Below are 560,229 nucleotides of genomic sequence, written 5' to 3' on the forward strand. Positions count from 1 at the left end.
AAAGCAACTTCACAGAAATATAATTTCCATGTTGTAGATCTGAGACCACCAGCTATCTTACCTAAACATGGGAAAGTCTATTTGCTGCTAAAAAATAATTTCTGTCCTTTTCTAGACAACATCAGATGAGTGAGAAAAGAACCAATTAGGCCTTGCCCTACATTGTGGAGATAAATCCATCTCCAACATTGAATTCCAGTTTTTTTAGGCTCTGCCAATAGTATTGCCACAGAACTGTGTTTGGTATTATAACTGAACTGAATGGGTTTTTTTGAAAGGACAGAAGACCTGAGTCAGTCTGTTTTCCCAAAAAAGTATATGAATTTTACAGCCAAGTATCTCAGCAAAACAGTGGGCAAAAAGAAAAACATCCACCATCCCTTGTATGATCAACTCCCTGAGAGGAAAAGATAAGAAATATCAGCATATACTAAAAATAATTTTAAAAAAGAAGAGTAAACAAACCCCTCAAATCCACAAAGCATTTCAAACATCAAGGTTTAAAGTTAGTCACAGTTTAAATAAATGTTAGACTCCCAGAGATGCTGACCACCCACAGCTCCTAAAAGATTTTAATCAGCAGTTTGACTCAGAAATGAAGTCATTTCCACTTGATTTTAAAGTTTAAGCAATACTGTTTTAAATGTGGTATGAGGAACTTTAATCAAGCTCCCAGATTTTTATGTTTTCATAATATGATGAGAATATTTAGATGTTGATTATATGCAGTAACCTGTTTAAAAGTCACATGTAAAATGCCTTACACAAGAATGGCACACCATTAAAGTAATGTTTTAAGTTTCATAAACTTAATGAATCAAGGCTGAACATCATGAACATGCATGACTTTGCCAGCAGTAAACAAAGTCCTTTGCTTTGGAACTATACCACAGATATGTAAGTAATTATAAACTTAATGTGTGAAGAAAATTTTCTTCTCTTTTTCTCAACATGTATGCCAACCTGCCAAGATTTAACTATGGAGAATTTTATTCTCACAGCTGCCTATATAAGTATAAAATTAGGGCCTCTTATGTGTCATTTAAACTTGTGTATTAAGAGCAGAACTAAGCCCATGTTTATGTTAGGTAACAGAATTGAAAGGAATTTGGGATTTTTGGTGTCCAAACCAAACTGCCACAAGAAATAAGATGGCAAATTTGTTATAAATGGACCTGCATTGACTTTAGTTATATTAGAATGGAACCCATTGCATTCTTTGCTTGCTTCTCATTATAGAAGTTGTCTTCCATCTCATGCGGCTGTTTTGACAGTACTTTTAGCAAACTTTTGATTGTGACTTTGCACTGAAACAGACAGTACTTAAATTCAGCTTCCCCTTTTGAAAGGGCATACTCAGCAGATGAGCTTGTTTTCCTATTGCATCTATATTCATGCAGCAATGGTTAGTTTGTCCTGGATGCACAGTCCAAGCACAAACTGTGATGACTTGTGCATGGCAGCAGGGTCTCTAAGTTCCATTGATATGTCCATATTAGGTTTACCTCTAAGCTTTCATTATGCTCCTGATTTTTTTTTCTGAAGTAACGTTTTGTCAGCAGTTAATTGCCTCTGATTTGGACACCTTTGAATTACAATTTTTTGGCATTGTTCTGTCATATTCTCCATAACTCCTTACAATGAACATAAAGAGTAATCTGCAGATGCTGTCTTTGGATAAACTTCTACAGTGTTTTCTAGCAGAAATATCTCAGTAAACAAGTAATGACCATGCTGGGAAGGGGAAATATTTAAATTAGATTCTCAAAGATCCAGTGTAAGAAAATAATCTAAACCCTTGCAGATTTTGAAGGATGACACATGATTTCTGTCGCGTTTTCTTTCCTGCTGCAATTGCACTCCACATACTTTTGTATGAGTCTTTTTTCAAATCAGAGACAATCTCTTGATGTTTAGAAATGTTCCTCCATAACCCCATCACTTCAATTTTTTAGTAGCAAGGGAGAATTCTTCTTTTCATTTTAACTTAGTGATTCTTTTATTTTCAAAGAATTTCCTTTGTTATTTTGAAGTTCTATAAAAATTTTTCTCTAAAACAAATTTGATCTACTATAACTTTAAAATCATCTACTTTCTGCACTTGACTCTGAAATTCAGAGTAAAACCAATATTTTGAGCTCTGTTTATATGTGGCATGACATACCAACACTGGCTCTGAGAAAATTTTAAAGGTAAACTATGTAACTACTGAGAGATGGCTCTGAGCCCTCTTAAACGTTGACTTCCATTCGCAGCAATCTTGTGCACTTTTGGAGCTTGTCAATCTCCAGAGAAATAAATAGATCCCACAAATTACTGTGAATTGCTTTTCCAACTCTGTTTCTGCTTGAACTTGCTCACTTTTTTGAATGTAAACTTGCTCTCCTTGTCAATTCAATTTCTTTAGTAGTCTTCTGTTGGCTCATCCTTCTCTGGTTACATTTGAAGTACCTTGTGTGGGTGACATTTCCTCGGAGTCTTTTCCAGACTGTGGGACTTGCATTTCAGATTTAGCAACTGCATGTCTAGTTTATCCCCTCCTTTTATTTTCTTTCCTCTTCTCTTTTAGGGACCAGAGAATAGTTAATGTGCTGCAAAAGATTCTGCCTTGGCTATTTCACTCTTAAAACAGTTTGTCTGTTTCACTCTTAAGGACTTGTCTGTACATCTTTAGGTCTGTGGATAATTGCATAGAATTCATCCTACTTTGCAAAGAGAGGAAGTAAAAAAAATTAATTAGATTATTTTTTTATTGCAAATATATAAAATATGCATACTTATTTATTTCATTTGAATTAACATATTGCTAAAAAACCTAAATTGTATCATGGTACAAATGCATGAATTGAACTCATAGGATTGTAAAAGGACATTGTTCAAGTTGCATGTTGGTACTTGTTTCATCCAATAAGTCTAAAAATTAATCAAACCCCAGAAACTGAAAAAGCCTGTTCTGTGAATTTAAAGAATATAAACGAGACTGTTCACAAGATCATTGCAGCTGATGATAATGTTATCATAGATGTATAATGTAGTACAATTTGAAAGGGACCTCCTGAGGTCAGTTAGTCCAACTACCTGCTCAAAGCAGGGTTAAATCCTATTTTTTTCTTTAGATTTCAACATAAGTTCTAGACAATAACAGAATCTTTCTATGAAAATAATTTCTAACAGATTCTAAAAGGTAGCTGACAATGTTCTGTCACAGTTCAAGGTTAGAATGAAAAGTTTCAAATATGACTCATCTCTTTTGTAATGAAGGGATTCAAAACAATTTCATAGGTTTGGGGCTTCTGAACACAATCCATTATCAGAGTGGAAGCTGCCATTCTCCTCCTGGTAATGGGTGCCACTAAGGTCCACTCTTTCAGATGCAGTTTTATTTTAATGTGCTTAATATGCTGTCAGTGGGGGAAGGATATTGTAGAAACAGGAAATGTGGAACAACCAGTGTTGGAGTTGAGTTCTTTACACTGAGTAATGCTTTTCTCTTCTCTAAGCTCAGACTGACTCAAGAAGAACTATGGTAAGGCTTTTACACCAATATCTGGGCATGCCTGGGCATGTTGTGACATGTCTGTACAGATTGCTCCAAACATTAAGGATAAAAGCATTTGGAGAACGCCTGGAACAGGTTGCCCAGAGAGGTCATCAATGTCCCATCCCAAGAAAAATTCAAGGCGAGGTTGGGGAGGCACTGAACACCTGGATTAGTTGAAGATGCCCCTGCTCATTGCAGGTTGGACTAAATGACCTTTAAGGTTTCCTTCCAACCCAAACCATTGTACAATTCTTTGGTTTGATTTGAATCCAACACAGAACTTGGGTTTTCTTAAGTGCTCTAGTTGTCCCAGGAAAAAATACAGTTTCTAACTGCTTAGGACAAACTGCTCAGAACCACTCCCCCATGTGACATTCCTGTAGGGTTTGGAGCTGGTTTCATGAGACCTGGAAGAGGAGAATCATATCTGTACCCAGCAGTCCTCATAAAAAATGATTGGTCTATTTCTGACTGTACATGGAGTAACTTTTGCCATTTTGCATTTATTAATAGGTATAGGGTGTCTCATCTCCTCCTTTGCTATAGTTATCAAAATTACACAAGTGTGTCTGAATAAAACCTTTTCCACTGGTAATTACTTGAGCTTGTTCTCTCACATCCTTGATTTCGGTAGAATCAACCAAAAACTTATTTATCTTACTTTAGGTATTCACCCACTGGTTCAATTCAAAACAAAGATAAGCTTGAAATATAGCTATTGAAGCTTTAACTCTTCAGGTTTCACTTAGTTCTTTTTACGATTATTTTTTAATTTTATTTATTTATTTATTTATTTATTTATTTATTTATTTATTTACAAAGGCTGTGCAGATGTCAAGGACAAATGGAAAAGCAATGAGATTTTTAAGATACTGTCTAGATAGAATTTAGAGCAACATACATATTTATTTATACCCAGTGCAGTTCAAGGCTAGCAGTTCTAATTCAGTTAAGCCCATTATGTCTTCTGGATTTGATCCCTGAACTTTTGCCTGAACTTTTGAATTTTTCAGGTAAAGCCAGTAGACAGAAGATAAAAAAATCACATTCATCAAATTCATCCAGCAGTACCAGTAGTTTTGAGATTCTGAAATATCTTTTCAGTACATGGCTTATTTTTAATTAAATTGGCAAGACTTCAATTATCTTAAGTAACTAAATACATTATGTATTCACTTAGAGACCCTATATTAAGTCTTAGTGCAAGTTGCACTTATTTTGACAAATTTTAGGCAGAAAATTTCTCAGGGGAGTCCTGCTTTCTGTCATTCAAAAAGCTTTTATAATCATTTAGTCCAAATGGTGATGTAGGCCGAAGTTTGAATCCCTGGCATATTGCTATAATGCTGCATTAGCTTAATCCTTCATTTTCTTGTCAATTAAGGACTTATCTTTATTCACAGATTCACTTATCTGTTATTCTTAGAGTATTTTAATGCTAGTAGTTAAAATCCCTTTGTTTATGGCAATAAGGCACCATTCAGTTTGTGAACTTTATAAAACCAACCTCTGCCAATTTTGCTGTTTGAGAATTGCTGTAAAGAAGTGTTCCCACAGTAATTACTTATTCCAGAGATGTTCACTAGAGAATGAAGTAAGGGGAAAGTGTATAAAACAATTGTGCACCGAGGCAAGTTTTACCCAGCACCTTCCCAGCAACCACAAGGCATTAAAACAAAACAAAAACAAAAACAAAAAACCCCCCAAAAACAAACAAAAAATTCCTTGCAAAACAGTACACAGAAATCTGTTGTCTTTAATGCAGTTGCATATAGTGACTTTACAAATATTGGCAATTACTTAAGGTATTCACATTTAAATTAGATCTGGCCAAAAGGTTGGGAAAAAGTGAGGGAGGAGGAGCAGGGGGATTGGCAACAGCTTTTCAACGTGGGGCTCAGCTGCCCATCATTACTCATTTTCAATGGTTTGGGTCATGGCTAGTGTCACTCATTTTATTATGCACTTAGTGATATTGAAGTAGGAATGGCCAGGCTGAGATAAAGAAATATGCAATAAAAAAATTGTCACTAAAAGTTTCCAGTTGAATATTTTTTATGGTACATGGGCTGCTCCCTTTTTTATAAACTTTGTTGCATTTGAAAATATATTTTAATTTTAAGTATGGGGTAGGAAGGAAGAGAGTGTACTCTTAATATTCAATGGGCACTTGTGGAAAAGTGCCATGAGTTTGTTCTTGGAACATTTCATTTCAGCAGTACTGGTAGAATGCATTTAGACCAGCAAACTATTGTTGAAAGCTTTGTGAGAACTTTAAAAAGGCCAGGAGTTTACCCATGGCAACTGCCCCAGTCACTTCAAGCATCAACAACTAGAAAAGCAATTAGCAAATCTGGAAGCTTCTATTTTTGCACTACCTGAGCAGATCTGATCAACAAAAAGCATAAAAACTATTTTACTTTAAAATTGAGTAAATTCTGCCTTGGAGAATTTCAGTGTAAATACATCATCTCTAGTGTAACATAGGAAAGAAAAAAAAAAAGAAAACAAGTCTGTTAAGTCCTATTCACATCTGAATTTTAATATTAATAAAGAAGTAGATGTCTTCTACTTCTCAGACTTCAGGAGCTATATTTCTTCACAGGTAATAAGGAGTTTGTCTTATGAACTCTGAGGTTATTATTCAATCCTCTTGCTTTTTATCTAAGTGAAAAATAAAATGAAAAAAGGAAAAGTGTGCTGGTTCTAGGGAGTTAGTTCGTCTGAAGAAGTTGATGAAGATTTCTCCTGAAGCTGCAACACTCTTAAGGTGCTTATCTTTTCATTCATTATTGTTGTTTTAGGAATAGAGCTAGAATAATTGACTAAGCAAAAAAAAAAAACAAAACACAAACTGCTTTGCTATTAGTCAAATCCTGAAGTCTTGCAAGAAAGTATTCAAAGATCACCTTTCAACTGTAATTTTCCTCAGGGAAAAATTTTGCATACTGGTTTTAAAGACCACACTAATAGATATCTTCTACTTTTCAAAATATTTCATAACTGGGTAGTAACTGTAGTTTAACCTGAAAACTGGGTTCTCTCATTATTGGTTTTTGCCAAGGATGAACCATTATTCTGTCATTCACTTTTTGGCCTTCAGCTTAATGGCAGAGGATGACCTGGTGCTACATTTTCTGCAAGATGGGAATTTCAGCAGAAAGATCACAGTTTAAAACTGATTCCTTCTGTCTGACTTTCAGGTATGCTGCTTGAGACTAAATTAGTGTCTTTTTTGAGAGTGTCTGGTTTTGAGAGCTGTTCTATACTTGTCATACCAGACAGACAGACAGACAGACATTCTGTCTTTGTTGTGAACCACAGTGATCTCTAACCAACAGAGATTACTAAGAAAATGCATGGCTGCTGGTTCCAAGTGACCTGTATACTAAACCCTGAGCCCTGTGCTCATCTTCCTGGTGAACTCTGACTCCAGCTCTGCATTCCTCCCATGTTATTTAAAAATGACATTTGCCTGCCAGAAGCTCAGCATGAGCAATAGCTGTAAAATGTTGCCTTAAGGATGGAAATGCTACTGAGAGAGTTTCACAATTAGGTTAACTTTTCTCTTGCAAGGAAAATATTTTGCATGGCATGTGCTTGAAAACAGGCACTGTCTGTTACCATTGCCCTTGCCTTTTAATAATTGTTTTTAACTTGGGTTTTGTTTTTTTTTTTTAACTTGGGTTCATGTGAGCTGTCCTTCTATTTCATTAATGCCTGTCTCAATATGTATATTGCTTCACAGGTTTAAATTCCTGGCTCATTTTGGAAGGCATTAACATACACTTGTTTTACATTACATAACACTAGTACAGCATAAAAGCAGATGATCTTGTGCATATGCAGCTACCCCATTTTACAGTATTCTCCATACCATTGCTTCTTCATGTTAAATGCTATTCTGGTAATGAAAGTGTAGATTGTAAACTATAATCTCCTCAGCCATGTCATGCTTCAGATTCCATTAAATGATCCCTGTCTTATCTTTTAAATGATCAGCACAGCAAATACTTAACTCTAAACTTCTGGATAATTCAGTTGTCATAAGCAATCATTTATAAACTGATTCCTCTCCAGTCTGTGGAGCAGTGAATCCAGCTGGCTGCTGCTATTAAGCTCTATGCAGTAATCCAAATGATAGGACAGGAGACACCCTGAGCAGAGCTTGATAAGTTAATGCACTTGCTGAGTGCATCTTTTCTTGCGGTATCGAAGGCGGTTTTTATTCCTTCATTGAATGATGAGTGGTCAGCAGAAACAAGTTGCCAGTTAATGAAATTTGCTTTTGACAAGGTAAAGGCTGCATGTCCTAAGAATTCATATTGATTGCCACTTAGATCACCCAAGAATTTGCATCAACTAAATGAGCAGTAGTGGGACCCAGGTGTTGATGCCAGGGAGTGGGAAGGAGCTCACTAAGGGCTTTCTGCAGTGCAGCCACAGGGCAGCTGTGCACAAGGGCAGCCAGCAGGCCTCAGAACCCAGCTAAGGAGATCTGCAGCTCAGAATTCTTTCCTAACAGAATACTTTTCAGCAAGGTCCAGAATCTAGCCTGAATGAAACCCAGCTGCCTGAAACTGTAAGGTGCACGTTGTCTTAGAATTTTACTATCTGTTCCCATTAATAGTGTGGGCAAACCCTGGAACTGGAAATAGATAATATTTTTCTTTGTCTGCTGTGTGTCTCAAAATCCAAAATCTGTTGGGTGGCTGAACCAGTTTTGAGAGTCTAATCAAGAGCATTGATTTGTTTCTAATAACTCCTAACTGATAAGTGGCTTCCAAAAGATCTAATAGACTGAAGTGAAGCACTAAAAAGCACCTATTGATGTTAAAACTCATAATAAAAAATAATTTTTGGAGAGATGGTCTCAGTGACTTTCAGTGGAAATATTTGAGAGGGTGTTATCGGTGCTTCAGAAAGACCTTTAAACACATAACTTTCAAGCTCATAAATATGCTATTCTAAGCCTTAAATATGCTGCTTCTGGCACCTCTGCATCCTATGAATTGTAGGCAGTTACAAGAATTATATCTCTGATGAGAGTAGATAAAATGTTATTTCATATATTTTATATAAGCAAAATACAGACATACACTGGAGACACAGATGTCCATGCCTAGATCATTTTACTACGTGCAAATATGAGAAATGCAATAGATTTTTCTGTCTGGCTGCCTTTGTCAGACCTCAGTATACTTTACAAATAGAGCTGTATTAGTCCAGATACAGGTAATGTCTTTGCCCAATGCTTTACAATGCATAACTTTAAATTAACATAATGAAATGTAGCACATTTATAATGAATGCAAGAGGTTTGACACTGAGATGAAACAACTGCATGAAGGGCTTTTTAAATATTAATTTTAGATTTTTAATTTATTACTGTTTGTATTCCTTCCACTTTTATGACAAAAATGTGTTTCCCAATGCCATAATGCAGTTCCCTTTTTTGTCAGCAGTTTCTTGAAAAAGTTACTCTTGCTTCACTTTCTGTCCTCTTGCAATACTTATGAACTTCAGAGTATCTGGGTTTATTTTAAGAAGTTTTGGAGGCATATGGCTCTCCTGTCATGATGGATATGAGATTTCCCAGACGTTATTTGCATAGCTCAGCCTGAACAACTCTAGAGCTTGAACTTTTCCATGCTCAGACTTTTCATTCAGGTGTACTCTTGATGTGGATTTTGTTACACCTACTTAAACATATTAGATATATGCAGGACAATATCTAACCAATTAGTAAGATTATTCTTCTGAATAGAAAATGAAATGGTAGCAAGATTGTGTAGATTTCCCAAAGTAGCAAAATTCCTTTGTGAAAAGTATTGATGTTTTAACACATTATATTCTGAAAATGTGCTATATTTTTGAAGCTTTTGAATAATGTTTCCAATTCCCAAATATTTTAGCATATCTTAAAAAAATATTTTGCTACCTTTTTTTTTTTAATAATAATTTAATTACATTTTTTGTTTGAGTCTAAGTTGAATTTGGTATGTTTTATGTAAGAAAAGAGCCCAGACCAAAAAAACCAAACAAAAGACCTGTAATTCCTGTCCTATTGCTGATCTGGGTAAATATACAAAAAGGTAGTATGTAACATATTCTAGTACAAAAGGCTTGTGATTGAACATCCACAGGAGAACCTATAAATGTGGTCCCTCTAAATGGGTGATTTGAGGTAACATTAGCCTTGTGTAGTCAGGGTCATGGAATATCAGCTAAAGCTGAGGTAATTTGGGGATGGGGAAGTGATCATTAATAAAGGCCAAGCTGTACAGCTTTCATTACATTCAGTGAAGACACAGAAAACTCTTTTCCTGTTTAACAAACTTCCCTATCCCAGTCCTGAGATGGCACACCTCCACACTCCTGAAAAATCTTAAATCTCTTTACTAAGTCAATGGAATGCTCACACATTTGGGAAGGTTTTTCTGGTGTGAAGAACAGAAGAAGATTGGATATGAGATGGCAACCATATAAACTTCAGCAAAATGTCTGTTCACAAGGAGACTGAATTTGTTTGCTTTTAGTATTAATGAGACTCACTGTTTTCTGAATTATTTACTATACAGCTATTATTTGTTGTTGTTACAGAATATGTATTTGTTAAAGCAGGTAAAATATGTCTAGTATTTGCTAGGCAGCAATAAAGTGTATCAGCCTGTCAGCTCTAGAGTCAGTAGGAACTCAAGTGCCTGTTCTCCACCATGAACCTTTCGTTTTACACTGTAACAATCTGTACTTAGAGTTTTCCCAACTTCACAACACCAGCATCAAATCTGTTTGTTAACAGACTGGTTAAAAAAAACATTTTTTCATTAAAAGGATGAGTTTGTCTAGTCTTTGTCAGCTTTGAGAAAGTGAAATTGTATCTTTACTAATGAAGGGGAAAACAAAAACAGGGAGAAAAGACACAAAAGAAAAACTCAATCCAGGAGATAGTTTAAATTATCTGTATTTTTACACTTGGATGATAATATTTTGAAGGTACTGGATCCCTGCCTGTGGAAAGGTATCAGCCTGCTTCCAGCAGACTATTGTGTTCACAACATATTTATGTGAACAAAAAAACAATAACAACAATATTTCAGTGATTTTTGACTGTTTTGCCCTAAGATGTATGTAATGGAATGATGAGTCTTTCTGAGGGCAGGCATGAGTTATTGCTTTATGGTTTTGGTACATTTTTTTCTTCAGCTGCTGGTTTTGGTAATGATCCTCCTGCTGTTCTGTAACATTCTGGTTGCAGTTACAAACCTCAGCCATGGAGGTTTAAACTCCACTGTAGTAAAGGCTGTAAAAATTTAATCTAGAAACCCTTTTTAAGCTCATATGATTCCTTAATCTCTGTGGAGTTTGTAAGAACTCTAATGAATGGTGCTTAGCTGTGCTCTGGCTAAGTTGCAGCAATATGGACTCAAATATGGAGCAGTTTGAGCTTTTGGAAGGGAATCCAACCCACCTATGGCCATCTGTGAACTTTTCATGGAGGTATTTCTACTGGGGGAATAGCAGCTCATGCTACCTGTAGCATTAATAAAGCTTTAATAATTCATTAAGAATCAATCTGTAAATGCATTTTTCAGCAAATCAGTGAGATAAAGCAGTGGTTATAAAGAGCTTTTCAGTTCTTCATTTCATTGTTATGTGTATAGGATTATCATAGTACTATTTGTAAATTGTGCTTTTTTCACTTCTCCTCTTCTAAAAGTCCTGAAAGTTCAGTATTGTAAGGTGAAGTATAAAGATAATAAAAAATGTTAAATCTACCAGGTAAAAATTACTGACTCATTTAGAAAGGAATAAAAACATTTTTCTTGTATTACTCTGGGATGCTGAAAGAGCATTACTGAATTATATAGGAATAGGCAGGTTTGGAAGGTGCTGTGAATGTTTAGTGATTACAGAAGTAGCAACAAGGTAGGAAACATTTGTGATGGGTAAAGTAATTCATAGCCTACAGACATAAGCTTACATGGACAAGACAAGTAAAATAAAACCTTACAGAGGTAAAGAATGGAAAACAGGAAGAGTTGGACAGATAAATAGTGATGTTTCTTCATCCTTTCTGTACTTACTCATTTTTTATGGGTCAGGCAATTGACTGTCCTAACCCAGAGGTCATATCTGTATTTTTGTGTTAATAAGCTGATTTACCTTATTGCATATATTTGCAACCTTTTCTTGGTAACATTTACACTTGGTGATATTTTCTGTTGAGAATGAGTTCCAGGCTCTAGTTATGAGATGTGTGGAAATATATTTCTCTTGTAGGCTTTAAAGCTGCTACCTGATAATTGTATTTGAGGCTCCCTAATGGGAAAGAGGGAATAATCATTACCACATTCTCTATCCTGCTAGTAATTTTGTAGCTTTCTAATTTATTTTCTATTCTTACATCATAGGTCATCCTCTTTGCTTTTCTCTTGTTGCCTTCTGGTACATCTTTTATTGGCAAACTTACAAGAATTGTTCCTGGACTTTGTCATGTCTTTTGTTCCTTATTCTTTTTCTTTTAAGTTTCTAATACTCTTTTTTGCCTCCCCCTCAGCATATGTATGTATTCTTATAATAATGTAGACAATAACTGTCTTAATAACCAATCAAGATTGCATTATTTTGTGTGTGTGTGTAGTTAATTAGGTACAGAAGGTATGTATACACTTATATACATACATACATGCATATATATATGCATAAAAATGAATATGTGCTATGTCATGACCTGATTTGAAGTCTGAAATTTGAGAGTAAATGTTTGCTTTACCAGAAGTGTCTCTAGGTTTCCATTACAGTGAAATATAAAAGAAGGTTTGTAACACTACATCAGCAGTGCCTGTGATCTGTGCCACGTGTTGAAAAATTAGGCTTCAGGGTTCCTTGATAGGAGTTAGGTTAAGTGCTTGAAGGATAGTTGGAGAAGTAATTTGATTTGTTTTCCTGTGAATTTTTTGTTTTCTCCATCTAGAGCAATGTGACAGAGAGCTCTCTCGCAGGTCTAGTGGACATCAGGAGCACTTAAACTTCTTTATCTACTCCCCTTCAGTGATGGGTACATCAGGGCCAGCACCCTCAGGCAGCAGAGCAGAGATTGCTGAAGTGACACTCATGGTGCCAGGTCATGGCTGATCCACAGGCTCATGGTGCCTTAGTCACTGCTGCTGGCACGGTGCTGTGACTGCATCCAGGCAGAAATGGGAGAAAACTGAGTCACACTTTTATAAGAAGACATGTAAATACAGTCTGCTTTAAAGCATGGCAAAGATTCCCTAAAATTATCCTCTGCAGAAACCCATGGTAAATTAGAAAATTTAAATTCAAAATATTATCCATCAGGACATGACTAATTTTAAGCTTTGCCATGGAGTCAAACATAGTCACTTTTGTAAATATACAGGCTACACTTGACCATATTGCTGTCACACCTGTCAAAATGTGCTACCTTTTTTCTTAATCCAGGCATGGTTGGAATGTGTTAGAATATTTAGAGTAGTCCAGGTGAATGTGTTCTGTTTTGATGTGTTTGGAGGGCAAATGCTGCCTGAGAGAAAGCAGCCAGTCAAAGAAAAAGAGAAAAGGGTGCAGTCATAAGGCTGGAAGTTTCCCAAAAGCCATCCACCAACCCCACTGTGTCTTGGTCATGTTCCTCATCCTGCAGCTCCTAAAGTGGCAATTTCTGATCCCAGGTGCAATCCTCATGGGCTGTAAAACATTAGGCACTTGTGCTAAGCCTTCTAATGCCTGGACTTTGCTGTGTGATTTATGCCCTAACAAACTAATTTATGTTTTCTGCCAGTGTGTACCCACCATAGGCTTTCTACTTGCCTCAATCCCAGCTCATAATAATAGCATAGAAAGCCAAAATTTAGCACGCGTCTGTACCAAATTCTCTAAAGTTCCCAAGCAGTTAAACTGGGGAAGTCTTACTGGACAATTTTTATATATATTTTTATATATTTATTTATTTATTGGTTTGATTTTTTTTTTTTTTCATTGGTTGGTTATTTATTTGCTTGTTTTAATGAGATGGTTTTATGGTCTGGGGAAATGGCAAGTTCTGTGACTGCTCTTTTTTGTTTTGCATTTCCCCCCCCTTTTTTTTTTTCACTGTGGGCTGATTAGAATGTAATGCGGCTGTTGAGTAAGTGAAGTGGCTACAAGTTTAATGCAAATGTAACACACTTCATAGTTGTGTACACAGTCCTTTCAAACTGGTTGGATTTGTGGGATGTTTTGGTTTGTTTTCATTCTGAGCTTTTTGTGGGTGTTTGGGGATATTGTCGTGTTCGGGGCTTTTTTTGATTGTATGTCTGGGGGAGGGTGGTGTGTGTTTCTGTTCCTTTTGTTGTTGTTTTCTTACACACCAAAGCACAGCTGCTGATGAGGGTGTTCAGAGCAGAAAGGGAAAGGATTCTCTGTGCTGCTCAGGACCTGGGAGAGAGCTGTCTCCCGTTTAGTCTGACATGGAGGTATAAATGAGACCGGCAAACCTTCACCTTCTGAGTACCCTTCTGGTTGCTGGTTTCCCTCCACCTTCCAGAAGATTCTTGTTCCTGGGGGACGCAGGGGCTTTCCCGAGGCGCTGGCCGCTAGAGGATGCTCCTGGTCCGGCGTTGGAGAGCAGAGTGCCCGGGCTGGGCATCCTGCATCCTGCATCCTTCATCCTGCATCCTTCATCCTCCTCCTTCCCAGCCCGGCTGCACTCCACTCTGTGCTACCCACACCCAGCAGAGCTCTGCTCTCCCAGGGGAGAGGAAAAGCCATCCAATTCGTAGGCAAATCTGCAAAATATAATGACATACTCAATTCCTACAGTGTGGCTCTCTGTTGAGAGCCACACTGTAGGAATTGAGTATGTTTCTTATAGTGAAGTTTTGGGCTTATTTAGGTGACACTCTTAATGACATGTTTGCAGTGTGCCCCACAGTATCAGAGTCCTGCTGTGGATGGTCCCACTCTGGATGTGATTTAGATTTTCAACTGGCTTTCTTATTTTTGTCCAATCTTTTAAAGTGATCCAAATCTCAGTGCTTAAATGAGCTTTGAAGTTTATATCATGGAAAAGACATTCTTAAATGGGGGGGGAAAGATTATTTTAGAAAGTGTAGTTTTTCAAGAAAAGCACATGCATGAAATTAATTCCATGCTTTAAATAAAACACAAAAAATATCTCCCTCCCAAAAACCCTTAACCAATCAAACAAAAAACTAACAATGTCAAAATTGCCTTTAAGTAAAAAGCAAAGCATGAAGTAAAAAAAGTTATATATGGAAATGTCCCTCTAGTCCTCTACTGCCCTTCCAGAATTCTGTTGTAGCATAAATAAGTTCTCTGGCACATAAAGCACAGGATTTTGTATGGCATTAGCATTAAAAAAAAAAAAAAAAAAAGAAAGTATTTTTAAGGAACCAAAGGAAGGTACGCAAAGGTTAAAAAAATGACAGATTTGAGGTAATTTATGATGGCTCATTTGTTCTCATGCACTAGAGCACAGACCTTAACTCTGTAATTATCTACTGCCTCTTTCTCTCTCCCCATGTCCTCACCTCCTGTGGGATTTCTGCCTTATCCAGACCCCAAGTTAGATCTGCCTAGGGAGCTTGTGTGGTGGAAGAGATTGTTCATTTCTTGCAGTTGGATGGTGTGTAGTAGATAAATCAAAGACTACAGGAAAGGATATATATAGCTGAAAAGCTAGATAAGACTCTGAAAAATAGGGCTGTAGTCTTGTCCCTGCCATTGATGTTTAGCAAAGTCAGTAAATTTTTCATATCAATGTGTATTCCCCAGCTTCTGCGTGCTGACTGCGAGATCTTACACTCTGATTAATCAGAAGCTTGAACACCCACGTCTACTCCTGAAGTCACTAGAGAGTTGTTCTGAGTCTACAGAATAATGAGTAGTGCTATCTTCTCTTGCAGCTCATGTGCCAGATGTCTCAGATTTGGTATACCTGTGTCTCTCTCCCTGCACATCTTTTGTCATCTCTACAAGACAGATGCTGACTTTTTCCAGGCTGCAGTAAAAATAATACAGCTGAATCACTTGTATCCTCTGATGATGAGCACCAAATAACTGCCTGGGAAGAGTAAATAAATTTGTCTTCAGAACAGGTTTTGAGCCACAGATAGGAAATAAAGGGCACTACAAAGGATTGCAATATGAGTAATGGAACAATACAAAGTAGTGAACTGCTCTTAAAATGAGCATTGTCTATCTTGTGTGTTGTGCACAATATCTTGAGCATATTAGTGCTGTGTGTTAAAGACTATCACAAGCTATTTAATAATCAAGCCTAGATAAGCATTTAGGCTGAGTTTAAATTTCACATTATTTCTGCAGTTTCCGAGTACGTACTTACTGAATTCTGTACCTGGGCTGACATTGCTTAATGGTGTGTTTAGAGTGAAAAAAAATAAAACAACCCAAGTACCCTCACTAATAAGAAGCTAGTGTTTTCTAGTAAGAAACTTCTTGCAGCTCCAAGTACACGTTTAAAATATTGTTAATTTGCAATTTTTTTCTTCTATTTGGTTCCTTGACTAAATTGTATAAAAGTGAAATCTATTTCCTGCTACAGGAATGAAAGAACTTGGCTGTTTTTAGAGAAAAAATTCATGTAGGAATGGGACTGTTTTCTCAGGCTGAGGAACCTGTCACTATTCGTGACACAATGTTTCTAATGAAGAAGAATAGAGTTGCTGTGTTCCTGTCCCTTTTTTCTGTGTTTCACTGCCTGTAAACAAAACAAATGATAATTGTAAAGGAGGTCCCTGAGCTTCCATTACAACTGTTTGCCTTCTGCTATAAAAATAAACTGCAATATACCTGCAATCTAAATAGAGATAAATAAAAATGTTAGGAGACCAAATAACCAAGAAGCTGAATTTATCTTCTCAAGTGATTTAGGAACCATACTGTAATTCCCTGCTCAAATTGTGTTTACAAAGATGTTTAGCTCCAAATTCATTCCCACTTGCCAGGAAATCCTTCCAAGAAGTGCAAAAGAATGGTGGTGGCTGTGGAATGTATTAAAATATTGTTATTATTTAAAGTAATTTTTCAACAAGTTGTAAATTCATTCCTTGAACTTCAACTTAGAATTAGGAAAAAATGCTGGAGGCTTTTGAAATTTCACATCACAGAGGAAAAAAATAAGGAGGCTGCAGAGCAGAATAGATTTCTTAAATCAGGTTGGGAAATTTCCATCAGTATCTAACATTTTGAAAGCTACTAAGGTCTAAGTTACTTTTATTACTTTTCTGTTTTTCTGCAGTGATAGCATTTTGTTACACTATTGAGTGAGTTACAGTGTGTTTCTCTGGTCTTTTATGTTTGGTTTGATTTCAGTGTCTTGGCTTGAGGTTGAATATATCTTTAATAATGTCTTTTTTTAACATGTCCATTTTTATGAGTAAAAGTATTTGAACAACCTTTACTCTAATCAAATGAAACTTTTATGAGAGGATATATATTGGCCCCTCTTCATGGTCTTGGAACTGTGAAAGGTGGTGAGGCAGGAGGGGAGCATGGGATCAAACACAGTTAGAACTGCTTTGTACTTCCCAGGGTAAGGTGTTAGTGCTGGTGTTTTACAAATGTGTGGTCTCAGGTGCTCGTTCAAAGTGGTTTCAAGAAGATTTCACCTGTGGCAAAGGTGAGTGACTGCTTGGGGCTGGAGACCTGGCTGGGGCACCAGAGCATCAGCTCATCCTGGTGGTTCTGCTGATAGGCAGTTGTGACAGTGGGAGCCCTGTTTCCCCATTTTTTTTCTTGTTTGATTCCAGGGAAAACTCGTTCAGAATGGTCCTGATGGTAATTTATGGTGTCATGTGCAACCAAATATGCACTTTGACCATTTTTTATGCGTTTTGCTAACCATGGGTCACACAGTTTCACTGGAAGGTTTTAAAGATGAAAGTCATCAGAGAAGACAGCCCTGGTGACTGATATTCTCTGACCCCATGACCTACCAAAGGCCACAGAGCCACACTAAATAAAGCTGTCTCAAGCTTATCACTTCTGTTGCGCTCTAACACAGAGTTTTAAACGACGATCAGATTTGACTTAAAGAGTTTCAGGATTTATCTGGCATGTCCTTGAACAGGCAGCTTTAATTAAAATATATTCTTTGTCTTAAAAATGTCATTTCTCTAATAGGAATTTGTCCAGCTTTCTCTTGCAACAAATTATTTTCTATAAGTAGAGTTTTCACACCTACATGCCAGAAGGTTCTCGTTGACTGAATTAGATTTATTTTTTAATTATATACAGCTCTCTATTGTATACAGAATGTTATCTGGTAGGAAGATATTCCTCTTTTTTATGATGAATTCCTCCTTGTGAAGTACAAATATCCAAGACAATTGGTGGGCTTCTCCCATATGTGCAAGTAAAGACCAGTCCCAAATGCTGCAATTCAACATGACAGCGTCTGTGTATAAAAGGCATTGGAAAACAGCTTTCCTCAGCTCAGTCCTCAAGAAACAACAATAGAATCCTTTTGATTTTCATTCTTTGTTGCCTGATATCTTAGCAAAGATAGATGTAAAATGCTGGGATAGCATTGTGAGTCACCAGCAAAGTGAGTACACCAGGTGCCACAAAGAACAGACTCAGCCACACTTGTAAAGCCCAGGAATTCTGGCAATCATGTCAAGTTGCAAAGGACAGGACTACGACAAATGGAATGTTCCAATTTTCATGTCTCCCTTTGAGTTGCCTTAAACCTGGCCGCAATACAAGCAGGGAGCACCTTTTTGCTTGGCTGGGGGTGCTTTGAGTGCCAGGAGCAAAGGGAACACAAAAGTCCCCAGCTGCTTTCTCATGCCCTCTGCATGTGGCCAACACTCAGAAAGCTTTATTTTTTATTACATTTTTATTTAATAACTTAGCCAATTTAAGTCTTAGATATCTGTCTTTACTGTACTGCTGTTCTCCAGTAGAAGCCCATTATATTGTGACTTCATACAACATACAATATATATTTAGTCCTGAAGATTGCACTTCTTGTCACCTTAGATTTTTAATTTACTGCGTTTCTTGCTTCTGGCACCTTTGAAACTCAGTGGAGCCCTGCAGGGATGTTTCAATCTCCTGTTTCCTATCTCCTTTGAGCTATTGCATTACAATCATCTGTCAAAGATGAGTGGGAGTCAAGGAAATGGAACACCTCAAGTGGCTGACACTGCTGAGCAGATATCCTTCTGTTTTTGCTGAGTGTTTACATACCTCCAGAGTAAGGATGAGGCTGAGCCGGATTAGATGCACAGAAAGTTTGTAGCATCCTTTTCATCTTAGAAAAAAAGCAGTTCTGATTCTATATGAAAAATATACAATTTTAACAACTTCTATGACAAGGTATACATACAATTCCTTTATAATTCCTTCCATGGGTGCAGTCATGATGTTGTCTTATGCCAGGCATTACTGCCTGTGCACTGTGGTTGTACCCATTTAATGTGATTAAAAAAACTATTGCACCTCTTGAGGATTAGCTCAGGAATAATTCTGAGCAGGAGGAGTCCATACAGACCGTTTGTATCCCAATTTCCATTCCATAGCAGCATCAGAAATGAGAATGTAGGCGAGAGGAACCATCACAGGTGCTGCTCCCAGTGGTAGTGACTGACACTGCAGTCAATTCTGTAGGATCTATGATAAGTATTGGGCAGAAGTTCAGCTAGAAAAAGTGGTTGCAGCTCAAGGGAAATATACATTGGAATACCACAGAATACATTTTTAAGTACCAACAGCAGTGAAAGTTTAGCTATTGCAGGTAACCTATGGCCTACAATGCTACAAACTTTTCAAGTAAGACTCTCCTTTTTCTCTCATTTTGTTGAGGTTGGTTTATTAAATTAGATTGAAGACTTTATAACTGTATATTTTTGCTTATTCTAAAACAAACCACAAATTTCTTGCTCATGTCTTAAAATTTTTGATGTGGCCAAATATTTGTTGAGTCCCTGGTTCTAAACCAGTTAAGTCAATTTCTTCCATGATTCAATTCACTTGGCAACAGAAATGTAAGCTCTGGCCTCTGGCCCTAATGAAATCCTTCAAATGCAGTCTACATAGCAAGAGGTGAAGGGCGCAAGGCACAGTTTAATTTCCAAATAACACTTTATGGCAGGCTTTGTAAATGTACTCACTTCTGGAGTTTTCCAACACCCCTCTCTCTGCAACTAGTCAATTTGCAGCCGAGAAGTTGCTGTATTCAAATTGCTTACATGAGAGAGGTTGGAGGGCAGTGTGACACAGGACCTTCCTGCTAAATTGCTAATCCAAATTGGGCCTTAGTCAGTCTTGGACAGAGTTGTCAGTGACCTGTAGGAAATGAGTCGGGAGCTTCAGTCCCGGAGAGGTGTGCACATCACAGGAGCCATCAGCTGGCACTAATTGGCACCCTGTGAAGCAGCCTCAGCACACAGCCAAAGGTCTGCAGGGGAGCTGAGACTGAAGTGCTCTCTCAGCCTCAGAGATGGTCCCTCTGGGGTGGAGTTCAGGGCACGTTGGCAGTGTTGTAGGTGGAATTTTGCTGTTCCTCTTGCAGTGCTAGCCCGGAGCTGTGGCTTGGGAACTGAGCTTCCCAGAGGGCTCACAGGGCATTGTGGATGCCACAAGGCTTTTTAAACCCTGGAATCACTTCAGCTGTCCTTCAGGTATAAACATGAAGGGAACATTCACTAAGCATTAACCTGATAGTCTGAGGTGTCAGGTTCAGGATTTCACAGGAAAAGGGAAGGGGCGGGAGTGTGTATTCTTTCAAGACAAAACTTTCTCATGTCTGTGCCCAACATCCATAAGTAATTTTACTCTGCCAAATTTTTCACCTGTTGACCTCAGAAAGGTTATAAATTAGTGCTGCTTAAATATTAAAAGTATATTTTTTTTCATGAGTGGGATTGTGAAGTTCTATTCATTATAAAAGTATAGTAACACATGGTCTTCCTACATTTGGAATTGTTCCCAGACCATAATAATTACGGAAAGTTTATGATGGGTATTATCTTCCCAATAGCCTTGCATTTAAGAAGTCTATTTCTTGTTTTGTTGTTCTGCTTGTATAGTTTCAGTCATTCAGGCAAGGTGGAAATAGTGTCATGAATGTCATCAGTCCATTTAACATGAAGCACTAAATTAAGAAATGAGTGATGTACCTACCTAGTATTTTAAGCCAGTTAGTCAGAGTATTGATAAAATATATTGTCTGAATTGGAAGTTGAGCAAATTTTTGCTCAAACATACAAATGAATAAGGACCAGCAATGGCAATTTTTTGACTGTGGATGTCTGCTAATGAGAAAAAATATGTTTGTGCCATGGAGATTATTTTGTTTCAGAAAACATTTGGTATCTTCAGAGAGCAATATTTGTCCATCCAGTTATTGTCTGTACCCATAGAGATGGCAGGAAGGTCTGCACAGAGCATGTATGCTTTCTGAAATCAGAGTATACTCTTTTTCCTTTATAGCTTTGCATGATTGGAGTTGCCAATGACATGCTGCAATTTTTCTCCTGCTCTATCAGATAACTAAAGAAATCAGGATTACAGCCATAACTGAAATGATGGAGTTCTGAAAGTAACATCCTTTTCTTGTCATGCAGCACCCCCTCCATGCTCTCTCACTGCATTATGCGCTGCACATTCATCTGACAGATGCAAATTGGAACAGCAAATGAACTAAGGCAGCACTGGCATCCCTGAGTTTGGGAACATCAGCTGTAACAAAAGGTCAGGGATAGACTCAATATTTCTACAACACAATGCAAAAAATCACCCTGAAAATTGTTGTATTCTTGTGTTTTAACGGTCTGCACTGAAACACAGTGGTGCTCTAAGCGTGTAAAGCATTGCCATTTGCAAATTCCCACCTGTTGTGTCTGTTTCCGGAAACAGTATCCTGGCTGCAGTCTGGATGTTGCCCCGGGTGGTGTCTGACTCTTAACCCAAATCAAATAGTAATCGTTCAGACACCGTCTGGCTCTCATGCAGTGGACGGGGAAGGCACAGCAGCTCTCTGGTTACCACTTAGGCAGCCCAGGCAAGGATTTCCCTCAGGGAACCTTCAGCCTGTTGTGCTCACAGACCTTTGGTGTAAGGTTTCGGGTTGCAATCCCCCTTGCCCTCCCTGCTGCAGTAGGGTCCAGCACAGTGACGAGCAGACTGCAGGATCTGAAAGACTGGGACATGGGAATGAAACTGTGCAAAAGGACAAGATTAAGTTTTCCTTAGCTGCCAGTACCTTGTTAATGCAAACCTAACAGCGCCCAGACTACAACACTGGGGCCGTAAATGATTTTCCAGCAACTGAGATGGTGTTGCTACTTTAGCTCTTAATGCCACTGAGGGGATGCAGTTATTGCAGGGTAGCTCAGATCCCTGGCTGCGGAGACAGAAACCCCCAGGTTCTTCTGAGACTGCTGCAGGTCCCAGCTGTACCCTCCCCTCGACTCTTCCAGCAACATTCCTGCAAGTTCTGGTTGTCCCTTGCTCACGAGCTACCCCTGGACTCCCCCATCCCCTCAGTCCCTCAAGGCATGGGGCTGGATTCAGCCCAGCTTGCAGAATCAATCAGGAACTCTCCTCCCAAGGTGTTAAACCACAACTGTGAAACACTGGTGACTCCTTGAGAACTGCTGCCTCAATCCCACTAATCCTGTCCACCTTGTGATATGTGACACTCTCCACGCCTACAAAATCTGACAGGTTCTAGTTAAGGCCCAAAGAAGAGACTGAAAGTGTGGCAGAGTGCTTGAAGGTGTATGCACACAGCACCAAGCACTGCAGGCAGTGTGGACTGCCCTGTTTGACTCAACCAAAGTTTATCACTGCCTTCCAAGGGCAAGATAGGACATGGGGTTTACCCCCATTTATTTGATGCTGACTTGAACATTTTAATTTGGCCTTTTAGCTTGAAATTGCACTGTTGCTGTCTTTGAACTCAATGGAAATGGTGACTGTTATACTGTGGATCTGAGCAGCAACCATTGTCTTCCATGGGACAGAGAAGTAATTTCTCTTAAAAAACTTAATTTTTCTTTGGTTCTCATAACACAGAACTATTTAAGGTTTTTTTTCATTCAGTTGAGAATTTTAGAATATTATGGAGTTAGATTTATAATTAGTAATCCAGTTAAGAAATTATATGTACATTTTTGAAAAATATTTTCTGATATTAAGAACAGTTTCAGGGAGAACTCAGGTGATGATGTACTGTCTGGAAGAGGCAACCAGCTAATGAGAAGGATCTCCAATGCCACTGATTATAAATTTTTACTCTCTTATGGAACAGTTTGCAGTCATATTTTTGAATTCTAGATAATTTGATTGTTCTAGCTCACTTTCCTGAGTGACTAAAGTAAGCAATACAGCTTTGAACTTTCAGGTTTTTGTATGGACCCCATACCATCTCTCAAAATGCATGTTAATCATAGGGAGGACCAAAAGAATCTATTAACATATGCACACTGCCAAAATAAATGATGTCCAGATTCCTGAGCTAATCTTTGTCTTTGATCAAGTGTATCATAAAATTTATTCGCCAAAGTAGATGAAAAGATTTCTGATCATTCTGAAGTATCAGCTGCAAATAACCTAGACTTTTTGATTCTCAAGATAAATCAGGAAATGTGGAGTATTTTCCTCCCTTTTCAATCCTTAGGAGTCTCCACAGAAAGCTTTATGGTAAAGCTGTATAGTAAAGTAAACTCAGAGAACAGCAGTATCCATTCCTTTTCTGGCATTATTGCCTTGTATGTGAAATTGTGTGACACATTCTGCAAGTGTATGGATATCTGACTCTGTTGTTACCTCTGAAAGTAATAGCAGAAGGAGATGGCAAGGTTTTTTCTTGTGGTTTTTCCTCATTGACTATGTTTTTGCTTTTTTCTTGTTCTGCCTAGAAGTTCACAACTCCCAGTATTTCTGTGCTCACAGAAATTAGCATGAAAGCATGGTAATGATGCATGGTCATGTCTGTCTTGAGGTGCATCTCCAGCATGGAACTTGGTCTATTTTGTCTACATTTTACGCAAAAGACTTTTTTTTAAAACATTTTACACATAAAATAGCACTGTTTTGTGCTTTTGCTGATTCTGCTGTGATGATTTCCCTACTTGCTTTTTTGCGTTATGAAACCTTCCTGGTTTTTGCACTGCCCATTCACTTTATATTATCATATGTATCTATTGTTGTGTTTTAACTGATTTATGGTGGATTTTTTAATAGTGTAGAACATGCCTTTCCATTTTTAACACACATGGACGTTTTGCTATAATTTTGCAGATATCACTGAAACTTGATCTTTGAGTCTGTGTTAGACTCTTACTGAGGAGATTTTTTTTTTTGTTTTTTTTGTTTTTTTTTTTTTTAGGTTTATTTTTTGATCATTGCAAATTTGGCTTTTTAGGTAAAACACAGCCTATTTTTTTGCAAAAAGGAATGTTGTAATCTTTACCTAAACGCCTTACCTCGTTGCTGTGGGGGTTGGAGGCAGTTCCCTGGAGGTCAGGGCACTGCCAGGGTCACCTCAGGAAGGTGGGAGGTTCCACAGGTGCCACAAGGTACAAGAAGAGAAAGGCAAGGGCTTCCAGCTGGGGGTTGTAACCTTGTTCTGGTCTTGAGGGAAGGAGGACAAAGGCACAGGAGGACAAGGGAACCCCTGCTGCACATCTGAAACCCAGCAATGGCTTCAGTCATTTCTCAGTTGTTACAATTTGAGATGACATCTCCAAGATGGAAAACTGATTTCCTTGTCACTGAGTGTGGATCACCTTTGGATTGCAAATCTGAGTTGATGTTGTCCCAAGCTGTGTGCTTTTGCCTGCACTGGAACACCATGGTAATGAAAACCTTTAAAAAATCAGTAGCAATTAAAATAATTTTAAACTTAATCAGCACTCTATTAGTAAAGACTTCTTTCTTATTATTCTGTACAAGTATACTTGATAGAGATCAGGTGGATAAAATATATCTGCTCGTGGTGTCTTTGTCCCCTTTTTAGTTTTTTCGTTTAGCTCATGATTTTATTTAATGGAAGAGACACTTCTCACATATTGGCTTGACAATTTACAAGCATTTGTTTGTGCTGAATTAAGCACATTTTTAAACTTTGTGTGTTGCTGCTGACAGTTTGGGGATTGATTTTTATCCCTAGAGAGATGCCTTTTTGTCTTTAAGGCAAATTGAACTTGACTGCTGGAGCATTCCCTAGTAAGAGAGAGAATCTACTTTAGGGATATTTTTCTACTGAGAATTCATTTTGAACTCAGAAGCTTCAGCAAGGTCATGTTTTTCATGACACTTAAAAAAAAAAAAAAAAAGTAAAAAGTTCACAGACAAAGAAGTAGCATTAACTTCAGAGAAAATAAATTGGAGCAACTATTACCAAGCTTTTTCCCATTGTATTTCTCTGTCTGGGAGGTGTGCCTAGATATGCAGTAAGTAAAAATTCCAGACTTTCCTTCTGAAAGCGTGTGTTAAATGCTGGTGAGGGCAATGGCAGAAAAAGGTTTACCCAAAACACATGTGTTTTTATGTATGTTGTGAGATTAAATTTTAAAACTTCTGTAACATTTCTAGGACATTCAGATTTTTTCGAGAACAGATTCATTGCTTGTCCACATTGGCAGCATGGGATGGGGTTTGCAGACATGAAAGGATTGATGTAATGAGATATGTGTGGTGAGGATCTCCACCAGACAGGTGCTTTAGGAATCTTCATTCATGTCAGGTAGAGATAACTACCTGCTTCCTTTTAAGCAGTAGGGTCTGTGGCTGGATATGCTGGGCTAGATTTATACCCAAAATTTGCCCAACCTATATTCACCCACCCCCCATCAGCTGGGCACAGCTTTTGTACACAGACATAATGTTGTTGATACACTGACAGGGAAGCTTGGAATTCATTAATGTATCTTTCCCTTCAAGGTCTATTTGGCACTAGATTTGTTTTATTTTTTTGACAAATATAACTACAGCTGAAATAAGTAGTGCCTGTGTATATATCTGGTCTGGTTCTGTGCTAAATAAATAGCACATCTCACCTGAACAACAAAGCTGAATCAAACCATCCTGGCTGGCAGGCAGGTCTAGTAAGGGCTTTTGTGGTGTTACCTGGCAGGTTACTGGTGAGGTGATGGACAGAGCCCATTAAAATCTCATTTAATGCTTGTCTCTGGAATGACTGCACTCTCTTTAATCTCTGTCTTTGTATTCACTCATACTTCTAAGACCCCCAAGTGACTTAAAAAATAAATAAATAACCATAGTCCTTCAATAAAGTACCAAATGACAAATTCACACTCACTTGTTTTCATTTCTAGGAAATCAAATCAGTTGGAGGAAGTTTTTTACCACAGTGCATCTAAACAAGTTGTAAGAACCAGTTACTACAGGCAGATTTTATTCTGCTGGTTATAAAATCTTAAAGAAGCTTCAGACCTATGTAGTCTTCTTTTAAACCTTCTTTGGGATGTCCCCATTGGATTTTTCATACATTTGAGTCCTAAAGGTTTTAGTTGGCTCAGTATTTTTTTTGAAAGCCTGGATATCAATTACCAGAATGTTCATTTCCTTCTTTGATATTTTTTTTTTTTTTTTTTTCACTTCTAAGATTCCTCCTGCAATATTTGTGACGTTCACTTTTAGTAATTACTGGACTAAGACATTTTTCAAAATCCAAGAAACAAAACTTATAATATTCTTTGCACTATAAAGGAAAAATGAAAACCTGTATCTTCACACTTGAAAAAGTGCTTTGCATATACAGCAGAAAGAATTTAGCTGGTGTTCAGGATGGGGTAGGTGAGGGGTGAGAGGAAGCAGGGACTGACATTTTTGGTTGCAACTGGTGAGAAACATCCCAGAGCTACCCCCTTACAGCAAGGAACACACATTTTCTGCAATGTTCTCACTTCCAGCATTTTATTAGTTAACTGCTAAAGGTTTTGCTTTGATTCACCTTGGAGTTTGGATCCTTTTTGAAATTAAGTTAACTTTGAATTAGGACATAGCATTTATTAATAGCAGGAAATTCCAAGTAATTATTTTGTCCTTCTTTCTCCTCCTATGTTTTATTGGAGCTAGATGTTGATTTTTGTGAACTGTACCTTTTCTACCCTAATCAATCTTGTTTCTCTTTTCTCCTTTAGCCTGAAGACTTTTGGTGTTTAGAATTAACTTTGCTCTCAGTCCTTTTCCATTTTGTGCACGATTATGCACCTAATTAGAGGTAATTGTTTCCTTGTTCCTACAGCATCAGCCAAGCAAGGAGATCTCAGCTACCTCTGAGGGTTACATGGAACCCCCATCCTAGAAAAAGTGCAGCAAAGACTTTGGTAATTTTGTTTTTCTCTCTGGCATGTTCATTGTTTTATACCTGTAACAAACATGCCTTAGATGGATTTCACCTGCTACAATAAGCTATGGGAAATAATGGAAACCTGGGTATTCTGGGCCAGGGAATGGTAGCATGAATGTTATAATGCTGTCACAAAGGTTGTTGATCAAGATTCTTTTTTTAATCAAAGCATTAATATTTATTAGCTTTGTGTCAGGTTCCTTGTTGTATTTCATTTGTAATTGAGAACAAATGCGTAATTTTACTGATTTTACTGCAACTTTTTCAAACTTCTGAATTCCGGGAATGAATACTTATCTGGGGCTCAGAAAAGGTATTTAACTGGGTATAATCATGGCAAAGTGCAAATTGTCATTAATTAAGTTTGTAATTGTGTAGCAGGAGTGAGAGCAATTTACAGGAGCCGGGGTAGGAGAGGACCTGTCGGAAGCAGTGCATGGCGAATGAGAGGCACAGCTTCCATTTTCACCAGGAGCTGCCTGGCTAATCCAGCAGCCTCAGCACTGGGGAAAATGTACCCTGGGATGTCAGGTGTTAAGGGGAAGAATGGGCCTCTCACGTTCTTTGCACTTACAAACCGGCTGTAACCTTTTGACTCTCTCTCTCTTTCTCTTCTTGAGTTTTGTTTCCTGAAAGGAAAAGGGGGTGGGGGAATGCAGGGGAAGAAGGCTTAAAGAGTGAAGGATCTGTTTCAAAGTACTGTAGTGTATTTGCAAGCTTTTTTTTTTTTTTTTTTTTTTTTTTTATGGAATGATTTTTATTTTATTTCTTAAAGAAGCAGTTGCTTTTAATGTAGAGTGTTTAAAGCATGACTTAAGATATGAATGTGTGCTGAGTACCACTATCAACACCATGAACTTTACACATGTGATTCTGCTACTAGTGTTTTGAACATAGTTTGTTTATTTTTCTAACTAAAATGAATTTAATCTCATTTAAGGGCACAACAGAGGAAGAGAACTAGTTCTGTGAATTAATGTTGCTTTACCTATTGACCAGTGCAGAAAAAACTACTCCCAAACAACAAGAAATCCCTTTTAGTCTCAAAGGATCCCTTAATGTAGCATGATCATATATTGATCACATTGAATTGGGTGTAATCCAGATCTGAAGATCTGCACATGCAAAGAAAAACTTGTAAGATTCTTGCACATTTAATCTGAGTTAGTAAGAGTGAAAATACCTTGATGCAAGGAGCTGAGCATTTACTTAGTCTAAAAGAACATGTGACAAATAAGGGAGAAAAAAGGTGGCTAGTTAAGGTAGATCTCTCCAAATTCAATTACTTTTGAGGAACAGAGTAGAATGTGTAAAAATACATGAAGACATCAATTATTCTTTTCTGAAGTAGTCTGTTCTGGGCTGATCCTTATTAGAATGTAAATGTGAAACACTAAAGGTGATGGTTACTTCCATTAATTAAAAGGAATCTTGCTCATAGCACAGCACTCTGAGAATGCTAAAGGAGTTTTGTATATTCTTGGTTGCCATCTTTGGTATAAGCATCTTGTTCCACTTCAAACTTTGTGTCTTTCTTTGATAGAGATAATTTTGAAATTACTCACATTGCCTTTGCATGGCTGAAATGTGGCAGCAATGGAGTGGAGCCAATGGAGGGGTAATTTGCAGCCAGCAATCAGGAAAAGGAAGAGTCCTTAGCCAGGGGACTCAGCAGTGCCAGGAGCAGCCATTATTCTATTATTATTTCTAGTGTAGAAGCATTGTTTTAAGCTACATCAAAAACATCCTTTATATTTCTTTGTTATTTGTGTTGTAAATTTTCCATATCGACTTTTCCAAAGGAAAGGTGTGAACCTATATCAACGTGGACTGCTTGGGAAGCATCTTGCTTTGGAAATTGTGGGTTAAAGAGAAACCTCGAATCAATGATAATTCCTGTGCTTCAGCGTGGAACTTCACAGAGACTGGCCAAAGATGGAATGAGTTCTCCTTTTCTTAACACTTGTTGAGAGCAGCACTCTAGTCAGCCTGTCTCTTCACAGGCACTGTCCTCTCATTTTTTTCTACCATAGGGAGTCCAACCGTTTGAGTTTTAAGCACCCAACAGCTTTCCAGGAGCCTTACCCTTAGAGGGCTAAAGGGGAAAGAATAAAGCCCATATTGATATTCATGTATATGGACTTGTTTTAATCTCCTGGAGATTGCACAAATTTCAGAAGATTTGATGTAGTTTTCTTGTTCTCAGTTACTGAGGAGTCCAGGGTCAGTAAATATTTTTTATTCTATCCTGCTTTAATTCTACTATGCAGAGCATGTGTTGAGAACCAGCAGTGAAGGGATTTGCATACTGAAGGTTATTATCATGATCCATTTTTTTATTGATCGACTTTGAGGAGGTGAAGGCTTTATAACTGCAGGACAAGGGCAATTTGACATAAATGAAGAAATTGAAGCAATGTCTTCCAAATCATTTGGGCCATCTGAAACATGGATGGGAAGAGAACCCAAATATCTTAAATTCCAGTCCAGTGTCTTAATCCTGAACCCAGTTTTTTTTCTTTTAGAATTAGTTTCCATGATTATTATTTCTACTGCCAGGGATTTCCAAGGATATAAATGTGACCTAATTTATTAAATGCTGTCTTATGTGCAAGGCAGAAGCAAAATCCTTACCCCAGGGTACTTACTCAGTGGCCCTGATCCTGCAATCTGATCTCTTGAATGAATGTCTGAACTAACACGATCCCTGCTGCCTGTTCTGAGAGTTTGGCTGGGATTTTAACAGGCAAGGGGACATGAAGATTGCAGGTTGTCTGTAACACCCTTAATCAACTTCACCACATGACCGCTGCTTTCCTACACTGTTATGTGTTTCCCTGAGACCTCTATGAGCTTTTGTGTAGCTGTTGCTCTGTTACCTTCAGTAGATGGTGAAGTTTGGGCTGAAATGTTTCTCCTTCTGTGTATAAGCCTTGATCTGTGGCACTACTTAAAGATGCTTTGCAAAGCACCTTGAGATTAAAGTGCGTGGCCCCTGCAGTGCGCTGATCTCGCCTGGCTCAGAAAGGGCTTGTCATAGATCTGCTTTTCAAATCAGGACTCCCTCATGGGCTCTTCCAAGGCATCATCTCCATGTCATTGGGTTGGCAGCATTGGAAGCTGAGGGTCTTTTTGAAGTTTTCCTGCACGCCAAGGGGTGTATACTTGTTGTGTGGGAATTGTGGCAAGTTACACCCTCTCTTCCCTGCGTGGTCAGGGCAGGATTACTTAATACAGTGTTCAAATATTCTGGACCTTTCCTAAAAGTAAATTGTTCAGTTTGTTATGTTGGAGTATTAAAAGGAAGAATGGAAAAATTTGAATGCTGAAAACTAGTTTCTTGCAAAGGACTGAAATACAGGGGATGAACTTCATTAACTAATTAAATATCCTATAAACATCTATGCCTTTGCAGCTACACACAATAGTCTTATTTTAAGAAACATAATCATGTGCTTTGTCAAATATACTCTGGCCAGTATTATTTAGTTTTTGCATAATCATAAAACAAATACCACTTTAAAGTCTGCTTATGCATCTCACATTTCACTCTTTTTTCTTTTTGTTTTAAGGGTATGAAAAAAATCAGTTTCCTGAATCAAATGATTTGTTATTGGAAAAGCAAAGCAACATTTCTTTATACAAAACTCTTCTTCCTTCAAGACTGTGGTACATGGAAAGTATTTTCCAGCTTTTGGAGTTTGTTTTATTTTGAACACTTTTGGTTATGTAAGTTTTAATAAGCAGCTTTGGTGTACCCCTAAAGGCACACCCCACACACTTACGTTGTGTGACCTAGGGTCACAAGTAATGGCTGCAAGCTAATTGATTGAGAAAGGCTTGTCTGACTGGGCCCCTTTGAGTCCTCCCTTTACATTCCTAAATTTCTGTAAAGGAGGCACTGGCAGCTTTGCCTGGTGAGAGGAGGGGTTGGGGGAAAGGGAGGAAGTTTCTCAGTTTCTGATTATGCGCAGAGTTTCCTTGTACTGAGCTTATGTTCTCCACCCACTACTTAGTAAGAACTCCTTAACAACTTAAAGCTTTATCCCTGTGAGTACCAGAAAAGTGATCTGAGTATTTATTGAGCAGGGAGAACAAACTGCTTGCTCCAGGCAGGGAGAAAGCTTATGGAAATTATATTAGACCTTCAGCAAAGTGCACAGCTGCATCATACAGAAGCTGAGACTCAAACTGACAGGCAAATAAGCCAGATCACGGAAGGGGCCTCTGTGTGGCAGCTCTGAGCTACCAAGTGTTGGACAACTAGGCAAAAAGTGCAATGGAACAGGGCAGAAAATAACACACTAACTTCAGGCAACTGTTGCTTATTCATGGTGAGTCCAGATTTGAAATGTTGTTTGAAATGTAGCTTTTTGTGCTGTCTCTAAAAACCCTTCCGTTTTACCACAGCGATCCGTCTGCAGAGCTCATTGTGTTCCAGGTTATTTGTCCGGATGTGCACTTCAGCTCTGAATGATACAGAACTGCTCAGGGATATCCCTTTCCTCGCTGCTTGCTCTCTCTCGTGCTTTTCTTGCTTCAGGAGGCAGGTCCTGTTTCCAAAAGCACACTGCATGGCTTCTGCTGTGGGAAGAAATAAGTTTTGCAGCCAGCACTTGGTGTGCAGCTGCATGGAGGTGAAGAATTGCACACAATTTCTGTGCAGTTTGCTGCAGTTTGAGCTTTGTGGCACCTTTCCATTGCTCCTTATTTCGCTGTCTTATCTTGAGAATGTATGGCACGGTCACTATGAAAAGAGCTTTGTGTTTGAATTCCTGGTGAGTCGAAGGGTCAGGGCCTATGAGTTATCTGCCTGCCAGCAAGACTCATTGCCGTGTCCCTTTATTTTTCAAGCTGAAATAGAAAAAACATGTGTCCTCATCCCTTTTTTTATAAATGTATTTTGAATTCAGGTTTTACATGCTGTTTGTGTGTGCTTTGTTCTTTTGACAAACTCGGGGTTTGGGAGGAGGCCAGTTTTATTCTATCCATGTTTATTTTATTTATTCAAGCTTTCCTGCAGCTTTTCTGAATTCCTTTGTTGTGATGCACACAATTCTTTCTTAAAACAATATTCTGAGATTCTGATTTCTGCTGAGAGAAAAAGAATTTATACTCTGATACATATTTCCAAAATTACCAGATAACAATCTAAATTTTAGGTAAGTTGCATAATAATACAGAAGATAAAGATTTCATAACATTTTACTTGCTTAAGAAGGGAAATACAATACTTGTGGATAAGTTCTTGAACAGATTGTTATATACAATAGTCATCTAGTGTAATGATAATTAATATATTCTGAGCTATAATGTTATTTCAGGTATGAGTTTGAAAAAGCTGCTTCATTAGCACAGCAACAGAATTAAGCATTGCATGTTGACAGTAATGTTAGAAATATGTTTGTGAAAACTGCTGAGTGGATGATATTTAGAGTAATAAATCATCAAGGCATGTCAAAGTTACTCTCTAGATGAGGTTTTAAGATATCTGTAATTTAGAGGAAGGTCTGGTTTTCCTTCAGCAGAAGAGTGATTCTGTATAAAATTATTTTCATCATTTAATTCAGGCACATGAAAAATCTTAAAATTAGGTAGCAGTTATTTGGGGCTAAATGGAAAATGCCCATTTGATAGGATAATTCTAATATGCAGTGTAAGAAGTTGGTCAGATGAATTCTGCACAGAGGGTATGTTACTACTTGTTTCTTGATCTTTCTGTTTTTATGCTTACCTAATAATTAGCAGAATGCTTGCTTAAAAAATAAGATGGTTCAGATCTGAGCTGAGCTGATATTGCAGTCCCTTTCAGGTGCAGAAGTTCATATTGTGTCCTTTCTTATTTGTCAGTTTGAGATCTTGAGTTCACACATCAATATTGAAAATGGTTTTAATATAAAGTGGGGGTTGTGCCAGAGACATGCTAAGAAATACAGATTTGAATGCAATGCTGCAATGTAAGGTGATCTAAGTGGACCTCAAACTTTGTGTTTTCTTATTTTGAATAGAATTTCTGTATATTTTGACTTTGGCTAAACATTACTTTCCACAAGAATATCTTTGTGTTCCTAGTTCTGTTAAGGGTATTCTTTTCTTTTAGGAGTTTCAGGCTCGCTCTGAGAGAAAGAAATTTTTTCTCTACAGTAACATAAATATACAATTTCCTTCTTGGCTATGCTGGGAAGAAGAAATACCTGCTGAAGTGCTCTGTACACCTTTAAAAACTGAAATTAAAAGAAACTTTGGGGAGGGGGTCTCTTCCCAGCCTTGGAGGCTTGGGCAGCTGGGGTGTCCCCCACACCCTGCCCTTGGGGAGCAGGGAAAGGTGGGAGCTCACACAGGGCACAGGAGCAGAGGATCCCTCCTTTCTGTGCTCTGGGGCTTCCACTGGCTAAACAATGCACCAGTGGTGTTGTGACACCAGACTGGAGGATTATGAAACATTTCTTCATGCTCTGATGATCAGCCTGATGAAGGGGAAAAGATTTAATGAGGAAGAGAAGAATTTGCTGAGGACTTTATGCCTATATATGTTATTAAAAGCAGAATATCTGCTAGCAGTAGTTGTGTTCTGTGATTCAAGGAAAGCTGACAATAATGAGATTAAATGTGCTGTTCTCAATGACTGTCTGAGGACTGGCACAATTTAATGTGACTGGCAGAAGCTAAAACATCAACAGAATATCTCCAAATACTATTATTCTTTCTTAGAGAAAGTCAAAGATCCATGAGCTCAGACTAAAATAATTATACAATCTTTTTTAGTTCTCTCTGACACCACTTAGTGAAAAAAAAACCAAACAAAACAACTATTTTTGGAAAGGTCAAAATGTTTGAAAGGTTTATGTTTTACATTATTAATGTTTTTGAAGAAGTAAATAGATTTCTTTTGTGAATTGCTTAGAAAGTGATTTTGAAGTTCACTTTTAGGTTCGTTCTGTTCTGTATGGAAGAAGGAAACCCTTTATTTACAAGATCTGTTCCTTTTTATTGGCATCAGTATATTAACAGAAACAGGTCTACATGACACCTGTGGATATCTTTAGAGTCACAATAGAAATCAGGGAAATTCAAGACTAATGATTTTTCTTTCAACGAGACTAACTGCTTTGTGCTGTCATGACAAGGTGATGTTTATAACAATAGATGAAGGAAAATTGGCAGATAGAAGAGAATTTTAGTATTAGTGGAGTCAGTGAATCACAGTGTTGTTAAGATGAATTTAAAAAAAAATACTCTAAGTTAATTCCTAGCAATTTTGAAAGAATTTTTTAAAAGAATTTTTAAAATTAATTTTTAAAAAAAACAATGACAAAAATTTCTTTCATCTTCTCAGCTGCCACTCATGATCACACTGGAATGTGAACTTTGGAGTTCCCAAATTAACTTTCAGTTTGCATTTACTTTCCAACAACTTATTCAAACCAGCAGCAGAAGACTGTCCCAGAAGGTGATAATTAAGGTGAAAGAAGAACAGATAAAAGGAGAAACATTTGGCCTGTGAAGTGATTTAAGTAAATGTAATATATGAGTAAAAGGAAATGATCACAGAAAAGCAGCAGAAGTGAGGATAGGAACAGTAATAAGAGAGGCAGAACTTAAAAAGCAAACCAGAGAAGACCTAAAAGTAGAAAGAACGTGGAATAAGAGAGGAAACACACCCTGTCTAAAATGATTTGTCAGCCACTGAGAAGAGCCTTGGGAATTTTGCTGTCTCTCTCTGGGTTTGTTCAGAAGCATTTCCACTGCCGGCAGCCAGTTTTATACCTGAAGTTATAAATTCACACGAGAAAGTAGGCTGTTCCTTCCAAAATTATGATCAAGCCTTTCAGAGAGGGGGATGTGAGAACCTCTTTTTTCCACCTAACATCTTTTCATCTTTCTTTATCCTCTTATATACCTCTCTCTGTCTAGCAGTGAAGTAGAGATGAGGATGGGTGGTTACATCTGTTATGACTGGTTTTTTTTTGAGCACAGGTTAAGTAGGTTTTTTTCAACTCCAACATCCCTGTAACTTTTTAAAAATTCTTGTACTTTGGAAAGACTTTTGGCAATTCTGATTCTTGGGTCTGGGGGAGATGGGTGAGAAATATCAATGGACTTTCCTCTGTCTCTCCTCTGACCAAGCCATCCACTTTAAATTCTTTTTATCACCCATGGCTTTATTTGGCACTCTGTCAATACTGATTTTTGTAGGGATTGGGTGAGGCCAGAGGAGGAGTTCAAAACTCTTTTCATGATGATTTTCAGTCTATGAATGTGGCACCATAATGGTTTAAGGTTCCTCAGTATTCTACTGGAAACGATGCCAAACTCCACAGCCACTTAACTATGTACAGTGCTGTCTCCAGTTTCTGAAATGCCTGCCTCTCTGTTACAGAAATGTTTGGTGATTCAGGCAATAAGTAGATGAACTTTCCAATTCTGATATTACTTTTAAAACCACAAGACTGTGATAGTATAAATTATGTAACCTCAGTTTATTCAACAACATGATAGAGGTAAGAAATACAGCTTCAAGTACTGCCAAAAGCACACTCTTCTCCCTCTTTTAGTAACAGTGATTCTGAGTGACAATATTCCATTTGTATCATCAACTGTCCACATCTCCCCTTTAACCCAAAAGATGTTCCATGGACCATAAATTTCCTGTGGAAGATCTGCAATTGGTCCAGTTTTGAACAGTGCGCATTTAATGGTGTTAAATGATAAATTAGAGAGAAGACCCTACCCTAAATTACCTGTTCCATTATTGCTGGGAATTTTTATTATTTCCAAAAAAGCAAGAGCAGCTGAAGACATCCTTCTCAGAATAGTCCTTTGTGGCAGAACTGGTTGAAGGTATTCCTAGTGCTCTCTCACTGCTTCTTCTCCCACTTCTATGCTACTCAAAACTGTGTATGTTGTTATGGCTAGGCTGGTGGAAATAACTTCAAAGTGCCTTTCCTAAGGTGACATTACTTTGAAGTACCTCTGGATCGAGGATCACTATCCTCTGAAAATACTGCCTGTAGTTTTGGTCTGTATTTTATAAGTTGTTCATGACTGTGGCATGGTTGTCACTGAGCATCTATTTTATTCTGTGTATAATAAATTCCTGACATAAAAATCTGTGCCCGTAGTAGGGCAGAGTAAATTATAGAACATAAAGTGAAAATGGAGGAGAAAGTGATTGGCACAGAACTTTAGTCAAAAAATAGGCAGTGTGACACAGCAGTATGACAGAATCTGTTTGTGTTGGAAATACCTTTGTGTGGTATTATAGAAATTATGGGGCTTTCTATGAACCCCATAAAGCTCATTTCAAGCTCTGGCTGAAAATTCACTAGGAAGATTTTTTTTCTAGAAGTACCCAGTGTAGTTCCAACTATTCTTCCACTGACATCAAGAAGAATTACATCAGTATTAGGCAAAAACTGTAAAAATTGATAGTTCATGCTATAGAGAAAGTAGTATTCCTCAAATTCTTTCCTTTGTGGTTTGTTTTTCCTCTTCATTTATAATCTGCTGTCAGTGTCTTAAAGAAAACCAAGAAATTTGTCAGGATCTGGTAACTTAATCACGTTTTAAGACATATCAGGCCATTTGGTTTCTATCACTTTTCCTTTAACTGTATTTTTTGGTCAGAAATTTTCCATTGTGTAGTCCCAAACCACAGGTGATTCTTATGTTTGTTTGTTTTCTTTTTTTTTTTTTTCCTTGTTAAAGGAAGTATGTTGAGATTATTTTAAGCAGCAGAAGTAGGAATGCATTATATTTTTCCTTCTAAAAATGAAGTAAACAAAACCAACTCAACAAAAGTCTTTGAAAAACAGCCTTTGGAACAATGTGATCAACAGGTGGTTTGTGGACTATTTTTAGAGGGCTTGACATAAAAAGAGATCAAAATTGTTATATATTGAAGATGGTAACTTACAGCTACTTATTGCATGTGTTTTGGCAATAGATGTCAAGGTAGGCACTGATTTTTTTATTTGCTATGAGGAGCTTAAGACAAGCTGAGCATTGCATATGGATGACACTGCCTTCTGTCCTTAGACACCAGGATGCTGCAGGAACTTGGCACGAGCTTGTATCCAAAGTTGACTTAGCTGGATGCTGGAATTAAAACACAGGAAGCAAGATTGCCATGTTGGAACATCTCACATGGGCAAGGAAGGAATGCTCTCTCCATCTTCTTTTTCATTAAGCCTTCCTAGACTGTAGTTTCAACAGCACCAGCTGGTAATTTTAAATGTATCAATGTGTTGGGTTTTTTTCCCCACTCCTTATCTCCTGCACTATATATATGTAATTGCAATAATTTAACTTCTGCATCTCTGCTGACATTACCACCAGGTGATTCACAACAGTGCTGTGTACTGATGGGTACAATTTAAAAGAGGAGAAATTTAGGCTAGATTAAAATTTAAAAAAAAGAATTCTTTACTGTGGGAGTGGTGAGATAGGCAACAGGCTGCAGCAGGAGATTTCCAGCCCTGGTAATGTCCCAACCCTGGAAGTGTTAAAGGCCAGGCTGGATAAAGCCTTGAGCAGCCTGGTCTGGTGGGATGTGACCCTGTCCATGGCAGAGGGGTGGGGTTAGAGGATCCTTCAGGTCCCTTCATGATTCCATGATTCCATGATTCCTTGGCAGAGATAGCTCAGATAATTGGCCCTGTCTACTCTCTGGCAGGACAGGCAGTAGCCACCTCCCAACTCTTAACTCAGACCTAGCACTGGTTTAAGATTCTTTCTTTTTTTTCTTCCTCTTATATTCAAAAACCTATTGGTTTTCTTTTGGTTTTTTGGTTTTTTTGTTTTTGTTTTTGTTTTTTTTTTCAAAATCAAGCCATATACTGCTACATTATAGGGTGTATACACATATTATTTTTGCATACAGGCAGATCATAGCAAATGTATCTTTTTAATTGTTTTTTAATGGAAATATAGAAAATTCTATAGAAAATATATTCAGCAATACTTATTTATGATTAATATTTATGTATTAAGGGAGGGCATGTTTGTGACACACAAAATCCTCATTCCATCTATTCCATCTTTTATTTTATATCATTCAATCTTGCCAGATTTTTATTGGTGGCATACTTTATTTCCTGAACTGAATTCACCACTCTTTTTTGTAAAATTTGGGCTATACTGCTCCTTTTCAAAGCATGCCTATTAGAAAAAAATGATGAGCAAAAGCAAAGCATGACAGTGTTTAGTCACTGGGGATGGACTCTGAAATGGGAAGCATTACAGCAACTTTTTTGACCTGGCCAAACTGAAACATCAGAAACTTTGGATGAAAATTCAACTCTTTTATCTGCATTGTGCTACATATGTACAGTTGCACATGCAACTGATTTTCAGGTGGAGGAATTTGTTCTCAAGGCAGTCCAATTATGAACTGATGGAAAGAACTTCTAACTTCAGACACTGCCATGGCTGAACACCTTAATTTCAGTTTAAATATTTGAAAAAGTAACCATTTAATGGGAATTTAGTTACAGAAACATAATGCACAGTGGCATTGCATCCATCTCTGTCATTCTGGGTTTATTCAGAGTTTACCACAGCATTAAGAAGTCCTAAAAGTTTCAATTTACCTCTGGATATAGAAATCTCAAGGTGTCATCTAACTTCTTTGTACCTTTGGGCAAATAACTTAAAACATGTACTTTCTTACTGCTAAAATATTTATAGTATTTCTATTTATTTTATAAATGAATGTGTTCCTTTTTAGCTAAAAGTACATTAATATGACAGTATCCATCTAGAATGGTTTTTTGTTTGTTTTTTAACTTTGCAGGTCTATTTACCTGTGCTGTGTGAGTAGATTTTACATCTGGTTGGATGCATTTGTAGGTTATCATTGGCATATCTAAAGTCAGGAAGTGAGAGTCCTGTAGTTTAAAGTGCTAATTAAGGTTCACATCACACTTTAAAGTAAAATGCTGCATTCCTGCTGTATTGGAAGCAGGGTCCCTCATCTAAGATCTTAAAACAAATTTAAGAGCCTAATCTTAGAATCTTTATAAAAATCCCAAACTACTGAACCTGGATTTCACAGAGCTGTCTTATGATCAACAATATTGTTCTTAAATATTTGTTGTTACTCTCAGTTTCAAAGTCAGACTTCTACTGAGGTTTGTATGTTCTCCTTTGTTCTTTCCCTCCTTCATGTGTTTTGAGCCCTTTTGTTTCTCTCAGTTAAATCTGAAAGGCAAAATTCTCAATGAATATCATGTTTTGTGAAAATCTGTGAGTGTATGGAGGAAAAAACCAACAACTGGTGCCAATTTAGAGGAAGAGGCAGGCAGAACATAGCTGTTATACATTCTGTTTGGCAGTGGCTCTGTGGCCAAACAATGTGTGCAGTCCCAGACTCATCACAGTACAGTTTCTCCTGCCAGGTGATAGTGTAATAAGCAATGTGGAGAGATATGGCCATTTGCAGTGAGAAGAAAGAATGTGGAGTTACAGAGCAAAGAGCAGAAATCTGCAGGAAAACAGGTTTCATCCAATCTGGTGCTTACAGGACACCTTGGGTCTGCTATTGCAGAAGAATAAAGGACCAATGCCAGAAGATCTTAAAAGGATGTAAATTGCTAACTGTAGGCAAACAAGAACATCTTGTTTGCTTTTCTTTTTTTTTTTCTTTTTCTTTTTTTTTTTTCTTTTTTTTTTTTTTTTTTTTTCTTTTTTTCCCCCCTGTTTACTGAGCACTTTATAGTTCGTGGAAAAATCACATACTCTTTCAGTCTTCACAAACTGCACTGAACACATGAGATTCCTACTAATCTTTCATATGAGATGGCCAACTGCAGTTAAATTCAGTATAAACAGTAAAATAGAGATGCCAAGGTATGAAATATGGTAACAAACTTTAAATTGGAGGGAACCTACTTTTTCCAAGAGTGAATTTAGACAGAACTTAGTTCTTTATTTGGCTCTGTTGAAGTCAGCATAGATATGTTTAGATGAGGATAAAAACTTGATTATAGAAGAGTTTAATATTTTCTATTTGCTTACATTTAAGATGCCTACATATTCCATCTTGCCTTGGGCAAATTACAAATTGGCTTTTTGTAAACTTGAGATTAGTCTTTTCTAAAGATGAGAATGTTAATACTGAAAATATTAATGCTTGCCTATTACTGTTACTTAAATGATATTTTAAAAGAGCATTTAATTTCTCAGCTGAGTAAGGTTCATCAATGGAAATTAATCTCTACTGCCTTTTATGATGCTATTGATTACATAGATTTGGTTTTCTAAAATGCTGTAGCTTGTCTAAGTTAATTTTCCTCCTCCTAATGTCATTCAAAGGAAAAACACCAACTCATTTCCATTTCTATGCTTTTTGTTTCACAAGCTGAATGAGCATCAATGACAAACGGTGATCATCAGCAATCACTACTTCATTTAGTAGAGGAAAATAGAAACATTTCACATTTGAGGAACAGTTGTCTTTTATGGATTGTTTTGGAAAGGTTCTGCTTCTAAGTATTCATTTTTCAAGAAATGGAGATGTTACCAGTAGCAACAGGATATATTAATGATTTGGGTCGCTGCAAACACAAGTCCATTCAGCAGCAGCTTTTGGATGGAATTTGCAGCTGAATTTAAAAGTTTGCTAGCAATTAGGATGTACTCTGTACTTTGAAGTGCTGGGTAGTGGATTTAGCCACAGTGACCATTCTCCAATATCTGCCATGCATACATGTTCAGAGCTTAGCACACCAGTCTTTTTCCCTCTTCAGAACTTTCACAGTTTGAGGGACTTCCTTGAAGCATCTTCCATTCTTGCACCTGGCAAAGCAGAGCATAAAGTCTTCTGTGGCATGTGAAGGTCTTTCTCTTGCTCCTTTTCTGGGTATTTCTGAACATCCCTTTTGGTGGATAAGCCCTGGCAATTCTCTGAAGGACAAGATTCTGTGTACATGCAATAGCCAACTATTGCTGGAGTTCTTTTCCCTTTCAGGGCTCTCCAATTCAGTAACCAGGGGCCAGACCAGTAGTGTGCTTTTTCTTTTAGCAACATGTTGTGATGTTAGAACTTCCTGCAAAATCATGTGTTTCATATGTTTTTTATATTTTAATCACGTTTTTTAAAGTGCTTCCAGATGTAATCACATATTTGGTTACAGTTTACTGCACGTGGTTCTGCACCAATAAACTGGAAATGCCTGCATCCAACAGCCTTGGAACCCGTGTGAGTCTTTGTGTGTGACTTCCAAAAGCTCTGGTTCAGGATGCTGGAAATCAGGGGGATCAGGCTGCAGGTTTTCTCAGAGGTGTTCAGCCACAGTTAGTACAATACTTAGCTTAGTAATGTGAAATGTCCCTGTGCAAGAGAAAATGCTTTTCTTTCTCCTTTTCCTCCCTCCTCCATGAATCAGACACCCAGTCATGCTTCAGCTGGCTCTTGCCAAATCCAGAGAGGCTGGTTATGTGCTTAGGATTCCCATATACCTGTGCAAGATTCACTGATGCACACAGAGTGAGACTAGTGCACTCTGGGCTTATGAAATCCTCATCCAAGTGCACTGTTTGTGTCCATACAGCAGGTAAAATTACTTTATTAAATTTCCTTTTTCCCTCTTCATGTCTGTTCATGGCATCCCTTATCCAGAGACCCTTGCTGTTTTCCCACCAGTTTTCTGCTGGGCACGAGGAATGCCCCAAGGGAAGCAGGCCACAGGAAAAGGATGAGGTGACTTTCCCACATAATGCAGGGAGTGACAGAAAGGGCTTGTGAGGTAGGTGAAGCTCGTGTGGGCATTGGAGAAGGCTCTGTCCTGCTTGTGCTTCACACAGTTTTCCTTTCCAAGCAGGAAATCATTACCACAATAAAACACCAGAAGATCCCTTTTTGCTAATTTCAGTTTTGTGGTAGCTCAAGAAGACCTGTATGGAAAGGTGAAAAACATAAAGCAGCTCTATGTAACACTCCTTGAGTGTGGGTGGTGAGAGAGAGATGAAACTGCTTATTTTGTCATGTAGAACCCCTCTTGAAAATCTCCTGGGGTATGGGAAAAGAAGCCTTTGAGTGCCCTGAAAAAGAGGGAAGCCATGAGATTGGTACCTAATAGGTTTTCTGGAAAAAGTGGAGGCTTTGAGACAGATAAAAGTTCTCAGAACTTCATATGATGAAAAAGTCAAGGACTTGGAAGATTTTCAAAGATAAAATTGGAATATTTTGTAAGGACTTAGTAAGCGAAGGCTGAGAAAAGGAATCTTAACTTGATATATATATATTCATAATCAAAAATAAATTTGGATAATCAGAAACAGATTCATACCAAACTGCACAGGTCATGCCATGCAGGGGCATTTGTTGGTAGCTTGATGGAAATCTTAAAAAACCCCCAAGGTTTGTGTGAGAGATGCACAGAAATGCCCATAATTTATCTGAATAACTTAAATGTGGTAGGTGAACTCAGTCTTGGCTTCATGCTGCTTGAGTTTTGAAAAAAAGAAGAATTTTTTTGGTTCACTTGGGACATCTCAAATGTTGATAAACTGGAAAGAACTGTGCCAGTCCTTCTGTCATATGGTGACAGAGAAAAACATGCACAACAGAAACGTACTGTGCAATGAATCAAGTAACACAGTTTCTATTCAGATCACAGCCCTGCGGGTGGATTATATAGAGAGTAATTTTAGCCCTCTTAGAAGTGTGTTGCTAGAATTTCTCTATAAAGAACAGAAATAACAGAACCCTGGTAATTAAACATGCTGAATTTAAAAAAAAAAAAAAAAATGGAGTGAAAATATTTATTGCAATAAGAATGAAACAATTAAAATCTTTTCAGCTAGAGTCTTCCATTACCCTTTGTGCACCAGTGGCATTTAAATTAAAACCAGTGTGTTTCCCTAAATAGAAAAGTTGGTTTTGATGAAGGCAGAAATTGTGATTAAAACAGCCTCCATTTGAAATCCCTGATTGCATCTATAAAGCAACTCCTTTGAACAGTACCCTGCCGTCATACTGTTGATGACAATGAAGCTAAATATAAGTACAGAGAATATCTGCAAATGTGTGCTTCCAGTTATATATTTATACATGTAGCTGAAGCACTTAGGAAACTTGACGTTTTTAGTGCAAATGCAGATGTAATTTTAGGATCCCTTTCCCCCAAACCTGTTCTTGTAATAAGGAAGGAACCATTGCTTATTTGAAACTTCATCCTTTTTAAAGGTGAATTGTGGTAATATAACAAAGGTAAATATAAACTGGAAGTCTGAATCCATCCCTGATGTTGTCTGCTTGTCTATACAATTCACTAAGTATTAAGAGAAACCTAAGTCCCTCTGTATGTACTTTCATTCAGTTGTACCTGATGACAAGATCTATAAAAGATGATGATTTTGGATTTTTTTCATCATTCTTCTTTTTTCTGTGTTGTACCTTCAGCCATATCTTATTGTGTATCGATATAGAGCAGGAATTTTAGCCCAATGTAGATGTCTTTGATAGAAATACATAGACTATATATATACATAGATTTATATAAATAAAAGCAAGAGATAATCTCAAAATGATCCTCTCAAAATGTCATCTGGTTTCTTTGGTCCTTGCTAGCTGAACACATGCTAAATGGAGTAGAAATGAGAGAGCAGAAAATGGCACTTGTCAATGTAATCAATACCTAGGCCCAGTGTAAATATCTGTTGACGTTTGTAGTGTCTGGGATAATGGAGAAAGGTTTAGTCCTGCTTCTGTTTTGCAATGTTTTAGCAATGTTTGTAGCCATAAACCTGCCCTAAAACACCAATTAAAGAGGGTTTATGAGTGCTTTGTGTCACTGGAGTGATGCAACAGATCAGCACACGTCAATGAAAGCAGCCTGTTGTTTTGCCATTTTTGAAATAACAAACCTGAATAACACAAAGTAATCTGAGTGCTCTGTCTAAAAGCAACATGTTGGATGGTCCTCTCTCTCCCTGTAAATTAAGAACTTATTCAAGTTGACTAATTGATTATGGACTGTTTGGCCCAGAGCATCCATTTGAATAATCTGGCAGCTGGAGCATGTAGATGCTGGAAACTCAGGATGAGAAGTGGAGAACAGCTGGGAAAGGCCTTGGGTGGCAAGGAAAGGAGGCAGCAGCTGGAGAATATAAACAGTGACCTGACAGGGAAGTTTTAGATGAGGAGAAAATCTGCAGCTGGGTTTGTGAAGCTTTACCTTGGTGGTAGCTGCACCTACACACAGTTTTTCCTCAAGAACTTTTATTTGCTTACCCTTTAATCTTCTCATGCACCCTTTTTCCACATCTTTATATATGAGTCTCAACTGTGCAGTTAATGCCATGTTTGATATGCTGTAATGTATGCTATTCTTTACCATAACATTAATTTAAAGCATAAGGAGGAAAAAGTTGTATTTAATATTCAATTCACCACATCATATTAAGGAGCCAGTATTCCCATGAACAATACTTTTCAACTGGGACTTCTCATTAGGCTTTTAAGACTGATCTACAGAGCCTATTGAATTGCATAAGCCTATGATATCATACATAAATATCATTATGTGTAGTGGCTGCTTGTAGATTAAAAGAAAAAGCAGAAAAGATCGTTCAGGTTAACACTGTGTATGTAACCTAAATGAATTCCTGTTTGAAGTATAATTTTCAGAATGCAAAATCCATTCTTGATGTAAAAGGTTAAAGGACAGAGAACATGTCATGATCCTTGGGAAGGTGTTCCAGTGGTGAAGTACTGCTGTGGTACAACAGGTACCCTGTGTACCTACATTATATATATGTATATACATATGTATATAAATACATATATATGAGATCATATATCTATATCTCTATAATCTGAATTTGCCTGCTGAGACTTGTTTGCAAACTTGTCTTTTACCTGTAAAGCTTCCTGTCAAAACTGATATATACAGTGATCCATTCAGACATAATTTATGAGGATAAATGGAACTCTGCTTAAGAGTTTTTTCTGGTCCTTAGGAGGGTCTTTGGTGAGTTTCTTGACTTGTGCACATCAGACATTGATACAGCCTTCCAATACCAGATGCTTGAGTGCCAAGTCTAGAGTTAATCCAAGTTCTTCAGTCCTCTTCAGGCTTCTTCCAAAGAGGCCTCTGGGGATGCATTTTTCCCCTCAGCCCTGACAGTGCATCAGGAGCTCATGTTTGGTGGAGTCATGTCCACTCTTAGTGCCAAGCCTTTTTAAAAAATGTTGCCTGCAGCATAAACTCTCTCACTCTGCCAAGAGAACCTAGTCTCTTGTTTAATTTGTAAATATATAAATTGGTTATCAGAGTGAAGGGATATACCCAGAGGCTCACAGAATCTGGGAGGAGCAATCAGTTTCCTAAATATCATATTGTATCCTTGCCAATGGTAATTTGCTTGTTTCTTCCCCTGTACTTTGTGTGAGTGAATATTTGCATTTTTCTGTTTCATGTGCCAAGGCTGTACATGCTCTTCTTTTAGATTTTATCTAGTTACATCTGGTGAACAGACTATACTTGAGGGATTGCACTGTGATAATGCTGTTTCTCTAATCATGTTTATTATTTTTACTATAAAATGTTATCTATGGGGCTAATTATTTCCTGTAGTTGTGTGATTAATAAAATATTCTTCTCAAGTGCATTAGGAAATGCCTTCCATCTTGTTTAACTTAAGATTAAATTTCCTTCATTGCTGCTGAGCCCTGTTCAGGGTGGTTCTCCTTCTCTGCTGTCTCTGGAAAGCTGATATCATGCTGGTTTGGAATATTCATTAGCAGCCCAACCCTTTTTCCAGGGATAACTCTGATTATGCCCATTTTAATGCTTCTGCTTTTAAAAAGTGCATCAAGAAATGAATTATCTCAAGAAAAAGGGGCTTGAACCTGGAATCTACTTCCTGGTCTGGCTACAGAGGAGGAAGAGAGGGCCCCTGTCTTCTTGAAATGGATTAATGTTACCAGCATGACATTCCTGCACCAGGGGCAGAAGCTATTTTTTCCCTTTCCAGATGTAAGAAAACTATTCCCTGGTGCTAAGTAGAAGAGACTTTTTTATTTTTAGGATTACTCTGTGTTTAAAGGATTCTATTTGAAAGGAGCAAGTATTTTATTGGAAAAAAAAAACAAAACCAAAACAAAATAACCTAATTTCTCAAGATATCAAATTGTATGTTAGAGAAGAAACAAACCCAAAGAAGAGCTGAACTCACTTGATGTCAGTAGGTATTCTGAGGAATTTTTTGAACTGTTGTTAACCTTTCTTGAAATGAAGGAGGCCTCTTCTATTACTTTTAGTTATAATCTTCTCTTGAAATCCTTCACTAAATCAGTTGTCTGGTGTGAGTTATAGGGGTTATAGCACAGCTGGGTCCTACCGAGTGGCCAGCAGGGAGTTGTGCCAGCATGACAGGCAGCAGTGCTGGCTGCCACCTGGCACCCATGACAAACTTTGGGTCTCTGGCTGCTGGAGGGGCAGAATTGCTGCTGTGGTTATGCACTTGCCAGCAGCAGCAGGGTTGAAACTTTACCAGGACCACTGGCTTGTGCCCTGAAGGAGGTGTGGAGTGGAGAGGGAGGGGGAGCTGCTGTGTTGAGGGGAAGTCAGAAAGTCTGTGAGGCTAATGGACCACCTTAGAATCATAAAATATGCAGAGTTGAAAGGGATCCATCAGGACCACTGGCCCTGCACAGGACATCCCAAGGATCACACCATGTGCCTGAGAGTGTTGTCTAAATTCTTCTTGAGCTCTGTCGTGTTTAGTGCTGTGACCACTGCCCTGGGGAGCCTGTTCCTGTCCCAAATCACCCTCTGGGGAAGAACATTTACCTGATACCCGACCTAAACCTCCCCTGACAAACCTCCATATGCCCTGCCCTGACCTGGACCATTCTCAGGAGGGGAACACAATGATCAGCAGAAGGTATTTTAGAAAGAACAAAATCACCAGCCTCATGTGAAATATCTCAGTGGCTGGGCTGGCAGGTGTGAAGTGATTTCTTGTAGCAGTCCTTGAGCTGAAAAGCAGATGGTCTCTGTGTGCTATGGTGTGAGTGCAGCAGAAACACTTGGAGGATTAAAATGATGACTCATTGGAGCAAAGCAGGTCAGGGAGATGAACAATTGAAAGAGATAGTGTTAGTTAATACTAGTTAGTTAAAAGTTAATAGCTTTTTGAGGAATGCACAAATGTACTTTACACTACTGAGAAGCAGTAAGTTTTCAAGGTTGTAAATCTGCTCTCCAGACCATATGTTAAATCAAATAAAATAAACTCTCAGTTTTAACTTTTTTTTATATATGCTTTATGTTTTGTTTTTAATCTACCAGGTAATGACTCCTTATGAAATTAGAAAAGCAATCCTTGTCTGGCTTGGGTAAATAGAAAGATTGGCTCGTCCTTAAATGATTGATTAAATCAATAATTTTTAAATTACTTTTAAATTACTGTAAAAACTCTTTTTAAATAGGTCAATGTGACAAAGTAAGCAAAGCTACTCCTTTTCACCTCTGTTTTTGAGAGAGCTTTAAAATTTTCGACATACATTCATACTGTGGAATTTAACACACTTCCTAAATGATTGTAGTTATGAATGCAACAGAGTTAATACATGTGGTGAAATTTTATGAGTTTTCCAGTTTTTCCTTGAGATACAGTATTTGAGAGATTGTAACTTCTGTGGACCTCAGAATCTGAAGTGTTTTCTGCATTGGAAAGTGAGGTTTTGTAGCTATTGGGTTATTTGATTTAGTTTTTTTGTTTGTTTTGGTTTGGCATAAGGAGGAAATTGGATGATAATTATAACATCTCTGATTTGGAGACAAGGGAGAAAAATGCAATATTTTAGCTGCTACTTTGTGTCTTGGGTTTTTTTACCTGTTTTTTTGAAAATTTCTGCAGCTAAAACAGGGAAGAGATGAACTAATTTTGACAGGGAATTCTCCAAAAGTTCATGATGAGACTGAGTTCTGTTTTAGTGCATTGTAAACTACTAACCATGGACAGTACAGTTTAATGATAAACATTTAAGCTGCTCAGCTAAAAAGCCTGCTAAGCATACTTAAAAGCTGAGTTAGCTGCATGTGGGAAAGGCAGAACTTGGTATAACCCTAGGAATTAGAAAGGTAACTGGAAGGAGGCATCAGAGGAAAATGTAAAGCACATCAAGGGCTCAGGTAAAGGTTTTGCTTTTTGAAACTCATCATTGCTCCTCTTTACAGTTTATTGTAGTATATTAAGTAGTCCTATTGCAAGGTCCTAACTCTGCAGAATAGCTTAACTAGTGACTTAATTTATGACACCAATGTTTAATAGAAGAGTTGAGCATATCTATTCATACAATCTAAAGTTTCTGCCTCGTTTGACTCTGCACTGTTCACATTTTGTAGCTGGGCTGTGCTGCCATGGGGTAATTTACACCACTTGGCAGTAACTTGTGCAGTAATCTGTCCTCCCATCTAAGGATAACACAAAGTTACTGTTTTAAAACTAAGGAAAAATACTTTGTAGAAGAGATCTCTTTTCTGGGCCTGTGTGTGTTTGACTTGTCATAACACCAACAAAGTAGAGGAGACAGGCACACCCATAGTCATGCTATGGAAGCAAATTTTACTTTGCTGCTGTACCATAAAAGTTTGATAACTTTGGGGAACTGTATGAAAAGTCTAATGCAATAGAAAATAGGCATGAACTGCCAATAATCAGAAATGTGAGGGGAGCTATATCTGAAATACAGATAAAAATCAGCACAGTTGAGTGACCTCACTGTAGAACCAGAAACCTTGTTCCTTTGATATGGATTTCTTTTCTTCTAAATCAATCCTAGTGCAATTTCTTCCGTGGGTCTCCTGACAGGTCTCTCTCCTGTTCCTGAACATGCTGTTTTGTGGGCAGCACAGGTACATTTCTTCATTTCTTTAGTCATTGGTGGCTCTTCTCCAGAGCAACTCCTGCTGATCCCTGAGTCACCTGGTGTCTTTCCAGGAGAGAGGGACACAGGGAACTTGTGCAGCTTCTTACTTCCAATGTGTGGAAATGCTTAACAAAGGGTATGGGTATGGTCAGAGAGGATTTTTTGAGGACATATAAAATCAAGTGGCTGCAGCTCTCTGGGCCTCCCAGAGACAGCTGAGGGCTGACATCTTTGGCCTTGCATCTTGCCAAAGAGCTGTTGGCTGCAGCATGAGGATTAAGGAGAATGGATAAATATTTGGGGAGTGCAGGAGTGGAATGAGTCTCCTTTGCTGTGTAAGTTGTTTAAAGGACACAGTTTGGCAGCCAGGACTCAGTGTGGGTCAGCTGGCTGCCCCGTGGGGAGTCCAGAGCACCTTCATGCAGTGAGCTGTTCCTGCCTGGCTGAAATCCTGTTCTTTCCAGATGTTTGGCACACAGATATCTTTACTAATGACTTATGTATAGCTAAGGCTGTAATACTGGCTATCAGAAAAGAAACACTATCAAAAATGTGTTTGTAAAAAGCTAGGGAACCATTGGATATTAATTTCAAAAACCTCACTTCAGTTTGACTTATACAGCTGATGGCCCCAGGATTTTTGTTCATATTTTTGTGGCTGAGGTTTCAGTGGGCTGTGCCAGAAACATGATGTTGCCCATACCAAGAATTACCACTGGATCCTAGTGATGGTTCAGTCCAAATCACCCTGAAGTAAACTTTAAGAAATGTCCTTTTGTTTAAACTTCTGACGTTAGTTTCATAGGTCTGAAACCAAACGAAAGACTTGGCAGTACACTTGCACTACATCTTTGTGGGAACAGCTGCACTGTGCTGAAAGCTTATCAAGATCCTAAAGTTTTAAATGAAGCTCTTCAGAATCAATCATAGTTCAAATTGGATCTGCCTGTTTGCTTGTTTACATTAGCAAATATTAGAGTGCAAGAGAAGCAAATCTGAAAAGCAGAATGTGCTGAGGACCTGATGTCCACATGTGGGGATACTTTTGAGGTTTTTACTTTAGATTAGGTTCAATCTAGTTCTATGTACTGAATGTTAATTTATCATCAGAGAGTATATTTTTCCTAAACTACCAGCCCCACCCTTTTTTATTTTGCTCTTTTTATTTTTTTAAATATGTGAGTTTTTTCTCTCTCAGCAGGTGCATATGATGTTCTGATATAGGGTTACATACCTCACATGTACTAGGTTAGCACAATGAAATGCAAATTTAAGTTAAGTTGATTCAAGAGGGTTTCAAAATGAGATACTACTTTACAAATATCACACATTTTGGTGAGGTTTCACTACATATTTTACTGAAATTAATGTTTTGTGGCCATGGAGATTGCAATCTGAAACAGGTTGCAGGCCATCTGCTCAATATGTTTTCTGTGATGGCAGCCAGTTCCAGGTGCTTAGGAGCTTAGAACTCCCTATATTAGATGGCTGTGGAATAAAATAGCCCCAGGGCAATGTCTCTGAGATCCATAACAGGTTCTCTGTTTGTCCTATTACCTTAACCAAAATATTTTGAAAACATCTTTGAAAACAAATATGATTTACTTCATGTAAATCAAGACATTGGCAATTCGAGGGACCTCTCTGTGTCCAAGGTTTAGGTACAGATGATTTTCAAATGCCACCACAATTATCTTTAAATGGTTTAGAATACAAGTTATAAATTTCCTAAGTCGATTCGTTTTGTTTTTTTTTTAATTTGTGAAATAAGTTTTTATTAATCAATATTTTTTTATTTTTATTTTGCAAGTAGACATGTCCTTCAGTAAGTTATTCAAGCTATTGGGTCCAAACCAGCTCTGGAACTGCAGAATCCATACTTTACCTCTGAAAATAGTTTCTCATTTGTAAATATTAATAGAATAAAGATTTATGCTCTATTCCTGAATAGAATTTTTGTAGTTTCTTGCAGTCCTTTCTACAGTCCAGTAGATATATTGAATATTTTGGATTATGCTTTTCAAAGTTGCAACTAGGACATTTGAAAATAATATTTGAATAACTTGGGGGAGAAAAACCCCAACTTACATATATCTAGTGAAATGGGTTTTCAAGCAATTGCAGTGTTAAATGCTTTTTAAATATAGATGCTATTTCACAGTGCACTGAGACTCTGTATTTAAATATTATTTGTATATCTTCTTTTGCCACTGGCAACATTTCTTTCTCCTGTTCACTTCAGCATGCATTTATGAACAAGCCCATTTCATTAGACTTCTCTTTGACATTTGTGTTTTTTTTTTTTTTTTCTTTTTTTTTCTTTTTTTTTTTTTAACTGGAAATACAGTAACTTGTCACGAAAACCCCTGCAGAAGACCTGATTTTGCTCCATCTGTTCCACCCAGACTGACAGGGAAGAGCAGGATGGCTGGCAGGGATCATTTACAAAACCCAAGTTGGCACTCACAAAACACAGTGCCCAAGACAGCAGTGAAACTTTCCAATTGGAGCACAGAGGTGGCATTTTTCTTTTCTTCTCCTTGCTCTGCTTCATGCAAGTATTGGACAGCATTCACTGGACAGCTGGCTTAGCTGTCAATGGGGAAGAGTTGTGGAAAACCAAAGCAGCTGGTTGTTAGGAACCCTCTTTCTTATTTTATTTTATTTTGTTTTGTTTTGTTTTTTGTTTTTTGTTAAAATGGAGCTGAGCTCAAAGAGTTTATATTTTAGTGTTTGGTTTACAAACCATTAGTGTGAACCTGGAAGTTGTGTAGTATATGGCAGGCTGCCCACAACTCTGCCCATCTTCCTGTTCCTATTCTCCACCCTCAACATGGGAACGACCCGAGAAAATCCCAGACATTACAATTTTTTTTATTCTGTTCAAGCCTAGTTGACATTTGGACCTTCAGTAAAGCACTCTGCAGCTCTTCTAGCTGGGTCTTTGGTTTCCTTTATCTGTATTTGCCACTCTTCTCCCAGTAAGTACTCTCATACTCTCTCAAAAGTGTTTTAAACTTTTGATTGCTCAGAAAAATTACTCCAGAGATTCTTATTTCAATAATATTAACAAAGTTGTCTTTGAAGGAAGGCAAAGCCTGTTATAAAGAGTGAGCAATGCCAGGAGTTGTGCTAGTTCCAATACTGAAACCAACATGAAAATGAAATTACTTTTCACTTTACTTTGGGAGAGGATGGTAGAATAAGTCTTTACAGTGTGATTACTTAAGTAAAATATGCAGGAGGAATAATAAATAAACCAAAAAGCACCACCTTCTTATCAAATGACTCTTTGGAGGACTGACACTTGGAAATTCAAAACAGTGGATTTTTATTCATATATCTCTTACTAAGCATGTATATTTTGAATTCTCTAAAGCAATAATATAGAGGTGAGAAATTAATAGCTTGCTTTGGAACCTTTGCTGTGGGTGTCTTGCAGTGGATCTCGATTTCTTTTTATATATCCAGGAATAGTAGGGAGGCAGAAGTTGGTGGAGAGAGACGCAGGCAATGACAAGAGGAGCACTCCTGTCCCTTCCACAGAGTTTTAGCCTGCTTCTCCTTGTGAGCAGACAGCAGACTCCTGCCCAGGGCGTGCACTGCCTGGTGCTGAGCTGGTGGCCCTGACTGCCTCTGCTCCCTCCTGAGGACACCACGCTCCTTTAGGGCAGCGCTGAATTGGGAACAACTTTATGGACTTGCTTTTGTTATGTGAATTAACTACTGAATTACTTGCCTTTCTGCTGTGTTTATGGACTTGCCTGTTTCCTACACAAACCAGTCTAATTAGCTGTGTCAGTTCCAGTGCTTGCAGAAAGATTTACACGGTTGATCTTTGCTGATATTTCCTCTCCACAGTCTCTGTTATAAGTAGCGTTAGCACTCCATGAGGACATGGGTTGGGGTCATGCTGTGATAATTTCTTATGGATCCTGGTATTGGGGGGTGTGTGTGTTGGTGTGTCCTTGTAGCTAATCATTATCTATAAGTGTTATAGCTACATAAGAAGAATTAAAGCTATAATAGAAATTATAGTTATTTTTTATTAACTCTCCTCCAGTTTGACTTAAGTTATTGGTTGTACATGCTATTGAGGGGGATAATATCTGCTGAACATCACAAGTAAAATGCTGATTTAAGAAAGAGAGTATTTTGAACTATTAACTGTTACAGTTGTTGCTTTAATTATACTGTATTAAGAGTCTCAATTACTGCTTAAAATCTCTTATAGATTACTTGAAATATATCCCCAGTTTGAAAAGAAAAACAAATAGAAAAACTGGGTTTGTACAAAAATTTCCATCCAAATTAAAAATATTTTTCTTAGTTTTGATTTTTCTCCCTCTTTAGCATTTTGGGTGCCCTAAGTTCCAGCCTTCCTGCTAAGCAGTCCCAAAACAGAGTTTATGCTTTGGAGGTGTATAAGGGAAAACAATCATATTGTAGCTTCTTTTGGAGTCTGATCCCTCTGTATTATGCAAGATTCATTAGCTTAGACTATTTTGTGGATGAAATAAACGTTCTGATATGTTATAAAAAGATTTTAGGCCAATGTGTTTGTCTTGTAACTGAAGAGATTTTATAATCAGAATCTGCACTGGGGACAACCTTAATCATTATTTAAAGTCATAATGGAAGTATTGCTCTGCTCTGTGTAAAGTGGTAAGTTAGAGAATTTTTCAACATTAAACCAGATGACACCTTAAACAACATGGACTTTTAAAACTTTTTTTTTTTTGCACTGGGGAGAAAGGTCAGGAAAAAAGCAGCAGTCAAAACTGCTCTTAACTTTTGTGTAGCACATCTCACCTACTTTAATATATAAGTTTACAAAAAGAAATATGAGGTGTATTAACTGAGTAAGTAGATATGGGACAGTTTATCATGCAAATTAATTGTTCACTAGTAGCCTTAGAAGTATCTGTGCTAGAAGAAGTGGATAAGTGCAAAGGAGTATTATCAGTGCCTTTTCAAAAAGGGGGACATTAAAACAACATGGGAATGCCTCATTCCTAAACATTGCCAGGGTGAGTTCAGCCCAAGCACTTGGAGGTAACTGTGAACACAACATTTGGCATGTGACTCGATGTTTTAATGCTGCCAGGTTACCCTTCATGAGTGCAGTAGTGTTGAAAATTCAGAAGGTGTCAATTCCAGCCTCGTTTAAATAACCTCCCACTGATGTGTTCAGCCAGATCTCAGACCAGAAATCACACAAAATTAACAGATCTGCAGTCAAACTTAGTTAAACAACACATGCTTTTCTGTCTTTTATTGCCTTCCTTTTCTAGGTCTTTGGGGATTTTATACTGTATATCTGGAAAAACAAATCCCCATTTAAACATTAAATCTACAGCTTGAATGGTAAGGGGTAGCTGCATTAATTAGTGTGTGGTTATTACTCAGTTAGTGTGAAGCTGATGACTTGGATGGAGGGAATGCAGTTATAGTTTCTTTGTGTGGAACTCTTGTGCTTTAAGTCAACATATACCCCAAAGAAAAATTTTTGAAAAATTATATAAAATAAAGCACAGTTATAACACTTCCATGCTTGCAAGTAACTATGAGTAACTATTGCTGCCAAAGGAGATGTAGAGACTTACCAGCTCTCATTGAACTCACCACTATTCTTGCACCTTGTATATGGACTTTCTGTTTATGCATTTCTATTTTTTTATATTTAAAATATTTTATATATTCTTCCTTAGGACTTTTGTTTTGTCCTCCCCAGGTTTGCAATGACTTTGCCTTAGGGCTGGCAGTGTTGTCTCTGAATGGCACCTATTCTTTTCCATTCAAAATCTTACTTTCAATCTATTTCTGGAAAAGTGGGAATTTTTAAAGATCCGTCTTTGCTCCTTTGTTTCCCTTTCCACCAGAAAGATTCAGAAATTTAGAGGAAACCCATCTTTCTGCTAATATTCTGGCAGCCTGTTCCAGAAAGTATATTCTGACTTTCTTTTAAAGCAACAGGGCAGAAGGGAAGGTGCCTTAAATAGTCCTACAAAAACTTCTCAGATCTGTCCAGGTATCAAGTGTTCAGAATAACTGAGCATGTAAAAACTGAAGCTGTGAGCTCTAGGCCTCTGCAACTGAAGAGTTTGTATTCTTTCCACATTACAAAAACAACTTAGGAGCGAGCAGAGTAATTGCTGCTTCAAGCAGGACCTGCTTTGGGCAAATGTGAATTTTGGCATAGAAGTCCCAAACAAAAAGCAGGTTGACTGTACCTTTCCTGGGCTCTGTGCTTCTGGGTTTGGCTCTGGTGCAAACTAGACACAGAAGGAGGTTAATTGGGTTGGTATGATTTGAGAGATAATTATACATGGAAAGTGGCCCCAGAACTGGAGTTCTGTTTAAGGAGCTGACAAGTACAAGAGCACATAAAATTAAGGCTGCCCTTAGAAAGAGAAATTTGTATTTATTGAAGTTACTCTCAGAACTAAAAATCAGATTTTTTTTTCTTCAGATTTAATTGCAATTATTTATAGCACACAGTTAATTGTAGTTATTTATAGCAATCACTGAGAGCATGTTTTTAGTTCAGTGTGGTGATAATTACAACATTGGTATAAAATAGCAGACCTTCAATACACTGAAGCTTGAACAACTGGCAGTCATTCCTCATTGTTTCAGATCCATTTCAAATCTACTGAAGGAAAATAGTCCATGGATTTCCAAGGGGGTCTGCTATGGAACTTCATAAAAAAGTGCTCTGGACTTTTAATTTTATATTTCAGTAGGTCTTGGAGTGCCTCAGTTGGGCTCTTTAAAGTTGCAGTGGGTTTCTGAATACTTCAGAGACCCTGGCATTTTTTATATTCCCCTTTCTGGCCTGAGCATACCATGGTGAACTCTGACTCTGGCTCTCTGATCTCCCCAGTGTAACCAGCCCACCAGGCAGGGCAAAACTGAGCAAAGTTCAAAACCTTCAGCTGTTTCTTTAACTCATGTCTCAGTGAAAGGATGAGCAAAAGATAGAAGAGAAAGAATAACAGAGATAAGGAATGGCAAAATCAGTTGCCTAAGTGATTACAACTGGTTTATTCACATCACTCACTGCATAAATTATCAGTACAAGTAAGGGTCCATTTAGAAACATAGGGTGAAAAGGATTAAAAGAGAAAATTTTCTGCAAGTGTCCTAAAAAAATTATTAAACATCCACAGAGAATAGATGCTTTCAGTCAATTTTTAAGAATAAAATATCTGTCCTTTTTATTTGGGAGCTTGTATATGAATTTTCTGGCTACCCAATTTATCTTGAATCTTGTTTCAGGACAAGCTGGCCCTTTCAAAGAGGCTTCTTAGATATTAAAGATAGTCTGAAACATGCAATTTCCTAAAGAAGTAGCCTGGGAATACAAGCCTGGTATTCTCAGGCTTGTAAGCAAACAAGAAAGGATGGAAATTAATCTTTTGGAAAAAAAGCTCAATAGGAAAGAATGAAGATGCCCATCTTAACTCCCTAGTAAAAGATGTGCAGGATGATGCCTGCAAGGGATTGCTAGGCAGAGGAAAGCACATGGATGACATTTGGAATTTATTTCTCTCAAACAAAAAATGTAACCTAAAACTCATGCCCTGAAGAAAATTAACTCCTAGAGCTCATAGGAACTCTCTAAACACTAACCAGTAAATTAAACCACTGCTTTAGAGGTTTGTTGGGTAGCTAAAAAATATATGAAGTCTTCAGGGCAGCAAAATATTTTCTAATAAATTTGTATGTCATCAAGCACAGTGCCAATTTCTGCTGTTTCCACTAATGCCAGTAAAAGTATACTATGAAAGCTCCTTTGGATATCTGTAGTTTAATTTCCTTTTAAGGTAATTTCTACCAAAAATGTTTTATTATACAGCTGTTTTGTTTTTTAATTGTTTTATATGAGTTTGGCCCTTCATTTTTTTTTTGAGAAAACCAAAGTAACATTTCATATAGCATCTAGAAACCAATGCAAAGGGCTGAAACACTTCTGTCCACCTGGCATCTAGAGCATGAAGGATCAGTAAACCAAATGTTAGAAGGATATTGCAACAACCAGCTTCACGTTCTGCCCCTCCCCTGCCAACACAGGTTTGATAAATATTTTCAGGATTCTTCTCTGGCATTAATAACTTTTTGTTTGTTCAGTTTAGTTTGGTTTGGTTTGCTTTGTTTGGTTGGTGTAAGTTCTCTTAATAACGCTGATGTATCTTGTAACACATCCAAGAACCTTCACCAGGAGTTAGAGAACACTTGGTTATGTGTGTCTGTGAGGGAAAAAACCCACTGTGTTGACAGAGTAACAGTGAAAGGTATAAATGGCATGTGACTTCTGAAGTGAAAATCTTGCTGTAGTATTTGTGTAGATTGTTATGTACTTAATATAACAAATGTAAAGTGAGTGTCAGTTATGGAAATCTTCCAAAACAATCCTTGATAACCAAGGCAACTTCTTGCCGATAGTTTTGTAGAGTAAACAATTTGAAAGACAAGAAGTTTGTTGTCTTTTGTGACATTTATTCTTTTAAATTTCATCAAGAGCAAAGCAGCTACAAGCTCCTGTGCTCCATGTACTTATTCTTGGAGAGTTGCCTAAGAAATATATATTTAGTCTTTCTGCAGTCACTGTAAATAAGAGACTGGAAGGGACCCCCAGAAACATATCTAATTAGATCTGGTTGCTTAGAGCTATATCCAGTTGTGTCTTGAATTCCTCCACTGAATTCCTTCATGAGATGATTCCACAGCCTGTCTGGACATCCTTTATCAGTGTTTGACCACTCTCGTGATAAAACAACAAACCAAAAAAATAAGTTTTTATATATGATCAGAATTTCCCATGTTCTGACTTGTGATTGTTGTAGTTCCACTGTGAAGCTGCAGGAAGGGTCTGGCCCTGTCTTGTGTGTATCCTCTGATCAGGGAGTTGTAGACAGCAATATGTTCTCCCCTGAGCCTTCTTTCCTGTGGGCTGAAGAGGCCCAGCTCCCTTAGCCTCTCTTTTCTTGTTTTGTGGGTTTTTTTTTTTTTTTTTTTTTTTTTTAATGGATGATACACATATGTCTTCACTTTATAGCTTTCTCTTGTGGATATATATACACTTATCTAACTTCAAATTGGTTTTGATTTATTTTCTTTTCCCTCCAGCCTGGATAATTTAATAGAAACTGTTCTGGTAGCAATGCTTGTCCTAGTACAGCCCAGGACGTCAGCATGTGACAAGGGCATGTTCCTGGCTCATGATCAGTTTGGTGTCCATCAGGTCACAAGGTTTTTTCCTGCAGAGCTCCCTTCAAACTGGTCAGGCCTCAGGGTGTGGTGCCGTCTGGGTTATTCCACCCCAAGTTCAGGACTTTGTGTTTTCCATTGTTGAACTTCATAGCTCCTGTTGGCCCATTTCTCTGCTTCCCTCTGGAGGGCACAACTCTTCAGCCTATCAACCTCTTCTGCCAGTTTTGTATCATCAGCAAACTGCCTGGGTGTGTGCTGTGTCTCATCACCTATGTCATTGAAGAACATTTAGAATTATTGTCACTGAGATTGACTCCAGGGGTAGACCACTGGGGACTGTGCTCCAGATGGATTTTGTGCTGATCACAATGCTTGGAGCCTGGCAGTTCAGCCAGCTTTCAGTCCCCCTCACTAAATCCAGACTTACCTAGTCCATATTTCATTCCTTTGTCAGTGGGGGTGTTATGAGAGGCCATGGAAAATCAAGATGAACATTCACAGCTCATTTCATCATTGACAGCTCTTGGGTTGGTCCAGCATGATTTTCTGCTTTCCTATGCTTCTATAATTTCCTTGTCTGCATACATCTAGAGTGTTTTTCTGGTGGATTTATCCCAGGGCCTAAGGTGAGGTTGAACAGCAAGTCCCTGGATCCTTCCTCTGACCCCATTGAAAGATGGGGCTGCTATTTGTTTTTTTCCAGTCCTATGGAACCTGTCCAGTCACAACCACCTTTCAGAGATTACTGAGAGTGGCCTTGCAGGGACATCAGCCCCCTCCCTCAGCACTCATGTGTAGCTCCCATCAGGTCTCAGGGATTTGTTTTCATCTACTTTAGTTCTGTTAAATGCTCCCTAACCTTACCACCCTCCATTGAGTCTAAGACTTCCCTGCTCCAGATTCAAAATATAAACTTGGACTGTTGAAAATATATGATGTGAAAGATGATTCATGTTAAAACTAAGCGCTCCAAACCCCTCCATAACATAAATATGCAACACAACAAATATGATGGTAATGACTTTGATGTAGAATTTTTTTTTTTTTTCCAGGAAAACAGATATTTTTCATGTTCTATATGGAACATACTTGAACTGCCAGTGGGTGATAGGCAGCATATTGTTTGCTAGGTATTTGCCTTTGTTTCCTTCCTTTGCCTACTGAGTTAATAAAGACAAGGTTAACTTATGATCCACAGGTCCTTAAGTAAAGTTTCCTGGTTTCTCTGAATATTAACAATTAACGTTTTTAGTCATGTGTTATTTAAACAATGGTCAGATATTAAGTAGGTACTAAGTGCACTTCAGTATATCTTAAATATGTTTGAACCACTTACAAATAGTCCTGCCACATTTTGTTTGATAAATAAAAATGTCTTTCTTTTGGCCCCAGACTTTGTAGGCAGAAAAATAAACCAGATATCCTTTGGAAAAGGGTTTATCTCACTCTTTAGAGTATAAGCATATGCTAAAAAGCATGTTCCTGGCATACCAAAGCAGTCTCAAGCTTACAGCTGTCTTTATCTGTTCTGCCTACATAAACAAAGGCTGATACACAGGTAGGTCTCTTGTTGGTCCTTCTGTAAGTGACAGAAGCTTTTAATCTTTATCTTAATTTCATTTGTGTCCAGTATTCTGCATGGTTGTTTAATATCTTGAGCCCAATGCTGACGTCGAAGTTGGGTAATTCCTGCTTATTCATTATCCTCTTGAATTCTCTTAAAGGGTTGTGGTTTCACTGTATTTATGAATAGGATCAATTAAGATAATCTTGGATTAATCTCATTACACTCTTTGGTTTTGTTTATGGCTTTCTTTTTCATCAAATTCCCACGAATTGAGTAAGTTGTTATTCTGTTTGTGGTACAGTCATATTAATTTATTATAGAATTCCTCCCCTAAAAAATGTAAATGTACCCCTCATTTCATTCCACTGCTCACAGATACACAAAACAGACACACCAAAGATTTTGATTATGTTAGTTTTGAAGTATTGTCTTTTAGACACTGATCTTACACATAGCAATATGTGTATGGTTACCTTGAAACAATCCTATCAAATTTGTGGTTCTGTTAAGAAAATTAACTTCAGTTTCACACTGCAGTTGTAGGATGTTCAAGAGGCTAAAAAAATGGGGCTTTCACCTGAAAGCTCCTAGAGAGCTTATGAAAGTAGTCAATGCAAAGCAGGTGCATTTATCTCAGTTCAAAACTATTAGCACATCGTTTATGGCATCATAAAAAATGCTTCTTGTTGAATGAGTGCTTTGATGAGAAAACCTGCTAAGACCATAGAAGTGGATGGTATGCACTGTAATATCAAGTTGGTCTGTAATCATAATTTTTTGATGTGTCGATATGTAGGCAAGTAATCTGTCTCATTAAAAAATAAAAAAGTGAGTCTGATTCATTTTCACTGGGTCAATTGCTGTTGTTAATCCAGAGTCTTTGTCAGCTTGCAGGCTTTCTTGTGTGTTGTGTTTTTACACTTTTGCTTAAAAGGCAGGTAAGATGATACTGTTAGCACTTTCTGCTCTTGTTTCTTTTACTTGGAACAATAATGTGATAGACTTAAAATAGCTGCTTTTAACAAATTCTATTTTCCGCATGTGTATTCATGGGGAGACAGATGGCCAGAGAAGGATAGAATGACATTGATTTATTGGCATTAACAATTTTTTTTTCTGTTTATGGTGTTGTCTTTGGTGTCATACAAATTCATTCATGAAATAAAAACTTTGATAGTCTTGGAGAAAAAAAAGATAATTGCGCCCTCTGTAACATGGTACAAATATTATAGAAATGTATTTTATTCTGCCAAGTTTTGAAGGAAAAAATGCCATTTTGTGCTCTGAACATTTAACCAAAGGAAGACCTGTCACAACTATGTCCTGTCCACAGTATGAGTTAATCTCCTATGGTTTATATTTGGATTACAGGAATGATTCTTTCTTGTACCTTTCCTAGTGGGATATCTTTGCTGTATTTCTTCTTACTCATATCATGTGGCTTTAAATTTTGAATTCTAATTCTCCCTATTTCAGACCAGGTTTTTTTGTCAATATTTCTCAACAAAATTTCTTACAGACTCAAGTAATAAGTCCCTGATTGTGAGTGGGAGTGTTGTCCTGAGGTATGCAGGGAGGCAATTGCTGAGTGCCTTGGACTTGCAGTGAAACCTCCTCTAATAATATTGTTCCTAGCACCTGGCACACAGGAATATTCCAGGATTGGGCCCTGCAGGCAGTCAACATGATAAAGGGGATTAATTCCATTAAATGAACATACACATAAGGACTAAGATCTTTAGTAGTTGTGTACCGATTGTGTGTGCATAAACAGTTTATAATGATTTTGTCTCCTAGATTTTCTTTTCAGTGTTTCAAACTACTACAGCATTGAGAAAACTATTTGTGTATTCCAATTTTAGCGCTTAAAACAGGTGAAGTACTCAGAGAACTGACACTGCAGAGTCCATAGAGCATGGCATTGCTTTTTCTTTTTTTTGTTTGTTTACTTGTTTGTTTGTTTGACAGAATATTCGAAATAATTGTTAAGCTGCTCTTTTTTTTCCACTTTGGTAAGAAGGTTGTGATGTTTTAGTGAGCCTTGAGTTGTGACAAAGAGGTAAACCTCAAACTGTGCGTTACTCTCTAAAAACAAAAGTCTAGTGGGAAGAGCAGCCCTGTCTAACCCCATGGCGTAAGAAAAAAAAAATAAAAAAAGACAATAAAAACAAACAAATAATAACAAAAAACAAACCCACCCATGAAAAAACCCCACCAACCAAAGCAATGTTTTTCCATGCTCCTTTAGCAAGTGGAAGCATTTGCTGGCCCAGTCTGCGTTTGGTGGGGTGCCGGAGGGATGCAGGACGGATGCAGGAGGGATGCCGGAGAGATGCAGGAGGGGTGCAGGAGGGGTGCAGGAGGGATGCAGGAGGGATTCAGGGTGCAGGAGGGATGCTGGAGGGATGCTGGAGGGATGCAGGAGGGGTGCAGGAGGGATGCAGGATGCAGGAGGAATGCCGGAGAGATGCAGGAGGGATGCAGGAGAGATGCAGGAGAGATGCAGGATGCGCAGCCCCTGCGCTCCCGGGCAGGGCGGTGCTGCCGCCGGCGCTGCCGGGGGCGGTGGGACGGAGCGGAGCACAGCGGGCAGGCCCTGCTCTCGGCCTTTCCCGGCCTTTCCCAACCCTTCCCTGCCTTTCCCGGCCTTTCCCGGCCCTTCCCCGCCCGCGCTCCCCGGCGGGTCCCGGCCGGACTCGGGCAGGGTCCCCGCTCCCCCGCCCAGCCAGCCAAGGCTGAGTTTTCTCCCCTTTCGCCCCGTCCTTTTCCTCAGCGCACGGGCGGCCTGAAAATCGGAAATGATCTTAATTAAATGTTTTCTGTGCAGAAACAAGCGGGCCCTTTTTGTGCGCGAGGCGAAGGCAGCAGACCTTATCACAAAAGACAAAAGCAAATATTTATCAGGGAACAAAAGATGTCCGCGGTTGCTTGCAGCGGGGGAGATTTTTCTCTCTCTCCCGGTGAAGATGTTTAACAGCGTAAGATGTTTATCGGGACGTCTTGTTGAAATTCTTTGTTTCCCTGCAAGATGTACAAATGAAACTGTTTTTCTTTCTGTGGAGCACATAATGAAGCCCATGAGTTAAACTGCAGAGAATGCAAACACCTGCTTGTCCCTCTGTTGACTTTGCGTTTCAAGAAGGTCTTTTCTTTTCCACATGATAATGGTCTGGGTGCTTGGTTTTGTTGGATTTTTTGTTTCTCCTCTGTGGAGACAAATGGTCATCTTGCCGTCTTCACTTTGTGTCACTTGTGGTGCAGCGATTGTTAAAGGAATACCACATTGCTAAAAGTATTCCTTCTTCAGAATCCTATGTGTCATCGAAAGAATAAGCTATTACATTTTTACTGCTTTCCCTGTCTTGGTTTATTTTTGTATGTTTTTTTTTTTTTGTTTATTTTGTTGTTTTGGTTTTTTTTTTCCCCTTTATGCTCTGTTTGATGATCTACATATCTTACAACTATATTTTCAGCCATGAATGTAAGGGAGGAAACATTAGAATCCATGTAACCCCTTCCAGGAATTTTGCCTGTTCCCCTTAACTATTTCATACATGGAAACACAATATTTCAGATGTCTTGAATGCTGATTGTGCAGTGGTTTCATACAAATGTATCTCTAATACAATATGAGTTTTAGGTGGTATTTGAAACGTGCAAACACTTTTATGAGTGTTCATCCCCAACAGCTGGGTTATCAGTTAACTACAAAATCTATATAAGATAATAATAAAAGTTTAAAGTTTTGTAATATAAACCCCCACTTTCTCCAGCTGAAAGTGAAGAGACTACTTGTGATTAAATTTATTCACATGGCAAATGGTCAGTCTCAAAATAAGCATTGTAAGTTGATGTTATTGCACAGATTTCTGGTACTGGACAACATAATTCATAGCAGTGCCTGCAATCAGTATCTGGGTTTTTTTTATATTTCACAGGATTTGAGCAATACTTTAAAACACTTTTCCACAGCAGCTTAGAAAAGATCTTTACAATGACACAGGCTTTTAAGTACAATGCTGTAAAGTAAAAGTACTGTGACATAACAGAAGAGCAATACCCAGACTGGGCTTGTCTGCTGTTTTAATATATTTCATAAATATTGGGGGCAGGGGGCATGCCTCATTCTTCACATGACTATATTTGTTGATAGCCCTATTTGTCTGGGAAAATATATTCAAAGTGAGACTCCTGGGAGCAAGCACCTGTGGAATTTAAACCTTTCTATTTTATATATATCATTACATTTTAAATTAATAATGTAAAATAAAGCTTTGTATTGGGAAACAGGTTGAAGTATTGTTTTTGTTTCTTTTTTAATGACCATAATATTTTTCTCAAACTTCTCTGAAACTTCACAGAACTGTCAGTTTTAGAAGAACAATTCCTGGGTGTGTTTGTAAATTTATTCCTTTGTACCAATCTTAAAGGAATAAGATTTAATGAAATGAAATTATTTTAGTTCTGATTTGGCAGAATAGTTCTTAGATAAACATGCTCTATGATTCATTATTTCATGTGTCTATTTCAATTCTGATTACAGAGCTTGCATTTCTTTTGTTACTGAATTCAGAAAGTTTAATACTCTTTTCTTAAAGTTGTATAGGGAACCAGTAAATTAGGAAGTCTCAGGACTTTCTTAAAACAAGTAAAATATTTTTTTTTCTTTTTCAGTTCAGAGTTTTCTCTTTACCAGAGATTGAGCATGTTCTATGATAATTTTCAAAATTTCTCTCTTATACTAAGGATTTTTGTATTTCTGATAATACTAGGGTGTGTCTGGAAGCTAAAAAATAAATAGACTATATTTTTCTATTTTATCAAATGAAATTAATATCTAGGCTTCCTTGGATTGAACTACTATCATTTTCTCAGGCTCTTTGGTGAGACACAAGTACTTCAGTGGAGGGAGATGTATTCTTCAGAAACACAGAGTATATTCTGTAGACATATTCTGTAAAATATTAAATGCCACATACTTCTGGACTGCTTTTGCCCTCAAGATAAGTTTTCTACTTTAAAAAAGACAAACTAAACAAAAAACCAAGACTGCTCCAACTTTCTTTTCTAACAGCACATGCATTATTCGAGGATTTAATTGTTTTGAGTTTTATAAATATTGTAGTGAATTATTTTTTCTGCACAAGCAGGAAAGTAGAAGGAAGGAGGGGAGAAAAGCATAATTCCCAGGATCACAGAAAAAGCTGTTTTAAGATAACTTACCTTCTTGCTTACTTCTATCTGACACCATACCCATAACATAATTTTTATCTATGTATAAAATGATTTGTAATGGTTAACATGGTCAACAAGTCAGAAATAAGAAAAACCATACTGCTGTGGAAGTAAATTCTCTCCAACATTAGGAAGTCATTTGTACAATGGTAATGCACTGTGGCTGGTGATAGCAATGCTGACCATTCTGTAGGGTGTTTGGTGGAAAAAAAACAAATTTAAGATTTATTTTCCAATGTAAGTGAAGTATTTAGACATGAAAGGGAAGGATATTAAAATACAAGTATTTTTAGTACAGTTTTTGTACAGATGGGCCTGTAATTGGTGACATGGGAATAGTATATGTACTGAAATATTTGAAATGCTAATTCATTTTTTTGCTTCTGTTTTCCAACTGCCAGCTGTAATTATGGATCTCATTTAACAGATGCTAACACAGGGAGTAACTTCACTCCTGGAGTAGTTCCACTGAAACGTGGAAGCAAAGTTAAGGCTCAGGTGCTTCAGCATTGGTGTAGGTACAATTCTAGGAATTTGTTGAATGCTACTATTAAAGACTGTCTGGTGCCTAGGTTATAAACCAATTGCATTTTGAATATATTTAGTTATACATAAACTAAGTTATGCATTGATATTCTTTATCAAGATTAATGGAGGCCTTCAAATTTAAATTTATCACTGTTTACAGTCCTTAAAATTTCATTATGTGTTGACAGAGGTGAATGAATCTGAAGTGTTTTTTAGATCTGCAGTGCTCTCATAAAATTGGAGAGATAGATGTGAAATGGTTTATGAAACTATTTCAATTAGTTTTATATTATACTATTTTCCAATGGGATGTATTATATACAAAGAAGTGTTGTAATAACAATAATAGTGAGTATAAATTTCCTCAAGTCTTCTTTTTAAATTTTCAGGAACATTTAAATAAAGCATCTGTTTAAAAGAAGTTTTTTACAAGCAGGGGTTCAGTTGGCAGAATGAACTAAGGTAAAAACTTAAGGCTTTAGTCAGTGTCTTCCCTCTGTGAAACTGACAGAAACCTGTTTTATTCTATTTCTTGTTAAAATATAAAAGCCAATTAATACACAGAATAAATTTAATTGCTTGCTTGCTTTGTTTTTTCCTCTTATCAATATTTAAATATATGTGTATTTTATAGTTTTTTTATTTACTGGAAGAACTGCATTTCTATTCAGATGGAAACCCTATTCAATCCAATTTGGAAATTTAATTTTGAACTTTCAGGTCAAATTAAATGTCTTTGTAATTGTAAAATTAAAAATCATTAATATCCTGAATGACTTCAGTCCCACAGGACTTTTTAATAGGGGTTTAGTAAGAAGGGATCCAAAAGTGTTCTGTATAATATGAATAGAAATTAATTTAACTTCTTTGTTGTGCAACAGGAAGTAAGTTCCTTTTCTAACACTTTCTGGCTGTTGAATAATTCAAGAATTCAAGAATTTGTAATAGTGATAGGATTTTGTAAATTCTGGGGCAGGGTAATGTGTTTTCCTACACTGTAAGGACAGAAAATCCTTACAGGACAAAGAAGTGAAACCCTGAAGGAATGCACTACACAGTAGAACAAATCCTCCTCGATTCCTGAAAAGGAACTATGCTTATTATCTTGTGGTGTTGTGGTTTTTGTTGTTGTTGTTGTTATTATTATTATTACTATTATTATTATTATTATTATTATTATTATTACTACTACTACTACTACTACTACTACTATTATTACTATTATTACTATTATTACTATTATTTTCCAAATTTATTTTAAGATGATTTAAAGGCTAATGAGAAAACAGAAAGCACGTTTTGAAGCAACTTCTGCATGCTTCAGAATAAAGGAAAGAGCAGCCTGGTTCTGTGCTTTCTTTTGAAACTTAAACTTGGACAAAAGTGTTTCTTCATTTGTTCAGATGCCTTTTTTTCTTCTTGCTTTGAAAGGATTGTAATTGAGTAGGGATTTGTTTTGATAAAATTTAATAGAAGTGTAATTATAAAGATTGTGTCATTTCAGGTTTTCTAAGTTATTCAGTCATTATTTTTTAATGTTTTTGCTCTTCTATTCCAATGCAAAAAAACAGAGGGCATGAGTGATGTACTTAGTACTTAGAAGGTTAAGGTGAATTTTCAGGCTGAGTGCAAAAGCAAAAAAAAGTACAACAGGAAACTTCATCTTGGTTCACATTAATGTTCAGGGCCAGAACATAACTATAGGAAGAATAACAGAATGGCAGAGTGGGAAGCAATTTGCTGTCTGGGCTTTTTTGAAAGTCACAACATATTATCTCTTTAGGCATTAATAAGGGTTAAGTAAAAAAAAAAAAAAAAAAAAATCCTTGTTTTGTCAACCAGTGCAATTTATTTGCTTGATGTTTTGTTTTCAAGCATTTTTCAAGATTTTTTCCTGTGCAAATTCAGGGATGGAGCTTTGGTGGCTATTTCACATATTTTTATGGAAGATATCCTCCCCACCTTGCCCCTTCCATCTCTTATTATTGCAAGTTCTTATTTTGATACTTGTTAGACCCAAGCAAATATAGAGGAGATCTTCATCCTGCCATGGTGCTTTGCTTTATACAGTCATGTTTGTTTTCTTGGTGTGTGATGGAAGGTGGCAGCAGTTTAATCAAGTCAGTGTATGATGAGCTCTGGGAGGTTTTTGCCTTTCACTAGTTCCTTGAAGAGAAGGACCAATTCCATACCTGCAGCATCTGGGTACAAAGGGATGAGAATACTCACTTCTAGGGTAGGATTTTAAACCAGTGGCAATCTGTTCAGGCCAGAATGGAAGAGACTGTCTGTGTGGAGCTTTGTAATGACCTCAAAACTCCAGGAGAGCGAGAAGATGGTTTTGGTAAATAGGCAGGAAGCCAGGGCAGGAGAAATTCCAAGGTGTTTGCCTAGCTGTGACAAGGACTTTGTTTTTAATTATAAGAATGGGACTGAAAAAAGAGGAAGTATCCAGGCATTTGTTTTCTCTGTAGCCTGAGTAGTACCAGAAAGGTATTTCTGTTTTGTATGCAACATCAGGAGCAGAATAAATGTATTTGGCTTAAGGATGTCACTAGTAGCTCTGTTGTAGTGAAAGATGTTTGTTAAAAAACTGCATGTTGTGGATAAAATTAGTTTTGAATTGATTTGTTTTCAAATTGGTTTAGCCATTCAGATTCAATTTTATCTGTGACATTGAGGGGTTTCTAGACAACTCTTTCCTGAATAACACTGTGGAGCTTTCTGGCATTATAACCAAATTAACAGCATGCTGCGTCATTAAAAACTAAAAAAGCTGCAATTTTTTCTTGGCATAGATTTCTGCAAAGCAATAAAAGACTCCCTATGTTGATTACAAATATTGTAAAGTGTTTACTTTGCTCTATAAACTTGGAGCATTTTGTGTTTGGATATATTGTATGTGGCCTCTTAAGACCTTTTCCATTGTTCTGCTTGTATCTTTTTCGATGAGGGTTTCAGGTCTCATGCAAGAGAAATTTTTGAAGGACAAAACCAGTGTGCCCTGCAGGAAAAGCAAAGGCAATTAAGGTATTTGTAGGCAGGATACACATACATTAGGAATCTTGCCTTTAGTTAATACCTACTCTTTTAGTGATGAAAGTTGCACCAGTGCCCTCACTTCTCCATATTTTAAAAAGGAACAGAATTGAGCTGGCATGCAAACCAGTAGTGCTGTTCCTTATTGATACATTGAAACATTAGAATTTATTTGCTATTTGAGATTTGTTCATTATTAGACAAAACACAAGTTTGTATTTTTCCAGTTCTAATGTTTATACAGAGAAATCTCCAAGCTTCATATATCCTAGGTGTTTCCACTTCTCAAAATTATTAATTGAAGAAACCCATGTAACTTCCCAGTGAGGTTTGTGCACACCAAACCTTTTCCTACATAATCCCATATGACCATGAAACTTTCCCAACCAGAAACTTCATGTCCTGTGAATTACAAAATGGTTTACAGCAGGCTAAAAGCTTCTTAGAAGTATTGATAATAATGCCTTTTTCTGTCTCAGTAATAAAGGAAAAAGCAAGGATGAACTATCCCTGCCTTGGGCAGGAGAGGAGCTGGCACTGGACTTGTTCTATGGGTCAGTGCAGGGAGTGCTTTTCCCAAATATGAGACTTTAGCTACTCACTGGAGTTGGATGGAAGCCAAGAATTTATTTTTACAAAATAGTTTTGTGCTGTTTAGTTTTGCTTTTGCATTTCATTGTAACAGAAGCAAGATTTTCATGCCTTTTGGTGTAGCACACGAATAAAGGATTTTCCAGATGGGAATAGGAGAAGCCATCATGGAATAGCTAGTGGACTGGAATCCCATCCTGTTCATGATACCCACTGTGCATGACCAGGGCGGGGATATAGATCTGAATCACCAATTTTGTTTTCTGTTAGGAAAATGAGTAAGTTCTACTTCATAAAATATGTTCTTAAGAAATTCTCATATTTTTTACTTATTCAACTATTGGTTTTTATTGGCTCAGTGTTGGTAGCATTCAGTTGATTGCTTTTGTGTTATATCCTACTCCTATGCAGGATTATTTTCAAGATATTTTTCATGTTGAATAACACAGAATTTCAGACTGAACTGACACTTATGAAAAATAGAAATATGAGGGCTAATGTTCTTAATGTGAAATTCTGTTGGCAGTTAGTAAGAAAGTTTAATCAACCATTAAATAATCAATAGTTAATAGTTCACAGAAGGTTTATCAAAATTTTAATTTCTTTGGTTCAGGAATATTGGAAAATACAATTTTCAATAGCCTTAAGGAGTGAAAAGTCTCACTCCCATTGAATTTAAAACTAATTTGAACATTTTATTACGTCAGGCTTCCTTAATAATCCCAGAATGCACGGATTGCATCTGTTGTTCTTTTACTACTGAAATCAGTGAATTGTGGATTCTAAATTTCTAGTTCTTCAGAAATAAGTGGATCTGGATTACAAGAAATGAAATAGTCTCAGGTAAAATTTGAATTCTTGGAAAACTTTGTAGAGGGACTTTTAAATACCACACAATGAGTAAATTCACTTTAATTTTTCTTTTTGCTGGTCTTTAGGGTCCATCTAATAGTATGAAAAAAACCATGTGTTAAGGATCTCATTTTCTTTTTTGTTAGTTGCATAATTTAGATAAGAGAACTTCTTTTACTGGTAAAGATTTGTGATGTGAAGACTCTTTACCGAAAATTTTTTTTTTTTTATTCCTATTGTCAACAGAAAAAGTACTTGCTGTCTTTGTCTCTCTGTAGATATCTACATTAATCTTTGGACTGCTATCTTGAATAACTCTGGAAAATATTCAGAATAACTTAATAGACAATCACTATCTTTATCTTATCTTATTCTATTGAGTTAATCAGTTTAAATTTTCTGGGAAAAACATTCTCAATGAATAAAATTTTCTGAGTATATTTGTTACTTTCACTTTTACTATCATATGACCAATAATTTAGCCACCTTTCTCAGTTCCTTGACTCTTTTGGCTTCTAGTCTTCCTTCACTTCAGAAGCAGTTCATATGGATCCATGTGAAACAAGCTTGCAGGAAAAAATATATTATTGTGCTTCATGTTTTGGAGCACATGAACAGGTTTAATTTCAGATGAAACAAATGTGGGATATTTGCCCCAGCCAGGCATTCAAACCAGAGACAGACCAGAACTGAATTGTTCATTGCATGGGCATCAGGTCCTCAGTGCCAAGATGTAGCCAGAACCACCCTGCAGGCTGGCAGGTGGAGGATTTCCTTGAAAAGGGGCTTGTGTGTATTGATCTCTTCATGAACAGAAAAGAAATGGCTTAACCATCATACTGTCTGAGCAACTGGTTAAAGACCCTATTTCTGTATTTAGAAAAAGAAAGAAGGATTTGGAGGAATGAGCCAACAGCATTACTCTTCCCCTTCCAGTGAAAATGGTAAGGTGTAAGGAAACTGTTGAAATCTGGCCCCTCTTCATCATCTCCTGGAAAAAGGTGCCTCCTACAGTTCTGAGTGAAATGTATGGGAGGTGAGATTAAGTCATGTCCTCAGTATTCCCTATTGCCCAGCTGGACACAGAGATCTGATAAACATGCCAAGGGCGTTCGTACTGTCTTCTTCCCTCCCTCCCTCCCTTCCAATCTCCCTCTCTTCCTCCCTCTGTCCCATGCAGCCTGTACCTCTGATAGAGTATTGCTGAAGGACAGAAAGGAGGAGTCCTTCCCTTCTGCCTGGGCTCAGACAGGCTCTCCCATCCTGGCCGTGGGAGGTGCAGCAACATCCCAGCTCCAGCTTGCTTGGCCTCCTCTCTGGCAGGTGGGGTGACCCAGCCTGCTGTGCCATCCTGAGATTTCAGGATGTTTGTGCTGGGTTGCTCCTACAGAATGAGTGGGAGGTGAGTTGGGGGTCAAACTCCAGATTTAGAAATGCACAGTCCTAGTCAGAAAACAGCCTTTGTCTCTGTGGAGTATAAAGACTCCCAAGTAATGGTAAAACAAGAACAGCCCAGCATTACCAGGCAGTAGGATGAGATCTGCAGGGAGGGCAGTTTTCTCACATCAGGAGATGGGATGTATTCAACATGGATAGGGAACAACTGTGCTAGGCTGTGCATCTGCTGTGCTAAGCCAGAAGTTCCATCACCAGATTCTATTATGTAGAAACACTTAAAAGATTTCTATGTGTCCTTCCATCTGCTCAGCTCCACTCCACTAAATATGCTCAAAGTAAAACATGCTGCAGAAGACAGTCACTCTTGTCAGAAGCTGGCATTTTTAAAAGCAAAAAGTAGTAATGTAAGAATGATTTGTCTCTTGTGAAATATTTCCTTTTGATGATTAGATGGCAGTAGAATAATAAAGACCTTTCAAAGCATTTATGCAAAGAGGCTTATTATTAAGCCCCAAATATAGTCTAAATTCAAAAGGCAAGATTGGGGTGCTTTAACTTCCTCTGTTTGGGCTGTGGTTTGTGCATCACAAGATGACAGCTGTAGATCAGAGGACAGAGGCAAGTGATGGGTGTTTGTGAGCAGGAACTTCCTGGGAGATATTGACCAGGTCACGGGCAGCTGCTCGGAAATTTGTTAAGTAATCTATCTAATATGTCCAAGGAGTAGCACATCCAAATCAATCCATCCAAATGCCTCAGGAATATCAATAAAGAGATAATAAATCTGATAATTCTCTGTGATTTGCTCTGGTGTGAAGCTACCAGGGAAGCCTTGTACAATATGAAGATTAATTCTAGTATACATTTGTTAGGGTGACAAATGCTCGGTGCCAGAACTGTGGCTGGTGAAAAATTCATTTCAAATTAATCTCAAACTTTGTTTTCTGCAATAATCTGCTGTCATAAAACTGAATGGCAACAAATGGCAATTGCTCAGGATGTTTTCAAAAGGGAACCAGACCCCAGGTTTACAGAATGAATTTTCCAGCCTCTTTTTTTTTCTTTTGTGCATCTCCCACTTAATTTCTGTTCAGCAAAAAAACATTTCTTTCTTTGCTGTTGTTCTGAATTTTAAATCATAGTAATGATAAAAATAAACCATTACCTGTATCATAGTAAATACAAAGCCTAAAGAGATAATAAACATATTTAGATAGTTAATATCCTACCCAGATTAGGTACATTAGTTCTAAGTCCATTGTGAGAGGGAAAAAGATGTTCCATCAGGCACAGTCTTGAAAGTCAATTTTTTTTTTGTTGTTTCCTTTGACTGTGGTAGGTATAAAATCAAGTATATAGTCTAGAAATTATGTGATGTATTATAGACTACATATTAGTTATCTATTATTATATATATTATAGACAAATTATATTAATCTATAATTTATTTATTATTTTTTCCATTTGTCAAACACCTTTAAGAAAGAATCCCAGCACTTCTGTTTCTGACTTAGTGATGTGAGAACAGTGACATTTCTCAGGGCAAACTGGAACTCTAGGATTTTTTTAATGTTTGAAAAATTCAGAATTCTGTTTGTGACCTTCATTCTAAAAACTATCAAAATTATCTGCATCTTTTCAAATTAACTCCAGATTCTTTGAAGATCAAGACTAGCTCTTTAGCCATCTATGCCTTGGTCAAAGGCTAGAAATGTTATGCAAAAAGTAGTTGAAACCCAAGAATTTTACTTGTGCATGGATTTGTGTGTGGAGATATGTGTGTATGCTGATAGAGAAAACCAACTGGAAGCATGTCAGGCTTGTTTTCATGTTTGGATCTCATCTTCAGTGTGTCCCTGTCTGATGGTTTGAGCCATGGGTCTCAGTTTAGTCTTGTATCCCTGTAAGCAGATACCCAGACATGACAAACACGTTGGGACCAGTGTTATTTAATATCTTCATTAATGACAGAGACAAAGGGATTGAGTGCAGCCTCAGCAGGTTCTGCAGATGACACCAACCTGAGGGGTGTGGGTGACACACCTGAAGGACGAGATGCCATTGACAGGGATCTGGAGAAGCTCAAGAGGTGGCCCATGGGAATCTCATGAGGTTTAACATTTAAATAATCAGCTCCTCCCTATCCAGTTTCCCTTTCACAGGTTGTATACAAGTCTGTGTGGATTTAGGAGCAGTTTCCACTTCAGTTGATGCATTATCAGAAAAAATAGTGAAATTCCAGTTATATGGCCATCAGTTTGATCAACATAGATCTCTTTACTTCACTTTTGTCTAATTCTACAGTGTTTATCTTCCCACTTCTACAATTTGGTGGTAGAGTCACCATCCCTTGAGGTATTCAAGATGCAACTGGACATGGCACTCAGTGCTGTGCTCTAGTTGAAAACCTGGTGCTTAATTTTCCATCATAAATAGTTCTGTGGAATATTTTGAAACTGTTATCATGCTAGTCAACATTCTGTTGTATACTGGATACTTGGCAAATACATGAAAGCTTACAAAATTTTACTTGCCTTTACTCCTAAGCTGTTATAAACTCTTTACTTTTAAATGGTGAAAATCTATTTTTCAAAGAAAGGCAATTTATTATGTTTGTAAATAAAATCCATTAAAAACATGGCTTGAACTCCAGAAGTTGAGTTTGCCAGCTTGAGGAAAGGGGAAGGTGTTTTGTTTGTTTCTCCATTTGTTTTTGTTGTTTTTCTAATTCTTTTTTTTCCCTTGTGTGACACTGAACTTAACAAGGGTGAATTGAATTAAAATAATCTTGGCATCATACAGTGCAGTGTTTTTACAGAGTATTTGTTTCTGAAAGAACTGTGATTTGCTTTTGTTTTACAGGACTGGAAAGAAACATTTTCCATAGATGTCGGTTTCTGTCTCTGTGATGCTGCACTCTGAGTGATGCCACGTTCAGCACTGAGTACTACTGGCAAAATGAGAGGCTTCTCAGAATGAGGTAGGTTTCACCCTTTTCTACAAGGCCTGATGAAGTTCTTCATAGTCACTTTTCTGTTTAATATAAGTGAAGTCAGGTGCTCCAGGTGTGACTTCACCTTGACTTGTCATTGGTTTTGGTGGCTTCCTAGTGTTGGTATTTACCCAACAGAGTAATTAATGATTCCAGGTGTTGTAGTGGGCTACAGTGTTCCATGAGCTCTCATTCACAGTGTCACAGTTTTGTTCCAAAGCATTCTTGGGCTGTTGTGACTGTTACCTGTGACTACAGGTACATTCTGTAGTCCCTGTGCATGTGCCATCAGAATATCTCAGTTAACCTTCCACAGCCAAGATTATTTCCTAACAGAATGGTTACAGAAGAGTGATTTGAGGAAGGTTTGCTTATTATTATTATTATTATTATTATTATTATTATTATTATTATTATTATACATAATCTCTGATCAAAGTGCAGTGCAATGAATAGGTACTGCCTAAAGGCCTTGATTCTCTTTTATTATTTTCTCACTGGTGGTAAAAGACATATTGAGGTGAGAGTTTGTTACTTAAACATGGAACTGGTAAATATGACACAAAACATGCAATAGACCCACAGCCATCTGGAATGGCAGCTGAGCCCTTGGCAGGGTACTGTAGGGTATGCAAAATGCATGAGCTGCCTATGCTTAGCAGTCCCATCCTATATGTTAGATTTCTCTTTCAGGAGCTGTAAAGACTGGTTCAGTTTGAGTTGTGATAAATTGCAATTCCAGATTCAAAGGTGATGTTGGAAAAGAGAGGTACCAGGAGACCTGCAAGGAAAGCAGGGTTGAAGCAAAGCAAGTAAAGCAACAACTAGGAAAGTGTTGTACAGTAATGGGGGCTTAATTTATCTTATTTTCCATTGATTCTTTTCCTATTGATACTTTTCATGAGGTAGCAACCTTCAAGTGAGCGACATATTTTCTAAGTTGTTTTGTTGTGCATTATTTCACAAAAAGAAATGTATTAATTGCTCTCTGCTGTACTGCATCCCCTCGTTGTGTATTGAGTGTAAGGGAAAATATTACAGTCAGTGTCTGACATGTGGAACTAATTTGCCTCTGTTGGAGTTCAGGGAGAGGTCTTGGCTATCACAGTGGATGAAAACACTAGGAATTACAGGCACCTCACCTCATGATGCTTCATTTGTAGTTTACATTTGTGATGATATACTATGAATAGAATATGGGGACCATATCCTGGCTCCATTGAAATCAGTAGGAGTTTTTCTCTTAATTTCAACTAGGCCATGACCCTGGGAATCTCTACTGGCTCCTGGTGAAAGATTTGTTTTATTCTTGCCCCTAACTAGACCTCCTCTGAGGACTTAGTTTTTAATATTGTGACCAAATCTGTTTCTTAGGTAATAATTCTCTCTTATTGAAGTTTATTTGTACTTGATTTGGGATATCCTATGCTGAAAGGAAATCATGTTTCTATAACTATATTTTTCTGTCCTTAAATATGTTATGGGTAATTATAGACTGAATCTCAGGAAATAGTTTCTGATGAAAAGATAAAGGACTTCAGAACAACTTACCAAGGGATAGGACAACCACCTATTAACCCAGATAAGATATTATTATGCAAGAACTGCTCGAAACAAGGCTTAACTCTGAGAGGATGATTAGATCACTTAATTGCTCTTTAATATCATCAGTTGCTATGACTTCAAATTCTTTCATGAGCATATTTTGGATTTACCCCTTACTAGCAGTTTGGATTTGATAAGTTATCTCTGTCTGCAGGAAAATATGTACTTTAATATTATCTTTGCTGTAGTAATAGACTTTTTCACACTCCCACAGCTGGAGCATGTGCTGCCCACAGGTCATTCATAACTTAAAAATCCTTTGACTAAAGGGCACCAGAATTCTTATTTTATACATAATATTTTTATTTTTTTTCTATCAGCTGATCAATGGAGCTCTTTGCTCTAATATATTCCACTTATTGTATAGTGCATGCATGGGAGCATATTAAAATTGTTGTGTGACATATGAAGCCAGATTTTGGTTGTCAAAAAAATGAATTCTTCACCAAAGCTATTTCTGACTCAGATATTTTCTTAATGTAAGTATTAATTGCTTCTGAAAAAGGGGCAGATATGAAATGCTGAGTATGCTCTCATCTGATATCTAATTTATCTGTTTCAATATCTCAGGTTCATCAGCTCCTATTGGGAGTTTCATTCTATTGGTGTGCCTTGTTTTAGGAATTCTACAGTGTTTTTCATCAGAAATTTCTCCCAGTTTTAACAATTACACAGTTTATGCAGTGTATGTGTCCGTATGCATCTGTGTATGCTTTGTTGGAGGTTTGAAGCTAGAAGTGAAGTTTGAAGTTTGTTGGGGGTAGAGATATTGAAAATCTTCTCTTCTGTCTGTTCTGGCCCAAGTGATCACATGAATGTTCTGTTATGCTTTGTTACACAAAGTTATGCTGGGAAGGAAGGCCACAAAGGTGTTAAGCCATTTTTGCCTAGTCTTATTGTATTAATTTACCATTTTATGTCCCCGCATTTTGCATCATTCCTTTAAAACTGTGTAAAAAACCTATTTTCCTTGGTGAATTACTTTGCCTTTGCTCTCACAGATAAGTATCCTGCTCTGGCACTGCCTCATGTCTAAGGTGGCTGACATTGCAGAGGGGATGGGGGTATTTTCACCAGGGAAGAATCATTATGTCTGTCTACCATGGGTGCTGCTGCATTTAGTTCCCTGTGCTCTTCCTGGTGTCATTGTTTGTCACTTTCTGTACTGAACTGTGAGAGATGTTTAGGGCAGTCATGGTGAGCACATCTATATTATGAAAGTAATGAACCAAAATATTAAGTCTTGCTTGTTCCTGTTACTTTTGGATCAACTCACTGAACCAGTATTAATATTTTGCTTTGCTAATTAACTTGCCAAAGCAAACCACTTATTCACCTGAAGGAGTACTGAGGAAACAAGACCCTAGTGTTCTTCACCTCACAGTTGTTCCAGATGTTCAAGTATTTGAAGTATGCTGTAGGTATAGTCCTACACTAATTTGTAAAAAAATGTAGTATAAGTAAAACCATTTTTTAATACAGGATTTCATAGTGATAAGAATGTTTGATGGAGGGAAAATTATTCACTGCAATTTGTGACTTGGAGAACACAATCCATTTGACTCTTTTTCTGTATAATACAAAGAGTTCATCTGTTGCACAATGTTCATTTTTAATTAAACATTTTATCATAGTGGAGCCTTTTATTGACATTCCTCATAATAGAGCTGATAAGATCTTGACCTACTCTTCAATACAGCAATGTATAACTCAATACTCTGGCACATGCTGTTCCCTTCAGAATTAAACACATGATCTTCTGATTTAATTTTAAAATCTTATGTACTTTTGGTCCCATTTATTTACTTTAACTTCCTAGATTTATGCCCCTTTTGACTTTTGCATTTTGGATGCAGCTATGTCTTGGGCTATCACTCCTATTTGCTCAAGATTTTAGCTAGCTGGACCACTTAAGTGACTATTTTTCTCCTTTCTTTCATTTCTTTTTTAAAATTTGCAGTAAGAGATGATTTATCACCTAATCTTATTTCCTACTGTACAGTCTTGTTTCCTACCTTTTGTGTACAATTTTGATTAGGTGTGCTAAGTTCACCCACTATTGCCTTAATCACAGGCTTATAGAATTTCTGCTACCACAGAAATTCCTTAAGATACTTCATGAGAAGAGATTCCTGAAGATGTCCCCAAAGATGAACAACAAAGCTGGACCCTGTCAGTAACCATAATGAATCCTGAGATATAAAGCTTCCCAGGATGGTGTGTTTAACTATAATCCTGGCAGGATTTTGCCAACTCCAGAGGATCTGCACTAGGGGAGTGGGAGCCAGTCCCTTCAGCTGGTAGTGGCTGCAGTGCTGCTGCTGACAAGGAGAGATCTGAGACCAGCTGGCCACAGAGCAGCATCCAGAGGGAATAAGCCTAAAGTACATTTACAGGGTTTACTCTTTCCTACCTTGGGTTTTAGTATTTCTCCAGATGGGAAAATCAGAATTCTCTAGTGTTTTGCTGCAGCAAATTAACCCTTCTGAGCTGAGCACCCACCACAATCACCTAAGTTTCTGAGGACCATCAGGTGTTGCAAGACCCAATTTCTCAGTAATGGCCTCACCTCTTGCTATATGACTGTGTCAGAAAATGACTCAACTGCCCCATGCTTCTCTTTCACACTTTGTAAAATCAGCTTTGCTATTCATCCTTATACTCCAGGCTTGCCACTGTTCACTGTAAATGTATATATATTGATTTGAGCTGATAATTTTGAGGTAATTTAATACCCATTTAAAATGATTTCATGTAATAAGTTGCAGAACTGCCTTGTGCTTGACAAGAGCTCCAAAGATGGGAGGAATACTCAACTGCTGAGGATGTTTTCTTACACTGTGGCAAACTTTTTAATCTTGCTTGGTCAGCACAGAAGTAAAAAATCAAACAGGACCTCTGACAGTAGGAAGTTACCATGTGCCAGATGTGTACCTTTCAAAGTTAAACCTTCCAACCTCTTTGGTATTCAACAAGCTCCAGATCTTCATTGAAAAATAGGTATGTAATGAATTCAAGTAAGTAGATAGCTGAACTAAACCTAGTTTTCTGATTTTTAATTTTTTTGGCACATTCTTTCTCCAAATCTACAAGAAAATATACTGCCATGTTATTGGAAACATAGAGGAAAGAGACAGTGCATTGAGCTTTAAACAGTTTATGAAAAAGGAGCAAGTTCACGTCCTGCTACACCTGCTGAGTAGGAGAGCTGGGGCACCCAGGACCTCTCAGCACAGGCGTCTCTCTGTCTAGGTTGCCTCTGCCATCCATGCTGGATATTTGAAGGCAAGTCAGGGAAATGCCAGCAGAGGTCCAGGGCACTGTTGGCAGTGCAAACACAGCTGGCACATTGCAGGTACAGGGCCTCACCATCCCCAGCAGAGGAGGGGCAATGACAGCACAGAGGATGAAAAAACTGTGAAACTGCTTGTAGCATCTATTCCTGGAAGCTCACTTGTTTAAACCAGAACTAAGTTATATCAGCTGAAACTTCCAGTAACATCAGAGATACTGGACATTGCCACTGAAATAAAGATACTGAATTTTGATAATATGGTGGAGTAGAGAGGCTCAATTTATGCATGTCCTGCAAAAGTTCTGCTATCTTTTAGATGTAGTGGTGCTCATGAACTTGTTTGTTCCTCCTTGCTCTCCCACCCTGGGCAGTCCTGCAGCTGACATGAAGAACAGGGAGAAGTAACATTGATGTTTTGCTTTCTCACTTTGTTTTATTGGGTTTTCTTGGTTTTACCTCTGCAACTTCAGGCTGGCTCGCAGTGCTTGAGCTCACAGAAGAAAATGTGCAAGCTAGGATGGTGACTGGCTGTTCCACAGATGCACTGGTATTGGTTTTCCCCAGCTTTTTACCACAAGCAGTCTTCTAAGTATTTTCTAGAATTAATAAAATAATATCCTGGGTTTTAAACATCCTCAAAATATGTTAGGAAAAAAAAAATCTGTTGTATTTTCTGGTGAACACTTGTGTACATATTCTTTTTAGTGGGGACTAATAAGCTCATCATTTTCCACCACCCTTTTACTGAAAGTAAAGTAAAATATTTATAAGAAAACACCCCCCCAACATCTACTTCAAATGGCCTCAGTGTAAATTTTGATAAGTACTTTCAAATGTTCTTTTTCATGAACACCATTTTAAGTGCAAAACTTAGATTGTTTCCAGTGACAGAACTAAAATAAGTGTGGATGTTATTTCTCCAATAATAAATATTTTATATAGTTAAAAAAAAACCCCAAACAACTTGCTTAGCTGTGGCTTTGTTATTCAAAGATACACCCTCACCAGAGGGAAGGTGAAAGTGGGATTTAACTAAGTCAGTAATCTCGTTTCAAAAGATGTGTACAAACTTATGCCAATTAGTATTTTGAATCCCTGTCCTTGGTCACACTGTGAATGTTCCCTGTGCTGAGTCTGGCACAGGTGGCAAAACCATGGAAGGGCAAGTCCACAGTGGCTGAGATTGGGATGACCTGAGCCACACAGGTTTTGCTGCTGCCAAATGATCTGCTTTCTAAAACTCATGAAAATTCACACCCACTTGATGTAAGGTCTAATTTGCTTCTGTATACACTCAAGACAGGAAAAAAGTGTGTTTTAAGAAGAGAGGAGTTAGGTAGCATTGTTGTTTCTGTGTATATTTGTTTAGTGCTTTCGATTTTGTTGAAAGACAGTCTGTTGACTGTGTGCTTTGGTTACATTCTGCTCTTTAAGAAGGCATGTGTTTTGCTTATCAGCTGACAAAATAGCATTCAAAATTAATTTTAGAGAACATTGTTGGAATATTACAAGGACATTATTTAAAATGAGTGGATAAGGCTTATTTTGTTGATGTTTAATTGGGGTTTACCCATTGTAAATCTCACTATTTTATAGAAAACTGTTTAGTGATTAATGAAGTACCAAAGTTAATTGCTTAGATACTGATCTCAAACTCCTGTAAAAATAAATCTATTAACCCCAATAATTTAATTCTAGTACATTATTAATATAAACATTTAGAGTGTTCTCTTATATTAAAAAAAATAAAGGAACTAATCCATCTCAGTATTTGGACCTTTTTAAAGCCACAGACAGTCATGCAGGGAATACATTCTGTACCTAGAGGATGTATATCTAAAGTGATGTAGGAAATGGGAAGATATTGGAGAAAGCTGTCTCTTCAGTTAAGACATTTAGCTAGAACTTGCAAGGTGTGAGTTAATTTGCTGAATTCTACGGTGAAAAATCTAACCTTTTTCCTTGTTCCCCATGCAAGATGGACAATTTAATCTCCTGGAAGAAAATAAGTGAGAACTTTAACAGATTGTTCTGAGGAACATGCATTTTAGACCTGCCTTCTTTTTATAATATAAGGTTAATTTTATGCCTTTTTTTTTTTCTTCACCTTTCCTCTAAGCTTTATTTTATGGCAAAAGCCTATTAGAACAATCAAATTTGTTATTTCAAATTGGATAAAGTCAACAGATTTTAGCTCTGAATTGTGCCTACATGATGCATAACTTTTATGCAACTTCCTACTAGTTCTCCTCCTGCCTGTACCCACATTCACACTGAATTGCAGTTTTAGTGTGGATTTAATGAAAGGACATTCTTCTGCTCTGGAGTTGCTTTCAGTTTTTGTATTTAGTGGTGTGATTTGGCAGCTTTCACTGTATCCAAAAATATGAGCAAGCATCAGTAAACTACCCAAGAGAAAGGAGAATGAGGAGAGGGTGACTGTAAAAAAAAACGCAAAAAAACCAAAACAAAACAACAAAAAACAAAAACAAAACCCCCCCCCCAAAAAAAAAAACAAACCAGAGAGGAAGTTCTCTCAGTTTATACTCAGGTAAAAAAGGATGAGGTCATTTGGGCAAGAAGACCTGTAAACATCCTGTCACATGGGTAGACAATGTGCTGAAATTGTAAATTCCAAATGGCATTTGGTGTGTTCTGTGAGTGGGCATATCTTGGTGTAAGGAAGCTCATCCTCTGTTCCCCCTGCAGCTCTCCAGGGATTCATAGGGTGAAGTCAAAGCCACCAGGTCGTGTGGGGGAAAAAACCAACCTGCAACAAGTATTTGCTAGAAAGAACAAATAATTTTAACTGATTTCTTAGGCAGTTGTAAGCATTTGTGGAGAATTAACAAACAGAAAAGGTCTTCTTTTCTCCCCAGCGAGGAAAAGAGCTCAGTTTTGTGCTTTAAGTGACCAGTCAGGCATTGCAAATAATGAACGGTGATTATTCCTATTGGTCAGTTAAAAACTGTGTCACAGGGTCAAATATGTTTGCATACACTGCTCAAGGACTTGTGGCTAACTAAGTAATTAATAGCACCCAGGACCTATATGCAGACACCTGGTGAAGAGATTTAAGGGCTCTATCTGTTGGCTGTATAAGGAGCAATTCCACAAGCCCTAGCTAAAAAAGTGTAAAATCTAGACTAGAGCAAAACCAGTTTTGTCATGTAATAGCAATATCCATCCTCAACACCTGCTGTGATATATCCTTTATTGGTAGGAATATTATAGGTGGTGGATTTTGGTTTTGTGGGAGCATTCAGTCCAAACCAGGACACCCCCAGGCCTACAGAACCTTGAAATACTTGTATTATTTTTAAATCAGCTTTTGAGTATGAGATACTATCACAATAATGATATCCTTTTATTATTAGTAGGCAGCAATGTTTCAGATAAGCACTGTTCAGAGAAAGGCAAAGGTGTAATCTGCTTTTCCAGGAGTTTGTACTTACTGCAAGGATCAAGATTTTTGTGGTCAGCAGGCAGAAAAAGAAGACTTGATAGATGAAAATATGAGCAGGATTGGTCCCAGACACTCAGCTTCAGCCTTAAAACTTTCCTTATTCCAGTGATTACTGCAAACAAAAATATCTTCCCAAATGAGTGTGAGGAGAAGGGAGTGGAGGCCAATGTTGGGAGAATGCAAAACTCAGAACCACAAGATTTTAAATTCCATTGTATATTTAGTGCAGGTATTTTTTTTCTGGGGCTGAAGTGCTGCTCTAAAGAACAAGTGAAAACTGCATCAATCTCTGTGTCATTGCATTTCACACAGATTTTACTCTAATACTCTATTATATTTTGTACGTTCAAAAGAAAAAAAAAAAACCAGTTTTGAGGAAGAAGTAAAGGGAGTGTTTGGTTAGATAACAGCATGTAAACTTTATGACATCCAGTTTTTAAAATCTTTAGTGTCTCTTTTGCTTTTTGTTCTGTAATTGATTACTAGCACCCCCTTTAACCCACCTTAAAGGGCAAGCAGGAAATTCACGTTTTCGTTCATCAGCCCGTCCCTCTGAAAAGTGTTCAATGTTAAACCAGTGTGCAAGGAGCAAAGGCAGAAGAAACAAGGGGCCCAGTTAGACCATGGCAAGGTTAGGAGATGCATGTCTGGTGCCTGCAGCAAATATCAGCTCTTGTTCCTGTACAATTTTTGCATGGGGAGACCAAGTTAATTGGGGTATGGCTCTGTTCTTTCCTTTATGTGTGACCTTTTATTATCTCTGTGGCCCTGTAGTTCATGCAGTGTCATAAAGCTGTGGGAAAGTCTTGCAGCTGGTGTTATCAGCTGTTGGAAATTAACTTAAAAATTGAAATATTTGTGTTTCCTTTTGCTTGAAGGTGTCTAGGAGTGTTTAAATTGCTACAAAGGTGCAATTATTGTGGTTGTGATTTTGCTGAGCATTGCTCCTGCATCTTTTCCCCTTCTTTCTCTCCCCTTCTTTCCCCCACTGCTTTTTAGTGCAAGCTGTGGGCTGGCAATCAGGTGTTGTGCTGGGGGAGGGGGGTTACATGGCATAATTCCCACGAATGTAGGAGGAGGATGAAAAAGATAAAGAAATTTTGTTTTTCTGAGCTAGAGGATTCTCTGCATGACTTCCCCACTGATGGGATCATGTGCTTTCAGGCTGAGATTTTATTAACAATTCAAATGGAAATTGAGGGCACAGGAGGAGCAGATTCTCACATAAACTTGATCTGTCCATGAATGCAGTTCTCTGTTTGCCCTGACCCTGCATGGCTTAAGACACTGCCTGTGAGGCCTGAGTGCCAGACACAAAGACCGAAATGAAAAGCAAGCACATTCCAGTAGTCTGCACAAAGGCAATGGAGCAGTTTCTAGCCGTCTCCCCAGGGAGAGATCTTATCTCCTTGCAGCTAAAACCCTTTAGAGTGTTTATTTGTACTCTAGCACCCGAGGTTTATGAATTGATATGGATGCTGATTAAACTGTAAGTTTCCTCGGTGGGTCTTTTTGGGAGATTTCTTTCCCAAATTCCTATCCACATTGATCAAAAGGTTGCTTTGCTTTCCTGAAGAGTGGGAAGTGCTGAGGGAAAGGGGAGTCCAGCAAGTGCATTTGTTAATAAAAGTCACCCCCAGCCTTAGGAGAGTTTGCACAGCTTTGCCTTGAGGATGCATCCATCCATCCATCCATCCACCCATCCATCCATCCATCCATCCATCCATCCATCCGTCCATCCATCCCCCGTTTTTGGCGTTGGGAGCGGTGCAGAGGGTGGGCAGCGCTGGGGAGACCGCCCTGAGTGGCTGTACAGATTAAATGTGGTGTGCAGCAGGGTGACCTTGCGCTGGGAAGGCACAGGGAGGACGTGAGGCCAGGCAGCTGTGGCCACATCTGCCGGGCCACCGCTCTCCGCCAATGGCAGCCAGCACGGGATGCTCCTGCCGGGAATTCTGCTGGGGGCTGGGGGACAGGGCTTTGCTGAGGGTCTGTCCTTTCTTTTTGAGAACACATGAGTGCAAGGATGTAATTCACACTCCCTCAATGCTAATATTTTGTCAGTATATTGCTAATAAAGTGGCGATTCCTTATTCAAGCTATTAAACATCAATACTTCTGGCTCTCCCAGACAGGCTTCCCTTTATGAAAACTCCCTAAAACAGTAGGAAAACTGTAAAAAACCAAATGTTTTGACTGTGTTAATTCCAAAGAGTCACAATATTATTTGCTCTAGTTTTCCTTATTTTCAGCCACAAAAGAACAGGAAAAGAGCCCCAAAGAAAAAGCCAGCAATTTTTAGATAGGAAATTATAACCATATGTTTTTCCATTTTTCTTACAGCATTTGAATGTTTTAAACATTTTCATGCTCCTGAAAGTATTTAAATTAGTGGGAAGAGATTAGCAAGAGATATTGATTCAAATAGTTTTCGTCCCTTAATTTTATGGGTTTATATTATCCAAAATTAATGGTCGTACTTAGGCAAATTGTCAGTAATTGGTGACAAAATTGCTTTATTGCTTTTCTTTCATTTGATGCTAATTAATGGCCCTACATTATTAAGTTCAAGCCTCTTCTGTATTTCTTCTTCTCCATAAATATGCTTAGTGGTAATGTGTTGGGCTAAACTTTTTCTTTAGTATATGCAGTAACTGCCTTACAGAAACATGATAACAAACAGCTTTCTGGCATGATTTATAGAAATGTGATAGCAAACACATTTCTGGCATGATTTTTCCTGAAAAAATATAAATGTTATTTGCTTAAGTGCTTGAAGTCATTTTGATATGAAAGAAACATCAGTAACATAATGTGTTAATTGATATGAAAAATTATTGTTTTACCACATGAATCAAAGTACTTCTTGGTTACTTACTCAGCAGTTACTTGACAAAATCTGAATTTTGTTTTGTTTCACCAGTTAAAATCCCCTTACCTCTCTCCTGTGATTTTAGAGTATTTTTGATTAAAAAAGGTTCTTTTTCAGTGGACTAGAATTACACCATAGAATCGTTCATTGTATTTTCCACCTGTTATTGTAACTGGTATTTGGTACAGACCAGTATTTATTCATGTATCTCAAAACGAAATTGTTTTAATGATACATAAATATATTAAAATCTAGAATAGACGAAGTAAATAAAAGCCACTTCTAGTTTTATTCATACAACAACTATGGAAAAAACAGATTGTGTGTGTTATTTTTTTGTTTTCTAAGACTTTTAGAAAAAGAAAAGTAATGAATATATGTCACAACATTTGATATTTTTAACATCATATACTAGAGTAGAATAGTGAAGCTAAATATCAAAATGATTACTTGTGGCCAAACTAGCAGGAGTTCTAGGGGCCTTGTAAGAATAAATTAGAAAAAATTATTAAAAACCAAAAGGTTTTCAAAACATAGGAGGAAATAGTCTCTAAGCTTTTATAGTTTCACAAATTATCCATATTTCTCTGCTGTCTAATCTTGTATTGCTAAACTGAGATAATGGTACCTTTCACTGGTAGAGGATTGCACCAAGGAAAAAATATTGTCTCTGTGATTGCTGACAAAGTTCTATTTATCTTTAATCTCAAGTATACTCAGAAAGTTTTCAAAATTGTGGATTTACTAATCCTTGAAGTGGTTTTTTTTTCATTTTTTGTCATGATTTATGTTTGATTTTTTTTTTATTTATGTATTAATGAATACTTTTTAAATATTTTTAATATTTCAGTCATGGTGGTGTTATTTAAATAAATCTTTAGAATCACTGAATTTTAAAAAAAATTGTTACCTCTTTTTGACATAATTTTTTAAAATATTTTCCCCCTAAAAGAAGCTTCGAGAAAAAGACTAGAGAAAAAATTAGTTATTTAGTTTTGCTTGAATGTGGAGATGGTATTGCTGGACTTCAAACTTCTGTGTTTGTGTTCTCAGAGTTTGACCTCTGGAGGGAAGCAGCTACACCCTTGCAGTGCCTACCCAGACTTTATGTTCTAAACTTAGGTATTTTGAGTTTCATCATAGATAATAAGCTAACCTCAGGTAAACAGTAGGACTTCTCCTCACAAGTAAATGAAAGGAAGAGGAGAAAAATTAGCATAAAATTAGGATCACTAGAATTGGGAAGAACAGTGGTGATTTCTGGTATAAAAATGTGAATTTAATCTTTCCAGAGAATCTGCCCAAGAGGATTTGCTTGTCAATTCCTGAAATAGTGTTGTCTTAGGCTGCCATTTGAGCAGCCATTTATACTGAACTAACAACACTGAAAACCAATGAAAATTAAGGGATAGTTCTTTGGGGAGGGGATAGTCTTCATGACAAAGATGACCTTTGAATGATAGCTGAACACGTTTATCTAGGTTACTAGAAAGAAAAATGACACTTCTGTAAACTGATGTTGATGAGGGATTAAATTTATGGTTTCTATCTGTTGTGGTGAAATACAGACTCAGTTGGTAAAACATTTTATTGTAAACCACTGAAAAATCTACCACTTGGATGGAATTGATTGAGGAGAAGGCTCTGTCTTTATATGGAAATCTGCGAAATTTGCAAGTGTTCTTGGAAATCCCAAATCTTCTAAATGTAACTTAAAAATGAAGTAAATTCGAATTTCCTTAGAATTGCTTTCCATTTCTTTTGACATCCTTGGGAGCTATCTTGAGTAATTCATACTGCACTTGTAGTAAATAGTGTCTAGCTTGTACCTGGTGTCTTTCTTCAACTTTTGTCTATGGTTCTTGCCCACTAATAAGGAAAAAAGAAGGAAGGAAGCCTATTGCCCTCAGCCCCCAGTTTGCACTGCCCCTTTTGGATGTGGAGAATTTTATGTTTTCCCTGCCTTCATAGAGTGGGCACCAGGGTAAAATATGTGCTGCCTGATTTTTTTGCTCTTCACAGCAATGCAAGTGCTCCAGAGGGGCAACAACGCCATACTGCTTCTGTTACCCAAACTGAGCATCTAATCTGGGCTCCTTGCAAGACAGTCTGGGCATCCTTCTTTTGACCTTTCAGAGTAGCCATTTTCTTCTCTCTCACTCTGTAGGCACCCTGAGGTCATGGTGTTGTTATTTCCATTGGGACTTTCCAGCTTACTTCCCTTCAGTGAATGTTGTCAGCTTTTCTGGCAAATTCTATGATTTTGGTGTCTAGTATTTAATATCAGCCATATACTAATAAGGCATTATCTGCTATATGTAGAAGATATTGCCACTCTGATTTTTGTGATTGGAAGTTTTCAATCATACCTTAGTAGTTTTTGGCTTTTCAGCAGTAATTTTTAAAGAAAATGTTAATCATAACAAGTCCTGGTTGGTCTAGGTGACTGTAATCTCAGGGGACAATAATCAAATTTTAAAATTCCTTTTTATTTTAATTTTTCTATTGATAATTCAGGTTTAGATACTCTTCTGAAGGATGAGAAGTATATATAGATTTTTTTTTTTAGTATATTTTTAATAATGCCACCTATTTAGTGATCATTAATGTAATTTTGCTTTGAACTGGCTGTATTTTTAAAAATAAGTTCCTTTTGGGTCTATTGTGTAAATATACTTTCTAAAAAATGACCTGAAACTAAAGTTGTTTCATGCTTAAATTTGTTAAATAGGGATGACTTGAGGAATATTTATATTTTCAGAAGTCATGGCTGTCTCAGTCTCCTACCTCCAGCAAATTCATATTTGATTGTTGGTACATGAAGAAAAGATAAGAAAAAAAAAAGACTGAGCGTGGATGTAATGATGAAGAAACAATGCAGCATAGTCAACCAGGCATGAAGAATTATGTATTGAAGCTAAGAGGCCAAGTGTCTCATCAGCTGGATTTTAATAGTGCCTGGCAGAAGTGCTTGTACTTGTACAAGCAATTCTTTTAATATCTAATTGTGTTTCAAGTTGAAATATGACAGTCTGTCTTGAAACATGAAGAGAATATTTCCTGTGATGCAATGTCTGAGCATTTCTTTACGTACTAAACTGAGATCAGAAAATTGGTGATACTTGTGTTTTCAGATTCCAGGAGTTTCCTAATTATGCATAACTAAAGCTGTATCCTGTGCAGTTTTACTATTGTTAACTCTTTCCTCTTCCTGTCTTTATAAGTCATATTGTTTACTGTACTCACTTGATGTAGTTTGTTCCTTTTTTTTTTTTTGTTATGTTTTGTTTTTTTCTTTTTTTTTTTTTTTTTTTTTTTTTAATACTATAAGCTGCTTCATTTACTACTTAGCAGAATATCTAGTTTTGGTGGAGAGTTTAGCTACAAAAGCTATGTACACTTTAAATACAAATGTGACTCCAAAGCTGACATCTGAATTATGGTCCTGATAATCTAGCATTACCCTAACAGGGTCAGGAGTAAAAGATCATCATAATTGAAGGTTAGGAAAAAAAAGAGTAGTTTTAAAAAAGCTTAATTTTTTACTTGGCATGCATACTGAAATGGATGCAATACTCAAAGTGTAGCCTGGTTTTGAAATGGGCTTTTTTCATTTATTTCTCATGATCGATTGGCATGTGAAGCTGGAGCTTTTCAGGAAAAGTCTGGGATTATGAGTGCATCAGCCTCTGCTTTTAGCACAGCAACGAGGTTATCAATAATGCATTGGAGATCTCAGAATCCTTGAACATAGGGAAATCACAGCTGGTGTGGGCTTATTGTTGAAATTGCAGATTTGCACCAAGAGGTCACGACAACTGCATGTCAGACGGTCACACACACGCACACAGACATGTCTTGAGGGAATGAGGGGAATAATATCTGAAGAATTGCCAGTGCCCATGTTATTTAGAAACCCTTCGTATGTTTCTATAGTTCAGCTTTAAAAGCAGCATATTTAATGCTGCTTGCAGCAGCCTTTTGACATTTTGGCCTTTCCCAGTATTGTAAGTTTTATTGTTTTCCTGACAAGTTTATTCATATACTAACAGCTTGCTTGGCAGCAAGGTTCAGACTCAATACTTAGGCTTTCTGGTCACGGTGATGGCTGGCAGTAATAGAGAGGGAGAATAAGTGAGTGTGGAAATGCAAAGCTGTCTCTTGTTACATTTTATCGATCTCATTCTGGTGTCATTCAATTAAGACAGAAATGTGATGGATAGTGTCTGCATAGATCCCTACTTTGCTTTCCAGCCACTCTATATAAAGCTTTTCGGGGGGAGGGAGGAGAAAAGAGAGTGTGAGGGGAGGAGGGGGTAGCAAATCAAAGATACAGTGTGATTTGAATTACAGATCAAACTTATCTTTTAAAAAAATCATTATTCTAAAGCTATGCTGAAAAGCAATATTAGCAGAGCTAGCATTCTCTGTTGTCTTGCTAATAAGTATGTGCAAATGTCCAGCACATTGTTCCTTGCAGTTGAAGTAATGTTGGCAGTTCTTTTTTTTATCCCAGATCTTGTCTGTGGTTTATGAATAAACACTTGATTCTTCTGAATTTAATACACAGATAGAAATGAAAGGATTTACTTGCCTAAGAGAGTTGCCTGCATGCTGTAGGGCAGTAATTCCAGATAAACATCTGCAGATAAGAGTTGTCATTTCAGCCCATTGTTTACTTTAAATATGGTGGAAAAAAAAAATTGAGAAGCTCTCTCAGTGTAGTACAAAAACGTAGAGATTAGCTCCATGGGCTTAAGCAGACCTACATCAATGCACTACCAAGCCTCTTGCTCATACTTCACATAGTGGTAACTTCAGAACTAATAAATTACTTTCAATCTAACTCACAGTTTTCTGCCTAAAATGTGAATGAGACAATCCTAGAATGCATGGGTGATTTCCAGACATGTTTTTTGTCACCAGACTTGGGGCAGGCTCCTTAAATGTTCTTTAGAATGTACAGGCTCTTTGGCTCTCTATGAGAAAAGCCTTGATAAATCTCATCTCCTGGTTTTCCTCCCCATCTTCTCTGTTTGGGGATTGGAGGGCTGTCTGTGCAGTTCACCTCTGTTCCCATAGAATTTCCGGGGCAAGGGTTTGCAACTCAAAAACCTATGTCCAGGGCAGGTTTGGGATTCTCTGCTGAAATGAGGTAACCTGGGCAATAGCCAATTCACCAGAACCAAAGGAGTTTATAGAATTTTATAGCAGATGTATATCAGCTGTTCTGGCTATCACAAACAAGAAAAGACCAACCAACCAAAAGAGAAGAGCAAACCAAGCTGTGCCCCATGCAGCATGTAGGGTTGGTATTCCTGCCTTTCCAGCCATTGTGCTGTTGAGGATGTTCCACCTTTCACAGCCTGGCTGTCTCCCTAAGTCCCTTTTCCTGTTCTGGGGAGCAAAGGAGCCCTGGGAGCCACATTTTGACTGAGGGCCTTGGGGCTCTGATGTTCAATACAGAGTTACCATTGTGGAAGGCATTAATTACTAACTAAGAAATAAATGTGTTTCAAGGTTTTGAAGTTTTAAGGTATTTAAGATTTAAGCCACATTTTACATGTGACAAGGCTCAGATTTTGGAGATGAAAGCACACTTCTGTTATTCATTCAGATGAGTATTCCAAGTGCTTGTGTGCCTCAGGTTAACAGTAGTTACTTGGTGCTCTGGAGAGCCTACAGCAGAGTTATGGGCCTCAGTTCTGAATTCATGGGCTTGAAGACCAAACATGAACTGGGATTTGAGTTTTCAGAACTACAGAATTTGAAATGGGAGGTTAGGGCTGAGATGAACCAAGGCTTTCTCAGAATCATTTGACCTTGTGCTATTAATGAGATGCTTCTGCTAAATTGATCAGCAACAGTTAAACTGTCATGAGTATAAAGTACCTTCCCTTTGTCCAGAAGTTCTACCAGGGATCTATAACTCATCTTCAGAAGACTCTTGGAAAGGAATAATGTGAACAAAGTGCTGCCTTCCAGACATGAGGATGCAAGAAGGGACTCAGGCCCTTCCAGTCATTGCCCTCTTTTTTTACCTAAAAGGAAAGATAAGTACACTCAGGACTCTGAATAATTGTTGGACCTCCTCTTTGAGGGCTGATCTAGAGTGGGGATGCTGCTTAGGTGTATCATGGATATTTAATTTCCATTGAAATTCTTGGCATTTGGGGGATATTGAGTATATAGAGCTTGAATATTAGCTGCATTGCCAGTATCTTTGGAAGTTACTTTTAATATAAGAGAGAGAGGTAGACTCTTGTTATGATTCTATCCCACCTTCAAAGTGACATTGTTTTTATTGTTGAAATTAAATCATGGTATAGCATGTTGTAGCAAAGACAGCACTCTTTGAGCAACATCCCTTCTTTGTTGAGGACACTTTCAGTGCTGGACCATTTGAAAAATCATGTATTTGTCACTCAGGTATGAAATAAAAAATACTAGTATACATTTAAAGCAAATAATGTTGACCAGATTTTTACAGGCAATCTCACAGCCAATGCTGTTGGTATAACTGCTTAAAATAAAGCAGTTAAAGTGTCTTCCTCATTTAACATCCTGACTCACCACAGGTTTCTGTTTCTTTCTGCACTCCAAACAGAGAGTTTTGCTTTGCTCCTTCTTGGCATTATGGGTTCACATAATGTAACATATTAAATAGTTTTGCATTTTTAATTACTGCTCATTTAACTGCAGCAAGGAAAATATTTATGGCTTTAAAAAATATATATTTTTTAAAACAATGTGGCATTGTGGGAGGAGATTGAGGGGCTTTGCAGTAGCAATCGAAGAAATTTTTAACCAGTGTAAAATCTGACTATGATTTTTAAAATTTGACTATCTGGATTTTTTTCAATGGTTCATTGAAGTATATCAGGTTCTAACAGCCTGATATTATAAAATCACCCTATTTCAAAATATCATTATAAAAGACAACCATTCTCTAAAACAAGTGCTACTAATAAGCTCTACAAGGAAACTTTTGTCCACCACAAGTTTTTTTTCCCCCTAACCTAAATGAAGAAAGTCCATTGAGGTGTATACTTTTGGATGAATTCAACACACTGACAGCTGTCTCTGGAGCTGAAACTGAACAGACCTTAAGTTTATAGAATTTAATTTGGATGGTTTCATGTCAGTGTCATGCTTTTTGTAGATGTCTGCATTTCATAATTCCAAAAGCAGTACCACAAGAATTACTTGTTTTGTCCAGTATTTTAATCTCAGAAGGGAGCAGCTAAAATGACACAAACCAAACTTGTTTTAAGGCATACACTTGAATTTCCAGTTTTGTTTCTAGACTTCAGAAGTTCACAGAAGATTGAGGAGAGGAGGGAGGGAAGCTTCCTAAGCATAAGCACGCAAGTGGTTATGTTCTATTGTACTCTTTTTAGAACTGAAATATTTCAATAGCTTGAAAATGAGCCAGACACACTGTATATTATGAACAGGGGGGGGGGGAAAAAAGGATAAAAATAAATAAAGAACAGCTGCAGTTCTGTTAGGAATGCAACAGAGTTAAAAGAGACCTGAAAAATTATAGCTGACATTCTGTATACAAATCTAGGAGAAAAGAACCCTAAAGTATATCAAGTCTTGTCATATTCTGTTCTGCTCTACTCTGAACTTAGGGTTCAGTGTTTAATGTATGAGCAACAAATTTTTTCTTCTTCAAGTGCTTCTAAAGAATTAGAATTAAATATATAAAACACAAGGCAGAGCTTTAAACAGCTTGCTTGAAAACAGAAAAAAGTAAGTCAATATCTGAGTCAGATATGTTTTTTGACTAAAATCAGCTGTAGCAAGAATTTATAAGTAGTTGTCTACAGCATAAAGGTAGTATCGTTTAAGAAAAATTGCTTTTTGGAATTATTTTTGGGATTCTCAGATTCCTGGATTTTACTCCTGGATATTTAAACGTTGGCAGAGTGGACAATCATGTTTTTTCCAATGTGGAATTCACCTTTAATTTTTACTTCAATGTACAGAGAAGTGTCTAAGTATTGTTGCATTATTTGGTATTTAGAATGCTTAAAGTGAGGAAAAAAGGAGAACTATTCAGAGTCTGCTTGAATTTGAAACCTGTAGCTCCAGAGTATGGCAAACATTCATTCAATTTCTTTGTGAAGGTTGAAAAATAAATAAATACCATTTTGTTTATTGCACTTTATCCTATAAACTAAAGATAGTATAATATCCTTGTTTAGCCTTGCCTTTTGATTTTTCAGTATTAAATAGTCTTGCCCATTAATCAGAAACTGGACAGTCTTTCACAGACAGTGTTCCAACTGAAGAGGAATCAGTGGTGTTTATGCTTCTATTCCACCTGAAGTTCAGTATTTAACACAAATAGTAATTCTGATTGTCAGAAAATGTCAGATGGTAGACATAAAAAGAAGTACATGCTAGAGAAGAGTAAACTTAGTTTAATCTAGGAAAGAATCAATAAATAAAGATGGAATGCATTATTAATTTAGTCCTAATAATGATTAGATATGGTAACGGTGATTACCAAGATTTTGAGTCAATTCTAGAATATAGTCATGTTAACTTGTTATAAGGAAGACAAAAAAATACCTCCTGTTCATCAGTTTTTGGGTTGGAACAATTGGCTAAATTCTTCCTACTGATTTTTATGTGCAATTCTGAAAATCAGTTTTTGTAATTCTGGGTTATTGGAAATAGAGAAAAGTAGTGGGGCAAGTCATGTTAGGAATCATTGAATCATCATAGAATCAGAATGGTTTGTGTAGGAAAGGACCTTAAAGAACATCTCATTTCAATCTCCTGCATGGGCAGGGACACCTTCCCCTAGACCAGGCTGCTCAGAGCCCCATCCCACCTGGCCTTGAGCATTTCCAGGGATGGGGCATCCACAGCTTCTCTGGGAAACTTGTTCCAGTGCCTCAACATCCTCACAGAAAGAATTTCTTCTTAATATCTAATGTAAATCTATCTACTTTAACTTAAATCTACTCTTCCTCTTCTATCACTATACGCCTTTGTAAAGAGTCCCTCTCTCCAGCTTTTTTGTAGGCTCCCTTCAGGCACTGTAAAGGAGCTCTAAGGGATCACCTCGGTGCCTGCTCTGGGCTGGCTCCAGCAGGTCCCTGTCCTTGCTGTGCTGAGCCCAGAGCTGGATGCAGCCCTGCAGGTGGGGTCTCAGCAGAGGGGCAGAGGGGCAGAATCCCCTCCCTGCCCTGCTGCCCACGGGGCTCTGGCTGCAGCCCAGCACACGGGGGGCTCTGGGCTCCCAGCACACGGCCGGGGCATTTGGAGCTCATGTGGACATTAATAGTGATTGTGGATAATACAGCTGTGATCAGTGTACCCATTTTGTACCTTTATATTCTAGTAGGAATATTTTGCCTTTTTATTTCAGTTTTAATAGAACACCTCTAGTTCCTGAAAAATGGTAGTTCCCAACACTGTGGAAAGGGACCTGGGTGTCCAGGCCAACTGGTCCATGGCCAGTTGGACGTGTGGCTGCCTTGCCCTGGCTGCCAGGAGAGCCACCTGTATCCTGGGGGGCATCAGGCACAGCATCACCAGCTGGGCAAGGGAGGGGATTGTCCTGCTCTGCTCTGGGCTGGGATGGCCTCACCTGGAGTGCTGGGGGCACTTTTGGGTGCCACAGTATAAGACAGACTTTAAGAAATTAGAGTGTTCAAAGGAGAATCATGAGGGTGGTGAAGGGCCTTGAGGAGGAGCCTGTGAGGAATGGCTGAGGGCATTTGGTCTGTGCAGCCTGGAGGAGACTGAGGGGAGAGCTCATTGTGGTCTTCAACATGGAGGGAAAATGAGAAACAGACCCTGATCTTCCCTGTGATGACCAGCAATGGGATCCAAGGGAACAGCCTGAAGCTGAGTTAGGCTGGATATCAGGATAAGCTTTTTCACCAAGGAGGTGGTTGGGCACTGGAACAGACTTCTGGGAAAGTGGTCACATACCAAACCTGACAGAGTTTGGACAATGCTCTCAAAGTGTTGGACAACACTCTCAGGCACATGGTGGCAATTTTGGGATGTCCACTGCAGGGCTGAGAGTTGGACTCAATAGTCCTGATGGATCCCTTCCAACTCAGCATTCTGTGCTTTTTCTATATTCTATGATTTTTCCACAAACATGGTATTGTGGTGCTATTTTGATTAAAGGTGGTGTCCACTCTGGAAACTGCATCAAAGATGCTCCTCCTATTAAAAGGCAGGATAGACATTTTTAGGTTGTCTGCTGCTTTTTTTTTTTTTTTTTTTTTTGGCAGCTCTTTTCTAGTACTAGGGATTCCAAAATCTGAATCATATTTTCCAGCAAGTGTCAGATGCTGACACTAAATATGAAAACAAGATAAGTTATTTATAGGTAAATAAAGACTAGTTTCTACTATAATGGGTGAGAATTTTACTGACAGGGTCCATCTTCTTAATTGAAATTAAAAACTTTGAAGGATGCATGCCTGGAATATACATCATTATGTGTATTTCTGCTTATGCATTTATGGAAATTCTTGAAGCTCTTTGCTTTTGGGGTTCCTTCTCCCAGGCAAGGGCAAGAGAACACAGCCTCAAGCTCCACCCAAGGGAGGCTCAGGTTGGACATCAGGAAGAATTTAATCATGGAAAGAATTGTTAAACACAGGAATGGACTGCCCAGGTTGATGCAGTCTTTACAGAACATTACATGATGTTCTTGCATGAGCCCTGCTTAGTTCTTTGCACTTTATCTTCTTGAGCTGCTACATTCTCTTAGGCTGTGTAATGTCAATTCCTGAGGAACACAGGGTGATTTTGTGCATAAAAGAAAACGATTACAAATCTCTGAAGTGGTATCCAAAGTTATCAGGAAGTTTTATCCATGCCTTTTATAATTGCTTAAGTCACAGAAAAGCAAATACTTAAGAATAAAAGTGTGGACAACCTTAATGGCTGTTGCTCAACAGAATTGCATTTCATTTTCCCAACAGCACCACTGTGTCCTAAAATATTTCATAACTTCCTCACCATAAGGCTCACAGGAGCAGAAGGGCACCTGAACCTCACCAAGCCTCGCCGAAAGGAAAGAATATTATCTTTGTGCAGGAATTTCAAGATAAATGCTGGAAAAATAATACAGCTGTTTCCTAGCTGTTATCAAGAATTAGATGTTTAGTCAGAAGCTTCTCTGAGAAGATAAGAGAGAGATTTTTTTTTTTTTCTGTTTAATTTAATTTTCGGCTACTCTGTCTTGGGTTCTGTCGCTGTGCTATGTGCCTGCTTTGTAAACTGGTGTGAAGCTTCTGCAGTTGTAAGGTGTGTGGGCATGCTCTTCACTGGTTTGCTTTCTTGAAATTCAGACTATGTTTTGAAGATTTTATTTCCAGAACAGTGTCATCTTGCCAAAATGAAATAAATTATTCTTGTTAGTTTCATAGCTGTGGAGGGAAAAAAAAAAATCAATGACCTTTTACTTTTTCTTCTTTTCTGTTTGGCTATGCTACAAGCAAAATCCAAAGAATCCAAGATCATCTTCTGAAAATTAAAGTAAAAAAGAGATTCTGTTTTTAATACTCATGTCATAATTGGAACACTTTCCTTGAAATTGCTGAGAGTTGAGATTTAAGCTGCTTTTAAAACTAAGATGCTGTCAAACTGCTAAGATAGGTATGCAGATATATTGTCATATACTTAGATTGGAAAAGACCTTTAAGATCATTGAGTCCAACCATTAACCCAGCACTGCCAAGGCCACCACAGTACCATGTCCTTCAGTGCCACTTCTGCACATCTAATTACGTCCAGAGATGGTGGCTCCAGCACTTCCCTGGGCTGCCTGTTCCAATACATGATAACTCTTTTTGTGAAGAAACTTTTTCTAATATCTAATCTAGACACTCCCTGGTGCAATTAGAGGTCATTTCCTTGTATCTTGTTGCTTGTTATATGGGAGAAGAGGCTGACCCCCCTTTCCGTATTGGCTGGGCCTGATGCCTTGACTGTCCTGCCCCTGCCACATTGTGGCACTCACTACTGAAAACTTCACATTTTAGTCCTGTACTGGAAAAATTATTTATATCTCTAAGTATATTCTAAATACTTCCAAAGAAATGTGGAAAAAAAAAAATCTAAGTACTAAGGACTGTGCCTTTTCAAAGAGATGAGAATATGGAACCAAACCAAACTTCATGTTTTGTTCCTTGTGCTTCCTTGACTTAGATGTTGTTCAGACTATGTACATTAGGTTTCTTTCAAATATCTTGGAGTGGTAGACAGATGGATGGATAAGATTGGTGTGCTTGTGGATACAAATATGTGTTTACAGGATCATAGTCAACATTTCTGGTCATTATTATAATACCATTTCACTTTAGTATGTTATCTATACATGATTCTATTTTATGCAGGGGCAAAAAATTAATATGCACAACTCAGAAAGTAGTCCTAAGTTTATTTCTTTACATATATGAGAATAGATTAATTGCCTCAAATTAAATAAATATTTAAGTCTGTTTAATAGTAAAATTTATAATGGTCAACTACAGGGATAATAGAGCTTTTGTTGAGCATTTCCAGATAAAGGAGAGCTTGGGTCAATTAATTTCTATTATTACAGGTACCAAGATTCAGTCTCCTCAGGCCTTTCTTCCTCTTTCTCTGTATGCTTTAGATGGTTATGTCAAATTGATGGTTGACTTTCTTTCTTGACAAACCAGAAAATCCTGAAATAGTTATATTTAGATGTACAAAAATGGGATGAATAATCTCTTTCTTAAAAAATGGGTGGTCTGTAGCAATCAGTCCTGAAAACTGTTTATTTGACTTCTTGAGAAAAGAAGGGGGTTCAGTTCTGCATTGCAAGGAAATAAAATTTGGGGATATTCCAATAAGTATAATAGTGGCATGTAAATACAGATATCATCAGGTACTCTAAATGGCATGGATATCAGAACTCTGGTCCCCTGCTCTGGTAAAGGCAAATTTACATCTGAGATTTCTGAGGGTTTATCTATTTTGCTTCTCCTGTAGATTATTTCTCTTTTTTTTGATTAATTTTATGTATGAAATCTTGACTCACAATATAAGTCCAAAAATTATGAATAAAAAAGATGTGGGTTGGAATCTTCTAGATTATCATGCTAAAATGTAATTTAATATTTGTGGTCCAGGAATGTAATATCTTATCACTGAGTGTAATCACATGAGTATTAGTAATTCATTTCCTAAAAAAATAATGCCCTCCTTGCATGGAGTTTTGAAATGGGTGTATATAATCAAAGAACAGTAATGCATCTTTAGGAAACCAAATCATCCTGGAAAGTAAATACTAAGTGACAGAATATTGCATTAATAATAACTATATAATACTGACTTTGTGGGTTTCTGCCTGAATTCAGATTTGGCTGAATGAATGCAGAAATATGCACTCAGATGCTTCACTGCATGTTCTCTGTTTAAGGGACTCAAAACCAAATATTTTCTGACTTTAAGTGGTCATTAAATTATTTTCAATAACTCCATCTCCCATTGCTTCCATAAGAAGTGGAGGAGAAATTTGTAGTTGTTTAATCAATTTTTACCTGCTTAGGTAAACCATTGATGACTGACCTGTGCTACATGACTTTTTGTCAAATACAAAAGTAAAGCAAAAAAGTAAAAATTTTTATCCTTGTGGTGGGGGTGGTGAAGGGGATTTCTTCTATTGAGCTATAAATTTTTTTCTGGGAGGTTTCAGTTGCACTTGCTTGCTGGTTTTGTTCTGGAGTATTTTAATAAAGTTATTGATGTTAAGGATATGATAATAGAGTTATTTCTTAGAAGAGACTTTTGGACTGCTTCTATCATGATGGGCTGTCCAATAAAGCAGGAAGTTATAAAATGAAAATTATTTACTTTATTCAAGGATTTATATGTGTCAGTCTTGCTGGTCATGTCTTACCACAACAAGCTTTCCTGAAAAATGAACCATATTCTGCAACAAATGAGTTACTTGATATGCATAAAGAGAAAGGGCTGTAATGATTTCAACATGGTTTTAACCTGGAAGGATAACTAATGGATGTAGAATAGAAAGGATTTTTTTTTTAAATACTTCAGAGTGCATTAGAATAATGAGCTAGTTACTGGTAATGGAATGAGAATAAACAAGGCCGTTTTTATGGTATGGCAAATCAGACATCAATTATGTGGCCAAGCAGCACTGAAGGATGTAGCAGACTGGGAATTAATCTGTAGTGTTAATTGATTATGAAATCATTTGATAGCCTTTGGTTTTATTGAAATGATTCTAAGAGTGCATCATAAACTCAAAATCCATTATAGGAGAGGCACCACATTCTGTACTAATCACATTCTGAGCCTAATCTCAGTAGTGGGCCAACTTCATACAACAGTGAAAATCTTATTTTGATTTTTGCAGCTATTTTGCCAAAAATAACTAGGGAATTATGCATCTTTCTGGCCATAACTATGAGTACAATTTGGATCCAAATGCTTTAGTTTTACAACATGAGTATCTTTGTTTCAGTGTTGGTATATTTAGTTTAATGACACGTGCTCTTCATCTTTCATGTATATTTAATTTGCTTGTTCAAAATAGAGGTAAGTGCGCCGAGTACTTCTACTTGAAGAGGCAAAATGATACAACATTTACTGGTTAATACTGTCTAGCCTCTGTGCAAGGTGGCAGATACCAGATTCTTTTGGATTGCAAGAACATTGCACTTTTGGGGCTATTTTTGCACTCCTTCCCAAGGTTTTTGCCCTTGGGTTGCATGGGAGAGCACCAGATGGCAAGAGGGCATCCTGCTGTGCCTCTGGTGTTTTAATGGCTGCTCTTAGGCCAGATGTGGTGCCTGCTGTGCCAGGCTGCCATTTTTTGAACTGTGTTTTGGAAGGACTTGCTTTGTCTTCTTCTCCAGTTCAGTCTCCTAAGGCAGCTGCACCTTCTTCCTTTCAAAGTTAGAGTGATTGCCATATATCCATAACACTTAAGTTCCAAGTGGTTTATAACCTCCTAGCAGCTTTTTCTCTTGCTGCTCCTAATGCAGAAGTCCCTGCCTTTTCCTCATGGAAGGTCTGGCCTGTTTGACAGCCGTACTCATTTTGACTGCCTCACCTCTGCCTTGCACATTTCTCTTTTGGCTGCTTTCCACTTTCTTCTCCTAAGGGCAGGAGACCTAGGGCTGTGGAGAAGTCAGAATGTAATGATAAAAGGAAGATGAAATGGCAAAAAACAGTAGTCTGCAGTGCCAAAAGCATAAAGAGGCAGACTATAAATCTGCACCACAGGTTGGGGAAGGCAGAGGTGAATTATGTGGCCATTCAGGATAGCTGCATGGCTGTGCTCTGCGCAGTCAGAGTTTTGCTCTCTCAGGTGAGTTTTGACATTCAGTTTTACTTCTTTTTGAGAACAAATGTTGTGCTAGACACCAGGGGTAGTTCCCATTTTGCTGGAACGTATCAAGAGGTTTCAAGTTCTGCTCAGGCAGCCACTGGAGATTGGCAAGAGAGATCTCATTTTATTGAGTAATTTGAAAAAAAGAATGAAGGAACCATAGCAAAAATGACACCACCAGAAACTTTTGTCCCCCATAATTCTGCTGAATGATGTTACCTCTTCATACTCACGTGTACTGAGCAATGAGAATTCTGGGTGTATGGGAGGAGGTGCAAGGTAGTTGAGCCAGTCTGACATTATTTGGTCACTAGTGCATATAAACACTCTTCTAGAGCCACTTTTACATAGGTACCATAGGTATCTTTAATGGTATTTGATTGAGATTAAAAAAGCTGTTGGAGTGGATGCTGTGAATGCATATTAGGAATATTACTTAAAACCATAATCCTTGATATGATAAACCATAACAAGTCTGAAGGACTCATAATGGCTTATCATGTCAATAAAATGCACTTAAAAATCCCCAAGTGATTAGAAGGAGCCATTTCAGTCTATTATATCAATTGTTATATGCTGAGAGCATGAGAGATTTATTTTTCTTTTCCATCCTCTGTTTAAAAAAAAAAAGAAAGAAGGAAATTAAATCATAATAAGCTATGTTCAAATAGAATCAAGGTACAAAAATAAACCCACAGAAGGAGATTTACAAATTATGGAAGGCAGTGAAAAGTTATTTCCAAGGAGAAAATACTCTCATGTTGCATTTTGTCTCTCATTTTTAAGCACCACAGTATGGCTGACGGATGAAGTGCACCCTTGCATCAAAGATATTACTGTTGAACTGGCAAGAAGTATAAATTAAACATATTGTCACAAGGAATCAGAATAATTTTGGCACTTACACCAAGTGTTGACCTCCATCATTTATACGAAGTGATGAACTCCATCACTTGCACACAGGAAAAACTGAATTGACTTTACTACCCCACGTGGTAGTAAATGCTCAGCAGCAGTTGTAGCAGAAGAGGGTGGTGATATTTTTCCTAAACTCGTACTTTTCCTGAGTGATTTTTCCAGGCATCTTTTCCATGGGTGGACAAAGTTAAGGATGTAACCCCCAAGTTCTTGAGGGTGACAGGGGCCCTGGTGTTTGTTCTTACCGCTCTGACAGCTTCACCCAGGGGCAGTGGCTCTGGAGCAGATGTTGGTGGGTAGTTTTCCATCCTGGAGGTCTGTCAGACTGTGTGTTCCCCACGTGTGCCTCTGCCTCTTGCCCATTTGGTCTTGTTACCTGGCCTGTGAGGCTCACCTAGATCCAGTTGGTTTTGGGAGGTGGCAGGAGAATCTGCCTCTGAGAGGGATGAGCTGATTTTGGGAGTGGTTACTGTGCTGGCCCAGTGTTCATCTTAGCCATGGCAAAGCCTTGTTTGCTAACCTCTACAGTTGAGTCAGGAAAGCTTGGAATTGTTTTCTGCTGATAATAAATGAAGATCTCTTATTTTGCTTGTTTGTGTGCTCTGAACTGGATTACACAGCCGTTCTGTAGCGTGTCAAACAGACCTGAGCTGGCTCTCTGGGGCCAGCTTTGCAGATGGGTCTGGGACAGTCTCAAATAGCCCCTGGGGGCAGATTGCTGGTGAAATTGGTGTCACGGCTCCCCAGGCTGGCGCAGGAGTCAGAGGGAGCGGCGAGGGCTGCTCGGTGTCCTGCTCTCAGCAGACAAGCTTAACCTCTGCAGCGCACACGTTTCAGCTGTTTAATGTCTGAATAGCTTAAGAGCATTCTGGGAAAGTGCATTTTTCTCTCCCAGCAGTATCCCTGCTATCTCACTTGCAGATATTACATCTTACATTTAATGCAATCCTTCCAAACTGTTCGTGTTCTCAAAGCCTGAGTCGTGCCTCTTTCTGCTCGTACAGAATTAACCTGTTCAGTCCTGCACCCCACTCGTGTGCTCAGGGTGTCCCTGGGACAAGGATATGTGGGGCTGCTGATTTTGGGGATCCTTCAGCAGTGCAGCTGGCAGATAGGCAGGAGAAAGAAAATAAACAGGTCCAGGAGGTGGGGGAAAATGAGCTGGTGGAAGCCAGGGGAGGGAAGCAGTGGCAAGTAAACACAGCTGAACAAGAGGAAAAAGATGTTTATGTATGCTTGTTTAAGGTTTGCAATGGGGATAGCTGCAAGCCTGTCTGTCAGGACAGTTCCTCCCCTCACAGTGCTGTGAGCCCTTTGCCTTATTTACATGCTGTTATATGTGAGTAAGAAATTTGGCATCCAGTGAGGCTTGGCAGAGATAAATGTAAATGGTTCACGAGAGCTGCAGTTTGGGGCTCAGCTGAAATAACACGGCAGAAGAGGCACATTCCCACCTGTACATGCACACGTATGTTCGTTTGTGTGTGCAGGGCTGGCTTCTGCCCAGGAGAGGAGGCTGCTGATTGAATGGCTGCTAGGCAGGGACAGCAATTTAAGAATGACTTAAAAACGTACATCGGGTTAAAAAGGAGATGGCACCCTAAGAAACATCCAGAGATTGCATATCCCAAATTATCAAAGCTGAGGAAATGTTAGACATGGAAACACAGCCTCTGCATTGTTAGTCTGCATTGGGCTGCACATTCTGGAGAATATTCCAAGATTCATTTTTCATTTTCTGATATCTTGTTGGGGGGAGAGACGTGTAGTTGAACAAAGTGATCAATAAAAGAACAAATAAGGAACAAATGCTCAGAATATTCAAGATAAGATTTTATTGTGCAGAAATCTCTGAACAGGACATTTTTCAATCCGTTCTGTTATTTTTAAAATATTTGTTTGACAGGCTTATGTTTCAGGCACACAGAAAGATAAAATAATGTTTTAAAACCCCAACAAAGATGCTAGAGAAACTAAGTGGAAGAAGTAAGCTGGGAACAAAAGGAAACCAGCAAAATAAATCTGAATAACTAAAATAAATAAAAAATACCATAAATAAATGTACTGTTTGGATTTTTTACCTATTTTAAAATCTGATAGTATCTCTAGATTTTAATACGTTGAACTAGAAATGTTAAAGAAATTATGAACGTTTACAAACATGTGAAAATGTTATGAAATTATAAACTGTTATAAAAATGGCTAAATTACATCTGTCCAAATGATCACAGAAAATTCTTTGGGAATAATATTTTACGGTTTTTAAATACCTTGTCTTTGTGTCCCCTAGGAACTTCAAAAGAGCATTATGAGGGAGAGAAAAATGAGAGGAGCCTGTTTACAAGTATTTGTAAGGTGATAAAAAATAGTTGTTTAAGACAGAGTGCTTAAATACATCATCTGCATTCATCACATGTGTCTGCATGTGTGGATGTTGTATGGTTTATGTGGCATGCAGTCCTGTCTTATTGCAGTTGTAGGAATATTCGTGGCTCACTGTGACTTAGGCACATAAAACTGTCCTTTAAGAGATAATTTGTGTTATTTACTGAAGAGAAATTCTTACACAACAGCATAGTATCAGTAAATTAGTGTTTTCTTTGTTTTGTTTTATGCTTTGGGCTAAAAACAGGTGAAGCTGGGATAAGTTTGTTTGTGAAAGCTTGGTGAATACTAATGAGAAGAAAAATCATCCCAGTCAAACTGAATAAATTCTGTGGATAGTATGAAGGATTTTCAGTGATCCATATTGTCCTTGGACTTGGCTGTTGCATTGTACTTTAAATGGAATTGATTGTGTGGTTGTAATGAAAGTAACGGATTGATTTCTATACAGAGTTACACAGGGTAAATAGAAAAATGTTCTTGTCTTGACCTGCATTCATAAACTAAAAATCAGTGGCTTTTGACCTAATCCTTAATAAAAAATGCAAATGCAATATAGGAAATCAGAAGGTTTCTTTAATTCTTAGAAAATCAACTGTTTATCAGGTTTTGTTTTTGTGCTTTCTTGGATTTGAATTCATTTTGTTCAGGAATTCTAGTAACTGTAATCTATTTTCTCTTCAAGGAAATGGTACTTTTTGCTGTTCACAGATTTTTGAAAAATACATTTGACTGTTTCCTTTCTTTTTATTCCTTTTGCCTTAACTACTTGGCATTTTCCTTTATTTTGGTAGAATATTTATGATTTTTAGTACCTTCTCTGATGAGCAGTTTTGTCAGTGTGTGACCCATACATTTTAGGTTGCTACTACATGCACTATCATAGATGATTTCTAAAAGATAGTTGTTTCTGAACTGAATATGCAGATTAACAGCTTTATGTTGTAATAAAAGGAGGATAGCTGTTAACCGAAATAAGGCGCAGCATTCTTTCTATTTGAATAAACCTAACAAATGTTTATATTATTGCAATGATTATCTCAGTAAAAGGTCATAGAGATATTTATGATCAACATCTATTCCTCTTTTTTTTTTTTTTTCTTTTTTGCATGTGTGAGATTGCGGTTCGGGCCCCAGTAAAACGCACAGCCCAGCTGGTAAATTCTCTCATTGAGCTGTAAGCCAGGACTACAATAAGCAGGATCCAAGTTGCTGCATTCACCGGTTCCTCGGTGAATCTTGTGACTTTATTTTTGGTGCTTAGGGTTTAATTTCTCGCTGAAGTAGAGCAGCGCATTGTGGCGCCGCACAAACAAGAAGAGCAAAACAATAGAAACCCCAACGCACCGACGGCCACCGCTACCCCATTGTAGCTTCCAAAGGCCTCTATTCTTCCCAGCCCACTTGATATCCTGCAGGTTGTGGCAGTACAATTCACAGGAAAAGCTTAGACATTGAGCTTGCACGCTTCTTGACTCCATTTTAAACCCTTTGTTCACACCGGGGTGGCATTTTTTCACACCACATGTGGCAGCTTTGACTCCTATCCAGCTTGTCGTATAGAATCAAAGTCTGTGATTTCTTACATCCCCAGTGTTGTCTCCTGAGTTGGTGTATTCTTTGTTGCTCCCAAAATATTACAAATCTTAATTTCAGACCTAGGCTTTTAAAGCTTTACAGACTGTGGGATAAGACAACTGTACCTGCACACTTAGATTTCCTTAAAATCAAAGCTGTTTGCAAGGGAGGGGAAGAGATATTTTCCCCTCCCTCTTCTCTTTTAAGAAAATCTCAACACTGACAATTAAAAACCATGTGGTGAATTTGATATATATTCATTCTGCCTGATGTATGTTTTGCAGAAAATAATTAAAATAATATGTAATACTATTTATTTTTGTATTTGTAAATTATCTGAGTGCTCGTAGTTTGTTTCAGTATTAAAACATTATTCATCTTAAGAGATTCTTTTGTTGCACACAGACGTCATCTGTTGTGCTCTCTTTTCTCTACTTTCCCAAAGAAAACCTTCATCTGCAATTTTGCTGAAAGTTTCATGAGCCATATCAGTAATAAATTATCCTTCAAACTAATTTTGGAGAGAACAAAATAAGTCAATCAATATGAATGCCCCTAAGAATATACATGTTTTGAAAGTTCATTGATGAAATATATATTGCTTAAATTAATGTCGTTCAGTAGAGCTAAAACGCCACTTGACTCCTAAAACAAATGTTAAAGTATATATTTCTTACTAAGAGACTTTACCCGGGATTGCAAGTGCAAAGTGACAGGGCAACAATAATATTTGGATAAAAATTGTCACAGGGAATTAATGTAACTTGTACTTCACACTTTTTGATATATTTTTTTAATGATCAATGAAAATTAAATGGATGTATGATTTGAAAGAACGTTCTCAGTTCCCCGTATATTTACAAATCTGTACATTCATTGTTGCTGGTTCACTCAGCTGAAGATAATAGAATAATTTCTCCTTGGCACATATGCTAGCCTGTACATTGACATGACACCCTAATAAATATTTTGACTCGAGAGCTGTTGTTTGTTGCTGTTTGTCAGGTGGTTAGAATGGTCTTTTGGCTGCCGCTCCCCTCGCGAACTAAAATATGAAAATGTATGCTTTCAATCTAGCAGCTTTCTTACTGCATTTTATCCATTTTCTGACTGCTTATTCTTTCTTTAAAATACAGTACTGCTGTGTGCTTAATGCATACTGCTTATTCACAAAAATCCACCTAATTGCTTATGGTGTTTATGAAATTCTTACACTGGTTTATGTTTGCTTTTAAGAATGACATGAAATTGTGTTATGTAAGAGAATAACTCAGTAACAGCCTCTAGGAAGACAAAACAGCACTGTTCTTTTCTGGTTTATAAAAATATAATAATATGGCTGTTTGTTTATGGAACATTAGATGTTAAGTTGTTAAATCATCTTAGCTGGTCTGACATGTAGCAGCACCGAATAACAGAAAGCCTGTTCCAATTAATCTTTATTTTGTATTTCAGTCCAAAATCTCAAAGATACAAACTCACCCCTAGTAATAATTAGTTTTCAATTAGAAGCACAGATATATTAGCTGATCTGCTAAAAAGCAGATTTTGTGTAATTAAAAAATTTTAAATTTCAAAATATATGAAAACAAACATTTAACTCATAGTTGTTTGAGGATTTTTTTGTCTGTACTTTTTCAAAAAAAGATGAACACTCAAAGAACACATTAAGAACCCTTATTTAAAAATAGTTTTATTTTGCATACTAAATGATACAAAATTTATAGAGGTGTTCTTTGAGAAGATCAATGAATACTTTAATAAAATTACATTAAAATGGATTTTTAAAAGTTGCCTATTACTTAAAAAAAGTAATTAATCTAAATTAACATTTCTATAGACAAAATGAGACATTGTTTATTTCTTTTTTTGCCAAGCACCTTAGCAGTTTCTCCAGTTTAACTTGCTAAAAAGTCCAGACATTCTGAAAGCAATTTTAGATCATACAGAAAGAGTTGTTTTATGAAAACTGAAGCTATAAAAAGATATAGATATAAAAGATATAACTATAAAAAGCCTTTTAGAATCCAATACAGTAATTTATGCTAAGCATTTTTTTTCCTAAGCATGCTATAAGGAAACAAACATAAAATACTCATGCAAGCTTGCCCATTTACTATTTAAATATTAAAACAGTGACTCAGAAAAGCAATGTACACACACTTAGCAGAAAACTATTTTACTATAATAGTTATCTACGTCTAAACTTGACATCACACAGCATTTTTAGAAGATTCAAGTATGAATTTCTCAGAAGGAAGGCAAGTTCAGTAAGTGTATCAAAATTAGTTTACCTACTTTCACAGCGCATAATTACTGAAGAAAAGCATGATCTTATTTCATTAAAGTGTCATGAAGCAGAAACATAGAATAAGCATTTGTCAATATCCATTCCAGAAAATCCCAACTTTTATTTCTCGGCATTTCTTACTTTTCCCCATGTTTCTTCAGACCCTCTTCAAGTTAATATTTCTTCTATTTCCAGAAAAGAGAAAGAGTGTGCGTGGGGGGAAACCCCAACAACAAAACCCCACAAACAATCAGCAAAAACATAATTGGTTTATATTGCCTTTCAGCTTGTGGCCTGTCCTCATATTATTAAATCAGATCATACGTACTCCCCTAAAATTCAGCTTGGAGTAATCCTCTGCTACTTAAGGCTGGATGAAAAGAGTACTCATTGTGAATTATGTTTCATCTGTCACAATAACCTTCTTTATTCTTTAGTGCACCTCCCCTTTGCCTGCGGCAATTAGAGAAAATAGGTATGCCTTGAAGTATGAGATAGTGGTATCGCAAAAATATATATACTGATGTCATCTGCAGACAACCCTGGGTTAGCAGCACCCTGAAGAATATATAAGCCCTTTTTGATGCAATCCAGATTTTGTTAGCACAGACTAGAGGCTGGCATATTGTACAAGGAGTAGGTGCTGATGGCTTTCACTAGATTATTGTTTTTTTGACAAGCAATGACCAGAGATTTTGCCATTCCATTAAAAGAAGAGTAAAAACTTGCTTACCGACTGACATTTTCCACGTTAGCTACAGTTCTGTTTGTTTTTTTAAATTCGGAGATATAAGAGAATCTTTTTCTTCACTCCTCCCTGAAATTCCTGGAGTTCTGTTGAACTCTTTGACTGAACATTTCAGCTACATTTTCTCAGTGGTTTAGCATGATTTTCATAATTTCTTGCAGCGGTGTAGACATTTAACTGTTTCCTCTTTAAAATAAAATGCATATTAAAAAAAAAAAGTTGATCAGTAAGGATCAAGAATGTTTTTGTACTAGTATCGAAGAGCAAAATCCATACTATCAGATTTTAGTTTTCTGAATTATTTGTCTTTCTATATCAAGGGGAAAAAAGAATATAAAGTCTTTTAGGGTTATAGTCACCACTCTCAGGTTATTCTATCTACTAGAATATCTGTCTTTTCTTTAAGACTATCCACTTTTTTGTATTTAACAAACAAGCAAAAAACAATTTTTTTTACTATATATTTTTACTTTTTGAATTAATTTTGGAGCTTTCCAAGTTCACATTTGTTTTTCTCCTGTATTATTTTTAAAGCCTTTTGGCAGCAAACCTCCAGTCAGTATCTTGGTTTGAAACCCCTCACGATTCTGGACTGTTCATACTGATTCCAAATCAGCCTCCCTTGCACTTTAAGAGGGCTGATGTTAAACTGGGAAAGATTAAAAGAGAAAGCACCTTAAAAAAAAATAAAATTAAGTGCTAAATCAAGCAGGTTAAAACAAAGAGATTCTGCTGTGAGGCTGGTCTAACATTAAAACACTGTTATTAAAGTTCCTAAGAAATTACTATACTACAAAAACCAATAATACTCGTGAATAAAGGAAGAGAGTTTGGCCCAGTGCACAGGTTTGGGCACAAAAGTGCTTGCTAAGCTATCTATTTCACACATGCAACGACAGAAGGTTCGATATTCATTCGATCGATGACTGAAAAGGCACAATGGCAAAATCGGACGGACTTCTTTTCAAATACAGATCTCCGATGTCCCCCTACAGTCTGCAGTCGCACGGCTGGCGGTGTGGCACAGACGGAGCAAGGGTTACATCAAGGCTGTTCTCTGGACCGTGCAAACAGTCTAGACCAATGACCTGCATCATCGTGCCCTTTGAAGAAGAGGCAAGTTCAGTCACGACGAAGAAAAATCAAGGCGTACCCCTTTTAACAATAGGGAGCAGCTCGTGGCTGCAAAGAGGTAAGCAGGGGTAAGCAAAAAAGGCATCTGCTTCCATGGTTACAGGCCAAGCATGGGAACCTTGCTTTTGAAGAGGGACAGTTCTCAGGCTCCCTCACAGGCTATGTCATGCATTATAAGCAAAGGCAGGTTGAGCTGAAATCCGCAGAGTTATTTCAGAGTAAAATGATACGCGAGCACATGGCTGTTAGCAAAAAAAAAGTCACATGACTGTTTAGAAGCAGCCTTGCACTGTTTCTGAATCGAGCCTTTAGTTCGGGGCACTTTCTTCTTCTCTTCTTTTTTTTTTTTTTCTTTTTTTTTTATTTTTTTTTTTTTTTAAATTTTATTTTTTTATTTTTCCCTCTCTGCTTTTGCAGCAAAATAAGAAAACTGGGAGGAGGTTTATACAAAACAAACATTTGTTTGATACACAAGATTCTGACTATTCTCCTTCTCTAAACTGAAAAAAGGTCAAGGGTCAATGTTTTTTCGTGACAGGGCCACAAATCCTTTTGTTAACGTAGCTTTAGCAAGTGCCATTTAAAATAAGATTTTGCTTTTGTTTCCAAATGCATATTATTATTATTAGCTTGACAGAGTATGAAAGTAACGAATTTCTGTTTCTATGCAGTAACTTTTTTGTTGTAATATTTTGCCAGTTCTTTTTTTCTTCATTTCTGGGCTCTGCAATGCTAATTTTCGAGATATGCTCTTCTAGAAAAGACAACTAAAAATGCACACAAAATCAAAATGTAATAATCCTGCCCTTTTCAGAGGGAAAGAAAATAGAATTATCAGCAGGCATAGGTAGTAAAAACGTGATCAGTGACTATACGCCTGTGGTGTAACCACTAACCTTTGAGAATCATTATGTTTGTACTTTGTTTCTTTTTGCTTTGTTATTCCCTTAGCTGCTACGTGTTACATTTCCTCCTGAAAAATTAAAATGTGCGGTGTATTTGCCATGACATAGGTGTGCCTGGTTTTTGAATTGTGTTTATTATATCTCTTCTGTGACATTTTAACTGTTTGTGGTTGTTTGTAAATTTTGATGGCTTACTATTTTATTAGAATTTTATTGTTAAAGACTTTGCTTTAATAGCTTCTGTTACATACTCCATGGTGGTCTGTATTATTACAAGCTACAGCATTTGTCTTCTTATTATCAGTGTGAGGTTAATTTTATTCCAACTATTCCTGTTAAAATTGGGACGGGGAGGATGACAACAACAGTGGGAGGGAAATATCTGGTGAACAGTGGGACAGAGTTTAAAGTTCCAAAGACACTAATAATTACTCACATAATTTCTATCTGTATTTTTTCCTGCTGTTTAATAACTGTAGGGACCAGTGGTACTTGGAAGAATTTGTATTGCTATCCTATAAATGTAATTAATATTTATGAGTGTATAAAGGGCGATATTTTCTCAGGGTGTATTCTGAACTTTTCTTGATCTTTAGGACAGTTTAACTTCAGACTGAAGTCTGTGTATTTGAAATGAAAGGATGTATGTGAACTGACTGTAAGTTGCCCTCAAATAACAACAGGCTTTTTTTAAAAAAGTTTTTGGCCTACCCTGGGCATTTATGGGCCAAAATTGTCCAAGAAGAGAACCCCAAAAATTGCATAGGAAAAAATAAACATGCATAAGAAATACAAATATTCCATATAAACAATTAAATATTAACCATAAAAAAATAGGTAGCTGATTATCTTAAAATGGTCATGATCTGGATTAATTGGATTCATTCTGGATATTTTTTACCATGCATATTAATTCAGTTTTCAGCTGGACTTTGACCTGCTTGCAAGCTGTACCTTTTCTGCAGAATGCCCATTAACTAGTCTCATTAGTCTAAGAGAAAAATCTTTTTGCTGTTCTTTTGTGTAGACTGTTAGTTGTAATAAGACATTTGATATTTGTAATAAGACACTTCCTGCTTAACTACAGATGCATGTTAATGATGGCAAACATCTTCATATACTCACTGCACTTTACAAATTCATACAGTATGTGGAAATGTTGTGTCTTCAGGTTTATTTAGGCTATGTGAAATTCTCTCAATTTTTATACCTTGCAATGATAAATTAAAATATTAAATAATCGTCACGTGTATGGCACAAACTGTGCAAAAGACAGTGCTGTTGCATTTGGTATTCAAACACTGCTTAAAATTATTCTCGTGCTAATGAAACAGTCTGTTTTAACTTTTTTTTTTTAAAGAAAAATATTTGCTACTGGAAGGAAGGGTTTTTTAAGTGGAAGACTTTCTTGTCCATTTTAATATAATTGATAAGAAAATAATTTCTAGATTCACAGCTATCTGCACAGTTTACCAAGGAGAGGATCTGATCTTAATTATATTCATGCTCATTTCTTGAAATAGTAAGTCTTCTCCTGTAAGGAGCTGAGGGTGGAGCACTGCAATGAAAGATGTGTAATACTTGGTGTTGAAGGGAGAAGTTGCATCTCTGTGAGCAATGGAAACATGATTGTGAAACCATTTAGTTTTATTTCCCTTGGTGTTGTAGTAGGGTGGTTTTCACCATGAGCTGATGGCTTGCCCCAAAGAACACATGGTCCTGTCCTTCCTGTTGTTGACACAGGTACTGCAAAACCTTTGGGCAGTTGCTTGAGCCATGTGCCAACTTTTCACCTGGTTCATTCAAATGGAAGTTCAGGCTGCCAGTTTGAGGCCTCTTACTCCATTTCAGCCAGTGGTAACCAAGAGCCAGACATTTCTCTTTTCCCTTTTGGGCCATTCCTTTAAATAGAGTAAATAATCTAAACATCTTATTCCCCTTCTTAAATACCTTTAAGTGCCTCAAGAAGCACCACTGTTTTGTAGCCTCTATTGTGGTATAGAAGCCAATTTAGCTTCTCTGAACCAAGGCAGAAAACAGAGAGAAGTAGAGTTTGTTGGTTGGGGTTTTCTTTAATAAGGAAGATGCCTCCTGAATGGTTTGCACAGAAAGGATTATCAGGCACAATTTTTTCATAAGCAGCACAGTTCATGCCTCTGCTATCCCCAGAATTATTTTTTTTTTCCCCCACAAGAGAGATAAACAAAGATTTTTTCATGGTTTGCTCTAGGCAAGGTTTGCTGTGTCACCAGTTTATTTTATGGGAGTTTTAGACTGAATTGCTCACTTGAATTTAAAAAAAAGAAAGAAGTTTCAGCTGTCATATGCCAAACCAGGACAAAGAGGCCATGATCTTGTTCAGTGGAGATGAGAATTCTGCACTTTGGGACCTTCTTTAAGCAGTTTGCACTCTGGCTTTTGGCAATTTTGACACTGTACTTTTTTATGATATGCAACAATGTTGTAAATCATCATTTCAAGGACAGTAGTTTATGATGTTGCACATCCTAATAATCTACTGGATAAAACAAAAGTAGTGAAAACTAAATGAAACCCCAGGTTTTAGTCTGGTGGTACAAGATGAATTACAATTGACTGAAATTTTAGGAAAAGGTTCCTTTTAATCCATGTTTCTAAAAGCTCTGCCAGGTTAATCCCCACCAAAAATCCTTTGATCTTGTTCTTCAGATAATCCTTTTCTACATTACCTTAATGACACAGAATACTCAAACCTGACTGTGGACTTGCTAAGACCAAGGACTTGAAGAAGCCTATGAAGCAAAGAATCACTAAAGCTTAAAACTGTGGTGTTTGAATTTTGGTAGCCTGTGAAAACCTCTAGACTTTCCTCCTTAAAATCAAGAGCCCTGATAGATCAGTGATGTCAGCAAAAGTTATTTGCTTTTGGTCCTGTACATGGATTTGCTTTGTTATGAACTTGGGAATGACTAACTGCATTCACTTTGATTTAGGATACAAAACAAATTAAATCTCTCTGGCTCCTGAGTATTCTTCTTGGTCTATAATCCCCACTACAAAAAGCCTCAGAAAGTCTGATTAAGTTATTGCCCCTTATTCAAGTCTCCTTCAAAATGAATTTAATAGAAATAACAGATGCAAGATGAACTCTCAAATGATCAGAAAGTCACATTTTCTCTCTCAGTGTCATAGTTCTGTAATGTTTTGAAAGGGAAGTTTGTTGATTCCAGGAGCATTTCAGGTGTATGAGGTTCTTTTCAGGGCCTTCATTTTCTGAGCCTCTGTTATTGATAAGTAGAAGTCCCTTTATATCCTGGTCTCAGAAAGGGAATCTTTAACATTACAGAAATAATGTTAGTCCAAGATAACCTGAGATTTCTGGTAACTTTTTAACAGACATGCAGAACAGCAGCAATAATAGCTTTGTTCTTGTGTAGAACCTGGCTAAGTTAAAATCACTATCACAAGAGGTATCATCTCAGGGCAAAAATATTTATTGCTAAGAGCTGGTCATGCCAAACAGCCATAGATTGCAGAATAGTTTTAGTTGGAGGGGATTGAAAGATCACAAACTTACAGAATATTCTGAGTTGGATGGGACCCACAAGGATCACCAAGTCCACCCCTAAAGTGAATGGTCCATACAGGCATCAAACTCACAGCCTTGGCATTATTAACACCTTGTTCTGACCAACTGAGCCCATCTCAGGGTCAAGATGATCTCGTTCCAAGCCCCTGCCATGAGCAGGGACACTGGGCTGAGTTGCTCAGTGTCCCATCTGCCCTGGCCTTGGACATTGTCAGGGAGGGAGCATCCAGAGCTGCTCTGGGCAACGTGTGGCCGTGTCCCACCACCCCCAGAGTCAAGAATTTCTTCCTAGTGTTTAATTTATATGTATTTTAGCTTAAATTAATCCCCCCCCCCCCCATCTTATTGCTACAAGCCCTTGTAAAAAGTCACTTCCAGTTTTCTAAACCTCCTCAGATATTGAAAGTTTCTCTCAAGCCTTCTCTCCTCCAGCCTGAAAATTGCAATTCTTCCTCTTGTCTTCACAGGAGAGTTGTTCCAGCCCTCTGATCATTTTTGTGGCCTCCTCTGGGCTCTCTCCAACAAATCCATATCTGTGCTTTTCTGAGAGCCACAGAGCTGGACACAAAATTCCAGTTGGGGTCTCATGAGAGTGGACTACAGGGCAAGAGTCATCAGCTTGCCATGCTGCTTTGGATGCAGCCCAAAATATGATTTGCATGAAGATGCATTAATATAGAAAACAATAGAAAATAAATAGAAAACAATGGAAAACAAGTAAAAAATATGGTTGCTTTTGCCTAATATTTTCAGAAGATCATCACAATGATTATCTTTATTTAAAGTGCCTTTTTCTCAGCATTTGCCTCTTCCTTTTAAATTTTTTGTTTCATATTTGATTTTCCCCTTCCCTAACAAAGAGTTAATAATGAAAGAGGAAGTTTTAAGGGAGAAAAATTGTCTATTTTTTATTACATGCCAAAAATATGCCTTTGGTAGAATGACTGCATCCCATTTCAGAATCAGGGGAGGAAATTTGCTTGTATTTGTATATATTGAAGAGCTCTGTAAGTTATACATTACTGACAAGAATTACATTTAGACTTGAAAATAGGGTACTTTGCAAACTAGAGCAATCATCCAAAGTTTGTGTTTAGCAGTATATGAAAGAATACATAGCAGACTGCAAAATGAGACCAGTCATTTCAGAAAAGACAAACTTCAGAAACATCAGCATATATTCTTAATAATGCCACTGTCGAGGATATGTTTATGAGAGTTCTGGCTGAAGAAAATAGAATTTTCATAAAGAATGAAAAATCTGATGATTTTAGGTTTCTGAGGGGCATGATGGTTGTTAGGCTGACATTTAAGAAGTATCAGAAATTACATTCTGAAAAATGTGTTTAATATTTCTGTGAAATGACATCTCTTTGAACCTTCTGTGACTGGGATTTTGGGTCTGAGTGGTAATCCATTTCCCTCATAGTCCCTTGGCATCATCATTTTTGGATGTCTGATGCTAGAAGGGACATCCTACCTGTACCCTTGAGTATCTATTTATGGACATCCTGTCCGTGAATTTGTCCATGAACCTGAACTATCTGGAATTTAATCATTTTAGTATTGTGGTTCAAAGAATGAAGTTGTTCAGTGTTTGCCCTTCTAAGAGTTATTCTGATTTTTGGTTTCTGAGCACCAAGTAGGATAACAAGTGCTCATCATAACATTGCTTTGAATTGTTTGTACTTGTGTTCAGCAATCTTCTAAATATTTTGTAATTTCATGGAGTGATTTTCATTAAAATTTCCTTAGTTATCCCCTCTCATAAAGAATTTTGTCTTAGCAAGTGTGTCAGATCAAAAATTGTTCAGATGCTTGTATGTAAGCAGGATTGGTGAGATGTGAAGAAAACCTTCATGACTTTGTACTGGACAAATGAAACCCCTGAGATATTCAGTCCAGCCTGTTACTTGCTGCAAAACCTCTTTATCTGTGAAACCTATTTATCTGTACTAGCACTTCCTTTACAAAACAAAGAAAAACTGGTATAGTGGTTACACTTTTTTTTCTTTTATAACTTATACTTGGAGGATGTCAGGTAAATTCTTAAGATTCAACAATCAATTTTTAAATAATAATCCACTGTGAGATCCTATAGTACAGTAACTACCTTGATTTGCCTCTAGAGGTGAGGGAAAGTATCAAATTCCTTCTGATTTTAATCTGTTCTTTGTGCAGAAAAATTCTGTATTCATTCCATTGGAGAAGATTGTAGAAATAAATTTTTGTGCTTCGTTTTGTTAATGAGGTTCAGTAGAGATGGCAAAAAGCATTCTGCCAAATTCTCCAAGTCTACATCCTTTCATTTGTGATTGATCAAAATTCAGCATATTTTAAAATACCTGTTCTTCTTTCTCATGTGCTAGTCTAGGATATCAAACTGTAGAATAGTCAAACTGTAATTCTGTTAAATCATTGCATAAGCACTTGATTTCTGAGGGGAAATTTTGCTACCTCTAGTTACTGTGGGTTTTAAAAGTGTACTAGAAAAGCCATTTTCAATATGTAATTTAAAAGTATCAGCAATGAATAATCCACAGAAAACTTCACATCTGAGAGACTGTAGGGAATGGAAACAAGATGAAGTCTGAAAACTTAGTTATGTACATGGTTATGACTGCTTCTGCTGTTATCTGGTATCTCAAGATCTTTTTAAAGGAAATGAGGGAGCTGACTATATTAATAAACCACAAAATAAGCTCTTCAGTTGATTCAGTCTAGCTCTCTCCAACTGAGATATTTGTTTAGGCATGGTCAGAAGAGTATTTCTAGGGCACAACAGATTTCATCCAGTCAGAATCTCTAAAAATAGATCAGATGAATCATGCTGTGAAGTGTCTCTGATTCTAAAGGACCTGAAGCTCAGAGATGCTGCTTAAAACTAGGTAAGAGGAATTTCATCCAAAATAACTGCAACTCCAGTGTTCTGATATGTCCATGAGCAAGGTTTATGCAATTTAAAACAGTAACAAGTTGGACCTTTCAGATAATGAAATAAAATTAGCAATGCTTTCATGTGAGGCACCACAGTAACCTCCCCAGGAATTGTGCCAAGCATTCAGAGTGCCCAGGTGTAGGAAGCATGAACTTAGGTGTAGCAAACAGAGAGAGAAATGGGACTAAAACAAATGGTGGGAAGGGAAAGGGTATTGTAAGGATACTAACAGCTTTATTTCTCTTCAAAAAAATAAAAGCCAAGAGAAAAGGTACACAGTGGGAACAGGACAATTGTGAGTGAAGGAGAGCAATCTAATCTGAAGAGCAATGCTGGGACAGAAATAATTGGCAGAAGTTAGAATATTTCCAGCCAGTCGTGTTCTGGAGGAAACTCTCAATAAAGTGGTCAGGTTTTGTTTTTTCATGCACTTCTAACTGTTTGCAAGGTGGGAAATGATACATCTCTGAAAGGGAATGTGAAGCACAGTCACCTCTGATAGCAGGGGCTTGGGCTGGATGTGCCACCATTTGATCCTAGAAGGGCATGTGCATGCATGACTGCACTTATTGAAGTGACAGTAATTATGCTGTAGATATGCCTATACTATCAATGTGAATATGTTGTGGTTCTTCTTTAAACTTGTAATTAATACTAATTGAGCTCTCAGAAGCTGAAGGGCTCCTCATTTAAAAATCCTGTGCTTTCTCTGAGTGTAACAAGAATTTTCTAACTCATCCCACTTCTTGAAAAACTCCATGTTAATGGAAGGAAGGCATTAAATATGATCTGTTGATTACAAACAGCTCAGAGGATTTCTTACTGTGTAAGCTAAATATCTTTTGCCAGCATAGTGGTTCTGCTACATGTGTTTTCCCTTAGTATTGTATTTATTGTACTAGACACGTGATTGTAGATTAATACTTTCCCCATGTATTCTGCTAAGCACATCTTTGTGTTTGCTATGAAGATGAGAAAAAAAATATAGGTTTTGTGCATGAATTCATTCTACATGTTTTCTAACAATCCACGCAGAGAAAAAAAGAATTTTCAGGTGCTAAAATTCAGTCTAAAAATTGTGTTGGTTATTTTGTAAAAGTAATCAAATTGTGAATTTATTTGCATGCAAAGCTCAGCACACAACTAAATGTGCATCCAGCAAGAATGCAGTGCCCCCACTTTGATGTGCTGAAAGGTTATGGGGCCTGCAAGACAGAAGATGTTGCACCATGTTACTTGGTTGTTTCAGCTACTGGAGCATGACAATTCCCTTAAATTTGTTATTTTGTAAAAGTTCATCAAGTCTCATTAAAAAAAAAAAAAAAAAAAAAGAAAAGAAAAGCTTGCTCTTATTTATCTTTATATTGTGTAGTTCTGGGACATAGCACCATGTCTTTATTTGAAACAGGCTTCCTTTTGAAATACCAGGTGAAACTCAGCTAGCTTGCAGCAGGAGTCCTGCATCCCTGTTCTCATGTGCTGTGTCTCTTCCAGGTGTACAGCTGCCCTTCCACCTCCCAGCAGGGCTGTGTTTGCTGCTCCACAAGCTGCAGGTAAGCCCTGAGACCATTCCCCAGAGTTTGTGTCCCATGACAGACCCTGAGGGCAGTGCAGCTGCTCTCCATCCCATGGTGGTTTTCCCAGGACAGTCAGAGTTTGCTCCCTCTGCATTTCAGATGGCTCCTGAGGACCTCACACATGGTGCTTCTCCTCACAGCACAGGGCTGGGGTTCAAATCAGAATAGGCCATTGGACCATGTAGTTTTAATTCTCAAATCTTCACATTTTGTGCTGTTTCTCCCTTGCATTTCTTCTTTGAAGTCGGAAATTATTTTTATTTAATCCACTATTTATCTTTATAGCAAAAGTGGTTATTTCATGAAACAAAGAATCAAAATTTGTGCATTTTACTGGATTTAAATTTGACCAGCTTCAGCTTTGAGCCATTTTTCCATTGTTTTCTGCTGGCATTTATAGGTGGTATTTGTGTTCATGTAATGACTGCTACATATCTGTTTAAGTCAGCAAAACACATCTGAGATCTCTTAAGACTTTTGCTGCAACACCTGTTTTACAATATTCAGTATTTGTGTCTCTTCCTTCACCTCTATTTCTCCCCTATCCTTTTCAAAATACACAGAATTCTCTAAATGTAACTGTGGGATTATTACTGATCCTGCAGTTGGAGGAAAAAGCACTTGTCTGTCACTTCAACTTCACTGTCCCTTTGAACATCACAGGGTTGTGCTAAACTTTCTATGCTGGCACTTTATGTTAAATGATGAATGCCTGTGTTTACTCTGTGTTTACTCTGTCCCCTTCAACAATGACTCATTCAGTTTCTCCTTTCAAGCCAAGGATGAATTCTGAATTCATGGTTATTCACAAAGGTTTGCATTCTCCACTTCAAATCATTTTGGTTAGGTTCATACTAAACATTACTTGATACCTTCACTTTTCCTTCAGGAAGAGGGAATGATGTAAGAATGACCCATTTTTATGGTGGATTCTGCTCATCCTTCCAGGTGATGTAGATATGTGATCTCAGAAGGATGTCAAGCCATAATGAAAAGTTTATGAACAGGTCTTTTGAACTAAAATATACATTGAGAACATCTTCAGTTCAAACATCACTGATTTAGGATACTGCTTATCCAGTACACATCCATGTAAATGAGATTTGCATTTTGGTATTAAAAGTGGAATATTCTGGAATATTGCCCATGAGTGTGAAAGACAAGTATAATTGGCTGCTTAATATTTAATTAGTAGAATGTGGTCATATCACTTTTTGCATTATTTTTATGGTCTTTTCTTTCTATCACTGTACTTACTTGTTTTGTATGTCTAGAGAAAATTTTGTTCTATTTTCTGATGAAAGAAAGAAAAAAAACATGGGAAGAAAAAACAGGGATCTGAATCCCTGCTTGTGGGATGGTGGAAGCCAGCTGTCCAAACAGACTGCATATTTGGTCATAAATTTATTGGAAAATGAGTGTGTTTTATTAATAAGAATGTGCACTTTTGATATTATCTTTGCAGTCAGAATAAAGCTGAATTTAAACCCAGTTAAACAGTCTGCATACTAATATTAGTAGAATGGGAGGGAAGTTCTCTCTTTGTAATATAGGACTTTTTCTTCTGGAAAATCTTTTGGTTAGAATAAATGGATGAGTTGCTCCTAGATCTGGATATCCTACAGAATAGTCCTCATCCAAAAAAATTACATTATTTTTATGATGCCTGGACTATGTTGACAAAATCTTTCCTGGTTTTGCCAACAGAAGAAATTGTCAGCTCCCATATTAAAGACATCTTAGCTGGTGTGTAAAATAGTATGTACTGGCTGCAATATTCTTGGTGTAGATTTTACTCTGGGCTTTTATAAGTTAAGAAATCTGAACACTGAATACTTTTGTCAGAAAATTATGCAAAAAGTATTTATCATTTCTCCTCCTTCTTTGGAATCCTTTAGTCTTTTTATTCACTAACATATATTGTAAAAGTTTGTTTATTATGCAGTTGAAAGTTACCCAGATATTTCTGTTTGGGAATTATTCTTGTAACAAGATAACAATGGGAAATAATACAAGTACTTCTCCAATTTGACAAAATTACAGAATACTGAAAAAAATATGGAGCTATGTGTGTTTAAAAAAAAGCAAACCTTGTAGGATAAACTGATCAAAGTTGAGTTTAGCTATTAGTAGAACACTTTGTCATTAAATAAGAGGAAACTGGAATAACTCTACTGTGCTTGTTCAAGAAATCCACATTAGTTCTTAAGGGAAATCCCAAATATAAAGTATGTCATTGTTTGCTGTGCATGTGGTGACACATGCTATATTAAGTTGGAGTTACTGCCATCTGGTGGGGAAAAGAGTGTTATATCCCAGAAGTTGGAAGCAACTCTGTCAGGATTACATCCTCTGCACCTGAGTGAATGATGTGTGTGTGTGTGTATAAACAGAGATAAAGATGTATCTATATACAATATTAGCATTTGATTGCTAATTCTGAAAGAAATTTCAAGTATTCTGTGATACAGGATGACCCGCTGAGTTGGAAATTAGTCAAGGGTAGAGAAATGTAGGAAAGAAAATAAGGAAAATTTCATTGGTGGAAAAGATAGATATGCAATGTGTGTGCTGTGGTCCTGCCAGTGCCCACACTCCTGGACTAGCTTAGCACTGATGATCACATACAATACTCTGTTCCCAGAATATTTCTTCACAGCTGGAGGTTTTGCACTTTTTGCAGTGTTTCATGTGGGACTTCCTATCATCATTTCATGGAATCATTGAATGGCCTGGATTGGAAGGGAACATTTAATTCCAACCCCCTGCCATGGGCAGGGGCACCATTCACTATCCCAGGCTGCTCAGAGCCCCGTCCAGCCTGGCCTTGAACACTCCTTATTATGGGCATCAGCTTCTCTGGAAAACCTGTGTCCGAGTCTCACCATCCTCACAGTAAAGAAATTCTTCCTAATCTCTGATCTAAACCTACTCTCTGTTAATTTAAAGCTGTTCCCCCTTGTCCTGTGACTCCAGGTACTTGTAAATAGTCTCTCTCCATCTTTGCTGTTGGTTCCCTTCAAGTACTAAAAGGAGGTAATTAGATCACCCCAAAGCCTTCTCTTTCTAAGGCTGAACACTCCCAATCCTCTCAGCCTTTCCTCACAGGAGAGGTGCTCCATTTGACCAATTAACTTGGTGGCCTCCTTGGGACTCTGTCTTAGAGATGACCACTAATTATTGCTGCTAATAAAAATAAAAGCATCTGTGCTAATTCTGCCTCCATTCTTTGCTTAGACTTTCTCTTTGGCAGTGAGTTTGGTCCTCCTTGAGTCTTGACATATACCTGTGTTAACTATTGCCTGTTTCTTGAATGATCAGCCAAATAGAAATGGAATTGTATCAACAAAACATCAGGAGAGTCTGTGGGGCATGTTATGCATATCAAATTAATGAGGTTTCCACAAGCTAAAACTCTTACATAGGATGTAAGAATCAGTGAAGTGAATGATATGTGAAATGGTAATAGAAGTGAGATTCAGTTGTGGCAGACAGTGTCTATCTGCAATAATAAATTGCTCAGTAACCATATGGAATAATAACTGGTGTCCAGAATTTGTTCTTGTTTCACCATTATGGTGTCTTGAAGACTCCAAAGAAGATTATATCAGCTTTATGTACAAATATTAAATAGGTTTTGTTGTATGCTGTGTTTTCTCCTAGCTGAGAACAATACAAGTGGTCCCTTGCTCTTAATATGCAGAATAAATTGCCCTTTTCTCTATTAGGTTTTCATCAAAAGTGTATTTTTAACCATCATATTCAAAGAGGGAAGGAAAAGTAAGGGGGATCCAGGAGTCCCATGGGGTGCATAGGAGTACAGTCAAAGCCCAGGGTCTGAGTAACCTTAGATTCCTCTTTAAAGGGATAATTGAATGTTGCCACCCTCTGCTCATCTCATAATTCTTGTATATTTTGTTTAAAATTATTTTTCACTTGGTTGATCTTTGCTGCCTGTTGCCAATTTTTTTGTTTATTTTTGTCTTTTTCCTTTTTCTGCACTCTCTAGGAGCCAGAATCCTGCCCAGATAACATCTGTCAAAAGGAAAACCATTGACCTTGTAATCCTGTCATTCTGCTTTTAAGACTACATTGCACGTGCAGGTGTCTGATTTCTTCATAAGTTTAAGAGGAAGTATTTTTTCATGACTTTGCAGTGTAATTGCCTAATTGTTTTTCAAGGAGACAGACACTTTTCAGGTAGCAAGGCTCTTCCTGGGAAGGTTTAACAGTAAGAGTGATGGGTGGTTACATGAACACAGAATAAGTGCTTGGAACTCAAGCCCACATCTTGAACCATCCAGTGCAAGGAACTCTCTCTGGCTCAGTCTAGTTTATGCAAGGCAGAAAACTGAACAGCTTTCAGAAGGAAAATGGTCCCTGGTTCTCTCTTCCAGTCTTCACCTCAACACAAAAGTTACTTTGAGCTGTATGAAAAGAGCACCTAAGTTGATAAGTGCTTCATTACAAAACTAGCTGATTTTTATTTTCACTGCTGCTGGTTAAATGACCAGTGGAGAAGTGTTCTTTGAAATCCTGGTCACATTGAGATGCAAGCTTTCTGGAGTATCTTGTTCTTATCTTCTGGTGTCCTTTTTTTTTTTTTTTTTCTTTTTTTAATTTTCATTTTCCTCTCTCTATCCTCTTTTACCCCCTTCCCTAGGATAGCTTCACATATTTATTTATAATCACCAGGGATTAATAAGAAATTTCATACCTAGATGATAATTGCAAGTGCTTAGGATAGCTAGACTGTAAGAGAAGGTTTTGTAGGAAAAGATGAAGTAATGAGAGACTAATCTAGGAGGATGTATCATCTGAACCAAAAATGAGCATCTTCTAGAGTGTCTGTCAGGGTGGGATAGAGCTTAAGGTTATAAAATATGAATTATAAAGTCAGCATTTGGAATTAATTGAAGTATCTCAAATTTCACTTCTTTAAAACAAAACTGATTATAGATATGTCCTTACTCAATGAGAAGTTGATACATAAATGAGTGAGTCCAACTCTTCAAATTCATTATAGAGGAAATCAACAAAGTGATCACAGCTGCCTTTGAAAATCTATAGGGAAGTGGATGCACCTTTACAGGAAGGCTGACTGATAGGTGTGATATTTGTATTTGCTAATTGCATCTCCATTCATAGGAGTGTTCAGGACATGCCTAGATAAGCTGCTGAGAAACCTGTTCTCACACCTGCTTCAGATGACTCTCAGACCTTCATTAATGACATGGATGAAGGGATTGAGTGCACCCTCAGCAGGTTTAGCAGATGACACAAAACTGAGGGGTGTGGATGCCATTGAGAGGGATCTGGACAAGCTCAAGAGGTGGCCCAGGGGTATCTCAGGAGGTTTTACAGACCAAGTCCAAGGTGCTGCACCTGAGTCAGGGCAGCCCCAGCACCAATCCAGGCTGGGATGAGCAGAGCCAGAGCAGCCCTGGAGAAGGAGTTGGGGTGCTGTGGGTGAGGCTGGACATGCCCCGGCCGTGTGCTGGGAGCCCAGAGCCCCCCGTGTGCTGGGCTGCAGCCAGAGCCCCGTGGGCAGCAGGGCAGGGAGGGGATTCTGCCCCTCTGCCCCTCTGCTGAGACCCCACCTGCAGGGCTGCATCCAGCTCTGGGCTCAGCACAGCAAGGACAGGGACCTGCTGGAGCCAGCCCAGAGCAGGCACCGAGGGGAGCAGAGGGATGGAGCAGCTCTGCTGGGAGGAATGGCTGGAGAGCTGGGATTGCTCAGCCTGGAACAGAGAAGGCTCTGGGGTGACCGAATTGCTGCCTTCCAGTGCCTGAAGGGAGCCAACAGGAAAGGTGGAGAGAGACCTGGGGTGACAGGATAAGTGAGAATGGCTTCAAACTGACAGAGAGTAGATTTAGATTAGATTAGATTAGGAAAAAATTCTTTCCTGCGAATGAAGTGAGACCCTGGAACATGTTTCCTAGAAATGTTGTGGGTGCTCCACCACTGGAAGTGTTCAAGGCCAGGTTGGATGGAGTTTTGTGCAACCTTGTGTAGTGGAAGGTGTCCCTGCCTATGACAGGGGTGCTGGAACAAGGTGATCTTTCAGGTCCCTTCCAACCCAGCCCATTCTATGATATAACTTCAATATGCCTTCCAATCTCATTTATTCTCTGATTCCATGATATGAAAGCCAGCCTTCTAAAGACAAGATTTTCCTGAAGAATAGATTTCATTATGGGATCATACTTTTTATCTTGATGGTGATGAGCAGCTGAAGCTACTTTCAAAAAATTACCTTAATTTTGAGGTAGAAAATCACTGCAATGAACACAGTTTATACACACTGGAACTTTTTAGATTCTTTATAAAGCCTGTCTCCTCAGCTTTTAAGGACCATTTGGGGTGGTGGAAGCCTATGGAAATTCAAGTGCAAGGCACAATTCTTTTACATAACTTTGTCTGTGACACAAGTATAGAAGTATGTATATGTGCTCAGTAAAATAATAAAAGAGAATAAACCTTATACAAAGCTTGATATTTTATACATAGTTTCCCTCTTAGGGAAAGAGGAACCAACTGTGTCAGACACTACTTCTAGCTCATAATAGACTACTGAGGGTACTTTGATGACCTGTGCTAAAGGCAGTGAAAAGACTATATATCTAATAGAACACTAAATATTTTTAATGGTTCTTCTTTGTGTGTTTTTAAAGCAAATGAGTTTAAATATCTTAGAGCTTTCAGACTGCCAGTGCTTTATTTGAAAATTCTGTGTGCTAGTAATCTGAAGATCAGTAAAATGCAAACAATAGTTTCTGAAATTCTTATATCATCATCTCTGGTTTAGAGGGAACACCCTCTCTCTGGGGTAGAAAAGTAATTTAATGTAGGACACTAAGCAATTTTGGCTGCTCGTGAACGAATATCCCAAGTAAAACAAACTTTTCTGTATTTAATGCTGTTCTTATTCCTGTAATATTCAGGGAACATCAAATCTAAAATTGTTCAGATTAGTTGAATTCAAGAAACACTTTAAATTGACATCTTGTTTTCTACAGAGAGGGTTAGGTTAAGTTCTGGGAAAAATAAGTTTTAATAGCATGTCACCATGATGATATTTCTTTCCCTAGTGTGCTGTCCTTTCATTTAGAGAGGGGTGTGCAACACATCTGACTTTAATTTTACCCAATTTTTAGTCTTGCATCTTAATCTAGAATGACCTCTGTCCTTCAAACTAGTATTTTATTTATGTACTACTTTAAAATTACTGATCAGAAGATGTGGGATCAATATATTTTATGTGGTTTAAGTTTTTATTTTGGATGTCTTTCCCTGCACTCAGAATCACAGAATATTCTGAGTTGGGAGAGATCCACAAGGATCCCCAAGTCACTCTTATGTGAGTGGTCCATTCCTTTCCTTGTTTCCAGAGTACCTAAGGGAGGTACTTGTAATGTCCAGTGCACACCTGAGAACTCTCATGACTCAAGCAAAAGAAAATAGAGGGAATGTGTTTTATAAGTAGAGACATAAGTACTCTGAAAAACATCAGCTCACGAGAGGTTTGTTCAAGGTGCCCAAAATAAGGAAATGTTGGTAATTTTCTCCCAGTTGAAATGCAGTGTGTTGGTGCTTTCCCACACAATGGTCATGTGTACAGATGTGATGCATTCTTCTATCTAAAGTGAAGGTTTGTGGAGTGCTTCAGTAGGACAGTATTTGCCAAAAAAAAACTTTCATAAATTAATAATTGCATGTGAAAATTCAAGTAATTTGAAAAGTGTCTTCAGTAAAGGAGTAATAAGACAAAAAAAGATGTGCTGAAAAGGTATTTAGACAATTACAACTGTTGTTCCTGGGCACTGAGCAATGTCTGTTTAGATTGTAAATTATGTATTGTCATGGAAAGACTGTTTTGCAATAAGAATATAAACCAAGAGTTACCATTCAGGATTTCTTCTTTCTTTGTTTGTTTTTAAAATGTATTTTCATAGTAAAATATGTATATGTATTACATATAAATATATATTAATGTATCCATATATCAAATAGCAAAACCTCATATTTTGAAACTACTTTGAGGTTAGAAAGTAGAGCAGCAGAAAATAACCTATAAATAGGCACATCTTAAAATTAACATTTATTATATTTTAAATTTCTTTAACATATTGAATGCTTCAATGCATCATTTTTCCTCTCATAAATATTAAATTGGTGCTCAGACTTGGATATAAAATCTAAATTTTCTGTTTCGGGTTCCTTTGGAATCTTGGGTTTTCAACAACTTTACTATAAGGCTTCATTTTGGCATCTTCTTAGAAATGATATTTGAATATGATACCAAATGAAAATTTGGAAGAAAACAAGTTCGTTTTTTGGGGTGTTATTAGAGCTTTCAAGCCTTCCAGGAAAGTTATGTTTCTACTACAAAGTTTAGTATTTTTATTTTTGAATAGTCTTTAAAATTTTGTTATTTAATTCAGCTCAGCAGTTGTAGTGTAATGGGTGTCAGTAGAATAATTTTTAAGGTATGATTTCCAAGTCAACATGTTGATGTGTATATAGGCTCTAACATCAGCACACTATTAAACCTCTACAAGTTAATGCCTCATCATTTTTATTGTTTGGTTTTTTTTTTTTTTTGTTTGTTTTGTTTTGTTTTGTTTTGTTTTGTTTTGTTCGCTGGTATATATGGAGATATCATTGTCTTATTCCAGAGTGATCTATATAATTATTATTGATATGCCATTCCAACTTTATGAAGCCAAAATGAAGACTGACTCAGGAAGTAGGTCATGGAGAAAAATGAGGAACCATTAAAAGAGTAGGATATTAGGTGAAAAATTGAAACATTTTAGAACCAAAGTTAGGTGCTTTTCCTTCTTCATTTCATTCACAAGAATGTCATAGAGCAGAAAAAATGAGAAAATTTGATTGTTTATCTGATTTTGCTGAGGAGGTTTTTTTGTGGAAGACTGCTGAATATAAAGCTCTGAAAAGACACAGATCTAAATGTAATCTAAACAATAATTAAATGCAGGTGGAAGAGCCCACACAGCTGGCCATGGGCTAGTATTGTAAGCAGTCTGAGCATCCAGTTGGCACAGATGTTCCCTCAATTTTTGTAGTTATGGTAAATAAAAATGTTAAGAAATCATGACATTTTGCTGAGAGAATCTCTGGTGACTGAGAAAGTGATAGCAGGCCAAAACATAGGTAAAGGTGCTTTTACAGCTGTAACTCTCTAGGATGATGGGAAGCATGTGAAGTAATAGAGAAAAAACTCAGTTGGGTTTGAGCATAAAGGTTTGTCAAAGCCAGAAAAGGATGGCATGACATAATTGACATGTAATATTTTGGAACATTTTTCTGAGGATATAGATGGGAAAAGCCATACCTGCAACTGATTACATGAGTATCCTACCTATAAAAACATAGAAGGAAATTCATTAGTCCTGTCAGAGAAGGCCAGCTGCTAAATGTTTTAGAACAACTGAAGAGGATTTTATGGAAGGGACTTCTGTGAGACCAAGTTTTAAATTTTTGTTTTAGTGATGCACAGCTTGAGTTGATGGCCAGATGTTCATAGAGAGATAACTGAAAAGTAGTGTGTTTAATTTGGATAGAGGAATGCTCCTTCTAAAAGATTAAATATAATGGGGATGGCATGAGAGTGTGAGTTGCAAGCTGGCTGTCTCCATGCATACTTTTCAGACTTGAGGTGTTGCATATGTTTGCTTTTTCACTGATGTGAGTGACATCCAGTTCACTTTTTGATTGATCTTCTTGGAAGCCAAGTGGAGTTTGAGTGACATCTAATAAAAATTAATTAATCAATGCTTGTTTTATAAGCTAAGAAATATTTACACAGACTAAAAATATTCCCTTTCCTAATGTTAAGAAGACCAGACAAGAGTTTTCTAGAGGAAAGCCGTTTCCTTGAAGAGCAAAAAATAAGTTCTGAATAATGATTCATGAGAAAACCTGTGAAGTAGTTTGGTTTTAAACCTTGTGGCATTGACTTTGCAATCAACTTAATTCTGAGCTTTTGGAAAATGGCACAGACAGTGAGATGTGGGTCAGGACCTGGCAGCAGTTTGAAGGGAATACAGAGCAGGTAAGCAGCCAGCTGATTTACCAGCAATTCTGTGTTTTCGTGTAGATAACCAGTGATAGCCAGAATGGGGAAAATGTCTGGTGCTGACATTTATTCACCCTTTCAAATGGAGTACAGAAGATTGCTGGGTTTGGGATTTTGTTGATTTTTTTTTTCTTGTGTTCCAGAAGATGTTAGTGTAAATGTTACAGAAGAGTTGCTTGTCTATTTTCAGCAAAGCTAATTTTCCAGATCTGAGCTCTGTTGGCTTCAGTTATTGGATGTGAATACCAGATAACCACAAAAAGCACAAGAATTCAGCGTTTTATAAGAAATCAGTTCGAATTCATTTAACTGCATTTGGTTTCATTTAACTATATTTGAAAACTTTAAAGCTGAGGCTAATAGACCAGTACCAAACTTTGAGTCTTGTTCATTTATATTAAACATACATAAACTATATATAAACAATTGGGTTCACTTGTTGTTTTTTTTCCCCTTTTCCCCTTCCTCTCTCTCCCCTTCATCCAATATGGCAAAATATCCGATCCTGGCAAGAAGAAGAAGATTACTTTGTTTCTCATTATTTCTTGGCTATCCAAATTCACTCTCAGCATCCAAGCAAGTTATTCCACTGTGGCAAAGCAAAAACAGTCTCAGTTGCTTCATTGATGTTTTTGTGTTCCTTACATTTAAGCAGATTTTCAGTAGAGCTCCATAGAAATAACTGGATTTAATTTCTGTATTCTTGTGTGATTGTTCAGAAGGTAATTGAAGTGCTTTTATAGCCTCTGTTTCATTTACAGAGATTTTTTGGAAGCAGTGGGCAGTACAGTACTCCGTAATTTTCGGGAGATTTGCTCTCTTAAGGCAAGTAATATAAAGACCTTACTAAAGAGACAACACAAACTGAAAAATCAGTATAAGGTGTTACTTGTATGTAAAACATTTTCATTGCATTGCTGTGCTGAGCTGTGATGTACATTTGAGTGGGGTCACTTGCATCCAGAAACACTGGCATTAGTTTCTGCAGGACTCAGCCAGCTGCAGTCACCTCCAGTAAGAAAAGAAAGGACTCTTGGTTGTTCTGCTTGCGGGCCTTGAGGACATAAATTCAGAGACTGACTGAGTGGCAGATGTATTCTGGATCACTGCATTTTATGAATATTGTATTGTTCCAATTTTAGTTGTCATCTGTTCCCTATCCTTTGTCTCCTCAGTGTTTTCATAGATGACAAACATTGTCCAGAGGGACTTTGGAAACATATCTCAGCTTTGAACTTTGTGTTGAGTACAAGATGGTCATCTGAAGCTGTGTGTGTTAAAGCTTTGAGGATACAGTGTTTAGAAAGCATAGGTAGGAACAGTGCTGACGTGGCAGAACTAAAATAGAAAATAGGATACTTCACTCAAGCATAGTGAAAACTTGAAGCAGAAATAATGACAATCATAAAGGAAGCTGCTGTTTAAAATGAACAACATCAGCCTGGAGAACTGCACAAGACTAGGAGCAAAGAGTCTTTGAGGAAAAAGGTAGAATGGCAGAAATTCTTCTTCTGAGGGAAACAAGTGTAAGACACCATTGACTACTGATACAAATGTTTTAAAGCCTTCTCAGAGTGCCCTGCAATTTACTCTGTGCTTTCTCTTCCAGACTTTCAGTGGAGGCTGAGGGTTGACTATTTTGCATTAATTAAGCTATTTATGAATTTTTTCCACTTCTATTTGTATTAACTTATAGGACATGATTAATAGACCTATTTTATTGACTTACAGAAGAGTCAGAGAAAGAAAGAAACAACGAAAGACACCAAAACTGAGATTTGAAAGTACACAAACTCCCTCAGGAGAGATTTTGGTACCTTGCTGGTTTGTGTATCCATGGCCCAGGGTCAGTCAGCTGGCAAAGTTGTCTGGGCTGGAATGAGGGATTCAATCTACATTTGTCATCTCAAGGCTGGTGCCATAACCAGTAAGAAGTCTTTTTTGAGTTTTTGTTGTTTTGATAATATATTCTTCCTATAAAATTAGTTTCAAAGTGTTGTTGCTGGTGTGCCATAATAGTTGCCATTTGAATTGGTATTTGTTTTCCAGATGGATTTCACTAGAATATATGTAGTAGAAATTTTTGCCAAAAGAATTAATTCAAGATTATGTCCAAACATAGAGAAAAAATTCCAAATGGAGAGAATCTGTTTTCCAAAACAGATTCAGATTTTTTAATCTTCTTTATAGTTTCTGCCTCAAATTAATTATGTGTTTCTTAAAAGACTGTGTAACATTATTCATGATGAAACAGGTGGACCTACCTGACCTTTTATTAAAAATTGTATAATGGCAGCTTTTTTATGGTTTAGAGGAATTAGAGCTTAGCCACAACTTTATTTTCTGTACAAGGCACAATGTTAAACTTTGAATACCTGAACACCCGAATCCACTTTAAACTCAGATGGACCTCTTTAAAATAACAATGTTGTAATGTTTTAAGTTTCCTAGGGCAATTTTTCCTGAAGTGTGATCATTATGGATAATTATGAAATTTGTTATTTTTTAAACACTAGCTTGTTGTATACAATGGTGATTAAAATATATTCTGTAGTATAGGTGAATTATGAGTGGCATAACATACCTAATGGCTATTTAGTGGCATTTTCTAAGAGGAGATGTAACCACCTGAAAAGGAATGGTAGGATTCTAGTTTCCTTTGTTTGCAAAGTTTCCTTCCTAGAGCAAGATGGCAAAATTACTGCAGTTGTACAAATGCTGTACTAGATTCCAATTAGTCTGTCTTTAATGAGGAGAAAAGGAGGGATTGAGGCAGTGTGATGAGACTTGCTGTTGCAGCAAGCACTGTTAACTTCTGAGACTTTTATCTAACACTTTTATTTTTATTCTCCAGCCTAAAACCTTCATAGCCACCTCTGGTCTGTGGTGTTTCAAGCAGGTATCTGAACTGCAAGCCTTCATGCAGACATTATAGTGCAGAGCCAAAACCAGATGCAATCAATTCAGATGCATGCTTTTAACTCAAATGTACATTTCTGAAACCATTCAGCACAGACATGTGCATCCTTTGCCATGGAGCATCTCTAATAGAATAACACATTGTACAATGTCTGTATGCCTGCCCTGCACAGAAGATGAGTTTTACTTTCAGATGCGTGCATTTGGCTCGTGTAATGTAAGAAAATGTCTTCTCAAGACAAATATGCCACTGCTTGCCTTTTGAACAATGCTCATAGAAGGCCTGAAAGGGTACAGAGAACATTTTCCCAGCACAAACAAAATTCTTGTTATGTAATTTCTTTGGCTTCAAAAAATCAAGCAAGCTGTTTGGTTCTATACTGGGATTTTGAACCTGCCAACTCTGACAGCTCCACATGACCATGAAACTGTTGTTTGGTGGTGTCACAGCAAACCTCTCTGCTTTAACCTTGTCCTCCAGATGAGATTCAATAAATGCTTCAAAGGTGTATCTGTCAGCAATTAATGTGAAAGTCATATCATCTGTGCTCCTATAAAACAAGTTACATATGGTTTTTGTTATAAGTGAAAGGTAGGGAAGATTTTCAGATATGAATACAAAGAACAAAAGAAGCAGAGAATTTCAGACTCTTTTGTGTAGACATTTGTGATGTTTTGGTTTGTCACTATAGCATAAAAGTTATTACTAAGGTATATAAAGTACTATAAAAAATTATAGTTATTTATATGGAATTCAAATATTTTTATGACAATTGCTCTAATTTTTTTTTTTTTTGTTCTGAATCATGCACGTACCATCATTTCATTTAAAAGGCCTTCATTAAAATACTTACATGTGGTGTTGGGTGGTTGAAGGAAGAATTTTTTATGTTTTACAAAATTTCCTTTTTTACCTTTATCTTTAAAAGATGTTGTAAAAATGAGTTATGTTATAAAAAATCATAATATTCTAGGCAGCTCTCTATAGATTTCAAATAAATATCTCCTTATTAAATGTCTTTTCCAGCATCCCAAAGTGATGTACTTTCAGCTCTTTTAAAAGAAATAAGCATGCTAATTCTAAATTAGTATTGTTTTAACTTTTCTCATTTTGTAATTACCATATTATTCTCCATAATTTCATTTCTTGATCAGTATCCTCATGAGCACTGTTTAATATCTCAGGAGACAAAAAACACAGGGAAAAGTCCTTATCATCCAAAAGTTGTTTTTTTGGTTGGTTTGTTGCCTTTTTCTTTTTTCCAGTTTTAAACTGACCAGACTCTTCCCACATGGGTGTGCCTCAAAATCCCTTCCAAATTAAACACAGAGATATAAAACAGTATGCAAACAATAGTAATAGAAGTGGATCTTATTCATTCCTTCTTGCTTTTCTTCATGAGGATCCTTAAGCGTGGCCTTCAAATATTCCAGAAGAGAGAAATGCACTTAGACACATCCTGCTTTCCCATGTGACCTGTATTGAGTAGTTTTAATTGTAATCATTTAACAGTAGAACACTGGTTCCTATCCTTCCTTGAAGTTGTCATCTTTGGAGGGAGTTTGTTTAGAAACATATTTTACCCCATCAATTTCTTTCCTTAATTCTGAGGGGGAAAAATGTAAACTGTGATTCAACCTGCTTTTAGAACTTTTGATGAATAAACATATGTGGTTATGCAGCTTTTCCCATGCTCCAAACTGGTCCTTTAAACCCCTTCCTCACCTATCCAGAGACTACATTGCCTATCTTATAATTATACTATTAAATAAAATTCATTTTCTCTTAATAATGATAGGAATTAAAATAAGACCTATTCCAAACCCTATATAGTAGACCACATCATATAGCTTTTTATGGACACCCATGAAATTGTTAATTAACTTCAGGAGTATTAGTTTAATCTAGCTATGAATTCTCATTGCAGCTAACATCAAAGACATGAAATTAGTTGTAGTATTTCTAAATGTGTGTATTTGTCTTTAGGCATAAATATATGGCAACTGAAGGGTTCCAAGGCTTGAATTACTGTTTTGGGAGCTTTTTCCTCCTCATATATGTTTTGATCAGATCCTGAAATATTGAAGAAAAGCAGTGCAAACCAGAAGTCTTAGAAAATGTTGATAAACAGGTAACAGAACAGGCAAGATTTACTTCCCAACCATGACCACAATGACTTCCCAGGCTGGTATGCAAGTAGAATTTTAGAAGAATCTTGGACAAGTTAGTTAAGAATAAAACCATTCAAGATGTGGAATAATCACAAATATTATGCTAAACTTCTCAAATTATCTAGCCATGGTGTGCTGGAAGGAGAAGGTGACTGTGCATCATAGTATTGCAACTTTTTAACAGAAAGCTCCGGGAGCTGCTGAACCAGATTGGTGGTTTTTAATGAAAGGGAATACAGTTAATCTGTGTATACTTTCATTGACAAGGTTCTGCACTTAGGAGTACAGCACAGATGGTATAAGCAATGAATACTTATGTCTGACTGTAATTGATCCTATCAACAATGACATACCTTTAACTGGGTTGTATCACTTTACGTCACATATGGTTAATTAACTAAGAAGGGCCCAAATACACTAAGGAGATTTTTGTGTTTATACTTAGGAAAACAGTCTAGACAGGTGTTAATGTAAATGAAGTTAGTACTTGTCAAAGGTGAAATTCTCCATATGTAGCCCTGTTTCAGTCTCCAAATAAATATAATTTGGCTATGTCTACATAGCAAGTAGTGAGTAGCAATAGGACCTGGTCTGCAGAGTGGAACAGTTGGTGCTAAAGGATTTTGATTTTTGATTTTGATTGTAGGGATCAGTGGGAGATTGGAGGTTCCTTCTGGCTCTGTTCTGATCCTACTGGCTGGAGGTCATGGCTGGGGATCACTTGGCTTAGGAATTCACTTGTTTGTTCCCTGCATTTAGTACTTCATGTGTATCTTGGGTAGCTTCATTTTCTCATCCATAAAACAAAACTTCCCCTTAATTTCCAACATCCTTCAACTTCAATAAGAAGAGCTTTTCTTCCTGAAATAACCCCTCCTTTCACTCTTCCTGAATCCCCATCACAGGCATGGATTGTCTTTCCTGTGTGTAGATGCCTGCCCTGTGATGATGTAGCACATCATCATGTAATAGTTTGTTATTTTTTGGCATATTTTTTGAATTGGCCCTTAGTTGGGTAGTCTGTCTCTTGTAGAAATACTGTTGGAAAAATTATATGTCCTAAATTCTTTCCTTTTATGGACTGTGTTTTCCACTGCTAAGCACACCTTCCTTTTTGCTTTGTCCAGTATGGAAAATGATTTGACAAAGTAGAGCTTGTGCTCCTGTTTTGGTCCTGGAGGTCTCCATAGGTACAAATTCTTTATAGCAAAATTCTCTAATCTCTGTAGTCACCTTATTTCTGCTCTACATTTGAAATGCTTTGCAACAGTTTTACCTACAAGTCACTGAATGTGTAGTTCAATTTACACATTAGAATCCACTGGCTTAATCTGGATGTCCCAGAAGAAAATCTCAACCATTTTCTAGATGCACCTACAGTGAATGCTCTTGAGGTTTAAATGACTGCTAAACTACAAAAGTATTGACTGTTTGTTCCTCCAAAATAATGATTTCTACAAGGATTCCTTTTTATATTATTAAAAAAAAAAAAAATCAAATCCTTTTAGGCCTTACATGTACTGTTCTAGAAAGAATAATGTTTCATGCCACCCGATTCTTTTTAATATCAAGGTAGGTTTTTTGTTGTACTTTCTTCTGCTGGACTTTTTGCTTTGCTTTTCTCTAGTAGGTTCTCCTTCCTTTCAGAGCAAATTCCTGTTTCTGTCTCAATCCTTAGCCCAATTATATGTTTTGAAGGAGATCTCTACTTCACCTCATGTGGTTTTTACCAACTTTTCCCACTTGAAAACATTGCAGCTGCTTGAAAACCTTAATTTGTCACTCCTGAAACACATACTTTGTGGATGTCATGCCTAAACTTTCCCACCCATCCCAGGTGGCTGTGTAATTACCACATTTTGATAAGCATTATCAGTTTTGGAAACAGAAACATTGATGTCTTTCTTAAGCTGTCATTATCTGTGATAACCATTAGCCTATTGCCAACATTTGACTGGTCTAATATTTCTTTGAACATTGTCAATGTTATAGATTGATAGGAAAAACTTGTGCTAAAAATTATTTTACTAACACCTCAAATTTAGCAGTCTGCTTATTTATAAAGTGAAAACATACATAGTTGCTTTGGTTAGAATTGCATTCAGTTTTTAAATATATAATATTGTATATAATATTATTATTAAATAGGACACATGAGATTATTGTGGAACATGGTCTTTGGTGTATACTAATGAACATTGAAGAGTTACTGAATAAAAGGTCCAAACTCCTTCTACCTTTTAAGGAACTGAGATTAAGTAATTATAATACTTAGTCCTGGCATAGAAAGAGTTTTTTTCCCAAGAGAATATAATTTAACATGTTGAAAAATACTTGGATGTGTATTTCTCTTTTAACTTAAAGACTAGCTTAAACATCACAGAACACTGACACAGAATTTAGAAATAAAAGAAGTAAGCCCTAAAAAGAGAATAGGCTCCTAAAGGCATATTTTCATTCCTGCTTATTGCAGACTGTTTTAGATTTAGGTCTTTTATTTCCATTTGTGTTTTTATGTTTAAAATTAAAGCAAAAGCTCTATTTTTCTTCTTTTCTGTAAAAATAGCAGGCATTTTGCCAAAGCTTGCTGTAGTGCTGCTTGTACCTAGTAAAAGAATAGCAAGCATAGCAACCTAAAAAAAGGGACAGAAATAAATTAATTCCAGATTTAATGGGATGTTTTGATATACAGTCTGGAAAAGGAAATATTTTGGGGTCACCTAATTGTGGACTTCCAGCACCTGAAGGGAGCCCATAAGAAAGATGGAGAGAGACTATTTACAGGCACATGGAGTGACAGGGCAAGGGGAAATGGCTTCAAACTGAAAGAGTTCTATGGCATTGTTATTTTCCAGATATTTTTCAGACAGCTTCTAATAATTTCTTAATTGGTCTATAAATATATAAAATATACACTAAGGTATCTTGGTAAATCAGTTTAAATTGAAAGCTTTGGGAAGCCTCTTGGTAGTGCCTAAGCTCTAAGTATTTCAAAACAACAACAAGAAGTCCTATATTCAATAAAACGCTTCTCTGTGTTGTGCCACTGTAGGGTCAATCCTTCTATGCCTTGTTCCCATTGAAGCAGTGTCTCCACTGTAAGTTTCCAAATGACTTTAGGAATAATATCACCCAGAACCCTCAGCACAGTGTAACACCATTTCTGAAAGAAAGGTTCATCTATGCTCATAAGAGGCTGGCAATGGGGTGGGAGGGGAAAATTATTGTGAAATAATTTTTCTTCCATGGGAAGTACTTTTTTTCTCTACTTAGAGAGGATCTCCTAATTGACAGATTCTTGTGAGTTATGATCTATGATACAAAAAGTAGGTTTGCAGATAATGCAACAGACACGTGGGACACATTTCATGTTTATATTAGAAGATTATTCTATAATCTTCAAAATATGAAATATTTTGTTGTTCATGAGTAGCAAAATCACTCTCCATGTGTATGTGTTATCAGATGGCACAAAGAAATTATGAGAATGCTATCAAATCTGAAACCAAGCATTATCAGCCATGCTGCAAGATTTTCTTTGCAGTGCTCATGAAGATGCAAAAGGGGCAATTCAGTGCAAAAGTACAGTCAGAAATAGGAGCAGCAGCTTCTGAGTTGCATGATAAGTCTGTGGAGGTCATTAACAAGTAGAAGAAAAACACCAAGCATTTAAGCATTTATTGTGATTTATTTGGTGTAATACAATGCTTGTGTTCCTTGGACTCAAATGAGAAAGAATGGAAATCTGGGAATTACATCTATTTTAGAAAAAAAAGTAGGATCAAGTATTCTGGCTAATCTTCAATACTATTCCATATATCTGTTAAAGATATTGTTGATCTGATATTTACAAAATCCTGAATTTTGCTTTGTCATATTTTCTTGGTTTTTTCCCTTCTGTTCCAGTAAAAATATAAATATTTTCCCAGTATTGTGTGTGTTGATAAGTAAATAATTGATAGCAAAATAAGGAAGTCTTTTATATATTCTCAAGAAATTGCATGAGTGGTTTTCTTTTCTATATCTTTGTATGAAAACATCTTCCACCTAATTATTAAGCGATTCACACTGTTTGAAGGGAGAAAAATCTTTAAAGAACCAAAAAAGAAAAGAAATAAGTAAATAGAAACAATGTTAAGAAGGAATACCTAGAGGGCATTTAACATTTGTAGTTATTGCTCGTCAATTCTCTCTAGAAAAGAAAGAAACTGATTGCATGTGGAAATCTAAACAATTTGGTTAAATGTGAAATATTAACTGCTTAGCAGGTCAAGGGAAGGGCAATATAAAGCTTCAAAGATAAGTAACATTTGCAAACATCTTATCTGTATCCCATCAAAAAATATTTGTAAGGTTATTTTATTGTCAGTTTAAATTAAAACCAAAACCAAAATGAAACAAAAAAACCCACAAAAACAAACAAAAAAACCCCAAACCAAAAAACTCAAAACCCAAAATTCTAAAATTTCCCAACACATAAAATGCTGACAAGATTTTCTCCGAAGTTTAACAAGAAATTTCATAATTTTTTAGAAAGAACTTTTTTTAAAGTTGCCATCTTTACTCAGGTTCCACTTCCACAGGCTTCTTCACCATTTCAGCTTCTGTCCACCTTGAGTCACTGCTTACATTTTCTGCTTTTTTGCTGCAAAAATCAGCACCTCTTGTTCTGCCAGTGGCTTCTACCCTCTGCTTGATTCCCTTCCATTAACAAGAATGTTACTCTTGTGCAGCAAGAACCTACAACCTCCTCTCTGAAATGACATGGAATTGCCATTTATTGCAATGTTTGACAATTATTTCTGCTATTAATTCCAAAGTGGTCAGTTTTAAAGCTTTGTGATTCACACAAAAATTAATGAGTAAACTGAAGAGCCAAACAAACGAGACCTTTTTTATTTTCCTCATTTTCGCCACTAAAATTTGAAATTACTTGGTTTTATTTGTCTTGATTATATTCTGTGACTTAGTGGTCACCATCAGCTCTGGAGCTTGCTTGACTATGGTCTACAGAATGGTCTTCCAGGTTCTTAGTTTCTATGACAATTTTCTCTGTGCATCTACCACCCTGCTGAAAGAGTAAATATGATGAGCAATAGGCTATCACACCATGTTTATATGATTTAGTCAGGAATGCATCAATCCTGGCAATGCCCCTTTTATGTATTTTCCAAATGGTGAAATAAAAAAATCTGAAAAAAAAAATAGCAACGAAAAAGGAGCTCTATAAAAATGAATACTGAGGTAGATGGTACTTAATAAACGAGCAAACCCCTCTGCTGCCTCTCTAGTTTGAGGAGTAGCAGGTTTGTGGACTCTTTCATTAAAAAAAATTGTTCATAAATCATATACAGTTGACTAAATCACTAAAGTTGCAGCCTCAGGACTTTCTTTTATGCATGAAGAGAAGTAATTTCAGCTATTATGTTCATATTTCAGTCATATGTGATTCATATTCTTTAGGTTTACCTGAAATAACATTTTGCAGACTACAGTAATCTTTTGTCCTCTTTTTTTTTAATATGAAAATAATGACTAATATATTGCAGGACTCAGTACAGGAAGGAACATAGTAATACTACATTTGGAAATAAAATTTGCAGTTGCTACTTTTTGTCCCTCTTCCTCCCTTCCTCTCTATTCCCCCTTCCAGTCCCAGTTATGGTAAACTGTTTATTGTTAGGTATAAAATAAAATAGTGTTTATAGCTTAAATATAAATTTAAGTGAAATACAACATCAAGAAAAATTTAGGAAGTCACATTTGAATGCATTAAGGCTCCCATAAAACCTAAAAAATATCTTTTCAAGATACTAATGGAAGAATGGTCCCAGAACTGTTTGCTATTGTTTTTTGCTGTCATCTCGTGTTGAATTCTGTTTGATAGAAAAACCAGAGAACTACTTTCTTTCTTTTTTTTATTTTTTTTAATCTTAATTCATTTCATGCAGAATGTTTTTTTTGTGGAGAAAGGGCAAGAAATACTTTTTAATTTCTTTTTCAAAGTTTTCTGGAAATTTCTAGGACATTTATCTAATTTTAAAATGCAAGTACAATTGAACCATTGAGACTGTTCCATATGACTCACAAAAGTAATGAGAAATGTAACATTAGTTTTAGATATAAAACATTGCTTCTGCTTATTATTCTGCACTTGATGGACTTTCCCTTTCAGCTCCTATTGTAAACCATACTTTCCGAGGTTTAAGAACTTCACTGAAAAAATTTGCTTTGGGTGAAAAATATTCCCAGCTCTAGTGCTTGGAATGAAGTTACCCAAATTTTGAAAAATTTTGTGGGTATGAATACTGTATTAGCTCAGGATGAGTAACACTCTGTATATTGAATAATCATTAATGGCAATAGAAATTCCAGTCATAAACCAAGAGAATCACAGTATTTAGTATTAACCAGTTGCCTAACTCTTCAAAGACTGGAATAAGAGAGTTGTCTTTTCTTCACTAGATACATGTTTGGTACTTCAAACAAACGTTTTCTAGCAAACCAAGGGCAGAACATGTTCCTCACAGAGCTGTCTTGGCAGTTGCATTATTGCAATGTTATTGATTAATGCTTTCAATATGCAGAGCTGTCATTACCTGTTGGGAATTATCTGTTTTTCAAACCAGTGTGAAACTCCTGAAGCTGTGATCACGTTTGGAGGTCCTGGGAGGTAAAGACAGATCCTCACTGATTGTTCACTTTCAGCAGGGGGATCTAGTCCTTCCCATTGCCCAGCTGAAACAGTCTGGGGCTCCTCTCCAGGCTGAAGTGCAAACTGATGATAAGTCAGGAGTGGAAGAGAAATCTTTGAACTTGACCTATATCCTTCCATGAGCTGCTTTCCCTCTTCTGTCAAACTTATTTGGCCGTGTCTGTTGACCAAAGAATGTGGATTATCTTGATGGCAGGAAATGTAAAGCACTCTCACAGTTATATGTTGCAAAATTAATACTAATGTCATATATTTTTATTAAATTTTATTTATTAAATTTTAAAAGTGTCCATGAACTCTTTCTTAGTAATTCCTCCTGGAATTATTTGCTTGTTTCTTCCCAAAGAAATTAACCCCGTGTTATACTAGAATGAATTCATGTTAGAATGAATAACAAAGTCATAACAGGTATTAAAATTGTAAACACTAGATATCAAAGAGATATTTTAAAGGAATAATCTTTATAGCAGCATTTCTGAAGTTTAAAATTCATTATTGTTATGGGTTTACTTATTAATTTAGTTTCTGACCTTAAAAATATTATCAAAAAGAGTTCTTTTGGGAAGCTAATATTCTGGAGTAATCAAGGTATCATTTGGGTTGGCTTCTTACTACAATTGAAGGGATTTCTTTAGAGTTTTAACTTCACAGGCAAGTATTTTTATACATGACGCTGCCATCAAGTGGCTGTTGAGTAGAACCTCTGTGTTACCAATCTCTAATTAAAATGTTTTTCTTCTTTTTAGTTAACAGCTTGGTCTGAAAGAAGGGCGTATTCTATACTTGCTAATTGAAAGGAAAAAAATTATAAGTTTGCTGCTCTCTAGACCAACGCTGTAGAGGTAGATGCTCAAAGATGCTTTGAAAGAATGGGATCCCAGTGACATCAGATTTTGTTGACATTGATTTTTCCATCAGCTTCAACAGACATTAGGAATCCCTCTGGTCACCTTGTGAACTATTCTGTGTCTTTTTGAATTTCCAGAAACCTTAATATACAGTTAAATCTTCTCTTTTAGGGTCTCATTTTAATCCATTCCATCAAAATTCCAAAATATAGATGTAGTCTATAGACTTGGTCAAGGACTTTAAGGTGCTGGGTTGAAAAACGCCAGAAACCCTAAATGTCAAGAAATATACCCTTGAATCAAGATGATGATGAGTGAAACCATATCTTTATACAGTCCAACAATGGCATCTCATAAAGTAGAAAAAAGCTTTAGATGTTCAGGTCTCTTGTGGAGGGGCAGCAACCGAGCCCCAAATGACCATTTGCAGTTCATCACAACCCAAATATTGGCATTCACCAAATACCTCAGTTCACTTCCTGTGCTATGGGGCTCTTATCCAATTTAAGGCAAGTAATGATAAACATCCCCATTCTCCTGAAGATCATCTGCCTTCTTTCACCCTCTAGAAATAATAATAGAAAATCATGTGTACATTTGCATTTGTATTTACTGTGTTTGAATTAAACTGTAAACAGCTCTGATTCACTAATAACTGATGAAAGTGTCTCATTATTGAGCTACAAAACCTCCAACAAATTAATGGAAATTGCAAATCACCTTGAAAATTGCAGGCTCTTTAGTCCTATGTTGAGTGTTGAGTGAGAAAACTGCATAAATAGCTTTGTTGCCTAACTCTTTCTTTTGTGAAAATAGTTTTCTTATTACATTTTTTAAAAACTGCATCTTAGTAATTAAGGCACGGCTAAGCAACGTTTTGTTTTCTGCAAATAAACATTTAACATTATATTAGTGTTAAATATTACTATGTATGGTTCCTTCTCTTTCATATAATATTTAGGACCATGGATTCTCTGCCTCTGATTCTAAACAAATATTTTGGTGAATTTTCTCTTATGCCCCAAATTGCAGTAAAGGATTTTTCATGTTCTAATTATTTTTTGTACATAATGAATTTTAAAATCCATACACCCATGATGTTTTCCTACAAAATTAAAGCTTATTTAGAAGAAAGTATTTCATGAAAAGGAAAAGAGTCATGCTGTGTATTTCTTTGTTCACTCTTTGTTTGATTTTTATTCTATCTGCCTAACACCTAATCTAAAACTAGTGCATGTTCCTTGTTAGGAGAAAATAATATATGGGAGGTGATCTCCAGCTGGTGTAAAATTTTCTAGTCTCATGGTAATGGAAATACACTTCAACAGAATATCAGTTGCATTTCTCTAAAAGATAGAATGATTTCTGTAAAGTTCTAGATTCTCTTATATCCCCCCCGCTCTACCCCCTGCCCCCCATTCCACATTGCAGCTCTATCCCTGAAATAAACCTATTTGATTTAAAGGAATATAATTGAACATAGATTCAGGATAAAAAATCAGCAGTTTGTAATTTTGTCCGTTTTGCCAATGTATGAGTCATCATTAAGCTTGTGATGAGTAATTTGTCATAGTTTTTTGCTAACAATAGAGATTTAAAAAGAATTTATAAGGCACAGGAGACAATCTTTTTGTATGTAAAACTTCATATGACATTTGTGCTAGTGTAGTGTAACTATGGAGGTACAGAATTGGCACTTAAAACTTTTATTTTACTATATTTGAAGTCACTTGAATTATTGGAATACGAAAAGCGTTGTGTGCCAAAGCACCCTCTAGTTAGTGCTTAGAGAAATCCCAAAATTTAACAAAATCTTTGAACCTCCAGGAACACAACTGCTGCTATTAGCTGGCAGGTGTTTTTTTGCTAGGAAAGCTTTTATGTGACTTTCCAAATTGGTTCATTCCTAGGGCTGAATGACCCATCAGATGTCCATCATTAGCTCTGTCCAACAATAGAACTTGAAGTAGCAAAGAATTGAAGTTTCTGTTTTTCCTGCCTCATTGTTGAAGGGTTGATGAGTGAGGAAAAAAAAGGTCCCTTTCATTTTCTCTTCCTCTTTTTCTTCCTTCTAAACCACCACCTTCTGTTTTTTCCTTTTGTACTTTCTTGGTATGATTAGTAATGTATCCACAATTCTTGCTCATCATTTTCTTTCTACTCCACCACTCCAATTTTGGTCCCTTTGCCCTTGGCCACTATCTTTATATTTGATAGCAGCTTGCTAGACTTTTGCACCAGATTATGAAAGATGAAGTAATACTGCATTTTAGCTTCTTCATGTCCAATATGGGGACTCAATTACTAACCCCCAAAAGCTGTGAAAATATTAATGCTCTTTTGTTTGAAGCCCATAAAATTTTTTTGCTTTGTTCTGTTTCTACATCCTTCTCTGTTCTCTCCACTCCTTAGTCAGATAAGCAGTGGATTCTTGAAGCTTTTGAAACACCATTTAACTAAAGAAAATTAGTCAGCTTACTGTTCAGGTCTTTGCATGTGCTTGTCACACTTTTGAAGCAGGTTTTGTTAAATATGCTGAGCATATGTAGGAGCCAAATGCACCTGGACGAACCATCATTTCCAGCATTAATTTGGATGCAGGTGAATTCAAACTAAGCAGACTGCTGTCTTTTCTTCTTACTGTGTTTTTTTTTGTTTTGTTTTTTTTTGTTTGGGTTTTTTTGGTTTTTTGTTTGTTTGGTTTTTTTTTTTTTTTGGGGGGGTTTCTTTGTTTGGTTTTTTTTTTTTTTTTTTTTTTTTTGTTTGGTTTGGTTTGGTTTGGTTTGAGAAAGATTTGGCAAGTGTAGAAGCTTGTGAAACCCATTCTCCAAATACTGGCCCCTTAAATATTGTGATGTCAGAGGGATTGTTACCTACTGAGATTCCACATTATGAATGTACACAGAGTTATAAACAAAAACTCTACATTTGATTGTTCATGAGACATGATTACTCAGGAGACTCGAGTAAGAAGCATGTGCTCCCCATCAGGATTTGCACACAGCTTTCTAATACTGATGGAAACTGTATGTGTTGAGCAGATGGGACAGACCATGCTCACGGCTTGAAGAAGGTTTTGCAAGGCCTTCATGATAAGTGAATTCCCATTTTCTGGGTTTCACATTGGAATGGTAATTTAACTTCACATAGAGTAAATGTAAACCAACTTGTGATGATGTGACTAGCTGCAAATTACTTTTCATAGCCGCTACTTTTTCAGCTGGGGTGCAGAAGTTGCCTTTGATTAAACTTGAAACTTCTCCAGTGACAGTAAAGTGCTGTCTAAAATAACTAATAAAATGCAGATGGGAGTGGAATAAAAGCTGTGTTTATACATAAGGAGGCATTGTATCAGGAAGGGTAGTCTGTATGCAGAGGTTAATATTTGTATAAATAACTGTTATTGAATATGAAGCATGAATTTAATTTCTGCAAGTCAGTGTGTTTCATGGAACTTTCACTTGATAGTTAGTGGCAGTCATGAAAATGTAGAACATCAAAACAGTATGACAAAACTTATAAAGTACATTTTCCAGCATAGTATTTTATTGCTATTGTTTTGATGAATGATCAATTACATTGCTTTCCTCTACTTCATGTTCTCGTAAAACCTGTTCTGCTGTATCACACATCTAAGTAAAACAACATAATGTTATGATTTATCTTTTTTTTACCTAGTCAAGAGGCTGGAGCTGCTGGTCTTTTCTCTTGACTGTCATAGATGTACAGTAATAACAGGTAATACCTAAGCTTCATTATCCACTGCTTATTTATTTAGGTAGTTGCTGGCAAAGACTAAAGGATTCTAGAGATGGAGCATTTCTCTTCTGTTGGATTTGGAAGGAGAAGACTCTAGGCAGGCAATTTTGCATGAGGTATACAATAATAGTATTGTATATGTTCTTCCAGTTATATGTTATGTTTCGTCTACAGGCAGTTTATAGGTGGATTTATGTTATGCAAATAAAAGCTTTAATTTCCAAACCCTCTGATGTAATATTTTGGAAACTCAGCTATATTGGTGTAAGATGCACATGAACACCAACTATTTTGATGCTGGATATCTGAAGAATTTCTTTCCCATTGCCAGGTTTATTTTGGTTGTGTCTAAAGGTGCAGAAGAAGAAATTCCTGCTGAGCAGGATTTTGAAATCATAAATATATGCAATACCCAAGTGGCTTTTTTCCTCTCTGGTGATTGGAATAGATCCCAACACAGGTTTTTTCAATCTCCTGGTATAGCTGGTAGGCTCTCTGCTTGATATTAATAGTCAGCACCATCATGATTCCTAAGTTCCTTCTGTAATTCATTAAAAGGGTGATAAACAGGCCCTCCCCCAGACAAGAGCAATGCATCCATCTGTGCAGTGTCAGCTGTACTTAAACAGGTGAGACTGAAACACCAGGAAGTGGTAACTTCTCTCCATATTGGTTGTATAGGGTCCTTGTTCTCTAAGAGAAATTTTTGCCTGAAAAGTTTGTATTAAAAAGTGAAAATATTTAAAGAGTAAACACAGCGTTGACTTAAAGGCATAGGCATTGGCAGAGTGACTGGTTATTTAAGCTTTGCAGTGAAGCAAGTAGCTTAAAACTCCAGACATTAGTGCTTAGGACTATCTTTGTGAAGTATGCAGTGAAAAACTAAATCTCATGCCTTGTCTCTCCAATTTACACAAAAAGGGCACTTCAACCAGCCACAAGTTTATTCTGGATATTCAATTGAACTTTGTTTAATATTTGTTTCTACTCTAGATGAACATTACAGGCAATGAGAAATTGGCAAAAATTACAGGCTCAGAAATTGAGTTCAGTTTACATTAATTTATGATCAAATGCTTTCTTTGATTCTGCAAAGGTGTATCTTAAGTCACTTAGGAAGAATTAATATTTTTCATATTAATGCATTATCAGTTGATTATAAATCAGTAGGAATGTTGTCTGTCACAATTTTAGAGCAACTAAGGTGTAGACAACCAAAGGCTTGACTTTGCAAGTCCTTTCACATGCCTTTTGAGCCTTGTGCCTTTTCATCAGTTGAAATCTGGAGCAGAGGAGGTTAAGTTATATCCTATGGGATATCCATTGAGCCAGGAATGGGGTTAGAAAAAAGCACCAATAATCCAGATCTCTAGTCACCTTGAACTGCTGTATCACATATCACACTCTCCCTAGAACTGCTCCTGTCTCAGTACTGTGCAGTGCTGTAAGTAGTAGTGTTTGGAGGGGTTCATTACCAAAAATCTTCATTACATATTTTCCTTGCTGCCTCTTTTTTTTCCTATTTAATCGTTTCTTAGAGAAAATAATCAAAACTGAGTCCATGCGAGATATTTACCCACAGAAGAAAAACTGGGAAATGTCTCTCTTTTTCAGAACTCATAACTACAGATGAAATTATGGTGGTAGGAGAACAGAGCTAAGCTTGTGTATGAGCTCAGGGATCTTATGTGCCAATGCTGAATTTGACTGACAAAAAGGATGATGTTTGAGACAAGAACAGCCTTTTTGTCTGGCAACACAATAGGATCTTCTTCCTTGATGGATTCTCAGCACTACTCAGTATAATAACATGATAATTGGTCCCAAAGAAGGAATGAGTAAGATTGGATGGTGGTCTCTGGGGACCCAGTTGTGTTATATCTAATCTAATTATGTTTGATACTGACTTTTTAATGCATATGGTAGCTATTTCCTTGGCTTGGAACTGAGGCTTATATGCAAGCTTGATATTTGCTTGGTGTCTGTTCTAAAAGCACACATTTTTTTATTTTTTTTTTAGGAGAAACCCCAGCTATATCTGTCTCATGTCATTTTGTATTCTAATTCAAAACTAAAACTGATTTGTTCCAGAAGATGTCTTGAAGCATAAATATGTTGTGGCTTGTGGAAATGTGGGAGGTGTGATGGAAAGAGCAAATGTCTATAGATTGTACTTCAAAAAACCACTGCAACTTGCTACAGAAAAGACATAGTAAGTTATTGCTGCCTTGGAGCAACAACCCACAGCAGGCATTCACCCTTTTGCATGAGACAATATAAACATTTTAGTGGATTTATGAGCATAAAGGAGCATCTGGAGATGATGAGATTGTGCAAGACTAATTTTAGAGTCTGAATTAAACTAACTCCATAGCTACAAAACTCACTGCCATGTTTTCTGCTCTTGTTTAAAAGATGTGTATGGACCACAGCAAGCCCAGATTTCCTAACCAAATGGAACAGAAAATCTAGTGCACTACTGCTGGTGGTGGTGTGGTGGGCACTGGCTCACTGAGAGGATTACAAAAATCCTTCATGAAAGATAGTTATGCAATCGAATTTCTGAGGCAAGTTTCTTCTCAGCTGTTAGCATCTGGGTTCCATTTTGCCATGAATAGGTGACTGTCTCTTGGATTTATTTATGTTTCTCACTTTTTAATAGAGAGTATAGCATGTATTCCTGTTTGCTAGGAGGCAGCTGTTGCTTTCTTTTCCTTTTCTTTTTCATTTTCATCTTGTATTTCACCATTGTCTTCCAGCTTCAAATAAGCATTTTATAAATTAAACATATTAATAAAATCAGTGTTTTGTGATGTGCTAATTCAGTAGGTAGGGAAATAAATTTGTTTGAAGTCAGTTTCAGTTTTGGAAATTTAACTCGCTCCCCTGAAGTATCTGAAACACTGAAATATATGTCCTGGTTTGTGTTTAATTTCTTCTTTTTTCTCTGTCCTCTGTGACTCTTACTAGTGAGAGGCTTCCAGCCTAGCAGTGATGGTTATTGAAAGTTCAAATAATAGAAGACTCAGTTTCTGAAGAAACTCTGAGCCTTTTAGGAGCTCAGAGACTCCAGTGCCATTGACTTACTGTGTTATGTCATTTTGGCCACCATTTCTTCCAGAAGTGGCTGGTGCACAAGTGGAAGCTGGAAGTTACTGATCAGCTCACAGTGATTAATAAGTAGATCACAACCTGCATAGTTCTCTACATGCACCATTTTCTGGGACTCCCTGACAATTTGCTTAAAGTTTTGGGATGAAAAGGATAAAATCCTGACTCCTTTAAATCAATTAGAATTTTATAATTAACTTGAAGTGGGGAATCATATAGTCATAAAGTACAGGGCCAAAACTGTGCTTCTAAACATAGAAGAAGCAAGGTTGAAAATAAGTCACTGTAAATGAGTAGCTGAAAACAAAACACAAACAGAAAAAACAAAAAACAATAAAAGCCTTTGGATGATATGTTCAATATGCTTTCTACCAGCTTCCCAGTAAAAGAAAGATAGTTAATGACCAGAAAAGCCTGTTTTCCTGTGAATCCATTTTTTGAAGTTAACAGAACTTTGATATTTAAAACAGTATGTGAGTCTGGTGGAAGTTTTCTCCATGAAGTAATGAAGCAGTTAGCAGTTTTTCTTCCACAGATTTTCCATATTTACTCATGAGAATGCCAACAAAATTTCACTCCTCTCTTAGTTTGACCTATATTTTTATGGAATAGAGATCTCAACACTACTGAGTTTCTAAAAAGTACACCTGAAACCTCCAATCATAAACTTGATCAATACTGGCCAACAATTTGAAGAGGTTTAGCTGGCATAGATGCCCATGATGTCATTACAGCTCCCTAACCTCAAAATCAAGGGAAGAAAATGAATGTGTTATTTCTACCAGACAATCCTTTTAAGAGCAACCAGAGATTTTATACAACAGGAACTGCAAATATGCTTAGCTGTACTAATGCTTCATTTATTAGATAATAAGAATTCTAAACAGCTTTCTGGAAGGAAAGAGATTTGTATTTGTCAGCACAGCTCTACTAGTTACTGGTTCCAGTGCTTCCCTGTGTTTCTAATGAGCTGCCCAAAGCTGGAAAAAGTGTGTAAAAGTGAAAGAAATGCCAGATACCACCTTTGTCTATGGCTGCCACCCTGGAGCAATTCTGACAATAGGACCCATCCTTACGAACAGAAACAGGAATAAATTTTCAATGGACTCTCCAAGAACGAGAAGGTTGTGCAAGCTTTCTGCTAGTTATACTGTATTTGAATGGAAAACATTTGTGTTCCACCCTTAAGTGTATAGTCTTGTCTTTTTTTATGACAGTGTTTAACGTGTCTATCCACCATAGTTTATCTGCATCCTGATCTTGTCCTGTCTTGGATACGCTCCTCGCTGGCTTCACTGAGAACATCCTTCCCTTCCCGTCATTTTCAATTTTTGTCTGTTGATTTGGCCATATTACCTTCTCTTCTGCCTCAAGGAGCTGGCAAAGCTTCACTCCAGCCTGTATTTTGCTTTTTATCTTGTACTTCTGTTCATTTCCAGCCATGCTAAGTTCAGTGTTGTTAAAGTCTTTCCAGAGATATTGCTGCGGTTTTACCTTTAGCGCAGGGCAAGGTCAGGTGTGAGTTCACAGGACAAACACACTCCTTGCTGAGGAGTCACATTTTCTTTAGGGGCCCTGCAAGTTCATCTTGTGATAAATATTTGTCTGGAGAGAGAGAGGAGGGGGACTTCAAAAACTGTTTTGTTTGCCTCACCTATCTGCTATTTTAAGATTTCAGACTTCTCAGGAGTAGGTAACTGCATTTCTCATAGTAATTGCACATTCTTTCATGGCATTTCGGACATATTGCAGACTTCTGCTGCACACTTTTATATTAACTATAAAGGGTTGGGTTCATTATCTGTGCCTTTTGCTTTTAGGTGGCTATATTCTTCTAATTTATTTTTTTTTACTTTTTTTATGATTGAGGAAATTATAGCGACATGCAGCTTTTGAGACTAGCCAGCAACCTTCTGTGGCAAGGTGAGAGGAAACAAAGTTTTGGCTTAAGTACTGTGCCTAGGTTTAGGAGTAAATGCTGAAAACCTGTAGGTGCCATGTTGAACTGTGCAACATGCCCAGTGCTTCAGAAGCCTCCATTGATTTTAAATGTGTATATGCTTTGTTTCTGTTGCTGCAACTCTTCTTTGACTTTTTTCGAATTAGAAAAGATGTGCCAACCTCCATTCCTGATACTACTAATGCCCATGGTTTTTATCAGTCTCAAAAGCTTTCATATGTAAATTGGCTATCAAATTTCACCCTCAGTTTTAACCTGTAATAACTTAATTGCTTACAGTGCAATTTGCACTGCTGCAACTTAGATCAGAATCTGGATACATATGTAAATGTGTGCTCTTATGCACACACGTAATACCTGCTTCTTAACATATAGATAAAGATATAGATATATGTGAACTTTCTTTTGACAGTTGAAAATGAGTGGGGGAATCTGTTGATTAATTAAATACTGATCAATTTTAGAGCAGCTAGCAGGAGGAAAAGAAATAATTTGAAATAGTAAGTAGATTTTTTGAGTCACGCACACCCCCCCGCCCCGCTCTTTCCAGTGTATTGTGATCCTTGTCTGTCCCAAGCAAGAGCTTTTCTTCTTCAGCTGACTTGAAATTCTGAATTTTTGCAAGACTCAAATCTCATTTTCATCTGACTTTGGGGAAAATGGAGGCAGATATTGTTTAAATAATAAAAAGAAAAAAGGGAAGAAACAACCCCCCCCCCCCCCACTAAAGAGCTATCCCATCCCCCACCTCTATACCACCAACCCAAACATGAAACACATTTTAGCAGAAGTGCCCCAGCTCTATCATATGTGCTGTGCAGAGTCATCATGGCCATGGTGCATAGCTGAGAGCCGGAAAGCAAACAGCTGCTGTAGCCTGATTTGAGTTAAAATAGTGTCAGTGTTTAGTCTGGCGCAGTGCTTCAGGAGAGATTGGCAGCTGGGTCAAACAAAGTCATTCCATTGGCTCCCTTCCCAGTAAGCTTCTGCTAGTATTTAGGTACTAGTGCAGCCTAGGCCCCTTTTCTCAGGGATAGCCTAACATCTGACCGCACCCTCTTTGCTTTTTAAAAAATGCCTTTTCACTCTTTAAGATAAATCCTCTATTGTACAATCTGCCACTAATTGTGTGTTAAGACTGTTTTTCTCTCGAAAGCTGACGCATCCTGCTCTCAACGTGGTCTAGGAAGCGGGCTGTTACAGTGCTGGATTAATAAAAGGGGCCTTTATGGTTTGTGAAAGAATATCTCTGTGCTTAGGCAGGAAACTTTTTGATCCACAGAAAAGCCAGACGACATCTAGGTAAGGCCGTGTATCAAATCTGCTTTTATGGGAGAGTGGGGCAGCGAGCGCTGTTAATTGCAATTGCTTCAAGTTTGCATGCCCATTTTGATAAGCTTTTTAGAAAGTTTAGGAAATAGCTGCTCCTGCATCTCGAGCCCTTTCTCTCCTCCCTCCTCCTCACTCCTCCTATGCCTTTACTGCTTGCAAAAGCTTGTAATGATCTGCTTAGTTTTTGTTGGGATACGTGCGGACGCTTCGCTTCTTTTTGGAGAGGGGATTCTTGCAGAGGCGCAGAGCAAAAAAGTTCTGCTGTCGGACCCAAATGCTGTTAGAAGTGGAGTGGCTGGGGAGAATTTACAGGGAAAGCTTTCCACTGTTACAGACTGCCTGGGCAATCATTTAAAAGTAGTTGAAAACTGCTTTGAACTAACAAGGGTTTAATTACGGAAAAGTTTAACGTGGCGATGGAAGGAATATTAAGTAAGTTGTCTTTGTCTCATACTTTTTAATTTTAGTTGTTGCTTTAGCCTGTTGGGTCACATTTTTTGTCAGCGCTGAAGGCTGCCATGAATTGGTAATGAGGGCCCCTTTTGCACATGATTTTGGCACTTGGCCAAAATCAACTTCCCAAGGCAAGCTTTCTCTAAAAGAACCTGAAGCATTTTTTTGTGATTAGGAATCATGTCTGAAAGCTGCCACAACCAGTTGTGTAGGCATGTCAAAATGACTTTATACAGTATATCTGAAGCATTTGGGGGGGAGGGTCTGTTTTTTCCTCGTGTACCAAATTGTTGCTATTATCATTCTAAATTTCTGCATCTTATGCACCTCCAAAAACCAGGCTACAGAGAGCTAAGGCATAATGAAGATCGTTGGTATCTTTGTATTTTTCAACATGCCAAAGCAGCACTAATTTTCACATTTAAGCAAGATATAGTATTAGGAGTTGCTTAAAACACTTGTGGATGTAAAGCAGATGAATCTTTAAACTTTTAATCTCAGTAAATTATGCTCAGTAAACAGTAAGTAATGATATTTTCAAGAAGTTTTTTTGTTTGAATTGTATGAGTGGAGCTTTTTGATATGTCTATTTAAAAAATACATGCCTGAGTCCACTGGGGGGAAATTTGCAAGGAAAATCTTGGATGTGCTTTTGGATTTATCCCATTTCCTTGAAATCTGGGTATGGATCTCATCTGTGAGACAAGGAACAGGAGCTGGGTAGTCCTTTGTTGTTAAAAAGGGGGAAAGGGAGTTAGTCTAAACATTAGTAAGGAGCTGCAAAAGTTCACGTTTCAAGTGTGCTCAGAGTTCTGAAATTTGTGGAGATCATCAGTGCAATAAATGGGTTATTGTTCCTTGCTGATATTATATAAACAAGTTTGGCACTGTAAGTGAATACATTATTATTGTACACTTGAACGTTCTGTGAATTTGCTCTGCGAATTGGAAATTAAGGACCTCCTATTACACGCTGTGTATGCTCTACTCCCAGTGTCGTTTCCACATGTGTTCAATGTAAAGACAAAATGCATTAGGCAGCACTTTCGTCAGGTATTTTTTTATTTTACATTTCTGCACTTGTGGCTGTAGGCAAGCAGTTGCTGGTTCCTTCCTAAGTGTGTTGTTTATTTATAAGCAACACCGTCTTTCGGCAGCAATATCGATACGGAACAGCCTTTTCGCACCTTCCCTGCCCCCTGCCCCAAGCCTTGATCCCTTTTGCTGCTGTTAAAATGGGCTTTACAGGTATTGTCTTTCTTCTGCTAAACTGTATTTTCTGTAAGGTGTTGGGGGTGTGGGGGTGCGTGTTTCCTTTATTACATAATGCAAGACGCAGCTGCGTCGGGAGAAAGCTCGAGCTTTGCAGACTCCCCAGAATCGGTACTTTCATCTAACTTGGCTGGGAGAGTTTGCTCATTGTTACACTGCAGCAGGCTGAGTTATAGGATTCAAAAATCTCCCACAAGTTTAACACATTGTACTTGCTATGAAAATAAGCAGACAAGATGAAGACGTTTTAAAAGAATATATGGAGAACTGTAGTAAAATAAAACTCATAGAGCTTAATTGGATTTTTCTGGGGCTTTTGAAAAGTTTTACAACAGGGGAAAAATACGTCACTGTTGAATCCTGTTTTACTGTAAAGCATTGCCATAAAATGAGCATACTTGGTGCAAATGTAAATGTGATAGCAGAGTTTTTGCAAATCATTATGTAATTTATTTGGTGGTGCGTGGAAGTAATTTCTTCTGGGCTACTTGGTACTGTTAATTTAAAATATGCACGTACCCACCTTGTTACTGCAAAACTAACTAAAATGTTTTGCTGTGATATTCCTGGTTTTGCCTAGAAGGTTTTACTGGGAAATAATGAACACATGCTAGTGTACTGCTTCTAGAATTTTTTTTTTTTTCTATTTTGATTGAAGAGTTTTGGTGAAGAGTTGTGTTATAAATCACAGCAAGTTATTATCCAAAAACAAACTTTCTGAACAGTTTTTAAATCCAGAATAATTTTTTTTTTTCTGATAGCATGACTGAAATGTAAAGTCTAATATATGAACTAACAAAGTTTTTCTTAAAAACTTAAAACATAAATTTGGCTTTTGATCGCAGACACCAAATTAACATTTTCCTTCATGAACAAATCTGTTGTCTATAGGAACATACAAAAAGTCATGTTTTCATCAGATAAATCAGCATTCTGTATTCCTAAGTTTAAAGTTTGACATGCATAGACACTACATTATATTTTTAAATCCAAAACCAGTAGATTAATATTTCTTTATAAATAGGTTGGTAAATAACTGATTAGTTGCCTTTCCTGACATTAAAAAAGGTGAAGAATATAAAGTATTCTCCATTGTGCCATTTTTATTTTTAACAGCTCTCAGAAATAATGTGTCTCTAATCTTTCTACTTGAAGGGCTTTATGTTTTCTATTTGTTTGCAAACACATCATGAAAGTGTGCAATTATAAAGCTTAACTTTGTTGTAATTTTGTACCTTAGATTTTGCTCCATAGAAATACTGAACTCTCAGTTACCCATTTCAGTGCAGTAAATCAATATATTTTCCATTCAGAAAACAAATTCTTGCTTTTCAGTTGGTGTTTTTTTTGATCATTAGACATTAATATTTCATATTTTAGTAGTGCAGAGTAAGTGGTACGTATTGTTATGCGTTTGAATAAAAGTTACAAATGTATTCATAAAATACTTTCACTTATATGAAAGAAAAAGAGCTCTAAACACTTTCAATTTATCAAGAAAAACATTAGTCTTGAAAAAATAGCTTTATTTCTCAGTAGATTCTGCTGAGTGTTTTAAAACTTTAGAAGTGAAACAGGGCTCTTTTATTTTGTCTTACGGGTTTGTTCGTTTTTTGTTGGGTTTTTTGGTTGTTTCTTTTTAGCAAAGATTTAATTCATATAAACTAACTACTTTGTTCTATAAGTTCTAAATGAGATAAATAAATTGCTGGATTGGATGGAACATAATTATTGAATTTTGGCAGAACTTCAGTGAACTCTGCCATGAAAGATTAATGTGCACAGTGTGCTCTTAGATTCTAAAGTAACAGAGTAAGATAAGGGGAGAGCATAACAGGCTCCAACCTTTGTGGTTTAGGGAAAATAGAAAACCACGGGCAAATGTTAACTTTTGGTATAAGCTGCTAATGATAATGTTTTGTCATCTGAGTGATAAAAACTACAGGAGTAGACAAGAAAATCCAATTTAACACAAATTCCCTCCACTTCTTTCTTGCTCTGCTTCCCATTTTTCAGTATGAGAATAGCCACAGTTGCTCTGTGTTCGTAGGAAAGAACAGAGCAGGCAGGGTACTTGCAGTAGTGCAATGTCCTGATGGAATCCCTCCGTATCCGTATGTGTCTATGTGGGATTTTGCTACAGTCACGATTTTGGTTTGTGATTATGGTGCATGGATTTTGGAATACAAGTAAAATTGTACTGGCTGGATGGAGGCTACATGGAGTCATAGTAGTGCTTGTTATTTTTCCCTCTCTCTTCTTTCTCTACCAAACCTTGATTGTTTAAAACATTTGCTTCAATTGGCAATTTGTGGTTATAATCACAAAATCTGATTCCTCTTGGCTTTTAAATAATTACTGCACCCAAATCATGTTTTTAATTGAGAACAAAGATATATTATCCTGCCAGTCAGGCTCCCTTGGCAGGACCAATAGGATTGCAAAAACTTTTTAGTATTTTCAGTCAGTTTGCTATAGGGGAGAGCAGGCACATCCACCCTGCTCTGGGGAAAGCGCTGCCGCTCTGCTCCCTGCTCCTGGGAGCAATCCCTCTGCCTGCCCAGCCTCTGCAGCACCCTGAGCCTGAGCCCACACGTTTTCTCTTCCTCAGAAATGTGCAGCAGCAAGCACCAGCCCCTGGAGCTGGTTTCCAGGGGATATTGGCAGCACGATGGGCAGGCTCCAGCATGGCTGCAGACACAGGGGCTGCCTGGCTGGCTGGGCATGGGGATATGGCTCAGTGCACCCAAAATGCCTGGAATCACAGGGAGGGAGGCAGGCAGGATGCATGGCAGGATTTTTCCTCTGTTTGCTCCTTGCTTCCAGGCTGTTAACCTGCTGCTAAGGCTGAGTGTGCTCGGCTCAGTGTTTTAAAATGGCAGGTATCCAGAATCTTGGATATGTTTCATGACTTCAAAGACATTTCTTCTCTCCTTCCCAGTCATCCTTAAGCTCATGATGACAGCGTTATGAGTTAAAGAGTTTTGTATATATATGTATATAGTTAACTATAGTATAACTATATATAAATAGTTAACTGTAGTATAACTATTTATATATAAAGAGAGTATAGCTATTTATATATGTATAGTTAAAGAGGTATATATAGTTGAAGAGGTAGAAGGGCAAGGGACTGATCCAGTGCCCATTGCAGTCAGCAGAGAGGATCCCCCTGACTATGTCTTTGGATCCCACACCCTGTGACCTGGCTGCTCTGCCCCCTTGGTTCCTGATGGCACCAGCATTGCCATCCTGCTCAAGCAGCTTCCTTATCTTCACTGGCACTCCTCAAGGAGGAAGCTTTACTGAGTAAAAGGCTTGAATGTGCCTTCCTTGTGTTGTAAAGAAGCAGAGTCTGAGTGCTTATTTTGGCTACTTACAGTCCTTTCCCTTGCCTTTCTCCCCTTCTGGAAATGACTCTTGTTCCTGACCATGATTTATCTATTCATATCACCATTTCAAGTGGAGTTCAGTATGTGCAGCTACCTGTCTTCTAGTGCACCCCCATTAAAATGCTGCATTTGTGTATGTCCATGATGAAATGAATTTATATTCTAGGCCTATTGTTTTGGTAATCAGCTATAATTTTCTTTCAGTAATGTTGGTTTCAAGATACCTTCATCTTCAAACAAAAAAGGGATACTTTTATCTTTTTTATAGAACTGTAGAATACTTCAGTCTTTGTTTGCCCTATAAATGTGTTTAGTTGGAAAACCTTTAACAAGTTATATTCAGAGTGTGTCTTTGTTTTAAAGTAGACAATGACCCTTTTTCTTTTATGTGGTTCTAATTCACAGATATGAGCATTGTTTTGTAATGTAATTGTAAAAGTGTTACCCCAGATAACTAAAGAATAGTAGTAGGAATATTGTGCCTTCTTTGCATGGCTAATAAATGTATTTGCAGTGTGAAATCAAGTTATGCTTTTAGAGCAGTGGGCTTATGGACTGTTAAAATACTTAATCTCAGAATATTTTAGATATTTTTGCAAAAGTTGTATATAGGGCCCCGTGAGCAGCCCCTACATAACTTTAATGCCTGGTAGTCGGCCAAATGTTGGAATGGCCACCAGGTGTGGTGTGTGAGGCTCTGGGATGACCAGACAAAAAGGTGCATCAAAGCAAAGCCTGCTGGTCCCTGCAGGAGCTCCCAGGGGTGCTGAGCTGGGACACCAAACCCTGCTGCCCTGGAGCAGCTGCACGGAGCAAGGAGGGAGGGAGAGAGGAACAAGGGCAGGAGCCAAGCCAAGGCACTTGTGCCTGCACAGAGCATTTGTTCTGCCTGGTGGAGAGGGAGCACAGCGGCTGGTTTGGGATCTGGGCTCTGCCCTGAGCCTTTCTCAGCCTTTCTCTGTCGTTCAGCTGCCATCCCAGAGCCCTTGGCAGAGTGTGGAGATGTTATGTGGGCAGAGCACTTGGAGAAGGCTCAGGAGCCTGTAAGGGATCCTCTGAGGATCCTTCATGAGTTACAGCAAAATTTAACACTTGAATTACATGCAGAAAATATGAGACAAGTGAATGTGGGTTCTTGGACCTATAACAATGTGGAAACTTTTCTTTTAAACACAGTAATAGATTATTAAGCAGTATAAATTATACTGAAGAGATGTTTGGGTGCTTTTTAAGTTACCTGCACATTGTGCAGATCAGCAGAGCAAATGATCCTAAAACATAATCTGTAAAATGGCCTACCTTATGTTTTACAAGTTTGCACATCCTGGTGTTAATTTCTGAGGAGTCTGTCCCTGGGCATGCCACGTCTCCCAAAGGCTGAGCGTTAAAAAAGTTTGACTTTTTCCTTCCACTGGGACATATAAAATCATGCATGTCAACATTACAGTCTTCCATAATATAGAAAGAGTGTTGTGAAAAATAAGAGTTTTACAGACATCTGAAACTTTTTTTTTTTAATTGTGAGAAATGAGGAACAGTGATGTAAAAACAGCTGTTATACTTGGGTAGGGCAAGACAGAGTAGGGGGGAAAGGTTTGAGTTTAGAAAACCCAACCAGGTCATGTAACTCACAGTGTTTGCAACCTATGCAAATATTGATGACAGGATTGAAATTTCCTTATGCTGGCAGATCACAGCTGAAATTGCTTTTTGTGGTCTCAGAGCACGGCTGAAGCAGCAGAGTATTTGACTAAAATACTCCTGTATTAATAGAAGGAAAGAAACAAGTACCAGAAAGGAATTCCAAATACTCACAAGGTATCTCATTTGGGGACATGCACTGGTTTGGTAAATTCCAATTCCCAGCCTGGCAATAATGATTGTTACTGTGTACCCTTTATGACTTTCAGAACAAGAGAAGCCAACTTGAGGAGCTTGCACATTGTGATACCCTCAGTGGTAAGTACCCTAACTGCAATCAAGTTTATTACATTTTTTGTAGAGTGGAGGCCTTTTCAAGACCACACTTGATGCAGCTTAGTCGCACAACAGCTTCAAATGGCATTCTGGAATAATAGGGCAGTAATGTGATACAGTCCATAATGAAAATCAGTGTAAAGCACAGGTGGCTGCAAGCATTTGTGTGGTCAGATATAAAACCTTCGCCATGGGTACAAGCTACTGCTTTCCCACTTGAGGAAAGTATAATTAAAAGTGGTTTCCAGATGTGCTAGCACACATCTGCTGTTTTTAAAAGGGAATTTTGCAAATACAATCTGAACTGTATTGCATTCATCGTTATAAAGCTGTTGATGGTTTTTCAGGTAATAAAAAGATTGGAGGCATCAACACTCCCACTGTAAAATTGAGGTGTCTTTAGACAACAGCATTTTGTGTTCACATCGTGTTCTTGGAATTTTCTGTGAGGAGTTCATAGCTGAGCTGTGACAAATATACAAAATTTTTTTGGACAAAAATTAGCATTTATTTCATGAAAACATGAGAGTTGATCCCTTGCTAGTGATTTAATTTTTTACTGGGTAGATGTAGCAAACTTTTATGGTTTTGCTTGCTTGTTTGTTTTCAGTGCAGTGAATAAATGATATTGTAAAACATTAGGATTCAGTTTCTTTAAACAAATTTTCAAACTGTAGTAAAAATCAGGAAACAAGAAAAATATGATATATTGAAAATAGATCTTTAATTTTGTTTCACACAGAAAGCAGAAAAAACTCTACTTATAGGCTTCCATGATGCATCCTTAGTTGAAATATCTGGAAGAAAATAAATCAGAAAAAAAATTAGAAAAAATGGTAGGCTTTAAAATATTGAAGACAGAAGATTACAGATCTTTTGTTTTAGCTAAATAAACAATCTGTTTGTCCTAATATCCCACTAATTTTGGTAAAGCTAATATTTCCCTGGAAATGTTGTTATTAAAATAAAATCCTGTTTCAGAAGTAAGTTTTTGCAGTTCCAGAAGTTTTAGTTATTGCTTCTGCTTGGAATAAGCACAAGGGAAGAATGTTGTGCCTGCCACCTTCTTACTGACTCTTCTAGCATTGCAGAGGTACTCATAACTATGATTTTGAGTTGGTCTTGAAAAAAATGAAGGATATGATCTACTAGTCTGAGGGTCTTGGGCTATTGGCCAGACTGCTAAATGATGAGATAAGGTTTTTTAGGATGTCCTGTGTGATATTGCCACATCTTTGCACATATTGTCATTACTTACTTCCACAGATGTGACTTGTAGGCTCCCTTTTCAAGTAAGAGTCTAATCCTTAGCAATTATCTTAGGGAAATACTGACACTGACTAAGTCAAATGGATTTCTGGATACTTCCTCTTAGTTGGACTCTTTCATACAACAGTTGCTTTTTTCATTTAAGTATTTCTTTCTTTCTTGACTAAGCAGAATCTAAAATATCTTTTTAAGTGTGCAAAGTCAGTATAATTTGCAGAAGATTTAGTCAGAAAGATGGCCACTGAGGTCAAATAATTTTTAATTTAAAACTTAACATATTGTCTGTACTTAAGTTTTTGTATTAGCTTTTCTGCCTGACACCTTTTAAGTTCTTACAAAGGCATTGATGGATTCAGTGAGGAATGCAAAAAGCAACCTCAGCAGCAAATTGCCCTGTGTGTTTGATTTTTCTGGAATAACATAATAACTTTCTGTGGTCCTGGTGCTGCTAAACCAGACTGCTCTGGCTTTAACAATTTCATGCCTCTGAGACAAAGGGTCCAGATCAGCTTATTGCATCTGGTCTGTGAATGGGGACTTCTTGAGGATGCAATGAAATGGATGACAATCAATAAGAAGGATATTAATAACATCATAGTTAAAATTCTGATTTCATCAATACTGCTAGTACATTTGACCTTTTTCTTTTAATGCATATACATTGTGATGGGTATGGTATATTATAAATGTTCTATTGTGGCATAAAGACTTCAAATTTGTGCTTCTAGTGATGGCTTTACAAGGATATATTTACTAGTACATACACATGCATTGAATATTAAACCACATTTAAATCACTGTTTGCCCAGGAGGTAGGATTTTAGCACTGAGCTGTTATGTTTTGGGTATTTTTCTGGCAAAATGCCATTTGACATGAAACTTAGAAAGGTCTAAAAGAATACAGACATTCAGATGTGAAAATGTGCAAAATGAACACTACCTGGCACTTAAATTACACTCTGCAACAATTAAGACTTGTTAATAGGCACTCCTCTGAACTGGCTGCTCACATCAGAGACCAGCCCTGGCCAGACACAGTTTTGTACACAACCATTTTGTATAAAGGGTCAGTTTCCATAGAAGGTCAGGTGGGTTAGACAAAAGAAGTAGCTTTTTTCTCAAAAAAATAGATTATTTAAAAATTAGGGAGGTTACATCTCTGGCAACTGCAGGATTTTGAGTGCTTATTGATTATTCCCATTCCTATTATCTGAAAAGTAAAATGCTGCTCTGAGAGGGGGAGATGTGGAGAAGTGTTTTGGGGCTGTGCATCAAGGGGCATGAAAAAGGCACTTTATTGGGTGGCAAAGGTGCTGCCTTGACCCACAGATGCAGGAGACAACCCACCAAAGATGTATCACTCCTCAAGGGCAGCAAACCTGTCCACTGCAGCTCAAACAGATGAGGCACTGCTCCTCTGGGTATAAACCTGTTCCAGACATACAGAACAATTCTGTGAGAGGCCAGAGAGCTGATGGCTGTGAGTGGAGAATCTGTTACATATATATTATACCACTGCTACTATGTACTGCCAATTTGGCAAGGATTTCCTCTTCTGAACATCTATATCCTGGTTTTTTGGGTAATACTCCAGATTCAACAAATGCAGTGCTCTCTACTCCATATTCCGCCCAGAAAAAGAATATAGAATATAGAGTCTGCACTTGCTGCTGCATTTTATCTCTATTTTTTTTTGTCTTTGAATTGTTGATAATAGTATTTTCTTGTAAATAACGAGCATTGCCAGCACTTTTTATGTCTCCCAGATACCCATTCTTCACCTTAAATTAAAGACTTCTGGCTGTGGCTTGACAATCAGTGGCTATAAGAATATGGTTTATAAAGTTAGAAGTCTTGGCTAAGGCCTTGGAAAGACTAAGCCACACGAGAAAAAAAGAATACCCTTTAATATCAAGACTGATATTTTTAAAAGTATGTCCGTAGGATGAAAAAATTCAGGGAAGAGAAAGACACATTCAAATTATTACTAAAAATAATTTTCAAATATTTTGGTGAAATGACTTTACAGAACTTGAAGAGAGATCAAAATTAATTTTCATGTGTGTCAGATTTTTTTTTTTAAGTTTCATAACTTTCTGATCACTGAAATAGAAAACAGATAAACTATCATTTATCTTATAAATAAAGGTCAAGGGGAAGGTGAACCAGAACCAGTTGTTTTTCTACATCTATATTAGTCTTTGGGAGAAAGAAAACCAAAAAGATAATTTTTAACTTTAAATTAGAACATTTTAATATTGAAAGTATTTAAATAGAATATTTAAGCAATTTCAAAACCCTCCCTGCTTTTTAAATGACAAGTAAATTGACAGATTTCCTTGAAAATAATTTTGTTTTTAAGAAAAAGCCCTTTTTTTTGAGGCAAAATTGCCTAAATTATTGCCTGCTTACTCTATCATGTCACCAACATATATTTTGCACTTCTTCAATTGTTGTGCTAGTAATTTTGTACAATGGGAAACATTTACTAATTATCAGTTTAACTGTGAGTTTTCACGTTCATTCTTAGAGAATGAAGTACATGATAGAAGCAATATATGGAAAATTTCAAAGGCTTTGGCTGTGGATAAGCCTCATATGCTCATGGAAATAAGGCCATTGAAACCATCAGAAGTGGTGTGCTTAGTGATTTACTTGAGGTCAGTATGTGTTACACCATTATAAATATATTATATGAGACCTGCACACAGGCAGTTACACTGCAAATAATATTGAATATGATGCCTTAAGTTTTAGCTTTTATCGTTTTCAGAGACTGTACTGCCTTAGTGTGTGACTCTGAACTTCATATAAAGTGTCAGCAAGTTCTCCTCACAGTTTAGTTGGACAAAGCAATTCTTTTCCAGCCTGAGAACCAAGGACACCACTGCAGCTTCAGGCCCAGAAAGTGTAAACAACAGCAAATTAAGGAGAGCAATCTGGGAGGATGGGACTGCAGAACCTGAAACTGTAATTGGACAATTGACCCCAGTATGTAAATAAACCCCAGAATTATAAAAGTGAAAATTTGTGACCCATCATCCATCTTGTGTCCATCCTGGGTGGAGCCAGGCCAGGCTCTTGTGCTGACCAAGGTGCATCCTTTGAAGGTCTTTAAATAAATACCTACTTTATTCCTTTAACACTGTCTCCCCTCTGTTCAGGTAGCCTCTCCAGGCAGCAAATACAGCCATGCAGTATTTGCTGCCCTGAGCTTTCACCTCCTTTGGGTTTTCCCCCAGTGCTTGGGAAACCTGTGCAGTGCATGTCTGTAGCCAGAGCAGCATGAACAGCAGCAAGACTGAACCCTTGGGATACCGAAGGTGTTCTCCAGGGAGGTTCCATATCCTTCTGTCCAGCTGGGTGACTCTGCCTTCTCCCAACATCAGCCCTCCATTAAACTGGCCTGAAGTCCCTTGGCATTTTGCTGCTTCCTGATACCATCCTGTGGAAATGTTTCAGTGCTGTTTAAGGGAGGCTTAACGACACAGCTCTTAGTAGGGCTGCCATTCAAAGTCATACCCTCTTTTTACAGGTCTTGTGAAGGAATATCTGCTTTCAAGCCAGAAATGTGAGCACTGTGCCTTCTATTCTTGTGCAGGGTCATCAGTTGTGGCAGTAGCACTGAAGACAAATATATCCCCTCCTCTCCTGCCTTGCATGACTATTTCTATTGTTTGCTAATCAAGTGCTTCAGAGTTGAGGGTGTTTCTGATCTGTGCTGATTCAACTACTAGATGTACAGAAAAGAAAATATGTTCTGAATATTATTTTCACTTTTCTGTGAGGCAGCTAGGAGAGACTTTTATTTTGAGCTATCCAGTCCCTTATAGAACTGCCTTCCAAGTCCAGATGATTAAAGGGATATTGTATATCTCTGACAAAAGAGCTTTAGCTGTTCAGGGGCAGAACATGAGTTTCTCTCTCTGTCAGTAGCTCAGTAAAAATGCATGTCTGTGCAGTGTGTGCACTTGCTGTTGACAGAGTCTCTGTTAGCTGGGACTATGTTGGTAGTCTGGAGTCTGATAACCCATTTTGGGCACTGGACAGCAAGAAGGGGGCAGAGTACAGTGACTAATCAGAGATCCTGAAGGTCTGATTTACAAGGACTGTTTGAATCAAGGGGAGTTATTAGCAAAATGTCTTAGGAAGGATATGAATAACTGATGATGTCTTGTGGACACACAGAGGTTCCCTTGTGTCTCTTCAGCCTACCTTCCCATTTCCTCCACCATTTCCCACATTCCCTATTACTTCACCCTGCCCAACAAACACAGTTTTCTAACTTTTCAGGGGGAATTTATGCACAATGCTTCTAGTTCTTACCCTTGTAAAGAGCTGATCAGGAAAATTTAACTTCTTTTTGTATGGCAAGAGCTACTTCAGGGGATGACATTGTTAAAATAAGTCTTTTCAGCCTTTATCATTGCTCCTATTTGCATCTGTACTTCCTGGTACAGTGCTGGAATACTTCCATTGCTTTCTGAAATATCAAGGAAAAACCTTCCTGGAGCTCTTGGTCCAGGAGCAAATTCTCTCTGGTTTATTTTTTTCTCCATCCATTGTTCCCATGGGCATCTGAAATGTACCACTGAAAATTCAGTGTGAAAGTCTTGCTTCAGAAAAGCTTAAATAATGGGAAGTTCTTATCTAGCAAATTCTGGATGGATGATAAAATAACAAAAAACCCCAAAACCCCAAAAAACTCAAACAATCCAAACCCCCAAAACCCTAACCAATTATAAATATTTTAGATTCAGCATGGCAGCTTCCTAAGTGGCTCAGAAAGTGCCCATGGGAAGATCCTGTACTTATAGAATAGTTGAAGATAAATTGGGATTTGAACATTGTGGTAATTTTGTTTGGATTTTACTTTAGCCTTTTCTTACCACTAAGTGAAACAGACATGTACAATGCTAAGAATGTGTGTCTAATGCTAAACAAATCCCTTTGTACATAAACCATGAGTACACAGAGTCTGTATTTTGCCAATGGATTCAGCAACATGCTGTAATTAAGATTTGAAAACACACAAATGGCAAACCCTTGATAAAAATAGTGACTTGCAGTCTTACTGTGTGAGCTAGAACTGCACTAGGATACTGTATCTTCCTGTAAAATATGATTGACTTTGGACACTGAGAAATGCATCAAATGCCATCAAGGTTATATAGATAATTTATTGACAAAAGTGATCAAAGTAATGTTCAGATTTTCTCTTTTGATGTGAACAGGGGAGTTACTAGGGCAGAATATGTCCCATAACATGATAATAAACACCTGCTCATCCTGAGCAACCAGGTGTCTTCCTCACTAAGTGCTGATTGTTTGCCTCAGTGCTCTGCAAAGCAAATTTACTGACCCTGTCTGCCAGGAAGTTCTCAAACTGGAAAGCAAATATAGGATGGAGACAAAATACACCAGGGCATCCAAACCAAGTCAGGTAGAGCAAATAGAAAACATCAACAAAAATAAATGGAGTGAGGAGCAGAGGGTGTGTTGGAGATGTTTGCTTTCTTGAAGAAAAATGAAGAAAATTCCAATTTGCAGTGTTTTGAATACAACTGATTAAAAAAAAAAAAAAAAAAAAAAAAAAAAAAAAAAGAAAGAAAAAGAAAATTCTACTCTATGAAACACAAGGAAGAGGGTGCTGAAGTAAAACAATATAATTCATGGCAGATTGAAAATCATATGGTCTTAAAATATAGCAAGAATGTGGGCAAGATAAGGATTCCAGAAATAAAATTTAGGTAGAAGCAGGTTTTATCTTACCTACAGATCACTAGGATATGTGAGGTTACTGAATAGAAGGTGTGCACTAAAATCTCTGTGTGCACTGATTACTGGAGTTTTCAAAGACAACTGGAACTCTTTGCAGTTAAAGACATATCTAGATAACATTAAAACATGATGAACTGATGACCAGATCCTGGTTCATAGTTGCACTTAAATTTAGTAAAATTCATCTGGTCGGAACTGTGCAGTAGTACCACAGAATGTCGACAGGAATCTTGGAAAAGAGGATTTCTAGTCAGTACCTGCTTATTTTTAAGCAGTATTATCCACTTGAGTGGTGTGGACTTTGAAAATTCTTTTTTCTTTTAATCTTCTCAGGCAGAAAATTTTCTTTTTCTTTAGGTTAAAAAAAAAAAAAGAATAAAACAAACTATTTCCTTTCATAAACTGATTTCTTATCAGCTGTAGGCCTCCAAAGTTTTTCCAGCTTTGCACTGTTGAATGGAGCACAGGTGGGTTTTTTTCAGATGCTAGACAACACATTTGATGTTGCCTGCACCCTGATTTTTTTCTGGTGTGTGGTTGGTTTGCCAAGGTGCTGAAAACTTCTATTTAAACACCTTAAAGATGACAAACAAGGTCAAAATTATGATAAAGCCAGTGCAGGCATGAGGCAGTATCTGGCATTGCTGCTGCCCTTCTGTGCTGGGTTTGTATTTAACTCAAAGCATAATTTGTCTTCTGAGCACAAAACCGATCTTCCTTTTTTTTTTTTTTTTTTTTTTTTTATTTTAATTTTTGTTTGCAAATTGTTATTTTCATATTGCTTTTAAACAACAAGGAAGTTTTGAGTACACTTGTTATTGCCAAAAAAATACAAAGAAAAGGGTCAGTATCCAATGAATCACAATTTAGAAATCTGAGCTTACAGTGGGATTTGAAGGATACAAGGGTGTCTACAGTGTCAGTCTTGTGATGAGATTGTAGAAATTGAGGAGCAGAGAAGGAAACAAATAGGGGTCTGTTGTCACCAAAATTATGAAAGAGAGAGGAGGAAGGGACACCACAGGGAGGTGGATAATCCTGGGTAAGATTTCAAAGTTTTCAGAGCACACCCAAATCAAACCTCTGTGGTTCCTGACATTTTGCCTGTTACAAACCAGTGCAGCATTCCATCAGAGAAGTGTATGTTGAAAAATGTGTATTAATCTGGAATTCTTGGTTAGAGTGTGTTCCTGAGTAGTGACCCAGCAAGGGGGGAGGAATTACACAGCCTAGGAGGTGATTGTGGTGGAATGGGAGACTGATCATGTACAGCTCTCAGACCAGAAAATCTGATGGATGAAATTAAAAGTGAAATTGCTGCTTTACTCTGTCTCTGAGGTGACATTTCTCCAAACAACAAAACCAAGATTTTTGGTATTAAGCTGAAATATTCTTCCCTCTGCCCACCAAGTCTCAAGTTAAATGTCAATATTGCTTTCAGAGATACAGTTTTTAAAATGTCCTGGAGTAAATAATGAAAGTCTTCCAGCCAGACCAAAGTAGTTTTCCCCCTTATACACAAAAGGGGTAATGAGACACAACTGAAAAGAGGAAAACAGCTTTCAATGGGAAACATAGGAAATACTTGAAAAAATATTTACAAAACAGAAGAGGAGGCATCAGGCCCATTATCCTAGAATTAAAGTACTAGCTCAGGAGTTTTCTGTTTATTTTCTAGTCATGAACATTGGTTTCTGGTTTTCTTCTTGCTAGCTATATGTACCCCAAGCCTCAGTTAAAACAAGTAAACTGACTCTGATTTCTTTCTTCTGTTGGCTGTGTAACAACAGTTCTCAGCAGTTTAATATGAAATCACATTAGTTATAAAAATTACCTATAGAAGATTGTGTGTACCATACCCTGGTGGAAAACATACCAGCATAAAGTTGAAAGGATTTCTTTCCAATGCACTACTTGAGAAGAAGTTAGGAAGCAATAGTGGTCTTCTTATACAGATAATTTTCATTTATTTGGGTCTACTGATGATCAAACACTTCAAGCTTTACCTCTGAGGAGACAAAAGTGGTATCAAAGTGATTTTCATCCTTTATTAGCAGCAGACAAGCAAAAGACCTTGGTCTTAAATAAAGAATACAGTTTTGAAATAAAATATTTCTGTATATAATTCCCATGGGGATTTTATGAGATTTTTTTCTGTGTTTGTAACTTAAAGGTTTAGCTACTACTACTTTTATTTTTGTTTTTCCTTAGAGCTCAGCCTCCAAAATACCAATGCATTTAAAATTCAGCATTAAATGAATAAAGGCCTGCTATACTAGAAATCTGTAGTGACATCACTCCTGGTTTTTTTCTGTTGGCCACATCTTCATTCTGAAATCCAGTTGGGAAATTGTTTTTCTGGATTTTGAAACTGTCCAATGATCCCTGTAATACCACTTTGGGATATCTCATTTTTGTCCTGCCTCCATCTTGGCCTGTTCTGCTCAATCCCTTCCTGTTGCTCATTCCCAGTGTATTCCTGCCTCATTTTCCATGTTGGAAACCTTTGCATCACACATGCACTGGGCAATTCTCTCTTTGTCTGCTGACCTTTGATTGCTGCTCTTGCAAAGGTTTTGCTAATAGTGGTTATGAGGCATAGCTTTGGGGTTTTTTTAATAAAGAAGTGGCATAAGGCTTTTCTGTTCAATTAAGTCATTCAAAGTTTATGTTTATGCAGGTAATTAAATGAGATCCTTGTATGTTTTTCTTACAGTGCTTTAGTTCAGCTAGATCTGACTTTAGTCATGCCACACAGTATTTTCAAACATTTTGAATTCATTCCTTACTCTTATAGTTCAGTTGTAGCTTTTGAAAAATTTCCTGTGGTTTCTAGGATAATATGTTTACTTACTGTACCCTCAGTGGAGACAAAGAAATGGAAATTAATAATCATTTATTGAAATCTTTATTTTGTTATATTGTTCTCAAGTACCCATCCTTGGTTTGGGAAATATTTCCATAATCTGATTTTAAAAGACAGTTCACTGTCTGGAATTTACCTTTGGAAAAGCCTCTGTTTGTCCATTGATGGGCATGGAAATATGCATTCTTAAATAAGTAAATTAGATACCAGAAGCCAAGCTATAGGAAAATCACTGCCCTTTGTTTTGTGCTCTTGTAATGTGTGCTATTAAGCTTGAGGAAACTTAGAGGAGGATTCTTATAATTGGCCTGAAGTAAATTTCAAAATTCCCGCCTCAGTCTCTTCTCCAAGAGTTGAAGTAGTGCATAGTCTCCTTATGCTTTGAAATCTGCATTGCTTTTATTTAGGGACAGTCCTGCATGACTCCAAACAATGACCTTCTGTATTTTAATCAGGGAAGAGCAAGTTCTGTGTCTCAGAGAACATATTGCCCCATTATATTTGCTGAAAGTTTATACTTAGCAAGGTTCTCTTTTATGTATCTTGGCATATATTCTAGTCAGTTTTATTCCTGGAGAGCAACTCCTATATCATCATAACTTCCATTAGAAGTCTAAGAAAATGTCAATATTCCATCAGAAGGACAAAGTTAAATGTAGGAGTTGAGTTGTGCTTTACACATACAGTGGTCATCCTATGAAGGATGCAAAAGCTGCCATTTTTGTGTGTTTTTACAAAATAATATAAAATAAGAGTTGAAAAGGAGATTTATATTCAAAAGATTGTCCTTTGGTCTTCCCACATAAAGTTAATTCCCACTCTTTTCTGCTCATTTTGAGTACACAAACAGCATCCTGCAAAGCCTTCTGTAATGCATTTTTTCTGCATGCCAGTCAGATAATACATGAAGAGCTCTGCTCAATATCAGGGATGGGACTGGAGGTGAAAATCAAATGTGGTTGGGATTGCCCTTGTGTATCTGCAGAATGGCATTTCAGAGCAAGTTGGCCTCATCAGAACCTGGGATCTGTATCTTTACAGTATCTTCAGGCAGCATCTCTCTCTAGGAACAGTGATTCTCTGTTTGTTTGGAAAGAACCTGTTGTATGGCTTGTAAAGAATTTCTAGTATTTCATTACTGTGGTATAAAAAATGAGTAATTTTTCTTTAGGCCTGCAGGTATAAGATGGAGCTAAAAACTCTAAAAACTCTAACAGGTGCAGTTTTGGGTAAATAATGCATTATAAACTGCAGTTTTCAGTTGCTAAATCATCAAACAAACTACATAAAAATTTGGGGGTGGCAGGAAAATTATTGAGCCACTGAGGTGTATATAGATACATAATTATATATATTGCTTCAGCAGTGTTTTCTTGATTTTTTTTTTCATAAAAATCAGTGATTTTGAGACAGTTTAAAATAATGGATATCCCAAACTTATTGTATGGGTTCTTGGAAGTCAAATCAGCACACATTTTGGGAGCTGAATTTTCAAATGTCTTACTTTGTGTGATGACTTTCAAGCTGTGTGGAGTTTATGTTTACAGGTACAGGTGGGGCAGTAGATAGAGCATGTAGCTGTGCCATATTTTCATAAATCCTATGGCAGTAATTAAAGCTGATCTGCTTTTTCATGCTAAACATGGTTCTGGGATTTCAATATGTTGAGAAACATTGGCTTCATAAGCAGACATGTGTTTCTAATTCAGCTATTTTAATTACAGGAAATTTAACGATAATGAATAGTAACAAAAAATAAAATATAAAGGAAAAAAAGACAAAAGAGAACTTAATTTCCATCCCAAGAAAGAGGCCTTTTGGTAATAAACTGGTGGCTTTACATTGGAAAATTCATTTGTTGTACTTAGAGCATGCATGCTAACTGTTGGCAGCAGTCTCTTATTTTATTTCTGCTTTCCTTTTTATTTTCGCTTTGGTTCCCTTTTTATGGCTACAAATATCTATTTAATAATTGGGAAAACATGATGGCAAGGTGTGATTCTAAACAGGAAGGCAGCTGGTGCCTTAAGACTTTGGTAATAGGATATCAGATTTTGTCACTGCTGTAAAATCAGTAATAAACTTGGGCAAGATTTTGGCCCTGTTGAGCAAGAGTTTTGCCATTGATTTCAGTAGGGTCAAAATTTCATTGCTGGGGTGTGATAAGTAACAGCCTGAGTCAAGTCTGTGGCAAAGCTGCCTCTTTGGCTTGCCTTGGCTGAAATGTTTCTGGTCCCTGTGTCTGTATCCTAACAGGACCCAACCTCTGCCACTTGTGCCTTTCCTAGCAGAGTTTCTGATGATGGAACAGGCACAGAGGTATAGAGTCTTCTGTTGGGTTGGTTTCCTTTTGTTTTCCAAAAGTGGTGGAAAAACTGAAGGAGTTGCTGATGCTATGTCCTCTCTGCTTTAACTTATAGTAAATAAGACTTTGGTACCCCAGTTTCCTAGGACATTAAAGAATGAAATAACTAAGGGAGAAATCTTCAGCAATTGGCACCAAATTTAGCATAAGAATTCTAAAGTGTAGGATCATAGGCCTGGAAAACTGGCCAGTTAAAATACCAAATGATCCAATTAAAAATAGAAGACAAATTCATGCTATTGCTGAGGAACTGTGGAGGTGATTTGTTCATAGTGATTAATCTGGCCAAGAGCAGCTGCAGCCTATATTAGACAGATTTCATTCAAAATTATCTTTGATATAGAGCATAATCAATTAACTGTTGTGATCCTCATGTCAAATGTTATAGCTGATTAATTAGCTTTACCTAAACCGTTGGTAGATTTATTTATGGGCTGCATATCCTGGCAGCACACATAGATTAAGGGCATTAAGAAAAAAGTGAACTGCTAAGCAATGTAGTAGCTTGTCTGGTGGCCACTTTTTTGGAAATAAAATCAATCAAGCTTCAAAAATACAAGCTTTCAAAAGACTGCAAATTCCTAGAGTCTGACAGTCACATTCTTAATATTTTACACGTTTTTAAAAGACATCTATTGAATTAATTTTGAAATTGCAACTTCCTTTTAACCTCACAGTAATTCTACTTCCAGTTTGAGAGATGTTTCTTCATAGCCCTTTTGGACTGTTCAGTAGCAGCAAAGATGTTAGAAACTCTAAATAAGGTAAAATTTTGAAACCTATCTTGTAGTCCAGAGTGTTGTTCAAAGAACAAATGAAACCTAAAGGACTTGGTATTCACACCTGAAATGCCTAAGGTTTTAAAGAAATCTCAGTGCTTTCCTTTGAAACTTACAAAAAAAAAAAAAAATCTGATATTTTTAAACCCAGAGGATCTAAACTGAATCTCACCCAGTAATTTCTGGTTTCTCTGTGCATACTTATGAGCAAAGATCAGGAGACTAAGATAATAAGAATTTCTGCCATCTTTCTTTTTAAGTTAGAACATCAATTTGTTTCCTTATTTTGTTATTCTTGGTGTCATGCCCTCAACTGCATGCTAAAAATTAACTAGAAAGATGGGAAGGCATGTTTGCAAGCTAATGAACTTTAGCCATTTTAGTTTCTGATGTTTAAATACAGCACATTTTGTGCATGATATGTGTACAAAACAAATGTGATACAGTACAGAAGATGGAGCCAGGCTCTTCCCATGGCATTCAGTGAAAAGCTGATAAGCAATTCTATTTAAAGGTGATTTGAAAAAATCACAGCTTTTTACCTGGGGGTGGTCAGCACTGAAGCAGGATGCTCAGAGAGGCTGTGGAGTCTCCATCCTTGGAGATATTTAAAATCTGATGGACACAGCCCTGAGCAACCTGCTCTGACTGGCTGTGAGCTGAGCTGGCCCAGGCAATCTCCAGAGGTGCCTTCCTGCCTCAGTTTTCTGTGTGGATCTGTAATATGGTCCTGGCTAATATAATAACTTTAAAATATGTAAGATATTATCAGCTAATAGTCTTACAGAAACACAAATCAAACAGATTCTGAAATTGTATTAGTGGTACTTACATAATATAAAATATATAGATAATATGTATTTAAGGTAGTATTCAAAGCCAACCTTAGCAGAACTTGCTAGCTCTGTTCCTAAATTAAAAATCAAAGTATTGTTTTATTGTCATCATAAACAAGAGGATTCTGAAGTATAAAACCAAAGAAATTGAAAAAGCAGAGAAGTCATAGTGTTTAATACTGTGTTTAAAACCATGTCCTAGAGGCAGACATTAACCAGCTGAAAAGCACATAAATTAGGATCTTTTTAAAATGCTGAGTTGCACAAATCATTCATAAAATTGATGTATGTTGACTTTCCACTTCTTTTTCTTTCTTTTTTTTTTTTTTTTTTTTTTTTTTAATTTTTTTTCCCCTTCCATTAAAAGTGTGTTTTCCCCTTGAAGCTGTCCCAGTCTTTTAGGAGCTGTGCTCTGTCCCTGATTCTGGAAACGCTGGTGTGCATTTATGTGGAGAGCTGAAGGTCTCAGTGGGCTCCAGGTGCAATATGATGATGTTGTTAGCAGATTTATTTTCGTGCTGGGATGGCTCTCAGAGGCTGAGCCCAGAGCCCCTCACTGTGTTAGGTACACTCAGCACAGAGCTGGAGACTTTCCTGCCCAAGGAACTTCTCCTCAAGCACAGTCAGGGTGAACTCCCAACAGCTTCCATGCCTGGCATTGGAATGCTGCACCTTCCCCCAGCTTTCCAAGGGGCACTTTGGGGTATACCTTCCCTTGGATTAATTACAGCTCTTTAGGGAAACGTGTCTTGAAGGCAAGAACTACACAGAAGAGAGGAAAATAAATTAAGGAAAGGAGTCATGACGCATTTGGAGCAGGTGGAGGAGTGTGCCTGGTATCTAACACTTGGATAGTGCATTTGCATGCCAAAAACTTTGAAAATGATTAATTGTTATGTACTTGCAGAAGTTGATAATGCAAAAATTCAACTCCTTTTTTTTCTTTTTTTTTTTTTTTTCTTGTAGAATTCACAGGCACTATATGCTAGTAACTATGTCAGACATGGCTTCTAAAATGGTGTCCTTTCCCTGCATCATTAGCTAATGTCCTCATCAGGAAACAAAGAAAAAATCCCGAATTCATAAACAGTTCTTTTGCCTTTAAATTAGCATTGCATATTTAGTATGTGTTTGTTTACCTATCTTTTTTTTTTCTTTCCTCTTTTTTTTTTTTTTCAGCTGTAGTTTAAAGCAATAAACCAAAGCTTTGAATAGCATGCATGGACATGTTTTAATATATTCATGAGTGATCAAAATACAGTACAGAAATCACATATGCTGCTCTGTTGCAACTTTCAAGGTTCAATCCATCATTCTGGAACCCAGGGGGCTGAGATTTGACATCCTGCCTAGAAACCATACTTTAGATTGGCTGGAACTGTGCCATCTCATGTTCAGGTTAAAAGAGCAGCTGTAATTTGTCTGGGTAGCACTTTAACTATGCACAGCAAATTGTAAAACCCATTTTCAGTAATAAACTGGAAGATAAAATAGGTCCATTTGCTTCATTTCCTGATCTATACAAGATTTTCATCATTTTGATACAATACCACTTGGAGTTAGATCTTATAATGATGTAGATTTCTGTAACAATCTTTCTCAGATTAGCAGTTTTATTTAGCCTATATACACTATGTAGATTTCTCTTTTGGCATTTAGTGGGAGCCTTCTTCTATTGTTCTTTGGAACTGAAAATATGAGAATAATTTCATAGTAAGAGTTAAGTTTATATGGGATTACCACAATAAACAAACCCCCACTGTACTCTTTTTCAATTGTAAATACTAGATGTGAAAATACTCTATCCTGTCCTCTTCTCTTCCTTTTTATGTCTTAGTATGGCTTGCTTGCAAGGGAGTAGCAACACAGTGAAATGTTATATACATATATATATATAATTTTTCTTTTTGGTTTTGGTTTGCAATTATTTTATATTTCAACATTTAGTGTTTGCAAGTGTGACTGTCTGAGCAGAGGGAAGGGAAGGGAAGGGAAGGGAAGGGAAGGGAAGGGAAGGGAAGGGAAGGGAAGGGAAGGGAAGGGAAGGGAAGGGAAGGGAAGGGAAGGGAAGGGAAGGGAAGGGAAGGGAAGGGAAGGGAAGGGAAGGGAAGGGAAGGGAAGGGAAGGGAAGGGAAGGGAAGGGAAGGGAAGGGAAGGGAAGGGAAGGGAAGGGAAGGGAAGGGAAGGGAAGGGAAGGGAAGGGAAGGGAAGGGAAGGGAAGGGAAAAGGGAAGGGAAGGGAAAAGGGAAGGGAAGGGAAAAGGGAAGGGAAGGGAAAAGGGAAGGGAATTTCTGTGTCATTTAGGAGCCCAAGAGAGCTCATCCCAGGATAGACTTTCCTCAAGGGATTTGCCAATGAGCCCAGCTGTGGGCAGCCTGACCAGAGGCAGCCCCTCTCACCTGTACATGGAGGCTGTGGGTTTTGGTTCAATTCCTTTTGGATGCTGCACAGTTTGAGTTCCAGCTCTTGATTTTGATAGAAGTTTGCAGAAGCTTTGTGACTGTAAGAAACAGCTTTGAATATCATTCTACTTTGGTAAACAGTTAATGGCTTGACCATTAAATAATGAGCCAGTCCCCTCTGTATCCTTGGTATATTTACTTCACCAACCTTCCAATAAGAGTTGGATTGCTAGATTTTCCTTCCCACAGAGCCATTTCTCTTCCTGCATCTCTACTTGGACTTCTCTCTTTCAGCTCCACAGACCTCTTTTTTGGGGGTATCTTTTCAAGACTTAGAGTTTGCTAAACCAAAAGGAAAACCCCCTCTCACTCTTCCTGACCCCTGTGCCCAACCTCTGAGCTGAGGAGTCCCAGTCACAGACACATCTCTGAGTGCTGCCTGTGCATCACTGCTGCACACCAGGGAAGGCTCTGTCCCTTACCCTTCCCTCAGTACCACGGGGTTTTTGGCACCGTTGGAAGGGTGCTGGTCTCTGTTACTCCATTGTTGTAGCTCAGCCTACCTTACTGAAAATACACTCTGCACGAAGCTTGCTTCCTTTAGCCCTTTGAAAATGCCTCTGGATTAAGAATTCTTTTTATACAGCTACAGCATACTTGTATTAGGCATATCATTTTCTGGGGTAGCCAAGCCAGGGAAAATGAAATATGTTTCTGTCTATTCCATCTCCCCCTAGCACAGTGCAGAAAGAGCAGGCTGCAGGGTAGCATTGTGTGTCTTGGTGGCCACACAGGCACTTGGTATTCACTGGAGACTTGGAGGTACGACAGCTGCATATAAATATGCATAGTTGGAGAGATCTGTGCTTGTGCCTCGCTCTAGGGCTGATTGGCTGTGCTGCTGCCCCTGCAAATCAATGAGCATTTCCCTCGTCTATCAGCTGCTCCCTTGCTTGGAAGCAGACAAAATGGTTAAAACACCAAGAGCCCACAGAGGGCTCCTGAGTGAGGGAGACTTGCTTGCTACGGCACTCCAAACATTTCCCTGGATCTACAGTAGCTCTCAGTAGATGAATTTAGCACTCAGCAGATTAATTTAGCTCCCAGTGTGCTGGATTTAGAAAGAAAAACTAATATAGATGAATACATTCTGTTCAGCCAGCATATTTTGTTTTGCAACAATACACATGTCTTATTTGAACTGCAATCTGGTTGGAAAGCATTTTGCGAATGGTGCATTGGTCATAAATATGAGTCATGCTTGCTCATTTTTTAAAAAGCTCTCATCTACTGCAGATTGAGGAAAAAGGTATTGAGCAATTCACTGGAGAAATTATTGGAATTTCAGCCATCTCTGGTGAGCTCTGGGCAGATTTTAAGGTAGACCTTCATATTGTGCAGCAAAAAAAAAAATTGCAGCTTTTCCTTTCTTACCTGCATATCTCAGTGTGTGATGTGCACCACCCTGCTCATTGTGGCTTGGCTCATCTGCTTTTGGGCAGGTTTCCTAGGAAGGATCTACAGGCTGGAAGCTGAGAATGTGTCCAATAGCTGTTGGGAAGAGCCTGAGTGGGATAAAATCAAGATACAAAATCCATTGTTTCATGACTTCATTTTAACCTTTAGCTTTCTTCCTTAATCTGGAACATGTCAAAGAAAGTGAGACTAGATTGCTTATGGATGATAACAGGGCAGCTACTTGCTTGTGATAACAGTAATGTTTACTATTTCAGGAGCTAGGAAATTGAATAAAAAGATAAAGATATAAGCTAGAAATATATAAAGAAAGAAAAAAAAAACACCAGCTGATGAGATCATTTGAACAATTTCATTTGAACCTGAAATGGTCAAGGAAATGAAAAGAAAAATGCTCTGATATGAGCTGGATTTCAAAAATATTATCCTCAGTAAATGAGAATCTTATAGGAAAGACTATCTCCCAACATGGCTTCTAGTTTTTTCTTGACAAAATATTTCCACTACCAGCAGCAGAATGATAGTTATAAAACATCCTTTCAGTCTCTCAACATTTTTAAAAGGAAAAAAAAAAAACCCACATTAAAGAAGGCTGAAGAGCAATAACTCCTTTCAATTGAGCTGCTGCTGTACAGTGCAGATCTAATTTACTTGGGAGGTTCTCTGCTTTGTAGTAGTGATTCCAAATCCTATTTAATCCAAGGACTACTGAACCTTCTGGAGAACACAAACCAAAGACCTTGCTCTTAATGATAGTGCAGTGGTTTTCTTTCACCAGTAGATAAAAATGAAGCAAAACTTTGGAAGCTCTAATGAGGTTTGTTTTCCCCACTTGTTTGTGTACTGCCTCCCATGTGCAGAGATATGCATATGTTTTCTTCCCTGTTTTTAAATCCTACGGTATTTTTGGAGTTTATCTTGTGGTATCTTACAGCTACCAGCAGCTTTTAGTCAGTATGTCAAGGAGTGCTGCAAGGAAGACCACAGAAGGCTGGAGGGCTGGCTCCTATGTTTGCCAGGAGCCTTGCCCACCAAACCACAAAGTGTTCTGTGCACAGTTGCTCTTCCTTCTACATGGTAAATTCTGCTTTCAGCAAGAGACTGCAAAGTGGGAATCTCTCAGGAATCATGTGGGGTTTTACCAGTTCTCCTGGGAGGAGGATGAGGCAAAGTGGTGCATGCAGGACATGCAGGAAGGCAGCAGTGACTCACCATGGCTTCTGGCTCCTCTCTTCCAGGAGGAGAGGGAAAGTGTTAGGAGTAAATCCTGCTGGCAGAGGAGTGAGTAACCACTAACCCACATGGACTTCACTGGGAGCTGCAGGAAGGGGCTGGAGAGGGATTGGCACCACTGCCCTGGCAACCCCTTACCCCTGGATTTGTCCCTGCAGCTCCCAACCCAGTGAACAAGAGATGAAGATGCAGAGGAAAAAAGGATCAAGATACAGAAGGCAAGAATTTTTTTAAGGGGTGAGCAGCAACGTTTGGGTCACACTGGAAGCAAGGAGAGGCTTCTGCTGACTGAGGTCCAGCATTTTCTTGGTGCTAGTTTTAAGTCACACAATCTTTCCTTTTTCTTGCCTCTGATAAGGTGGTTTTGTAGATAAATGGGAATCATGGAAAGTTAATGGTAAGTCAAAAATGCAACTATACTTCTACAAGGACTTTGTGAGTGCTGCAAGGCAGAGTACCCTAGAGCACTAGCCTGTGCAAATGTATTGAGGGGGAATTAGTAATTAGATTTACTTTCAGTAGTCTGACATTTTTGCAAATAGACCAGATTCAGTGTCTTCCCTGCCATGGGACAACACCAGAGCATCCTGCTGCAAATCCTTACCTTCCACAACCCACTTCATTCATCTCCTCCTTTCAAGGCTTTTTGTGTTCTTGGCAACAGCTACAGAGGAAATTAAAGGCTTTACTTCCAGACTGCTCTCAAACATGGAGGCCAGTTTCTGAAATTCCAATTCTAAAAGCTTCAGATTTTATTGTTTTCTGTGCTTCCCTGCCAAGATCTCCTTGCTGTGGGAAAATACTGCCATCTGCAAGATATATCAAACTAGATATATTTTATTGTGTTGGTACTTGAGAGTACCATACACTCACCCATGGTCTTGCTATGGTTTAAGATGGTGCCAGACTTCACAGCATACAGGGCCTTGTTTTAAATGTTTATTTAGTTGGTTGGGTTTTTTCTCTTTTGGTTCAGTGTGGTCCAGTTTAAAAGTTGCAGCTTGGGACACATCCATAAGTTGGGCAATTTTATCTAGATCTATTATTCATAAATGGACATTGTGGCTTTGGTGTGTACATGGAAAAAAGGGATAACATATATTAGTAGAACTGACCTGTCTGTACATTATAAAAGTATAACATATCTCCAGCAGTGCAGCAGTGATGCTCCTATAGATTCTTATACAGAATATTTGCTGCTATAGTATTTATAGAAGTTAATGGTTCTCAAAACTTCCTCTTGATCATTACAGTAATATTTCTACTTTTATACAAAACAGTCTCATGATCATATTAAATGAGTTAGAAACACAGTTATTTCTTCTCTGGAGCAAAACTGGCCATTTCTTCCCATTCCTGTGATATAATTTTAAGCTGCTATTTTCAACATTCTTGATATTGTTTAGTAGGTTATAAATGATAAAATGAACTAGATAAGAGATGTTTCAACTGTGCACAAACCATGCTTTGTTATGGGAACAGGACCAAACAATCAATATAGATGCAGTGTTTAAAAAGACTCCCCATTGTTAGGTTTTATTTTCATCTTACCTTGACAACTCAGAGAATAAACAATCCTCTAAAATTGACTAGCTTAGTACAAGAGATGTGGCAAGTATTTATTATCAGAAAAAAATATCCTATTTAGAAAGAATATTTGTTTTGTTTTGAAGTTCATATAAACTTGCATATAGAAGGCTTACAGTTTTAGTCCTAGGAAACAGAAATTTTGTTTAATGAGGAACAAAAGCATTTTATCTCCTGAAGTCTTACTGGTTCACTGGAAATCATTTTTATTTATGATTTCGTCTGCATTAGACCCATGATTTACAAGCTGTGTTTGCCTTCATCACCTTTTCATTCTCCTGTCTCTTTCCCTCACTTCAGTACTTACCTGTCTGATAGAGATAATAATTTGTAATAACTCTGTTTCTGAGGAGTTGTACTGGCAAAGTCATAGTGGCTACCTCTGGCTGCTATCTCTATGTAGGCAGTATTTCTTCATGATATAGTGGAGCTATCTCATTTAAACAGACTCAGGTGCAGGGAGAAATTCCCAGTCTTCAGTAAATTAAGTGGGTATCACTGTCCTGAATGCAGCAATGTTTAGAATTTTTATTTTTTTTGCTCCATATTTGATGAAAGCTTTGACAAAGGGCATTGAACAGTATGGTGTGATGGGATGTAATTTCCCAAGGAATTAAGAAGAAATAAGATGGTACTGAGAATAGCATGCATTTCAGAGTTGCTTAGGAATTCTGTACACAAACCACACACAGCATGTTTCTTTATTAAAACAACCCTTTGTTCTGGTTTGGGTTTTTTTGTTTTGTTTTGCTTTTCTTTAACTGAATATGTTAATAGCTATAGGAACATCAATTTTTGTATGAAAGACTAAAAAATGCTGCACACAGCAAAATTCTACTGGCTAACCAGTTTCTGTCTAAAGGTGTATTTTTACTTGCAAGCCAGCCAAGATAGCTCATCTATGCACAGAACACTGCAAGGGCAGCAGGAGAAAATCTACATGCATGAGATTTGCTGAACCCTTATCACTCAGGAAGTGGGAGGAAGGGTTTTTAGACTGGCATTCTGGTCTGGGTTATCAGAGACTTAGTCATGGTTCCTCAGATATCCCAATGTTAAGTAGCATAAGTAGTTTTCCTATGCCTCAGTTCCCCATCAGGTAAAAATAGGGATCTCTTACAGGGCTGTTGTGGGCATAAATACCTAAAGCTTGTTAAGTGCCTGGCTTATTCAGTAATGAAGCTTGTCTAAGTACCTCAAAGCACAGTTTAGGCTGGAATGTGTATATGCTGTATCCATGCAGGGGATCCATTAATATCTTGGAAGACAGAGGCCCAATGCACCTTAGAGGATGGAAATATCAGCAATGCACTGAACTGCTCCTGTGTAAGAACCAAGAGACACTTCTTGGTGGAAGGCAGTTCTTGAGCTGTGGCTGGACATGACATGAGTAAAAAGCTATTGAATTGCTTGGTCCAAGGAGAAAGCTTTCGAGAAATTCTCCATTGAGAGAGGAGGACGTGGAAGAGAAACACAGGCAAGTATTTTATAAGAGGGAATATTTCTAGAATGGATGCTTCTTTTTGGAAGTCAGGCATACAGGGACAAAAAATGGAAGAGAATCAGGCAACATGATATACCAACAGAAGGATTTTTCTTCTGGTAGGCTCTATCTCTCAAAACATAACAGGGGAGTTGGAAAAGGAGAGGGAGAATATGTTGGAGAAGATGGAAAGACTAACAGTAACAACTACTGAAATATTGATGTTAATTTATTGTATTTAACTAGTGAAACACTAATATTGTGGATGAAGTTGTGCAGAGGAAGACATTGCAGAAGGATCAGAAATCAGAAGATCTACAGTTTGCAGCAAAGAAAAACATTTTGCATGAGAATATTCCTGTATTAGAACAGTCAGAAGAAGAGTAATTATTGAAGTATTTCTCTCCAGCTGGAAAACCTCTGCAGGGAATCTGTCTGTTTTAGCAGAGGGAAGAAGGGTGCTGCAGAGATAACAGAGCTCTCTCAAGGTTAAAGGCAGAGGTCACAGCAGTGCTGTGAATTCCAGCACTCCAGCTGTCTGCCGGCCCCAGGAGCAGAGGGAGCCAGGCTGTCCATGGGCGACGGAACACGGCTCCTCCTCGCTCAGGATGGCGCAAAGTGCACCCAGAGTAAGTGCTGGGCCATGGAGGCAACAGGCTCCTGGTGTAAAAATAGTCACGGGTGGGGGATGTGGCTTGTGTGGAAAAATACTGGGAGATGAGGCAGGCAACAAAAGGGAAAGCGGCGGGAATACCGGAGCTGTGCCGGGAAAGATGAGCTGGAGTTTTACTAAGAACAGGTATCAACATTTTAAGATGGAGAATAATCTTTAGGATAAAGTGTAAGTGCAGAGAGTACTTAGTGGATTTGGAAGATGAAATTTTCAAGATTTATCTTTGAGAATCTCAGAGATTAGAGTGTTTTTTCCCTTGTTTTGTGTTTTCCTTTGCTCTGCTAAGATCATTCAGTTTCATAGGAAAAAACCAAAAGTATAGAGTGACATGTCATCCCATCTCACCTCCTGTATTCAGATAGATTTGCTAGCTGAGGTTTTTATTTGGTTTGTTTGAGGGGGTGAGCAGCAAATATAAATTTCTCCTGTTTAGTCACACTAGTGAAAAAACGAGCAATTTGGTGTTTAGCTGTCAGCTCCTCATACTGTTCCTCTACAAACCTTGTTTAAGAAGGATTTAAGTAAATACAAATGAAGTATGGAACGCATAAAACATCTGGAACATTTTAAAGATGCACTGAAGCATAATGTGATTATTTTCTATCAAGCTAATTATACCTATTATGAATTTTAAAAAATTCCACTTTGCAGCCATTGTTATGTAACTCGTGGCTTTTCTGCTCTTTGAAATTCAGTTTTCCATTCATGCGGTATATTAAAAATGTTACAAGACAAATTACAAAGCTCAACTGAAATAGTGCCAAAAATCTTAACCAAGTTATTCTACTAGATAAATAACTAATATAGTGCTTACTGTTCTGCATTTTTTTTTTTTTTTAATTTAAAAAGAAATGCTAATGTAATAAGGCAGGGCTGAGCAGGACAGGATGTCCTTTGTTTTTTCTGGTTTAAGGGAGTTGCTCTGCCCCTATAGTGAGGTATGTAAGATCAGTTTGAGAGCTACTATTCCTGTGTAGTATTCTGTATTCACCAGTCTGGAACAGGATGTTTTTGCCTCCTGCTAGCATCTGGATGAGGGGTTTCTTCTCCATGGGGAGACACTTTGGACCCTGGAGAAGCTACAAGGAACAACAGGAAAGCAGAAATCTGCTGTTTTCCTCCTGAAGGGAGATGAGGAGGGTGTTTCCAGGAGGGTTGCCTGGCTGTAGATCTGCTCTGGGTGCCCCACAAAGTAGCTGCTACAGATAGAGAGCTGCAGGGGATGCTGACTCAGTGGGAGGTGTGGATGTGCCTTCCAATCCTCCTCCAAACACAGTGAAGGTTTTGCTTCTCTATTTTCGGCTAGAATGTGTTTACAGTGCAATTCAACCCCTAGCAAATATATTAAAATTAATACTGGTTTAAACATTTTAGGAGTAAAAAAGACTTAAAAGACTTTGTCCTTTCTTTTTGTAGCAGTGAGTGAAACTACTATTAAGAAAATGAAAATAGTTACATAAGCTTTGTGTTGATAAATTGGTCATTGCTTGGGTATTGTTATAGGAATCTGACTGCAATTAGCAAAGCCATTGTTTGAGTCTAGTTCTACCCCTTGTTTATGAACTGAAGTGAGCTTGAAGCCTTACAAAGTAGAACAGATCTCACTGGGGAAACAAGAGTTAAGTTTTTACCCCCTAATCAGTCATAATTTGCACAAAACTTGAAGACCTCTAATTAATTTAATAAAATGTTTGATTCATTTTTCTGTATTATGCATTTGAGACAGCCATTCACAAAATATTTTTTCTAGAAATTTGAAAATTCATATCATGAAAATCCCTCTAAATCGTTTCTGGTTTTTATCACACAAATGCATGAGCAAGAAAGAAAGAGGGTTTGGTTTCTTTCATAGCTTCATATTTACCTGAAATATAGAAAATATCATGAGCACCTTTTTTTTGGCCTACAAAATTATCCAGTCCAGGTTTATTAGTATCTGAGGTATTGGTTGGTGATTTCTTCATGTCTTTTTTTAATTAAATATGACTTCTCAGTCTTTTCAGATTTACCCTGTTCAGCTGGAAACATGCATTAAAAGGGGCATTTTTTAAACATTTAAATTCAATGATTGTCAGCATTTTTTATGAAATTCAGAGTATTTCGTTCCCTATTTTTGCATACACTTATTATCATCTCCAGTATTATTAGCCTTTTCCTCCTGAAATGTGTAAGTTCCTTGAGTAGAGCTACCAGTGTCCTAGGGGCACTGGGGACATCCTGGGAACACTTGTTAGGTTTAACTGGTTGTATTCTGGGGAAGTGCTATGCATAAAAACCTGGAAAATAAATGTCATGATCCCATGGGTGATGTATCATGGGATATCTGAACCCACCTTGAGAACAGGAACCCAGTTCCAAGCTGGAATGCTGAGGGTAGCTGACACAGGGGTGAAGACAGTTGCATGCTGAGAGGCAAGAACTTGCAGTTCTCAAAGTTCACTGGACATATTTGTTATTTGTGTTTGTTATTGTGTTTGTAAGCAGCCAAGTGTGTTGCTGGTGGAAGAAGGTGTATGAAGCCCTTTGCAGTATTATACAAAAAAAAAGGTCATAAAAACACTGTGTACTGAAATCTGTGCTGTCCTGAAATGTCTTGATGCTACCCCAAAGGTATTCAACTGAGATGTGTCCTGTTTCTACAACTTTTTAAAGCAGGCAACTAAACTGATATATTTCTTTTATCCATGGCTAGGTGGAGGATGTACAAAGCCATTTTTTATAAGAAATCTTAAGTCTGTAATAATAAAATAAGTTTGATTTTAATACTTTAAATGATCTTTAATTATCTAGTGTGCATTTCTGGGCGCCCTCTGTTCTTATTTCTTTTCCCTTTTTCACATAAATGGGTGTGGATTGTGATGGAAGAAGTTCAGGCATTATAATGCACATTCCAGGATTGTTTGTGCTGTACTGAGCTGATTTTAATGTCTACAGGAATAGGGTCAGGAAAGCAAGTTTAATTATGTGCAAACATCCAAGAGCTACAGACAAGAACTCCAGCTACTGATAAAAGTAACCCCAGCACTGATGAGTGTTGCAAAATAAAGATCCCCCAGAAACCCAGTTAATGGCATCTTTGTTCCTAACCCGTGACTTTGTAGAAGTCCTGATACTTCAGGTTTAAAAATTAACAATGTAGACCTGAATTGAAAATAATACTTTGAAAGTGGGGATGAAACAAACTCTTCCCTTTTTATCTTTCCCCAATGATTTGCAGGCAAACACCACCCCAGGCAACTTCCGAACTTCCATAATTGCATTGAATTCCTTGTTAATTGGGCTTTTCTCTTGCTTTTGAGTTCATTCTTGAGTAATGCCTGTGTTATAATGATTTGTGTGCCGACAGTAAATGTAGAGATTTAATAGGATGAAGGCTGTGGCTCCATATAAAGATATTTAGAGCTTAACTCCCATTGAAATCAATACCTTTCCAAATCTCGTTGTGACTTAAAATTAATATGCATAAAATAGGATTATTATTATTAAAGGTTTGAGGGATGAAAAGAGAATAAAAACACTCTTCTCCTCTAAAGGGATTGTGAAAATTGTATCTTTAGAATTGCATGATAATTGTTCCTGTAACTTGATGCTTTTTACATCATATGTGCTTAATTTGAAAATAAGAATTTGATGACTTTGTCTTGAACTAGAAGGAAATTTGCTTCATTTCTTGCTTGGACATCACCATAAGTTAAAAAACCCTGTCTTTTATCTTTATGATGCCTGTTCCTCCAGAGCAAGTGGGGATAACAGTTTGTGATTCACTAGAAGGTAAAAGAATCAAAATTATTTTCTCTAAGCAATGCAGAGAAAAGTTGACTAAGGAGGAGTGAGCAGTATCTTTTGCTCTAAAAGAGGCTGTGACACAATTAATGAAGGAAGTGGAGCTGCTGCTCTTTTTTCCCAGAGCAGAAGCACAAGTTTGGGGATTTTGGCTGGTTCAGGAGTGCTGGCAGCAGCATCAGCATCAGCAGGGATGGGTGACCATTAGAGTTCTGAGATCTGGCCAAATCTGCAAATTGCATCCCATCTCTCATGAGTGCATTTGCTCTTGTGAGCTTTCACGCATAACACGTTGTTATTGAAAGGAACAGCAAAAGTACCCAGCAGTCTAACAAGGAAAAATAGTTTGCTCTCTAATGATAAACAGATGTAATGATCAGGAGCATCCATGCTTGGTTCTGGAGTCCCTAACCATGAGTGATTTGGGCTGGTGGGACACAACTGGTGACCTAACAACACTGTCAGGAAAAAAGGGAGATGAAAAGTCATTGGCAAAGGCTGTTGTCTTTTAGTGCACAGTGATAGTCCTTCTCATGCAAACATGGCCTTCTTAAACAGAACAGATTCTGGTTATGTTTTCTGTTGGTTTTAGATTTGAGCTTCTTTGGTTGTTTTTTTTTCATAATAAAACTCATTCTCATGTAGGACCTCAGAATAAAGGATTATATACAGGAAATCTTACAAAAGCACACTTACCAGTTGATTTTATCCTTTATCCCATCATCAGTCATCTTTTCCCTATTTCTGCATTTGCTCAAACTCTCTTGCTGTTAAGCTGTTTCCCTTCTATTAGATCTGAGCAGAGAAACTGTTTTATCTACAGTTACATGCACAGTCCAGTGGTGCAAACCCATAACAGGACTTACACAGTAAGTCTTTCTGAAATGAGATAAATGTTCTCAAAAGTCACAAATGGGCAAATGGCTGAGGAAATGGGGGGGGACATGACCCTTTCACTTCAAAGTTGTTTGATCTAAATCACAGTTTCTGAATTAAGATAAACAAGCCTGTCTACATTAGAAAGATGCTAATGTAACAAGAGAAACCTTTATTTTAAGTAAGATATTCTCTAGGATTTGCTGAATACTGGGCTGATTTGACAGAGTTTGCATGTTGTCTGTACCTTTTCTTCTTGCTGTTTATTGGTCCATTCCAAAATTATCAACATCATGGTCAGTGGTTTCCCTTTTAGTGAAAAATGTAAGATATGTTGGCCAATACACATGCATGGAAGATGTTCCATATGCCAGAAACTGCTGTCTCAGATGACTTGCAAAGAGGTGAAAGAACTGTCTTTCTGTGTCACCATAATCCTTTTCAAGAGTCTTTTGCTGACATTGTTTTTGACACTTTCAATTACAAGACTCAGTTTCCAGAGTCCAGGATTAAACTGTGTTTATTTCTTTGGGGTCAATAAATGTCTGGTGAAACACTCCCAAAAAAACCTTCTGTCCCACCATTAGGAAGAAAGGATGGAATGTGCTGTCAGTAATTCCCTGACCTTGAGGAGCATCATCTGCATCTTCCACCACTGGAACTGGTGATAGTGGTCAGCAGATATCTTTCTTCCTAACAGAATTTCTGAAGATTATGTCCAATCCAAACACATTCTTAGATATTTACTTATCAAGAAAATTATCTGCAATGTGCTCACTGTTGGTTTGCAACTGAAACCTTTGAGCAGGGCCTTGAATATATAAGGTCTGGTATAATGCTGAGTCCTCTGAAAAAAATGAGTCCATGTGATCCAAATTAAGTATTCAGTTTTCAGCCTGATCTCTTGGCAGTGAGGAACTCATCTGGGACAATGTTTTTCCTGCAAAGGAATTTGCTGAACTTGAGTTGTGCAGTGTTTGCAACACAGTCAAAGCATTCATGATTACAATATATGGACCATAGCAAAATTATTAACTTTCTTCTATGAGGATTTGAATACTACTTGTTTAATGTCTCTCCAGACCACAAGTCAGTCAATGAAATTTCACAAAATATCAGTGTTTGAACTTCTTAAATGTCTGTTTGTGCATAGAGGAGCTCCCATGGAAATATTGTGTGACTAAGTAATTAACAATTGTAGCATATTCTATACTCATTGAAGAAATAAAAGTTGCTCAGGAAGGCTAAAAACTTGGCATTTTTTGATGTTAATATTCATCATATAACAGTCTTAATAATGTTCTTTTGACATTATATATATTTATTTGAAATGCTATTGAAATTAAAGTAACTCTGTATATTTCAGTGCCCTGAAGAACATTGTTGAGAAATACATGCCTTTTATATTTCACCATCTGAACATCTGAGTATTCTTTATAATCATAGTCATACATTTGGATTTGAATTAAAGTACACAAAAGTTGATACCACCTATGTAACAGATGCCCTTAAACCTTTCTTTGAATATCATGGTTGGGTACGTCTGTTGGGTTCAGTTCTGTTTATAAATGTAATCCTGGCAAACAGTCAGGAATCTTCTGAACAAACAGGGACCTGCTAGATTTTAAGAGACTTTTCATTTAGAATTATTTTGCTGCTTGCAGTTTCTATATAAAAGTAATCACTCATTACTAAATTTTTCATCAAAAATATGGGACAGAGAGATAAATTATAATGAAGGGTCTTTTCCTCTTTGCAGATTTCTTTACAATATATTCTGCTCCAGCCAGTGAATTTTGTTTAACTGACCAGGTAAGCAAATATACATAGTCATATTTTTGTTTCAGAAAAATGTTTTCCAGACATTTGGAGAGGTTGGTATTCTGAATTGCTGGATAAAATTTGCAAAATCTATTAGAAATATGTTCAAAAAGCTTTCATTAGTTTTTAACTACCAAAACCAAAACAGTTAAAATTTTAAGAGTTCTATCATTTTCAATTAGAAAATTTCTCATATTTTCCAGATGTTTGAACTTTTATTGTTTCTCTCCCTTCCCTTTTCTCCTTGTTTCCTCACATTTTACATTGATATTTATGCCCTTTTTTGTTTTTATCAAAGTCATACAAGTGGAGCTTTGTTTTTGCTATCGATTTCCCTCTACCTACCAGTATTTCAACACAGAAAACAAAACCATCTGCTGAGAATTCCAGGGATGGTATTTTAACACCATGGGAATGGAAAAGCTATGCTCTAGGGGCTGTTGGGAAGTAGAGATGGCTTTGGAAATTTGTAACACCTTTTCTGAAATTAACAAAATGCAATTCAGAAATGAATGAACTTACAGTTAATGATTTAGTTTGATTGGTACCAAAAAAATTAAAGTAAAGCTTCTAATTAAACTCTTTCTGTGCTCAGGTTCACAGACTAGATTCTGTGTTTTACCTGTGGAATTTCAGTTTGGCTGGCTGTTGTTTTAGGTAGTTTGCAGAAAATACCTTTTATGTCCACCTCTTTTTATCATTATGAGGGAGTTGGGCAATATCATTTATATGCAGCACAGCTGTAATGTTGCCTACACAAATTTGATATTTTTTATGCCTTTTTTTTAGTAGAATATTGTGGACAAAATTAATGAAGTTGCTGTTTTGGAAGGAATATTATCTTCACACTATACAGAAGTGGTTTGCCTTAGATTAAAAGTTTTTTGTGCTTTTTGATAGATTTATCACAGCCCTGGCTAGAATAACCAAATAGAGCCAAAATAATAAATAAGACTGTGGTCTTTCTTTGAAATTCTTTTTCTTATTTTAAGCTAAAGTAGTCCATAGCTCTAGTTTTTTATCACTACTGTTAATCTCCCTTTAATTTAGATTAGCTGTTCTTTGATCATCCTCTCATCATTCCGACTTCTTTACATTGGGTTTTTCTGTGGTACAGCCAACACTTAAAAAGCTTTCTCAGTCTCAGTTCACTAAGCAGAAATTTCATCCCTTTGAATCTTCTCCTGAATTTTTTTTAGACAAATTGCTCCCAATATCTTTTAAAGAGATATCTGGATATCTGCTTCACCTAGTGCTTCATTTTGGGTGCTTAATGTGATATTTCTGGGTTTTGTTTGCAAATTAGTCTGCAATCATCCTTGCAAGAAAAGCGAAAATCTTGATTTAAAAATACCTAGTGATTTCAAATGTTAGTCTTAAGAACTTTTCAAAATAATTTAATAATAAAAGTTTGGACAACTTATCAATGAACAAAAAAAATTTCACCCCCAACATCTGTGCTCTCTTTTTCTGGATCTTTGGCATATCCAGATTAGTGATTTATACAAGATTCATTATTCTTGTATTTTTTATGGTATTTTGTTCAAAGCATTGCAAGACATAATTATCAACAGTAAATTAATCCATTAATATAACTTTAACAGCTCTAGTAAAAAGATGGCTGTGATATTGTCTGATCTTCTTCTTATATCAAGGTGTCTCCTGCAGAATTTGTAATGGTGTTTGCCTTACAGATATAAATTGCAATGAAATTGTAATTTTTTGATTAATTTGAAATAATAATTGGTTTGTTCATCAATATGAGATACCCAAGAAAACAAATCATTATGGCTCAAAGAGCTAATTTAATTTTTTTAACAGTCTCTGTTTCTTTAAGTGTCATTAATAATTTTTCCAAAAAATCAGTGTAATTTAGAAAGATTTCTCCTAAAAAGTCTTTGACAGGACAATTCCTAAAAATTATTTAATTAAAAAAGTGAAATCAAATTCATCATCAAAGCTTTATTTTTTGTGAATAAATTATTTTTTCCTACCTCATCCCTGCACCTTCCATACTCTTTTTCTTTGGCCACCATTCTCAAAGATTGCCTGGTCTATATTTCTGGATAAAATACGTCTGGCAGTCAGTGACATTTTTTTTCAAGAAAACAAGTCCAAAGGCAGGGATTAGATCCCCAAAAAAGTTTTATACAAACTGGACAAGCTCAAGAAGTGGCCCAAGATGATCTTTTAGATCCCTTCCAGCCCAGGCCATCCTATGATCCTGTGATTCTCTGAACTGTTTGCTCTCCTTATTGAATTCATTTATGGCCTCTTTTGCCCTTAATGGCCGTTATGTAGGCTTTATGAAGTTTAAAAAATGAGCTACAATTGATACTACTGCTCCATGAGCATAATATATCTTTGTATTAATCAATAAATATGTTATTTATATAGATATATAAATATAATATATAATATATTATACATAATATATATTTATATAAATATAAATATATTAATCATATTCCAGCTAATGAGCAGGTCTGTGATGAGGTAACAGGCTTGGCTGAGCCCAGAGGATGATCAGCAGCTCAACATGGAGAGCAGTGCTGGTCTTTAACACTGGCATTGAAATGCAAGCTGATTTTGGCACTTTTCATTACTTTACAAATTAAAATGGGAATCAAAATATTTTAAAGATTATTCATGTTTTTGATGAGTCCCCTGTTGTGTGATATTTGAGGGGTAGGATGCTCTGAGCCTGCATGACTACCTGGTGACTGAGATGCTGGGTTGCTGTAGCAATACTGTTCAAGAACAGAATTTTCCATAGATATTTGATCAGCAACAATTCTTACAAGAAATAACGCTGACAAAGAGCTGTATTTTAAAGTTTGTCAGGCTACTGGCATTCTCAGAGGTTTTGAAAACCTTCCAAAAGTATGGTTGCATTGTTATTACACAATTTCTAGGCAGCACACAAATTGAGGACCAGAAATTATCTAGAACACATAAAATGCAACAGGAAAAGGCTTATTTTTTTTTTCATTTTGAATCTTTTGAGCAATTGGTGGCATCTTATATTTTCATTTCAAGGAGTAAATTTTGATTCTGTATGAAGTAATAAAAGCTCTAAATTACTACTTTGAGGCAAAAAACACCTTAGAAGTGTATTCCATAAGAGCTCTCTCAATTATTTTGGAAGATTTTTGTATTCCAACAGTGCTTTTTTGAAATTCCCAGGGGTTTTAGCAAGTTAGGACTATTGTAGCACATCAAATTACTGGCAGATACAGAACAAACTATAAGGAACAGCCATTGTGAGAGAAAATTGGATTCACAGTTTTCACAAATGGGATCTGGTTGCCAGTGTTACACTTGAACAAAACCACAGGATTCACCTAATTACTCTCCACTCAGGTCTCAGATTCATAAGGAGATCCATCCTCAAACTATAAACCAAAAGGCATACAAGCTGGAATGAAACAATCCAGTAATTCTCTATTAATTGTGTGTCACTTAAACTTCCTTGCAAATACCTGGTCCTGACTCTTTCAGAAACCCAATTTTGGACTTACTAGCCCCAGGTCTCACCTCATGTGGTCGTTTCTGCATTGCTGTTATTCTGAAGTCTTGTATGGCATAAAATTATGTGTTTTGTTTCTGTGCACATGGATGATTTTCATATAGAATCAGCACAGATGAAATCATTTCAGTTTGCCCCTGAAAAATTAACAACCATAAGAAAAACAGGAGTAGTTTCTTCACTAAGTCTAGGGCTTTGCATGCATTTGTCCTCAAAATTCCACAAATCTCTAGATGAGTACAAAGAGTCCATTAAAAGGCAGCACTTTTAGTTTTTAAAAAGTGCAATTTCATTCATGTGCTAAACATTTTGACTATTGAAAATTACTTAATGCAGAGAATTTTCAATAATGCCCAGCAGTAAATAATTGTTCCTCTGGGCCCTTTGTATTAATCGGTGATAAGAACATGTGCATTTTTGAGAGAGGCTTAAATTTGTTAGAAGGGCTGTTTTTTCCATCCTGGGTGTACAAGAACATGAACTTTAGTTCAAGTGATTATAAAAACATCTAGTGGGTTTTCCTGTTGTGGCATTTTGGTTTGCTAAGAGGGTATTTATCTTCAATTTATGTCAGCAATGGAAGACCCCAGAACTGATATTAACTTTGCATATATATTTTTGTTTGCAGTATTTTTATTTAACTAGTCCTAAATTCTCTAGCATTTTCCCTTCTTGTGTAGCAATATCTGCTGGTCAACTATACTAAATCCTGGGGATGGCAAATCTCTCCAAGTTTTTTCTACTCCTGAGTGACTTTCTTCAGGGTCGTGTAAACTCCTTTTATATAAACTCCCTTTTCCTACCAGGAGGTTATCAGCAGAAATTCCCCCTTTTCTTTGGTCACTCATTTGATGTCTGCTGACTCAGATCTTGCATCCACATAGTTAAAACCCAACTTTAGTTTAGGTGGACCCAGCCCCTCCTGTGCAGATCTCATCCTGGCAGGGAGAGGAGCAGCCCCTGAAGAATAAAAGTAGTGTGTGTTCACTTTTTGGAAGGGAGCTGGTTAGGGAAGGGGAATCCAGCCTTTATTCCTGGAGCAGGACTGTTGTCCTGGCCCACTGTGTACACTTGAGAAGTCAGGATCCAAACCCGTCTCTCTTCATATAGCTCTGCTCTGCTCTGCTCTTTCTTAAAGGAAAATATTTGAAATTAAATACAAGCCTTGGAATGATAGGTTCTGATGGATGTGGAATACATGGTGTCACTTTTTGGGCTATGTCTGTAGACCTGAAAAAGCCTAACCACAGAGCCTTAAGCTAACTAACCAGTTCAAATGTTTTTAATATTCCTTATGCAAAATTCCATACAAAGTGTACTCATATATGGGCTCTGCTCTTGGAGCTACATCCAGACAGAGCAAGCCCTTGTTTTCAGGAAAGGCAGATTTTGACTGATCTTTGTATGAGGACAGGAGGCCACTTGCAGGGTCAGGCTCTCAACAAACTCAGCAACTCTTTTTCTCCTGCCATCAATCTTGCAAAGTTTGATAATTCCATTAATGTTTCATCAGTTGGGTGCAAGTATGAAAGAACTCTTCCTTTCATGCTCTCCTTAACTTTGTAGCTTTAGTAGTTAGAGAGGATATTTTCAAAGACTCATTCTAAATTCAGACTTCAAACAGTGTTTATAAAAAAATGAATAGCCAAGACTCAAAAATAAGTTACTTTTTTTGTTTGTTTTTTTTGTTTGTTTTTTTTTGGTTTTTTTTGTTTTTTTTTTTAATGTCATCATATATGCAATATTGTTCAATCACTACAAGGAGAAGGAAGTCTGAAAAAATAATTTCATACCATTTAAATATTTGTAAAGCAAGTCTTTTAGGTAATTGTTATGCCAATTCTATTTTTTCTTATTTTCATATGGAAGCAGCAAATGAAACAAATTATTGGTTACCTGAAATGTTAAGATTTCAGCAGAAACATCTCATTGATTTCATTCTGTTGAGTTTTCAATCTACTTTTAGAAATTAGTCAGACATGTAAAAATAGGATAGTGTATGTGATTTTTTTTCCCCTCAAATATCTCCAGGCAGTAGAATGTCAGAAGTTACAGGAGCTGAGAGCTACAAGCCTCATCTTGGAACAGTAGAGATATAACTATTGTGGCTTTGGCATTTTCTCAAAATGAATAACTGGATGAGATACTGACTTGCTTCGTTTTTACAGCAAATAAAAATTGTCATATGTCCAAAAGCTTAGTTTTAAGTAGTTTTTCCTGGAACATTTAAGGGAAATTTCATCTAAATATAGTTGTGGTATTATATTGTAGTTTAAACTGGTATCTTCAGGATGCTATTTTTATTATTGCATCTTTTATGTCTGAAGATTTTTTGGCTAATTTTCATTACATATAGCAAAAATGAAAAGCTGTTCTAAAATTTTCTTGTGATTTCTCAACAGTTTAATTTTTCTAACCCTCACTGGGGATAGTTTCTACACAGTATTGACAACTTTGTTTTCTGATCTACTCAAATGAAATTAAGTAAATAAGGAAGAAAATTCTAGAAAGGATGAAGAGGGATGGCTTGATAAAAATGAGTTAAAATATTTTCCAGACTTCTTACAACTGCCCTGTTGGAAAGACCAACAGCTATAATAAATTAAATAGTGAGATTATAGAGTTTTTTCTGCCAATTTTCTTTTAAGATGTTCATATGACCTAAAGATTTTGTATCCTATTAGTTTACAATGGTTTTAAAACAAAACAAAGTGCTTTTTTAGCAGGCGGATCTAGTTCTTGAATAGAAACTGCACTGTGAGGAAATTAAGTTCTGAGGAAGTTGCTTATGTTACAAAGGAAAACATATGAGAGCCAGTGAATGGCAGATTTACAGCACTAAATCTGCTCTCCATGTGTCCCCTGAAGACCTAAGGTGGCAGGAACCTGCTAGAAAATGATGGTGCTCAAATTCATATTTATATGTGTGTCTTTGTCTCCTTGAGTCTCACTGGCTGCAATGTTCTCTTCATGCTGTTAAGAGTAAACAGAGTAGGAACCTTAAATATTTTCAGGGTGGTTTTGCCTTTAATGGTGTGGCATATAGTACAAGAGAAACATCATGGATTTGCCAGCCTGGGCTTGCAGGATCTGTGGTACAATTCCTGCTTCCCACTGTGTCATGCTTAGGAATATTTGCATAATATTATCCTTTAAATTGCATACACCAAACAGGTATCAAACTAAAGCCCAAATTGCCAACATCTAGAAGAAAATACTTTGTTCAGATTGATCAAGAGATCAGACACATGCAACTCTGGGCTTTTTTTTGTCTAATCCTTTGGAGCATTGAACTATCTGGACACAATCCTGTGCCATGTGCTCTGGGATGACCCTGCTTGAGCAGAGAGCTGGGATCAGGTGACCCACAGGTCCCTTCCAGCCTGACTCATTCTGTGAATAAAAAGGATAATGTTTCTAAAACTGAAGATAAAAAATTACAGCCACATTTCACATGCATCTAATGATGTACTTCCTAGGGAAAAGTGGAGAGTGCAGAATGGAAGAGGTAAAAATGGAACTATGTAACACCAAGCACTAAGGGCAGACATGGAACATTGTGCTTTGTTTTATTGTTCTTCATCACTGAGGTTTTTGATGTGTTTTTGTTTTTTTTTTTTTTAATCTTCCCAGTCTTATTTCTAAACTGTTTTGTACTCCTTTCTTTCTCACCTCTTCTGCAGGTTGAAACAGACTTTGGAATTTGAGTACTTAGATAACAGGTGTTATCCAAAGGAAGAAGAGTAATTTAAGAAACAATATATTTGAGGAAGGGGCAGAAGGTAGCTTGGGACAACTCTTCACATGGCAAATCATGGTTTCCTAGAACATGATATGTTAGGGGGCTTTCAATTTTTCCCCAAAATCCTCATCCCTTTCTGGGTTGTCTTGCTTTTGAGTCGCTTGTTAAATTGAGACTCCAAATGTCTGTGATAAAGAGATGCAAGTGTGCTAGACTGGGCCCATTGAATGTAGAGATGCCAGACTTATTGGGAGTGACACTGTGAAATTAATATGTACACACTGCAATTTAAAGGATAATATTATGCAAATATTCCTAAGCATGACATGTTAAAAAGTAGTTACATTTTAGACACATCCATTAATATTTTCTCTTGAATATCAAGTGCTTCCTCCCACCTGCCATCTCTTCCATGTTTTCACATGCTATGATGGTTAAATGTCATAAAGCTGTCATAACGCTGTGACTAGGCTTTTTGGTTAGTAGAATCTAGCACAATCTGCATTTATATTGTGCTCAGCACTTTAACAACTGATTATACATTTCTAGCAGTACCAAAAAGACATATTTTTAATAACTTTTTCTTCCTATGGAGCAGATTCTGAATTGTTTTTGCTGTTTCTAGCACACAGCACTACTATGTTTTGTCCCTAAGCAGCATATGGGGGAAAAAACAAACTTAATGGCTCATTCTGAGTTCTGCATATGATGGTGTCACTCAGTTTGGAAAAGAAGTAGCAATTCTGAGTGTTTAGGCTTAGGCCATGCCTTCTTACTCCCCACCCCAGCCAGTCTCACATAAACATAATTCCTGTTCATCTTTGTGAGCTGCTCTTTACACCTGGAGTTAAATGCCAGAATTCCACACAACTTAGCAAGCAAATGAATTGCCAAAGTTTGCAACAATCACAGCATTTGTAGAATCTTGGTAGGATGTGGCAGTCAGTATTTTATTTTTCTGATCAATGCTGCCCATTAATAGCAGTGTGTACCTGTGCCCTAAAGTGCTCGGATTTCTTTCCTCCCATTTGTTAAGCTATTTTTATTGTGAAGTACTGAGGAATATTGTTCATGTTCTGTCCACATGGACATTCTAGGCTTCAATCCCCTCTTTTATATATAAAAGTTTAAAAACACCACATTGGTTTGCATTAAGGAATCTACTGGCAGTGGAGAAGTCTTTCTTGGAAACTTAAATTAACCAACAGACTATAAGTAATAAGCATGTAGTTGTATTGGCAATATTATTAAAATATCACCAGCAACATCATGGTTAGATATATTAAGATTTTCAGTTTAAGCAGGATAAATATCCTTTTACACACTTAAAGTGATTGAATTTTATCTCTGAACTGAACAAAATATATTATGTGGAGCATTACATTTTCTAATGTCTCTCTATCAAAATTTGTTAAAAAGGTACTCCTCATGAACCTACTTATTCCTCTAGGAAAAAGAAATAGGTACATTGGAGAAAGCACACAGATTCTAAATAATACCAAATAAAAACATTCTGTGCAAACATCTATGAAATATTTATTTAATATTATTGCAGTTATGTGAAAATTTAATAGGTGTCTACATGTAGGATATCAATAAAAGATTATTGCTTAGTTTAAAGTTTATCATCTATTATCTTAATTCAAAGAAATAAAAAGAAATGTTGTACATATACTGAGATTTCTTGTTTTGTACTCCAATAAAAAAGTAGGAGTCTTTAGGGTCTGATATCAGGCAATGCTAAAATCTAATAGAAACCTAGATCATTAAACACATTTGTCATTCTGAAGACAGAAGAGCAAAAAGGAGGAAGAAAATATTTAGATTAAATTATATTCCAACAAGAAAAGGTAAACAGAAGTAAGAAGAGCAAATGGACCTCTCTAATCCAAATAAAGCATTTTAACAACAAGTAACTATGAAATACAGACCACATGGATTATGGAGCAATATTTTTTTTCCCTGCACACAACATTTTTAGCAATAACAAGCAGAAAAATTGCACCTTTAATTAGAATAAAGAGTAGGTATTTGTGTGATTAAATGTTTGAATGACAATTAAATATTCTTAGAAGTTGTTATCAATATAATAGACTTGATTATACAGAGGAAAGTTATTTCTGTTAATGATGCTGTCGTTTAAATACTACATCATAGATGAACTTCCAGGAAATAAGTTCCTTCAAAGCACAAAAATCCAAATTGGGAGCAAAGATCAGAATGAACAATTATTTACTTTATTCCACATAGGTTATTTTATTACTCTTATCATTATAACTGGTGGTGCTTTACACTCTGGGATTGTTGCTTAGCACTCTGCCTTTGCAGGATGAGACCTGCAGGCTTGGGGGAAGGAGGAGTAGGAAAAATGTGAAAACTTGCTTAAATATTAAAATATTCTGCATGTGTAAATACTAAATGAGAGGAGGAAAGAGCAGTAATGAAAATTATATCTAATTGGGTGAAAGAAGACACATTGACATGTGCTGGCAAATACAGCAAAGACTTTTGGAAGTTTAAGCTATCAAGAGGTTGATGTTTGATCCATGGAGGTTGGTATCTGTTACAAGAGTAGTTCAGAAATGTCTGACAGACTGTTTGAAGGTATCACAACCTACAGAAAATGCCAGAATTTTCAACTCTTGGATTTTAATCAACTCAATGTTTCATTTGGAAAGGAACAATATTTTCAGAATGTAGTATTCTTTTAGCTCTTCTGTGGGATTATTCCCAGGGTAGATGGAGTCTTGGAGCCCTTTCCTTTGGTAGATGCTCCTGTGCCCAGAAAGGGTTGTTGTACCTGGGAAACCTGTGACATTGTGTTCTCACTAAGTGGTGCTGCAGAGGTACCCAGAACAACTGCAATCAGAATATACTCAAAGAAAGATTTATAGGGAGACTAAGCAAACACAATTAAGCTAAAAATGAAAAATAAATAATAAAATAGAAAAAAAATTAAAAATCCCAACAAAACAAACAAAAACCTCAATAAACCAAAACCATAACTAAACCAACCAACCAACCAAACAAACAGAAAACTAATTCCCCCTCCAAAAAACCCACAGAATTAAAACTATATTCAGTACCCGGAAAAAGAAAAAGAATATATAAGAAAATATATAAGAAAAAGAAAATATATAAGCAGTTGGGCTGAGAGGCCTCTGTACATAAGCACTAGCTAGAAAAATATGGATTAGAAATATATTAAACAGTTGAAGGGACTCTTTCTATCAAATATAAACAGAGTTTTATGATATTTAAAAAACTCTCTGCAATTCTGATGCGTTTTTTTTGTCAGTTTCTGCAGGATGGTCCAAAAAATTTTGGGTTACACTAATTGTTTCAATGAAGAAAATTTCTGAAGAATTTCTTAATTTATATATTTAAAATACAAATGCGCAGTATGTGTTAAAGAAATTCCCAACTAATTAATTAAATGGATAATTTTTCATCTGTATCAGACTTTAAATTAATTGATCAATTTATTTTAATCCATGTCTAATTGCTTACAAATCTGTTTTTTGCAAGATGAGTCTGATGCATGTTGAGAACAGGATGTCCTTGCATTGTTTTTATTTTGTGTCACAGGTTATTTTGTAAATGTCTTTCTCATGACCATTAGAGAGTTCAGAGTTATGTCAAATATCAAATGGATGTTTCATTTTGCAATTTTTCTTAACTATAAAGGGCACAGCATCTGAAATACCAGTGTTCACCCTGCTATAAGTTTAAATCAGAAAATAATACATGCTGAGACTTAGTCCCAGGTATCTTGTAAAAACTGTGCTGAATTTTTACCTAAATCATGTTTTCACAAATTCTGAATAGGCAAAGTTGCATATTTTCCTAATTGCAATATGAAATATTTGCTGATTTGAGTGATCTGAGATATTTAAGTGGTCAGATAAGAGCAGTTTAACTCAGACTATAGGTGGAAAAGGCATCCACATTCAGGCATGTAGTCAACAGGCAGTTGCATCACAATTTTTAAGCATCAAATGTATCTTGTACCTCTGGAACTCACAGTTTCACCTTACCTGAAGCTGGACTGATTTCTGCACAAATATTTTTGTAGTCTTTATGATTTACATTGCACAATATGATATCAGTAGTAGAATCTGCTTTCTCAACAGCAGCAGCTTCTCAATCACCCTTCCTCTCCAGAAGTGAATTTTTTAGTTACAGTTTCTTACAGTACTACAGGGATGCAATGCCCAATGTCAAAATCAGAAAAAAAAAAATGCATTACTTATCTGTAAAGAGCTTTGATTTTTTACAGCACCCACAAATCCATCCTAGTCTCTGTTGTGCCATTTGCTCCAGAACCTAATTCCAAAGTGAGCCACATGAGAGAGAGACAGGGTGTGAGAGAAGTGAAGTATTTATTCTGCCTTAGACTGTACTCAAGAGAGCAACACATGCATTTCATTGATGAGCAGTATTTTCACAGGGGTTCTTTGCACACATGTCTGAGTGTACACACACACCCACTGCAGCATCCACAGAGGAGCTCAGGCTGGACCAGACACTGTGGAGGAGAAGTCACTGCTGGCAAGTAACTCCCTAATACTCAGAGTAAATGGGGGCTTGGTCACACCACATTCAGTCAAATGGTGCTGACTTTTTGGGAGTATTTGCCAAAATAGAGAGAGGAAATAGTTTATTATATACAAAGATGCAATGTGTAATTTTTCTCCCAGAGGGGAAAAAAAAAAGGTTTTAAGAATAAAAACCACAAAAAAGAGATTACAAAAAAATGGTACTGTGGTAGGAAGCCTTTTTTGGTGAAAATGCTATTTCTTGTGATATGCTTGGTTTGCAAAAACTTCAAGATTAGGATTTACATTGTGACTGAAAACGCATATAAATACTATATTCATTTTCTTTCTCATAATTAGGTATTTGTAGTCAGTTGCCAAATACTTTGAAAGCAAAGCTCTCTTCAGGCTTATTTATTTAGATTGGTAGTGTATCTCAGGCTCTTCATTAGGCATCCAGATATACAGCTATGTCCTGAACAAGAAAGATGTCTGATACTTTTGAAGACAGAAATGGAGGAGGAAATTCAAGTAGTCACTGCTCATGTTAAAAACTAATTTTTTGTCATGTAGATAAGGAGATAATTTATTAGGAGATCCTCCACATATACAGGAGAAGCCACTTGGCTAGTTATTTGAAACTTGTGTGAGTTGTCAGTAGATCCAGCATAAGGTGATGATCTGAGGTAGACAAAGACATATTGATGGATTTTGTGTTGGTTCTTCTTAATGTTATAAGTAGCTGTTTAGATCATCTCCAAAGACCTCAATGAAGTATTTCAAAGGAAATTTACTGCACTGATTCTTTGTTTACATAATTAAACACAATATTTGTTGTAGGTGGCTGTGATTTTAAGGCTCCCATACTCAACAAAGTTCTTCATACTTGCTCCCTTTGGATGGTTCTTATAGTTTCAGTGAGAAGATTAATTGTACAGATTCATACAACTATAAGAGTGTGCACATTAAGGCCTAGAGATATTTTTCAGCCCCACTCCTCTCCCAGAGCATGGAAATAAAAGGTTCATCATGGGACACACTGTGTGAAGACAAGGTTTCTGCATGCTCTGTGCACAGCATTACATTCAATCAGGTATATTCAAATTGATGTAGGATGTTGGCATTCCTTATGAAAGTTTATTTTGCTTGAATTAGGAAAAAAATTCTTTACAGTGAGGGTGGTGAGGCACTGAAACACACTGTCCAGAAAAGTTGTGGCTGCCCTATCCCTGGAAGTGTTCAAAGCCTGAGTAACCCATCTGGAGGAAGGTGAACCTGGCCATGGCAGGGGATTTGGAATGAGATGAGCTTTCTGTGATTCTATGAATTCACCATCCCAGGACTGCTTGCAGAACTTAGCAGCATTTTAACTAAGGGGACTGTTGCCTACATGTTGTATTCTGCTTCTTTCCCACTAGATAAAAGCTATCCAGAAATGCATTCCAGAAACCTGGTTGCTTGGTTTCATGCTCTGTGGGCATTGGTTACCATAGTGTTTTAGAAAAATACTTTTTCAGGAAGCAGAAGCATAATCAAACATAGTCCACTAGAGCTGTGGTGAAGGAACCCTCTATTAACAAATTGAAAGCAATGCATTTATGGATTTAATTATTAGTAAACTTCAATTTCCTGCTAAAATCAGAAAAATATAAAAAAGCTGGCATGCCAGTAAGTCCAGAAGTATTCTTCTAGGTACCCAGCAGCTGCCAACCCTTTGAATACACCTCCTTATGATTGTCCTGTGACTGCTGTAAACTCTCTTCAGCAGCCAAGTCTTTCTGGAAAGCAAACCAGACAGTTCCCTCCACCCAGCTGTAGACTTTTCTGTAGATACTTATTTCTGAGCCACTGGAACAAGCCCTGCCTCCCAGTTTTTAAGGCAGGATATACCTGGTACTGATCAAAAAATGTTATATTCATACTGGATTCCTCTTGTCCAAATTTTACTTTACATGTATTTTTTGTAATGAAAAAATGCAAATTCTTGACTTTGATCCCAAAGAACTAGGTACTGTGCAAGTTTAATATAAAAACCCTTTAATGTTCTCAAATTCATGCAGTCTGTGTAAACTAGTGGTTCAGAATTCCAGACAGAAGTTGAAAGACAACTGAGGAGTCTTGTCCCAATTTGAAATAAGAAATAAAGGTCTTCTACTTATTACTAGGAAATAAAAAAACAGCATTTAGATACAGGATGCTTTGTAGTCCTCTGAAATCTCCTTTTTGCTGGTCATTCATCCAGTTCTGAAAGTTTCAGACCAATGACTAACCTACTGTGCTATTTGGTTTTGGTTGATGGTTCAGCATATTTCAGGTTTTTCAATAATCATTCTGTGCTTATTTATGTGTCACCCTTTGTCCAAGCTGCAGCTTTGCTGTTGAGTGTGAACTAGAACAATCTCTTGAAGTCAGATGTGTTTTCAGCTACACTATAGTAATCTTGGCTGTAATGAGGAGGCTCCTGTCTCTCCACCAAAATGAAAGTTTGGATATTAACCTGAAATTCTCAGTGTGTGAATATATCTGGGCAGAAGAAATACGTAATACAAAATTCGATGAGATGTGGGGTCACAAGCTACATGAATTCATGTATCACTGCTGAATCTCAATTCTTTCAGGATTTTCAGAGTAAATGTTTTAATCTGATTGGCCAAATCAAAACCTGAGGGCAATAATTGCTTTTTTTTTTTAAATTAAAATTTTAATTTTAAATGGTTTTTCCAGTACAGAACTTTGATAGAGAAAGATAATTAGGTAATCAAGGATCTGGTAGCTAAGATACTCAACTGATTGCACAATAACTGATCCCAGTGCTGATTTCAGAATCCTGTATGGGAAGATGTGAAATCTCTTGTGGAAGGAACTCTGCTTGTGCACAGGAATATTACCAAAATGTGTAAGGCAAAAACTAAAGAAATGCCCTGATATGACTGCACAATGTGAATTTCACATGGAGTGTGGAACTGAAATTTGATAAGATAAAAGGGCTCTCCTGTGAGGAAAGGCTGAGGGAGTTGGGCTTGTTCAGCCTGGAAGAGAGAAGGCTCTGGGGTGACCTAATTGCAGCCTTCTAGGACCTAAAGGCAACATTCAAGAAAGATGGAGAGAGACTATTTACAAGGGCCTGGAGTGACAGGACAAGGTGGAATGAAATGATCCTCAAGGTCCCTTCCAACCCAAGCCATTCTGTGATCCTGTGATTTTGAGTTATTTTGCACATTTTCCCTAAAGCTAGTATAATTACTGTGTCTTTACTCAGAATGCAAGTTTTCCATTATTCCTGTGAATTATCTCTTCCAAAAAGCATAATACCTTCTCTGTGATGACACCTGCCAGCCATAATGTGGCTGCAAATAAAAAGTATTTGTTTGACTCTGTCAGAAAGAAACAGTTCATTGAAAAGAAAGCTACTTATATTAACAGCATTTCTTATCAGAAAAGGGGATCTTAAAATATACTGCCTATATATTTTCAACAAAGTTAATTTTTGTATTTCAAATAACTTTTCAGGCCTGTAAACTCTTTAGTGTATAAATAGTTCCCTCTCTACAAGTCAATAACCTGTAAATTATACATGTGTAGTGGAAGTAGGAGTTAAGATCCAGAGTCCTCTCTTCCCTGCCTTTGATCACTCATAGCCTGCTCAATCTTATAAGAAGGCTCTGTGCCTTTGATCTCCTCTGCCTCTATCTCTATGTTGTTCAGGTTATCTGGGGATGTTGATTAATTTGAAGTCTAGGTTTTCCTCATAAAATTAAGCCAATTCAAACTAAAAAATAGCTGCAAATGTAGGCATTTGTATTGAAAACACAGAAGTCAAAATCTAGAATGAATATTTAAAATATTTCAATGTAAGAAGTGCTAATAATATTAAAGTACTTTAAAATCTAGATTTGAGGGATTGTGCTGTTTGGTGTGAGATTATGTTGCAGAATCAAGAATTCACAGTAGGGAAATTGAATAGTGCTATATTTAAAACTGCTCTAACCATTTTTACTTCAAAACTACCTGATGGTTTGGTCTGCTGAATCAAAAACACACCAAGCATTGGACTATAATGCACATGTTCTGTCTTTTCAACCAAGAGCTTTGACCTGACCAAGTTTTTTCAGGCTAATAGAACTCAATCTGCTGGGAATGTAACCCAGCAAAGTGGATGCGCAGGTCCCATATTTTTCTGTAATTAAAATAAGAAAATGTGTGGGATATTTTTGGACATATGTACATATATATCTACCTGAAAAACATTCTGGTGTTTTGGAAAGTACTGTCCAGAACTGTAGGAATATAAGGACCTAGAGATGCATATAATTTCCTTCCTGAGATAATTATGTTACAAAAATTCGTATTTTCTCTTTTTGCCCATGAACTCTGCCATATTGAGGTGTCATTTATAGCAATCAGGGGATAGGTGACACACAGCTTGTTTTTCTATTTTTGGTTCAAGGCAACTAAGCAAAATGCTTCTCTTAAATAACATTTTATAACCTTTTAAGGTATGATCAGCCAGGTTTCATACATATTCATATGGGAAAGGTATGAAGTAAAAAAACCCAACTCTTTATCAGTGACAGATAAATCAATGGTACAAAGAACACCCCTCCAACATCCTTTATATTACCAGTCTGTAGGGAGCAAGAAGTCATCTGGGCTTTCTGCAGAGTTCTGTCTGTTCAGTCTCTGAGGATTTTTCCTCCCAAATCTTGGGAGAGGTTTGTTGTTGTGATGGTGTTCTTTGCACATGTGCATGAACTCAACAAAGCATTTTTGGAGGGGATCATTGGGATGGGAGTTATACTGGGACAGGTTGAGGCACTAGGCATGCTGCTAAATCAGGAATCCATAAAAGTTTCTGGCTTCCATTCTGGCTATACTTGTCCTTGTTTTGAAGAGATGTTAGGAAAAGAAGCAGACATTGCTTAATTTATCACAAGTAGAAGGCATGTAAGGAGTTATTTGCTGTTTACCCTCTTTGCTAGCTGATTCTCTTTGTGCACTGTCTTCCTACTCTAGTGGCCAGGAAATATACTAAGATATCTTCAGATCTCCATTTTCAAAGGTGGTGGTCAAGTTGGTGCAAACTGTGTGGGTTGAATTTAGAAATTATCTAATTAAAGGTGGTACTTATGGTTCAGTGCAGTGTACTTAACACTGAGCAATGTCAGGTATTCTGTGCTCAGTACAGTAATGTTGTTTCTGAAAACAAGTTAATCTTTGGTTCCTTTGCCTCTAGAACTGGCAAAAACATTTAACTGCCATGCTACCCAGGAATTTTGAGGACTGATGTGCTAAAAACTTTTAAATTTAGGGGAAAATAAAAGATGTTTCAGATTTTTTCATCCACTGAATGGTGATGATAATGCTCAGTCCTATTTGCACTTAGACCCAGAAGTAAAGTAAGTGTTTTTCTACATCTAAGACTGGGTGTATTTGAGGGGATTGGATGTTTTATCTCTTTCTGTGAACTTAATGTTTCTGGAGTAACAGTAGTGAAATAAATTGGAGCTGAAACATGTTGAAGGAAATATCTGTGGCAAAGCTCTTCCCAGCACCAGATTTGGTTTGAGAGAGCACCATGGCATTTCTGCCTGTCTGAGTCTGTTGCTTGTGGAGAAAGGGACATATCTCTTTGTGCCTGAATTATCACCTGTGAAAGGCTAAGTTTTTCTAAGGGATAGTGAGCAGTGACAGAGCCTGGTTTTTGCTTGGGCCTCACTATAAATTTGTCTCTAAATTATCTGTCCTGCAGCCATGCTGTTTATTCTACCACAACTGTGCTTCCCTTGAGGAAGAGAAGGGTGTCTCCTGTTTGCTCCTGGTACTTTCTTTATACCATGTAAGAGCTACTGGGAAAGGCTCATATGAATTTTCAGTAGTGGTTTAATTTAATTTTATTTGTACCCTTTGTTATTTATGAATATCTGCACACTTAAGGAAAAAGCTAAAATCTTAAAAAATCCACTAACAAGTCTTTTCTTCCATGAACAAGAGTATTGCATGTGTATTATTCAGTTTTTTAATTCTATGTATCTTAATCCAGTAGCAAAGCAGAAAGAAGGTTGTGAAGATCTGGTACCCAGCTATACAGCCAAAAGTTAAATAAGTTTCAAATAACACAGTGAAAAGTTTAGAGGAGAAGGAGTTTGAAACAAAATGGTGCATGTAAATTTCAGAAAAGGGAAAATTGCACTTAAATTTAAGAGGAATGACATCTCTGGCTCTTACCACAGAGCATCTTGCTTAAGTCTCTTAATTCGGTGCCGTTAACCTTAAGGCAGAAAAAACAGAAGGCATAGTGCCATTTGGGGATAAAATTAGAGTAGCTAGCAGATGATAACTTTTAATTTGCATGCATTTTACAAATAATTTTTGTCACCTCTATACACTAAGGCCTTTAAGAATGTGATCTGCAGAGCAAGACCATTTAGTTCTAAAGTGTTATAGAATGTTAAAGTTATCCAGAATTGTGCAATATACCCAGTATTTGGATGTCCTCTTCACTTTATGCATTTTCAACTTTTAACTTGTAGTTTTAAAGTTTTAGACTTGCTGGTTTTGTTTCCACATTCAAGAACAGCCATGTAAAGAGCAGAGATTCCCTTCGTACCTCTACCTCCATAACACATGGTTGTTGTGTTTCTTTCCCATTCTCTGTCAGACTTTCTGTAATATCTTGTGTGAGTAGCCATGCCCAGGGAAGACTGATTTTTTCATTTCCCATTGTTTAGCCTTTAACCTGAGAATTTTGATTGTTCTGTGGGAAGTGAGTACAGTACAACTATATTAGTTTGTGACCAGAAACTCCCAACACAGCACAGGTTTCCTGTCCTTCTTGCCTTCCTCTTGCTGCCTCCTGAGCACCCTCTTCTCCCATGGAGAGGCTGTTTCTGTGCAGCTTCCCTCCACCTGGTCTCCCTGCCTCCCCCAGCTGTGCATGAACAGGGCCAGGCACTCCCAAGACACAAGTTCTTGGTTCCCTTTGTGTTGCCCAAGAATTTGTTCACAGGCAAAGCACTCTGAGGTTCATCTACATCTCTAATTGTTGTCAGACACATATACATGAGATATTTTAACAGCTTTTTAACATCCTTCTTGAATATTGGTGAAGTCAGTACTCATTACTGAGGGCTAGCCACATGTTGAAATGTTTTTCTGCACGTGGAAAATTAAAAAGACTGTAGGATGCTGTGCCTGACAACCCTCAAAAGCTGCTGCTCAGATTTGCCCACTCCAGACTGTCTATTATTTTTAATTATGGGCAAATATCCTTCTGAGATCTGAAAGTCAGACTGTTCTCTTGTCCTTTTTACGTATCACCACAGAATAAAAGTAGCAAATTTGAACAGGATATTTGTTCATTGTTGTTTAGTTGAAGGTTTCTACTCTATTCTAATGAAACCCTTAATTTGCACCATGGTGTAAAATGCACCTGGTTACATGGGTTGTTCAGTTTGAGATGTATTATGGCCTAAACATTTTTATGGTTAAAGGTAAAATGTAAGATGGGATAAACTGAACTTGAGTCCCAGGTGCTCCATTAAAAAAAAAAAAAAAAAAAAAAAAACAACTTAAAAACTTGGTTTGATTTTTGCTCAAATCAATAAGGAAACTACTAAAGTGATATAAACTGAATCTCAAGTTTCCGTTTCTACATAACTGTTAATTAAAGACATTTGGCTGAGTTTCCTGAGATTGGAAAAATTAATTTAGTTCTAAATAAGCTCAAAGATATGTTATTAAATTTCAAAGTCCTTTATGGAAGAATCCCCTCTTGTATCTTTCTTATGGTTGAGAGGTAATGACACGCAGAGTTTGTTTATGGTCCTTGGAGGTTGGTGAGATCCCTGTGGTCCAAACCATGGGTCTTGTGGCAAGTAGCTGGAGTGATAAGCAACATTTCCACTTACTGGTGGCACCTGTTCAGCCATCTCTAGTTCACAGGGAAAAGAAAAGGATGTCTGGATTCAAACCCATGCACATGACATTGCAGTCTGGAAGACTCTTTGGGAGAGCTTGCACCATGTTTACACTGCATCAGAGGTCTTTCCTGCAGCTGCTGGCCCTTGAAAACCTCCAAAGCTGGCAAAGAGGCGAGCTAAGCCATGAACTGACTTTCTGGGGCCACAGCAAGTTTCTCTCCCCACCAGTTGGCCAGAGCAGGGCTGACCACACGTGCACTGGCTCAGCAGATGGAGCAGGGTCACTTCCATTCCCTGATGTTGTATCCAGCACCTCCTCCCAGCCCCTTGCCACTGCTGGGCTGTAGTGGCTGTATTTTTTCCCCATCCTCTAGGTCCCACCAGCACTGCCAACACCACCTGTAGAGGCTGTCCCAAGTGTTTTCCTCCTCCCAGTCATAGCTGCCTGACCAGGAACCTGAATTCCAGCCTCCAGGATGTGCCAGGAGCAAGGCAGGGTGTGACCTGTGCTGTCAGGCTGCCACATGAACTGTCCCAGTCCCAGCTGGGTGACAGCCCCAGGACTTCACTCTGAGGGCTGCACCATCATAATCATCTTCCTCTACTTCAAAGTCCCCTTTCTCACACTTCCTTCCTTTGGTAATGAACCTTCAATTTTCTCCAGGTAAACAAAGTGAAACTGGAAAGAACTGTAAAACAAAAGATAAAAGTAGCCAAGCTGGGAATGATAACACAGTGTCCCTGGGAATGGGTTCTCCTGTCCTCATGCTGCAGTTTTTAGACTGTTGTCTTCTAGTTTGTTTGCCTTTTCTTCCCAGATTTTAGCTATAAGGTCTCTATCATGCAACCTCCACAGGAGCATTTGGAGACATGCTAATACACAGAGAGACTCCTCCCATAACTCAATTTTAATTAATGGAAAGATTAGAGAAATTACCACATTTTTTAACATCGCTCTTTGCAGTTGCAATTAACGTTCATGGTGTAGAAACAGTAAACTCATTTGTTGACAACACAGAGCTAGCTCTGAGGTCAATTATTCTGTATGAGGTTTTCAGGTGCTGGGAGAGCATGTGCTTGTTCCTCAGTAGGTTACGTGGTATTTTCCTTTGGAAGTGACATTTTACGTGACATTTTACTTTAGAACAATAGCTGGACAAAATCGAAATTTCAGGTCTGTAGCAGAAGAGTAATGTCTATTACTTAGTCTATTTAGTAACTTGCATCATTTATAAATTCTGCCTGATCGCCTCTCTTTTCACAAAATCCCATTTAAACGCGATTTGAAGAAGGGAGGGTGCTGACTGTTTTCAAATGTGCTGGTTTGCAAACTTGCAGACCAGCTGTCCTACTCACTGGTGAAGATAAGAGGGCTCAGATGAAGAGTTTTGTGCTGCTGGAAACAGAAGCAGTTTTCTCAGGAGATTGCTTTGAGGGAGATTGCAGCAATATTGCAGCCCCTCTGTTACTGGTGGGTATTGCTGCATGCACGTATAATTTGTGTTAGATAAAATCAGGAAGTAATAAAGACAGGTAAAAAGAAAGGATGAGAGATCTGCTATGTAGGGTTTTTTTCTTTATTTATTTTTCTTTGGAAGAAAAAAATGTCCAGGGGATGCCACATTAATTTGGGGAGAAACGAGTGCTGCTTTAAATCAGAAAACTTGTGTGCTTTATTTTGGGAACCATTTCAGTATGTTATGAAGGAAAGTTGCAGACTAGGCATGTTTACTAGACCTTTAATTGCTACATTTAGGAGAAAGGCGCTTTTTTTTTTCCCTTCTACCCTCCCCCCTCCCCTTTTTAACGACAAGAAGCCAGAGTTTGCTGTGCAAATGAAGCAGGCTTTGCAAGAATCAGATTCACTTTGGACGACTCTTCACATTCCTCGTCATCATTACATTAGGCAGCACAATTCCATCTCTGGTTGTTGGGCAGAAAAAGTGGGCAGCCTGCCAGGTAGACGTTTCCATGGCTCCCAACCCCCAAAGGTGATGCGTTTTTCAGCTAATTCAATGAAGAGTGGGCTGAACTTTGGGTATAAACTAGACAATAGCTGCCTTCGCAGTATCAGCAGAATGGTTTATGGGAATGCACTCCACATTTGGCAGAGCATCATGTGACCTTACGGCTGAGATTTTGTGATGGTGCCAACGGAGACTTGGAAAGCGGTGCCCGTTCTGACTTTTTTCCTCTTTTCTTACATGGCTCAGAAAATGGTGGATCTTAATGCTTGACTTTAGCCAGACTCAGCAAGCGATTGAGCTTTGAAGCACAACTTTGCCTTTATTCTGGCTTTTTTGGCACACCACCAGGAGGCTGTCCCTTTCACGCCTGATAAATTCTGCTTCTTATCTCCAGATAGAAAAAAGAAAGAAAGAAAATATAAGCAGAATAATTACACTTCATAACTGCATTTTAGAACTACACGTTTGATTTTTTTATTGGTGACGTGTAGTTGAGAGCAGCCCTCCTGAGTGTCTGAAGGATAAAAGTTGTTATTTTTTTTTTATTTTTCTGGGTTGTTTTTTTGGTGTTTTTTTTTTTTTTTTTCTTCCTCCTGTTTAATGAACGGGCGTTTGAACTGGGCAAACGGGGCGACAGCATTGAACATGAGATCATTGCAGCCTAGTGTAGCAAGCTGGCACCCTGCCTTTTCACCCCTTTGCTCCGGCACATTTGTGCAATCCCCATTTATAAATGGGGCGAGGTGAGTTTCCTGGTCTCTCCCCACCGCTGGTCCTGGGCAGGCAGTTGCGGCAAGGATTGGTGCAGCTTTTGCGCAGTGCTTTGTGCCTGGAATTCCGAGAAGAGCGGGAGAGAGAGAAGACAGGCATCCTGGTCTTCTTCCGAGAAAGAACAGGAGCCCTAAGAAGAAGAAACAAATCTGAGTTTGTCCTACATACAAGAGTACAGGGGAAAAAAAAAAAAAAAAAAAAGTGACTCTCCTGCTTCCAAAAAAAAAAAAAAAAAAATCTGGCATGTTTCACTACAGAGGCATCAGGACGTGTTAGAGCTTCTTAAAGCAGTGTAACAAAATGAGCATAGGAGATTGTTTCTTTAAGTAAAAACAAAAAACAAAAAAAAAAAAAAAAAAGAAAGAAAAAAGAAAGATGGAATTTCTTTTTTGTTTGTTTGCTTGTTTTTTTCACAATTGCTCACATAGCAGTATTTGGCACTGGGTGAACACGTACCTTTCATATCAGGTATAGATTCTGTTTCTTTTTTTCCTCTTTTTCTATTTTTTAAGCTGTTTTAAACATGTTTAGCAACTGAGTTCTTGTGTATTAATTTTAATGTAGTCTTCTCTTCACACTTTTTAAAACTAACTTTTTGGTTTTGATCTAATGCTGCTAAAAATAGAAAGTAAACAAAAAAACGAGGGTCTGTAGAAAAAAGTGGTTAGGCACATTTTATCTTAGCTAAGCACTGGAGTGTTAATGTTACATTTACTCAGCCTCAGCTTTGGTTATCTCTAAGAAAGTTGTGGGTATTTAGATCTGGTTGCTAAGGAAATTAAATTCTTTTTTTACAGTGTGACTCATGCTTTCAGTTTCTAAAGGGGAGAAGTGAAAAAAACCGCGTGTTAACCAGCAGGAAAGGATCGCTCTTGTAGCCTGTATATTAAAGTTGTTACTGAGTTAATTCAAATATGAGTTTCTTACAGTTTGTATCTAAATCCGCTACAAAGAAATCAGTGTGATAAGCACTGGAATAAAAGGCACATTATTGGGACATTCATGAAGCACGCCTGGTTTGCAGCCAGTAACAGTAACTATTTTAAGATATTTGGAAAAGCAGCACTTGTCCAGGAATAGCTGAAAACCGTATTTAAGATACCCATTCAGGATGTTTGTGATCAGTGCATGTGCAGTTAAAGTAAGTTTTGAGCATATGACGCTTTAGTAGAGCCTTTTACTTAAGGCATTTGTCTGTCTGTGGTAACATATTTCTAAGCAATTAGAAGAGTGTGTAACTAAATTCATTCTGACTGGCAGATTTTGAAAAGCTTGGCCAAATCGGTGTTTTATGCAGTTGGATTTTTTTTCCTTTTTAATATTTTCCTAGTCTTTTTAATTTATATTAAAAATACAGATGTTCTCAGCTAGAAATGACTTTGAAATTACAGTGTCTCTTTCATTAGAAACTCTTACATTTGGTGTTTCTTTTAAAAATGTTCATAATATGTGTATCTCTAATAAAAAGCTTTATAAATATGACTTTATGAAATAGGACTGTTTTAACATGCTATTCCCTTTTTATACATTACTGAGTAGAGTGCAATTTCTTAGATTATATGCTAATTTTGCTACTTTATATTTTTGTTGTTCTGCAATGAATTCTGGGAAATTGCTGAATGGAGACCTTATATATATGAGACATACACCTCCATATACCCATTTTGGAACATAAAATGTTTCTTAGATTTATGGTGATCCTGCCTTCCCAAATAGTTTGTTGGAATAGTTTTGTTTGTCATTCACACTTAGCCTGTTGGGAAACCAAGGTTTGCATTTGCTTAAAATAGCTTTTCAGATTTCTCTATCTGGTCAGACAAATGACTATTTCCCCCCTCTCATAAGTTTTTTGCAAATGTTTCTTTATTTAAGCCACTTAGTTTATGCCCGTATTTTTCTGAAGTTCCGTACCAAATTACCTCATTGTGTTCACGGCTTGATAAAAAAAAACCTCCCTTTTGTTAAGTTTGCTCCTTCTCTTCTGAAATTCCTAATAAAAATTAAGTATTTGTAGGTTGAAAAAAAAAGGCTAGAAAATAGTAAAAGAAAGAGTCTCTTTTCCAAATCGTGCATGTTCACAGCATGACTTCTCACGAGGAGGGGCGTCAGCAGTGTCGGGTTGATATCTTAAAAGCATAATTACTAATTTTGTGATGTTTCATGTTCAGAAAACACTTCACCTAAAACAGATAATGCAAATTCTTTCTCTCACTGTTTTGTTTTTTTTTTTTTTTTTGCTTTTATTTTAGTGAAAGAAAAATTAAAATGAAAAAGAAAAGTGAAGAAGTTAATTATTCCAGATTTCAGCGAAGGTAATACAGTGATCTTAAATACCTCTTTTCTTTGTTGGTTGGTTTTTTGGGGTTTTTCTGATTATACATTAAAGCTATTGGCAAGAACCTGTAGCAGTTTAACTTTTTAAAAAAAATTTCCTTAAGACAGCCTAGAGATATAATTTCGGAGATGTGTTTTAAACTTTTGCTCTCGGTATTTGCTGTTGGGAATGTTGCAGATGCACAAAAGATGTAGCTTTATACTCTATGTTTACATGAAGCTTAAGGATTAACTGAAAAATCAAAACATAATTTGTTCTTTGGTTATGCCTAGCAAATATATAATATATATAAGACATACATTTACTAATATACTCATATTACTAATATATTTGTAGTACATATATCTACTTTTTACTATGTAAGTATAATGCAGTGACCAATTATGCTTCAAATGTGGAATGTATCTTCTGTTCACAAAAACGAAAGAAAGTTGGATTAGAAATTTTACAGCACTTATTAATCATTCAGTAAGTTGTATATGCAGTCTGCATACTTATTTCTGATACTAGGATACATATTCTAGTTTGAGGGCTTGTCTCTACGTATTGTCTTCAGTGTCAGCAGAAAGCAGTTACCTTCTGAATGCTGAAGTGTTGTATAGAAAGTGAAAGCAGGTTTAAAAGGGACTTTTCTAGAAAATTAATTAAAGTTATATTAAAATGCAAGAGGGTATGAGCATTCAAGTTTTAATCCACTAAATTAGAAAGAGAAGGGAAGGAAATACAATAGCAGAATTAGGACTATGGTGAGAACTAGTGGAAGGAAGGCATTAAAATTTTATTTATCACCAAAATTAAAGGACCTTTATATGGTGCCTGGTTTTAAAATTATACCTGTATCTCATGGCAGTATTTTACAAATTCCTTCACATTTATGTTGTTACAAGTTATTCTGATATGGCGGGTGTTGTGCTTAAAGGTGCAGTGTTTGCCAATGCTTTTGGTTAGAGTATAAAAGTTATAAAACTGTGTTTGTGTGTCACCTTTCTGAATGACTGGGTTTTGACCCAAAGGAGCTGTTTTCAGTGTGTTGTTTAGGGTACCCTACATTCACTGCGGGATAATTTTTATTGGATTGCTTGCTGGTCACAAGAAGGATGGATTTGTTGTAGGCGTTAACCTTGAAGTTTTGCAAGATTGCATTTCCACTTGCATTCTTATTACTAGGGAATTGCATGGATAGGAGGGTTGGTGAATAAAACCCACAAACTAACTTCTTTGCTTTGATTAGTGGCTGTTGTTTAATCAAGTTATTGTCAAGCAGTACTTTAGTTGCTGTGTAATGTGAAGAAATAGCTATGAATTTTTCACAATGTTGTATGAGAGCAGCACTCCACTTGTTACATCTCAGATTTGGTGGGGTGAATTTTATTTTGAGTTGTAGTATGATATGAGCTCAGACACAAAGGAAAACCTGTACTGCTAACTTCTATGTCATGTCCAGCTATTGATTCCAGTCAAGCACACCATAGTCAGATGCAAGTTGGGAATTGAGAGTTCATCAGGAAGGCAAAGAGGGCACAAAAGGACATTAGTTCCTGCTGAAGACAAAACAGTATCTTGTTGTTAATCTGTTAAAAAAAGAAAAATAATTCTTCCATTTTCAATAGAAACTAGTCACAAATCTTAGGCTTGTTTATTGCCTCCACCATTTATGCAGTTAAGCTTGGAGGAGCCTTCTTTGCAATAGCTGGTAACGTTTTCACTCTAGAGTACTCGTTCTCACATCGCATGGTATGTTTGTTTGTTTAAAGTCTTCCCTGAGAGGAAACCCTAACCAGCCATGCCAATTGGCATAAACCCGTAGATCCGATCTTGTGTTGAAACGCACTGCACAAGCTCGCTTCTATGGGTCTGTGTCAGTGTGGTGATCTGGCAAAGCTCCATGCAGCACCCACTGCAGTGGTGCTGGACAACAAGCCCCAACCAGTGTACAAAACCATGTACTGATTTTGGAATTCTTCTCTTGTCCATCGCCTTCCAACTTGATTGAGGGATTTGTTCTTTTATAGGTTGCTTTAAGCATCTTTGGCTTAATATCTTATTAAAATTTAGAAGGAGGTGTGAGGGAATCATAGGGTTTCCAATGAGGGAGTGAAGGACATAAAATTTCCTGGCCTTATTAAATATGCCATTCCACGGCATTACACTCAGAAAGAAAGAAGCTATTTATAGTTATTGTAAAGTAAGACCAAATACTCATTTCTTTCCAGAAATGTTCTGGGCTTGCATCATCCCTATCAAATATGTATGTATATATATATACGCACACAACACACGTATATATCTTTATACATATGTAAACAGGATAGAACAGAAGTTCTACCTCTGCAGTAGAAAAATCAATCTAAGAATATGCCTTATTGTCTGAAAAGTGGGGAATAACTGCAGTTGAAAATCTCCCCCCATGGGAAATATGTAGGCCAGTGGCTGCTGTCACATTTCAAAGAAAGGCTGAAGAAATGAAGAAGACTTTATGGTCACCGTCGGAAGCTGTGTGCATCCGGGTTGAGGTAGTAGGTTGTATGGTTTAGAGTTACACCCTGGGAGTTAACTGTACAACCTTCTAGCTTTCCTTGGAGCACACTTGAGCCATCGAGGAATTCATCACCACTTTAATCTGATCAGGGAAAGTATGCAAAAAGGTATTGTTTCATGGCTGTACATAATGATCACTCTGAGGCTTTATTGATGTTGAAATAGTCCTGATGACTTGATTATTTCATTTAAATCCTGTTATGAACAATGCTGACACACTGCCTTAATGGACTGTGACTATGTACTGCAGACACTTAAGGAAAGAATTATGATTATTATTTTAATTCCATTAACATGAAAGCTTTAAAAGTTATTTTGGTTTATAAACTCAGGAAAATACTAAGTATTTAATGCTTTTTTCTTTCTTCAGGGGATAGCTTGTCCTATATTTTTTTATTTTTGTTGCTGGCACTATATAGATCTACTTTTTATATAAAGGAAAAGAACATTTCCTTTTATCCTTAAAATACTTTCCAAAAAACATTGCATGCCGCTGCTTGGATAGCAGTGGCAATGCCACAAGTTGATCCTGATCTTCCCTGGATTTATGCTATTATTTCTTTGTGCTTGAAGAACTCAGTGTTATGAGCACAGATCTAAGTCACCTGCAGGTCCATCTGTGTTCCCACCTTCCTGTGACTCACTGACCCAGCCCAGCCCCACTCTGGGGTCCCAGCACCTGTGTCCTTACACAGCACATCAGGCCAGGGTCAGACCCGACCCAAAATGCCCTTGTCTGTTTTGGTCCTTGATTCATCTTTCTAGCTCAGCAGGACTTGGAGAAGTCACACTTCCTGTGCAAATGGTTTCCAAAACACTGGAAGCTGCCTCCAGTGTCAGGTCCCAGGACTGGTGCCTCCCCCCACGTGGGATGGATGCCATAGACAAAATTATCCCTCCTCAGTTCCTCAATTCTGGTGTTCTCTGTGTCTGCATGCTTTTTTTTTTTAATTTTTTTTTTTTTTTTTTTTTTTTTTTTTTTTTTTTGCAATACCAGAATAAAAATATATATATATATCTAAAGATCCCAATCTGACAATCTGACTCTGGAGGCAAAATTGGGCTTGTGGAGGTTTCTGCCCCAATTTGTGTGACCCCATTTCATTCTGGTTTGCAGTCTTCCTCATCCTGTCTGGGAGAAAAAGAAAAAATGTCCCTTATTATGTACATCCCATGAGCAGGGATCCTAACAAAGATAGACAAAAAGAGTGAGTGTTTCCACTCCTAGAAAAAGCTATGGACCAAGAGAGAAAAGATCTGTGCCTGTATATTCCCCAAGATTTTTTTAAGTGAGTGGAACTGACCTCAAAGATGAGACCTCCCCAGCGAGATGGATAGAAAACATTGCCAAAGTCAGAGCATCTGGACCAGACAGTGATGCTCATTCCAAAATAGTTGGGAAAAAGTGATACTGTCTTTTTCCACATACTTTTCCATAAAAAGTGAAAAAAGAGTATTATTTTCAAGAATAATATATCATTAAAGACAGCAATAGTGATAATTTTGCTGGAAAGTGATTTAAGTTTTTTTCTGTAAAGCAAAAGAGCAGAGCAACACCCCTGTGGTGTTGCTGTCAGGGGCAGATCAGACTCCTATGGGATGAGGAGAGGGTGAAATGTGACTGTTCCTCATAGGAGTGAGGGCTCTGTTTCTGGAGCTTCCATATTACCAGCAAACAGTCCGTTTTAAAGGGTATTTTGAAGCCCTGAATTTCTGACTTGACTTTTATTGGAGGTGAACATAACAAGCTGTTTGATATTTTCAATGTTTAGTTGTTTGCATCAGCAAAGACAGTTAAGAATGTTTCTCTTAAGTGGATTTGAAAGTTGATTGTATTTTGGTTGTGTTTTGTTTCCATGAATGTCTATTAAAAAAATAATTTTCTCACAGGTCCCTGTGTTTGTCTCCTGTCAGCTTAAGGTTTACCTGAACCCTTCTCTAGATAAGGAATAACAGGAGGAGATGAAAATGGGTTTAGTTTATCTTTTTAACAGCACTTATTTTCAGTGATTAATGTGTGTGATAGGAAATTGGTAAAGAGGATCTGCATGACAGGTGGATCCAGACTGAGTTTTAAGTCTGTCTTAAAGTATATGGGACAGAGAGGAGATGAGGTTGGGTGAATCAGAATTGTTCCAAGCTGATGGAAAATGCTTAAGGGAGCAGTGGTTAAATGGGAGGAGAGAGGGGAGATCTCCATCAACCAGTGAAGCCTAAAAGGGACCACTCACAATCTGAGTAAAAACTGCAATATCTTCTGTGGATTCAAAAAGACTCTGGTCACCAGTACATTTTCTTTTGTTATTTTAATTTTTTTCTTTCATGGTTTTCTTTCATAAGTTCACTGGAAAGAAACATTGTGATTGCTGGTTTCTGCCAACAGAGCAACAGGTGTTCAATCCTTTTATATTAATTCTTCAATTAGTTGCAAAATAAGAGGAATTGTTTATACTAAGCTGAAGTGAATAGAAATGACTGATGCAGAAAATGTGGGAATATTTCATCTGTCCTTCTAAGGCATGATAAATTTGTAATTCTATCAGGCCAAGTTGCAGGTTGCTATGCAAATTTTCGTTGCAGCATCACCAGCTTTAATGAATATACATATTCTCTATTTCTTTCTCTGTTCTTTAATTTAGTTTTTTTTTCACCCTGCAATGTGCAATACATTGTTTTGGCAAGTGTTATCAAGTTACGAGCAAAAATGAACGAGACTGTGAGGTAATTTTGAAGCGGATTAAGGTAGAGAATGAAAAACAAAGGGAAAAGAGGCTCTATTAAGAACAGCTGGATGGAGTTAGGTCTTCTGTGATTTCATTTTAAAGTCATAAAAGATATTGTCTGTTTTAAGTGAAGTCTGGCATATTTTACCTTTGCAGTGTGGTTGGAATATGTGTGTGCATCCTAGGCTCAGCATTGCACTGATGTGATGCTTCTGTAGGAAATAAATGCACTTTGTGATGTGGCTAAACAGGGATGGGTTCCAACCCAGGGCCTATCTGAGAGTGTTTGTTCCTGTAAGTAAAACAGAACATTGTCATTCTTGTGCCTGTACTTTGCTTCTTGCATTTGGAAAAAATCTCTGTTAAGATATTCAGGGAAAATCTGGATATCCAATGGATCTGCAACTCTCTGTTGTTCATTTGGGAGACATGTACTCAGGGTTTCACAAGTTTGGTCCTAAAGACAAGCTGCAGAGGCACTGACCCACCCAGCACCCTTTTGCTTGCCACAATTTCCTTGGAAAAGATTAAATCTGATCCATGGTGAGCCCTGATTCCCCACAAAGGAATTACAACACTGCAAAAACCAACTGCAATGCCAGGTCCTGCCTGTCTTAAGAGCTAAGTCACTTCAGGGAGCTGGGGAGAATTAGTATTTCCTTCTGCAGTCCACAGTGTCTTTGTCCAGAGGCACATCCAAAGAAAACAGAGTTAGATGGACATTTCTGCGTTAACAACCATGATTTGGAAGCACTGACAGAGCTTGGATGTTTTGGGCACAGCCATTTTGAGACCTTTCCCTGTACCTAAGCTGCTGTTTATTATTATTATTAACTGTTATTCCAGTTTATCAGAAGAGGTAAAGCAAGTTATTACTAGTTTTGTGCTGTTGAAATAGCACAGAGTAGTCAAAAATATTTGAGCAAATTTCTGGTTTTGTTATTCAACTCAGCAAAAGAAAATGCTGAGTTTCACTTGGTCTCATCCTTTGTTTAACTTCCTTGTCCTCAAAACAGTTGAAGTTCTTTAGATATTTTTAGGCAAAGAATCTGTTAAAATATTTAAAAGCAATCCCAGAAAAGGTTTTCCTCACAAATCTGTCCCTTAAACATGACAAACAGCCTCTAATAATCTCCAAAACTTGCATATTGAAACTCTTCAGCAAGAGACCTGTGATAGGTTACTTAACTGATAAAGTGGGAATAGAAGTGCACTTGAAATTTTTCAGATCTTTTGGATGTGGTTTCTCATGACATTAAATTATCTATTGAAACCAACTTCTGATATTTTTTAATAAAACAAGCATTCAATACATATGGCAGGCCCTGTTTAAATGTGGGTATTGATTTTATAGCTCAGTTAAATACAAGTTTGAAAAGCTAATGCTTTTGTATTACACAGTACAGAAGAATGAATTTGTTTCAGCTTTAGCCTTCACATAGCAAAAATATTTACATCAGAGTGATCTTTTCGGTAGAGTTTAATTTTCATAAGGCTACTGGATATTTCAGTTGTAATTACTTGTAAAATATATCATGTATAGAAAAATTTCAGGCTAATTTTGTTTTTTTTTTTTCTTCATCTCTTCTTCCATGCCACTTCTAGAAACAGTAGGAGCAAGACTCACATTGATGAAGTCTTTCACAATCTGAGCAAAAACTCAAAGATCAGACCTCTTTTTTTTTTTTTTTTTTTTTGTTGTTTCTAGAATGAACCCTCATGCTTTCTAGAACCCTCATGTTCAGGAATTCCTTTCTTCTTATCCCTTCTTCTACAAATATGACTGGCATGGTATTTGATCTTACAGCAAAATAGGCATGGATCCCTTTGCTCTGTGTGGGCTTTGTTGCACCTCCTTTTGAATGGAAAGATCTCCCCTATAAACACCTGTACTTGGGGGTTTTCTGGATAAGGTAGTTGTCTGGCTTGAATAAGACTGGCACTGATATGCACCAACCATTGCTCCAAAAGCCTCATTGAAAGGTCACAAATACAAAACAGAAATTAATCATTTTTTTCTAAGAGTTAGAACAGCCTTGTGTGCTGCTTCGCTTTCATGGTTGGAAAAAAGGGAGTGGTGCACACTTTTATTTTCTTGCATGTGGTTAACAAATATATATTATGCTTGTGCTGTCTTTATCTGAATGTTTTGAGCCACCTCAATTAAACTTTATGTCCATGGTTGAGAGAGATTTATCCGGGTTAATCTGCGGTTTATCTGCAAAATGCAAATCCCTTCCTTTTCCTTTTGGTCTCCACACATTTTTCCACTGGTCCTTTTTTGATTTTTCATTTACTGACAGCATGATAATCCTGGCAATGGATGTAGAACATTGCAGATATACTGGCAACAGGTATGGATTGGGAGTGCTGATGGCTGGAGAGAAGAATGGGATTGCTGTCATGTTTATAAGGTTAGCAGAAAACAAAGTTTACTCAAAACATATTCTCTTTTCTGTCATGACTCCTCAGTTTGGGAATGAGAATAAAGCTGTTTATTACTATCACCTTTATGGGTCTGCCTTGAGACTGTGGAGTTGAATTTGCTCAAACTTTGTGTGACTCTCATTTTTCCAAAGCCCCTGGACAATAACAGTACTGTAAAGCTCACTTTTCCCTGACAAAACCCAGCCTTGTGGTTAGTGCAATATCAAAGCAGATTTGCATGTCTAAGAAAAGATAACTGTCAGTCACACATATCTTTATGTATATTTGCTGTTGGGGATTTTTACTTGGCACTACACCAAAATGAACAAAAGAGCACAATCCCAAAATTCTCCATCTCAGCCATCACAATTGGTGTGCTGAGACAAATTTCTTCATTTCCCATGTTAGGAAAAAACCATCAGATGGGAACTTGACCATGATAACTTCACTGTTGCTTGAAAGAACTTTGCTTTAGACTATGGATAGCACTTGGAGCATGCTAAATCCATCTAAATGGCTGGTTTCCTGGAAAGTTACACAAAAAGATGTTCTGCCTGGACCAGGAATTAGATTCCATGGTAGCCTGTGACCAGGAGAGATGGAGGCATGGCTTGAAAGTGCCACTGGTATTCAAGTGTCCTTGACTGAGGATCATTGGCTGCTATTCCATATCACAGCTTGTCCAGCAAATCTTGCACTTTCAGAGAATATTTCCATCTCCACCTTTTCAAAAAGCTGAAGTGCATTTAATTAGTACAACTGAAAGGGATTTATTCCATAAGTTCCTTGAACCCACAGATTTGTCTGTGTTGGAAGGATAATTTTTTAGGGGTAGAGTTTTTAATAAAGTAGGACTGATATTATGTTGAGCTAAGTTGTTTGAGAGCTGTTGCTGAGGCTGACATCCCTGTGAGAGGACATCTTTGTGAGCTGGGGGACAGGGAGCAGTGGACCAATGTACTCAGCTCTATGCTAAGTAATGTTCTTTTGTCCAAATGTTAACATTAGGCTAGATTTTTCCAACAGTATGTATTTTATGTATGTATGTATGTATTCACTTCTAATTTCTTCAGCTCTGCTGCCCATATATATTTCCATGTTGAGTATGGTAAGGAGCTAAGCTCAGACCCCCTAAATCATGTGTTGCACTTGTGTCTCATCACTGCCTGGATAGGAAGGCAGTGTCTGAAGATTCCCAGCCTCTGCTGTTTACAGCCCACACACACTTGGAGACGAGGCTGCAGGCTCGAGTCCATCTGAGGTACCACAGCTGGCAGTTTGGCTAGGGAGGTTTTTGCTTGAGAAAGTATTTTTGTCTTTAGGCAGCATTTACTCAGGATGTGACTTGTGAAGTACGTGATTCCTGTGGTGCTAAAACATTTTGCAAGTGATTATTATTAAATATTGAAAAGCCTATTGGTCTTAAATGTTTATTTTCTGATACAGGAAGAATTTAGATGTATTTTTATCATTATTTTGGTTTTGAATTATAGCTGTAAAAGAATGACCAAAATGTAAATTTTAGTGATGAGTCTAAGAACCTAACTCATACTTAGTGCAATATTTTGAAGCTATCCTGCCTTTTTTCCCAAAATATCTTGGGTATTTAGGAGTCAGCATCCTGTTGATTTACAACATCTGGGCAAGTTTTAAAAGAGAAACCTCAGGTGCAAGGCCATTTTTACAGCTCTTTGACCCAATGACAGGATGTTAAACATATAAAGTGGTTGGAGCTGCCTCTAGGTTGTGTTTCTATATGTGAGACACTTTAGCATGGAGTGCCAATACATTCTTAGCAGCTTTTATGAGATAATAGCACCTTAATTTCTCTCCCCTGGCTGTAGTAAAGAAAGGCAATATAAACAATGCAGCCAGAGAACACAGGCACAGCCTGCACACCTGATACTCCTATTGATGTCGCTGCCAGCATCAAAAAGGGGACACAGGACTCCTTTGCTCCCCTTGCCCTGCACTGTGGGAGGAGTTGTCTGCCGTGGGAGACAGTGCTGTCCCCAGCCTCCTGTTTTTAGGGCAGTACTGTCAGGGAATGCTGCCAGGCACCCTGCCTCCATCCTAGCACCAGCAGGCACCGTCCTGCCAGGGGCACCGCTGTTGGGGCAGGGGTGGCTCTCACTGGAAGGAGCTGCAGTCACCACCCTGCCAAGGACAGGGATACACAGAGTCGTGCCCAAAAGGAAGGATTTGAGTGCATCATTGAGTCAGTTTGGGTTTTTTGGCTAAAGAAGTCCGGGTGTTGGTCTGTGGAAGCAAACAGGCGGTGTGCCTGCTGAATGCACTATTTATTAGCTGGGTGAGTGAGCTGCTGGAAACACCAAAGCAGATGAGGGCTGGGACTCAAGGCCACGGAGCTGGGCTCACACAGCTCCCCAGCCAGCAGCCAAGGACGTGGGAATCCTCACCAAGAGAGCCCTCCCCGCCTGGGAGTCCGGAGAGATGTCGGGCTGTGCTCATCTCCAGCAAGAGATGTTGAGTTAAGGATCCTCCTCATACGTGAGGACAGGCTGTTGTTTGCTATTGTGTAATTTGATTTGACTCTAATTTAACGACAATTCTTAGCAGGCAACATGATTTGCAAGGCTGATTTCAATTTTTATTGATTGGGCCTTTAATTTACTTGGACTTGCACTCAGGAGCTTCATCGGAGATTTAATGGAAGTCTGCAAAAACAGCTTGGTAAGGAATTTTTTGATGGAACTTGAACTCAAATGATTCAATAACAAGTCACTCAGGTGCAGTGTGAAAATATTTTAAGAAAGAAAATTCTTAGTTAAACTTAACTTTTTAAATAGCAGATTGGCAATTCCATTATTTAAAACCTTTTTTTTTTTTGGATTCTTGTGGATTTTTTTCCCCTGAATTCTCACACCCAGTATCTATTCAAAGGTAAATTAAATATTTCAATATTTACAATGGGCAAATGCATAAAGGGGACATCTTGGAGATTATAATTGCAAAACTTTCACTGAAAATAAGTAACTTATAACTTCTCAAAATCTATTATTTTATTAATTAGTAAGAAATTTACCAAATGCAGAACAAATTCTGTAAAAGCTGCAACAATCTCCTACTTACTTTCATGCTGCAGGTATTTTTCAATGTAAAGATTCAAAGCATAAAAAACAGATTTTATTATTTTAAAATCTACCATTAATTTTATGAAGACAATATTTATTTTTTAATATTTAAATATTATTATTCATAACTTTTAAAAATTAATACTCCAAACAGTGACAAGCTAGGAAGAGGTTAATTAATGATAATTTTTGTTACCTTTTCCAAAACTAAACCTTTGCACTTGAACTAATGAATGAAAAAAGCAGCAAGAGACACAGTGTATCTGTATGTGAGGAGGAAAGGAATAGGGAGGATGAATTATTATGTGATAAGAAGTGTAAGAGGATGTAGGAGAAGGAAGGAAGGAAATTGAAGATGCACATGGAATAAGAGAGAGGCTACAAGGAATGGAACTGCAGTCACTGTTCATTGGCACTTAGAGGGGCTCTGGGCATGTAGGCACAGGAGTTCAGGAAAGTGTAAGAAAAAAAGGAACTTGAAAAATATGGGGAAAGGACATGAGGATGTTGTAGCTTCACATCATTGTGCTTCATCCACATTGGTCTGTCTTGGTAACTGTGAAATATTAGAAGGGAAGATTTACAGGTAAAGCTTCATATTTGTAAATAAACAGAATATTCCCTCCTGGGAATAAGCTTTTGTATTTCCTGGTCAATTCCTATTTATTTTATAAGCAGAAAAGCCCATTATAATATATAAATTTGGAGGGCAGTAACTATGAAAAGTACTGTCTGAGGATAGTACACATTTCAGACAGATTGAAACCATCTCAAAATTATCCCCCACTACTGAGAATTAGGAACCCAAAAATACAAATCTACAGATAAACTGAAAATCCAGAGCAAAGGCACCCAGATAACTCTGACTAATACTGACACAGGCAAGATAGTAATGATGCTGGTTAGCTCAGTTCAGTCTAAGACAACAAGCACTAAATGTGATTATTTCATGGCCATATTCTAACTGCACAGTGACATCACAGGGGAGAATTAACTCCTGTGTGTGCCCTTCCCTTGGCGCCTGCTCGGTGAATTTGCGTAAATGAGAAATATAAAACTCCCAAAAGCCTGAATCAAAAACCATAAGATAATACCAGCTTTTATATGAACTGCAATTAATTTGCAGCCTGTTACCACAAAAGTTAATTTAGGGAAATTCCTAGTTAGAATCAAGAATGTTAAACACTTGTGTGAATGAGAACAGTATGTGCAGTGGTGCTAGAGGCAGCAATATTTCTGATTCAAACCATGCACTGAAGAGTTGCTGAGAGTCCAGAACTTCTTTCCCTATAAAATTATAAGAGAATGAAGTTTGTTGGCTGCTGATCGCTTCCAGACACAGAATGATGGTCTATTAGTCCTTTTCAGAGTGTAATAGCAGTTCCACATGACACAAATTAATGGAATATCTCATTAATTCCCTAAATGTCACTAAACTGGTCAAGTCATAATAAGTTTCCATCTCCTTGAAGTAAATTTAGCTGCTTCCAGATTTTCAGTTCTGTGAAAACATCTGCAGAATATGGAATCTGTTAAAACAGCAGGGTCTTCATTGGGAGATACCATGATCTTAACCTTTTATTGAGCTGTTTCTGTGAAGGAGATCATCTTATTCAGCATCCAAAAAGAGCTTGAAGATTTGCATTCAAGCTTGTTTTGAGGAGAATTTGTGCCTCTCTGTTCTATACATGAACACTAATTTCACTATGCAATAAAAGGAGGAAATGTGAATATTTATGGTATGAGATGAGAAATAATATTATTAGGTATTTTTAAATTTGAATTTTGCATCACAAGGTTATTTTCTTGTTAGATGAAATGGCCAACCAGTAAAACAGGCTTTTGCTATGGTTTTGCTATGAAATGGTGATTTGTTCTTTGCCTTAATCTTCATGTAAGCTTTCCTCAAAGCTTTTGTTTTAAACAAAAAATAGTGTAACACAAAGTGAAGTGAATCATATTCATAGGCACTTTTGTGAGGGAAAAAAAAAAACAAACAATAATGTCTTCTAAAAGACAATCCCAATTTACTAGATAGTAATTTCTTATTGGAGAGAATTACAGTAATTTTACAATGTTTTTAAGATTGTATTAGAGGATTCTACTGACTTGTCTGATCATCATCAGTTGTTTCTCTTCTCTCCATTTGATTGAACCACAATATACCAGTCAGGTCTCTATTTACTGTTGTTTTCTGTCAGTTCATTTTATATGCTGCAACTCCAATGCAGCTTCCCATATGTGATGTTACATGTTTAAGACCTGATAGCAAATTTCTCTCTGGGTGAAGTCTTGAGTGAAGATTTATTGCAGAACTAGTGATCTTGAAAACAGGATCCCTGCATAATGAATAGTGTTTATTAATATAAGTCTATAGTTCAATTAACGTATATTAAATTAGGAAATAGTGAAAAAGTCAAATTCTCAAAATGTTTTAAGTACACTGCTTTCATTTATGTAACTTTTTGCTCATGGCTTTTCTTTTAGAACGAGATTAGATCCTCAATAATTGAAATACCTTGAAAACCAGGAAACCTCACTATCAGAAGAAATAAATAAAATCCTTGATGATGTTAAAATATTCAAATTAATTCAGTCCCAGTCACTTTTATCAGTAGGGTCCATAGCATGGTATTGGAAATACTGAAAATGTAACTACTTTGTAAAGTGCAGTAGCATTTGAAAATACTTGTTCAAAAAATTACTGTATGGCTTCAGAGCTACAGAGGACTTCAGAAGATTTAAAGCTGCTTTAAACTTTAAATGTGTGGATTGAAACAAATGTGTATAAAAATATTTGACCAATACTTAGGAGTGTTCATTAATGAGAGCAGGCTCATTGAGTTCTAACTCTGTGAAAAGAAAGGGAGCAAGAGCATTTCCTAACACAGAGATGTTAGGGTTAGATGTGAGGGTTTTGTTTATTTGGGTTTTTTTTTATTGTTTGGGGTTTTTTGTTGTTATTTTGTCTTGTTAGGTATTTTGTTTGGTTTGGGGGTTTTGTTTATCTTCTACAACATTAGTCTTGAAGATTTGTTAAAGAACCTAAAAAATTATTTTTTTACATGGTGGTAAAGTGATCTAAACAAGAGATTATAAGGATGTAAATTCATGTAATTTATACTAAAATTTAGAATCTTCATGTTTCTTATGAATTTAAAGCTACTTAATAAAATACACTGTGTTTGTTCTGGGATGAAATTTTCATTATATAGTTTCACCAGTTCATTACTTTGTTTGTATTAAAGTTTCTTCATTTATTCTTAAATAAGAACAGGGTAAATGATAAATGATTGAGGGAACATGGTGAATTCTTGTTCCTTCTTTAGCCTGAGAGCTTTTCTGTAAACCTGGAGGTAGGAGTTCCCCCAGATATCAAGAAATAGTTGCATGCAGACAGACCATAGTTGTGTGCTTTATGGAAATAGTTAAGTGAACACTAAGTAAAGAGCATTATTAAGGAAAAAAGCATAGAAAGTGTACAAATGAAGTCATAACTATGCCAAGTTTTTTCAGGGACATAATAATTGTTCAATTTAACGTTAAATAAAAGTTAAATGGAAAAAACAGAAGTATTTACAAAAAAAAAAAAAAAACCAACAAGTTGCCAAGAGAAATGGGCCTTGTTGCTAGCAGTATGAGTAGTCAAGGGGAAAAGAGATATGAATCATTAATGATCATCTATTAGACAAAGAAAATTATCCCATGATCTTCAACTCAGTAATCCTAAAAGTCTTTGTACTTATGTGTCTTAGCATCTTCAGAATAATATAGTCCAAGAAGTATAAATATTAGTGTTCATTTGAAACTGGACATAACCAGTTCAAAGTAATTCAACAGAAGAACATGAAGGAAAAGGGAATAAATTTGAAATGGAAAGCATAATGTAAATCATCTTTATAATTGTTCACCAGATAATGCTTGCCAACTAGTTGTCTGGACTGTTGCCCTTTTTGCTAATCTATATATTTTGTCAGATAAAATATATTATCTAAAGGTAAGCCAGCTTTATGTACAGTATTTCAATGGCATCCACTTAAAAATATTACTATCAGCATATGGAAAAAAGTAAATCTATTTATTACCAGGGCTACAAGCCACAGCATTTTGAGAAATTCAATGTATTCACAATTTTCAGTAGAATAAATATGATGCACCTTTAAGTGATATGCATCCATGAATAGGACATTGCAATTATATTCATCAAGTGTTAGGGAATAGTTAGAAAAACAGGCCAATTCACAATCTTTCAGAAGTCCCTCCTCTCCCATGATAATCTCACTGAAGTCTTTAAGGGCATTTGTACTTGGGAAAGCATTCAGATTTGCTTTGAAAGAAAAGGTCCTTGTGTCTTTCTCCATTCATATACCTCTATTTAATAGTTTTCCACGGACAGCTTCTGAAAACAGGATGTACCCAGGAGTGTGACATCCTTTTGTGACATGATACCCACGGTGAAAAGCAGGAGCTCAGGGCAATTTAACAGTTTGTCTGAGTTTGTGCTAGATGTCACTGTCAGGGCTGGGATCAAGGGTTGAGCCTTCTGGTTTGCCAAAACGATGACTTGTCCAAAACACATATTTATGAAAGTCCTTTCTGGGCAGTACATTAAAGGCCCAGTGCCTGTGTCCTGAGCTAAAGAGCACCATCTCACAGTTTGAAGGCTATGTATCACGATGGAATGTGTTTTCTCTATCAGTGTGATGTTTTCACATTGTGTTTTATAATGTAGTAATTACACAGCTTGCCCCACAGTTCTTCTTGAAATTAATGCATCTCTTGTATTCAATAATAACACACATTTAATAAGACTATTTCATTGTCATAAATATTAAAAGCTGCATAATATATGCACATATAAAGACTGCAGTAATGAAGGTGTTTAAAATAAACAACACCAATTGAAATTCAAGTGCTGAAGCTCACTGGATGCTGCAAGTAAAAGTAGCTATACAAATAAAACTAAAATTGCCTTTGTTGCTCTTCATTGTCTAAGAGGAGAGGAACATGGCACATGAACAAGGAGGGTGAACAGTGATGGGAAGTCCAAACGTTTTCATTTAAATAATCTGCAGCATTGACTTTCCATTAAGAAACCCGAGGAAATGCCCTTGCCGACAGCATTTGACTTCACCTGTTCTGTGTCCTCTGTGCCCTGGCCCTTTTTCTATGGAAAGGACCACTAGACCTGCCAGACACAGCCCTAAGAGCTCCAGGTCCATCTAGGGAAGAACTCTGCTGTGGAGGGAAGCAAGGAAATGAAAATTAGACTGTTTTCCAGGCAAACCCTGAGGCTACAGAAGCTCTGAGTGTCCCAGGCACCGCTGGACAAAGCCCAGCCATCACTATGGGAGCTCATGGGCAGCTGAGCATCCCCTGCTCACACCTAGGCAGACTCAAAGAGACAACTGAGTTATGTGAGGAGATGCAGAGCAGCCCAGGATAAAAGAGGTTCAAAACTGGATTAAATTCATTTTACTTCCACTTGCCACAAGGTGTGAATGGTATGTTCTGCACCTTAGGAATGAGAAGTTTAAAGTATTTATGTGAACATTGTTTTCTTAACACTTTAAAGGATGTGGTAAAAAAGCCCTAAGTAATCTCAAATTGCAATATTCAGATCAAATTTTAAGAATCCCACAGCTGTGAGGGTAGTGTTTGACACTCGAGTGGGAAAGGGTTTAGGTGCTAAATTCTCAGTTCAAGATTATAAAAGTAGAAGTTCAGAAAGGTTAAGATCAAAAAGTGTCTAGGAGTGTGGATTTATATTTATTTTTTTTTATTTTAGTTTTTTTTTAATTTTATTTTTTATTTTTATTTTCTTTATTATATTTATTTTATTTGAGGGACTTTGCTCGTTATATTTGGATTCTAATGTAATTAAGAGGTCTCAGTCTAGTCTGTGAAAGTGATGCATTAAAGAAATGTACTTTTTAGAAAATGAGATAAACTATATAAACATTTCTTATTTATATGAGGTCACATTTTAGTTTCTCTATTGAAAAATCAAAGAGTAAAGACTCTTCAGTTCTGAAGAATTGAATAATAGTGTGACAAGTTTCCAGAAAACTGTTACAGATTAATCTAGTGATGTATATTTCTGCACAATAGGAAGAAATAGAGACTGGGAATTAGAGGAGGCTCTATTTAGAGTGAAATGCTAATATCATAGTTACAAGGTCTTTTTTTGGAAAATATGTTAATTCCTCACTATTCTTATAGATCTTTTATTTGTGCCTTTTCTTTTTCAAACCAATTATTAGAAAAGAAGGGAAAAATTAATCAGTCAACATAATATTTGGACTTCAAAAATTTTCTCCACAGGAACAGCTGTTAAGGAAGTTAAGTAGTCACTGGGGGAGAGGAAAATCCTCATCATGAGGTGAAAATGGCTGGATGACAAAGTCTAGAGTAAAAATATATATTTGTCCTGCTCTGTGACTGAAGGATTAGAGTGGGCTGCTCCACTGCTTCATATTATGATATTTGTTATTTAATACATGGAAATAGTGGAAAGAAAGTTAGGCAATGAGATGGCAGCACCTGCAAATGTCACAATTAGCTGGGTTACTCAAATCCAAAACACAATATGAGGGGAACTTCAAAAGGGAGCCCTGACACCTACAGCAGTGGATGACATGATGTAAAAAAAAAATTCAAGAGTATGAAAGCTAGCAGGCAGTGAAAGAAGTAATTTGAACTATTTATGACCTCTCTTGGGTTCTAAATTAATTTAGAAATTCCAGAAAAGAGATCAAGTCATTGTGGACAGCTCAATAAAACCTGTGATCTCAATGTTTCATCAGCCTTTTCCCTCCCCTTATAAATTCTCCAAATAAAAGGATCCTTTCACCACAAAACAAGAATCAATGGCAACATGATCCTGTCTGTGCAATAAACTACATCCAGTACAGCTGATAGCATATAATGCAGCATCGTCTCTTATTCTGACTGCTGTGATAGAAAAGAAATAAGCAACAAGAGGAAGAAAAAAAACTATTTCTTAATAAATATGTTGTGCTTTTTTTTAAAGTGGAATGAGTAAAGATTTGGCAAAAGTGAGGAGACACAAATTTTACCTAAGCAGAAATATCACATTTTTTTTCACTAAAAAGTAACTAAATGCTAGTCAATGCAAGAAGGTTCCAAACTTATAGATGCTTACATTTGGAAAGGCAATTTAGACTAGAAAAAAGTGCTTTTAGTACCAACCATTACAGGGTGCTGAGCATCCCATAGAGACTCTTCTTCTTTCTCAGAAATCCAGAGAGGGAAGATGTCAATGAAGGTCTTCATTGAGCCCTTCTGTCTCACTGTTCCCTCTGTGGGGCAAGATTTACCAAGTTTTTGCCACTGTTGAAAGATCTGAGGGATTTCTGTGGACAGACCCTGCTCCTTGCTTACATTTTAGTTATTACTTAGCACATCTAAGGTTTGCAGAGTTATCCCAGTAATTAGCCCAACTGCACCCTCTGCATCTGCTGGGCTACATGTGTCTCTCTCCAGTCCAAAGGTAAGGTTAATAGTAAATCTTGTATGCTATAAAAAAATTAACTAGAGGGTAGTACAAGAACCGTGCCAGTGTTACCATGGACAGTCACACACCCACAGCAGGGATCTTTACACAGTGTACCTCCAAGGAGAACACGTGGGAGGAGAGGAAGGAAAAAGAAAAATGAGCATCCTCTTTTTTTAGTATTATGTACAGAACTGATTAAAATAGATTGCAAGGAGAAAAAGTTCGTTGTGCAGTTGCTCCAACAAGTGCTTTTAAAAATATTTGGAAAAGAGAGGATTTGCAGAAATCCATTTAAAGGTGCTCATTAGGGTGGCCATGATTCATTCCACTGATGGAACTCCTGGTGCCAAAGATTTCACAGGAGCAGAGGCAGGAGGTTGGATGCTGCCCAGGGGAGTGGTTGAGTCACTGTTCCTGGAGGTATTTACAAGATGTGGCACTGAGGGACATGGTTTAGTGGTGGACTTGGCAGTGCTGCATTAACAGTGGGACCTGGTGATCTTAGAGGTATTCCACAACCTAGATGGTTCTCTGATGCTCTGATTCTATTCTCTTTTACTAAATTGGTTTGAACGTCATGGCAGTTGAGGATGCTGACATATACTGACTGTTCAGCACAAAGAAAAGGTCCAGATCTTACCTACGGTTACAATGCTGTCTCATACTTTGCCAGGTTGTTCCATATCACAATTGCAGCAAAGAATCTCAGAAAAAAAACAAACCAAGGAAATTATCTGAAGTCTTTTAACTTACTCTTAACTTACTTAACTCTTAACTCTACGGCAAATCCATACACTCTATTCTTTTCCTCTTTCTGGTAGTTTTTTCTTGTGCTATGTTATTTTATATACTTGAAAATTCCTCTAAATTACTAAATAATTTTTCAATATCAAAAGGTTCCATCATTCTTTTGTCATTGAATAGTCCTCTTAATCTGTAACTGCTTCCTGTTCTCTTCTACAGTTTACAATATTTTCATATTCTCATAAAAACCTCAGTTCTCTGGAAGGGCAAATTGAAAAATTCTCACTGGGATGTTGCTGTTGTGATCTTCTTTCAGTCCCTATCAAGGCAGATGAAACCTTGAACTGCTGCCATGCTTTGAGGTGCCTCCTGTCTATTGATTCTCACCACTGATTGTCACTCTTTGACTTCCTTATTATTATATGACAGCCCATAAGAACTAAAGCTATAAGTTATCCAGGTTGCTTCCAGTGAAGGATTAGTCCCTGCTCATGTTTGGTGTTAGTTTTGTACATGTTAGCCATTATCTTGAAGTAGTGTTTCATTGTGAAAAATAATTCCTTCTTACACAAATGGAAATTCTTATATCTATCTAAGTTCCACATAGGACTCTTTATGGAAAAACTCTGCACTTTTCTGTGGAGATATTGCCCAAAAAATACTTGTAGGCTGTTGTGTAAGTACTTAAAATATTCACCTCTCTTGACTGTTCTGCAGACTATGTTGGCCTCATCAAAAACCTTTTTCTTATTTTTTTTTTCCTGAAATCTTTCCATATTATCAAAGTCTTTCTGATAGCAGGATGGCAAGAATGGGAGGAGCTAATAAAACTCATTTGACTGGTACATCTCATTTTAGGCTCATTTTGGCTGTACCCCAGTAGCAATGGTAAATGAGAAAATATTCTCCTACACTTTGTTTGCATGTAGGTTACATCAGTGGAGAAAATTCATATAGGAAAATGTGCAGTTCAATGCCAATTTGGGTGAATTCTGACTGTAGACTTGAAGCAGAGGGGTCAAGTGATCTTAATAAATTACATGACTGGGTTTATATGGAAAAACCCTTTCCTTGAGAACCCTTTGCTTGAGATGTCTTTACTTGGTTTATTTTTAAGTGAAAAAGTGGTCTGTGAAAGAAATGTCATTGTTCCATCAATTTTATTTTAACCCTTTGGGTAATAAGCTGAAATGTTACATAGATTCTGTGAACTTCACTCCCTTACCTAACAACATCGAATTTGAAACTCCTACAAATCAAAATAAAATTCCTATATTCATATTAGACAATGAGTCAAATACATTTTGTCATTTAAGAGCAGAATACAACCTGGAGCAACTTAAGAGTGAGAGAAGTCCACAATCATGAGAACTAATAATCACACCAAAAGTCCAAATGAATGAATGGGAAGTGTAGTTTGATACTGTTTCATTTGGATCAGATTTTTTTCCTTCAGATGGATGTTGGTTTTAAAGGAATGCAAGATAATTTATTTTTCCTTTTTCCAAAAATAATAGGAAAATATTAATAAATTAGATTCCTAATGAACAGAATATTTTTGGTGTGTCTTTACCCAAAAAATCTGGGAATACAAGAGTATGAGTCCTAAGACAGTTTGAGAAGCAGTTTTTCCTGTGAATAAAGGGAAACTGTGTGGTGATGTAATTTGTTGCACATTTATTGAGGTGTGAGTGCCTCGTATTTAAAATTAAAAGCTGCTGCTGTGAGTTCACTAGCTAAAGTAGTGACAGGAGTGAAGAAGAAAATTTCAAACAACTGAAATCTGTAGGAATTTATAGAGAGGTAGAAGTTATAAACCTGTCCTCATGTATTGTTTGCCTCATGCTTTCTGATGCTCCTCACTGAATAATGAAAATGCCTGTTGATTTATTTGCTGAATTCTGAGAATGAAGCAAGTGTAAAGGCAGGCTGAAAAAATACTGTGCTTCAACTTGCTTTTAAAGAACTCTGATATCATCAAGGCTTAAGAGGGCCACTTTCCTATGAAAAAAGATCACGTGGCACTTCTCTTGCAGGTGGATTTAGGAGAGCAGCCTGCCACTTCTGCATTGCATTGAACCACTTCATAAATCTGGGGACTTAGACTTTTGGCTAGATTACAGGTTTTTGTTTTCAGCCCAGGAAGGCTGCAGTTACCTAACTAAAATCCACAGAAAATTTTGGTAATTAATTTTTCAAGCAACTATGCTTATGGTGTCTGTACCCTGGCCAGAGGAATAATGTTTCTGTCTAATAAAAGAAGCATATAAGAACCTAGACTGTAAGACTCGGAACTGTTGGCTCAAAGCTTTATGAAGAACTCCTATGCTTCAGAAATGTAACATATATTTACTTAAAATACCTGTACATTTTATAAGTGGAGTATCTCTCTTTAAACTTGTCAGTTGTGTATTTGATGACATTAAGGTCACAATAGCTTTCAGCTATGTTTTCAGACTCACCTAAAGACAGTATCTTCAAAGTGGCTTTCTGAACTTTCCAGATGTAGTTGAAATATATGATCTTGTCATGAGAGGAGTTTATTTATAACTTTTTTTCTTTGCAAAGCTCGCATGATGAATTCCAAGAGATCTCTGGATAGAGAGAAAAAAACCTCAAAGTAATTATTAAACATAATTTCTCTCGGTTAGTTGTTGTTTATTTTTGGGTTTTATTGACTTTGCTTCTTTGTCATCTGTGTAGCTGCACTCATCAGACTCCAGGGTTGGACTGTACGAAGCAGCTCCTGTTTTGGTAACAACAGATTCTTTGCACCAGAGAGCTGATGTTCAAAGGCAGTGCAGTTACCACTGCTCATGTTGAACAGAGTGTGGAATTTGACCTTTATGAAAGAATTGCAAAGAGGCTTTGAAATCCCTGTAATAATATCCACGGAAAACAGAGAGGATCTGGGAACAGGGAAGTTTCAGTGAGTTTTGGAGAACAGCATTTTATCCCCCTCCCTGTCCTGTGTACCCTCTGCCACACTTCAGTTCCTGAAGAAATGTGACTACAAAATTCTGTGATATTTCATTCTTCCCACTTGGAGTCTCTCTTAATAATATACAAACCTGCTCCTTTTCCTTACCTCACAGTCTTTTGTTAGAAGGCTCATCTGTGCTTGTCTGATTCAAAGGAAGACCTTTGGCATCTATTTATATGCAGTGTTGAAGACAGGATGCTGAGCAAGAAGGCTCTTGGATTTAACCCATTATGGCCATTTTTATAAGGAATTGAGAGTTACATTCTTCCTATTGCTGGTTATCCTCCAGGCATCTCTCCTGCTAGCATGGAAGCATGTGTTTTCAAAGTGTAGCACAGCTTTCTGCTCTTTGAGTAAAGAGAAAATGGAGAAATCAGGTGTATTAAGAAGGATTTGCTCAATGCCCTTGTGTTGCTTTCCCAAACTGCAGTTTTGGATCCTGGGAAGGCAAGACTTTGTACAGATGGATTTCACAAAGGGAACTGTGCCTGTCAAGGTGCCATTGCAACCTAATAATCAAAAATGAAGAAAAGATAGAAAAATATTTTCTGATGCCTACATCTCCCTAAGATTATACTCAAGAACATATTCTTTTGAGGATGTGCAATTGAAGTGCTCCGAGCCAACATTATGGGTCAAATTTACTTTTTTACAAAAGTAGTTATGTTTTGGGGGCTGTTTTTAGAGGCAAATGAGCATGGACACGGGAAGTTTATTTTCTGTCTGTGCAATAATTCTTTAAGCTGCCTGGTGGCACATGTTGCTGGTCTCTTCCAGCCAGCTGGTGGGTTCCCAGGCAGAGTCTGTCACACGCTCACATCACATGGAATCCCCAGGCACTTGCAAATGCTCTGATCCCTGGAGAGGCATGGGCCTTTGGGGGCAGAAATGCTCACTCATTGTGCCGAGATGCTCTGCTTAGGAATTCAGGGCACAACTTAAACCTAGCTGTGGATCCTGCCATTCCACCTCCTTTTTTTTTTTTTTTTTTTCCCCTGCTTTTCATAAGTCCTGGATGTGATATGTTTCACAATGATATGTTTTGTCTCATGTTGCTGCTCTCAGATTGCACGTGTGAGAACACAGCATCTCGGAAAAGATTTACAAACACGGGTGCGGTGGCTGATGGCACTTTATTTGTGAAGGAAAAGGCATATGTTTGCCTTGTGGTGTGTGGATCAAAATCCACTGAAAAGTGAGCTGACTACATCAGTGATAGGCATGATATTTACCCCTTCCCCTCCCCCAAAATTAAAGGCAGGAAAATGCTGAATGCTATGTGCAGATAACATACAATTTATTGATTCCCTCTTTATGCTTTGTGGCTCTAATGGACTTTATGAAAACCCTAAGCCTGTCCATTTTATCTTTGTAAATAATTGACTGAGAACACTGTTCTAAATAGGATAAGTGGAATGAGCTACATGCAAGGAGAAGACTGTACGAGTAATTATATGTATATGGTACATTTCAGCCTGTTTTGGCAAAGTTCAAATACATTTCTTCATAGTGTCTGAAAATTAGAGATCTAATTTTTGGCTCAAGTCTGTTGTCACAACTACCCTTAGCTCTACTGTAATTTGCATTTCAAGTGTACTGGAATCTCTCAGCACCACCTCTGTGTGTTGCATGATTACTGTTAATACTTAATTTCACAGTTATTTACAGCCTTGATGTATTGCTCGACTGTTGCTAATATCTCATTTACTATTCTGACCACCTTGAACAGCCCTTCTACATGATACTTCCTGGGGTGTCTAGTCTTTTATCTCCTGGCTGTAACTTCTGATTTCTCTCTGGTTGTAAAACAGCCTCATACCTTTGCATCAGCAAGTATTTTTACTTTTGTGTTGCAGGGCTCAACATGGATACCAGGGAGCATAGCAACACTTCATAGTCAGATATGGGGACCTTTAGTGTCCTAAGGAGTTGACTTGGAGAAGCTCAGCTCATACAGCTCCTGGTTCCAGCTAGGTGCAAGCCACATATATTCTGCCTAAGTTCAGACTGCCACTGAAGGAAGAACTCCATCCTCTTGCTAATGGCATCCATTTCTCCCTGGCTTTTTGTGCTGGCACTTAGTTTATATGACTCTCAGACTAGCCAGATGAAGGATTGATCCTGCTGCAAACTAATCTTCTATTTCTTCTGGTTTGCTTTTTGGGACAGCTCCCTAAGCTTCTTTAGGATGCAGCTGTGAGAGGCAAGTGTCAGCACAAACAAAGTGGAGGAACAAATGACCCAGCTCAGGAGGGAGATCAGGAAGGAACACCACTTCTGGCAGATGTCCTGATTTATGGTACAGGTTTTGGTCTGCACACTCACTGGGAATTGGCAAATAGGCAATGCTACCTTGCATGAGTGATGTTGACAGTCACTCTTCTTTAAATGGCAGCAGGCTCTGTCCCCCCATTCAGTCAAGCTCTGTCTTTTATACAGGAGATGTGTGTGAAGTGTGGCTCTCCAGGCTTTGTAAGATGCTCATCCCTGCTACAAGCACCCCGTGGTACAGGTTACATAAAGTACTGTATACAATGTAAACTGGCATATGTAAATGCCTTATAGAAGATAAGCATAATTATCCAAACCCTTCAGTAGGAGCACCCATAACATTAGCCAAACAAAATTGGAATATCTGGCTTAGCACATTCTGAAATTGGCCTTTGGGATCTCAGAACCTCTGATTCAGTCTTCCTAGTTTAGTGAGTTAGATTCCCAGTTGAGAGATTCTTTCAACAGAGCTTAGGTTTTAAACCAGGCATATATTGAAACCTCCAAAGTCTTTGTCTCAGGATCTGCTATAGAAGTTATGTTCCTAGATAAATCAGAATACCACCTTTACTGCCAACTGCAATGTGAGAGAGTTAAGAGAGGTCTTTTAATCAAACAAAGGCAGATAAAAAATATAGGAAACATCTTCCTCCAGGCTACTTTACTTTTCCTAGACTGCCATAGGCCTCCAAAGGGTGTATTTCAGATTTTGACTTAAAGTTACCCAAATCTGACTTACCTGAAACCCTAGGCAGGCAGGAAACAGGCAATGTCACATCAAGGACCATAGATGATACCTGAACTGGATAATAAATCCTTATACAGAGTTATTATCCAGTTGTCTATTGAGTCAAATAGTTTTGACAAGACAGAAACTGAACTACAGAGGACTGCTGGTGGTGAAACGAAAAAATGGGTGGTAAATGAAGCTTATGCTGTTAAATCATGCTGAGGATTTTGGCAAAGTTGATCATGGCAAGCCCTGCAGAGCCTTACTCACTGGGCACTGATGCCTTCTGTTCTGACAAAATTCACTTCCTTTTGTGACCCTTACATTGGCTATCAAGCAAAAACTCAGCCACAGTTACAGGTAAATACACATTAGGAACTGAAGTAAAAACGCTTTCCAGAAACATGGTAATTAACTGAAAACTAGATCCTTTTAATTTTAGAATGTTTATGTGAATCTATACATGTTAGTGGACAGAAATGCATGTCTAAATACTCTGAAGTTTGCCCCGGAGTGATGTGGTAATTACCTGGTTATGAGCTGTGCATGTTAATTTCTGCAGGTGATTTATCTGGTTTATCTGTCTTTTAAATACATATTTTCCTTCTTTATTTTTTTTTAAATGCTCCTATTTTCACAACAGAGAGCAGACAGCATTCCTATAATTATGAGTACAGGCAAGAGTTGACAAGGAGAAGCAAGAGCTGAAGGTGAGGTAGTTTCTCAGTTAATCTGTGAGGAGAGATAACTGGCAGTAACACGGAGCAGTGCAGAGATGTGGCCAGAGAGGCAAGCAGAAAGGATACTTTTATCAGCTTTGTTTCAAAGCAGCTATTGCAGTAAGTACTAAAAGAGGAAAAGAAGCAATTACAGTGGTGAAGTGTAACTGAATTTTGAAATGCCTTTTAATAATGTGCAGGACAGCAACTGCATCTTTACCTGAGCAACTGGGGCATGTTCTGGATGTGTCTTGCTTACCTGCTTTCAAGAGAAACACAAATACAGAGAAAAAAATTAATTGAATTTATCATTGAGAGCACGTGATTACGAATTTGTAAATAAGATCTGTCATTAGAACTTTCAGTGTTGCAAATGTTTTTGATAGTGGGGCCTGGGCTAGGCACAAACCCCTTCCATTGTCAAAGTGTTGGAGTGCTTGTTTTGCCTGCTCAGTAATCAAAGATACAGATGATATGATCCTTTAATATTCATTGTTATTTACTTCTGCAAGATTCAGCTGGTTTGCTCCGTGATTGCTTTTGTAAAAGAAATGCTGCATTGTAATCAATTTGCTGTGTGCAGTTTAAAATGTCAGGGACATTTCTGTTATTTAACCTGCAGACTCATGCAGTATGGATGAGGCAGAGTTTTTGAAGTAAGGCTATTTTAAGGACTAACTTCAAAGAGATTTCAGGTTCAGCATATCCAAGTACAGTATATGCTTTCTTATTTCTTGTTTTCTTTTTAATTTAAAGTTGAGATGCATTTCAGGCAGCTGTTAAGATGCATTAATTAAGGTATATTTTTTTCACTACACTGCTATTTGTCTGGTCATTCCTTTAAATGTGATAAATGCACACACTATTGGCTGTGATCACTTTTGAGTATTGACACTGTTTGAAAATTCATGGGAAATACTAAATATTTGTTATCAAAATACATATTTGAGTGTAGAATTCAATTAAAATGTCATAATCGAAATAGTTAAAGAAGCAAATTGGTCTGTGCACTAATTTGAAGAAAAAACTTTTAAAATGGAACTCCGTGGAGCTTTTGTAGATACATAGGCCTCTCTTCACTGTTGGTTGAGTTTATTTAAAGAGCTTTTCTAGTCACCTTTGAACCTAAATGATTTCTCCAGATGTACAGAAGTGAACAATGTAAAAATCTTGCTGCTTCAGCAGAACAGGATCCAGCTGGCAGGGAACTGGATCTGCAAGTCATTGGTTACAGCTGTGTTTCGATTTATGTGATGGTTGAAAAAATAAATTACTGGATTAAATGGCTAGAAAGAGAACTCTTTGTTTAGCCCTTGTGTGGGGACTGAAAGTGTTTATGGTGCTGTTTTCTTCAGAGCCTTTGCAAAGTAAGCTGGACAAATAGACTTATTCAAAACTTGTCTGAAATGTTGTGCATTCAGCTTTATTTCTTTACAGAAGAAACTGTATGTTTTTGTATAATGCTGTCAGCCAGCAACCATTTTTAAGGTCTCTTGGCCTTTGAGAGTGGCAGTAGCATTTTAGCAATGTCTTGTAGGCATTGCAGTTTATCACTGGAAGGCAGTTTCCTTTCGTTAAAGGTTTTCAAATGCATTTCTTGGCATGAACACAAATACATGTAGGGACTCTGTCAAACTCATAACTTTTTAATGGGTTTAATATTTCAGCTTTGTATACCACTTACCTTTTGCTCTACATAATAGTGCTGATGTAATTGTAAATTGGGTGCACGATAATTTACAGAGCAGGCACAATGAAATCAGAAACTAATGCCAAGTGTTTGGATTATCGCATATCTTATTTTAATGTTCTAACTATGGTGATTATGTCTTATTACCTGATATCCTGATTCTGCAAAGATTTACATGCTTAATTTTACTGAGCAGCTCCACTTTTCTTGATAGGACTAAGTGGTGCATAGAGCCCATCAAAGCTTTGTTAGCTATTTTAATAAGGAATATATTGGGGGTTTTAAATCTTTATATTATTAGGGTCCTTTGAAATCTCACAAAATGCCTTTTCTGCTGCAGGTAGCTTGGGTTCAAGGAGTTGAAATGTAACATCTTCCAGTGAAGTCCCAGTTCCACTGAAGTCACTGGGCATTTTGCCACTGGCTTCTCTTAGGCTACAATTTCAATTTCACATTTAAAAGTGTATTTTAATACATTTACTTATAACCAATATCCTAAGACCCACAAGTGATTTTTTTTAAGTGATGAAACTCCTAGTGATGTGATAGACTACCAAATGTGAACAAAAGGTTTTATATTAGACCAACAGGAGTTTTGGATGCTTCTTGCAGGAGCTATGGAGAGCAAAATAATAGCACAGAACTTTCAGTCATGGCAGACAGTGAGCATATAGTGCATTTTTTAAAGATTTAGCTGGCTTCCAGCATAATGGTTTGCAAAGCCAGGAGCTTTTCAGCACTTATATTTGTTTATTCAGCAATATTTCCCAGTAATTATTTTAGGCTGACCATTAGTTTCCTTTTACAGTCATAAAGCAGCCTGTAGATGTAGCCGAGTATCAGTTACATCCTATTTATTAAAACATTTCAAAAACTGTGCATGAACGTGGAAAATTATGCTTGTGATTAGATCATAATTGTTGTCCTATCAAGATCTAACTTCTTTTTTAAAAACAGTTTGCACGAATTGTTTTCAACAGATTGCCTTTTTAAAATCCTACAAAGCGCTGACCAAGGAGAGCTAAATACCAGAACAGGAGTTCCAAGGCAAAAATGAAATCAAACAAGTTGGCCGAGTTCCATCATAAGCCACCCTCAGAAATACCAGAGAGAGGCTTAAAATATTTTAAATAGAATATTTCCCCTCCCCCCCTTTTCTTTTCTTGTTGTACCCGAGCAGCATTATTACATTAGGAGCCATGCGACAGAAAGTCGTGGTGATGCAGAATAAATAACCATAATGTATCAAAAGCAGACAAAGGTGTGATTGATCTGTCTGGAATTGGCAGACTCTTTCGCTGTGTCAGGCTGTTTCTTTGATCAATGAAGGTATAGCCTCTGACCTTTAAAAAAAATCAATGAGATTGATTGAAAGGAGAGAGAGAACTATGAGAATGCAGGATAGCTTTAACCTTCACTGTCTAGAAAATTTAAAATATTCTGGTTCTGCAGGCATTGAACCTATTTTGTATTTTCTTCTTAAAACACCTTGCTTTTCCTCAGACTGCTTTTGAAACCTCTAAAAACAAGGTTGTAGAAATGTTGTGTCTGAATGTTTCTCACAAATGTTTATCTTCAGATTGCATTGTTAAGAAAACAGGAGTGTTTTGTCCTACAGCAGAATTCTGTGCATTCTCGTAGTGTTTGCAGCATGTACCAAATACCCTTAATTTCCTCTTGCAAACTTGGGTTTTTATGTGGCAAATACACACCCCAGAATCAATGCTCAGAGAAATGGTTCAGGAAATTTCAGAGGCATTATCCCCCCAAATAAAGGGACTTGTATTGCCCTGTGATTGCAACAATAGTGTGTAACCAACATGGAGGGGTGACTTCTGCATTTTTTGGTGATCTGGCTCTATGTAACCTTGTGTTTTTATCAGTGATATATATGTGTGTGTGTATGTGTGTATGCAGGTGTACCTACAGGTCAGGAAACAGTAAAAATATATGCTGAAAAATTTACAAAGTAGAATTTTTAAAATAATGCTTGGCACTTTACGTCTTTCTTACTGAACAGACTACAAATGCAGACCCAGCTGTTTAAGCAAGAACAGGTTTTTTAACAATAGGAATTTCATTTTAGTACCAGGCCCTTCCTTTCTTCACATTGTGGTGATGCTGTATTAAGTACTAACACAAAGCAATTAGTGAAGTAAGTATAAAATTGTTCATAAATAGAAAAGTTAATTCATTCATTCTTCATGCTCTCACAGCTCAAGGAAACATAGGTCAAAAGAGTATGCATATCACAGTGGTTTGTTTTCACAAATAACTACTTTTTTAATTGGAAGTGTCGGTAAAATCAAGGTCTACTGAATAGAATTCACACAAAAAGTAATTCAAACTGCAATAATTTCTGCTGTCATGTGTCTGTGTTTTAATAAAGGGCACGTAAATTGACAAGTCAGCAAGGAGATGGTATAACAGCATTCCTTGAGTAAGATGGAGCTTGCGTAGGAAGAGAAGGATATTGCTGTTTCTCTGTAATTTTATTTCTGTGATTTCCTTTCTGTAATAGACTGTGTAGCCTATATATATTTTCAATACTTCATGATCAGGTGGGAATTTCAGCTAAGTTAAAAAAGGCATTCTTACTAAATTAAAAGATGAATTCTGAATGTAGCAGTTCTAAACAAGAAAATAGAAGGGTAAATTTTTTTTTATGGCAAATCTGGGACCAGATAGCTGTGGGAGTTTTCTGAAGTCTTTATCCTCTTGCTGTTCATCAGTTAGGTGAGAAGGTGTTACAGAGCTGTGGTGTAGGTCATTCCAACTAGGCACAGGTCTAACAGTGTTACTCTTCTAAGTCATTTAAATGCTACATTAAGAGAATTTTTTTATTAATATTCTTTCTACGTGCACTGTGATCAATAAACTTTTGCTTCTAGAAAAAGGATGAGTGTGTTATGTCCTAGTTCAAGCACACTGAGGATATGAAGATGAGAACTATAAAGTCAGAATAACATTTGTTATTAGTGCATTTCTTTCTTCCTGTTAGGTATGTTCTGATTTTGCTTCAATGATATCTAATTATTTTCATCACATTCTCTCCACATTACTATCGGTTATTCCAGAGTCCTTATCTGTCACACAAAGTTTGTGTTAATACTACAAATTGCCTCACCCTTTCTGTTTAAGAAACAAAGGGCTCATCCTGTATTTGAGCAGGTTCTGATATCTGACATGCATGTCCAGCCTCACCTCTTCTCCCTCTCTATCCAGAAGTAATAATCCAGGAAAACATCTTCATTTTTATTTTTTCCCTTTTTTTTTTTTTTTTTTTTTTTTTTTTTTAATTTTGGATGCTTTCAGCAATGGCTGCTCCTCTTTCTGTTCCTTACAGACACAAACTGCATCTTTCCAGTGTGGATGTGGATGCTGTCCCCTTGTGGATGATGCTCATACTCTGAGCTGCTGCCTGCAAAACTGAGCAGTGCCCTTCAGCCAGTTTAAGGTGGTGTCTGATGCAGTGCATTCATTTAGCATTACTAAAGGACAAAATTAAGATTCTTTTTGTTTCTCATCGCCTTGCCAGCTAAACCTTTCCCAGAAAAGAGACAAAGCTGAGGTCATTTTTTTCCATCTGTGAGGGGTCAGTGACTGCAACCAAGCTGTTCCTGGCTGAGGTATAAGCCTGTTAAAAAGCACCTATGCTAGCAGCTGAATCATTTTCAAGACCAATTTTTTTTATATTTCTACTAATGCAAACAGCAGGTTATTAAATCCAGCAGTCGATCTCCAATTATAACCTGTTTTGGACAGCACGGACCCCTGCCCAGACAGACCTGCAACCCCAGCCTTTGCCTCTGCCATGAGACCCCTGTTTGCTGACCCTGTCCCACACCCACTGCCAGCATCTCTAGGAGCACAAATTCCTCCCCAAAATTCCATTGCTATTTGGTATTCTCAAAGCTGCCCAGACTGGGGCTCTGCAGTCGGTCTGTCCAGATGAGAAGCAGATCTATGGTTAAAAAAGGTGTGGTTCTGCTTAGAAACAGAGGCAGTGTCTACAGGCAGTGATGTAAGTGTAAATGTACCAGGGTTTTCTCTCACTATTGTTATTTAAGTCTAACAGAATAAATCAGCCTTAAGAGACCTAAATTCTGGATACCTGCTACCTGGATTCTTTCTTTCCTCCTGAGAAAATGAGAGATGGATATGTGAGAATTGCTGGAGCATTTTTATGAAATGCTCTTAGATCTTTTCCTGCACAGGAATAAAAAAAGTGTAATGGTTGACATTTAATCTTCATACAGCAAATAATAATTACAGGCAAGAATTTAAAGTGGTTCTGCTCATAGTCAAGCTGATGGTTCTTTTCTCCTTGCATTGCATGAGGATTTACTGTACTGTGGATGCAAAATGTAAATGATGGGCAATTCTGTGAAATTCAGACATGCACACAAAAACTGTCTTTCCAACTTTTTCACACTTACCTTCAAACTGAAAATGGATTTTCCTGGTGGCTGATTAACCAGAAATGAGTTGTTTCTAACTAGGTTGAGGGGAGGGGGGTTCTGTAATATTGGATTAGTGAAAGGAGTGAACAGCTTCAGTTTAATTCAACTAGTCTTCTATTTTTAATCTCCAAGGAAACAGCTGAGTTGAATGTTAATTAAACAGCAGTCTTTGATCCACCCAGCCACTCCCGGAGGCATAATAATAATATATAAGTGCACAGCAGCACATATATAATAGGTACACTTCAAGAACTGCATCTAATCTCACCATATTCACATTTAAAACATTTCTTGCTGACCCACTCTTATATTATTTAAACAGGGAAAGGAAAAAAAGAGGAGAAAATGCTAAGCTAAACTTTGATGGTCTGAAGGTAGGGCAGCAGAGCAAGTGTGCGTTCCTATTATGAGGCTGTATAAGGGTTAATGATTAGAAGAGTGGAATCAGGAAAGACCTTAAGCCCAGATCTATGACAGTGGTAATTGAGCTGATTGATTACGACATCTCGTTTCAGACGACTATTGATTTAATCTAGTCTGCAGTCCCATTGGCCCCAGAGGTGCTCCCGAGTGAGGCTCAGCACTTGAACCTGGGTACTTTTCCCTACTCATCGTCTGGTTATAAATTTCCAGAATCTGCAACCATTTATAATTTTCACTTATCTTCATCCTTTTATTCAGAAGCTTCTAATTTCATCAGGCTAATGTTTTTAACCATTGAGGGGAGAGGCACAGGGAAAATGAAGTGGCAGAGACTGAAAAGGGTGGGCTTAAAAAAAAAAAAAAAAAAAAAAGGCAAGGCAGGGAGCCGGGGCTCTGTGGCCAGTATTTGCATCTGTTGTCTCTGATTCGCAGAGCTAGAAAAGGCTGCTTTTGGAGGCAGTCCACAAAGCTGGGCTATCAGTAGGCAGTTTGCTGTACGCGCACGTTCAATTATTAAAATAGTAGACTTTTTTTTTTCTTTCTGATAGCCATAGCGAGGTCATGACATTAATTTATCCAGGGTATTGTGGGTAACTATACAGAAAAAAAAGCATAAAGGGCACAGATGCTGGAGCAGCAAAAAATGGATGGGTCTGAGCAAAAGGAGATTAAGAGGCGATGACCAATCTAATGTACGTATAGCAGTGAGAAGCCGGCATCCGTCACAGACTGTTGATGGCAATAAGTATTTTAAGCCATGCTGTGCATGTGGTAATTTTTTTTTTTTTTTATACCTCAGTAACTGCTAAGCTGAATGCTGTAATCCTGTATTTTTTCAGTTTCCCAAATCTGATTTTGGTCTTGTTTTTGTTGTCTCATGCTTGGCGTTCCTCGCTCGCTCTCTGTCTGTGGGTGTGTGTCTGTCTCCGTCTCTCCCTTTCTCTGAGATTACAAACTTAACTGTTTCCTAATTGTCTACTTTCCTCCATCCTTCTCCTAAGAAATTCATCACCATTACCACAACTGGTCCCAGGCGCGCTCTAACCGGGCTTAGGGCGTGCACCCGGCGTTTTTGGCTCCCTTCCCTTACTTTGGGGCTGTGTGGCATTTTCTTTTGGACCTTTCCTGCGAGTGGATGCCCTTTCTGTTCGCTGCTGCTGCCGTAGGGCTGCCAAAAGGCTACCTGAGCCGGGACTGCAGCGCTGCATCCTGGGACCTGCCCGCCCGGCTACGCCGAGGGCTTCCACGGCACCAGGCAGCTCTGAGAATTGGCTGGTGAATTGCGTATCACCTGTCCCCCCCTCTGGTAAATAATTTCTATACCGCGAATCACAGCGGTGTGGTATTGTCTGGAAAAGTAATTCCCAAATACTGTTGGCGTAAAAAAGGGAAAAGCCGAAAGACTGTCAACACCGTAAGCCATTAAAGTCCCTTGCCTTAAGAACAAAGGAACAAGGTAAAAATGCACACAATGATTATGCTCTGTGGATTTTCATAGCCTGTCAGACAACTTGTGCCTGTGTTTCAGTTACCAGCCTTTGTGCTTTGTTTTGTGTTGTGTATTTTCTATACGTGTCTTGAGTTTCTCTGTGTGTGTTTTCGGTGTACGTGTATGTGTTCAGACTTCTCTACCAAAATGGAGCAAATACCATACAGAAAAATACACAAGTGGGGCTCAAACATGCATTTTCAGTACTCAGTGTGGTGGTGCGGATGTATTGCCATTGTTCTCTTGCAGTGCTCCCTCTGACACAAGCAGCTTCTATTTTTTATTTTATTTTAACTAAGAAGTCTAAAATAAAAGAAAAGGAAAAGAGGAAAAAAATTGCTTAGTCCAGTTAAATGCCAATTGAAGCCCAGAAACTCACGATTTCAGCACAGTGAATGGTGATTCAGACCCTGGCAGGGTTTTGGCTATGAGACAATTCCTACTTATAAAGAGTACAATGAAGGGAGGGGGGAAGATAGCATTAATTTTGAGGAAGATTAATATTAGTCTTTTAATGTTCATTATTTTCTGAAAAAGTGAATCCTTGTAGCTTTTGAGAGCTAGTGTGTCCTTCCCACTGGTATTTATTCGAGCAAAGGAAAAAATGAAGAAGGCGTAGAATAAACTCCTAAGACTGTTCAAGAATTACTGGCATTATTTCTCTCTACATCACGTGTGAGCCTGGGTTGCCTGCTATTCCTGAGGCAGAGGATCGAGGATGAAAGTCTGTGTGTCAGAGCCTGTTTTCACAACTGCATTTGGAGATCTGTCTTATTGATTAGGAAAAAAAGGGGGTGGGAATAGGAGTGTGAGGTGAGGGGAGGACCGACTGACTACTGGCTTATTGCAGCTCAAGACATTTTCTTCCGGAAAGATGTCAAACAACTGAGACACAGCAACAGAGGAAGTAGAAAGGTGGAAAAATAAGAAGAGGGACCCTTTGGAAGAAATGAAGGCATTCCTTATGAGAGCCTTGAGGTTTTTTGTTTTCTTTTTTCTTCTAACATCTGACCCACAAGGGCTAGAGTGACAGCGTCATGCAAATGCTGCAGTCCAGCAGGTCTGAGAGAGGGTGGATGCTAGAGAGTGAGTTAATGTTAATGATGAGTGCAGTGAAAATACCAGCCGATACCACCCCCTCCACACACAACTGCTCTGAGTCAGCATCCGCTGCTTTGCCGTGCCTTTCTGTGCGTGTGTGTGTGTGTGCGTGCGCATGTGTGTGTGTGTGTGTGTGTGCTGTGACCGTGTGTGTGCATGGAAGGTAAAGCCAGTCAGTCAGTGAGAAGCAAAGGTACGTTCGAGAGCAACTAAAATCTGACTGATTTCCATCTTCAGAGCATCAGATGTATTCCCTAAAGAGGATGGGTCTATGCGATGGGGGTGGTATAATTATGTTAATGTCATATTTATAGAGGGGAGAGATTTTTCATTCTAATTATTGATTTGAAAGCTGTGGTCAAAATTGTTTGTTAAATCATGATCAGCTTTAAAAAAAGAAATTGAATGAAATCTAGGGACTGCTATACATATATATCTCTCTCATATATATATATATTTTGTTTCATTTAACTATTTTGTGTCTGGGGCATAACTGATTGAATGGTGCACAGTGACAAAGAAACGGCTCTTATATAATGTTGCATTATATCATCAGCTGAAATAATATTGTAAATAATCCAAAATGTTCTGAAATCTGAAGTATCAGTCTGGAGGGGAGGGTGAAGGGCAGGGGTGGGGGTGGGGGGCACTGGCAAATCTTTTCTTCGGCAGAGCACTCTGTACAGCTTTCTTATAAATGGATGGTTCACCTGTTCGACCAGCAGAGATTCTAATTCTTCCCCCCCTCTTCTCTTTTTTTTTTTTTTTTTTTTCCCTTTTTAAAGCTGAACGGCTTCCTGAAGAGCTCTGAGTTTTCTATGCCAGATTCTGCTCCAGTGGCTAGGACCTTTATGGCTGCTGTTTCTTTTGCTCTGGGATCTGATGGAGGAAAAAAAAAAAAAAAAGCCACGATGGATCCTGTCTCTAAAGTAGAAATTTTCTTTTTCATTCTGCAAACAAGGCTAAAGATCGGAGGAGAATGAATGCAAAAGTAATTCAGGATTGTGGTCGTGCCATTAAAAGTGTTCGGCTTCAGGACAAAATTATTTGGGAATTCCGAGCATTTCTTCTTACTGTATCGACAGTATTTGAAAGTTATGTGTGCTTTGAGTAATCTGGTTCAAGTGACAACAATCTCTGCATGTCAATGTTTTCTGCAGCTTATGGAGTGAAGGCTAGTTGTGCCACTGGGAAGGAAGAAGCTTTTTCTAGCAGTCTGTAGAAGGATTAAATGTTGAACGTGGGGAACAGGAAAAAAGTGAATACATGCCCAAAGGTTATCCGTGCATCGTGAATGGGTTTAAAGTACTCTGTAACCCAGGGCCCACCTGAACAGTAGGACTAAAAGTATAATGGGAAAATATTTCAATTAGAACCCCCTTAACAAGCATTTAATCCTTCTTTCAGGCATTAAGGAAATAGAATAAAATTGTTACTGTACAAATCTGCTGGAAGCAGATTTTAACCCATTTGTAGACGCTTCCCTCTGATGCATTATAGTAACATAGCTGCTTGCAAAACAAGGCAGTGAAGATTTTTATCCTGTGTTCTTTGTTTTTTCTTTTCAAAAGTTAAGGACTATACTCTCAGAAAAGTCTGTTCGGTCAGCTGATACATTGTTTGAATGTATGTATGCATCTTGCCTGCTTATTTGATCTTTTCTGCCCCCTACTTGAAACTGTGATTTGTTTATTTGGGGGGGAAAGGAGGTGGTGTTAATTTGGGGGTGGGGGGGACATTGGTTTTAAAGTTTATTTTGGGTTTGGAGGTTTGTTTTTTTTTTCTATTTAATAATAGCAGTGAAAGTTTTGGTGACAGCGATTATGACTACCAAACAGTTCAGTTTATTGGAAGACGAAATCTACTGGATCATATCGGACTTTTCCTAGTCCCTGAGACCCTAACTTGTGAGGTTTTTTAGCAACAATCACAAGTCAGGCTCTTGGGACCTAGGCGGAGGGGAACCAGCAGCTTTGGACTGTGATTGTTTCTCTGCAGAATTTAGAGAACCAAAGGAGCTTTCTTTGCCTGGAAGGGTGAAAAGGAAAATATACCTATTTCAAGTGTTAAGCATCAGAACTCTTCCTAAAAAAAAAAAAAAATAAAAATCTAAACAACTGTTACCCATTGTGCAACATTAGGATGTTACATATTTATATGTTTAGAAAACTGGACTAGAAGTCATACAATATTTAGAGTTAAAATGTAACCTGAATGTTTGTTTGCACCTGAAACCTGCCCCCAAACAACAAAAACAACAAAACCCCCACTCAAAACAGATAGTAAAATATACAAAAGACTTCCAACCATAAAATTAATGCCACTATTATTATAGACAGTTCTGATAGATAATTACCACAAAGGATATACATTTATCCTTACTGTTACAGCATTAATTGACTTTTAAAACATAAAACACAAACACTGATGTTTGAGGCCTAGAAAACATTCATTCTGTTGTTTGAATAATGATTCCAGTCTACAGGAAAACTGTTGCTTAGCTTTTCCTGTAACATGGAACAAAGAGTATTTTGTAGTTAGTTGCCATCCTTTTTCTTTGTCCAAGTGAGAACACAATGTCATTTAAAATATTCTCTCATTTAATTTACATTTTAATCTGAAAGAGAATATTGGTTTAAAAATCATACTACAACATTAACATCCCTTTGCACTCAGAAACATATTTCTTGTAGCTGCTCAATTTAAAGTGAACCCACAATACTCTAAGCACCCGACTTCTAACTCCACCATCACTTCTTATATTTTTTATCCCTCTGAAAAAACCAGTGTGAGCTGTAGCTTGTCCCTCATGTGTTAAGTTCTTCACTGACTGCATTAGGAAATTCACAAGCACATGAGCTATTCTGCACTGCTTATTTGTCTCAAACATCTGATCTAAAACACATAATCTGATTTGTATTTCTTAATATTTTGTAGGTGAGTTAGTTCTGAGTCATTTTTCTCTGTTTCCTGTGCCTAACCAAGATGCTGCAGGACTTTGTTGATGCATCAGGCTTCCCTGAAACAAAGGCTTCACACAGATCAGGCATCTAAACTATTTGTTCATTTCAAAAATGGTATTTTGGCTGCAGTATATTTTTTCCACTTGTGTGGGAGGAATTGTGTTTTATTGTAAGCATCAACACTATTGTTAAAATAAATTGTTCTTATCTGTTAGTATAATACTTTTTCTTCTTGTCTTGTTTTCTTAAGAGAAAGAAACTATGTTCAGTACATAGTTTTCAAGTTGCTCAAGATATAATTAGTCTTTAAATAGTTATAAAAAATATTGCCTTAGCAATTACAATGATGATACTGTTCCTGTAAATATGTAATTCTTTTCTTCATAAACTGTCAATCCCACATGCTAAGAACATCCAAAAGAGCTACTTGCAAAAATTTAAGATACAAAGGTAACGTTTTTAACACAGACATGATATTTAATGTTGACTTCTGTTTAGGCAATATAGGAAAAGCAGATCTGAATGTGTATAGAAAAAACAAATGCACCCAGATAGATGCTATGCTACACTCGTGAAGCACTTTGTTGGGAATTTATACATATTATGTAGCAGTTTTCAATACTGAAAACAGGTTATTAAAGATACTGATCAGGTGAACACATATTCTGTTCATTCAAGCTGTATAATGAGATAAAACTATATTGTGTGTTGGTAATACATGTCAATATACAATTTAAATTACACATAGTACTTATAAAAATAAAAATCTTTATAGATTTATTCAGCTGTACAATGCACCCATCTATGCATATTAAAGATTGTTGTTGCATTTATTTTTTGATCAGCAAAATTTACTTGAATGAAGATAGTCCACATTTATCACTCTGAATTATTTTTGCATTTAACACTGTGTGTACAATGAAGGCGAAATTGTGGTGTGAAATGTTTTGTCTCTGTCAGTCTGAAGATTTCTACTATGCTCTGCCCTGCACTGAGACTAAGAAGAAAATGAATCATTAGAAACCCCTGCCTGGCGTATTTGGTGCTCCAGCAAAAGTGGTGAATATGCAGTCCTGCCTCTGCATTACTGCTTGAACTGGGATGACTCCAGTGGCTCTGCTCTGCCCATCGTGCTCACTGCTGCCCCTTGCCATAGTGATGGCAAAGTTGGTGCACTGCCTGCCTCTTTTCCTGCTCCCTCTTCTTCCCCAGGGCAGCACAGCCAGCCCAGCCTCAGGTACACAGGTAGGGCAGAGGTGGATGGAGGGGAGGGAGCAGCAGGGTCTTCACTCAGGCAGAATTTCCACCAGGATCAGCAACGTGTTTCCATGTCCTGGGACTGCGTGACAACACCTACAGAGACTGCAGGAAGCAGTCCCAAATACCCAGTGACAGTATATGAAAGCTGTCTCTATTAGCACAAATAAATAGAAAGCATCCTCTTCGGTATGCTATACTTAGATATATATACAGAATTTCAATACTTTTCTATATATAGGAATCATATATTTCTATACCACTTGATGTTGTTTCACTGCAAAATGCATTTAAATGCTCTTTAATAAGTGATTTCAGAGTAATCAGCTTGTGCTACAACAAAAAACAAAAAACAAAAACACGAGCTCTTGCAAAGGGGGAGGAAGAGAGAGAGAGAGAGTGGAAAAGATGTGTGGTGCATACAAAAAAGGACTGATATTAACAATTCGATGGGTTCCTAGTTGGTGGAGCAGACTGAGCCAGACGCATATATTAGCGCTGTCTGCTGCTGATGGGAGCCTGCTCAATGCGGTGGAAATGAAGGATCACCTAGGCTCTGACACCAGCTTATTTGTACCTTTTAATTTTAAAAAGGAAAATCACTGTTTTACATAAACATCTTAACCCCTACATGGTTTTTTTTTTTTTCTTTTCCCCTCCCTCATATTGTTTGCTAATTTACTGTCAACTTAAAGTGTTGTTTAGCTACAGCCCAACAAAACATCAGTCAAAAAGAGTATTAGCTTCTCTTTTGTCTGCCATGTACAATTGAGTTATTATGATAATTGTCTACTTTAATTTTTAGTCTTCATGGGAGATGTAACAATTTTCTGGAGCTTAATTTTGGAGGCATTTTAAGTTCCAGCTATATACATTTCATATTTTACCCAAACAATGCAAAATAAAACCCAAAAAACCCCCCCAAAAAAAGGTCATAGCTCAAGCTGGGGTGATTTGATCAATTATTTTCATTAACCTGAAAATCTTTAGCACCTTTGTATGTTATTACATATATGGACAAGATTTCTTTTCCAACCATATAAACTCTAAGATCCTTTAATACCGCACTGAAGACTGCTACATGAGTCAAGGGAATTCCAATCCAAGTTAATTACTGTTGGAATTAGGGGAAAGAATATTTTACTCAAAGTTGTACAACAAGAATCTACAATTATCACATTTCAGGGCATTGCTCTATCCATTTGATGAAAAAATGTCAATGAGGTTTAACAGAAGATGTTCTGCATTTCCGTGGGTAATGAAAATCGGCACATCCACGATAAGCTAACACAACATTTTCAGTGTGTTAATATTCAGTGCAGCAGAAATTTCTGTAGGCAGTAAATGTAGCCATCATTTCGATTCGTGTGATGATTATGCTCAATTCCTGTCTAGGTGCATAATTTCACACTGAAAAGCAGTCGTCTCTTCTTAGGGACCAACTACAGCAAAAAAAAAAAAAAAAAAAACAAAAACAAACCAACCGAACCAAAACAACAACAAAAAACCCCAAAAACAAACAAGGAAAAGACGGCTGCTGTCTGGGTCTATAACTAGCTAGATAGTCACACAATAGAAAAAAAAAACATATCTGGAAAACTATAAAAATGCCAGCTGAAACTGTATCACTCAATTAAAAGTAGATTTATTTTATTATATTCATTTAAAGTGGTTTTGTCCAAACAATGTATCTGATGCATTCATCACCTTGTTAAGTTTTTTCATTGTTTGATGATTACAATAGGCATCTTCAGAGTTTGTTGGATGCTGTGTTATTGCACTCCTTGGCAGCACTAGAGTGATTCTTATGGGGAGTTATATTCTGACCAGAATCCAGCTCAATTGATTGATGAGCTTCACTTGCAGTGCCTCAGTAGCAACAAGTGGATGGAAGCCTTTAAGAATAAGTGAATGCCAGATTAATAAAATCAACACTGATAAAATTATTTCATCTTTAAAAACATCTTTAACCTATTAAAGAGGATTTAAAATTAATCACAGAATCTTCCAGTTGATTATACACTAGAGTTTATCTGGTAGGCTTTCAGAAGTGAAATCTTTTCGCCTGTTCCTACTTATTTAGGAGTTAAGGATTAGTTGTAATTGTGGGATAAACTAGATATGTAATGATAGTTTGAACAATATGAGTATCCTATAGGGAACAAGGCAGACAATATTCTGTACTTTGCTTTTACTCGTTAGCTGTTGCACTGGGGCTGTGATTCTCTATAAGGAATATGTTCATTTGTTTAAATGGCCAAGCAAATCAACAAGGTTTTGCTGAGTAGTTTAGGGCTGGTAATTTTGGTTTTGGTTTTGGGTGGTTTTCTTCCACCACTACCACCCCCAACTTCTTTTCTTGGATGTGTACGTGTCATGCATGGGAAGGTATGAAGGAAAAACAGCTATTCAGCAGAGACACGTCCCACCCCTTTAATTAAGCTTTTCCTGGACTATGTAAAAACACTGGCAATGTGTAAATCCCATTTGTGTGTTTGTTATTATTATTTTAACAGATTCCTAAGTATTACATTAAGATACCTCAGTGATGAAATACACATGAAAATAGTTGCATTAGTAAGTCACTGGATACCGAAAGGGTTGGATGGCATCGGCACCGAGCCAACTGGAAGATTTTATTTTTCATTTAATTCCTTTCACCTAGTAGGCTCCCTAAGCATTAGGCAGAACCCAGTATGTGGCTAAGTTATTGCTCTAGTGTTCATCACACAAAAAGCACAGTCTTAGCATTTGTAAATTTTCTTCTGGGAGGTTTCTAATCTAGACAGCATTTGCGTTTGGGGATTACACCACAGTCTGTTCCCCACCACCTCCCCCTCTAACATGTAGCCCTTTCAACTTCTTCAAAGAAGTGCGGAAAAGTAGGTTCTTTTATTAATAGCAGAAAACAAACCGACTGCTGGACTTCCGTGGCAGAGCTCACATAATGCGGCAGGGTGGGAACTGTAACAAAGAATGCTTGAATGCACTAAACGTATAGTGAAACCCCATTTACATTCACTGATGGGGCTTAAAGTACAATAAATGAGAAGTCTAAAGTAAAAATAAGCAAGGCTATGAAAAGGCTTCAGTGAAGGTAGATACTTCTTGAAAAGTTTAGCACAGGATTTAATTTCAAACTCAAGCCTTTCCTAGTAGAATGCATTTCTTCACAGTGCATTCCCTTTGCTTAAAGCATTTCCATCAGATGACAACAAATCGGATGAAATGAGTGCCTCCAAAGCATAAAGAAGTAGATTCTGTTTATCCAGTTTATATACTGATTTTCATACAAGTGAGACAGTTAGCAGTGGAAAAGTCTTCATGGTTCACTGTCTGTTCCTCTACACTCTCTTTCCTCTGCAAACTGCCTTTGACGCGCACAGGGAAAATTTTGTGTCTAGAAAAAGTTGGATTGCGGGATCCTCACTTGCTCTCTAGTACTAAAATGTTTCTGTCCACGTTGGCTATAGGTACACCAGAGAATTGGACAACGTGATTGCTTCTCTTTTGCTATTCTGTGGAATAGAATCACAAATAACAATCACAACACTTAGTGAGTAACAATTACCTCTCCTCTTCTTCTCTTCATGTCTTTGTTTCAGCCCCTTTTACAGCCCCACTGTAAGGCCCTACAAGATGCTGGCTTTGTTTCCTAGGAGTTTAAATCAGCCTTGCCCCATTGTTTGCATTTCTCTCCACAGTGGTTCTTCATCCTGAACATGAAGGATGTATAAATTGCCACTACTTGTAAGTTTTTGCAGACTCTGCATCTCCTCCCTTGGCCCCATTCAGAAACAACCAGCAGTCAGACATTATATATTAGGTTGTTGGTTGCAGTTCTCCAGATAAAGCTCTCCTTTCTCATTTTCTTGTGAAGAATGGCATGATAGTCCTAATCTCTGCACAATCACAATGGAGATTCATTTGTGGAACATCAGATTTAATAGCTGTGATTTGGGAAAAGCAGGCTATGGGATAATTTTCTGCTGCTCTGTTCAGCAGAGATAGTTTCTGCTGGTGATGTGCATGAAACTTTTGCTACCAGCATTTAGCCAGATTCATATTTCCAGAAATTTTGCCAGTCGGCCCATGGCCTCTGGGAGCCTAATTCTGCTTTGGGCCTACAGGAGGCAGGTCCATGGATTCTCACACTGCTGCCATCCTGCAGCAGCTGGCATGAGCCTAATCCAGACACATCCCCTCTCCATCCCTAGGGCACGGTGTCCCAACAGCACAGGAATCAGTTCAGCAAGCCCAGCACATGAAATGGCTGGCACAGCCATTTTGTGGGGGGATTTATAGCTTTCCACTGCAAGCACAGGGTTCATCCCTCTGTTGGGAAGATTTGTCACAAGTCTGAGGATACACAGTGCTTATAGCTCTAGCTGGTGTTATTTATATACACATATTGGAGTATTCAGAGAGTTAGATTTAGTGTGAGATTTCGAATAAACATAGGAGACCGTACTTTTCTGCTGTTTATTATGTTGGCATATTATTTTGGATCTTAATTCTCAAACTTATGTCTCCTTCCAAAATAGAGGAGTATGGTCAAAATAATGATTTTTTTAGGAGCCATTGATGCTCCTGTTTTTTAAACAATGGATGGATGTTTAGAAGTGAATCAGGTTACCTGTGCAACATTGGAAACCTCTTCTGGCTGACTCAGAGGGTTAGATTTCTTGTGGGTGTTGCCAGTATCTGAGTGCTGAGGTTTGGTAGGCTTTTATGAGTTAATAAATTCCAAGGGCTGCAGCTTGGCTTTCTGAAATTTGGTAATCATTCCCTAAATGCTAGTGGGAAATCAAAATTACTACATGCAATAACTAACACTTTTAAAACCCTTTGAAATGTTTCCAAACTGCTGCCTACGTGCTCTTTGCTGCATCACTGGCTAAAGATTTAGGGTCATTCCTGGCACCCATCATGAGTGTAGACAAGTTCCCTTGAGGCTTTACTTTCCTTCCCTGCCATTTTCCCAGTGCTGTCCAGGCAGACTGTGGGCTCTTTCCTGTGGGGAGCACCACGCACTAATGGGAGCACAGTGAATGTCACAGGGGAACCTTGATTTTTATTAGAGCTTTGAGACCTCAGAGTAAAGCAAATATTAGCAAAGCAGGAGCTCATGATTTAGCATGGCAGTGTAAGGGAACCTTTTATACATTTCTTTTACCATCTTCCTTCTGCTGTTTGTCCTTCAGTTGTTCACAGTAACTTAGAGCATTGTTTGGAAAGAGAGTTGCATCTGAACAAGCTATGGGATCTCAGATCCCAATATGCACATACTCTCCATTCAAACTCTTCAGATTAGTTTTGGTATGCACATTTACTTTTTTCAGACTGATATTTTTAATGTTCCTAAGGATCTTCTGCAAAAGTAAGTAAGAAGAAAACAGAAAGGAGGAGCTCCACAGAAAGTCCCTGGCTCATCATTTTTGTATGAATCAGTCTAATGCGTGTGTCTCAATTCTGTGTGATTTTACCATTGCGAAAAAAAATCCTTCAGCTTGGATTATGAAATGACAGCAGAATTTATACCTGTAGCAGTCTTCTGAGAGGACTTGCAGGCTCTTCTGCTTGTGGTAAAACCTGTGGCTGAATACCATCCATGAATGCCATGGATGCTTTCCTATATCCTCTCTGCTTCCAGACACCATGTGCCATTCACTAGACCAAGAAACTCAGTACCACACAGGATTTGCACCTTACAAGGACTAGGCAAGAAATACAGCCAGGCATCTTCTTTCTTTCCTTCTTTCTTTCTTTCTTTCTTTCTTTCTTTCTTTCTTTCTTTCTTTCTTTCTTTCTTTCTTTCTTTCTTTCTTTCTTTCTTTCTTTCTTTCTTTCTTTCTTTCTTTCCTTTCCCTCCTTTACCCTCCCCCTTGCTCTCCTCCCTTGTGTCTCCCACACAGAGCAGAAATATCCTGTCCGCTGCCAAGGCAAACTCAATCATCCAGTCTGACTTCCTCCATAAAACATGCCAAAGCATTCACCAAGCAACTCCCACGTCAACACCAACAATTTCTGTTTGGTTAGCATGTATATTTAGGATTTGGGATGGCAGCGAATCCATAATAACCTCCTGGAACAGTCTCCCAGTAGTCTATTACATCAATATTAAAAACACAGTCTTTATTTCTAATTAGAACTTGTTTAGCATTAGGTTCCAGCTACTTTTTAAATTTTCCTGACAATTTAAATGGCCATTTATTTCCTTCCCCTTCTTAGGTTTTTCAGTGGAAAACTAATGAGATTGTCTTCATTGTCTTACTCCAAATTTTTTGGGAAGATCAGTTCATGTTGTTTGTTCTTGTTTGAGTCTTTCCCATTTTGTCAATATCTTCTGCAAATACTAATAGCAGAATGAACAAGCTGATGTCAGGAATGGTATTATTAGCTTGCTAGTAATTCTTCTTTTGCTTGACTTACTTATTCATTTATCTTGTTTATTGTCTTCTTTGTTTCACTATACTGAGACCAAAAGTATAGCTAAAGGAATAAACAGAGAAAATTATTTGGGAAGTCTTTTTTGAGGTATTTAAAAGTGCTCAATTCCAGTTAAAATTAGTAGGAGTTTATTACCTAAACTGTTAAATACTTCTGTTGCCTTTATTTAAGCAAAACCATATGTCAATGGGAGAAATAACAGAATTAGCTTATCAGTTTTGAGTAATTATTAGCCAGGTAGTTTTTGACCTCCATTAGTCTGTTTATTGAATAAATTGTGTTTTATTCCAGAAGGAAATGACAGCAGCTGTATTATGCTTACTATTTGAAAGCTTGCTTGGTTTCAGCATTTTCTGTGTTTCTTGTATGCTTGAGTTACAGAAATAGATTCTACAGATGGATTAAAACATATCCATGCGTTGAAGCCAGGCAATCAGTCTCACATTTTACAGGTATTCATCCAAACAGCTAGGATATAGCTAGCTAAAGGATTATTTTTAATGTGTTTCTCCAAGGTTCTGTAACCTAGTCCCTTCACAGGGCTTATTTGTCTCATCTCAGTAAATCTGCAAGCCTATACGTTTTATCATTTTCCTATCATGTGTTTGGGGAGGAGGGATGGGGGGAAGACTGATCTTAGATAAGCAATGCAAGTTGGTTAAGAAAGGAGGAAACTGTCATCTGTAGCCTTTCCAGACAAAGCAGTACAGTTCCAGACAGTCACCTGAGTATTATCACTCTGCCTCAACTATAAATCACAGTCTGTTAATGGCCAAGCTGACACCCTGACATTTTCAAGAAGAGTAAAAGACCTGATTTGAATGGAAATCAATTTCATTTCACAAATCTTGGGATACTCCAAACATGGTCTTGTTCTTTTTTTTTTTAATGTCTTATTTAGAATTTCCATTATTTTTTTGAAGGATTAGTTGTTTTACACAATGACTCTGGTTTCCTATGTAAAGTTCAAAATTACAGAAATACATGTGTGTGCACTGCATCACAGGACCTGGTACCATGGAGAAAGTAACTGCATTTTCTGACAGCCCATGAACCTACATTACCTTTTCCCACCTCCAAAGGCAGTAGCTGTCCTGCACTGGAAGGATGAGAAGGCAGGCTCAGATCATGCTTTCCTGCATGTGAATTCCCATGGGGTGCTCCAAAATGGTGGCAGTTTTGGCACACCAGGACTTCCCATTGTGCAATAAATTGTCATGCTTGTAAGAGCCTTTCTGTAGCAAAAGTGACCCAGAAGTTCTAAAAATTTCAGCTGCACTTTTTATTATTTGAAGAGACAAAAATAAACCCCAAGCAAATGGAATTAAAGCAGCTTTTTCTATTTTTTTTTTTTTTAATTTTATTTTAATTTTAAATTTTTCTTTTGCCTGAGCTGTAAGAACATAGTGTAAAGACAAGATACTCCCCATCCAAGGAGGGAGGGGAATGAGCTTAGTGACTCTAGTACCCAAGTGTAAGAAAATACAATCCCAAGCATCCTTCACTCTGACTGCTCTGATAAATAACACAACACCCCACTGGAGCAAGGCCACTGCCCAAGGTGAAGGCTTTGAGGTGACATCACATTTCCAGGGACTGCAGGTCCAAAACTGAGCCTGAAATGTTCTTTCCCATAGTTTCACAAGGGGCTACCATGCTCTGCAAAATCTCAGTTTTATTACTTGGCAAAACAAAACCATCTAGAGGTCACTGGTTAAAAAAAGGAAGGTGGCGTAAGGTAATGCATGCAGGAGAATTTAAGCCAGTGAGTAAGCTGTGCCTAAATTTGCCAACAGACACATTCCTGTGTGAAACTGAGAAAGGAAAAGCATCCTTAGCATACAGAGGATTAAAAATATCTGATGGCCGTTCCACATTTAAGCCCCTTAAACGAGATAGTGCGAAACACGTTGTGGTGTCTATAGCAACAGGTGTGGAATCAAAGGTAAGGATTTTTCTCTTTGTGTGCCTCTTGCCTGCTGCACACTACTCCTGGAAAACCTGTAAGAAGCTCATTAAATCCATGCATGTATAACACAGACACAGTGCATCAAATGACTTTCAAAGGCCTTAGCTATGTGCTATGTCTAGACACTGTCCCTGGGCATTATCACAGCACATCTTAAGGAGCAGTAAAGCACCTCTGGTGTGGAAAGAAATGCTAACAATCTAGCAAATTGCTAGCATCTAGCCCAGAATCCTTTTTCTCTTACAATAGCCACTAGGACATGCCCAGGGGAAAGGATAAGATCAGGACAAGTAATGTGATACTTTTTTGTTGTGGGTTTTTTTCTGTCTCCTGTGGCATTCAATGCAGTGACTAATAGCGGCTACCAGCCTACTTAAGCACCCTTGGTAGAATTTTTCTTTTCCTCTAAATATGTTTAATTACTTGTGCTTTAATTTTCTGAACCCTTTTGGAGTGATAACAATGGTATCTTTCCTTGATTACAAATATCTCCATGTTCTGCAGATTCATTTGCATCCAAGGAAGACTGAGAAAATGCTGGAGCTGCGTGTAAGTGGTTTGCATGGATTTCCAAGGTGCAATGCCTCTGTGTAACCTGCATCATTTTACACTCACTTAATTTGTTTTCCCTAAATGTTTTCTTGGCAGGGAGAATTTCTAATGTTCAGTCATGTGACAGGTTTTACCTGGGGCCAGTGTTTTTTTCCTGATATGTGTAGCTTATTGGCAAACTTTTCCAGCCACACACTTTTCTGTACAATGCAGAGACTTAAAGGTGGGTTAGATCAGAACTGTCACATTTGGCACTGTGATGTTATCATGACTGTTTTTATCAGTACAAAGCATGTCCTGCAAGACAGAGGCATCCTGCAGCCTTGTAGTTTCCATAAAGGAATGCTTTGGCCTTATTAAAGTTAAGGGGAGTCTTTGGCTTCAGCTGCTAAGATGTCACCATCAAATTTAAACATTTTGAAGAGTGGCCACCATTCTTAAAATACACTATTTCCACTCTCAAAAAGCTCCATACTATGAGCTGGATCCTTTTGTGCTCAACATAGACCCAAGTTACATGGGGACAATATAATAAACCCTGGAAAGCAATTCCCTTGTCAGAACATCGTGCCTACCTAGTCACAGATTTCAAGAACAAGATGAAAAGTTTACATTGAAGACTGCACCAAAGAAGAATTCTAGCTCTGAAAAAAAGAGTCTAAACTGTCTATATTCCACGACTAAAAGGTTCTGTTTAGACTCAACCAAAGAAATATAATATTTAGCTGGTTTGCTCAGGATCTAAAAACTGCAACAAAAATAGAAACAAATCAAATGGCTTCACTGTGTATCATTTAACATGATGCAAAACTATCCTGGCATATTTTTAATGGAGCATGAGTTTAAATATTAACTGCTTAGTTTAAACAGAGATTTTAGCTTTTAATATAGCAGATTTATTGGGTGATTCATGTTGACTATATGTGATTTTTTAAAGTAATTATAGCATCACAATTTGTAAATTGTGTGATATTACCAAAGACTCTACCTGATGTAATTCACAACCCTCATTTTTCAAAACAGAGTTTGAGTTCTTATTTCTAGAACAAAATTTAGCATCTAATAGTAAGTGCTGATTTTAGGGGGATTAGATCAAGTAAAGCCACTCCACAGTACAATGCCAGTATATTAAGGCATATTACAACCCAGCTGATGAGACAAATCAAAATGTACTCATGTGGCTACTTGGTATTTCTTCCAGATATGTCTCAGATGCTTCAAGTCATCACAAAAGACTACAGACATTCAACACATAGGAAATCAAGTCCTGTGATACCTGCCCTGTTCCATTGTACTCTCAAGAACTTCACAAACGACTGATTTTGTTCAGAAAATTAAAATACTGCCTTAAAATACATGATTGTGACTATTACAAGCAGCTTTGATTTTTTGAGTTTGTATTTTCAGGAAGTTGGATAAAAGCACAGATTAATAAAATATGTCAGTGAATACTTGGTGTAGCCCAGATTTTTGAAAGCCACATTTTCATACTGGGACACAAGACAGCATTTGACCATAGTTGCTGATATAATGGTCAGGTCATGATTTCTCTTTCTTTAATTTCTTCTTTATTTTTTTTTTTTAACGTTGATGTCAAAAGGTGGACTTTTTAACCAATAGCTGTCTGTAATGCTTCTGCCATTACAAAATTATGCTTTCATTTTTCATTAATTGGTCTGGTTTTGGTCTGTTTTCAACAAATGTCAGAACACCAACTGAGGCACACGTTTGGGCTTCAGCTGTGTAAACATATCAGTGCTCTAGCTTACCCCTTTCCTAGCTGCAATGAGCAGCTCAAAGTGTACAGCCCAGGGTTTGTTGTGATAAATGTGCTGCCAGCCTCACAGGTGAGGGTGGGTGCTTCTCTCCCAAAAAGGCTCCAGCTGTGATAGTGTCCCTGCAGAGAGCTCTGCTGCACAGGGGTTCTGCAGAGCCACTCTGGCACAAAGCCTGGCTTCATCCCCAGGATGAGCCTGTCTCTCCTCAGCAGATCCTTGTGAGAGGGAAAAGGCAGCCCACTCCTTTTGGAAGTGCTGTCTCAGAATGCCTGCAGGCTCAGGTGGGAAACAAAACACATTTCACTAGCAAAATCAAACCTTTTTTCCTTTTACCATGTGTGAAGACCAGGGTCTTTTTCAGTTTAATTTTTTTAAATGGAAGCAGAATTTCTGTTCCCCATGCTGAAGTTGTTAACTTTTTCCTAATAACTTTCCTCTTCTTTTGCATTATTTGTATGCCTCTCAATTTCCTGTGAGAGTGATCTTTGTAGAAAAGATTCAGAGGCCTTTTTGGATAATTTCTCTCGAAAATGAGTTACCAATTTACATAGATTCCTTGAAGGCTGAAAACCAGTGTATTGAAGCCAATTTCCAGCAGTTACAGAAGATGTTTTCCTAAAAATCCTTTACACAATTTAAAAAGACTAAGCACAATTCCCAGACTGGTAGAAAAGCAAGTTGCTAACATTTCATAAACACAGAGGGCAATGAAAGAAAAGCATGAGGTCATTCATATTTTCCATGATGAAAATCAGGCCAAATTAATGACCACCGTAATCTGGTTTAGACCCAGAGACATTAGGAGATCTCATGTATGCCAAGTGTCAGGCTGGATCATTAAAAATATTGCTATGGACATCCTTTGATCTGCATTACTGATGAAAAAAAATGTGCAGGTGTATAGGAAGGTCTTTGTAGATACCAGACACCTCTACTACCTCAACAGAACTACTCATTGGAGTACTAATAGTAAATATTACAAGACCAGGATGCCTGTCTCAAACTATACAGAGATATGAAATCTATCTACATGATGTGTTGCCTGTGGAGTTTTGTGCAATTTAGGTTGCTTTCCTGGGTTGTTTTTTTTTTTACACTTTTTTATTTAAAAAGCTGGATGCCAATAACATGCTGCTGAATGAATTTTCCCTTTTTTTTTTTTCATTACACATACACAGCTCTGTGAAGTGGTGATTATTGATACATAACCTTCTCCAGAAGGCACCATACTTAAATGAGTAATTTTTATTCAGACAGCATTATTACTAGATTAAGAGCTTTTTTTTTTTTTTTGGAAAAGAACTGCCAAATCTGGTCTTCAGTTGCCCAGTCAGAAGAAACCAAGCCTGTGCAGGATAAAAATTTGAGGACAATAACATTTCCCGATCACATTCTCAGGTTGGAAATGATTTTGCTATCTTAACCATCTGAAATACTGCAATTTTTTCAGAAGTCTCTTATGCAATTAGTAATGGCAAGAACATTTTGAGTCTGAATAAAATGCCTATGTGAGAGCCTGAAACCATGCAGTTTCCAGCATCTGGGGGTGAAGTCTCACTGTTCAGCAAGCTGCTCTGAAAAGAACAGATAGCTCTTCCAGCAAGCTGGAAGCATCAATGCAGAGGTGCCAAATAAATAGCTTATTTGCTTTAATTGTAGTGTTCTAACCATGATGTTTCACTTACAGTCTCTGTCTTTAATACTCATAAACAGATATATGTTCTTTCACAGGGTCACTGCTGATCTTTCCGACATCAAATCTGCATTTCTGACCAAAATGACCAAATTAGGTTTTGTGGTCCTCACAGCAGTAAAAAATATGTGCACATATGTATATATATGTATGGATGTATGACTTTTTGAATACAAATTTCAAAGCACAATTCGATTTTGTGTTTGGTGTGTGCCTGTGTCTGTTTTGCTGTAAACCAAGGTGCTGGTCTGTGCCCATGTGCCTGGCCAGCTTGGTGAGCAATCCAAGCATTGGATTTCCTTTGTTTTGCTACCTGGGGGGATTCAGCTGGAAAAAGCCCCATACCAAGCACCAAGAGGAGCATGCTGGGGGGACAGGGTCCCTTTCCCCCTGGCTCCCAGCAGCATTTGTCCATCAGGGACTGCTCTGACTCACTGTGTCGTGTGTGGGGCCGTGCTCAGGGTGTTTCTCTGTGAGCTGTACACTCATGTCACCCTTAACTTCACGTAGCCCAGACATTGCAGTCCACTCAGACCTTTAGTGCTTTGCTCTACTGAACTTTTCCCTTGACTGTAATGGATTGTGGATGGAAGAGGGAGGAGGGGAAGGTGATGGGGAAAGGCAAGGGTTTGATTGGCATGCAGTGATTTTGGACTAGCAGCAAGCAGGCGGCTCTGCTCTCCAGCCCCCACATGCTTCTCAGTCCGTGTGTGTTGAGAGGGGAGAGAAACCGATATTGTTCCCTCTAAAATTAATTCCCAGTTAGCCAGTTATTCCTGGTTTTTAGCTCAGAGCACACTGTAATTGCATTTTTCATTTCAGTAATTATAGAGGATATTAAAGTGGATAGACAGTTGTAGCAATCTGGCTCTTTAGACATATCCACTTGTCCAAGATCAAATGGCTACAGCATATTCAGGGTTACAGTCTCCTTCTTTTCCTTCTTGTTCTCTACTGCAGTGGATTTTTTTTTCGGCGTTACCATGACAACACTATATCTGGCTGCCAGCTCTGTCGTAAGTTATTGAACTGAGACTGGCTTTTGGTTTAGCAGATAATTAGGTTCTGTCTCACAGGTTCATTTTCCTGTGACTGGGACATGAATATGACCTACAGCTGGCCTCAATTTCAGTGTCACAGACAAAACTTTAACCCTTCCTAGTCCCGTCACTACTGTACCCACTGTGGCTGCTGGTGGCAATTCCAAACCCTTTCCTGGGGGTGCTGGACACAGCACACCCTCCCAAATCCTCAGGGCTCATTCCCAGGCTGAGATAATCCCCAGGGAGGAGGAGGACAGTCCAGCTTGCACCCCCATGCTGGGGAAAGGGTATGGCTAGCACCAGATGAATATTGATTGTCTGGTATGGAGATTTGTTGGAAAGGTAAGTTCACTGCTTGATTAGTGACCCTTTAAATAATAGAAATGCACAGGGTGGTGACAGGCCTTTTCTGCTTGTCTCATGAATACGAAATATTTACCAGAGGTCTGTTCTAGCACACAGAGCCCCATCTTAGGCTGGTACCTGCAGAGAGGGAGCAAAGCTACGAAGAGCTGGCATATCGTTTCTGTAGGTGCCTCCCTGATTTTCCTTTTCTCCTCAGGAAGAAGGGGGGTCCAGCCTGGAGGCTCTGCCTGGGCATCTGCCACTGGAATACATCAGGGCCCAGCACCATGCCAGATGGACCTTTGAGTTCCCAAAATCAGGCTGGAGAAGGAGGAAGATCCACCATTTTCTTCAGCCCAATTTACAAATATGCTCTTTCCCAACATTTATATGCAGTGTAACGTGGTCTTGCAGTTTTAGTGAGGACACAAACCCCTCTCCTGTCTATGAAAAATTTGCAGTTAAAACTACTGATGGAAGGGATAGTCCATGAGATTTCAATAGCAGATATTTGCTTAATTTGTCCATGGGATAAGGTGGGTTTTTCACACCCTTAAAAGAGCAAGCAGGTTTCTCTCCCAAAGCTGGCAGATCCCAGAGGGAGTTCCAGAGAAGCACAGGACAATTGGGGTAGGAATTGTGTATCTACTTCTCAGGGGCTGCAGATCCTTGGCATCTGGCAGTGCACACCATAGTGCTGCTGGGACTATTCTTTCTGGGGAATCTCACCACTAAAAAAATTAAATAAATTAAAAAAGAGACTGGCTGTAAAAATTGATGGACTTGCAACCACTATCCATCACAGGGCTCTTGCATACAGGGTACTCTCTGTGCATGCTATGGCAGGGTGGGCACTTCTTCTCAGCTTTCCTGCCCTTTCCCCTCCAAATTATTTGTTCTGAGATCTCTGGACCAGAAAGTCAAAGTGTAGAAGGAGCATCCATCTTGCCTCTGTAGAACGTGTCCTTCTGAGCTAATCTCCCAGCCTGTGTTTGTTGATAATGTTTGAAACCTGTCTATTATACAGCACAAAGAAATTGGCATTTCCTGAACCAGAGGTGGTGACTTCTTACTGAAGATAACACTGAAAGCTGCAGATTTAGCATACATGTACAATCAAAACCATCCCAAAAAGGCCCTTGAGGTGTTTCTTGATAAACATATTTAGTGTGGATCAGACACCCTTGTAACCACAGCATGAAAGTTTTGCTGTGGGGTTAAACTCAGAGTGGGAGTGGGTTGGAGGGGAAGACCCCCCTTGAATTACAGAAGAGGAGTGTGAAACTCCATGTGCTGGTTGGCTGATAAATTATCCAGCTGCTGGGTGATAATGAGCATTGCCCCATCTGGGACCCCACAGCTCTGGTTGATACCACATCAGCAGCATGTTGCAATATAGCACTGGTATATTGCTATATGATAAATTTATTTCTTTACATAAGCAACTTTTATGGGGTTTTAGGGTTATTTCCCCCTCCTTTTTTTTTTTTTTTTTTTTTTTTTCCAGATTTCATAATGAAAATATAGACTACCTAGTTTCAGTTTTTGTTTAGAGTTGGTTTTGGTGCCTGGCCCTCATATTCTGGCATAGTCCTGTACTGTTTCATCTGTGATCACAGTTTTAAAGCCAAATGAAACACTGTTTTCATTGTAACCATTCGAGAAATCAAGCCAACATTGCCAATGGGATTAAATTTTATAAAAATAGATAAGAAATCTCATTGTTTGGCCTAAAGCAACCTGACATTGTCCCAAAAATATTTGCAAATGAGGGCATGTAAACCAGATCACAAGGAAAGCAGGGAGGGGCTGGGGGGAGATGATGACTAAGAGAAAATGATTTCAAGATTACCAGTTTGAGTACTTAAACTGAGAAATTTTATTGTAGGTAATTAAGCCCACTACCCACCCTGGTATATACTGTTTACAATTGGCAGCAAATTAGTCTCTTCCTGAGGATGCAAAGCTGTCAAGTCCTTCTGAGTCCCCAAAGTCCTTCCATAGCTGATCCTTTGTAATGTGAAAGACAAACCCTTGCAGGATCTCACCCACTCTCAGGTACTGAGACCAACACACTTGCTTCTCTTTATTCCCAGAACAATTGCTAAAAGTGGAACAGCAGCAGAAGTTCAGGCTAGAAAGAGGAAATTACAGCATTTCATGCATTCTAACAATAAGTAAATGCCCTGTAAATTTTTCATGAACGTAAGACTTTCTTTGCTGTTTGGAACTAAATAATCTTCTTTACTGCCCTCTGAAAGAACCTGGCTTTACACATTATTGCCTCTGTGGTGGATGTTGGCTGCTAAACTTAGCTACATGGAATCATGTCTGAGTTATGCACCTTGAGTAGGCTGTGAGAATACTTCCTCATGTGTGCCTCACCCTTTTGATTTCTTGTCACATTTTACCCTTACGTGGTACTTGACCAGGGGAGCAAAAATAAATCCCTTAATTTAAATATTTTGTTGTGACAGCAACGTCAAAAGTGCTTCAGATACCCTGATCAGTTTCTCAGAGCCACAACAGATTAACAGAAGTAAAAGATATTCTGGTTTAAAATCTTGGATGCCTTATCTTTTCCTCTGGCTCTTTAAATTTTTAACTTTGTTTCCCTTTGTTTCTATTATCAGGCAAATAAAAAAAAAAAAAAAACCAAAAACAAAAAACCAAGTATCATGCAATTAAAGAAACATAAAAAGACATAAATAAGAAAGAAAATGTTTTGCAGTATCTAGTATGGTCAAATTACAACATTTACCAAGAATGAGAGTAGGAGTGTGATCTTTAAAGATGAAACTTTAGATTAATGATATAACTTTAAAAATTAGCTACAGCTCAATTCTTTTCAAAATAAAAATGATACATTTTTTTCCCAAACCAAAGTGTTGTTTCCATTCAATACTTGATAATTTGCCTAGTAGAACCCATGAGATGATGCCTCAGCTTGTTATCTGTGTAATGAAGAATGATTTTTTAAATTTTTCATTTTGCAAGTTTTCTGAAACCTCTTTTTTTATTAAAAATGAAATCTGCACAAAGAAGACATGATTTTTTCAACCATGAAGAATAGAAGATATTTTTCTCTGGAAAAAAAAATTGATAAAAGCTCCAACTAAACTAATAATAAAATTTGAGATATCTGCTCCTAACCCAAACAGATGCTTGACCCAAAGAGTACTGACATCTCTTGCCTATACAGTGGTACAGAACATATATTTACTTCTTGGCATTCCTAAACCCAGGAAGATTGTGGCAGGGGAATCACTCAGAGGAAGGGGAAATGGACACTTCCCAATGGTGATGGTTGCTTTGGGTTTGGACAAACATCATCATGAAAGTCTCTTCATGAAAGTAGAGTGGCCCAAACATTGTTTTCCCAGACCTTGGCCAGGGTGGACATTCACCTGAGCAAGGAGGTTGAGTTCCTTTTTAATTTTTAAAATGTACACTTTATTTTTTAAAGGGTGATGAGAGAACTTATTTATTAAAAAGTGAATTACAAGCTGCATGGTTGCCACCTTAATCACTCAAATCAGATCATTCTTTTTGACCTTTTCTAAAATAAATCCCAAGTAATAATAGCAATATGATACTTCAGGCAGTGCATTTCTGGGAATCATTGCACTTCTCAGGTGACTGAAGTCACTTATTCTTCATCCTCATGCTTCACAACACATCTGAGGCATGAAATTATTCCCTTCCAGTGTGATGCCTTCTCCTACTCTTATTGCTTAAATGATTCTTAAGGATTAGTGTGTTAAAAGCATTGTGAGAAATTCGGGGCAGTGGGGGGAAGGAGAAGATAATATTTTACATTACAGTTATCAACCTGATCCACATTTTGGTGATTTTTATTCTAGTCAGAAGAGTCTGGATCTAATACACATCCATGGTATGGGCTAGCAAAAATATGGAGGACACAGTAACTTCCTTGACAGTGTGAACAAAAACAGTCACATACAGCCAAAACGACCAGAATTAGAAGGTTTTGTATTTGCAAGAATAAAGAGAATTGCATTCTCTGTCCACTGATGGGTATTGCCAGCTGTCTCCTGTATGCAGGTACCATTCTTTGTTCCCAGGATTTTATGCATTCAGCTGTGATTTCTCTCTAAATCCTTTTACCATATCTTGATTGGCTTGCAGACAGAATACAAATTCTCTTGAGACAAATGCACCATTACCATTTTAAATTGTAATCTTTTTCAGAAAATGTTGCTGGGTTTTTTGTCATTACCATTTGAGAACAAAAGACTGGAGTTTCAACATTTGTTGCCACCCATGGGGCTTTTCCTCATATAAGGTTCTAGTTGCAATATGAGGAAACAACATTAGTTTCATGTTCTTTGCAAAACAATGTGTAGACAATCACAGAAACTTACCTTCTGTGCATTTATGTTACTGTGAGCAAGGACTGTAAAACACCAGCACGCCTTTTAGCTGGAGGACAACAGAAGTAATCTCTGGAGCCACTGTTGGGGAAATAGTGTATTTACTAAGTCATTACTTAGTAAACTCCTTATTTACAAAGCCCTGGTGAGCACTAATCTCAAGCTTAAAGTTATAAACATAGCTGCATGCTCTGATGAATCAAAATTTTAGCTCTTTCCATTTCTGCCTCAGTGACAAATTCCACGTATTGCAAGAAAATGCTAGAGCTATTAATAAAAATAAAAGATCTGTTCAATATCCAAGGCTGCATCACTGAGCTGACTGTCCCTCAGTTTGAAATCCTGTATATATGTAATCTAATATTTATCATTAAAACCTTACAGCTTTAAATGCAGCAAAAATTATTTTATGCTCTCATACTATCCATCATTCATATATAAATAGCAAATGCCATGTGCTAGATAATAAACAGTATATAATGCATACAGGATGTGTTTTAAAAACTTTTTGTTTCCTAAAAATATCTTATTCCTATTTATTCTCTTCTCCTTCCTGCTGAAAACATATTCATATACAGGTGAAGTGGCAAAAATCAGTGAGAAAACATGATTGTTTTTCTGTTTCACTATGGAAATAGCTTTGTTAAAATTATTTTTCTCCCCTCTTTATTTGATGAAATGCATAAACCTTTATAACTTGTATTTTATATGTCTTGTATGTGTAGGGCATGATCACTGCTTATGACTTTTTTCCTCACAAGAGAGATGAAAATGTAATTCTCAATGTCAGCAAAAACTGGTCTCTTGCTTTTCACAGGTGGGAGGGAGCATCCCAGGAAAGGCAGGCTAACCCATGTGCTGTAAGTCTCATGCAGATGCCATGTCTTCTGTGGATGATGTGATAAGGATGTCTTATAGAATAAAATCTTTAGTTAAAGACAGAAAAACTGTCAAAGTTCTTTTAAGCTTCTTCTCCAAGTCATTGCATTGCATTCCTTTCTGGAAGCCTCACTGAAAAGTTTGAGATGGTTTGTTTGAGACAGCTACTGTGTCAGTTCTGGTCCCAGTGGGCACATCCATTGCCTTTTAAAAATACTGGAGGGACTGGGAAATAAAAAGGTTCTCAAGAAGCAGGAAAGAGTTCTAGGATAGATCCAGGAAGGGCCACTGTGGTATTTGCAACGTAATTTTCACATTTTCTGATTAATTTTTCAAGTAATACATAAGTTATAGGCATATAAGGCAGTCTGTCAGTGAATAGCAGACTCACTGGATTTCAAGCAAATTTTTCTGTTGTGTCTTTCAGAAATTTTCATCCCTTTTAACCCTATGGTTATGAAAAGTAATTTATACTGCTTATGGTTCAGAAAGGGATAGGAGTTGTTAGCAGAAAATATTCATCTGATGTGCTCAGCCTGCATATTGGAAATAGTAGTGAGAAACTTCATAAGCTCTCCTGTCCCACTTTGCTGATTTTGACAGTTTAGACAGCTTGGAAAGGACTTTCATCTTCTATGTCCAAGCTGAGTGGCAATTCCAAACACAATGAGTCCAAGTTCTTTGCCTCTCAGTGCTCTGAGTGACCATAGCATTTAACATGCTGTGGGGTGCAGTGTTATGAAATGAATGCAATCCCATATAACTCAGTGGCTCGATTCTGTGCACACCTGGGAGAGGTTTAGGAGAGATATTACATGTGTTTCACATCTGTTGGTTTCTGGAATTTTGATGCAGTGGTCCTTGGCTTGTTCTTTGCCCATTCATATTGTACCTATTTCAACTCCAGATGTGAAGAAGAAAAATTAATTTCTTCCTATCCCATCTTTTAATACTGTCAGATGAATATGAATCTCAGCTCTCTGGAATATATTGCAGAGAATTTTCATTTTATTTAGCGATTATTAATACTTCCATAGCTGTGAACCCAGGCATATTTCTTTTTTAGGATTTACACAGCATATTACATCTCCTGGGATGTGAATTTTCTGCATGTCATTTTATAATCAATAGCAGTTGTTATTTACATTTTCTTTCTGACCATTTTTGCATAATATGCTTATCCTTTTTATTATTCCTATCTAGAAAATGCCAGCATAATTTTATTTGCAACAACTGACATTTTGATAGGAAAAAAGTACTTAGTTAAGTATTTTTAAATCATTCTCAGTTTGTTTTTCTTCTCTTCGCAATACCAGATATCACCTTTGATTAATAGCAATCATATACAGGCTTTGTTCCTCTTATCTGGGTGTCAGCAGTAATTGGAATCCATATCCATATCCTACCTTGCAATCATGCTGCAAAAGGCCAATAAATTCCCGCTGAGTGTGTTACTTGTTAAATTTAGTGCATTACATCCAGGGTAATGAATAAAAGCACTGGGCCGTTACTGTCTGCTTGGCAGAGGAGGAGTGAGAGCAGCCAGACTCCCCTGGGGCCCCAAGCAGGCTTAAAACTGTGACAGGCAGAATCAAGGGACTCCCTAAGCATCACAGTTCAGTTTGTCTCCCTTAATTTCCTCTTCTACCAGGATTTTAAGGGAAATGGAGGTGAGATAATCTTGCACTGAAGCACAAAATGCACTGTGCTGGTATACCAGTGCTCCCTCGTGCAGATTCTCTTCCAGGCAAGTAATGCATTAAACATTCAGCTGATGACAGGTTTGACTTTGCTTTAAGAGATGCATGTATCATAAATATATATATTTATATTATTTTATAGGTAGATGGATAGAGAGATAACATATACACATAAATGTAGGATTCTAACCAATCCATGTAAACCCTCTGTTGGGCTGCTGACTGATAAAAATAAACTCTCAGATTTTTGGATGTCTGAGCACTGCTTTGGCTGACACAGGAGCAGCTGTGTGTCTCTAACTGAAGGAAGAAACAATATGTACTTCAGTTCTGAACCTGGGCCTGGGAAATTCATGAATTTCAGTTCCTCCTGGTTGGCACACAAATTTACTGTGCTAAAATGATGAAAATCTGATAAATAAGGTCATGGAAGAACTGAAGTAACAAGACAGAATCTCAGTGAAAGGATACACAAATCTATTTTGGGGAGGCTGGGAAGGAGATTCACACTTTGTCTGCAACCTCTTTTTTGGTTTTTCTGTGCCTTTGAACAGTGGGATCCTCTGAGTGAACTCCCTCTCTTGGAAAAGGGACCCTGGCTCCTCTGGTGCCTCTGCAGGCTCCAAAACAGGAGTGTGAAGAGCATGTCCCCACACATGTCCCTGCAGGAAGGCAGTGACATGTCCACCTACAGCTGGAAATCTGCCCTGGAGCCTTTCCCTCTCATCCCATGCCTGTTCCCTATTCCTCTGGGAGACCATGAAAGGGAGACTAGAATGATCACATTCAGACCCAGTATTTTCTGCAGCTATGGAATGATGAATTTTGTCAAGATTTGGGCGTTTACAGTAGTTGTATTTCCTCCAGGGACACCTGGCATGGCCAAAAATCTCCTGAACTGGAAGTACTGGTACTATGTCAACATATAACATGTAGATCCCAACTACATATTATCTTTTCAAGTTAAAGTCCACTAAGCAGAACAAAGTAACAGTGGAGATCTAATCTCTGCTGGAGTCAGAGCCAAAAGTTTTACTTCTTCAGTATATTATCAGTTTTGAGCTGCTTTATTGAGTCCTTCTGAAGTAGTATGGTTTTTTGTTGTATTTTCCAAAAGTATTCCTGTTATCCTTCAGGAGCAAATTTTCAAAATTACCAAGGAAGTTTTGATTCTTTAGGTTCTTTGGGCTTAAACCCACCACAGGATTTAGTTTATCCATCTCTTCTTCTAACTATTCCAAGTGGCTTTTTTTTTTTTTTTCCCAAATTTTGTGGTTTTGGTGTTAGTGTAGTTTAATATTGGCTGAAATAATTTGCTTGGTGATGAGAAAAATATTTAAGAAGTAATGAAAGGAAGAGGATAAACTATGCAGCCTCCATAACTGCATGTAAGATTTTCAATGGTATTTCTTTCTTTTAGGGTTTTAAAGAGTCTTGTTTTAAAAAAATACATAAAATTGCATAAAATTACAGATATGGGATATCTGTGCTCCAGGATTGGACTGTATATTAAATTCCAGAAGTAACTGTGCCTGGCAGTTCAGAACTAAGAAACACCTCTGTCACCAGAGGGAAAAACAAGATCCTTGCAGTACAAGGTACTGCATCAACTGCACCAAATAATTGCTCCAGGTTGTTAGAGTTTAGCATAAACCTTCCCAACATGAAAAGCAGTATTTTTTTTTTTTAAGAAAAAGGTAGTCTTTTGAAATGGGTGATCTCATACAAAATTAAATATTTGGTGTTGCCCTGTTTTAAATAAGAACGTGGCTCATGATGCTGCTAGGAAAAGCTCTTTCCTGAAATTACCCTGTTCATTATCTTAATCTTACAATACATCATGGTTCTGTCTGGCGATTGCATTGAAACTTAAAATGACAAATCAGCATTTCTAAAACACAAACACACATGCCTATGGAGCATACCCATGTGGAGAGGTTTGAAGATCACTTCATTGGGAAGACAGTTCTGGCTTCTGACATGGTCTTGTGGGAAGCCTTCTAAGTAGTTTTCATTAGGGAATACAAACAGGTCCTTGATTCTCTCTCATTGTTGGATTGGAAAATACTGCAGATGAGGCCAGATCCTCCAAAGAAATCCTTCAGAATCACCACAGAAGGGAGGCTGGGAATATTTGGTACATTCTGAAAAGCTCCACATATCTGAGAACTCCAGTCCCCAACCTCAGGTCAGGCAGTGGTTTTGCTCTGTGTCAACCATTGACATTTGTTGCTGTTGGATTTTTATTTCATCTTCTTTTGTTCAGCATTCCTTTCAGCTGGAACATTTAGTTTAAGGCTATCTGTGTGCCATGGATAGAATCATCTTTAATCTTCTTACCATCAGAAATTGTGCAGGAGCAGATCCAGGTGCAATGGCTGTTGACTGGCTAGATTTTTTTTATATCAACACATTAATTTTTGCAGATGGTTTGTGGGTTTTGTTTTTCATTTAATATGTTCTGGTTCATGCACTTCTCCTCTCTACCTTTTTTTTCCTGTTGCTCTGGGGGCGAAATAAACTATGACAATGATGTTGATAGTAATAGCTCTATGAAAACTTTGATTATTTTAAAAGTCCATTATCTGACATGAGAACTTCATGTTTTTCAAGTATTTACTTACTTTCTGGACAATGTGTGCCACTTAGGTCTGTACAAGTAGAGCCAAACCAATATATCTGGAGAAGTAATCAACCACAGTACTGTATTTGTGTCCTTTCCAAAAAAACTAGTCTGCTGCCTCTACTGCCAAGATCTGGCAGGTAGCTTTGAGGAGATTAATGGCCCTGGTGATTGTTACTATTTGTGCCTTTTTTCCCTTTGCTACACTTAAATTATTACATTCCAAATGCTTATTTACTGGATAGAATGAATGTGCTGGGGAAAAAAATGCAAACAGTCTAGCATACTGCATGTTGTGATCTGACCTTGTATTTGTTTATAAACTTATGTTTTTCAAGGTACTGGACTAACACAGTGCCTCTGAAGTGCTTGAGGGATCAAAATCAGCTGTCCCTTCAGAAACAGTCTTTCAGTCACTTAAAGGTTATTCCAGTCCTGCCAGTGTGGGAATGGATTTGCTGGACATTGATTCACTCGCCACTGATGAAGGTGGAGTTGAAATTACTGGCAAATCTCATGTGTTAATTTTTCATGTCTAACTTGCTTTGATCACCCAGCAGTGCTGCCAGGATGGGGTCAGACTGTACTTATTGTCATCATTGCCCCTTGGTTTGGTGGTGGGTTACCATTTCTAGTTTCAATAGGCTGGAGTGTTTTCTCCTCTGAAAATTTTTGTGTGAGAAGTTCATCATGTGGGAAAGGAATTGGATAAAGTCATATTATTTGGATCAGAGTTGAAAAAATATCCAGTGACCTGTGTCCTGTTTCTTATCAAAATCTACCATGAACAAATATGCACCAAACCAGTAAAGAAGTCTGTGAAAGTACTAGGAGTTTCTTTTTCATTCCAGCACACTTTTTTGCATGGATTTTTGATGTGGTGGAAAAAGATTTTGGTCTTCTGGAAGTCTTTGTGCAAGCGTATTTCCTAGCCCACATGAAGATGCATTTGTGGCTACTGGCTGAATAATTTAAAGAACAACGTACCAAAACAGGTGGAGATATACAGTCTGTGTTGCTGGGAGTTTATTCTATAATAACTGGATTTTTTTGGGGTGCTTTTCTTTTCCTACAAGCACAGCCTTCAGACCTTTACTTAATAGTTCCCAAAGCATGGTACCTTATCAAGGAATCTTCTTCAAGCATTTCTCTTTAAATTAATGCAAAGTGAGTAATATTGGACTTTTTGTTTGTTGTATTGCTATTATTTCTGAATCTGGCTGCATTCTCAATTTTCTATTTCCTCTATAACAGGGTCTTGAGTAAGCCTTAATGGCTCAGACCAGCCCCCTATCTTGTGGACCCACCAGCTCTATTTGAGCTCATGCTCCTACTCTGGAGAACTCTCTTTCAGTCTGGAAAAGTTACTTTTGATGCTGAGTTTTGGCCCATCAAAGGGATGCTAAAGGAAGCATTATATTCCTCAGGGAATGGTGGGCACCATTGCATGTGGGAGTTCTTTATCAAGAAGCACTTGCCAACAGAGTGTTCAGAGGCCTTGTCTGAAGAGCAATTTTGTCTCTAAAAGATTCTCTGCATAAAATAGTTGTTTTCACTGTACATGCTTTTGTTAAGATCTGCAGAAGTGCCATGTGTTCTATTGCATGGTATGCTAATCTTTGAGTCTTCTGCAGGAGGAAAGAGCAGAAGGAAAATATTCTCCTATTTTATTTAGACTTTTTCCTTATTCTTCCTTTAAGTGAAGGTTCAGGATAGCATAGAAAATTGATAGTGGCACACTATCAATTTAAAACCAGGCACACGCTGTTTTAAATAGCTTGATCTTCTGTTCAAGATTTATTTATCCCATTAAATAAAGACTTAGAGGTATTTTAGAAAACTAATAAAAAAAATTTACTTTGTTTATGGGATTGTCTGATGGAAGTACAACAGAAGGAATCAAAAAAGGAACAAATTATGAGAGAAATCTTAATAACTGGGTGAACTGCTTTTATCTCAGGATAAGTTGAATCCTCCTTTGATAAATTTGGATACACTCTAGTGTTGTTATGGGCTTGTTGGCCCTTAGTAAGAAGTCTGAGTTTTGCAGATGAAAATAATAGGGAAAGGGTTAGGGAATGTATCTCAATAATTGACATTCCAGTGGTCTTAGTCTGTGATGTCAGATGACATGGAAACCTTCCTCCTAAAGAAGTAATTGGAAGAACCAAACCATCCTGCAGGAGTACACAGGAGAAGAAAAATGAGAGTCTTGTGAAAACTTGTACCTGAAAGAGCAATGAAATATACCTCTGCACATAGCTGTAGAGGCTGAGCTGGATAGTTCTGCTGGACTGGATTACTTGGGGTGGGGAATAATTTCTGGCCTAGCTGAGAAATCACAAATATGGTCATTGGTTATCTGTAAAAACATTATATAATGATTCCTCTTCAAGCTTGTGAGGAAGAACAAGAACATAGCACAGTAAGAGGCTGTTAGGGTTTTTTTTATGCCTATCTTAAAAGGAAGCAGGATGCTTCAATAAGACAAGGAAAAGAACTGAATCAGCTTTTCTGAAAAATATTACTATAGAATGACTATGGAAATACTTTGTCTGACAGTCTTGTTAAAAGATGGATTCATTTAAACTCAGATCTCATAAGAGGCTTCTTTGCAATACAGAGATGCAAGTCCAAAAGGAGGAGCAAGTTTGACAGAGACTCTTCACTTCCCTTGGGTGTAGCAGGCATCATCCCTCTGTGCAGGGGAGTGGTATTTTAATTTAATTTTAATTAAATAATAATTAGTTGGTAAGTTTCAGCAGCAACATCCCTAACACAAAGCTACAAGCAAACGGACATCAGAACATGCCTAGATCTGATGTGTATTTGCAGCTTATTTATATTATCAATCAGTGCAATGATGGTTTGTTTATATAAAGGAAACTACCCCTAAAAGATAATTGTATAAAGTGAGTTTGGAGGATAAGAACAAGGTTAATTTGAGGAGAGAAAGAACAATATAGGTACCAAGTTCTGATTTGTGACTCCAAGGGTTTGTTTATAATAGGAAATACCATGATAGATTTGGCTTGACCTGGGACAGTTCATTGGCTTCTTTTTTTATATACCTTTGGCTGTAGAGCTTGCTCAAAGAGGGGAACAGTATTGATCTGAAAAACTGTCTTGGAACAGTAAGCTTAGAGTTTTGCAAGAGCTCTACAAACTTGCTTCATAACAGATGAGGAGCTGAGTAGTTTGATTGCTTGGTTGTTAGTGTGGTTGATCTATATTTGCTTCTTGAGCTCTGATTGGCCTTGCTATGGAAATCTTTGAGTGAGGTTTCAAACACATATCAAAAACATCTGGCAGGAATAATTTGCCAAAATGATTTTATTATCCTGACACTTTAAATTATCATAGAATTGTTTAGTTTGGAAAAGTTCTTTAAGGCCATTGATTCCATCCACTAAGCCAGCAGTGCCAAGCCCACCACTAAACCATGTCCCCAAGTGCTACATCTACATGACTTTTAAATCCCTTCAAGGATGGTGGCTCCCTGGGCAGCCTGTTCCAACGCTTGAGAACCATTTCCATTAAGAATTTCTTTAAACATCCAATCTAAACCTCTGCTGGTGCAAACTGAGGCTGGTTTTTTATTATCCTATCAATCACTACCTAGTAATTGATAACTATTTACCATCCTCCACCTGGCTACAACCTCCTTTCAGCCAGTTGTACAGAGTGGTTTAAACTCTCCCCAAGCCTCCTTATCTCCAGGCTAAATACCCTCAGCTGCTCCTCATCAGACTTATTCTCCAGACCCTTCCCCAGCTCTGTTGCCCTTCTCTGGACTCACTCCAGCACCTCAATGTCATCCTTTTAGTGAGGGGCCCAAAACTAAACAGAATTTGAGGTGCACCAAATTCTATGCCAAGTACAGGGGAATGATCACAAAATATACTCAGCTACAGATCTGTATGCATAAAACAGCAAATTCAAGTGTCTTCTAATATTTTTTAGTGATGAAAATATCTAAAGCTGCTGCAGAGAGTGTTGGTGAAGCCTAGATGACATCCCAGACTGCCAATGATTGAGGATCCTGCCTCATTAGAAGTGGTGGACTATTATGAAGACTATGCACATGGAAATGAAAGAGTCTTCTTCAAGTAACATTTGATGAAATGTATGAAGGACATGTCTAAAACTCTTAGAATCCACACTGAAACAAGAAACATTTCTGGGATCTACTCAGCTGGCAATGAATTTATAAGGTAGTTTGGCTGACATAGTCCAGACTGTACAACAATATTGTGAGGAATGTCAAGAGGATGGTCCTGAACCCAAAGCTTACTGCCAATATTTTGTATTGTCAGCAGAAAACAGAGTCGCAAGACAAGTCTTGAGACAAACATTTGAGTTAAACAAGAAATGTAGAAGGGTGTAACCAGCCATCACAGTGTCCTATTTTCAAAATTGGTGGATAAGTTGATGAAAACACCAGATGTGGGTGTGGTGAGTGAAAGGGAGAGCAGAAGTGAGCATGTTTTAAAGGAGATATAATCAGGTCATATTGAAGGGGAGTAATGGAGAGTTTAACAAAATAAAAGAGGAAAGAATAAAAGAACAAAACATAAGGAATGGACTTCCATTTGCTGACTATTACAGCAAAGCTAAAAGGAGATCTGAAATGCGTAACTCACAGTATATGAAATTCACAATAAAGAGAATTAAGAAGGAAAAAGTAAATGCTAAGGCTCTGATGAGGACACAATCCTAGTTTTTTGCATTTCCAGATGGAAACCACCTCTCCTGTACAGAGCTGCTTCCCATCCCACAAGTCAGCTATTCTAAATGCCTTCTACAGGCCATATGTGAGCAGGAGACACTCCTTTTGAAGCACTTTAGAAACCCAAGCATATGGAAATGTGTGTGAAGACCACTTCCATTGCTGGTTTGAACCTGGTGACACTCTAGCAAATGGGATTTACAAATGTTACCACGTAATTATACAGCTTTGACAAGTTCTTCAGAGGAATACCACCCCCCAGCATGTGTTGGGTACTTCTAAAGCTCACTAGGGAAAACCTCCACTTCAGATTTCAAAGTTTACTTTTCTGTTTCACTAACTACTTCACATTTTCAAGAAATGTGACAGAATGTGGTCGGACAAAATGTTGTGGTGGTGGTGAAGTCAAGGGCATGGCACAGGTGTAAACAAAATTTAATCAAATATTTCAAGTTAAACTGAATGACAGGTCTGGTCAAGGTCCCCCAGTAACCATTTTTTGTTTTTTCTCTTTTTCTTTCTCCTCTCTTTTTTTTTTTTTTTAATTTTTGTACATTTTTCTGCAAGTAGTCATAAAGTATATGTAACTGACTTAATATTATACATACTAATATTTATTTATCTATTTATTTTCTTTATGTGATTTCTTGAGAAAAGTTTAATTATTTGGGTTCAAATTGTTGAATCTGTTCTGCTGTCTTCCACAGAATCTCTGTAGCTGTTTGCACTGATAGATGGATTTTAAGATCACAGCTTAGCTTGTGTCATCAAGGTCTAGACAAAATTGACACCTTAGTAGATGGAAAAAAAAATCTTACAAAAAAAGTGGCACTGAACTCCATAAATCCTCTTTTCATATTAATGTTTGTAGAGTGAGTATGGAAGAGCAAAATTTTACAGGATCTTAATAATGCACTTTTTAATGAACTTAGTTCTTCTTAAGGAGTTAAAGGTTTTGTATGCTTATTTCTTCTTTAAGGAGTTAAAGGTTGCATGGGACAGCTGGTGAAATGGAGGAGTTAAAAACATATGTTACATCTTCATTTACTTCTAAGAGCAGAACAATGAAACTTCTAAGGGTTTTTTCATAATATTATCTTTATGATGCTGGATGCCACATGCTTGGGGTTTTTAACCACACCATTTTCTAAATTTCACTTCCCTTTGCAAATGGAAAGTGAATCATAAATAACACCTTAGCACTTATAGAAATGTTTTTTGTCTTTGATGCTGTTAAAGCACATTTTAAAAAGGATGGTGAGCATCATTATGTCCATCACATAGGCAAAAAATCTGCAACAGAAAAAGGTTAAATGACTTGCCAGAAGGTACAGAGAAAAGCAGAAGTAGCAGACAACCACCCACAAGTCCAAGGATAATTCTGTTCCTTAGTATTATAGTTCTGGAAGGTAGGAATAAGAAGTACTACACAGCCTCTTCTCTGCAAGATGTCTTTTCACAACATGGCTAAGTTTGGCTCTCACTGCTCTTTCCTGCTTAGCTGATACAGTTTCAGCTTTTACAGCCATATGTGATAAGAGCTAACCTTAACATCTATAGAAATTGGTACTTGAAGGACCTTGTACTGATGTTATTAATAGAAGAAGAATTTGGAAGATCCCACTGTTGAATGTCATCTTTGCTGGATAAAGTTTCTTCCTGAACTTAACTGCCATGGAAGCAAATAAAAAGAGTTGAAAAACTATTTTACCTAACACTTAACAGTTTAAATTAATTTTTTTACTCTCTAGAAGAGGGCAGCAAAACAAGACAGTAAACAGTTTTTCATTCTAAATAAATTTTACAAATTTCTGTAGCAGAGTAACAGCAGATGTTAAGTGTGCTGACTTTCAAGAAGGTTTTAGCAGCAATATATGTGCTACTAAACTGTAGCACATAACAAATTAAAGAATAGAAAAAAGTAAAAGGCAAACAAACTACCTGGGAAGTCACAGTTGATAACAATATCAAGATGTAAAGATCTTTCAAAGTTTCTGCAGTTGGAGTTTCAGCTCCAGGCAGGGAGGGATTGGCAGAGTGGGAGCTGAGTGGGGATGGGATGAATGCCAGTAGGGACAACTGCAGTATGCAAAGTTTAAGTAGGAATAATCAGCCATACTAAGGCAGATATGGGAGCAACCAGGTAAATTGTATCTGACCTGCAAATTGTTGACACTAAAACCAGAAGTAAATACAATTATACTGAAATGAAAACCAGCAAAATATATACCAGGGGTGTACCAACAGGTTTGGTTTTTAAGATACACTCATCTTCCTGAACAGGAAGAAGCACAACTCAATCATTGTGTTCAGCCTTGGCCACTATTCCAGATTCTCTCATTGAAGAGAATCTGGAGGGAAATAAGGAAATTAGGAAATCCATATACCTTCATTTGCAGGGTAAAATTTTTTTGTTTCAACACTAGAATTCTGATGAGAAACAAAACATTAATCTTGAAGAATGCACAGAGGAATGATCTGTTCCCTGTCTTCATGACAGATATGCCAAGAAGGAAGTAATACACTTCATTTTCAGTAAGGAACCTAGAAGTTAAACATTACATAATCTTTTTATCAGGAAGGAAAGTAAAACACTGCAGCTGGTTTAAGGTTTCTCCATTGCTGAATGTGTCATTGGAAAGGTGAATCATGGACCATGACTCTTTCTGAGGCTGAGGGGGCCTGGATAAATCCTAAGATTCTGCTCTGTCCCTAGCCACTGGTTTTGGCATGAGATATTCCAAACACAAGTTTACAGCCCAAATAGTGCAATCCTCCACAGAGCATAAGACCTGGGCTTTCAAGATTTCTATAATTTCATTAAAGTACAAAATATGTGTAGTCACAAACTTAACAAAAAGCATAAATTTTCCAGATGCTTTCATTAGTATTTTGCTGGGTCTGCAGACATCATGAAACAGAAATACAGAGATGTGGCCAGCACATTTCATCCTGGAAATCTGGATGGAAATCTGTGGTCACTCAGAGTAAAAGTCATGGGAGGATCATCTGAGGCATGCTTAGACCTTGCCTTTGCAAATAACAGAAGAGGGTGAACAGGTTCTTTCTGCACCTGTTTATGGTTAGCTTTGCTACTCTGTTTACTTTGTTCACCTTTTTCTTAATTAAACTTATCAAGTGTATGTTAGAATCAAGAACATGTAAATTAAAGCCCTGCAGGTCAAAGCCTACTGAAGCAAATACATATTTCTTATTCTCTCTGTGTTGTCCTGTGTCTGTATGGGTGCACATGGGTACATGGGTAACTTCTGTGAGCTGGCTTTGGTACACTGGGCTATTCCCTGCTTTCTCTGGACTTCAGTGTAATCAGGCTGATTTATGCCAGCTGAAAAACCAACGCTTTATTTTTAGCATTTAAACACACAGAAGGAATTCATGTTTTTGGTTTAATCCACTGGAACACTGGGATTTAGTGATAAGCTTGTGTGGAGATGACAGGACTACTGGCTACATAAGCAGGGGAAGGTGAGGGGGAGGAAGGTGCAAAGAATGCTTTGGAGAAGTAGATTAACTTTGGAATTTTAACATGCAGTTACTACTGAACAAATAGACAAGGAGCTTCGTTCCCTTCAGAAGGGAAGATTTTATTCATTTTCTCAGATAATCAGTCTGTTTCTGTAAAGTTAATAGGATGCTGTCAGGACTTTCTTGCACAGTTTGTTGATATGCTTTCATTTCTTCAGTGAAACAGGGGAATTATCTGAAGGAGGATGGAAAGGAAGCTGGTTCAGAGTAAAATTTCTCAAATGAGCTTAGTGAGCTAAGCTTCAGAGTAAAATACAATTTCTGTAATATATACCTGACAGAATACTGTTTGTTCCATACTTCTGTTTCAAAGTGTACTAAATTAGGCAGTATGGAGTTAATAAAGAGCAAAATTGGCCTATTCTAGATAGTATTTTTGCATCTGTATGCTCTTACTTCCCACTGGTTTGTCTCCCCACTAGGACAGTCTGTTTTTTCTTTCTTACCTATCTTTGTGTGCAAGTTCAACCAGGACCAGTCTATTTTCAGCTAGTCTTGGATGCAAAGGTAAACAAAATCAGGTTGTTGGAAGCTCTGAATGTCCTTAGGCTGGCCTGTTTGCAGTGGGATAGGTGCTCAGGAACCTCTACAGCAGAAAACATTTGTTACAACAATGTGGGCAGGTGTCTATTCATGTTTGTGGCCCCCTCGCTGGCTGTTGCACTCAGATTGACCATTGGCCCCAGAAGAACAGCAAGAATCTGAGAATTCAGCTTGCAGGGATTGCCAAGGAACAGCCCTCCCATGCATATTTACAGAGAACCCATTTCAGGAAAACAGCATGGTTTGTGCTTGTTTCCAGCAGTAAGAACAGCTTCCTTTGGGAGATATTTGGTCCTGTGACACCAATCCTGGACTGTAGCTCATGGAAGGGCAGTGAGCTGGCTGCAGATGGCCTGGGTTATCTCTCAGAGCAGGAGAAGCAATTCTAGCAACAAAAGCCTGAGCTGAGGCAGTAGGAGTCTGAGAGGGCTGAAAAGAAACAGGTTTCTAAAAGCCCATTTTTGGCTCCACAAATATCATAGCATGTTATGAAGTGCATTTCAGAGCACTGGAGAAGCCACATGCAAGGTATTCCCTGGAGCATTTAGTGACATGTAGATTAGATCATTACAGCTGTACAAAGACATTTCAGTTTTTGCCCTTAAACAAAACCTAGTGCTGCTCTCAGGCAATGAACTCTAAGGAAGGAAAAAATATTTTGTGGAATAATTCCTTGAAAATACATATTGGTATGAAGACATTGTCAGCAATCATTTCAAAACTCCATTTATTTCACAGTGAACTTTGTGCATGACTTCAGGGGGTATGAAATGGAAAGATAGGGAAAGCAATTTACTAAATCCAAACCGTGCCAAGCGCAGATGCCTTGTCACCCATCCCTCAGTGGGGAGTTTGCCCTTCCACTTACTCCAAATGTCACTGTCCTGGTGAATATAATATAGACAGTGCTGAGCCCACTCTAGTCTGCTTGCCTAGAGAAACTTTCTCTGCTCCTGTTCTCATTTCTTCTGCTAAAAGGGATGATTGCACCAGTGCAGATATGACTGCCAAGTGTCCTGATAATTGGTCCTGCTTCTCCCACAGCCCAAAGCAAACACACCCTATTGCTTGTAAGAGTAATTTGATATTTTCTCAGACCTGAAAGTGGCTGACACTCAGGGGCAGTGGAGCCTCAGGAATGCTGGAATGAGATAGCACAGGTGGGATCCATCTTACCTAGTTTAGCTTGGATCATAGTATCCTCATAGTGGGACTTCTGTCCAGTAGTTGCTAATCCTGTATGTTAACTTGTATTTAATTTTCCTTCTTTTCAGTAGAAAAAGCTTTAAAAAAGGAGTAATAAGAAAATTTTCCTACTCAAATAGAATAGAACTTTCCCTAGCATTCAGGGGATAAAAAAGCCTTGAAATATTCATGTTGTGTTGCATAGACTACCCATGAAATATGCATAAAAAATTGTACAAGGTACTAGGAAAAAAAAACCCTGTACCACTGGAAATGGGATTCTTTAATTTAAAAGACAAGTCATTATCTAGCAAGAAGAGCAAGAGCTAGACATGTCCCTTGTAAGTGTCATCTTAGAGAAGGCTGACTGCTGGCTCTGGAAAGCTGCCTGACCCTGTGCCTCCCAGCCACCAGAGAGCTGCTTTCTCATGCTTCCACAGGTTATGTAACACATGAAATCCTCTGAAAATACCATGTGGAGACATTGCTTAGCAAGCACTAACCTAGTTGTGAAAAGCATCAGCTTCATTCCTTCAGCCAAATGTGGTTCTCTGATGGTGGTTAAACAATTCTGTTGCATATCTAGCTGTCCAATAAAAGTCATTATTCAGAATAGCATCAAGATAGCATCCCCCAGAATAATGAGTATAGTATCTGTACTTTTACCATGCTTTCAAAACAAACCTCAATGAAAAAATTACCCTGAAGATTTAGGGCAGGTTACTCCCCCCCAAAACTGTAGGAACAGCAGCAGGTAGAGAGCAAAATTGGAAATTATGTAGCTGCTTTTACCCCAAAATCCCACCCTAGTTATGAGTCATTGGCCTACAAATATGTTGGGTGTAGAAAAGAGAGATGTGTTTTCATTGAGAAAGTCTTATCAGTCAGATGATAAAACCTGCCAGTCTCTAGGACACTATTGGGGTGTCTGCACAGAAAGTGGCTCCCATATTGCACTGAGGCAACAAATTATATCTATGATCATATTCTTAGTACAATTGCCCTCTGTCCTCTGAGCTCACACATTTTCTAACACACTGGTTGATCTGGAAAGGCCCACATTGACAGAGTGGTTTCAACACTTTTGTTCCATTAAGAAAACCCAAATTTTCTCACCTGTGTGAGAAATTCTCACCACTGACAATAGTGATGATCTCATCACAGATGCCCCATGCTGACATGCCCTGATCTTTCCTCACTTCTACTACTCTGGCTGATAGAAGAGTGTCTGTGTGTTTTGTTAAATGTTGCCAAGCAGAGCAGCTTAGCTGACCATCTGCATCTGGCTCTGAATTTTGGGGAGACATTATCCCAAGGAACCTCCTTCCAGCTCTGCCTGTGCTGTGAGCCCTTGTGGCTGCAGATGGGCTCTGTGACCAGGCTCTAGCTTGGCTTTGGCAGGCTGGCATTCTGCAGCTGCCCTGGCCCTGGCTAAGCCCCAAATACAGCCCCAGATGCCCTTTGCTGGTAACCACAAATGCTGCACCAGTTCCACTTGGGTGGCTGCTCTGGGTTGGGGTACTGCCAGAATGGGAGGGGAACAGGGATTATTGCCTGGCAGGATGGGATCAGGGGGCCGGAAAATGGGCTTTGTTTGCTGCTTTTTGTACAGCAGGTGAAATTCTGCAATGCTGATGGGCTGGTAGGGGGGAAGAAACATGGAGCACGGTCATGTAATGCTTAATATCAAGAAAATGCCCCCAGATATGAAAGCAGTTATTTGCACTGTAGATGTGAGCCAGCTGGCTGTGTGGCCATGGCTGCAGTGCAGCATTAAATATGCAGCAGTTACTGAGCTGCAGCTCGCTGGGAATGATACACCTCCCATTATCCCTCCTTGTGTCGACAAGCCCAGAAAGAGGAAAAAAAAGGAAAAAAAAAAGGAAGATTAAAAAAAGCTGAGCTAAGTGTTCAGTCTATTTAAATGCTTTCAAAAGAGTGTATGGCAGTGTGTTTTGGGCTTCAAAAATTTTCAATTTAAAGGTTAGATTTCTTTTTTTCCCCCTTATGTTTCAATCTAGGAAAAATATATTAGGGTGAGTTAGATGCAGACAATTACAGGCTCCCTTCTACATAGAGAATATATACATACATATAAAAGAATGCAGTTTACCAAGTTTAGGTGTAAGTTACTATCCTTTGTACAAAATAAAAGTATTTTCCTTATAATAAAGACAATTGAGTACTGAATATGCATCTGTCATTCTACTTAATTGCTTTCTTTGCAGACCAAGGCATCATTTAAATTAAGAAAGTGATGTATGAAATTTATCTTACAATCTGTTTAGGGGAGAAAATAATTTTTAAAAAGATTTTACAGTGCAATGACATGGTTATATATAATGCTATAATAGTTAAACTCACTCTGAATATTGAGCTGTAGTCACGGGAGAAAAAAGACAAAGGGAGGAGAAGATAATATAGTTTGAAGAAAATTTTGTTCATTTCATGCTTTTTCACTACTTGTAATAAGTTTAAATGTTACAGTGCATCATGGTGATGGTACTTAATGGAATTTCTAAAATTTTAGTAAATATTTAGATCTCGACAGACTTAATATCACATATCTGTTTTAAATGCTTTACTTCTCTGTTGATAAAGGTAATGGTTAAATTTAAGAAGGGGAGGAATTCTATTTTTCTTTTTTCCCTAATATTTTATATATAACCAATTTCAATCTCCTTCTTGTTTTGTGCTGAGGTTTTTGTGCTGCTCCATGATGACCCAGGGCAGTGCCTTTCCTATGGCCAAACTGGGTGACTTCTTTTGAATCATGGGATGAGTCAAGTTTCCAGTCAGAGAATAAACACTGCTTAATTAAGCAGTTTCAAAAATGCAATGTGTGTTCATACAGTGTGTGTTGCTCTTAAAATGTGACAATTAATTTACTCAGTGTTTTGTAGTTTCTTGCTATCCTTGCTATGTAATATCTGAGTTATGGTAGGGCAAGTGCTGACAACAAAATTTTGTTTCCACTTGCACAATTGTGAGAGTCATAAATTGGTGGAAAGACCTTTTTTTTTTTTTTTCTCTCAAGGGAGGTTCTTTCCTAATGTCCCTTCTAAAAAAAATCTATTGCAAGGATCTTAATGATTTCAGAGCAAAGTAGATGGAGTCCTTATGAGCCTCTTGAAAAATTCCTTTAAAATGTTTTTAATGTGGTTCTGTTTCAGTAATGCCTCCTCTGTTAGCTTTTGTCTTGACTGGAAAGAAATATTTTAAATTACTCTGCATGAGTTTAAGGTTAGACAAATAGAAATTGGATCATCTTTCTTTTGTCAGTAGGTATGTCCTTTTCATAGGTGCGTAATTCTTTTTAAAAAAGGATCTATCCCTCTATCCCTCCAGCTCCCTCCTTTTCTTTTTCTTCTGTTGCATTCAACACTTACTGGCTCACAATTTTTTGTGTGTGTGCCCTATGAAAACTCACCACTTTACAAAACTGCAAGTAAGAAAAACAACTGAATCTATGACTTTTGTGTCAGGTTAATAAACAGGGATGTATAACCTGGAGGCTGGAATTGTGCCTCCATTCTGCAGTTTAACATTGGGGCAACAATTTGGTCAGGATCTTGATCTGGGTTATTGTGAGGCATGGCTGGATATTCCATGTACCTGAAGCTTTTAAAGGCTTAATGGAGCCCCTAATTCCTCTCCCATCTCTCACTGCACACTAAAGGCAGTAGTTCTAAAAGACTACAGCTATGACTATAAGAAAGTCTGGAAATAAACAACAATGCAGGTAAGTAAGGAGAAGAGACTAAATCCAGACAGTTTAACATGGGTCTTGTGGTCTGCTGAAAAAAATGGGTCTGGTTCTCTTATCTTTCCTTGTATGATATAGTTAAAATAAGAGCTGAAAATGTAATTTCTTCCTGCTGGGAATTTACAAAGCCATAGATATAGATATAGATGATACAGATATAGATGATAGATATAGATATATACTGATATAGATTAGATATAGATATAGATATATACTGATATAGATTAGATATAGATATAGATATAGATATAGATATAGATATAGATATAGATATAGATATATTAGATATAGATATATTAGATATAGATATATAGATAGATATATATATACTGATATAGATTAGATATAGATATATATATAGATGGTATAGAGATAGATAGATAGATAGATAGATAGATAGATAGATAGATAGATAGATAGATAGACAGACAGAGTTTTCTGGGCTTTGAGTATGAGTATAAAACTTTTTTCTTAACCTGAGACAGGTAAACCCACTAACTATGCAGAAAGGAGAAAATCATAGGCAGTGAAAGATGAAATGCAAAAAACTGACTTGTAGGTTGGACTAAAAGACAGTTGGATTCTCTTTGAAACATGTCTATATGGTGCTATGTTTAAGGCATTAAACTGATGCTGTAACTGGATGAACTGATCACTTTCTGCATGTTAAAATCAGTCAGAGGAGGCATTTGCTCTGTTGCAACCTTGGGTCACTTGCCAGGTGAGCATCTTGTGCTGATTGTGTGTGACCATGGGAGCCTTTAGTCAGTTCAAGGCAGCAAGTGCTTCATCTGATGGTGCCTGTGCTGTGAGCAAAGGACACATGTAGAATGCTGGATTGTTGAATTTTGGGATCTAATTCTGGTTTGAAGGAACATAGCCAGGCTTGGTGTTCCATAACTAGGAGGCTGAGGGTCAAGCCCTGTTTTTGATTACAATAAAACAAATTCAGTCCAAAACAACTGCTATATAAACATTAATTGTACTTTTGCTCTCTGATACATCCTGTAAATTATTGAAATTATTGAGGTCATTTTTTTTTTTTTTTTTTTTTTTTTTTTTTTTTTTCTTTACTGAGTCTGCATGGTTGTAATTCTTTCTTATTTGTTTGGTTGATTTTTCAGTACTGAAGTGTCCAGACATGAATTCAGAGTTCTGCACACAAAGTGATGAACTTCAAACACATTTCCACAGCTCTAGTCAAAAGAATGTTACATTGTGTGACTATTAAAACAAATTATTAGTGTGATATTTAATGGCTATGGATCTGCTGATGTCAAAGTCTTTATTGTATGCCTCCGCAGGAAATCTCTATTAGAGTTTGGTAAGCATCACTTCTAATTTTTTTTAATACATTGAAAATAAAAATTGGAGCAGCTAGTATCTCAATTCATGGTTTCCCACTGTATTCCATAGTGCTATGGATAAAGGACCACCTTAGAGGAAAAGTGAAGTTTGTTGATGGTGGGAATAAAAAAACTGGTTATTAAAAAAAAAAAAAAAAAAAAAAAAAGAATACAAAAGAGAGTTCCCAATTCTGCACTGAGGTGATTAAGCAGACGGGCTTGTGTTGTTTGGAGGGCTTGAGGGAGGGAGATTGACCCCTGCAGCCCAACAGGACTTCATGCAAGTACAACTGTGCCCCCACGTGGAGATAACGGAGCTCAGGGCTCACACTGCCCCTCCCAGAGATGCCCACACCCCAAAAGTCACTCTGGTTTCAGTGAAGGTGGAAATAAGTCTGGAAATTTTTGCTTTGAGGAAACCTTTAGGCATGGGCTTTGCTGTGCACTTTGGTAGCAGCTAAAAGGCAGAAGACTGTTATACACGAGAAATAGGAATTTACTGTTTTGTTTTTGTTTTGGTTTGGTTTTTTGGGTTTTTGTTTTTGTTTGGTTTTTTTTTTGTTGTTGTTTTTGTTTTTGTTTTTGTTTTTTAGGCTGTTCTTGCTTTCCAGTATAGATGCAGATGCTGGTACTCTTTTTATATAAACAAATTGCTTTTTTCCTCCAGCTTGCACCCTACATTTTCAACTACTTCTGCTTCATTTCTTAATAATAGCCCAGCTGCCTCTTGTTTTTCTGTGTCTTTGTTGATGCATTACCTAGTTATGCCTCCTGAGAATTTGCTTGCTGAGCCTTTATAATACCCAATGGAAACAGTTTTAGGGAATATATCATTTTACACAGCAACACCTATTTAGTTTCCATTCCATATCACTGAAAGTGCCTTTTGAACAACCTCAGCCTAAGAATAAATTTAGAAGCAGAGGGTGTGACATTAAGTTAAAGAGTGAAACAAGATCATGGCCTGGAATTTAAAAATATGCATAAAGAGAAATTCAGTGGGTGCTGTGATAGTTTCTGTTAACCACAAAGTGAGGATGAGATGACCCCTCCTACATCCTTGATGATGTGCATGACTCCAGTATTGAGTACCAAAGTGTGCTCTGCTTATCTTGACATCTATGGCTGGATGAAAATAGCAGCTCAGGTTCTGACAAAGAACCTCTCCAAACTGGAGCAGTGTAAGAGTGTCAGAAAAATCTCAAATCTATGACAAACATCCTACACTGTTGTCTTTTGAAGGCCTTTTATGTAAGTAAAGAGCAAAATTGTGGGCATTTGGAAAAAATCTGCCTGGAGAGCAATTCTTATTCATACTGCAAAGAAGGGGAGGGAGCCTTTTGAGCCTAAAGGGAGCTTATTTAAAGTAAATCAAAAGGAGAAATATGAAAAAATGGTAAGGGAAATTAAATATTTCTCTGCTCCTAAGAGAACAAGCAACTTCATTTCTGGTATGCAAGCTTTCCCCCTGAATAGACTTGTGTTCATATAAAACTATTGAATTTCCAAATATAAATAGATAACTATTGGCAGGGTGCTGGTATGATCTTTTTTTTCTAACCTGGGACAAACAAGTGAGTGGCACTGAATACATGAGCTTCTCTCAGTCAGCCCAGACTCAAGGTTCCAGTCCCAAGGTTTCAAACTTGCAGCTTTGTTGAAATTCCTCCATAAAGGGCCATCTAAAGTACAAAAGGACCCACAGAGTCACCTTAGGACAGAACTGATAATATCTTACATTTCCACTTTCCAGAGTATTTCTGAGGTACTGAACACTAAACCCAGTAACTATTTAAAATTCAAAGACAGAAGCCTCTTTGCACTGTGAAGACTAGGAACAGCATGCCAGGTGATATGATGTAAAATAACACTTGTGCTCTGGCTTGAAGGGAGATAGACTTTTTTTTTTTCCAGCCCAAAAAGTCATTACAAGTGGAATTATGATCATGTCAGCCAGATGACTACGTTTCAGTGTGAAGGCTTATTTCTACTTAGATCTCCTTTGGTTGTCAAGCAGTTACACAGCTATTTTTTCTGGTCTAGAGCAGCACAGAGAACTCTACCAGTCCTTCTCAAAACAGCAGGGAAACTGTGATGAAAATGGTTAGAAATCCCATCTATTTTTCCCATTTCCTTCAGTTGTTGCCAACTGCCCAGAAGACAATTTGACAATTGGATGATCTGGAGTAGCATGTGGAATGCAGCAAGAGTTTCTTTGCTGCTAAACTTTTGGTAACATTTGTGTAAAGACTGGTTGAAATTATTTTCACTGTAAAGTTAAATGGCTTCTGCAGCAGGGGCAGCTTAATGGAAGAAAGCCTGAGATAAGGAGTAAGCCCTGAAGAGCCATGATGATGACACAGTTCTCTTAAAATTCTTATATTTAAATTTCTTATGTCATAGACTTTGAAATATAAGGATTTTAGCTTGAGTTTTGAGTTTATTAAAAAAAAAAAAAAAAAGGAAATATCCACTTCTGGTTGTCCCATGATCCCATCATGAAAATTATCAACTTCTTCTCGGTACTTTCTATTATAATGGGGAATTGAAACTTCAAGTTTCATCCTCAAAGGTCATACTGGAGTCTGGCTGTTGCTCAGCAGATATGTAAACTGCACCAGAGTTTTGAGCCTTTGGTAGCTTCAATCTGGGTATCCTCAGTTCTGGGGTTCACCTGTTTCATTGCCATACTTGGATATTCTCCAAGAGACACATAACTTGCCACCTCTTCCCTTCTTTCTGTAAAGATATCACCAATTTATTCACAGAGAACTTCTGGTTGTTCAAGGAAAGTTTCCCATTGTGACAGAAAGTCTTCTTTTGTGGTATCTCTGTAATATTTTGTTTCTTGTTGCAGATGTAAGCTTAATTTAGAAGCAATAAAGTAAATTTGAAGACATTGAATCATTCAAAATCTTCTTGTTTTCTGCAAAAAGGGAAAGTCAGCAAAATCTTCAATGGTGCCACTCTGGAATTCAAGAGTATAGCAAAATATGCAGCTCTTTAAAATCTATATGTTTTATTAATTTAAAAACATTTTCTGATTGTCTTATGGGTTAAAGATGAGGAGGTTTAGCTGTGACATGTCTGATCTTTATGTTACTGTTAAGTGCCCAGTAAAGTGCTCATCAAATGAGAGTCACTGTGAAATGCATTTTCATGAGATGCATTCAGTGAAAGAAGGCTCTAAGTGCAGCAACTTCCATTAAGGCTACCTTGGAAAATGTAGAACACTAATCTAGGATAGTCATAGCTATATTTTCCCAACCATTTTCCATTGTAATCCAACTGCAATCCATACTTTGTGTCAGGGCAGCCTTTCCTTCACTATTTTCACAGGAAGTTCTTTCTCATTTGGTTCATACTTAAACAAATACACCAATTTCACAGTAGCACTGTTCCCTTTTCTCACCTCTTCTCTTTGATTTTCTTCAATTCCTCTGTGGCTTCTGCTCTTCTTTTACATAAAGGAGCAAAATTACCCAGTCTTCATGTGGCTACAAAAAATGCTTTTAACAATGAAAGCTTCTCTTTTAGGTTCCTAAGAAAAGCAAGAAACATGCTGATCCAACCACCTTATTTGAATAACCATGTTCACTTCCTGGAAGTGATTTGGCAGAAACTGTGATAATCTATCTTTGACTGGGCATGCCCTTCCTCTGCCTCTCACATATTTTATTTCACTTTTTTTTTTTTTTTTTTTTTTTTTTTTTTTTTTTTTTTTTTCTGTTCCATGCCACCAGAAGCTGGAGCTGCTTGTGCATCCTATGTAATACAGAGCAAGTGTTATTTGGAGAAAATGCCATATCCCAGTTCAGGGGATGCTAAGATAGCAAACCTGTGAGTTTTGAGGGTCTTCTGGGCTTTTAGTGAAGCCAACCACTCCAAACTATTTTTAACTTATAGATGTCAAAACATCATCTCTCTTACATATTCCTTTACTACTTGCAAATATGCACATCTCTTTGCTTAAATATATAATATTTCTTATGTGTTACATTTTTGTATTGTGTAAATTTGCATCAAGAGTGTGTCAGCATCACATAAATCCTGAGATGGCCGAGTTTCTACAGCCTTCCTATTGTCTTGTGACTTTCTGTTTTTCAAGGATGACATCTCTAAACTCCTTAGTTCTAGTCTGGTACTACTTTTTGAATGCAATCTTGGTGCAGTTGAGAATATTGTTATTGATTAGTAATTATTAACTAAATGGTTTATCAGTGTAATTGATGAATTGTTCTCTTCAGATAAAATTATCTTTCTGTCTGATTATCTGTGCACTGAATTTCAGGCTTAAATCCAGAGAAGAAAAATGGCTAAATATTCTAAGACCTGAATTTTATCTATTTATTTGTCTGAACAACAAGATAATATTAACAACAGATTTATTTGGGAACTTATGTTTAGCCTAAAATCCATAAGCAATCTCTGCCCTTTTTTTGGCTAATGATCAGTCCACTTAGCTGGTGTGCCTCTACCCTCATCCACTGCATCTTGGATTGTGGTATTACCTTGCTGTGCTGCTCCATGTGGTGCTCCTTGGAGTTTGAAATGTAGAACCCTGTGTGCTTTTTACTTTTGATTTTTTTTCACTGCAACTATGGGGGAATCAAAATTCAGAAAGTAGTATGTCTGAAATATCTTGTTTATTTTCCATGAACACTGGTCTGAAGGCATGGATTACTTTGAGAAATGGTTATATGTGGCTCTTAGAGTAGTTTCCAGTAGACTTTTCCTGTCTTCTAGACCTAACATCAAATATTGTTGACAGTATCCAATGGCATGCTCTTGCAGGTCCAAATCTTGATTTATTTGGACTTCATAACTCTCTAATAATGTTCTAGATAGATAATTTCACTAATTGCAATTGTTGCTCATCCTATTTTTTACTGTATCATCTCTTCAGGGATCACCCAGTGTCTAAAATGAGTGGCAAAATCATCTTAAAACAAAGGGCTAAAATGATGCAGCTTTCAGTGATTTAACTATTTTTGTGCTATATATTGTGCAGCTGACATACCATCATTAGCAGTGACATAAAGGGACCTTATTGATTTGTTAACAAGGGACTTAAGCAGAAGAACAGCTTTCTAACTTTTGGTTGAAAAATGGATCTTTATCCAGATATTTTTAGTTTGGGGGTTTACTTTATGGGTTTTGTGGGGTTTTCTCTTTGTTTGGATTTTGTTCTTTGTTTTGCTTTGTTTTGTTTTTCTTTGTTTTGTTTGGTTTGGTTTGGGTTTTTTTTAAAGAAAGTGGAATTACTATCTTTTTGTAAAACAGCTTGCACTTCAAGTTGGAAATTCTGAGGTTGGTCTGTCTGATTTTGCTGGTAGCAATTATTGATGAAGCTTCACTGGCAGCATCTCTGACCTCTTGTAGAGCACAGAGACCTTCAGTATATTTTTGAAAATACACTGCCTCCTTGGGGTCTGCTGCAGAGGTTTGATGTGGACCTGTCAGAAGTGTATAATCCAAGATTTAAGACAATGGTAGAAAAGTGAGTTGGGAATAGGAAGAAATGAGGTGTACCTGGGGTGTTTCTCAGTCCCCTGGCAAATCTTGTCCATCTTTCAGTTTTTCTTTTCTTTGTAGATTTATATATTGATTTTGAATGTAGAGGAAGAAAATGGGAAAGGGCCAATAAGCCTTAGTAATTATTTAGAGCCACCCTTGCTCCCCTAATCCTGATGATAGTGGTAAACACTAAAACTGTTTTTGCCTAATTACTTTTTCTTTATTTTGTAGTGGATTAGAATTATTATTCCAATCACCAAATTCCTGTTTATTTTTTGTAACACACTTTTTTTTTTTTTTTTCCCTTCAATATCCAGTCTTTGCCCTTGGCTTGAAGGTTTAGTCAAAGGACAAAACTCTTCTGTCTGGGAGAGTCTTTAATTCAGCTTTGAGAGTTCCTTCTTGGGTTTGGCTGATCAGGTTCATGGCTTATCAGCACCTTGTACACAAATGCAGTTCTGGGTCATTGGCTACTTATAGAAGGAGGACTTGAGAGATCCATTTCATTAAAAATACAATTTCTCACATTTTATATTATTAGTGGGTTTTTGTTTTGTTTTGTTTTGTTTTGTTTTCTATCCCAAAATATATTTCACTGGTTTCCTATGCAACAAAGATTATATTGATCTTGCTTATGTCTATATTTCATTTGTTCCAGCCTACATTTTTTTCTGCTGCTTCATTGGGAGCTGTAGCCATTTCAGTGCTGTAATTATGAAATGTTTTTTCAACTGTTGTTAACAGCCACAAAAGTAAGGTGGCAAAGTCGAGTTAAAGATGGGAGAGAAAGGAAACAGACCAAAAAATTGTGATCCATATGGTTTACCAGAATCCCAATTGCTCTTCAGAGTGTTTTCCTTGTGCTAAGAGGAGCTTTATCTAGTTTCAGTAGTAAACAGCACATTTGTGCACATCCTCAATTTCAGATGCCTATATTTATAGGTAATCTAGGCATATTTTTGCCCATGTTTTCATACATCCAGCATTTGGAATGCACTATGTGCTCATCTTCTCCTTGAGAGGTTCTGCTGCTCCTGTGGAAATCAATACTGAGGCAGTAAATAGCATCAGGCTTGCTATTTTCAACATCACTATGCCTGTGAATTGTGTGTCTAAAGTACTCATTAGCTATGTGGTCAGAGCTACAAAATCTTCAAGTACTGTAGTCTGAAAACATTGAATTTTATCTCTGTCCTGTGATAGCAGATGTGTTTGGAGATAGATGTTATAATTTCTCTTGTTTCTTGGAAGACTTTCTATTGTTTTGTACAATAGATGAAGGATATCCAGGTAGGTGCTTCATGACTTTGGCCTGTGGATTACCTCTTGATGTGTAAGGAAATAATTCAGTCTGAAAAATTGATTGATTTTTGCTTTCTTGAATGAAACCTGAGGTAAAAGAGGTTTTTCTTAGTAAAAGAGGTAATTCTTGTCCTGCTATTCCATTCCATGAGATACATTAAATGGGTATCCCAATCTGAGTTCAGAAACACTGACAACATTTTAAAAATTATCTGCCAGCTGGTTTTTCAATATATAATAACTTCAGTGTAGAAGTGAATGTGTATATTCTACTTTTTCAGGAAACAAAATCTATCTGAAGTCTAGATTTTGACAACACACTGAGAAATCTAAATCTGGGTTTTCTTTTGTTCTGTGGGTTCTCTAACAAAATAAATAGCATAGAGATTAGGCCAGTCTTGTCTGTGGGGCAAACATGGTCTGTGCCTCTCATTAAGGTGGTTATCTGTGTTGTACTTTCATTTTGCTTCCAAGCAGGAGGGAGTCTGTGGAGGAGGGGTGGGTGTGGAGAGCCCTGCAGGGTGTCAGGGGCTCCCACCAGACCTGCAGGATGCAGCCAGGGTGAGGTGAGAGGGTGGCTGCCTTTGCACTCAGTTGTGGAACAGCCTTGCTCTAGGTCCCAGTAAATACCATTAGTTTTCACTCCTGCTCTGTGTAGTCAGTTTATTTGGATAATGATTTTTCTGTGTAGCCACTTTATACAGAACAGTTTGGGCAGGGAGACTGTTCAGTTTGTGGTGTTAGGATGGATACCTGCTTGGGCTTGGCACCTGATATTAGCCTTTAGCTCCTAAACTAAACAAAATACTGGATTTGGATAGCCTGTTCTTACCAAATCTAAATTTGCTTCTCTGACTTCACCAGTTAAGTGCAGCAGATATGAGAATTCAGCTTTGTTGGACATAAGGTTCTTCAGTCCATAGAACACCTCAGCTTCTTTTCAGAGGCTAATAATGGGTACAGATTCAGTAATAGGGGTTTTGTCCTTAACAGCTGCCATGTGCAGGTGGTGAAAGAGTTTTTTCTGAACTGTTGTTTGAGAAGTGTTAAAAATTGGCTTGCATTTTTCCATCTTTTTTATTTTTCTTTTTCTGCTCTTCCTTTTTTGAATTCCTAGATGCCTGGAACATGAATCCAACAATTCCTTTTTTTCATATTTGTTTGTGAATACAATAAATTCTAGTATTGAAAAATACTTTTCTTTTGTTTTCTAAAGATTAAATTTGTGTACTTTGTCCTTGACATTTTCTTGAATTTTTTACTAAGCAAAACTTGCTGGTGCTGAGTAGTTCATTCCCCAATCTTGCAAATATGGTCTATGAACCTTTAATTTTACTATGATCAAGAATATTATCCAAAGGTAGATAATATTATTTATCAAAATACCACTTAGAAACTTTATCCTAAACTAAAATAGAAAGAAGAGTACATAAACCCCATGTAACAGTGTAATAAACTTACTTGCATATCAAGTATATATTGAATTAACTTGAGATGATCATCAAGATGTATCGAACCAAGTGGTAAATATTGATTGAGTCAAGGCTGAGATTAATATTTACCTCAAGGGTCAAAAAATTTTGATGTTGACTGAAATGTGAAGTCAATATATATATATATGTTGTTAATACATTCTGAATGCATTCAGCAGAAATATCTCAAAATCTGTTCTATAACCCTGGAGATCCCCAGGGACACCTTTGTTCCAGCTAGTACTATGAAGGAAAAATAAGAAATGGAAGTTTTGATTAGTAAGTCAAATACAAGCATGCACACACCCTGCCTATCTAGTGGTCAGACTGGAGGAGCAAGAACTTTCTAGAGGATAAGTGCAAACAAATTCAGCATCTCTGCAAACACCTAGGGAATTATCAAACTCCCCTCTCTGCTTTGGTTTCATGGATAAAGTATATTTGTTTGGCTGTGCTTTATGTATCATAAATATAAATGAATAAAAGTTTTAAAAATCCAGAGGTCTCTCACCCTTCCTCCTGAACACTGTGGTATATATTGGTTTCTCTAGAGAGAGAAGAATGGGGCAGGTTTATACCAGGAAGATATACCAGGTTTATAGCTGCTTTTGAGCAGGGCCAAAAAGGGCCATAAAATGCTCGTGGTGTTGGAGCTCCTTTTCTGTAAAGACAGGTTGAGAGAACAGGGGTCATTCAGAGGAAAAGAGAGGCAAAACTCTGGGGAGATCTCATTGTGGCCTTCCAGGACCTAGGGGAGACTAAAAGATAGGGAGAGTGACTTTACACAGGATAATGATAGGAGAAGGGTGGAATGGTATTAAACTAAAAGAGGAGAGATTTTGGTTAGATGTTAGGAAGGTGTTTGCTCAGCAGGAAGTGAGGCACTGGAACAGGTCACCCAGAGAAATTCTGGGTGTCCCATCCTTGGAAATGTTCAAGGCTGGATTGAGTGGGACCTTGAGCAATCTGGTTTAGCAGAAGATGTGTTTTGGAACTCAATGAACTTTGAGGTCGCTTCAAAGTCAAGCAGTTTCTATGATTTTTATGTTGCTCAGTGTATTATTGTCAGTTAAACAAACAAGACTACTAAGGGTGTTATTCTTGCCAAACTCTGTTTCAGCCAATCAAGACAGTTTCAGCCTTTTGTTTCTCATAAATAACTAGGGAAAAGCATTCTTGAGGCTGATTTAAATGACAATGAGACATATTCATAAAAAAAGAGAAAAGAACTATACCTTCTCACCCCATCTGTAAAATGAGTTGTTAAGTCTGAGTTTTTCTGAGTCTGTTTGTGCAATCTTTTTATTCTCCATACAACAGTTTAGTTGTTACTAAACTAGAAAAAAAATTACCTTTGTTAAAGGATGTGCAATTCTGTGTTAGAAATGGGCATCTGTCTTAGGTGTGACTTTGGAAAACTCCCAATCTGTTACACAGAGTGGCTTTTTTCCTGGTCTCATGGCTTTTATCAAGCTGTGATACTAAGAAAATTTTTAAAATTATATAGAACAACACTTCTTATTGAGGTTTAAGATAGTGATGGAAAGAAATTGAGGTTAAGTCTTTGCTGACCCATCTGTCTAGTTATTGCAAATCATTTGCTCTGTCTGTTTACCAATGGGGTGTGACAGTTGCAGTGTGCAGGCACAAATGAAAGAAAAAACTCAGCTTTGGCTTTGAACTGCCCTCTCTCTAAGGTTAAGTCTCACACAAATGATGTTTTAATGAACAGTTTGTATCCAACACAGTTTCATTTGAATGAGCAATGTAGCGAGGTTATTGCAACATTGCTGAACATTCCTGCTACTTCCATCTCTCATTAAAATAATAAAATACAGTAATGAACTGTTGCTAAGGATAAAAGTTGGCTCAGAATGAGATACTCATTCAGCATCTTGTGAGTTATGCTGCAGCAGAATGCATCACATTCCTTGCAAAACCAGAGGAAGAATAGGCAAAGGAAACCTTTCAGTCTTGCTTATGTAGTGTGGAAGGAGTAATGTGAGAAATGATTGCAGTTCAAAGACTCAAAGAGTCTTTGGGAGACAAAGCCCTGCCTGCTTTAGCACAGTGAAGAGCTAGAAAAATTTCAATGACAGTATTCTTCATTTTTTACTTTCTTGGAATAGATTTAAAGGAGCTGGAGCTCCCAATTTTTATTTTGTTCATTTCTTAAGGTCTTTTTGTTTCATTTTTATTTTTTGTCATTTGTTGTCCTCTTAATGTACACACTCATATTACTCTTAAAAGATACTTCAGGCTTTTTGAAGGCTATATCCTGAGCTATGCAGCCAAACCTTTTTCTATTAAATCACCCAAGGATTTGGACTTAGCTGAAGACACCAGAATTAAAGAAGTTGTTTCTTCCACTTACTGTTTTATGCTTATTCAGCTACTTCACTGGAGGTTCAAGTGTAGGACCAATGAGAATTTTTCCAGAGTTTGACCTGTAGGAACAAAGTCAAACCCATTTGAGTTATGTATGTTAATATTTTCTTCCTATGGTGAAGTTACTTGATTAGGAGCTTTCATTCCTAAGATAGGAAGTTTATTAACCCAAGAAATTCATGTCACAAAGGTGACTAAGTGAACTTGTCATCACATTTACAGGACTTTTGGATGTTCCTCCTACTTTGTCATGCTGTGTTGTTTTCCTTGTCCAAACCATTCCTTCGTTTATGGAAGAGATGGTTTTTATGGCTATTTCCTATGTCTTGAAAGTAATTTTTTTCTGCTCTCCCTCCTTAATTTTTAGGTGTTTGTTTTTAAGTTAATGGGAGTCTTGTAGTTCAGCATCAACTTGTCATTTTGTACATCTTTTCAAAGGAAACTCTTTAAGATACCACTGCTCTAAGTCATAAATATTTTTGGTTGTGGTCAAAAATAACTGGTAACTAGAGAGACTGAATTTCACCTGTTATGCAGAGAGCATTCAGTTGTTTGAACCCTAGTTCTGTGTTGCTGAGCAATCTGTTTAAGGTTGTTCTGGTTATGGTGAGTTGTTAGGCATAGATCACACTGTCAGGTTGTCGTGGTTTACTTGGAGTCACAGCTCATGGAAATGTAAGATAAAGCAATCTATGAGCAGGAAGAGCAGTGTGCTCCCCTTGTTGTTGCTGGGTAAAATCCTGCAAGCTTTACTTTCAGAGTTCATTATTTGAAGGAGGGAAGTGGATCTGCTCTGTTCACATACTGTCTGTTCCAATATGAGACTCCTAGGCCCAATATTCCCTTTCTTTCCATTCACTTTTTAAGTATGTGTGTCTTTTAATTCTTGCTATTTGCCTGTTATTTGACTGATAGCAGCACAACTCAGTCAGCAGCCTCTGGACACACATTTCCAGCCTGTGAGGTTTAGATGACTTTAAAGAGTTGTATGTTAATGCAAATTTGGCTTCAACAAATCTGGTCTTCAGATAGATCAGAATCTGATTTTTTTTTTTTCATTCTATTTTTTAAAAAGCCAGATTGACAATTCCCAAAGTTATGGCAGTGTGGTTTTAGATCAGATATAAAGTGAAAATGAAAAGTTTGAATCTTGAAAGCAATTTTCTTCCTAATTTCCAGGGGGTGAATCTGTTGATATAACTATTCCAGCAGCTAACTTTTCCAGCCATGCTTCTAGATCTATGGGACAATTGTCCTAACTGAGAGACTTTTCCAAGGGAGAAATCAGGGGTGGGGGGAATACCAAGACATCCTTATGATGGTTAGAAGTCTTCCAAAGTCTTACCAATGTAGTACAGATACCATTTTCTATAGGTGAAATTCACTGGTTACTTTCTGCTTTCAGCTGGTCCTCTAAATAATGATTTTGTGAAAAATTGAATCTACAGAGGAACATCCAGAACATCTGTCAGACATCTTTTATAATGCACTTTTCTTACTGTAAGTGACAAAATTCGGGAAGAAATTCTAGATGGAAAAATCAAAAGCTTTTATTGAATACCTTGAGGTGCTATCCCTGGCATCAGTTTGAAGCAAAGAATAAAATCAGGTCCTGTAATAAAATAGTAGAGGTAACATTCAATTTTCAAGACTAGGTTTTAGCAATTTGAGTGCAACTTTTTTCTTACTCTTTGACCTCAAATAATGAAGAATTACAATGAATTTCAGTTGCTTATTTTAGACTGGCTGGGATAGTTTCAGCCTTCTACAGATGTGTTGCTGCTGTGGAGTAGGTCTGTGCGTGTAACTAGATGTATTTTTATTGATTGAGAAGGAGGAGAGAATGGCTTGTTTTTATGTGTACAGAAATCTTCTGCATTTGCACCTGACAGTGTGGATACGATCTACTTGTGCTCAGACGTTCATAACCTAATTTTTCCTTCTAGTGAAACAAAAACTCTAAAGAAATTGCTTATGCAGAACTTCCCAAGGTGAGCATGAATCCCAGTACTGTTTCCTAGAAAACTATTGCTGCTAGTTTCCAAAGACATCACTCCAAAGGCATTATCAATATTGTTGGGTCCAGAAGCACCAGACAGTATTAAATGCCTTTGGGATCCATAGTGAATTTGCAGAACATCAGCAGTGTTTACATAAAAGAAGTAACTGTATTAACTACTAATGCAATGTATACCCTGAGGCAATATAGTCAGGCTTGGGATGACTTGTAGAAGCAGCTTTTCATACCATTCAGAGGATGGGGGCAGCCAAAAATAATCTCAGTGACAGTGTGAGTCTGTCACTGATCTTCAAATGTATCAAGTTGTCTCTACTGTTCTTAGTGTCTCTAAAATAAGGTCACTGAAGACTTCTGAATGTGTCATTCTGGTTATTGCTTTCCAAGATATGCAGAATCTGCAGTCATGAGAAATGCTGTGGGTTGTGCAATATGTCCCTATGTAGTTAGGGCTTGGCCTCCAGCAGGAAGAAGGAAAAGGAGCATGAAACAACTACAGAAACAAGCACAATTAGAGAACTAAATCATTGTATTGGTGTTGAAATGCAAAATTAAGTGATCAATGTGTTGAGTGTGAGAAAGCTCCTGGGTTCTGCCACAGCTGAGATGAGATGGAAAGTACAATTTAGAGCATGAGCCCCTATCTGAAAATCTTTAGGAGTGCTTCTTATTGCACTGCCTCAATTTTATATTTTAAGATATGATTATTCAGGATGGATCAACATTTTTTGCAACCCAAGCTTATGGTAAAAAATTTTATGAACTACCTCTCTGATAATAAATAATGTGTAGGTGCTTCTCTTCCTAACAACTTGTTCTGATATAGGGAATTATATAGGGTTGGCATGCAATGAAGATGCTGAGAGATGCATGTGTAGCATTGTGTTCCCATTCTACTGTATTATTAATATTTTCTTTAATATTATTTTCTCTGACTCAGAACTATGAAAGGGAAGAACTGTTGTAGAACCAGGGAGGTATTTTTCATTTTTAAAAACTTAGCCTTTAAAGTGCAGGTACTGAGATTAATTAAACAGCTCTAAAATCCCTTGTGTTACTCCAACCTTTTCTGTTGTTCTGTAGTCACCAGAGGCCTGTACTCTTCCAGATGGTATTTTAAACCCCAAACCCCATCTGGGTTTCAGGATGGGTGAAAAGTATTTCCAATGCATCACTGTAGCAACAATGTGTCTCAGAAAAAGTCACATTGGACCTTTTAACTGATGCTGCAATAAACTAATTTTGATTTTACAAAGGAGAAAATAGAGCTAAACAACCTTACCTGTAAGGATTTTAGCTTGATGCTTCCATTCTGAAATCAGTCCAATGCTCAATATTGTGAGCAGTAGGAGATATCCTACTGCAGGTGTATGCTATCAGATTTAATTAAGTTTTTCCTTTCATCTGCATTCACTGCTCTACTCAAGGTACCAATATTATTATAGCCAGGTATATAGATATCAATAATGATATTATTGTCTTTATATTTCCAAATGACAAATCTTAAGTTATAGCTTAAAATGGTCAAGTGGTTTCCCATACAACTGCCTTCAACAATAGCAAAATGTGAACCCCACATGTTTAGTATCTTTCTGGTTTTGCTTAGATCTCAATTTATAGCAGTGAATATCCAAGTTTATCAATATTTCATGGAAAATTTTTTTCATGGGAAAAATGGTGTGCAACTCCAATTGGTGTGATTTTTTTTTTCTGCTTCATCCTGGTATTGGAGACTCTGAAATTTTTCAAACATTTCATTATTTCTTTTAATATATTCCATATATAAATTTCAGCTAAGCTGTGAGCTGCAACACCAGTGTTTTTTAATGAGACAGAAGGAGATGAGATTAATCAATTTATTTCATTATGGGTTTTTCTTGGCATTGGTGCCCCCACACTTCAGTTAGTGGAAACAAGTATACTAATCTATTTATTTCTAGTTTCTGTGTGATCTGCCTAAAGACACTGAAAAGGAATTAATTTTTTTTTTTAATTCCCAACACCTAAAGCAAACCACCCCAAAAATTACTCTTGCACTGTTATTGCAGTATTTTGAGCTTTAGAGCTCAAAATAAAGAATAAACATGTTACTTGCCAAATGTGTAAAGAGGTTAAAAATGGTTTTCTTTAATTTTTTATCTCACACTACTAAATGATTGCAATGTGCCATAATAAGGGCACATAAATATATATATATATATATTTCCTGTTCTAGTTCAATGACACAAAATTCAAGATCCCCGAGGTAAGGTTAAGCAGGAGCTCGTGTAGTCAGGGTTGAAATTCAGACACTGCAGATATAATCCATCTCCCTGACACATGCAGTGCCTCATTGTGAGACTGCCAGACACAGTCTGCTGAGATGGGAATGTCACAGAATACGAAAACAGGGGAGACGCAGTTCTGTTCATCATTGCTTTTATCTGCGAATATCCGTCGAGCAGTCTACGTGCACAGCTATTGCCAGACAGAGAAATATGAATGCAGCATGGGGATGCAGCAGCTAGCATTCACAGAAGTGTATGGAGCATATGCTGGGAGCTCAGAATTACCTGAAGATAATTTGGGCAGTTAATCAGGTTAATTGCTGATTGCTAAGGCAGTATTTTGGTGCAGACGCTGAGTCACCACCTCAGTTGTCTAGCAGAGATCAATGAAAGGCCTGGTTGTCTGCATCTTCTAGGGAATTCTGAACCTAAATGACAAAAGGGACCCTGAAGGCAAAGAAACTGCACTGTCATCACTGGGGATGCAGGCAGGCAGGCAGAAAGAGCTGCAGTGGCAGAAAGGAAAAAAAGGTTTTTCCAAAATATCAAGCGCTACTGGTTTTACAATTGCTTCTCTGTTATTCCCACTCCATTACACATTTGAAACTTCCATTCTGGGGACAAAAGAGGGAAACCTCTGAACCAGTATAGAGAGATTAAGGTTCCAGAATGAGAGATAAAAGCTTATGTCTATCATATGTGTAAGCTGTTCTTATGCAAAAAGCAAAAAAAGCTTGATTGTACTTTTCAGACAAACATATTTCATTGGATTTTCAAATGCCCATGTCAGGCAGCAAATACTAAAAGTGTTTGAGTGCCTGGCCTGTAGTGGTTTCTACCTGGCATGAGCATAGGCAGTTCTTGTGTAAACTGTTGGGATCTCTGAATAGTCATGGCTCTAATCCGAAAGGAGGAAAGCTTCCAGGGCCCTGAAAAAACACACCCTTGCCACAGACTTGGCAGAAACCAGGCTGACCATATGACCAGCAGGGCTGGAGGGACATGACTGTCTGGGTTTATGTCTGGACATATGGCAAGATTTGCATAGTGATTAAATACTGTTGACTCTAGCTTTAAAAGTGTGGTTTTATTTGAAATAGTGCATCCTGTTCTAGGTGTAGTGAGCAATGTCTCTGTATAGGCATTTTCCTGCCCAGTTGTAAAAGGCAGCCTTTAGCTGAAAGCACCATCTGTGGCATGAATCAGCAGTTCAGTGACACAGCTGAGGAGCTTGGAGCAGTGGGATGGATGGAAGTAAAGGGCATGTTTCAAAGTTAGAATACAGCTATTGTAGGGATGCTAATAGTTCCCAGGCTTGCAGCAGGAGTTTCGTGAGGAGCCTGCAAGCAATTAAAGGTTTTGGAGAAGTTGCAGCAGGTGGGCTGTCTGTGGGGGAAGAGGGAGCTGAAAGCTAGGTTAGAAATTTTGGCATTGGTTTAATGACACACACACATATATCCCCTCTAGCTCAGTTCCTGTAATCAGTCATTTAACACTGTTTGCATGGTGATGGTTTTCAGTGCCCACATGGAATTCCCTCCCTCGAGCCCAGTACAAAGCCCTGGCCTTTGCAAGTGCTCCACACCACCATGGAGCACACCCAGGGCAGGAAAAACTTGCTATTTCAATTTTTTTGGTCATTTCTACTTTTTTTTGGGTATGATTTCTCTGTACACTCTCTTGCTCTGAACCCCTTGTTTACCTGTTATAACTGCAAGTTTCAGGGCTGGGGGGAAACACCATCACCCCACCTCAGTTTTCTTTATCACTTCTGAGGAGAATAATGACAGTCACATCAACAATATAAAGTTGTGCAGCTGTTTGTCTTAATTTTTCCATCTGCATTTTTTCTAATCTCTCATGGACCTGGGATCTCCAGTGATAACAAGTTCCCAGGACCCTCCCTCATTTTGTGTCTCTTAAATTTCCCACTGCTGCACATTTTCCCCAAAACATAGTGGCACATTGAATTACTGGGCATAAAATCAGAGGCTAACCTGCTACTGTCACTTAGAAATGGATTAGGCTTATCTATGATCTTATAAAACAAAGCTGAATATGTCATTTGGTTTTCACCTCACATCTGTATATTTTGGTAAGTCTGAATATTTTTAGGTGTGGAAAAATGATATATTTCTGTCTTGGTTTCATATGTCCACATCTAGTAAAAAAATACAGAAAAAGTCTGCATGATAGTTCTGAGAAGATGACAGAAATAGAGTATCATAAGAGTTTTGTCTTTTTTCTTTTTTTTTAGTCTATTTCAGGGAATCTAAGAAAAATGTTTTAATCCAAATTCCATAGATACAAGGACTATTATCAGTCCATCATCAGTAAAATTACCCACAGATTTTACTTATTTGGCCTATGAAAGGTTCTTTTTGTCATTTTGTCTCTTGGAAGAGAGAGAACATGTGGCAAAGATAACGTATTTTTTGCACATTACACGGGGAAAAAAAGAATTCTCCATTTGGAAAATTCTCAGTAAAAAAATGGGATACATTTTTTCACAAATAAATGGGTAAGAAGTCCTGTTCCACCAGTTTTGTTGAGTGATTGCTTTTTAACCACTACAACTCAAAAAAGATCCTGCAATACTTTTCAAACTTAAACCCGAATTCAGTTGTTGTTTTTTTTTTTTCTTTTTCCATTTTATTCTGAAACTAGACTAAAAGCCCCTGGAGTTTTGTATTTATAAATAATTAAATTTGTATTAAAATTGTCTTCTAGGGATATATTTCAGCTGCTTCATTAATAAAGGATATGATGCATGGGATATTTTGAGTTTTCATTCTTTAACCATCCTGTCTCCCTGTAACACTTCTGACAGTAAGTATTTACTGCCTTTTGCTTCAACATCTTTAAGGAATAATCTTACTGTAGTAGCAATGCCTTTTCCCATGTTGCTTGGTTGTCTGATGGAAGGGAACCAGAGTTACCCACCTATTTGCAATCTTAAAATCACACATATTAACCCATAAGGAAGTCCAGTTAAAATAGATTTCAGTGTGACTTCTTCATATATTTGAACATGCATCCCAGAAACCCACAAAATTAGAAATTCTTAAGGAGAAATCAGGCACCAAGGATATTGCCCAAGTGATATCTTACACAAGGGCAGAATCAGCAGGTCCAGTGTCCATTCAATAATTTATGTAGTCACCCTGTCAAAGATCTATACTAATTCTTGGTTCACACTGTCTAAAGTGTTTTAAAAGTTTAATTCTCAGAACTTTGTCATTTCTACCCTATGATCCACATCTCCTAGAAAAGACCTTTAGGAGGTACAGAGAGATTTCAAGTGGCTTTGCATTTGAAGCAGCTAAATGCATTTGTGGGGTTATACTTCACCTTGGTCATTTTTTATTCACAGTATTGCTGCTAAAACCAAACTGGCATCAAAATTTTCAAAAGGATCCATTTTGTTACTAAGTTGATGAGAAAATGTATTAAGAAAAACTCTGATGTGTCAAAAAGACTGTGCTGGTGGGCCACTGGCTGGTTTGGAAATTTGGGGCCTAAATGTGGTGTGTCAGATGTGTTACCCTTCTGAGAAAAACATATTTAAAGCCATCTTACTGCTTGTTTAAGGCTCCTGTTTAATTGCCATAAGGCTGTGAAAAAGCCAAGAAATTGAAACTGTTGTGGAGTGTGTTTTGCTTTAATTATCACAGTTCATGAGATGTTGGCTGTTTCTAAAATATCTTCAAAGATAATTTTTATCTATGCATTTTTGTCTTCTCTGTCATGTGTTGGTTGTTGAAGGAGCTTTTACATAAAGGGAGAGACTTATAATAGCACCAGTAAAACAATTAATAATGCCCTAAAAATGTTCTTTATAGTCTTATCTTCGAGTTATATTTGACAGAGAGAATTAGGAAGGCACAGTAGAAACATATTTGTATTTTTCTTGACTAGCAGTTGGTGCTGTTATTTTTGGTATGAATATTGACATGGTTTATTGGTAGGGTGTTTTTAGGTTTTGTCATCTGCTGTGTTGCTGCCTTGCAGGTAACATGAATATGTCTTTGGGTGACCTCACATTCTTTTCACTCAGGCAAGAACTCATATGTAAATAAAAATGCTTACAGGCTTGACTTTTTTCTGCTTATTGTTTTTCTTCTGATTTCCTCTTGACAATTACTAGCCCCATGAAACTCCATTGTACAGCATATTTAAAAATAATAATAAAAAAGGGAAAACTACCTGGGGAGACTCCTTAATAGAAATAAAGTTTGAAAAACAGTGGAAAGTCAACTAAAGACCATCAGTCTATTTGTTCTGAAGCAGCTGCTCTGCCACATGAGCCAGCAGCCACCAAGGCCTTCCACTTGGAGGAATTCTGCCATAATTATCCTGACTCATTACAAACATCACCTGGCTTTAATTCACTCACACAACCTACTGGATATTTTTCCATTGAGGTGTCCTGAGCATGTAAGCACAGCAGGAATTCATCTGGGGACATCTGACTGTTTTTTCCTCCTTTCTTACACTTTTCCCTCTTTTCTTGCACTGAAGGGCAACCAGTTCCTGCCACATGTGAGTGTAACCATCACATGAACACCAAAAGAATACAGCACGTTGTTTTAAAAACAAATGCTGAGTAAAGCAATGAGGATTTGCTGCTTGTTGTAAAGCTTTGCCAATTTAGCTGTTTGTTATGCTCTGAAGATTTGCATGGGCTCCTTACCAAGACTTCAGCACTGTGCCATGCTGGTCCCTTCCTCTCTGATTTGTCTCTGCATCCCTGACTGTTGCACATGGTTTCCACATGCAGCTGCCTGAAGTACACTATTTGTGAGGATTTCGGCTACTCAGAGCACCTGTAGCTAGATTCTGATGCTGAGTTTGGAACATGATATAAAACTGTCTGGTGTTTTATGCTGCAACATCATTGTTATATTAATTTTTAAAGAACCATCTCTTAGTCAAACATCTTTATTTCTTATTTGTCTTTTCCACTTCTGGAAGCTTATTTTGATTTCAGACACACAATTTGTGGATGTAAAGGTTTTTGTTTTTTTTTTTCTTGAAGTATATCTCAACACAAAGTTTTATTTATTTCATAGTCCCAGTGCAAACAAAATTGAAGTTTGAATTGGCATCTTAGATTTAAATTCTTCTGCAGAGGACTTGGGATATAGGTATGACACAACAATTTATGAGAGAGAGTTTAAGGCAAGTGTTGCTTATATTAATGGATGTTGTTGTTTTAAGAATTCTGAATGGGTTTAGTTGTTGAATTTAGTGGATTTTTTTTTTTGTTTGGTTTTGGGCCATGTTTTTTGTTGGTTTAGATGTTCTGGCTTTTTGTTTGTTTGTTTGGTTTGGTTTTTTTAAGCCAGCTGAAGATAAATGTATGTGGGTGCCTAAGGAAACAAATAGCAACATAAAAAATATATTATCTACTACTGACAACTATCTTGAAATATGCTGTACCTCTCAAATTAGAAATATCTGCATTGATCCTTCCAACTAACACTAAGAGCCAATGGTACCTCAGAGAATGGTAGTGCAGAGAAAGTAAATGTCTTTGTATTTGCACCTCTCCTATTTCTATTTGTGGCTCTTCATTGCATGTATTGGAGCAATTACATTCTATTTTCCACAATAAAATCAGGTTGTTTTAATTAGTTATTTAGTAATTTTAAAGATTTAAATGTTGGGTCTATTTCATTCATGCATTTGTGGACCTGATTCATGGAATCACAGCATCATTTAGGCTGGAAAATATCTCTAAGATTGTTGAGTCCAACCTTTGACCAAACACCACCTGGTCAACCTGACCATGGCACCAACGGCCACATCCAGGTGTGTCTTGGAGTCACCCTCCCTAGAGATGTCCACCATCTCCCTGGGCAGACCATTCCACAGTTTAACAGCCCTTTCCATGAGGAAGTTCCTCCCTCTGTCCAACCTGACCTTCCCTAGTGCAGATTGAGGGAATTTCCTCTTGTCCTGTCAGTGGTTTTTGGGGAGAAGGGGCCAACCCCCAAACCTCACCGAAGTCAGAGGAAAGACTTCACAGACCTTTCTTTCCTTCATTGTTTAGGTATTTGATTTTCTTTTTTCCCCACATTGAATGGGTTGTGAAGGCAACAAGGTTTTGCTGACAAGCAAAGGGATGGTTCCTGCAAAATTGGCACAAGAAAGAGAGACAGGCCCTTGTACTTTGTCCCTGATATTTGAGGCACACAAGTGTTGAGGCATGAGCAGAAGTGTGCAAGGCAGATCTGCTGACAAGCTGCAGAACAGGTCTGAGGAGCTGTGCAGGAGCTGCAGCTGCTCAGCTCCTCTCCAGCCAGGTCCCAAAGATGGGCATCCTCTTGCTGGGCTGGCACGCTTAGGAAGGGTTTGTTAATTTGCTGAGTACAAACCAGAAGTGTCCAAATGAGAGAATGCCAAAGGTGATAGCTACCCAAAAGGTTTTGATTTCACCTCTGGAAGGGTGTGGACTTTGTGGGGAGGTCTGTACAGCTGAAACACCAGCACCAGGTCTATATCTGCTCCTTGTTCTTGCTCTCTGTTCCCCTGGTTTTATGTTTTATGCTTAGCAGCTGCCATTAAAATCTTTCCTGTTGCTGTCAACTTTGTGACATTAAAGCTGGAAAATACTGAAATACAACTAATTAGGCCAAAGAAAGAATAGAATATTTTCATATTTACTATTGCAAATGACTGCTGCAGATAAAAGCAAACTCTAAGTTGCAAAAACTATTAGGGCATATTCTGACCTTTTCTTCTCCCTCTCCTAATGTGAAAATTGCCATTTTTCTATTCACACTTCACATGGAACAGTTTGGTTTAAATACAGTTATATTTATCTGATAAATACATGTATAAATTTATGTATAAAATGTTCACAATTATTTCAAGTTATCCTCTAATAGGAATCTGGGATTCCCTGAAAAATTATGAACACTCTTATTTTGAGTGCTTTTCTTGATTTTTTTTTTTTAATGCTACTCTACTAAGAGAAGAGAGATATTGAAGAAATTTAAGAAAAATGTAAAAATATTTTAGCACTGATTTTTTTCTGAATTCTCATTTTGAAAGCCAGATAATAGTTTATATAGAGTGTTCTGATGGTGGTGTCTTGTCAGGAAGATAGCTGTAGGGCAAAATGGATTTGCATACAGGTTAACACACTGAAAGGAATTTTGAAAGGTATTTCTATGTATATTTTGGTGCCAAATTCCTAAAATGTGCTAGATGCTAGCATGTATATATTCCTGTTATTTTCCCAACGAAATTAAGTATTAAATTTTAAAAATCATGTTGTCTTTGTTTCTGTGACTGACTGGATTGGAGAAAATAATATTTCTTTGTTTATCATGATGAAGCACAAGTTCCTCAGAGGTGATGTTCTGTTTCTGAAGAACATGTAAAGGCAAATGCTGCTCTTATTTCCAAATTTAACAGACCTTTGGTTGGTTCCTTCTGTTCTATGGGACAGAGACACCCTGGAAAGACTGAAGAAGCATCTTGTGGGTGAGCAAGATGAATTAATAAATATTTTCTGGTTCTTCATTCAGAGTTCTTTGTTAGAAGCAGGATCCTAAAAATTGTTCAGGGCTGTTTGCACGAGATGCTAAAAATTAAGTAGAGACTGACACAGCAGAAAATGTAGAAATGGTGGGAGAGAATAATGTGAAAAGGCAACCTGCAAAAGTAAGAATGTGATTGAAATACATTTCATTCCATGTCCTAGTTATTGCTGGATTGTCTTGGAAAGCCATCAGGTCACAGAAATAAGTCAATGGCGAGTTACAATTTAATCCAAGCCCCATGAGCAAAAAAGAATAAATAAAAATATTTTTTTATTAAATAAAGTTCGGCTTTTTTAGGCATTTAGTTTGTTTTGCTTAAATAAAGAAGGCAACCAGGAACAAAGGCACTGCAGGTTCTACAAAGCATAAGCTTACTTTGTGGAAGTGTTCAGCTATAAAAGTGACAGTTGGGAAAGCCACTTGAAGAGGGAGAGAAACTGAAACTGCTTAGGAAATAAATATATCTATAGCAGGTAGAGACTGTGCTCGTGACAGCCAAGCTGTTAGTTATATCTAGGAGCAGAAATAAAAACACATTTTATGGATTAATTAAAAGGTTTCATTAACAGCACTGGTGTTTTAATCTTGTGTGCACCAGCTAGATCCAATTCACAAATAAGAGAATACAAACCCCCTTGCAGATTCCCTTCTGATACTTGTGGATTTCAGGACTTAAGCAGAGGACACATACTTGGGGTCTGTCAAGACTCTCTGAAAGTATTTTTGTGCTTTTTATGTGATGGCATGTGCTCTCAGATATTTATTTTCCTTTAATCAATATTTCTTTCAAAATAGTGTTTGAATAAGTATAGAAGTAATGACTTTTGCTTTTTTCTTCTGTTTCTGGATGTTTGGTTTTTTTCTTCTCATCAGTGATTCTTTTCTTTCTTTATTTCTTTTCTTCCTTTATTATTTGTATTGTTAGCAAGTGGGCAGCACAACAGACCAAAATATCCCTTAACATCATGAATTGAGAAAGTCACCACCAGTTTATATAGTTTCTTCTCATTCATTTTATTTCTGAATTACTTTTCAGCTTTTAGTACTAATAACATGGACAAATGCTCTCAATCATGAAGGAAGATCCCAAACTTTCTCTGTAAGGATTTTTTTTCCCCCTGTCCCAATTCATACTTTCCCTGAAGTTAATGAAAGTTACGTGCAGAGTATATCCCAAAAGGATTTACTGGAAAATTTGACAATGCTAAAGTAAACAGAGGGTAGTAGCAACATGCTCTGGTGAACATAAATGCTGCCTCTGTTAGCTCAGCTGCTCAGGTGCAGGAAAGCAGTTCTCCTCCAGAGGATCCTGTCAGATGCCTGTAGGACTTTGGCTCATTAACCATTTAACCTTTCCACTGTGCTTGGCAGAAAATCCACACAACTGCCAAAATGAGATCAGATATTGAGGAAGTCCAGGTTCCCTCCAGTCTCTTGCCTTTGCTTGAGGAGTCTGGATGAGGCACCCCCAAAGTGGATTTAAGGCATGTGCAGGGAACAGAACTGTGAGTAGGACTGTGGTTATGTGTAGAACACACATTTATCTCATTTTTTCTGGTAATTTATAGTGACTTTGCTTTCCTCCAGAGACTAGCAATTGTAAACAGTAGTCTTTAAGATCTTGGGGAGGGGAGCAGAGATTGAACCTTCCTTGTTTTTATTCAGATGCACTTGGGTTGCTCAGTGCTCACAAGGAGTAGCTGAATGGTGTAGTGGAACTGGGCATTTGCTCTGAGGGTGCTGTGACTTTCTGTAGAGAGGGCATGTGCATGCTACCTCACAAAAATTACCTCTTTATCCCAGTCCAGTCATTCCAGACTGAAAGTCTGGGATTGTTTTATTTTATGTATTTCTGTTATGTAAAATAGATGGGTGTTGAGGGCTGAAACAGTAAAAAGTGAAGAAAGAAAAACAAAATAATGAAAAGTATTTTTATGTCATTTTCAATGATATTATTCTCTTTCTTTATTTCCTTTGTACCTGCTGCACTAATGTATAATGAATATGCTATTCAGGTGAAATATATTTTCTACCTACTCAAATATACTGAATAAGTCAGAGTTGAAGTTGATAAGTCAGGCTGGAGTTTTTTAGGGTTTTTTTTTGTTTGTTTTGGTTTTTGGGCTTTGGTTGCTTGATTTTTTTTTGGTTATTTTTTTTTAAATCTGAGATGCATAGCAACACTGTCCTTGGAATCTTCTTGGCAAATTTTTAGCATTTACAGAAAAAATGGATCCTTTTGTGCTTCAGCAGTGTAGCTGGGGCTTTGTTGTAGCACTGCTGCCACAGTACTGCAGCTGATGCCATGTCAGTGGTAGCAGGAGAGCAGCCAGTGTGCTCATGGAAACTGTGCTTCCTCAGACTAGTGACCATCAGCCCAATGTCGGGGCCACGCTGCAATCAGACTCTGGCAAGGTTTGCAAATGTCCTGAAAGGAGCTGCTCATCTTCAAATGCTGCAGCTCAAAGCCCAGGTGGAGCCAACCCCAGGCTTGCTGCAGGATTGTGTTGGTGAGCACAGTGTGTGTAACCAGAGGCCACCACTGTCATCACCAGCAGGAACAGCCAGATGTGCTCTGCTGGTTGGCTGCTTAAAATCTCACTGCATAACCACTGAAACTAAAAATTGAGCTTAAAAACCCATTTCATACCTCCAGAGCCATGGACTGCCTTTTTAAAGGTTCAAGGCCATTTTTAATCAGTGCCAAAGTGTTTTTTTAGGCATATCTGTTCTCAGGGACTTCTGTGTGGATTTTGCCATTCATGAGAACAGAATGGTTCCTGGGGAGGGATAGGGAGTAGGGTGGTGATTCAAGCAGAGGGATAGTCCATGAACCCTCCCAGTCTGCCACAGATATGCATGCTCTGCAATGATCTGACTCTGGGAAACTCATTTGCTCCCTTTGTGCATTTATTTTTCTAACTGTGAAATGGGGGCAATATCTCATCTACAACTGTAACACAATGGCTTGTTCATTAATGGGTTCCCAGTTAATTTTAAACTCTCTGAGATGAATACCAAGCACCCTGTAGGAAAAAAACAGGCAGGATAAAATATAGTTTGTTATGCACCAGGCTGTCTCTCTGGATACTGTGGTTTTGAGGCAAGGCAATTTGCTTTTTTCTGCTGTAGTGTCTCCTATCTGTGAGGATTAAGGGTTTGGGGAAGGCTAAAGCAGAATTCTCCATATGTTGGCAGCTCTGCCAGCATTGTGGCTGGGTGAAACCTGCCTGCAGTGGAAGGACCATGCCATGTGCATGGCACCTGCTTTCTGTGGGTCTAAAATGATTTTCATGATGGGCCATACTGGAATTAAAACAGGAAGTAGAAAGGACCTAATCTGGTGTTGTCTGCACCTAGGGCTACAGAATCTCTCTCAGTGGGGCTGTGAAAAGCTCCAAAATCCTGTGTTGGATCTACCTTTACTTCCCTGGTGTGGAGGCAGGCAGTGGCAGCCTGGCTGGCATGGAGGGCAGAGAAGACTTTGTCTTCATCTATGAAACCCAATCAGTACTGCAGTTTGAGATGACAGACTGTAATGCAGCTATTTGACAATTTTAGGCAACTAGTTTATTCAAGTCAAATATAAAAGACAAAATTGTACATGAGGTTTGATGTTCTGCTGTTTGGTTTTTTTTAAGATAATGTTTTTCCTTTGCTCTATCCTTCCCTTGCAATGTTCAATATGGAAGTTCTGCAGTGAGAGCATTTCTTTCTCAGAAAAATATAAATCCCCTAAGAATCACAGAGAGAAGCCTCTAAACCATTGGGGTTTTTGTTCTGCAAGATAATTCATAGCTTTTTTATCTTATAATGAGCCCTGTGGGGCTGCATTGTTGGGCATTTCCATTTGGGCACATTCACCACTGGAATGTGGAGCTTGCCAGGCTCCTGGAGCTTGCCAGGCTCCCAACTGAATCTCCTAGATACTCCCTCTTTTAGAGCAGCATGATGAGAGAGTGAGTGAATTTATTGCCTCACTTACAGCTGTGCTCTCACACTCCATCTCTCCTCAGAGTCTGAAAGGACCAAAGATTCCACAAAGGCTTCCAAGCCACACAGAAGGGAAGGACCCTCCAAGAGCAGTGGGGATGTCCAAAACCCCATGGTCACTCACAGAGATTGCAACAGGTGCAGGATTCATCCTCCTCTTCTGCTTTGCAAGTTAAAAACCCCTGTATTTAAAATTTTGCCTGGTACTTTCTGTTAGTTGCAGAGGCAGCAGCACTCAGTGTCAGGTGGCACTGGGAAGAGGTTAACAGACCAGATCCTGGTCTGACTTCATTGCCAGATCCTGGGAAGTCTGAAATTCCATCCCCTTGAAGAACACATTAATTTTTTAAGTAATTGTAAGGATTTTGGTATTGTTATGAAGATTTTACCTATAGGAATAGAAAGTAAAAACTGACATATGGAGCCTGGTTCAAATGAATTTGAAATTTTCTGCTGGAGACATCTCTTTGAAATAATTGCATGGAATAATATTCCACTTCAAAATTTTTCAGCTCTCATTTATATCCATGAATTATGGTGAGACTGCAGCTCCAGGTCTTTACAGTGAAACAGATTAAGTTTTATTCTAAATAAGGAACGACATAAAGAACTGGAATAAAATTCATTTAAAGGAAAGAAGTAGTACCCTAGAAGAATTAAAAGGCATGGTTAAGACAAAGTATTTTCAAACAAGCTTTACCAATGCTTTTCTGTGATTTCTTGTATATTTAGCTTTTATAGATTTATGCTGAAAAATACAAGCATTAGTCATATTAGTCTTGACCAAATTAATCCTTTTTCTCTAATTTATCCCTGTTAGGACAGTACCATAATAGGAGACCTCAGCTTTTGTTCATGCTATGAATCATGTCTGGCTCAGGAGAGCAGGTTAAATACCTTTGTTTTACCTATGTTATCTTCCTGAAGCCTGAAGGACTGGTGAGTTATAAATATGCAGGGAAAACCTGTTCCAGTACATATATACCTTCTCTGCATTATATCTCTAATAGAAAATGATTGGGGACTGACATACACTGACCTCCAGCAGATAATTATCTGATAAAATTGATACTTCACTTCAGAATGCCTAAAAAATTATACTGTCAGATTGATGTTTATTCCTAAAAGCATTCTGGAGAACTTCCCCTTGATCTTAGATCAGTCCATTGTCAAATTCCTTAAAGGCCACATCATTTATAAATGATATGAACTGCAGATGTATAATTCATGTGGAGCATAAAATAAGGTTTAAAACATTTGTATTAAAAAAGTAAGGTGATCCTATATTAAATCATATTTATGGCCTAATTTTAAAGTATGGAATCCTTCTGACTGAAGTTTAGTGCTTCTTACTTTTTGTTTTTTAGAATTTATTCAGAAAAGAGGCAAGTGTGACAATGTTGGCAGACAAGTGGTCTCTCTCTAAAGTCCTTGTGTTGATCTGTCATATTATTTTCCATTAGCTCCCCCTACACTTTCTGCAGATTGCTTTCAGCCATATTTTTACTAAATGTTTTTGGAAGTGCAAACTGCAGATTTTACCATCGTTGTTTTGACATTGCAAGCTCAAGGTTAATGGAATTTCTTAGGGGATAAAAAGAAAAATAACGACATTTTAAGTTAAATCATCTTGTGAGTATAGCCAAATTGCAGGAATCCTAGAAACCATTGCCATTAAAATATATATTTAAAAGAAAAAAACTATTCCGGATGCATTTTGCTAATTTTTTTCTTCCTTCTGATTATGGTCTAAAAAAACTCTTCAAGCTTATATTTCTTTTTCTACTGCATAAACCAAACTTTGTTGCTATCATCACTTCTCAAACACCTTTTAATGAACTATGAGAAGTATATTAATTTATTTAATATTATTACAATATTCTTATTTTTAAAACCGTAGCCTTGATCTCATAATTACACTTTTACCAATATAAATAGAAAGCAAAAATTGACATGTAGAGTCTGGTTCCAATGAATTTAAAGTTTGCTCCTGGAGACCTCTCTCTAGAAAAACATAAAGATTTGACACTGTCTGAGTTCATAAAGGACCTTAATTGTTTAAAGGCTGTGTCTTTACACCTTTGAAGATCTGCAAGCATTTTCTAATATGATAGTGAGCAGTGTTTTGGCAGTATTCTCTCTGAGGTTTGTTTGAGGTGTTAGCTAGAGTTACATTTGCTTTCTTTTAATAGTGAAGACAAAAACCAACAGTAATTGCTTTCTTGTAATACATGAGGGACTCCTCTTCCCACTTTGCCTCAGTGATGGGAATTCTGGGGTTTGCTTTTACAGTTCATGGATGCTAGAAGTCAATGATCTTAAGTGAAAACCAAACTTTTGGGTGCTTCACAAATGTCTTATCTGATAAACTTATAAAGAAATTACATAACCTCTCTTTAGGCTCTCACCACACACCAGTGGTCACAGAGCAGCCACATCTCTGTTCTCCCTCTCAGAGCAGGGAAAATCCAGGCTGCTGCCACAGCTCCCAAACTGGCAGTACAAATCCTGTACTGCAGGAGGAATTCTGGACTAAAAAAATATATACTTTCCTTCTTTTCCCCCTTTCTCTGCTGCAAATCTTGCTTTTCCTTGTTCCCAGAACAAGCAAGCACCTTCTTGTCCTCTCTTGCTTTTCCCAGTGTGCTGCTGTCTCGTTCTCCTCCTCCTCCTTTGCTCCTTTGCCACCTGTTTCCTTTTCCCACATGAGCACTGGCTATGGAATGCTGTTTTGTCATCAGAATGCTTCACAGAAGTGCTTCCAGGTGACAATATCAATAATAATGTGATTTTAAGGCTGAATATTTAGTATTTTAGCAGTCTATCTCTCTTTTCTAAGTGTCACCAGTGCATTTGTAATTTTGTGCTACCCAGTAATAATACTTAGGTTAGAAAAATATGCAATATGTAGAACAATCAACATAGACTTGCCATGACCTAGACTTTTAAAGGTGTGGGGTTTCTACCATCCCTCTTTAGAAAACTCTTCTTTTCTCATCTATTGTCCCTAGTTTAGGATAGGAAGCCAAAATATTTGAAGTTACTTTGTTCAAGTTCACCCATCAGATTCTTAATCTGTCTCAGTAATTTCCCTCAATATGATTATTTCTTGAAACAGTAACTGAAATATGATAGTAAATTAAAAAAAATTATAGCACTGCATGTGTTTATTGAAGTACGATCACATCAGATAACTTGATATTTTCATTAAATTAGGATTTTAAGTAACTGATTTCATAGGCAAGGAAAATACTAGATTTAGTCTGTGGGGACTTTTGTAATTAATTTGAAATGTTACTATGCAGAAAATTAACTTTGTTTAAGAAGATGGAGATAATAAGCAGAAATTTGAGATCAATAAGAAATTTTAAATAGTTTTGGTCTTGGAACTGGAGAAGTTTACAGATGAAGTTCCCTTAGGATCATTCCTGAGGTTTTTCTTTCACTATTTCATTAATATTTTTCACTTAGGGACCATGACAGTGACAACTGTTCATGATGTTAAGTGGTATTGGCAGTATACAGGAGAGTAAAGATTTCATCCTGGAAGAACTGGATAATCCCAAGGAATGTCAATACATGGCATGAATGGACTTTTTATTTGCAATATGGAGGTTGTCTTTCTGGGGTCAATATAAAAAGAATTTATGTTTTCAGGTAGGAGTGAACCATTTGAAAGTGATGAAAAGTACGTGTGCAATTTTGGGGACAATTATGTGCTGACCTTGTAGTACAACTACAAAAAAGGGAAATAAGACTCCAAGGGTTACAAACTGAAGGGCTTGCTGTTGTGCCTGGAAAAATTTACCTCCATTGTTCAAAGACCTATGAGGTTGAAGTAGCATTGAGTAGTCTAAAATAATTAAAATTTTAGTTGTGTAGTTGACTGAGAGGACACAAGCACCAGCAGTCTTTTTATTTCCTTTATTTTTAGAAAACAGTGGAAATTTTTTTTTAAGGAATATGATTTACAAGAAGCAGAAAGTTTTCTGAAATACTTGTGAAAAGCACCAGATGAGCTGAGCTGAGCTCTGCTTCACTCTGCTGATTCCAGGTCTTGCCACAGGGCTTTATGAACCTCTTTCTAAACTGTTACCTCATTCCTGCAGAGCTAAGCTATCTTTTAATAAGGGGTTTAATTATAGAGATGTGATAATGCTGTTTTTCCATGTAAAACAAGTAAATACAGACTTATGTTTTGGTGCTCCTACAAAGGTATTCTTTGTTTCTGCCTTTTTACAGGTGACTACATGGACTGTGGGAATGTGAAAATAATTTAATTTTCCAGGCCATTCTTCTCCCTCTGATCTCTACTAATTTTGATCAGTGCTGCTTTTTGTAGTAATTTTCTACTGGGAGAAACAGATGACCCAGGAGCTGGTTTTGTTCTAGAGCCCAATTCAACACTACAAATTCATTTATTTTTAGGCTGCCAATCACTATGATCTTACAACTTTCATGTGGTTTGAAAGAAATACTGCTCTCCACAGCAACAAATCTCTCATAAACACCTCCATGCTATGTAGTGTGTTTTAGGGAAAAAATGGGCGCATAGATAGAATAAATTCAGGAGTTTTGCCAGTTCTAACAAAGTTAACATGGGTTACATTATGTACTTAAAGCCACTGTAATTTTTACTTTCTTGAATGATACTTTTTACGTTGTGGGAGATGTTGCATCATTAGGTGTCTTACCCCTCACTGATGAAGTTGAGCAGAATGCCAGCCATGAGGGGAAAATGAGCAGCTGGTGTTTGAGCACCTCTTACAGGCATCTCTGAAACAATTTCAGAGTCAGTTCACAAGGGGGTCACTGGCTCTTCTGCTCTTTTGAATGTGCAAGGGTGATGTAAAGAGAAAAATTGAAGAAAAAAGAGGTGTGTCCTCTTCCCCCTGCCCCTGATTTCTTTCAAATGGTAAGAGAGGAATCATCAGTTTCTCTGGAACTGGCCTTATTTCATTACTAAATCAGACAGAAATTTTGGCTGTTTACCCTGGAGTGGGCAGGGAGGCCTTCTGGTTCTGCCAAGAATAAATCATAGATGGTGATAATAAGATTAATATTAAAGCCTGCATTCTAAAGAGCAGCAGCATTTGGGTTTGCATCACCACCAAGAGACAACATGTCAAGCTGGCTTTTATGGAATGTTCCTCCAAAGGAAACTATATCAGGAAATAGTCCATGGGTGTGGGAGAGACCACACTGGATGAAGTGAAGTAAATAAAGCTATTTTGCTGAAGTATTCATGACTTGAATAAGCATGTGTTTGGAAGAGACAAACAGATGGGCAAAGGAACAATTGTTTTCAATGCAGGTTCGAATCTGCTTATGGTTTACACTTCTTGGATTAAATGAGCAAAGACTATCTTTATGATCATAATTATTATGCTTTGTCATCATTCTGGACTTCCTCCTCTGTATCTAACAAGACCTAAGTATAGCTTAAGAGGGAAAGGGACCTTTTCCCTATCTATGTGGAGAGGAAAATCTGCCAAACTCTCCTAAGTGCAGCTTAAAGAAAAGGAATTTTGACGGAGAGGGGAATGGGTAAGAAAATAACCTTCTTTGCAGCAACCCCTGTAAGAATGAAAAAAGAAAATGCACAGATAAAATGCTTTGATAGTGCAGGACCTGGGCTAACACCAAGCTGACATTATCATCATCATCAAGGGGAGCTCATCCTGCAGTTGCTGCACAGTACAAAGGAGGTTAGGAAGGATAAATATACCGTATGTTTTCAAATCAATTGCTTAAATTAAATTCCTTTGTATCTCTTCACTTTTTTCTTACCTCTTTTTATCAACCTTTCTTCCATATATGTGTTAGCAGAGGCATGTGTATCTTTTTTTTTCCCCAATAAGGCTTAATTTCAGTGGAGAAGTTATCCCCTGGATGGATTCAGCATTCATAGACTTAATATTCCCATAACTGGTAACAGATTAATTGGAGCCAAAGTGCTTTCTTCCTCATTCTCTCAAACACACAAGTAACAGCACATTTTAAAATTATTTTAAATATTGCCTCTATAAGTTAAGGTCTGAGTTATCCTAACTTTATCTGTGCCCAGAAAAATCCACCCTGGGAACCTCTGGATGAACCAACAGTGACACTTCCATGCTTGTCCCTCTCCTTTGCTTTCTCCTTCTTCTACTTGTTCTGGGATCCAGAGGTCAGTCGAGGAGGAAGGGGAAGATCAGGAGAAGAGAGGCTTTGAGGAAAAGTTGGCTTGTATCTTAATGGATGAAATAGGAGCTGAATTCATTAGGACATTTAGCCTCTACCATATGTGGAATAAAAATCCTTTTTCCCACTCTTTGTATGTCTGAGCTCTTAAAACTGTAATCTACTTCATGTACACATGCAGTGTGTACTGTTAAAAGGATAGACTTTTTTCTTTTTTAACCCTGTTAGATTTGGTTTATATCTTCTCTGCTCAAACATTCCTTTGAAGATTCTGCAATCAATATGAAATTGTTTTCTATTATCTGAAACAATATATATATGAAGTGAGTACAATCTGAGCACAATACATTGTTCTAAACAGCAGCAGCAGTGAAAAAGCAAAGTGTTGTTTACTGCAGCACAATATAAGTGGTTGGTTCCTGTGGTATCCATTCAGCTTGTATCTACTCAAACAGTGTTAAGAACATTTTAGCCAAAAGCAAATTTGAAGGGCCAAACAGGAGTGTAAGAGTGAATAAAAGACATGAGGGAGGGAAGGAGGGAAGAGGAAAGGCTGACAAAAGCTAGAGAAGTGAAGTGATAGATTTATGAAATAGGGAAAGAGCAAAAAAGGCTGACAAGGAAAAGGAAGAGAGTTTTTATATGGATGTTTGGAATATTTTTTGATGCCATGTTTATTTGTAATACACCTCTCTATGCATACACATAGACAGGCTTATACTACACAGAATTGAAAATGATGCAGTGAGTGAATGCTTAAAAATATCAGTTTACATAACTTTTGCTATAAATTTATAGAATGCTAAATTCTTACACAGAGCAAATGAGGTGACACAAAGCCTGTGAGAATTAATTGGAAGGAATTAATGTGGAGCCTATATTTTCTGAGAGATTTTTATTTCAAGATGCCAAATCATTCTCATAATGTAAAGCTCTTCTCCATCACTCCACTCATCCAGGCCTGGTATTTTCCCACTGTTTCACTCTCTTCTCACAGGCTGTTGTTTCCTCTTTGCTTCTGACAGCTAGACCCAGTGGTGCAATCCCATGAACTCCCTTAGAATGCTGGAATGAGAGAATCCATGTTCTTTGCTTTCATAATTATAGAAGCTTGCACTTTATAGGAAGATTTAAAGAGCCCTTTGCACATGCTAGTCATTAATTCAATCCATCAGAAAATAAACATGGATGTGAACTCTATCCTGTTACATTCTGTGGGGATTTTAATTTGGAATATGTTGCTAAAATCTGTTTGCATCTTTGAAATCACAGTGAAAATCCTCTCTCCTGCATAATTGGGAGAACCAGTTATCAATTAATCAAGGAAATAGGTACTTAAGTCATTGCAGCTAATTTTGTGACTTTTGTGAGGTCTGCCCTAATTATGTTCTTTTTGAAGATAGTAAGTACAGCTTATATCAGCCCACAAATCCTGGAAATGCTTTTCATGAAAAATCTCCCATAGATTCTTCGCATTTTTTCGAACAACATGTTTAGAAGCTGCCAGCATTCTAGGAGTTAAATCATATTCTGGTCATCCATAAAGCTTCCACTTATTGTTGTAAAAGGTATGAATACTAATAAATAATGGCTGTAGCCATATGTATGCCTTTGAAACCACAAACCTGTCTGTGTGAATTGGGACTTGGTGCAGAATTTTCTCATAACACGTTGTGCCACCTTCTTTTATCCTCACCTCTGTTAGTGACATTCAGCCAAGATCTAGCTAGGTGGTTTTTGTTAAGTGGTGTGTCTTGCTGTTTATATGGGGGTTGTGGGAGTTTTTAACTGTCCTGCAAAGTGATGATCCCATGGTGGTGGGTCATGGGGATCTTGTTTGTGCAGGGCTGGGAGGAACCACCAGTTGATTTGTGAAACACTCAGGGAAGTTTTTGTTCAGTTGCTAAGACTGCAGAGAGAAAAAGCCCTCCTGGGAAGTTTGGCTTATTTTCATTTTAGCAAGTTTTCATGGCCATGTAAACCATCAGGCAAAATAATGAAAGAAAAAGGAGAGAGTATCTGAAATTTACCTCTTGGAAAGCAATTTAGTTGAACTAATTGTTAATTTAGTGCCAGAACTGAGGTTCAGAGAGCAAAGCAATTTGCCTCCATGTATTCACATAAAATTTTGGGGTTTGAGGATGTAATTTTTTTCTTAATGGATTCATATTCATTAAAATGCCAGTTTAATGAAAGGAGAATTGTAAATAATTATATTATAGCTTTTCAAAGTTTTTTATTAGGTTGCGTCTGTGTCTGAACTAATTGTGATGTCTTTTTTTTGCCTTGCCAATATCTTGCTTTTTGGGTTTACCTAACTATTCCCAGGCTGACTCTTACTCTGTTCTCAACTGAACAAAAACTGCTAGTAAACCAAATATGTCAAGTACATCAGATTTTAAATCTCTTTCTGGATCTATGCTTAATACTCAAGAAAAAGATAGGTATTGTTTCTGAAACTGAATTTAATTTCTTTGCAAAAAATTGGTATTTGAAGCTGCTCTGGATTTGTAGAATTTGGGAATTGGTTAGTGACCAGAGTGAGGTAAACTAAATTTCAAGTTATGATATTGGCATTAACCATGCAGACTGAAGTTCAGAGTAACTTATACAACACAAATATAAAGCCTCTATAAAATGGAATAGGAACTGCATAGTTGCAACTCCAGCACAGTTTTAAAGCTTTATGGCAGTATTTAAAATCAATTTTGCAATCCTTTTTTGCTACAGTTGATCACAGGCTTTTTTTCCTTTTCAAGTTAAGATTGGCTTCAACACTTTCAGGCTTTTCTAGATTCTGGATCATATTTAAATGTAAAAATACATAATTTTTGAAATGCTATGGCTTTAAGAACAGTAAAGGATAGAGGGTGGGAAAGAAAACAAGGCTGTGACCTGGATTAAACATGCCTTTGATAGATGAAGTTTATTTTAGCAGTTTGGGCCTCTCTGGAATGGAGACTAGAGAAATGCACTGGGTTTTTTTCAAAAGGTCCTATTTCCTGCAGCTTCATTCTTTTCTGCTTTCTTCCTGTCATCATCTTTTTGGTCTCAAGAAAGACTACCTGACTTGTTTATGTAAACCTGATGACAGAATTTGGACAAACAGGAAAGTAAGGAAATCACTATGTTCTCAGTTCTAGGAGAAAAGCAAATATATTCCATATTTCAAGCAACATTTGGCTTTAATAATCATTCTACAAAGGGAAGAGACATTGCCCAGACAGAAAGTAGCATTCACGGGGAAAGAATCAGAAAAGTGGAGAAGGTATATTCAATCCTTTGAGATTTACTTTTGCAAAAGTTAGCTTAAATGGAAAACAGACACTACATATTGCTGTATAATTTTTTAATAGTTGTAGCTTAGCCAAATCCCTAAGGTTAAAATGTTTAAAGAAAATAACAACAAAAGAAATAAAATTAAAACAAAATAGTCTCAAGTGCTCTGTAAAACAATCTTGAAGACCATCCAGAAAGCACATCTGTTGTTGGATGATGGAAAAGTACATGATAAACAACCAAAGAGCAGTGCCACTGGCATGGAAGGATGCATTTTCAAATAGTCAAGATAAAGCTGTGAAACACAGAAATACCTTCCTCTCATGTCTGTAGAACTTAATGCTTTAAAGGATAAAACCAAGGAAAAATAGAATCCCTTTCCAGGTGGAGAAAACCAAGGCACAGACACAATTTATTTAAGATTGTGTGTTAGAGCCCTGCCACAGCTGGAAATTAAACCAGAGTGCCCCTGTGCCCAGACTGGTGCCTCATTTGATAGGTCATGTCTCTCCACAGACAGTGGGGCAAAGCTCTGTCCTTTTTTTGTAAATATGTTTACTTTTCTTGGGGATTAGAGAGCTTCTGGAGAGGGAATGCAGAAATGTTTTTCTTTCTGCTATCATGTGCAAAGTTATTAGGGTTGTAGCTGTACTCAGCTGGTACTATCAGTTTAGTATTTTCTAGGTATTTACAAAGAGTCCAATACCTGTTTCAGTTATTTTTGCATAGAGGCAGCAAGATTAGTCTAATGTGTGTGTAGGATGTTTAAACCTGGGAATTCAGCTGGTGGAAAGAGGACCAAAGAGCTGGAATGGCTAATTAGTGTGGATGCCAGTCCCAGCCTGTCTCAGAGGATGGTGATGAGGTGGATGGACACATGGAGGTGGTGTTAACAGCTGGAATGTGCTGAATCCCTCAGGGTAATTCCAATCTGCCCAAGAGGCCAAATCCCTTCAGAGGCTCAGATAAAATAAGCCTACATCAGCTCCTGTACTCCTTAGGACATTCCTTCTTAAACCACTCATGCCAAGCCTTGAGTATTTTGAGTCTTCAGTCAGGACTAGGGGTGTGGCACATGGATGAAGGATGAATCACCCTCTTCATATCTATGATTATTTATATAGGTCAGGTGAGGCTTTAGTGTAAATATCTGAAAAGCAGGCACCTGGATGAAGAGTGTGTAAATATCTGATTAAGATTTTGTATCTTTTAGTAATGTTTATATGCTTTGTTCCTTTCAAAGGACAAGGGGGAGATATTTTTAGCTGGAAATATGGGTTCTCCATTGCAGATAAGCTGCTGCAGAATGACCTGCAGTCCCAGGGAACCTGCCCTGTGAGCATCCCAGTACCTCAATCAGCCCAAGTAAGTTCATGATCAGAGTATGCTGGGGTTACTACCACTGGAGCAAATACATTTTATACATTTATACATTTACATGTCATCGACATGTGAGATATAAACCAATCTTAGGCACCTGATTTTCACCATACTAAGCTGGTGCTTGGTTTTGAACAGGAGGTAGGAGCAAGCTGCATTTCAGTAGCATGTAACTGTTTAATATTCAGACAGGCAGAGTTAACTGGCAAGGCCAGAATGTTGCATGTCAAGGTTTGATTCTCTGCTGTACAATAAGACTTCTAGACAGCTTGCCAAAAATCACAGAGTAATAGAGCCATAAATCTCCTCTAGTCAACAGTTTAGATTTGGAGTGACAATGCCAGGAGTCTGCTAAGTGTTAAGTTTTCTTGTGAGATGCATGGACTCAGCAGCCATTGCCTCCAGTTCTCTCCTTCAGCCAGGCTTCTGTAACTGTGTGTGGGGAGAACATACAAGTAGTCTTTTCCTGACTCTTAATTTGGATTCAACTTATGGACTACCCAACAGGTAGAGAAGGAAGGATATAGATTTAAGCACTTTGTTCCCTGGATCCATTTTTACCTCCTATGAGAGGGTGACAGTGTCTGCCAGCAGTAACTATTTCCCACTTTGAAGCTGTTCCTCTGCATGCACTCACTAGAACAGGACTGGATGCTGGTCTCCTGAGAGAATGCCTTCAGCATTCAGTGGGCAGGCAGAGACTCCTTTTTTCTGCTGCTTCTTTCTTGGTATTGCTGTGCTTTAGACAGAGCTGAACTGGAAAGATGAGGAACAAATGTGAAAGTTGTTGAGGTATATGCAGTGAGCATCTGGAGCAAGGTACCTCTGTGTGCACATCACAGAGGAAATTTGAACACATCAGCCCTGTTGATGGAGACTTAACTCTGCAGGGACTTAATGTACCTATGGATAAGGAAATGTCTGAACCAGAATATAAAGGTTTGTGTACATAAATAAGCAGACCTCAAATTGAGACTCTTTTGTTGTTGTTTTTTCCCCTCCACAGGTGAAATTGTTGGATAAATATATCTCTAAAAGTTGGATTATTTTACTTGGACAAGTCACAATTATATTGTAACTATCTTCTGCCTGTGATCCTACTTGTCTGTTCTTTTGGTACTACTTTTAATGTTTTTCAGGCTTAGTACATCTTCCTGATTCAAAGAATGAAGGTTATGTGGCTGGGAATTTATGCATCTTGTGCCTGCAGAGACCTATGTCTCCAAAATTCCTTGGAAAATATTTACCTTCTACCAGCAGTGATGTGCAAATATTCAGTAGTAATGTATCCTCACATATTAACTGATCCCATGCTGCAAAAAAAAAGTGCTACAGGAAAAATAAAGTAAGAAGGAAACTGTCTGTTAGGATTGGAGGCAAGCAATGATCAGGTTGTATTGCTGTGAGTAATGAGCTGTGTCACCTCGTGCACTGACAACCTGGCCATCCAGGATTTTTAGCATGTTGGTAGGAATTAGTGGCTTTTAATATTTCTCTGTATTTAAAATGAGAAGAGTAATACCTCCATATTCAGTAAAGTTACTCATTCAGGGGATTATGCTGGAGTAAATTGAGATAGCAAGGAAAATGGTCTCAGTCAAATTCTGCTGCTTCATTAGAGAGTTGAGACCAATAAAAAAGGTGAATGAGAATTAGTTAACAGGAAATCCAAAGTTAAATTGCAAATACATATCTTGGAATGAAATTTTTTGTTGTTCTTAAGATCTGTGAATACCTTATTTTCTGTTATTCAGCTGGGGTTTTGTTTCATGAAAAAAGAAAAATTCCTTCTTCAAGAGGATGAAGGAAAGGACTCTGTCATCTCATGAACAATCAAGGCTATGACCCAGAAAACTGCATGTATAGATTTACAGTTTCACTTAGAGATAGAAAATTGGGGATATAAACAGGGATTTATAAATTATTTGATAGAGGAGATGATAGTATTCAAATAATTGCTCAGCACTTGGAAACAAAAAAAAGAAGATATAAAAATTATTTAGCAGAATGAACAGGCAATAAAGTAGATGTGATGGTCCTGAGGTTATGACCCTGGTTTCTGAAGGTCTGAGTTGAATGGGTGATCTATCTAATATGTTTAAACCTGAAAAAGGGAAAACTTGGTGTGTCTTCAATTCTATTGTGGTCTTTAGGTACCATGATAAGCTCTCAGTTTTGTTAGCATGAAGACCACTTAATTTTGTTAGGATATTGCTGTTACTGAGACATAAGTGATGATGGATAATAGCAAAGCAAAAAGGAGCTATATTTGGAACAGCTTTTCACAGTTTCTAGAGCCCTTGCACTTCCCCCCATTGTCCTGTGTCTCTCTGGAGCCTTCAATAACTGAAGGGAAAAGCTGAAGAGCTGCTTATGAGCTACTTCAAAAAGAGCAGCAGTAGAAATCAACAAGCTTAAACTTCCACTAGATAAATGAACTGTTTATAGGTTAAATAATAATGAGATTTTTTTTTTCCTTTAATATTTCCAAATACTGTCAGACACCCTGCCCCTTCCAAAAAAAGCCCAAAAACCAGTATTAGGTTATTCTGCACTGACATCACTTGCATTCTTGTGTTCTGTAATTAGCTTACAAGAAGTTTTATACATAAACATGGAAAATGCCATGATTTATTCTGAACTGACACTACTCCCTGCTCTTACAGAGTTGCCTCAGCTATTCCAGAATAAGGATTTTGGAAAGGGTGAAAAATGACTGTTTGGAGCTATTTCTGATCTCTCTGGACAACAAAAGTTGAAGAATAAAAAGGAAATTAAAAAGGCATCCAGTATGGAATTCTTGGATTTATGCTTTACTGGCAGTGTAGACTTTTCACTCTATGTACAAGTATAAGAGATATGTCAGTGTCAAAAGGAAGGAAATTCCAGCAGACACATCAGTGCAGCTGTGTTTTCAATAAAGTAACAGTTAAAATTGTTTTATTCTATGTTACATTGCATAGGAAATAGGCTTTTAGACAAGGGAAATCCTTACCCAGGACTAGAGCTGTCAAGAAATAGGTTTTGGAGAAATAATTGATTGTAAGGAGAGATATCTGAGACAGGGATTTGCAATACCTAAGAAAAAATGGAAATAATTTTTTACAAAATACTGGAGTTTGTGATGTTATAGACATGCTGAAGTTGAGGGGTCTTTGACAGTATCTACCCTTTGAGGATAAAAAAATCTGAATTTGAATTCAAGACATTAGAAAAATGAGTAAAATTGGGACAAACGAGAAGCTTGTATTTGTCTGAGACAGCATCAGGTAGGAATCTTAAAAGGAGATAATAATAAGGCATCTTTTAAAAGCATAAAACAAATCAATCTTTTAGATTGATTTAGTAGAAAAACAAGTTTGTGGAGATGAAAAAAATAGGAAAAAGGGGGGACAAAAATAAGAGAAACATCTCAAAAGGAGAATAAAAATGGAAAAAAAAAAGGTCAATAGAAACACAGTGTAGAGTGTTATGGATTTGTCAGCAGCAGAGTCAACATGACAGATACAGGCATGGTCATGCCATGCATGACAGTGCCTTCTTCCAGAGGAGAAAGGTTTTAATGCCAGCTGTGAACTGACCTGGCAAATATGCAAATTTCTATGAAAGCAAATAATCTTTTAAAAGAAAGTTGAGTTTCTTAATTGTTTTTGTTTTGCTTTGCTTTGGTTTTTGGTTGGGGTGTTTTGTTATTGCTGGTTTTATTTAGTAAATTTTTATTCCTTTTATGTGTCTAGATCTGGAAATACAACATATCATTAGAAAGGTATAATTAAACCTGTTTCTGGATAATAAAAGTGAGAGTGGGGGTAAATTTTTCAACTGCTCAAACTGCTCCTTTTCAAGTAAATATGTTTATCAAAACAACTGACCCTTTTTGTCTAGAATTGACTCATTACCATTGTTTTAAATACCTTTCCTTGTGCAATGATTTTCTTTAAATCCTGACTTCTGTTTCAATCCTGAGTGAACATCAAGCTAACATGATATGCTTGTTCTCTGCTTGTACTCATCATTCTTTTGCATATCTTAGCTCCAGGCATGAGAGAGAGACCTTATTTACAGAAAGTGCATAGATATTTGATTTTGCAGTCAATATATGTCAATATTAAGACAAGACACCTAAATTCAGTTCTCAGCTATTCAGGTTATAATTCTAATGCCTTAGTTTGAAGTTCTATGCATGTTATTAAAGTAATTTTCTTGACATATTTATTTATGAACAAATTGTTGATGTTCATATTATCTGTAACTGGAGAAATGCAAATTAGTCAGTCAGGAATGGTGGTCAGTTTTGGTTTCAATTATTCAATCCTATTATTTTTATTTGATGGAGATTTAATTCTAACATGCATGTTAGCTATAGCTTGAGAAGCACATCCATATGACAGTCTTACAGCTACACTCTAGCCCCACTATTGTTTGTTTGACCAACATTTGTAATATTACAAGAATATTATGCTTAAGAGCTGCATTTGTAATAATTGAAGTATGTGATGTATAGCTGTGTCTATGGAGCTCTAATTATAGAACAAGCAGAAATGAAAATAATGTATTTTTATTGTCAGTCAGGTGTAGATTCTCCTGAGGAAATGAATCAAAATCCTATTTCAAATTCCCTAATCACCCCAAGACATTTTCCACTCCTTCTCAATCCTCAGGTTTCTGTCTTTGTTTACCCTGGGGAGTGGTGAAGGAGAGAAGTCAGAGAAAGATAAGAAGGGACACTGTCTTCTCAACTGAAGACACTTCAGTGGGATTACCTGAGTAGAATGTAATATTCTGTGAATATAACCTGCAGAGGTGAAAACTGCTTAAGGAGTAAAAGTTCCTGCTGTCACCATTGGTGTCACCTAAAGCATTTCTAGAGAGGGACAGCTTTGATATTTGACTTTGATGCAAAAATACATGAAGGAATTCTATCTGCATTTTGTTTGTTACATCTTTATGTAACCTTGTCAATCTGTGGCTCCGGATGTGCTGCATTTGCTTTTTGCCATGACATGAGATGCAAGTGATTTCAAATTAACTGGTCAATACTACTGCATTAATGTATGAAAAATAACCACACACTTCCTGGATTCTGCAGCCTGCACATCAAGGCTCCATGCCATGGGATAATCAGACCTGCAACTCTTCCTTAAGGTGCACTAGATAAAAAACTGTCAATTCAAAATATTCTTGCCTTAGGGACATGCTCTTGTGGTAAAAGCAAAATGAAACCCCCAACCCCAACAGCCAAAAAACCCTACAACAAAACCCAAACAAGACAATCAGAGCTAGCCAAACATTAAAAAAATATATATATTCATCAGGTTTACAGTCTGAATAAGAACTCATAAGCCATCATAGTGCAGTCTTTGATGCAAACATTAAATTTTGGGCTTGCTTTGGTCTGGGATTTTTTAGATTTTTTTAGAGAGTGGAGATCTTGTATATCTCCCTAAAAGAAGTAGCACCTGATCAACAGCTTTATTATACAAAATTTCTGTATCTGTAGGTTTTAATGCAGTGACATGAGACAGACAGAAATGCAGAGTCCAGTCATTTTTGAGCAGCAGAAACAAATACAGAGGGCAGGATGGAAGCAGGTGGGTGCCACAGCAGAGTTTCTTGACTGTAAAGGTTTTTTATGTATCATCTCTGCTTTGCACAGCAGCTTCAGAGTTGCTGATTTAGGCTACAAGCATGTGAGTTTCCAAACGGGGACAGGGTGAAATGGGGTCAGCTTGGTGTGTTGAGGTGCTGAGTGAATCCCACTGTATCTCCACCCATGGCTAATCCCGTGTCCTGGGCATTTTTCCTGCATGGATCTGGCCTTCACAGTGTGCCTTCAGGAGTTCCCACAGCCTTCTCACCATCCCAACCTCTGTCCAGCCCTATGAGCAATGCAGAAAACTTCTCTGAAACAGCAGGAACTAAATGACCACTCGTTTAAATACCCTCTGTCATCCCAGGGACTGATTCTTTTTACAGACCAGCTCCACTCAAAGCAACAGCATGGATTACATGATTGTAAAATCGGTATAAATGGGATCAGAAACAGATCCATTTTCTCTAATTAGGGAATGTGGTGTGATCTTATTTCACTGTGTACAGCCTCTGTGGCTGTTATTTCAAGTGACAGACATTTGTTTTCCAGCACTTAATTTGCACATAGGATTAATGGTAATGCATCCAAGAATTGATATTGCTAATATGCAGCATTAGCATAACTCTCTCTGTCCCAAGCTTCTGCTGAGAAAAGGATTCCAAAAAAGAGCTCAGACCCAGTGGAATAATGACATTTTCTGTCTTCTATAGTGTAGCAATTCAGCCTGATGAGTGTTGAAAAGAGAGACTATTATTTATTTTTCATGGTAGTGGAAACCATTTTCAATGGATTGCACATTTCTAGCAGGGCACAACATTTGCTCCTCCTGGAAGCAGGAAAATTCTGCAGACAGATTTTTGCCTGTCTTTAGACCCCTGACCAGCTGACTAACTCCCAAGGTTTAATAGCTGGTAGGCATCTGTAGGCAAAAGAGAAAGAAACGAGTTCATCAAGGAACTATATCATGCTTCCAACTTGTGGCAACATGAGTGCCTCTTCACCATCTGTTATTTGTGTGAGGATTTTATTATGTAAATGACGGTACACACTGCACCCTAAACAAAGGAAGATTATATCCCTTACAGTATGGTGCTGCTGCTGTGTCAGCCCTGAAACAAACAATGGAAGCAGCAGAGCCATGGCAGGCAGAATGTCTTGGGTTCTTCTACTTCTCCTCTCAAAAGGGAGCAAATATCTTGATGAATAATTTGGGTGTTGCATGTATTGTGACTCGTAAAGACAGGTAGTCAGTGAAACAGATGAAACTAAATTGAGGTGAGGTTTGCAGGCTTAAAAGAGATTGAAGAGACAATCCTGCAAAACTGTGGAGACTTCTAAACTCTCTGGTGTCAATGAGAGCCAAAAAAAGGAAACTGGGCTCCTAATCATCTGCAATAGACAAAAAGTGTTGGGGGATAGGGTTGGAAGTAAAATCCTGCCCTACATCCTGATTTAAAATTTTCCATTAAATTACCAATTTAAATTGATATGTAATTATCTTAACTGGCATATTTTTGGCAGCTGTAATGAGGAAAAGAAAAAAAGATAAGAAAAAAATCCCTATGCTACACTGGATCAAGTAAAAGCCCATAGGAGTTCTAGCACTGGCCCTTAATCAAAGTCTGCAGAGACACAAAAGCTTTGAGCTAATCTATGCCAAGCCATGTTGGACAGTATGGCACTGCCAAGAGCATCCTTCTGGTGGCATTTAAAGCACCTGGTGCCCTAGGAAAAGAAATCATATCCAAAACTCTAAATCCTGTGTTTTCCTTACACCCACTTACCAACCAACAGGGGTTGCTGTGACAGCAGCACAATGTTACATGGGAAAGAAAACACACCACTATCTTTATTTCATTAGTTTTTTTTTAATGAGTGATACACAAGTAGTAATCTTTGCACACACTCTTCCTTACTGGGTGTTTCATGTGGTTTAATATAATTAAAACACTGCTGCATTTATTGATTTTAGTCAAATATTAATTTGATAATTGGAAAATGTATGCATTAGGGATAAATTTTTGTTCCAGATTAATTTAGGTGTAATTGAAAGCAGTGTCAGAATTGACCAGATTGATGATTTTAGGGTGCTTGGTTGCTTCTATTGCATTGTTTTTGTGTGGTTTCTTACACTTGTCTTTGTCAGCTTTTCCTATCTTAATTATGATTAAGTGTTGAACTTTACAGATGGCCAACTGCTGGTACTGCTGTATTGATCAGTTGGTTTTATTAATGTGTTAAATTTTGTGGTTGCAGCAGGATCATATTTTGTGATAGAACAGCTAATAGCTGGAGAACTCTGCCATGAAAATCCCCAGCAACCCAGCCTCAGCAGGTATTCTTTTTTTTTCAATTTATCTATTATTATTATTATTTATTTATTTATTCATTAACATCTAGCTTCATTAAAGATACCTCTGGAATGTTTCCATGCTAAAGGACAAACCTGTGTTACTTTTTAACAGGTAGCAGTGAAAGAACAGAACGTGTACAGGAAAAATACAGCTACAACTAAAGCCTGGAAGCACAAGTACAACTGGCTTTTTTAATTTTTTTCCCCTTTTTTTCTGAGGTCCTCAAATCAAACCTATACTTTCAGTGAGAACCTGTTGGCATGGGTTTTTTTCAGAATTCTAAATCAATGGCAACAGTAATCTAATTCCTCAAGTCAAACTATTTGTTTCAAGTTTGCAAATGTGAAATAAGCTTGCTTTCATCATTTTAGGTGTCAGAAACAGTTCAAAATAAGTTAGGACATTGATAAATATTTCTGTGTCCTAATCTTTTCCTCTCATAATGCATGTTTAAAATTCAGACATCATTTGAAGATAAATTTTTACATAGATGGCATTCAAAACAGTCTAAAAGATCTTTGTGATGTGGAATGGTACTGAAAATTAGGAAGAAGTGTGAAATATATATAGATTTTTTCATCACACATTTTAGATCACTACTAACTTCCTACACATTTCTGGGCCTGTTCTCCTCTTATTCTCTGAAGAGTGATATTTTCATAAGTGTCATGGATAAAGTTATTAATTTTGTGTCCAATTTACTACCATTTGAAGTTATGCATTCCACAATGTCCTCTGCAGAAAGACTCTTTCCTTATAGCATAAAACTGAATTAAACTGTAACTTTAGAATTTATGTCTTTTATCCAACAAATGTTTTATACATCACATATATACGCATATGATATTGGAAATTATTTTATATTCTGAAATTTAGAAATGATGTTTCAAACAGGAATGCCAATATTCTTTTCCTTGAGATGCAGCATGTTGCATGTAACCATAATTATTCATTCCTATGTAAATGTTTTTTTCCTCTACCAGTTTGTATATATAAACTAATGTGGAGCAGTTACATAATAAACACTCTGCAGGACTGAAGTCTTGGTAACCTTAGAAGCCTGGAAATGACATTATTAATATCCCACACAATATTTTACCCAGTCATCTGTTTTCTGTTTCTCAGTGGGGAAAAGTTTTCTGTTTTTCAGTCGTAGGGGAAGGAGCCCAACATGCTCACAGCTCAAAAACCAGGGAGAAAAACCATCCCACTCTGGCCATGGTCACAGCAATGGGACTTCAGGCCAGGGCAGCTGTGCCCTGCAGCTCAGCAGAGAGGGCACAGCACCAACCATTCCCTGGGAATGAAGGGTTTGCCACAGCCACCAGCACCACTGGGATGCCAGTACACATCTCTGCAGGGTGCTAAGCCCAACCCCAGCTGTCAGAAATGCCTTCCAAGCCCTTTGGTCAAACAACAGGGGGTCTTAGGAGGTGTTAAAAGTATTGGCCAGCCTTCTGGCCTGGGGTTGTGGAACAGCATCTCAGAGGAAAATATTCTGGTCCTGGTTTTTGAACTCCAGGGAAAGTAGAAAATGAAGCTGTGGCTCAGATTTAGTAGTTGGTTATGCTATTTGTACATGCAAAACTCCAGAGAAAAAGGCACCAGCAAAATGCAAACAGAGAGCTGTTAAGGCAAGGCCTTTCCATTCAACGTTTTCTTCCAGAATGCCAAACAATGGTATAACAGCACAACAATTACACAACTTGAAATACTTTTCTATCTTAGTTCCTGTAAATTCAAGCTGACACTCACATCTCACCTAAATTCTGATACATGTCTGCTCTTGATTTACATGAGATTGGTTTTGCAAAACAAATTTTGTTCCTGATTGAGGCTTTATGTTGCTATCTGTTGGTGTTTCTTCTCTTACTCTCTGGTACCTGTTTGCTTTTGTGCTGCTGCCCAGACTCCTCTTTTCCCATGCCACCAATCATTTCAATCTTTATTTTAACACTGACTAACTTATTCTTTCTTTCACAGTGCTTTCTTTTCTTTCTTTCTGTTTTATTAGTGTACAACCTCCAAGGTATCTAGCAGCTCTTGGGATGGATTGAATAGATAGAGCATGGTAGTCTGGATGTCTGAGAATTAATATTATTTGTAGCTGCCAATAGCTTTGAGCATGCCAGTTTGTCATTCAATATTTTTCTTTTTCCTCTCCTCATTTTTAGTAAAACAGATAGAGTTTTCTCCCTTCAGAGCAAAATGCCATGATGTCCACAAGAGCTATATAGATAGAAAATGGTGCTGGTTGCAGCAAAATGGGAAAGCTTTCATCATCAGAACAACACGACCTAAAGGTGTTGGAAACTAAAGGCCAATTACTCCCTGAGGTGTGTGGGGGTCCACTTCCACTGTAATCAGTCTTGTGAGTGTGAAGGCAGAAGAGGACCTTGACTGTCTGTACCTGGACTTTTTCAGGCCATTTTTTTTGTAACCAGAGTTGTTGTGCCATTACTGTGGTTTTCACTAAAGGGATGTTCACTGAGGCATCACACTGATATTTTTGATGTTCCACATTTTTTCAAAGGAACAGATTTATCAACATAGGATTGAAATGTCTAGCTGCTTCAGTATGCAATTGAGATTCCTCATCACTGACATGCAAGGGCATTCATTTTTCACCTACTGGATGTAATGGGAATGAGAGCCCCCACCTGGATTGCTGCATCCAGCCCTGGAGTCCCCAGCACAGCAAGGACAGGGACCTGTTGGAGCCAGCCCAGAGGAGACAACCAGGATAATCAGAGGGATGGAGCAGCTCTGCTGTGAGAAAAGGTTGAGAGAATTGGGATTGTTCAGCCTGGAAAATAGAAATCTCTGGGGTGACCTAAAAGAGCCTGCAAGAAAGACAGAAAAATACTATTTAGGAGGGGCTGGAGTGACAAGACAAGGGAGAATGACAGAGTAGGGTTAGATTAAATATTAGGAGGGGTGATGAGGCCCTGGCACAGTTTGTCCAGAGAATCTGTGGATGCTCCATCCCTGGAAGTGTTCCTGGACAGGCTGGATGGGGCTCTGAGCAGCCTGGTCTGGTGGAAGGTGGCCCTGTCCTCAGCTGGGGGTTTGGAACTGGATGATCTTTGAGTCCCTTCCAACCCAAATCTATCTGTGATTCTACGATTTTCAACAAGTGAAGGCATGTTGAAAAGGAGATGATTTGGCCAAACCTTGTTCCTTTTTCCAAAGAAATTTTGTGGAAAATCTTGTCAGGCTTTCATCTGTGAGTTCTGTAATAAGACAACTCCTTGCAGGTATTTTAAGTCTTTTGGTCTTTCTGCAAAATATATGTTTTAGCAGTGACCGTTGGACCTTTCATGGAGTATGTTCACAAAATCTGAACAGGAATCCTGCTCTGGCTGACACGTGTGACTTATTTGCCTGAGCTGAAGTGGTTCCTGCAGGGCCATGCAGCCAACCAAGCTGATTCCTTGGGCACTGAAAATCTGGCATCACTTGCTAAATATGCTACAGAAAACAATGGCTGAAGCTGTGTAGTTACTCTGCAACATCAATTCTTCTTCTGGGATCTATGGAAAATGGGTGAGTGAGCCCAGTCTGGCTCTTTTGCTGACAGGCCAATTGGAATAATTGGTGTCTCTTTTTGCAGCATTTCTCAGCAAAGAAAAAGCAAGGCTGGAGCTGAAAGGAGGAAAAATCTCTTCATGGAGTGTTTTTATGTCTAGGATCAAGACTTTTTGAAGGATTAAAATCCCAAATAAAAATGAAATATCCAATCAATTATAATAGCTATCAGGAGATAGAGGAAAAATGGAGAGGAGAGGGAAAGGGAAACACTTCCAGGGAAGGTGATGCTGTTTGGAAAAAATGTCTCTTACAGTTTGGCATCTAGCTGTTAACATGCTCTTGCCAACCTGCAAGTTCATTTGAGGTTTATAGCAAGTTACAGGAAGAATAAAAAGTTAATCATGTGCAGAGCCTTGGTGTTGTATTCTTGCCATCAATTTCAATAGCAGTAATAACATACAGACTGCAAAGAGATTAAAGAATGGCACAAGCTGCTTTCTACTTGAGTTTGCAAATGTATTTCCATTGAAAGTTTAATTTGTATGGCTTTCATCCAAATTTGAAGAGATGATGATGTGAGGTCTGAGAACACTATTTATGGGTTGGGTCTGGGGTCAGATTCTTCTATCAGTTTTTACCTGCAATAGACATGGAGAACTTTTCTACCCCTAGCTAAAAAAACAAAGATTTTTTTACTGAAAACAAAGCAATAATTTATTTAGGTTCAAACCCACAAAAAGAAATAAAAGGAAAAGTGGGAGAACTTGAAGATGGTTGCCCAACAGAAGTCTTAACAACATGTTGTAGCCTGTATATTTTTAACAAATCCCAAAAGTTCCTATTAAATATTTTGGGGATTTGAAGCTGAGGAATCTATTGAAATATTGTCTGGGCCTGGATTAGCACTCCAGATTAAAAATTAATTTAATTTTCTTTTTAAGATTTGTAATTTTTTTTTAATTTCTTTCAATTTGTTACTATGAACTTTACTGTCATCAGCTGAGATAAAAGTTCTTAATGCATTGAAAATTATCATTGACACCTACAATGAAGAAATAAGCTTCTCAAAAATAAACCATGTACTAGGAAGGTTCTTTTCAGTGGATTAAACTTTTTCCTTTCTGTTTCTGAAATACTTTTGGGTGGTAATCACTTCCCTTAAAATCTGTACATGTTTTGTCATATATGGCTGCAAACTGGACAGAAGTTTTTTAGTTCTTTGGTCTCACACTACACAAATGGAGTGGTAAATTTTACCCATGGCATATATGTGCCTTCAGCTACATTAGCATCTTTATTAGCATATTAATATGCATTGGAGTTATCCTGATACTTGATCTGAGGTATATAAAGATCTATTATTTTATTTAAAAGACTTAAAATTCAGCAAAAGCTTGCTGTAGGTGAGTGATCCTACTTATTAGAGATGAATTTTAACAACTGTAGTGCACAAATTTCTGCTGTCCTTTGGAGAGCAAAAATAAATTGATTGTAGGAAAAAAAGGTTGTCTTTGCATTTCTTCTTGTCATTTTTTCTTTGTTTGATGTATCAGTTTCTTGCACAATGCTTTCTCCCCTTGTTTATCAAAGTTACTAATGTATGGTCTATTGATGCAGAGCAGTTCTTTAAGCTTAGAGTCAGTACTTGGCTGTCAGAGAGAAAGATGAGAAGCAAAAGTGTGAAGGATTTTCCCAGGGTAAACCAAGACTCACAGCCATGTCTCTAAGTGGAAAACTTAGGCAGGTGTAAAAAGGTGGATTGCAGAAAAGAAGGACAAGGCAATCACTTTTTCTTGGGAGATAATATAATCAGATTAATGTGTTTAAAATAACTATTAAGATTAAAAACTTTGGTTCAACAATTCCCCTATATAAAATAGTGAGGCTTTGCAATTTGTTTGGATTTTGTCTTGCCAACTGGCCTGTAGGTACCAGCATGCTAAGGTTCTAAAAAGAGTTGGTTGATAATTTGAATTTCAACAGGAATGACAAGGGAGAGAGAACATTAAAACTTTGTGGAATAGCTTCTCTTTTTCAGTGTTTTACTCAAAAATTTAAGTCTTGATCTTGATGTTTCTTTCCAGTCCCCAAAGAAAATTTTATACTTCAAGAAGGACCTGAAGGCTCAGTAGTTTAGTAAGAATGTAGGAAGGTCACCATCTTTCTTTAGGTTTATCTCATAAATTTCTGCCTTGTTCTTTAAAATGAGAACAAATGAGAACAAATCTTTAAAATGAGGAGGAAGTTTCTTTCTCTGAGTCTGTGACTTACACACGCAATGGCTTTGCATTCATCTTAACTAGAATTCCATGCCTAGTCAGTTGGTTCCTTGGTGCCTGTCTGGTTATGTTCCTGTCCTGAGGGAAGGCTGTGGGTTCCTTGTAGCTCCAGCAATGCAGGTAGGAATATTAGAGGTATGATTTCACTTATTTGAAGTCACCAAAAATGCTGGAAGAAGAGGTCCTTGCCAAATAGATAGGCTGTTTAATTCTGTTTATTTTCTCTCCTAGAAATGCTGTAAACATGTCTTTAAAAGAAGCAATTGTTATGGAGCTGGAAAAACATAGAGTGCAGATTGTCTGGTTCTTGACTGATAGTTAAATATGAAGTGAGCTGCAGTGACAGTGGTGGGAAAGCTGAGTTTCAGAAGTAAAACACACTTGACTACTGTTCCAGTGGTAGAGAAATGCCTGCATTTTTCTCATAAATTCCTAGGGGGAAATAAAGCATCTTGTGCACGCTCTCCTCAGTTTAAATTTATACAACAAAATTTGCAAAACTAAATAAATTAGAAAAGAATATTTCTATGCTATTATGTTGCCATGACAGTATTGCTCCTGATATATACTTGATTATTATAGTCATAATACTGTGCAGTGCTATATATTTATGTATTATGCATATTCATTTTTTCTACATTGACTATGTGGAATAATTCAACTTTTGTATTTTATTTTGCTAAAAGATATACCTGTTTTTTATCTATTGATGGATGTACATGCAATTTATACATTGAAAATACTAAAACTATTTATTTATGATTTTTAACTTCTGCTGAAACCACAGAGTAATGATGCAATGTAAAGAGTAATATCCCTGCACTTCCTAAGGCCTTAGCTGGCAGAGTTGTCAAATTAAACTGGAACATTTTGTAAGTGTATCTTTAATAAATACATATGTCTGCCATGCTTCCCTACTCAGTCTTATAAATCAGACTCTATCTAGCTGTCAGACACTCTCAACCTGGTTGTCCTAATCTGTCAAGTAAAAATTATAGCATCTAGGCTCCCATCCTTCTCTGAAAATATTTATTTATACCAGTGACATGTCAAGGACACACCATTTTTTGAATTTATTTTTTTCCTCAGCAACAAAACCATTAACAGCTGGCTCAAGTCCCTGCCAGGAGGGCAGTGGTTAATACATAAAGGGAATTTATAATGTAGGAATGCCCCAGCCAAACAAAATAAATGCTGCATAGCATTAAAAAAAAATTTAAAAAAATCTTGCTACATGCCAGATATGGAGCATTCAGCCTTGTTTTACTCAGAGTACAATAGTAATTTTATGCCATTTTTCATCCACACCCCCATTCATCTACAGATGAGCCTCCACTCCTCTGTTGCAAAGAGGTTGTCTCTAAGTTTGTGTCTCTGCAGTGTCTGGTAATTAACCATTACAATTCTAATGACATGTCAGACATGCCATAAACTATTGCTGTAGCTTGAGAGAAGGATTTAAGCAAGCCACAGACAGTAACAAAGCTGTTGGTTATTCTGCCTCCATCAGCTCTCCCTGAACAGAGAGTACAACACCAGAAGTTGAGAGCTGGGGGAGATGGAAGTGTAGGAAAAGAAGGAAGGAATCCTTGGTATTTTTAAAAGAATAAGTATCTTTATTCCATATGCTTGAACAGATGTTAAAGAACATTGCTTGTCACTTGTCTTTTTTTGGAAATTTTAGACTGCACTCTACTTGAAATAATTATTGAACCTCACCTGCCTTCAGTCTAAGACAGGAAAAAAAGAAACCTTAACTCTTTGAACTTTTTTTCCCATATAATTAAAGGACAAAAGTTTATTTCAAATTTGCAGCTCATTCTAGCAATCCTAACAACACGTCTTAATTTTTCTTTAAATTTTTATCTCTGAGTAAATTCTCAATATGTTTTTTGTTGTTTTTTTAAAGTGTAATAGATTAACCTTTATTTTGAGCCCATGTATTCATGTTATCTATTTTCTGTGATCTGAATTGTTTTGACTAAAGGATTGCATTGTCTCATAAAATAAGCAAACACACTTTCCTCCCTTTTTGCTGTACTAAAATAGAGATGCTTGCCAGTTGCTCAAAATAAACTTGTAAAAATCTATAGATAAAAAAGTTGGATTCCAGTTTGACATAGCATGTGAAGTTACTGAAGTTTCAGACTTCTTACTCTGGATATTCTGGAGGAAGTATTGCCAAGAGAGAAGAAGACCTTCTCCAGAAATCAGGAGGTCTGTTCTTTCATGAGCCAGGGATGAGCAGGACAGGACACAACATGAGGGACATGAGTGTTGGGACATTCTCTGGAAATTGCTGTAGCTTGGCTTGATCACTGTGTGAAGCATGGCCACAACTCTGCTTTCTCCAGGACTAATTGCTGAAGGAACTGCTTTAGGAAGAAGGGTGATACTTTCTCAATATTATGATTGCTGCCTCAGTGCCAGCAGTGAGTGGAACTGGAGTCAATGTGCTGCACATGGGAAAACAGTGGGAATAGCCTGGGGGAGAAGCACGCTGCCTTGCAATCATGAAAAGGAGTTAATAGCTTTGGAATTCCCCCAGGTGTATGACAGGGAACTGTACTCATCACAAATGAAATCTTTCATCAGTGGCATTTAACTAGTTATCTCCTTCTCTGACAGGCTGTCTTGTTTAACAGAAAATAGAGTCCTTTTTTTTAAACTCCATTATAGTTTTTTAGTAATATTGTTTATAATGAGCTTTTGGAGAATTATTTGGAAATATGATAGGTGAAGTGAAAAAAATCATTCTGAAGGCAAAGTGTTTTTAAAAACCAGAGCCCAGAAACTATATAATGAAGGTTGGTTTGGCTTCCCTAGTGTGGGTAACTTTTTAACTGATATAGCTGTTTGTTTGCTTTTCCTAAAAGCCCCAGGCTAGTTCAAGCATAACCATTCAATTTAAGCAGAGTCTGATGAAGAGCAGTCCTATGGACTGTGCTGGACTGTGATGGATGTTCACTGTGATCCTTCCTGCCCTTGAGATCTGTGTGTATCTGAACGAGCCACAGACAGCACATGAGAGTTTGAATCCAGATAATTAAATGACTGAAGTGCTTGTAGGTACAAAGCAGCAAAAATATGGATGCAAGTCTAAGAGATGTGGGAGAAAAGCAGTGCTGTATCTTCAATCTCTCAAGACAAAAGTTTGAGAAATTTAATAAAAATTATGAGTGACTGATAAGAGGAAGAAACCCTGGCTTTTAATCTGATGGAATCAGCATGAAAAACAACAGCAACAGCAATGAAGTTTGGATGACTTTTATGTTTAGAAAATGACAGATAAGATAAAAGCCAATTTCTTTCTTAAAATCTGGATAGTAGCAAAGCTTTAAAGTACTTTAATTTAAAATGGTATAGGTCAAATGTTACTTGATTTGTCCCCGAGTGTGAACTTTCTTTAAAATTTTACAAGGAAACACATGAAAAGTGGGCTGAAGAAAGGCTTATTGTAGATCCAGACATATAAGGAAGCAAGAAGAGAATGTTCAGCTTGGGGAATTCTACTGTTTTTCTTGTGGTAACAGCATTCCTCCTTTGGTTTTAAGAAATCTAATCCCTTTTTGTTATACTCTTATAAATGTGTGGTAATAGTAACTTTAAAGGGCTCTATATGGATTTACACTCTTGAACCTTGTTTCATGCAAGTATTTTTGCCAAATAAACCATTGATGTTCTTACATAGAATTAACTTAGTGATTAAATTGAAGGTATTACTTGCAGAAAATTCACCATTAACCTTCTCTAGAAAAGGGTGCAGTTCTTAAATACACACAGTGAATTAATCATGAGCTTGTTTCCCTGAACAAAAGCAGTATTTAAAAGAGTTTATTGTGAAAGAAGTTTTATCATCCATAATGAAGTGTTATAAAAGTCCTGAATGATTTCAAGTGACTAACCCCACATTAGGCCCAGGGAAATGTGTGCTTGGAACAGCTAGAAGTAAGTACAGAGGGGCTGATATAAAGCATGTTGAAGTCAATGACTTTTTTCCATTGTCTGCAGTGGACACAAGGTTGTTCAACTTCATGGTACGGAAAAAATTTCTTTCATGGAACACACATGCACAAAGAAACAGGACTTGTTCTCTAAGTACATGTGATAACTTCCTGATGGTTTTTAATGAGAAACATGTGTGCAGTGTGAAGTGAGCACATTGAATTACACAGCTTTTTGTGGGGAATTAGTCACTTTTGCAGGGGAATCAATATCTAATAATAGGAGCTGATCAGCAGTGCTTCAGTTCATTTGAACATGCCAAAAAGGTGCTGTGAGATATGAGCTTTCATTGGTTTTCTGACTCTTTAAACCTAGGGACTGAGGGAGTTAGACTGTCTCAGAATCAAGCATTGAATTTATGTCTTATTTTTCTAAATTGGGAAATGGGACAGTGAAAAGCATTTCTGTATAGTTAATGCATATTCCTTCAGCTGCTGACAGAGCAGAAAAGAAAATTAAATGGTTGCAACCTGCATAAGTCTTAAGCAATGAGAAAGGTCTCTAGCAAACTCATGACTGCATATAATAAAATATTAAAATTCACTAGATTTTGTGTCCTGATGAATTGTTTATTCCTCCAGACTATAAATTCCATCATGGAGATCAACATCAGTAAGATAAATAATTGTCAAAGAAAGAAAGAACAGAAAGAATTTCAACATTTAATAGTCACTTCTTAGGTATAATGATTGTTTTAAGCATTTTCTTTTTGATGGACAGAACCCATGCTTTACCATAGCATGTTATCCACAAGGGGAGCATCTTTTAACAACCAGCTAATCCTCCAGCTCCTTTTAATAAATTATTGAAAAACTGCTGTTGCAATTTTCCTCTTACACAGATTGCAGTTGTCCAAAAGGTTTTTAAAAATGTATATCTAGAACAACAAGTCCTAAATACAAATATATTTGTGTTAATAATAATCTTGCATATATCTACAGCTAATGAAAAGTGTTGTTTAAAATAGAGACATTTCTGTCCAAACAATTACTGTCTGTATATGTTGGATTTTTTTATATGAGAGTCTTTGAAGCCCACACTGAATTCTCCCATTTAGTTTTAAGTGTCTTTGCCATTTTATTAACAGGCTTTGGAGTCACTTTGACTGGAGCACTGACTTTGGCTGTGCTAGAGTTAATTTTCTCCATAGTAGCTATGTTTTGGATTTCTGCTGAAAGCAGTGTTGGTGACACAGAGATGTTTAAGCTGTTTCTGAGCAGTGCTTGCACAGAGCAAAAGCCTTTTCTGCTTCTCACTGAGGAGGCTGTGGGTGTGCAAGAAGCTGGGCAGGGACACAGCTGGGACAAAGGGATATGTCACCCCACTTGTGCTCAGCAGTGAAAGTTTTGGGAAAAAAGAAAAGGGGAAGTTTGGAGTGATGGCATTTGTCTTTCTGAGTCACCACTATATGTTATGAAGCCCTGCTTTCCTGGAGATGGGAATGGGAATGGTGACGTGCTTTCCTTGTTTTGCTTTGCTTACAGATGTGGCTTCTGCTTTTCCTCTGTTTAACTCAGCCTCAAACCACAACACCTGGCCACAGCACAGCCCTTGAGGCTCTCTGGTATGGATGTGTTCTCACTTGATCAGCATGACAGGCTGACTCTGGGTCATGACACACAGTGGAAGAAAGAAACAAACTCTGATAAGTTTTGTAGAGAAGCAGCCAAGGGGTACAACATATTTTCTCCTGAACAGTATAACTAATAATCAGCTGCTATTTCAGGATATTTATTATTATGATGAAGCAAAATGAATAAGTTAGAAGAAAAAGGAAGAGAGTGCAAGTGTACTAAGCAAGAAAAAGCAAAAGAAAGCAAAAGGCAACAGTGAATTTGAAATAGGGTGAAGAAAAAAACACATTCTTTCCTCTCTTGTATTGCTTCTCTTACAGCATTTAAACAATCCCATAGTATGACCTTCTTTTACAATGAATCTTACAAATTGAGAGGATTTGCTTTTAATTCTTCTAGATGGTGTGAGAGAAGAGTACCAACTTTAGTGCTTCATTTCCTGACCCTATAAACACTCATGGATTTTGCTTACTTTCAAGAGTGAAGGGCCAGTGACACGCAGAGGGACTACTCAGAGGCTTAAATGTAAGCAGGTATGTAAGTGCTTGTGGAACTGGGGCTTTTTGTATTTATTGACTGACAGGTTCATTGCCCTACAGGGAGTACTTCACAAGAGTACTTGCAGTGACTCTTTTCCTCTTGGAAAGCTCACTTTTGGTCTAGCCCCAGTTACAGCTCCACAGATTTTCTCTGTGGGAAGAGCTGGAGCAGTGCCACCAAAGGTAACTCTGGGCAGGGCTGTTGGATCAGCTGTGTGCTGGCTGAGGGCTGCAGGGACAGATTCCTTGTGCTGGCAGAATGTGTGTTGCATGTATTGCATGGCATCCACAGCCCATCCTGAAATACACTCCTGTCTGTGTTGGGAGAGGAGCTTCTGGGACAGCTTTGGAGACACCTGACAGAAGAGAAATATGAGAATGGGTTAGAGTAGATGATGCTGGTAATTGCACTGTTCATAGCTCTTTGGGGAGAGTATTTGGGGCTACAAGAATTGCCCCAGGCTGAGCTTTGCAGCAAGGCTGAGCTGCATACTGGGTCTAGTGGGATCTCCACCACCACAACCCCTTCTACAGAGCTACAGAGCCACATTTTCTGGCTTTAGGCTGATACAAGTGAGGAAGGAAACACATCCTGGTTTTTACACAGGATTTGCCTGTGTGATCTGTAGAAAAATCCCAGATTTCTTCTTAGGATTACTTTTGAGGGGATTTCCCCTCTTTTTTGTGAAATCAGAATTTGTCCTCTTTTTAATAACTCCTAGAAGGCCACCTTCACACTCTGCTCCAAGTGACATGCATTAAAAGTCCTGTCATTTATTAAATTTGCATGTACATTTCCTCTTATTAATATTATGCCATTAGTCCAGTTACTATCATTGATGGAATTTACTAATCCATTGAATTCTGTTCCTGAACTTCTTTGGAGAACAAATTACTCTATGAAAGACATCAGTAATTAAAATTAATGAAGACTTAAACAATTCTGATTTATAGAAGATGGTGTTGTGTTTCTCTTTGATAAAAATTTAAAATCAGATGGTCTATGAGAAATTGTATGCTAAATAGGCTTCTCTTATGATCTGCTGTTTGATCTTTTGGCATGAATATTTGTGTTAAATTGTACATTCACCTTGTAAAGTTCATTTTTTCCTAACTGCATTAGAGTGATATTAGAAATGTTCCCATTAAAATAACACCTTTTTATTATAGAATGGCCTGCTAATATAGCTACAGCAAAATATTGTCAACCTTTCCATTATAAATATAAATCTCTATTTTCAGGGACTTCAAACTCTGCTATAAATACTCTTTCTAGGCTAACATTTGGCATGTAAAACTGCATCCAAACAAAAAAAGCTATTTATTATTAAATTGCATTAGCCATTTGAATACATCTTAAAGCAGACAAAGTAGAAAAAGTAGCATGAGGGGTTTTTGTTGTCTTTTTTTTTTTTTTTTTTTTTTTTTTTTTTTTCACTCTGGTATTTTCCTAGAGTATAGAAGCTGGGAAGAGAGGAAGGCTGGAGGGCTGGGTAGTGTTTCCTGCTGGTGCCAAGTCACTTCTCTTCACTGTCTGGTTCTGCTCAGGCCAGGCTAAGTTCAAGGGGTGCTTTTTCTTTGAGTTTTTTTGGTTTGGAGGCTTTTTCAACCATTGGATTTCTGGTTTAGCTTCCCAAGGCACATTAATGTCATACTTGAAAAACTACCTCTGACACCCTGTCAAATTTTTCTTATGAAATGGAAAGTGATTAAGTCCCCTCTGCTCCCATGAGTTCCTCAAAGATCTGAACCCTGAACCTAAGTGTGTGTGAGGTCCTTACTGGGAAAGCTTGAGATGGGATAGGCTTGACATCAGTCTAGTAGGACTGCCCAAGCTCACCATGTCCTTTGGCCATACCCAGTGCTGACATGTAACACCTTTCTGAACATTAGTGCAGTTTTCTCACTCCTTTTTGGTTTTTGTTTTTTTTTTTTTCAAAAGTGGTTTCAGACATATTTCAGGTTGGTTTCATGACCATTTTAGACTGCCCTGGGTAGCAGCTCTTGCTGAAAGCAGTTACTTGTGTCACTTGTCCTTCCTGTCCTGGCAGCTTCTGCAGTTCCTGTGTTTGCATAGTCCAGCAGACCCAGAACTATGCATGGGTGTGAGTTGGGTTTGGGACAGACAAGCTCCATTTCCATCACATCAAGTGGCCCCAAAGGGATGATGCTCATGCTCAGCAAAGCACTGGAAAAGTCAGACTGTCCCCCTCTCACCTGTCCTGGCTTATTTCACAGGAAACAATGAAACTGTAGAATAGGATGCTTAAAAATTCACTGAAAACCTTCCACAGAGTGACTGCCATTCCTTGCAGACTGCTTTAAAGGATTTTCCAAAGTTTTTGTTCCCTTGGAGTGTCTATAGGAATAAAATTCCTTGAGATCCAGGTGTCCATAGGAAAAAAAAAGCCCCATCACCAGGACAACATTGAGCAAATTGCAAATCTTCAGTCTAGGAGCAGCAAAGGCTTGATAGCAATGGGTCTGCCTGTGTGTGACAGCCCTGCAGACAGCCTTGGTCAGCCAAAAGTCTGTGCATGAGCATCTGGAGGAGAGGGAATGAGCAGGTGCTGCTCACTCATAGCCTGGGAACACATGAGCTGAGAGGAGACCAGGAGCAGCCAAACCAACCCCTCAGACTGCAAACCAAGGCACAAGTGGGTGGGCTCCTGTTGCTCTTTAATGATGATTATCTGGCCCAGCAGTAGCTGGTGGCAAGGAGCTGGTAGCATCAGAAAAGAGTGCGGGGGATTTCTGTGGTTGCTAAGAGCAACCTGCTCCAGCAGGAGATATTTTATTATGCTCAAAGGTTTATTCTGAAAGTCCCAGGGTTTATACATTGAACAAGAAAAACCTCTGTGCCATCTCACCATTAGCTGTGAAATTTCTGAGGCCTTGCTTTCACCTGTGCCTGTCCAGTTGGTCTTGGCATCACCTCGAGGTGTGACCATGCCCCAGCTCTGCCAGCACATTTCTCACATCCAGGAGAGTGAAGGCAGAGCTGATATTAGAGGGACACTCTTGCTGGCTGCTCTCAGCCCTTACACTCAATTATAATATGTTTTTCTCTTCAGCTTCTTCATGAGATTCCAATACTTTTTTTTTTTTTTTCCCTGAAAACTCTGTGCTTTCTCCTCTGTCTCCTCCCCACTCACTCCCTGTGTCTGTGTGCCTCCACTATTGTCTCTCTTAACTTTTTATCTGGAGTCCAACTTTACCAGGATTCATTCAGTGGAAACTGCAAGCTCCTTCCTGAATGCCAAGGGGGAAAAGAAATATGGTTCATTCAGAAATGATTGCTATAAAGGTTGCAAGGCCTTGAATACTTGTGACTGTTGGTGAAGTAAAGGTTATGTTAAATAAATCTGAGACATTTAAAAGATTTGAAGTTTATTTTTGTTTTTCTTTTCTTATCAGTTATTGATAAAAACTAGATATGGAACATAGAACAGCTAAAGAATATTTGGTTTATTTTTTTAAAAAGCAACGATAATGCAACTGCCAACAAAACCCCTTTTTTTCATCACCTTTGTAATTTTGTTCAAAATTATGTTCTGTTTGATACTTTAAAAAAAGAGAAAGTGAAAATACTGCCATGGAGGGTCAGCATTCTGCATTTCAGACTTGGTCTATTCACCTCTATGATCAGCCTAGCTCACATGGACTCATGTTACATATGGGCAAGGCTTATTATGTTATTATTTGAGTTTATCATCAAGTAAGAGAGACAGGGAGTTATTCATGGGACCACCCTGTTTAATCCATTTCTTGTCTTAAAGAAACCAAACCGATGTATTCCCACCAGTATTGAATCACGCTGCTGCTTTGACTGCAGTAAAAGACCACCTCTGTTAAGCAATGATTTATTTTTTCTGTTGGTCTCTTGGGTGACCACTGATGGCAGATTTTCCTGTGTTTCCTATGGTAGAAGCAATACATTCTGAAATATTGTGATTATGTTTAAAGGATATGTATGAAAATGTGATATATGGTAAAGTAATGTGTGGCAAAAAATAATATTGATATGTGTATTGGATATATCAAGAGGAAATGTGGGAGATATTTTCATAAGCATATGTTCTACTTTATTTGGGAGAGGAATATTGGAAGGCATGAAACACTTATGAAAATGTATAGAAGCCTTTTATAGAGTGTTGAAGCAATTTTTCTGATAAATGTTTGGAAAATATCCAAAAGTGTTATGGTACATAAAGAAAGCAATATGTAACATTTTTTTAAAATTATTCTTAATATGGTTAATTTATGTTCTTTTATTTTGGAATATATTGGAACCATATTTCATAAATATTAAACTTGTTTTGTGCTCCCTATGCACATGTATTGAAATTCACTTGATCTTCGTGAAGTGCAGAAATACATTTCTCCAAATTTATAAATGTATGTGAAATACACAGTATATATATTCGGAGAGAAAAGGGCACATTTATACAGATTTTTACAAGTCTATCTTGTGCTCAGGACAACAAATCATGCTTTAATATGCTCACAGAAACTATACAGTTTTATGCATATACCTGCATTCCTCTATACAGGCCACAGTTATAAGCAGCATTTTCACAAATTTTTGGCTTTGTGAGAGTCTTAGAGAAAATTTGCTGGAGAGAAAAATGTCTTCCTACTAAACAAGGACACAGGGAAATAAAAGTCGATATCTCTTCAAAACCATTACTTAAATTTTCTTTTCATTTTTACAAGCACTTCCAAAGTAGATCTTCTCTGTTGACAGATCAATGCCAAATTTTATCTGTGGTACTAAGGGCAGAAAACTCTTCTGATGAAGATTCTTTGATGCCTCTCTCATTCAAAGAATGTGCTGATGGCATTAGATTAGTACTCATTCTGCTTCCTTACACTTGTAGAAATCTTCTCCATGATGCCATTTTGCTTTGCACAGCTTTATGAAATTACATGGGGTTAAATTTGCATGGGCTTTCCTCTGTTAAGCTTGAGAATTGTTTTGGTTTGTTTCTATAAGAGACTGTTCTAGGACCAATAGTGTTTGAACCTGAGGAATAGCTGAAGATAGTTTAATTATGATGAGTCTTATCCAAACTTTAAAAGAGAAGTTTTCTGTAAATTAGCAAGGTAAAGACCAATATTCTTGAGACTGTGCCTATCAAAGGACAATGTTCCTAAGAAAAAGTGTGCTTTGATTATTATCATAATCGAATTCTCTTAGTCATAGCAGGTACACAGTACCCTTGAAAATCTGGGTGGATTTGAATATATATTTATTTTAAATTTTATTTGAAGTTATCTTCTGTGTTCAGAGAAGGGCAAAGGGATTGGGGAAGGGTCTGGAGAGCGACTGAGGAGCAGCTGAGGCAGCTGAGGGGGCTCAGCCTGGAGAAGAGGAGGCTCAGGGGGAACATTACCACTCTCCACAATTCCCTGGTACAAGGGTGCAGCCAGGTGGGGCTGGTCCCTTCTCCCAGGTAACCAGTGACCAGACAAAAGGAAAAGTTATTCATTGCACCAGGGGAGGTTTAGATCATAGAGTGAGAGCTTCTTCCCAGAAAGGTGTGTCAAGCACAGGAGCAGGCTGCCCAGGGAAGTGGAGGGGGGACCATCCCCAGAGGATTTAGATGTGTAGATGAGGCACTGAGGGACATGGTTTAGTGAGCACAGTGGTGGTGATGGGTTGATGGTTGGACTTGGTGATCTTAGAGATGTTTTCCAACCTTAACAAATCTATCATTCAACTGATTTTTCTTTCATAGCTACGGTTTCTATATGAAAAAATTATTAAATTCTCCATTTAACCACTTACCTGGGGCTGTAGGAACACAAATACCAATGTTGCTGCCTTTTTATCTAGCTCATAAGGAATATAGACTTGAAGTGTATTTCAAATGTGCTGATAAAAGAGTGGGATGAATGTCCAGAGCTAAATCATTGAGCCACTTCATTTCCTGGGGACTGTAACAATGGGCTGGCCAGACATTTTATGTCACCACTTTCTCCTGAAAAGATGAAGATGCTCTTTAGCTGCAAAGGTCACTGCAATTTCTTGTTGCACCATAAACTCTTCCTGGCACAAGCATCTGACCTGCTGTATTTGTTAAAAATGGCATCTCTCACTGTGAGAGGCTCACCCAAGATTTCAGGCCACAAAAATAACTTCTAAGTCTTCCTTCAGCATGGAGGGACTTTCTGTTCTAACTGCAGTCCTTGGGATCCTAGGAATTCCTTTGCTCTTCAGCTTCACTAACACACATCTCTATTTTCATATGTTCCTCCAGACTATGAATTATGCTGCCCTTTGCCCTAAGCCTGAGGCATTGACTGGCCTTGCATTCTTGGCTTTTCTATAGTGCCTGAGGCTTTATAAAGATCTTGATAATTTTTGGTTTTTTCCAGAAGAGAATTCATATATATTCTTCTTTGAATTGTAATTCCCTAATGGAGAAGTGAACCCAGAGGCAGACAGCTAGGAGCGACAGAGGAAAAAAAAATCTACATGTAAGACTAGGAGAGAAAAGGGATTGTCATACAGCTAGATGAAGAAGTGACAGACAAGGTGCTCTTGGCACATTACATTTCCTATGAATAAAAATATTGCCCTTTAGAAACTTTTGAATGTGTTTCAGAACATTTGTAACCTTACAGAGCAGTGACACTATCAGAAATGCCATGAATGTTGTACACCAACTTCTCAAACTACTGTTATAGTGACATTATTTGGCAGGCAAATGCTGACTGATCTACTTTGTAGTGGATCAGTGAGCAAACCCTTCTTTTTAAGCTGCCTTAACCATGCTCAATACCTTGATCCTTTCTATTCTTATTAAAAACTAATGGCAATACTTCTATACATTCAATATTTTATATAAAATAACGGAAAAATAATATTGAATTTTTGATCTTATGATGAATTCATATATTTTATTAAGTCTCTTTGCACATACAGCTCTTGAAACCAATGCACAGGAATCAATCATGCTTTTGAAAAGCCAAATTAGAAGTTGTATTTGTTTTTATAACAGGAAAAGGTCACTCAGACTGTGGATGTTGGAACAAAGTAAGTCTACAGAAGATTCTGCTTTGTAGGATGGGTCAGCACTTTCTAATGAATTTATAAAATCAGTTGACTTGTATTTGTGTCTTGGTTTTAATATTTTTAATAACAGAATAACAGTATTCTAGGATTAGTCTTACACAAAATCAGTGGTTAAAAAACCAGGCTACTTTTGTTTAAGATATTTCTATCACATTAGTAGATTCATGCTTTGTTATCACTATAAAATAAACGTGATATAAATGCAATGTTGATTTCTAGAATGAGGTGCCCAAAGCACAAGAAACACAATGAAAGTAGTTGGTAAGTGTTTATGTGAAGCTCACAGCTCAGCAACAGAAGGACAGGATTAAAAGTTAATTAAGAGGAGTTGTTTTTCTGACACAGGAATATCCTTTTTTTTTCAAACCAAGGGAATTATAAATGCAGTACATTACTAGACTGCTTGCTAGAATGCTTGTGTTAACTTTTTTCACACAATCATGCAATATTTCCCATAACAGAGCAACAGAGTGTTCATGTGGAAGTTTTATAGACCAAACCAAGTTTAAAAAAAAGCTATATTTAATTTGGGTTTTTTGTTGCTGTTCCTCTCTAATTATAACCAGACAATAAATGAAAATTACAACTACTTGAGTCAAAAATTATTGTGAAACACTTGTTTTGAGTGGATGAAGGTTCACTTTTGTTCTTTTTTGGTTTTTTAGTCCCTCAGCAGTGGAAAGGAGTTAATCAGTTAGTGTGACAGCATGCTGTTATCCCTTCATGGACTTTTTCCCAGATGCAGGATTTACACATGGAAAAGTTATCTGTTCCTTCCATGCAATGTGAATTGACTCTCCATAAATGGTGGGAAGTGGCTCTAGTTTTATTCCTGCTGTAGGGTATACTAACTTCTACTGCCTTTGCAAAGTCACACCTAATTAAAACCATCAGATGTGTCCTTCATGGTGCATTGAATTTTTTTTTTTTAATTGGAAGCACGTGAGCTGAGACCACTGATACTCGTGGTGCTTGTTTATGGGGATGGGATGGAATATGTTGGACACAGAGCTTCAGAAACCTATTTTAAATGCATTAGGTGTAGACCCACCCAGCAGTTTTGCAGAATGCTTCTTTAGGCTGAGGAGCAATGAGAGAGAGAGTTAAGCAGAGGGAAATTGAGTTGCTTGAAGGTTTGATTTAGATGCTCTCTAAGGTGACAGAAGGAAGATGAGCAAAGAGAGGCAACAGGCAGCTGTCACCTGTAATCTGTGAGGTTTCTTCTCTGGCTCTATTCCTTGGCTGGTGCAAATCAGAGTAGCTCATTTGCAACTGTTAAAAATACAACAATGGGATTTGGTTCTGGACCTTTTTGCAAAAAGGGTTTGATGGGTTTTGTTCATCAGGAAACTTTTCAAGTTCATGGCCAGCAAGAAGAGGCATCTGCAGTAGAATGTCTGACTGGTCCAACCACCCCTGGCAGAGGTCATGGACCTGCCCAAAGCCCTGCTCTGGGTTATCACTATGGAGAAGCTTTCCAGCCTCAGGTGAGAGCCCTGGTCAGCCAAGCTACTAAATTATTTCTGTGTTTTGGGGCATGCTTTCCATGAAATTTATTTAATTTTATTTCAAAGTATAGTATGAAAAAAAAGAATATTTTGAAATGTTTGATAAAACATAGTAACCTTCTGACCAGCGTTAGTATCAATAAAACCACTTTGTCTTGTTTTCTTACTCTCTGATGTGCCTTTGTCATCTTCTATGTTTCTTTTCTTTTTGTTCTTCATATTTCATTGTTTTAGCAATCTTTTTCTCTCTTTTTCTGTAACTACTCATGTCATTAGTAAGAGAATGTAAGACCAGATTGATTTGCCACAATCCTCTTTGGAATTGCACTGTATTTTTTTTATCAAGTCCGTAAAAATGACCAGGGAATTCCTTTGTGCCTAAATTATTTATATGAAACCAAATAGAATACAGTGGAGGTATAATCTTTTATTAATAAACCTCTTAGATACTGGCCCTGCTGCAGATGAATTCTGCTAGAGAGGAAATGTCTGTGACAGCCTAGGAATGGCAAGTACCAGAAGTACTGTTCTGGGAGATGAAGCCTTCAGTATGACTGATGTTTTCTAATGCCACACATGACTGGGGGCAGGACCTTTGGAAACATTGCCTACTAGAATTTCTCCTTTCAAATGTTTTCAAATGAGGCTACTTGAAAAGCAGTGGTACATTTTGTAATTGGTAAAGAACTAAGAAAAATAGAACCCAGTCTTCTCTCTATTGCTCCTCTGCATTTTTCATTTCAAAATGTTGTGTGCTTTTTCATTCATCATCTTGAAAAGAATAAGCAGGTATAGAGTTCAGCTCACTCTCAAACATCCACAGTATCACAGAATCACAGTGTCATGGAATTATTGAATGGTTTGGGCTGTAAAGAACTTTCAAGATCTCCTCATTCCAACCTCCCTGCCATGGGAAGGACACCTCCCTCTAGACCAGCTTGCTCAGAGCCCCATCCAACCTGACCTCAAACACTTCCAGGGGTGGGGCACCCACAGTTCCTCTTGTATCCATACAATCATACAGCTGCCCAGGGCAGAGGGCACCTTGGAAGTTCCTCTGGTCCAACCTTGCATGGGAAAGGGAGCCTACAGGAGAATGTCTGCACCCTGTCCAGTCACATCTTGAACACCAGGAACAGGGACTCTGACACATTTCTGGGGAGGTTCTCTTGAATTTACAGTGAGTTCTTACAGTAAAAAAATTTCTTTCCTACTTCAAGATGAAACCTCTCCCTGTGAAACTTGTCCTTGTCTCCTCCATGTGCCACCTGTGTGAAGAAATCCTCTCCATCTTTTATGTATTTACTTACACATGACCTTTAAGCATGATTCTTCTCTTGAATAAAATCAGATTGCTGTAGGTGCTAATTATGCCAGTTAATCTCCGATTCAGACGTTGACTAAAGGTAAGACTAAGATTCAGATTTGATAAGATTGATTTCAAAAATTAATTACCTCCTTTTTGCCAACTGCATATAAATAATCAGTAATTAAATTCTATTTTGAAGTGTGTCTGGACGAGAAGTCTAGGAACCTCTAATTTAAGCTAAAAGTATTTCCTATTTTTTTTTTAATCTATTTGGTTATTTGGCCCAGATCACCCAATCATACACTCCTCAATATCAATTTTTGATTTTGAGGTATTTTAGAGACTAGAGCAAATCTGTTTGTATTTCAACCTCTCCTTTCCTCTGGAAAATAAGTTCAGTTCAAAATATCTGATATTTCTTCACATCTGGACACTTTAAACCCCAAAGCTAGAATGTTACATATAAAGTAATTTGTGGGTTTAAACTTTGGTTTCCACTCTCCCATATAAATGCAAATAAAATGTTTTCCATTAGAATAACTCTGCCTTGTGCTTTTTTAATGGAGGCATTGGAGACTACAAAGTAGAGTAGAATCCATTTTGATAATACTGCATCTTCTCTCTGAGTGCCAATCTAAATATTTCCATCTGTCAGATTTTTTATTTAATATTCTGAATAATGTAAGTTGCAGGAAAAAAGGAACAGTCATTTTTACTTCATTTTCTTTTGCCAGGTTTTGGTGGTCTTACAGTTTCTTTTTGGATTGCAGAAATGTGTGTTCGAAAATTTATGGTCCTTTCCTCTGCCAAGATATCTCCTAGAAATCCAAAGATGTCCTTTTCAAATGTTCATAAACAAATATATTTTCTAAAATTAAAAAATACAGCTTTCCCCAAAGAAAAATTCAAATCTCTGCTGAAGTGGAAGGCCATGTACAAAAACAATCAAGACACTTTCATTATGGAATTTGTTGTCTTGACTTCAGTCTGGAATGCTGCTGCCACCTCTGACATTGTCTAAATGAATATGGTGCATACAATGGGTCCCAGGTTAACCAGCAAATGGGGAAATTCCTGTGGCATTTGCTGGGAAAGAGAGCAAAATTATGAACAAGCGGTTCCAAGAAACTGAAAGGTCAAAATATCACAAGAAAAGGCAAGTTTCAATTTTAAACCCCTACTTTCTAGTGAACCTATCTAAAGCAGCTCTTGGTGAGGATCCACCTTTATGAACTGTTTTATGGTTTCATGTGATTCAGCCATAGCAATTGCCTGAGTAAAAGACTTGATGTGCAAGGTTATAGTTGAGTAGTTTGGGCTGGTTGGTTTTTAACATCCAGAAGAGGAAAAAAAAATCTGTACTTTTATTGTTTAATTCTAGTTTTCATATAATAAAATATTTTCTACATTTTAAAAATTATTTTGTCTTCTTTAAGTCAGATGTCCCGAGTGCCAAGAAATACAATATCAAATACACAAAAGAATATCAAATATCCACAAATCAAAGCCTGCCCTCTCATCCAAGTGCTGCTGAAAATACAGAGAACTCTCCCAGCATGTCCTATACGAGAGTCCAAACCCCATGAACTCTGTAATGAAAAGTAAATAAATGACTCTGTCCTTCACTGCCAAGCTGTTAATCCATAATGTGGAGTTGTTCTCTGTTGTTGTCAACACTGATATATAAATCATATCAGACAAAACAAGAACCAAGCTGACCCTTTACCCCTTCCTTAAGCCAAATGCAAACATTTTTAATGCCTGAAAACTTTTCCTCCTCTTTTCTTTCCCTCTTTTCATGTTTCTCTCACTTGCTGGTTTCTCCTGTGTTGATAAGAGTAGAAAAGTGTGTGGGAGTCTGTTTGAAGTGTTCTACTGGGAATTTCAATCCAATTTCCCAAGCCAAAGAGATCTCAGTATCACCAACCCACCTACAGTTTGGTCCTTCATAAAACCATGGCTCCTGCTGCTCAGGACTCCTGGGAAGAGGAATGCATGGAGAAAGCAGCTCTGCAAATGAGGGATCACACAGGGATGACACAAGAAAAACTGCTCTGGAGGGGGAAAGGCAGAGGGAGAAGGAGAGGGGGAACATCCAGAGAGACCAAGGAGACTGATAGGAGACACTGGCTGAAAGAGCTCAGGGGGAAGAAGACTGATGGAAATACATGAAGGCTGAGCCTTTAATAGATCTCAGGGTAAAACTCTTTAAAGTCAAAGGAAAGAGTGCAGCTGGTTTAGGTATCAATGAAAGAGTTCCCTTTATGTCGTACCTAAATTTAATTTATTCAATGAGTAAAGTATTCAGTGACTTCTGTGTTAGTTGGATGGGGCTCTAAATGAAAAAGGGCATGAAATTAACTGCATTTTGACACTTGTAAAGCTCCTGCAGAGCTCATATCAGGATCAAAGCTTAGAACTATAATTGTGTTGCTCATTAAAATAATGGAACGAATATTGAAAGAAAAATAACTAAATCCAGGGCAGAAATGCCAGGAGTGATAAATGACATGAGTTTATGAAGAGCAGATCTTGCCTGACAAACCAGATTGCTTTTTTAATAGAGTTACAAAGGATGAAATTCTGCTATGTTTGTGAGGGCTGACTTGCTAAAGAAATCCCCAAAGTCTCTTCCTGGTAGAAATTATCTATGTCAATAACATCCTAAATAATCTATTATTAACAGATGAGGGGAGAGTGGGAGTTTGATGTTGTGCCCATTTTTAACATTAATATGTAGCATTTTATTCATCAAGGGTAAATTTCCAGAGAAGTTTTGTGGTGTAGGAGCCAGGGGAGATTTCCAGTTTGGCTTGTACATGGTACTATCATGTGAACCACTGTCTTGGGTGAAGCACCATGACCACAAAAACATTGACCAAAGTACAACTCCCTGCATGGATCTTAGAGTGCTGTGTCAACAGCATGGCTGTATTCAGTCAGGACTGCAAAACAGAAAATAGAAAATTGCTTAAGGGAAGTTCCTGGAAATTCTTAGACTAAGTTATAAGATATTGGGAATGAGATAATTATGTTGTGAAAGTGATAGACCTGAAAAGGTATTTCCAGGTGAAGTGGGAAGTGGTTTGAGGACAGGATTTAAGTGTGCAAGAACCAGAACTTTTGGCCTGCACTTACAAGGTGAAGAGATGGGGGAAATACTGACTCAGGTACTCAAGAGCCACATGAAAATTCTTCAGGTCACAAACCAGGCTGGTCAATAGACCAGCTAACAAGGCAAAGCTCCAATTCTCACTTGGAGAAGCATATAAATCTTTGGAGATATGCATCAAATCAGAGGGAAAAGGATAAAGCAATCAAATCCAGGGAGAGATGTATCATGCTTAGCATGGTAGATAAAGGTGAGAATATCTATAGCAATAGAGCTGTATCCATACTTATCCACAAGTTTTTGAGGAAGGAGCAACAAAAAATCCACCAGACACACAGTGTGAAATTGAGAGAAGGGAAAGTGTAAGAGTATCTGAAAGAAGTTTGTGAAATGGAGCAGTTTGCTGGGTTGATGAGGTTATTTGTGTGTGACTTGGCCTGAATAAAGGTAACACATGTGACATCCCCTCCAAGGATAGCAGAGATCCCACAGCAGCATCCAGCAGTCCCTCACTCAGCCTGGAGATCCTCATATTGCTTAGTCCTTCTTTATCCCTGTCTGGAACAACAAATTGTTTAGGGATTGAGCTAGGAATGGATTATTCTGATGTTTACTGTTGGCAACTGCCTGAAAGTTTTGGGGTGGTTTTTTTCTCTGGGTCTTTAGGGACTAATAAATCCTTATTCAGTCAGGAAGTCCAGTAGGGAATCAACAGAAGTATTTGCATTTTTCCCCCCACCATATGAGTGCATTATAGCTCCAGAGTTTTCATTTTCTCATTGCTTTTCATCTGCTCTAAATTATCATTTTACTGTTGAAATCAATTGCATTTAAGCACCTGCCACTTCCAGATGTCCAATATTTGCCAGGTTTTTTCCTGTTGCCAGTGCCAAGAAAGAAAGGGGATCTTTTGCTAGTCCCTTTGATGACATGGATTGAGAAAATGAAGAAAACTAAATACTGCTTTATAAGATGTCTAAAACTCAGGTTTGGAGGAGAAGTCAGCTATTTCTAGTGTGAAAAATAAGCTTACTTGTGGAATTCTCTGATAATCTAGAACACATACTGGACAGAAAGAAAGAGAGCAGGAGCCTCCATCCCCTCCATACAGCTCTTTTGTTTGGCCTGCAACACTTGGAATCGAGTGGAAAGTCAGCATGGAGTGGGAAAAGTATCACTTGTCCATACCCTTTTATAAGTGATGCTTTGCAGTAAATTTCTTCTGTTTAATTTGCCTTGTGCAAACAGCAGTGCCTTTGGTGAGGCAGCATGAGCAGCATCAGCCTGTGCACTCCTTGGTGATTTGGAGTATCTGGAGTACTGTCCTTTATGGATAGTCCTCATGCATGAATCTAATTACCCTCACAACCAGTGGAGGCTTTACATTGGTAAAGACAGAGCTTTGCTTCCCAAAAGATTACTTGAAACACTAAAACAAAAGTAATTTTGGCTGAATTTTATTGCTGCACCTCCAAAGCAAGAAAGTAGCAATTATTGTTAATGTTTCACAAACTCCAGCTTTTTCATCATTTATTTGCATTGAATTTCAGAAATATTGTGATCTGTAGAGTATAAGATCATATTTAACAAAAGAATAAAAAACTCCTTTTTTTGTAGAGTGTATTATCTTTTCTTAAGATTTGGTGAGTAGGATATAACCAAAATGATTGTTCAATTGTATCTTAGATTAGCTCATTCAGCAGTGAGATAAACAAGCTGTCTGGCAGAATGGGCTTTGGTTGATGAGGAAGCAGGTGCATACAAAAAAAAATTCTTTAATCACATTTATTTCCTGAATCACAATGAAGAATTAATATAATATTCTAGACCAGTCAGTCACACTGATTTTGTGGACCTATGTTAATGAACATGCAAAAGAACCCAAAAAATTCTTGGCATCAAGCAAGAAAAACTTGTGAGTTTAACAATCTGGAAAAAAAAACCAACATTAATTTCTATATTCATATTCTATATTCACGTTTCTATATGGTTTGAAACCATATATTTGAAACAACAAGGATGTTAAATTGATGGAAAGTTTTCTGTAATATTAAAAACTTCAATTCTATACCCAGCAGATGCCAGCCCTTTCTCTGTAAATAAAAGTCTCCCCTCAACAGCAGTTTTTCTTCTATCTCTTATGAGCCTTCACTCCTAACTTATTCATGCAGTGACTTTACAGAGAGCAAAGTTCTGGCCTCTGAAGGCAGTGGAAATGTTCCTGGAAATTTCAGAGCCATCAGAAGTAGCCTTGCAAAGAGCAAGAAAATCTTTCTGGGAGTTGTGACAGCTATGCATAGATGTCATGTCCATTCTCCAATAAATGCTGGAAAAACTCCAGGGAGCTTGGAAAGGTGAGAAGTGGTGAGCTGCAGTCCCCAGGAGTTCCAGTTACCTGTCCCAGTGTTTCAGATCTGCCTTGGCCATGCTCTGCCTCTGCTGAGTGCATCAAGCCTGGCCCTGCACCTTCCAGGAGGGAGATGCCAGGTAACTGGAATATCAAATACATACTCAGTTTTAAAAATAAACCAAGTGTGCTGCTTTGATGGCTGTTACTGATCATCAAAATACATATGCAAGGTTACCAGGTCATCCTAAACCTTGCTCTGCTGCTCCCTGCTGTGCTAAGCCAGCAGGAATATTCCCCTGGGAAGGATATAGGTGCTTATGTCTGGATATTTATATCTAAGGGTCAGACTCAAGATTTGATGTTACTGCTCCCTCACCTCAGCCCTGTAAGGGAAGCAGGAATGTGTGGCAGCAAGAGGATCATCCCCTGGGCACCAGAGTTGCAATGTCATTCCCATTAATTCTCCATTGACTCTACCCCTAGATGAAGGCAAAACTGTGACTACCACTTTTGAAGTCATACCAAAGTGTCTCAGATACTTGCTTCCCCTTTTCCCAATACTGTTAGGAAACACTTTCCAAGCTCTGCAAAAGTCACCTGTTCCACAGACAAGGGCCCATTTGTATCAATTTTCTCAGAAAAGGGAAGCTAATTTATCTATGTGCATGTGCTAGTTCTAAGTACCTAAGTACCACTGCCTAAGTACCACTGAAGTGTTGTGAGGAATTTACAATGCTTGGCTGAGCCATTAATTTTTATGCTCAGTTTCAGACCAAAGCAGTTTGAAATAGCTGCATTGTGAATGCCTGAGAATCCCTTTTTGTACTGGAGGTATCTCCTTTGCTTTAATCAAATCACTCCTTATGACACCAATGTAACACCTTTAGCACCTTTATCTGTGCTTTTGGAGATTTAATAAATACTTTCTGAAAATTTTGCTTCTGAGGCTGTGTTTCTGACAAAAAACATAAGTACCATTAAAACATCTGTGAGGATTCAAGGGAGATTTTTATGAGGAGGAAGACTGTTGCCAAGAACCTTAAGCTGAGAATCTGCTGTAGTGGAGCACTGCTAAATACTACAGAGAGTGGAAGACATAGAAAGTTTTCCTCACATCCAGAAACTGGTTAATGAATTATTTTACCTGGAGACATAGGCAAAGCCCATAGGGCCCAGAAAAGCACCAAACCTCCCAGAAATGGGTGTGTCCTACCCACTGAGCTTTCATATCTTCAGTTCCAAGATAGAAAAATGCAAGGGAAAATATTCCTGTTTGTATCAACAGCCTAATCAGGGATTTAAAAATTTATGAACCCTCTGAAAGCTGCAGCTGATGGTCTCTTTAACACTGAGTGATCCCATGAAGTGATGGATTTCTGAGGTGCTTGCCCATCACATGAAAACCTGTAGCTTTCCAGGCTGACCAGGAATAAGCTGCTAAAGGCTAAAAATATCCAGAATCCTTTGCATTTTTAATTTTCTGCTTTCTAATTATAAGTTCTTTAATGTTTGTTTTATGTTCTTAGATTGTCATATACCTCCATGATAACACATGATAGCAGCCATAATGTTGTACTGGGCTGTTCTTCAGCTTTTATTCTATGGTAAACTATGTTTTCCTCTGTTGTTGATATCTTCTTGTTGACCTTGAGTAAAAGAAAAAATATTCAGAGAAATAGCTAAGAATTTTTTTCCTAGTAGGCAATGTTTATTTCAAATAATGGCTGTCAAAGCTTTAATGTGACAAGAGGAAGTTTGAACATAAACATGTAATAAATGCTTAACAGTTTCTTGCTAGTAACAGTAGCAGTTCTAATACCACAGCACACCAGTGAGACAACAAAATAATATTCAAACTTCTGCTGCTCCATTGTACATTAAAATATGACACAAAGTCAAAATATATGTTACACTGCAGAGACATGAGAGAATTTAAAAAAATAAGTTTGTTTTTTTTCCCCCTGATCTCAGTCATAGTGAAAAAAAAGGATAAAAAGGAAAGATAAAAAATACATCTCAATGAAAATGAATTACCAATCCTTGGACCAGTAGTTTGTGATGCCAGTGACCATCTCCAGGAAGGGCTCTGAATTCCTGCTTAAGGCCAGTTTGCTGCCTCAATAAAGCTCCTTACAGCAGGTTCTAGAGGAGCCAATGGATTCCAGATCCCTGTTTCATGGGTTCCCATGGCTGGGGGAGGCAGCACAACTCCCCTCTTTTACCTGGGGGGACCTGACAGTGAGTCCTGGGCTCTGGCTCCAAGCAGGGACAAGCTCCTGCTCAGAGCAGAGTCAGAAGTGCCTGGGAGAAGTTTCTTCCACAAGGGTTTGGAGGTGTCACAAACAAAGCTACTAAAAAGAAAAACTGCAAAAGGAACAAAGCTTTGGGAATTCAGTCCTGATGGAAAAAGTCTTGAAAGTCAGATTAAAGATTGCCTTTCCTTGTGTTTCTCTGGGCTTAATAAGTAATTTTTGAGGAAGGTGAACTGAATCAGTGAAATTCATGACTCCACTACTGCTATTCCTCCTGACATGAAGCAGCCCCTCATGTTTTGCTGACGTCTCAGATTAAAGAGTATCAATGTATTTTATGGTTCAAACAAAAAATTGTTTCACTACAGGATCTCTCCTAATTGAGCACCTGTATACAAACAAAAGGGACCTGGATTTTGTTTTAGCCTTGTAAATAAGAAGCCTTGGATGTGATCCAGCCCTTCAGTGAGGGAGCCAAATAATTGACAGTCTGGTCACAGCTGGCAGCCACACCAGTAGAGTTCCAAAATATGAGGGAAGGAGGGAGTACAGGTATAAAATATGTGCCTCTTACAGGATAGTAAACAAAAGCATTAAAACACTAAAACAACATACTAGTTCTTCAGCTGTAAATCTCAGAACTCTGTGGCTACAAGAAATAACTCTGTCTAGTGCTAATTCCTGCCTAATGCTGCCCTTTCAGTAGGGACATCTCAAAGTAAAACTCTGGCAGAGGCTGCTGATTTTCACCTTCAGCCAGATGACAGAATCTGATCCTTACCCACTTAGGTTTGGACTCCCAGTAATGCCTATTTTGACCAAATACTTTATCAATAAACTCTTGAATCTGCAAGGAAGTTTAAAATTTAGAAATCTACTGACAAAGTGAATGTTAAAATGAAAATGGCCAGGAGGTGCTCAGGAGCTTTAAAGAATGTGAACTGTGTTTCTCCAACAGATATTCTGATGAGCCTCATCTTTCCCTCCTCACATTTTCTCGAATTCATGCAAATCTTTGAGATCCCCACTGAGCTGTCTGCCTAGTCAGAACATTTCCTGAGTTGCATTAATAATATTTGGCTTGGCACCAAACAACCTTGAAAGGGTTTTGAGTGGAGTACAAAAGCACTCAGAAGCTTTTATCAGGTGTAGTTGCAGCTTTTATTTTAAAGTAAATGCTTAATATAGCTTCAGTTTCAAAGAGTCTTATTGGGTGCTGGTTTTATTCAGTATGTAATAGTCAAGTCTTGCACCACCTAAACTTCTTTCAGATGTTCATAAATGGTCTTACAGAATCTTTCTGTGCTTTTTAAACAAATGTATCCATTCAAAAGATAAATGTACTAGATCTGCTGATATTCAGTGGAATGCTTCAGTCTGATAATGTTTTGTACATATAAAAGTTTGTGTCTGGCCTTTTTCACGAGTCATTTTTCCTCCATCTGTTTGAGCCTAGATTATAACATCCCCCACATGAATGTACAGCAAAAAACTTTAAAGAGGTACAATCTATAAGTTTCATTATTATAAGAAGAATTAGTCTGTAAAAAATTTGGAGCAGAGACAGTAAGCAAGAAACAAGCATTATTTCAGGTACTGTATCTTCCTTTGGATTTCTCCTGCCTATTTTTATAGTGATGTGAATACATTTTGCTTTTTAAAAAAATTTACCCTGCTTTTGCTTAAGGGTCTCACTACACTTTGCATGTATGTGAATGATAAGGCAAATCCACAAGATGGGATTTGAGGGTTGAAATGCGAAGAGGAAAAAAAGGTTATGTAGATTTCTTGCTAGCTTTAAGAAAAAACTATTAACAGTACCCAGAGGTCTGTCACGTTTACAAACTAATGCAAAAGAAGAGAGAACTGTGCTTTTTTCCCCATCTTTCTAGTCTAATAATTTAATTCATGAGCCATACAGTAATTGCCACAGGTTTTGATAATTAAATATCTCATCCTGTTTCACATTAAATTTTTGGAAGAAGTCTGAGAGTGGAGAGAATTTGATGAATTTCAGCTTAAATGAAAGATTTAACCTAAAATAAAGATCTATCCACAATGAAAAATAAAATTGTTTAGTCCTTGCAAATGTTGAAGAGACTAGTTATTGTACCAAAACTGGAAAACAGAAAAATAGTGGGTGATGGAAAGGCCAGAATAGGGCTGTCAAATTTTAAATTTTAACATATGGACTGCTCACTCCCTGCTCTGGTTGCTAGTCATTCCCAGATGGTGTCTTTAGTGAGTGATGGTGAGGGGAAAGGAGCAGGTGGCAATGGCAATTTTTTGGGTTGGTTTGTTGGTTTTTCTTTGGTTTTTGGTATTTTTGTGGGTTTTTTTGTTTTTGTTTTTGTTTTTTTTTTTAACATATATCTACTTAAAATTCTGTGTTTTATATTTAAAAAAAAAAAAAAATTAAAAGAGAGAGAAAACAATGCAGGAAGTATGGGAAAAGGTAATACATAACTTGCAGTCTGAGGCTGAACTTCAGGAAATCCTGTTGTTGTGGGCTGATGAGTCAGGATCAGAATTTTGGTCCAGATCTGCACTCCCCACTAAGTGGTGAATCACAGTTTTAATGCAGGACCTTGGTCAGCCCCTAGCATGGCTTGGCCCAGGAGCTGCAGGAAGGAACTGCCCTCCAGAATGGGGTGAGCTTCTCCTTGGGTGCACAGAGCACCAAGGTCTCCATGCTCAGAGAAAGGTTTGCACACCTTGTGTTGAAATGTGTGTGTCTAGATGGAAACCATGTGCCACTGACATGGGGCTTGTGGGTTTGGTGCTGAGCAGAGTTCATGATGTCAGGGATGACACTCAGGCTCTCTTTAAGCTTAAGGAATTTTTTTGCAAGAGGTTTCTTCTTGTGAGAAATATCCTTAGCTTCTCCTTGTTAACTCTTTGTTGGTGACTACAGCTGGAGTGTGCCATGTCCTGACTTAGAGAGTGATTCCACCTCCAGGTGCTGACTGCAGGCTTTTTCTTACAGAGATCTGGCAGTAAGAGCTCCTGCTGCACAATACCTGTCTCCATTGTTCCTTCTCATTGTTCCTTTGTGCCCAGCTCTGTCACAGTTTGCTGGCTTTTTCTAGAATATAAGTCAAATTTCTTCATATGCTATAATGAACCTAAAACTTGATTACATTTCCTTATAATTTCCAGTAATGCCTTGCTGTTTTTCCCAGTCTTTCCAGCCTAAATGGTAGAAAATATGATTTTATAACTCAAAAAAGAGAAAAGGAAGCAAATTACTTGTGTGTTTCTGCAACAAACATTGCCTCTTGGTATGTAAACCCTCATAAATGTATGAACCTGATCTGTACTTCTTTTGTTATTGCCACAAATCCTGGATGCCATGGCAGCCTTTAATCTTCCAGCTTTGAGAGAAATACCTCTCACCTAAATCAAAGCTGAGGAGAACAGTATGCTGTTAAGAGGCAGCTCATAAAGGAGAGAGCTAAATTTCTGCTAAAATATCACTGCACTTAAAGTGTTTCTATTTTGCAACTTTAGCCAAGACTCAATGGCACAATTAGAAATGTTGAAATGAAATTCAGGGTTTTGTACAAACCAGCATTGCATAATATACATCATGATCATTCTAAATCACTACCACACAGTGGGTAAAAGCTCTATCTTTTCTGAATCCAGGGCAACTTAGAGGAGTATTGATTTTCCCTTTACTGAGAAATGAGAATCACATATTAGGAGCGAGAGCTGCAGACACAATGTAATGACCTTTCTCCTTGGCTTCTCTTTTCTAACACAAACAGAATCATTTTCATGGCTAGAGTGGGTACTATACAGCATATCTTGTAGCAATGGGTTTGCAACTGTCTGTGCTTGTTTTATCCAATTAGCATACTTACCACAAGAGCAAAAAAAAAAAAAAAAAAAAAAAAAAAAAAAAGAGTAGATACAGCTTTCAATTTCTGGAGATATCAGTTCCATCCAGAAAAACATTGAAAAGGCTCCAGCTGGAGGTCTGTTCCATCTGTCTCAGTACTGGAGGGAGGAGGGGTGCTTTCTTCCTCCTGCAGTTTTAATGCTGATGCTTGATTTAGAGTAATCAGGTAATTTCACTGAGAGCAGAGGACCTTGCTGACCTCTGGCTTATCCTATGCCTGTTTTTCATAGCACAGTCCCACACATACTTATCTATTAAATGGTGTCTCAGGTCACAGACATGTCAGTATTCTATTTACTGCTTTAATTATATAGAATTTAAAACTAACTTATCAATACTCGACACATTACCTTAGAGGAAAATATCCTTGCCATGAAACAGCACAAGAGCTATACTAGACATACCTCAAACAAAAGCTGGTTTCCAACACAGCCATTAAGGCCAGATTTACTTTTTTTCTTACACCTGCTTTGTTTCCTTCTAACCATATTTTGTGAGAGTGTGTGAAACAATGGCTTGAAGCTGAATAGGCTTCCAACTTTTTGATGTTTAATTCCTTTCCCCCTGGTTTAAACCAACTGCAACTTCCCCTGCCCCAGTTGTCACTTCAGGTAAAGCTGCTCCTGAGTCAGCAATGTGTGCATACATGTGTGAAATGACACCTTGCTGGGGAAATGACATCCAGGCTGCTGGGGAAAACCATGGTGGAATGGTCATGGTGGAATATTTGAAATACAACTCAGTGCAGCTATCCTCCTGGTCCAGCTGCAGGTGGGTGCTGTGGAACATCACCAAGAGAAAGAAAAATGCATGCCTGAAACCTGGAAGTGTAACAGGAAGTAATTTGCCCCTTACTTATGTGTTGTTTATACACTTATAAGCAATATCATGGCTTTGAAAATCCAGGAGATGCCTGGCAATGCACAGTGGTGGTAAAACCACACAGTGGCTGGCAGTTTGAATTAATTTGAATGAGCTGATTTTATATCCCTTCTTGGTGTTTTCAGAATTTCAGACAGCATCCCTTTTTTTGTGAGAATCAATATCTGGTACCTTTGAACAAGGAATTCTATTAGAATGAGAAAAAAGGAATTATTGTAAGCAATTTTGTTATTCTGTGTTACTCTTCACTGTGCTGGAGAGCTTTTGACTATGATCTAGATTTCCTACTACAAACCTGATCACTGTCCAGAACACATGAGCAGTCAGTTTTGAGCAATTTGTTCTTCTGTTATCAAAACATGACTATACAGGTTCCTGCTCAGGCCAAGAAGGGTTTTCACTCTCTAAAGTCCTTGACCAGGTACTCTAGAGTGGTTTAGCAATTCAAGTGAGCTGAGGAACATCTGGGAAGTGTCTTGGCATCAGCCAAACCTTTACACCGTGCAACATGCACTCATGTTTTCTGTTGTTAGAAATTAATTTTCTTGGTAATTTTGATTAATACATCCCACTTTCAGACAGAAAAGAAGCCAGAGATCAGAAAACTGCAGAGTTCCTGGATATTCAGGGGTTAACTTGAGGCACAAGTGTGTTTCATCTCCAGGTGATATGGCTTTGGAATGTCCAGACAACATGAATTCACTTAAGATTATATGTAATGCAAATGTATCAGCTGAGTTCCACTTCATTGTCTTTTGGGGCATGCAGATTCCTATTAACCCATGTTACTTTCTAATTTATTATATATAAGTGTGTTTTCCCACTTATTATACATAATATGTGTCATAAGTTTGATATTAAATGACCAAAGTATAATGAAGTTTGCAATTTGCACAAACTGTCACTCCTAATATCTCTAAAATGTTGTGTCAAGAAAGATGGTATCTTTTCTTCATGATTGAGTGTCTGGATCTAGTAAAAATAAACATATAAAAATATAAAGAATATACATAGTAACCAGTAAAATATTACTAAATAAGTATGGGCATTTTCTCTGTACATTTTCTTCAGGAGTCTAGTATATAATAGACTGGGTATGTTCATTCTTCTTGTTCAACTTCCCAGTGATTTTATTTGCTTTTATATATTGAAACAGCTGCCTGTTTGTAAAAAACATAGTAAATTAGAAATGGGAATGTGGCCACTAAACTTTATAGATTATTTTATCTGTGTTGTGTGACTGCACTTGGTAATGCTTGCTCCAAAATTGCCTTCCCTTGTTTTGTTTTCCCAAATGAATCTTTTGGTGGTTTTGTTACCCAGCCCACATATAGCTGAGTTGGTTTCTTTCTAGAATGAAAGCTGAAAAAAAGGTGTCCACTAGCCCAAAGCAGCCACTCAGGAGGTGAAATCTACAGCAGCAGTAAAAGAGATTGCAGAGAAATCAAGGGCTGAGAGATGTTCATGGAAAGAACGACCTGACTGCACCTAATAGAATCCACAGAAAGCAGTGGTTATTCTCTCAACTGGTAGAAGAATTATTTGGGAAAAGCTTTTGAAAAAGCTCCTCATGAAGGGGAGACTAAGAGAAAAAGGAAAATAAGTGTGGGGAGAGGAAACACAGGTTCAGAACACAAAGATTTTAGCAAAAAGCTCCCATGGGATGGCAGCAACATGTTGAACACGAGAGGTCATGGGAGAACTTGTGAAAGCACCTCTAGCTGGAGGCTTGGAGTGGGAGCCAAGTAAAGGGCTGGCTGGCCCAGTAAAGCCAAGAAAAAAGAGCCTTGGGGCCAGATGAACAAGGAAGGAATGGAGCTGCTGCTGCCTCATCACCTGGGCCTGTGGCACAGGGAATTCCCCTTTGGCTTCACGGGGAATATAGCATTACCCTCTGATCCTGGAGGGGCTGGGCATGCCCCTTGCAGTGAAAGCCAAGGCAATGAACATACTGCTGACACAGAATAAATTTAGTTCCATCTTAATTGCAAGTTCAGCCATGGTTTTTAAGGGATTTTCTTGGGGTTTCTTTGTCTGCCACCATCTGATGATTATCAGTTCTGAGCCTTAAGAATCGCATTAGTTACAAATGTAATTTGTCCCTAATGATCTATTTGTGTATTTCAGAGACTTTTAATCCTGTTACCAGGAGATTGTATCAGCTAATGCAGAAGGGTAAATATAAATGAGGGTGCAAACTGCTGTTATAGCCATCGAAATGAAAATTAGAATTTCTTCATATTTCACAGCACAAGCAAGGTAGCCAAGGTGAGGAGAAACCACCTTCTGATCCTGTATAATCCACAATTAGAGTGTGTGTCATTTGGGGCCTGATTATTCATCCTAAATATCTTGGGTATACCACTGGTAGAAGACCAAAGCTTGGTATTATTCCTTGGTCTTTCTCAGCATGGTAGTCACTGTGCTCCTTTGATTATTAGAAATTATTAGAAATAGTCTCTATTTTATCCTTTCTAGGACAAGAACTTGAGCCTTTATTTAATCTCCATTGTTCTTGTTCCATTAGAACATCCATTGCTTGTTAGTCCTTCCAGGAGCAGCTCCACACTGCATCCATCAGTTACATTTCCCTTTTTAGTATTTTCTGTCAATACAGCACAATAATACCGAAGTATATTATGGGCAGTTTTACACTGCAGGGCCAAGATATATAATTCAAGATAATAAGCTCCCATTAAATGTTTGGAAAATCAAGCCTGCCTGAAGCACAGGGCATATTAGGACTTCTAAGACATAAGCTTTTGTCTGACAAGCTGCAGATAAGAGTAAGATATACATTTTCTAGAAAGTGCAGAGTCCTTGGAATGAAATAAAAGGTAGTTTTCTGCTATTTTTGGACAAGCAATGAAACAGCCTTCAGTCTGCCATTTACTGGATGCTTTTGAAGATTGTACTGACATTGCCATTAACAGCATAAGATGTGGAGTGATGGATAATTTGTTGTGGTTAAAGCTGAGTGTGGTTATGCTTACAGTAATCAAGTGAGTGTCATCCCTTTGAGGAAAAGCATAACACTTAGAGTTTTTTAATTAAGGCATGAGGATGAGGGTTTGTACTTATCTTACTTTAAATAGCAGAACATGAGATACCTGCAGATAAATGTTGTTAAAAGTGATAACATTTTCCTTAAAGGAATATTTTGCAGCACCCCTTAACTCATTACATAGTGAAAAATTCTTAAATGTCTTTATTTTTTCCTCAATCTGAGCATTTGTGAGGCCACACAGATGCATGACACAGAGGATCCAGCAGAAGTCATGACAAGAAAAGACAAAAATTCTCTGGGAAATTAAAAGGAAACATCCCATCTGCTTCCAGGAGTTGGAATGATGTTGCACAGACAGCCTTGGGATTTCTATTTTTTCCTAACTTTTAAGTCTCTGTCATAGTAATCCCTCTATGTACTTCTAAATGTAATTCCTGATGTTTTCAGACCTGACAAAAAGTAAACAAAATTTTTTTTTTGCAATTGCAAAAAGTAATTGATGAAAACTGGCTTTTCAAAAGTAGTGGGAGTATATACAAATAACTCTCAGCCTTTTTAAAATTAATATTTTTTTCCCACTGATAGCCATGTTTCAAATAGATTTGAAATATCATTTTCTATTTTCATCAAAACAAATTAAGAAGAGTTGGCTTCAAGAATCATTATTTTAAATACCATAAAATAATTGCATTTTTAAACTTGTTACTCTCACTTTCCATTCTTCTATGTATTTTACTCATTTCTCTGTGTTGTACTCTCTGAGGACCAATTATATTCTGGTGAAGTTGGATAACCAATATTGTGAATAGTAGATTTTTACTCTTGGGGTTTAGTGTTATTCCTGTATCGAGCACAGACATGCACACACAGAATCAATCACAGTTCTTCATGTTTTATTTTTGTTGTATTAATTACATTCAAAAGCATGCTGCCAATCAAATTGCTATATTTTTTTTATAGCTGTAGGTTTTGGAAACTCTGTGTGCAGTGACTCAGATGACTTAAAATACATTTGACACTTAACTTGTGTCAAAACAGCAATTTAATATTGCTCTCAGAAAGCTCCATTTTTTTAATAAATTGAAAAAACATAAACACATTTGGAAAAATTATATATGTATTTGCAGTTATAAGTATCTGTTGCTGTTAAAGAACACATCTTTCCCAGATTCTTCATTCCTGCATATGCTGTGATTCCTACAGCAGGTGAAGGGCATGAAGCATGAAAAGGAAAGGTGAGAAGCATTTACAAGGCAGAATTTTTTCAGTGTAATTAAAATTTATTTTGGATTTAAGCAGCTGATTTTTTTCTGGACTTTCTGTAATGTTCCATCCCAAAACTTGCATCTATCTTGAACATGGCAGTTTTGCAGCATGGCTCAAGTTTAAGGCAATAGACCACTCATTTCCCCTTTTCTTGGAAGGGGGCTGTGTTTGAGTGAAGGGGCTTTTCTTTTTGAAAATTAAAGTCAATGACATTTAGATAAGCCCTCACCTCTCCAGATATATATGGGTTACGAAAATAATGAAGAAATTTTACCAAGTAGTTTAGCACAAACAAGTAAGAAGAATGAATTACAGAGTTTGACCTTTGTACATCTATTTTATTTGTGGAGCAGAAACTACCCTGGGAACAGAAATGACAAGGGGGTTTTTTCAAGCTCACCAAGTTGCTCTCCATCATTTATCATCAATCTTGCAGATCCAGGGAGGTTCCAGATTACTGAAAGCTGGCCAATGTGAGGCCCATCCACAAGAAGACCTGGAAGGAGCATCTGGAAAACTCCAGGCCTGTCAGCCTGACCTGGATGCCAGGAAAGGTTATTGAACAGATCATCTTGAGTGTCATCACATGGCACCTACAGGATGGACAAGGGATCAGACCCAGCCAGCATGGATTTAAGAGGGGCAGGTCCTGCCTGACCATGCTGATGTCCTTTCATGGGCAGGTGACCCACCTGGTGGATGCAGGAAAGGCTGTGCATGTGTCTACCTGGACTGCACCATTCCCATGGCATTCTCCTGGAAAAGCTGGCAGCCCATGGCTTGGACAGGGTCAGTCTTCACTGGGTTAAGAACTGGCTGGATGGCCAGGCCCAGAGTGATGGTGAGTGGTGAATATCCAGCTGGTGCCCCCAGGGTCAGCGCTGGGGTCAGTCCTGTTCAATATCTTCCCTGATGATCTGGATGAGGGGATTGAGTCCATCATTAGTTAATTTGCAGACAACACCAAGCTGGGAGTGAGTGTGGATCTGGAGGGTAGAAGGGCTCTGCAGAGGGACCTAGACAGGCTGGGTATATGAGCCAAGTTCCACAGTATGAGGTTTAATAAGTCCAGGTGTTGAGTCCTGCATTTTGGCCACAACAACCCCCTGCAGTGTTACAGGATGGGGATGGTGTGACTGGACAGTGGCCAGGAGGAAAAGGACTGGGGGTGCTGGTGGATGGCAGGCTGAACATGACCAGCAGTGTGGCCCAGAAGGCCAATGGCCCCTGGCCTGGATCAGGAATGGTGTGGCCAGCAGCAGCAGGGAGGTCATTCTTGCCCTGTACACAGCACTGGTGAGGCCACACCCTGAGTGCTGTGTCCAGTTCTGGCCCCTCAGTTTAGGAAGGACTTTGAGATACTCAAATGTGTCCAAAGAAGGGCAGCAAGGCTGGTGAGGGGCTTGGAACACAAACCCTGTGAGGAACAGCTGAGGGTTGTTCAGCCTGGAGAAAAGAAGGAGGTTCAGGGGAGACCTTATTGCTCTCCACAACTCCCTGAAATGTGGTGTATCCAGGTGGGGCTCAGCCTCTTCTCCCAGGCAACCACTGACAGAACAACAGGACAGAGTTGCATGCACCAGGGGAGGTTTGCTTTGGTTTACCTTTATTAGGTAGAAGTTGTTCACAGGAAGGGTGATTGAGCATTGGAATGGCTGCCCAGGGAGGTGGTGGAGTCACCATCCCTGGAGGTGTTTAAGATTGGATGTGGCACTCAGTGCCATGGTTTAGTTGACAAGGTGGTGTTAGGTCATGGGTTGGACTTGATGATCTCAAAGTTCTTTTCCAGCATAGCTGGTTCCATGATTCTGTGACTTGTGGTATCCTTTCTTTCCCATCACTGAGGATGCTGAATCTAACAGAAAAAGAGAAAATAATATATTGTAAGAAAAACCCACTGTAAACCTGCCCATTCCTCACCCTGCTGCTGTCTTTGTCCAGCCCTGCACTGTGCAGAGGCTCCTCTGCCAGCAGCAATCCCAGGATTCGCCAGCTCGTGCTCCAGGAGCAAATCCCGGCCAGCACAGGCACTGAACACTGACATCTGCCAGCTCAGTGCACTCTCTCTCCCTCTCTTTAATGGCTGTGACATGCTCAGCAGCACCCTGTGCCAGAGCAGGTATTGCAAAGAGCAGCTTTTCCCAGCTCTGTATGCCTTGGCACGTCTCCATCAAGGAATGAGCACCTCTTGCACTGCAGCTGGATGGTTCCAAGGCAGACAGGTTTGAACAGCATTTGGAGCTGGAACCACTCATGGAAAGTTCAATGCTTCCAGTCCATGCAGAAAGCACTTTCTCCTTTCTCTGATGACCTAGATGTAGTTTGTGTCTTATCAGAGCATCTTTTATCACAGTATTAAGAATACAAAATTGCATTTTTAATGTATTTTTCAGGTCTAAAGGGTTGCTGGTGCACTGAAGCACTGGTTAGACTGAAACAAATAAAAACCTGGAGGAAAATTACTACTTTTATTTCAGAGTCTGTTTTCATCCTCTTTTTTTTTTTTTTTTTCTAAGAAATGAGAAAAAGGATTTGTTTTTATGCCCAAGTATATGGGTTCCAAGACTTTAAATATATTGAATCTATTCTGTTTGGTGATGTCCAAAACTCTAACTCCTGGTGCCTAAGTAGTCCTTTCTATGCTCTCTGCTACCAGGTGTGCCCATGAACATTTAAATCTGCTTGTGAGCATATTAAATTTTATAGAAATATAAATATTTTTACACAGTCATTGCTTGCTAAAAATGTGATGTGAGTGGCTAAAAAGAAAACAGAGGAAGAGGATACCTCCAAAACTCTCATGAAACTGCACTTTGAACCTGTGAAGACAGAACAGGGAACCTGCTGTAGCCAACTGGTTTGCAAATAGACACCTCTTTTATTTGCTCTGCTCTAATGTACACTTTGTATTTATTCTTTGTAAACAGTTCATTGGAAGAGTGATTCTATTTAGAGCAATATTTTCAGAGATGGTTATTTTTAAGTTCTGCAAAATATTTGCAGGTGGCAGATTTAAACTTGGAGTTTCAACCACATATAAGAGCTGGATTCTAGAATTTGTTTTCATCCAGCCAGGGAGCAATACTCACTCCTGCTTTAGAGAGGTTTTACATTACTTTGATGATGGGATAGTCTAAGATCACTTGCAGGTTTTGTGTTCTGAGAGTCTTCCTTGCCTAGAAACGCCCTGCTAGTGGCAAAGGAACCTCAGTGACTCTTACCTTCCTCTTCCATCTTCAAGAAATGTAGTGCCCAAAAAGAAAAATACAGCTGGATGTCTGTCTGTTTCTACCTCTTTAATAAAAAATAGCTGCATTTTGAACTCACGTGAAGAATATGAATAGAAGGAATTATCTGCAGATGTGTTGGAGAAAATTTTTAAATAATTAATCAAAAAATCTAACTTAGACTCAAGGACCATGCTAAGTTGTTCTGCCTTTTTTTTCTTTTTTCTTTTTTTTTTTTTTTTTTTTTTTTTTAATAGCTCTTAAAATTAGTTAGTATTTATGGTTTTATACTTAGGAATGAATGAGTTAAATTTATTTTTAAGGCTTCTTTCCTGAGACCTTGTAAGCCATATTTCAGAGACTTTCCACATCTGAGCTACATAATCCCTGTAAATAGGGGATTTAAAAAGGAAAAGCTGTCAGACCTTTATCTATATGTAGCACCAACAGTTTCCATGGTAAAAGAATGGTTTTCCCTTTTGCTTTTATTTTTCCTCTGTTTTTACCCCTAATTTTAGTCTGTTTGTTTTTTTATAGCCACTATTTTTTGTTAAGCCTTTCTATTTTTTGCAGTCTCAGCCTTAACATTTTCCATTGCCTTGGCTCTGCAGGCATCAGATGCCTCAAATGCCCTCAATGATGCCATCAGATTGCCCCTCGGAGCTCCACAGGTTCAGGAGATGTCATGTGCAGCACAGCTTTTTCACCACATGGAGGAGTAGGACGTGGCTGTGGGGATTTACATGGAGGAGAGATGGAAAATGCTTGCTGATTGTTGATAAGAGCACAAACCTGTGGAAAGTGGTAAATGGTGCAATGGGGCACAATGGGAGAAGCAGCTGCAGGAGACCTGTAGGAACACACTGGGATGAAGATTAAAAAAAATTTTAAAAAATTTTAAAAAGCAGTTACAGAAAGAAATGTGTTGCTTTTCTGCCTTGGGGGAATTGAGAACCTGCCATTGTTGAAGCCTCCCATAGCTTTATTATGGGCTCTGGGAAGCAGTGTTAAGCTACAGAGGGGTGACTTGAGATGGGACAGGCTGTTTGCATGAATTCCCACTTCCCAAGCAGCTTCCTGCAGCCCAGCTCCAAGATGGCTGTGGCTCTTTGTCTCCCAGCCCTTTCATTTCACAAGCACAGGCAGCAGCACAAGATCAGATGTGGCAGCAGGCAGCCAGCTTAAGGTTGAAAAATATCTTTCAATTACCCAGGGTAAGCTGCTTGTTGCTTGCCAAAAATTGTAACAACATATGACAAGAACAGAGTAAAGGTATATCATAAAGCATAATCACAGAAATACAACCCTTCCCCCTCAGTTTTCTAGTGGAGCATTTCAAGCTGAATACTACATTGAAATATTGCTTTGGTATTTATTTTTTTCAGTCCTTAAGTTGACAAACAACATTTACAGATATGAAATTAAAACCCCAAGACTTAAGCTAGCACAATGTTAGTCAGGATTTATGTTTTTCAAGCCTGTCCTGAAATGGTCTGCTTCCAAGATTTGTATTAACCAAATGGCCAAAGTTCACAGGGGTCTCAGTATTCTGAGAATCCATTTTGGTCCTTCCTTGGCATTACTTGATTTTATTTCTATTTTGAGCCGAGCACAATAAGTCTGTACAGCTGATAGAGTCAGGCTACATTTATTATCAGTCTCAGTTATCAGTTCACAGCAGGGACAGCTCAGTGGTTGCTGGCTGAAACATAAGCCTTGTGTATGGGTTTTATTCCTCCTTTTTTTTTCTCTCTCTAGCCCAAAGGAAAAATAAAACTGTGCCTTTTTCTAGCTCATTCCTCCCTAGGCCAGTTGCAGGTTTTACTGTGCTCCTGACTACTGAAGGTAATGATGGATGTTAAAGGTGGCATCTCTCACAGTACCTGATGGTGCCATGACCATTCTGAATCTTTGTACAATTCTGCCAGGGTATGGGTAATTAGCCTCCATCTCAATTAGGTACTTGTTTAGGTTTAAACATCAAAATCCCTTTTTCTCTAATCACAGCATCACAAGGAGTTATGATGCCCTCTTTATTCCCAGACCTAGACTCTTGGGTGCTGAGCAGCTTATAATTTCTTTCTGAAATGGATGAAGTGTTTGCTTCATTTAAAAAATTGTAAAAGCCTTTGGACTGCTAGGATGAAATATGATATATAAGTATAGAACATTACAGAAATAACAAAGAGGGAGCACTTTTTATCTTCTCTTTAAACCCAAGGTTTCCTCATGTGCTCTGAACCTGCAAGCTCTATTGATTGGGAGATCAAGGTGCTGAGTCTGCCTGTGATTAAGCACTTTGTATTTACTGGTATCCCACTAGCTAATCAATCCTGCCTACCCTCCACACTCATTCCTGTTGCCCATTAGGGCTATTACTCTTCACAGGCTTATGTCATAATTTAAATAACAGCCAGTCCAGTCTGTGAACTGTCCTGAGTGTGTGGTGACTTTGCTAACCAGAAAGTATCACCTTAGCACAGAATAAAAACCCAATAGCATTCCCTAATAGGTTTAGATCACAATTCCATCCTTGAAGCATTCTCATAAATTACTGATGAATAGACACAAACTGGAGTCAGTCTCTGACTTTGTCCCAGTGGCTGATTTCCCTTATTTATCAAAAGCTGTCCTTGCTTCAAGAGAAAAAAATGCAACTACACTACACCTCAATTTTCAAAACAGGTGATACTGAGGGAGTTGCAACTTCCAAGGAACTTGTAGGCTTTAACTCAAAGACCCAATGTCTATGCTTTAGAAGGTAGGGCTTCCTTCTCTTACCAAATCTGGCAGCTGGTCAATTCAGATACTCAGAAGTATCTGAGAAAAACTGGTTTCTAAGTTCACTTATTCTTTGCTTATTTAAGGCTTGAACAGACTGCTGCACATTGATTTTCCATGTATGAGAGACCTTCTGGTGGCCTAAGATGTACAGCAAACAAAGTTCAAAGGTATCTCTGAATAGACTTTTGCTGAGCCCAGTAACCACCACCAGTGCTGGAATTGCTGAGATGTGCAAAAGGAGATGGATTAAAGGAAAGCCTCTGCAGAAGAGCAGCCATCATCCTGCTTTTTCCTCCATCACTGCTGGAGTCTTGGGGAAAGTGAGCATCCTTCTGCTGCCATAGGTCAAGATCACTTCAGCTAGAGAGGCAGGGATGAGCACAATCCCCAGCAAGGCAGCAAGCCTACCTGTTCTACTTTAACCTATTTTATTCTTGGCCTTGACAACAATTTTTGCTACCCAGGAGAAGCAAAAGCTGGGTTCAGAGGATTGGTCCTTTTTATTTAGCAGGATCTCACTGTTGGAGCCAGCTGAGACAAGGTGTTCAGCTGAGCTCTAATCAACATTAAAGCTCAAGGCAGCAAAGGGAGATGACTTGGCAGAAGAGCAACTGCTACCACAGCAATTCTGGATCTGAAATTAATGGCAACTTAGGTGTATGATACCTTGTGCTTAGTTGAATGGGCAGACCAAGAGATGAGAGGTGAAGCTCTGTGATAGCTTTATTCTTTTGAGGACAGTAAAATAAAATGCATAATGCAGGGATTTGGTGGACTGAACATTACAAACACAGGATATAGGATTGGATACTTGCTTATTCCTGGGTTTGATGTATGGGACAGACACAAACTGTTCTGAAATTTTCCAGTGGTGTTCTGGGCTTCAAACTCAGTCTTTGTTACTGGCATTACTTGGTAGAAGAATTACAGCCTAAATTCAGAGAAAAAATGAGGGAGTGGATTATTCCATGGCATTTATTTCACCTAAGTATTTCACATACCTTCCTTGGCCACCAATTTGACATACACTGTGGGGCACCTGTTAAGGTAGAATGTACTGGATATATTTTTCTGTTTATGCAAGCTTTGTGCATAAAATACTAGTAGTCCCCTTCTCAATTATGTTCAGAACAAGTGCTTAACATTTGTTCTATTCTATCACACATGGTTTCTATAATCTGTTCAAGATGAATCTCTTCCTTTTTAGTGCATCCCTTATGTTTGAGTGCTTCCAAGTCAAAGTCTAAATATTCTTCAAACATAAGTCAAGTGTCATTCACGTAAAGAGCTGCTTGTCACCTTTGGGATATTTAAGTACTAGTCTGAACTAGATAAATTTGTCTTTTAGCATAGAGACACAAAATACAAGTAGCATAGATTTTCTTTTTTTCCTTATGGAGCTGAATTTATTAAATGCTTGACCATGAACCACACATATGTGCAGGCTGCAGGTGGTTACCCTTGAATATTTAATTTTGATGCAAAGCCTAAGAAAACATGTGGCCAGGCAGCTCCCACTAGAAAAGGGTGGGGTGAATGAATTAGTTTCTTCAAGGACTAAAAAAATGTATGTTCCTGAAACTCAGAACAGCCAGTAAAAACTGTATAAGCACGTCTCTGTGCAAAAAGTAATTATTTTAGCCAAGTCATGTTCTCTGTTGAACTGTAGGTAGCAGATGGTTCTGCAAATGCACATATTGGGAGGCCTGCCACAGGGCATTATTAAGATCTTCAGCCCACTAAAGGACTCACATGAATTATTTTTCCCTGCTCAGGCCATATAAAATGCAGTGTATGGGGCAAGACATGATGAAACTGAGCTGAAAATCCTGAGGCCATCAGATAAATAGCAATAGCCTCTAGGAAAACAGGTGGTTGCTAGCACTATGCCATCCAATTGATTCAGAGTGTCATACTCTAAAGAAATGTTGAAATAGCTTCTTAAAACATTTTGTATTGTATTTAAATACATTGGGAAAAAGAAAAATTATTGAAGCCTTATTTTTATAACATTTCTGGTTTTTTAGAAAGTTGTCTGTTTTGTAAAGAGGAAGAACTTTTAAAGTATAATGGGACAATAATTTGGATATGTAAATTTGCTAGTGAGCTTCAGCTTACCACCAAAATGAAACCAGAAAACCTTAGAATCATCTGTGAGTTCAGACTCGTGGGGTCAGACTTGATCTAGCTCACACACCTGACCAATTGCTTGCTGTGTAGATTCACCTAGAGAGCCTGACTCACTTGGACCATGTCTCCATTTCTCCTGGACCATGCCAGACTCCATTTGTAGTCACTGTTTTTAGTGACATCTGTTTATTTCACTGGGACTTTATTTTACCTCTTAAAAATTCTATCATTTTTGTCTTTGTAAAAAACTCACTGGTTGTCTGACAGGTCTTCACAGTTCACTCTCCTGTTAGCAAATAGTTGAAGAAAATGGTTGTATTTTTTCCCCAAATTGTGCCAGGAATAGATCACACTTTTATGCCTCTCAGCCTCCTTGTCATAGATTAGTTCCTATTCACATGTCCATGTAGTTAAGCTTGTCTGACAGCATTTTGACTTCTTATATTCCCAATAACTTCTGAGAAATTGCTGCAGGTCTTGCAACCTGTGCTACTGCTTAGGCAAAAATCTATTTTATGAACTTCACAATTCTGTTCTGTTTCATCAGACCTAATAGTGTTGTCTAGTGACACGGACAGCAAGAAAAAGGAGGGGGGAAACAAACAAAAAAATCAATAAAAGAAGGTATTATAAAGAAGCAAGGGATCAAATTTAGAAATTTAGAAAGTGCTCATATGGTAACAACTGCTTCTCTCAACCCTGGTTGTGACACGTTTTAATGTGGAAAAATCTGCAATTCTACTGAGTAGCATTTTCTCAGAAAATGTTCTTCCATTCAGTTCTGTGCCAACAGATTAAAAGCAGAGTCTAAAATAAAATCTTCAAGGAAATGCAGTCTAGATGTAGTCAGATTATTTTTTTATGGTATACAAAACCTGAGAGCTTTTATCAAAAAACTTGAAGTTCTGCCTAAATTAAAAAAATCTGTTCAGACCTCTTCGAACTATTTAGGGATTGTTTTAAGCCTACATCTTAATTAAGGTATTTATGCTCTGGAAGGAACATATGGTCTTAAAACTAATGTCTGAAACATTGGAACGATGAGACAGAGGAAAACTACATGAAAATACAATTGAAATTCTCCTGTGTTTGTTGCCTGAAGCCAGCAAGCAGAGGAGGAACAGACAGTCACGTTGCAGAGTAGAGAACTCCAGTGTCTGCAGCTTGGTATAGAAATAACAAAAGTTTTGCAATTAAGAGCAGGCACTTTGGTGAAGTTAGTACCAAACAGGAGAAAATGTTGAGGCTAAAAGCAACCTCATCCTAAACAATAGACCTCCAGGCTCCAAGGAAGAGTAGACAATGAAAGCTCTGCAACTGTGATCATATTAATTCAAAATAATTCAACTCACATTAAAGAAAAAGACAGAAAAGCTGAGAGGAAGTGTAGGGGTGAGTCATAAGACTGTAAAAGTATTGCAAAAAGCAAAAAAAAGGTGAGGAGCACACAACTGATAAATGTGTGTGTTGGAGTATTCCTGGAATAAACAGCTCCATTCTCTGCCTTTATACTGTAATCAACTCAGGAGGATACTTGCAAAAAGAGTTCACAAAAGTTGACACGGAAATGTCATCTGTTGTGCAGCAGAGACTCTCAAACTATGGGTGCAGTAGATCACAAAACAATACAGTTTGAAGAAGGATCCTGCTTAGCATTCTCTCTGATTAAAAAGATATTTCAAAGAAATAAACACTTAAAAATGAAGCTGATCCCACTGTTGGAGTCCCCCAAGCACAGAATTATGCCAATTCTATGGGGGACTCTGCAAAAAGAGCTGGTAATAACACAGAGAAGAGAGGAAGGAGAAGAGAGGAAGGATCACCATTTGTACAGGGAAGGCATATGTAATCAAGCTTTATCTGACACACTAGATGCAGCAACAAAACATTTCAGCAAAATAGCTCTCCTGGAATAAATATTTACCTATGAAAGTTCTGTGACCTCTCCTTCAAAAGACAAAGACTCCAAGATGGGAAGTGTGCAATTTATATTCTGTACCCTTCACTCACCACCCTGCCTAAAGGCACAGTCTGAGTGCTGGGATATTATGATAATGCTGATTTTGAGAAAGGATTAAATTTACTTCAAATATTTTGTCTGCAATATCTTTTTGCTGAGAATAAACAGAAAGAACTATGCAAATTTGACCAAGACAAATTGAACTGCTGCTGCTTTAAGAATTCTGGAGAGCTTGAGCAGCATCAATCACTTGGTCAACCTCCTCCTGTCTAGGTCCTCTCCCACATTGCCATCCATCCTTGCAACGTGTACTACCCTCCCCACAGTGCCAGATGCAGGATTTCTCAAGGTGCCAGGTTTGAGATTTCTAATGCTTGTAATTCATGTTTCAGAATTCTGTTTTCCTTCTGCAAACACTACAGAATGTGTCTATATAACAAGTCTCACTCTGAGGATTAAGGGAATTTACTATGACAGAGTGCAATTACAGCAGGCCAGTAATCAGCCATCTCATACACCAAAACCTGACAGTCTGGCACCTGTCTTACAGACATGTCATTGGGAAAAAAGTTGATTCTCTCATGTATTTGTTGTTTGGTGTGTAACAAAGAATAGGATAATATGTGTGAAAAGCCAATTCATAAAGACAACTTCATACTGGAGAAAAAGCCTAGATGTGGATGTAATAAATGGAAAACCCAGAAACCTGAAGCTTCCAAAGGCAACCAGATGTGGTGACTCCCAGGTGCAGGGGTGAAGTGAAGATGAGAAGCTTGTGCATGGAATTATCTGCTTTTTTATCCACTGTCCCTTGTCCCTTTCCATGCTCTTTGGCTCTCTCTTCTATTTTTATCAGTTATTTACATCTAGTCCTTTCCAATATTTCCCTCCATCTCCTTCTTATTATGACTGTAGAGAAAAAAAAATGTGGAGAAAGCTTTATGAATTTTCCCTGTAAGAAGGGAGTTCTAAAATTATGTAGCAGGTCACTCTATTACGTTTGAAAGTTTGGATCTTGTGTAAGCAGGAAATTTAAAATGAAAAACTGAAAATTAAAGCAATTAAAACTGGTTGAATTGTAACTTGAAGAAGTAATCCACCTAAATCCTCTGAGTATGGTAGAAATGCTTGCATGTACCATTAGATGGATTTCTGCTCTTCCATTGCTTTCTGTTTCCTGTTGCCACTATTTTCCACGTCTCTTGTACATTTAATATCCTTTGTGGTTTAAAAGTTGCTTTTACAAATATTTACAGGCTTTGATGTTCTTGACTTGGCAGATTAATAACCTCAAACTGTTTAGCAACCCTCTATCTCTTTAAAAGATCTCATCAGATTAAATGTAATACACACTATTGGTTATAGGCTTGAGAATGTTGATAAGTGCCATGGGAGGAACTGGCTTCCAATAATTCTCTTTGAATTCAAGAATTGGTTTAAATATATTTTTTAACCAATTAAATATTTTTGTATATTTGTTTCTTCTTTGGTTTGTTGGTGTGTTTGCTTTCTACCCAAAGAAACTATATCAAGTGCAGAAAATTCCATACTTTCACTGGATAATGCAAGACAAACTCTTTACAACCCTCTGTTTCTCCACATGAACATCAGTATAGGACTGGATTTGGAGTGTATTTGACCAGCTGAGAATTCCAGTGAGATATTTCCATTAGTGTGATCCTGTAAGCCTCTCTGGACTCATCTTCGTTTGAGGCCACATTCAGCACTGGAGTTGGAAAAGTCTGTGAGAAGTCAGAGACTCTGCCAAGTGATTGCTCCAAAGACATGCTGACCCCAGAATGCTGCCTTGGGGATGAAATACAAGCTGTAAGACAACTTCTGAAGGTTTTCCAGTGAGGAGGGTGCTATGCCAGGTGGAGCATGTGGTACAGTGCATCCCTTTGGAGTGACTGCTGTGCTGCTGCCTGGGCTATTCACTCTTTGTCATCTAAGCTTACATTCAGAAAAGATGAGTGAGAGGGCAGAAGGCCCCCTAGCTAAGGACTGACAACAGAAGAAAGTTTAATTCGGGCAGCTCTTCAACTTGGGAGACTTTTGGAGGTGAACAGGCTACTGCATGTCTGGAAACTCATGTATTGTGAATTTCCACACACTAATCCACACAGACACATCCTTTTGCTCTCTGGGGACAGACTAGAGAGCAGTGTCTGTCTCTTAGAGGCACCCTGCTGTGGTGGAAGAGGAATATAGAATACATTAACCTAGGCAGAATGGCTGTGGCTCTGCTCACTCTTCAGCAGTATGACAGAAACAGAAGATTTTTGATGTATAATAGAGAAATAGAATTCAACATCTGCAAAGTCAGGCAAATTCTTCACATTTCTTGCAAGTAGGAGACAACCCATGCAGGGAATATACCTCTGATTATGCTGTTCTCAAACATACAAACCCAAAACACAAACAAGGTATTACTGCAAGGACCGGCTCAGACAAAATATGGGAGCAATCATTGCACTTCAGAGAACTTCATTTTCTGTCATCTACTGCCAGTTTATAGACTTTTCCTTTGAAAAGCAAATAGCACAGGGTGTTTTGTGAAAATAGGAGCAATACTGGCAAGCAAAATAATCTCCAACTTCATTGGATGGTGCTTGAAGCTTCTCCTGGTGCTCAGTGTCAGTTCTGAGACTAGTGCAGTCTGGAAGAAAACAGGTTTAAGAAAGATGTGAAGAAAGCCCTCGACTATCTTAAAAGGCTGCTGCAAACAGGGAAAGAATGAATTCTTGTCAAGACCTGCCACAGAAAGGGCAAGGAATAATGGGTTTAAGTTGCAACTGAGAGATTAACAAAGCAGCTGCTGCTGGTGCTTGTAAGCAGCATCAGAACATGTTCCCCAGCAGCCATGGGACATTCCTCCTCAGAGTGGGAGTGGGAACCTCACAGAGACCTTTTCCTACTCCTGGCTTCAATTTCATTGGCTAGGTGTGAAGCACAGAGCCCAAATTCAGTCACAAACTTCTTTTGAAATACGTACACATGTAAGAATTTTATTATTAGCAGATGGTGGTGAGGAGTGAGGATAAAATATGGAGTGTTCTTTGAGATGTCAGTTCTGAAACAAGTGTCAAACTGCATAAAGGATCTTTGTTAAGGACAGAACTTAAGTAATATTTTGTTTTATAACACCAATGGTATTAAATTGTTTTATTAGGGTTTTAGTTTAAAATAACATTCTGAGAACTTAGAGTCCCTAGACAGTTCCTTTGCTGGGACTGAATATGGCATCCAACTTAATGCATAAATTCCAATCAGTATATTATGAGAGGAGAGTGAGAATGTTCCTCAGTATCTCTAACTCTACCCAAATTTGTGTATACTGCATTGTTTCACATATAATTAAGATTTTTTGATGGCAGTAAATATTGTATAGAATTAAGCTCCGAGCATGATCTACTTGTCTGTGTGTTCCTCTCTCTCATGGTCTGGCTCTCACACAGCTAGAGTTCTTCCATCAGACTTTTGGTGTCAGAGCTGAGGATGTTCTGGAGGTGGAGGAAGCATGGCAGGGTAGCTGGGAGCATCTCAAAGCTTAGGATGGCTGCATCCCTGCCGGAGCAGCAATAGCCCAAGCAAGCACTTGCTCGGCCACCAAGTTTCTCCAAGGAGGGGAGGCAGATTCTGGTCTGACAAAAGCCAGCAGGGCATCAAGAGGGCCACATTCCTGGCCAAGAACATTGGCCATACTGCAAGCAAGAACCCTGAACTTGAAGGACAATATACACACAGTCCATGCTCTTCAATTTTAAGGAAGATTTCAGTGCCTGCTAAACATCTGTTGCCATCCATTTTCTGAGTTAGTATTATATATTACTGTAAAATGATTCAGGTTAGACATTAGTCCTTAAGATTAACTTTTAACAAAATGCAGGGGTGTTTAGATTAAAAGACATAGCAAAGACCTTCTAAAGGCAGAGATAGAAGTTTAGGATAGCAAAAGCATGTAGTTTCATGCCAGAAGGTCAGTTATGGGGTTGCTAATTTGGAACAAAAGTTCAGTACAGTATGAGATTGAGGAAAGACAGATTTATGGCATTAAGTGTGGGCTTTTGGTTCTAAAAAGGTTTTGTTACATGTAAAAGAAAGATTCTCTCTAGGAAAATATCTCATCTGGGAAGACAGAGGGAAAAAATTCCATTGTTATCATGAGTTTATACACAAGTCAAGCTAAGCATATATTAAGATTTTTTTCTCAGTCAAGATGCGTAGCCTTTTGATTTCTGTGAAGCATATACAATGTAAAGGCAAAGAAAAGAAAAGAAAAGGTACTGCAAGAAACGATCTGATATCATGCATACCAATTAATGATATACTCCAATTAGGTTCATTAAGCCCTGATACAACTGAAGTCAATGTAGTATTGCACTGGAATGAATTTGGTTTAAGTGACCTAAAGAAAGAGCTTCTGAGTATGTGAATCAGTATTAGCAAGTGACTGCATAAATATCTCTCCTTTTCCTAAAGAATCATAAGTATTTTGATCCCATTTATGACTTTTTATTTTGTACATATATTCAATAAGGCATAATTCTTATTCATTTCAATTTATGTATTTGTTGTATACTTATGAGATTTTTTAATGGGTTTATTCCACATTGAGTGGAATGTCCCATGTATGTGGTTTTTTATGTTCTACATGAAGTGCACCTTCATTATTCATTATCAAGCTAGGAGAAAAGTCAAGAGCATAAATGGTTGCATTTTGGGAGACTGTGTGAAGTGCTATGAAACTCCAATGCACAATGTTTCCTAACAATAAGAAAAAGTTATGTTGCAAGGACATTTTTTTTTCCTTAGGTCACTCATTAAAAGATTCAGTTCAGACTGAGGTATGTCCATAGCATTGATAGATTACATAGAACTCATGTCATTCAAGACTTCTGTTCACATCCTGTGGTTGTAATTTTTTTTTCTAATTATTTAGTAGACTGCTAACTTCTCATGCTTTATTCATTTGGTTGCTTCACCAGCTTCTCTAGATGTGACTTTTGCAAAATTACATTCTGCCTCCCCCAGTGTGGGGATCGACAACCCATAACTTGCCCTGTCTGTGCCCAAATTCCCCTGTAAATGGCCTCTTTGGGGGCTTTGACTCCTTGGGCAGGATTTGTGGATCTCCAGCAGCCTGGCTGCTCTGGGCAGGCTGTGGGGATGTCACAATCTGGAGGCACCCTGGCTCCTGTGCAGACCACCAAAGGACGCGCCGGCCCCGCGGCACACGGGCTGGAACGGGGCTCTGTGTGCTCCCAAAACCTCCTGGGCTCCACAAGACCTGCCCCTAATGGAACATGTGCAGCAGGCCTGACTTTTCTCACAAACAGGTTATCTGTATTTCATGAGTGCAGTTGCTCTGAGCTATCCCAGATGCATCAATTTCCCTGCGTTTGCATTATCTGGGCAGAAATCCTGGACAGAAATATGGGAATACTGCCTAGCAGCACTAGGGGAAGAGGAAATGAGTATGACACTACATTAGCATGCAGTATATTTACACTAAATTGCCTGTTGTAATCTGAGTTGAAGTCATTATTCCTGTACTGGCTGGGCATCGCTTTATGCATTAGAACGTTATTTTAATTCTGCAGGTTTTATCAGCTTGGTTTTTTTCTCCACTTTCCAACTGTGAGATGTGTTGCAATTGGATTTTCATGCCATTCCCATCTTTCCACCCCTCTAAAGTGAGAGATTATTGAATGTTTGCCCCCTTTCCAATTTCTAGGTGCCTATGCAAGGTGAAAGACAGCATAAACAGGAAATATAATTTGTACCTCTTTATTAATACTGTATCTCTGCTGTCATTTGTCACCTCCTTTGTTACTGTAAGTGTTGTGCAGAATCTCATTAGTGGTCATGCTTTCTGGTTTCTGTTCTCTGTTTTAAATCTGTTTCTCATTTCCTGGCTGTTAGTTTTTGCTTGAGGGTTGTTTTAATTTATGGTATTGTCATTCTGGCTCCTATTTGTGATGTGAGATGATGGTCTGTGTGCATTTCTAACAGTTCTTGTAGCTTTTCACGTTCATGTAATGCTTTCTTTCAAGTATTCCCAAGTTCATGCTATTTTGCATAATGTCATTGCTGTCTGGATAAAAATTATTGCACTTTAAGCATCAGTAAAGACGATTACCTTCTGATTTAGAGGATTTCGAAGTTTGCATTTTAGATGGAATTTTTTGACACTGGGCTTTTTCCATGCTAGCAAATGAGCAATTAAACAGCTGCACAGATGTTTACTGAGGGTCTTTCATGAACATTTCATTGCAATCTATGGGGCAGGGCTTTTTCAGTGAGAGATGAGAACATTCAGGTTCAGCTCAGACAAAGGAAATAAATGGCTCTTCTCTATGGCACCAAGAAATAAAATATTTACCATGAAATAAGAAAAATTATTTTAATAAGTTGGCCTAAATCTTCTTTCTGTCTCTTGTTATTAAGATTTAGTAGCAGCCATCATCCATTTAAAAAGGAGAATTGTGTATGAGGGCTGTCAATCTCTAATACTAACTAACCATAAATTTCTCTTTCCAAGCACAAAAGTGTCTTAAAGTCATGGGGTCTTGTGAAACACTGAGAGGGGAAGAAGTGTTTCCCATTTGGCTTCCCTGCTTTTGAGGTTTATATCCACATGGTCATATTTTATTCCATAATCACATGGCATGAACATATAGTCCAGTTTAATTATGTGAATACACAGATTTAAAAGCTCTGGATGTAAGAAGAGTGTGCTGTTTGTAAGACTTCAGCAATTTGGTGATGCTGACAGGTCTGGTTTGTTTTTTTCATTTCTTCATGAGTTTAAGAAAATTGTGCTTTTGTTCTGGTTTAGAGTGAAGTTCATTAATTCAGTGGTTTTTAGCACATGTTCACTTATCATGGCTGTTTTCTTAGGCAATACAAAAGCTGTCAGAATTTGCATCCCAGATGTATTTCCAAAGAGGAGTGTCTGAAATCAGCAATTTCAGGTAACAATTCTAAGAGCATTAAGGCAAATCCAAAATTTGTCTCATGAGCAATCTGAAAAGATGCAAAGTACTCTTTTAAGGTTGATGTCTGAGATCATGCAATATACATATTTCAGTAAGTTTGATATGACCTTAGCTTTGATGATGTTCAGACAAGATAATGTTTGGTTTGATCAGTTCTTCTGAATGTTGTGCTACTTTTATTTGGGCCTTTAAGCACTTCTGCTGAAAAATAAGAATTCATCTGATTGGTCCAGGAAGCAGATAGTTCTTCTGGTGTGTTTTTGGCTCTGTAGCCATTAATAGGATAACCTTGCATTGGTTTTGGATGTGATAGAATAATTATATTTTCATTTCTGTTTTTCCCAATTTTTGCTCAGACCGCTATTTTCCAACCTAAAGAACTAATCCACCATTTGTCTGCTTTGTCCTGAGCTTCTGTTCTTTTCACCTGAGTCTGAATTAAATAATTTGCTCCTGTATGCTGTCTGAGACAAACATGGGGCCAGGGAGAATACAAGAGGTATTCTTGTAGTGGGTTTGCTTTTCCATCCAAGTCACAGCACCAATCCCTTCTCTTTCAGGGCAGAAACTTGAACCTGGTAATCAGAATTTACCAATGGGGAAGTCACCAAAGGAAAAGATGCCAGAAATTTTAATAAGAGTAAGATGAAGTTATGTAACCACTTATTTTCTCAGAAGAGGAAATTGTGTGTTTGGGCTTTTTTTTTCCCTGGAGATTGCTCCTCTATGTTTGTCACAAAACAAGCAAATAAAAATCTTAAGACAAAATGCCAACATGGGAAGCATTATTCTGATTGTTTAAAAATTGATCGTTGTAAACAGCTGGCAAACTTATGCAATGAACAATGTCTGGTTTCTTTGGCAATAGTGGAAGAAACTGTTCAGTATATAACTATGCATTTATCTATTTTACAGGAGCTGATGCAGATGCTGGGTGGAATCCTCATCCTGACGCTGATGTCAGTGGAAATTGGATATTGGTTCCATTCTCTATTGTGATAAGTTACTACTTCATACATAAATATTGGGTTTTGAAACTGATGTGACTAATTAAAAACTCCCTGTCAGAGGTATCTAAGGAGACAGTCACAGATGAACAGTGAACAAGTGTCAACCTGTTAGAATCAAAAATCTAAAAATTTTAGATCAGGCAAGCCCAGGCTGTGTTGACAGATCATTGTAGCTAGGCAGCTCCTCAAACAAAACCTGACAAGTTCAATTTTGTTAACAAATGATTTTACACCAAAGTAATCTACAAAGCATTGAGAACAGCCTTCTTTTGATTTCAGTGGGCTTTGGGCATTTCACATACTCAGGCCAGGCAATCCAATTAAGTACTCGTCTTTTTGCATTATTTGATAATTTTGTAAATGAGGAGGAGAGGGAACAATATTGCAAATTATGATAAATATTACAAATTACAAATGGGAATACAGGTACATAGAGGCATGAAGTTATTTAATTTAAAAGGAGAAAAAAATGTGACTCCATTGCTGACACTCTCTCTTTGGACTTGCACAGCTAAGAAAATTCACTGCATGAGATGGCAGACCACAGTGGAGGCTGCTAATGGGAATTTCTGGGAACCTTCAATGCTGGAGTTGTCTGCAGAGGTACTTGGACGGTCTGACAGCAGACACACAGCACAGATAGGACAAATTTATTCCAGAAGTTGTGAAAGGGTTCTCAGGGAATTATGGAGTTACTGACCTAAGAAAATATTCAGTTCATATGTGCTCTTCAGAGAGTTGTTTCTCCTCCTGGCTTGAAATGTTTTATTGCAAGTATCTGGCAATTCTGCTGTAATGACAGTGATACAGTACTGAAGAAAAAAAATTGATAAAAAAATTAAAAGTCTAAAAATCTTGAGTGGGACCATGAGCTACAAAGCTGTTAAAAGGGTAGAAATAATACCAAGATTATTTTCAAAGTCCATTAAAATTCTGATATTAAACTATTGGCAAGAGAATTCAGATTCATTTCTACTGTGGATACTCTCAAAGAACAGAGTCTGACCTCTCTTTCTTTTTTTTTTCTGTGGAACTACTGAGCATTTGTTTCTCCTGCTGACTTTAAATGGAAGCCTTGGGGACTCCATGCTGTCAAGAATGAGGCCTGTGATCATTAGCTGAAGGACCTGCTCATAAAAGGGATTCTTATCTGAGTCCTAGGGCCTCTTTGCATGGGGCTTTTCTTGGAAGAGAAAGGAAATAGATGAGAAAAGAGACAGTCCAGATGCTAGATTTTTACTACTTCATCAGTCTCTGGCTAGACCTGATGGTTTCCATGACCATTGTTCTGATATCTTCTTTCCAGCTTTTCTCTTATCTCCACCACCTGAGACAAATCCTGTATCTGACTTTTTGTTCTCCTCCTCACTTTCTTGTCTTTCTAACCAGTCTTTTCCCATGCATTTCACTTAACATTTCTCTGATAATTATTCTGCTTCTTCCCTACCCATTTCTTTCCCTCTGCCAAGATTAAAAGAGGGGGAAATGCACAGAAATACCTCCCATACCCTGGGAACTATGATTATATATGATTATATTCTCTGCCATTCATTGCTAATTGTTCTGGACAAAGGGATGGGCAGGATGCAGCATTGCATCCATTGGGTTGCCATGGATTGGAGTCCTGCTGGAGAGGCACATATCCAGCCAGCTGTTTGCATCCTGCCTAGCAGACAGTCACACACACAGTGGGTTGTTCATTAGGTCCTATCACAACAACCATAGCTAATACCATAGTGAATCAGTTGACCATAATTTTTTGGCTTCTGCAGCTTGCAAAGATGAGTGCATTCAAAATTCACAAAATTAATTATTACATTGGTCCATGATTACTTTGAATTTGTAATTTCTTTCTAAGACATGAAGATTTAAATAATCCATTTAGTCACCGTTGTTCCATATTAATTCAGTGTTTGGTTAGACTCTGGGCAGGCTACAATATTAGGGTCATTTAAGCTTCTGTTTTCATTAGCCATCATTATATCTGCTCCTGAAGTGTATGCAAATGAAGGGCAGTATGAATTTGTCAGAATTATTGTAACTTCATTCCATTTGTCAGGCATAGCAGGATCCTCTCTAGTTCATTGTTTTGGGAAGGCTGTCCTGCTCTTGTCTCTTTAATTTCATTTTGCATGCAGGGCTGGTGGTTTATGCACTGTAGCCTGTGCTTCCCATGGGGGTTTTGTTTGCTCATGGAATTACCCCTGATGATAACACCACACTTCAGGCCTGCCTGGGTATTCCCTTGTGTTGTTGTGCATGACCCATGTGTGCACCCTACATCACTACATCCCTTTAAGAAAATAGTATTATTTATTAGCACAATAACTAAAATTCACTGTGCAAGTTGAGGGACAGAAAATGTTCTGTCTCCAGAGAATGCCAGTCTGCACAGAAAGCAGAGCTGACATAGAATGAAGAAAATCTCAATGGATTATTTTTTTTATTCCTTTTTACATAAATACATGATAAAGAGAAACATTAATTAGGGCAACACAGTTTTTCCTTGTAGCTACATAAAAATACTAGAAATAACTAAGCAGTATTTTGTGTTTTATTGTACACACAGAAATTTTTATGTAGCTTACTGATTAATAGGCTGCAGAGAGGCTGATGATAGCACAATGGCACTTGGTCTGTAATGGTAGTTTATATGCTTCCCCCAGCTCTTCCTCACTACTGGGTTGATTAATAGAAGAAAAACAATGGATTTTACCCTGGTTGCAGAATTCCAGGTACTTTTCCTCCTCCTTCCCTTCCCCATCTCCTGACAAAAAATTTTAAGTCAATACTAAGCAAAGAGGTCACTATGGTGGCAGAAATGTCAATGTGCCTGAATTCTTGTTGACAGATCCCAAATGCTCTATTTTTCTTTCAGGTTTTTACAATCACTAGCTTCACTGATGTTTCTCCTAATTTCTTTATACAGATATAATTTAAAGTAGAGTGATGCATTCTTCATATGCTTGCCCCAAAATGTTGGGAAAGAGAAGAAAAAATCTCTGATCCAAAAGCTGTTGATAGAAAAGGAGAATGTTGTGTGAGTTGGAAGAAATCTATCAAAGCAGCAGGGAAAGCAGCAATGAAAGCAGGCAAGAACATCTTTGCTGCCTGAGTATTTCCTTAATTTCTTGATCTGTCCTGTGATGGAGGATTTCTGCTGCCTGGCATGGCAAATGCAGCAAGGGAAGAAGGGGTCTTCCCTCTACCCACACTCTCTTCAGGAATCCAGATCCTATGGGGGCTCTTCTGGTACTCTCCAGAAAAAGGTTGGCTTTTTTTTCCCCCCACCCTCAAGATTATTTAAAAATTCTACTGTGTGGGTCGATAAATTTTAACATAAATTATGTAGCAAGTTACTTACAGTTATTATTACCAAAATTAAGGGACCCAAACAACCTTGTTCATTTTGCTTTAAGATACCCAAGTTTTAAACAATCAATGGTTCATAAGCCCATAATGGAAGAGGACAAAAATCCTTTATGCATTCAAAATTGAAGGGATTCTACTGCAGTCTTCCATTAAGGTAGTATTTATCTATATATTTATCTACTGTTTCCACCTTCAGAATGCCATCCATTAAGAAAAGGATTTTCCATAAGTAGGACTTACTTCCTTCTGAAGTGCAATATGGTTGAAAGTTTTATGATCCGGTCTGAAAATGTTCATATAAGGAATTCTAAAACTCTAAAGAACTCTAAATTTCTTAATTTTCAGTGAGCTTATTGTGACTATCATAAATAGTCTAATAGAGATTCCCTTTCAATCTCATAGGGTACCAGACTGAAGCCTGATGAGTTGTTTTTGTGTTTGTTCAGTTTATGAATTACTTCATCTAAAAATGAAGCAAATTGCAGGTAACATTATTGCCCCTTTCTTTAACACTGCACACACACCTTTTAGCTTGACTGATAATGTGTTTAAATAAAGAGTTCAAAATATCTGAAGAACAGATATTCAGCTTTTAGTGAAATTCACTGATATTTGGTTTTCTGCCCTTGAAAATTGTTCCTTTCATACTTTCATTATGGTTTGAATGGCAGATGTTTTGTTTTTTTCCTTAGAAGGAAAAGCAACAACACAAACACTGTAAAAATCTTCCCAGCTTGCTGCCAGTTAATCTTATTCCAACCATACCATTTCCAACCTTCCTCCAGGCTAAAAGGAAGGAAAAAATGAGTCTTGCAATACTGACAAATGTTGGCAAATAGAGGCAGTTCCAGTGCAAAACAGCATTAATTTCACCTAACTTTAGGCATGTATAAATGCTTTGAGTGTGCTCTCACTATAGCAAAGAAACAAGAACTTCTCCTGGACAATTCATCAGAGCAGTGCAAGAGCAGCTTGTCCTGAGGACTCAGTGTGATGCATTTTAGGATGGGGAGGAGGTTTTGGACTAGCCTGAGTCTAAACAAGAGCCCATTTTCTGTTGGGTGCAGCACAGGCAGGTTCCAGCTCTGCCTCATCAGGTGGCACTGCCCATGGCTGCTCCACAAGAGCAAACAAAGGGGACAGAGCTTCTCAAGGGCCTCCCTAGCATTGTGCTAACATGGGGTGAATTCCTCCACAGGAACTTTTCTGCTTCCACTTTTTAATATTTCTAGGAATGTATCTTAACATCAAATTTTTAGAAAGTTAAAATTAGGTGTAAAATGAATTTCTGAAGTGTGAAAGCCATTCTCAAATATTGATTCTGAGGAAGTTCATCTTATGGGAGCATATCTTGAAGCTAAAGAGCTTCAGAAGTGCCCATTTCTCTCTCTCTATGAATTTCAGATATAAATTGCAGATTGTCAAATGAACACCAAAGGGGCTCATCCAGCAGCCAAATCAGCTGCTCAAAATGTCAGCTGAGCCCTGCAATGAGCTCTAAAATTATTGGTTCTGTCATAGGGCACAGGGACCTGCACAGAGAGGAAGAGCAGAGCCTCTGATTCTCACTGAGGGCACAATTCCTGAAAGAAGCCTTGGCAAAGTTTTCATCTTCTCTGAGTTTAAAAATAAAGAAATACAATAGAATAACTGCTGAACAAGACTCAGTGTTCAAAGTTCAGCCCTCACTGTGTATACCTGCAGTTTTCAGAATAGCAGAAGATCTAATTTTTCTTCTTTTGTGAAATAAGTAGTTAGGGTATTTTGATTTTATCATTCTCATTGTGGCTTTTTGATTTTTGCGTATTTTCTCTTTGAATATGGGACATAAAAATTACTTCTAATATTATCAAGATGAATTGTGTGTCTTACCAACTGGTGAGCTGAGATATTTGTGTAAAGGTTCTCTTTGTAACCTTTCTCCTCTAAGAAATCCTTGTCTGAAAGGTGAAAAATCTCTGTAATGGATTTTGTGCAGGTTTTGCTTCACCTTCTTCATTCTTTTCAGCTTTTTCCACTCTCCATTTCTCTTCTTTCCAGTGCTGCAATATTTTTAATGCGTCCAAAACAAAAAATCTTCTCAAGCCAAAAAGTACACTTAAAGCAAAAAGCTAAACAAAAGAGTGAAGGAAAGACTTCTAAAAATTAACCTCTTCTGTGCTGCTCAGTAGACTGAAAGTTTAGAGAGTGAAGGCATAGTTTAAGTGCATAAAGCAAAATGAAGATGCTAATTAATGAATTATAAAACCACTGCATTTTAAAATACAGTGGATACAAAGGAGGAGGAGCCAGTGGGACCATATATACAACTAAAGCAAATCATTAATTCATTTTGCAGAATCCAGATATAAAAGTTTTCTCTCACTTACATCAGCACAGAGACTGAGGATTCATTGCCCTCTCTTGCTTTCACATTCAGTTACATTTAATTTCATGCTAAAGGTGATGCACTTGGTATTTACAGACTAAACCAAGAATCCATTCCCATCCTTTTTCAGTTGCATTTAACTTTATTAAAACTGCACAGACTGACATCATGCATGCAAAGTCTTAGAAAAGCTATTTTGACAGTTTCCCTAATAGGCTCTAATTTGAAAATGTGGGTTTGTCATGAAAAATAAGCTCTAGAAGCTAAAACAGGGCTAGAAGCTAAAACATGAGCACCTGTAACAAACCCAGCTGATTCAGTGTTTCAGTTTTGAGGATTCTACTTAAACCTACATCTTTTGACTTCCCATGTCAAGTTCTGTTAAAGTCAATTCTGTGCCTGTCCTACTTGCTGACTAAACACTTATAACCTTAAACATAGTGATCATCACTGCACACAAACCACCCTCTTTTCTCTTTTTTTATCTCAAAGTGACATTCATCTGAAGTGTTTTAAAATCCATTTTGGGGAACACTGAGGTTTTTCAGGTCACATATTAACACTGTGAGGAACTGGTTGTTCACCTTCAAAGACAAATGTGCAGAGATGTTTGCTTGAGAGAAACTGCTCAAAGGAAGTCTGAGAGGAAAAAATGCCTTCTGCTTGTTCTTTTTAGGAAAAGGGAAGAACTAGGAGATTCCCAAGTTAGTTTCCTGTGAGAAAGGAAGAAAACCCTTCAAAACTTCTTCCTCTCTTGGTTTTCCCTTTATAAGAATTCGTTTTACTTTTGTGTCCCTACAAATCAGTTTGTTCTTTTCAACATAACCTGCATGTGAATTTAAACTGAGACTTCAACAAAAACATTCACTGTTAAAATTTCAAACCTTTCTCACAAATTTTTTTTCCTCTCTTTTTAGTAAAAGCCTTTTTCCTTGGTCAAACATCCATTGGAACATTGAGTGTGTCTCTTTTCAGGCAACGAATGTTCAAAAATCAGCAATAAATTATATTTACTGAGCTTTGAAATTTTGTATGCTACACAATGCTCTTTCTATATGGAATTTTCCACTGTTGCACAAATGCAGATTTACTTTCTGGGATAACTTTCTATCACTAGTATTTCTGCCAGTTATCATGCAGGTCTATCAAAACTCCACATTTCTGAAAATCTGCTTTCTTGAAGACTGGTATTTCCCTGGTGTCAAAATCACTGCAGCACCTGCAAACTGTGTGAGCTTCCAAAGTCACCTTCCACTTTTGTGCATTGGCTCTGACAGATTTGGACCTCAGGAATGTGAAATTGTCCATGCTATCGGAAGGCAGTAAGATCAAAACTTGCAGGTTTTATGTGGGCACAAAAACGTTTTTGTAGAACTGATGTATAAAATTTTTTCAATGAGGAACAAAATGTTTTTATCCCAGTGATGACAGAAAACAAAATTTTAAAGCAAATATGCTGCCAGTTTAATCCTCTTTGGCCCATATTACTCAATAATATCACTAAATGTTAATTTTGAGCAGTAGCATTAAATGCTTCACTGCGTCCATGCCAGAATTATTTTTAGATTGATAAGAGATGGTTTGAATTAGAGAAACTGGATCTAGAATGGCCTTTAATAAGCAAAAATTTTGGTGGGTTTAGCCAGGATTTTGGTTTGGACTGCTAGAGAGAAAGGACATTTGTGATTATTGAGGTCCTGCTGCACTTTCCAAGATGCTGAAGAAGCTGCTTTGGAGCCAAAATCCAGCTCAGTGTCCTGGAGCAGTTGCTGCTGGAGGCCTGGGTCTGCCTTCACTCACTATCCCAGGGGTCTCATGACAGCTCTGTGGCACTCAGGACTCCCTAAGCAACTCTTATTCTGCTCCAGATTTACTTTCTCTTACTCAGGGAATGGTCCCTCCTTGGAGGAAGGCAGGGCTATGGAACTCTGCAGTTCCTCATCCCCCAGCTTTCTGTGGTCCAACAAAGTCACAGTGACAGCAGCCTGGGTCAGTGTAACACCATGATTCAGGGGCAGCAAACCTTGAGGGGTCAGCCTAAGAAACTGTGACCTAGAGATCACTGAGAAAAAAAACAACTTTCAAGACTTCTCCTCAGTTTTCAGAAAGAGAAGATACTTCAGAAGCAATGAAAAAGTACACTGCTGAAAAAAAAAAATCACATAAAACCTGAAACACAAAAGCTTCTTGTGTTTTACAGAACAATTTGCATTAAAATATCTCCTCTTAAAAAAAAAAAAAAAAAAATAAATAAATAAATAAATAAATAAAAAGAAAGAAAATAAAAGTTATTCAGGTATTTTTAACCTGCTTTTCAATCTGTTATTTTCAGTCTCTTTAATTCTGGTGATCTCAGCAAACAGGCATTCACTTTGTTTCATCCACATCTTTTTTATTCATTTTTATTTCTTACCCCCTCAGATTAACTAGTAGAATGGATAATATAAACATTCCCTGAATGCTTCAGGACCAGATTAATCCAACACACATGCACACACACACACACACACACTGGCAGGTTGCACTAATTTCCCAACTGCTAGAAAAGTCATTGCAGAACTGTTCATTTTTTGGGTTGTCACCAATGAGAATAAATTGCCCCTCTGGTCCTTTGTCTCACAGCATTACAAGCCAAACCTGTACAGTTCAGGGGTTTTCTCTGGATAAGTTGCTAAGAAATTTCTCCCTTATGAATCAGGTTTTATTTGAACTCTTATAATTGCCAGTGATTTGAATTCTCTCCCCTACAGCTTCTTCTGTGAAGACTAATCAATAGAGTGAAATGATTTATTTGTAGCACATTAGTTATTCTTGAGGTTTATTCTTGCTTACACATCTACATGCTGGGGATGACTACAAGACAGGCACAGAAAAATCTTTAAATAATAAAGCACCAGCTTTTCATTTAAGCTGGTTGCACAGCAAAAATGCAGGGTTTAAGGGCCTCAGTATCTCAGATTGGTTTGTAGCATTAAAAATAGCTATATCACATTCTCTTCCTTTGGTTCATGATCCGGTCTGTTGCTAAGAAACCCTTCCTCAGGTGGCTTTGAACTTCCTCAGCATTTTCATCTGCAGCAGCACTACCTTGTTAAGCCATAGCATCCTGCTGCTGCCTCGCTGGAATTTACATTCCTGGCTGGAAGTGGTGCAGCCATTGTGCAGACAAGGAGCTAATTCACTGGTGGGTCAGAGCATTACATTTTCCTCTTCAGTATTTCTTGTCTCGTGGCTTTTAAGTGCATCATTTAAGGTTTTATGTAGAGGAAAAGTGTGCACAAGACAGAGCCAGTCATTAAATACTCTGATCTCTTCTGGACCCTCCCTTTTTTAGTGGCTTGGGCTTGTTGCCATAAACAAATGAGCCTCTCCATATCCCCAGCCTTCCACAGAGCTCTCGGAGACTCCAACATGACACTCCATTTCCTTGCTGTAAATCAAAATGTTTGGAGGGGGCTTTTCCTCCCTCTTTTCCATTCTTCAAATAAAGCACGTCTCAGCATAGTGGCAGTGACACAAAGAGCAGCCAGAGTGTCGGAGGGAATGGCTTCTTTTAAATATCATTCCACAGAATTTAAGTGCACTGTGTTGAAACTGCTGGCTGCTGACTGACAGCCTCAGAAATAGGTTATGCTGAACACTGTGTTCTTAACTGCACATGGAATGCTGTATAAAGCAACCTATATACACACCCATATGCATTAGGAGAATGCACTGTATGTTTATTCATTCAGAAAGCACATACGTTGTGTGTGCAATGCCATAACTGCTTTAATCATTACTTTTTTATCAATTTTAACATCTAAACATTGCAAAGTTCAGCACATACTGAACTAGAAATAACTCTGGGGGAATATTTATGAATTGTCAAGTTAGAGTTTGTTTTTCAAATTAGTGAACTTCAAGTCAGTTCCAAAATAAAGCAGTCATGAAGGAAAAGCTCTCCACTAGGAAAAATTAAGTCAGCCATCAACTAAAGGATAAATTCATAGGAAAAATAAATCTGACCATTATATTATGAAATTGCCTTATTAACTGTGTTTGTGTTCTGAGATTTTCCTTTTTCCTCCTCCATTGTCTCAATAAATGTCTTTTTTTATGCTTTAATATGGACGTATGTTTGTATTGCCATATTTCTGGCAGAATCATATGCTCATCTAAACCTATTTGCATCTGAGAATTAACATTTGCATATCTTGGAGTTGTTAATGTTGGGTCATACTCTCAACAGGTGGAAAATGTCATGTCTTCTTCAACTTCAAGGGAACTGTGCCAGGGGATTTTTTTCCACTGTTACACTTCACCTGGGTTTTGAGTCCTTCCAAAATACATACCAATCTGTGAACGTGGTTTTCTAAAGTACAAAAAAGAAATCAACATTTTTCAAAAAAATGTTGATTTCTGAATAGACCAAAAATATCTTAGAACTGTAAACTCTAATATTCTCCATTCCTCCAAACTACAAATTATACAACTTTGTTGTGCTGCATGACAGTTCTTTGTCTGAAGGGTTAGGGCAGGCTTTAAAATGTGCTTAGCTTGCTTTATTGTGTTTTTATTATCAGAGAGCTAATGTGGCTAAAGACAAGAAACCAAAGTGTAGAACAAAGTTAGCTTGGATTTCCTGTGACCTTGAGGCGTTTGGTGCAAATGTCTTTGATTTAAGAACTGAATAACAAACAAATAATTTGGAGTTGATCTAATAGTTATAATTAATACTAGGAAAAGGTCAAAACTTTATTAAATTTAGCCATGAAGGTCTCACTTTCTTCATTTGCAAAAAAACCTGTTGCCAAAGGTAATTCAGTATCTACAAACATTCAGATTAAAAGATGGCTGAAGTTTTAAAACTGAGATTTCCTCTTTGCTGAATAGCTAAAGAATATTGTTTAAAGGATGGAAAAATCACTTAATCTGTGCAGTGGGTTGAGGCATTGACTTCAGCCAGAAAAACTATATCTGAAACCAAACTTTGCAAGAGATTTCTGGATATTGTGGCTCAGTTAATTATTTAGACTTCCCTCACAAAAGTTAAATCTAAGCGAATGTTGTCCCAAAGCTTTTGAGAGCATAAAAAAGATGGGTGCAGAATCTGACTCAGCTTTTTGCATTTTCTCTCCCAATCAAGCATTTTGATAGAGTCAACAGTTCCTCTGTCACATTCTGTAGAGGCTTTCTATTAAAAGAAAACTTTTAGCAAATACTCTTCTTCTTTAGCAGGGAGGGAATGTTTTACCGTACTCTCCAGCTATTGCTGAAGTATGTGCTAACATTATACTCTACTTGATTGTCTATTCACCATTTCTCAATAGGATTTTCTGTCTAAGACACAAACACAGTTGAGGCAGAAACACACATCAGGAGATGCCCTGGTCCAGCTCCCTGCTCAGAGTGGGGTCAGCCAGACCAGGTTACTTGGGGACAAGTGTCCAGTCAAGTTTTGAGTAACCCCAGGGATGGGGACACTCCACAGCTCCTCTGGGCAACCTCTACCAGTGTTTGATGACTCTTGAGCTGGGTTCTGGCTGAGATGGAGTCAGTTTTCCCATAGCAGCCCTCACAGTGCTGAGCTTTGCCAGAAAGGTGTTAAGAACCTGCCAGTGTTTGGGTACTGCTGGGCAGTGCTCCCACAGCATCAAGGCCATCAGACATCACCTCCTGATGGGCAACAGAGAATGAATCTGTTGTTTGCCTTTGTTTCTATGTGTGGCTTTGCTTTTACTCCATTAAACTGCCTTTCACTTGACTGGCAAGTTATTTTTTCATGTGATTTTCTTCCCCCTATCTTGCTGAGGAGGGAAATGATAGAGTAAATTGATGGGCACCTGACATCCCCCCAAGGTCCAACCACTACAAACCCTCTCTGTAAAAGTGTTTTCTTTGGTTTCCTGTATTTCAGTTGTTCCAATTGCCTCTTCTCTGGGGAGCTTAGTGACAGGACAGGATTCTGGCTCCATCTTCTTTACATGCCCTATCAGTTATTTATACACATTGATAAGATTTCCCTGAGCCTTCTCTGCTCCAGGCTGGAGAGTCCCAACTCTGTCTATAGTTATTCTGACTCCTTCCAGTCACCTTCTTGACTTCCATACCTTTAGAAATGGTGTCCAGGATTGTTTGCCCCATCACCTTCCCAGGAATCATAAGGGGGCTGACCAGTGCTCTGGATGCTCCATCTGGCTCTTCAAAATAGAGGTGACATTTCCTTTTCTCCAGTCCTCAGGAACTTACCCCTGTTGCCACAACTTTTCACAGAGTCAGCCCCAGTGCCTGGTCTCCTGAGGTCTGGGCTTGCAAAAATAATTTTTTGCTATTCTCCTTCCTCACAGGATCCAAAACTCTGGCATCTCATGGTGACTGCAGCAGATGTCTCTGTGAGAAACCAGCATCCTCTGGTCTATTAGGTAAGAAAGTAGGGCACAAATCTGACCTATCTCTGTGACAGAGTATGTTTAAGTTTTTGGAAAATGATTGTGATGGGGCCTTTGGTCTCTTAAAACCACAAGAATTAATCCTTTGGGGCCAACATTATAATGTTTCTGGAATTTGTTCTTTATAAATTATTTCAGGGCAGGAGGTGAGGGTGAATGGGGAGGAAATGGTTTCAGAGGAGTCGTAGGGGAGCCATAATAAATCTGTGTGTGAAAGCCAAATCACAGACCAGGTCCTGGGTGGGCCAGCTCTCTACTCTCCAGGGTCTTCACAGGGAAGAAATTATTCTACTTACAGGTGGTTCCCACCCATTCTCTGCCTTAGTTCACAAAAGCCAGATTCCCCAGGAGTGTAACAGAAGAGCACAGGATTAGGACACAAGACAAACAGGGAAACAGTGGCCTCTGCAGTCTTACCTTTTCCCAGACTGAGGCCAAGTAAGATGCAGCCACTGACAGCTCTATACAAAACTTTTTTTATTTCAATTTTTTAGAAGCTCAGAGATAGAACCATCTCAGGAATACCTGAACTAATTTTGATGGAGATTTTGTTATAACTTTTCTTACAAGATGTACAGAGATGTGCAGGAAAGGTGCCATTTACTCCTATTTACGTGCTATAAAAAATTCTTGGTACAAAGTACTACAATAATTCATTTGTAGATGCAGGAATTTATGTTAAAAGTCTTCCTTGCTTTTGGTTTATGTAGCAGGCTTTTTATAACACATTGACAAGTAATTTTCTACTTAGGGTAAAAGTTTTATTTCAAATCATAAAGGTACTCTTGAGAACAGAAAGAAAAATTTTAAATGGAGCATATAAAAATTATGCTAAAACTAACAATATTGATGCTGAAAACAAATGCTAGGGGATTTTGCAAGGAAATTTTGCAGTGATAGGGCCATTAATAACTTTTGCTGTTTTGTTTTCATAACACACTTGCCAAAAACATCAAAAAGTGCTGGAAAAGCCTTGTAAAATCATTTATCCCATTCTTCAAAACCCTGCCAGTGCAGCATTATTCCTCAGAGTGCATTCTCCACTGTCTTGTCCAAGCTCAACTCCACATGGCTCAAACAATGGGTTTCCACCACTTCTCTTGGGAGATATTTCTACACTATAATAGATCACACTGTTGGGAAATTTTGCTAAATGTCCCTTTAGCCAGTTGTAATCCATTAATTTTACTGACATGCTACTGGGTCACCATAACTAGCACATCTTTCTTGCTGGTTTTCTAGTCTTCAATTATTTGTAGATGACCAGAGCATGCTGTCTGGTCATTACTGACCTTAGGTAGCACACATCAGGGTTTAGAACATCTTTTTTTACTATTTTTACTGGATAGTTTCTGCAATTATTTTCATTGCTTTCTTTGATATTCTGGTTCTTTTCTTTCCAATTTCTGATATTGTATCATTTCACCTGGAAGAGACTAGCATCAGATTAGAACTACAGCAATGAGTATTTCTGATTAGTTCAGTCAGCTTTTCTCCTTCCTGCTGAAGGAGGTTGTTAAGACAACCATAATACATCCTGAAAGACTGAGACAGGTTGACATTTTGCTTGCAAAACATTCTATGCTGTTGGCAGAAAGAAGGGTTATTATTAAAAATAAAATGCCATTTAATATTTTACATTTAATGATTTCACATTTTCACATTTCTGTTGCAGGAGACATTAAAACTATGAATAAAACCTTCTTTCTACCTGGATCTAAAATGCTCCCTGCTCATTTAATTATTTGTTCATGGTGTGCAGCCAGTCCCACATGGGGACCCTTCCATGGTCTTTGTCAGGCCATGAGAGGCAAGAGGAAACCATATTAATACAACAATAATTTTTTTCTTTTCCATTTTACAGTGTGCTGCTCTCTCTGGTGACACATTCAGAGAAAAGTACCTTGAAGGATGGTTCAAGTTTTCTCAGACATCTGTTTGTCTAGAGGTCTTTTAAATGTCTCAAAAATTAATCCAGCTGGTTTCAGGCTTCAGTAACTAACTTAACCACTGTAGAAGAATGGGCATGACTTGAGTTTTTTTCATTCATCCCAAATGATATAAATGTGGTAACTATTAATGAATCTGTCCTCTAGCTTTTTTTTCAGTCACCATCCACTGTAACTCTCATATGAAAGACATTTTGTTCCTTTGTAAGAAGCTGTGGAAAGCTACCCCAATTTAAACTAAAAATATGTTTGGAGTTCTTATGTGTAAAAAATAAGAACAATATAAAATGTATACAAAAATGCACAATGGATCATGTAATTCCATGTGTAGCTAATTCATTACTGAATTTTAAAAATGTGAGGTTTTTGCTTTTAATGGAGACAGATATGGAAATGCAGAACATTATTTTCTGCATATGGTTTAATCAAGTTGCCTAGAGAAAGATGTCCAGTAGAGGAGTAGGGACCAGATGATTTCCCTTCCAACCTGTCTATTGTATGATTCTATGAAGTAGACACTCTCTAATGCCTACAAAATTTTCTTTCTTTCCTTTTTTTTAAATTTTTTGTTCTTAAACATAAAAGGCTGCAATGAAAAGAGAGGAGCCAAGCAAAGGAGAAGCAGTGACATGCCACTTCTCAGCAAAATGCAAAGAAATAACACTTGAATGATGGCATTTGGGTGGAGAATGCAATCAGTTCTGTCTCATGTAACACTTGAAAACTTGCCATGTGGTGATCACCAGCAAAGCTCGAGAGTCATTGACAAGGAAAACCTCAGTTATCTGATTTATGAGCTATGCCTTGCAATCCACAGAGACAATGATTTCCATATACTGGGCTTTCCTTTTGTTTCTGACTACTACCATTCCTTTCATCAATGTGTTCATAAGGATACAGCTGCAGACTCAGAGCCCTGACTAAAAGATCTTTTGGGCAATGCCCTTGTCTTTGTTTAATTACAGTATTAAGCACACATACATTGCTTTATAAACAGGAAAGAAGTGTTGAGAATCCTTGATCAGAGCAGCTAATCACAGCTTTTTATATGTGTTCCTTCAGAAATGCTAGGCTACTTTCCACAGTTATTTAAATCTCTTGCACCCTCACTAGTTTTAACAGAAAAGGCAAGAGTAGGGTAAGAATAGAATAGGTTGGGATCTGTCTCCAGAGAAACAAATCCAGGTCTGGCATTTGAAGCTATGCTACGAAACACTGGCTCAGTTAATACTGACAAACTTCCTGAAGATTTACACTGTAAAATTTACAAAGAGGAAGAGATGCTGGAAACATAAGCAGTTTTTTCACAGCTGTCAGTCTCAAAAGCAGCATCACTGACAGAGCCACTGAGAGATGTGTCAAAGTGAAGAACAGGTGAAAGAAGAGCATCTGTGGTTTGACAAAGTACTTGAGTAATCAAGCCAAAGATGGAAGCAATTTCAATTGCTGCTTGCTATTACAACACAGAAGATTTCCATAGATGATAAAGACCCAGAGCAGGTCCTGTTTTTATTAGAGCCTTTACAAAATTTTAGAGACTGAAAGGATAAACCTCAGTAATTGTGTATAATTGCTGGAAAGGAAAAAATACATCCCTGGAGTATTTGCAATCGTGTTATGATTACCTGGGCTGCAGTATATTCACTTTGATAACTTGGATCAGTGAATCCAGCTAAATCTACTACTCTACTGGAGTAAAAATTCCATAGATTTCCTTAATGTTTGCCACTTCCATTAACCTCAGTGAAAACAGGCAAGCTGACTTTTTTTCTTATGGTTTTACATAGGTTGGCATCACTCTTTTCATCTCCTGTAGCTAAATTGAGTCAGTGAATTACCATTTCCAATGTCATAACAGTATGTAACCAACTATAATCTTTATATATGCTCCTTATCAGTTATTCTGAGTTATCCTGCACTCTCCTCTCCCCAGATTTTGAAAAAGACTCTCACACAAGCAGCAAGCTATGGAATATGTAGCTCCCATAACTTTAAAATAGATGATTGGAGTGTAATTATCTTCTGCAGATATGTGGGTGATGTGGAAGGAAATTATCCTGGGATCTAAATCCTGGTGTATATAGTATTTTAAGGGAGTAGTGAATAACAAGGAGTCACAGAATTTGTTCTAGTCAAAGAAAAACAGTAGTGGTTTCACCTCAGTTCCATTATCTCTGGTTTCCCGTGCAAGGAAGCAGAGTTTTGCCTAACATTTGAAATTCTTAAAATCATTTTTCTCACATAATTGATCACTGTTTCTTTTTTTTTTTTGTACCACTTCTAGGTGTGGATTACTTTATTTTACACAAATGTTTATGACTCAGCTCTGACTTCAGATGAACAAGCACCATTCCCAGCGAAGTCAATGGGAGCTGCACTTGGATATTTGGGAGAGCATTTGGGGCCTTTAGCCTTGACACAACCAAATATGCTGTAAATTATTTTTAAATTATATTAGCAGAGAACTAACATTTCCCCTGTGCAGCTGACTGTGTTCGTTCTGTATCCATCACTAATTTTTTCAGGAAATGTTTACAAGTGGAGTCACGTATCAAATCTGATTAGCTGAATTGTAGCTATGAAAAATAACTGGCTTAGAATTAGGTAGCAGAGACTGAAAGTGCCTTTAGGAATTCAATCAAATTTATGCCCTTGTATGTGGAGAGCAATTTAGCTTTAAAATTTGTACCACATGCAATAAATCCAGTTTAATTTTCAAAGACCCCTTTGTTTAGCATTGGGTTTAAATATAGCCTAAGCTATTTCTCCCTCTACCTATAAAAAATGTAAATTATTCATGTTACCTGTATTCAGTGACCTCTAGATGAACCTTCCCAAACCACAAATGGCCTGCTGCAGCATAAGTTCATTCCTAGGCTGTGTGCAGAGTGTCTAAATTAATCTTTCAAAGCTGCAATTACAGGTTATGTTACTTTTAGTTTGGCTGCAGCAGATGATTCATTGGTAAATATGGCATTTTGATTGGTCTGAGAAAAATCCTTAAATTAGAGATTTCTGATATTATAGAACCAAAAACCTTATAAGTCATCTTTGTGTGCCTTGGGCCAGATTGTCAGAGCAGTTCTGTGGTCCTCAACTACGGTGTGTAGGATCTATTTTAGTTACTGTCTTAAGATTCTTCTTCTGTTTTTCATAACACACAATACTAGTACGTTCTCAGAGGTCCAAATAATACTGTCCTACTGGCCACTTAACTCCTTAAAAGATATTTCTCTTTTATCACTTAAGTTTTTCAATTTTCACAAAAATTCCAGAGAAAAGAAAGTAAAATCCCTGCCCTGTTTGCTTTCTCTATGGGGCAAAAGGAAGCTTGGTTATTTTCATTTCTTTTACTTGAATGTGTATTAAAAAAACTGCACAGAGAGATATTAAATTGGCAAAACTATGGATCTTTGTTGACTGGCTGAGGTTTCTAGGGAAGGGAAAATACTACAAAATATAGATCTGATTGGTTGTGTTGCAGCTGAATTCAGGAAAAATACAAATTATTTTGATATAATGACAAAAACTTAAGTTAAGCCATATAAAATTGGAAATCAACCAGTGTAACATTGATTTTACTCTTGCAACCATTTCTCTTATTTCTAATTCAACCATTTGACATGTTGTGGGCCCCCTTTGCTCTGCCTGGGTGGTTCAAGGCTATGAGATATGAAAAGGACTGTGATCATCACCATGTATTCAGTTTCCAGTCTATTGGAATGTTTCTTAGCAAATCTGCATCTCTCCCTCTCATCTTCTTTAGCCTCAGCTTTAGGCAGCTCATCTTTGACTCCCCCACACAGGGATTGGACCTTGTCCAGGCCCCTGTGGATGGAACCCCATCCTTCAGTTGTGAAGTAGTAATTCAGTTCCCTAGTATTGATGATTTTTTTGCCATCTGGTTAGGAGATATCCCCTTTCCTTTTGGCCAAGCCTTTTTTAGTCAGTGGGCTGCCTGAATTGACATTGACCATATGGAAAAAGTATAAATGATTAAATTCTTTAAAGAGTGGAAAGTGACAGACACAACTGAAAGGAATCAAACTGATGGATCCATCAAAAGCTGGTAAGAGATAAATCCTTCTTCCTTGTTTGTCTTCCCTCTTCCTCTGAATATTAATATGCTTTTTTAAAAGGCAGGAAAACAATGTAGAAAGGGTAGGAATTAATCCATGCATCAAAACAAAACAGCCAGGGTGACTACAGGTTTCTGGGATCTGGCAAAGGATCCAAGAGTTCCTACGGGTTTCTGGGGTCTGAACGGGTGCCTGGAGCATTTTGTACTAATGTATTTGGAAAATACTCAAGTCACATAGGTGGCCCAATGAGTGTGAGTGTTGAGTGCATTCTAAATCCCTCTGCTCAGTCTGAGTTGCTAGTTTCTTTTATCCTGTAGGCTTTTGGGGCTCTAATATGTGCTGCAGATTGACTGTGGCTTCAGAATTCTGTGTAGGTGTCTCAGTCTGCTATTAAAACAGCCAATTGAAGGAAGGCTCTGCATTTTTGGCAAATGTTATTTTTTTTATTTGGGTAGTTAATTAGCATTAAATTAGCACAGCTAATTCAGTACAATTGTCAGTAGTAGGGTGACTATCCTTATCATGAGCCTGAGTGGCACATATATCACTCTGTCATGAGAGACACAAAGGGGTGGCTTTTAGATGTTATCCTTATTGATGAGATTCCATGGTATGTGAAAAAAAAACATTTAAAAAGTTAGTAGCTCTCTGGATCTTTAGTATCAGATTTCAAAAAACCACAGTCAATTCAAACAGCCCTCTGAGAGCAGGGGATTATTTTTTGTTCCTTAGGATATCCATTACCTTTTAGGTTTGTGTAGCTGTATAGCTGCCCAAGGAACTCTAAAATAAAGCCAAAGGACCTAATAAGTCAAAAATATAATGGAAGTGCTGTCACAACTCACTTTAATATGTTGTGTAATGTGCAAGTAGTGACCTATTCCACCATTGGAAATTCTGATTTAGGAACTCAAAATTTAGAGGTGTGTCTTTCCAAAGCTATCAGCATTTGACCCAAGACCTCTCCAGATAAGAGACAGTGTGGCAGACCTTGACCACCTTCTTTGGATATCAGAAGTCAGGATCCTGAGGTGTGTTAGACATCCCAGTGACCCCATTTCCAGAAGTGCCAAGTGGCAAGATCTGGACCAGGCTCCAGTACAGGGCTTTGATTTAAGAGCTTGATTTTGACCCTACAAAGGATGTAGAGGGACTTTTTTATGAGAGGATGTAGCAACAAGACAAGCGGTAATGACTTCAAACTGATAGTAAGAAGAGTTAGATTAGAGATTGGGAAAAAAATCCTTCCTTGTGAGAGAGGTAAGGGCCTAGCATAGGTTACCCAGGAAAATTGCAGATGTCCCATCCCTGGAAGTGCCCAAGGCCAGGCTGGATGGAGCTCTGAGCAACCTGGGATACTGGAAGGTGCCCCTGCCCATGGCAGGGGGTGTTGGAATGAGATGGTTTTTAAGGCCCCTTCCAGCCCAAACCATTTTGTGATTCTGTGCAATTACCAGCTGAGCAGAGGTCACACCAGCTCTGACAGTCCTGTCTTAGCCACTGCTCAGGGAGGGCCACGGGGCCATGAAGCTGCCTTGCCAAAACTGCAGCTGCAGAAACACTGTGGATCCTTGACCTTGGACCCACGGAGCTGCCCTTGAGGAGCTGAGCCTGCAGGGAGGCAAAACTGCAATGCAGAGAGACTGGGAGTCACAAAAAAACCCCAAAAAATTACTACCAGAACACCTATTGATGAAATACTGTTAAAGGGATGCTGGCAGCATTTGAAAAGTGTTCCCGGTTGTGTTTTTAATAACACTGGCCCAGAGAATGAGAATGTGCACTCTGAGCTGTAATAACACTGAGGAATGTACTAGACCACAAACTGAGCATCGTAAAACCGTTGTTTTCACATTTTCCTAATAAAATGCCATGGCATTGTAAATCTGTTTTTATTCTATTTGTAATGGCAGAAATGTGTTTATCATAAAATCAAACCCTATTTCAAACTGTAGGCCATAGGACAGTGATACTATTCATCCTGTTCAGGACCATGGTTTGCATCACTCCACTCTGAACAAAAAGTAGCATATTGCTACTTAAAATCCCATATTTTTAAAATGCATTATGACACTAAGTGCACAATCAGGTCTGTGCTGACACTGCAGTTTGTGGCAAAGTAAATCAGAAAAGTACAAAGCAGTTAAATGGCAACATGTGGAGTAAAGTATCTGAAATAGTTGTGACAGGGGCTCAGTGTGAAATGGCAAACACAACTGATAAGTCATGGTATAATTAAATGTGCTCAAATTTCAGTTTATCAAAGATTCCTTTCCTCCAAAGTGCCAAACATCCAAGTACCTATTAATTAAATTTAAAATTATGCCTCAGCCTATAAATCATGAGGTTGTAACAATTGAGTTCCCCCTAAGCCAGACTATTTTATTTTGTGAAGTATGTATGAGCACTGCATCTCTACAGCAATGTAAATCTGTGTAAATTTTCAAGGAAGAAATTAAATTGATTATATGTATATTATTATGATGTATAAAAGCAGTCTTCAATGGCTTAGTTGCATCAAAATTTCCTACACAGATAGAACATTCAGCAATAGAGCATACCAAATAAAGAAAGCCTTACAAACTTATTGTAAATTGCAACATAAATGTTGTTCTTTAACAAATTATGACAAAGAAAGCTTTTCAGAAGATAATGGGATTCACTGCCACATCCAAATAGAAGGTACCATGCAAAAAAACTATTATTTTCTCATTTTCTAGTCCTCTTGGTATGATGCCTGAGATAAAAACTGTAAGGCTTTGTGGATATAATGTAAATTATGAATGGAGCATTCTGTAATTGTAAAAAATAGAGCCACAAATGTCTGTATTAATAGACCATTTTGATCTGTACACTTGATTTTTCACTTGAGAGGGCAGCAGCTTCATCTTATTCCACTTGAGAGGCCGGATCCCTTCACAATAAGTACCCACTCCACTGTGAGGCATTGAATACCAAGATCAAGTGCTCACTCTGTGGCTCTGCTGTTCCCTTCTGGGAACCACCTAAACCAATTTGAATGGAGAGGTGCAAGTGGGAGAATGATCCCAAAGACAAGAGGAAAAGACCAAACACACTTGAGATCAAGAAAGGAGCAAGCTTAACCAGGCTCTGAGCTGAGGCAGCCTCTCATGTTTTCATTACCTTCTATTCATCTCCTACAGCTCTGCCAGAAAGATGATGCTGCAGGATTTTATTTAGAATAAGAGAGCCTGTGATGAGATTGCCTCAACCCATTTAAGAAGCCAAGCAAAATAAGAAGCATACAAAATATGATTTAGGGTACAAACTGAAACATGCTATGGATACAAAATTTATGATAAAATTACATTACAGCCGGCTCAATCTGAACAGATCTATGTTTCTCCTTTGTATAAAACATATTGTACCAGACTCTCTGTGGGGATACATTTTCAGAGCTCATTCACTTTCACAGAGCTACACAAATCTACACCAGGTGAGGATCTTGCCTAATATTGATTTTCTTCATAACGTTTCAGCAAGGGATTTAATTCAGGATTAAATGTGTATTTCCTCTCTTCCTGCTTATATTGCATTCTCTGTGTGTTCTTAAGATATCTATAGACAATTGAAACAGAGGTTATGCATTGATCAATACTAGAAAAGGAAAAAAGTGAGCAGATCTAGTCAGACAAGGTCAATCAAGGTAGTAGATGCAGTTCTGGGTAATAAGACATGTTTCAAGGGAGTACAAACCCGTGAGAAAGACTTGTGGACATCTATGTCTTCTAAAAATCTGGGATTGTTTATCCCAAATCATCTTTAAAATGAAGCATTTCACTGTCAAATGTCCCTAAGCAGAAAATACAATCAAAGAGGCAAATAGCCCCAGGATGAAGAAGATTGCTAAAGAATAAATTCAGAGCTTGTTGTAAAAGCAACTGAAAATATATCCTTCAAAGTAGGAAGGCTTTAAAAAAAAAAAAAAAAAAAAAATCAGTCCTTGTGTTATAAAAATATCCTGAGGGTGTTTCAAAAGGGGAGTAGGAAGCCAAGAAGCTCCTGGAGAAGGCCCAGCAGAGGCTACAAAGGTGAAGAGGGGTCTGGAACATCTCTCTCAGGAGGAGAAACTGCAGGTTTAGACTGAAGAAAAGAAGGCTGAGAGGGGACCTCGTTATTTTACACAAATATCTCCAAGGTGGTGCCAAGAGGATGGTGCAAGGGTCTTTTCAATGGGGCCCAGCAACAGGACAAGGAGCAGTGGCCATAAAGTAAAACACAAGAAGTTCCACATCAAAGTGAGGAAGAACTTCCTTATACTGAAGGAGGCAGAGCACTGGAGCAGCTGCCCAGGGAAGGTGTGGAGTCTCCTTCTCTGGAGACATTCCAAACCCACCTGGACACATTCCTTGCTCCAGGTGACCCTGAATCCTTGAAGTGGATTATTTCCAGAGAACCGTCCCAAACCAAACTATCCTGTGATTCTGTGCCATCTATTTCTCTTACTCAAGCACTTTGTAGAAGTTATTCATTATTCTATGAAATCACTGGAGGTCTAGAATAGGTAAATTCAGACAACTGCTTGGGAATAGAGTACCCATGTGGGTGCTTGAAATAACAGTTTTAGAAAAACATCTATTCCAAATACCTCAGTAATATCTATAATTACTTGCAAAATCAACATGTTTGCTTAAATTCCCAATAAATTTCCAATGTCTGCCTGGATATGCTGCAGATTTGGGCCTTTCATCATGCACTAGAGTAACTTAGCAAGAGTTTAAAAAGAAGATGTACCATAGGGGATACAATTCAGGCAGGGAATTTATCCCATAAAGGAAAAAGAGTCCTCATATCTCAGAACTGGAGTTAACAGGAGGTATAATGAGACACTTTCAGGTCTATTTTAAAGTTTTCAAAATAATATTTTCTTTATTCAGCTTTGAACTTAAAAACAAGCAAACAAACAAAAACCAAACAAAAAATTAAAGCAGAAGGCTTTTAGATAAACCATTTTAGTCAATCAAAATTGCCAATGTCATGAAGTCTATATTCTAGCTGATGTAGTCAGAGCATTTCTCTGTTCAGTGTTACAGAATTACAACAGAAGTAAGTAATAGACTTCCACAAATAAAAGAATGGAGATAAAGAGAAGACCCTTCATTTTCCTTCTGAAGGGCTTGAGAGGAGAAATGGCCTCCCATTTATCACATACTTAATGGCTGAAGCTGAATGAGAACTCAAAGATTTTTCAACAATTAAAAACACGGTGGTTATAATTCTAACAGGTCTGACAAATTCTGTTAAAATTTGACATCTAGCATAGCAACAAGTAAAAGTTGCAGTTTTAGCAACTGAACATGCTGCAAGGAATCCAGAAATTAAAGGTTAAAGAAAGGAGTTGACTGCAGACACATGGGGCAAGGACAGATAAAGACAACTGCAGGTCATCTAAGCAATGACAGCTATGCCTGAGTAGAGACATGATTATTTAAAAATTCAACCAGTCTACCTAAATCTATTGGGAAATATGTTGGGCAGGCAATTCTCTGCACTGGATCTCTGAAGGACTTTAAGTGTTCTCCTCTCCCCTGTGACCAGCAACAGGACATGAGGAAATGGAATGAAGCTGCATCAGGGGAACTTCAGATTAGACATCAGGGAAAAGTTCTTCACTGAGAGGGAAGCTGGTCACTGGAACAGGCTCTCCAGGGAAGTGGTAACAGCATCAAGTGGTAACAGCATCAAGCCTGGCAGAGCTCAAGGAGCATCTGTGTAACACTGTTTAGTGACAGGCAGCCCTGCAAGGAGCAGGGAATTGCACTTGATGACTCTCAGGAGTCCATTTCAATTCAAGACCGTCTATGATTCTACAGTATTGTGTCTCACATGTGCATTTGAACATGCAGATGGCATCTCTTTCCTTAGCCCTTTTATAATTTTCTGAGCATTCAAATCTAATTTTTTATTCCCATCTGAAAAATGAGTTACCGTGCTGTACAGGAACTGTGGCTATACAGGAATTTTCCACCTCTTAAAGGTCTCTCTTTGATTTGCTGTTTAAGGCTTTTTATGTGCCCAACACAAAAGCTTTCCCATCTCATCTGTTGAACTGAATGGGAAAACACCTTCTTCTGGGAAGTCTATCAGAAATTTCTCAGTGAAACTGAGGCAGCCTGCAAAGTTCCCAACAGTGCCTATGTATTCTATCCATTGCAATATCCCCTGTTGAGGACAGTGGCTGCAGATGGTTGTGCAGAATTCTCAGTATGAAAAGCTGCACAGGTCACCTTTCAGTCTGTTCTTTAGCATTATCTTGAAAATGTTGCCTGGGGTTCTCCCCATGTCTCAGTAATGGAACTGAATGCTTTAGCCATGTTTATTCACTATTGTCCCTTTGGAAAGCCTGCAATAGGATCTGTGCTTTACTTATAGTTTTGGAAGGAAAGGCTCACTGCTCTGTTGATCCAAGGGAAAACTGCACGTTGTCCTCTCCTGCTGGATGCAACCAGTTCCCCATCCATTACTGAATCTCCAGGGACTTACTGCAGTATAAATAATATATAAATTATATGAAGAAATCCTTCTCTTCTGAGAAAGATCTGCCAATAAAGTGTCACTTTGTCACACTAGGTAAATTTAGGTGACTACACTTCAAATTACTGGAGTTTAACTTAGCTAAAACCAATAGTACAAAAAAGAGTACCAGCCTCAGAGCTTCTGTTTTAAACTTATCTGTATAGTTTGAGAAACAAACACTAGTTAAATTTCATATTTGTTTCTTAATATTTGGAGGAAAATATGGCCAAGGGGTGTGACTGTTCTTGATGTGCACTGCACGTAATGTATGGTCAATATAGGTGATGGAAGGGTGTTAGGAAGCCTGCACTTAAGCACTTTCTTTAACATGCATTATACAGTGCTATGGTAGTTTAAACTGCTAAAAAAAAAAATCAAATTAATCTCAATTGCTGTGTTTTATTTTGGGCTAAAAAGAGAATTATTAAAAGAGATGTTTCTGTGATCCGACATTCCTCAAATAAAAGAGAGAGAGACTGAAAGAAAGAAAGAGAATGAGACAGAGAAAGCAGAAAATCAATAAAGCAAGGAAGAAAAAAGCAAGCAAGCAAGAACTGCCTGTTAGCCCAGAAATAAAGACTTGCTGAAAGATAGAATCAGAAATGAAGAGCCTGTTCAGGAAACAGCTAAAGAAAATTTTATATAATTTTTAAATATGTGTGAGCATGAACTAAACTGTGATTAAAAAATTAAGAGTTCTGATATGGAAAGAAAGCTAATAGTGATTATTTTTTAAATTGAAAAAATAATAGAATAGCTAAAAGATAAGGAAAAGTTTTTTTCTGCTTTCTTAGGGCTAGTCTAAAGTTTAGTATTTTTAAAGGATTCAATAGAGAAATCTAAACAGTAAAAGCAGCTGTAAATAAGGAGATTTTGAAAAAAGAGGAAATACTCCTCCCATTGGCTGACTCCCCAACTCTTTATCTTACTATCATTTTTTCATTTAGACCTGATTCAAGGTGCACTTTGATACACGTAGGTAAATGCACAAAGGTCAGGGGGCACGTTCAATTGAGCTAGTGCTGGGATTAAGCATGTAAGTGAAATGTTTTGAAATGGGAAGGACTCTGCCTAAAAACCAAAAATCTCTGTATAGAGCAACAGTTTCCATACACCAGGGAGAATTCAAGTGCAAAAGCCCCTGAACTGAGAGTCCAGCCTCCGTTTTGGGATGGTGCCCCTTTGTCCCTTGGGCTCAAGAGCATCCAAACCATTGGACTCCACATCTTCCTCAACTGCTCAGAGTGGAAGACTCAGATCATGGTTCTGTTATTCTGTGCTTTTGACCCAGCTTCTCTATATACATTTTAATTTCATTAGGTTACAGCCTGTTTGAAGGAGGAGAAATCTGGGTTGTATTTCAAATTTTGTTGGCTGACACTTCATTGCTATAATGGAACATGACTCACAGCAGGTTTGAGCCAACAGCTTTAACTATATACATGAAAGCTGTATTTAACACATATTGTGCCCACTATGTCTCTCGAGGTCTTATCTTTTCTGATCTATTATTTTTCTTTATACTTAACAAACTGAGGAGATAAAATAAAATAGCTGCATTGCAAACACATTATGCAAGATGCTACACACCTTGCAGAAGATGTGCATTATTCTGCTTATTCCCACCCAATGCCCACCTTTTCCTCTGCACAGACTGATTTGTAACTTAAATAGTGATGAAAAACACCATGCAAATACAAGGGAAAAGTCTGGAGGAATAATGGGTTTCTATTATTAGAGCTTAACTTCATATTGCAAACAAGTACTGAAAGAACCATTTACCTATTTCACTGAGACAACTTTAAATTAATGGACACTAGTCAAACTGTTCAAAAGCTTCAAAATCTGAACCTTTTCCAATAAAGTTTATTATTTTCAACATAACTTTTCATAAACCAGCAAAATGTGTAAATAATGAAGCTTAATAATTTGACATTTCACAGAAATGCAGAAATATTTTCAAGAAAAACCGAAAAATTTGGCTCTGTGGTAATAAGATTTCTTCATTTATTCTCGTGCTGTGTCATATAAACTGGTTGCTGGTGATTTATCTGTTTGGGCTTGTGTTTGGTTTTTTGAGGTTTTTTGTTTGGTTGGTTGCTTGGTTGGTTTTGGTTTTCTTCTGGGTCCTAGTTATGGTTTCTTACAATTTTCCACCAATAATCTCATTGCCTCTGTAGGTCAGTGGGAAAACATTTTTTCAAGAATTCTTTGCTCATGGTGTGATTGTGAGTAGCTTACACAATTTGCTAAGCCATTTTGATTTAAAATGAGTCACATGAGATGAATATCCATAGTGATTAGAGAAAAGTAATTCATAAAAATTCATTTTAATGGAATCAGAGAACATTTTGGGTTGGAGGAAGCCTCTGTAGGTCACTTGGTCCCAACCCTTACTAAAAAATTTTTATGCACAAGCACTACTGATCACTAATTCAAAATGTAGGTTTCATGACTATGCATTTTAAACTCTCCTATAAACATTTCTGCAACACATTTCTAGTAATCACACAGGTGCTGATAGAATGTCCATATTGGCAGTATCAAAGTTCAAAAAATCTAATTTAAACAACAAGATAAATGTAAATGTTTGTGTAAAATACCTATTTCTATCTGATTAGTTCTAGTTACATCCTTGGGGCTTTTTTCTTTAAAATGTGTAAACTTTTGTTTAAAAAAAATATGTCATGAGGGTGAGATTTGTGTCAGAAGAGCAAAATTATTTTTGCCTGAAAAGTGAGATTAAAAATGTATCAAAATATGGGAAGGTTATGCTGACCTGAGCAGTAATAAGTACAAAACAACTGATTAGTTCATTTCTGGTTATGCTCCATTTAATTGTTTTCTGCTTGAACCAGCTTTGGAGAACTGCACGAACACGAAAATCCCCAAGATGAGATGGTCATTCACTTAACTCTCTGTGTCTCCTCCATTTGGAGCTTGCCCTTGTGCCCCTCTGCCCTCATTTTACTTCATTGCTCCCTGACTTCTGCTTTTCATGCTGTTTTGCAAGGACTGCTAGGAACACAAGAGGGAATGGGAGACAGGAATGATTATCTTCAGAGCAGAATCTTTATCTGTGCCTTAAGAATGGAATTCCCTGTTCAGTGTTGCTTTTTGACTTTGCTTTTTTTCAGTTAATTTATTTACAGTGGGATAAGATGAGTGGCAGGTTGATAGAAGAAACTCAAATTTGCAATGCATAGTCAGTAATCAAACACCATTTTCAACCCACAAAAATTTCAACCTTCAGGAAAGCACATTTGTAGAAAGTTAGTATTACATACTAGTAGAAAAAATCCAAGAAATTTCCACAAAAAAAGAAATAAAAATATCTCTTTTACTGCAGCAAGGCTCAAAATCCATATTTATTCCTTTTTTATTTCAATGTTTGAGATATTTTGGATATTTATTTTAGCTTTTCATCTCATTCTAATTTTGATTGATGCATCTCTTTATTCACCCAATAATTATTTCAAGTTTGAAAATTTAAAGCTCTTATTTAGACCAAGATAAGGGATTTTTTAGGATTGAGATGCTTGATGCTAAAGCAATATGCAATACTTTAAGAGAAGACAATAATTTCAAAAATTATTTCAAGTTTCAATTGTTTAGACTCAACATCAGCATCAGTTTTTTGGGATTTGTTTCTAGAAGTTACCTAAGCTTGAGGCTTTTCAAAACAAACAAGCCATCTGAGCTGAAAGCTCTTCTCACACCTAATTAAAAACATTCACTTGTTTTAGTTTTGGTAATTTCATCTGAGTTCACTGAGTCCTTGTGAAGCATGATGTCTGTCAAAACGGTTTTTCTCAGCAACAAACACTCACAGGACTCATTTTTCTCCATGAACAGAATTCCCAAGTTGTTAATTAAAACTCATTTCACCAACTTTTCTTTCTGTCAGCTCTAGTGCATCTGATACAATTCCCTGAGCATGTGATGCACCAGCCTGATCACTGATGTCTTTTCTTCATTTTTTTGTACAATAGGGCCCAAAAGATCTGATTCAGAAGCACTTAGACATGAGAGCTCTATGTCCCCACACAAGACATGACTGCCACCACAAAAGCTTTCAGTGCAAGTGGTACAGGCAGCCCATTTTTATCCCCCATTTTACTCATACGGAATGGAGTAGAGAGAGATTAAGTGATTTGGCCAAGGCTCCCCAGGAAATCTGAGTCCAGAAGTCCTCAGCTTTAATCCACAAGACTATCTTTCCCCTGCTAGGAAACAGATGTTAAATTGGAAGTTAATTTTGCCATGAAACTTTTTTTAAGAACTGTGAAAGGCAAAGTCTCCAGGAATGATTACTTAGCAGGCTACCAGCTCTGCAGTCTTGCATCTTAGAAGTAATTCATTCCATCTTTACTGGCAGGCTTTAAAAAGCCTTTTGTTTTCACTTACTGATTAGTATAACAATCTATTTTGAAAGATATGTGGGCTGATAGGAGGCATCATTTATTTTCTTCAATGGGAGATTTTTGCAACAAAATATATGAAGCTTTTAAACGTCGCAGATTGAAGCCTCCGATGTCAAAGACAAACGTTGGGATTATAAATACAGATCTTCTAAAGTACTGTAAGTACTGTAATCAGTAACAGGAACTTGCATCATTCACTTGCCTCCTTTAAAGTGCTGAAGGCTTTTCCTTTTAAAAACCACAGGCACATATATTATCAGTCAATATTAACAGCTGGGGTAAACATGTAACCTGAGTTAATTCTATCATTTCTGTCACACTATATGCAATTCCCATTTAATGCTAGACTGCAGCATGTTGTGGGTTAACTTAGAATTCCACTTGGCCTTCCTCTCCTCCTCTTTTCTGCTATTCAAATCAGTCTTCTGGAAAATTGGCCTCAGTACCAGTGACGTGCTGCTGAACTTACAAGATCTCAAGACTATCCTACCAGATTTTGTTCTTTTGTTGTAGAATTGTTTCCATCTGGGGCCTAGATATAAACTTGGAAAATGTAAAGACTTTTCTCTCTCACCCTGCCTGCCTTCAAAACATTGGCAAATAACCCTCCTTGTCAATGCAGCTCATATTGGATTAAAACACTGGAGCAAATTATATTTCTGAGGGTGTAAGAATTAGTGGCATTTATTGAAAGTTTAATGTACTGCTTAACAATCCAAGAAGCAACTATATACTTCAAAATCAAGCAAAAATTAACATTGAACATAACAGAATAGAAAAGAATAGTAAATTCTGTAAAGAAATATTGGTCACATGAGACCAGATCTGTTAAAGAGCACAGTTATACACATTTGCAAGTGCTTAATTTGTGTAGAGTCTCAGTGTGTGAGCATAACTCCCTGGCTTGAGTCCACATAGCTCTTTTACTAAGCAGGAGTAGCTAAACTGGGAACAGAACCACTGTTAGCTCCTCTACACTCAGCAAGGGCAATGGTGACTATACAGCTAAAGCTGTACCTCATGCAAAATTAAATTCATGTTCTTTTGTTTGCTTTGTCCTACCAGGTCTAGTGAAAATGCTTTTGATATAAATGTCATCTATAAAAATATTGGTATTAAGCTTATACTGGGGAACTAAGCAAAAAAAAGGCATAGTTTGCTGGAGGGGAGCAAGTTACTTCAGGCTTTTCAAAGCATTTGCTTGGCTTATGTTTCCTGGTGTATACAGCAAGCTTTAAGTGTTCATCATTTGACAACTCTGTTGCTTCCTCCAGCCTTTGTGCTAGACATTTGTACATAAACTTTTGTGTGGGTGTGTGTTTCTGTGCCTTTGTTACTGTTAGTGCACCAAGAAGCATTCTTATGGCTTCTGCAGTAAAAACTCATTTAGTACTGAGAGGGCTTCTGCAATGATAACTGGAATTTGAAAAATGCTGTCCTAGGCACTCCAAGCTAACAGTCTTTCTTTTTTTTTCTTCACATCTCCACGGATCAGCAGTAACTCTGCAAGTTATGACCAGTTTTTCTTCTGTATATATAGATGTACATGTACATGTATAATTGTATATGTGTATATGTATATGGATATGTATATGTATATGTATATGTATATGTATATGTATATGTATATGTATATGTATATGTATATGTATATGTATATGTATATGTATATGTATATGTATATGTATATGATCTGTCTTTATAGAGTCTCAAATATCCACACCATTTTTATATGAAAATGTAATTTCTGCATTCCTGACTGGCAGATAACTGTTACACTCCCTTTGTCAGCAGCACTGAAAGGTTCACAACCAAAAAAGTCAGCTAAGAACAAACACAAAGGCTCTTTCAGTTCTCAAGCACACTGACATCTAGTTTCATTAGTGTCCACAGCTCACAAGTGAGAGCTCTGTGGGTGAAGAGCAGCTGCTGGGACCTTCTCAGAGACACCAGGGGTGTTGTCTGCACTCTTGAGCAGCACAGAGCAGAGAGGGTGCATCTGCTCGTCGGTGCTGGGGACATGACATCCACACACAATTGTCTCCCTGTGTGGGAAATGGCCTTCCAGGGTATCCTGCTCCCACAGGCTGAAAGCCCCTCACAGCTGCAGAGCCCTGGGTTCATACCTAGTTCACCATTTGCAAGGATTTGGGCTCACTGGTGTAAGCATATTGCTGATGGTCTGAATCATGATATAAGGTATCATTAATATTTTCCAAGGTGTAGGCCTAGGCCAGCTATGGCCCCCAAAATGCTGTTTGTGGTCTCTGATATTACTCATCTACACTTTTCCTTCCAGATGTAACAGCTCTTCCATCTTTTATCTTCCCAAATATGATTTACTTTGCCTTTGTTATGCCTTGAGTGTGAAGTGAGAGATATGTCTTTGTTTTTCCACAGCATACTTGCCAGAACCACCATCATTTTTTAAAAAGAAAGAGGTATCAGTCTTCTTCTTAAATATTGTTCTTCTGATTTATTTACTGATGCAGTAAATCTCATATTCCCTCAAGATGGATAACCTTATAGCTCTTATTCATGTACTTCTTCCTTTCATGTTAATTTTGTTGATTTTGGAACAGATACAGCCAGTCCTACTTACTAGTTGTCCCATTTGCTTTTATAATTATTAAATGGATTGTTATTCATCTCCTGCCAGGGGGTTCTCCTCTGGTGTTACAGAGAGTGCCTCTGGCTTGTGCTGCTGCAGTTTCCCTCTGTGTGTGATCACAGCTGGGTCTGGCATTTCCCATCAGGTACCCAGCTCATCCCAGGTGTCTGCACTGACTTGGTAAGGCGGCTGCCTTCTGAGTGCTGAGTGAATCACAGCAGAGTTTTGGTTGGAAGGGTCTTCTGGAGGTCACCTATCCAGTTTTCCACTAGCACTACAGTTTATTTCTTGTGGTGCAGGTGGCTTCTTTCACTCAACAATTTGTTTTCCATTGTTTGGGTTGCACTTCTGGAGGTGTGAGATTCCAGAAATCACCCTACTCCTAGGAATTTAATAAAACTTTAAAAACTGTCTCTTCATTTTTAAATCAATTAGAAGCTTTTTTGTCCTCCTGTCTTTTCTAAGAAAAGGATTTATTTCTTTTTAGTGGAGCTTTAATACCAAATTCTGTAACAATTTCATAGTTAACTACAAATCTGGGGGAGAGAAATGAAAGCTATTACATTATTCTTCAAATAAAACACTGATATTACTCATAGAACCTAAGCTAACTTATTTCTGTCTTCCTTTTTGAGATTTCTAGTTTAAAAATGCAGATCATAAAGATAATTAAGCTTTCTCTGGTAATTTTACGTGTTTTGATAGCAATGCTGATAAGGGTTTTAACTCTCATTTTTTAACTGAGGGTATATTTTTATTCATCTTGCTTGCTTGTTCAGAGTTCAGTCCTGGACAAAAATTCTGACAGAGATGATCTTCATTCAGTGTATGAATACAGTGAACCCATACAATATAATATAAGTCCTTTTAATAATACCAGATCTTCTGTGAGTACATTGGGGTTTTTTGAGGGCACAATTACTCTCAAGCCTTGTTCTTGCTTGTTAAATACTTGAACTGATAGATAGTATTGCAGAAGGGAAAGCAGAGAATCCCATCCACCTGAGAGCTGAACAACCATAGGAAACAAAGGTAATCAACTGCCTGACATGGAAGGTGTGTGCTTAGCAGGAAACACCAGGTGGCAAGAAAAGATTAGTTGTTTATGTCTAACATTAATTAGAAAGGAGAAATCAGTCTGTTATTTTGGACAGATCTAGACAGTAAAGTGGAACCAGTGAAGAATTCTGCTGCGGTCTCTGAGTTAGCACAAAGTGCATTGTGGTAGCTCAAGAATGACAAAATTGCAGAAAATTCATATTGGAGTCACTCCATGCCCATAACAGGGCCAGCATCCAAGTAAGCTCCAGTCTTTGTCCCTCTCATTTCTGTGAAGGAATCTCTGAGAGTGGAGCCATTACTTTTAGAAACTTTGAAGAATTTTCCACCCTTAGAGTAATAATTTTCCTTACTCCCAACTGCAGCTTTCTTCACTGCAATCTGTGAGCATTGTCTCATCTGTACTTTACACCTCTGAGAAAGATTTTACTCTCTTTTCAGTTATGTGAACAAAAAGCAGATGATGTGATATTTCCATCATGCAGAACTCCTGCTGGTACAGAGATTTAGGCAAATTTCACAAAACAAATGACAAAAACTGGAGCACTTCCTGCTCAAACTGAACTTGGAAGAGAGGTATGGTGTTGTCAGCTTAACTATATAAACCCATGCTGCAGTTTTGGATCTCAACAGAAAGAATCTTTCAGGAAGAAGGTAGAGGGTGGTGGGAAAAGAGTGTCCCATCCTCACTGTCTTTAGTGAAGCTGGAATTTCACCCAGAGAAGTGATTACCCAGGCTCACATCATGTAGGATGCAATGAAGGACTATGTTGCAGACAGTGGCTGACAGATCCTGGACAATGATCCACAAGTAATTGTAGGTGACACTAGGCCATACTGGAGAAAGTTATAAAGCAAGGCAGTTTTCCATGTTGCTGACAGGACAGCTTCTCCAGAGCTGAAATTAGACATCTGGGGTTTACCATCCTAGCAGCAGCAACACTGTAGGGAATAGTAAGGAATTCTTCCTTATGAACATTTTATTGTTCCTCCTGCATCTCTCAAGAGAACAAAGGTACAAAGGTACAATCAAAAAGGTACAAAGTCTCCTTATTTGAATAAAAACTCTTCCATGTCTAGTTGAAAGTTTGCAGCTTTGTTGGAGCACAGAAAGTTACTCTGTAGTGTGTACATTGCATTGCATATTGTCAAAACTAGACAAGCTTGGGAAATGGCCCATGGCAATCTCATGTGGTTTAAGACCAAGTGCTGTGCTGAACTTGGGATGGGGTAACCCCTGGTACCAATCCAGGCTGGGATGAGCAGAGCCAGAGCAGCCCTGGAGAAGGAGTTGGGGTGCTGTGGGTGAGGCTGGACATGCCCCGGCCGTGTGCTGGGAGCCCAGAGCCCCCCGTGTGCTGGGCTGCAGCCAGAGCCCCGTGGGCAGCAGGGCAGGGAGGGGATTCTGCCCCTCTGCCCCTCTGCTGAGACCCCACCTGCAGGGCTGCATCCAGCTCTGGGCTCAGCACAGCAAGGACAGGGACCTGCTGGAGCCAGCCCAGAGCAGGCACCGAGGGGAGCAGAGGGATGGAGCAGCTCTGCTGGGAGGAAAGGCTGGAGAGCTGGGATTGCTCAGCCTGGAACAGAGAAGGCTCTGGGGTGACCTAACTGTGGCCTTTTCACACCTGAAGAGAGCCCACAGGAAAGATGGAGAGAGAGTATTTTCAAGTGCCTGGAGTGACAAGACAAGGAAGAATGACTTAAAACTGGCAGAGAGCAGGTGCAGTTTATATGTTGGGAAAAAATTCTTGACTGTCAGGGTGGCAAGCACTGACACAGGTTGCCCAGAGAATCTGTGGATGTCCCATCCCTGGAAGTGCTCAAGGCCAGGTTGGATGGGACTCTGAGCAACCTGGTCTCGTGTAAGCTGTCCCTGAACAAGATAAGCTTTAAGGTCCCTTCTAACCTAGGCAATTCTATGATTCTTTGGAAACTAGAAGAAAATCAGATATTCAACCTAAATTTAGATCTAAATGTACTTAATATAATTTTTAAAAAGTGGCATCTCTAGAAACATTTTACTTTTTAGCCCCTATCTAATTACAACTCAAAAATAGCCAACAACTTAGAGATTTTCTTATAATAACTACAATGGATATTTTGATCTCATTACCATGAACTTTTAAAGAGGTATCTCCCTCAAGACCAAACTCAAGAAATATATATACAATTTGCCATTATGTGAATGTCAAAATCTTCATTTCTGTTGCAAAAGAGGAGAAAGAGTTTCAGGTATTACTGGTCAAACCTGCCCACATTTATCTTGACCATGGCAGTGGAACAAACACAGAGTGAAGGAGTCTGTAAGGAAGCCAACAAGCATTGCTGTGACATTTCTGTTTAGGTTTTTGTTTTAATATGGGATTTCAAATGCATGTTATTTTGAATGCTTGGAATGCTGAAATCTTACAGTCTCAGTTGTGCTATGGATTTAACACATATTAAAAACAGAATCACAAGTAGTTCTTTTATCCCCTTATGTAACACTTTAAAAGGTCTACAATATTACCTACATAGGCACCTGCAGAGTTACTTGGGATTTTTCACACTTTAGAGCATTATCTGGAAAATGCATTTTTTTTCAATATGAAACACAAGCTAAGAGAAATTATATTCAGTTCTTAAGACTGTTTAATTTGCATAATTTTTTGCTCTTTCTCCAAGTCTAAGCTATTAATGAAATATCAAGTGCTGGAGTGAAGGATATACAAGTGCAAATCCAGATGAAAGGCAGTATTTTTCAAAATAATTTTCAGATGGGATGCAGGACTTGTTGCTTTGGAGTCTATAACATTTCCACAAATTAAAACCATTCCACTAAATTGATGTCAAAACTTTTGAAAAAGTTCTTTCCAGAACTAAAATGTAAGAATCAATCAAGCATTTCCCTAACTGTTGAGTCAGCAATTAATTCTACAAAATCCATACCCTGAAATCAGTATAATGCAGATGTCAATACATCAAAGCTGCTGCCCATACTTACAGAGAAATGTATATTTCATGTGATGAATCATTGAGCTGTTGGAAATATTTTCTTCTGGTGAAAAGACACTCTTTTTCCACTCAGAATTGAGAGCATTTTGAACATGACAGCTAAAACCTACACTGGGGTTGGATTGTTCAGGATTTTTTTTTTTTTAAAGGTACTTGCTGATATTTTTAAAATTAGATTTTAAAATAAGAAATAATTGATAACTCTGTAAATCTTAACCAAATTAAACCCGAAGAAAAATAGTAATAGGGTCCAGAAACTCATACTATTTCTAATAATTTGTTGGAAATTTCCCACGTCTAGCTCAAATGAAAACTGAATCAATACAAACAATTAATCTGATCTGAAACGAATGCACTGAAAATCTTCAGGATGTATTCTCAGACAACTGCTAGATCAGTATCTGAGACCAAATAGCTTCTGAAGATAGAAAGAGACATTCATTAGTGTGAACACTTCCCTGAAGCAAAGCCCTGAATATATCAAAGGTTGTCTATTCTGCAATTCTATTTATGGGGTTCTCGCACCATTAAGCATTTCTAACCTCAAGCAGGAGGTTCTCTCAGCAGAAGGTGAAGATATTTCCCATTACTTGTGCTGCAGACCTTGCATAATTTATTGTTGCTTTGTGTAATTATTAGGAGCACGTGCCTGGGAAGAGCTATGTGGAATATTTAATGCAGTTCCTTTAGTCACGTACAGTGAACCTCCATAAACTCCTTCAGAAGGCACTCACTAGAAGCACTTAGTTCATTGCTCATCACTATTCTGTTTGAAAGGTCATCTGAAATCCTTCTTCTTTTTAGGTTAGGAATCTTCTAATTTCCAAACTAACTTGATTTGGGAAGAATTTTTATCCTGATGTTCTGCTTTGGCTTGAATAGCTCTGTGTCTTTGTGATCATCCTGACATACTTTAAACATCCTGAGACTTGCCTACAGAATAATCAGCAGCCATTAACCTTCCCAGCCTTGCTAGATAGACAGCTAAACATGGACAGGGCTTGCTGTGAAGGCTCTGACATGGAGCTGCAGTCCAGTGGCTTTTGGAGAAGATTTGATGTGCATCCAGTCAGCTTGGTGAGGGCAGAGGTAGCTTGGGGATATCTATGAAAGACAGGTAAAAGTGTGGTACACACATGTATGTTCAAACATGTTTCCATCTCAGACACACACTCCTCCTAAGGAAAGATCTTCATACTCCAATTTTTCTGCTGTGCCTTTCACTCTACCTGTGCCACTTTGCATTATTCTCTTGCAAATGCATGTCATACATAACAGTAATGGTTATGTAATAAATCACATTTCAGCATTACAGGGCTGTTACTTTTAGCCACAGTGTCTCAGTGATGCAATGCCACTGCATCATAAAAAATTCAAATCACTAGTTTGAGAAAAGGGATGTGATTGGATCAGCAGAGCTCCACATATTACTGCTAAACATGAAATAAAAAATGCTAGTGGATTAAGGAACATGTAGAGATTCTAAAAGAAATTTCCTGTCTAAGCTCTAGGATAAATGCTAAACACACCCCTTGGGTAGCTACTAGACAAAAGCTATGGAAGTTCTACACTTTTGTTCAGAATATCATTGGTGATCTTAACTCCAGATTGGAAAGCTACAAATGTTATGAAACAGTGTATGAAGGATATTACCGTACTAAAAGAGAGTGAGAGACCAATCTGCAGGTTCTACAGCATCTCTCAGGTCAGTGTATTAATGCTCACTCGTAGAATGGACCACTTTGATTTAGGACAGACTTTTACCTGGCTCTGTGTGTTGGAAAAGGGAAGGGCAAAGAATCTTTTTATTGGTGAGAAATAGTCCTTAAAGATAAAATACCACCAGTTCCTATATACTCATAACTCCTTTCTATTGGATGCTATTTCACTTTCTTTTAAGTTGATGGGAATTTTGTTTAGTAGAAATAGAACTGAACCTGTAGTGAAGCATTCATATGTATGTAGAAAATATAAATATTCTCTGGAGAAACTCAAAGGCTGTGGTTCTTTGATAAATCCTCATGTGACTAGAAAAAGGATCTTACGAAAAAGTCCCAACATACTTTATCCATTAAGTCTGATTTATCTGTGACTGAAGACTCTTCAAATTTTCCTTTAATATGTTCTGCTTTGAAACTTAATTTGCAGAGTATTTTATACTTTGTTTCCCTGTCTTTTATTGTAAACCTTTAAAACAAAGCAGAAAAACAAATCGTAGAATAGCTGATCATGCAGAAGTTACATTGCAGTTCATGATATGAAAAGCTGTAAATAGTGAATATTTAAATATAAACTAAGCACAGTGATTTGAAAACTGCCCTTTGGTATTGAAACACAGAAGAAAATCTTCATATTTCAGAACACATACAAAGATTATTAAAAACAATGAAAATCAGACATTTTTTCTTATTCCCCGAGGAAGTGGCAAATTACTTGAATCAAATATGTATAATAAGCTACAAAATTGTTTATTCAAAAATGTTAGGACTGACTGGGAAAAATATTTTTGCAAGTGATTCACATTCCAGTCCTATTGGAAAGGTTTCTTTAAAAGTGGAAATCAACATGAGTCACTAGAAATAGATTGGGTCTTTATTTTGATTTATGAAGATGGAAAGCAAGTTTTGTTTGGGCAAGCACACCCTGTTAAATTTAATTAAGACATAAGTTCTTACATCTTCATTGTGATCCTATCCTGGGTAACGGGCCATAGAAACTGACACATTTCCAATTTAAGGAGCCAGAGGTAGAAGCCAAAGCACAGCCTGTGCTTAGCTAGACCAGGACTTGCAGGAGTGGCAAACAGGTATTTAAGCAGCAGGCCATTACTTTATTAATTAAATTCCATGGGGAACCATCCATCCATGCATCCATCCATCTATCCATCCATCCATGCATCCATCCATCATCCATCCATCCATCCATCCATCCATCCATCCATCCATCATCCATCATCCATCCATCCATCCTTTCTCACACTCCAGGTGTGTATTAAGGCCCAATAAGGCTTTACTTGGTTCCCATTCTTGATCTCCTAGCTTGGGGTAGGCTCTCTCCATGCTCACCTCAAGGAATCAGGTGATGGAGACTCCTGCAGCTTCATCTGAAGGGAGGAGGAACACCAAGCCAAGGGCAATATCTGCTCTGGAAATGCTACAGGTTTCCCTTCTCTCATCAAGATCTCATTTGGCATTTGGGCTGTCCCTTTCAGCCTTTGTCTCCTCTGAACACCAGCAAAAACTGTGAAAAAACATTTTTATTTTTCTTCAGTTTTTTCTTTGAGCTCCTACTTTTCTCTGACTTGCACCTCCCACCCAAAAAAAAAAAAAAAAAACAAAGGGTGAAAGGACTCTGACACTTTGACTCACTTGGACTCACTTGGACTCAGATCTTACCTTATTTATAGCAGGAAGCTGATCAGAAAAATATGAAGTGTGAAGCAAAAGGTTTCCTGAAAGCCAGATCAGATATTAGAGTTTGAGTGATGCAAAGCTCTCTACACCTCATGAATAGAGAAAACAATTGTCTGCATTTATATGCATGTTTCTCCAAACACTCCATCATAAAATAAGCCTATTTTAGTTTGCCAGCTGCCCACCACTTAAAGGCCTGTTTCACGTTTCTCCAGTTCACCTAGGAAGACAAAAGAGACATGTTAAATTGTACTTAGTTTTCTATCAGAGATGATATTTTAACTTGCTTTCTTCCATGGTCCTGGGAAATATGATGGGATAATCCAGTATTATAGCCTGCTATAGCTTTTATGTGTCTCTCACCTACACCTAAAGCTCAATCTAAATTAGATTTTGAGCAATACAGTTTATGTGGGAATTCAAAAGCAGTTTTATTTCATCAACTGAATCTCTGTAGCTGAAAACTTAGCAGGAGCTCTGGAGACTTTACATAATTTTACATATCTTTACATTTTCTCTTGACTACTGCAATACATTTGAATCTGGCAAGTTTGCAATTGGACAGGTTGGGTGAATTTATAACAGCTATTTAGAGTCCATCACAATAAATTTAGCACTTGATTTGGTATCATTTACTATTTCATGTTCTCTTAGCTTTTGTCTTTTTCAGGCCATAAATTAGTCACATTACAGCACATCAGCTTTGCCTGTTCAGAACAGATTTTCTCCTGAACTTGAAAGATGCATATAAGTACTCCCTGTTTCTGCACCCCACAATGTAAGTGGGGTCAGTTATTTAATGCAGATTATTTCCTCATAATCTTCTATCCCCTACAGCATGAAATATGACTGTGGGTGATATAGCTACATATGAAATCATTGAGCATGTCTTAAAATTCACACTACAGCATTTACCTTTCCTTAGCAAGGATCACTGCAAGTGGAGACACTCTACATTGGCCTTTACCTTTTGATTTTTGAAACAGGCTGGAGATGGGGATTGGGGCCATCTGGAAAGAAGATCAGCTCAGAAATATTTTCCTCCTGTAAACTTTTTGGCATGATTCATAAACCATTTAGGTAAAAAAAATTAAGAGCCTGGAACACATGGTACTGGAATACCCTGCCAACCACACATTCTGGTTATTTTCTGAACCTGCAAAAAAGAAAAAAGCTGGATGGAACAGTGACTTTATATGGCCTTACTTTTGTGATGGGACACTCTTTCAGAACTGGAGAAAAAAGTCTTGTTTCAGGGCTCCCCACAGAGCAAAGCTATTCTTTGGGAGAGTTTTTTCCTTCTGAATTAATCTAGGTTGTCAGGTATGTGGAAATAGAAATGTCACTTTTTTATATGTGTTCATGAACTTCAGAAAAATAAAAGTAATAAGAACCCAGCTCTGGGTAATGACAGCACCTGATTATATATTAGGAAGATGTAATTATGAAAACTATCACTGTGACACATCTTGCCACAGGTTCCAGCAAGGCATATGCTTAGCAGAATCCCAGATGAGCTTTTGGTGAGGTCTTCCAGTGCCCTTTACTCATTGCTTTTATCACACTGCTGACCCTGATGTTTTCAGGGCCCAGGAACATGTAACAAAAATGCACAATCACATTGCCTGCTGCTGGATTATCCATATTGGGTATTGATTAGTGTGAGCAGCAGGGATGATGTGAGGTGAATTCCTGTGCTTCTCTTTACTGGGTTGGGTGGAGAAATGTGTGTAGTGCCTCTGTTGTGATATTGCCCATCAGTTGTGCCCATAAGAGAGTGCTGCTCAGAAAAGCAGTGCCACTGAGCATGTTCATAGCACATTTATAACAGGGCTGGTTCCTTCGTATTTAGGTACAATAATTTTTGATTAACATCTTCAATTTGCTTAAATTTATTTTATACATTTAAGAATGACCATTTCCCCTTGCTGTCAAGCTAATACAGATCTTGTCTGGATGTGTGTGAAGGATGAATGGCTGGAGAAAATTTTAATAGGAACAAAAAGTTGCTAGTAGAAGAGTGTGCTCCCATTACAAATGCATCACTTATTCAGATTACCATATTTTTTTCATCTGTGACAAATCCCCCCAAATCTGTAGAACTTTAGAGGTGTTTATTATACATTATTTCAGTCAAGCCTGTTCTAATTGTTACTATTATTCATGCAAAAATTAGGAATTGGGTTACCTTGCCATCCATAAAACACTAATAATCTAAATTACATTTTGCAACAACCTGCTAGTTTTTGAGATTAAACACATACTGACTGTAATAGGAGGTCAGATGTGTTAAACACAATTGGAAGTGGCTCTTTACTATTGTGATGAGAAGTGAAAATACTAAAATAGGACATTCTAATCTCAAACATCTCTTTTGAAGCAAAACATTTTTTTCATATCCAGACCAGGTATAAATTTAAAACAGAGCTGTATGAAAAGGGACTTTTTCTCATTGTTTATACAGAAAGCCTGGGGAGAAAATATAATACTATGCTAATCAAATGTGTTCTAATAATATCTACATATACACATGTATGTGTGTATATATGTATGTATAATGTATGTATAAACTTATTTATGTAAATGTATTCATGTAAAACTTGATCAGGAGTTTTAGGAGCAGGAATGATCTTTCCATCATATCTCTTTCTAATTCCTAGGAATTTAATGAAGAATCAATATTTCAGATCAACAAAACCAAGGATCTATTAGAGTTTTAATCAGCAGGATGATAACACCTATGACAACTTGCTATGGGACTATGGACAGGATTTTCTCCTGGGGTATTCTCTTGTCTTTACTTACAAAACAGAAGAAATTACTGACAAAGAGACTTTTGTCATCATAGTAACTTGTGCCACCAGAAACCATTGAGATTTCTCCATCTAATAAAAGTTACTAAGTCAGGGAACAGAGAGTACCTAGAGATCATCATGATTTCCTCCCTCCATTTATGCAGCATTAGGAAAAAGTTTCTGACTTATGGTATTTAACACTTTGTCATTATTTAGTTTGTGATTAAAATAATTTTACTGACAGAATTTACTTTTGGTGTTTAGATCAAGCAAGCCAAATTTTTAGCCAGATTCCTAGACAGTGATTCCTATTTTCAGGTGATTAGATAAAGGAAATGTGGCAAGAAAAAACTACTCAGCAAGTTTTCAGTGACCTGAGTAACAATCTGTTAAATAAATATATTGATGCATTTAGGAAATGTTAGAGCATCTTTCCCTTTCTCTCTTCCTTTCTTTTCTCTCTGGTACAATTAGCAGTTTGTCAGTCTGGTGCACTCTCTACTCAAACTGTTCCAGACCTTTTGCTATGATAGAGACTAATACCTACATAGAAACAAATACCTGCATATAAATAGGAGAGAATTTCTTGGGTTCAGAAGTAAATGGTGTCCCAGTGACACATCTGACAGGGCAGCCCATGGCTCAAAGCATCAGCTTGCTTCTCAGCTCTGCTGGTTCTTTTGATTCCTGTGTGCATGAGAACTAGTCAGAAAGGAGGAGCCAACAATTGTCTCTGACAGAAGAGCACTTCAGTGTTCTGGGGCCATATCTTGCAGAAATTGGGACAGCACTGACTTGTCAGAGAGCCGAGCAAGCAGCCAAGGTGTGGCACAGGGAAGGGGGTGGCACAAGCCATGCCCGGCTAAAGCTCAGGCTTCAACTCTGCATCTACAGCTAATGGGCAGAAATCTGCAGATAGAGGACACCTGGCCTTCAGTGTGATTTGCAAAAGGTTTCCCAACGTTTTTATGTCAGAAGGGCGCTCAGTGAGATTAGGATCTCAGAAATCTCTGTGCTAAATGTTCCTGTAATGAGATGTTATCACCTTCTCAAGCAGTTAGCAGCTAAACAGAGGAGTCTCTTTGCAAAGGCTGCAAAGGCAGTCTTTTATCCTTGTTTAATAGTTTAGGAAATGAAGTGATCAAATAATTTTCACCGTTGTCTTTAAGAGCTTTCAGGAAAATGTGAGAACTGAATGCAACACATCTCAAACATCTAAATTCTGTTCCTTGACTCTAAGGTCAGCCTTCCTTTCCTCTTCCTTCCTAGATTTTTATTACAAAGGCTGCAATCAAAAATGTATCAACCTTTGCCTTTTGGTGTAAATACTCCTACAACTGATAACAGAGCAATTGCTTGATTAGCACAGTCCATATTTGCAAGGAGGCTCCAAACTTGGTCTCCCCTGCAGGCAGTTCTGTTGTGCTGTGTGAAGCTGCAGCATTCACAAGATTATCCTGGGAGGAAGGAGAGCCTGCTGCAGCTGGAACTGAAATAATTTCCTCATGGTACTGTTTTTAGAGCTGATAAAACTCATAGTAGTGCACACATTGGAATAGAGAGGGTTTGCAAATCAGGAAATACTCAGAAAGCATGATTGTTAAAAGCTGTGTAACCCCAAGGTTTTGGGACAGGTTCTCAGCTTTGGGGATTGGTAATACACAGAGACACAATGTCTTTCACTCATTTGAATCACAAAATTCTATTGCTTTTTTCCTTTTTTTAAATTTTTTTAAATAGTCACAGTTGGCTGATGTATTAACTTTGTAACAGCTTGCACAGTGTCCCTTTTTAGTGAAATATTTTAAAGTCCCTTAATTACTGAACTGCTCATATTTACATTTGTAGATCCAATGATTAAAGGACTGAGGGATTCATTTTTAGATTAGATGATCCCAAATTTACTGCAACTACGTGTGCAATTAACTTTGCCTAATGAGATGAAGCCACCAAATTTTGAACAAATCCAAATGGGATACTTTTTTTATCTGATGCAATAAAGGTGCTCTTTATAAAGCTGTTATAGTACTTATTTGTATGAAATCTATTTTGTTCTACACATAGTATAAATCAGTGTGGAAAAATAAGTTTTTCAGATTCCAGCAATAGCAAAAGTGTGTCAAGGTTTGAGTGGGCATTACCTCTTCATACTGAAATGGCTTCTTTTGGCCATATGTAACAAATAATATCCATTCAGTGTCTGTGCTATAAATGCATCAAATGTACAGCAGCCGTTTTATGTGTGTGAGTGAGCCAGGGAATGTGTGATCAGCAAGCCATTGTGAGGTGCTGGGAGAATACACTTCATGAAATGGATACCTCAACACAGTTGCCAAGAGCCCCAGATGATCATTTTAAAAGTGTTTTCAAATATTTATGGGTCTTTGGGGGACCTATAAAGACCACTTACTTTCCAGAAAAAAGACCAGTGTAATCTGAAGAAAAAATTATTTTTCTGGCCACCCAGCTGCACCAACGAGGTGAGATATATTGATATTACTTGCATGTAGATATGTCAAAAAATGGTTTTCTTGGTACGTGAGGTTTGCAAATTTGTAATGGAATATATCAAAATCCAAATTCAATACTGGAAAGCTACATTTGTTTAGAAGTCCTGTAGCCACTGAGGAGACACAAACTATTTCACAGCCTTCCTTGAAGTAGGGATAAACAACTTCAGACTTTAATTCCCTTGAGCCCCCTTTGCCTTCTCCAAATTAAAAAGTCAAGCACCTATACATCTCAAGTATGAGCAAGACCTACCATGAGTCAACAGTGTCTGTTTCATAGAGAATACTTGTGTTGAATATAGTAAATTACAAACTACATATAATGACCTCCAGAACTCTTAGTGTGGGAATACACTTTGGTACTAGTTATGAAAATAACTATAACAACCCATTTTGTTTGGTTTCAACAGCTGCAAGTAAACACTATGTTTCTGAGGCAGCCTGAAAGGAGAATAACAGGTACTTTAGTGTTTGAAGCTAAATTTCAAGATGTTTTAATGTTCTCAGAGCTGCAAATCTGGTAAACAGCTTTCTTGTCCTTCACATAATAAAAAAATATATTCAGTTGTAGATACAGATGGAGAAACCTCAACATCAAAGTACTTTATTAGCCAACTACCTTTCTTTTGCCTGCTGCTGAGATAATGAATGATGTCACTACAGTTTACTGTCCCAATCTGATTTTCTCCATAGACTACCAAAGGTATTAAATTTCCACTTGCAGGTTTTTTTTTTTCTCCTTCATTCCTACACGTTGTTGCAATAACTTATATGCAGATTTAACTCTTCAGTGGCATAGTATCTATTGAATTGGGTTTAGTTTTGCAAAGAAAGGTAAAAGGATGTCTTACTGTCTCCTAGGGACTGTTCTGCTACCTGATCCCAGTGGCCTTATCTTTCCCTTCCTTTTCTGTTGAGCTTAAACATCCCCTTTCCTTTAGCACTTTTTATTTCTACACTGAGATAAATACATTCTATCTGAATCACAGAAAATGTGTGTCATCAGATTTGCTCTCTGATCTCATTTCTGTTGACCTCTATCCATCAAGGGTCTACATACATTCATTTCTCTGAGAGCTCTTTTGGCTGTTTTAGCAAATTTATTGCTTTTTCCTTTTAGAAAAATTGGAGCAACACAAATGAAAAGTATTCCTTCTTTCAACTAAAATAAAAAGCATACAGGATGTATTTCTTCTTTTTTACTCAATCAGCTGCTTTTCTACTTCCAGCAAGATAAGATGGTTATATGAAAAAACAACAAAACTGGAAATATAGTTGCTTTCTGTAAGAGACAACTTTTCTATTCACTATGGCAGCAGAAATTATCAAATATTAATTTCTGCATCCTATAGTGGACCATAGTATAAGAGTAGATTTTTTGAGGAGAGGGGAAAGAGCATTTGGACAAAATTATAACAATCATCAGAAAATATGAGATAACTGGTTAAAATAAACATAATAAAGGTACAATCTGAACATTTGTAAACAATTCACAATTATGTTTTGCAATATTTTTACTCAGGAACTGCTAAAGTATCCATTGTCATTAAAGAGGGGAAAAACACCAAAAAAAAAAAAAAAAAAAAAAAAAAAAAAAAAAAAAAAAAAAAGGGAAAAATAGATTTACAGCACAAAAGTGCTTTCCTCCAGGAGAGCAGTAAGACAGTCTCTGCACAAGCCATGCCCAGAAGCAAAGTGCACCTCACACGTGGGAGAGCACACCTTGCAGCTCTCACAGCCTAACTCGGATTTGTGATCCAGACACTGAGCACCTGCAGAAGGTGCTAACCTCAAATAAGATCCTGAACAAAAGTCCCAGCCTCTGATAGTGTGAGAAAAGCCAGTGTGTGCACAGAGCTGGGTGATGTTGAGTTAAATTCACTGAGCTGCTCACAGAAGCCAGAGCAAGGTGAGGACAAGAAATTTGCATTGGGGAAGGTGGGTGCCAAGGGAAGGTGTGATGTGATTGCCAGTTACAGCAGGGAGCAGAATTCAATGACCAAGGAGGTCTCTTTCATCCTTCTACTCTCACATAAGGGACAAATAGATTTAAGAAAATATTAGAAATTACTACATTTGATCTTACTCCACTTTTCATGCCAGGACTACCAAGAGGTAAGCTGATCCTACTCTTTATATTGCATGGTGCTTCATGGGTCACATATCACAACATGTTACTCATCCTACAGATTTACAGAGACACTCCAAAACCAGAAATTAGAATTTACCCTACTTCCCATTTGAATCTCACCATAAGTTTGTTTACAGTGAACACCCAGAAACTGTGCAGCAAAGAAAAGAAATAACTCACTAACAGAAAACAGAAACACATATCTAACTGTACTTATAATTCCAGGAACACATTGTAATTCATGACTGATTAAAAAGGGAAGCAACTCTGAAATTCTGCCAGATATTTTTCCCTTTCTGTGTCACACACAGAACACAGCAAGAAGCTGTGTTGCATGCTGCAACATCCTCCTATGTCAGCACAAAAAATTGTCAGAGATAAGGCAAGAGATACACAGTATTATAACCATTATTTATTCTAGATTAATGAAAGGGGAAAATAGCCCTTTTAGTTGCAGCTTGCATGCAGAAAAACATTAATCTTACAGAGCTCAGACTGTCTATTGTATTCACAATATATTAGCAGTTAGCTGATCTATCAGCTGATATGAATTATTACATTGGCTTACAACAATATCAGTTTTCATTACAGGGCAGTCAGCCAAGTCCTCTCCTATTCTGTTTGCACATCCTTATTTCTTTGTTTTTCCTTTACCCTTTGGATCCTCTCTGGCCAGGAGGTTTCTAGGCTGAATATGCTGGGGATTTTTAATGTCTGAAAGAATTAAAAGATCAACCAATCAAATAAATGGTTTTCCAGAGAATTTGTCAAGCTTGTACCACACCTTCTTTTCATTGACCAAACCTCCTTCTGCTCGGGCTAAAACACATTACAGCTTGGGTAGACAGGGGCAGAAAGGAAGGTTGGAGGTGTTGGTTTCATTGGCTGTTCTTCATTTGCTGTTTGCAATTAGCTTTGTTATTTTGCTTTAATTGCTGGAGGTGGTTTTTTTTTTTGTTGCTTGTTTTGGTTGTTTTTTTACTTCACGTTACACAATATTGACTCTACCAGCTAAATAAAGGAAGATGTTCCAGAGAGAAATTTGCTGTCTTGGATTTATACAGTCCCTGATTTCAGGACAAAAAGACAAAAAAGGTGGGGGAAGGATGGAATGGCAGGCTACTGTGTAATAGAGATGGCTCATAAAATGCCCCCAAGGACAGATTTTCTAGCCTTTGACATTGCAAATCTGCAAGCATGGCTTTGGACACAGTCTGAGCATACCCATGGATCCTACAGGACCCTCATGACAAAGTTCACTCCAACATCTGCAACTGGGGGACCACTGAATGATCAGGGTGCTTTTCCATATGATAGAGAGGCTGAATCTCTAGAATATGTCTATTTATATGTATAAATGTGTATATTTATACCTAGACATACATCTTAGTGCACATGTATTTTGCAAAAGGAACTCTGGCAGGTTTCTTCCTTACTTAAAGCATCTATTTCCCTCCTCCACCCTACTCTTGCTCCCCTTAGAAATCACTGTCTCTCTCTGATGGCTTGTTTCAAGCTGTATTATATGATTTTTGGGGCAGAGTTTCTTGTACCTTGCCTATGTTTGAAGAGGAAGCAGCAAGCACCACTTCAAGTCTAAATAATGACTGTAATCATTTCCAGCAGACAGACAATCTCTTCCTGGCTGGCTACAGTCTTCAGCCAGACTCTTCAGCCAACATAACTGGCAGTCCTGATATTTCCTCTGAGCCTGGCACAGAGTTAGGATGCTTAGTGGTGTTCTAGATGCCAATTTATCAATTTATTCCCTAAAGCAGTTTGATTTTGTTGCATGTGAAAATATATACTTATCTATTAAAGGAAATACAAGTGGAATAAACCAGGAAATATTAAAACACAGCAGGATGCAGTGAGATATGGTGTTTCTTAAACAGTAGCAGTAATCCTAATAAAATGCAGATGCAATCATGTTGAGGGAGAAGTGTGGTAATAAAATGTGAAGAAAGGAGCAAGGTGCATAATAAAAAAGGGGCAGCCCTTGGGTGGAAGAATGACTCTGAATTTAGCAAAGGCATAATGTGGTGCCTGTTACAATGGAACAGATTTGCTTTCAAAATGTAAAATCAGTGGGTGGACTGCTTTAATGCCTGGTGTAACTCTGTCAAATTCAATGGAATTATACCTATTCTGAATGTAGCTCTGCACAAGCAATATAATATACTGTAGATGTGAATAAAGTCAGAGGGACAGAATTGAAAAAAAAGCATTCATCTGCATTTCCTTAAATGTATTTAAAATTCATGGCCCTTTTTGTTCAATTTCCAAGAATATTCACAGTGATCATATTTTGGTCATGGAAAGCAAATATCTAAGAAATGTTTATTCTTTCAAGTCTTGTAGCTCTCCAGGAAATTTATTTGGTTTCTGTCTTATGTCAATTTTCCTAGTGGGGATTTGAAAAAACACCATGTGACCCAAGAAACCAGTTCCCAAACACCACCAGCCTTTTATTCTCTTTTTGTCCACTATTTAACACAATGAGAAATCTGCTACATGACATAGGGTTATATCCTCTGTTACAGATAATAATATTATTATTATTATTATTATTATTATTATTATTATTATTATTATTATTATTATTGTTATTATTATTATTATTATTATTACTATTATTATTATTACTACTACACTACTACTACTACTGCTATTATTATTATTCAAAGGATGGCTACAAAGAAGAGGGGGGTTCCTTTTTTATGAGGACTCACATGGAAAAGATGTGGGGTAATGGTACAAGTTACTCTTGAAGAGATTCTGATTGCACAGAAGAGGAAATTTTTTCACAATGAGAGAAATCAGCCATTGAAATAGCCTTCCCAGGATGGATCCCCCAACATAAGAGAAATTTAGCATTTGACTGGACAGGGGGCTGCACCATCTTGGCTTTTGCCAGGAAAGGTTGGACCAGATGATCTTTAAGGTGCTTTCCAGCCTGGGATGCCATGATTCTGAAAATGCATCCAGAGGGCAACAAAGATGGTGAAAGGGCTGTTCAGGATGTCCCATGAAGAACAGCTAAGGACTTTGGGCTTGTGTAGTTTGGATAAAAGGGGACAACTTCGTTGTTTTCTAGGGAGAGGAAGAGGAGAGGGAAGTGCTCAACACTTTTCCAAAGGAGTTAGGGGTAGGAGTAGCTCAAAGATACACCTGAGGAGTTTTAGACTGGACATTAGGCCAATTTTGTTTATGAGAGGGTGGTCAAACCCTTTAATGGTTTTCTAGAGAGGTCAATGCCCCAATTCTGTTGGTGTTTAAGAGGCATTTGTACAATGCCCTCGATAAGATGCTTATCAATAGATGCTTTAGGCATGAGCCTAAACATTTCCTACCTGTGTTCAGAAACAGTGCTCATCAGTAACCAAAACAAGTGTACAAAGCAGAATAATCTGGAAAAAAAATCGTAAGAATCTTTTGAAAGTGGTGAAAAATTGCAGTAAATTTTTTTGCATGACATTTTACATGTGAAAGAATGTCAGTATTGCAAGAAAAAAGGAGAGATTCATTTCTTTATGTATTGCACATGGGAATCTCATATTCAATGCATTGTCCAAGCATACATGTGATTTTCCCTTCCTGGTCTAATGGAGTTTTAGTAGCTTGCTGTCTACTAAATACAAATTATTAGTCTACAGGTTGTCTGAAGTTAGATCTTGATTGTTCTGATCAGATTCTTGGCAACTTATTTTGTTTTCCAAACATTTCAAATGTCAGTATTGCTGGAAAACTCTTACTTGGCTGTGCATCTTCTTCACCTGCCAGTGGAGACAAGGATATAACAGGAACACCTGACATACAGATGGAAGATGGCTAGACTACACCTCTTCAGAGTGGCAAAAAAGAGGGCTTAGCAGTGGTTAATCACAGTCACTGGCATCTTTAAAGGCCATTACAAAAATGAGAAAGTCAAATTCTCTTTGGTAGTGGCAGAGTATGAAACAAGAAGCAGGAAAATAAAAATTCCATCTTGGAAGGTTCTAAATGGGTGTTAGGAAAATCCTCCTTGCTGAAAGGGTGGTGCTGCCATGGAACAAGTTACACTGGGACCCTTTGAAATCTCCATCCTCAGAGACAGACAGAGCCATGGTTGCCCTGATCCAGTCAGGTCAGCTGGCAATAATCCTGCTTGGAGCAGGGATTGGGACTATATGATCTCTACAAGTCCCTTCCAACCAACTATGAATCTGTCATTCTCAGGTCTTTTGGGTTTGGTTTGGGGTTTTCTGTTTGTTTTTCATTTCTCTGGGTGCCTTTGGCTGAATTTGGGCCCTGAAGAAGGAGTCTTCTTCCACACTCTGCTCTTAAATTGCCATGGCTTCACATTTTTGCACATTTTAACTCACTGGAAAACTGACCGCAAAATGAAACAAGAAGTTTCCCTGCTCATTGACTCATCCTGTTTCTGTAAGAATTTCTCACAAATATCAACTAGACACAAATACAATCCAGAAGGTCTAAATGGCAAGCCTGAGGAGTCACTGTCCTCAGTTGTGCAGTGGTTTGCATGTTATGTGTAAACAAGAAAAAATTTCAAGTAATGTTTTGGTTTTTCATCCTGGAAGAGGGACAAAAAAAGAGAGAAAGGATAATAAAGCAAACCATGCTCTCAAATGTCTTCCAAAGCTATCAAATTTAACACTGAGGTATAATAAAGGAATAATCATATGATTTACATGTATAAGGATGCTCATTTATAAGAGATCTGAATCAGATTCTGATAAGGCATGTGGATTTGACTTACTAGAGGTACAAGAAATAGGTATCTTTGTGTAACCCTGTAGTTGTCCCTTTTTTTACATAAACAAGTCATGATATATCACAGTTTTAAAAGAAACTATAGTATATCTTTATTTGTTTGTGTGAAAGATATAAAGTCAAGGCTTCCTCAAACATGTCCATATGTGCAATTGATGTTTATCAGGATGTATATCACTGTTATTCTCTTGAAACATTCATAGGAGGAAATTTAGCATTCTGAATAACACTGCTGTTCCCATTCAGCATGAAGAGATTTTTCTTGAAAAGGAACTTCCTTTTAAAAGGAGATTCCTAAGTGTCTGAGATGGTTCTAACAGAACTCACTTTTAATTACCCTTCATCCCCTTCCTCTTTGAAGACAGCACTACTCTTACCTAGCTCAAATCTATGAAAAGGTGAATGATCCAAGAGATTCTCTTCAGGAAACCAAAAGCCTCTGTGGTCTTGCTTGATGTTCCTCCTTAGCCAACCATATCTTGTTTTACTGAGGCTCTGTTGGAGTTTTGTCCTTTTTTGATATTAAATATCTCTCCTTTGGTTTTGCACCCTTTTAAAATGAATAATGTGTTCAGTTGTCTTTATCATGCACTCATCATTCTTTTTTCTCTGGCAATGGTTCAGCTTTTGCATCTTTCTCTGTCCAGTGAGCAAATTTTGGAACTGCTTCTTCCAATATAGGTCAGCCAGGCTTCAGCTTCTCTCATGTTGATCAGGCTGGATGCTACTGACAAATTTCTACAGATGAGAAGATTTAAAAATAGGCTCCCCATGCCTTCAGGCTTCAGTTCAATAAAGGTGATGCCTTTTCCTGCACTCCTATGAAAACCAAGGTGTTGAAATAGAATTCAGCATTGTGCAGGATCAGACATCATTATAAATAGTCAAATCCCTTAAAAATGCCATTAACACTCAGATCTAAGATGAGGTTTTCTATAATTAGAGGAAAGGATGCATTTATTCAATACATTAATTTTGGTTTCCCATCCCAAAGTCTCTGTCATTCAACACAGGGAGCAACACAAAACAGGCTTGAATCAGAGTCATATTTTAATGCTCTGATTTGCTCCATGGCCTCAGATGAGCAGTTGTATTCATCTAAGCCATTCTTCTGATTTATAACTTCTCACCACTCAGACCCTTGCTCATGTAAAAGCTGGGAAAATCTACTGTGACTTTAGCATTAGAGATAGACACAACTCATTTCTTGTTCTAAGCATGAGCTCAGCACTAATGGATATTAAGAATTTTCTTTTTTCTGTTTATGAATCTGTTTTTACTTGGTTGTCTCATTACAATGACATTTCCAATTATCCTAACATTTAAGTTTTGATACTGTAGTAAATTATCTTAAAATAAAGACACTAGACCCAGGAAAATCTGCTCTGTGACTACTTAGCCTGCTGAGATTACTAGTGATGTGAAGGAAAGATCTCAAATTCCCTTGGCTTCCTGTATGCTGATGAGCATAACTGTAGGATGCATATTGGTCTGCAAAATAAGAATGAGAATAATGCAAAAGAAAGAAAATTTGGGTGATGTGAAAAAATCTCTGATTGAAATCTGGCCTGGCAACTGAAAACAAGATTTGCCTGTTAAGATGAAGAGCATATACCTGTATGTCCAGAAATCAATTCTCCAGCTTTTCCAGATTTTCTTTGTTGGGGGAGTTAAAAGACCAGGGAGAAAAAGTGGAAGGTGAAAAGGAATTTGTAGTTCATTGGCAAAAGTAGCCCTTTGTCTGTAATTCCTTAGGGGTTTTTTTCTTGTGCACTCACATCCAGAAATGGAAAGAACAGCACAATTTTCTTAACATCAAACAAAAAAAGGGACATCTGATAATAGTCAACAGTGGCTGAGATGCAATAAAATTAATTCAATATATGGCAAATGTTATTTGTGTTATCTGTCACTCACAAAAATGTAATAAAAAAACCACACACACCAAAATCTAACATTGACCTTATGGTTACACATGGATCTGTATCAAAATCATCAATCTGAATGCTCCATCTTTGGGAAAGTTCAGTGTGGATTTAAGTTTGTGGTTTCCTGCTGTCTCCATAAAGAGATTCAGCCAAAGTTTTGGTTCCAGGCACCCTTGAATACTGTCTTTAAAAAGTACTTTAGGCATTTATTATATGGCATAAAGAAACAAACAATAAAAAAGTCATATTTTAGATTTCATTTAATTTTTGACTCTACTGGCTGTTCTGAAAGACTCCAAGCACATATAGGTAGACTTACTGGAGCCTCTTTTACAAGTGCAGGAGTGGTATTTTGGTGCTTATATTTGTTTGATAATTGGGAATCCTTTTAGTGCCAATCTCTGCAAAGAGGACAGAAAACTGGGTTTTTCAAAGTGTGAGTGAATGGCAAGTGGCCAGAATTCCAATTCCCCCTCTCATAATATCAGCAGATTTTACCCCCTTTTAAAAATATTTCCACCCTGCCTCCACCCACCTCATTGCTGCCTAAAAATTCAGTAAGATTCTCTGACTGCTTTTGCAAGGGATGAACATGACTTCCTCAGAGCACAGTAAATGCTGTTAGAGGTTTTGCATATCAGGTGCTCAGGGTGGGCTGGAGTAGGGTTGTTTTACTGAAGAAAACGCAATGAAGGAAAAGTGGGTGATGAAGCCACATGCTGAGGAGAGCCCTGGAGAGCCAAATTTTCTGCACATTTAACACTTCTTGAGATGAGAGGGCTTGTGAAACCGCTGCTGCTCATAGGAGGGAGTATTGTCATCCCACGTTGTGGCTGCTGCTACTTCAGCTTAGCACAGGTGTGTGGCAATAAAGGCTGGTCATTCTGCCACTCCTGGAGCCTGTCACTCCAGAAATTGCTCTAGTTCACTGTGCATAAAGCCTGACCTTGCTGGTAGGCCAGGAGCTAGTTCTGGGTTTGCAGAGTTTGGTCCAGAGGCACAGGGAAATGTGCTCACACAGCCTCTGCAGCTCCCAACGTGGGCATTCCTGTCTGGGGGAGCTGGACAAGTCTGGCAGCTTGCTGTGTCCCATCCTCAGTAGCTTTACCTTTCTGGCAGCAAAAGCCCTTTGAGCAAAGCACTGTGTTCCTGCCTTGGCAGAGAGTGGCCCAACCTCCTGGCTTTATGGAGCAGTGGCTGGCAAAGGATGTCCTCAGGAAACACTGAATATATTCCTGCATAAAAAATTATGCAAATTATGAACCCAGCAGTGACTATTTTCCCTCTAAAATTACTTCAAGAGCCCATAATTTTTCCTCTTTAGGCTTTTCTCGTATTTACTGTAACATTATAATTTCAGCTAATAACTGTGTAACCCTTTGGCAAAACCTCACTCTTCTGCTGTTTGACTCACTGTCCATCCATCAAATGCATCCTTCACAGTTTTTATTGGGTTTTATTTGAAGATGGGGATGTTTAAATGAGAGATCCAAGATCCAAGTCCTCTTGTGCCTCTTAGGCTGCAATAGGAGATCTGTCATTTCCAAAGCCTCTTGGAGAGCACCTAGAGTGTGCCACTTCAGTTTCCAGCTTTGAGGTTAGAAAGCTGGGGGTTCTTACTGAACAGATCTCAGCTAAAGCACCAGCAGACCTCAGAAAAAAAAAAAAAAAAAAAAAAATTATTGACAAGCTCAGTTGTAGAGTCATTAAAATGCAATGCAAATGCACAAGTGTCTGAATCTACGCTTGTTTTGGCATCTCGACCTACAAATCAAAATTATCATATGAAAGTGATCTTTTTGGATCTCCTGCCTTCCAGATTGCATTTTTCCCACATGCTCCTGACATGCACTAGCTCCATCATACCTGAGCAATCCTCTGAATGCAGTTCCCTAAACTGGCAAAATTAACTGAATGCTTATTTCCAGCTAGACTCTCTCCTATGGGATTGTTGGTTTGCCACTTAGTGAGGAAGGGGTTTTTTTCAGTTGTCCCCAGATAACTGTGCTTCATAGAGATTTTTAACTGCCAGGGTTGATATGATCTGAGAAACTTCTCAGCACAAGCTCCAGAATGCAGCATCCCACATCATGGGCAATGACTAATTAATTGAAAAGGCACATGGACCTTGCTGCCCTTCTAAACTGAGCTCTTGTGCTGCAATACAGTAGAGGAAAGGAAAAGCATAAATTTTCAGGACCCTTTATAGGCTTCTTGAGGGTCTCTTGAGACCAGCTAAGCCTGTTATGGAGCTTCTGCTTGACTTAATGGAAGGGAATGATCCAGTTGCCATCTTTAGCATTTGATTTTTCTGTGTTTAGGGAAACACAGTCTGAAAGGCACTTGTTTCATAAAGATGCCTACATGTGGGCAGGTCCTCTAGTCTTCCTTTGATGGTCCATAGAGAGCAAGATACTTCCTCTCATTCTAGGCAAATCCCTATAGAGGATTAGTGGAAATGTGCTGGTTTCTTTCCATTCAATACACAGGGGACCAGATATCTGCACTGATATATGACACCAGGTGAGGTGAATCCTCCCTGCATGCCTGTATAATGCTTTGAGACAGTGCTGGGTAATTCTTTGAGACAAACTTCATGTTAGCACTTACATTATTACAAGGTTAAATTACTTCCAGCTACACTAATAAACCCTTTCTCTCCCCGTTTTTGTATTTCATATCAAAGCCACTTTTAAAGATCTGACAGCCTCTCAGGGAAACATATCTTGTTGATGATGGACTGAAAAATGTATATTACATATTAGCAACACTAGGAGCTCATAAGCTCAATGCTGAGAAGGAAAGCTACCACATCATTCACTTCATGGTCATTTAAAGTGATTACCTGTAGGCTGAAAATTATTGTGTCATTATTCTTTTCAACTAGAATGAACTGTTCTTAAAATCATAGGTAATCTGCTTTTCAGCATCTGCAAGTAACAAAAGGCTGACAATGTGAAATCCCTTCCCCTCTTCCCCAGACTCACCTTTCTCAAACCTTTGGATCTCTGCTACTTTCCTGATTTTGTGGCTTATTTAAAAATGCCCTACTGTGTTATCTGTTTTTTTCAGACATCAATAGGTGTGCTTGGTGTTTAAATCGGTCTGAATAATGGAGAAATCAGTCTGATGTAAAAGCAGAAGGAGCTTACATTTATGGTGGTAGCAATAACGATGGTACAACATCACACAATGGCTCCTGGAAGCAGACAAATGTCAAAACAGCATGAAAATCCCCTCTTGCACACTGTTAAAGCTGCCCAGAATTCTCCCAGAATAACATACACAATCATTTTGATGAATTCAAAGCTAATATCCATGTCGGTCTGTCCCTCACAAAGACAGCTAGTTTCAGACAGAAACTAATTGTACTGTCTTGCTTAAAAATAAAGAAATCATGCCTTGCTTTAGCAGATTTTCTCTCTGGCATTTTGCTGTTTTTGCTGTGTGCAAAATGGTGGCATGAAAGGGTTAGCAAGCTGAGACACAGAAGTGGACATTGTTGGGGATATAGCAGCACATTTAGTTGCCCAGGAGAAGGGTGTGGGAGAAGGGATGATCCTTGGAGAGCTAGCACACCTCAGTGGAAACTGCATGTACTGCAGTGAACAGCTTTGTTTAACAGCATAAATCTGTGCTGCCTTAACACAGTCATACATGTTACCTGGCTACTGAGGTTTTGATCTGTTTGTTCTGCTTTGGTTTTGTTGTTGTTGTTTCTAAGCTCTCTTGGTTTCCATAATGCTCCATTCTCATGATAAGTGGAATTTGTCAACAGATTTCTTTTTAAATCACTGGGAAGGGTCTCTTTAGGTGGATAATATCTCAGACAATAACAATGGGCTTTCTGCACAGCCTGCACTTAGCTCAGTAAGCTTTCAAAAGCAATCATTGACCCTGTAATGCTGACAGTAGTTATGGATTTAACTTTTCAGAGCTGTCCAGTCTCTAACTCTCCTGATGAATTCAGTGGGAGCTGTGGATGGATACCCCTTCCCTGGCTCAGGCCTTGAGTTTACTGTAAATAGAAGTGAACCTTCACAGCCTGCTTATGCTGTTAGTAAAGATCCTGTGCCTTGCAAGGCTGCAACCTCCATATTCTTCACTGCTGGTTCAAGCAAAGGTTTTTTAATGAAATGGAATGAATGGAGATGCACACACCAAATAACCATGTAAATTAGCAGAAAATCCCATTTCTGACCAAAACCATGGTTGCTAGATAAGCTCATGAAGTGTTGTTTGTGATTTATCACCTTACTCTGCACATCTGCACTATAGTGAGGATAGATGCTATAAAATTAATAATGATTATGACATGATGAAGATGGCAATAATAATGGTCTTCAGTGTAAATAGAAGGTAATTTCTTCCTTCCAGTTTCCACAATAAGTAGGATAAGGAACCAACATATGAACTGATTTTTTTTCTTATATGTTCATGCATATAATAATTATATGGGTAAGAGCTCTTCTAACAAATATGTATCCTTTATTTTTTCATCTGACCACATTATTCTGCTGTGTGTCTGGTTTTCAGTTGAACTTCAGCCTTGATTAAGAATTCTGTGCTATTACCTTTTCACAATGATATGTTCTGTGAAATCCTGAATGACTGTGGCTTTAGTTCATTTGCCATTGAAATCCCACAGAAGCCTCCAGAAGCCTTTCCTTTCCCAATAATCTTAACAATATGACTTGTTCCAGTGTATATTTTGGCTAGTAGATGACTTCTTTAATTGTCTCACCTTTGAAGTTCTAATTGGCCAGTTAAGAAATCGATTTGAGGGCATTTGAAGGACTCTTGTACTGCTGCTCCTGGACCTGTTCTGCAGGGAAACACAAAGCTGTGGCAGTGATGTTGGGGCACACATCTCAAGGAGGTTCAGAAAAGCATTGTTTCCTAAGGTACCTAAGAACTTTTGAAAGTTCAAACTGTAATTAGTCAACAGGACACAATCACTGGTGTGGGTGTTTTTACTGCTTCTTTTTTAATTTGTTGTAAAGAAACTGATTCATTACATGAGCTCTTTTCTTGACACAAAGACACACAAACACACCCCACAATGAAATCAGGAATGACAGGGAATCCATAAAGACAACAAGACTCATAACAATCCAGAAAGATGTGGAAATACTGATCATCTGTAGCACCATACACAGGAACATCGGGTTGAAACTCTAAACTTTCAAAATCTACTATTGAAAATTAGAACTAGCATCTTTCTCCTTTCTTTTCAGTAATACAAATCTATTACATTCTTTCTTACAATTTAATCATCTTTAGTCCAATTCCAGCTTTGAAATCATTAATATATTGAAACAAATGTTGTACACTTGGCCAAAAATGGTCACAATGAGGCCAAGAACTGTAATTTCTTATGTTTCTTAAATGAGGCTCCAAAATGCAGATACCTTTGTCAGATACCTCTTCCTTCTTATTTTTTGAGACATCCATAAATGTTCTTTTAGAAAATACTGAGGAAGGTAAAAGGTGTGAGTTTGTTACACATGGTATGTAGATTTCATTACTGATTCCCAAAACTTGGAATAAAACATGGTCAATTTCTTCCTTACACCCAGTTGCTCTTTCTGGCACAATGACTACTTGACTGTTTCTTGAAGTAATAATTATTGACAAAGGGACAAAGCAAGGAGCAGTCAGATTTTGCCCCACTGTTAGTTCCCATAATTTGGAGCTCTGATGTCTTTGAAATAGTAAAATATATCCATAATAGATGTGATTTCTAAGATCTTCTGTAGGAGTTCTTTTCAAAAGCTGCATTGTTTCCATGGATGCTGCCGTATAATCTAATTATTCCTGATGGGTTGCCTATTGTACCACAGGATTCTTCAAAGGAAAGGAAAACAGCAAGGTAGATCATTTGAGCAAAAAATCTTTTATTTGTTTAGGACAATGTTTCACAAAAGCTCTATCTGGGAAGGAAAAGAAATCTCTTCTGAGCCTCCTTTCTTTCAGAATTCAAGTTGCTATAATCATATAAAGCGGCTCTGTGTACTGGATGTTTTATCTTTTCCTTTCATTGGATGATAGAAGACACTTCAGCCCCATGTTGGGATGGGGTTTTTTTCCCACTGAAAAATTAAATCATTTATATTGTAGGATCTACTGTAGACAACTGGGGTAAAGCAACCCCAAGCAGTCAGAGAATACAAGCCAGGCCCAACATCTGCAGCTTGTCAAAGGAATTATTCCACTCAACTCAGTTGGAATCTTTTCGTGGTAAGACACACAGTGGTGCCAAGGAGTTGATATTTACATCCACCTCATTAAAGTGAATCAGTTTCCTATTATCACTGAGTCACAAGTTCCTGGACCACATGATGAATCTCACTTGGTCTCTGGTGTGTGCAGCTGAACTGGTTTTGACCTTGGGCATTGTGCTAACAAGTCCCATTGCCTGTGTTGTTTCTCAGGACACCTTTGCACCTGCACAACCAGGCTCCAGCCAGCTTTTCCCAGGGAAAGGCCTGGAAATGTACTTTATCATGTCAAATAGCAATATCCTGAGCACATGAGCATGATCTTGTCTTGCTGTGCAGGAGTAAATAAATGAATACTTCCCTTACAAGCACTGTCATGCAAGATACCTCACTGTAGCAATATGGCTGTGTGGGAAACTAATGACTGCTGGAGTGGGGAAGGATGGAAGCTCTGAACTGCTTCTCCCCATCACTCCTGTCTTAGAGATATTACCATGCTACTACTGTTTTGCAAACCTAGATTCTGTGTTTTGGAGTTTTGCCATCCTTTTATATACACGTGAAACGATTTAGCACTATTTAAATATTATCTTCATTTGTACAGTCTACAAATGAGAAAAATCTTTATGGATTTTCTTTTACGTGGCATTTCAAGAGCATTTTTATTCCCAAAAATTACCTGTATTGCTCCTATGATATCATTATTCTTATAAGACACAAGGGTTCTGCCAAAGCCCTACTCAGGGCTTATTTTTTCCTTATGTGACATCTATCCTTAACATTCGGTGGTAGTCAGCATTGATAAATAGCATTCAGCTAGTAAACTTCTGCATTTAGGTAGAGGCAGCTCCACTTTGTTTCCTTCAGTGTTTACCAAAAGAGGATTCAGTGCTCTAGTTTTAAAATCTGTTCAGGATCCAGAGGGAGCAACAACAAATTTCCATCCTATGGTGTTCCTTAGGGAAGGACTCTGAGCAACATGGACCTGAACTTCTGGAGGAGGGAGGGGGAAAAGTGGGGGGTGGAAAAAAAGCTGTATATATCTTGGGAAAATGAATGGAAAATTTTGAAGTCTGCAGTCAGTGGAGCTGAAGGGATGGCCAACATTCTTGTTCTACCCAGCCCAGAGAGAAGCTGATATTCTGTAACTTTCCCCCTTCCTGTTTTTGTACTATTTATTCATCTGCAATACAAGGTAACTGTATTATATTTGTATATTATTTAAACATGTCTATTGTGAGTCTCATTCCTCACAAACAAACAATATTAATCGGTTTTCAACATTCTTACCTTCAATTACAGATAAATTGTTTGCTTTAAATTAAGTGTTTGGATTTCCCTTTGGCTTGGGCTTCAGTAATTGCAGAGATGGAAAAGTACTGATGCAGTGAAAAAATGTGATGTGCATTCAACACCTGACAGAATGTACAATCTGCAGGGCTGAGTCCCAGAGCCCATTTCCTTTTAAATTCACTCTCCCTTGTGGAAAGAAACCACATTCTTTCCTCTAGTTCAGCCAGTTCCCTCTCATGTGAAGCCACAGGAGGAGGAGGTGATGATGCCTCTCCAGATAACAGCTGTTATCATGGAGGTATTCCATTCAGACCATGGGAAACCAGGAAAATAGAGCACCATACCCAAGGTGAATTTGTTTCCAGGCAGGGGGTACCTTCTACACCTAAATCTTCTTCCAGCATGTGGATCTCTTATGTACATGTTTAACCAATGGAGGCTGAAAGTAGCAAACATCTGGAACAACATCACTGCAGATCTGAATCTACTAAAATGAAAAACCCCATCTCTAAATCTATTGTATCTAAACTTTACTTATCTATGTTGGAACACCAGTTTAGAGTATAGAGCTGAGGAGATGACAAAGTAGTAGTAGTAGTAGTAGTAGTAGTAGTAGTAGTAGTATGAAAAATATTTCAATATTAAATATTGTTTTCCAAGTACTAGGAACTTACAAGGAGGGACAAAATTATAGCTTGATATAAATGTCTAGAGAAGCTGAAATCTGAAAAATTTCATTTTAAGAAGCAGACACCCTTTCAAGGTATGGTTTGCTTCTAATAATCCAAAGTAGTAGGAGAAACAGAAAAAAAATATATTCTCGGATGATGCCATTGGATGACTTGATGTAGTCAGAAAGAATGGAATACATTCATGGCATGTACACATATTTTGGGATGATACTAGATTTCAAGTTTTCCAAAGGGACAGTCTTCCTACAGCAGTATTTTCTTACTTTTTTTTCCCCCCCAGATAAGAACACTCATACATGGCTGTTTTGGATAAACACCTCACAATTCAGGAAAGATGCTTGGAAATGTTTTGGGAAGGTTGCTTAAATTTTTGGAATAGATTTACAGCATGAGCTGCAAACAGAGAATAATCCTGCTAGTGTGTGGTATAAGCATTATAAAAAGGCAGCAATGCAGAATCTTATAGAAGACACCTGTGGCTACTTGTGCTCAGAACAATTTTGAATTGCAAAACTTTTTATTTGATTAGGAACCCAAATATATTACAAATTAGCGATTTTTAGTTGTTCATTTCTGTGTATTTTCATTCATTATTCACCATACCCTTGATTTCCCATTGCTACTAAATCTGAAAAGAGCAAGATATGGTCACAAACTCCCTACAGATCTTCCTACAGTCTCTCCTGACAGTTGTCATGGAAAATGGGATGCCTTGGAAAAAGGTGCCTTTTATCAAACACTCTTAATGTGCTCTCTGACAATAAATGGTATTTTAATTACCTGGAATCATGGAATTATTTAGGGTGGAAGGAACTTCTGTACAACTTGAGGTGTTCAAAGCAAGGACAAAGTCAAGCCAGGCTGCTCTGAGGTTTCTTTGTCCAGCTGGGTTTTTTATACCTCCAAAGCTGATGATTCCAGAGCCTCCCTGAGCACTTGTACCAATGTCTAACCCATTGTCATTGTGAATTTTTTTTTTCATACCTAACCTCAGTTTTCCATGTTCCAGTTAGCCTGTGGTTTCCTTTCTCTGGGCACTTCTGACAATATTGTAGTCCAAATTTTACCCATTAGGTATCTTCTGAGAACATTTACATCTTCTGCTTGGCCTTCTCTGAGTTGAAAAAGTACAGTTCTGCCAGCATTCCCTCTTACTTCATGTACAAATAAATATTTTTCTAGAATAGAGGAAGAAAACAGTGACAACTTGAAAATCACAGAAAGAGCAAAGCGAGAGAGAGGGAGAGGGAGAAGGATTTCGAGGAATAAAGGTGACAGGAAGATTGACTTGATGTTGGTAGAAGATGAGAAAAGGCACTGAGGGAATCCTGAAGCAGAAAAAAAAATAAAAAATCAAAAAGGAGGACATGAAGCTAAAAATGTTATATGCAGAAAAGGCCTTAGAAGTTGAAGAGTTATAGAGAAGTGGGTAAGAAAAGGAGTGGCCACTTCTCTACCATTGTAGGAAAGGGAAAGGGATGAAAAAGGTGCTTCTATAAGTAGACTTATAGCTTCATTTTGACCATAAAGCTCTTTCCTGCCCTAGAAAGATGAGGATGAAGAAAGGCTTTCTGGGTAGAGATGATTTATGAAGATGATATGACTGGTGCAAAAAATGAATGAACACTGGAGCCTGCAAAGCAGACAGCTCCTTCATAGTTCTTGTTCCACTTGCAAAGTCTGCAAAAGGCTTTCTTTTCCTCCAAAGTCTACAGAAGGCTTTCTTTGCCTCTTTCATGTCTTTGTCCTCTCCAGAAACAATTATGACTAAAGGACAGCAGGTTTAAGTGACAAACTTGGCACTTTTGTTTCAGGGTAATAGCAAGTTCTAAAGAACATCATCTTCCCATCACCCTAGGCTGAGGTTTGTTAAATTTATAAGTAAAAAAGGGCTGCAAATGTACTGGAACAAGGTTAGAATTCAAAGTACTCTTGACATAATGGTAGAGTCAGAAAATAGCAACTTTTCTTCTATTCTATACCCCTTCACAAATTTTATGATAGTTTAACCCTATTCACTAATGAAATGGCTCTGGATGGATGCTAAAGCAAAAATAGCCCTACAGGTTCTGAATTTTACAGCTTCTGTTTTTCATTCTTTATCCAGATGAATATTCATATTTCTTACAAAAATAATATAATGTAAAGCTGAAGAATGTAGAAGTTAAACTACAAAGATATTATTGCAATCAAGTAATATAATATAGTTTCTTTTGTATCTTTTTAGAGGAACCATTATTCACATACATTTGAAAGGAATGGAAATATAGCTATTCTCAGTATTTGACCTTGAAGAGTAGATTCAAGCCCATTAATAGTTCTTAAGTTACATTGCTTCATGCTGCTACTTTTATTCCTCAGCTATGTAGGAATATCAAATACACTCTGCCATTAGACAAATGCTATTGGAAAAGTTGGCCTATTTTTCAGCAGCAAATCATTCTTCTGGAAGAACTCCCCACCTTTCCCTTTGGCTGCTCTAAAAACTATTTGGAACAATTTACTAAGTCTAATATCTTATTATTTTATTTTTAAATTTCATTATTAACTCTGAATGTTTTAATGACTTGAAAGTGCTTATGGCCATGTGAAGAAATCAGTGCTGTTTTTCCAAATAATTTCCTGCAATATGTAAATGCTTGTCCCCACTGGTGTGGAGAAACCACAGTGCCAACCATGTGTATTTGGCCATGAAATAATAATATAATAAAATAATTCTTTGCTAAATTCTTGATTGTTTCAATTTGTTTAATATGTTTAACACTGCTGCAAGCAGGAGAGGAAAAAATTATTGAAGTGAACCACTGAAAAGAAAATTGTGTCTCCATGTAACAATTTGACCAAATTATTGCTATAGTCATCTCTGAAATTATTGCCAGATGAGTACTGAAAATGGAATTTCTGTGTTGGGTACTGTGCAAATCTTTGTCAAGGTTGACACAATTTGTAAATTCTTGGTTATTCTACAGTTCCTTTGATAGTGTGCATCAAAGTGCAACACAGTGCTCTGGATGAAACCAAGTACATAAAAATCATTAACAAATAATATAGAGTGCTGTGCCAAACCACTGATCACATGTTTGAAGATGCAAATATATTTCCTTTGCTCATTCCTGGTCTCCTATTAGAAGAACAACCATTTGAGGGAATGGAGTCTGGTAGCAATCCTTGGAGGTGGAAGAGAGGTGGAGAAGGTGGAATCTTATTTTCAGCCATGGACACCTGCCTGTGAAAGAGGAGCCTTTTCCACAGGAAGGAAAGCCTGGCAACCCAGTGTCTTGGGGGCAGTTTAAAGTCAGCCTCTAGAAAGCCAAGGCCAGCCAGGGCCATCAGGAAATCCTCTGATGTTCACAGTTTTAAAAGGCATGAACCAAATATAGGCAGGTGGAAGCTGGTGGAAAAGGAGAGCTATTTCCCCTAGGAAGGAAAGCCTTACAGCTCAGTGTCTCTGGGCACCTGAAAGCCTGCCAGGAGTCCAAGGCCAGCCAGAGCTGCCATTCCTGGCTGCTTTCATATGGGAACAATCCAAGAATGTGCACAATTTTAGGAGTCAGAATCCCACTTTCAGGGCTGGGTGCCTGGGCACTAATGATGGCCCTTTTCCCCAGGAAGGAAAGCCCAGGAGCACAGTGTTTATGGACAGCTGAGTGGTGGCTCCCTGAGTCCAAGGCCAGCCAGATCCACTGGTTCCTTGTACAAATGGCTGGGATAAATAAAGTCAGTCTGCTATGTGCAGCACTCAGTCCCCTGGAGGGATGAGAAATACATGCTTCTTTTCTGTGTTGGATTTATTTGGGTTTTTTCCCACTTGGATTTCTTTGGATTTTGTAACAATATAGAGTGTTTAACACTATATTATATAATATAGAGTGTTGTGAGCTGGTGCCAGCCAGCAGGTGAACTTCTACCCAGCCCAGCTCTCTCCCATGTGGGACATGGGAGAAGAGAGGAAGAGCAAGAGGAAGAAAGCTGATGGGTCAGGATGAAGACAGGATGATCCTATTTTGCCATGGGACAGACAGACTGCCAATTAGCTGACAATTAAAAGGACTGCTCAGAGAAGTTGGGGATGCCCTGCATGATGGCTGGAGGGAAGATGGGGAGGGCAGCATGAACAGTCACAGTGCACATCCTTCATGTGCTTCAGCATCAAGGAAACCTCTTACTCCTGCTCTCCTCTTTTCTGGGGGATTGTAAGGAAGACAAAGAACCAGCTTAGGCCAAGAAGTGCTCAATGTCTAAACTCATAGCCCATGATCAGGTGCAAGGTGCAGGCAGCCACCAGAGGCATCTCCTGGAGGCACTGGGTGCTGGGAAGGCAAAAGAGGACCCAGGAGTTGAGGTACATAACTGTGTTTTCCTGACTTTTCCCTGCAGTTTCTCTCAGATAGGTACCTGGATTTTAAGACGAATTTCAACAAATTGTAGGTGGGGAAAAAATATTCAGTTTTAAAGAAGGTAAGAGCAGGTTGGAGAAAATTGTGATGAATTAAACATATTTAAGTTGGCAGAAATTAATTAAATGTACTCATGTACTTTGGAAACTAGCCCTAACACTTCTGAATCATCTTTAGGGATTTGCTAGTGGATTGGGGAGACACAACCATGGCACATGAATTGAAATATGGGAAATGGATGGACCTGGGAATTATTGAACATGCATCCTTGTTAGGATAGTTGAGGGAAGAAATGCAACTAGCTCTCAGATTGAAAAGATCTGTCAGAGCATGGCCAATCTTGCATTAAATTGCAGATGACAAAAGGGAAAAATGCACAAAATCAGCAAGGGAGTGACTGAAATTTTAGAGAAAATTGTCAGAAAACACAACCTAACTCAGGGTGTTACACAGAAGGACTAGGATGGAGTCACCAGGTACACATGTACGAATGGAAAATAAACTAGAAGATCACAAAAGTTTGGAAAACAGCTTCAGTGCAAGCTGGTCATATGATTCATTCTCCAAACACCTTATCCTAAGATGTCTTTGACAGCAGATCCTACATCAATTAAAAAGGTGGTGATGATCAGCATCTGTATGTTTGTTCATACAGAGCACTGACCTCAGTAGGGTACATTAGATCCAACGTGGGCAAACCAGAGAAGATTACCATAGCACAGCAAGAATGAATGATTTTATCATCACACCCCATGGGAAGGGATAGACAACTGCACTATGTATTCCTGGAAAAAGAACATGGGCAGTGGCTGTGAAAGCAACAATGTGCAGGTGTGAGTTCAGTGTGTGATCATAATTTTCTGTTACACACAGTTTTGATGGAAACAATGACAAGTTGTTCCATTGGAGAAGAAATTGTTATCTTGCTCCAATTACCAAGGCTGTGTGTGAAAAAAAAAATCCAAATTATCAAAACAGCTATGAAGATAAAAGTTCCAGAAACTTCCTTCTTTCCTCTTTTTTATAACAAAAAACAAACAAACAAACAAAAAAAAAAAAAAAAAAAAAAAAAAAAAAAAAAAAAACAAAAAACAAAAAACAAACAAACAAAAAAAAAACCTAGAGTGTAAGAGATGCTCAGTGGCATTGCAGGGGAAAGTCAAGGTAGAAGAAAGATTCATACAGCCATGCTGCACAAAATCCTTGTAAACTATGTGCCATTACAAGGGATTCCAGCTCATGGAGCTCATTTGAAGTAGCCAAAGTTGTAGCCTGTGTGTCAGATGAGATGCAGGACTCCTGCCACTTCAATTCTCAATTGCTGTGACCATGGTTTCCTGTCTTTCAGCTTTCAGAATTGCACAACCTAGAACTCAGATCACAGCTTCAGAACTTCATTGGTTTATTCAACTGTGAATATTCAAAAAGTTGCTGATTAGACAGTCCAATAGCTGGAATTACTCCAATAGAATAGGAGTAATTCCAGAGAATACCAAGTATTCCAGAATATTCCAAAATATTGCTATGTCTTCCTCAAAAAAACGTGTTATGAATTTTTATTTATTTATTTATTTATATTATTTTTTTAATTGGCAATTAAATCACAGTTAAAAATGGGACATTCTCTACAAGAATTGTATGAAAATGACAAAAAAATCCAGCACAGAGGAAAAAAAAAAATTTAAAAAAATTTTAAAATCTACCACAGGCAATTTTTCTTTTATAATTTTATTTTCTCTAATTAGTTAATCAGTATTTTATGGCATTTTTTTAACACAGTGCTTGAATTGCAATTTTATTTACAACAATTATCAAACCTCACTAGATCACCAAAAAATAGTGCTGCTCAAACAACCCAGCATTGCTCTGCTCCAGAATCAAGAGCTGACCCACAGGCAGCCAGAGCCTCCCTCCCAAAGCAGCCAGCTGGATCACCTTGCCCAGCTGGCCAGGCAAAGCATCTTTTTTTAGCCAGTCTCTTTCTGCAGCCCTCAGCCCCAGCAGAGACTGACCCAGTCAGCCAGAGCCACGTTCCCCAGCTGCTCTGTGGGATCCTCCTGCCATCCAGAGTCACAGCCCACTCTGGCTCACCTCAGCCTCTCTTCCCTGGACAGCCAAAGCCTTTCCCTGCCAGCCAGAGCCTGTTCTTCAGTGCTCAGCCAGAGCCACTCAGCCCCAGCCACCAGCCAAAGACCCACCCTTGCCCCAGCCAGATTATCCTGCCTGGCCAGCCCTGAGCTCACCCTGGGCAGCCAGCTGGAATTCCCAGCCTGTCCTGCCAGCCAGGGCTCCTTTCTCCAGCTGGGCAGCCAGCCAGAGCAGAGCTCTGCACAGCACAGGACTACTGTGGGAAACCAGTCACAGGCCTCCCAAAGTCTGTTCAGACTACATTGTCTTACCTTCTGCAGTGATTCATCTCTTTTAGCACTGAGGCCAATCAGATTGGTCAAGCATCATTTAACCTTAATGAATCTATATTGACTATTCTTGCTCATCTTGTTTTCACTCATTTTGCCCAGACAGGGCTTCAAAGAAGATGTTTCATCATTTTCCCATCGACTGATGCAAAGCTGACATGTACAAGTCCCCAAATTGTCCTTCTTCCATTTCTTTCTGTGGATGTAACATGTATCATTCTCTAGGAAGTGTTCTCACCCCTCCTTTGGTATGGGGAAGTTTTCCCCCCTGAGCCCCCAGGTCTGTACTCCATGTACTCCTCCATGCCCCTCAGGATCTCAATGTCCCTCTGTGTTGTGGTCTGAGCCATGGTTTCCATCATACCCCTCACCAGAGAACCTTGAGAACTGTTATCACTCCACATCTCCCCGTCTGTTTGTGCTGCACAGGCCCCTTAGCTCAGCAGCTGGAGTTGTTACAACTCAGCTGCACTTTGCACTGTTACAACTTGCTCTGAAGCTGCTGAGCCAGTATTTCCCACAGCCTCTGCAAAATTTCCCCTTCTGTTTTCTTGCACCATTATTTTCATCCTGTTTTTCTCAGGATTTTTTGCCTCTAAACCTCAACTGTGCTGTTCTGGGAAGTTTCCACAGGAATGAACAATTGGTTTTGGAGTGTGACGACAAGGACAAAGCCTCCCCTTCATTATCTTGTTTTGTACATCTCAGTTCATGCTGGCAAAATCCAACCACACTGCACAACAGAATCTATTTAATTATTATTTAATGTTTTTTTAATTTTGTATATTTCTCTAGCAAATTTAACTTCTTATTTTATCACTATTTAATTCCTCATTTAATTCATTATAGATAATTACTTTTTAAATTTTAATTTTTATTATGAGCATTATAATTTTATCATTGGATTATCTTTTTCCAATAACATGCACAGTTGGAGATCAACTGATGTATGGTATTTGCACCTGATCACCATGTCCCAGTCAGCAGTAAAATCATAATGAACAGCCAAAAGGGAGATTAAATGAATACTTATGAATGCAGCATAGCTGTGCCATCCTGCCAGACACCCCATGGAGGGAGTCTGCAGCTCACTGAAGACTAAACATCCCAGTGGATCAGGAGTTCTACACAGATGGAGTAATAGAATCATAAAATCATTAAAGTTGGGAAATACCTCCAAGATCATCGAGTCCAACTTTTCATTGAGCATGAAGAACATTAAACATAAACCATAGCACTAAGTGCCACACTGAGTCATTTCTTGAACAATTCCAGGGATGGTGACTCCAGCTGGGCACCCCAATTCCCAATTTCAATGCTTACCAAAAGCAGAGCAGAGCTTTGAGGCTCCTTCACATGTCCTGCTTCCCCAGTGGCCTTCCCAGGCATGCCATGGCTCCTATTAAACCCTGCTCCTCCACCATGGCCACACTCATCCTGGGACACTGCAGGGGGCCCATAAACAGGCAGGAAAGCATATCTATTAAAAATAAAACACACACACAGAAGATTCTGCCCAGAAGAGCAAAATGGCCCTGGCAGGGTGCAGCTCCAGCCACAGGGCTGGTGTTTGGGATGAGAGGAAGGGCAGGGAGAACATCATCTATCCCTCTCCTGAAGAGTTTTCTTGCTCTTCATTTTCCATTATGGTGAAATAACTTTTAGTGACTAAAAGCTGCATGCAAAAGCTGTTTCCCCTAGCAAATGAAGACACTGTTCAATGCCTATTTGATGGACAATGCTGTAGCTGGTGAAGATATTCCATGGCTGGGCTCAGCCCACAGAAGCATAGCCATGGTTGTGTGGTGCTCCTAAACAGGCCAACCATGCTCTCCTCACAGCAGGACCAGCCAGCAAGAGTGCCCTGCCACATTCACATCCTTGCTGGAGCTGATCTGGCTTGGTCAGCTCAGGGTGCACAGTCTGCCTCTGCCCAGCCATCCCTTCTGACAGATGCTCCCACCCCCAACCCAACACATGGGATTTTCTTGCCTTATGGCTGAGTGAGCCTCTCCTTACTCCCTGCTTGGTTTGCTCTTGTGACTGCTGACTGAGGATCTCACCCTCTCACAGAAATGGAGATATGCTTGGAACACACATGGCCTTCCTGATCTCTGCTCAGATAAGCTTGTGTCACCTGTGCTTTATCTTCCTTTATGTTCTTGGTTAGGGGTAAGTCTCCGGGATAGAACAGATCTGTGCTGCCAAAGGAAATAGCTCAGGTGGTGACAGCTCACACCAGCTGGCAATTCAAATGAGTTTCCTTAGTGGCCTTCAGTAGTGAGACCCTGCTAACTGCAACTGCCTGTAATCCCTTGTTCACTGGTAAACTCACTCCTTAATCTTCTGTATTTCACATCTGTCATGGATACTTATTTCTTCAGTATATTTACTCATTTTTAATTCCCAGGCAGATGAAACTCTGAATTAATTCATGGTCCCTCTGATTTCTGTACCACTCCTCTGCTCTTTGAACCATAATATCACATACATTAATGTGTATAGATTGATAAACAGAATCTTTGTTGTCAAATAGAGATAAATCATTCTAGTAATTTAAATATTTTGGTTTTTTTTTTTTTTTTCCCAAGGTTAATAACTATTCAGGGTATCTTGCTTTTCCAGTAGTCTCTAGACATTCCTATTTATATCTCCCCTTGGCAAATCCAAGTACTTACTTTATCTTACTGTCCACAAGAAATAGAAATGTCATTTTTACAGCATCCTCACACTGCAATAGGTTTGCAACTGGCCAGTTGATGACCATCAGACCCTGAAAAGTGCAACCAGCAAAGGTACACACAAGGTACTGAATTTTTGATGTGTTTCTCAGCTGCCTGAAGCAGCTCAGTGAGCTGTTCTTCCCTGTTAAAGTGACCTTTCCTATATTGTGCCTCTCTGTTGCCAGCCTCCAGTTTCCAACCTTTAGCCTAGTTCTCTCTCCTCATCACTCAGCCCCAGCCAGTATTTCTCACTCTGGGACTATCACCATCCTCAGGCTCTTCCTCCCTGCTCCTGCCCCCTGCAGTCCTGCACAGCTCCTGCTCCCAGCCAGCCTCTGAGGGGCAAATGCATTATCTGGACTTCACTTGCCTCATTTTTAAAGGATCCTTTATCCAGATCTTTGGATCTGTCCAACTGGCCTTCTCTGATGAATAATCATAACTCACTATTTCATCTGACTCTTCCCTCCCCAGACAGTTGGAACTGCTGGACTCTGGTGGGTCTGCCAGACACAGCCCAGCTTGTAGGTCTGCTCCCAAACCCCTTTTCAATTTTTAACATCTGAATCTGTAGCTCTTCCTTGTTTAGAATTGCTGTGCACTAACTTAGCAATTCAGAGATTTCATTATTTTATCAACCCTATCTGTAACCTGGCTTACAAAGGCAAGTTCTTGTATGCTGGGTTATTATATTTTTCTCAATCAATATATTGATTTTTTTTTATTAACAAAGGACTATGGCAAGATCAAACAGGAAATCAACACAAGCTTTCTATTTAGGATTTGTGCTTAAATGACAAGACCCATATCTCTCATTATCCAAGAGCCTTCCCTCTTAGCAATTATCCTAAATTATGTTCTTTCTTTCACAAAGGGCATTTGAAATGCTTAATACCTCTGTACCTAGAGAAGCAAAACAGCAAGACCTTAACAAAGGATAAGGGTGTGATATATAACCAGGAGAAAGCAATTCAGGGTGCAGACCCTTTATCAGGTGGTAGAATGGGGCTGCAGCCTCTACATTAAATCACAGACAGGACATGCCACAATTCTTCAGGTATATTGGTAAAGATATGGCCACAGAACATAACTGCAGCCAAGTAAAATGCTTAATCCAGGTCTTGTCCATGAGTAACACACTCAGCACTTCTACAGGGGTTCAATAATCCAGCTACCACTGAAACAGGATGAAGGAAAATATTTTAGATGAGGGTGTTACAGGACTCAAAGCAAACTGTTATCAGTTTTACCTGGAGAAATGTTATTTGATCGATGCTATAATCTTGAAAGGAGATGGATATGGAAAATGGAAATATATCTTGGAAGATATACCTGCTTTCCTCCTATTTCAGATAAGCCTTCTTTTTTCTGGGTTTCTGGATTTTTTGGGGGTTTTTGTTATTTTTTTTAATTAATCTAGCAACAGTGATACTGAAGGGTCAAAAATGTCTTCATATACAATGCTCAAGCATTGAATTACAGCTACCTTGAAATCATTTTGTCCAGGCTTCAGAATGTGACCAGGGAAATCATTTGGAGATAGAACCTAAAATGCAGAACACACAGCAGAGCTAGTTTATTCAAAGACAGATGGAAGCAACTCCTAAAAAAACCCAAGAGTTCAAGAAGTGTTCCATTTGAAGACTGTATTTGCCCTGAAAAGCAGAGAGCATGCTGGATTAGACAGCAATAAAATGATTACTCTTTGACATTTTTTTAGCAGACAGAAGGTGGCAGTTTCTTAGATATTTTTTGTGCCAGTTTTCTGAGATTTTCCAAAAGCTTTCCCGATATGCTTTTGGTAAAATTTTCACTTAGGAACATAAGGAGTTACCATATTGGATCAGATTTGTGATCCATCTGGTCTAGTAGTCTGTCTACAATAGCAAATAGTACCAGACATGTCAGAAGAAGGTGCAAAAACTACACAGTTGACAGAGGTCTTTTCATGCCTTCCCTAATTGTCAGGGCATAGTAAAAGGATTTTTAAACCCTTAAAATAGTTTGTCTGCATTAAGTAACTCTGGATATCTTTATTGTTGCTGAAAATGGTCAGTCCTTTCACATCCTTCTAAATGGCTTCCAGAATTGTCTTTCACTGTTGGCATGACTAACAGCCAAACAATACTGGAAAAATTACATTCTTAATTTTACATTTGTGCCTTCTATTGTCATTAACTGATAGTTCTATCAGTGTCTCACTGATAAAACACATGGACTCTTTCTCACCCTTTCTACCCCAGGCATTGCTTTGTGTGCATTTCTCTCACTCATTCTCTTTTCACCTTTCCAGAGCAGAAAAGGCCAGTCCTTTCTGCCCCTTTTGGTGTGGGATTTTTCCCCGTGTCTGACAATTCTCTCCATGCTCTGAGGGAGCAGAGTGCAGCAGGAGGTCCACTCGACACAAAGTGCAGCTGGAGGAAAGGACAGGAGCAGAGGGGTCACATAAGAGCACAAGGGTTTGTTTTGCAGGAGGTTGAGCAAGAGGACATCAAGTCAATTCTGTCCTGCAGAAAGTAGAAAAAAGAAGTCAAGGTGAGATGGTGAACAGTCTCCCAGAGGGGCTACATGAGGTATCCTCACCTCTACTGCCTTGAAATCTGTCTTAGCTGGAAACACTGTGAAACCAGCCCAAATTTCAGGAATGCAGAACTTTTCCAGCAGTGCTGACCATGGACTGAATGGAAAATATGAATATTATCTCAATAATGAGAGCCTAAAAACCAAAAGCTTGTGTTACAGGCTGATCAGAACTAGCTAGTTCTGAATCTTATTCTTTACTGTGATTATTGCTGTGTGTCTCTTGAGCTACTTTCTAACCAGAGAAATAAATTATTGGATCCAGAACTCTTAAACAAATTCTGTCATTGAGAGTAAAAAGCCAAATCTGCAGATTTTACCAACTTCATTGTATTTCCACCAGCTCTGATAAATTCTTCCAAGCTGCTGCCAGTACCACTGCCCAGCACCCATGTTCTGAAAGTAACAAAATAATGTCACAAGGCTGTGCACAAAGAGGAGATGCCACTGCAAAATAGTTCCTGAGTAAAATTTGAATCTCTCTCTCCACTTTTTCTTAAACAGAAGAATGAGACTAAATTTTTGAAGGAAGAATCAAATGTTCCCTATGGGATTGATTGTTTCTTTGGCAGATGTAGGAAATGTTGCCACTTTTGTTTTTATAGAATATTCATAAATGTAACTGAAGGATTTTGGTATCATGAACTGAACAAATAAATTATAAAGCAGAGAAGAGAAAGAACTCCACTCTTATGTGTACTTACTTGTTCAACAGTAAAATGATGCAAGCAAATGAATATTCACAAAAATATTAATTCATTCATTCAGAGGAAGAAAAGAGCAAAGTAGAATGAGCAATGGACATTGGATAAGAGAAACACTGAGAATATCTGTAAAACATCATCTTTTGACTGTACAATTCTGAATTGTCATTATTTTTAATTGTTGGATTTAATGCATATGAATTAATTCCAAAATAATAAGGGGAAAGGTACAAAAGTTCTTCTTCAATTAGTTGATATTAACAGTACAGTTCATATGTCTACATTCAGATTTTTGCACTAAACTATGTTAAAAAATGCAGCTTAAATGCCTTAGTTGGTGGAATGCTACTGAGATGTAGAGCTTAGCAGGATCCTGGAAGGTTATTAACACTGATGGAGATAAAATCCATCACAAGGTCATATAATATAGCTAGACAGTTGGGTTCTAAAAAGTGTAAAATCTGAGGATTTCAAAAGTTTTTGAAAAAGATAACTTTGCTTCTAAAACAAAATTACAAGTTAAATAAAAATATAGTTTGTTTTTGTTCTGCTGCACAAAGGTTTCAGTTTAATAACATAAAAAATCACCTTTATTGATCTCTTATTTTCCTTCTATTTACTTCTATGCTACTGATTTTAGATGTGAGTTGGAACTTTTTTTAAATGTAATGAATAGAGTGTAGTCAATCATTTACTGATTATAAATTGCACTCAGTTTTATTATTGCTTTAATAACTGATAAGACTTGTTTTGCCATTGCTCACTGATAGGTTCAGTCACCTGCAGTTTAGTCAGCATTTTGGTGCAAAGCTCTTTAAAACAAAGGTGTGGAGAAAAAAACACTGAAATAATGTAAAATGTAATGTGGTGGAGGACTACCACCAACAGCAGATGTTTATATCTGTAGGTATTAGGGTGTAAGAAAAGAAGAGTGGTGACTTCTGTGTGTGTGAAGGAAAAATGTACCAAAACACTGTGCACACGAAACGTGATTTTACACGTGACGTGGGAAAAGCTATCTACAAGATTTTGATACCAGGAAAGCTGTGTGATGTCCATTTGTGCAGTCACTGGGGATTTGTTTGTTTGTTTTAGTATTTGGCCTTCCTTGTTCAGCTCACAGGCTACCTGGAACTGGACAAATTCTCTACTCTTTGAGGTTTTGTGATTTTTACTAAGTTTACAAGATGAGATCTTCATTATGGGCTCTTTTCAAACCCTCTCCTAAAACATAAAGCAATGTTCTTTTTTATTGATTTAATTAATTTATTAATTAACCTAGGGTCTTGTTTCTGTGCACTAGCTCTTCCATCTGTGTTCACAATAATTTAAAATTAAGAAGTTTGTACAAGACTTCTCTGAGCTGACAGACAGAGGGGGCTTATGTCCACTTTACTGATGGTCAACTGAGTCACAAAGAGTTGAAAGTTTCCACCCATTTTGGATGCCCATAAGTCTTTATTTTGTGGAGTATTTAACATTATGTTAAACATTATACCTAGACTTATAGATAACACTATACCTAAATTTCAGTTTTCACCAACTTTATTTTATTGCTAGGTGCTCTTTGTTTCTGCAGGTTTAATTTCAAGATGTCAGACAAGAAACAAGAAAAACACAGCTAGTGTGAAAAACTGCAAATACTAGGTGAAAAATAAATTTATTGTTTTAAATGATTTTCCACTCTCACTCTGAACTTCTCCAAATGAAAACCTTTCCACCCAAATGCCTGGGCACAAACTCAGATAACAGGTTGTGCTGGACAACTTGAATAATACAGAGTTCCCTGCCCTTGCCATAACACACATTCATTAATATCAACACTCATGACAGGTTTCTGCAGTCAGGGGATGTTGCTGCAGTGTCAGGGATTTTGTTAGGTGGAAGGTACTGAATACAAAAGGTTAATTCTAGTAATTAGTTGATGATAGATTAGGACCACAAAAAGCTGCAGAGAACATCAATATGAACATTAAAGAATGTCCCCAGGGCCATTTAATCTAATTCAGGAGTCAGAGGAATAGCTGAAGTAAAGGAAAACCTGGCACCAAAAGTCAACAAAGTAGAGACAGCACAGCCAAGGTCTGATGGGCTGTTTTGGTCCAGAGACAGAAACAGATAATGGACTAGTGGATTGTAAAACACTAAACCAAAATATACCACATGACAAATCTATGAGGAAATGCCACTAGATTTTGATTAAAAGCTCTTGCACAATTAGGTTATGTAGCACGCTGTATAGATTGCCTCTGGAGCACCATCCTGCCTGCCTTCCCTCTGTGTCTGTTCAATACTGACAGAGTCAAGCTGGATTTTTATTTCATCAGTCTAATCTGTATTGTGCCTTAGTTTTGGCTTTCCTGCCATTGATCTTATTGCCTTTGCATCACACAGAACATCTTTTCTCAGGCTGAAGCCCAATGGTATCACAGTGAATGTGCCACTGCAGAGCCTTGTATGACTGGTAGAACCTCAAATATGTCACTTTAGGAATAAATATAGTTTCAGTTCAGCTGTTATTGGGGGAGATTGCTCTACTTGAATGAATTTACATTAATTTAAATATTTTAAAGTACCAATTCTAATAATCTAGTGTAAGAAGAGGGAAATTAAACATTTTTGTTTACCAAATTATTCCATTTGTTTTTATATAAATGACATTTTTGTTCAGAAATGGTTATTTTTCTGCCTATTTCAAGAAATTGTTTAAAAGAAATATTAACTATATTTTATATGTTTCATATGTAATGCTATGATTTTTATTATGATTTTATGCCTCTGTTTTACTTTTATGACCTTTCCTCAGCCCTATTGACTTCCCTTTTATTGTTTTTTCTCTGTACTTGGCACTCCTTGGGCACAGAAATTGTGCATGAACATAGATAAATTTGGGGACAATATTTTGTGTTCTTTAAGTGTGCTGGATTAGAATTTGCTCCCCTAAAAACTGATAAAAATATCTAACACTGGTGAGGGCAATGTGTGAACTGGGGGGAACAACCAGGAGTTGTCTACATGCCGGTCAGTAATTCCTCATCTTCCTTTTTGGTTGTAGCCAGGTGGGGTCAGCCTCAGCTCCCAGGCAAGGAGTGACAGGACAAGAGGACACGGCCTCAGGATGCACCGGGGAAGGTTGGACACCACGAGGAATTTCTTCACAGAAAGTTGTTAAACAAGGGAACGGACTGCCCGGGGAGGCGGTGGAGTCACCGTCCCGCGGTGTTGAGAAATGACGGCACGGCGCTCAGTGCCACGGTCGGTTTGACAAGGGGTGGTGGTCAAAGGCTGGATTCAGTGATCCCAGAGCTGTTTTCCAGCCTAAATGACACTGTGAAATATCCCTTTAAGGATGCCGAAGAGGGATGCAGAGGTGTGCGATGCGGCTGTGTTGTTCCCCGGGGGATAAGCGGCCAGGGAACACCAGGAGCGAGGGGATGCTCAGGCAGCGAGCGCCGCCTCTCTCTCCCCGAACCGCCGGGCCGGAACCGCCGAGTTCCCGGCTGGTCCTTCGGGCCCTGCATCCAGCTCACAGAGCCCTCCAGCACTGCAGGTCATTCACACCAGATCATTCACATTCCCGGCACTCCGCTGCCGTTCCTCCGCCTGTCCCCTGCGGGTCGCGCCCGCCTCCATCCGCACGGGACCCCGGCTCCTCCATCCCCTGCTCCTGTCCCCGCCATCCTCCGCACACCGGCACCGCGCCGCCAGCCGCGGGATGCTGCCGGCACACGGACCCCGGCACACAGCATCCATCCTCCGGCACACAGACCCCGGCACACAGCATCCATCCTCCGGCACACGGACCCCGGCACACCGCATCCATCCTCTGGCACACCGACCCCGACCGGAGCACACAGCATCCATCCTCCGGCACACCGCATCCATCGTCCGGCACACAGCATCCATCGTCCGGCACACCGACCGGGGCACACAGCATCCATCCTCCGGCACACAGCATCCATCCTCCGGCACACAGTCCCGGCACTCCGTATCCTGGGAAACACGCCATCCTCCGGCACATCATCCCATTCACGCCATCCTCCCGCACACCATCCCGGCACTCCACCTCCTGGGAATCCATCCCACCCACTCCATCTGCCGGCACTCCATCCCCGCTCTCCATCCCCGCACTCCATTCCCCCGGCACTCCACCCCCCGGCACTCCATCCCCGCACTCCATCCCCCGGCACTCCATCCTCCGGCACTCCATCCCCCCGCTCCATCCCCCGTCACTCCATCCCCGCACTCCATCCCCGCACTCCATCCCCGCACTCCATCCCCCCCGGCACTCCATCCCCCGGCACTCCATTCCCCGGCACTCCATCCCCGCACTCCATCCCCCGGCACTCCATCCCCCGGCACTCCATCCCCGCACTCCATCCCCGCACTCCATTCCCCGGCACTCCATCCCCCGGCACTCCATCCCCCGGCACTCCATCCCCCCGCACTCCATCCCCGCACTCCATCCCCGGCACTCCATCCCCGCACTCCATCCCGGCACTCCATCCCCGCACTCCATTCCCCGGCACTCCATCCCCCGGCACTCCATCCCCGCACTCCATCCCCGCACTCCATCCCCCGGCACTCCATCCCCGCACTCCATCCCCGCACTCCATCCCCCGGCACTCCATCCCCGCACTCCATCCCCGCACTCCATCCCAGCACTCCACCCCCGGCCGTGCCCCGCTCCCCGCCCCGCCGCTCTCCCCGCGGTTCCCGCTCGGTGCCTCGGCCCCTGGAGCGCTGCGGGCTCTCCCGGGACTGCGGCAGCGGCAGCGCCCTGGCCCCGCTGCTCCCCTGGCCCCGCTGCTCTCCTGGCCCCGCTGCTCCCCTGGCCCCGCTGCTCTCCTGGCCCCGCTGCTCTCCCGGCCCCGCTGCTCTCCTGGCCCCGCTGCTCTCCCGGCCCCGCTGCTCTCCTGGCCCCGCTGCTCTGCTCTCCCGGCCCCGCTGCTCTCCCGGCCCCGCTGCTCTCCTGGCCCCGCTGCTCTGCTCTCCTGGCCCCGCTGCTCTCCTGGCCCCGCTGCTCTCCGGGCCCCGCTGCTCTCCTGACCCCGCTGCTCTCCTGGCCCCGCTGCTCTCCTGGCCCCGCTGCTCTCCCGGCCCCGCTGCTCTCCTGGCCGCGCGCCGCTGCTCTCCTGGCCCCGCTGCTCTCCTGGCCCCGCTGCTCTCCGGCGCTCGCTGCTGCCGCCGCCGCGGGTGGCAGGAGCCGCTCTGCTCTGTCCCAGTGCGGACACTTCCCGCGGGTATCGCCCTTCCTGCCTGCTACACCGCTCTAATTACACTCGATCTAACTTCAATTTAGCTCTGAGGCTTTGGTGCTTTTGGTTCAAAGCTGGAAAGGTATTTGCCTACAGAAAGTTCTGACTTTTCTTGAGGCCACTAACTGCTCTAAACACACCTCTGCCTACAGACTTGCTTCTGCTTTTCCCAGAGAGACAGACCTTAGCCCGGCTGGTTCTGGGGTAAATGAGCACTACTGTAAAGACAGATATTAGTGATGAGATCGTAGCCTCCCTGCCTTCAAGAAAGAGCAGGTTGCCTGCCCACCTTGGGAACAGCAGCTGCTGCATCCTTGGGCAGTGTCTCAGAGCTCATATCTCCATAAAGCTGCCTCAATTTAAATTAAAAGCTACTCTATCTTCAGTGGATAATTTCAGCTTAGGATCTGCAGCATTTGAACTAGATCATTGAGCCAGGCAAGTGCAAACCCCTCATGTAGGCAAGATCACAAGAAATTATGTGTATACAACTGACTTTGATAATCACAGCCAAATGGTTTGTGCCTTTGGTGTAACTCAGCCCTTGCAGCTTTTGCATTGATTGTCTAAGTAAATTAGGATTAAGTGATAGGGCTGTGTGCTTATGTGTGTGTATATATAAACACCTGTCTGTGTATTCCAACCTCTGCCCAATTCTGACCAATTCAGGTAATTGGTCTGGGAAGTCAATGTCAATCATTTTAGGCAGGTTTGTGGAGATAGATGGTCTAATACAGAAAGAGGCTGCACTAGTCTGCAGCTGGCATCCCTGTTACTGCCTTGTTACACAGCAGATAACCCACACCTTGCAATATTAATCCATAGAAAACCAGGCTGCATTGGTCCTGCTGCTCTCATCATTATTATTTGGTTGTTTTTTCTACTTCTCCTCTATGAGAGAGCTTAGAAACTCAGAACTCAAACACTTGAGAGAAGAAACACATCAGAAGCAAGAGCACTATGAGTCATCTGGTTACCTGCAGATCAAGGGGTGGTATCTGGCTCCAGACACAACCTGAACTCATCAAGGCAGGAGAAAGGTTAGCTCAGAAACACAGCAGGAACTAACAAGAGGAAAACATATCACATCTTTCCAGTTGTCAAAGATAGCTATGTCTGAGCTTGGGAAAATTATAGAGCTCAGAAAGCTGCTCATTGAAAATGTCCCTCACTGAGATGGGTCCTATGATAAAAATGCTTAGTTTTTCTGTGGCTGCAAAGTAAAGCTAGATTAACTCTGGTTACACATTGCTGTGTGGAGGCATTATGTTCAGCTGCAGCAATCTTCCCTCTTGCATCCTAAGGGATAACAATTTGGAAGATTTAGAAAATTAAGCATGTAATATTAAAGATTAAGTATTTTACTATTAAATAAAATTGATTATAAATAATATATTAAAATACAGGAGAAAAAAAATAAAAACTCTCAACACAACCAAATTGTTTTCCAAGACTAGATGCTTTTAGGCAAGACAGAGCTAGATATAAAGATAACTTTGTCAAGAGTTCTTAAATGAGCTGTAATCTCTTTTTTTATACACAACTTTGGTCTTTCTGAGCCATATGTATATGTCATATATGTCAGCAATGCTTATCCTTTGAGAATTCAGGCTTGCACATCATGTAGATTCTCAAGAGAAAGGAATCAGCTCTACCCTGCTTCAGGGCAGAGGGAAAATCCCTTTCTCCAGGTCTCAGGGAGGAAGCAGATCCCATTCTCCAGATTGAGGAATGATCTGCCATGTGTGGATTATCCATGCTGGGAAGGGGCACACACCAAGTTTCCTGAGGCTCTTTGGGCATTGTGGACTAATTCCTAGAGACTATTTTTTATTAAGATTCCCACTCTGTTATTAATAGAGTTGACAAGGTAGAACTTCCCAGCAGCCTCATAATTTCAGGCTTTGCTGCAGTAGAATCCCCACACCTGGGGAGCAGCAGCTGCCAGCAGCAATGACAGCTACAGAGCCTGCCTTACACCTGCTGTGATTTCATGCACCCATTATCACTGCTGGCTGCTGCTGCTTTGGTTTCCAGTCAGATTCCACACAGAGACAAGGCTTGTGCAGCCTCACTGTCACCACCACCCTTTCAAACCCTTTAAGCCCTAACAGAGAAACGTCAGAGATAGAGCTACATCTTAAAAATCTTGTGTCCCACAGGTTTCCTAGAAACTGGTGAGCAGATACTGCTTTATTGCTCAGCAATGCAAAGCTGTTCCTCTTTCTGCTAGACATGCCAGGCTGCTGAGTGAGTAACATGCCTAGAGTCTGATTCAGTATATAAGGTATCTTGCCCAGCTTTCATGTAAAACACTCAGAATAGGAACATTACAAGAGAGATACAGAAGATATGAAAGCTGAGATGAGTGTAGCAGGAGGCCTCAGGCAACACAGGAGGGAGCTACGTGTCTTAGCTGACTTAGGAGAGCACAGGAGAAAATAGAGTGGTTAGCAGGAAGAAAAAAAGAGATCTGGGAACACTGCAGCATTTACTTTATGGGATAAGAAGAGGAAACCAATACAGAAAATATAGAAGACCCATAAAACATGGGGGGAAAATACTGAAAAATTGTCTTTCTACTCACAGAACTATCTTGTGCAGATCCCCTGTAACAGAGGGTCAGTGGGGCACTTATAAAAATGTGGGAATACCTGATCAAGCATCAAAGAACAGGCAGCTAACTCCTGTAAAGAAAAGCAGCTGAGTACATCTCAGGAGAATGGGAGTATACATGGATGACAGGAATAGACAATGCTCACTTTTATAAATGAATTCTTAATAGATGTTTGGTTGCTATGGATTTCATGCAGGTGATCTACTTCCTTTTCCATTTTTGCTCACCTTGCCAGCTTTACTGTGACAGTCACTGCAGAAAGAAATGCTGTTCTGCTTGAGGAACATCATCATGCAAGGACAGAGTACAATGATTCATTCTGGTGTCCCACAGAAGCCTACTGGTAGGAACCCTGTTTTGTCTTCCACATCATCAGATGGCTCAGTTCCCCATTTCTCTGACCACCAAATGCTGGCAAAGGGGAGCACAGGAGGAGAAGCAGTTTCACTTGGCTTGTACTCTTGGTGATGTGCCAGTAAATCCCACATAGTTCAGGAGTTCATGTCAGGGTAATAGGGAACTGGTACCTGAGAGGTTCCCATTTCATGCTAGTCAGCCTTTGCAGCCTGTGGCTCCTCCTGTGTAAGTGGTAGCAGTGAAAGCACAAGCACCTTTTTTTTTTTTCCCATCTTCAACACAGGTGCTGATAAAGGGGCTCACCTGAGCAAGGTTGTGGGGAAGGCTGAAGAGGGCTTTGTATAATGTTTTTATAAGTTCATACAGTGCTCTGAAATCCTCAGGGATAAAGCATTGCACTTCCCAACCTGAATCATCATAGTGCAGAAAGACACATTTCTTATATGCAGCTATTAAGAAATAAAAATTTCTTATGGAATACAAATACGTTTTCTGCCTAATGATTAAGGCATAAGATCATATAATTATATAATATGCTGAGCTGGAAGGGGCCCACAAGCATCCTCAATCCAGTTCCTCACCCTGCACAGGACAGCCCCAAGAATCACACCACATACCTGAGAGCATTGTCCAAACCCTTGTTTGATGTGGCCATGATTTTTTTTACTATTAATATTATGGGGTGTTTTTTTTACTATTAATGTAATGATTAAAGGCAAAGAAGCTTTATTAAAGGCAAAAGTATTTTGGGGTTTGGGCTGTAATAGTTTGTGATTAACTTTGTTTTCCCAAGGCTGCTTTGTGAAAGCAAGCCAAAGGCACTGTGGCAAACCTGAGACTAAGGAAACGCCAATCACGGCTCTGTTGAATCCCGCGTTCTCCCGGCATTTCAAGTCAAACTTCGGGAGAGAATTGGCAATCCCCTGTCGAGGTGGTTGATGCAACTCTAGGCAGGAGTGTGGCAATGTGGGCTGCAGTTGGGAAAGGCTCCGGTGGAGGTCAGTGTCTGCCCGGCCAGGCTCTCCCGGCACAGAGCGCACATTGCGCCTTCCTGCTCCGCCCAAAGACCTGGCGGCTCTAATCCCCGCTTAACTTCTCCCCATCGTTTCAGGGATGCGAGCACAAGCTGTTCAGCCTTGATATGCAGCCTTGTCACGACAGAAGTGCTGCTGGATCCGACCGAAACTTCCCAGAACCTTTGGGATGCAACGCCAGGTGTCTCCAGAGTCAGGCAGCACAGGAATGTGGCTGTTTTGGGTTAACAATATGCCTCTCATCCTGTGTAAATGCAGTGAAGATCAGCCCCTTTTCATGGTATTCTTCAGGCAAAGACTGTGTGTTTTAAGATTCCACCAAAATCCAGACCAATTTTACAAAGGACATAAGCAAGTCCATGTTGTAACACTGAAATCGAGCCAGAAACCCAGATCTTTAAATAGGATGGAAAATCACGTGGTTAAGACCTAATTGTTGTTTTATCCAGTTTGCTAAATGCCTGTCAGTATTTGCATGTGCTTGTGCATGCAGTATAGAAGTGCCAGGACAGCTGGACTTTCAGTTTCACATGGACTTGGAGTGAAAGGGAAAAAAGTTCCCTGCTTTTGTACACACTGCAAGAGCAAGCTGTCCCTTCAAAGGTACACACAGAGTACTAAAATATGTAAAGGTAATTGCCAGCAGAGTCTGGCTGCCTGGCTGGGGACAGCTGTGTTGGCAACACACAAATTCTCACAAGCACCTGGAGAGCCCAGAGGAGAAGGAAAAGGATGACAGCAGCTGGATGAAACGTGGCCAAGAAGGGAAAGGCTGGAAGACTCAGCCTGTTTAGCTCAGAGAGAAGCCATGTGAGGAGAAACACTGCTGCAAAGGAGGAAATTAGTCTTTTCTGCTGCATGGAATCAGTAACAGGCTTAAATTGCAAGAAAAAAAATTGAGAACTAGAAGTTTTCCATGGAAAGCAAGATGTGCTGTAATGTACTAAAGTGCTATAAAAAAATCCAGTGCTCAATCTGGAAAAAACACGTTAGACAAATGGTTGTGACATAGTGGATCCTGCTTTGGTTAGCAGGCAGGGAACAGTCCCTCTCAAAATCATTCCTGGCCTGTTTTCATCATCCATTGGTCAGTCATAAATCCTGAGTTTCATACCTCAGGATCTGTTGGCAGCAAAAAAAGTTTTAAGCAATGAAGCTTTGTGTTTTGTTTTCTTTCTTGTTTAGATGGGTACCTTTTAAGGCTTGCACTTTCTTAAGTATTCAGGCAATTTATCTCCTAGACAAGTTAGTGGAATACTTTATCCATCTGGGTGTTAGTGGGAATTTCTCATTATGTGCAGCTGAAGTGTGTGTTCACACACTCATTTTGAAAGATTATCTAAAAGGTAAGAACAAACCCCAAATCTCCCTTTCTGTCCCCACAACTCACAGACATATTCTAAAGAAGACAAAGAGATTGAGACAAAATATTGCAAAATAAAGCCGGAGTCATTCTTTTTTCTTATATAAGGGATGCCTGCTGCTGTAAATAACTTTCCTTTGCTACCTCTTGAGCAGGGTTGGATGATGGGAAAGCTGTAGGGCACAGGTCTATTGATGCAACTGAGTTGAAATCCAGCACAAGTGCAGCATGACAGGTCTGGGGACACAGTTGCTCATTTTTGGACCATTTTTCTTGCCTTGTTCTGTATGGAAGTTGGTTAAGCAGCGATTAGGTAGTATAATTCTTATCTGTATGCTTCAAAACTTTGTCACAGAATAAGATCCTGGCATTGCTGTAATGAAAAGAGAGGCTCCTCTCCTTCTCAATTCCTGCACTTACTCGCAGGTAAGAAATAAGGCAGCTTCCTCTGGTGACCAAGATTTAATTTTGCAGTTTTCCATTGCAAATTTCCTACACTTTTTTTACTACTCCAGAAATTGACACTACTATGAGATTCACAGAGTGTTCTTCATATCCTCTTTGCAGACAAGTCAAAACCCTTAAACGGGGAAAAAAACAAAAAATACAAAACCAAAACCAACAAACAAACAAAAAACCTCATTAATTTTGGAAAAAAACAGTGATAAAGGGTGTTTAGTTGAAATCTACCGTGTCAGCTGACACTCCTCCCAGCACAGATACAGTAGACTGCCATGCACAGGTATGGGAAACAGATTAGGAGAACCCTAGATGGGAATGAAAGGCAGAATCATTTCCCTTGTGGGTAAAAGTCAGAGTTGTCTTTGACTCTCTTGAAACTGGTGATATGAGAATTCCTTCATCCCTCCCTCTCTAATCAAGGAATGTGTAATATGTAACTTTTTAATGAATTGGATTAATTGTTCTGGCCTCCTTGTAAAGTACTGTGAGCACCATTACTGCAAAATCCTAGATAAAAGAATATAAGGAATAGCTATATTTTATTACAAAAAAAAAAAAAAAAAAAAAAAAGTCTGTATCCTTAGTATCTTGTAAAGCAAAATGACAAACAGGCAGAAGGGTTTCTGATCTGTGCCTGGGCTTTTGATTAGAGGTTACTAAGCAACACTAGGCCTGATCTTAGCCCTGCATTCCTCCTTGGAATGCAGTGTCTGCTAACACTCAGGTCAAAACCCTATACATTCTGTATACATTATGTATACATTCTTCTGACATCAAAGGCATGCACTGGTGCAAATGGAAGAGTGACTCCCTGATTTTCAAGGAGAGGTTAACCCAAACACACACTTTATTGAGTGTGGTTTGGTGGGTCAGGATCACCCTGTCCAATACTGGCATGCATTTAGCTTCAACAGCTCTATTTCCCTCCTTTTCCTCCTCCCTTCTTCTTCCTTGCTGCTTCCTCCCATCCCATGCCCCACAACCTCTTCATTCCTCAGTGACAAGGACTACTAGGATATGTCCTTATAGAAAAACTAATGCAAGAATTACTTGGATGAATTATGCTGAAATAACCTGAGACTTTCTCAAGTGTTTTCCCTAAACAATTTTCCCAGGCAGTATTCCACCACCTGAATGATGCTGCTCTCAGCCACAGCTCACTAACCTGCCCCAAGGCCAAAAACCCCAACCAGCAGAACAAGGTGACCCTTTGGGATTTGGAAGAGCACAAAACAACTTCAGTGCAGACAGTCTGTTCAGAAGGAAATCTCTTCCCACAGTTCATTGGGATCCCGGTGTAATTCACCTTAATGGAGTGAAATAGCCATGGGATATATCCCCAGAAATCCCAGCAAGTGCTGACACAGTAACTCCTGGAGAGCTTTGGAGTGGCTGCCCTCACCAATTACATAAATTAACTCAGCAAAGACTGCTCACACGTAGAGAAAATCCTTTCTGACAGAATTCTTATGTCCATTAAGATCATTCCTCAAGACCCACCTTTCCTAATACACCTCTGTAAAATGAACTGCTGAGAAGAGGAGAAGAAGGTATATTTTATCTGTTTGTGATAACTTGCCAAAAAAATGTCAGTGTGTTCAATATGACAGAGTTGGCTGCTGGTGACTTCTGTTTCCTATGCCAAGTGTGTGCTGTATAAAACACTCTGAATTCAAAACAGTGGATAACCATTCCACAAAGTTCTACTGCCACTGGTGTAGCAGCTCTTTGCAATTCAACAAAGAGAAAGCCCATGGGCTAGAAAAATGCCCCCTCACTGGTAATAAACTTGGATTAAATTCATACGATTTAATTAACTCAATTTCATAAAGCTGCATTCTGGTTTTGCTTGTGCAGCTTGCATGCCAGAGAAACACACTGGCAAGCTCCCAAATAATAAGCAAATAAAGAATATTCCAAGGTTGGGCTGGTGCCACTACAGAGCAGGGACAGCCAAATCTGCAATAGAAATATCTGCAAACTACTGGAGGAGAAAAGCCAAGGCAAAACCCTCTAAATAAAATCCCAGGCCCACAGGTCCCACTGCAGAGCTGTGGGTTGAGAGGTGGGAGAGATGAAGAGAGTACCCAGATATGTGAGCAAGGAAAAAAACAGGACTTTTCAACAAATCTGTTATATCCTTACTTAAAGAAAATAAAGTTTATTTTCTTCTAATATTGTTGTCAGGACAGCTATATTTGTCAATATCTTTGTCAATGTATTTGTTTTTATTAATTTGCTTGTAATTCAACATGGAAAAAATAGGAATGGAAAAATCAGAGCTTTGAGAACTTATATCTGATGAAGTTAGGAAAAACAATAATCAAGAATTTAGAAGGTAATTGTGAATAACCTGAACTAAATTTAACCATGTCTGGTTTTGCCTATGACAGCACTCTTCTCTGCTAGTTTTTTAGTAAATTGGTTTTCATTTACAAATTTTAAACACTGGAGGAATTACCTAGGAAAAGCTTTTAGACTGACTGCACTTTGAAGTGAAAGTACAATGAGGTAGTATTTAGTCTTTCTCTGAAAATAGCTATTCTGGTATAAACATTTTTATGCTAATTGTGAATTCAGGTTGGAAATAAATGGTGGTTTAATTATGCTATAATTAAATGTGCTGAATATATATTATAGTAAATACACTATAACTGGGACAATATTACTCCTTTTATTATATTATATATATTGATATTTGTATTTTTCTAGCACAAAAAGAGGACCATACACACATTCCATTGTCAGATAAGTGACTAGTCTGATTGCAGCAAATGCAAGGTACTGTTTTGTGTGTAAAGCCACACCAAGTCATATCACTTCAGCTTTACCATGGACTAAAAGCATTCATGTGGGTTGTTTTCATGGCTCACTTGGTCCATAGTAACTTGCTAAGCCATGATGATTCAGTTATGAATTTGAGCTTGAAGGGAAATGTTTCAGTGCTCTAATAATGCTGCTGCAGCTGTGAGAGCATAAGGATGGGTTTTACATTAACACAAACCCTAAGAAAATAACACCATCATCTAAAGCAGGCCTGCAACAGAATTAAACAATGAGTTCTAAATACTGCTCAAATAAATGAGGACTGGAAAGAGAATCAGTGCTGGTTGGGATGCAGCTGATGATCAGCCTGGAACACAGCACTGCTCCTTGGTGCTCACGTGAATGTTCCACTCTAACCCTGAGAAAAATGAGTTTTGGTTGAGGAAAGTGCCCTCATTCAGAAGTGCACTTCAGCAGGTACTTGAATTTCACTAAAAGCACTAGGATTCAAGTTTGAGCTTAAAACTAAACATAGGCCTACATGTTTTCCTGCATGGGGGACACTGATTTAAAGGCTGCAAACCACGCAAGTTAAGATCTTTTAAAAGCCAGCAATGCAGTGCTGAAGAAGGAAATAAAATTAAAACTTCAAAACCAAGGAACTATTTGGGTCACTATGTTCCAAGTTGAAAATCGTGGCCCTCAAAGTGGAGAATCACAGGGAGATAACACAGGAATGTCAAAAATTTGCTAATGTCAACAAAGATGAATCACCTCTGGCCCAGGAGGTGGGGTAGAAGGGAGGAGGATTGCCCCAAGGTAACCTAAAATGCTGATTAGCATGGCAGAAATCACACCCCTGGGAGGGGACCATGTGATGTCAGCCTGCTTTTGTATGATGGACCAGTCACTAATCACAGCACATGCAGAAATGCATTGGTTATATAACTGAAAGTTGAGTAATGAACAAATTGCTGTGCAGCTACAAGCTTTCCAAGGAGGGATGCTATCTTTGGGAACTATGGCCTAGCACCCCTCTCTGTGCAGAGCAGCATTAAAGGCTGGAAAGTGGATTTCTAGTGGAGCTCATTGGCTCCTGCACTCTGAGAACAGACCTCATCCCTTTTTGAGAGTCAACAAAGTGATATCACAGCTCTGCTGCATCCCAATGAAATTATGTGAGTTGTACAAGTTAATCCCAAGCTATTTTCTCATGATACAGTTTGTTTGCTGCTTGTCGTGTTTTTTAACCCAGACCTGGGTATGTCTGATAAATTGTTTAATTTGAGATTGGAAGAGCTGATGGAAGAGGGTCTTGCCAGTGCTCTGAGAAGCTTACTTTCCCCTTTGAACCTCACATATAAACCATCCTGGCTGCTCTAGGTGTGCAAATAAATAAATATGGGAAGAGCAGTGTCAGCTCCAGGAATCCACTCAGTCTTCCTGTTAAGGCTGCAACATACTGGGATGTGTTCACATGTAGGGTGAGCACTTACAGTCAATTACATTCAATTTATTAGATTAGGTATGCAGAGGAATGGAATAATAGCAGAGTCATATGGTACAGGAGGTTTGCCATCTGCTATCTGCCTTTAGCAATGGACCAGTTCTTACTGTGGACAATAAAAAATAGGAGTAGAGAAAAAAATAAATGGAGTATATGCTTTTAAATTCCCAGATGAGAATTTGACTCTGAATTCTCAATGCACAATCACACCCTTTTGTAAGTGAACTATTTTCCAGTATTTTACAGCTGAATAGATTTGCTAGCAGGCTCTTATTAATTACATTTAATAGTCTTCTGTTAGAAGCCTGTGCAGATTGTGCCAAAGGGTACAGGCTAAGGGAAAAGATCCAGATAATGCAATTGACAGCAGCAGAATTGTGCTGAGTTAATTTTGGAAACCATTAATGTGTATACGCTGAGATTTTTGTATTTAAAAAAAAATGTATCTGTGCATAAATACTAACTGCTAGAACAGAGCTGAGGAGAGACATATGTGACACACACTCTCAGACAGCATCATCAGGCATCTCAACCTGAAACCTGAAGACTAAAATTTCTGTTCAGGAATTTTATTCAGCTATTAGTCAACAGTGTCACCCTGGGTGAGGTGAGGATCCTCAAGAACCAAAATGCCATTTCTATGCAACCACAGTACCTCATTTTTCAAAAGAAGATACAATTTAGTCTGATGTCAAACCTACCACAAAGCCTCATCTGCTTTTATAAACCAGAAGTATCACCACATGCTTCCCTAATGGCCATCTGCAGTTATGCTTTATATTGTGGTGCTTTTTTGTTGTTTTAATTTGTAATGTAATGTAATGTAATTTTTAATGTAAATGAAATTTGCCTTCTCAGACCTCAGGCCTTTCTGCCTCTGTGTTACAACTAGCAAAGTTCAATTTATTTATTAAAAAAATCAGTTCTGAGTAATTTTGTGACAGCTTGTGAGATCTGTGAATAAATACAGCATTGGTACTGCTGCAGCTGTTTTTAGGAGACTGACTTTCTAGGATCAGTGGATATCCCTATTCCTGCTTTTCCTCCCTCACTTCACTGGGGATTGGTATGGGGTAGGGAGAAATTGCTTGCAAAACAGATCTTGACCTTCTCAGCAGCAAACAATTGCTACTGAACAGGCAACCAAAGACCATTTCTTGGAATTTTTTCAAGAATTTTGGATTGGGACTGCACTTGCCATCTCATTTACTACTATGACTATTCCAAGAGCTTATAAACTAGATTCTCAAACTCAATCTATCTCCTGATAGTTGAAGTTTGCCAATTCCTGTTTCTTGCTTTTAACTTGATAATCTCCATCCCATCTGTAAGCAAAGATAAATTAACTCCTCCAAACTAATCACAAGAGAATGAAACTCCTAGTAGTATATCATCTGCAGGTATGTGTGCATTAAATGTAAAGTTATATTATTTCACATGTATTTGTGTGTCTGTTTTTGACCATGTTAATCTAGTGTAATTTTGGAATGAGAATTTCTTTGCTCTCTCGTCAATGTCATGGGAAATTCTCAAATTGCCAGAAAAATCCTTCCTTCCATTTGACCTCACCAACATTGGGGCAGCTAGGTGATTTTGGCACCTTTTTACCATAAAAAGAGACTTGAATTCAGGGACTTACTGGCCTAACTTGCCCTTTTTTTTTTTTTTTGCTGTTTTTCTACAGAAACAAGCCTTTTATTATTATACTTAAAATTTCTGTGTATCTCTACCTGTGAGTCCTCCCTGTCCCTCAGTAGCTCAGGACATGCTGGCCAGTTTAATTTCACAGACACATTTAGAGGTCTCCAAGACAAAGTTGAAGAGTCATTACAACATATAGAGACTCCAATAATTCTGAGGCTGCTGTGTGAGCTCAGACCTTGCAATGCACTTGAGTTTGCCTGGGAAAGAAGAGAGACAAAGGGCAGGACTCTGCAGCAGCAGGAAAAGCACTCACATCAGTCATGCACACAACAAATATGCAGGAATACAAGTTGCCCTGGTTCTGGTGCTCCTTGTAGAAGTACATGATGCTCTTTCTGGTCCCAGTACACTGCTGAGAAACCAGTGCCTATCAAGCAGGATTAAAGACTGGCCTGACTTTGCTTGGTTGTTGTTTGGTGGCTATAGGCAGTGGTCAGATATCCATAGCACTTTCTGCATGACTCTACCCTGGACTTCTCCAAGTGACTCTTTGGTCTTGCACAAAGTTGAGTAGAACAAAGTTTACTAGTGGCTATAGTATAAATTCACTGCTGTAACCAAGCTGGTAATATCTGGGGTTTATGTCCTTGAACTTGCTCTGATGGTGGGCTGAGAACAACATTTTATTGTGTTTATTTATGGGCTGTTAAATCAATAAGCTGCTGGAGGGAAATCTTCCACATCATTTATAAATAATGGTGAGAGATGTGCTCTCAGCAGCACAGCTGCACATGCAAAGTACCTCCATTGACTTCTGCACTGTTATACATTTTGCTGCATGATTAATTTAACCTCTTCCCTCTCATGAGCTGCCCACACTAACATTTACTGCTCTAAACAGAGATATAGCTGTTGCAAAGAACTGCCTTTTTAATTACTGGAAAATAAAAGAAATTATGAAAATCAGAAGATATTAACATCAGAACTTCTGGTCCACAGGCACCTACACCAGACCTGCACCTACATCCAAGAATGGATGCTCTGCTGATAATAAAAGTTCATTTACACTCCTGCTCTTTTACAATGTCAGGTTTCAGATCCATCACAGTTCTCCTTCCCTAGCTTTGTACTTTGGTGCTGAGCACTCGAAATGTTGACTCCTGTACTCCACACTCATCTAACTTTCTGAACCTGAAATTTATGATGAAGATTATTATTATTACAGCAAATTAAGGCCTACAGCTGAACTCTGTTGAAAAGTCATCATGAAGCTGATGCAAGAAATGAAACAAGTCAAAAGCATGAGTGTGGGCACATATACTGCAATATTACTTCAGTACACAATGAGAGGAGGAAGTATGGGTGATCACAGATAGCCAAGAAATCCTAGTCAGAATAACGAGCAAATTAATAACAAAATAATATCAGACTGGCCAAATCCAAAAAGAAGTCTAAAACAATGTCAATATAAACATGAATTACTCAGTTGTTTTGATGAATGAAGTAAAACTGTGTTTCATTATGAATGATAAAAGCATTTAACTGAAGTTATCAAAGTAATTGAGTTTTATGGAGCAGTTTTTCCATGTAAGAGGTTTTTTATTCAGAGCCTCATCATCCTCACAGTAAAGAATTTCTTTGTACTCTCTAATCTAAACCTACTGTCTGTCAGTTTGAATCCACTCCCCAGTATCCTGTCACTCCAGGCCCTTGCAAGTAGTCTCTCTCCATCTTCCTTTTTCCTTTACCTTCAGGTACTGGAAGGCCACAGTCAGGTCACCCTGAAGCCTTCTCTTTTCCAGGCTAAACAATCCAAATTCTCTCAGCCTTTCCTCACAGGAGAGGTGCTCCATCCCTTTCCCACCCACTGATGAATATATTGAAAAAACAAAACAAGTTGTACTGTCAACTCAGTGAGACACATTCCTCTTCTTTGCCCCTGAAGTTCAGTTGTACATTATTATCACTTTTCTGACACCATACAGAACACTGGGCAGATCTAAATGTCAGCCAGTAAATTTGTATATTTTCCTAATATAAACTGAATTCTTATCCTTTTGCTGAGTGGAAATCAGCCAGGTCCTGGGATTCATGAAAAACAGGTGGTTTTGAACAAAGATGAGTTTAATTTTTCGCTTCAGCAATCTCTGCCCAAACATTAGTGCTCATTTCCTCATAGCAAGTCCCTTTGTAATTGAAGTTACTTTGACAATAGAAAGAAAAGTTCCTTGTTGATCTAGTGATCCAATAAACCACAACAAACAAGGAGCTGTGAAACACCACCAGCAGCCATCTCTCCTCCAGCATTTTTTCCAAACTTTAAAAGACTCTTTCTGAGAAGCAAACGAGCCTATAAGATTCTGCACTTAATGAGATGAATTCATGCAAAATTGCTGGAGCACTCTCTTAATAGATAACTCCACTACCAATAAAAGTTCCACATTTTGTGTTTTCTTTGTCCCAGTCAGAACCTTTGACTGGCAGGGCTGGCACTAGTAGCTCAGCAGAACTGCACTTGGCTGTGTTTCATACCTGAGTCTGACTCATAAAGGTTGTCTGGGAAAGTTTGTAAACATGAGAAATAGCCATTAGACATAAAGATCACACTACCAGTCTGACAAATCAAGGAAGTTCTAGCCGGGTTAGGATGAATAACAAAGGGCACAGAGGTATATTTAGAAAGTAAATGTGTATGTATGATGAGTTACATACATTTCACAAGCAGCAAAACCGAAAAGTTGGTGAAAGAACCAGTTCTCACAGGACTCCACCCAGACAGAGACAGCAAATAAGCAGCAACGTATGATGAAGCAGGCAAATGAAATTAAGGCATACACACCCAGCCTGAATTACTTTCAGCATTTATATGATCGTACATAACCTAAATGCATTAAATCGGTTTATTGCACTGTGAAATATGAATCTAACTAATAAGACTACTTCATAATTAGTTTTTTGAGACAGGAGTATGTTTCAGTGCAGCAATTTTTCACTGAGAGGCAGGGGTGCACGTAGGCAATATACTAAATCTTCCTAGAGAAAAACTCAATCCAGTACATAAAAAGAAGTGCAACATTTTCATAATTTTAATTCTTTTTGGCACCTCGGCCTCTGTCTCTTTCTTCTTTTGTTACTTGGTGTACATTTTGATCGCCGATCTCTCTTCACTTTTTGATTCTCTCTTCTCCTGATGTTCTGGGCAGTACCGCTAGAAAAAGAACGAGGGGAAAAAAAAAAAAAAAAAAAAGGGGCGGGAAAAGACCAAAAAACCCAGCCCAGCCCTGTCTCTTCTCCTGTTATCTGGTGCTAATGATGCTGTAAAGAGCGAATGCCTGGAGTTCCTGTTGTTGTGAGCAGCCCAGCTGCGTGGAAGAGGCTGATAGGAGCCCCTCTTGTGATGATGCTATTTTAGCTGGAGCGGTACCTGAGTGGAAAAGCCAATGCAGCTGCTGCCAATGACGGCGAGGGGCTCAGGGGTGTGGTACTAGAGACAAACCTTGAGTGGCAGCCTGAAAGCACGGTGATCCCCGTTAATACATGGAAAATTATGCGTTTTCCATGCGCGGAAGGTACTCGTGTGGTTTTTTTCCTCCACCGCAGACCGAGGCAGCATCTTTAACCCTCCATCAGGGCTCTGACCTCCTTCTGCTCGGTGTCGGGAGGAGGGACAGAGCTGGAGGATGGTGATGAGGTGCTGGGTTACCCCGATGTCCTTATTTTTATCCATTTTACCGAGACACAGCATTCTTTACTGAGACACGCGGTGGGGGAACCGCCCCGCGCGTTTTCAGCAGATTATTTTTAGCTCTCGTAGATTTATAAAAGCACAACAGAGACGGTTCTTTGTGTCAGAGGTTTTCGATCAGCTAGCTCGTTAATGAATCGCTGAGGTGGGGACACCATTGTTTACCCCGGTCGGAAATCAGAATTCCCAGAAAGGCTCACATCTCATTATCAGCCCCAGAGGCAAATAGCGGCATTGTTATTCCATGGACTGCACCTTTTCAAAGGCTGAGCTGCCTGCCCGAGGCTGTGTCTGGGTGTGCAGGGGCGGGGGAAGGGGCTGGGGGGAGGATTTGCCTCAAGCCCTTTGGTTTCAGGCTGTTCCATTTGTTTTCCTAGAGGATGACCGTGCTTTAGCAGCCTGGTGAAGTTCTTCTGTCTGGCCAGCTCTCTCTGTGTATTAAGCCTCGTGTAGCCGCTGCCCATTGAGCTCCCAACGAGCCGGTTTTGTTTATGTGAAAAAGAAAAAAAAAATTAAATAAACAAAAAAATGGAAAAAATAATTCAGATGTTCAACATGGATATTTTCTCTTCATTCTATTCTTCTCCACCAAGCTGTTAGTTACCAGCCCTCGTGGTGGGTTGTCTTCCTCTTTCTCTCTCTCTTTTTTTTTTTTTTCCCCTCTCCCCGAACTCTTCACAATGAAATGTGATTCAGAGTTCGTTTTGCTAATCAGCCCTCCTTTGACCAAAAAGCTCTTTACGGAGGCTTCACCCAGCTTGGTGGTATCAGATTTCAGTGTGAAAGTGTTACATTCCTGACTGCCCTGCACTCTCTTTGTATTTGATTCTGCCTGGTAAAATAAATGGAATACTTACAAAGACTAATCCCATTCAGAAAAGAATAGAAACAAAAGAGGGAGAAAAAAATTAAATAAGAATTTCATATTTTTTTTACCTTTTATTTACTTCAGGTTTGATTCTGCTTCCTGACTTCTGGTTTTAGCTGCAAAAAGCCCTTCTCTACGTCTCTGAAAAATCACAAAACCTTTTTATTTCTTTTTCTTTTCAGTATATATACAAAAAGTTACTCTGGAAGACATCTGTAACTTTCACCTTTCACTTCTTGCTGTAGTTCATGACAGGAGTAGCTCATGCTGAAAACGCTGCTTGAGTCATTTGAGAATCATAAAAGCACTCCGGATTTTTAGATGTACTTATTTATTTATTTATCTTTCATAGCATATAGCTAAAACCTGCATTTTTACATATATCTTTTATTTTGAATGCTGTTTTTCCCCCTGCCTTTAGTCTTGTCTATAATTGTCTCTTTTGAAGGCACTCGAGGGGGAGGAAGACCATTTGCATCACTGTAGCTTTTTGTCTGAACGCAGTTACACTGGCACAAGACAGTATAATTAGGGTGTCGCTATAAAGTGACAAAAATGTTGACTAATTCTTAGAAGAAAAAGGTTTTTAAAACAGTATTTGCTGTGAACTCCTGACATACACTTGAAAATCTGAAGGAGTCTTTTTTAATGTAAAAAAACCATACACATTTTTAACAAAAAAAAAAAAAAAAATCCCTCTGCCCATTTCAGTAGTGATAATAACAAAAAACCCCAAAACATTAGAACATCCTTTTGTATTGAAAGTTACACTTATAAAATGAGTAGAACTAGATTCTGATTCCTGTATCAGAGAATCTCTCTGTTTTGCATGCAATATAACATTTGAGTTAGCTGTTGTTCTGGTTTTTTTTTTTTTGTTGGGTTTTTTTTTTTTTTTTTTTTTGTTGGTTTTTTTTTTTATTGGAAGAATGGGTTTCTTTCACATTTTTAAAGGCTGCATTTTTATTATCTTCTTTTTCTCTGCTTTTGCCTCTTAATTTTTCCTTAAACAGCTTCACTTGCTTTAGAGACACAATTAAGAACCTGAAGATCTTCAGAAAATGAGCTTTTTAAATGAATTATTCTGAATATTATAATGTATATTAAAAACATTTTTTGCATTTCTAAGCATCCTTCCCTCTTTCAAAACTGAAGCTGGCATCTGTGTTGGCTTGAATTTAAATGGTCCCTGCAGGCTCTTTAACTCAAAGGGTTATTTTATTCATTTGCTTGTTTCTTATTTCTTCCCGGAGGGTAAATACAAACCTAGCTCTTGTGTTTGTTTACTTGCCTCACTTTGTTAAAAGATTATGTCTTCACCAGCGCTTACGAATTTATTAGTGCTTAAAATGCACTCAAATTGTCGAACAGTTTGCCTTTATCACTGTATTTTACCTGGAGCGTTTTGTGCAGTGATTGTTCCCCGTGTATCCCTAACAATGAATGAGGAAATGCACCGAGTGAGCTGAGCAGAGGATGCAGGGAAGTGTCAAACATTATTTGTCTGCCCTTATTTGCTCCTATTAGTATAGCCTCCGTTTGTACTGCCTGCGGTCAGCATTTCCAAATCCGAGGGATTCTAACCGGGTACCTGACCTCCACATCTACTCAAATGTGTTAATGACACTGTTTGGTGGGGACAAACCCATCTCCCTGGCTGTGTTTCCTGCCCTGTTCTCCCTGGTTCCCCCCATGTCCAGTCCAGTGTGTTCCTCCCCAGTGCAATGGGAGGACACACAACAGCCCCAGAACCTCTTTCCATCTGCCCCCTTCCCCCTGGCTCATTGCTGCTCCCAATGCCCAGAACTGTCCCCATGGTGGTGCCAGCAGGTTTTTGAGGGGCTGTGTGGGAACAGAATTCCTGGGAAGTTCTGAGCTAAAAAAGAGGGAGATGTGGTACAGAGTAAGACCAGGGGGGCCCCGAGTGTTTGTTCAGCATCACTGAACTGCACCTTCTCCTGTCACCCCCAAAGATAACTCCCTCCAGACAGCAAAGTCAAGTCTGCCTCTTCTAAAATATCTTCCTGAATTCTACACCTGCAGTTACAGTGGCCAGAGAGAGAGAATGGCTGAGAAAGCCATCACTGGGGATGTTGGAAATCCCAGGACGAGCTTTGCTCTGGTTCTTGAACCTGCCTTCTCCCAGGGCTGTTCACAGCAGCCACAGGGGCAGCTTTCTCCATCCAGGAAGTTTCACGGGGTCATAGTGCATTTCTAAAGCACATAAAACACGTGTCATAATCTCCTAGTCTGTGTTTCCAGCCTGAGCAGCCTTTGATGTTTACAAGCTGTGTTCTGCTCAGCGTTAAAGTATTTGATAGCCTCATGTTGTGTTCTACTCAGCATTAATTATTTGATAGTTTTATAACCATTAGCAAATATAAGAGATAGCAAATATGAGAGAGAAGCAGTGGAAACGTAAAAGTCAGCATCTGGCTCAACCTTTTCCCTCTCTGGCAAGGAAGAATAGCATGTGAGAGCTTTCCTTTGGTTTGTTTTTGTGATCTTAAAGAAACAAACAAAAAAAAACCAAAAACAAGTGGGTTATATTTGTGCCAGTGCAGGCAGGTTTGAAGTGTTTCTGGGATGAGTCTTGAACTAAATACTGAGAAAAAAATCTTACTTTTTCTTAAAGGTAACAACAATCCCTGTGGCAGCAACAGACTGTTACTCGTGTCAGAGGAGGAACTGAAGTTGGTGAGAGGAACTGCTGTGCTTGGGACATGCATAAATACTGTAATATTCAAAATAGGCCACCCAGTTCCCATCTGTATGAGAGCAAAGAGACAGTGGAACCTGACAGGGGCAGAGATACCTGAATGTGAATTGGTGAGGGGAAGATTTTGTGGTCTTCACTTTAAATCCATGATGCAAAACATAAGTCCATCAAAACATGAGGATTGTTTTGCCTATCTGAAGACACACTAACCATTTCTAATCTGCTCTGAGAGACTTACACCTACAGAGAAATGCAACTGATTTTATTAGACTTATTTTATTAATAATTTTTTTAAAATTTTATTTTAAATAATTGCTGTGGAGCTTTATGATAAGTTTTTAAATTGTGAAGTGTTTGCTTCTTATGTTACAGGAAAATCTTGAATATAAGCTGCTGCCATCAGCAGATAAAATCTTGTTCTCTAAATCCATGTATTAACACATCTTACTTCCAGCTTCATCAATTTGACTGCAGCATATTTCCTTTTGTGTCTTTCCATTACCTCCTTTTCCCAGCATGTCATAAATACTGCTTGTTTTGGTTCTGAACTAGTGAAGACTATATTCTTACATCCTTTCAATTTGTTTACCTTCTTGGTCTGTGTCTTTTCAGATGGTACCATCTCTTATTGTGCATAACACCTTTCTACTTTCTCCTTTGATTATCAAAGGACATTATTTGGTTATCAAAGTAGCATTAAAGGACACCTACTACTACCCCACTAAGGCCACTAAGTTAATTTATTCTACATGCTTGCTTAAAGGCTGTCTCTCCCAGGAAACATGTCAGTTTGCAAGTAAGTAGGCAGTTATGTGTTATTATTAATATCATAATCATCTCTTTCCATCTGCTTCATACCCACCTTAGAGGCATTTAGTATTTTTCTTTACTTGACATTGTTTAAATCCTTGCATGCATTGTCTAAATGACAAATCTCTGCCATACCTCTGGTTGTTTTGGTTGGTTGTTTTTTCCCCTCTATTTGCAGGGAGAAGTGGGGTCTCTATATTTCTGGTCAACATTTTATAAATGCTTTGGTTTAGTTCTGGTTTGTCTGTGCTGCTAAAGGATAATATAAACAAAATACTTAGCTTCAGGCTAACTAAAGCAAATTATAAATATTTGTTTACAAAAAAAAAAAAAAGGGGTAGTTTATAGAGCACCCTGATCTGCTCACCTCACTGAGATACCCCTGCCCCAGCCTTCAGCTACCAAAAGTTACAACGCACAGAAAAAGCAGGAATAAAAAGAATGGCTGTTCTCCTTCCTTCCCTTTTTTGGTCATTTCTGTTCACCCCAAAGCTGATAAGATGAGAGCACTTTGATATTGCAGATTCCAAGGTGTAAACTAGGTGTAAGCTGAGCTGTGGGTACACTTCCTATTTTGCTTTTTCTTTTATTGTAGCAGTAACCTTCAACAGAGAGACAAAAAGGCATTCAGAATAGTACCATCTTAAATGACAGACCCAAAACACACCAGGAGGCTACACCCTTAAGAAGGGCCTATTATGAAATAAAGTCACACTTCAGATGAATTGTGTTTGACCTGCTATGAGGTTGCAATGCCAGGTCAATTATCATTGGAGTAAGGCTACTTTTGTGGTAAAATGAAAATGCTGTATCTCCACCAAGATAATTTATCTTGAGTAGTTAACTTTTATCTAGCTGGGTTCATGATGACAGATTAATGGCACACTTTTAGAGTGCAAAAAGGAAACACTTTGGAGAACAGAGTAGGTGCTATTTGGGATATAGATCAATATTTTGTTATGCACGTGTACTGGATGGAACAGAGCCATAACTGGAGCCTTTTAGACTGCACTGTAGCACCAACATACAATAGTATTCATAATTTTGACAGTCTTTTAATAACAGGTTTAACTAAAATAATAGAATTTTTGAGGAAAAGACCCTTAAGATCAAGTTCAGCTGCCAACCTAGTGCCACCACCACCACTCAAGGGTCATAACCACATTTTTTAAATACTTTCAGGGGTGGTGACTCCACCACTTCCCTGGGCAGCCTGTTCCAGTGCTTTGTGGAATTTTTTTCTTAATGTCCAATCTAAACTTCCCCTGGTGCAGTACAAGGCCAGTTCCTCTTGTCCTGTCTCTTTTACCCGGGAGAAGAGGCTGATCCCCACCTGGTGCACCCTCCTGTGAGAGAGTTGTAGAGAGTGACAGCATCTCCCCTGGGACTCCTTTTCTCCAGGCTAAACACCCCCAGCTCCCTCAGCTGCTCCTCATCAGGTTTGTGCTCCAGACCCTTCCCCAGCTCTGTTCCCTTCCCTGGACAAGTTCAGGACCTCAATGTCCTTCCTGTGATGAGGGGCCCAAAACTGAACACAGGATTTGAGGTGTGGCCTCACCAGCACCCAGCACAGGGGGATGATGAGGTTCACTTTACCTGATATAATAATCACAACCACACTGCCTGCCAAGCCTTTTTTTGGAGCTGTGTCACAGCTTCCTAAGCTACCACAAGTTGCTGCCTGGGGGATGACAGGAAGCTAAACCTTGCAAGGGGACCCTCTGACCTATCTGAGCCCTGTGGGAGCTCAGTCCTTCATTCCAGAGGTGCCAGGACTTCTGCAGCCTGTGCTTAGGTGAAGTATTGCTTAGGTGAAACATCAAGAGCTGTCATTGAAACTGATGATATAAAATTTGCTCACATGCCTGAAAGGGCAAGGTCCCAACCCTCATCTGTCCCGATGATTCTTTTTCTCTTGCTAAATTGTGGGATTTGCCCAATCCCATCTCCCCAGTTGCTGTGAGGCACTGAACACTGCCCAAGAACAAAGGAGTAGCAGGCAGCAGTGAGAGAACAGGGGAAGGGAAGGGCCAGGACTGCTGCTTTTCATGTCCCTGCAGAGACAGCATCAGCCTTTGCTACCCTGCACTGTAAACAGATCTCTGAACTTCCAAGCAGATGTCATAAAATCATTAAATTGTCTTATGAAATGGACCTTACAAGCTCCTGTAACTTTTCTTCACTTCAAGGTTTCCTGTATGATGGGGCAAAACAAAGTGTTTTGACAACTATAAGCTATTGATTTTTGGTTTTCACACTGTCCCTTTCAGACAAGCAAATGTTTAATCATACAACTATTCAGATGAAGCAAATTTTACAGAGATTTCAACATCAGCAAAACTAAGACTCTCCTCCTCTCCTCTCCATGTCAGGCCATTTAGCCTTGAACTCCTGAATACATTTTGCTCATCCTTCTGGAGCATTTCACTAATTGATGAAACATTAAAATATAATTCAGGATGACATTCATCACTGAAATCTGACTTAACGAGAGGCAATAAGCTGAAAACATGGAAAAAAGGGGAAAAATGCTTTCAGAAAAAAAACCCTAAAGTACATAATTTGAAAAGCAGTTTTATTTTTTGGTAGAGGACTACTCACAGAATGTCCCCAGATACACCAGAATTCTGCAGTAAATGCCACACACAATAAGCAGTGACTTTGTTCTAGTTTGCCATTAGTTTAACAGTTCTAGACTTCCAGCTAGGTGCTTCTTCCCCTTGGGCAAACACTTTGCACAGGCTCTCTGGAGAGCCATGCTGAACAGGTTTCACTGTAAACAGTTATGCAAGACTTCACAAAGGTTGTTAGCCATAAAAATACGTATTCTGTACACCGTCAGCATTTTTTTCCTGGGCTAATGTAATTACAAAGCACTATTGAAACCAACCCAACCTGTTTATACAGTAGGAAGGGAAATTACATAACCCTACCTATAAAAACTAAAACAAACCACAAAAACCAACCAGCCAACAAAAAAAACCCCTGAAAACCAAGTGAGATTTTCACAATGACGTGATGCTAAAAGATCCAGCAATTAAAAATGCATCCAAGACGACCTGAAACACAAACTAGAACTCACCCTTATAACAGGACACTGTTTAAATGCACTGGACAGGGAAAGAAAATCTCCACAGAGGGACATTTGCATGTATGAGAGGGGAGAGCTTCTCTTTGAGCCAGTGAGCAACACCCACTGCTGTCTCAAGCAGCCACATCATCCACTCCTTTTCAAAACTGATGAAGTTCTGCACTGAAAGTTTTTCCACCTTTACTTTTACCTCCACGGGGGAAGGCTCCTTCAGAACATGCCAGAGACATTACCCTGGAATGAATGTGTGGGTTCCCCGTGCCAAGGTCTCTGCCGTACCCAGCGAGGTGTGGCTGCAAGGAGGGAAGCAATGAAGGGCAAAGGGTGGTTTTTGTCACACTCTGTCAGTGCAGCAGGAAAGGGGACCTGCTCTGTGGGTACATGTGCACAGGGTACAGGAAATGGGGGAGGAAGTGGCACCCACCTCAGAATGGACTAGGAAAATTATGTAGTACAGCCAACCAAAAACTTATGAGTAAAATCCTTCTCATTCCCAAATATTTAGGCTGAATTAAACCAAACACAAAAATCTTCGTGAAACAAATGAAGTTAAGAATATTTTTATTTGAGTAATTTTTGTGATTTCTGCAGGACTTCTTCCCAGTCTATTGCTGCAAACAGCTTCTGATATTTTTTTCATTTTTAATGAAAGATCTGTTTTTCATGACAGTAGAATCTGATACTTTAGAAGACTGAGCAGCACAAAGCTTCAATCAAGTTGGAGAAAATTATCATTCTGCAACAACCTCATATGTAGTGACAACAGTATTCAGTGGAAGTACTGTCAGAATCTCTGTAATCTGTGGTTCTCAACACACAGATCCTCCCTGTTATTCAACTATTTTGTTGGAAACAACAGCAGTTAACTCTGAGCTACATTTAAGAAGCTTGGCTGTAAGAACTATTGCAGTTACCCTAAAACACCTCAGCTCCTGTAAGGAGTAGATTTTACAGCCCTGAGCTATCCATCTAGGCTTTCCCAGGAAAGGGGAGTGCCAGACACCTACACAAAAAACATGTCAGAAAGCAGCCAGCTGAGCACAGTGTGTCTCACACTGGTCAAGAGTGAGAGGTGAAGTGTGAGACAGGGAGTGAAGGCATCTCAGCCACTGACTCCAGAGAAGAGCTGACAGACCTGAAATGGCACCTTCCTGCCTGTTCTTGAGCTCCACACTTCAGGCTACAGGCTTCATGCTTGACAAGAAGGGGTAGTTTCCACAGATTACAGAGAATCTTGCCTCAGGGGTTCTGGGATTTAATCCCAGGAAAGAGCTTTGAGCAGCTTGCTAGTGGCCAGGCAATGTCAGCAGTGCCAACCAGGAGAAACTTGGCTGCTTATCAGGACTATGGCAGCAGAGTAGCAGTTCAGGAAATGTCAACGGGAGCCTTAAGTGGTAGGTACAGACACCAAAGAGACTGGTGAGTGCTAAAGCACACCATTTATGAATGCCTTGCATAAATAAAATAACCTGGAAGTTCATAATGCAGTCCAAGCCACCATCAGCTACTGGTTCTGCACTATTAAAACTGACCTGAGTAGGATAAGTATGAAAGCCCATTGCCTCTGGCATACCTTTCCATTCAATTGTACTCCAAAGAGTTCATTCCAGTGTCTGAAGGGGCCTAAAATGAAGATGCAGAGGGACTTTTCATCAGGAATTATAATGATATGTCAAAGAGCAATGGGTTTATGCTGAAAATCTCCAGCTCAGCTGCTAGTGATGCATTTCCTCATCATTTCTGCAAATCACATCTTTTTTTCTTTTCAAGGAAAGTCTTCTTCAGTCATCACTGTGGTGAATATACGTCCAGAAAAAATAGCAGAAGTATGGGTCTGTATAGTCTATTGCATTAGTGTTCCAGCAAACAGACATTGAACTTTTACTGCCATCTGCACAGACAGTGAAAATTTGAATACAAATAAATTTGAAATATATAACTAAGAAAAGACAGCACTCATATTTCTATAAAGATACATGAGGTACTCCTCTTCTAGACACCAAACAAAGCAAATTATTTCATATTACATGGATTTTGCTTCGCTTTCACAGCAAAAATATAAAGCTTTAAGCCTGGTTTAACCACCATTGATAGGGGACTGCTCTTCCTTCTTTCTCCTTTCTCTGTTTCAAAATGATGCAAACAACCACATAATTGCTGAGAGAAAAATATTCAAGGCAAATCTTTTTCTGAGCTTTAATATTCTATAGAGACAAAGGTGTAAATTGCTGCCCTCTTAAAATGTCTTTGCTAAAAATTGTCTCTCTGAAAAGAGGAGCACAGCAAGGTGTGAATTTTACCCTGAGTGCAACTGTCACTTGACTGAGGTGCTAAATGGGGAAGCTGTTATTTCAATCAGAAACAAGACTGGCTCTCAAAAACATTAACTCAAATTAAAGACATTAAACCTCAGCTATCGTTGGATAATTTTTCTTTCACTCCTTATTTTCCCCAGTGATGGATTGTGTTTAGTTATTATAAGAAGGCCAAAAGCGCATGAAAGCTTAGTTGGAAACAGCCCAAGGTTGTTAAAGAAAAGGCAAACCCTGGTCACAGGGTGCACTCCCTGGGGAAGCTGAGGATGGGTGGTGATCCCTCACTGGACCTGTCCCAGAGGGGAGGTTGGAAAGCTGCTCTCAGGACACTGCTCTGGGCTTTTCTGGCTGGGACAGAACATGAGAGCTGCACTCTAAGCTTTGTGATCAAATACTCAGCTCTGCAACTTTGCCTTCCCAAATCCTTTGCTGTAACCATCCCGAGCTGATGAGAACTTAATGTGGACTATCTCTTGACTCTGGCAGCTATTTTCAGCATATCAGCCTGACTTGCCCTGGGCTGGTTTAACTAATGTTGATAAGGACAGTTAGTGCCAAAAAGCTTAGTAGGACAAGTGTCTGCTCCTCACATTGGGCACAGATGACAGCATAAGCAACGACAAAATTTATTTTGGAAAATATGTCTGCACAAGTTAGACCTTCCCGTTCACACAGCTCTAGATACGGTGCCAATCTAAACTGATCCCACTTGACTCTCAGTCCCTCCCTTTCCCTGCCACCCAGCCACTCCCGTTTTTTTTTTTTTTTTTTTTTTTTTTTTTATGCTAGCTGACACGCAGGCAAATAACCAGGAAAACACTTCAGAAAGCTCAGCTGGCTGAAAACAAACTCAGCTTGGCTTCCCAAACTATCTTACCCACTGGTGTCCTGAGCTCTAGTGCCACCACACACGGGATTTTGGGGCTGGGGGAAGAGCAGGACAGTGGCACTTCCACTTTGAATAATCAACCTCCAGGTGGGTCCACGCTGAACATCAACAGCCTGCAACAGAAATGGTCCTGTCTTCCAACCTCAATTCCCCAGTCCTGGCCAAACACTCCCCCATGTTGACTCTGGCCTGGATTACAGAGTAAAACTATGGAGTTTGCTGATCCATCCCTTTTCCAGAACAATACGTGTCCCAGAAATAAGTGCAATGACCCCCTCCTGTAACTAAAAATCCAACCCAAAGTCCCAAGGGTACTGTTTTCTCTTTCTCTTTAGTTTTCTTCCCTATTTTTTTTTCCTCTTGCCCTTCTTGAGAGATTTTGCTATCCACTTTAGGAATTATATGGTCCTTTGGGGAATTTTGTCTCAGGTATTGCAATGGTTGATGACAGCAGCTCCTCCTGTACAGGACAGACACTGAAAGAGAAAACAAGCCAGTTTTCCTTGTATGGCATGGACATGTCCTGTGTGGCCTGGGAACACAAGCATGGATGATTGCCATTTCACTGCTTCTGTATGTTAAACCTGTAACTTCATTTGGTGCTCTTTCACCCACTCCCTCAAGAAACTAAACCCATAATAATTTCACTTCATGGAAGGTAAGGCAGATAAGGAATTATATAAAATTTAGAGAAGACTATATTGATTTTATATTTTATTTCAAGTTATCTATAAGTTCAGGCTGAGACTGATGTAGGGGTACTACTGAAAGGTTTTTTTACCATTAAACACGAGACGGATTTTTTTTATATTCAACATAAAACATAAGATTCTTGAACATAGGACAGCATTCTCCATAACAGAGATGATAAATAATTTTCCATTTGCAAATTGTGTGTGGGTCTGGATTGCAGACCTCTGCTCTGCCGGATATATTTTCCTTTTTGACTGGATTCTGCCTTCATCCTGAAGCCTTTTTTGGGCTGGATCCAAAATGCTGGCACTAGTAGAAATCCTTTCAAAAAGTTTTGAACCTGACCTTTTCTTTTGTGAGTGGTCATTTTCACAGTTATCTCTTTCTCCCATTCTGTTTAGTCTTCCAGGAAGTATAGGTCACTAAAAATGTACAGAATGTCATATCCTCTAATAATCCTGCTAGTTTTGTCTTTTCAGCTGGACCAATGCTTGTGGTGGGGAAGCAGGGATTTTTTTTTTTCTTTTTAAAAATAATTATTGAACCTGTAGTGTTCATTTGCTGGAGTGTGAGCAATTTTCAGGAGTGTGAACTTGACTGCATCAGTGTTGCTTTTGATTTAAATAAGACTAGGAATAGGTCTGTCTAGGCTAGCCAAAATGTGGAGCTCATGTTTTCTAGATGCAGTACAGTATTAATTTTAATTACTAGCTAGGATTTATTTCACAGGAGGGTGAGCATCTCCATTCTAATGACGAATCATTTTCTCTTTCTGTAATGACTGTGATTGCCTCATTATACTTTCCATGGTATATAATTTCTGTGTTGACACAAGTGGATGTACAGCAAAAAACCTCACTCATCCAGTCAGCCTGGGATACTCTGCTCAGATTACCCTTTAAAGTCTGCAGCACTATAAAAAAATCCAGAAGAGTGCAAAATCTTAATACCCCTACTTTAAGGTTCTGGTTCCTTTAGCTTCAGATTACATGAATATTTTCCTTCCTTCACAGAAAGAAAAGACAGTTCTGTTCTGTCATTAAATAAAATGCTTGAAACCTCCAGAAGTGAAATTCTATGCCTTACATATAGTATCCAGCATCTTATTGGGTAGATTTGTTTTTAAAAGGAGATCTAACAGACACTGTGAGTTGTCATGTCCTTACAAGATATAAGCATTGCTTATCTGAACCTTCATGGAAAATGACAATCCGTTTGCCCTACTTATCAAAAAAACTAATTCTGAGCTGGCAGGTAAAAGCTGCTGCTTTACTCAGAGTAACCAACCATTTTGAAAGACATCAGTGTGTGTTCACACATTCATAATTCCAGCAGAAATGGAGACACTACCGATTTCAGCACTAGGAATCCTTTATTGAATGAAAGGTGCAGCACCTCCTTTTTAGCTAAGTGCATCTGAACCAAACCCTATATAATACCCTTTTGACAAGGGTAAAGAAAAAATTGTTTTTTAAACTCTCTCCTCCATACATACAGAATGTAATAACATAAATATGTATTTGAACTTAATTTATTATTGGCATCACAGAAAAACAACGAACAAAGTGTTACGAACGGTAACACTTTCAAAATTTGTTTGGAATGCAAATCTAGATTGCACAACTTTTATGTAAATATTTGGTTATGGGGGCATTTTCCTAATAGAGACAGAGCTGTGGACATAACAAAGGACATGGTTCCAATACTACTTAACGCCATACAAGTGTCAGAAGCACATTTATGTCAAACTGTTTTGCTATTGCAGTACGTTGTAACACACGCATGCCAATAAATTAATGGAAAATAAACCTCGTCAGGTGCACTTTGTCTTCTGATAAACATATCTGATGGTTTTGCTGTACATGAAGCATGAATCAGGGTTCTCTGGAACCGGTGAGGACTATTTTGGACACCATTTTACAGAACCAAAGTCTGATCTGCTCTCTTCCGCACAGGCTCTCGTCTCCCTTTTGTCTCCTGAGCTAGTTTTCCGCAATTCCAGATCTTTCACTGGCACGACGTGTGCTCTGCACAAGGAGCGCACAAGGCGCTGCAGCCGCGTTGCCATGGGGACCGGGACAAGTCCGCCGAGCGCTCGCAGTAATCGCAAGGGACAAGCGCTCCCGACGGGCCGCGCACCCCGAGCATCCCTCCGGCTACCGCGGGCAGCCTCCAGCCGCTCGCCCGCCGCCTTCCGAGCGCTGCGGTCCGGGACCGGGCGGGAACTCGGGGCAGCGGCGGGCGCTGCGCGGGGAGCCCCGGGCGGAGCGGTGGGCGCGCCTCACGGGCGGCCCCGGGCCGAACAGCGGGCACGCCTCACGGGCGGCCCCGGGCCGGCAGTCGGTGTGCGGGGAGCCCCGGGCAGAACAGCGGGCACGCCTCACGGGCGGCCCCGGGCCGGCAGTCGGTGTGCGGGGAGCCCCGGGCAGAACAGCGGGCACGCCTCACGGGCGGCCCCGGGCCGGCAGTCGGTGTGCGGGGAGCCCCGGGCCGAACAGCGGGCACACCTCACGGGCGGCCCCGGGCCGGCAGTCGGTGTGCGGGGAGCCCCGGGCGGAGCGGCGGGCACGCCTCACGGGCGGCCCCGGGCCGGCAGTCGGTGTGCGGGGAGCCCCGGGCGGAGCGGCGGGCGCGCCTCACGGGCCGGCGGCGGCGGGCGCAGGTGGCGCGGGCGGGGCGGGCGCTGCGGAGCCGCGGCGGGGCGGGGAGCGGCCGGAAGTGACGGGGCCGGGCCGGGCTGATTCACCTGCTGGGCGGTGCGCGGGGAGCAGCCCGGGGACGGAGCCGCCGCCGCTGGGTGCCCGCCGCGCCATGGAGCTGCCGCCGCTGCTGCTCGAGGTGTCCCTCGTGCTGCTGTGCTTCGCAGGTAGAAGGGACGGGACGGGACCGACGGGGAGGGAAAGGAGAGGAAAGGAAGGGAGGGAGAGAGGGGAGGGCGGGAGGCGGCGGCTCTATGGGGAGGCGCGGCGGGGTGAGGGGGCTGCTGCCCGCCCGGTGTGCGCCCCGGGGCTGGGGTGCGCCGCACCTCCGAGTGCGTGTGAGGGGTCCCTGTGTGTGTGTGTGGGCGTGGGGGTTCTCCACCCTGTGTGTGTGCGGGTGTGTGTGCGGGTCTCTCTCGCCCGTGTTCTCCCCCGTCCCGCCAGCCCCCTGCCCTGCCATGCCCTGCCCTGCCCGCCCTCAGCGGGGCGCGGGGCCCGGGCGGGCGCTGCCGGTGGGGCCGCGCCGCGGCTCCGACCTGGGCTTTGTTCGCCCTCAGCGTGGCTGCCGAGCTTTATCTGCCGCCTCCCCCTCCCCTTCCTCCGCCGCCCTCCCGGGCAGCCCCCGGGCCGCTGTGCCGCCGTGCCCGCCCGGTGGCTCCGCAGTCGGGGAAAACCGACGTGGAAACAGCAAAAGGATAAAAAAAGAAAAAAAATCGCAGTCCTCAGCCCTGCGTGTGTAGCACCTCCAGCATCCAGGCTGGCTCTGCTTTGCAGCGTTGGAAGGGGCCGGGAGGCTCCCGGAGAGCCCTCGGAACCCGGTTTTGCAAACCCCATGGCCGCTACTGAGCCCTGCGGAGGAAACGTGGGAGGAGAGGAGTTGGGAGTGAATTGGATGGACCTAAACGCATTTGTTTTTCGTGATGAAAGACAACAAAGGAGTAGATATCCTCAAACAAAAAAAGCAATCAGCCATATCCAGAACCCACACATACCAACTAAACGTGCCTGGGCTGCTAAAAAGTAGGCAGATGTTTTTCATCTCAAACACTAGATGTTATTAGGTTCCTGTAATGAACTTGGCTGCCATATCAGTGTTTCCTAAATAGATCTCTAAAATAAGAGTAAGTTTTCGCTAAAGTTGACCCAAACTTATGTGAAAACTCTAAAAGGTGACAAAACACCTATGGAGGTTCAGGTTCACAGTAAAATATGTACCAGTGGTGTCAGGAGGTCAGTTTTTATTTCCTATTGAAATGTTAATGCCTCTGTTGATGTCACTGCTGTTTTGGGAAAATTACTCATGGGGTCAAAATTCTGTGTCTGTAATGGAATGGTGAACTCTGATCTCCTGAATGAAAGGGAATAGGTAGTTCTGCATCAAATGTGTTTCCTGAAGCAGAGTTAGAAACAAGGTAGATGATATGTAAGAACTGTGAGTTACTAGTATTTAGTTGACAAGGTTAGTTATCAAGATTTATTTATTTTGTGTAACGAAAACTGTTACATGTGAAAAGAACTTGAGTAAAATTATATGTACTGCATTTGCACTGCTAGATTATCAAAGGCTATTATTATTAAAAATTAGGAATAATTAATACATGAGGAAATGCCAATTCAGAACTGAATTTTACACTTCAGTTCTGCTGAAGGATACAGATGTCTTCAGACCTCAGTGTAAAATTGGATGACTTTGTAAATAAAGAAATATTCCTAATAAAGACACACATATCTCTTTTGTGCAGTTATTTGAGTGACTGTACTCTAAACCACGTGTATTTCACAGTCCTCTGAAGGAAATAATTGAATAACTTGTGTATCATAGGAGTTGATACCTGCTCTGAGCTAGTTTGTTTTTTTTCCCATCAGACTGGGTTACTGTTTCTAGGTCTGTGCTGCAGATAGACATAGTCCCTTCACTGAAGGAACAGACGTCAGTGAGTTGTTGTTCTCCATATGGACAAAACTTAGAGGAAGCTATTTTTTGTGCAGTTGAGTGAAGGCTGTTGTCAGTGAAGCACTGCCGAGGTGCTGAAACTACTTGAATTTGTGATGATTGTGGTTTAACCCTAGTAAAAACTAAGGACCACCTACATGGTCACTTGTGCCCTTTGTGTTGAGATGAGGGAGAGAATTGGAAGGGTAAAAGTGAGAAAACTTGTGGGTAGAGATAAAGACAGTTTAATGAGGAAAGCAGAATCCATGCATGTAAGCAAAACAAAATAAGGAATTCATTTGCCACCTCTTCCCATGGGCAGGGAGCTGCTCAGCTGTGCCCAGGTGAGGGTGGTTTGGCAAGAGAAACACTCACTCTGAACATCTCCACTTCCTTCTTCACCCAGCTGTGTTCCTGGATCATGACATCTTGCAATGTGACACTGTCTCCCTGGATATACAGTGTTGGGGAAGTAATCTCATTCCATTTGGTGCAAATTCAAATTTGTGTAGGGTTTTAGGTAACTAAGAATAACTATGGGTACTGAACTTGTGATCCTGATTTAACAAATATGATAATAATTTGCAGCTTTTAAAACTTCTGAAAATGTGTAATGTCAGAACACAAATTTTCAATAGCTGAAATGTTAACATAGCCACATGATACCTATACAAAGATAGATGCTAACAAAAGATACTACATGCATAGTGACTCATTTAACCTTTGGAAGGAGGTCTTACAAAACAGTAGTGCTGTGCATATAAATGCCCCAGCTGAGGATGAAGCTTTTAAATAAAGTAAAAGTTCTGGTAAATCTTAGGAAATCTGTGGTTATTGCCCTGTTGCTAAACTTTCAAAAGTAATTCCAATATCCAGCAAGCAGGAGTAGAATCTAATGCAGGCATGGTAAATCAGCATTTGGTGGTTAATACACTTTGCCAAATAAGTATAATAAGGAACTTAAGCCTGTTCATGTTTTTATGCATGTAATAGGATCTTGTAGAAGCTTAAATTAGAAGTGTGACTACCACAGGAGTTTAATGATGACTCCCAGTCTTTTAATTGCTAAACCTGGTGCATTTCATCTGTTGAGCAGTAATTGTAACAAGATGCAGGGTTCAGGTTGTTCTAAAGTGTCCACTGGTGTGAGAAGTTATCTGAAATTCAGGACTCATTTCCTGGATCTTAGAGTTTTAAGAAGTATGAAGGTCTTTAACCAGAGATTACTTAATCAACTGTTAGTCAAATGCTGTGACATCGACCATGACATTTGAATTAGTGATTTTGCCTTGGCTAATCTGTGTTTCCCAGAAGGTATTTTATGTGTTGAGAATTCTTCTGCAGAGATTATTATAGCTCATCACTTTGGTCTCCTCTGACTGCCCCCTCTGTGTTGCATCAAACTTCAGCTGCCTTTCTGTCTTCACTTTCAGTTCTTGCCTCTTCCACAGCCAAGCCCACTTAACAGACAGATGAAACTACCCCTCCTGAATGTCTGGTTTAGCTTCTATTACTGCTTTGCAAAAAGTACATGTGCTCATGTTTTTATATGAGCACATGTATGCTTTGCTACTGATTCCATAAACACTTCAAGAAAGTAATCTTGAATATCTTTAAATTTGCGCCAGTTTTGGAGCATATTAAAACATTTTTGCCATAGTGCCTGTGGAGATTTGTACATACTAGGAAGCTTGGTTTTGAGACCAGTATTGTTTCAACATACTTCCACAGTAATTTAGTCAATTCTTGTTTGCATGCTTTCTAAAGCTTGTAATGGCAGGGATCGTTTTGGTCTTGTTGCAACTTCTGGTTGATTTCTTGAAACTTTTAGATACTGTGTGAAACACAAATTTGGACATATTTTAACAACTGCGTGGCTCACCTGCGTGGAAGAATGTGTGTCCCCCCACCCCTTTACTACTCAGTTTAGAAACACTTTATTTTTTTCTGTTTTCTTCTTTATCCCCCTTCTTTTTAGGGAATTCCTCTTTTACTACTTTGCGCCTTTCAGATGATGGTTCAAAGAAAAGCCACTTTGGCCAGTTGCCACAGGAGTAAGTGTCAGGGAAGTCACAGTTCTGTGTAAACCTTTTCAGTAGCAGCTGTGATATAAGCAGCTTCTGCATCCTAGCTGGTGCTTTCCTTTACTGCAGTTGTAAATGGGTCTCAGTTGCTGAAAACTTTAATTTTTTTAACTGGTTATATCACATTATTTGAAACAAGAAGTATTTTGCCACCAATTTGTCCTGTTACAGGGCAGGAATGAGTGACAGGAAGGATGGCAGAAGAGCGTTAGGTGGAAAACTTGTTCAGTAGGGAAGTAGGGAAACATCTATAAAACCTTGGCTTGGAGAGAGCTTAGTTGAGGAGCAAGACTACATGGCTAAATCAGGCAATCAGTCAAATGTCTAGATGTCACCTCAAAGATTATTTATGCCTCCCATTTGAAGTTGTACCTGGCATTCATCTGGCTCCATGGTGAGCTAGTTCAGGGAATTTAAAAGTTATAAAAGGAATATAATTTTGAGAGGTCAGTTTTCTACCTGTTCCTTTTCCCGATCTGACTCAATGAGACCAAGTCTGAATTAGAGCAAGGGGGTGTCAGCTGGAACTGCAAATGCACATGAGTGGAATATATTTTTGCTCTTGTTTATTTATTAATTTATTTAAATGTCACCTACTTACTGGGTCATGTGTTCAAAACGCGATAAAGAGGCACGACTTGGAACTTTATTTGTTTTATACTGAAGCCATTCACTGATGCTCTGATGTCCTTTAGCTGCTGTCAAGAATCATCTGAGGTACTTGATGGTTGCAAGTTTTGCAGTTGCACTTGCTGCTACATTTTTTTAACAGATTTGTTTTTCATGCCCTGCAGCTAAAGCCTATATGCTTAGTACACTGAAAAATGATTAGTCAACAAGAACTGTTTGGTGTTGGAGGGAAGGATGAGGATTTGATACATTCTCAACTGTTTGAACTTGTGCAGAATTTGTTTGCATAAGGAAGTTTCCTGTACTCACTTATCCTGCATCTTCAGTTCTTCATTTTAGATGTATCAACAGTATAAGCTACAAGGAATATTTAACTTTACTTGTTTTAAGACATGTAAAAATTAGCCTGTATGTGTGTATATAAAAATATATATATATTAAAGTCTCCCTAAATTTTTAAATGATTAGTTAACTTTCTGGCTAATTAGGGCAGATATTCTAATTCTTTGAGTTTATTTCTTTCTGTCTGTTGCATGATGGGAGTGGGGCAGGGAGAAAGACAAGAGCAGGCAGACAACACATTTTTCTCTAACATTGTGATGCTTCACCTTTATATTTAAAAAACAAACAAACAAAATAACAACAAGAAAAGAGCCCAAAATCAATTTGTGCTCTGAATCAAGTAGTTGTCTATCCTAATGCAAAACTTGCATGTACTGAGAAAAAAGCATTGCCTGTTCAGTAGCTCGGAAGAGCCAAAGCCTCTTTACTCAAGTGAAATTAATATGGCTGCTCAGTTAAGTGTTGGATTGTAGTGAACTCCCTGATGCATTGACTGACAGATGTGCCCAATGCATTCACACTGCCAGCGAGCTGCTTCATTCAGCTCCCTTTTAAATGCCATCAAATTGGCAGGAAAAAGATCGAATCATGTGGCTTGATTGCTTAGTGACTGTGTAAGCCTCCAATATTTGCCTGTAATGGGAAAGTGACTTACACAGCTAAAGGCAAAACAACCTGTGCAGCTGGTGTAGACTTGGTAGAGGAGGGGCAGGATTTCGTGAGTAAGTCGTGTCAGGATTTCAACTCTGATCTTTTTCTGTGTTCACTGAAAAAAGTCTTTGTAGTGGTTGACCTTAATTTCATTTTACACTTCTCAGTACTGTTTCTAGGTGGTTCCTTAAAGGCTCTGGAGTGCCGTCTGAAGGTACAGTGTCACATTACACCTGCCCCCGTTACAGATGTGATGTGGTTACATCTGGTGTGTAGCTTCATGTCTGCTGTGGTTGTTGCCCCTTCCAGCAGTGGCATTGGATTCCTTCTCCTCTCGCTTGTATCAGAGCAGCCTCGTGCAGCTGCTGCCAAAATCCCTCCAGCTGATAGCACAGAAAACTTGGAACTCATTGTCATCTTCACTAGATACTGGGCTGAACACTACTCCTCCGCTTAAAACTAATCTTAATCCCTGTTTGTTACACTATCCCCTCCCTCTCTGAGTTGCCTCCCGAAAGCTTATCCTTCACTTCAGTAAGGAGATCTGAATGGCCCCTCTCTCCATTTGATAAGCACGTCCCTCTCAGGAAGGTCATCAGCCAGCAGTTGCTAGGATACAGGCTGGTGGCTTTGGGTTTAGCAACCCCAAAGCTTCAAGAATGTGCTGAACAAGTAAGGAGCACAAGGACAGTTGTAAAAGGAAAGGGTTGTTGGAGAGAATCTGGAGGCAAAGGGTGTGTTGAGGAAAAAACAAAGTTGAGGGGAAAAAAAAAAAGAAACATTTTAGCCTGTGATTTTTAGGTTTTCATTGTTGCATAACTGTTTCAGCTGATCTCAGTGAACTGTGGTGGAGAATGAAATCAAGCTCATGCTATGTATTTGCAGAGTTAAGGTTATTGGTAGTTTTGTTTATATGAGTCTTTAAGAATTTTGTATTAAACTGGGAGGATGTGTAACTGAATTGTGCAGTACCTTTTAAACTGGGGCAGGGGTATGCTACACTACATAAATTGCAGCTATTTATTTATTTAATGCTGTCTGAAGACATCCAGACTGAAAGAGATTTTTTTTTTTTTTTTTTTTTTTTTTTTTTTTTGCTTTGAAGAAGTGTGCATAGTCAGTTTCCTGTCAATTTTTTTTTTAAACTCAGAGGATTTGTGGATGCAAGTAACTGTGCCTCAGAAAAGTGTACTTTTCCCCCACCCTCCTCAGAGGAAGTAAAATTTGGAAATACAAACCCACTGTTTTGAGACCCTTCAGCAGAGTGGACTATCCATGTGATAGAAGTTCCTCAGGCTTATTCTTATATGTAGGGGGATTTTTTGGGATTCATTTGTGTTTAATTTCGTGTTGTTGTTTGATTCTTGTTTGGTTTTTTTTTGTTTGTTGTATTTTGGTTTTTGTTTGTTGTTGTTTTGTTATTTGGTTGATTTTTTTTTTTTTAATAAGTGCCCTGCTGTTTCATCAGCCTTCTTGTTGTAGCTTATGGCAAAAACTTACTTCATGCATATAAGTCTTTTATCTGCACCATCTGTGGAAAAAGTGTTCTGAAAACTGGGAGTTTGGTCACTCAGCCTCTTTGAGCTATTGGTGAGGTAGCTGAGATGAAATGTGCAACAGAGGATTTTAAAATCTTGTACCTACTAGCACCAGGTGTATAGCTCTCTAGCTCTTTTCTAAAATTGCTGTGTGGATTTAGTTTCCTAAACTGTTTTTATATTTAGTCTGGGACTAAACTGGGAAGGAGGAGACACTGTGAACCCAAGTCTTTCCTAGGTGAGTGCTTTTATTCCTGGTCTATCTTTACTTTCTCTGGCTCCATAAACTATATCTTTTCTGCACAGTAGGAGAGTTTCACTAAGATCTGTGACTCCAATTTAGAAAGCACTGACCTGGGAGGTCTGAAATGCAGGTGTGAACATGTTTTGTCTTAATTTTACTGTCTTTGGGGATTAACCAGTGTTCTGCCTAGTGGACTTAGGATAGTGTAGAAAGGAAAGTTTTTATCTTCTCTCTAACCTTTTCATTGGGACTTTTAGAAGTTTGAGTAGAACATTTGGTACATTAATGTCACTAGCTTTGGAAATGTTAGGTTTAAGTAGGCTTGTTCCTTTTGCTAAAATGTTTTTTGGGTGTTTTTACCACTGCAGTGAAATGTGCTTATCTCTGAAATTTGTATCACTGCATTGTATGATAACAACGCTTAGGGTGTGAAGCATGGAAAAAATGTGGTCTGTGGAGCACATTAAACAGTAACTGTTTAACACTTGATATTAACAGGACAGTGCTTTCTTTGTTAGGAAAAGCTTTGTGATTTGCCTTTATCAGCATGGGATTATCCTAAAAACTGAATTCTTTGTGAAGTTCTAAATTAGAATGTACTAAAACCAAACCTCTAGATACAAGGATTCAGATGCTCTAATGTTGTGTGAGTTTTTCTTCTTTTGTTTTATTTACTGCTGCATTATTACATAGTTTTTGTTAGCTCCTGACCAATTGCTTGCTTGTCCTTTGTCTCTTGGTTGTTTTACCTCTGTTTAGGTTACTGTGAAGCCTGAGTATTCTTTGGTACCTAGATACCTGGCTAAATCAATAGGATGTGTATTGATCTAATACGTGTTTTTGAATCTATCATGGAACATTTTTGAGTTTCATTCTCACACCAAAAATCCCCAAGTCTGTTGAATTTGCTTTCTAAAGGGACGACTTATTTTTTTTCTTATCCTTCTAATTAACTTCCTTTTTATTGACATTGTTCCTTTAATGTTTATGAAGTTAAAGAATACTGTTTAGGTACCGTTCTTTGAGTTGCAGAGTTTGACATGTGAAGAGTTAGATTCAGCAAAGCCTCATAGTGTTTTGGGCCCAGGCTTCTGAAAGCTGGGTCCTTTTGCTCTTGGAGGAAAGATGTAGAAACTGAGAATCCAAATCTGAAGCTGGGCCTTTTTTTAAAGACTTTTTTTTCCATTTTTTTTAACCTTTTGGGGAGGGGTATCACTGATAAATTTAGGATGTGGTTTTGTTTTTCACTTGTGGTAAACTGTGACTAAACAGCATAACTGCAGATTTGTGGCCATCTCAACTGTGCTGATGTGACTCAGCTCCTGGGTGCTGCAAAAAACCACTAAAATAAGTAATGCCAAATATTTGTTTCCCTTTATTCCTTTGTGAAGGCAGCTTTTAATCCAGTTACTTGATCAGCAGGACCCTGTGTTACAGGTGTTCCCTTTGGCTGCTGAGGATGCTGATGTTTGGTATTGTGGGGAAGCAGGGGATGATTTTGGGATGGTAGCTGCTTGTGAGGATTTCACCCTTGGAGACTTGTTTGTATTGGATTGTGCCAGTAAACACCGGGAAGTCTCCTCAGCCAGGCACTCCTCTATGTGTACCTTCCTCCCTTCATCCTCCCTGCTTGCTAAGGGTGTAAACTTGACTCAGTCACTCTTACAGGCCTGAGTTCAGAAGTGCAGGTTTGAAATAAGATGTTGTAGAACTTCTATCTCAGTGAAAGTGGGAACGGGAAGAGTTGGGCAACTTTTTCTGTACAGTCATTACAGCTAGCTGAGACAAGTAGGAGGTGAACTGTTGAGGCATATTCAGAAGTTAAGTGGGGATGTTGGGGAGGTAGTTTCTGATTCTGAAATCTGCCCAGTGAAAAGATTTGATCACAGGTACATATCTAATCTGCATTTGAAAGAAAAGTCTAAGCTGAAGTGTTTCTTAAGTGAATTTTATGACTTGTTGCTCTCAAAGCACTAATGTGCATTTCTGGTTGTAATCATTACTTGCTACTTAGGGCCACATTCTGTGGAAAAGAGCATTTATATATTTAGAGCCTCTGCTTGTTTGCAGTTAGTATTGGCAAGCTAGGCTGGTTTTGGAAAGCCTGGTAGTAAAGTACTCTGAAGATGCAGTTGCAGGTGGATCACACTAAGTACAGCAGCATCTCTGAACCCAGCTCTTACTTTGTGTAGAAACTGTCCTGTTCCCCATCTAGGCAGGGACTGTGTCTACTGGGTTACATAACCCTTCGGTGCCACAGCCCTGTCTGATGCCAGAAACATTCCTGCCAAATTTAGATGCACACTTACATTTGTGTAAGCCAGCAATGCAAAATTTCAATGTTTCAATTTTTTATTTCGATTAAATAAGAAAATGCTAAATGCATAAGTAGTTAATAGAGTATTTTTCTTTCTATTATTTATTAGTATATATCACAGCTCTGCTTATGTCTGTTGGAATGAAGGAAGCTTTGCTCCATTTTAATTTTATGTCTGCTTTCTGTTTTGAAGATTCGTTTGTACTTGAAAACAACTTCCATGAGATTCCATAAAATATTTCATTTTTCCTAGATTATTCTTAATAATAACGTAGTTAGCTAAACTGTGCTCTACTTGAGTAATACTTAAAGGTAAGTTCAGATATTCAGAAGGAAAGAGTTTTTCTAAAGATTGTCTACTGGTTTGCACCCCCTTCAGAAATCATGAGAAAAACTTGTTCAGTCATACAGATAAAGTTTGCAATGCTCTTTAGGGTTAGTTTCCCAGAAAAAAAAAGAGTATTTTATTCAACATTAAGAAACTTAAATCTGAATGTTCAGAATTGTGTATTGACCACTTACATCTTCTAATACAAACTTTTGTAAGGGATAATACTAATTATTTTTCGTCAAGGGAAGGGTGCATGTCTCTTCTCAATCAGTCACAAACATTCATTCTTTTGTTTGTCACAGCTGAATATGGCACATGTTCTTGGAAAATACTTTGAAAACAATATGCAGTCATTTGGATCAGGTACACTTCAAAGTTGACTTTCAGGGGTGTTCTTGAGAGCTTGTTGTGTACTTCTGAGTCTATACTTTGCTGCCCTTAGAAATTAGATATTTTAATGCTAAGCATATTTGAATAAGTGGGATAAATGACTTGAGTTACTTTTCTGTCTAAACCAGAAAAGATGTCTGAAATAAAAACATAAAACTATGTTAACCAAAAGAAATACAAATCTTTATTCAGCTTGTAAAAATGTCTGCCTGTCCTGTGCTAGCAATTAGATACCACAGTGGATCCTCTTATGTTTTGAGATGTATACTAGGTGAATGAAGTAAATAGAATCTCACTGATTTGAGTGGAAACTGAAGGGGTAAAAATTGAGACAGTGTCATCTTGTCCGTGTGTGTTGGTTTCACATAGATCTTTAATGCAGTTGCACAATTGTTTGTGTTGGACATGACCTCAGTCACATCCAGCCTTCTGCTCCAAACAGCATCAACACTAAGTACTTTGGTCTTCTCTGTATCACCTATCACCTGTCCTGTTTTTCCCTCTGATTCTTTACTGCTCATGTAATAATAGAAAGTGTTCATGTGGCGCTGGAGTCCCATGCTGCTTTCAGTTTTGGTGGTGCTTTGACTTCCCTGGCAGGGGTGCTGCGTGCCTGGGTGATATTTGTGTATTCTTCCCTTGGTAGGCTGTTCTTGCTTCTTCCTCCTTAGGCCAAGCCACTGATTGATCTGTTTATTTTTCTGGGTTTTGGAATGTACTCCTTGTGTGATTAGCAATTGTCCTTAAATACCCCCCAGTTTTCTTCAGCTGTTTTGCTTTTTAGAGCTGGATCCCACAGAACTCCAGCTACTGCGTAAGTGTGTCTGCCCATATGAAGTGCAGGCTCTTGCTGGATTTGGTTTCCTCCTCTCAGGATTTGAAACTTCACTATTTCATGGTCATGGTCAAGGCTGCTGTTGATCTCATCCCTGGCAAGTTCTTAGGGTTTTTTCCTTGAAAGCAGTTTCAAGAAAGTATCAAGTGGGAAGTGATTAATTTAGTGCTATTTTGCCTGAAGTCTTTCAGAAACCTCTTAGATTTTGTCTCTTGCTGTGTTGCCCTTCTAGTAGATGTCACAGAGGTAAAATAGTAACCAGTATGTCATTTTCAGAAACTTCCTGGAGCTGCTGAAGTAGTCTTCATCAGCTTTCTTACCCTGATCAGGTGATTTGTAACCAACTTTGACTGTGATGTTGTCCATACTGTCCTTTCCTTTAATCCAGGAGCTCTTAGCCAGCCTGTTGTCTGTCCTGTAGAACAGCTTTGTGTGTTCCAGCTGCTCCTGCAGGTAGAGGGCAGGTCACCTGCTGTTCCCTTCCTGGCTTTGTTAACAAGCTTGTGTCCAGTCATGACAAAGCACCAGCCATGCAAGCTGTCCCATGTGCCTCACTCTGGAGTCAGTTCTGTGTACAGGTGCTGTAGGTGGTTTCTCTTTTTAACATGCTTTATCCTCACCAGGGTCTCTCTTCCTTCCAGCAGCCTGGCCCAGGTATTTCCCATAGCTCAGTCTCTATTCCCTCCCTGACTGCAAAGTTCAGTTTGCATTCTCTGGTAGATCTCTCACGTACAGTGCTTGTCACCAGCTCTGATGAGTTGGTTCATAACTCACTTCCCTGAGTGGATCCCATCTCTAACTTGGCAGCTCTTGTTTCTCAGGGATGCTTGTGGCTGTAAAAGTTAAAGTGCTTCCTTGCAGTGCCAGTCCTGGAGTGAGTCCTTAACTTGAAGGATGTGTCTGTACAAGCCTTTTCTCCCTCACAGGAAAAGAGTAAGGAGAGTAAGCATTGCCTGGGATTCCATGTCCTCCTTTGCCCCTGGAGTTTTGATTTGCTCCAGGTCTCTCTTAATAACGGGTAATAATTAAGTGGGAAAAGAACAAAAAAGAAAAGAAAAAGGCACTAAGGGTCAGAGGACCCTTGACAAACTGACATGTCGAATCTGGCCAAACCTCTTTCTCCAGCATATCTGGCGGCAGATATGTGTCTTCCCTGAAAAAGGGAATCTCCAGCTAGTATTACCTGCTCCTCCCTTGTGTTGCTAATGCTCAGTCCAAGCCCAGCTAGCTCTGACATGTACCTTAATTGAGGTGCTGCTGCTTCTGCATGCTGATGTTGACCCCAAAAAAAAACAAAAACAAAAAAACAAAACAAACAAACAAACAAAAAAAAAAAAAAACCACGAAGTGGAAAAAAGCTTTGTGTTTGCAGCCTTACTGTAAAAAAAAAAAAAAAAAAAAGATTGTGGAATACTGGTGTAATGAAAAAGAGTGTTGGGAGATGTGCAGTAAGAAAGGAATTGAGATTTATGGAAAAGATCTGATAAGTAGAAGACTCAGGCTAATGTTCGAGTACCTCTCTTAGCAGCTAGTGTGTGCTGGAAGCTTCAAGTGCAGGAATGATTATTGGGTGTTATCCTGAGGGCTAAAAGCTTTAGCTTTAGCTTTCATTGACATGTTTGCATGCAGTCAGTGTGCATGCAAATACTACTCGGACTTGAAAAATATCAAAAATCAAAACTTTATAAAGATTTTTGTGACAATCTTCTATTTTGGGCAAGGCTCTTCAGGCTTTTGGGTTCTGCTGCTTTTTTTTTTTTTTTTTTTTTTTTTTTTTTTTTTTTTTTTTTGGCACGTTGTTACTATTTGTGTGTTTGGACCAAAGAAATGAGTGCTATAGTAGGAACTGAAACGCTTGCTGTTTCTGGCTTTTAAAGCACTTGGACCAAGCTGCCAGGCAGTGATAGGTGGGACTACTGGAGTATAGTTTCCTGACAGTTTGTCTCTGAAATGTAGTACATCTGGCTTTTAACATCATTTTTCTTCCCAGTTGCCACTTTCTCAGTGTTCTGCCATGAAACTGTGTAATGTCCACTTTGAAATTATACTCACATGAGTTGTCTGGCAATGAAGAGGCAAGAGATAGTTGAAGAATCTAATGCTTATTAGCTATGTCAGTACAAATCAGTACTTGGGGGACTTCTGGTTGTACTGAACTGTTCTTCCTGCTTTTATATTTGTTTGATATTGTCAAAGGGATGAATAAGTAACAGCTGAAGAGGGAGAAAAATAAAACATTGATTGTACAAGTCCCATTTTTTTAGAAAAGTAGTAAAAAAAATCAACATATGGATACTCATCTGTCCAGTTTGTTTTGGCCATGTTGTGTTTCAGCAAGTATCAGCTGAAAATCAGAGGGGTTGATACATTTTAGTAGTAGGGATATGTCATATCTTCCTTCGAGTATGAATTACATTACTCCTGTCTGCTGTGAAAAGGCAGGGTGTTGCTCTTACATGAATTATTGTCCTGTTTGTGAAATTCTGAGTAGGTTCTCTTGTGGAGAGGGGGAAGCAGATGTGTGTGCCGTTGTCTTTTATTGTGGAATTTTAGATGGCATAGTGACTGTGAGTGGAGATGGTGCTACAGAGCAGCTCTGCACTGAAGCAGCTTGCTTCAGTGATTTGCTTCAGAATGAAAGCCTCTTATTTCCCAGGTTGCAGATTTGAGGCTTTTAAGAAAGTTAGTAACATCGTGATGTATTTCATTATCAGTCACTTAAACTGTACTTGAGTTCACATCCTTTTCTTTAATATAGTAATGTTGAAGATGCAGAAATGCAATTTGGAGATGAATTTGAGGCTATTTTATTACAGTTCCCTAATCCGGCTATAGGGGAAAGGGAAATAGAAGAGTATAGTATGAAAGTCACTGAAAAAAAGAGTTCAGGAGTTTGCATTAATAATGTAAAAGCTACTATGTGTTATGGGAACATGAATGTACTTTAAATCTACCCATAAACAGAGGTAGTAGTAGTGTTTGCTTATTCAGAGGTTTAGAATGGCTAATTGGAAATCTGAAAAGGCCCTTTAGGAGGGGATAGGACTGTGACAAGTCAACCGGTACTCATGTTATTATTCATGTATTTGTGTCAGTATTATTTATGGAACAGTATTAATTCAAGCTAGTACCAGAGAATTAATTGTTCAGATCTGTTTACTGTGGTCAAAAAAAGGGTGGTACAAACCTATTAGATTTGTCTTTGTAAAGGTGTACGTTGTTGGGTTTTTTTGGTTGGCGTTGTTTTTATGTTTTTTTCTTTTTCCTTTCCCCTTCTCCCAGACTGAAGGTAATGTCATGATAAGTAATTCCGTGAATGGTAGGAAACATAATAATGTTACCTAGTTTGTTAGTAATCAACTATTGTGAGGGCCTTTCCAGATTACAGCTTGCAAGCAATTTAGTATGTCAAATGATTTCCCTTTCTAAAGGATTTTTTTGAAATAGCTGTTAAAGATCCCATTGTTTTGTCATCAGAAAGAGAATGCAATGACTTGATGGAGGGCAACATTTTAATAAAGCAGAAGGATATCTATTGGGTCCCTTCCAACTCACCATATTCAATGATCCACTGCAGGAAGCTCCTACTGCACTGGAGCTCTTCTACTATATGGAGAAGTGCAAGTTAGAACATAAAAGCACCATGTAAAATAATTTTAAATTTTTCATGTGAGGCTGTCACTTTACATCTATAAAAGGAACCAAAGCCATCTATCCTCCTCATACCTCCACTCTCCTGGTGGCCTTGCAGCTCTCATGGCTCTGGTCACATCTGTGTTTGTCTACAACCTACTCACATAAAATGACTGAAAATTTGAGCTTGGTTTCCAGCAAAGTGGACAAAACAGTGGATGTAACAGTGCCAGACCTGTTTCCATCATGAGCAAAGGGTGTGCTTTCCACGACCTGGCTGCGATGTGCAAGCCTGTACACTTGATAGAAGGGAAGCCTGTGTTTGTGGAGAAATAGGGGGAATCTTGCTTCAGGCCTTTTGAGTAGCTCTTTTTATGTCACTATATGAATTCTTTTTCAGGGTTGAATTGAGGAAAATTTGTTGTTTGGAAGCTTGTTTGCCTAGAGGCATGCAGATAAGGATTCCACGGCCTTTTTAGAGGAGTAAGACAAGCAGAAAAGGCAAACAAATGCAAAAAACCCATTGAGATTTTTGGAAAACATTTTCTCCTCTATCTCCCTGTAGATAGAGGAGCCCTTATAACTCAAGGCAAAGTAACTTAATTCCAATCCAGGACTTCTCAGGAATTCTGTCTCTTTTGGCAGACTTCATTGCTGTTCCATACTTTCATTTTACAGTGAGGGAGTAATGGTAAGGTGATTATATAGTGGCTTGAAAACCTGCTACTGAAAATATTTAGCTTGTGGTTGTGTGGGATGTGAATTGTGGAGAAGAGAGAAAAAAAACAAAATAAAATCTAAACAAATCCCTCCCAAAAGAAGGCTTGAAAGATATAGCTGCCTGTTGGATATAATTCCAAATAGCAGCACAGGACTTTGCACTGTGTTGTGTGACGGGGTCTGCACAGGCTCTCTTCAGCAGTGACAAGTCTGACTGATGGCATGATTTCTATATGGGAAAAGTATGTCATAGAGCACTTACAGTGAACAATTGAGTGTGAGTTGTTTTCAAAACATAAAAAAAAAAATTTTTATAGGTCTGACAAGAAGCCTGACTATAACTTCAGTTGACCAGTCAACATTTGAAAAAGCACAAGGAGAGAAAGTTACGTTGCCGTGTACTTTTGAACTGTCAGAAGAAGATGAAGGCCCACTAGATATTGAGTGGGTATTGATACCAGCAGATAATCAAAAGAAGGAACAAATAGTAAGTAGAGAATTCTTATTGGACAGTTCTAATTCAGTTGTTTGAGTAGGTCAATGTATGAGTTTTGTTACTGACTTTTTACACTTCCACCTTTTCAGGTTGGGATGCTTGTGATCTTAAATTGCTTTGAAGCACCAGTCACATAAAATCTAGTGGAAGTTTTGTAATACCAGATTATTGAGGAAATGTCAAGAAATTTTTTACTTATAAACTTACATTCTAGTGAAGAACTCCCAAATTAGAAACACTTCAGTTCCAAAAAGTGGACTTAATTTTAAGTATATTGACTGTTTTAGTTATTAATGCTTTCCTGTCTTTGAAAGCCTTATAAGTAAGATGATTCATATCAGTAGGCAGGTTTTCCAGAATTAAATTGGAGCAATTCTAAACAGTTTTCTTTCAGTCAGAAGTCAATGCTGATATATTTGTATTTGTTCAGGGGTTTGGTTGGAGTATTCACCATAATGCTGTGTGTGGTGATATTTTGAAGATGGAGATATTTGACTCTGTTTTATTCCTGGGGTTAAAACTGTAGAAAGAAACTTGAGAATTCAAAGAGATGAAATTATTTTAAATGTTTGCACACTAAGTGAATTTCTGATTTTTTTTTTTTTTTTTTTTTAATAGATAATTATGTATTCTGTAGACAGAGTTTATAATCATTATTATGCTGGTTTGACTGGGCGAATGCAGTTTACTAATCTTGATCCCAGATCTGGTGATGGTTCATTGGATATCCTGAATTTAAAAGCAGCAGACACTGGCACATATCAGTGCAAAGTGAAGAAGGCTCCTGGAGTCCAAAGCAGAAAAATACAGTTGACTGTATTTGGTAAGATAATTAATTTTCTTAAATTTTCAGCAATGTTTTTTATGTCCTTATTCTACCCTTTTTTCAGTGCATGTAATGAAAGCTTCACTTGGGCAGTGTTGTACTGAATCTGTGGTGATTATAGTCATTATTGAGGCTTGGGGAGGGATGGGCATAATTCTGTTCTGGGAAATGAAGGGAACGATATTTAGAATAACAAGCATTTTTAGAAGTTCTGCACCTGACTCGTATTTAATAGAAAAACCTTTCTGTGCATAGAAATGGTTTGTGGCACAAACTTTGTCTTTCACAAAATGGACTGGCTACTAGAACACAACTGGTAAACATTTTGATTGTGACTGTTATTAATTCAGTGATGTTTTGTTTATTAGTAAAGCCAGCACGGACTAAATGTTCCATTGAAGGATCACAGGAGATTGGAAAAGACGTTACCTTGAAATGTGTGTCACAAGAAGGATCCCCACTTTTGTCTTATGACTGGAAGAGAGTCTCTGGCACACAGAATCTTCCTGCCACTTCCATGCTGAGTACTGTCAAACTTCATTTATTACTCTGAAATACTTAAAAAGATTGCAATAGTATTTTTGGCTTATCCTGACTTGTAAGCATCTCTGGGTTAGTATTACTATAGAGTAGTCAAGATTAAATGCCACTTCTGTCCTCTAACAAAACTGACTGGAACAAGCTGCTGTTGATTCTGGTTTTTAATTCATGCTTGGAAATATTTCAAGCTTTAAGTTGAGATTCTTACCATTGGGCTGCAGTATCATGCTCACCTGTGCCCAGATGTTGTGAGTTCTCCTGCTTGCTGATGGTTTTCCTTTTGTGCTTAAGTGGACATTAGAGAATTCAGATGTGTCTTCAATTTGATTTAAAACAAGCAAAAAATCTCCAGTTTTTTTTGTAAGCTTCTATACTCTATTACATCTATTACATCATATCATGTGATATCTTAAAACACAGATCCCTAAAAATCAGCTGAAAAGGAAGAACCTGTTCTTCATTTTGAGTTTGACTACTGGTCTCCTATTTGATGTCTCTTATTTCTTGTTTTGACGGTGAATCAGTTGATCATTAATGCCCTTCTCTGTAACACTCAAGACTTTAGTAGGCTCCTATTGTTATGCCTCTTCTTTCTCCACATCTCAAATTTGGCTTGTGGTAACAAAAAGAGCAATTGGCAGTATAAGTGCTGGACAAGAATGAATGGCAAATCATGCAAAAGTGGCTTGTAACTCACTAAAACCATGTTAGTTTTGGCCTTGTGAATGTAGTTTTGGGGATACTCTTGAGTGTGTTCTAAAGAATCTAAACACTACCTAACTTGTTCAGCAGACAGAGCAAGTCAAATGCTGTGGAATACATTTCTAGTGGGGTAAGACTTTCACAAACAAAAGCATTTTACACCATGATAGAACTGTTTTAAACTGGATGCTTTTCATATAACATTTTTAAGCTATGATTTCATGTATATGCTAGTTTAATAATTCTGTGATGTTACATATGGAACTATATTTAGGAAAATGATAAACCTCTACCTTCTGTTGTTTGTAGATAAAAATACAGGGGAACTTCTTCTGAAAAACGCCTCTCGAGAGTATTCTGGTACATACAACTGTGTGGCCTCAAACAGAGTTGGCACGGATGAATGTTCTGTTGAGCTGAATGTCACCCCTCGTAAGTGTTTGCTGTGTAATAGTCACACAGTGTTCTTGTATTAAAACTGAACAATCTTTTTCTCTAAACTCCTAAAAGGTTAAAAACCCCAATGCTGTTATGTAGCTTGTGGGTGCCACTTCAAGTCTTACTGTTTTAAATGCACGTGATTGAGCACTCCTCCTCTGATTCAGTGATCTATTATTGACCTGCCTCGTGAAACATACTGGGCTTAATGTTAAAAGAAGGGTCTTCTAACTTTGATATTTAACAAACAGTATTGTTGTTTGTCTGTTCTAGCCATAAATACAGCTGGTATAATTATTGGAGCTATTATAGGAACTGTGCTGGGTCTCTCTGTACTGGGTTCTATCGTCTTCTGTTTATGTAAGAAGCACAAAGAGAAGAAATACGAGAAAGAAGTACATCATGATATCAGGTAACATGTCTCTAGTTTCTGAGCAGTATTACTGGAAGATTAACTTTTAAATGTGTATTTCTGCATATAAGTTACTTAGCAGTTGAGATTTCTGTCTTAATCTGGAAAGCTTATTATAGCACACTAATGGTTTGTCAGAGAACTTTTGTGGTTTGTCTAATTTCAACAAACATTTTAGAGACTATGAATATTGAGGATTTGGTGGTTTTTTTTTTTTTTTTTACTTTAAAGGAAGATAAAAGGATATTTTTGACTACTGCATTAGAATAGAAAAAAGCAAATTCAATATTTGTTTTAAAGCAATGGTGATTAAACTCTTGTTGTGCAACTGATTTTTTTTTTTTTGTTTTTTGTTCATTTCAGAGAAGATGTTCCACCTCCAAAAAGTCGCAGTTCTACAGCTCGCAGCTACATCGGCAGCAATCGTTCTTCCCTGGGCTCAATGTCTCCCTCCAACATGGAAGGATATACCAAAACTCCATATAGCCAAGTCCCAAGTGAAGACTTTGAACGTGCTCCTGCTCAAACCCCAGCCTTTGCACCTTCAAAGGTAGCTGCACCTAATTTAAGTAGAATGGGAGCTGTTCCTGTGATGATTCCAGCACAAAGCAAAGATGGGTCGATAGTATAAAATATTATTAATTTAAAAGCTGTTTTTTAAAGTGTTCATTGTAAGTATTAGAGAAAACTGCTGTGTTCCATCCCTCATTTAAACACTGGCATGAAATTTTCCTTGAAGAAAATACACAAGTTAGTTTGGAAAGCCACCGTTCTCATATTTAAGTTCAAACTTATTCGCATATGACAGTTGAACTATTTGCTAGAAGCGTTGAAGTTCATGAATAAATATCAGACACTGAAGGTATTTAGACCTCTGGTAGGTTGCTGAGGAGGCTCTGACATTGTCAGCTGACGTACAGTTCTGAATGTGTAACAGTGAGACACAGGTGAGAAATAACAAAAGCATTTCATGTGTAGACCATGAAGTTTCTCAGAGTTCTTGAGACTTTATTCTCAGCTGTGGAATAACAAATATTTTAGCTTGGCCACTGTCTGGTATAGTTGCAGGGGGCTGAAATACCAAGGATGACTTTGAATTCTGTTCAAATTGAGTATTTATGTGGTTCTTTAACCTGGTGATGTTTGTTTGGAATATTTGAGCTCTTATTTCAAGGGCAGACAGTTATTTGATTGGTTCAATTAATTTAATTAATCTGTTCTGAATTTAAAATGGCAGTGAGTGGGAAGTGTGGCAGGAAACCTTGTAAATTCTTTGAAACACAAATTTTTCTGCAATAACTAGTTCAGGTCGTGTCAGATAACTTAATACTTACATTGTCTGGTGCAAGAGGTCCTATCAGGTTGTCAGCAGAGGTGTCTAAGCTCTAAAATTTACAGACCAACTGTTACTGTCACAGTAAGAATGAATTAATATATCTTTATACAGTCTTTAATTGTACCTTGCATTTTCCAATGCCTGATTAGATACTAAGGCAGTGCTCTTAGGTTTTTTTCCAAAGCAATTTACTAGAAGCTCCATGTAGATTTCATGAAACCTGTTAACTAACTGGTATTTGATGTCTGTCCTCTTGCTCTAACCACTGTGGAAACAACTTTTCTCATATTCACCTAAGCAGTAGTCAGTCCTTGGTCAAGATGCTAACATGTGGCTGTATGAATTTGTAAGGAGTTCAAAGCTCATTTTTTCTTGACTCTTTAACAGCTCTAAATATTCTGAGCCAATGTTCAGACTGTGGAGAGCAAGAGTCTTATGTAGCTGAGAGGAAATAATTACCCAGGATTTTGATACAAATCCCATGTTGCATGATTGAAAATGCTTCTTCCCAATTTTGCAAACTTAAAGCAATACAGGACAAGCACAAAAATTCCTTGTCTTACTTTCACATGCATTTAAGGACTTCTGGTAGCTTCTAATGACTGTTACTATATACCTGCAAAAGCTCCATTTAAAACTCAGTACAGTGTGAATCTGTGAATTCTTTCTTCCTTCTTATTTTCTGCCTTCGTTGTCTTGTGCTGGGGTGAAGGTGGGGGAGAGTTCTTCAGCTTACTCTAGCTAGAGATGTTGAACTGCAAGGTATTTTGGAAAACTGCAACTCCATTATTGTATATGCAGCGATGCTGATGAAGGAAATACCTGAATAGCCTGTTGAAAAATGTTAGGATTATTTGTGTGTAGCAACAATGAGAGAAAACATTACACCAGACTTCTGGGTTTAGTATCTGCTTATCTGTAGCTGCCTATAGATTTCTGACTAGCTCTTTGGCTAAATGTTTGTCCTATCTGTAAATAGGTGCACAATTTTTGGCTGGCACTATTGTAAAGAAATTCCCCTGCCTATGGCAGTGGTTGGTACAAGGTCATCTTTAAGCTCCTTACAACCCAAACAATTTCATGATTTTAACATACCCTTCATATTGAATTTAGAAACTTGAATGGCTATTAAGTAATATAGAGTTAGTTTTACACATTTGGGACTTTTTTAGATTGTAAACTGATACTGTTAGAGATCAGATTTTTTTATCTTTCATGTGTGCCTTGTCAATAAACTTTGCCTGATTGTAACTTCAGTTTTTATGAAATTTCTGGTGCCTAAACATACTGTATGAACAGGTGCTTAGATGATGGTACAGTTCTTAAAACATGACACTGTGATCTGATTTCTTGATTCTTATGTACTATTTATACCTCTTCATGCCTATTTTTGGATGTGAACTTCAGTGTCTCTCTCTGTATTGTTCTGTATTTCAAAATGTCACTTCAATTGCTAATTATGATTTGAGTGTTTGTGTTCCTGAAAGCTCTTCAACTGTTGTACCAATGAGAGGGATGATTGACTTTTATTTATGTGGTGAAATAATAGGTTTAGTAAATGTGCCAAACATAGCTTCTGAAGAACTATAGATGAAGAGACATCTTTTTGCATCCAATTATTGTGATAGAAGAGATTTCTAATATGTTAATCATACACTGATTGTTTACCTTGAAACTAAGGCCTTTCTTAAGGAAAAGGGTATATTTACTACAAATACAAGTTAAGTGGGAGACTAAACTGAATCACACACTGAAAGAGCTATAAACCTAAGGAACCAGGCAGCAAACCTACTAAATTTGGTTCTAAGCCATCTGTGGACCTATGTGTTTTTTGGTGGTTTGAAGTTTATTTAAAATTAATTTTTTGTTTGTTTTGGTTTGGCCTGAGACCCTGTAACTTACAGTCAGGTAAGCCCTAGGCACTCAAACTCAGAAACCTGTCTCAGTGAAGCACATGGAGCAGAGTTTACACATGCTTGATGCTCTGTCAGCTTGTGTAAAATAATAAATGGGCAGAAGGACAGCCTGATGTGCCCTCAGAGCCTGGCTGTTAGGCTTAGCAGCCTTGACAGTGTCTGTCTATTTATGTAATTGCATGGAAAAATGAAAGAAATGGAATCTGACACAGTCCTTATCTGAAATATAGAACCTCTGACTTGGGGTAAACTCTGCCTCAAGTTGCTATCATCATGCCTTTTTGGGTGGATGCAACACTACTATGAAAACATAATACTGCTACTATAAATTATTTCTTTTGTCACTAGATTGTTCACTTACACTGGATTATGATTCTCAAGAGCAGCTACTATATTTTAACTATAATTTCTAGCTGTGTGGGAGATGAACTGGTTAAACATGTGAGGTGTCTGATGTGACAGAGAGCTCTGCTGACAGAACACTTTTAGGAAGTAATGGCAGCTGATACACCAGTTAGGAGGTGGCATTTTTAAAGTCTCATTTTGTTTAAAAAAGGGGGGAGGGAAGGGGAGGGAGGGTGATACCTCTGTGTAAATATTCTAAGTGAGCTCAAGAAACCTCTAGTTAATGTCAATGACTGTAAACTTGCCTGTTGAGGACTACTATATATAGAGAGAAACCCATCAATTTTAGCATGGTGTGAATAAAGTGTTAGACTTGTAATACTGTAGAGGTTACGTAACACTTGTCCATACATTACAAGAATTTTCATCAACTTTCTGCAGTGGGTATTTAAAGATACTTGTGTGAAACTTCCTTCCCTAAAAACAAATACTTCTTCCAAAACTGTGTGGTGCACAGAAATGCCTTGTTGGAGGGGTAAAATACGACTTTTGAGAGAAATATACAATGCATACGTCTTTCTCAGCTCTTGATAGTCTCATTCATATTAGATGTATGCTTCCTGTTTAATAGTGCAAGTATGACTTCTGAATTGCAAGTTTTTCTGTAATGCTGAATATTGTATATTACTGGTTTCCATTACAAGCTTTTAGTTTTGTTTTGAGCAGTGTATATATTCTGGATTACTCTAGGTCTTTGTTCCAGTCTAAAGATATTATGCTATTTGTGTCACTTAAACCTTGTTTTATACACTGGATAGGTGCTTTTTGGAGCCCTTTGTTGAATAGCCCCCAGCACTGAGGCATAACTCAGCTGAAATTGAAGCAATAACAACTTCTGGGATCCAAAATGTTACGAAGTTACGTTACACTTCTCATGCACAAAGCATGATCTTTGAACATTGCTATGAATTTCAGTATGAGATTTTATATTCACACTTTTGGGGGAATGGTATTTTAAAATACAGGTATTGTGATTGAATTTGTAAAAAAAAAAATTGCAAAATTTTAAAATGCTGTAGTTCCATGACAGACTCGTGTACTTTTTGAAATAAAACTGTTGGAGAAAACAGTAGTCTGTCTTCATTTTAAAGCAGCACTTGTATATGGCTTCAGCTTTTTCTTTATGTAATTGGAAGTGAACTAATAAATATGGCTGTGTATACCATGCTGGCATGAATAATTTTATTTATTGCTTTCCCCCCTCTTTCCAAGGCAAGTAAAACTTTAGGTATTTTAAAATGTGCACTTTTATACGGGGTTTTTAATTGTAGATATAGTTATTCTGAAACATAAGGCTGGAAAGGAATTTTAGATTAAATTTCATCCCTCTTTATTTTAGAACCAAAAGTTCCTGAAACTGATTAATCTTTGTATTTTAAAATTTAAACAAGCAGTTTGATAGCACCCAAAATATGTTGACAAAATGCTTGGGGTTTTTATTGTTAATGTTAATATTTTGCATCTCTTTCAATTTCAATGAAGCTGGCTCGGGATACTCTACCACTTTGGCCTTGCAAACCAACTGAGCTTACTGATTATTGTCCTTGTAATTTTACCTGAGATTAATGTGATTTCTTCAGGGTCACCTTGGGTGGAGATCCAAAGTCTGACATGTTGGTCCATTTTCATTAATGGCATGTAATAAGTTCATATAATTGAAGACATAATTAGCTCATGTTTGTTCATAATATATGCATATTCATATATTATAATGCATGCCTGTCTTCATATACTAATGTGTTCTGGGCCAGGCCAGATGTTCCACTCACTTCTTTTTATATATTTAAAACCCAATACATGTGTGCACAAGCACATCAAGTTAAATGGAGCAGTGGTGGATAAACCTCTAGGATATTTTTCTTTAAATTTTGAATTAAGACTCATGCTTATATACCAGAGGAAACCTAATAAAAATGGAAGTTCAGATTTATCTCTTTGTAGAGTTCTAAGAAACCTTTCTTGTGCTCCTTTTAGCATTCATGTCAAGACTTGGGAAAGGACAGAAGTGTTCAACTTAGGGTGGCAGTTTTGTCACAGATGGCTCCTGCATGCCTCAGCTGCTCCTCAGGTCTTTTATTTGGAGGATAGGTGACCGTGAACCAGAAGCTGAGTACTGCCTCCAGCTTGTCTGTGGAATTCCAGCAAAACAGCTAGAAATTTCCTGAGTGTCCTGACAGAACAGAGGGCAATCAGCACCTGGTAGCTCTACAAAATCCCTGTGTTTCTTTATATGTGTATTAGACGGTTCCTTGGATAAAGTGTCATAAAAGGTCTGGCTTTTGTTTCTCTGAACGTCTTGGCTGTGTCTTTGGAGCTTACTGTCTCAAATTTGTTTCCCTGATGGATTAGCTTGACTTCTTTCAAAGCTCTGTGATAATACTGATAGGTAATTAATTGCTAGGCTCTTTTAAAAAGCAGGTAATGACAGCAACTTAGCCTTATTTCCTATCTGTAAAATGCATAAAGTGGAATGGTTTGTAAAGCAAATAGCTGATTGCGTAGCAGAAGAGAGGATAGGATGAAACAAAGCTATGAGTGTTGCCTACCTTTCCAAATCTCAACTTATTCTAAAACTACTTTTAGCTTGTGACTGTATGAATATAGGTGATTTCTCAAAACATTAAGACATGCATCTTAATATAAAAATAATATGTGCACTGGAGTTATGATGACTCTGTTGCTCTTAATTTGCTTTAGGCTTTTTTGCAGAATGGTGCAGGCACAGCTACTTCTGGTAGTTTGAACCTTTAATTTTATAGACTAACCACTCTGGCAGAAAACTGGCCCAGAGGATTGTGTTGTCCCTGCTTCTGACTTCCATTCAAAGTCAAGTTTCTGGAAATAGGGAGCCTTTAAGTACCTTTTGATTTTTGTATTGTTGGAAATCAAAGTCAGTGTCACCTTTGTAAGTTGGTATTTTGAAGGCTTCAGCTTTCAGCTGTTGAAGCACTGGTCAGGTTGCTTTGGATATGCAAAGTCAGTAGTATTAAGTGGCAGCAGCTGCTATTTGGGTCTTCATTTTTAGTAGTTTCTTTTGGTCAATGCTGTCTAGATGAATGACAATTGTACTGTATTATTTGGGAAACAAAGCAGTGCTATTCATACAGGAATCCTGCACGATGCCAGGGTTGATGGAGGGAAAGGAGCAGCTTTGTAAGGAGGTTGAGCTTGTTGGTTACACAACTTGATTATGTAAGTTTTAAAAAGTGGCAATATTAGAAGAGACATTACCAAAGATAAAATGATGTGCTTTCAGATGCTAATCTAATTTTTTCTTGGGGGAAAATCCTCTGGAGGCAGTGTGTCCGCTGGGAAGCACAGGGAGCTGTCTGATGCCTTGACAGTTGTCCCACTTCCAGGGCTGGATGCTGTGGCTCTGAGGAGCTGCAGGCAGGGCAGAGCCGAGTGCTGTACCTGAAGGCTATTGAACTCTTTCCCAGAGAATTGTTCCTAATTGCAAAATAGGGAGGGAAAGCAGTGAGTTGGATCAGTTTCTGAGGAATTTTGTATTTTGCATTCTGGAGGCATGCATGAACTTTCCAACTTCTTGAAGCCTTTCCCTACTCTGGTTTGTAGCAACATCTGGCTTAGGGGGTCTTCAGAGTCTGCAAAACATTTTTGCATTCAGAGTTGCTTATGTAGCCAGGATACCTTCAGTGCTTAAATTGCAGAGCCTTGTACCTTAATTTCTGCAGGTGATGACTCTGGTTATATTGTTACTAACAGTAGTGCACAAAGAAGCAGAAGAAAGTAGATTTTCCTGACCACTCCAGACAGGGCAAATGGTGATAGCTCAGCTTTTTGGTGTTCTGGGAACAAACATCTCCAGGGGTGCGGTGGTCACTTGGGCTAGAATTTGCTATGAAGGAGTACTGAATCAGATGGTAAAGAGCTATAAAAGTAATTTAGTGCCATTAGTAAATAGCTTCCAATTATGTCGAGTTCTGTGTGAGTAGGAAAGCAGCTTGAGCTTTTGTTTCTTGTGGCCAGTTACTGCTGTACAGGTGAAGTAAGACCTCTTTACAGCTTGTGACTTTTCCTGCTTGGTGATTTGTAATTGAAACTATTATCCCATCCAGAGACTTGAATCTCCCTATTTTGTGTCACTTGGTAATATTTTACCTGTGAAACAGTAGTTGGGATTAGTCAGATTTCTAGGAAGTTGAAGTGTGCAGCAGAGCATTTGTTCCTGATGTTTAAGGGCTCTAATTGCAGTCCCAGCCACTCACAGATGACTCCTCAGGCAGCTGAGTGGGTGGTGTTTCAAAGAAACTATTTGCTGAAGTCAAAACACTTATGCTATTCCTTACTTAGCTGTAGGAGATCAAGATAAAATTAATTTAAGATTTCTGTTTCGCAGTACAATAGCTCAGGTGGGAGGGAAGCCAATACCTTAGACTAGGAATAAAGGCAACTGGTGGGAATACATAAAACTACTGAATTGTTTTGACTGCTAAAGAAGATGCCAATTCTGGGGCACAGCTGGTGGTTTGTGAAACATGTCAAAAAGCTTATGTTGTGGCTGCCAGCACTGCACTTCTTCTCTGGATAAATAAAATGCCCTTCCATGTCACTTCCAATCCTGTAACTGTCAAGACCAGAAACCATTCATCTCATCTGTAAAATACAAAATAAAGCTTGCAATTAGTTTATTTTCACACATTCTTCCCTTCTTTCTTGTTAGTACATGAGAGAAATTCAGACTTACTAAAAAGACACAGCTTGAAATGAACTGTTTGGTCTTGCTCTGGTTTTGTCCTTGTACTCTGTAATTCAAAATGAAGTTGCTTAGGCATTGCAATATCTTTTGCTTCAGACTTGAATTGTGGTTTGGGTGACCTCTTTAGGTAACCTATTTAATTTAATGATCTTGCAGTGCTGTTTAAGATGGGAAAACTCATTGTGTTTAAAACACAGAACTTCAAAAAACAAAAAAAATGCTGTGGATTCCCGTACTGTCTCCAGCCCACCTGGAAAAAAATATGGCTAAATATGAGTGCTTTGTATGGAAACAGAGTAATAAATGTGTTTGGGAATTATGAGTATCCCCCCACAGTTGATGCTTTGGCAGCTTCTGTCCCCATCTCTCTGTGCCTAAATGTGACCAACTGTTTGGTGCTTTGCAGTGACTTTCTAAGAGTGTTTTTCAACAGAAAGTTGAGGAACCTTTTAAGGGGCCAGGTGGTTATTTTCTTATTGTTTACTCAGGAAAAAAATTGAGGTGAGAAATCTACATCAGTTAAATTTTTTTTTTTTTAATAAGTTCTATCAAAAAGCTCTAGAAATGTACAGTTGAGTTATGAATGTAATTTTTTATAGGTTTGAACAGTTGTGATGAGAAACATTATATTTATATCATCTATATACACACTGTTGCTAGGATTGAAGTACATACTTATACATCCCTTCTATTTACCAAAAAAACAGGTGTAATTGCCTGGTATGAGGCAGACCTTAAAGCTACTTATTAAAATGTCAGTATTTTTCAGACTGAAGTTTAGGTCATCAATGATGGTTCTTCATTTGCACCTCATTTACGGGAAAAAAGTCCTCAGCTAGATCAACAATGTGTCTGTTGGTTTTCATCTAGCAGCAAAACAATGAAAATTGTGATTCTTGTGCAGATAACCTACAGCTGTGATCTTGCTAGATTTTGCATACTTGAAAGGCATCAAAGTTCTAGAAAGCAATTCTATGTTTTTAACATCAAGGTTATGTTGTTACTTGAAGTATTTTAGGTGTATTATTTTAAGTATGATCTTTGCACATCTAAGCTGGGTGGGCAGGCAGGAATCTCAGCCAACCCACTAAAATCCTTTATTCCTGGATGAAAGGGCTGGAAGGAGGGTTACAGCCTTTATGCTGAACAGTCCCTTTTGTTGCCTATTAGAAATTAACATAATTTCCCTGCCCCTAGTGTTACCTGAGCAGGCTGGGATTTCAACTGACAGTGAAAATTGGGTTGTTACATTCCACATGTGAATTTAATTCTGTCAACATCTCATGTCTGTGCCAACCATATGAGCTAGTTCATTTGCTGCTCACTGTATGGTTTGTACATGGGGGGGAAATTGCTGAATATGCAAGGAGGCTGAGGACATCCTTAATGCCTGACATGGCTGACAGAAGCTCACTCACCAGCAATAAAAACAATAGCAAAAGAATCCCAAGGCAGAGGACTGATTAACAAGGTGGCGAATTAGGCTTGATGTCCTGGCTCTGCCATTACTTAGCTGAGTGGTGTTTTTATTTTTGATTTTCTGTTGGCATTGACATTTCCTCTTTGTTCGTCATCTCTCATAACTGTTAGCATGGAGTGTTCTGTTGATTCTTTGGGCTTTTGGAACTTGGGTTTCCCATTGCACTGTCATTTGTTTTTAAAGCTATCCTTGGCAAGTCTTTTCAGTCTTCACCAGATCCTCTTTTTTCCATTTCTTTCATAATCTTAGGAAATTTTGAAATAGATGTGTTTAAAGATGGTTATCTTGATGGGACCATCTATGGTTGTCTCTGTCCCCTGCTTCTTCCTGTTTTTTAATTCTGTCCTGTCAGCAGTCATTCTTCCAGTACTTCTGGTGCTCCTTGAGTATTTCAGGTTGTAGGAAAAATAATAGTTGAGCGGATCCCATTATGGGGCTTCCTGAGGGTGAAGATCCCCCAAAGCTCATTGCCAATGCGAGGGGAAGTGTCCTCATCACTCCACTGGGTCACTTGATACTCCCTCACCACCTTTTCCCTGCTGCTCACTGTAGGTGTCTTGGGAGGTATTCTCAGAGTGAGGTAATGGAAATACAGGCTCCAGATGTGTTGAGTATTTTCCTTCACTGTTACTGATGTTGGAGGTGTTTAACCCTGTGTGTAACAGGCTGAGATACAGCCAGAGAGGTGGAAAGCTCCTTGGCATCACTGGCCCTGGTGTTTGGTTTTATATGCTTTGCCTACAGCTTCCCACTTACTTTGGTGCCTCGCCATCATTTTTCTATCATGTTGCTGTCATTTTATTCCTGACTGCAGTATGGATTTCACTACTGCAGCAGGATAGAGTTTTAGGCAGGTTTTTCTCTTTTTCTGAGTGTGGTATGTTGCTTTTGGTCATGCTTTTGGGGAGGGTCGTTCTTTTTACTCTCACTTTCTGTCACATTTTCTGTTCCTAACCAGTTTTTCTCGTCTCTGGTTTAGGCATTAGGCACCTTAAAGTACATTTATTACAGTGTATTTCAAACTGGTCCCTGGTTTTCCAGCTTAAAATTAGTGGGGTTATGATTGCAAGTACCTGGGCAGACAGTAGTTTCTTATTAACTGATAGTTTTCCTTGCACGATCCAAAGGACTTAACTCATCTTGTTTATGAGTTACAGCACTGGGGGGGTGGATGATTTAAATTTTTTTATTATTATTTATTTATTCTTTATCACAGCTGCATGAACAGCCTCTAGCTACATGCTAAGGTTCACTTGCCAGACTGCATTTTTCTTTATTTTAATAATTTTTTTTTTTATTGCTAGAAATTTGCTTGGATGAGAAGGAAAGGAAAAGAAAATCAAGACTGAAAGTATCAGGGCAGTGCAGCAAGGGAGAACAGATTATATGTGCCTTTCTAGCTCATTTAAGCATCAGATTTTAAAAAAGCACTCATTTTTCCAAACTACTTGGGTATCAAGAACTATTCCCCCATCCCAACTCGTCTCTGTGTGCCACACAGCAGAATTTTCTCCATAAGCAGGATATGCTAATTGTCTCTTGACTCATTCATGAAATGGAGTAAAGAGGAGCTTGATGGGAGAGACATTACATGAACCCCTGCTTGCACACCTGCCCTAACCCTGAGAAAAGTTGAATTTATAAATGTTTTGTGGTGTAAGAGCACTGTTTCTTTAGGCTCTTGCAGTAGAATGGGACAGTATGAACTGGAGTAGCTAAGCTTTATTTAGAAGGCTTATGCTTGCTAATTATTAATCTGAGAACTATAAATGCAAGAGGCGGGAAATAACCATGGTGCAAAGACAGGAATACAGAAAGGACACTTCTGGCCTCAGTGTTCAGTCTGAATTAATGTGCCTCCTAATATTCCCTACAACAATAATTAAGTGAATAAAAGCCAGAATGAAGTTCAGAAAACAGCAGGTTCTCATGCCAGGTAATAGCTTGAAATAGAAAGAAGCCAAAGGTTATGGTTTCCTGCCAAGCAGAACGTGGTGCTGCTTTGAGTTACTCTTCCAAGCAAAGTTTTGGGAAGGCACTCAGTTCCTTTGGCTGTCACGTGCAACTGGAAGATTCCATTTGATGTGTAATTCTAATTGCAGTGTGACAGTGTGCAAGGAAGAAAGTGAGATGTTGCAGAAATAACCTGACTCAGTTGTTTTAATTACTGCTCTATGGAGAAGCTATTGTGGCATTGAGGCACGTCTTAAAAATCTGTGAGGATGGGTGTAATTATACAAAGGCCTATAATAAGCTGAAATTCAGCAAGAAAATGAGATGTTTCCAGTAAACACAATACCTTCATATACATTTGGGGATTATTAGTTAGGAAGGGTTGCTTTCTGGTGTATTATCATGGTTGCAGAATTAATATTGGTGACTGTCAGCAGCATTTAGGTAAAGGCAGCATATAGAAAGTGCATTTTGTAGCATAGTGATGTGGCAAAAATGCTGAGTTACCATTTTTCTTACAATACTAGTCTTAGAATGTGAACTCAAAGAATACAGAGCTGACAGAGAACTATAACTGGAACAAGGAATTATTTTTTATTATCTTTGTACAAAACATCCTCAGAAAAGTCAATAGCAATAATCAAGGAACTAGAACTGACTTCTAAAGAAATGGTGTAATGAGCAAGTGTACAGGTTGGGATGAGGCACTTTGAGAAAACTGAGTGTTCATGGCAGTAAACAACAGAACTGTGTGGTTCTTTGACAATGCAAGTTACTGGTGTGAAACTCAGGAAAGAGACATTTAGTGAATTTTGGCAGGTACTTTATAAATTCAATGCAGTAGGTATGCACTGGGAAATCCATGAGATACTGAAAATTTCCTGCCAAATTAAACTTGCAGTTATTTATAGTCCACTGATAAATGAAGTTTCAATTTGTGGTACCACTGCGTCTTTTTGCTATCAGACACTGGTATAAACCCTAATCTGAATGACCACGAGTTGGGTGATGATCTGAATAGTGCATTTAATTACTGTGTGTTACAGCATCTAGCCTCTTGTTGACATAGATTAATGATATTCTTTCTTTTTGTAGTATGACATCGCACACAAGACTGGTGACATTACAGTGGTATAAGCATGAAGAAACAGGCATCAGTTTTTGCATGACTTTCCAGTATGGTGAAACTGAAGTACATTATGAAATGAAGTGCTGGGTTTTTTTACTTGATCTCACTTTAGATTCAAGATTTTTAAATAGGCTGTATTCAGTTTTGTAAGTACCAAATTTTTTCTTTTTCATTTTTTTAATGCAAAGTTTACAAAGTCACTCCTGACCTTTTTCTTACTACTTTCATGTTTTGAAAAGAGTACACCATCCCTCCTCTCTGCTTCCTTCACCCCATTCCTGGAGATGCAAAAAATCATGAAGTTAACAAAATCAACTCAGGTAGCAGAAATATAGCCTTAAGCAGTGGGGTGTTAAAGAGATTTTAATCTGAAATAGAGTAGTTTTGAGTTTTCCTAGGTTTCTGGTCTGCTGATTTCATAAGGAAGTGTGTCATCTCTTGAATGCTGTAGTGATACCCATGAGGACTTACAAACTGTGTGCAAAATGGGCTGTGTTTTAACATTGTATATATTTTATAACACTTAATAAAATGTATTTGAATGTTACAGTTAACACATGCTTCAGCATACTCTGTTAATGCAGGTGGTGTGGTAATCCATGTCTGTGCACTTCCTTATTCCTCTTGCTCTCCAATTTACCATGCAGGAGTCCAGAGGGAAGAAGAGTATGCTCTTAAACCAGGCTGGTTATGGGGTCCTCATTGCCTCCTGCACTTTGGTATTGATTTCATACTGAAAATATTAATTTACTTAACCATGTAAGGATGAGACCACTGTAATATGATCTCATGGACTGGAATTTGCTAAATCAGGTTTTGGAGCCCGCTGGTACTTGGGCATTTTTGGTAACCTGTAACCTGTCACAGTCCACTTAAGTCAGAATTTAGGCAGTAGCAGTGAGCATGTGCAGACTCAAACCTGCCTTTAACCACATCTGTCTGTGCTCTTGAGAAAGACTGGTACTGGTTTGTAACTATTGTAAATGCATAGTTATTAATTTAAATGTTAATCTAGGGGCATGTGTTAGTCTGTGCTCTGAAGACAACCACATAACCCATTGTGAAACTGGTGGTTAGAATGCTGAAAAGTTATTAAATCATTTTTGCTTCTGTTTTTAAGAAGAGCACAGCTAATTCTAGAATAAACTCAGATGCTGTCAAGCAAAAGTTCCATTTAATGAGTTTTGTCACTGCACATGAAGAGTCAAGTAAAACCATCTAAGGAAACAGGAATAACTTCTTGAGGAAAATGGGAGCATGTAGGATTTCTAAATATCACAGGTTTAAGTAGCCAATTAAAAAAAAATTGTTCCAAATCTAAGTTCAATGTTGTAATTACAGAAAAGAAACTTTGCCTTTAAGAAGCACTTGTTTTTATGCCAAAATATTTCATTCCTCATTCTCTCCTTTGACTCCGTGCTGCCTAAACTTGTCTCTGAGTGAATCTGGCAAGTAATTAATCAGGGTAAAATTCTGTTTGAATCGGTATGAAAGTTGCCTTGTCAAGAAGCAACAACTGCCTGTTCTGTAATGTAATGATTTGTAGACAGAATTTACCTTTTTTGCTATGGTGTGCTCCATATAAGATGAGAAAGCATCTTTTCCTGCCCTCAATGATCACCATCATCTAAGTGCTTAATTGCTGGTGTTTGAGAAAGTAGAAGAAAGGTAGGAATAACTGTGCAAGCTTATAGTTTTGTTTAAAAAGTGAATTTTGTAGAACTATTTTTCTGCAGAAAAATTTGATGCACTAAAGTATGTTATTAAAGGAATAAGTGAATTTTTTATACTTAAATTTCTATCTAAATTAATAGATACATATTGTAAGTAAAATACACATATATATAATTGCTGTCATTGAAGGTAAATGTGTGTCAATTTTGCAAAGAAATTAGTATTTTTTTTTTTAAGAAATTAGGAGCTGTAAAACCTCCATGTCATCTCTCTGAGGAGTTTCTTGGTTAATCCCCATGTTCTTACCAGATGTCCATATACTGAGTTTTTTGGAAGTTTGTGTTGGGTAGTTAGTCCAGAAGTCAACCTTGCCTGAAGGTCACCAAGTGTGGGCTGTTAATTTTATGTTGCTGTGGCATAAGCAGGACATGGGTTTGAAAGCTTGTCTGGTGCCACACAGAAAGTCTGAAGATTTATTCTTACTCTGTCTGTTCTCTGCCAGAACAGTCTGTTCTCTTCCTCAGGCTTGAAAAATACAATGGTTAAGCCTGGGGGTTGTGCCTCTATAGATTATTGTGGCTGTTTAGGAGTGCTGGAGATATCAGGGGGAAATTTTACTTGATATAGGTTATTTTTTCAACCATTTATCCTTTGTAATACACAGAACAGCTTGGTCACACATGGTCAGCAGGTAGAAAACTCCCTGACTCTTGTGCCAACGCTGTTAAATGAGAAGTAGTACATTCCACATACTTCTTGTTAGGGCTTGCTTGTTACAGGAGAGCTTAAGCATGTGTTTGTTTGGTAGCTGTGCTCCTGTTCACACCCAAAAGAATCTCGTGTGATGTTTTGCTTACTGGCCTGGGCCTGGAGAGTCACAATGCCTGAATGTCACCAATAGCAGCTGTATCTTTACTGCAAGGAGATTAACTAGAAGTGCTTTCCCTCTGACCTTACATGTGACATTGTTCTACCAAATGGGAGTTGTGAGGTCAAGCTGCTCCTTCTCTCTGTTTAGTTCAGACCACTTCTGGAACAGTTCTGTTTCTCCCAAAGCCATTATAATTACATTACAAATAATGTCTGAGTGCAGTGCTGTGCTCAGCCATTCTCATGCTTCCCAGGATCTTCTGCGTTGTGGCCAGACTTGCAAGCATGTAGAACTTTGGAAAAAATGTGTTGTTACTGAGGTTGGCTCAGTGGGCTCAGACTGCCCTGGTGGCATCTTGCATGCTCTGTGCAGTATCATGTGAGCTGTCCCATGGTCAAGAGGGGATTTGGATTCAAACAGTGCCCTGCAGGCATTGTGGCTGCAACAGGTTCAGTGCCAGGCAGTGCCACATTGCCAGAGCTGTACCCATGTCTGAAGTGATATGCTTGTAAGCATTTGCAGAGAATTAAGAAGCCTCAAATCGTGACTCTGGTGTGTGCATTTTGAATGGCAGCATTTGGCACACTGCAGAAGGATTTTGCCTGTCTTGACTCCTCTTTTCTGGCCCTGGGCTCCCTCCTATCTTGTCAGCATAAGCACTGGTGCAGCTGCTGTGAGCCACATCAGAGACACGATATGGTTTAAAGCTGCTTACAGCAGTGGAGTGTAGTTTGAACTCGGGTACATTCATCATTCAGTTCAGTAGGCAGCTGCACTGGAATTTGTGCTGACAACAGGGAAGGGAGGCAAGTGTGAAAGTGGAAAGAAAGATCAAAGTACAAGAAAAAGGCAGGCAACAAATGACTTTAAAAAGTGGGGCTAAAAGGGCCCAAGGCACTCAAGTGCCCTGCTCTGCACAGGGACTTGGCCCAGACAAACTCCAGAGGAGCTTTCCAGCTTCAGTGCTCTGTAATCCTGTAAAAAAGATGCATGTAGCCAAATTCTCTCTGCATTCAAAAAAGGGTGATCCTCAGCTGTGCTGCTCAAAGCTACAGACTCCTCAGCTTTTGGCAGTAGTGTTTCCAGGCACCTCTACCCTCCTACCATGTGCAGAAAACCTTTATCCTGAGTAGGATGCACAGCCTGCATTGTATTGCATGTGCATCCCATTGCCTGACACATGTATGAGCCTTCCTGAGTGTTCATAGGTATGCACAGCCTGTTCCAGGGCACCCTGCTCCAGTCAGTGCCAGGACAGAGCACACTGGCAGCAGTTGCCACTTTCCTTTTAAGACTTAAAGGACAGGGTAGTTGATAATGCTGATGTTATCAACTATGAGCTTTCAAAAAATGCATGCAGTTATTTCATATGACTCTGAATCTCTCCCTAAGGCATCTTGTGGAAGACCCATGTGGGCAAACCACCTTTGGCTTCAGCAGCCATGCAGGTGGGTGACTGGCACTGTGGTTCCCTCAGCAGGCTCCAGCTCTCCTGTTACTGACAAAATATAGGTGGGTCAAACACAAAAGGAAAGTACTTACTTAAATCTCAACTTCAGTAGCATGTGGAAAGTATAGTGGGAAATCATTACTTAAAAGGAAGCCCCAGCACCTTTCACTATCATTCAATGCCACATTCAAAGATTGCTTGCTGAAATCTGCATGCTGGAGGCCCAGCTCACTGGGTTTTAACAACACTGTTAGCATAGCATAGCTGCAACTTTAGCATCATGCATTCCAGTTCATTTCTATTCCTCACATAACTTTCATTGTTTACAGGCAAACATTAAGAATCTCAAGTAATCTATTTTGAATGGCTTGCTTTTGCAATACAGTGCAGGCTGCATTAGCGTTCAGGAGGCTGACACTGAATATGCAAAAATACTTACAATGAGCTGTATGTACCATGTTCTTTATGAGTAATTTGCCTGTTACAAAGTAAATTACATTAATTACAAGTATCACAACATAAGCCATGAAAGTTTGGGCTGGCAAAAATATAATAATGGGATTACTGCTGTTTTCTTTAACACTGGGTCACTTCTGCATTTTACCATTTCTGAGTATCTAATTTGACAATGTCTTCTCTCTGTACCCATGACTGAGTCATTATTAATGCAAGAAGAATTTGCTGTCCATACAGAGAAATTGTGTTCCCTTCACATATGTTTTTCTGCCCTTTTTCCTCTTGTAAGAAATCAAACTTTTCCATAAATTCCAATAGTCCTACTTCTGAGGTTAACAGAAAAGAAAGGTGGAAATTCTAATAAGTCTTATGTCATGCACTAACGTGGAGATGAGGTGCATGGAAGCCTTGCAGGACTCAGGAGTGAGTTGCTGAAACTGGGAAAGGGATCACTAATACCAAATCCTGACCTATGACAGACAAAAAAGCTCCATGATTTCAAATCCTTGGTTCTGTAATTTGTATAAATGTTTTTATAATATAATTCAGGAACTAGGCATTTCTATGAAAGGGTGTGTTTAGAAGTAGCTAGGCTAGTTTCAAACCTTAGAGCAAGATTTTAGATTACTGTCTTTGACAGTGAGCATTGCCTGTCATACTCCCTCCACATGCAAAGCATTGGTCTGTAGCAGTTGTGCCCTGGATTAGCTTCAAGCACGCAGTCCCAAACCATGGACACCATGCCCTGTAGTGCTGGGTGCTTCTAGTCCCAGGGGGCAACTTCTGTTCTCTGCCTCTCCCCCAGATCAAAATCTTGGCCTTTGTGAGAATTTTGAATTGCCACACAGTTCCAAGCTCTTGGTCTCTCTCCCTGGACCATGTGCTGCAGGAGGCTGGGGAGGTGGGGTGGTCACTTTCCTAGGACATAGCAGATATCCTACATTTTACTCAAGGGTTGAATTTTGTTTTTGTTTGCTTGTTTGTTTGTTTGTTTTCTGTTAAAGAGGAACTCTTTTTCATCTCTCAGTGCTGTATTTCAGTGACCAGTGTTAGTGTGTGATGGCTTTTTGTCATTCTAGGGCCCCTGCTTTGGTTTCAGTGCAATAAGCTAAAGGGGGTGGATTAAATGAGCTTGGGTAGGCTTTTGCTGGGGTTAATTTGATGTGTGTGTACAGTTTCTACTATGCCAGCAGGATGATCTGTCAGCAGAAAGGTGGGTAGGTAATACCTTCAGCTGTTCCATCTGGATACAGAAGAGAAGGAGATGCTGGAAGCACCAGGGAAGATGTTGGGAAGCACCTGGGTAGAACAAAGGTGTGGTAAGCAATGGGTCTGTCTTGATGCCACAAGTCACATTCCAATGCCTGTTGTGCAGATCTCTGCAGGAGCTGCTCTTGGCCTAGTTTGTATGGTAATGAGAAATGGAAATGCTAACAAAAAAATCTGTATTTCTAGTATGAAGTATTTGTAGTGATGAAAATCATTACACATGATTTCCTACACTGCTGATAAGAGAAAATGGTAATAGTTTAGTCATTCTTTAAAAAAATTGGAGACATTTAAGAAAGAAACTACACCTGATGGAGACATCCAGTGGGTGCACTGGACTCCTCTTCCACCCACATGCAGGGGACAGTGATTCTGTGGGCCAGAAAGGGATACTGGAGGGTTTTGAATGCTTTGTGATGTCAGAGTTTTCTGCAAAAGGGAGGGTTTTCACCTTCCCCAGACTCCCTGACTACTGCTGTAAATGGATGAAAAGCTCATGTTTTGCTTTTTTCACCTTCAGTAGGAAGATAATGGCTGACACAGCATGGAGCTCCAGGGGACCAAGGGGAAAATGAGATTCAGAACCACTTATCCTGCCTCCTAGGGAGCAGGATCCACTCAGGATCAACTCCTCTGTTGCTTTTAAGTAAACCTGGCTGTTCCTTGACCTAAGACAATGTTATTACTATTCATACACGGCATTGTACACAAGTAAATTGTTGTCCTATTGTATTACACTAAAAAGCCATATTTTGGCATGTCAGTGAGTTGCCTGGAGGGAGGAAATGTGTGGAAGATGATGAAGGATGTGAGTGGTGTCAGGCTCTCTCCCATCGTGTCCCCCCAAATGTTCTAGCTCAACACTGTGCTTCCATGTGGAAGAATAAGGATTAGGTTTGTCCTGCTGTGAGATGATTCATGTGTGGGGAATGTGCATGCTCAGAAACAGAGAGATTTCAAGAGTGCATCACTGAAGAGAGGCTTGTAGTAAGAATCAGCAATAAAACAATAGCTGAGTTGGGAAAAATGTATTTAATGAAAGGAATTTACAGTTGAAATCTTGAACAGTCAGGATTGCTTGTCTGACCATTTCTGCTGAAGTTGCTGCTCTTCATTCTATTTATAAAATGTCTGTAGATACACTGTTTATTCTAGGATTTTAGATGTCATATACATATTTATGCATATTTATGTTACACATTTTATATATTTTTAAATTATATACTCTCTGAGGTTTTTTTTTCCCCAATTTTATTACATTATTTTTCTTTAATACCATGTTAACATTTGCATTATACTAAAATAGGGCTGGAAACTTAATGTAACTAGATGTCAAACTGTTATTTCCTTTATCTAAAGTGTGAAGGATGTGAGCTAATATTTAACAAAATAAAAGTGTTTCCCAACTTTGATATTATTCATGCTTTCCCAGAGATGTTAACATAACCCTGTAATTGGCATGAATTCTACCCAGCAATGAACTCTGCAGGAAATGCACTTTATGTTTGTTACTTGTTTTTAAGGCACAGTAGAAATTCATAGAATATAACAAGCCGTGCATTTGAGTGTGGATGATTTTCTCCCTGTGTAATTAATTTATTCTGATGGGAAAACTAATATCAAGCTTAACATATTTTTCAGTAGACAACTCTCTCTGAAAGATCTTCATTGGGGTACAAGTGTATAATTTCCAAACAGCATGTTATATTAAACAGACACTTTCAGAAAATCTGCATTTGAACTCTCCCTGCCAGGAAAGGAAAAAATAAAAAGAAACAGTTTTCTGTTAGATTCCAGTTCTTGTCTTCACAGTGAACAACCAAGGCATGACAACATGATTCTGGTATACAAGCCCTGAAAAATAAGATTTGTAAAGCAAATCCACAACTCAGACTGGGGTTGTCTTTAGCTTGTCAGTTTGACTTCTGTCTGAGCAGAGGAAAGGCTCATGCCACTGGAGAACTGCTTGGAAACCCTGTGTGAGACTGGTTCATGCCACTGACTTCAGTCCCCGTGGGCAGGTGCCCTCAGCATGCACTGCAGAGCAGCTGTGACTGCTGGCCAGGGTGCTGGGCTGGTAAGAGCTGGTGTGTTGTGCTGCTGGGAATGGCACAAAAGGCCTCATCATCCTCATCACAGCCAGCTGCTGCATGAGAGGCAGCCTCCCAAGCCTCATGGACCCTGCCACTGCTTTCCTGCTAGCCACTTTCCCCTCTTTATCTTTCTCTTTTTGGCTTTCTCTCTCTTTTTTTTTTCCCCCAATTTTCCCTGTCAGGCAACTTCATTGCTAGAGCCAACATATTCCATAACTTATAGATGCTGCTGCTGAAGCTCTGTGCCTCTAAATTTGTGCAGCAAGAACCCTTTTGTTTCTTTTCTGCTTCTGTTGGGGCACAATTAGGGTAGGCAGTGAATCTATGGGAGATGGGGCCAGAAAAGCACAGCACTTTTTGCTGAGTCCCGTGCTGTTTTTTTTTTTTTTTTTTTTTTTTTTTTTTCCTTTGCCCATTTAATTTGACTAGAATTGAGAAACAAAGAAAGCCAAATCCAAACTATTGTTGCTCAGGCAACAAGATGTAGCTAAGAATGAAAACTGCAGCTTCATTAAAAGCAATGCAAAGGATGTGGTGTGGCTGTCTGTGGAAATTTCTGTCACTCAAACCTGGGTGCATTATGAAAACATCAATTTCTGTCAGATTCACTACATAAGCTCAACCTGCCAAGACAAGCTTGCATTTGTTTATATTCATTGGAACTGTTGCTATTTGGAAGTTAAAACATTTTTGGCAAGCACCAAAGAGAGAAATGTGGTTAATTGCTTCTTGCCAATTATCAGTTCTGCTGAATATATCATACAGCAACCTAAGAAATCTGACAGGCTTCATAGAATCAGCCTCAAGCTAATTAGTAATGCCAATGTTTTTCAAATGACTGTTGATTTTATTGCTGTGCCTCATCCAGGGACCATCACCCTGTGTATTCATGAGCTATGGCAAAGTGTCATAGCCATGAATCCAAAACTTTCTGAAATATTAATCTATTGCTGTCCTTTTATCTCCTCAGTACTCCACTATTCCCAGTTTGTAATCCAAATTTATTTTATGGATTTAGTTAATGTTAACTTAATCCATGTAGCTGAAGAGAAAAAAAAACACATGGCAGAACTTCCTGCGTTAATGACTTGATATTATACATTCATGATAATGAAGTGGCACATATAACTTTGAAGAAAGTGCTAGATTTTGCAGTCTTACTGTATCTCATGATACTTGATTTTGGTTTGTTTCTCTTTATCTTGGACTACTGAAATTAATTAATGAAAGGGCAATTTTGGGGGTGAAATATTTGATTAAGAATATGTAACAATCATACAAAAGTAAAACAATCCCACAAAACCCAAAAAACCCTACAGTATTTTTTATATATAATGCACCACACACACATATTAACATGTGCATTGTTATTAACCTTTATAGTAGAGTTAGGAAATAGGAATGTAGTAAGGCAGAAATCTAATAATGGTCTTTTTTCAGGTGTTAATTTTGTTAAAGTATTAAACACAGTTACTCTTATCACTAGCAAATAATATTGCTATTTTTGTGATAGGCTTGAGTTTAATGTTCTGACCCAGACTGGCCTCACTGTGTCACACTGCAGGCAAACAGTAAGAAACCTGTCCTATCACATTTACATCCTGTAATGTAAATAATAAATACAACCAAATGCAAGAGGTGAAGGAGTGGGCAGATGCTTGTCTTTATTTTACAGAGGGGGAACCAAGTCAACAATTAGTTCAGATTGAAGAGGGGCCCTGCAACAGAAAGATAATCCCAAACCAGGCTTCCTATGTCCAAGTCCAGAGCATTCACCAGGTCAGAATTCTTCCAGCAACAAGAGCTGTGGGAGCAAAAGAAGAGAAAGTATACCTAGGCATTAGCTGGAGAGGCTGACAGAATTGTGAGTTGTTAGGTAGAAAGAAGAAATGGGAAGCTGGAGGATAGGATTAAGGAAAAGCTAAAAATGAAGCTTTTAATCTATGAACCTTCCCTTCACAGATAGTTGAGGTATGACTTCCTAAATACGATGTTTATTTTAGGTTTATTCCCAGTAGGAGACTTATAAAAATGTGTGGATCATATTTTTTCAGTTTTATTTCATCAGCTGTTGGAAAGTCTGTGCTGTCTCTTAGTTTCTGGAGATCAAAGTGTAGGCAGAGAAAAATAATCTGATCTGCTACTTTGGAATAATTTGCCACAGCAGGCATTCCCAGTGCAAATCAGAGTACAAATCAGATGGTGAATCAGTGATCTCAAAAGAGGATTACTTTGGATTAGCTGTCCAGTGAAGCAGGCACTTTGTACAATGCAGCAGACAGCTCCAACATGAGCCAATTCATTGCTTGTTTTTTTTTTTTGTTTTTTTTTTTTTTTTTTTTTTTTTTTTGTTTTTTTTTTTTTTTTTTGTTTGTTTGTTTGTTTTGTTTTTGGTTTTTTTAGCTTTTTTTTTGTTTTTTTTGTTTTTTTTAAAGGAACATTAGTTTACCAACAGATTCTCATACACTAGTTAACAGTATTTTGACAGAGTTTGTGCTTAGAAGACAGATTATGTGACAATACCACTAAGCAAACTTAATGGCCAGACTTTCAGGAGAGGGAGGAGGTTTGGTAGGAAGTAGCCCAAGCTGTATTTTAGTTGACAGCAGGTGCAGGTTTAAACACTGGTTTGATGGTTCTGTCTTGAATGTCCATTTCAGCTTAGAGCTTGATTTGTGACACAGGGAGGAGACAACTCTATCTGGACATGGTTCAGTTCTGCTGCTTCTCTAGTTTAAGGATGCAGTGTTTTAGTGATGCTTGAATTATAAAATCATAGAATCATAGAATAGCCTGGGTTGGAAGGGACCTTAAAGATCATCTGGTTCCAACCCCCTGCCATGGGCTGGCACACCTTCCACTGGACCAGGGTGTGCAGAGCCCCATCTAACCTGACCATCAACACTTCCAGGGATGGGGCAGCCACAGCTTCTCTGGGCAGCCTGTGCCAGGGCCTCACCACCCTCATAGTGAATAATTTCATACTAATCAAAACTTACTCTGTCTCAATCTGAAGCCATTTCTCCTTGTCCTGTCACTCCAGGCACTTGAAAATACTCTCTCTCCATCTTTCCTGTGGGCTCCCTTCAGGCACTGGAAGGCAGCAATGGGGTCACCCCAGAGCCTTCTCTGTTCCAGGCTGAGCAATCCCAGCTCTCCAGCCTTTCCTCCCAGCAGAGCTGCTCCATCCCTCTGCTCCCCTCGGTGCCTGCTCTGGGCTGGCTCCAGCAGGTCCCTGTCCTTGCTGTGCTGAGCCCAGAGCTGGATGCAGCCCTGCAGGTGGGGTCTCAGCAGAGGGGCAGAGGGGCAGAATCCCCTCCCTGCCCTGCTGCCCACGGGGCTCTGGCTGCAGCCCAGCACACGGGGGGCTCTGGGCTCCCAGCACACGGCCGGGGCATGTCCAGCCTCACCCACAGCACCCCAACTCCTTCTCCAGGGCTGCTCTTGAAGAAAAGATTTAATACCATTTTACCAATAGTATACATTGCTAAATTAATCTGCTTTTCAGTTTTGCAGGACTGGTATGTGTAACAAGGTTATTACAAACAGCACTTATCCATTTAGGAACACAGTACCCCGTTTCTTCACGTTAATGTTTAACTCCATCATGCTGGGGCAGTGAGGTCATTATTGTACACAATCAATCGTTTTGCCACCTTCCTGGTTTACCTGGGTTCTGGTCATTTATTAATAAAGATAAAGCCATTCTTGGTTTCATTTGCCGTGTGACAAAGTTGGCTTGTTGGCTTAAGAAGCACCATCTATCCAGAGCCAGTCTCTGGGGTGGCTGTAAAGGGATTGGAAGAGAAGTGCAGGACAAGGACTTACTTGGACATCATGCCCTAAAAAGAGGGAAATTGTGCATATTGTGTGTGTGAAATTATATCTGTTTCAGTATGCAAGTCTAAGAGACAGTCTGAAGTTTCCCTCTTTTCCTCTCAACCATTGCAAGAACAGAGACTGAGACTCAGGACTCCACTCATTTTGGGCAGTTCTGGCCTGGCCAGGTGGGTGCTTGCCAAGGGGCTGTTTGCAGGTGTTCTTGCCACGGTGCGCTGCGTTCGAGCAGGTACAGCCTGGGAGTGCTGTGTCCTACACCTGCTTCTCAGGGCAGCTGCTTGTCCTCACAATAGTCCATAAACCTCCTCACCTCTTGGCCAGAGGCCACTCACTTTGGAAAAGGCTATAGGAAAGTGACTTTCTGAGGAGACTTTTGAGATCTCCCTGCAGAAGGGAGACACGTCCATTGGCAGGACCACAAGGATGTTGTTGCTCTGTTGGTCGCTATTCCCCACCCTATCTTTCTCTCTTTACTCTGTTTTTCTTTCTCTCCCCCTCTCCCCTCTATCACATAACTGTGTTGTTGGCACTTAATAAAAGTGTACTGCTGTGCTGTGAGTAAACTGAAGACCCCTGCTGTGTGTCTTTTGCACCCCGAGACCAAACAACCATCACGACCCCTGCTTGTGTGAGCAGATCGTGACAGCATGGAGAGCAGTCTGGTGGAAAGCTCAAACCTCCTGGGCAATATAAAACCCTGTGGAAGAAGAGCAGAAGTAGCCAACTCTTACTGTGATGGCAGTAAAAAACACATGCTAAAGCTTGAGATCCAGGCAGATTGACATTGAGGTGGGCCCAAACCCAGCAGCACTATTTTCTCCTGTGTTTAGACAGTAACAGCTCCAGATCATAGTCCCAGCTCTGCCCCCACCCCTTGTCACACTGGGGAGAACTGTGAGCAAGCTAAAATTTCAGGAGTCAGGTGAACAGTGACTTTGCACCATTGTTTGTGTGTTCAGAGCAAGCCTAAACAAGTGCAGGAAAGCTTGGTGCCTGCTCCAGACAAAGGTCAGCACATTGCTTCTGATTTGGTGCCAGACTGGTTGTTCTGCCAGAGGTTTCCTCCCCTGTATCATCACCCCACTCTCTCCTCTGAACTCTGCAGCAGGATAAAAGCAAACCAGAAGAAGAAAATACTGCAATTGCTCTTGAATCCTCTTTTGAAATGGATGAAAATGTTGTTTCCCTGGTGCCCACTGTCCTAGGTGAGACACCAGTTTCAGCAATGAACAAAGTACTATGAAAAGTGACAGGGAGACTTGCACCTCTAAACTGCTGGGATGGAATGAGGTCAAGTTTGGCACAGTACATTACATCAGCTAGAGGAATCCTTTAACAAACAGCCCTTGCTAGCCACGCCAGCCACATTCTACCCTGCCTGTGCAAAACCACCACTGAAAGCCTTTGTCACACCAGGGCTGTGACAGAGGTGTTCAGGTATGTTTCTGCAGAAGCAGTATAAATGCCTGCTGTCTTTTATTTACATCTGTAATAGAGCTCTGTGTGCTCTCAGTCATCTACAGCGTGCTGCTCCTGGGGCACACCAATGACCTCTGCCATAAAGCAATCAGAACCTATCCTTTAAATAAAGAAATACCTCTTCAAACACATGGAAATTTGGGCTTGCAAGAACTGTTAGGACTATGATACAGAACATGAGTTTCTTTAGGGGTGTTATAAGTCTACCTGTGCTTAGAGGGCATTGTTATTTAACAGGAATGGCAAACTTCAGAAGGATAACAAGACTGAGTGGGTTTTCCTCATGTGGCAGACTGGAAACCTGTCTATGTGTCCATGACAGAGACAGAATCAACACCAGATTCTTATCAAATATATTTGTTTGTCTTCAAATTCTTCCAAAACATGACAAAGTGCTAAAGGCACTTTAATCTTGGCATGTGCAATTATTTCTTATGAGATAAAAAATTTACTTATGAAATCTTCCTGTCCCTGCACATCATTCCAAGTTGCCTAGGTACCAGTATAAACATAACTCTGACCTTAAATTTAACTAAGTACCTAAACAAACATGTCATTTGTACCTATGAACAGTTCTGCTGAAGGCACAGGTCTGAAATTCTGCATGTGATTTTCCCAGTCATGTGTTAGCTCATTATACAGACAGCAAAAATCCAATCCACATACACAGATCACATATTATATGTACATATATATATATATATATGTATACACACATATATATATATATATATATATATACACACACATATGTATCTGCCTGTACAAAAGACAATAATGCATATAGCAGCCTACTAGCAATCAGATGATTTTTTGAGCATTACTCAGATGTTCTTGACTCCAGGCTCTCCTGATTCCCTTAGAGGTGAGCACCAAGAGGTATGAATAGGTCAGTGGAATGAGAAGGAAATTCAATTAAATCCATTGTTCACACAGTATGCTGAATGGCAAACCTGTGCTGAATACACATAAATGCCTGATAAGGAGACAGCCATAATATGACTATCTGTGTGACATCAGATTTTTTCTGGTGTTCAGATGGATGTGGGCTGTACTTGCTGTGAGTATTATATGCATGTAAAGAAACAACACAGTCTATGCCTTAGCTTTTGACTTGGAGACTGAAGAATTCCTTGGTATCATGCATTTTTGATCTTGTAGAAGTTGTTTTTTTTTTTTTTTTTTTATTTAGCACATTGCCCTCAAAAGGGTGCCTAATGACATTATGTGAAAGGACAGGAAGGCATATTGCCTTATAATTTATTGCTAGCTGCACTAACACTATCCATACTAAACATAAATCTACTGTTGTGAACTGTACTTGGAGAAATCAGCAGTAATTTATACAAGCTATGGCTATTGTGCCTCCTTTCATTCCCAGGGCAATAACTTACTTGTTATGTCTCAACCCTGGAAGAGGCAAGTGAATTTAGAGTGATAGCTGCTCAGCAGTCAGTGCTACGCACAGAAATTGGATTTGAACATAAACGTATCTGCTGCTCCAAGCTCTCTCCTGGGGCTAAAGAGGCAGACAGATTATAGTTTGCTGTGATAAGAAATTGCACCTGTAAGAATAAGAATATAATCATTAAAACCTGAGGTAGAATCTGTTTCCTGAACTCCTGGATGTGTTTGGGCTTAATGATATGTACGAAACACTCATAAATGCCAATACATGGAAATTTTCTGACCTCGTACCTTAGGATATAGTTTCCAGCTCACCATCCATACTGTTTTGTTTTATCCCAGGTGTGTTCAGCTCTGTTCAAGCAGGGCAATGTCCTACTCACTGTTTGCTTCAGTGCTGTCACTAGTCCTGGTACAGCTTGGGGTGGGTTCATCAAGAAAGGGAGGGACAGCACTGAGCAGCTTGGAAAGGGGGGGGAAAGGAAACTGCAACGACTGAAATGTGCCACCAGAGAGAGCTTTTGTCTCACTGACTTTATCAGGGACACTGCACATGGCTGTACTGCAGCTTTCAGCTTGCAATGGAAGGTTTTGTAAATGTTGAATTATCAGGTGGAGAGAAAGAATCGAAATTCACAGCACCATTTTAACTGCACACTTGATCCTTTGAAGCCATCAGGACAGCTGGCAGAACTGATGTCAGCCAGGGGAAAGCTGCTATGAGATGAATGTCTCCTCTCTACAAGGTCCTGGTCAGACACTGGTTCCTCTGATTTTGTCAAGAGAGCATGGGGCACACTGAGTGTGATGGGACTGCCCTTGGAACTGAGTGGGGACCTGTGCTGCACATCTCTCCCTTACCATGAAATCATAAATTCACTGCATTACAGAATCACATAGGTTGGAAAAGACCTCTGAGATTTGGATTGGTCAAATCCAACATTTGCCCAATCAAGCTCAGGCATACTCTTGCTCTGGGAATATCACTTTTGGTTTCCACAACTGACACATTACACAATTGCAAAATATTTGTCAAATGTATGCAATCATACCTTCTTTGAGCTCTCAAATACTCCTTTTGACTGCTCTGGATTTCTTAAATGGAGAAAAACAGCTTCTATGAAAGGGATACAACTTCACAGAAAGTTTTGTTTCACTCTTCATTTGTCTGTGTGGTAGAGCTTGGAATGTTATTTTATCTGGTATTGTTTGTGGCAAAACACCAGTGTTGGCTCAGGAAGAGAATCAGGCAGGTCAAAGCTCTGGAGGTGTTTCTGGGAAGTGTCAGGACATGTTTGCAGGTTTTCTGGCTTCTTTCCTGGGCATTCAGTGTTGCAGAGGATACCAGACAAAATGGATGATAACTGGGATTCAGCATCTCCACCAGCCTTGTGGTTTGGGATGAAGCATCCCCCTCTCTGCCCTCCCCACCTCCAATATCCCTTCTCCACTGTTATTGTGGAAGTGTGTTTGCAGGTTTAAAGGTAATCAATAGCAACATGTGAGCCTCCTGAGACCTGTGTGAAAGTGGATGGAAACCTTCACTGAGGCAGCAGTGTCCTTTGTTCTCACAGGAACACAATTGTTATCGTTCAGATCTTTCACTTACCTGGGCCACACCAGTGCTTCCCACACTGAAACTTCAGGGGCTGCTGGGGAATAGACATGTCCAGGCATGAACATGTTCTTTAAAGAAGTAGTTCTCACTGCAGGTAGGATAATTGCAGCTGGCTCTGCTCTCTTCTAGAAACTGTCTGGTCCTAGGAATGCCTGACCTAGGAATTTCTTAGTGGCTTAAATACTTCTTGTTGCAATGTCTCAGTGTACTCAATTTTTAAAAATTTTTAAAATTTATTTATATATATTTTTTTTTTGAAAGAGATCAAACAGCATATTAAATAGCCACCAAAGCCACACATATCCTCTAAGTGAGCCAGACACATGATCAAACTCCACACAATCTAATTGTATGTAGACATGAACATCCAGAAGCCCTGAAGAAAAAGCCCATACCACAGATCACATGGATTATTCTGGCATGTTATGTCAAGCCAACTTAATTATAGATTGTCTTTAATGGTGCATTCCAGGCTTTAATTTTGTGTGTGTATGTGTAACTAAACAAATAACAACACTGACAGCCTGAAACTTCTGTGAAGCCCTAAAAGAAATAACTATTCATGTTTGTTTGGGATTCATATAGACAAGGTTTCAAACTTCAGTGGTTCCAGCTAGGAATCAGGGGTGACTGTGCTCAAATATCCTGGTACAGAAACAGGCTCTAGTTTATTTATGTGCTCAAAAACCATTGTGGCAGTAGCTTTCAAAAATGTATTTTAACAAAAATGGATCTTTTATTCCATCCTAGTTTTAACCCCAGAGTGAGCTCTTTATTTGTGATCATTGCACTAGCTGCTTGCTGAGAATCCTGTGGTATTCCAGGCCTTGACAGCAGTGAGGACAGACACATTGCTGCCCTACTTGATTGACCAGGTGTGCAGTCAGAGCTGATCTTATTAAACATTCATCAGCTCCAAGTGAGGTCTTAAAGTTGCTACAGTTTGAGACTGTGCTTGAAAGGAAAGGTAAAAAGTTGCCATAACCAACATATGATTTGTTCCTGCAAGACTTTCTGCCACTTTGGTAATATGTGAAACTCTCCTCCTAGACACATTCATCATTCAGAGTTAATGATAATAAAATAAAGCTTTGGACAGGCTGGACTGATGACAAATGGTCTGAGGCCTGTATCAGCCATGGTGTGGCAGCAGGACCAGGGCAGTGACTGTGCTGGGCACTGCTGAGGGCACACCTCAATCCTGTGTTCAGATTTGGGCTCCTCACTGCCAGGAAAACATTGAGGTGCTGGAGCACGTCCAGAGAGGGGAACAGAGCTGGAGAAGGGTCTGGAGCACAAGGCTGATGAGGAGCAGCTGAGGGAGCCAGAGGTGTTTGATCTGGAGAAAAGGAGGCTCAGGGGGAACATTATCACTCTCCACAGCTCCCTGAAGGGAGGGTGCAGCCAGGTGGGGTTGGGCTCTTCTCTCAGGTAATCAGTGGCAGGACAGAGGAAATGGCCTTAGGCTGCACCTGGGGAAGACTAAACTGTACATTAGGGAAAATGTCTTTCCTTAAAGCCATCAGAACAGACTCCCAAGGGAATTGGTGGAGTCACCACCTCTGGAGGTATTTAAAAGTTGTATAAGTGTGGCACTGAGGGTCATGGTTTAGTGGTGTGCTTGGCAGTGCTGGGTTAATGCTTGGACTTGATGACCTTAGAGGTCTTTTCCAACTTAAATGATTCTATGATTCTGATTTCAAAACTTTACACTGTGTCTGTGGGTGCAGTTTCACTCTATTACAGTTGGTCTACAGTTGATTCCTGCACACAAGGGGTAAGGGGTGATCCTGGAGCAGGGCATTCCTGGAGCAGGGGCACTCCCTCTGCCCAGCAGTGCAGTTCCCAGGACCAGCCCTGCCACGGCCTGTGAAGCTGCCACAACTCAACCACTTCTCACACCACACTGGGAATCAGCTCAGGGAACTGCTCTGGGTGAAAATAACACAGCAAAACACAGAGCACAGGGACCTGCCCACCTGCCACAGCAGAGGCTGCATGAGGAAAGGGATGTGGGGAAAGTTGGGAAGGCACAAAGCCAGCAGGAGCACCCTGACCCTCTGGCCACAGTGTGCCTCAGTGTGAATGAGGTTGTGGCTCTTTCTGTTTTCCATGTAGGGTGGGCAAGGCTGTGAGCTGCCAGCACAAACCTCCTCAGCCTTCCTTGAGCCACCAGCTGCACCAACACCCTCTCATCACTGTCCTGCCCAAAACTCCCTGCCCAGCTGCTCCAGTGGGCCAGTGGGAGCCAGCAAGGGCTGCAGCTGGTTGGTGCCTCTTCAAGAACAGCTCCCAGCAGGGTCTGGAAAGGCAGGGCTGGCTCAGTGGTGGCAATGGAGAGACAGAGCACTCTGGTGCTGAGGGGGGAGATGGGGCAGTGGGGCTGCCTTGGCTTGGCCCAGCTGGCTGGGAAAGCTCTGCACCAGCACAGGGCACCCACCTCAACAGCCCCTGGAGGCTCCTGGCTTGCCCAGAGAGCAGGTGTCAGTGGAGCTCCATCACTGCTGACTGAAGGCTTCTGGGCTTGGACAAGAACAGTAGAATGGCCTGTATTGGAAGGGATTTTAAAGATCATCTTCTTCCAAACCCTGATGTGGACAGCAACACCTTCCACTAGACCAGATTGCTCAGAGGTTTACCCAATATTGAACATTTCCAAGGATGGGGCATCCACAGCTTCTCTGAGAAATCTATGCCAGTGCCTCATCACCACCACCCCCCCCCCCCCCCCCCCCCAGTAAATAATATTTTCCTAATATCTAAAAACATACTCTATGTCAGCCTGAATCCATCCCACGTGTCTTGCCACTCCAGGCCCCTGTAAAAGTCCTTCTCTGACTTTCCTCTAGGCTTCCTTCAGATACTGGAAGGTCACAATTAGGTGACCCTAGAGCCTTCTCTTTTTTATGCTGACCAATACTAATTCTCTCATCCATTCCTCACAGCAAAGGTTCTCCTTCCCTCTTGGACTCACTCCAATGGATCCATGTCTTTCTTGACCCAGGTGGGTCAAGCATCCTCCATTTGATGGAACGTTCACTCCAGTGTTCAGAATGTCTTTTCCATTGCACCGTCTTCCCCCACTGTGCCTGACCTGTCTTGACAGATCTTAGCACTTCATTTCCCTGCAAATGACTCCTTTGTCCTTTCCAAGTGTACCTTTTCAAAGTTTATAAAGAGAAAGCCACAAAACAAGTTGCTCTGCACTGCTTTCATAATGCCAGATCTGGGCTGAGGGTTTATACTGGACTTTTGAAGCAGGGGACTGCAAATATTATCTTTCTTCCTTTTCTACCAATGCCTTAGCCCAAGGCTTCTAATTTCAGCATATTGCTTAGCACAGGACATACCACGAGGTAAAAACTGTCTCCAAAGCACAGCAGTTTGAAATGGAAGGGGCACACAGCCTTGTCATGTAGAACAGCTGACTCAAGTCAGAGGAAAAATAAAGGAATAAGGAATATTTACAACCAATTTCATGCAGCTGCTATGGAGGGAGAGGGGAGTTAAATTGTCGACAGGCGGATAAACCAGGCAGCAAAAAAGTCACCCTATTACAGGTGACCTGGCACCACAGCTGCTCTCCAATGACTTGTCCAGCATGACTGCTTTAAGCCATGGGCATGGAAGTAGTTCCCAGTGTCTCTCAGGTGATTTTGAATTTACTAGAGCAAGGACTGTACTGCACAAAACACCCGTTTGTATTGAGTGTTCTATGTTTTTAGTAAGTCTGAAGGAACATGCAGCCCATTTCAGAGAACATTTGGAAGGATTAATCCTCCCAAAAAGCAGAGAAGCAGTGACTAGTGGCACTAGTGGCACTGCATTGCATGCAGCTGGACTTTTTTTCTGTCATTTTCTTCTGTAATGGTGTTTATCTTCTGGCAGAGAATACTCAGAGGAGATGTGGAGTATCCAACCTTTGAGATACTGAGAACCCATCTGGACACAGTCTGAGCACCCTGCTGGTCCTGCTTTGGGCAGGTCTGGACCAGGTGGTCTCCCAAGGTGCATTCCTGCCTCAGCTGATCCCTGGGAGTGACTGTGCCTGTGAGAGAGCAACAGTGAGTGCAGGAGCTGCTCAGTGGCCTGCAGTCAGGGCATGCTACTCACCCCCAGATTATTATCTAGCCCCTGTTTCCTGGGAGAAACTCAAGCCTGGCTTGGGAATGAGAGCTCTGCCAGAGCACCATGAATTCACCTTTACCACAAGTGTAAGCAAAGTTATCACCATGATACACTAATATCATGTTAACACAAGATCTGATCTTGTGCCTGAATATGACACAAGAAGGAAATATCTTTAGTTTTTCCTGTTTTAGTTCAAAACTGTGAAAAAAAAGGTGTCTTGAAACCAGCAATAAGGTAGAAATGCAGCATGTGGAGCTAATGAAACGTTCTGGTTTGGCACACTGCAGTTAAAGTTAGCAGAGCAGAGTGGTTTGTCCCTTTGTGGTTAGTCACGATGAGACAGTCTGTGCTCAGACCATCACACATGGTTTTTCTCTATGCTTTCCTCCTCCTCCCCCTCATTCCCACAATGGATGGAACTCACTGAATGAGCAACAAGAGACACTCTTTCAACCTTGCTCAGTGTCTGGCCAGTCTGCCTTTACCTGCAGCAGGAAGCAGCTCTTGGTCCCAGCCCATCTCCAGCACCTGAGCCCCTGCAGCCTCCTCAGCTTTGTGGGGCAAGAGCTGGCCTCTGACTCACTTTCTTTCAGCATGATCCAGGTTAGTTTTGACTTTATTTACACCATGAATCATGGTGGTGGTTGCTTCTGTTGTGGGACAGCTATGAAAGGGGTGGGAACAGACAGCCCTCACCTGCCCCCTTGCTGGCCAAAAGGTGCCTTTGTCTCACCAAACCCAGCACTGAGCTGGAGTTCATGGCCAGGTAAACCCCACAGCACAGCTGGACTGAGGTGCCAGCCTGGCACAAACAGCCCAGACTGGAGTCACAAGCTCTTAGTGACCACACAGCACGAGGGATGCCTCAGAGGTGCAGTCAGTCAGCTTTGGACACAGGCTCACAGCAGGCACCTCTCCAGGGAGGGCTCCATGCCTTTATGCCAAGGTGGACACGCCAGGAGCTCATCAGAGCCACCAGCAGTGAGAGAGGAAGCAGACACCTTGTCTTGAGTGTGCACCAGCAGTGCCAAACCAGCAGCTCAGGGATCATGTTGTGATCAGAGGAGTCTGAAGTCTGCACTGCTGGGCAATGCTATTTCCCTGCTTGTGTCAGCTGTGTAAAATGTGTAATTTTTTCCCAAGTGATAATACGCAGCTACAAGCAAGTTTTCAGAGAAGATTAGTCTTGCCTCAGTCACACCTTTAAAAAGGCCTATGATCAGCAAATGAAACGTTCTCAAAGCCCTATAGAAAATAGCACTCTGCTGAAGAATTGATGCATTGAAGTAGAAGGTTAATATAAATAATATAAATGATGACTAAGCCATGTGCTTTCAGCAGGGTGAAAACCTGCATTTCACAGTTAGCTACACAGTGTCTAGGATCTGCCTCTCTGATAACAACATGAAGAATATCAAAGCTAAATTGGCAGAGCCTTGAGCTGACCTTCACCATGAAGTAATTTCCCCCTGAAGACTTCCTTTGGCAGGGGCTGCTCAGGTCTTGTTGAGGGTGACAAACCATGGGGACAAACCTTTTAGCTGTGCTTGTTGTGAGAGGACAAGGAGTAATGGCTTTAAACTAAACCAGGCTCTAGTTAGATTGGACATCAGAAAGGAATCTTTTGCAATGAGGGTGATGAGGCACTGGAATAGATTGCCCAGGCAGAGGGCAGGTGCACCATCCCTGGAAACATTCAAGACCAGGCTGGATGAGCCCTGAGCAACCTGGTCAAGCCAAAGTGTCCCTGCCCATGGCACAGGCTGGAAGGAGATGAGCTGTAAAGTCCCCCCTAACCCAAACCATTCTGTGATTCCATGACACTGAACCAGGTGTCTCACTGTCACTGCTGGATCTTTTAAAGCTCTTTGGCCTGATAGAACAATCAATATACATGTGGCTGAGATTTGCAGACAAACAGGTGTTGTATTTACAAATAAATGCTAACTAGTACTGTGTGCAAGTTATCTGCTTTTAGAAGAATATTTTTGTCATCTGACTTTTCCTCTGTGGGAAATCCCAGTTGCTAAACAATGTGCAGTACAACACCAGAGCTAGTAAAAAGATCACATTGACCATGATGTGGCACCAAGCACTAAAACGTTGAGTTTAAACATAAAGCACTTAATTTTGATCAATGCAGTTAATTAACAGATTTGTTGTGATTGTTGAATAGGATGGCAGAGAAATAAGGGAATGGATGAAAGCATCTGGCCACTAGTTTTATATTTGTGGCACTGAAAGACATGATTACATTCTGGGAGCAATTACTGCTCTGCTTTTCCTGTTGGATCAATGTCTTTCTTTGACCCACACACCAAAGCTGGAAGGCTGTGTTATTTTAACACATACAAAAACAAGCACAAGCCAACGACCTTGGCCATTTGTCTCACTGGAGGAAAACAATGGCAATTGTTCACAAGCAACAGGCTGGGCTTGTCTCTGTGGCTGAGCCCAAGGCCAGCTCTGCTGTGGGTCACTGCCAGCCAGCAGAAAAACATGTCTTGGGACAGGCTGTTCTTCACCCCCAGCCCCTCCCTGCAAGCCCAGGGCCAGCTGGTGGGAGGCAGCACAAGGACCAGCTCAGCCCTGCTCCCCTGGGAGCCCAGGCTGCAGGGAAGCAGACACCAGCCCTTGGGGTCTGCAGGGGCTGCCTCACACCACACAGCTGCAGCTTCATTTGGGCAGGGCTGGCAAAGATGCAGTGTCCTCCCACTCACCCTGGTCCCCACATCTCGGGGTGAATGTCAGCAGGGTCAGCTGCAGAAGGAGCTGAAAGCCTCCTGTGGATGCTGGCTGCCTCCTCCAAGGGCAGGATCCTGTTAGTTACTGCTGGGAGAAATCTCATTATCTTTTCTTAAAAAGCTAAAAGAAGGGAAAAAAGGCCATGCCTTTTCCTTCCTGTTCCTTTTCTCCTAAGTATAAAGCACCAGCACCTTTCCTTCAAAAACTAACCTCCTTCCCTTCTCAAGAGCTGATTATGAAGAGAAAATACAATTTCGGAGAAAGGGCCATTGGGATGAAACTGCTGTAAGGCAAACCTTCATGAGTACACACAGTAATAAAAAAATAAGTACTCATTTGCTGCTGGGAAAAACATTTACAAGAGGATTTCAGGCTAATGAAGATGAGTTTGACCTGCCTGCTGGTTAGTGATGTAGGTGAGTGCATCTTTCCCATGACTGTATTAAGCACTTTTTAAAGGTTTTGCCTTGCTTTGCTTTCCTTACCCTTCAGGCACTGGAAGGCAGCAATTCGGTCACCCCAGAGCCTTCTCTGTTCCTGAACAATCCCAGCTCTCCAGCCTTTCCTCCCAGCAGAGCTGCTGCATCCCTCTGCTCCCCTCGGTGCCTGCTCTGGGCTGGCTCCAGCAGGTCCCTGTCCTTGCTGTGCTGAGCCCAGAGCTGGATGCAGCCCTGCAGGTGGGGTCTCAGCAGAGGGGCAGAGGGGCAGAATCCCCTCCCTGCCCTGCTGCCCACGGGGCTCTGGCTGCAGTTTTGGAGCATGCTGTTGCTTGCTAAACTCTTTGAAGCCTGTACTGTGCTGAGGGTGGAGAAATATGGCATGTTCCAAAGTTATTTGCAGATTGGCACTGTATTATTCCTTCCTCTATCTCCACACTGAAGGACCAGCTATCCTTAAATACAATCACCTGTACAAAGGCCTTGTTGATTTTTAATTACACAAAGAACTTAAAGTAATGGCACTTCAAACAAACCTCTAGTCAGAAAGGAGCACAAGTGTTTTTCAAAAGTGCACCCTACATAAACATCTATTCAGGATCTCCTTTTAAAGCCATCTGGGAAGAGAAGTCCATAATTGTTTATTTCAATTCACAGCTCTAAACAGAATAATTTGCACTCTATGATATTTTCACTTTGAAGGCTGGTTGCCTTGGATTTTGAATTCTAATTACTTTACCTACTGGAAGCCACAAAACCACTGCTTCCCCTGCCCCAATCCCCTTAAACTGACTTCCAAGAGTATTTTTTTTTTTTTAGCAGATTAGCAAAAATCATTGAAAAGGTGAAAATCCTGAAACTATTTTTTGATAATTTCATCTTGCTTTAGGGGGATTAGAGAAGTCCTGTCATTTAAAGCTGGTATTTGGCTTCACTGAATATTTATTTTTTCTGCTTTATCAGGAAGAAAAAATATTTTAAAGATGAACTACTGGACATATTCTGATGAAGACCTTGGACCAAACTGATGTTATTAAATAAGAAGTTAGGCTACCCTTGGTTAATAAATCATGTCTTTAGTCATGTTTCTTCACTTATGTGATATAGCAATCCATGCTACAATGACAGTAACATACACTCTTATATATGCATATGCTATATACAGAGATATTTTTTATAATTAACATAATTCAATGAAGCCTACTATGTGCTTGAATGACCACAGAACCAACACACTGGCTTGAAAGTATTCAGAATACACAGAAAGGTACAATAAATTTTTAAATAAGAGGCAGGAAAAATTCCTACCCAAGTTCTTGTTATAGATAGATGTGAATGTATCTCATCAATTTTGTGAGTGCCATGTGACTTAGACTGCAAAGCTCTATCCCATAGCTCATTTCTGCTTCATCTCAGCATTGCACACTTTTGAAAGAAGGATGAATATGATGATGAAGATCCTAAAGTTGTTGCCATAGAGGTTCACAAATGAGTTGCTCCAGGACCAGTCCCTGTAGCCTTTTGTTACTGCAGAGGGTTTTGCTCAGAGGCATCTTGATGTGGAGTCAATACAGCATCTCAGTGAATAAGGTATTTGCATTCACTGCTTTGTTGGAGTAAAACTAAATGCTACAATGAGTTTTTATTTTTTAATGCTAGCCTAATGCCAAGACTACATCTTAAAGAACTGAAAAAGGCACTGTTTGATTCCTGAGTTACTGAGGTAGATGGAGAGGACAGAACTGCATAAGCCTTTCCTTGTTAGCCATTAGGTGATTATTAATAATCATGCACATTTTTCATCATTGCTAGGTCATATCTTCCTAAAAATAACATACTTTGAACATTTCCTTAGTATGCAGGTAGGGACTTTTTCAGCCAGCTCTGGGCTTGACACCCAACTTCTTCCCAGTTTTCCACCTTTTCATGTCCATGCTTTACTCTTGAATCCTTGAGCTACCAATACAGTGCTCTGTGAACAATTTATTCAGCCTGCAATTTTGCCTCCCTCTGTCACAGTGCTGTCTCTCATGGCAGCAGCTTTTCTGACACCTGAGCTGGGGTCAAACATCAGTGCCTGGCACCAGGGAAGGTGAGGGGGCGAGTGAGGGAGGAACTGGGGGGTCACCAAGGGTGTCACCAGTGTTCTCCAGTGTTACCAGTACTGAGAAGAGAACCTTGGTTCCACTGTTGTTCCTGCCAACAGAAGAACAATGACATTTGTCAGGCTTTTCATGGTGACTCAGGACTGCAGACGACAGCAAACAGAGAAAAATGCTCCTGCAGGGAAGGACTGGGAGGTGTCTGATGTGGCTACCTTAGGAAAGGCCTTGGAGAAGAATTAACTACATAACTACAACCAGCAAATTAATTTGTTCTCTGTAAATGAGAGAAAAACTTCTTTAAATAAACATTTAAGCAGATGGTAGATAAACAAGTGATTGAAAGACATTCCTGCAGGTTTAAGGACTTTATGGCCATGGGAACCCCATGGGATACAAATTAAATGGAGGTGAAAAACCCAGTAAAGGTCTGTCATTCATTTCACCACAGGACCTGCCATTGACTTGTGATATTACTGCACCATCAAACAATAGTAATTTAGCAGCATCTTTGGTTTTTTTCCACTCTACTGCAGAGTTTAATCTACTTTGGGAGCTATGGCCACTGGCATTCCTACTCCCCTTTATTCCAACACACTGTCTTAACATACCATCCTTATGAATTCATTTTTTTAGAACTTGAAGCCAAGCAATGCTAACACATTTAATATTGCAAAACAAAAGTGAACAGAAGGCTGTTTCATGCAACACAATAAAAAAGGACTTTTTAAAAAGCCAGGCCTCCTTGCAGACTTTATGAATTTAAACCCTGGTTTTCTTTAGCCAGGAGCATTATGATTTTAAGATGTTTTAGA

General features: G+C 38.4%; 2 protein-coding genes across 11 annotated transcripts; both read left to right on the plus strand.

The window, feature by feature from the left end:
* The first annotated feature begins 30,889 nt into the window (after nt 1-30,889).
* LOC130252166 (uncharacterized) lies at nt 30,890-337,802 on the plus strand. 8 transcript variants are annotated; one of them, XR_008840314.1, is made up of 8 exons: nt 30,898-31,249; nt 74,087-74,204; nt 109,742-109,938; nt 118,786-118,844; nt 158,815-158,863; nt 188,050-188,102; nt 212,827-212,889; nt 243,698-246,481. XR_008840314.1 is itself a non-coding variant. In XM_056489461.1 (7 exons), the coding sequence occupies exons 2-7, from the start codon at nt 74,200-74,202 to the stop codon at nt 248,808-248,810; spliced, it is 582 nt and encodes a 193-aa protein (XP_056345436.1). In that variant the 5' UTR covers nt 30,890-31,249; nt 74,087-74,199; the 3' UTR covers nt 248,811-253,952. The 8 variants fall into 8 exon arrangements, 2 of the variants coding, with proteins under 2 accessions (XP_056345436.1, XP_056345427.1); XR_008840311.1 differs by lacking the exons at nt 30,898-31,249; nt 74,087-74,204; nt 243,698-246,481 and adding exons at nt 260,294-260,442; nt 260,971-261,015; nt 262,220-262,466 and having other exon boundaries at nt 109,643-109,938; XM_056489461.1 differs by lacking the exons at nt 212,827-212,889; nt 243,698-246,481 and adding an exon at nt 248,613-253,952 and having other exon boundaries at nt 30,890-31,249; nt 109,721-109,938.
* Nucleotides 337,803-501,861: 164,059 nt separating this feature from the next.
* Nucleotides 501,862-534,396, plus strand: CXADR (CXADR Ig-like cell adhesion molecule). 3 transcript variants are annotated; one of them, XM_056484010.1, is made up of 8 exons: nt 501,862-502,008; nt 517,807-517,976; nt 518,604-518,808; nt 519,180-519,335; nt 520,363-520,485; nt 520,765-520,903; nt 521,267-521,453; nt 533,809-534,396. In XM_056484010.1, exons 1-8 carry the CDS (start codon nt 501,954-501,956, stop codon nt 533,848-533,850), a joined length of 1,077 nt encoding a protein of 358 aa, XP_056339985.1. In that variant the 5' UTR covers nt 501,862-501,953; the 3' UTR covers nt 533,851-534,396. The 3 variants fall into 3 exon arrangements, with proteins under 3 accessions (XP_056339985.1, XP_056339993.1, XP_056339977.1); XM_056484018.1 differs by lacking the exon at nt 533,809-534,396 and adding an exon at nt 525,319-525,629; XM_056484002.1 differs by lacking the exon at nt 533,809-534,396 and having other exon boundaries at nt 521,267-525,629.
* Nucleotides 534,397-560,229: the final 25,833 nt, after the last annotated feature.

Source organism: Oenanthe melanoleuca, chromosome 1, assembly GCF_029582105.1.
Source record: "Oenanthe melanoleuca isolate GR-GAL-2019-014 chromosome 1, OMel1.0, whole genome shotgun sequence".
NCBI classification, from domain to species: Eukaryota; Metazoa; Chordata; class Aves; order Passeriformes; family Muscicapidae; genus Oenanthe; species Oenanthe melanoleuca.

Coding starts and splice junctions, on each gene's coding strand:
- CXADR (XM_056484002.1), top strand. CDS start 501,954: ATGGAGCTGCCGCCGCTGCTGCTCGAGGTGTCCCTCGTGCTGCTGTGC. Junction 518,809..519,179: donor AATACAGTTGACTGTATTTG/GTAAGATAATTA, acceptor TTTGTTTATTAG/TAAAGCCAGCACGGACTAAA. Junction 520,904..521,266: donor GAAGTACATCATGATATCAG/GTAACATGTCTC, acceptor TGTTCATTTCAG/AGAAGATGTTCCACCTCCAA.
- LOC130252166 (XM_056489452.1), top strand. CDS start 109,686: ATGGCAAAATCGGACGGACTTCTTTTCAAATACAGATCTCCGATGTCC. Junction 118,845..158,814: donor TGCTGCTCCACAAGCTGCAG/GTAAGCCCTGAG, acceptor TATGACTTTCAG/AACAAGAGAAGCCAACTTGA. Junction 158,864..188,049: donor ACATTGTGATACCCTCAGTG/GTAAGTACCCTA, acceptor TCCTCTTTGCAG/ATTTCTTTACAATATATTCT.